Raw genomic sequence first — 545,186 nt, 5'->3', positions numbered from 1 at the left:
ATTACAACTCGGGCAGAAACCCTGTAACTTTTCGATATGACGGCTCGGTCCATCCCAACGTGAGGGCGACTGCCACAGACTTTCTGAACCGGCCTGTCGATGTGTCTAAAAGGGTCGAGCTCCTCGACGCCTTGAGCGCTACCGACGATGAGAGAGAGAGAAAAAGGCTTCTTTTCAACCTTGACCATGCCGAAGGCTCCCGCATCCTCCTCCTGGATGCACATGTTGCCTTCCCTGGTCTGAATCTGACTGGCGCCTCGAGGATCATCTTTTGCGAGCAGTTTTGGACGCCAGGCCTGGAGGAAAAGGTCATCGGATGTATCCAGAGGTTCCCTCAGGAGAAGCCGGTGCACGTCTATCAATTCTTTGATGAGATGTCAGACATCGATCTCCTTGTGAAGGACATGGTTGGGGACAAGCATGAGCCCACCCAAGATGCCACTGCCTTCTTCACGCGACTGGACACGGATGTCGTTCAAGTTCCCGACGTTCCAACTCGCGAGGAACATGCTCTGGCCCTTGAGGAGCTCAGCGAGAATAAGGCGGCGGTTTGAAAGTCGAGCTGTCGATTACCGATGGAGCAGTCGTTGAGAGGAGGTTTTGGCAATGGGAGACAGGCACTGCGCTACAGGGGAAGGGAAATCTACATGGAGGGAAAAGAAGAATTGGTAAAGATGAGAGCTTTCAAGGGTCAACGGCAAGGAGTGAGTATTGAACATTGCCTTCTGTTTTGGGGCGTGATGCCGGTAACGGAAAAGGGGCATGAAAATGGAGACTAAACTCGAGATTTGCTACCAAGAAATCTAATGAGCTGCTTACGAGATTCAAGGCGTCACCATTTATATGCGATATGCTATAAAGAGCAAACTTGGCAATGAAATCCATGAGGCCGTGCCTTTTTTGTGAAGAGGAATATGAATGACGAGAAGAACATTTAGTAGATGAGGCAGAGGGCTCAGTCACTCTATGTCGACCTGCTCAGTGTCATACCCCTATTCACTTTAGCAAGACAATCACGCACCGACACAATGAGCGGAAATTTTATAATTTAGGTATCGCCAATATTGACACAGTTTATTTCTTCGCCAGTCCCATCCCGTCCCGTCCCGCATCATGTGTTGAAATGCCACGTCCAAAGTTTCGCCTTCCAGTCCATAATCCCACGTTGAGTTGAGGGTACAATACCGTTTATTCATGCCAGTGTATAGTAGTCATGTCTTTCTAAAAGAGGCCGTCAATCTCACCAGTCTCGACGTCGACATCGACGTTGAGGTAGCCAGGGGCCGTGGGGAGACCAGGGATGGTCTGGATATCAGCAGCCAGGGCATACCTAGACGCTTGTTAGTGATGACATATTCATTGCTGAGAAAGGGAAACTTACAGATATCCTGCTCCAGCAGCCATCCGGACATCACGGATAGGAACTGTGAAGCCGGTAGGAGCACCCTTCAGGTCAGGGTCGTGAGAAAGAGAGTACTGAGTCTTGGCAACACAGATGGGCAGGTTTCCGTAGCCCTGGCGAGTGTATGTGTCCACCTTCTTCTGGGCGAGCTCGCTGAACTCGACCTTCTCAGCACCGTACATCTTCTGGCCGATGGCGGAGATGCGATCCTGAACAGTGCCCTCCAGGTCGTAGGTGAGCTTAAGCTCCTTGGGCTTCTCGGCAGCGGCAATGACACCGTTGGCCAGGTCGACGGCACCCTTGCCTCCCTCAGCCCAGTGGTTGGACAAGATGGCGTCCTCGGCACCGGCAGCAATGGCCTCCTCCCGGATGACAGCGATCTCGGCATCAGTGTCAGTCGAGAACTTGTTGATGGCAACGACGACAGGGATGCCAAAGGACTTGGCGTTGGCAATGTGCTTCTTCAGGTTCACGCAGCCAGCACGGAGAATGTCAACGTTCTCCTCCTTGTAGACAGAGCTGAGGGCAGCGCCAGGGGCGATAGGAGGACCGCCGCCGTGAACCTTGAGGGCTCGGACAGTGGCCACGACCACGACAACGTCCGGAACCAGGCCAGAAGTTCGGCACTTGATGTTGAAGAATCGCTCACCACCCATGGTGAAGTCGAAGCCGGCCTCGGTAACGACAAAGCCAGCCTTCTCGCTGTAGTCCTCATCAGGCTCAGTACCCGCAAGCTTGAGCGCAAGCTTGTCAGCCAGGATAGAGCTCTGGCCAATGCTGATGTTGGCGAAGGGACCGGCATGGACAAAGACAGGAGTACCCTCTAGGGTCTGCATAAGGTTGGGCTTGATGGCATCCTTCATGAGGGCAGTAAGAGCACCGCCAGCACCGATATCATCACAAGTGACGGGGTCACCACTTCGCGAAGTGGCAACCACCATTCGGCCGAGGCGCTCACGCATCTCGGCCAAGCTGTTGCTGAGAGCAAGGATAGCCATGCACTCACTAGCAACAGTAATGTCAAAGCCAGTCTCTCGAGTCTGTCCCTTCTCAGTCGGGGCAGTTCCGACCGTGACTCCACGAAGGTGACGGTCGTTGACATCGAGGACTCGCCTCCAGGTGATGGTCTCGGGATCAATATCAAGACGAGCGAATCTGTGGATCTCATCCTCAGTCAACTCGTCGGGGTTGGTCTTGTCAATGCCAAGCTTCTTCAACCGACGGAACATGACTGGGGCAAACTTCCTCTGACCGTTCTTGGCCGGTACCAGTCGTCGGTACAGGGGACCGTCCTTCTGGGTGTTCTCGTGGAAGATGCGAGTCTCAATAGCAGCCGCGAGGAGGTTGTTTGCGGCAGTAATGGCGTGAATGTCGCCAGTGAGATGCATGTTGAACTCGTCCATAGGAATGACTTGGCTGTAACCTCCTCCAGCAGCGCCTCCCTTGATACCAAAGGTAGGACCTTGGCTGGGCTGTCGCACGTTGGCAAACGTCAACCGGCCAACATGAGCTCCAAGGGCCTGGGCCAGACCCATGGTTGTGGTAGACTTGCCCTCTCCCAGGGGTGTAGGGGTAATACCGGTGACAACGACATAGCGACCGTTATTTCGGTGCTCAAGTCGCTTGAGCAGGCTGAGGTCAACCTTGGCTTTGTACGCGCCATAGGGCTCAAGCTCGTGGGGAGCAATGCCAACCTCGGCGGCAATGCGAGTAATCTGCTTGGGAGTTTGGGATCGCGAAACGGCGATATCAGAAGGAACAGGGTCCTCGAGCTTCAGGGGCAGGGGAATGGTCTTCCTGAGCTTCTGAGACTCAAAGTACCATGTTGTGGCATCGACAACGTTCTGCATGAGCATGGCAACCGTCATAGGTCCAACACCGCCGGGAACGGGGGTAATGGCCGAAGCAACCTCAGAGGCAGCGGCGTAATCGACGTCACCGACAAGTCGGTATCCGGACTTCTTTGTGGAATCCGGCAGGAAGTTTGTTCCGACATCAATAACAACAGCGCCAGGCTTCAGCCAGCTGCCCTGGACGAACTGAGGCTGGCCAATGGCGGCAACGACGACATCAGCCTCCTTGATGTAGTTCTCAATGTTCTTTGTCTTGGAGTGGCAGACAGTGACAGTAGCGTCGGCGTTTCTCAACAGGTAGCTCACAGGGCTTCCGACGATGTCACTTCGCCCAAGTACAACGGCGTTCTTGCCCTTGAGGTCGACACCGGCCTCCTTGAGCAGGATCATGACACCCTTGGGGGTGCATGGCACAAAGAGAGGCTTGCCGCCACGCTTGGCAAGCTCTCCGATGTTTCTGGTGCCAAAACCGTCGACATCCTTCTCATCTGCCACAAAGGATGTGACAGTGTACTCGGAGATGTGACTGGGAAGAGGTAGCTGAACCAGGATACCATGAACAATGGGGTCATTGTTCAGCTGACGGATGTGGTCCAGCAGTTCAGCCTCTGTGATAGACTCAGGGTAGTGAAGCAACTTGCTATCAATGCCAGCCTATTACCAGTGAGTCAATGATTGAGTTACACAAGTGCCATCAGTCTGACTCACCTCTGCGGCGGCCTTGAGCTTCATGCGAACATAGGTAGCTAGGCGGGGTCAGTGAGAAGATCATCTTGTGATGGCGGGGCAGGGTATCACGAACAAGAGTCAGAGCGATCACCAACTGGACGAATTGAGTCAGTATTGAGCAATTGAAGAGGCTGAGAGTAGCACAAGTGACCATGACACACCTTGGATGATCTTGAGGCAGGGCTGGTATCTGGGGTTGAGCTTTTGCTTAGCCGCGACTTCGGCACACAGCCGCTCACGGATGGACTTTGCGATGGCAGTGCCGTCAATCTTGGTAGCAACCATTGTGGCGGTAGTCGAAGAGAAGTTCCGTCTCTGATCAAACAATGGATGCAAGACTCGGCGAACAGGAGGCGAAGAACCAGCGACAGACACTGAAGCAAAGTTCAATCGTCGGCTGTTGTCCGAGAGGTAGTCGGCGTATATGAAGTGGGCTGCTGGGCGAGGGGGAGGGGCAGTTGGAATAGTGGCGCCCAAGGCCGACACGGGCGACACGGGGGAGACGCCCGAACACGTGTGGAGACGAGTTTGCCTTGACCTTGACGACTTTGTGCGCGAGGGCGTTTGCGCCTGTGGGTGGGTGAAAATGTGACTGTGAGCCTGAGTTTGCGGGTGTGAGTGGTGCGTCCAACGGGGCCCGGCTATTGCAGGTTCGGCTTGGTGTGGCCGACGGCTGCTGTGCCGTAGGTGCTGAAGAGTTAACAATATCGAGAATGAAGGCCATCTCGGGACCCTTCGGCATACATCCGCAGTCGATCCCGACGCGGCGTAACGGAGCTTGACCCCGGCCATGATCAACTGGTGGTATATATCTGATCTCGTAGATGCATACCTATGTGCCGACCTAGTATGAGATGCCGAAAAATCTCCATACGTCCGTCTGCACGATTAAACAGGAATGGCCTATGTCGGGGAGTGTATCCAATGCCGGTTGTGCAACAAAGTTGTTGTTCTAGGAAGGTGAGAGGAGAACGAAAGAGTAGAGGAAAACGCCTGGCTGCCAATGGTCTCAAACGTAAATCTGACAATATCGTACAGGTAGGAATCGCAAGCAAGACAGAGAATTAGGTCTAGCGTTGCAAGGAACAGACGATCAAGTTGAGATCTTCATAGTCCTCCTCCATCTTTGACGGATTCCAACCGTCGACACTGCTGGTCGTGGGATCTCCCCTCCGCAAGATGAGACAGGGCGAGCGAGATGTAAGCGTCAGCGAGTCGACGTGACTCAGTCGTCAAGAGGCAGCAGTTTCCTCCAGGATCAACAATGGATCAAATTGGAGGGTCCAAGGTTCAGTTTCGCCTCACGTTGGAGAGGGCGTCAGTCTGGCCTCTTACACAGAGAGAAAGTGCAAAGTGGTTTCCAAGAAATCGGGCGAGTAAATGGTTGATGCCTCAGGACGGGCCGCCACCAGGCGAGATTCGACGTCAACAAAGTCATGCTATCATTCCACTTTCTGGGATATCTGACAAGAAGGATTCATAATATGACTCTTGAATCCTTGAGATGACTCAATAGTCTATCGATGAATCTATCACGGGCGTCACTATCTCTCGAATAATAGGCAACCAAGGTGTTGAACATGGCAAATCCCAAACTTGACACCATGTGTCAGGCGCAGCCCCGATATCCGCACCAGAACTAGCCCAACAGAGTAAAAGTCCTGTGCCCCCGCGAGAGGAGGGGGGATTTGTGCCCCACCAAAACGCACAACCGCCAAAAATTCCATCGCGAAAGCCCTCGCCATATAACCAGCCTTTCCGAACTTGCCTCCGCCATCAACCCCTCCGAGCCCCTCAGATAACGACATCATGCGGCCCATTCTTCTTGCCGGGCACGAGCGTGCGCTCACCCAGATTCGGTACGTCAAATATCCATTTGTTCATCAGTCTCGAGCGACAAATCTCCAGCAAAGAGGGGAAGAGGGAACGTGGAACATGAAATGTCCTAGTTCCTTAAATAGCTTGGAATACCACTCAGAACCCCCCGGCTAACATCATCGACCACCCCCAGATACAACCTCGATGGCGACCTCATCTTCTCCGTCGCCAAGGACCAGCAGATCTGCGCCTGGTTCTCTCACAACGGCGAGCGTCTCGGAACCTACCACGGCCATGTCGGTGCCATCTGGACCGTCGACGTCGACCCTACCTCGACCATGATCGCCTCGGGCTCCGCCGACAACACCATCCGCCTCTGGGAGGTCAAGACCGGTCGCCTCATCAAGACCTGGGAGTTCCCCACCGCCGTCAAGCGAGTCGAGTTCAACGAGGACGGCACCAAGCTGCTAGGTGTCACCGAGAAGCGTATGGGTTACCTCTCCAACATTGTCGTCGTCGACATCAACCCCGACGTCAACGCCGAGCAGAGTGACGAGAAGGTCCTGACCATCGTCTGCGACGAGAGCAAGGCCACCGTCGCTGGCTGGAGCGCCATGAGCAAGTACATCATTGCTGGCCACGAGGATGGCAGCGTGAGCCGATACGATGCCAAGACCGGTGACCTGCTAGACAACGTCCCCGTCCATGAGCTTAACCAGCCCATCGTCGACCTCCAGTGGTCTCCTGACCGAACCTACTTCATCACCGCCTGCAAGGACAAGACTGCCAAGGTAGGTCGCTTCTGCTTACGGGTTAAACAAATACTGACCTCTCCAAGCTCATCTCTGCCCGCGACCTCGAGGTTCTCAAGACATACGTCGCCGATACTCCCCTAAACAGTGCTACCATCACCCCCAAGAAGGACTTTGTCATCCTCGGTGGTGGTCAGGCCGCCATGGACGTCACCCGAACCTCTGCCCGTCAGGGTAAGTTCGAGGCCCGCTTCTACCACAAGATCTTCGAGGACGAGATCGGCCGTGTGCGAGGCCACTTCGGTCCCCTCAACACCGTCGCCGCCGACCCCACCGGCAAGAGCTACGCAAGCGGCGGAGAGGACGGCTACGTTCGAGTTCACCACTTCGACAAGGGCTACTTCGACTTCAACTACGAGGTCGAGAGGGAGCGGTTGAACCGAATGCAGTAGATGCCTTCTTTTCCTGTGTGCTTGCATAGTACGGCGTTTTGGGGGACAAACAAATCCTTGTTTTTTTGTTCAAGGGGCAAAAAATTAAACGGGAGGGGATTGATGAATGGATGGACGGATGGATGGAAATAGGAGTGTGTAGGGGAGAGAGAGGAAGACAAAGGGGCTTGTAATTGTTACCATCTCTCCAGGAGGCTTAGGGAACAGGTCGAAATTGCACCATTTGATGACGTATCTACGACTTGGGGATTTGGATACGCCCAGATGGCTAGGCAGTCCCTTTTGAAGAATTCATGTACATCGCGACATGGCATCGTCTTTACGCTGGCATGACTTCGTAGTAGACCTCACGGCACGCCGGTTAGACACCAGGCAGTACAGGCATCTAGACATGGTTCTTTTGCTCTCAAACAACTATTTAACACTCAAGCCGCTCGCCGTCCCCGCTCCCTTTGCCCCAGCCTTGAGGCATCATTGTTAATCGAGGTATCTATCATACCTCCTTGAATCCTGGTACAGTCCGTCGTGCCAGACACACCAAATACTGACATGAGCAAAGTAAAGCCCTTAAGTGCAACCAAACGCCAAAAAAAGATCTATCCCCCTTGACCGACCAAGCATACCTACCAATCAACCCAAAGGCCCTAGCCCTGTGCCATTTTGTTTACTTCTTCCTGCCCTTCTTGCCCTTGGTAGAGCCTCCTGCATTAGACGCGGTGGATGCCACGCTGGATGCTCTTGATGGCGTGGCCGAGCTGTTCTTGCTTGACTTGACCGACTTGACGTTGTCGAGAGCCTTGTTCTGCAGATTTTGTTAGCGGCATATCAATGATAAGAAAGCTCCGTTATGCATACCTTGACACCGTTCTTGGCCTTCTTCTTGGCAGGGGCCATTCCAAGAATGCTGTCCTCGTCATTCTCATCGTCGGGCTCTCGCTTGGCCTTTCCGTTCACTCCATTAGAACCACGGGCAGGAACATCTTCGAATTCCTTGACGATAGTCGTAATCAGGGTAGTGCAGCGTCGGGAAAGCTCAATAGGGGTTCGGCTGAGGAAGAACCAGTCGAATTTGAACAAGGGCGACTCGCGAATGTCATCTCGCATCTTCTCGTACAGGCCTTCCGAGTCGATTCCATATCGATCGAGTAGAACCAGGAGGAACCGATCTTCCTCTTCCGTGTAGACCTTTTTGTTGGTTGTGGACACAGAGTAGTTGATCTTGAGCTGCTGTAGGGGGACTCTGTACTGTTGCATCTTCTTCCTCAGGAGCTTCTGGTGGTGTCCGAGACGGCGGGTTCGTTCCTCGCCATCCTCGATAGTCTTCATGTACTTGGGATAGTCTGCAATCTCGGTGTACCGCTGCCAAAAGACCTTGGCATAGGCCTTGATTTCGGCCGCAGACTTGCTGTCAACCTCCTTGGAGATGCCTTCGTAGGCAGTTCTGCCGTACTTGCCAGATCCGTTGACAAACTGTTGAAAGTCGCGTCGGTTCCAATCTCCAAATCCTTGCAACGATAGCTTCTCCTTTTCCTCGCGCTCTTCCTCGGTCAGGGGGGTGGCGTTGTCGATCTCTTGCTGGTCGAGAGCTCTCTCGGCCTCTCGCTCCGACAGGTTGTCATCATCACCATCTGGCAAAGGCACCTTATAGCCAATCTCCTTTCGGTAGTATGCAGTCTCTCTGTCCTGAAGATCCCGCAGACGCGGTGGGTAGAACTGGTAATCGTGTACTGGAACTTGCTTCGGTGCTCGAGGCGCCTTGGGCTTCGCATCCGCCTTCGGGTTAGGGTACATGGTCTGTCGGAAGTACTTGTCCATCGAATACGACTGTTCCTTACGTTCTCGCTTGGCCGGGTTGATCCAGGTCATGTTGATGTTCTTCTTGGTGTTGGCAAAGTTCTCTCCATTCCACTCGTAAGCCGACTCCGAGGTGAACTTTTGTAGATCATCGATGCCGAGCTTCTCATACTTGGCATTCAGCTCCTTGGTTCGGTTTTCACCTCGAGCCAAGATCTCATCGATGTCGGCGTCACCGATTTCGCCCTCCTTGGAAGCCATGTTACCAGTAGGTCCCTTAGATTGGAACACCTTTTCAGCTCCGTGTTGAATCATCGACAGAAGTTCGTCCTTGTTCGCAGCGGCCTTGGCGGCAGTCTGAGCGCGACCTTGCTGAATGACAAGCTGGTCCAGGCGGAGCTTCTGTGCCGCTCTCTCCAAAACCTTCTCCTCGATAGCATTGTCCGTGACGAACCTGTACACAACAACCTGCTTGGTCTGGCCGATTCGGTGCGCTCGGTCCATGGCCTGCAGATCTGCCTGAGGGTTCCAATCACTGTCATAGAGAATGACAATATCGGCGGTTGTCAGGTTGATGCCCAGACCACCAGCTCGGGTTGTGAGGAGGAAGATGAACTTCTCTGAGCCAGGCTTGTTGTACTCGTCGATGGCTGCGATACGATCTTCGTGCGCTGTGCCACCGTCGATACGGCAATACTTATACTCGCGGAAGACACAGTAGTCTTCAAGAATATCAAGCAGTCGGCTCATCTGTGAGAAGATGAGAACTCGGCTACCTTGCTTCTGGAGTCTGTTGAGGAGCTTATCAAGGACGGCCATCTTGCCCGCGTTGTACACAAGATGTTCGTCGGTGGTGTACGGGGGACCAGGCTCGGCTCCCTCAAACAGGTAAGGATGGTTGCAGCACTTTCGAAGCTGCATCACAATGTTGAGCAGTCGGGTCTTGGACTCCCGCTTGCCACCAGCTCCGTTGACCGCGTCGATATCCTTCTCAAGGATCTTCTGATACCACTTGACCTGCATCTCCGACATGCCTAGATAGACGTTGACTTCCTTCTTTGGCAGCAAGCTCTTTTCAACATCGCTCTTCACGCGACGGAGCAAGAAAGGCCGAAGGACCTTGTGGAGTTGTTGAACAACAGTGTCTTGATCCCGGTCCTGGCCTGAGAACCACTGATCGAAGGCCTCAGAGTCGCCAAAAACGTCGGGCAGCAAGAAGTTGAGAAGTGCCCACAGCTCGTGGAGGTTGTTTTGCAGTGGAGTACCTGTGATGAGGAGTCGGTTTCGGGACGAGAAGAGTCGGATCACTTGCGACAGTGAAGATTCCTCGTTCTTGATTCGATGCGCCTAGCCGTTGTTTAGTATAGTTGCATTCACCTTGCAAAGAGTGACAAACCTCATCGATGATGATGTACTCCCAAGCAAACTTCTTCAGGTGCGCCTTCTCTCGGAGCACCATCTCGTAGCTGGTGATGCAAACATCAAACTTCTCATCCACAAGGCGATCGTTGATCAGGTTGTGTCGCTCGTCCTTTGCTCCCTGAAGCACCAGAACATCTACCTCTGGGGTCCATTTGGCAAACTCTCGCTTCCAGTTGTCGAGAGTAGACTTGGGTACGATGACCAAGTGTGGCCCGGTGATATCAACGATGTGTCGCAGGTAGCCGAGGAAAGAAATTGTTTGGAGTGTCTTTCCAAGACCCATTTCGTCGGCAAGGATACCAGAGATACCGTTCTCGTGGAGAGAGATCAACCAATTGAGACCAGCAACCTGGTAGTCGCGCATGGTACCCTGAATGAAGGGGGGCGACTCTCGGAAAACAGTCTCGGCAGAACCACCATGCTTCTCGTCCTTCAAAAGTTCGGCATCTTCTTCGGCTTCCGTACGTCGGCGTCTATCGCTCGTGGCGCCTCCTTGCCTTCCAGCACCCTTCTTTCCTCGAGCAGACTCGGCATTCTGTCGATCAATCTCGGTCATGATATCGCGGATCTTTGGGTCGGGATTCGTCTCGATGAAGTGACGGAATAGATCGGTGAGGCCAAGCAAGTATCGGAATCGGCGAATGGTGTCATCTTCCTGTGGATAAGAAGTCAGCATACTGATGGATAGTCACAGCCTTGTTCCAGAGGGCTTCGAACCTTGGATTCGCCCAGACGATCGTGCTTCCTTCCAAAAATGCTTCGACGTAGTTGGTTAACCTCCGTGCGGCGCTTTCGACCATCTGTAGTGGGCTCCCCGGCGACACTACTAGCAGTGGTGCTGGGGTTCTCGGTGTCTGTGTAGTCGGGAGTCTCATCGACTTCCTGGAGCAGGCCATCAGTAACGAGCTCTCGCGTCGCAAATGGAGAGCAAAATGCAATTCAATAGTTAAACTCACCATTTCCTCCTCCTGGCGGTGCTCCGGCGCGTCTGACATGGACGCGTCGGTATCCACGGCGTTGGCTCGAGAGCGAGGCGCCATTGCGAACCGAGTGTGAGTAGGACCTCTTTACGCGACTGGCGTCGAGGAGACGCGTTTGGAGATGGTGCAGAGAGAAGCGCAGTCCAATGCAAGTGATCCAAATCGCTGCTTGTATCTTTCCAGGGACGTTTTTGACGAGGATTTGAAGTCGGGACGGGGATCACGCCGCTTCGTAACTTGGAGAATGTGTAGATGTTTTTTCGAAGGTGCCGGCGGGTAGAATCTCGACGGGCACCTTGAAGGGGGACGATTTGGGGCTAGTGCCACTGTGCGACCCCTGTCATCGACTGGACCTCATAAAGCGGCCCCACGATCCCTGAAGGAAGAAGGAATAATCCGAGCAGTTTTCAACGACGTCACTGAACAGCTGTTGTTAAATCGTAACGAAAATAAGGAGATTGCTGGAATTATCTCTGAAAAATTCACCCGAAAATCCATTACAAAAATTTGAACCCTTCTCAAGCAGAACATCACAACTCCTCAACTTGTTCAACACCAATTTGAAAAGGACGTCGATCCCTTGGGGCTCACGTGACATACCGGCCCCCCCACTCCACGTGCAAACCCCCCCTCGGTTAGTGCCGTTCAGGCTCTGTGCGGCGTTGAATGGGTGGATGACTGGGCGAACCTTCGTCGTGACCCAACGTTTGGTTCATCCAACGACTCGATATCTTGGGAGGCATAGCTCTTCCTGAGCGACCTGCATACAAATTGTTTGTCTCTTGTGCATGGGGAAGCACTCTTCTCCCCCTCTATTCTGTTTGTTCACGACATCTTGGGCGCCAAAATACCGCTCCCAAGCCTTCCGGCCCCAACCCTAGCGACTACCTACCAGGTGAGGCGATTAACCCTTCAAGCTCTCGAACCTTTCTAACTTTGCCCTTCCAGCTCTCTAGCTCCTGTACCTGCCACATTATCTACCATGGAACACATGCGGGGTGTCACTGCCGGCCCTGGCAAGCAGTCTGCCCAGCAGGAATCCCCTGAGCAACTACTCGACGTCTTCAAGGCAGCGGCGCTATCCGTTACGAAACTGTATAAGACTTCTGCGGCCGCACAATCGAAGGCTCGGGCCGATGGGTATCAGGACTGTCTATACGATATGCTGGCGTTTTTGGACAAGGAGACTACGGGAACAGGCGATGGGGATGGCTTGAAGATCCGGAGATGGATTCGGGAGAGGCTTGATGGCCGGGAGAGCAGCTCGCCAAACACCGAAAGCGAGGACGAAATCGACAAAGCAGAAACATCTTCATCACCCGAACTCACTCGCCCCAATACCGTTGCCCAGCAGATGAGCCAAATGCGAACCGACTCGGCACCTCCAAGCATCCCTCCTACTGCTACTGTTGAAGAACAAACACCACTTGTGGTCCCTTCCCAAGACAATTTCACGTTCCAGTCTGCGCATCCGTATCCCAATATCGCCACTCTCAACCTTTCCGACTCGAGACCTCACGACGGCTCATCCATGACGGCCACAAGGCCGTCCAAAACCCGCTTGAACAACCCAGGTCGAGCATGTCCCAGAGGGCCAGGGCATTTGGCCCAAAGGGCTGGAGCTAAGCGCAAGTTGAACTTTGAGGAGATATTCGATCTTGGCAGCCTGGGTGGAAAGGATCCTTTCGGCAACGGAGGGGGGAAGCGAGGCCGGCATGCTTAGTGCTCGGCTGGTGGACACAGGTACCTTTGGCTTGCGCATAGCATACTTATCACTGGGCGATGGAATTCGATAAACTGGATGGGATGAGGGCATGTTTACAGACGGACGCATGGACTAGCATTAGAGCATGGGCGGCGTTTGGAGGACGTAACGACTGCATTTGGGGGTGTTGAGGCTTTACACACAATGTCTATTGGCGGTTTGCCATGATATCTACAATGAATATGATTACTAAACGATGATTTGGATGCAAATATTACTATCAAGAGGCCTAATGATCTTTCATGCTTACCTCCCTACTTATTGCTGAGAGGTAGGTTGCGAGTCCATCAGCATGGCCGTTTTCTCTTCCACCCCCTGGACGGCAATGCCAGGGCAGCCAGGGCAGCAGCCGGAGAAGCCACTTTCACTATACTAGTAGCCCCTACAAGATGATAGAGATGATGTTCTATTACTCCTTGTGTATCTTATCGAGAGCCGTGTCAAAGCCACCAAGGCTCACCTGAATGATAGCTAAGCACCAGGTGGAATACACGATGTTCTATCTAAAATTGGCACAGAACTATAAATATTGCATTAGAAACAAGGGAGAAAGAATAATCAAGCATGTAAATTCGATTTTGAGTTTCCAGTAACATGGTTCTCAACGTTATTAGAGCCTGTTTTGACTCTCATGCAGGCACTATTGGACGCTGTTATCAAGTCAAACCCGAGGACCAGTAGGTGACAAATCTCATATCAGGAGAGGATAATGATAGAAAAAGATCTGTCATCTGGAATGACATGGGTGATGGGTCTTTTGACCTGTCAACCTGTGAGAACCTCGAACAAGGGTTCACATGGGTGGATGAATATTGTTCCAGTTTTGTGTTGGCCTCAAAGGCTGTTCTCTGCGTTCAAAGCTGTCACTGGATGGATGCACACTCCGCCCTTGCGCTTTGTTGACTATGTAAAGTCAATAAGTTAACTTCAGATGACGACAACTTCAGGCGTAGTACGTATACATGTCCTGTTAACTGCGGTTCGCCAGAGAACAATACCACCCTACTGCGCAGACGCGGGCGGACGATTAACCATCCCTGCTTACTCTATGCGACCTGCTGCTTGTCATCAAGACACGACAGGCGATCTCAACCATTGTAGGTGTGGCGTCAACGCAATCCACGAGACATTGTTGACGTCTCCCTGGGTGGCTCAGCACCCTGCTCGCACGCAAGCAAGCAAGCCACCAGAACTTGGCGATCTGCCTACAGGTACAGTACCTACACAGTCTGACAGGAGCGAGGACGCGTGCGAACGCGGGCTCAGTTTCAGCTTGGCGGAAGGGCGTAAGTAGTGGTTTTCTATTTGACAGGGGCTGCAAGAAAAGATTTGACTTCCGACGGATACTCGTGTGAGAAGCAGGTTTCATCCTCCACCTTGTTCTATGCAGGTCTGGGCTGCAGTTCTGGCCTCTTTTTTTCTGTTAGGTCCTTGCCAGGGAGCAAGCAATAAGGCCACCAGACATTGAGCGAGCACCAACAGCAAGGCATCCATCCATCTTGGCCAGATTGCAAGCGCCCTGGCCAAGCAAGCGCCGGGTGATCCCATCCCTCAGCCTGAACAGGACTGGGCGCCTGGTGAGAAGCTGTGCCGGCGAGCCGTGCTCTGCAACATTGTCCGTACTCCGTGTCTGATGCCCAAGGAGGCAGTTGGGAGTCATACTGTGGCTCGGTGCTTCATGTATTCACCATCGTGCTGGAGCCACGCCCATATAGATGGAATTCATAAGCATTATCTATGAATTCCTCATCAAGGCAAAAGAGTGCCGAGGCTGGTGTGTTTTGTCATCTGAGGCTGGGCCTGAGGCACAGACATAGAAGGTACTGTTTGATTCTGGCACCAGAAAGGTACCTCCAAGACCCATGGCGGATGGCGGGCTGCCTCCCCTCCCCGCCCACTCTCTGGCTCTGGGCGTCCCTCGACCTCTGATTCTCCAGCCATTGGATCAAGTTGGACACTCGCTCAATGAACGCTCAGCGCAGTGGAGGCAACAGGAACCTTTGGTAACCACTAATCTCGGGTTGTCTAGGCACTCTGGTCCACCAAAAGGCCCCCGGCCACCCGGCCTGTCTACCCGCCAGGGCGCATGGCGCATGGGAACAATGGAAGGTCGATTGGATTCCTCCAGGCAGTTTCTGCCCGCTGAGCTGCCTGTAGATTTGCCATCTGCCCCTGCTGTGAGCCCAATGTATCATCCTGGTGGCATCCATGGAGGTACCTTCCCCCCCTCCCACCACCACCTGCACCGCTGAGAACTATCCCCGTCTCGTCCAAGGCCCCATCCTCCGCCGCCCTCACGTCCTCCCATCATCATCAACACCAACCACGACGCAGATACTCTTTCACCAGCCCACTCGCGGCGACGTGGGAACTACCTAGCTATCGGCCGACCTACTTCCGTATCTACTCCTCGCCAAAAACAAAATTTTCTTCTCTCGCTGTCGCGCTATCCTCGTCTCTTTGGCTTCAAAACGCCCTTCTCGCGTGTCTATTCTCTTCCCGTTCCGGCCGCCGCCTCCTCGCTTTGGAAGCGGGGAGTCCGTGTCTGGTCTTTAGGCCCGCCGCCCGTGCACAGCCTCAACCTCCCCCCATTGCCCCAACTCCAGCGTCGTCAACTTTCTCCAGCCGAATCCTCCTAGTCGATCCCGTCCTTCGAACGCCTCTCCCTGATAAGGCTTCGACTGCGCGTCCTGCTCCTGCCATCAGGAAGGATATTCATCAACGTTGTTGTCCTTGCCGTGACCTAGTCCCTCGCTGCGCTGCGCAAGAGGTGACACCATGACCAGTCGCACCGATTCCGGGCTGCCCAAGTAAGTTCATTCCCAGCCGCCCATCCATCGCATCGCGTCCTGCGCCTGCGAAGGGGCATTCTATCCATTCGGCCCCTTCACGATACATGTGCTAACGGTTCTGCAGCAGGGCCAACCTTCGGGTTACGAGTGAGTCGCTCTCGTCCTTATACCCCTCCGCCCGAGTTCCTCTGTTGACATCATCCTAGTTATCGCCGCCGACGGTCTTTATAAGAGGGATGTTTTCCGTACGTCGTTCCAGAGTAAACAAAGACTCGAGCTCCTCGTTAACACGCACCAGGCTTCCCCGACCCCTTCGCCGTCGCAACCATCAACGGAGAGCAGACGAAGACGACGACCGTCAGCAAGAGGACCCTTAACCCGTACTGGAATGAGAGCTTTGACTTGTAACGTGCCCCGCCACCCCAAACCTAGGACTTATCAGACTCACAGCCTGCAGCCGTTCCAACGAAGATAGCATTTTGGCAGTTCAGGTCTTTGACCAAAAAAAGTTTAAGAAGAAGGACCAAGGTTTCCTGGGCGTCATCAATATCCGAGTTGGAGATGTCATGCCCGAACTCAGTGCGGACGCTGACGGTCAGTTGACCTGTGCCACCTCCTCGACACTTGGAACACCCTGCTGACATAGACATGCGCCTTTCAGACCAGATGCTTACACGAGACCTGAAGAAATCAACCGATAACCTTGTTGTTCATGGCAAGCTAATCATTAACCTTTCTTGCAACCTCAGCGCCCCAGCCCGCGGTGGCCAAGCATCGTCGACTCGACCTTCACTCGGTGCCGGCCCTTCGAACCTCTCCTCCCTCTCCGCACCCCCCTCAGAGAACCGCCCAGGATCCTCCATGTCCGGACCAAATGGAGCTGCCAGCTCGCAGGTCAACCTGCCGCACCGCCCCTCTAGCATCAACTCTGTTGGTGGCGCCAGCGCTCCTGGGCCAAATGCCAGTGGGCAGCCTCGCCAGTCAAACCAGCTGAGTCCATTCGAGGATGCGCAGGGGCGTCTGCCTGCTGGTTGGGAACGCCGTGAAGACAACCTGGGACGTACATACTACGTTGATCACAATACTCGAACGACGAGCTGGAACCGTCCAACTTCGAATGGCACCCAGGAACAGCGAAACGACAGAGAGGCGGCCACTCAGGTGGAGCGGCAGAGACACCAGAACCGTACCCTGCCCGAGGACCGAACTGGCTCCAACTCGCCTACTCTTCAAGCACAGCAGCCTCAGCAATCATCCCCGACCGCTAACGCCGGCGCGGTGATGCACACTGGGGCTACGAGCCCAGGCTCAGGCGAGCTACCACCAGGATGGGAACAGAGATGGACCCCCGAGGGTCGACCCTACTTTGTTGATCATAACACCAGAACAACCACTTGGGTTGATCCGCGCCGACAGCAGTATATCCGCATGTACGGTGGCCAGAACAACGCCAACGGACAGATTCAGCAGCAGCCAGTATCACAACTCGGCCCCCTTCCAAGCGGCTGGGAGATGCGCCTGACGAACACAGCTCGTGTCTACTTCGTCGACCACAACACTAAGACCACAACCTGGGACGACCCACGACTTCCGTCATCACTCGACCAGAACGTTCCTCAATACAAGCGAGACTTCCGAAGAAAGCTCATCTACTTCCGTTCCCAGCCGGCGATGCGCATTCTTAGTGGACAGTGCCACATCAAGGTGAGACGGTCTCATATCTTTGAGGATTCGTTTGCGGAAATTACTCGCCAATCGGCTACGGATCTGAAGAAGCGGTTGATGATCAAGTTCGATGGCGAGGACGGTTTGGATTACGGTGGTCTCTCACGAGAGTTCTTCTTCCTCCTTTCACACGAAATGTTCAACCCCTTCTATTGTCTGTTCGAGTACTCGGCCCACGACAACTACACCCTCCAGATCAACCCTCACTCTGGAATCAACCCGGAACATCTGAACTACTTCAAGTTTATTGGCCGTGTCGTTGGTTTGGCTATTTTCCACCGCCGATTCCTGGACGCCTTCTTCATTGGCGCCCTTTACAAGATGATGCTTGGAAAGGCAGTCGCTCTTGCGGACATGGAGGGTGTTGATGCCGACTTCCACCGATCTTTGCAGTGGATGTTGGACAACGACATTTCGGGTGGAATTTTGGAGCAGACGTTTTCGACTGAGGACGAGCGCTTTGGAGTCATGACAACGGAGGACCTCATTCCCAACGGACGAAACATCGACGTCACCAACGAGAACAAGAAAGAGTATGTTGATCTCATGGTCAAGTGGCGAATCGAGAAGCGCATTGCAGAGCAGTTCCAGGCTTTCAAGGAGGGCTTCCAAGAGCTCATCCCTCAAGATCTCATCAACGTCTTTGATGAGCGTGAGCTTGAGCTTCTGATTGGTGGTATTGCTGAGATCGATGTCGATGACTGGAAGAAGCACACCGATTATAGAGGATACACTGAGTCGGATGAGGTTGTTCAGAACTTCTGGGCGACGGTGCGCTCGTGGGATGGAGAGCAGAAGTCTCGACTACTACAGTTCACGACGGGTACTTCTCGAATCCCTGTCAACGGATTCAAGGATCTTCAGGGCAGCGATGGCCCCCGACGATTCACGATTGAAAAAGCAGGAGAGATTACCAACCTACCCAAGGCACATACTTGGTAAGTCCAGTTTGATATTTCTGAGTGAGACAAGACTAACGGCAAATAGTTTCAACCGACTCGACTTGCCTGCTTATAAGAGTCTAGAAATGCTTCAACAGAAGCTCACGATTGCTGTTGAAGAGACAATGGGCTTTGGCCAGGAGTAGACGAGACGACAAAGGCGCCACTGTTTGGTGGAGATATTGAACTTGCAACATTTACACTACCTATAGGCGACTGCTGTGGCGTTGCCCTTCAAGACAGCGACCTCTTCTCTCTGCCCCTTCCTCTCGCTCACACACACACAAACTGTTTTGGGTATTTGCTTTGGTTCAAAGAGTGGACAGACCTGGGTCGTTTGGCGCTGGTGGATTAATTGACGTTCAACATGCGATTGATGCAACCCCTGTTTCCCTCTCTGCGCCAGCTCAGCAGCGTAGCGTATAGACCAGGGACGGCATCCAAGCCTCGTCGCCCGAGCGGACGAGATGGGCATGCCTCGTTGGGTCTGCTCTGTGGTGGGACGCCCTCGTGGGCATTGTGGAATTCTTACTCTACGGCTTGATCGAGGTGGACACCAGAATCGACGGGGGCCCAAGCAAGGATGGATGGTGATCGATGCTGTTTTGACAAGTGGAAAAGAGAGTCTGTACCTCTGTGTATTACGTACGATGTCGGCGGACGAGAGGGATGGAGCCAGCGAATTTAGGCGGAGGGAAAGATAGGGTTCACAGCGCCTCCTTTTTTAACATTCATCATATACTATACAAGAACGTTCACTACGTAGATGCTGTGTCTTTTAAGTGTGTTGGTTGTCGACTGTCCCACCGTTTGAGGTATCAAAGCACCTTGATAGATAGAGTTGTGACTGTTGAGATAGATAAGCATCTCTAACTCGGATGGAGGAGTGTGACATCATCACCAGATGCCTATTGCGTCTTGAGATATCCCGGACCAAGGTGATTGTTGCAAAGAGCTCATGTCAAGTAGGGACGGTATTAGCTGGCTGATTGATTTCAAATATTGTCGTCATCTTCAACATTGGTGAATTGGCAATTCCCAAGTCAGCCGCTCAACTACGAATCACAACCCAGGCATATCGTCTCCGCATACCTGGCCCGGCGTGGTGACAGAGTGGTGTTGTACAAAATTGCATTTCCTTCTACCATTCTACCGGCGGGAACCCCAGTATGTACACCCGGTAACAACAAAAGAAAGACGTCTTTGGTGCCGCCATCCTCTTTACACGGCCTCTTTGATTCCTCTCCTGGACCAATGCACTCCAAAATCATCCAAATCCCGACAGAATGGCCGACACCAGCGTCTCGGTGCGTCTTCTGCCCCAGCCCTGCTGTCCAATCCTTCCTTTTGCCTCGTGGCCTGTCGTCCAAAACCAAGGGGGCAGGCAACTCCTCAACCATGCTCACTCCATCTCTTCATCGTCGGTACCACATGCGGGTGATCTTGGTGTTGCGCATCTTGCGCTGGAGCTGGAAGATGCCGTACATGAGGGCCTCGCTGGTGGGGGGGCATCCGGGGACGTAGACGTCGACGGGGACGATACGGTCGCAGCCGCGGACGACGCTGTAGCTGTAGTGGTAGTAACCTCCACCGTTGGCACAAGAGCCCATGGAGACGACCCAGCGGGGGTCGGGCATCTGATCGTAGACCTGTCGGAGGGCGGGAGCCATCTTGTTGGTGAGGGTGCCGGCAACGATCATGACGTCGGACTGTCGGGGAGAAGCTCGGAAAATGATACCGAGACGATCCTGATCGTATCGTGGGGTGGAAAGGTGCATCATCTCGACGGCGCAGCAGGCAAGACCAAAGGTCATGGGCCAGAGTGAGGACTGACGAGCCCAGTTGGCTATCACATCGAGGGTGGTACTGCGGGGGGTTCAATTAGCTCCAGGTCATGGATGAGGACGACGCAATTGGGTTCGGAGAAGACAAATATCGAGAGGTTCGAGTGTCGTAAAGGGACGGGCCACGTACAGGGCGTATTGGATGACGCTCTTGGTACCCTCCTCACTGGGAAGAGGGACCTCCTTGCGGACCTTGGCAAGACCCGATGAGGCCGAATGGGTCTGCAGGGCACTGGCATCGCGACGAGAATTGGTCGAGAAGGCGGCGGCGGTGGTTCGGAAGGGGGCAATGGCCATCGAGGGCTTGACTGCGAGGCGGTTAACAAATGTCGACATCGCGACGGGTCCCATCTCCGAGCCAGCGTCACAAAAAACCCGCCGGGCCGGGGAGGGATTGTATGTCGCTCTCTGTTGGAAAACACGCACCTCGGAGGGCCATTGCGGCCGCGGATCGCGAGGCGGGAAGCATCTTGCGAGAGTGGACGAGTCGGCGGACGAGGCGGCCTCGATCACTCGGGTTCAAGAGGAGGGGAGATTGGGTGTGAGGATCGAGAGGGCGGCGTTGGCAAAGGGAAGCTTTCGGTGCTCGAGGAGGATGGGATTCGCCTCTCTTTGCTTGCGGACCAGGAATAAGATGGCTCTGATTGGTCCGAGGTGAGCTGGAGAGTCCGGGGATTAGCCGGTTCGGTCTGGTGATGGATAACCTCGGCGGCGATTGGTTGTGGGGTGTTAGTGCAAGTCGTTGACAAGTGGGAATTGGGAGTCGATGACATGGACGATTGACGTCTCTGGAACAATCTTGGAAGTATTTGAGGGAGCAAATATTTTTGCATTCATTCTCACATCTCAGCGTGAGGATAAGCAAACAGGTATGTGGGTAGTTGAAAGGGACCCTGTGTGAGTTTCGACTAAGGATCGCATAGAATTCGAAAGTAGAAGGGACTGTCTTGTCTTGGGTTATTTTCTCTTGCTCGAGGATTGTGATGATATGGCAGATGAAGAGACCTACTGATGTCTCTTAGGACAGCTATCCTCAGTGGCACACGTTCTTCCCTGTTCTATTGCGAAAGTACTGTGCCCAGCATTTCAGGTTCCTTGTACCAAGTACATACCCCATCGTTTACCGCCATGATTATCGACGAAGTTACTACATGTCACTCTATTCATGATCATACCATGGAAGACCACGCCTGTATCTGTGCCAACACTTCCCGTGTATTCGTGCAGTTTTCACAAGTCGAATGCAAGGCTACAATAGTTGGGCGGGACAATGCAATTGTCCAAAAGCTCGATGTTGCACACCCACTGACTAAAACATTCCGGGTGGCTTGCAGCAACATCATAACGGTAACACATCCATCAAGCATTTGGATAAAGTGCAACAGGAGCCCATCAGCAAACACGAACGGTTGAATCTTTTTGCTTGTATGTAACTGAATTTACGGGTTGAGGCGAATAGGAGATGCTTCCACGAGCACATCGACCCATTGCTGAAGGGGGTAGAGCAAATATTTGGAAAGTTAACAACATGGGTCCGAATTACATCTTGTAAATAGTTATAACAAAAGATCCTTTTAAAATAAAATAATCGTTATAACTATTATGATATATAAAATTAAATCCATTACTACCTTGGAAGGTTTTCTATATTATAAAGATATTTTATGACTAAAAGTTAGCCTAGGCTGCCCAGCCAAGCTAAGGCAATCTAAAACCTTGGAGCTCAGCCAGTCCTCGCCCACCACACCCCCAGTCCCAAGTCCCAGTCCCATACCCAGTCAGGCGCCTGTCGGTCCTCGACAACCTGCAACTCCCAACCATCGCGTCGCATCCATCACAGTTGCAAATAAAACAGACCATCTCTGGCCTTGTTTGTGCAAGGCCAACACTCTTAGCCATGTGGTCCTCCTCTGGGAGCAGCAAGAAGCCCGCTCAGTCGGTGAGTTTTGCCCGCCCTCTTTGTCCTGCCCTCGAGCTTGATGATGCTCACGAGACTCGACGTAATCGGTGCCCTCCTTGCTAACAGCCCCACCGCCGCAGGAGATGGTCCAACTCGGTATGTGCTTGCGATTCCCTCTCCCCACGGGGTCGAGGTGTTTTGAGGTAGCAGGTTGCTCGTAACAAGGCCGAATGTGCTGACGATAGATCAATTGCTGCTTGACAGATCGCTCAGAGTATGTCTTGTCCTGTCCTGGCTGTTGTCTGTGCTCGCGCGCTGAAGCATCTCGACCAGGTCCGTATCGCCATTCTGGAGACCGCCTCCAAGAGACAGCCACAGCTCTACCCCTAAGAGGAGTATTACGTCGCCTGGAGGCCATGGCTCCGGCCTCGTGGTCGGCGCCGCTTATTCACACGCCGATATTCTCAAGTTTGACTCTCTGTAAGTCGTCGACCTGGCCGTGAAACATCATGTTCTCTGCCCGCTGATGCCAACCACCAAGAAACCCATCCAGCTCCTCCCGACCAAAGACCCCCCCTTCCTCTTCCTCAACCAAGATTCGAGTCCACGAAGCTTCTCCCCCGCCACGTACAACCCCGAGCAAGGCATCGTCGCCGCCCTACAAGAGCTACATCAACTTCCTCTCCAACACCAACGATGACTGGAAGGCGGACGAAGACGATATGATGGGCTACGAGGACGACGACGGTGATGACTTTGGACTGCCAAGTCTTTCGAGCATGAAGAGGAGGTCGCGGCGCATCGCTACGCAGAACAGGGCCGAGTCAAGTACATTATCGCCGACTACAGAGGAACCTCCCGATGCCCTTCACTCGAGACGGTATTCAAATAGCGCCGATATCGCTGTCGAGCGTCCCGCGCCTACATATCCCATGCCTAAGAAGAGCGAGGGCAAGATCCTTCGACCTCAGTATAAGGAGATCCTCAGAGGTGTGTCATGCAGATGGATCAAGATGAACATTGCTGATCATGAATAGACCCTGCCAACGCCCTGCACCTCATCAACTACCCAACCGTTCCCGCAAACGCTACACCAAAGGAAGCCGATGCCATTAATTCTCGAATCACCCGTATCAACAAGTTTAAGAAGCTCCTCCAAGCCTCTACCATCTCGCTGCCCGACCTGAGGTCGCTAGCCTGGTCTGGCGTGCCCCAGGAGGTTCGCGCCATGACCTGGCAGCTCCTCCTCAGCTACCTACCTGCAAACAGCGAGCGCCGGGTCGCCACATTGGAGAGGAAGCGCAAGGAATATCTCGATGGCGTGCGTCAGGCCTTTGAAAGGGGCGGTGGAAATGCTGCGGCCGGTACGACTAGCACAGCCCCTACAGGCAGGACGCGGGGCTTGGATGAGGCAATCTGGCATCAGATCAGCATCGATATTCCCCGAACAAACCCGCACATCGAGCTCTACAGCTACGAGGCCACTCAGCGGTCGCTGGAGCGCATCCTCTACCTGTGGGCGGTGCGACACCCGGCCAGCGGTTATGTTCAGGGCATCAATGACCTGGTGACGCCATTCTGGCAGGTCTTCCTTGGTATCTACATCGGGGACCCCAATATTGAGTCTGGCATGGACCCAGGACAGCTCCCTAAGTCGGTTCTTGACGCGGTTGAGGCTGACTCCTTCTGGTGCTTGACCAAGCTGCTCGATGGCATCCAGGATCACTACATTGTGGCTCAGCCTGGCATTCAGCGCCAGGTTGCTGCCCTCCGTGATCTCACAGCGCGTATCGACGGCAATTTGTCCAAGCACTTGGAACAAGAGGGTGTAGAGTTTATTCAGTTCAGTTTCCGCTGGATGAACTGTCTCCTGATGAGAGAAATCAGTGTCAAAAACACCATCCGCATGTGGGACACTTATCTGGTTCGTGCTTATCCTATTAACACTTCTTCAAAACTAACCGTCTGTCTAGGCTGAGGAACAGGGCTTCTCCGAGTTTCACCTCTATGTCTGCGCCGCTTTCCTCGTCAAGTGGTCCGACAAGCTCGTCCGCATGGACTTTCAGGAGATCATGATGTTCCTTCAGTGCCTCCCCACAAAGGACTGGACCGAGAAGGATATTGAGCTGCTCCTCAGCGAGGCCTTTATCTGGCAGAGCCTCTTCAAGGGATCGGCCGCTCATCTCAAGGGTCAGCCAGCGCGTGAGCCCGTTACGAACCTGCAACTCTAGGCTCTTGAAAAAGAAAAATCACCGTCGTCTTCCTAGTAATTCTACAGCTGCTATGGCGTTGGTTTCTGATTAGTGATGATGGATTGGATTGGGGATTTTGTCTCGTAGAGAAAGCGAGAGTTTGTGAGGTCAGAAGGCCTGTATATACCGGCACATTAATGAGGATGGCAATGAGGATGAACATGAGCATGACGGTCAAACAACAGCATCATGACCCAGGACAAAGCAAGACCCAAGACGAGTCAAATGCATACGTCGGAGTTGATTCTGCTTTAAAAGAGGTTTTATTTTTCTCCTCTATCGGTGATGGGGATTTTGGTATCATGTTTACTATTTGGGTACAAAGGCTATACCAACTTTTTCTACAGTTAGAGTATTAAGAGCGAGGGACTCCCTTCTCATCCCATCCATCTCTTTCTTTCCTGCTCGCTTGCTTGCTTGCTTGATCCTATTCATCCAACGTCATTTGGTATTGTACAGGCGGTTTGCTTCGGGTACATGAGTATGCCTCCTTCATGTATGTATGTATATGGACGCACCCCGGATGATGATAAACGCCCACCCTCGCCTCGCGTATCGAATGCCATCCACATTATCCTCGAGATATCCCGCCTCTTGTGAGCGCATCATCCAACTCCAAACGCCAGGCCGTGATAATTAGTATATACGTGAGCACCCTGCAGCCAGAATCCTCAACCTGGGACTATCCTGCCCAGGGGAGTGCCGTATAGGTGCCAAAGAATCGATTCCGCTTTCAGCTCATCGATGAGATTCCACCAGGTCCTTGATGAACCCTAATCTTTCGCGATCTTCGTCGCAGACTCGCGCCCACTCGAGTAGTAGACGCCAGGTGTAGAGTGCCATGTCTTCACGCCGCAAAACCTGTCCAGCCCACTCCTTGCCCTTCTCAGCGATGTAACGAGCAGCGGTGTCGCCGCCAGCCGCGTCATCGGTGAAGAACTCGAGAATGGCGTAAAGGTCCTGGAACGTGTTGTCGAATGGCACAAAGTGAACCCATGGGGTCAGACGGTCGTCGTGCCACTCAGCATAGACAGTGGCCTTGAGTGGCATACTCGAGGAGCGCAAGAAACCACGGAATCGAGCGCTGAACGAGTTGCCGTCGGTGTCGGGGAGGAACTTGTATTTATACTGCTCCTTCATGGGCATGTACTTGACTTCATGGAAGTAGGGGGTAAGATGGCCGCAACGATCATCGCAAAGCATGCGAGCGAAGCCGCAGTTGGCAAACTTCTCGAGCCACTTGCCAATCGTTTTAGAAGAGCGATGGGTGCTGTTGTACTGATCGTGTGATGGCAACTGGAAAGTCTTTGGCTTCACACCGCCATTCTCGACGCTGTCGACATATGTGCCGTTGAGCATCTGCATGAGCCGATGGCGGTGGAAGCGATGCCATTTATCGGCCGTGGCTCGACCGCCAGAAGCATCGCCTCGCCAGACAATGCCCGTCTTCTTGGCATGCCATGCAGGTCCCATCTTTTCACCTCCAGAGTAGAACTCATTGTCGGTAAGATACATGGCTCCGGGGATAAGCATCTCGTTGTTCATGGGGAGCTTGGATCCGCCAAACATGGGAACCAGCTCCTTGGAGGTGGACAGACTAAGAGGCTGGACGAAGCTACCATGCATCTGGCGAAGATGCGGTTGCAGGCAAGGGTCCTGAGCGGCAGTCCAGTTCTTGATATAGCCCTTGTAGGCGTAAGGGGCGTTCCAGTCTGTGGGGTAGTCGACGGGACCTTTGAGATCGGAGACTTGCTGAGCATTGCGAGATGGAGTGTTGGGGTCACACGTCACACGAGCAAGCTCCCAGTAGTTGTGTGAGCTATTGTACCACGTTGGGTCGTACGGCTGAGGCTTCTCGGCATCTAGTTTGGCAAGGCTCTTGAACTCGGTCATGACCTCCTTTACCGGAGGCATGCGCCGGTTGCTGCCCTCCTGATCCACAAGCTTGGAGAGCTCTTCAAACGGGACGAGAAGGCGAGGTTCGTCCATGTAATTAATTGGCATGTCAACGTCGGGCAATTCCTTGGCAAAGTCTTTGACAAGGTCGGTCCATAGTTGGAGCCATGGGACGCGGTCTTTGGTATCGCCCACGCCGGTGGCCTCGCCGTTGCGAACCTTGACGACCCAGTGCCAGGCAGATGCGCGTCGAGCGAGGGTTTGAGGGTCGAGCGCCCAGTATGGAGTCAAGTCCTTGTATATGCGATCAAAGTAGTCCTCGACAATGACGGCATCCGAGGCCATGGCGGCCTCGATCCACTTGTCGAAGCCTGGAGGTGGGTGACGGCCGCGACGGATGCGATACCGTTCGGCGGCGTCATGGAGGTTGTAACTGCGCTTTGTAAGAAGGGTCTCATGGCGTGCGCGAGCGTCGGCCATGAGCTTCTTGATCGGGTGCTTGGGGCCTATGGTGACGGGCCCCTTTGGTTCGGTAACGTCCCAGCCCTGGCTGCTGGTCCATAGTAGGTAGTTTGTGATCGCGAAGCATACGATGAATGCCGTGCTGAGGTAACGGAAGACTAGGCGAGAAGGCCAGGCCGATAGCCATTGCTTGAGTCGCGGCCACATGACGAGCATGGGGGAGGAATTAGGAGGCGAGGCGGGGAAGTCGGAGGGTCTATGCGCGCCACGGAGGAGCAAGATATCGAAGCATCGATGGACGGGAGCTCAGCGAGCGCAGCAAGAGGGCATTGTCGGAGGAGTGGGTGGAAGGAAGGATTCGGTTCGCTTAGACTTTTGCGCCGGCCGGAGATGTACGTGTAGTGGAAGTCTCGGGAGTATCGTAGATGGTGCCGGATGCTCTTCGCAGGAGTACAAGAAGCCGAGGAATCGAAGAAAAGGGGAGAAAAACAAGAAAGAAGGAGAAACGATCTGATTGCCTTGGTTGACAGAGCAAGGAAGAGTGAGGTGAGGTGAGTTGAGATTGTGGTGTTGAGTGGTCAGGTGGAACGGGAAGGAGTCCCGGACAAGTCAAGTCAAGCCAAGTCCCTGCCCTGTCGAGTCGAGGTCCTGGTGGAAACTTGGACTGCCCAGGAAATCGCCGCGAGGTTGCAAGTCGAAGCTTAGTGGGTGGGAGGCGCTGGGAGGCTTTGATAGTTGGAAGGATGGTGCGCTAGAGCGTGGAGAAGGTCAGAAGGCCCGCTGCAGTTTTTGCGGAGCCACATGAAGCTTGACAATCAAGAGGAGCAGGGGGAGCATCCATGTTCATGAGGACCTGGAGCAGGGACCGCTGCCCTGCGGGCAGGCTTCCAGGGTTCGTTCATTGCGGTAGAGACCGCTAACTGGCCCAGGTAGCCCGGTACAGTAGGCGCTGCGTGCCCCGGCCATGGGCGGGCATGGATCTAATAAGAGGAACACGCTCTCAGTAGCATCCACCACCAGATGGATCCCAGTCTGGGTGCATGTGCTGATGGGGTGAATCCTCCCAGGCATTCTGCAGTGGCTGAGGGGGGACCCAGGGTGTCGAGAGAGCCGAGGACCTCTTGTTGGTTCTAATTGCGAGCATGCGCCGAACAATTGCCAACCTGGGTAGGTAGATATTTGATTGAACAAAGTAAACGAACGCTGCGCTGTGTGTGTTTCATCAAACCCAACGCCAAAGCTTCCTCTCTCTCTCTGGTCCGCAGTGGCTTGCCGCAAAGTGCAACATGACCAACAAGGCCCCCCCCTTTCGCTGCATACTACTCTGCGCCGTACCCATCACCTGCATAAAGAAATTGAAGCCCTCAGGAGCAAGTCTCCAGCCAGAATAGGGGAACCCCAAGTCTCAGAACGGCAAAAATATGGCGGTGGCCAGAGCCGTGCCCTGAGAAGTGATTGGCTTGGCGGCGTCAGTCTCGGCCAACAGAATGCCATGTGTCTGAGATGGAAGCCTCTTTCTTGTCTCTCGGGATGTCGGGCGTAGTGCTCAAGTGGCCATTGGAGAACAGGGAAACCCCCCACAAATGCCGTCTTCGAATCCGGCTTGGTTGGTGTTGCAGATTGGGTTTGGAGGCTTCGTACCTGCGTATTAAGGTGCCGCGTTTGCCAGCTCTACCATGTAATTAGTGCACAGAGTGGCTGCGCTTGCAAGGCCTCACATGACACTGACGAGGACTGCAAATATGCTTGCTTTATGATTTTAGCCTTATTAACCTAAAATATTATGTTAAAAGGATGATCCGATGGAGGATTTAACAAGAAACAGTTGCAAGCCTATTTCTTACGGATGCTCAGGGACATATATATTCACGAACTACAGTCAAACCTTACTTCCACCTATGTTTACGGCTGGTCATGTCAGTCAAAAGAAATCAAGATTGAAAACTCCTATCCGTCCTCTGGCGTGTTGGCTATTTTATCCCCCTCTCTTCCAATATACTATTATACATCGTTCTGCCTTGGCTAGAAACGCGCGCCCTTCTCCTTATCACAGCCGGGGCCCTGAACATGGAAAGAAAAAAAAAAACAAGACAAAGCAGAGCATCAGTATCAGAACCCGACGTAGCCACGAGAGTTGCCATCGACCCCATGAGTCTCCTCGACCTCAATCTCGAAATGCTTGGGCTGCTCAGATCGCCGAGACGGTCCCATGGTGGATGCACTTCCCTGCTCCTAATAGGGAGCAAAGCCTCGACCACGGCCCCGATAACCACCGCGGTAGCCTCCTCGAGGGAAGCTTCCTCTACCGTGAAATCCTCGACCTCCACGGAAGCCTCCACGACCACGGCCCCGGCTCATACCTGGGATGTTGGTGCGCTTGGGTGTCACCTTGATGTTGCGCCCTTTGAACACGCTCTCGTTAAGGACGAGGGCCTGGGCGACCAGGCTGGGCTCGGTGAACTCGACATAGGCGTACCTAAAACCTCATGTGTCAGCGGTCGATAGACCATCAAAGGGCGACCTGCAAACATACCCCTTCGGTTGTCCAGTAAACTTGTCAAGCAAGATGGTGACTCGGTTGATAGAGCCGCAGCTCTGGAAGTGAGCCTGGATCTCCTCGGGCGAGGCAGAGTAGTCGACGTTGCCCACAAAGATGCTGCGCGCATCGATCGACTCCTTGTCGTCTGCCAGATCGGCCGACTGCTGTTCTAGAGTAGCCTGCATCTCTCGAAGCTTCTTGGCCTCCTCCTCCATTTCCGCTACCCGGCGCTTCATGGCAGTGATCTCTTCCTAGGGCGCCTCGTCAGTTCCTTCTTCAATCCACCTCTTTGCGCGCCTCACGCACCTCCTCGTTCGCATTCATCTCGGTTTCCGGCTCGTGCTCGTGCTCATGCTCATGCTCATGCTCGTGCTCGTGCTCGGCCGTGGGCTTCTCCTCCGGTTTGCCCGAGTCCGACATGTTTGCAGCAACGAGATTCGGTCTAATAATAGGTATCGAGTCGAGAAGGGATTCTGCGTGAGTAGGCGTTAGCGGATGTTGACTGGTCGCAAAGGAGCAAAAGGCGTCCATCGGAGATGCAGACGCGCCCTTGTCGTCATGGACGTCGCAAGCTGCAGAAAGGATCAGAAGACACAAGACCAGAAGAATACGTACCACTCCAAAAAGCACCTTGCGCAACGCTGTAGAATGCAAGGCGACAAACGTCCGAGCAGTAAATCGGATAGAAAGGGCTGGTGTTGAAAGAAAGGATTGAAGATGATCAGGGCAAAGCAAGAACAATGGTGTCCCCTGCAGCCTTTGCTTGTAGGTACTCCGTAGGCAGGTAGGTACCTATGCCTTCACTGTGGCTTGCATTCATCAGGCTGAGGAGCCCCGCCTGTTTTTGACTCGCGCTGCTGTTCCATTGGGCAGCCTGTGGCTTAGTCATCACAACAACTTAGCCTTTGAGCTCCGCATCAGAACGACCACGACAGATCCAACACCTTCTCAACACACTCTTTGTACTCCAATTCTATCCCCTCGACTCTTTCAATCCTGCACCTTGGTCTTCACACACCCTTCCTTGACTCTACGCGTGGGCTTTGAGCCCTCGGCAAAGTTGCGCGTGACTTCTATCCGTTCGGACTCTCTTATCACGACTTGGGCCTTTGCGCCAGACCTCAGCCGTCACCATGACCGAGCCCGAGAACTTCGAGGATGATCTCTTCGCCGACCTGTAAGCCACTATCAACTCGCACATGAGCCGTCGCTTTTGTATCCCAAAGCAACATTCAAGCTGATACTCTCCAAGTTACGACGATAACGACGCTTCCAAGGCGGCGCCTCCCCCCGTAGCCGCAGCTCCGCCAGCCCCGGAGGTCCAACCAACCAACACCAATAACAATGACCAAGACGGGTCGTATCAGCATCAAGACGCGGGAGGTGATGAACACATGATGCAGGATCAGGATGATGATGACGATGACGTCGATTTCAACCTTGGTGGAGGAGGCTCTACAGGAGCTGGTCACACAAGCCAAGTTGCTGCTCATGACGATGTCCCAACACCTCCGCCATACGGAACTGTACACAAAGCAAGTGCCAAGGAAGACGGGTAAGTTTCTTCTGTCCCATTCCCTGTGATTTGTATCCCCCATCTGCCCTAAAGCAAGTATTGCGGTTTGCCTTTGGTCGCGTGCTTGCAGCCTGGATTGTAATGGCAGCTGCCATTTGGCCACGTAGCAGTGGCTGTTCTGTTGGGTGCTACTCAGACATCTCGGAAGTTGGCTTGGCTGGAAAGGTTCGCGGTCAAATGAAGAGAAGAGGCGTGGCATTCAGAGACATCAACCCGGCAAGACTCAAAACGGAGGAACTATCGTCAGCCGAGTCGAGAGGACTTGGGATCAAGACTATGATCAAATGAGACGAGGCATCCAGCAATTCCAAGAGGTCTGATCAGGACCAAGATGCTTGAGACCAAGAGGAGGATTTCAGTGTCAAACTTGGGAACTCGCCCTGTGGATACTCCCGAGAAAGTCAGCCGGCCCTAGTCAAGACGAAAGACCCTGCTTCCGTCTTTCATAGCCATCAGTCGCAGAGATCTTATGAGCCAGTCAGAACGGTCAGACGTTCTCCTTGCTATAGCGAGATTTTGCAGCGAATAGCGCTCGAGGCCAGTACCTAGCAAGACAGAGAGAAGAGTCAAGACGATAGCACAAGACGAACAAATATTCGACCAAGCTGATCTGGCATCTCTCGCTGCGTTGTCTGCGACGTCTTGCAACCACCATGGCGATTCATGAACAACATTCGCCAACCATCAATCAACTGGACCCCTGATCACGGGTCTCGGGAGTTTCACATCGCCAAACTTCAACACAAAACGCCAAGAGCCGAGGGATACTCCATGAGGAACAGACCTTTCCCGGTCCTGAACTGCCTGTCTACGCTATTATTGTCACGCAAGCTCTCATAACCTGCCTTACGGATGTGGAGCCTCGTGGAGGGCAGCAAACTTGACACTATTCATGTTGACCGCCCTGCCAACTCGCGACATAAAGCACCAGTTGTCGCGATATCAGATGCCAAAATCAAGCTGTTCATTCTCAGCCCACATGGAAGGAGAAGGCCCAAAGAAGAACTCTACATCATGACCCTGTCTGATGCAAGCCACCATGCCACAGCCAGGGAACCAACAAGCTTGCAGCCAATACGACCCATGTCTTGCAACTGCCTTTACTCACCATATCACCAAATTCGGGTACAAGAGTTAGTTATTCGCGTACTGACATGTTTAAATAGTAAGATGTTCATTGGCGGTCTTAACTGGGAGACAACGGATCGTAAGTGGCATAGAATCTCTCAGAGTACGGTGTATCCTGACCCTTGATAGAATCCCTGCGAGACTACTTTTCACAGTTTGGTGAGGTTGTTGAGTGCACCGTCATGAGAGATAGCAGCACAGGACGGTCACGAGGTTTTGGTTTCCTCACCTTTAAGGACGCCAAGACGGTCAACATTGTCATGGTCAAGGAGCATTTCCTGGATGGGAAGATTGTCAGTTGTTTCTGCCCCTTGAAGAACTTACAACAGGCTAATACCTCAGCAGATCGACCCCAAGCGTGCTATTCCCCGTGATGAACAGGAAAAGACGAGCAAGATCTTTGTTGGAGGTGTCAGTCAGGAGACAACCGACCAGGAGTTTAAGGAGTACTTTGCCCAATTCGGTCGCGTTGTGGATGCGACCCTCATGATGGACAAGGACACAGGTCGGCCACGAGGATTCGGCTTTGTCACATTTGAGAGTGAAGCCGGTGTCGACGCCTGCATCAATGTGCCCTTGGAGATCCATGGAAAGCCCATCGAGGTCAAGAAGGCCCAGCCCCGAGGCAACCTCCGAGAGGAAGAGGAGGCTTCCCGACGCAACAAGTTCAGAAAGGATGGCGATCAGTCCAACCAGGGATCCATGGGCCAGCAGATGGGCAACAATGGCATGACGCCCCAGGCCATGGCCCAGTACTTCCAGCGCATGCAGCAGTACTTTGCCATGATGCAGTCGCAGATGGCCATGAGCCGAGGAATGCCCATGAACCCAGGCATGTGGCAGAACATGATGCAGATGCAGCAAATGCAGCAGCAGATGATGGGCCGTGGCGGCGGAGCCAATGGGCAGAACATGATGAACAACATGACGCCTCAGATGATGCAGCAGATGCAGCAGATGCAACAGCAGATGATGCAACAACAGGGCCAGCAGGGTGGCCAGGATAACTCGGCTGCCGCAGGAGGCGCCAGCGGAGGAGGTGGTGGTCGAGGATTCGACAACTTTAACCAATACCAGCAACAGCCTCAGGGAGGTCGTCGCGGCGGCCGTGGCGGTGGTTACGGCGGCGGCGGCGGACACGGAGGCTACAACATGGGAGGAGGTGGCGGCGGCGGCGGCGGAGCTCCGACTTCATGGGAGGGCATGTATGACGATGTCCCTCAGCCGAACCCCAACCAAGGCGGCGGTGGCTTCCATCGCAGTGGAAGTGCCGGTGGGAACACTGATCCCCAGCACGCACCCCCAGCCAACGCTCCTACGGGACCCAAGAATGCCGGCAAGCCAGGTGCCAACTACCGCGGAGGCGGACGAGGAGGCAACCGTGGATACCACCCATACTCGCGATAAAGACGGTACATCAGAGTTGGCGTTTGTCACGCAGGAGTCGGTTGGCTACCGGGCCTGCGGAGAAGTCGATCGGGACGGACAGGGCAACAGGTGTACAATACCACGGAACCCTTTGTTGTTTCTTGATGTTTTTTCAGGGACTCTGCATCTTATCTTTTCTTTCCCTTTTGTTTTCTGACTTTCACAATGGGTGGTTTTTCTTTCAGTAAAGCCAGGTTAGGCTAAATCACAGGGGTAACCAGGGAGGTGAATGAATTTGCGCGGAATAGTCTGCAGTAATTTTAACATCAAACTACCAACATATCATCTGACTATGAAGCAAGTGATCAAGTTTCCTGAACGTAGAGGTCCTGAGCGTTGAGGTTATTTACTAGGACTACGAGAGGATGGAGTGAAATTGGCACAAGAGAGTCAAAGCATCAAGGTACATGTGAGAGTCACCGTTGGCAACGCTATTTACGTACTTGGTGCCTCATTGTTCACATAAAGAAGACTCCTTGAAAAGGCCAGCTTGGTAAAGCACTAGTGCTTGTACTTGGGTTACTTATTATTGTTTTACACCGCTCAACGCTTGGATATTATATACACTCGGAATTAAAACGCTCTCAAACCCCATCATCTCACTACTCTCGAGAAGCCATCTAGCAGGTCTCGGAGAAGGAATCGGCCTTGCAGGAGGTGCCGTCAGGGCCGCTGCTGAGCTTGGTGGGCTCAGAGCCGTCAGAGTTACCCTCGAAGAGATCGCAGGTCTTGCCAGAGTCCTGGCAAGAGTTGCTGATGGTGCAGGTGTCGCCGTAGTTGGTGTTGACTTGATACATGTCAGCTGTGAAGCCTTTTCACAAAAAGAAAGGGGTAACTTACTGCCGCAGAGAACACCACCGTCAACAGCAGCAATGTTTTCAATGACAACGTTGCGGGGACCACCGTTGTCCTTGCAGTTACCGCAAGCTCGGACAAGCTTGCCATAGTCCTCGACGTAAAAGTCGGAGATCTCGACGGTGCCGCGGCCGTTAAACTGGACGACCTTGTCGGAGGCGTGGAAAGCACCGCCACCGCGGATGATGGAGGTGCCAGACTTCTGCTTGAGGGTGATGGCGTCCTCGCAGACGTCCTCGAACCAGACGTTCTCGAGGGTGCAGGTGCCCTTGCAGTGGACGCCCTCGGCCTGGCCGGGGCCGATGATGACGTTGCGGAGGGTGGCGCCGTCCTCGAGGATGAACATGGCGTCAGCCTCACCGGTCTCGGTCTGGTCCTTGCAGACAGCGGCTGGAGATGCGTTAGCTATGTATGGATGGTACGTGAGGAGTCTTACGGGATCGGTCGTAGTACATCATGCCACCGTCGAGCTCGCCGGAGACGGGGATGGCAGTAGCGGCGTTGGTAGAGCCGCTGGAGGCGGGAATGGTTCGGGTGATGCCACCAGAGCCGGAGCCGGAGCCAGATCCGCTACCGGATCCAGAGGTGGGAGCAGCAGCAGCGCTGGTAGGCTCGACGACGGGGGTGGACTCCTCGTCGCCCTCCTCAGCGGGCTGAGAGGGAACAGCAGGAGCAGAGGTCTCGACAGGAGCAGACTCCTCGTCATCACCTTCCTCCTCGGCAGGCTGCGAAGGAACAACAGGAGCGGAAGTCTCTACGGGAGCGGTCTCGTCGTCGTTGTTCTCCTCCTCCTCCTCAACAGAGGAAACTTCAGTAGCAGGAGCCTCAGTGGACTCAGGAACCTCGACCTCCTGAGCGGGAGGGTTGGAGCCAGAGTTTCCACCCTGAGCACCAGGGATACACTGGCTGTACCACTCATTCATCTCGACACAGGTAGAGCCATCAGCACAGTCGGTCTCTCCGGTAAAGGCACCTCCACCGCACTGGCCGTAAATCTGAACGGCAGCAAAGGCCGTGCCAAGGTTGGCAACTGCAAGAAGGGTAGCGGTTCGCATCTTGAAATAGGTAGGTAGTGAATGGATAGGTATTATCGGGCGTCTGTAAGGCTGAAACAAGGTTATAGATAAAGTTGTTGTAAAAGAATGTGGTCAGCGGGCCTGCCCGAAGCTACCAAACAAGTAATGAAAGAAAGCTGCAAAGAAAGTCCTGGTTTGTCACTCGGAAAGATCTCCTCTCAACCTGGGACAAAGCGCGCCTTATATATAACAATAACCATCACCACATATACCCCCAGTCCCTGAATGAATTTGAGCATAAACACCAACCGAAGATCCCGAGACGTTAGGCGACGATGCCACCGCTGCGGTGACTGTGATGGCTGGGTGGCCGTGAGCAAAGCCTCCAATGAGACTCTGCAAAGATGTCTCCCTGGCCTTGGCTGTCAGTCGAGGCCAAGCTTAAACAGCCCTTCTCCAGACGTTATTTAAGCTTGGCTTTCAGCTTGTTTGAAGTCGGGTAGTTGGGATTGGCGGACTTTCTAGAAACCGTCATGCTTGTTGTCGAGGGTGGGTAAGGGGCAACTATGCATCCTGGTTAAGCATGAAACCGGTGGAGGCAAAAAGAGCCAACAGTTCGGCTAGCGATGTGATAAGATGTTCGAGTGTTTGCTTTGGTTTCACTTGAAACGAGCTGAAGAAGGCATAAGGTTTATCCTCGAGTTTGGAATATATAAGCATGAAGTTGAAATAACAGAGACTTGGCGGGCAAATGAGAGTTACCAGCGGAGAACAACAACACCAGCAACACACGTCGAGACCCGCTGTTGGTTCCTGTTGTTGGTTCACTCAGTCACAGACACCCTGGGGACAATCAGCCAGGATGTTTCCAGACCCGCCAGTCAGCCCCGTGGCGCCGGTAAGCATCGTTTCCAAGATGGATCCCCTCCCAATCCCCCATGTGGGAATGAGATGGGCAGGGACCGAGACCTGAGACGCAGAGTGTTTGGTGTGCACCTGGAGAGGCAACGGAGATGCAGGCCCAAGACTGCAGGTAGCTCCGAGGCGAGCGCGACGGTCCGGAGAAAGCTATCTCGCCAAGCTGGGCCATAATGCGGAAAAGAATGCTTAGCATCGCTGGGGTGCTTGTTCAGGGGTGAGGTTTGATTAAAGGAGAGGCAGAGTGTTGGAGATTCCACGTGCTTGGTCATGTGATGCTCCAAGGAACAATTCAGTGACTGCCACACACAGAGACCAGGAAGTAATGATAAAGTATCCGTGTTCGTTCCCGCTCGCCCAAACTTGCTCCTCATCAAGTTGTTTCTACCTTGTTTCTGCAACATGTTTGCCAATAAAGGTAGGAAGTGTAGGGAGTGTGACAGGCTTGAGCTGCTTTACGTGCCCCTTGAAACAGCACCATTTGTGATTCAAGGAGAGCAAGGCTGAAAATAGACATTGGCAGTGCACTACCTGCATAGCTCCCGAGGGCATATCATCGCCCTAGAGGTTGAAACAAAAAGTTTATCTGCAGATAGACTGTTGATACGAATTCGAGTGGTGGACTGACAGAACTGCCAAGCAGATCCAAGGTATCCCCAGCTTATTCCCCAAAAGTCAATTGCCTACACGTGAAAGTCACGTGAGCATTTCTCCAACAAAGCTTCGCCCACCCTTTTTACCCCTTTTACAGGATTTGGTTGGGGGAGAGGTTGCAATGGTGACGCCACTGGCCCAGACCGACGGGATACCGATATTGATAAGCTTCACGGTGGGAGAGGATAAATAACGAGCTGTGCTTGGCTTTTGTGTGTGGAATACGGCACGGCCAGAGAATTGAAGCTAGCAGGCCTTGTCACGAGAGCAATTGCCCATCTCATCGATGGATCGATGTTGCAAGCGGTGACCATCACTCACACTACCAGGACTTGGAGATTGCTCCCCTTTCTCACACGAGAAAAGCTGGGCCACTTTTTTAAATTGATCTGTCATTACGACGTAGCCAACGGGCAAAGAGGGCGAGAAATCAAGCTGGGCTGCCTCCTTGCGCCATAGTCGTCCCCTTGAAGCGAACAAACTCGCGATAGATTATCTTCCTTCCTTTCTTCTTCCATCTCTCCAATTCTTGCTCTCGTTATCTCGCCTCCTTATCGTCCATCACGTCAGACTTCCAAGCTTCCTCCTATCCAGGCCAACTTTTGACCCCAGATTTTTTGCAAGGATCCTGGCTCTTCGGCCCCAATCAGGCCAAGCCAAGCCCCCGTCGAGACCCGGTTTTTTTCGCGTCAACGTGGAACTGGACTGCTTCGGGAGCCATAACCGTTCCATCGTCCAGGTGCCGTCGCCGCCTCTACACACGAGAGACGCAGCACACGCAATCCAACGCCGCACGTACAGAGACACGTACGTACGCCTGTTATCGAGACGAGGCCAGCAGCCCAGTCGAAGCCGCGTCATCACTCCCGTGCCCTCATCTATCAGTCCCTCAGCCAGCCATGTCTTCGCCGTCTGGTTCCTCCCAAGGAGGCAAGCGCAAGAGGGTCTCCCTCAGCCGCCCCGACTCGTCTGTCGACCTCCTCGACAACGGCATTCAGACATCTTCTCGTGATGCCTCGGCCGAGGAGGGCGACACCACAGCCGCTGAAGATGGTCGCCCTCACCACCGCGCCGCCGCCGTTAGCGGGCCTATTCCTAAGAGGCAGCGCTCCAACTCGGACCGCATCATCGAAAACACCGATCATGCCCTCGACCCCGGCGAGCCCAGCGACACCACCGAGGCCAGCGTCGACATCGCCGAGCGTGTTGGTCGAAAGGCCCGCAAGCCCTCCCTGAGGGATCTCGATAATGACAATGACGAGGACGAGGACGATATTCAGGCCACAGAGGCCATGCCCCCTCCTCCCATTGGCAAGTTGACCGATCCTGCCGGTGGTTACAAGACCAACCCTCCTCCCGTCGGTCGAGCTGTCCGTGTCTACGCCGATGGAGTCTTTGATCTGTTCCATCTTGGGTGAGCTAGCACATTCCCTTCTCGCCCATGCAATCGCTAACAGCCTGCAGCCACATGCGCCAGCTCGAGCAGGCCAAGAAGGCCTTCCCCAACACCACTCTGGTCGTCGGCGTCACTGGCGACCACGAGACGCACAAGCGCAAGGGTTTGACCGTCATGTCCGCTGCTGAGCGCTCCGAGACCCTCCGCCACTGCAAATGGGTCGACGAGGTCATCGAGGACTGCCCTTGGATCGTCACCCCCGAGTTCCTCGAGGAGCACAAGCTCGACTACGTTGCCCACGACGATCTCCCATACGGCGCCGACGAGGGCGACGACATTTACCAGCCCATCAAGGCTGCTGGCAAGTTCCTCGTCACCCAGCGAACAGAGGGTGTGAGCACCACTGGTCTCATTACAAGGTGAGCACAGCAACCTGTTCCCCGCCATGTTTTACCCCTCTAACCCACGATACAGAATCGTCCGCGATTACGAAAAGTACATTGCCCGACAGTTCAAGCGCGGCACCTCCCGCCAGGAGCTCAACGTGAGCTGGCTCAAGAAGAACGAGATGGACCTCAAGCGCCACGTCCAGGACCTGCGCGAGAACATCACCAACAACTGGACCACCACCGGCCAGGAGCTCGGCCGCGAGCTCAAGCAGTTCTGGCCCACCAGCCGACCTCAGAGCCCTGCCCGGTTTAACAGCGCCGGCAGCGCCGAGCAGCTACGATCGCCTACCACCCCAGGCGGCGGCTCTGGTACTCCCAAGGAGTTCATCACCGGTTACGCCCTGGGTCTTGTCGGTGGTGTGCGATCATGGGTAAGTCACAGTCCGATCTTCTACAGCTAGACTCGACTAACAAACATCTAGATGACCAAGAGCCGAAGAGACGTGGCAGACGGCAGTCGACCCGCCAGCGACGACGAGTCGGAAGAGAGCGATGCCAACGCCAAGACGTCAACAGACCCCGCGATCAACACCCCGACCACCACCTCCAAGCTATAGCTGGAATATGAGATAGCTCAAGAGTGGGAAATGGGGAAGAAGAAGAAAAACGATGCCTAGTAGAGAGCAAAAAAAGGACCGGGGTCGGGGCCGCTACAAAATGGGCAAAGAATTGTTTCGAAACTCGCAATGGGTCTTGGATTACTATTTTAATCAGTCTTTCAGTCGTGCACGTTTAATACAAGGCCGGCATACAAGGCGTTCCGGCTTGTCTATGTATGATTTTTGCTGCATTGTTCAATGGTGGTGGGTTGGTTTGGTGGAGGAGGTCTGGAGAGATGCTCAGCCTGGGCGGCGAGAGTATTCTTTGACCACGTGTGAGGATTACGAATGGGTTCGATGAGTTTTCATGTTTCGTGTTTGAGCAATGTATGAGTTGGCATGTGTTACATTGTTGTGTACTTGAAGTTTTGTCATGCATTTTCGTGTACTCCTACTCCGTCGGTGTTGATAGGAACTTTGGTCAATGATTACTGAGCATGTCCTTCTTTCAGCTGGTCAAGGAGCTGAAAACTTGCACTGCATTCCCCGATCTCGGTCATATTTACAGCGACACCCAAGGCGCGGCTGAAGTGCTTGAAAGATCCTCCCGCGAGGCTGAGTTGTCGGATATCTTCAGTTCCGATCTCTGCGCAGCTCCAGGGTAATCCACCTCTCAAGTGCATGGGGAGGGGATGGCGCAGCAGGTAGCTGGTGCATGGAGAGCCACACTTTGGGGGGCTGGCGCGCCTAGGCGGCTAGGCGGCTAGACAACATCACTGGAATGTCGTGCTACGAGAATGTAATGTTGCATGGAGCTGAAGACAAGTTGCAGAGTCTGAACTTGAAGGTTGTGGTGGTAGATGTCAGTGGTATGTCGATCAGGGAATCATGTAAGCGACCGCAGCAAAGTCGATCGGCATTTTTGATTCTCACAGCCGATACAGATCGTTGGTGGCTATAAAAAGCTTGTTAGGTAAACTCTGATCAAACCAACGCCTTGCGGGAAACCGCTTTGGACCTGCAAGGAGCCGTCTCTGCCGCCGACGCCCCGGCTGGGAAGGACCAGACTGTCGGGGCCATTGGAGCAGGGATACGAGAGGTCGTTGTGGTGGCACAACAGACTACCGAGGCGGGACTCAGTCTCACGCAGACGCCGTGTGAGAGAAAGACGGTGAGTTTCTCTATTCAGAGGAAAGTCCCCGGGCAAGTGTGTGGGGGTTTATCGGTTGACGCTCAGTTGCGAGTGATGGAATCATGCCTCACAACTGCTTGATTGGGTTCCTGCGTGTCCTTGGCGAAGATCTCTGCCTTTCCCATCCACTCACATGAGGTGGTATCAGGCCAGGAGTGCATCAAGACTGAAGTTGGGATGACACATTACCCACGTCTAGCAATGAAATCAATGGCCCGGCAAGCCTGCAGTGAAGGAGTTCACGGGATGTGACTGGGTAGATGAGCGTCAAGGGGTCAGAGCGTGTTAGCGAGAGCTTGGCTAAGAGATAACAGAACCAACAACTGCTTTCCCAAAGATTCATTGGCAAATCAAGACAGAAAAGGACGCATATGGTTGTCGGAAGACAGAATAGGATACCGGCACCAAAAATAGGCCAGCTGTTAAGCGCCGGAGGCTTGCCATGGGTTGCAGTTCCGGACAGGCAGTGGACGTTGACAGTGTGCGCCGCACGACGGGCCGAATGCTACGGAATTTGTGCAGCCTCGCCTTTCTGGTTGTGCATCGCCGTGAGGCCAGCTCAATCAAATAGAAGATGCCTCTTGGCTCTCTCTCTTGTACATCACATCACAGGCCGGTGAACGAGCTGAGAGCTGGGAGGTGAGGTGAGTAGGTGGCATCCAATCTCACAACGGGCGGGTTTCCATTTATGGCCAAGAGGCGGGGACAGGCTCTGCAGAGCGTGGAACATGGAACGGTCCGGAGCGCCCCGCATCCTTCTTGTCGGGACGGGGCCAACAAGAGTTTTTGACGCTGTAGATATCCAAGCTCCGAACTGGCAAGGCATAATCGTGGAGAATTTAAGCTCCTAAATCCGGTGACACGGCGAATGCCTTGTCGTGGATAAGCTTCTCGTCACATTGCAGCACAGGCATGGATCGGGCCCATCCTGATGCTGGGCCGGTCTCCCGTCGACTCGAGTCGCGACACCAAGTTGGCCGGCGCTTGGCCGACAAGCAGGCAAGCGAAGAGCAGTGAGTGAAAGGACCCAACACGCGCAGGGTGTAAAAATAGCACACCAAGAGGTGAGACACAGCCAATGGGCCGGTCAGTGGCTGAGCCCGAATCCTCCACCATCAACTTAGGCCGGGTGCCCGGCCGCCCTAGCGTCTAGCAGGGGGAGGGGACATCCAATGCCACCCTCACAACCTGTACAGGGGGGGCGAGAATTGACGCTGCCGAGCGGCTGTTGCGCGCGCTGAGGGAGGGATACAGGGTTCAGCATCCAACGTCTGGTGATTTGATCATGAGGAGGCGTTTTTTGAGGAGGCTTCTCTTGTTTTGTCATTGTCGGTGAAAGAGGTTGGACTCATTGGGAGATTGATTGACTCGGTTGCATTGTTCAGAGAGCAAGACAGACAGAGAGACACGGACACGGACACGGACCAGGCCTGCAGCACGGTGCAACGGCGCGCTCGCCCTATGAGGCTGCATTTGCGGGGGTTCTTGATATTAACAAACTAAGTCAATCAATCTCAGAATGTAAGTGAAATGAATGAATTTTTGTTGGATGATATCAGCAACGTAGATCCCTTCGGCAGTGTCGGGGTTCCTTCCCAGTTATTCATCAGCAAAGACATTGCTTGTAGAAGGAAGGTGCTGATGACCATCCGTAAGCCAACTAGCCTCCAGTTGCAGTTGCTCGAGGTAAGGCCAGGTGCTTACCAATATCTCCAGCGCTCCGTTTCTTCCATTCATGTCTTCTAATCCTTAACACTGCAAATATGGAACTCACCACAACACCAGAAACCCATGCTCGCACAGCCACTTTGCATATTTCACTCCTTCCACTGTGCCGATCCTGTCAGCCATTCGCCCCATGATGCTCCTTTGTCACGTTGGCGACATCGACCCCAGATCGACTCTAGAGCAGCCACCAACAGACGCCTTGACGCCATACCCGCTGGCGCCCTCCTGCTGCTGGCCCTAGCTCCCAGTTCCTCCGTCCCGTCCTGTCCGCTCTGCTGGAGCTCTCTCACTGGGCTGCCCGGTCTGGACTGCTCCTCTCACAGCGGCCGCCGCCCTGGTTGCTTAGCTTCCCCGCCTGCTGGAGCTCCAACCATCTCCTGCGTCTGTGGCAGCCGAGTTTTTCTGCATCACCAACGGTCCTGCTAATTATGGGTTCGCGTGCTGAGCCGTCGTCGTTCTTTGCCCGCTGGCCTGTCTCCCGCCTCGCCGCATTGGATGATCGACGACGCCATCTAAGCGCGGCTTTCTACTGTATCATCCGCAGGAGTTCGGATCTTTCGGGACAGAGTTGGGACCGTTGTTGCTGGTACAGTAGCCTTCCATGAATCTTGCGTGCGCGCGCAGACGCTAGCCGCTTGATCAGGTACCGTTCTTCCAAGGCTTAGATGGCGCTTGCGGCCCCGTCCCGCCACTCCTCCTGGCTGGCCATGGATGGACGAACAGGGGATAGGCGGAAGCTTGAGCAACCGGCAGGGGGTGATGTGAGAAAAGAGGCACTTTTTCAGCACAATGGGCGTTCTCACCACTAACTGTTGGCATGATGGAGTCGATCACGGAACGGGCAACCAACAGGCGAGTCCAGTGCCTTGCATCAGGTGCCCTCCATCTATCCATCACTGCTACTGTATGTAGTTGGCATCCATGCTGCCATCCATGGTGCTCGGGGGTGCAGCATCCATCCATCTAATCTTGTACCCTCCAACCCTGGCTCAAGGGCCCTGCGCCCCATGCTCAGCTCGCAGGGTTGTCTTCAACCTTGGGTCGACGCCTGTTGCTCACTTCACTCGCACTTTGCTGCCCAGATCCTCTCCGATCCTTTCTTTTGATGACGCTTCCTCCGAGTTCCTGACAGCAATGCCTCTCTCGGTTTGCATCTTTGTAATCTTTGCAAATCAGGTCGATATCGCACTCGGGCAGCTTCTCACACTCACACTCACCCCTACATCCCTGCTCACACTTGCACTTGGGTTGGTCTGAGGCTAGCTTCGCCCACGCTTTGTCCCCCCCAAGTTCCAGCCTTAGCCGTCCGTCTCTGTTTCGTCTCGCACCCATCCCATCATCGACGTCGACGTTAATCTGGGATCTTGATTCTACGCCAACTCCCCCCACTATTCCTCCCGCCTCCTGCTCTATACCCTCCTCCGTTACATGACCCAAAATCGTTTCACCCGCCTGGACTTGATCTTCAGCCTCCTCGGGGGCTGTGTTTTACTAACTTTGTCCGTGGCCTTCTCGAACTCTCCGAACCCACTGCCTCTTTAACCCGTGCCCCGGTTGTCACAACTGGCCATGGCTAGTCTCAAGAATATCATGAACACCGACGACGAACACGTCGATCCGCGATCCGGAAGCCGGCCCATAGATTTGGCTTCAAGGCCGTCCCTGCGCCCCAATCCATCGGCCTCCGGCTCAACCTCATCATCTTCCCATAACAGCAGGCCCGATCCACCTACTTCTTCGACGACATCTTCTGTCGTCGATCACCTGTCATCTTCTAGCACCAACCGCAACATGACCAGCCGCCGTCGTAGCAACACGAGTCTTGACTCTCTCGAACTGTCAAACCAGCCAGGCCCATCGTCAAACGCTCCCATGAGGCCCTTCACAGCGGGAGTGGGCAATGAGCCCCATGTCAAACTGACCCCCATCACTCGAAAGATTAGCAAGGCAAAGAAGGGTGTTCCAGTTCATACCTGTGATCGATGTCCCAAGGTGCGATACCTATGTCCTTATCTTAACTCCGGGCAGTTCTAACTAACCAGCTCAGACCTTCTCTAGAGCCGAGCACTTGAGGTTTGTTCTTCTCTTCATGGCTTGAACCATATCCTAACCATTCTGCTATAGACGGCATCAACTGAGTCACTCACCTCCTGATCTGTGCTGCCAGGTTCCAGGTTGCAACAAGACATTCTACAGAAAAGATCTCCTTGACCGACATATCCAGAGACAGTACGTGGACAAGGCCACGCAGGACTAGGCTATCCAAAGGCTAACCTGTTGTAGCGAGCAAGAGAAAGGTGCCAAGGACCCGAAACCGCCCGCTTCTCGACGCAACTCAAAGACATCTACACAAACATGTCCAAACATGACTCAGGAGACGGGCTTGAAAATGCCTGACAACCTCAATGGCCCCCGGATGGGTGCCATGGCTGGCTCAACCAACAACTCTACAATGGTCTCCGGATCGTGGACATCTATGCCCGCTGCTCCAAGTGTAAGCCAGAGCTACACGACGCCGTCCAACATGACGAATACCACAGACAACTATCCTATGGGAGGAACAGAATATGTTATTGGGCCGACAACTTTGCCAACGACAAACGATACATTTGGTCAATATGATTCAGCGCCCAGAGCTATGCCGGAACTTACAATGTTGGCCATACCTGATAACGGAACATCAGAGGTGCGTTGGCGAGACTCAGGGATGGCTTCTTCAGCTTCGGAGAGCACCTACTCGACCCCCTCGGACAACACACGGCACCCCCAGTTCCCCATCCGCACCTCAAGCGAGGACTGGATCAACTCTGTTCCCTCTTTCCAAACAACCTCAAACGACCTACGAAGCACGAGCATAGAGAATGGTGCATTCTCTGTCCCTTTTACATATACCAGCTCACCCCCGCAAATCTACCAGCCCGTATTTGGTGACATGGGTCTTCCTCTCCCCGGCTACGCCGAAGGGGATACGTTCAGCGGCGCGGACCAGATCCCAACCTCTACAGTTCGTAGCATGTCCCCTTCACTGGCTGTGGCTCAATCTGAGACTTTAGTCGCCATCCCATCGATACCATCAGGTCGGATTTTCGGCCTTTCCGGGTGCGGCTCTCAGCCTCCAGATGGGGGCAGCCTATTAAACACAGAACTGCCAGTGTCGCTGAACGCAGCGGCTAGCGAGGCGGTTCCGGAATATCTCAAGGTCTACTGGGACAAGGTGCACCCCAACTATCCTATAATCCACAAGCATACCTTCGGGAAAGCAACTGTGGCCGCTGCGGAGCATCTCGAGGTGCTCCGGTATGCCATGGCCGCAGTGGCAACACAATATCTTGCTGATAAGGACGACCGCATGAAAGGGGCTCAACTGCATGCCTATGCTTGGCAAAAGTCCAAGCTGGTGAGTGACAAAACGGCCAGCTCACCGCCATGACAGCTAGCTAACTGATGGATGACAGTTCACTCAGGCAGACGAATGGCCGTTGCCCGTCAAGCAAACCGTTCTGCTTTGTGAATATTATGCACGCTTCCGCGGTAGAAAGAGCCAGTCTTACAAACCCTCTCCTCGGTTCACTTCACTCTATCACAGGGTTAGTTCAGCTTGATCTTTTTTCATTTCCATCATCACCTTACTCCCCAACGACAAGATGGTCTTGTCGATATTCTTCTTCTTTAACTTCTTGACATTTTCTATTCATTTCTCTCCTTCGATGGACAACTTAACTTCTCCGGATGCCATGCTCAACTCCACGATAGGTTGTCGGTGGCCAGAATAAATCTGCTCCCTTTTTGTCTACCCGTGATACCCAGCGCACATGGAAGACATGGATCGAAACAGAAGCCCACCGGAGGCTGGTGGCTGCTTGTTTCTTGTTGGATGTGCACAGCTCGCGTTATCACGAAGGTCAACACGTTTCTGCCGCCGGCCTGGATTATTCTTCCCCAAGCACCCTCCCCATACCTCTCACAGGCGACACAACGCAACTTTGGGAGGCAAAGGACGCTCAAAGTTGGGCCAAAACACGAACGAAAAAGAGTCCGAAAACTCTTTGCAACACGAACCTGGGGACACTCGCCGCTTCCAACATTGCCACGGCACCACCGTTTGACGCGTCGATCCTGCTTGCGGCGTATTCGCTATTCCTCTCCCCTCTTCAGTCTCCGACGCAAGCGAGCCCCATGGACAATCTGAAGAGCATCCAAACCGAGACGGCTCCCATCTCAAAGCTCTTTCCCGGCTCTGCCGTTGCCAACACCTACCTGGCCCTACAATACACGCCCCTTTACTGCCTTTTGTCGGTGGCTGGGGAGAGCTGGGTATTTAACAAGAAGGTGCCTGAAGTGAGCGCCTATGCGGAGCATCAGAAGGTGGTTGAACAATGGCGCAGATCCGATATATCGGCCATCGCAGTAGTCTTTGCTGCCCGGGCACTGAAAGCTTTCCTCGGCCTGGGAGCTCAGTCGAACCAGGCAGAGGAAAACAAGGCAGAAGGGACACGCCGAAAGACTGTACCATGGACAGACATCTCGGACTACTGGGGTGTGTACATCTGCGCCCTGATCTGCTGGGCCTTTAGCCGCACGGGTGATAGAGACAGATACAACACATCGGTATCACGAGAGACAGCGACACAGTGGATATTGGCGGCTTCGGATATGGAGCCAGCCGATGTACAAAGCCAGGTCCAACGCTACGAGGCTCGAGGAGCCGTCAAGCTTGCTCGGGAGGCGTTGGCGGCCGACTGTCTCGGAGGAAGGAACATCATGTTTGAAGATGCCGTGGGGGTTTTGAAACAGCTGGAGGGGAAGTTGGCGGGGGCAGTTTAGAGGGCGTCTATGAGAGGAGAGGCCTGGCGTTGTAAAGATGGGATTGCATTTTCTTGTTTCTTTTCCTTTTTCGTTTGGGTTCACATGGTATCATGAGGCTTTCATGAAGACGGCGCACAGAGATTGGCGTTTGGCGGTCAAAAGAGAAGGGACATTGGGTTGCACACATAACGATAGAGAAGGGTGTTTATGGATGGGCTTTGACCCCCAACTTGGGGATTCAGTATACCTCGGCATAGAGCAGGGCAGGGCAGAGCAGAGCAGAGCAGAGTTGCAACAGGCACTCAACTTTATCACTTGGCGAGTTCACATGTCTGGGTGGATGTTTGACTTGGCGGTAAAGTGGTTGAGCCCCTCTTGATTGTCGAGCTGAGACATGATGTAAATGCCATTGGGTGGTAAGGCGTTGGACACTGATACCGCAGGATGCACCACATTTGTTGGTGTTGGAAGTAATCGGAAGCCTCGGAAGGATGCCGAAGGGTGAGATTAAGGTATGTAGCTGATAGAGGGTAATTTCAGACTGGGCTGCGATTAGTGGTTACAAGTAAGAAGAACAACGTCATATCGGTATGAATAAAGAAGTAACGTGGTTGTAGATGGGAAAGGGGATGTGCTGATGGGAGGGGAGCTTTGATGAGGGGCTGGATCTGGTGGCTTGGAGCGCTGTCTCAGCCTCTCGAGGTAGAATGGAAAGGATCTCTCTCTGGTCGGATTCCAGTGACGTCGGCATGACTTGGGCGAGGGTGTCAGCGGCGAAACGTCGAGTGAGATTTGGCTGACGTTTTGGTAGAGTTTTTGTCGTTATCTTGCGAGCTGAAGGGGAAGAGATGGTGGTTGTATGCACATGGCATCGTTTATACGAAACGGGACGGCAACAAGGCACCTTGATGATTTGAGGCTCGGCAGAAAGGACTAATACGACGTGCTCAATCACATGCGAGAAAGCGTAATAAAGAACAGGCTAGAAGAGAAATGAAGTGAAATAACCTAGTCGAAATAAAGAAGCGGTGACGAGAAGAGAAGGGGCCGGAATGTCAGAGCGTCCTGTCCGAGTTGAAATGATGGTGGATGGATTGTAGCGGATGCGAATTCATGGATGATTCCCTTGTAGGACTAGCTTGTCTGCACCCAAGCGGATGGGATTTGTCTTTTTTTTCCCTCTCTGTCTCTGTCTCACTCACTCACCCGCATTTCGAGTCTTGTCTTCGTTGGATGCCTCCCGGGACAATTGCAATATGCACTCAAGTCGGACCATGATGAGGGCCAAGAGCTCTGATCTGGCAGGTCTACCGGAGAATCGGCACCGCAAGGCCAAGAATCTAAAAGGGCCTTTTCCCGAGGGGCCGGGAAGATCAGAGGGGGATGATGGGGGGTAGCACCAGTTGCCTATTCGGGGGAGGGATATGTCGTATGTCAAAAAGATGCAAGCATGGAAAAGGCCCTGACAAAATAATACATCATTTATGGGGTACACAAGGCCAGGGGTGACTAGTTATTTACGGTTGCATAGTCAATGTGTCCCATTCTTTTGGGCACCCACATTAGGCACTTTGGGTCGGAGGGATTATTCTGTGCGGCTGGGCTGAGGGAAGCGACCTACAGAATGGAAGGATCTGGGCCATGCTAAGCAGGCAAGCAGACGACAAAATAGCTAGTGCAGAAGCCCAGGGAATGCAGGCGAGGAAACGCAGCAACCCAACGACTCGCTAGCAAAGGCTACATGTCCACCACTAAGAGGAACAACCTCAGGGGGTTAGGTTCCCTCTCCCGCCGCAACTGTCACTGTTGCAATGCGCCGTAGTCCCCTTTTTTTCTCGCGCATTTTTTCCACGCTACGAGAGAGACGGACAAGTTCATTTTCGTATGTAGTCCAAGTGAAAGTGAGGTGACCGCCTACGTGTCCCCGTCGTCTGGGCTCTCCCCCGGCCAAGTCGGCACGGGAAAAGCGCGCCGCCCCAACAACAACAACGCCCCCGGTGTGTGGGCGGAGGCGGCGTCGTTGGCTCTCCTAAGACATAAAGGCAGGATGAAGGACTGGGGGGACGGACGCGGGACTAAAATTGAACGGTTGGTGCCCTTTTTTTTCTTTCTTATTTCTAGGCTTCGAGTAATAAAAGCCAGGGTTTCCCTTTCTTTTTGCGAGAATTTGGAAAAAAGACGAGATTAAAGACCAGGGGAAATCGCTGTTCGCTGTTACTCGATTTAGATCACGGCACTCCTGAGTCCTTGAGCCCTGTATCCTTAATTCAGCCTCCGCGTACCCGTACCGTAAGTAAACGGAGCTTACATTCTTGCTCTTTTCGATTTGCTTAGCTTCTTGTTCTTCTTCTTCACCTCCATTCCCTCTCTTGTTGTCCTCAAAACCTCCTGTCTGCCCCTCTGTCACTTCTCAAGCTCCCTCTTGAATCACTCTTACCATCCATCCCTACCTTGAATATCAACATCTACAAACGCCCTCGCCTTTTGCTCCACTCAAAAGGCCTGACCGTCGACTGCACCCCGTCCCACCACGGCGCTGACACGGAGGCTTGGCCGTGGCTTGGCCTCTTGTCGCCTTGTTGCGTCACGCAGCTACGAAGCCAAAGTCCAATTGCTGACGAGAGAAGAAAAAAGGGGGGGTTTTGGTTATACGAAAAAGAATACACGACGACGAAACAGTACAAATACCGGGGGTATGTACTGCGAATAAGAGCCAGAGGCTCGGGTGTGTTTGAAAGAGCGAGGAACTGAATTGCAACGAAAATAAAAAAGGGGGGCAACACAAGAAAGAGCTGGAGCTGAAGCTGAAGCTGGGGCTGAAAAAGAAAAGGATTCAGGAGGCGGGTATCAAGTCACAGCTACACGACGAAACATCCATTCACGGCCCAATCCAACTGGGAGCTGGAAAAACTACAGTACGAGACGAGACACGCACGAGACCAGTACTGCACCAAGAGGAAGGAAGAGAAGACGACACGTTGAAGGCGACGACAACGACGACGACGGCAACATCCATTCCTAGGAAGTCGACCACATTTTGAACCTTTTTCTTCTTCTGCTTCTTGGCTGGTTCTGGAGCTTCTTAGTGACATTTTGTTATTGAGGTCTCCAGCTCACACCCACCAGAGCTAAGGAAAAAAAAGGTACCTTTTTTTCTGCCGCTACGTCACCCCATCCCATACGGTGCCGTCTCGCCCGGCCGCTCTTCCCCGCCCTCCCGCGATCCAATCCCAGCGCCGAGATCCTCTCCCGCCCTCCTGGCGCGTCCCCCCCTCTTCCAGCCCCGGACCTGAAGCGCTGGAAAACCTTGGCCCTACAGTGACCTTCCAGGGCTTTGTCGAGGGCGTCATCGCCTGGAGCTGAGGGAGCCCCTCGGTCCACTGGACTGCCACGGGGGCCCGTTGGCATCCGTCACTCAGGCGGTCCCCGCCGTCGATCGATCACTGCCCGTACAGTAGGTAGAGCTTGCCCAGCAGCTTGGCTGGCCCAGTTCGTCGTCATGGTGCGCATCATCCCAACTCGACTCAAGCCTTCGTCTCGATCCTCTTCCTCCTCCTCCACAACCATCTCTGTCAGCAACAACAACAGCAGCAGCAGAGCAAACAGCCCCCCTACGCGATCGAAGATGGACAACACCAGCCCCTCCAGGGATGCAGGAAACGGTCTGGCTCTCAAGGTCTCCATCATCAAGGTAAGCAGTACCCCAAACCCCGACGCACACACTGGCCAGAATTCAACCCAGGGGCCCCCCAGCCCTGACGACGCATCACCGCCTCTTCATCGAGTTGGCTGTATTTCGCCGCTTCTAACGGCGACGCGACTGAATATATTGCCCCCGAGAAAACACTAACAAGAGTGCTAACATAGATTCATTAGGCTAAAGATCTCGCGGCCAAGGATCGCAATGGCACCTCAGATCCCGTGAGCTACCCCTCCCCCTCCATCCCAACATGGGCATTTTCTCGATTCTAACATGAATTTTCCCCTCCTCAGTACATTGTCGTCTCCCTAGGCGAAGCTCGCATCGTAACCCACGACGTGCCCAAGACGCTCAACCCAGAATGGAACGTTACCGAGGAGATTCCCCTCACCTCGAGCCAGAACCTCGTCCTGGACTTTATCTGCTGGGACAAGGACCGCTTCGGCAAGGATTACATGGGCGAGTTTGCCCTCGCCCTCGAAGAGATCTTCAACAATGAAAACGTGGAACCGGAGCCTCGCTGGTACCCTCTCAAGAGCAAACGACCCGGCAAGAAGACGAGTGTCGTCTCTGGCGAGGTTCAGCTGCAGTTTTCCCTCTTCGACGCGACCAATCCCGCCGCGACACCGCAGCAGATTCTCGAAAAGTTCAACGCCCTCGTGGGTGCCGGCTCTCGCAACATCACTCCCACCATGACCCCCAACCTCGCCCCGACGACCATTCCCCGATCTACGCCTGCCGCACAGGACAGCCCCAGCGACGACGATGATGAAGATGAGGACGAAGATGAGGAGGACGAGGATGAGGAGGGCGACGAGCAAGATCCCACCAAGCGCAAGCGGAGACTCCGTATTCGAGGACTCAAGAAGAAGCGGCGCAACAATCCCTACGCGTTCGCCAGCAATGGCTCCGACGTTGTGGGAATCATCTACCTCGAGGTTGTCAAGATCACAGATCTGCCCCCGGAGTCCAACCTGACCCGCACCAGCTTCGACATGGATCCTTTCGTTGTGACGTCCCTGGGAAAGAAGACGTATCGCACTCGACGAGTCCGCCACAACCTCAACCCTGTCTTTAACGAGAAGATGCTCTTCCACATCCAGGGCCACGAGCAGCAGTACTCATTCGCCTTTACCGTCATTGACCATGACAAGTACTCGGGCAACGACTTTATCGCCTCGTGTAATCTGCCCGTCAAGGAGCTGATCGAGAAGGCTCCCAAAGCAAACCCAGAGACCGGCCTCTACGATCTCCGAGTACCCGACCAGGCTGTGCCGCCCGCTTCGCGATCACGCTTCAAGAAGCTTGCCGTGTCGCGCTCGTCGTCATCGCAGAGTCTGAGCAAGATGATCCGACCCCCAATCAGCAAGAACGCATCGAGCACTAGTACTACATCGATTGACCCGGCTTCAACGCCCTCGGCCACCAGCCGCAACTTGCTGGCACCAGGCGATGCCATTGCCAACACGGGGGTTGACAGCGACTCGAGCCAAGAGAACGGTGATCCCGACTTCAACGACTACACCGTGCCCCTCAAGATGAAGAACTTGGACAAGTGGGAGAGCAAGCACAACCCTGTGCTCTATCTCCGCGCCAAGTACATGCCATACGATGCGCTCCGGCAGCAGTTCTGGAGAGCCATGCTCCGGCAATATGACGCAGACGAGAGTGGTCAGATTAGCAGAATCGAACTGACGACAATGCTCGAGTCTCTGGGCTCCACGCTGAGTGAGGCCACCATCGACAGCTTCTACCAGCGCTTCCCTCACAGAGACGCCGACAATGACGAAAACTGGGAACTCACAATGGACGAGGTGGTCATCTGTCTAGAGGATCAACTAGAGCCCAAGAGGAGATCATCGGGCACCGTGGGCGACAAGCTCAAGGGTCTGGTTCCCGAGATGAAGAACCTCCTCCATGTACCAGGCCATGGCAACAGTGGCGGCTCCGAGAGCTCCAGCGTCTTGGAATTGGAGCCGCCCTCGGGCACGCAGACGCCCTCATCGGTCACCAACGTTCCTGCGCTCAGGACCCCTGCGGATGAAGATGGTGATCCTCTGGACAGGTCGGACAGTGATGATCGTAGTGAAGAGCATGTTGTTGAGATTCGAGAATGTCCCATTTGTCACCAGCCGCGACTCAACAAGCGCAAGGATGCCGACATCATCACTCACATTGCGACTTGCGCGAGCCAGGATTGGAGACAGGTCAACAGCGTCTTGGTTGGCGGCTTCGTGACGGCGAGCCAGGCGCAGCGCAAGTGGTACTCCAAGGTCATCACCAAGATCTCGTACGGTGGATACAAGCTGGGCGCCAACTCGGCCAACATTCTGGTGCAGGATCGAATCACGGGTCAGATCAACGAGGAGAAGATGAGCGTCTACGTGAGGCTCGGCATTCGTCTGCTGTACAAGGGTCTCAAGTCTCGGGATATGGAGAACAAGCGAAGTAAGTGCACAGTTTGAGGACTACGAAGAATGTGCTAACATGAGGATAGTCCGGAAACTCCTCAAGAGCCTGAGTATCAAGCAGGGCAAGAAGTTTGACGATCCAGCTTCCAAGGAGGAAATTGAAAAGTTCATCGAGTTCCACGGTCTTGACATGTCTGAGGTTCTTCTACCCCTAAATGAGTTCAAGAACTTCAACGAATTCTTCTACCGTGCGCTCAAGCCCGGAGCTCGCCCATGCTCGGCGCCCGATAACCCGAACATTATTGTGTCGCCCGCAGACTGCCGTAGCGTCGTCTTCAACAGTATCACGCAGGCGACCAAGATCTGGGTCAAGGGCCGCGAGTTTAACCTCAAGAGGCTCTTGGGCGATGCCTATCCCGAGGACGCAGCCCGGTACGAGGGTGGTGCGTTGGGTATTTTCCGACTGGCGCCGCAGGACTACCACCGCTTCCACATTCCTGTGGACGGTGTCATGGGCAAGCCCAAGACGATCGAGGGCGAGTACTACACGGTCAACCCTATGGCTATCCGATCAGCACTCGACGTGTACGGCGAGAACGTGAGAATTCTAGTGCCCATCGACAGCGAGAGGCACGGAAGAGTCATGGTTATCTGTGTCGGTGCCATGATGGTGGGCAGCACCGTCATCACTCGCAATGAGGGCGACCAAGTCCATCGAGCAGAGGAGCTTGGCTACTTCAAGTTTGGTGGCAGCACAGTGCTTCTGCTGTTTGAGCCTGGCCAGATGCTGTTCGATGATGACCTTGCAGACAATTCTAGCGGAGCGCTCGAAACTCTGGTAAGTTGATTTCGGACAAGGGGAAAAAGAACGATAGCTAACGTGGTTAAACAGGTTCGCGTGGGCATGTCGATTGGACACTCGCCAGCAGAGTCACAGTGGACTCCTGACATGCGCAAGGACGAGGAGAACATCACAGAAGCAGAGAAGAGAGATGCCAAGCGACGAATCCAGGGCAACGTGGCGTTGCAGGACTCGCCCGAGGGCAGCGGGGATGATAAGCCGCCTCACCGACCGACGACGGCGCCCACCATCAACACCATGGCCGCGTCGGCGATGTAGAGGCGGCGGCGACAAGGCAGAAGGGAACGATGTAAGCGGAGGAGCCGGCGGTGGAGACGGAGAAGACGAAAGATACATTCAACATTGGCTAGGGCATGTAGAAGGCTATTATGGGCCGTTTGGGGCATCAACAGGACGGCCATTCGGTTGGGCGAGGTTGGGATATATTGATTGTGATGAGAAATGACGAGAACGAGAACGAGTAGCAAAGCAAACAAGCACCAACAGCGGAGCAGAGCTGGAAAGAAAGCGAAAGCGGAAACGAAACGAAACAACAAAAAGAACAAGCAGCAAAGCAGCCATGTCTTTGTAAATACATGTCATTGGGTGAAGCAGGTAGTATCGATATACGTACATGCAAGGTTTGGGTACAGGGGCATGAAGTGGATTGTACTGTAGTATTGATTGTCGATTGTTGGGCCACGCAGAGTTCTGTGAACGTAAGATTCCAGCCCCATCGGTTTCTAGAAGGGCTCGGTTCGGAAAGGGGAGGGAGAGGCTGCGGTGTCAGATCGGGTCGAGTTCCCGAACCGAGCGAAGCAAACATGGTGGATGTCCATGTGAGGTGGGCATGAACGCATTGTTGGTGGACGTGGGGTCTGTGTTGAAAGACATGGGGGGGGAAACTTGTATCTGCCTTGTTTTTTTATTATGGCTAAATGTGTTCGTAATCTAGATTGAGTATGATAGAGATTCCCCCGATGTTGCTCAACTGCCGTCGAGATAAGCCGGACGAGGCTATTCACAAGACCATGAAAATGAGCACGTGATGTGGGGACTGGCCTTCCCAAAGGGGGATAAAGGGAGCACCGACCAGCAGGATCAGGACCAGGGATCGGCGGGCCCCGATCTTCCAGGAATGGGAATGAGCAGATGGTCAGGCCACTGCGGCGGGCAGGAGCGAGGCACCGCTATCCGAGGGTCCATTAGCCTTCGGATGGATGTGAGATGAGATTTGGGAGGGATCTTGACAGATTTTCACAGGTAGGTAGGTAGACAATGTCTTGTTTGAAGTGTTGATATGTATTGGTTTTGGGTATCTATCAGCAGCTAAACTGATGCTTGCTGGTGCTTAAAAGAAAATTGAATAATAAAAATAAAATAAAAAGAGGCCGTTGCAAGTTGTTGTTGTTGTTGATTAGGTAGGTGTTTATTTCCCACTCTGTCCCCCGTCCCTAGCGCCATTCATTGTTGTACCTGTTGATCGGAGGAGAGAAAATGATGCCATCGACGCTTGCGTGTCATGTTAACGCCCTTTTTCTCTCGGCGGGTCTCCACGTCTGGAGTAACAAGTGTCGTTATGTCACTCCGACGCGGGATGCCGTGATGCTCTCTCGGAGCTGGCCTTTTCCCCCACAGGTTTTCTGGGCTGTTCATGGTGGATATTTGTTGTTGGGAGTTGGTCGTGTGCCAGGGGATGCATGTTGGGTCCCCCCAGTATGTAGAGGAGAATGCCGAAAAAAAGGAGATGAAAGCAGTGCGCCAGTTGCTAATCCCAGGAATAAGAGGAAAACTCGTCGAGCGAGTTGAAACAGAGTCAAGAGTCTAGTGACGACTGTTGGGGTTCCATTCTGATTCCGACGCGTTGGAGGGACGTCGCTCGGAGCGGATCTGGGCGGGAGGAGAAGGGGAGCGCGAGAAGGGGCGGATGAAGGACGGCGAGGGCTGAGAGCAGTTGGGCTCTGGCGAGGGCTGTCGGGTCTGACGCCAGGAGGCGTAGATTTGCTTGCAGAGGTGGGCGGTCATTGTGTAGGTCATGATGGTGGTTTGATGTGTTGTTGAACACTTGAGTTGTATGTAGTGTGTGTGTAAGTGAGAAGTAGTAAGTAGTCGAGTGACTAAGCTGGATGAATGAATCAATGTGTGGATGGTAAGAAAACAAGATCAAGAAGGGAAAGCTGGTCCTTATTTATTAGATTCCACGAGGCTCAAAGAGTTCCACTGACTGACACACACACACACACACACACCCGCCGTCAAAAGATGGGGGACGCCAGAACAGACGCGTGGGATCAATCAACCACCCCCTGGTCTGCAGTCTGACTCTAACTGCAGGCAGAGAGAGAGGTTCCACTCCAGGTACCGACGGGGACTGCCACTTAGGCGTTGTAGGTACCCGCTTCAACTCTTGTTCTGGGCTGTCTTTTGGCCCGAGTCGAATGTCACGGCCCATCCGCGAACCGAGTCCCCTTTCAACCTTCCAACGGGGGCAGGAGAACCCGGAGGAGCTCCTCCCAGGGTGTTTTTGACCAATCATGTTGACGACATTGTAATAATCAGCCGTGTGGCGGTGCGAAATCGCATGACCTTTTATCTGTGGCTGTGAGAGGCAACCGTAAAAACTCCCCTGAAAGTCTGGACCTGTAAAGACAGCAGTCAGGAATGTTCCAGCTGGCGTGTGCTTGCAAAGTAAGTGGTCGAGAACTAAGCCCATCATCTGCAGGGAGCACAGACTATGCCAATCTATGTATGCTCAGCTCAGCTCTCCAAAGCTCAAAACTGCAAGCAACGTCTCACCCTCAGATGGAACCACTCCCTCGACCGTTCCCAGCGTGGGGGTTTGAGGCTTCCGATGCACGATTTTCCCTTCAATCGTGAGAGGACCCATCTTTGATTATCTCTCATCGTAGGTTGCATCTGCGGGATCGCCTGCCTTTTCGCTGGGGAATCGACAGTTCAGACACTTTGTGGCTGAGACAGAGACCACACGTGACGACACCTCTGCACACCATCTTCCCAAAATATCCCCCGGCTGGCCCCGCAACTCGATCAGCTCAGCCCTGTCAACTTCTGGGCTGAAGTGGTGCATCGCATCAGGACAACACCATCGTGGTAGTTGACGCCGGCGCTAGCCTGATTCTTCAAGACCCTTCAACATCTAACCACCTTCCAGATTATTCTAGCTACCCTTTGTCAAAGAGACTAGAGTCCATCTCTTCATCAAGGACCCATCGCCGTCCTTGTCAGTCATGACATATACTTACCCTGAACCAGCCACCATCTCCATCTCGGCACTTGAGATTGTACCCCTCAAGGTGTTCACTCCCAAGAACCTGGATGGCGTCAATCCTCCATAACCCGGCTTGAAACATATCTCAAAGGCATCAAGGTCCTCAGCTTCATCTCACGGAACCAATCACGTCGATGACAAAGAAAATCTTTATTCATTATATGCCCAACTGAACTTTTCTACCTCAATAGCCTCTTCTCACCGGGTATATCTAACTAACCACCACATCAAAAAAGAGACATTCAAACTCTTGACCAAAATCCAAGAAACACCATGGTGTCCCGAACCAGTGCACAAATACCAATACCAATACAAGCTCCCATATAATGCATAATGCCAGACATTCACCAAAATCACCACATCACCAGAAACATCCATGGCATGGACCTGCAGTCAACATCGTGTTAATGTACTCCACCTCCACCTCATCTCATGCACCTCCAGCTTAGGCGTACGCTCTCCCCACCATGATATCCCCCACAGGCCGTCCCGAGAATGTCGCGTGCCCGGCATTCATCCCCACGCCTTCTCGCACCACCCCCCATCGCACCTCGAGCGCCTCCACGCCGCTCTCCCGCGGTACTCGGTGGCATCGCGCGCTGAGCACCGCTGAGCAGGTTCCGCCCCGGAGAGTGAGCGGGTTCCCTGCCGGCTGGCCGCCTTCAACGGCACCCCGGGGATCCACTTTTCGGAGCGATAGCCCCGCGACTCCGAGGCCTAGCACCAACATAAGGGCAACAAGCATAAGTAGGGGCAGTGGGCTGAAGCCAATGCCCGATGTAGAACCCTCGCTGTGGTCGAGTGACACGAGGAACACACCTTGGCTCAGGAGAAACGCCATAGCTGTCACCATGAAGAAGAGCAGCCATGACACAGGTCGGGGTAGGGTAAGGTATAGTGAGGTCGTCTGTGCTCCAATAGGCTGACCCGATGACACACGGAAGGGGAGAAGAGGGCCGAGCGAGTACTGAGAGAACTCGTGCGAGAGGAACAGGAGCGTCACCAGCGCGTTGGTCGAGACGTACAGGACACCCAGGAGAAGCTGAGGCAGCGCAGCAATAATTGCCAGGCCAGCTCGTGGTGATCCCTCTGGCAACTTGTACACCACCGTGGCCTTGCCGAATGACGAGAAAGGGTTCTTGGGTCCTGCAAGCGCACCCAACACCAGTGCCGCCACAGCCAGAGCAAAGGGGACGAACCAGGCCGAGGCCCAGACCGCCCATCGCGAGAGCGAGGGCACATGATACCACCGGCTCGACTGCGTGAACCAGTACTTGGCCTCACGCTCACCCCAGATGCCCTTCTTGATCTCAGCCTTGGTGATGAGGCATGAATCCTGCGTGGTGGGATCCGGGTCGGCGAGGAAGGAAGCAAGAGCGTCGCCAAGTGTGACAAGAGGATTGAACGATCGTTGAGTGAGAGCTAGGGCGAGAGAGATAACCAGAGCGAGGACGATGACAAGGTTGACAAGGGTGATGGCTCCGAGGAGGGGTCCGTTGACATTGAGCGAAGCTTCGGACTCTCCCTGGTAAGGTTCAGCGAGGCAGTAATCGATCGAATCCTTGGAGCTGTTGTTTTCGTCGAGCAAGTCCGAGAGTAGGCCTCCCTTAGCGGTGTTGATTTTGGAAGAGCCGGACTTTGTCACGACGAGACCAGAGCGGTAGTCAGTCTGGAACGCGTTGTCGAACACCGAAATGCACTCATCCGTCTCAATTCGGGTGAGAAGCGAAAGAGTCTTGACGTCCTGGTTATCGATATACGATTTCGAAACGAGGCGAAGATCGGTAACGGGCGCCGTATGAGATGTGATGATTAGGCCATTATAGCTGTGAAACTGTCAGCATCTCTGTTGCCGGTAAGCAACACAAAACAAGCCAGTGACCTACATTACTTGAGAGATAACGGCGAGCACGAGAATGACTGCGGAGAGTGTAGCTCGTGTGGGTGAGATCAGAGACAGGTTTCGCACAGATGGGATGCCGATATCGAGCCACTTGCGCTGTTCGTGAGCATTGTCCACCTCGGCGCGAGTTGGGCTGCTGAGAATCTGGAAGACGTAGTTGGCTCCGGCGATGAGGATAATGCCGAAGATGTTCACAACCGCCAGAATCCCTCGACTGATACCCTCCACCTGGTTCGACTTTCCCTCCATTAGAGACGAAACGTTGGTCGAGATATGTCCCTTGGCAGCTGCAAGGGCGAGACAGATAATGGAAGCAACAAGAATGAGAAGGGCCAGAAGAACATTTGCGGCGACACCTCCCCTCCAACCAGCCATCAGTGATCGCGGAGCCTGTGGTCGTTCCTCCTGGAGCATCTTTTCCCGTTCAGCCCTGGGCGTGCCTGGTCTCGAGTTGTTTGGTGAAGTAGAAGTAGAAGCCGAAGCGATAAAGTCACCATCAGTTCGTGAGTCACGAGCGCGAGGGAACTGACCCGGCTCTGGGCTCTCTGGGATGCGGTGCTTCCGGGCAAGAGACTCTGGTGTCTCTCCGCGGATAAAGTGGACGACATAGTCGGGAATGATGTCGCTGCCCAGCACAGTCGATACGGAGCGGCTGATGCTGCCGGCAGCACGGCGAGGAAAAGAGCCCGAGCTATGCGGGATAGATCGTGTGTTGGATTGTCGTCGTCCATAGGTGGGGATGGAAGATCGTGAGTTGGTGAAGCTGTGAAAGGGCCATCGGACAGTTTGCCGGCCTGAAGAAGAGGTGAAGCCTCGAGTCCGGCTCGTTGGGGGACGTGTTGTAGAAGATGATCCAGGTTCCTCCGAGATGCTGTTGCCGTGTAAGTCGACATCCGTTTCTGATGAGTAGCAAATATCATTCTTTACCTCTCAAAGTTCATAACCGAGCCCGGCTTCTCCCAAACCCATGGTCGAAATCCCCGGGCAGAAGGGGGGCCCTCCATTGAAGTGATGGTCTATGAGAAGATGGAGATGTTGGGGAAGAGTATGCAAACAAGTTCAGATCAAGATGAAGGATGTAATGCCAGATTGTGAGCCAGAGAACAAGATCAAATGGTGGTAGCACTGCTTCTCCAAAGGGGACAAAATAGACTCGGTCACTACGAACGAGGCACAAATCAAGAACAGACGATGTGAGAGGGGGGGAGATGAAAGGCTACGATGAGGAGCACGGCTAGCCTCAAAGACAGATACCAAGACGAAAAGAGGACGAGGTAGAAGCGAAAAGAGCGGAAGAGAAGAAAAAATGAGTGTATAGAAAGGAAGGCATCAACAGTCAAGTCAAGCAACAGGACAGGACGTGTTGAAGGAGGAGAAGAGACGGGACGAGACGAGGGAAACCCGGGAACCAAGAGGAGACGCGAGAGGAACACGACTGGAGAGTGCATGCTCGTCATTCAACTCCAAGGCGAGGGATCCCAGCTCTCGCAAGGATGCCCCTCAAGGGGTCCTTGTAAGCATTTGCATGAATTCGAGGGCCCCGCCGGCCAATCAACGCGGCCCGACGCCAACGGATATCCCGCTAGAGGGGCTTGCTCCTGTTTCGGGATCAGCACAAGGCTTTGGGGGCAGAGCCAAGGTCGGAGTAGAGGTGGACAGTTCTTTTTAAATCAGGAGCAAGAATGGATCGAGTCCCAGACCAATTACTCTCTGTGCTTGTGCGAACTTCAGGTCATGGATCCAGCACGGGCCAAACCACAGAGAAAGACGAAGAATAGACGCGAGCTCAACAGACAACGAAGCCATCTCGTTTGACGCCGGTAGTTGGGTACCAAGCAAGCAACCCCATCTTGCATCACAAAGGTCGCGATTCGCTGTCGAAGCTGCATCTCGAGCGGTGAAAAAAGTCGGCTGGCCATCCATCCATCCAGCCTTGCCAGCTCAGCAGCATGCCACATATAACTCCCACGTTAAGACTGCCAGCTCTGCCCTTCTTTTTTCGCCGCCCGACAGCCAGTGACTCAACACGTCGAGGCTGGGCTTAAAACTCGGCCGCCTGGGCGCATCATCGACCCTCTCTCGTCAGATTTTCTGCTGTTCAGAGTAGCATCGACGAAGGAAGGTCTGGGGGCGGTGCAGGGCAGGGGATACACGCGCTAGAAAAAAGAGGGCCGTCCCATAGCGCCCTAGATCCTGGGTTGAAACGCACGAGAAAAGAAATGTCGAAAAAGAAACACACGGACGGAAATAAAGATGGATGAAAGATGAGAGATGAGTCCAACTGATCAAGGCTCTAGACGTTCGAGAAGGCGGGCAGGCACGAGAAGGAAAGAAAGACCCTGTGGCTTCCTTGTCGTCTCACACCCTGGCACAGCCTTAACCCCAACAAGGAATGGCCCGTGTTTCACTTTGCCTAGAACAGAATAGCGCACGTTGCAGGTCGTTCTGGGTCTGGGTCTTCAAGTTTAATTAAGGGACGTGACATCACGGGCCAACAGCATGCCATTGCAAACGTCTAAAGAGACGAACGCTTCATTTTGCCTTGGCCGTGATAAAACCGTCTTACTCTTTCACTCACTCAGCTGTGTAGTGGATCACCATCACCTTGATTATCTCAAATCACCGTGTCTAATTATATCCACTTCTTATGCACACTCTTGTCCTCCCCGTCCAGCCCCCGGCTCTCCCGCTCACACGCATCATGAATATACCAACCCTGGCAAATAGGCACATCATTCTCGATAAGTATGCGCAGTTCATATTACGGACCATCGATATATCAGCCCTGGACGTCATCCCCAGACCAGCCGGGGAAGGAAACCTTCCAGGGTAGCAGCTGAAGCACAAAAATAGCATCACCCTCCTTCACAAACGCCTATCCCTTGTTTCTTCTTCCCAAAACCTAGCTTTCGCAGATTGAAACAACATCTATTCGTGATAACATTGTTCCCTCAAGTTTCCAATAGAGGATAGTCAACGAGCCCCCAGCCCATTCCATCTTACAAAGCCCACTATCCTCTTCAAAGAGCACGCAACAGCAACAGCAACTCCCCGCTTAAAAGCAAAACAGAACCAGAAAATCGTAAACGAGCGCCGTGGCTATGCGAATCTTGATGCACTTTTCAGCACAAAACGTATCCTCCCCCTCAACCGCCCCTCCCGTCCCTTGATTAGACCAACAAGTCCTCGCGTCTACTCATGACGACAACAATGTCGTGATCATTCCTTTACAGTGCTCTTGTTGGGCAAACCCCCTCGAAAACTTCCCCACTCTCTTCTCTTATCCCGAGTCTTCCGGACACTCGGTGCCTATTTCAGTCGGCGACCGCGCTCTCATCGATTGCGCTCTCGTCAGCTTTGTTGAGAGCGTCCGTATTTTTGGGAACGGTGATATTAGCACGAGCCTTGTGCTGTGCCTCGGCAAAGTGCTCCCAGTGCTCCGGGTCACTCTCCTCCATGCTCTTGAGCGCAATATCACGATGTTCTTTGAAGGCCCTCACAGGGCCCTTCTCCTTCACAATTTCAAGAAGCTCTCCGCCAATATCCTCCGCAAGTTCCGAGAGCATGCGTACGTGCTTCGGGTCTGAGCTGATATCGTCGATGGTACTGAATAAGTCCATCTGCTCCTGCTTGAAGAAGCCAACACGGAACCGATGACCGGCCCGGAGGATCCGGCCCTCTTCCTCTGCCAATGTCTTGGCCATCGAGTTCGACCTCGATAGTGCTCCGGCCGCATTGAGCTCGGAATCATCCTCGTTATCCGAAAGAGCCAAAGAGGGATCCTCTGGTGGGAGTACAATTGGAGCCTCCACTGCTCCCTTGGTCTCGGCCCGCGGTCGAGTTGGCTTGGCAGGCTCCTCGCGTGTATCCGGATACTCGTCCTCGAAACGCTTGATGATACCCTGCAATGTATCGTCCAAGAAGGTCAGCCTACGCAGGTTGTCCTGATCACCAGGATTGGCCCTGGCTTTGGTCAGTGCTGGCTGGAGACGGAGTCGGATCTTGCGAGCTCCCATCAACAAATGCTTCGACATATCCTTGGCCTTTCCTCCCGTTGATAATGTTGGCGCGGGCCTCGATTCACCGTTCTCGACCTCACGAATGAACTCGCCCGACTGTCTCCGGGACTCATCGCCCCGGTTCTTCAAGCAACAGGTCAGCGCCTTGACCACGCCGGTGCCTCCAATAACATAGTCCTCGTCGGGCGCCGAACCATCGAGGTCGATATCCTCGTCCTGATCCAGGACGTCGTGTCCGACAAGATGCGCAAGAACATCGGGATAAGTATGGTGCTTGTGATCATGCCCCTCAAGACCATTCTCAGCCAAAGTTGAAGCAAGAGCCGCATTGACATCGGCATCAGGGATTCGTTCCATGTTCCGCAGGCAGTAGGCAACGACCTGCTTGGCCATTGCTTTGACGATTTCTCCAGACCGTTCGCTGGGAACCTCAATGTCCACACAGATGAGGCTCTTGGACACACGAGCCGCTGCGAGTAGGGAGGCATATAGAGCGCAGGCCTCCTCTTGGGCCTCCTCAGTCCTCGCGTCGGCCAGCTTCATTATCTCGGTGTTGTTGGTAATATTAATGTGTGCGAGGGCCTTGACCTCGGGCAAGACTTCGACCAGGGCAATCGCCTGCTCTGGGGTCATCTGAACATCCTCGAGATGAATGCGCTTCAAGGCTTTCATCTTGGGCAGATATCTGGATCAAGTTAGTCAAATGATATATGCATATGGTAAGCAATTATGAAAACTCACCTTCTGAGCAAACCGACGGCGTTGGGGGTTGACTGGAACAACGCCGGATTCTGCGACAGATCGATGAAGCGAAGCTCAGTCAACTTGGCCATGGTGGGAAGAATCTTGCAGAGAGAGGACGGCGACAGGTTGCAGCCAGCCAGACTCATCGCCCATAATGTTGATTGATCGTTGTTGATGGCCGCCGCTAGGGCCTCGGTGTGCTCGCTGAGATCGTTTCCGCCAAGATCCAGACCCTCACAGTTACCGGCAGCAAGGAATTTGATGATATGCCGCACGCCTTCTTCATCGATCTGATTGTGTGAGACACCCAGCCGTCGAACACCACACTTTATTAGCCCGTCAATAATTGTCCCCAGTTGCTCCATGCTCAGGCCAGTCTCGCTCAGGTTGACCAATTCGAGAACTGAGCCGCCAAGACGTTCCCCAAGAGCCTTGGCAAAAATGTCTGATATACCTCGGGGAATTTGAACGCCATTGGGCAATGAACCATTCTGCTGCATCTGAGGTTGGCGAGGGAATTGAATCTGGGAGAGGTCAAGGAATTTGAGGGATCGACAGAGGTAAGTGAAGAGAGACAGATGCTTCCAACCATCAGGACCGATCTTGTTGTTTCTCAATACGAGTCGTTCCACAACACCACCTTGCTCCTCGAGGTCGTGCTTGGGTTTCCCTCGTTTCGGGACAGTGCGCTTTGCTGCAAGGAGACCGGCCAAGATGACCCGTACACCCTCGTCGCTCAGCCCACTGTTCTCCAGCAACACTTCCCGAACAGGTACAACGGCCAGATAATCTCCAAGGGTGATCAGATCTGGTAGTTGGAGCCAGTAGTTGGTTAGATCGAGCTTGTTCACCATGCCAGTCGAGGACGAGTAATTGGACGAGTCGTTGAGCTGCTCAGTGATCTTCTTAAGGATCGGCGTCTCGCGTAGCTGACAGCATCTTCGGTAGATGCGAACAGGGTTAGTAGTTGGGTAAGACGTCGTCTTAGGAGCCTTGACAACCGGAGGCGTCTTGGTGTTGGTGGAAGAGTCGCTACTGTCATAACGAATTTCCATGGGGATTGATCCATTGGCCTCTGCGAGCTTGCGCTTCTTTTCCTTCCTGGCCTTGCGCTCCTCCTCGCTCTTCTTTTTCTTCTCCTTTTTCTTAGTGTTCTCTTCCTTCTTCTCAGATGCCGGGGTCGTGTTGTCGTTGGTGGACTCGTTCTTGGCGGCCGGAGCAGGAGGAGGAGGAGGAGGAGGAGGAGGAGCTTCAGTTCCCTCCTTCTCGGGCTCTTTGGGCAGAGGTTCCCCAGTGCTCTTCACTGCTCCATTGGTCTCCTTCTGTTCCTCTACAGCCTTTGGGTTTTTGAGGGCCTCCCCCTCCCCCTTTTCCGTGACCTTTTTCTTTTGCACCTTGTCGACATTGTTAGGCTGTGCAGTTTCACCCTCGGCGTACCGAGGCATTGGCGCAATTTCGACGTCGACGCAGAAAGCCACCCTTCGCAATTTGGCGCAATGGAGTTCGGATATAGGACATCGCTCCCGGTTCTGGTCCACATTCAAAACCACCCTGTCGACCAAACCGTGTCCTAACTTACCACCAGGCGAGAGTGCACCGCTGGAGGACGAGGATAGACGTCTAAACACACCCAGGAAACCGGCTTGACCACTCTTTGGCGGGGCTGGTATATAAGGACCGTCACCTTCGGGTTTGGAGGCATGTTGCAGGACAGCATTCTTTGTATGCGAGAGCTTGGGAGGAGCGGGATCGGAGGCTGGACTGGGCGTCTCTGGTATTGAAGCCGGTGTGGGCGGGTTGGCGGGCGGCGAGCTGGAGGAGAACTTTGCGGAAATATTGGAGAACCATGAATTGCGACGGTGCGGCGGAGTTCCAACGGGAGTTGGTTTATCTACAGAATTCGAGCGCGAGGGTCTTCTTTGAGTAGCGGAGCCGTTGGAAGGTACGGTCTGGCCATTATTTGTACCGTTGGTATCGGGCGACGGGTTGTCAGTCGGGGCCGAAGCCGGCGATTTTGGTCTCGAAGTTGCGCCAGGAATCTGTCGCGGTAGGGCTGGCGAGGGACTCTTGGAAGGAGGTGAATTCCTTGACGCTTTTTCTACTCTAGAGGTCAGTTCGGAGTCGTCGTCGTGGTTATCGCGGGAGGCGATGCGATAGGACGAGGACGGGTGGCGACTTGGAAACATGCCTTTGGGAGCGCCATGGGTCATCCAGCTCACATCGACGCCGTGGACCTGCTCCATGCTGGGATGGCGGCAGCGACGAGGCTGAGGAATGTGGATAGGAGAGTAATAGATGGGATGCTGTGGATATATTGGGGTGAAGGAATATCTCAGATATCGGATCAAGGGAGGGATTTGTAAAGGAAAGAGGAGAGAAGGTGTGTCGAGGTGGTGGTGGTGGACGGCGGGCGAATGCTGGAGATGGTCGAGGGTGGGCTGGATTTGGTTAAGAATGGTTTGGCTGAGTGGAGGGAAGCTAGATTGGATTGCCCTGCTCAAGGTCCAGTAGTAGCAGGTACCCAGTAACTAGGTTGGAGTACCGGGAACGGTGGTGCGCTTGCGCTTGTGCTCTATCCGTCGAGTACAGGTACATTTACCTTTCTACCGGCATTAGTCGCCTAGCGCGAGTCGGACGCTGGCATGGCTCGCGGTCTCGGCCTGGAGCGGGACTATGATGACGGGGGGAGATAAACAATGAGGCTTCAGTCTCTTCTTGTTGTTCTTATTCATTGCCATCCATGGTAAACTTATGCGCAGACGGGGGCAAATGCGCGGGCGTACAAGTACCGTCGACTTGAGGCGAGGGAAACGAGTGGATTACATCCATGTATCATGGCCATTCATTCATCGCCAGCTCCAGCTCGGGTGCTTGCTTTGCTTGTGCTGACCAAGGCATAAAAGTAAACTAAACTCTGTACTTGTACCCTACTAGCTAGGGCTGGATCATCAAGCATGACGGGGTTTGTGGAGTCCTTGACTGACGGATAAAGATGCATGGTCACTTTTTTGTACGCGGGATGGGAGGGGAGGGATCCGATTGATACCATTGACGAACAAGCTCGCAAAAAGGAGACTGACTGAGCGAGTGTAAGACCATGACAATTTCAAAAAGGCCTTGTCCCAGCTCCAACCAGCACAAACAAATCCCCATGATCAAACGGCAAACGGGTAGAGGAGGCTTCGGGCGGGCAAAGAGTGTCGGTAGGTACCCCGGCTTTATCGGCGTCAGTGCGAGCGCCGCGGCCGATTCTAGCGACCACCACCCATCATGGGTTGGTGAGATCCTGGATCCCGGATATCCAATCCTCGGAGACTGGGCACGGGAGAGAGATTTTGCTTTGTAATTCTATTCCGTCCAGCCAGCCTTGAAAAACCCAATCCAACTTGTCGTGGTTTTCAGCCATCGAGATGTAAACATGGGGGAAAAGGGGTAAACCGCCATTTCGAGCTGGGGAGAATTAAAACAATGTCCCCCCTCGTGGGTTTCCCGTGCAGCAACGTCTGATGATGCATCTCCCCTCAGCCCATGATGGGCGCAGAGCAGAAATCGACAGAGGAGGAAAAAATCGTCACACAATCCATCACTCGTGATACCCGGTAACTGACAGGTTGCAGAACCCTCGAAGCTCACGTGTCTGGAGGGAAATCTTGGCGAAGTGATGGATGTCATCAGGGTTCGCTGCTGTTGTTCCCCGTCACACAACAGTTACGGGATCCATTTCTCTCTCACCTTGAGCCTTCACCTTGTGTCTTGTTCAGGAGGGCAAGTCCGGGGAGCCAATCAGGCTGGTATTGAAGGTAAGGAATATGACATCAAAGGGGTGAGGGAGGCATTAAAAAAAGCAAAAAAGGTGCCCAGAGATGCCGAGCTTCGTCCACTACGTACCGAGACATGGAAGAATCCTTTTACACGCATAGCGTGCATCCGTCAACTTTTTTGACAGCTACTGAACGATTCCTTTTCTATCACGACCAAACTGCCTGACTTTTTCCATCTAGTCTCCGATCCCAACCTCTGGACATGGCTGATGATGGGATGTTTTGGCGTTACTTTCGGCTGCCCCTCCCTTGCACGCGCCACCCCAAACAGAAATCGTCACCAAGCCCGCAGATTGTCTGATGCGATGGGATGGATGGGGATACCCGCGCGGGTGCCCGCCCGCATCACGTCGGGGCCGGAATATGCGCCCGCTCCGAGAGAGAAAGACAGAATCGGGAATCGCCACGACGTTTACCGCTGAAAATAACGAAATAACGCCCGAGCCCCAGCAAACAAGTCTCTAGCTCCCCCTGCCGAGCTTGCTTTTCCCCGGCGGTCGCTTGTCCATCGTCAACAGAGTGCCGACCTCGGCCCGCGATCCCTTCATGTTTTCCTGCTCGAGACGACCTTGATTTCATCATTATTCAAGGGTCCTGCTCCGTCAGTATCCACTCCCGGCGTCAGGTTCCGTTCCGTGGAGAGCGAAGAGCCATTATTTCCCCCCTGGATGGATGGATCCCCCGCCTTCGTCACTCGCTTCTATTCTCCCGTGATGGATACATGTAACCTCCAATACAATTCCGCCGCTCGGGACTGGACTGCAGAAGAGGGATATTTGTCAATCGCTTCCGTCAGCCGCCTCTAAGCAACCTCCGTCACTGTCCGAGTCCGAAATACCCGGAGGGAACCCTAACCCCAGCGACGGTGCCAGATTACTCATGCATCCTCATGCTCATGCTCTATCGGTCTGGTATAACTTTAAGAGAGATTAGCTCCGGGCCGTTTCTTCCAAGTCGCGAATGTCCACGAGATGCAAGACTTGGTGGGAAACTCTCTCAACTGTTGTCTTACCAATGAGCTCACCACTGTTGAGCCTCATGTAAGCAGCAGTTCCGAGACTTGGCGATGGTGTCGTGCCCTAAACTCAATGACTTGAGAAAGTTCAACGTCAGCCCTGCCAGCGCTCGTTTGAGTTGCATGCACCTCTCAGACTAGGCCCACAACGGGTAAGGGCACACGCACGCACATACAGCACACACACTCACACTCACACGACAAGCACAAAACTTGGATCGAGTACAATCAGACACCCGTTCACCACAGCTATGGAATTTGGCGGGAAGGTATCTTTTTGATAATTCATTCATGTGACCCAGTGTACGGACCTTTCCTTTCCTCGAAACTCCAAACCCAATGCCAAGGTTAACAATCGTCAAATGCCCACACGGTTGAAAACTTTTTATTCCTCGTCCAGAAGCTCGGCGATGCGCTCCTGCACCCGCTTCTCCTTCTGCTCCTTGGTCTGCTTGGGGGTTCGGTACTTCTTGGAGATGGCCTTCCACTCCTCCTTGGTCTTCTTCTCACCCTCGCCCTCGGCCTTCTTGAAGGGGTCCTCACGGATGGCGGCGTGGGCCTCAGTGTAAAGGTCCTCAAGACCCTCAGCCTCGACGTCGTCGTCGATGTACTTCTGGAACTGGCTGCGGTAACGCTCCTCATCGTCGTCGGCAAGAGTCTCCATGTACTCAGCGACGTGGCCACCGTAGATATAGTTGCGGAGGACGTCAGCGTCGAGCTCCTTGGTCTCCATGTCGTAACCGGGGAATCGCTTCTCGGAGTGGGGGACGAGGATACCACCGTCAGAGGCACCCTTCATGGCACCAAAGACACGGGCACCGGTGGAGGTGCGCTTCAGGCCAACGTCGAGGAAGACCTTGAAGGGGCGGCGCTCGCCATCGTCGGTCTCGGCGGCCTCGGTGAGGGTGAACTCACCATCGGCCTCCTCGACACCGGTGAAGTCCTCGTCGAGGCCGAGCTTCTTGAGGGCGCGGCGGGCGATGAGGAGACCGGTGGCGTAGGCAGCGGCCCAGTTGGTCAGACCGTGCTCGATACCGTAGGCCTTGAGCTCGTGCGAGTAGGCAGAGACGAAGACCTTGTCGCCAGAGATCTCAGAGGTGACGATCTGGCAGATGATGTCCTTGTTGGTGAAGCGGACGACGAGGCGGTACTTGGGCGCATTGTACTTGTTCTTGGCCTGGGTGATGAGGCGCTTGCGGGCGTAGTAGTCGGTCTTGCCCTGCTGGCGGCGCTTGTACTTGGTTTGGTAGCGGCTGTGATTTGGTCAGCGTGATTTCTTCAAAAGCAGAGCGAAGCAGAATAACTCACCTGTAGTACGCGCTGTTCTTGACCAACTTGTGGAAAACCTATCGCACATCCCCGAGTCAGCAATTTGCGCTTCAGATTTGCTCATCCTCGTTCCGAAGCAACTTGCGGTGACTCTCGTCGAGCAATTGGCATTTCTGCCGAGAATAAAAACATCTAGAGGAGTCCTCTGCTGAGCGACTCCCCCGAGATAGGCCTCAACTTACCATCTTGACGGTATTTGCCAACGACGACGTGTGATGCTGAGGTTGGAAAGTTGATGGAGGGATTCAAAATCGGGCTGGTGGGGGATAATACTTTTCTGTGCCCTAATGAATCGCCAAAATCGCTTAGCTCGTGCCTGTGGACCTGGGTTGGGGACGAGGCACGTGATCCAGGACTTGAGGCAGATAACCGATAAGAAGGCCTTATCTTAACAATTTTCCCCGCGGAATGCTGGGGAACCCATGCCGAGGCTCATGGGTGGGGTTCCTCGGAGTTGAATGTCCCAAGCTCCGGCTTACACTTGGGTGTCATCGTCGAAGAGTAGCACAGATTTGACTGCAAGACTTGACCGCTGATTTTCTGAACTATCATCATCATTTCCAGCACCTAATCTCAGGTTCCGTCCAGCAAAGATGCCAGAAGAAAAGCCCAAAGTCCTCCTCTTTGACATTGGGGGTGTATGTGTAAGTAACCCCGGTGACATCAACACTCTTGACCGTTCCCCCTTTCCGTCTCTTCCGGCTATCCAGAGATGTCTTTTCCCTTACAAAACGTCGGATTCGCAGGGATACTTCTTTCAATGCTAATATTCTCCAGGTCGTGTCGCCGTTCCAAGCTATCCTGGACTATGAGTTGAGCCTCGGCATCCCCCCTGGATGGGTCAACTACTCCATATCCAGCACCGCGCCCAATGGATATTGGCATCGGTTAGAGAGGGGAGAGATACCCATGGACGACTCCTTTTTCGGCGGATTTACCCAGGACCTTCATGATCAAACCAGATGGGAGGCGTTCTACAAGAGAGAACAGGGCAAAAACCCCAAGCTCTTGAAAGAGACACCACCTGTTCCCGATGTCGATGCGAGATGGCTGTTCAACGAAATGATGACCGTCTCGAGCAGTCCCGATCCTTGGATGTACCCAGCGCTGAAGAATCTCAAGGAGAGTGGCCAGTATATCCTGGCTGCCCTGAGCAACACGGTCATTTTCCCTCCAGGTCACAAGCTCCATATCGACAACTTCTTTGACGAACCGGTCCGAGCACTATTCGACGTGTTTGTTTCTTCAGCTCACGTTGGAATCCGCAAGCCGGATCCCAAGATGTATCAATTCGCTCTCACGCAAATTCGCGAGCACGCAGAGGCCTTCAAATGGTTGCCTCGGGGTCAGGGGCTAGGCTGGGATGAGGGCATCGAGGCGGGAGATGTGGTGTTTCTGGACGACATTGGTGAAAATCTAAAGGAGGCGCGCAAGCAAGGATTTCGAACAATCAAGGTGAACCTGGGGAGGGCGTTTGAGGCTGTGGATGAGCTTGAGCGAGTGACTGGCCTGAAGCTCGCTGGCGATCATCCAAAGATACCCGTTGAGCCTAAATACCATCAGGTGAAGGCGAAGATGTAAGGTGATATTATAATGGGTTTGGAATTAGAAATTAGAAACTGGGCGAGATACGCCGTATCTCAAATCTTTCGGGCAACATAGACGTAGAGAATGTCGGACACTTCAATCTTGCCGTCGACTGCAGCATTCTCCCACTCTTGCTTGAACTTGTCTCGGCCACTGGCTCTCAGGGTGTCCGCAATAGTCATGCCAGCAAGAGGGCCGTTCAAGATTTGATCGAACTGCGCATCAGCCTGGTCGAGGTCGAGGTACGTGCTGCCGAGACCCAAAGCCTTTTCCACAAGCTCTACCTTTTCGACCACAAAGCCCTGCCGCTCTAGTATCTCGCTGAATGAGTCTTTGGACTTGATCCAGGTTCGATTCGAAGGGAAAGGGAGATCCAAGCTTCTAGCGACCTTTTCCACCAAGACGCCAGAGGGAAGATTTTGCTCGTGGGTGATGTCGATGACGACCCTGCCGCCCGGCTTGAGATATTCGCGCCAATGGGCAACGACTTGCTCTGGATGTTCAAACAGGACAAATGCGTTTGAGCAGAGAACGAGATCGAAGCTACCCTTTTGCACGTGCGGGCATTCGTTCAAGTTGGTAACATCGTGCTGAACCAACGTAAGGCGACGAGCCAGAGTTGGGTTGTCTTTGAGCTTCTCCCGCGCCTTTTCGAGCATGGCAGCTGTGACATCGACGCCGATGACAGTGCCATGATCGCCAACTCGTTCAGCTGCAATTATGGCGTCCAGACCAGTGCCGCATGCCAGGTCAAGGATGTGATCACCCGGCTTGATAGGCGCTACATCTGTGAAGCGTTGGCTGTATTCTGGGTGCCAGGAATCTTCATAGTCGGTTGCCCGCGGTGTATACATGCGCTGAGCGGAATCGATCTGGCTCTCAAAGGAAGTCATCGTATTATTAGGTGTGTTCCGGAGTGTATGCTCTTGGTTGATCGGATTGAGGGGTTGATGGTCTTGCAGCGACAAACTCTATATTTGTAGCTCGAAGCGTCCTTGAACGCGCCTACAGTAATCAATATTGGGCATGACTGACGGTGACTCGTCCACCCGAGTTCGGCATACTATTGCACGAATTGACGCTGGTTCATGTAGTTGATTGGTTTTTGATTGCGACATTGTGTCTAGTAGTGGTTGAGTCATCTAGACGTCTCTCTGGACTGAGGGAATTCCATTATCATTGGACATGCATATTCTTCACATCCCAGATGCTGCCTTACACAGATCCATCGTTGGATAAGATAACAAGATGAAGTGGAAGAACTCTGGGCTTCTATTCTTGCGCCATCTTCTCCACTTTCCGCCCTTCCCGCAACGGCCCGCTCCCCCGTGCTGACGATGCCTGCGATGCCTTCATAAACGTCATCAGCTACAAGGAGATGGCATCTAGATCCGGGTCGAGTTTCAGCGGATGGGCTAACAATGTCGTAACGCAAGGCGCAGTCAGGGCAGATGTGCAGAAATGTGCCTCGCCTCGATGCGGGTGCAAGGCCTGAGACCGGGGTGCCACTCCGGGGCTGAATCACTAGCCAAGACTCATTTCCAACACACTCACAACTAACACACAAGAATAGATACAGACTGTACTGAATATTCAGAGTATTTTTTCTGACTTCATATCATCTTCAAGAACGAATACGATGTTCATACTCGGGACGAAATGAAGCCTCATCGTCGACAAAAGCTATCCGTCCCCCACGAGAAGCAATGGATGCTTGAGCTACCAACCAACACCTGTTGGCAGCTCCCTCTCTGTTACGAGTCTTCATGCAGCCATCACGAGGGGCTCCACCCAGCTGATCCCACCTCCCCCTTCTGGCCAGCATCATGACCCAAGTCGAGACAGTTAGGAGGCCCTCCAAGCCGGCTCCGCCTCGATGGGCGCTTAACCCCCATCTCGGAGTAGGCAAGGTAGGTGCTATATATCGTCGAGTATCTGCGGGAATGTTGGCATAGAAACCATCACCAACCTCCTCTTATCCAATCCTCTTATCCAATCCTCTTATCCAATCCTCTTATACCGTGCGTGGACTTTCCTTGCACAATGGCCGCTTCTCCTTCTGTTACAACATGGCCTGCCACGGCCTCCGCTCTGCGGGAGCTGCTCGACATGGATGTCTGCCACAGCATGACATGCCATGGCAAAACCCAGAAGAAGGACAATTCGCGGTGCACTGTCAATATCAACAAGAACGACTGTAATAAAGCGGCCAAGCTGCTCGACCAGATTGTCGAGCTTGGCAGTTTCAAGGCTGCTGAATCAATCCTCTCTGAGCTCGCATATCTGATCATGTGCAAGAACAAGAGGGTAGGCCATGGGGACAAGTTTGGTCCCATTCAGATCTCGGAGTGGAGAGTTAAGCTTGAGTCAATTCCGATCCCTTCAGTCGAGGACGAGGAACAAGAGAATACCTCGTCAGAAGATGAAGCTGAGGATTACTCGCCAACACCTCCCTCATCAGCCTGGCATTCAGATGCCGAGACTGACGAGGAGACTTCCACACAAGAGGAGACCCCAGGCTTGGCTACCCAGACACCTTCATCCACACCCGACTCCCCCAAGACCACCGAGGAAACCAAGGTCGTTCACAAGTTTGAACGCTACAGCCTTGTTCGATCAACAACATTCATCAATAAGAAGATCAGAAAGCTCTTGCTCCGCCCACTTCTGAAAACCGAGACTTATGTTGATGGATACATCTACACCTACACCTTCCCCGAAAGCTACCACGACGCGGCGCCCTATCTCAAGATAGGCTTCGCCAAAGACGTACAGGCGCGGATGGCTTGCTGGGAGACCCAGTGCGCGTACCGCCCCAAGGTCCTCGTCCAGCAGAGCGCCGACCACTACGTCAAGATCGAGAGGCTCGTCCATGCCCAGCTGATCAACCAGCGAAAGGTCGAGGCGACGGGCTGCCCGGTGTGCGGCATCCGTCACAACGAGTGGTTCAGCGCCAGCTCGCTTGACGCATCTAGGGCTGTGAGCCTCTGGGCGTCATGGATGAGGCAGATGCCCTATGATGAAGAGGGACAGCTGAAGGGCAAGTGGAAGGCCCGCATTGAGGGTCTTGACATGAGTGATGCTGCTTGTTGGGAAGAGTTGGTGAATGCCATCTACGTTGACGACGAGGATGATCTCTCAGAGGAGGATGAGTTCCAGTGGTCTACCGACGACGAGTCTCACCACTCTGCAGAGGAATACGAGATTTATGACAGTGAGGACGCATATGATGACAAGAGCGGGTCGGATGATGATGAGGAATGATGGTGGATGTGAAACGACGCTTGAGATGAGGATTGTACGATTTACGCACCAATGTCTGGAGTTTTGGTCGGGTTGGCTTTGATTTACTATAGATTTCTTCCGTTATGATACCCATAGAGTTGTTGATTTACATATTCACATATACCGTGAGATCCGATATGTGACACATCAAATCAACTACCATCCAAATGGCCGAAAGTTCCATGCGATATCATTCAAAAGCCCTCCAAGCCGTGTCATACCCTCTTCAGTCTCGCCATCTCTTGCTTCCATCGAGAAGCCATGCATAGAGGGCATCTTGTCAGCATGTTCACCTTCGAGTCTTGTTTCAAACCACTCCTTCAGCAACCGCGTCTTCGTGGCCAGCTCCCCCAACGTGCTATTCTCGGCCTTTTCCTCTTCAGAGAGCGTGTCTCCTGCCACGGCAGCAAATTCTTGCATCGCCTTCATGTGTTGTGCCTCTGCCTTCTCAATGTGCGTCTGTATCTTCCCCAGCACGACGCTTAGGTCGAGTATCTGCCGGGCGGCCGCGGGGTCCCAACCGGGCGCGTCGATGAGCAGAAGCCGTGCCGCCAGAACCATGACAAACGCAGCTTGATCAGTGGTTATAATGGAACGTTTTAGTATATCCTCTGGTGGAGAGGACAGGAGGAGGTCAAAGAAGGACCGTATGGCGTCGAGACAGTTGCGGAGGCAGATCAAGAGATACACAAACGGGGCAACGCCTTCGTCTGGATGATCCGCCACCATAACGGCGGGCTCGTAAAGACGCACTAGGGTGTACTGATGATAAAGCTGGAAAATCTGATGATGATTTGCAGGATCATTCCGAGTAGCTACTTCAGCAAGGCGTTCCAGATCAGCCCGAAAACGACGCCCGTTACCTTCGAGGAGAAAAGCATAGGGTCTAGAGAGGGTGCGCTCATGTGGTTCACCAAAGCCTTTTGACAATCTTTCGCTCAATTCAATAAATCGTACGAGATGTTCCAGGGCGGGGCTAGATGTCGCGCTTTGAGAGGCGGCTATGTTGTTGCAGCAGATATCAATATGTGCTGAGTCAAGGGGGTTGCTTCGAGACTGTTTGGTCGAGATACTTGGATATGTCAGTGTTCTGCTGTAAGATACTCATATTTTACACTTACACTGAAAGAACGCAGTAGAGGCCAAGAAGACAGCACTGCTCATCTAAAGAATGTGCCTTTACTTCTTGTCGCATCTTTTCTGTCAGGCCCGAGGTCCCAGGCTGGTTATTGCTGTTGACCTGCTCGGGCGACGATGAGGGCATTTGAGTAATTCCTAGCTTGTGTGCATATCCAAGACCAAGAAAAGCAAGGTTCGTAACCTGGCCTTCGTCGATGTGGCAAGTGTGCGCCCTGTTTAATCTCATTAGCCATGGGCAACTGGCTGCAAAGCAAATGAACATCTTACCAAGCGGCGACAACTAGCAGACCTTGAAGTAGATCCAGAGTCCTTTCTTCCTCTACCAACATTCTATAGCCCAGATACGCAAGCGTGTTGCGTTTCATCTTGACAACTCTCGATCTAGGCAATGGTGAAGCAACAAGCATGATGGCTCGGAACAAGAAGGGCTTCTCTTTATACAAGTCTTCGGCTGTTGAGTCTTCCTTCATAGTTACAAGGGGAGAGTGTAATGTATGATTCCGGCGGAAAGTAGTCAAAGCATGAGTTGCTTGAGGCCATGAAAGCCCAAACGGGGGTTGAAGAATGTGGGAGTTTAGTGGAGAATCGACCTGCGTGTTATTCTTGACCAGACTTCCACCACCTCTTTCATGATCTCCAATACCTGTGAGCAATCAGTTTAAGCTATTAATTACGGGACCTTGCTTGTTGGGTAGGAAAATGGCCTTACATACCATTGTTCTCATGTCCCCCTGAGACGGTGGTTTGCTCTAGGGTAGCCGAGCTTGAAGCAACATCAGATGCCCATTCTCATAAATCTAATGTAGTTTAATAATACCTGTCACTCATTTTTATCCTCCTAGGCTTTCTCAAGCTTCTCGTAGTCTGGGGCAGGCATTCTATATTCATGCTCTGACACCTTGGCTAGGTTATCCACACGCTCTCGACGAGTACGAAGCATGGCAGGGAGTACTCACCTATCACATAGATGGCGCGCAATATTCTCTTGCTGAAAACGACATTTCGCCTTCACTTTTACACAAGAGACGCATGATCTAAGCCGGCGCGGCGGGCTAGAGGATCTTTCCGCCATGGCCGGCGAGGGTTTTCGAGGATTGTTCCTGGATGATGATGTGGTCAGTCAGCAAGTGGTAGTTAGACAAGCCAACCTAGATTCGGACCAAGCTTAACCCAGGGTGACCTTCAGAGATAAAAAATACTCTGCGTTCCACACTGAGACTGTGACCATTCAGGTATCTTCTATCGCGCACTAACTGCCCAATATCCTGCCACCTCAACACCAATATCAACGTTTTCCAGTCCAGCCGCTTGCATCTCGCCTGTTGTCTCGTTATCGCTTCGTGCTTTTATTCGATTTTCCTAGCCTCAAGTATATACGAGGCTAGAACCTCTATATCTCACTGCCCACATAACTAATGAGCGCGGAACTCTCAACCAAGAGAAAAAGAAACTACAATATCAAACATGTCCTGTGAGCCATGATACATACCGAGGAACAATGCCTCGAGATTGGTCCAGGCCTCGACTCCCTTCCTTTCCCTTCCCTTCCTCCCGCCTTGAAAACGCCAACGCCAACCCTGAATCAAACTGTAGTGGTATCTGTTTGCAAAACACATTCTTCCTGACCTGACACAGATGCCCTATATCTCCAAACGCCGGACCCAGGGCCCAAATCTCCATTGGGCTGCTCTTGCTTCTTCTCCACTCGCACATATCCGCTTTTTGCACCCTGTTAATCGTCGTCTAGGATTTCAATCACAGCCGCTCGTGCCGGCATGGTGGATTCAGACCGCCGAGTATCCCTTTTGGCCACTGTTAGGGGCCTCGGCCCAGGTGACTCGTCATCATCAGAGTCATCTGGCTCCTCGACAGCACACCACGCTCCCGTGGCATCTATCGTGATGGCCTTTGTCCGCGTGTCACCATTGGCCACCAAAGCCTGTCTAACACCGACAAGGTAGTCGTCAACCCAGAGACTGCTGGGGCGGGCATCCTGCCCGCAAATTGGGCATTTCCACACATCCACCAGCGAGGGCTCGTCCCCTACTTGCGACGCTCCCCCCCCTTGTTGTGCCGGTTTCTGGGGCCGCGTCTGGAGCCACGTCTCCAAGTCGAAGCACTCCAGGTGTTGGCAATGAGCCCCTCGAACAGGAATGTTGAACCTAGTTGCACTGAAAGGGTCTGCCAACGAGACCGACAGAGTCTCATCCTCGATGATGACATCGTCAGAGTCCGAGCCGCGTAACCGTCCTTGTATCTTCCGCTTCGTATCCTCCATTGGAATTCTTCGTCCTGTCTCGATCATCTTCATGGCAGAATCGTGGCTAATGGTCTCCACAATCTCAACTGCTAAGAAATACTTGACGCTCAGTCTTTGATTTTGTGGATTTTGAGGAAAACTCAATCTTAAACTGTTCTCGCCCTCAACCAAGAAGTCGGTCAGCTCCATTGGCTGATCCTTATGGAAGTGCTGCTTTCGACGCAACTCCATGCAGGTACGGTTGAGATCGAAAAAGATGTAAGGAGGCCACTGTGCTGCTGCCAGCACCCAATCTGCCTCTTGAACCGCTGTCTCCTTGGCAGACCGCGCGCAGGTACGAAGTCTGTATCGACAAGAGCCTTCAGAGTAATAACAGTATGGGAGACCTTCTCCTTGAGTCTTCCTGGCAAGCCTCCGCATGTGATCTTTGGGCACGTTGAAGCTGAATATTCGTAGACCTGTTTGTGGCGCAATCAACATGGGCTGAAGCGCAAACTGTTTGATGTATTGGTAATAACGAGTATTCGCCGGTTGTGCAGGGACGCGCCGAGGGCTACGCAGGCCAACCTTGTGCAGACCAACCTGGAGCGACACTCGGCCGTACGGACTCATTGGGTACTCTGTCTCAGGGATTGGTGCGAATGCCCGTCTCGGAGGAACTGGTCGGTGGACACCAGGTGGTTGGTATGCTTGATGCTGCGGCATCAATGCTTGTACTAGGTGAGGGTAGTTTGGCGAAGTGGGTGTCAACACGGCGTGCTGCATGTGGGGAAGAGGTTGAACTGCTTGATGGGGATGCATCATCTGGGTGTGAGGATGTGCCATTGGGGCCGGATTCATGACTTGACGAGGCCCAGATTGCGGAGCTTGTTCAATATAGTGAGGCTGGACGGTCGGAGGATGTTGCAGGTAACCCCCCTGGGCATTGGGAACTGACTGCGACGGGTATGCAATAGAGGCTGCTCTCCTTTGCGGATGGACCGGTGGTCCATTTGATAAGAGAACAGGAGCCTGGAGTTGGCCCTGGGAGGGCAAGACAGGGGTTTGCGGTGTACTCTGAGATCCATTCCTTGAATGTGATGGTGAGGGCCCAGCACTGGCCGCCCCGGGTAAGGATGGTGGTTGAATCCGTGGGGAGTAATAGTTGGTAGTAGATGGAGGCTGAGCTATCCGAGGATCGGCTGGCACATAGTTAGGACCAGACCTTAGATGCTCCTGGAGGGCCGGACTGCCCGGTGGGGGATGTTGGTTGGTGATTGCTGGACTTGACACTCTGCGATCGCTAATCGAGGGACGCGGGGCCAATGCGTCGAACTGAGGCACTGAGGGAGATTGTGCCAACGCTGGTGATGATACCGCCGTGTGAGATGGGACTACAGGCGATTGAGGCACTGAGCGTTGTCCACGTCGTTCAGCGATCGGGGCAGCGTGAGCGATTGCAGGAGAGAGCATTGCATCTATGCGTTGGAAGAGAGGTTAGTATCCAACGCAACTGTAAAAGGGGATATAGACAACGTACTAGCTGGGAGTTGTTGCTGCTGTCGTAATTGTTGATGCTGCATTTGAATCTGGTGACGTTGATGTTCTTGCACTACAAGACTTGAGTACTGGGCTATGATCTGAGACCGAGCTTGGTTGATCTTCTCAGGAGTGTCGCCGCGATCGGCCGCAGCAGCTTCATTAGTTCGATCCGTCTCAAAGATGTCGTTTATCGCATTTGCTACAGGGCCGTCTTTAATGCCGAGCCATCTGCGACTCATGGTAAAGAACATGGCCTGCAGCCCCTGAGAAGGGCATCGGAGTAGCTCGATCAGCTCGCAGGCAAGGAGCGGATGCATCCGGCTCCCAACAGATTGAATGAGATTATACCAATTCAATGAGAGCTGGATCAGAAACGTGCCAATGTCCTTGGCCAGGGAGGATGGATGAAATACTCTCAAGACTTCCGCCAGAGGAACAGGAAAGTTGGCAAACCATTCCAGATGAGAAACCGACATGGCTTGGTTATTTCTGAGGACGGTCTGTAATGTTTCAAAGGAACCATCAACTTGGCTAGGGTCGACTAGACCCTGGAACATCTTGTGGACTGGTGCTTTATCCAAGGACCAAGCACAAAGGATTTGATGAAGTGCGATGTAGAAGTGATCGGTATTTGCACATGCTTCAATCAAGATCCTGTAACGAGGTTTCTCGACATTGTCATTCAGAAGTCCCGCGCTATCGCACCCTTTCACGCGGCTAGTAATGGTTTCTTTCCATTGCATAGACAGCGCCTGGTTTCTCAACTCGTTGGGTGTGGCCGGGCCTTGAACACGGGCGCGCTTCGCCCGATGTAGATGTACATCAGAGTTAGGTCCATTGGTCCTTGCCCTGAGTTCTGGAGGTGCAACAACGTCGATCTGCGCGTTTGCTGGGAGGGATGCTGGTAGCACCGCTGCTTGGTTGACCAAGGCAGCTGGAACCTGCGCGCTAACTGGGAAGGGTATCGGCAATGCCCCTGCTTGATTGACTGAGACAGACGGGGTAGAGTCAACGGTCATGTTACGGCTCGGCGGTTCGGTTGGGGGTGGATGAGGAGGCGTAGAATTCGAGGTTTGCTCCTGGAGAGCCGGAGCAATATTTGAAAAGGGTACTGCGCCGTCTCGGTCCACGCCGTTAGGGAGAGGGTGCCTCGATGCTGTGCCCTCGGGGTGGGCGGTTGGCAAAGTGTTGGCGCAGTCGTGCTGGTTTGCAACATTCGGGCTCGGTGCGTCAGTCAGTGCTGGGGAAGGGAGGACAGTTGAAGCTCTAGAGAGTGAGTTAGCAGGAACGACAAGTCTAAGAGCGCTTGTGTCATGTATTGCGAGCTAGACAAGCTAAGGCTGCCAAGCGACACTAGGTTATTTTCCCCAGACCAAGCGTGACACAAGGCCTGGATGAAACTGCGATAGATAGGAGAGAGGACTCTTCCTGTACCTAATTGTTTCAACAGAAGCTGTCGGCTGATTAACAACGTGACCGATGGAAATGTTCCCATGCTGTGGAGCAGTCTCGTTCGGGGTAGGCAGGAGAGCGGTGGTGACGGGTTCGGTAGCGGGCTCTGCTGTTGGGCGTCCTCGCTTTCGAGGTTTGACCTGGGAGGGTCTGGGTTCCTGCCTGGGAGCGAAGTCTGTAGATGAACCGGTGGTCATCCAAGAATGATTGCGACCGCCGAGGAGCAAGTTGAGGGTTTCATTTGACGTCGCGATCTGATGGGATTCGGAGGGAGGGACGGCCCTTGGCTGGATTGACCTGGATGTTTGTGGCATTTCACAGGTTGGTGATATCTGGGGAAGTTCTGGAGAGGCGATCGCGTATTAGCCCGGGAGAAGGTCGTAGTAGAGACGAGATCGTGAATACCATCTGGATGTTATCTGGGGATCATGCTCAACGTCGCCGCTTTCTAAAGTCCAGAGCCGACAGGTTAATCATGATTCGCCGGATGGTTGCGCGGAGGGCGAGGGTGTCAGCGGCGACGTGCTGGCGATCGCGAAGCCGAGGCGAGCAAATCGAGACAAACGTGTCGAGGGTCAAGTCGTCTGCGAGCGAGGATTGGAAGAGGAAGAAAACCAGTGCGGTGCGGTGCGGTGCGTTGCGAAGGAAGGTGGTTGAAGCGGCAAGCGGCAGGCGGCAGGTGGAGAAACCGTGGGAGACGAACGCGGCAAGTCCAGTCAAAGGGGTGCAGTGCAACGCAGTTGCAGCGCAGTGCAGTCGCAGACCCCGGGCAAGGGGAGAGAACTGGAAGGAACCAAACGGACGGGGACGGGGAACCTACAGTGAGGGTGATGGAGCAAACAAAGAAGAAGACGGGCTTGGGCAAACGTGATGTTCTCTTAAGCCATCAGCCAACCCATAAGCCGTCAGCCGGAAGACGGCTTTTGCTCGTTGGGACCCTCTTCGCCTGGTTGGTTTTGGTGCTGCATCGTTGGAGCAGCAGCCCGTTTGTATGCTCGCCGAGGCCGTCCTGCGATTGGGCTGACATGGACACTGTGGGTGGAGATATTTTTTTTTGGGAGGGGGATGTAGCGGGGAGATGGGGTCGGCCAAGATCACCAGTCCCTCACGATATTTACGAGGTGGGTAGGTGCTGCAAGTAAGGCAGACTGATTTCTTTCGTCTCGAAATACTTTCTTGAATGGTGGTGCGCATGGCGCCTCATCTTCCTCCCATCTTTGAAGGTATATATATACAGTGTTGAGCCAGCGGCTTCTTTGTCTTAAAAGCCATCTGTCCCCTGACTGGTCCGGGTCTACCTGGGCAATGTGTACGTATTGAATGTAGGCAAATCCACTTACACACATGATTGTGAATGCATCAAATTTCAAGTTCATCACACACAATTACATAACTAATATGATCCTCGATGACGAGAAGAAAATGTGAAGAACCCCTCTCAAATAGGAGGCTTTCGGATAATTGCGTCGACGCACTCGAACCCACTTGAGCGTGCTTGGCTGCTATGTCTTGCTTGATTCTGGCATGCGTCGAGTTGTCGATGCAGGACTGGTGATGGTATCCACTTGGATCGGGTAGTGTGGACACGGATGTAAAGTCCATGATTCGTCTATTCCCGTGTTTCGATGAAGATCTAGGTTTTCCCAACAACTGCTCCAACTTGTCTTGTGCCTGACGATATCTGGCGTTATCAGGAACGCTGCTGTCAATGGCGTCTGACTCGCCCATCCACTGAAACGCAAAAAGACCTTGCACCTGAAAAGACCGAGCGAAAAGACGCAATTGCCCCTGCTATGATCTGACAGTGTTTGAAGTCGATCAAACAACCCAACTCCAGGCATAATAGAGTTATGCCGGACGCTTCGCTTCCATGACCCCGGCGAAACAAGACCACCTGCGGGTGCCCAGACCTACCTGAAGTTGTGAGCATCAGAGTCAGGTAAGTTGAGTTGAGTTGTTGGGGGCCTCGCTGAGGTTGCAAAGTGCAAATGCACAGCTTATCCCGCGGGCACCTTCTCGTCCGTCAAGCCCCCTTGTGCCTGCCTGTAGGCTGTTCGTTCCGAGTAGGTACTGTACCTAGATGCGGCAGGAACGGGCAAAGTGATAGGCAGGCACCACGATGTTGCAGTCGGTCGCTCGTCCATCCATCCATCCATCCATCCACCCACTACGAAGGTCCGAACACGCCGCGCATGTCCTTCCTTCCATTCAAGATTTGTAGTCCCGTAAAAATTCTTTATTGCAATCCCCACGGTCGATACTAAACCTGAAAATTCTTCACTTTCTCTCTATCTACCTTCTTGCTGCCTACCTCTACCTAGACATCCTCCCCTAGAAGTGCACATTCACAATACGAGCTTTTCAGCTTCAGTCCCGGCCCGTCTTCTGTACAACACTGCGCGGTGGCCTCTGCCATCATCAGCGGCTCGTTGCGTCACCCTCATTCGCTAACTGTACCACGTCTCCTTTCCCAATCTCCCGTTCAACAACCCCTCGTCGCCATTCGCGTCTCTCGTTCTCGAATCAACCTATCTCGTCCTGTGCGCGTCCATCTCAGCTCTGCCAAATCACAGAGAACCACGGCTCGGCTCATCGACAACGCTTTACTCTGTCCTGATTTCACCACAAGCCCACTGTGTTGGCATTACATCCCAAAATAGAATCTGCAAAGGTTGGCCGCATCACCCAATCCCGGATACCCCCTGGAGTGGAGGAGCCCAATGCACCTCTGAAGGAACAAAACCTCTTCCAGAACCTTGCAATTGCCGAGGAATTCTGGCCTTTCAATAATTTCACGCTTCTGACAAGTGTTTTCAGATCCAGACAGGATCCAAACTATCACAGTTGTCTCCTCCCTCGTCTTCACCCTTCACGCCCTTTTCAATATCCCATCTGCTTGCTTGACCACGTCCAGCCCACCTTGGTAAAAAGTCATGAACAACTCGGGTCGCACCAATCGCAGCCCTCCACGCTAGGCCCTCTCTCGCCCTGTCCAGGGACCACGGTCCTCTTCCGCCTCCCCAACCGCCGCTCCACTACCTACAGCAAAGCATACCTTAGCGTACCATTCGAGAGCACCACCACAGCGCACCACCACAGCCACAGCGAAGCTCAGAGCACCTCCAGAACCCGACAGCGCAACTCCATCATCTCCAGCCATCCCGCCGCAGAGCGTCAACCAGGCAGACAACCCGTCCTGGCAATACAGGCTCGACGGATGGCGTCTGTTGAGCGTCTTCACCAGCTTGTTTCTCCCTCCACCCACGGATAGACTCCTTAGGCCTCCCCCTCGGAACCGCGCCACCGTTCGGGCAGAGTTTAAGCCGCCCTTGAACCACCACTCCGTTTCTCGGTCTCTCCGGCCTCGACCAGTTCACCATCAACAATCTTGCCTCAACCATCACCAGCGCATCGCTCCGTCACATCATGGCCTCGAGGGGCCCTAACGAAGGCCCTCTACGGCCTGAGGTTGGCGACACCCTGATCGTGATACGTAAGCTTGCCTCATAGCCCCTCGTTCTTTCTTCGCCAAACTGGTGATGCTGACGAATATCTTCGACATGCAGACGATTTCCAAGCTCGAAGCTCCGATGAATTGAGTCTTGCGAAAGGCGACCGAGTCGAACTCATAGAACGAGATGACGAGTTCGGCGACGGTTGGTTTCTCGGCCGCCACATGGTAAATAACAACAATGGACTTTTCCCCGAAGGTCTGCATCCCGACGCTATCACCACTCCTGCGCGAGAAATAATTGACCATCCATAGTCTACACCAGACCCGCCCCCAGAATCGTTCCTACGAGCGCCTTTAGCGCCGCAAAAGCCCCGACTTCTCACCATGACGCAGCACAAGACTCGAGGGTTATAGGTAGCGCGGATGCCATCTCAAGGGAGGAGCCGATTCCAAACCGGCAATCCGTGACGATCCCCCAACAGCCGGTGACTCTCCCTTTGAACAATATGAAATCCGAACCCGTCCTGGCTTCGAGCGAACCCCCCATTCTGCCGACCTTGAACCATCTCACCTCACCAAGTCAGGATAGCCCTGTTCTGCACGAAACCCTCAACGTTATCAACGAGCATATCACGGATTTACGATCGCCAGCGAGCAACGGTGGACTCCGAGCAACAGCGACCGATTCCGGAAGCGAGTATAGCAGCACACCCCTCGACCACCGAGCGTCTTATATCCATGGCGAGGAGACTGACGAGGAAGAGGAGGACCTTCACTCGCGCGCCGAAGTTGAAGCTTGGTCTCCCGATGATGTGGCTGAATACCTTTTCACTTCAGGTGTTGAGAAGCACCACTGTGAGGTCTTTAGAGACCAGGAGATTTCGGGTGAGGTTCTTCTGGGCATGGACCAAAGCTCGCTATTTATCAAAGCGTTTGATCTTGGCTCCGTTGGCCGGCGGTTGAAAACTTGGCACAAGATCAAGGCGCTGCAAGATGAGGTGAATACTCACGGCCTAGAAACACGGCGGTCGACACAGACCTATGGAAACGACGGCGTCGAGGAAGTGAGACGTACAAGGAGTAGAACAAACACTATCACCAACCGGCCAACATCTATTCAGACGAGACGACTTTCTCTTTCGCAAACCCCCAAGGCCTCGCCGACGCTTGCCACACATCACGCGCAAGACAGCACAAATCGCGCCAGCCACATCAAGAGACCATCCGCGGCATCTGTTAGGGAATTGCATCACTCACGTCGCCATTCTTCATCGACCGACTTCCGCAATGCTGGAACACCTGTCGCCCCCGGACTGTCTCCCACTCCTAAGATTACCAACACTGGCACCTATCCAGGAGTAGATGTCACGCACAAGAAACAGCCATCGTTCGATCGGAACTGGACTTTGGGGAGCGCTTATTCTCAGACCTCGCCACGACCACTATCGTCAACCGGCCTCCAGGATCTTCTGAGTCCCCCTGGACCGGACGCGCACGACACTTCTTCGGTAGAGATGGATCGGGGTTACTTCTCTGGTACAGACGTTGAAGGTAGCAGACGCCGGAACCTACTACGAAAACGCGACAGTGGGGCAGAGTCGAGAAAGTCAAGTTATGCAGAAGAGCAAAGAGTTCGAAGCGCCACGGCCATCTCAAGGCAGTCAAGGTTCGGAAGTGTAGGATCCATGGCAGAGGGCGGCATGTCTTCAGCGGCTCAGAAGTATTACGGTATCCAGTCAGGCCCTCACCGGCGAACTGCGTCAACAACTTCGGACTCGATTAGGAATTTGCCTCCAGCTGGTGAAGCTCCATCGCCTACTGTCACTAAACTGGACACTTCAGTCGGATCAGCTCGTTCAACAGCGTCGCCCAGCACGGCTAAGCATCAAGGATTCAACTCGGATTGGCTCGCTTCGGTGGTCAACAAGCCTATTGCTTTGGCTGGAGGCAAGGGTATGCGCGCGATATCCGACAACCTTGGCCTTGACCGATCCAAGGCTGCAACACCCACAGACTCAATAACTAAGGAAATTATGGTGGAATCACCGTCACGAACCGGGTCGACGACACCCTCGGGCGGAGCCAGCTTTGATCTTGAGTCTCCTGATACCGCAAAGAGCCCCAGCACGACAACAACGCAATCGAACAAGAAGGGCGGAAAGAAGGGCAAAAAGGAAACGAGCGCCTACACGCGCGGCTTGCTCAAGATTTCGCCCAAGGAGGCGATGAAGGATGCCGATTATAGTGGCTGGATGAGGAAGAAGAGCTCAAACCTCATGACAACCTGGAAGCCGCGTTTGTTTGTTCTCAAGGGGCGTCGGCTGGCATACTACTACTCGGAGGATGATGAACAGGAGAAGGGCCTTATCGACATTTCGTTCCATCGAGTTCTCCCTGCCGATAACGAAAAGCTAACAGGCCTCCACGCCACTCTTACAAGCGTTGTCGGAGGTCAGGCAATTCCTGCGGACCCTGCTGACGCGCAACTGGAGAAGGGTGACGATTCCATTTTCATCTTCAAGCTTGTCCCTCCTCGCGCGGGCCTTTCGAGAGCAGTGAACTTCACCAAGCCAACGGTTCACTACTTTGCTCTCCCCAACTTGAAGCAGGGGCGATTGTGGATGGCAGCCCTGATGAAGGCAACGATCGATCGTGATGACACCAAGCCCATCACAACGAGCTATCAACAGAAGACGATTTCCCTTGCCAAGGCCAGGCAGATGCGGCACCGTCCGCCGGCGTTGATGAATCTCGATGAGGGCACTGAGGAGAATGCTGCCGCTGCTGCTGCGGCAGCGGCGGCGGCGGATAAGAAGGATGCCAATGGCCTGGGCATCTCATACGATGAAGCTGACAGTGGCGTTTCTGGCGTGGATAAATTGGCTGGGCAAAAGGCTGAGGATGCCAAGACCAGTGTCGAGGCAGAAGAGAAGGACGCGCCACATGCCTCTTGAGGTCCACGAGATTTCCTCTGTCGTGTAGGGGCAGATACGCATAGGACGATGAATATTTGAGGCGACGTGCCGGGCCACCGGCGCCAACGGAGGGAGTCTTTGCTTTGGAATGGTGTGAGGCGTTTCGGTTCTTTCCTTGAGAATATTCCCCTTTCTTTCACAACTTTTCTCCTCTTCTCATATAGAAGTTTGTCTTTGTTGATACCTTGGGCTCAGTCAGGAGAGGACACCAAAAGTCTATCAAGAATGGGTGAGCCAGAAGCAGATGGAGGGAGGGAGGGAGGAGGAGGAAGCTGTTTACATGTTAATCTACGCACACGCGTGTGCTACGGACGCAGAAACACGAACGAGCAGAATGACACGTAAAAGATGACGATGACGAAGACGGCTTCTTGTCAGTCCTTTCAAAAAAAGATATGGAGCGATGGATGGGATGGATGATTTGCCGGATTTGGGAAGGGGTTCTGTGGATGGGTACATATTAGCGACTTTAACCTCTTTTTCTTCCTCTTTGTTTGTAATCTGAGAAGAACCATTTTCTTGGTGACGAGATGGAGCTTTGCTATTATATGTGCGGGTTTGAGAGATCTCTGTTGACCAGAATCTCAGGGGGGGAGTGGAAGTGTTGCGAAGGCAGACAGACAGATAGTTATCAAGCACAAGTGACATCACACGAGACGAGTTCAAGGCTTGATTCATTTCATATTGCATCTTGATTTAATTTAATAGCACAGTCAGTTAGTCAGTCGCTTGCTCTAGAGGTATATCGGGGGATATCAGCAAATAGGAACCCCCCCATGAAAAACTCCACGTCCTTGTGTCGAGCAAAGCTCCAAGCCTTGTCTTGTTGTCCGTCGGAATGGCAGAGGCCAGCCAACCAACACAACACCTTGCCTGGCCCTCTTGCTCTCGTACGTAACAACGTCGACATAACATATCCAGCACGCCCTTTCTTCGTTCGTATTCGTCATTAGACCGTCCAAAACGCCTCGAATGCACGTGTACCCGATTTCACCCCTTCCTTTCCCTGCCCTCTCTTGCGCCGTCCGCCGTAGTGGTACAACAAGAGAAGAAACACACGTCCAAATTCAGGGCGAGTATTCTAAGGTCATGAACCTTGGACTGTTTGGTTCATACCTTCCAACAACTGTCTGATAGATTTCATTAGATGTTGCTCGACGCCCTCAAAGTTGCCGACTGTTTCACCCTCCCCAGGCGGGGGCACGATGCTGGCGTCTGCGAAACCCAGGACGCGGTCAATGGCTGACAGCGTGACTGCCTCCGCCTTGGCCTCACCCAGCTTCGCCCTCAGCGCCTTGACCGAGACGTCCTTGAAGCCCGTGAGAGATGCAAGCACCCTGGGTTCGAGAACGGGTGGTAGGTCACTGGCAGGCGGAGAAGCGGAAGCTGCTGGCCCAGGGGCAGGGCTATTCTTGGTGAAGCCTTCCATAACCTGACGAATGCCCTTCATACAGATGCTTTCCATCTTGTCATTCTCTGTTGCCTGCTTTTTGAGACCAAGGCATCGATTGAGAGCCGACATTACTATGCCTTCTGATCTGGGGTTACGAGCCCTGTTCAGGTTCAACACCAGGCCGTTCTTGAGGTTGACGACAGCCGCAAGAAGACGGGGATCGATAACTGGGCGGGCTGGGGTAGCAGCTGCTGGTGATGTAGCAGGTGGACGAGTTGTCTGAGCAGCGGCAGTAGCAGCAGCAACAGGTTGGGAAGCTGGCGCAGGTCCAGGGACAGTCTTGGCTGCTGCCAGTGGCGGAGGTGGTTGAGCAGACGCTGCTGCTGTGGGTGCTGCGGGTGCTGCATGCCCATCTTCGCTCTTGACCGGAGGGTTTGCTGGCGGCGGCGGCCTCGGCGCATACGGTGAGCTGTAGGCGCCTGGTTGAGGACCACCGAGCTGGGGCCGAGCTGGAGCTGGCGGGGGTCCATAGCCTGCCGGCAGCTGTGCGGGTGCCGGCGGTTGTGTCGGCGCTGTCTGGGCCGGTTGGCCCGCGGCTGGTTGCCCAGAAGCCGGCTGGCCGGGGGCTGGAGGTGAAGCCGACGCTGCGTAAGGCTGCACCGGTCGCGCTGCTTGACCCTGCTGTGCGTTGTAGGCCGGCATTTGATATGCCGGAGGTGCTTGGCCAGGGGGATATCCAGGAGCCCCGGGTGCCACGTGCTGCGCAGCATTGTATTGATACGAGTACTGCTGGTTGTAGGCTTGACTGGCTGCTAGATTATTGCGGTCGGGAGAGGATGCCTTTCTCTTCTTCCCTGCGTCAAGTTCAACGCCAGGGACACGAGACCAGAGATTGGTAGTCTCATCCTTTCTGAAAGCCTCGTTCCCAATGAGATTATGCCGCACACTGCTCTCCCACCCCTTGGTCTCAGTGCGGAAGAAGAAGTATGGGTATCGTTCGCAGATTCGCTTGTAGATCTGCTTAAGAGTGAGACCATCCGGTCCTGCTGCCGTGAGCGTCTCGTCGATGAGCACGCCATAGTTCTTGTTGGGCTTCTGAAGCTCTTCTTTAGTGTAGTCATTGACATTGAGGTTAAGAGGCGGTGACTTGGGGCGGGCCTTCTTCTCCTTCTTTTCTCGGGCACGTCTCTCAGCGTCGGAACCCTCAGCACCATCTTCCTTGGGTTTGCGAGGCTTGTATTTGCGCTTCTCAGGTCGCTCACTAGCATCATCAGGCAGAGGATGTTTCCTAGGCCTTCCCACCTTGCGTTTGATGGGTGGCTCAACCGGGGGAGCTTGTGGTAAAGTCTTCTTGGCCATCTCTTGCTGCTGCTTCTTTAGCAATCGCTGTTCCCGTTTCGACATAATGCCGTTCTTTGGTGGTCTGCCCGGGCCTCGCTTCTTGGGGATCTGAGGCATCAGAGCGTGCGGTTGTAGTTCAGGCTCGGGTACCGATTCAGGTTTGACAAAGGGCTCCTGTACCGGAGCAGGCCTCTCCGGTTCTGGCTCTTGCTTTGGCTCTGGCTCTGGTTCAGCCTCCACTGTCTCCATCGGTTCAGCTTCTTCAGCTTCTTCAGCTTCTTCAGCTTCAGCTTCAGCCTCATCTTCATCTCCAAAGTCTGACAATTCAGGCGGGCTTGCCACCTCGGAGAGCTCATCGCTCGTGTCCTGGACTTGCCCATTGACGTGTGAGGATTCAAAGTCGAAACTCATCTCCTTGCCGCCATGGGCATGTCGTTTCTGAACCGCAGTTTCCTCTTCCACGTCCTCTTCAGCACCTGTCCGGCCTCGCTCAACTCCGTTGATTAGGAATCGAAAGTCGATGTCCTTGATCTGAAGGCGATCACCACATTTCAGCACCACCTTTTCGCTCTTATAGTGAACATCTTCGCAAAAGAAGCCATTCTTATGAAGCGGGATGGCCTCAAAGACGCCCTCCTTCTCATTATACGCAATCTTGAGATGCTCTCGCGAAATGGCCTTGGTCTTGGACGCGATGTTGGGACCTGGTGAGTGGATACCGATAAAGGGGACGTGCCAGGGTGATGGTCGTAATGATGTCAAGTCTACTGCCGCAGCGCCAGGGGTATGAGAAACATATTGTCGATTAGAGATCATGTTTTCTTGCGCCTGCGCCGCCGCCTCATCGTTGTCGTGCTGCGATGAACCTTGCGTGCTAGTCTTTCGTCGCTTTGCTGGCCGGCCATTCTCTCCGTTGTCCGATTCGGGTCCCAACATTCCTCCCTCCTCGCTCACGTAGGATTTACTAAACTTGCTGCGGTCAGGTCCCCTTGGAGGAGATGGGGGTGGAAGGCCATTCTCTGCATGCTGTTCAACACGGCGACGGTAAGCTTCGTCACGCTTCTCATCGCGACGTGCCTGCTCCAGTGCACGCTGATCTCGTCCAATAATGACGGCGTACGTAGTCATCTGGAAGACACTGTCGGCAAACTCGATGCGAGCAAACGACTCGAGGGTCTTATCAGCGTTCGCCTGACGGATCGAGTTTGCCGGAGCAAGGCTATTAAAAGCTTCGTCCATGGGGTTAGGCAATGTGACCTGTGAGGGGGTGATTGTAGTCGGCGGTGCCGCCATTGAAGCCAGTGCCATCATCATGTACGCATGCTGGTTAAGCGTGGGCAGGGACACCGAGTTATACGGCGCCGAGGGCGTGAATGTCTCATTCATGTTGTTTGCGGGGAGATCCAGCTGCATCGGAGTAGTTTGTTGGAGCTCGACAGCACTGTTTGATGGCGCACTCGCGTCAACGGGGGCAGGGGCATCGGGCATCGGGTGGTCGTTGGAGTTTGCATCGACAGGAGCCGACGCCTGTGCACTAGAAGCCGCCTCTTGTGGTCGTGTTCCGAGCGCGGCGTCGGCGTTGAGAGCAGAGGTTGCGAGAGTGTTTAGAGCGGATCGGGGCGGCGGCGTCGAAGGTGGAGGCTGCGACGCCGGCGCTGTCGCCGAAGCAGAGGTTGCAGTTGCAGTTTCTCGATTCGGAGTCGAGGGTCTCGGTATAGGTGCGGTCGAGGGTGCTGTTGGCGATGTTGTTGACGGGGCTGCTGGAGCTGGAGCTGGCGTGGGTGTGGGTGCCGATGGAGCAGCGGCAGTTGGCGGAGGAGGTGGAGGCGCGGTGGATGTTGCTGATGATGATGATGAGGACTCGGCGACAGGCCCTGCGGCCGTTGAAGAAGGTGCATCTGCCGAAAGTGAAGCAGAAGGAGGCGCCGAAGTGGCCCCCTTGGAGTCGCGACTGTCGGCGTCGCTGGCATGGGCGGTGGCGGCCAGTGTCGCCGTCGCTGTCGATATCGGTGCCGGAGTCGTCGCGACCGCGACCTGGGGTTCCGGGCGGTTCCCCAGGGCGTCGGGCAGGCCATTGCGGCCGGTCATGGACGAAGTCATCGCTGTTCGCAGGAGCAGCTCCTTCGTCGCTTCGCCCTCACGGGGGTTGTGACTGACGACGACGGGACTCGACTTGGGCGCCGGGGCCGTGATTTTGTCGAGAATGACCGTTTTGGGGACAAGGGACGGGGAAAATAAAAGGTTCGAGACAAGGGAACGAGGCTTTCGCCTGGGTCCTTTGAGCCGCGATGTCTGGGAGGGTCAGAGGGGGGAAGGCTGCGCGCTGTGATTGGCCTGAGGGGGGGCTCCTTCCCTCACGGGCTCCGAGTCTCCTCTCACTTGCTAGCCTGACTGGTGATGGCTCCTGCCGCTAGTACCCATAGGGGGACGACCGTGATGATGGGCACTGGACCGTTGAAAGCCTCCTTCCCTATGGATTCGTTGGAATGAGATGTTGGAGTGTAGATGGGAGCCTATTTTACGCTTCAACAAGAGAGAATGTTGGAGAGTTTTGCTGACAAGATGCCAATGATGGGCGACACAATTGTCTCTTGGAGTGCAGGCGGTGATTTGGCTTGCGTCTTGGTTTCACGGCGCGCCATTGGTCGTTCATTCCTTGTTATTCAGGAAAGAAAACAATCCGGGGACCTGAGGAAACGGGTGCTACTTGCCTTCCCTGCCAGTTCCAGCTTCGATGATTCACAATGGCAAGAACTACCCAAACGCGCTCTCATTATTGTATCAGATGATAAAGATCAATGATAATGCAAGCACAGACTCACTTTCATTCAATCTACCCTCATATTTCTGTTCGTTTTGTAAACGCTGTTGAATGTGACGGTTCGTCGCTTCGCTCATGACATCTTCCTGATAGCCAAGGATACCCGTGCGTCAGTAGCCCAGATGAGGCCGTCTCCAGAGACGCCCTCAACCAAACAAATAAACATTCCTCCAGGCGCCCAAACCCTGTATTTCAGTCTGCATCGTGGCTTAATGTGGTGGACTTAGTACATAAACCCCTTTATTCACGATTTGATGGATGACGATGGGATCCTTGCTAGAGCATGTTCAACTTCGATGAAGCCCTAGGCTTGAACATCGACTTGGTACTCCTACCTACCAGCCGCAGAGAAATTTCGTATATCTGAAGGTACTATCTCATGATGTGTTCACGCCTTCTCATGCCCAACAAAATGCAACCTAGAGCCCAACGCCAACGTGGTAAGATAAGCTCCAAGCCTCGTGCTCTTATTCTGAGTCAACGATAATGAGTGTCGCGCAAAGAACCTGTTGACCATAACACGTGTCAATGCCAATGCCAAATGTCTACGAGGGAAAGAAACAACGGAAAAGTCAAACGCCGTAAGAATGCGAACAGTCATCAGCCAATGCCTTGTGCCTTGTACCTTGACAAACAACCCATGTCAAGATCAATGAAGAAGCGGGTCACGCTCAGTTGGAAAGATTCCTCGACGTGAGTGCCACTTTGCCAATCGTTCAGAGAGCCGGTACGCCCCATGACAGAGCATGCCCGCCAGGAACCCGACACCATCGTTCCGGAAGGCCAGGATTCCAGCAGTCGTCATGAGCATGACGGTCCATCTCTCGGTGCGCTCCTCGTCTGAAAGGTCACGGTGTTGGCGAACATCTTGTTGCGCAGCAGTCTGCCACAAATCGGAAGCCCCTTGGTTGAGGCTCTGGCCAACCTTGGCCAGTTCGAGGCCGGCCGCTATAACCATGATGCCGAGGAGGCTCTTGGGATAGTACCGCAAGAGGTCGACCAGAGTTTCACCAAAAACAAGGCCCATGATCAGCTTGAAAAGGCCGAGCATGATGATACTGGCTCCGCTTCGAGCCCCAAATCGGTACTGCGCGGCCAAGCCCCCGGCACCATGACAGACGGGCATGCCTCCGAACCATGTGCTTGTGAGATTCATCAAGGCCACGCTGATTCCGATAGAGCCCACCGAAGGCGTAGGGATATCGGGTAGAAGATCCTGGGATAGTGCGCTGACAGCGATGATAGAGTTGAGCGTCGTCAGGGGTAGCTGACCGATGGCCATCCACAATGCAGGTGAATCATCCCTCCCAGGCATGACAAACTCAGGATGCCACACATGGAACCACGGCAGACTCTGTTGAGACATGAGAACCTGGACAAAGGCCAACAGCAGGGCGACAACGAAGAACAGCAACGCATAGGGGAAGCGAGATAGCTTCTGGGTACCGACGAGAGCAAGAAAAGCAACCAAGGCCCAGATGCGGTTGTCAAGAGCCGGATGAACCCAGTGAAGAGGTTGAAGCAGCGACGAACCAGCACCGAGAATCAACGAGAGACCAGCTCCCAGCTGGATGCCCTTGACCACAGGGATAGGAACAACACGCACGACCCATCGCAAGAGGCCGGTGACGCTCATGATGAAGACGGCTGCGCCAACCCACCGTCCAGCAGCGGTTACTGTACTCATGGCAGAGCCATTCGAGATGGCTGCCGAGGCAATAGCCTAGAAAGGGATCAATATAAGTCAGCCTGCTTAATCTCAAGAGTCCGGGTGATCCGGAGAGATGCTCGTAGGCTATAAATACTACTGACCTTCATCGGCTGAACTGGGAGAGGGATGCCATAAAAGACACCGGTGAGGATGTTAAACAACCCCGTAAACACGAGGGTGGTGCCGAGATGGATGGACCCTTGGGCGGCGAGGGCGATCATGAGCGGCAGCAGAGTGCCCAGATCGCCAAGAGACCCTGAGATCTCGGCCCATGGCGCCGCGCGAACAGTTGCGAGGTTATTGCGGTTCAGGCGGCGCAAGTCACTGAGCCATGAGGGCGCCATGGCTTGGAAGGGGGCAAAGGCTGCGAGCAGCTTGCTAGGATGTGTTGATTATTGAAGACGTCAAGTATGTGAGAGGCCTAGTACGGGAGAAGCCTGGACTCTCACAACTTGTATAACCGCTGCAGCCACCAACGGCGACGTCGCAGCTGTTGACAGCGGCGTCGGTGCTATTCCTGTCGATCCGCCCGGTATTGCGTATGCTGTTGGCGCTCAACTCAGAGACAAGAACAGTATCAGCAAGGGCATCGAGTTCCGGAACCTCGGCAGAAGTGCGCGGTTTTGGACGCAGACAGAAAGGGTAAGGTTGGCGGCCTTGGAGGAGAGAAGAGGCGTTACGTTGGGTGGGAACTCCAACGAGAAGGCCTGTATGACAAATGACGCGACTCAAGCAGGTGCATCCGCTGGGAACGTCGGTGACGATGCCTACAGAAGTAACAAGTTCGCCGCGGCTACTGTATCATGAAGCGGAATTCGAGATGCAAGAAAAAGCCGCAATGCACGGTGCTCTGTGTCCAACCCAACCAAGGCCACGGGATCGTTCCTTGATTCGCTTCATGCCCATGTCTCATCTGTCCTGTGCATTCACGTGTATAAGTCGAGCATATATCCGCCCAGGATTCAAGGTCATCCGCCAGGCTCATCCGGGCTGCTGGCTGACAGGCGAAAATGCCTCTTGGCGCAATGTTGAAAGACGGTGACTGCAGATGCTACTGTCCCAAGCCAAGTACCGCCTAGAAAACCAAGAGTCGCGTTCGCCGATTCAGGCTTGTCGCCAAGGGCCAAGCCGAACCCCAAGAAACAACTGGATCTTTGATCAGCTGCAGCTTGCTGGCAAACAGCATCCAGGCAGCGGAGAAGCCATGCAGGACCTGGAGATCCATGGATACGTGGGGCGCCCGGCTGGAGTGACTTAGGCAGGTTATTGGACTCGTGACATTCATGCTTCCATTCAGAGTTATTGGAACCCGCGTCAATGGGGAAACCGCTCGAGATCCGTCTGGAGGGGAGACGGTAACTATGCTGCGCATGCACACATCCAGCAGCAACGTGGAGGTGTCCTTGGGGCGCTTCTAGGCTTGAGGTCTTAGAGAGACCTTGACCTCATTGGCGACGGCCGATACCACTAACCACGTACCCCATACTTTCGCGGCTTCGTTCCTGTCTTGGCTCTATCCCGGCCTTTGGTGACACTGGCTGGGATCGGCTTTGGAAGCCAATGGCGGCGGGATGGGATCCCTAGGTACAGATTGTAGAGCGGTTGACGCCTAGGATAATCCGAGGTCCTTGTCGAAGCGCGTGTCTTTCCTTGGGTCAGCCACAAAGCAAGCATCCAGCCGCGGCGCCGGCCGCCGGAGAGTGCAGTTTGACGTGTTACGGTGTTTCGACTTGACGTCTGCACCCGTACAGTACAGTTCTTATCGCACACATCATGGGCAAGTGAGGGAAAGAGATGCCAAGGGTCTCTCCCGTGGCAATAGCCGACGCATGTTCCCATCCATGGTCCAAACACAACACCTAACCCAGAATGCCATCTCGTAAAAGATGAGACTCTGTCTGTCTCTCAATCTCCTCGGGGCAAGGCTATGAGGTCATCGGCGGCGGTTGTCGCGGAGGAGGCTGGTAGCCGGGGCCCAGCGCCGGTGGTAGAGAGGCGTGGGCGACGGTAGCGAGGCGGGCGCCTCCCGGGGACAAGTCGGCATCTGGGGTGAGAAAACCCTTACAGGCATCGTCGTTTATCCCTCGTCTCCCGGGACTTCCAGGCGGGATTTGCACGAAGGATAAATGGCCCGGGCAGGGCTCCTAGCTTGTTCCAGCCGCTGGCCCCCGGTCCAGACTTTGGACCGCGATGACACCGGGGGGCGGGCATGGTCTGTAAGTAACAGCCGCCGAACAGCGAGCGAGTCCGTCGGACAAACTCTGAGTGGGTGATCTTATTCGGGGACCTGCACTGATGTCGTCTTGATATTTATGCTGGGCACTGTACTCCGTACACTACTTGATAGTGTTCAAGTGGAGGTGGATGAGCCAATGCAGGTGCTTTCAGAGGTCAGCCACGAATATCGTCCTCTCCACTTGTGAAGCCTTCTGCGCGCATCATGCCCCCAGTTCCAGTCCCAGGGCCAGCAGCGAGATAGTGAGTGACAGACAAGATCCATGTCGTACCATGGGAGCCCCCATGCCATGCACAACGCAAGTGTCAAGATGAGGCCTTTGTCCGGATCATGACGACACAGTCGCTCTCGGCCCTCGCTTGTTTGACTCGCGAAATCGCAAAAGCCTTCCCTCGCCCGGAAGAGCTACTGTATCAAACAGGAGTGAGTCTCTTTTTGCTCGGTTGCCTCGGGCAGGCCGGAGTGGGCAATTGGCCATTGATAGACAGAAATTGGTCCCGCAGCGCAGATGCAACCTCCGGAAACAGAGGATGCGCGCTTCTTCCCGGCACTGGGGCTTGCTTTGGTGCCGGCCTCTGGCGTTGGTGTGTCTGTTGATGCTGGTGTCAGGTCCTTCTAGCCTGCACAGTGTCGTGTGTGACTGTGGAGAAGCCGGTGGGGACGTGGCTTTTAGGATGGGGCTCGCCCGAGGAACTTGGAGAGGCCGTCGCTCTCTGATATAGCTCAGATGGCTTTGATGCGATGCTTTCCAGTGATGAAACAGCTGAAGGAGCAGGGCTTTTTGGGAGTACGAGTCCATTGACAATCCATTGAGCCTGGTAGAGCAGAGCAATGTGCCGAGGGACGGGGTAGGCCGTCAATTGGCTCATCAACAGACAATGCCAGTCGAGGTCCAGTCTCATCTCCCATCACGAATGTAATCAAACAACAAAAACAACAACAATGACAGCAATGGAGCTGGAGCAGAGGACGTGGGATAGGTGAGGCTAGAACCCTCGATCCGGCTCTGGAGAAACGGCACGAGAATGGAGTCGCCTTCATCTTGGACCCCTTTCGCAATCTCTCTGCATCGTTCTAGCGACGGGTTATCATGACCGACAGGACAGGGCAGGACAGGACCGCCCTCTATCGTCGAATGGATGTTGATGACCAGAAATTCGCGCAGCTCATCTTGTCGCAGGGCAGGCAGAGCAGAGGCGCTGGCTGAGATTGCACTGTACCGGCACTGTACTTGATGCAGAGCTTCTGCACGCTGCAATCTGCTGCTGCTTCGCTGCATGGACTGCAATACACGCATGCATTTCATGGCCCTCGTGGGCCGTGGGACCACGAGTGGGATGGAGCTTGAAATCGGCAAGGCTTCCCCACATGGGTCATCTCACCGCACCGCCCTTGACTGCCGTGTTCCGAGTTGCACCAGAGATGGCCCTCTCTGCGTCCTGTCCTGTCTTTTTTTTTTTTTTTTCTCTCACGTCGGATATTGATGGCTGGGTAGGCCGCTCTGCTTGCCTTACTACCCAGGGTCTAGCGCCAGTACGGGACCTGAGCGTATCGAAGCTAGTACCAGGGACTGGGGCTCGCGCTGCTGTACAAGCGGCCCGTTCGTGGAGGGAGCAATTGGCGAAACGCTGGCCTCGTCTGGAGGCTGGAAGCGGTATGGGCCTGCAGAGTCGAGTAGCTGGTGACATGGGAGCTACCTCTTGTCGAGGTATGCGGATGGGATGGGTTTCGCCATCATCAAGAGACGGGAGTCCCTAACGCCGGGGGAGTGAGCGATTATTACAGCGCACTGGCTGATCGGGACTCGACCTCTGTGTTTTCCAGGACCTCCAATTCGTTCGTTGGAGGTAGGCAGGCATAATTCTCGCGAATCTCGGGTGCCTCTCGGCGTCGCCTCATGAATGGATGGATGGATGGATGGTTTGGTTGCTGGGAATTGTCGTCCATCATCCTCGGTCAATCCATTGTTGTTGTTTGGTCTGGCCCGGGCTGAGTGGAATATGCCTCGCCAAATTGCTGATCCTGTTACCTTTTGGCGGAGCTTTCCTCCAGCCTTTTCCTTTTCTCTCGACTCGCCTTGCACTCTCTTCGAGCCCGTCTTAACCGTCCCATTGAGTCTTGCTTAAAAACCTCCCTTGGAGACTCAGGCACGCCAAGCAGATTCCAATTGACCAGACCATCCCAAGTGACAACCAGCGTGTTTTTGTTTTGCAGGTTCGCAGACCCAGCGCCATCTTGTAAGTCCCACCTGCTAGCTTCTACCGTCACTCCCCCCGTCTCATCCGCGCCATATGGAGATCCGCTACGCAGCTGGAACATCATCATCACCCAGAAATCCACTCATCCCAGGGCCCTTTTTCCGCGTCAGGTTCGCCGCACAGTGCGTGTCGTGAAAAGAGCGCACCACAATCCCCAAATGCCTGTTTATCCCGCCACCCTCTGCCTACCACCCTGGCCGCCCACGCCCCTCCCCCCCTACCACTAACACTAACAGCGAGAAGAGAGACGGACGGGACCCTGGCTCTGGCTCTGCTCGGCGTTGCCTTGCAAGCTTTTTGTTCTGCTTGACTTGGCTCGCCCTTGGCCTGTACTGTCCTGTACTTTCTCGTCCAGCCGAATCCACTTTGTCTGGCCCAAGCTTTTTTTCGGGGCGTGACGCTGTCGTCTCCACTTTTTGCGACCTTTGGTGTCTCTTGGTGCCGAGAGCTGATCAACAAAACCACAGCAAAGCCCGCCTTCGCGACCAGAATCACTTGCTGCTTCTTCATCACCCTCCAAGCTTCAAAAGGTATGCCACACATCTTGTCCTTTTGCTGCCGTTGCTGCGCGTTTTCCTGCCCCCGACTCAAGCCCATTGTTCGACCCGATCATCACCAATTCCAAGTCAAGACCAAGTCCATGACCAACCATCATCTGCCCTCCATGTCGCCCGACGCCGCCGCCGCCTCTGTGCTCTCAAGATCCCGGCTCCTCAGCCGGCCTCTGCGCCTGGGATGATGGCTGTCAATGACGCTTGCCAAGCAGATGCGCCGATACGGTTTTGCTCGCCCTCAACTCGCTCGCTCGTGGCTCAATTGATGGACGGCTTGGTCATGATTTTGGAATTGGTGTAGATTGGACGGTCAATGATCTCGGCTCAGGGCATCCGGAAACCTCAGCATCATCATTTTTCAATCCTGTCACTCAGTCTGGATCAAAACATGACAACTAACGTTGAGTAGCAATCTCCACTCTCGACACAATGGCCGCCATCAAGTCTCTCATCACCCGCGACGAGGTCGTCAACCAGCTCGTCAAGCGCGAGAAGAACTGGGCTGCCCGGGAGCCTGGTGTCATGGTCGTCTTCTGCATTGTCGGTGTCGGTAAGTTGCTTCACTTTCTCATTCTAGCAAGAGCGCAAATTCTAACTAGCACAGTCGCCATCGGTCTCATCGGCCTCTTCATCCACAAGAAGCTGGCCGCTCGCAAGGCCAACAAGGCCGTTGTGGTCTAGACGACGTTAAGATGCCAGGGGTCGAGGGGAGAGGAGGGTGGCCCGAGGCGTAGTCATTAGCGTCTTTTGGATTATATGCCTCGGGGGCCCTCAAGTGGTGTTACAACAAGGTGCCTTTCTGCGACACACCGGGTGACCGACTGTGACCCCGTATCCCAGTCAAATATCGGTTACGTCCCCCATCAATTCCTCGCCCGCCGCCCTGGTCGGCCCGGTCGCTATGCTACGCTATCGGCCGACGAGAGCGGTGTGCGACACTCTGTACATACCCTCATACCACCGGATCGAGTGGGACAAATGTGCTGGAGGACGGGTTCTTGTCGAGTGTTCGCGGCAAGGTGGCTGTATTCTATATTCTAATGCTACTGATACCTACCTGTTTGAAGCAATGCAATTGATTGTTTCTCCTTACCGATGATGACCATGTTTAAGCATGGGTGATGATAAATGAGTTGATAGTATCGTGAGTTTTCGGCCCGAGCCAAGTTAATAGCGAATTGATCACGACACAATCGTTTGCACATATGGACATTACTCTAGGCAACGCTTCTTCTCGCCCGCTTGACAGATCAACAAAGGACGCAACCATGATAACAGCCTTGCTGATCTCAGAATTCTACAAAGACGCCCTTCATTCCTTCAACACTCACCAATGCTCTCGCATCAGTCTGCATACTCCCCTTTAAGCTTCATCGCCTCTATGGGGCCTCTACAGACTGCAGACCATTGATCTGGGGTGCATGTTCCGGCTGCGAAAAACGACACCGCGCTGCAAACCCGCCTGTATCTTACAAAAAGTCTATCTAAGTCTAACCACTCATGCATACAAGTACACAGCCCTGCTTTCAATCGCAAAGGTAAGAGAACTCAGTATCCTTCCTTTGCCAACATGTCGGCAATGTCCAGATAAAACGCAATCGCATTAAAGGTTCGTCTTATGCCCATCCACTCGCGCACCGTCCATCCCATCCGGTTCGACCAGTTGATCAGATCCAAGTGGCTCACCCCGAGGAGAGTCCCCTTGTATGTACCCCAGTGGCTACTCTCGACGCTGACGAGCCCGTCGTTGGGTCCCTCGGCCTTGGTCATCACGGCATGTGGGTGCCGGAATGGGCTCAGCAGCGCCGGTCGCTCGACGGCTGCTCCGTATGAGAAGTAGTGCACGTCGGGGCAGTCAGGGGTGCTCGGGTTGAACTCGTCGGCCATGTATCGCCTTGTCAGTTGCGCAAAGGCCGCAGTGCCGAGGCCCGCCCGTTCGAGCATCCAGTATAGCCGGGGGAGGTGTAACGGCGAGACCTGCTCGTCGAGGAGGTAGTCGGCAAAGGCACTCCCACGATGCGGTGTAGCGACGGTTACGAGGGCGGCGACTCGGACTGGAAGGGGCTTGAGGTGGGCGAGCATGTATCGAGCGTCAAGGCCGCCCATGCTGTGTGCGATGATGGTGACGGCCTCGGGGGCAGGCGCATGGGCTTCAAGGGCAGAACGGAGGGCGGCGGCGCGGTCGGCGATGGAGGAGGACGGAGGCACGGTAGGTGTCAGGACTGTCGCTCCTTGTGCGGTGAGGGCATCTCGAATGCCATGCCAGTACTCGACGGCTGGGAGGTAGGATGCGAGGCGAAGCTCAGCGAAGCCGAAGAGGCCGTGGGCAAGGACGATGGGGTATTTTGGAGTCTCTACCAAAATGTTAGAAGAAGTCTTGACGTCTCTACTCACCCTCTTAGCTCTTCCAGGGGAGTATCAACATACTGTACTTTTCTCGGATCGTGGCATAGTCATCCGATATCTCCCTTCCCAAAGCTTTTATCCGAGGGTCTTCAGAACGCCGCAGATACCGGCCGGACGAGAAGCCTCGGCTAACAATTGGAAGCCATTGTATGCTTAGTGATGGCCTTGGCGATGCCAAAATGAGCGCCCTGCGCAAGAGTGCTGATCTGCTCATGGATCTGGAGTCGCATGAGCTTGGGGATATAATCGTCTGCAAAGTGCCTCGGACGGCTCGGCGTTGGGGGCAGGTGGAGGTGACGTCACAGATGGAATTTTTGCGCTGGTGATTTTACTGGTCGAGAAGCTTTGGAGTTGGTCTCAACTCAAGGGACTCAATCATTGGCTTGAAAGTACGAACTACAAACTGTTGTCTCAGTAACACTCGGACCAAAGACCACGAGAATGTATACCTAACTAGTCAAGAAAGGCGAATAACAACTTCCGTCATGATCGGTGGACCTGTGTCCTCACTAAGATATTAGATATTCGACTTGCACTCACTCACCCTACACGGGTAGGAGATTCAGAACCAAACAAGGCACAAGGCATTTGACTGACTTTTAGTTTAAGGAAATGATTTAAATGTATTGGGACAAAAATTTCTCCTTATTGTAATATGCGTCTCACGTCATTCAGAAAGACATGTTACTTGTCGTGTGATTCCATTCTGTTGGCGTGACGCTACGATTTCGACTATTGAAAGTAAACGCTCAGCTCAGCGGATGGCAACTGACCCTAATGGAGAGCCTATCGTGATTAAAGCCCCTGAGACTTACTAGTTCTGAAACAGGCTCAATCATCCCGATCATTGAATTGACACGGAATCGTTTCTTTCAGTGCCAAGGTCTTCAGATGACCTCACGATACTTGATGTTTCTATGATGGGATTTAAGTGTTTTTACTGTTGGAAGACTGACTCGGTCTGAATCCGCAGTAAGACTATAGTGTACGTGTAAGACGCAGGCATCTCTTTCATCGGCACAGCATCTCACATCTCGTTTCGCACCCCTTGAACACCATTAATTTAGGGTAGCACCCCCGTGGTGGAAGTGGGAAGTTGAGCCTCAGATTGTCGATATATGACACACCTAGATAATCCCCTTCTGCGTCCTTTTATATCTCATCTTGGGTATAGGGTGGAATGAGAGGAAGCTCATATGATAGAGGCAACAACCAACTCAGGCAGGTAATGCTTCGGTCTATGTGAGAGCCAGGTGGGCAAACGGTCAAGCTGCATCATGGATGTTCAGATTGGGCAACAAGTCTTGACGCATGAATCCCTCATGCGGGTATATTATTAATCCCTCCCAATAAAGCTCGTCTCCGAAACTCCTGACCGATCATGGGCAAAGCGCATGCTACTGGGTATGATCCAACGGGCATCTAACTGCATTACTCTCCCAACTCCCTAGCCTCCCATCCCATCCCATCCCATCCACAACGCCCGCTGTCGTCATTACAGTTAAGTGCATTAGAATTTAAACATTCAAGCCGCGCTTTGCAACACGTTAGTTCTTTTCAGGGGGCAACTGGCTCGGTGCGTTTTCGTTGGTGACACCGCTGTAAGCCGGTCGTGGTTGCATTCCATCAAAGGGACCTGATAGGTTCTCTGCCATAGCCTCATCGTAGCTAGGCGGCGCATCGTCATATGGCGGTACGTCCTGACCTGGTGCCAGCTGCGGTGGGTATAGCGGATCATGAGCTGGTTGAGGAGGTACTTGATGAGCAGCCTGAGGTGGTCGATGTTGCTGCTGTTGAGGTGGTGCCATCGAGGCACTCGCCGTGTTTGTTCGGGGCGGCAGACGAGGAGGTAGGCCGTTGGCGGGTGCATTCCCAGTAAAGGTCGCTCGTCCCGGCCGGCTGGACCTCGCCGCTTCGACGAGCTCGGGTGGTGGAGTGATACCAGAGAAGACCTCCAACTGAGCAAAGTGCAATGGTAGATGGATGACCTGGGGGTTCTTGGATGGGTCTCTGGATGCAATGCCCTTTTTGGGTTTGCCCCAAGACAACCCAAGCTTGACCTCAAGCTCATACCTTCGGGAGAGGTTGCAGGTGACAAAGGATGGTGCGACGGTGTTGGGAAGAGGCATATTCTTCCACACGTCGTCGGGAATCACTAGCTCCTTTCCAACCTCATCCTCCGGCGAAGAAGTTAAGGGGATGTTGAGGTTGGAGTTGGCGGCTACAACCCATCGGTTGAGTTTCTGGTTGTGAAGCTCTTGAGCCCGAACATCTGTACGGCCAATCAGATCCATCTGAAACGAGACCAGGAAGACCTGATCCGGGTTGTTGTTCAACTTCTTTGCAATAAGCCTTAGCGGAACGGGCTTATTGCAAGTCAGTATACTGGGGTGGGGCAGACGGGCCGAAATCTCGATAGCCGGAGCCGGGGCGGTGTCGGGGGACGGCTCCGGGGTGGAGGCGGACTTGGAGTCTTCACTACCCTTGAAGCTGAAGAGTGTACTGCGCTTCCTGTCCGGCGCCGGGGACCTTGGCCGGAACGTAAACGGCCTACGAGCAAAGGCCTCCTGGGCCGTGTGCTTGGGCCGTGGTGGCTCGATTGGAAGGAACTTGAGACCAATCTGATAGCGCCAGTTCTCTTTGAGCAGCCCTGGACGCTGGATTGTGACCTTGATGTAGTAACGGATCTCGGCCTCCATAGGATATCCAGTCAGTGAGGGTGGCAGTGTGCGGGTGACATGGCGAAGGTAGAGTTGCTTGCTTCCGTCCATGACTCTCACACCTCCAATACCAAAAAGGCCACCACCCCCAAAGCCGCCTACATTTGCCACGCCACCAATCTTTGACATGGCCGCAGGGTCGCTGCAGGCATTGTTGATGGGAAGCTTGAAATTGAATGGGAACTCATGCTCGCCTGCCTGGAGCGGATAAGAGCCATATGGACTCGAAGAGCTGGCGTAGTAGTCATCTGGAAAGACCTGCTGGAGCTTGTAGAGGATCTTGTGGTTCTCAGTTGCAAGACTACCAGGGGGACGTTGGGGAGCTCCTGGTGGCCTAGGAGCGTAATCTGCGTCAAAGGCGTTAGGGGCTTGTAGAGCCGTACCCGACTCGCCTTCAAGCTTGACAACAATACTGCCAATTTGTTCTGGGCGGTTGAGACCCAAGATGATGCGGCCGCGGATGAAGTCAAGATTGGTATAGAACTCAGGCTGCTGGTCCAAAGCTATGCGTATGGACATGATGGGCGAATAGAATCTCCGAGCTGGACACGAAGCAGAGGCTGATGTGCGACGTGAGGTGATGGAGGAATGAGACGATTTGGGCCTAATGGCCCAATGAGGTGCGATAGTAAATGGTGTGAGCGGAGAGTGATGTGCCCTTTGATGACCAAAAAGGGCGGCCGTATGTGTAGTATGCAGCAATTCAGACCTGGATTATCCTTCTGAAAGGCGCCAGGAGTTGGCAAATTCTCATGGATACCGATGTTTGCATGGGAAGCGGTTCATAAAGCGTTGGTCTGGGGAAGCTTCGGATGGAGCTTCGTCACCAATGCTCAGCCTCCCAGCCAAGCCCCATGTGGCGGGCGGTCAGCACCTTAGCAAGGAGTGGCTCAGGCATTATGTCATGTGGCTAAGTTCCTCGTGGCTGGTGCCTTTCATCTGGTTTTCACGGCGGCCGGAGTCACTTGTGACCGACAAGACACTGCCGCGCCAAACTGCCAGGTCCATGGGAGGTCCTTTTAAAAACAACCGCTCCATTCATCCTCCATCTTTCAACATCGCAAAAGTCCCTCCAGGCAGGGATAGTTCTCCTCAGCGGGACTTGTTCCATGACCGGAATTCACGCGACCAACTCTTGATAAAATATCCCCTCCCGACTGTGCCGCGATGACTCCCAACCAAGCCCAAAGTTCCTGTGGAGAAGTCTCTAGGACTCCCCGGAAGAGGTCTCAGACAGGCGGCCTTCATCAGCGGGTCTCGAGGTGCCGCGTGCCGCGTTGTCACCGCGAACGTTGCAGATGCAGACTCGAGATGTTGGTGACAGCCAGTTCGTGATGGGCACCTGCTCGATCCAGCAGTCAAACAGGTCTTCGCCTCCACTTCCCGGCCGATGGGAGATCAACCAACAGCATTGAGTGGAAATGCCATCACATTCCATGGACTGGATGGCTTCATCATGCCGGCAGAGTGGATACAGGCCACAGGCCTGAGCCAACAAACACGACCACACCATATCGGCAGTAAGTGTCTGTCAGGGCACCAGGGCCGAGATCGACAGCTCCCGGGCCCGCCTCCGAGCCGTTTCGTCGCCCACTTTGCACTGCACGTCGAACCAACTGCATATCAAGGGTCCCCAGGACCCCAGGACCAGCCCCCAAATTGTCCACTTTGAGTCGATCGAAATGCTCCGAGGTCGACTAAACTTCCTTTCAAGCAATAGCCCTGTTCCCGAAGCACTCTCATGCATAGTACGAGCCTACTGCGCGCTTCCGCACCAACACGAATCTTAAATCATGCCATGATCCATCTGTCACAGCCGGAACATGCTTGCAAACAAAACTCCCGACGACCAGTCGCAGTCGCCTTCAGCGCCCCCAGCTCGCGGAATGGAACGATGCGGCCCGCTTGCCGCCAAAGATGGATGCCTCCTCTGGCGCTCGTCCACCAACCAGAGTGATATCTCACCGACTTCGTGGCCCTGCATCGCTCTCCGCGCGGTGCAGCCTGCCGCTGTTCCCCGCTTGATCTGGCTGTGATTGGCAGGCTTGGCCCCCAACTCAGCCAACACCTTGACCAGAGATTGTGTCCTGCAGGCAAGAGATTGACCTTCCGCCCTGGTAAATTCGATCCTGGCTTGGCCCGGGATATACTCTCCCACTGCCATGTTTTCAGTCGCAAAAGGTTCTGCAGTTGGCATGGCCATGTCAAGTCGTCACATACATGCTGCCTGCGTAACGCTCTTGTTCTCGCAAACACTCTTCACCCCGGTGGCATACAAGGGTATCGGGTCAAATCGTCAGCTCGTCTTTCGTGGCTCACCTCGAATTCCCGCGCATTGCCTCCTCAGCCGATGACTGGTTGCCATGGCGAGGTACTTGCACTTTGCACGATACGTGCACCCTTGTGCTCTTCCATGTCGATCGTGCCCAAAGCTGGTTGGCTCTCTCCACCCATCGGGCTTTACGTCTCGCAAGTTCCCGCTCTCAGCCCTACACTTCATTGGCCACTGAGAAGGGCATCTCTGGAAGGCGTCCAACTGCCTCCATGGGTCACGGTCCGGATTGTTGCACTGCAGCCATGGCCCCTCCAATTGTGACGATTCTTCCACAGCGCCCCGTAGCTGCAGAGCCTCACATGCATGTCTCTGCTCAGACCGGCAGGTAACTGTGATGGCATGGCCATAGCCATGGCTACCTGGCCTGGCACCCCGTAGGCAGCGTATGTATATGTAGTGGGCCAAGCCTCTTGTGTCTTGCTCTGGGTTTCTTTCTGCCTTTGCCTCGGCTGCCAAGCCTGTCATGATAACTTGCCAGCCATCGCTGGTCGACAATCGACGATGACAGGAGACTGTGGTTCAACCTGTCCAGCCTTTGGTGGCTTCTACGCGTACAATCCAAGCGTAGGCGGCAATGCCGTCCTACTGGTCGCCTTTCTCCTTCTCGCTCTAGCGGTCCCCTATCTCGGCTTTCGATCACGGACATATCTATTCTCTGTGGTGCTCACAACTGGACTCTTTTTCGAAGTGTTGGGATTCATCGGCCGGCTCCTGTTACACTCAAACCGAGACCACCAAGGCCACTTCTTCCTCTTCTTGTTTGGGACAGTTCTCGGCCCGTCATTTCTCAGCCTCGCCATCTTTATCATCCTCCCTCATATCCTAGGCATCTATGGGGAGCCCATCTGCCCGTTCAAGCCACTCCTGGCTGGTTTCGTCTTTTGGGGACTCAGCGCTGGCAGTATGCTATTGCAGCTAATCGGCATAATCTTTACAGCATACGAGTCTAGCGGAGTTACTGTATGTACTCCTGAGCATGGTGGTAACAAGGCTGTGATAAGCTGACATTGGAGTAGCGAAAGCAAGGCGCAATCGTCACAGCCGCAGGCTTGGCCATCCAAGCCGCCGCATTGGTGGCATGCACTGGACTGCATTTCTGGTTCACCCTGGGCCTCAGCACCAAACGAGGAAGTCTTGATGCCAGACACGTCCAGATCTACTCGTCTTCCCATTTCAAGAAGTTCCTCATGGGTAATTGGCCCTGCACTGTAACGATTGTGACCCTCGCTAACTCTAGGGCTTAGCAATGGAAATAGCGTCGACTCTCCTTATCGTCTACTCGATCTATCGCCTCGTCGAGTTTGCGGATGAAGTGTCGGGGAGCCTCTTCCAGAATGAATCTGCTTTTATGGTACTTGGAGGAGTATTGCCATTCTTTGCTGGCGGCCTCCTGACCTCGTTCCATCCCGGAACCGCGTTCCTTGGTGCCTGGGACTCGACATCACCCCGAGGAACTAAGCGCCACAGGCGACCAGATCCGATCCAGTCTCCGACTCCAAGCGGTCATCCCGTTCACCATCTATACGAACCCGATATTCGAAAGCAACTCTCTCCCACTTCTTCGAAACTCGCGAGAGATTCGGTGGGCTCTCCCGAGTTGCCACCAGGCTCCCTCGGCCTCCCTTCGCATCCCAAGGCTACTTTACACCCATCGAGCCCGAAGAATGGTGCGGCATCACGCAAGGGACCGCCTGAACCGTTGAACCTTGCCAACGTTGCTGCTTCACGACAAAGCTTCCGACAAGATTCTGGAGGCCGGGTGGCGAAGGACATGGTGCACAGTGAGGAGCTGTGGTAATGATCCGGGGCGGCAAAGGATCAGATGGACGAGAATACGGCTTGGTAGCATCCGCGATGCTTTGGACGGGCTTGCGAACTGCCGCTGGCTGGCTGGCTCACGTTTCACATACAGTGGAATCACATTGACTGGGATGCTTCACTGTTGGTCGGATGGAGTGCTGTGTACTGGGGCTTGGAGGGTACTGGATACCGTGCAATTTCAAGGCTTGACTGTGGATACCAAGTAGTGTTTGGAGTAGTGTGGTCCTTATAGATAGGATTGAAATGTGTGTTGGAGGCATTGATTTAGCGAGCGATTGATCTTAGGGGTAGATATTTGGCGCATATTTTACCCACAAGATAGCGAGTTTAAAGGGACTTTAGGAACTCTATTTACTTTGAAAGCCTTTCTCCTCTCTACCATTATAATTCTAGTCTTGGAAATATTGATCAGAGTTTTCGAAGAAGCTGAGGGAGGCATTGTCCATGATCACACGCTTGGTGTTGGCGATTGTTGATCAGATAGAAACAAGCGTTCCTTTCCTGAAGATGGTAATGCCCGAGTTTCATATCAAGAAGTCCTAGGACCCAATAAAACCTCGTATGTTTGTGAGGCGCAGCGATACATGATTTGACAAAGGGAGAGGTTACCATCATGGATGTCTCATCCCAACCAAAAAAAGCTGTGATTAATCACTTGCAGCTCTCTCCCCTCTCCCCCAACACAGCTCCACAACAAGAGGTTACATCCGAGATTGCCACATTGTGATCAAGATGAAACAAGGTGCACCAACAACCTCTCAGTCTGGGAGAATGACTGGTTCGTTGGTTGGCACATGAGAAAAAAACCGCTCTCGCCTTGAGTCATCTCCTCGGCTCCGGCGGTGAATTGATTGTCGAAGCACCATGTGATCAACTCGAGGCATTGATCAGACCATAGAGGTAGAGGTTTATCGTGTAATAGCTGTCGGAGTCGAGCGTGCTGGCGGTTAAGTATTTACTTGTGATGGTTCTTGACCCGGCAGAGCAAACAAGACTGGAGGCTAGCCTGTAGTTTAAACAGTAGAAACTCTTGAAGAGTACTCACCGTTGGATGCTCTCTGCTTCTCCTTGCAGCTCCATTGGGCTTGCACCAACAACAGCCTCGGGCATCATCATGGTCGACAAGCTTGTTGGGCCACAGCGATTACTTCTCCATTTAGAGTCTGTCCTGGCTCATCGCGGACACCTGGTGACTATTCCACAAAAGCCGAGTCGAGCATTCCAGTCATGGAAGTAGGGCGGTTACAGACTCTTCTAGACGCTTGGCGATGAGAACCTTCAAGGCAAAAGACACATGGCCTCGCTCCCCAAATCTCAACCATCGTGGGCTCTGCAACAACTCAAAAAATCAACAAGCCAATACGCCAGGAGAGAGACAGGGTCTCGTCCTTTGCGCCCGTCACGCTCGAGCCCTCTCTAGCCAGGAACGGGACTGTAGCCCCGGCGCGCCGATCCGCAGGGCAACCGAATCGGGTGTCCCGCTGCCCGCCGATGAGAGCTATGGGCCTAGCTTGGACGCCAGCGAACGCCATCGTCTTTTGACACCGAGACATTGTCATGGCGGCAAGCTGTGCCCTGGTCAAACCGCCATCTGGGGGAAGTTGAGCTTTCACAGGCTGTATTTTGTTGAAGAGACGAAACAAACTCTGGCTGTGAAACAGAGGGAAAGCCTCCTCGGCCTATTCGTGACTGAGGAAACGGCCCGTTGATGATGTTTCTCAGCACAGACAGAGCCTTGAAATGGGAACTTCTGTGATCTATTCCTGTGATGTGTAGATGTTTGGAGCCCAACTCTCTAGATCAAGCTCCTGTAGCTCGGGCTTGTGCGGCGTAGGGGTCTCTTTGGCGAGACTCTTCGATCATTGCTGTGGGCTTACTTGTGTGTTGCCACAACCTGTAATTATGCCATTAGATTGTATGCCATCTATTTTGTAGGCTGTGAAGTGACATCCTAAGTCAATTATGGCTTCATCCTGGCACTTCTCCTTTCATGAAGCCTTGGGTTTGCCTCAGATATGGCCTCCTCGCCTTCATCAGCTGTCCCCGGCCACAGCCTTTCACCGAAGACGCCCTAGGTTACAAATCACACCTTGCCCAGTCCGGCGATCAAGAGGCTCCTTGAGGCGCGCCCCAGCCCAACATCTCCATCCGTTCGGATCCTCCTCACGCGTCTCTGTTTCTGGGTCTCGGTGGCGCTGCTATCTCACCTTGGCTGAACTATATGCCTACCTGTCCCTGCATCCTCCGCGCGACGCTTGGCCTAGATCGTCTGTGAGCTTGAGCTGTGGCTTGGGATCCTCGTCCAAGTATGGTGTAGTCGGGATATATCCCCCATAATAGGCTTGAGTTCGCCCCCCTTGGGCTCGACTTTTCCAGCAACGAGCAAGCTCGCCCTTGAACTTTGGATTCATTACTCAATGTCTTGCCACTTGTTCTCGCGGTTATCAGACATTCTGTTTCGAAAACTCGGCCGAGACCGACGACTCCTGAGCCCGGCGAGCACCTGGGAGAACCCGCGGGCCATCTCCATCACGACGACAATCACTGTCACCAACGAGAAGAGATGGCGGTCGGACCAAGAGTCGAGCCGCAGGCGGAGGAGTCGCATGGATACATCATGCTGAACCTGAATATTGCCCTCATCGTCATCACGTCGGTAATTATGAGCTTGAGGCTGTATGTGAGGGGTGTCATGATACAAGCTCTTTGGTGGGATGATCTGTTGGCCGTTATCGCCTGGGTGGGTTGGTGTTTAGTTGCTTCTGTTGCTCGAGCTGGCTGCTAATGAAGTGAATATAGGCCCTCGCAGTCACCTACTCTTCTGGAGAAATCGTCGCTGTTGGATATGGAGCTGGATCTCACATAAGTTCGCTCACTCCAGAGCAGTTGAATGCCTTCTTCTCGGTATGTCTGAGCAAGACTGGGCTGAAGGTTCACCATCACTGACACGGATATCTTGATAGTTGCTGCCAATTAATCAACTGATATTCTTCTGGGCAATCGGATTTGTTCGACTATCCATCCTGGCCTTCTTCCCTCGTCTGAATAGAGAGCGTAAGCGGGTCTTGATATTCCTTCTGGGAGTTGATAACTGACTGAATCTCAGCACATTTCATGGTATGCGTCTGGATAATCGCCTTCATAAACATCTCCATTTCTCTGGTCGGCTTCTTCTTCTTCCTTTTCGAGTGTAACCCTATCATGTGAGTATAGTATGTGCCGATTGTAATTTCCCGCTCTAACAGTGAGTGGCAGAGATCTTTTCAACACTGGAAAACCCGATAGGAAATGTGTCAGCAGAGAAAAGGAGGCCCATGTTATGTGGGCACACTCCATCGTCGGCTCATGCCTCGATGTTGTGCTCCTTGCGCTTCCCCTCTGGGTGGTCTTTAGCAACATGATGACTCGTCCCAAAATCATCAAACTGACCCTCATCTTTTCCGTTGGATTCTTCGCCGCCGTCACGGCATTTATTAAGACTGGCATGCTTATCACGACAGACTTTGCCTCGGATCCGTTGGTATACCTTTGGTTTGCTCATAGAGGCCCTGCTAACACTGAACTTGTAGAACCTACAACATGGCCAGGGTGTGCCCATGGACGGCACTGGAGATTCACGTTGGTCTCTGGTGTGGCTGCTTCCCTGCTCTACAGCCTCTTCTTCGCCTCATGTCTACCAAGCTCAAGCTCCGAAGCCGCTTCGAGAGCGGGTTTCTCAAGTTCTCTCGTGGCAGCGGCTCCAGCACTCTTGATGGCGACTGGAATAACGACGCTAGCTTCGGTAATCCTCACTTTGGGAATTACAGCCGAGGAACGAGAGGAGCGGCATCTGATGCTGGCTCGACGACGGGCATGGTGGAGCTTCGAGAGCCTAACAAGGGCATTAGGTTGACGACAGATGTGTTGGTGAAAGTTGAAGATAGGGGTTATCCAAGGGATCGGGTTGAGATGAGAACAAGGGCATGGAATCCGGTTTGAAACAGCATTAGACATTTTTGCTTATGGCGAGCGAGTTTTGGGGGTTTGGGTTATGGCGTTTCTTCTTACTCTCTGTATGCGTCGATGTTGGCGATTCATCTCGATATTCGGCGCCACGATACCCAGGAATGTTACAGTTCCTCACCATGACCATAGATAAAGACCATCTTTCTCAACCTTGTTTAATTCTGAGCTCCGTATTGAGATTTGTGCGTCCAAAAAGCTGTCTTACGGAGCCCCTTTCCAAGATGAGCCATGGCGGTGCCCAGGATAAAGAAAGGCTGAGTCTAGATGAGTTAACTATGGCTAAGTTATCGGCATCACCGAGAGGCTACGCCGTTCATTGGACGGCTGACCAGGCAGTGTGGTCTTGTAGACACCACGTTGGCAACGCCTAACCGACCCATGTCTTTATCTAGCAGAACAAAGAATACAAGTCGTGGCACACTGGATTTGGAAAGCTGGGATTGGGGCCATACAGTAACCTATTGTCAACTCCTTTGATAAGAAGCTAAACGGGGTGTGGCACACAGATCAGTTCTGTTTTTGGGTGTTGTCATTTGGTTGGCCCAGGGAGACATGAACAAAGGACGTGACAGGTCAAGTCCAGTCGTGATCAACTCACAGACCAACACCCTTCAGTTGGAGCAGACCCGAGAAAGGTCACAATCGCAATTGATCTAGAAGGTGGCTCATGTTTCTGCCACGAGTGAAGATATTCCTAGGCATTATGAAGGCATCATGGTAGCTGAAAGTATCCATGAAGTAAACCCCCCAGCATGAGCATCCATTAGTAGTTCTAGCAGCGTCTTCTGTGTGCAACCACAAGAAACGAGGCACGGGTTGTGCCATAAAACGCCTTCGTCTATGAGATCTGAGTGTCATTCAGCCCGATATCTTTGAGAAGCAGTGCTCTTTGTTGTTCATGACCCTTGAGCCTTCTCCAGGTCCCATTCACCCAAACAAATATATAACCTCGAGCTCCCTCATTATTGTTCTCCTTGAACAAATTCAGAACATTACTTTGACAACCCCATTTTCATCTCAAAACACGAAACATTGCGAATTCACAATGAACGGCAACAACTGGCAACAGTCTGACGACGACAATGAAGACTCGTTTCAACAGACCACTGACACTGACGGGGATCAGCTTGATCGGGACATTGCGGAGTACCACGTAAACCAGGAGAATCGCCAGAGGCACAACCCCGACTGGTGGGGGACAAGGCACCCGTACCCAGATATTGGAGATCCCGATCGAGAGTTTATCTATGCACGGAACGTTCCCATCTCTGATGAAGAGGTTGATGATGCCGTTGCAGCATACAACAAAGTCGCTACGAACCAAGGCACAGAGAAATTCAACACCCTTGGCGTCTCCATGAGGCCGACTACCCCTCCCATGGAGCGGGCCAAGAAGCAGGTGGAGGGCCTAGCTGAGCAAGGCTTTGAGGTCACTACGGCACTGAGAGATGAGATTTACGAGAAATACACTCGGGACAGCGGCCTCATTGCTGCTCTACAAGAGTACTGCAGGAACGGGGATGACGTCCCCAACGCCCACGCCAACGAGCTGCTCAAGATGCTGGACCGCCTGAAAGCCCTCTTCGCCGAGGAGATGGACAAATCAAGCAAACAACTCCAGGATCTGCGCGACAACTTTGATGATTACAAAAAGTCCAAAGAGGAGCGGGTGGAGATGCTTGAAGAGAAACTCAGTGAATCAGAGACTAAGCTCGCCGAAGCCAAAGACAAGCTAGAGTCTAAACACAGTGAATTGGACAAGATTCAACAGCAAGGCGGCATGGATTCGACAAAGCAGGCCAATGGACTTTCTCAGTTAGAGGAGAAGGTAGCCCGCCTCCTCAAGGAAAAGGCTGTGCTCCAATCCAAGATTGTCATGTACGAGGCTGGCAAAACCCGTAAGGAGGTGGAGAGCGTTGCTGGAGGTAAGAAGAGCCCGAAACTGTTTGGTTGCTTTGCTGACTTGGGTGATCTTTGCTTTAGATGAATTCAGGGTGTCTGACGAGCACACGGCCGACCTGATTGCGGCCGAAGACCGTGCTAAAACAGCAGACCGGGATCGTCAAGCCGACAACCACTTTCACCAAGAGTTCTACGAGGTCATGAAGGAGAAAGTGAAGTCCTGGGAAGCCAAGGCTACCACCGCCGCCAACGAATCGAATCAATATGGGTATATGTCGAGTGACGCAGTGCAACTTCTTCAAGAGGTGGCCCACGATTTGGATGGGATGGTTCTGGAGTTTCAGAGAGGCTGGCCACCGGCTTACGAGGCATTCAACGATGGTCAGATACAACGAGACAGCGTCACCAAAGATGCTCTGGAAAGATCCAGCAAAGGGCTGAAAGAGAGTAAGTTGACAACCAGAAACGAGACTTTTCCAACGTGCCGCTAATATAGATCTCAGAGTATGAAGAGAACCAACAAGATATTCAAAAACTAGCACGACAGGAAACTGAATTGATGGAGGAGCTCGAGGATGTTAATAAGCTGATAAAGAAAAAGGAGGAGAAAACCAAAGAACTCGACAAGTTGATCAAAAAACTTGAGGAGGCAGAAGAGCAAGTTGAAAGACTCAGGGCCAAGGCAAACGCGGGCAGCCCTGCGCCATCTCCGCCAGAAGATTTGCAGAAACTAAGGGAAGAACTAAACATCCACAAGGACTGGCTGGCGGAGAAAGATGATGATAATATTGACCTCCGGAAAGCAAATGAGACGCTGACGGGTCAGGTGAAGGAGCTTGAGAGGAGAAAGGAGGAACTGGGAAAACAACACAAGGAGAACCAGAACGAGATCAAGAAGCTCCAGACGGAGAGAATGAACCTCATAGAAGAAAATACTGGGTTAAGGAGGGAGCGGGATGACCTCAGAGCCGACATCAAGAAGGTCGGGGGTGAGAAGGAGGAGCTGGAGAAGGAGAAGAAGCAACTCGAGTCGGAACGAGCGACTAACCAAACTGAGCTTAAGAGGCTCCAAAGCGAAAAGGATAAGCTGGAGAAGCTCCGACAAGACGACTCCCAGAGACTCAATGAGTGTATAGAAGCGGAACAGAAGAAGACGGGGAACCTCCAGGTCGACGCCAAGAAGCTTGACGACCTTCGAAAGGAAGTGGCACAGTTGGAATCGCAGCATGCAACCGATCAAGACGATTTGGAGAAGGTCAGAGCCGATAACAGAGGTCTGACCAAGGAGAGGGACGATCTCAAGCAGAGTCTTGAAAAGAAACTCGAGGAGGCAAAGGGTCTTCAGCAGGAGAAGAAGCAGATGCAGGTCGACTGCAAGGAGCAAAAGCGGCAACTCGAGAGGAATATTGACAACCTACAAAAAAGCCATGACGCCAAGGAACAGGAAGTGGAAGAGCTCCGCCAGCAAGGGGACTCCAACTACCTGTCCGCCGACGCGCTCATCAGGGCCGCCGCCAGGGCAGTTAGAACGGCCGGCAGGCCCGACGACGACCAAACCCCTACCCTGGGAGGAGGCGAGATGTCGCTCATGGACCGGATCAATTACCTCAACCTGTCCGTCTTCCTGCGGACACGCAACTACGTCGAGCTCGCCCTCCGCGAAGGGTGCAACAGGCTGGCAAACATGCTCATCCACGACGCCAACAAATGGGCCGAGCAGTGCAGAGAGGATCTCTCCAAGATGAACCCCAGTGTCAACAACCAGGTCCGAGCATCCATGTACGTCCTCAATGGCCTCAAAAGGGTCATGGTCGCCAAGGACATGAACGAGATCAGCAAGGGGGCACGGGAGTTCAAGTACGGGAAGAAGCTACTCACCAGGGAAGACGCTGACCGGGCCACATTTGGCCAGCTCATCGATCTCGCGGGCAGCTTGGTCGAATGGCTGGACAGACTCAACATCTCGCATGATAATCCCGAGATGCGTCGAGGTCTGCAAGCTGACAAGGTGTCTTGGAGGAAGAACATAGAGTTTGTCGTTAGGAGACGGGCCAAGCTTCAGAGTGGATTGAGAAATGATCCAAACATGAAGGCCAATGCTTTGCGTCGTACCGGCCTTCATTCCCCCTTGACCCCAGAGAGGTGGGATGATGATGTTGGTCTCGAGGAAGATCTCGGCGACGATGAAGTCGTGTCCCGAAGACGAGGTTCAGAATACGGTAACTGAGTTCAGGGGCGTTTTCTGTCATTCAATGTTTAACGGGGAGGAACTGGAGACTTTGCAAATTTTGCGTGTATTTCTTTCTTTCTAAATGTCGTACCAAACATGTCTCATAGGATCTCAGTCCTTTCCAATGTCATAACCCATGTCGTCTACGGTATTCTAATAAGCCCAAACACGTGATGCTGCTTTTCCATACCGTTCTAAATCCGCTTGTAATAACGAAGCGTGTCCTTTTAATGTCGTGATTCATAACTCTCTTTAAGGGGCGCTGTAACCGCCGTCGATGACAAAGTTGGCACCGGTGGCGTAGGTGGAAGCGTCAGACGCAAGGTAAAGATACGCGCCCTGAAGCTCATGAGGCTCACCCTCGCGTCTGTTTCTAGTTAGCAACTGAGTATCTCCATGTCATCAAGATAAACTTACCCCTGGGGAATCTTGTCGTGCCACATCTGCTTGGTCTCCTGGGGCACAAAGTTGGAGATCTCGGTCATGATGTAGCCGGGAGAAATGGCGTTGGCGCGAGCATACTGAGCCCACTCAACAGCCAAACTCTTGACAAGGTGAATGACACCAGCCTTGGCAGCGTTATAGGCAGCCTGAAGCTGGGGGATGTTGACGATGCCGCCGCTCATGGAAGCAGTGGCAACGAAGCTGCCCGAGGTGTAGTTGGTCAAGGGCTCGCCAGTAAGGGTGGTACCCTCGTTCTTCTGGCGACGCCAGTGCTTAGCAGCGGCTCTGGCCGAGTAGTAAGTGCCGTCAAGATCAGTCTGGACGACATCACGGTAGTGGTCGACAGGGCCGTCAACCATGGCGCCCTTGGTCCAGGGGATACCGGCGTTGGCGACAAAGATGTCCAGACGGCCATTGAGGTCCTGGACAGACTGGTCGACAGCCTTCTCAACTGCCTCGGCATCCCTAACATCAACCTGGTAGGCCTTGCCTGTCATCGGGTCAGCGGAAGGTCCTAGCTTTTGAGATAACCTCATGGCCGTCAACCAATGTGAACTTACACTGAATGTTGTACTGCTTAGCGAGCTCCTCGGCACGCTCAGGTCCCTTGGTGTTGGTAAAGTACCAGAGAGCAATGTTGGCACCCATCTCGGCGTAGGCCTGAGCAACGGCCCAGCCGATACCGGCGGCAGCACCGGTGATGATGGCAGTCTTTCCCTCGAGGGAGAAGCGCTTCATGATGGAGCCGCCATCGATCCAACGCTTGTCGTTGTGGACAAAGTTGCCTCCGTTGAGTGGGTGAAGATCAGACATGGTGATAGTTGTGTGGAGTTGTCAAGGGTGTTGTGGAGGAAGGATGGATAGAGAGGAGAGAAGGAGGAGGACGCGGAGGTTATGAATAACGGCAGACCGGAGTGCTCCTAGCTCAGATCATGAGCTCCTACACCGAGAAACGGACCCTCATTGATTCAACACTCGCTGGATCGGATCCGCCCCCGTATCTCCTTGCCATTCTCCCGACTTCTCCCCTGTATTGCGGACAATGGCATCGGACTAGTCGTTTACAAATCCTTGAAGCAACGGTCCACACATGGCACTACGATCCAACTATGGGTGATGCGGCGTCCCAGATAGGAAGTCCCGGGAACAGAGCCTGACGCAACGGCCCCAGACATCACCGCATCTTGGCGAGGGGGCGCCCCGCTTCTAGGCTTCCGGAGTACAGCGGTTTGGCTGATACCTGGCGCGAACTGGCATGTGTCGGACGTCGAGTGGTGCGCCAGAAAGCACCGGGGAAACGCGGCGGATGAGCGGTCGACAGAGGTGAACATCTGCTAGAGCATGTACGACGCCGGTCGGCTGGAGACCGACGTTTGGAGCCCTGATCTGAGGGTCGCCGATTGGTCGGCATCCCTGCTTCCGGAACTGCCCCCCTGGACCTTGAGGGCCTCACCTTGGAGGTGTAATGGTGCGTCGAGAGAGGCGTCCCTTGCTTGCTGTGTCGGGTTCATAGGGGACCTGGATCCCTGACCGCCGCTGGCTGTAAGGGCCGCTGCGACGCTCTGCAATGCAATGGCGCCTGGAAACGCCTTCCATTCCCTCAGCTGGGCTTTTGAGCCTTGCCCCGCGCGAGTGAGAAGTGAGGATATCGACAAGGAAGAGGCAAACAATCAGTTCCATCATCTCATGGATCCAAGACCAAAAAGAACCCGACGTCACTGGTGGGGTTACCCCACCATAGCTCGAGGCACCTTGGGAAGTACATGGTACTTGTAGATAGTGGGGGTTCCTCCTTCCTCCTGTCCCCGTCCTCACCTTCTGTAAATGCTAATGCTAGGGTAGGAACCATCGAGGTCCCGGATATTGGACACCGACACTCCTTCCCATTCCCAGACGCAAGGAGCAGACGCGGGACGCAGATATTTTCTTGCCACGGGATCCGGCGGCTAACTCCCCACGTGCAAAGTCTCTTGCATGAATCATGCCATAATTTGTGACGCCGTTGATAGTCTTACGCTCGTCAATCACCGTCTTTAATCACGGTCAAGGTTTCTTACCAGGTTAAGAGACAGACCACGCGAGCAGGGGTCGTCACAGCCGCCCGCGAGAGCAATCCATCACCATCCAACATGTCAGAGGCAAAGACAGAGATTGCGTCCTCTCCAGGGACTGCTCGACCATACGACTCGAAGCTGGGGATCGTGACTGGAGGCTCACGAGGTCTGTCAAGCACCCCATCTTGTCACCGTCTCGTGTCCTTTTTGAGTTGACTCGTCACAAAGGAATTGGTGCTGCTGTTGCTGCCAGATTGGCCGCCAAAGGATGCAATCTACTCCTCGTATACACGTCCGATTCATCGACTGAACCTACCAAGAAGTTCTGCAGTGAACTGTCATCTTCCCACAAGGTTCAATGCTCTGCTGTGCAGGCCGACTTGAGCAGCCCGGCTGAGGCTGCAGCAAAGATTGTTGAGGCAGCACGATCTTTCTTTGGCTCATACAGCCCGAACAGGCCGTTCCAAATTGATATACTCATCAACAATGCCGGCGTTGCTTCGAATCAGCACATGAATGACCCTAAGCAGGGTCCTATTCAAGAAACCGAGTTTCAACGTGTATACTCCGTCAATGTCCTGGCTCCGCTTCTCCTCACACAAGCTGTCGCCCTGCATCTCCCCGCAAACCGAGCTGGTCGCATCGTGAATGTTTCGAGCGTATCGTCATCCATCGGCTATCAGGGACAGTCCGTCTATGCGGGGAGCAAAGCGGCCCTCGAAGCCATGACACGGACCTGGAGCCGTGAGCTGGCCTCTCGTGCCACAGTCAATGCTGTCAACCCTGGGCCTGCATGGGGAGACATGTATGCGGCCGCCGGAAAGACGTTTTGGGACATCAACCAGCCCTATGTCGACGCAGCGCCTCTAGCGCAATATGACGGCGAGGCTGATGTCCTAGCCATGGCAGGACCGGACGCCGAGCGCTTCGACCATATCGTACGCGAGTCGATGGGTGGCCGACGGCCAGGATTCACGAGTGAGATTGCAGGCACCATCGACATGCTGTGCTCAGCGGAGAGTGGGTGGACTACGGGCAGCGTTATCTGTGCCAACGGAGGCATGAAGATGTCTATCGCTTAGCATGTTGCCCACGTTGTTTGGCAAGAGTCTTCCGATCCTGTCGCCGTGCGTAAAGGGACGATATCGACGGGTCGATAGGCCCAAGATTCCCGTTACAATGGTAACATCCGAGACGGCTTCCTGCTTCAACAGGCGGAAAACAAACATTGGAATCTCGTCCACTGCGAAAGATGATTTTGCCCAGTACAAAGGGACTCGAGCTTCTCCCAGTGAAACCCCACGTGAGACCATTTCGACTCGACTTTCGTGCAGGAGGAGTGCTGCCATGGTCGTTGATCGAACAAATCTGTATGTGTGATACGCGAGTGCTCCTTTGCCCGGCGAATTCACTATCCGCACAGGCAACCACACACGAGGAGGTCCACGGAGGAACTGTCCCTCTCGAAACCCAACCCAGCCTGGCCCGTCGGGTAGTTGCTGAAATGGAGGCCCCTCCCGTCATTCTGCCGTGTGCCCAGAGGACGGGGCAGGACCGTTGTGCCTCTCAATGCGGTGTAACAGCCAACGCAAACAGAGCAGAAAGTGGGATGCAATGGGGTTTCAGTTCCCAAGCCCTTCTGTGTGTTCTATTCTCAGATTCATACCTTGGACGGGCTGCGGCATCATTGACACGGTGGCGTTGGCTAAAGGTTCCTTCAGTGGCTGACAATGATATTAAACGGAACATGTATCATGCCGAAGCTCTTGAAACGAAGCATTCTCCGAAAGATGATGAGTGTAGCCATGATTTCAGGGATCTGGACCCTATGTGCGATGCTACGAAACACGGTTAGCAGACTCGACAACTCTGTCAGCTTGACAAAGCAGGCCTGGATTCTCTGTCATCCGTCACATCTGGGGAAGAAACCGAAGATACACAGGATGGTCCTTCAAGATCGAGTCCCAGGCCTTCATGTTGTTCTGATTCGCTGGCAAAGCGACAAGACAATCTGAGATGCAAGAGGTGCCAATATTGGCCCAGGAGTGAGACATTTCGTGGTCTTTTCTCGAACCTGACCGAGATTGTCTGGGGCGAATATTGGATTTGATACGAACTCGGGACTGGAGACTGCGATAACTTGAACCCTTTCCTTCCATGGCAACTCTTCAGACCAGGACACTTGTTGGCCTGGAAGATCAGGTTGAGTGGCTGGTTGGCACACAAAGTTGGTCGCACAGCAGGCACTACATCTGAGTGCCTTGGATTTCTTCTCCAACCAAGCTTGCGCAAACATTTTGCGCTCAAGTCATTGGCTGTGTGGTGAAATGTCACCGCGTGGACACTATGGGGAGGGCGGATGTTTCGCCATCCCTAGTTCCCACAAGACAGGAGGCATATTGTTAAAGAGCAAAAATCGACTGCAAGAGGGCTGGGGATGTGCTTTATGGCTGGTTTGATCTCACCGTACCCATGCTGATAGCTAGGAGAATATCGATCTCCTCGGCTTGGTTAGTTGTCACGATCAAATGCAACCCTCGTCCTCTTGATGGTTCAAACTCTCCTTGACAGGAGCCAGGTACCAGGAACAGAGTTTGAAGGCGACCCACATCCCGAGAGACGGTTGTCTGTCAGTTTCTTCTAGCCTCTTGGCTTAACAGATGTTGCGAGTCGAGATCTTTCCACCGAGGAACCGCCCCGATGATCAACGCCGGCTTAGACACCGGCACATTGGGCTCGCCGACTCTGTAATTTGTTCTGAGCTCGTATGTCTCATCATATATCTTGAGTCGTTTGTCGCGGGAACAATTTTGCAGGTCGAGCCGTTTGGTTGAAGGTGACAGACTGTCTCAACCTTGAGCGCCTTAGGGCAGCACCAAGGTTGAGCAACTGGTCCGATGACAACGAGACACGGGTGCGTGATTTCTTCGGGTACCTGAGACGTTATTTGCCTAGTTTGCCTAGATGGAGACTATCCATCTGGCCATGTGGTTTGTCTAGATCCACAGGTTGTTAACCGACAAGACTGACTCGCCCCTAGCCGCCATGATTCATGCCAGTTGCCGAGCGTTCAAGATAACTGACCACACAGCTGTTAGCTGGCTGTCATCAGTTTGACAGAACTTCTACGTGTCGGCTTCCCGAATCACGGGTAGTGCATCGACCCGGCAGATCCTTCACGGCTTTGTCTGCAGCCATGAGCCCTACGCCCGATATCACCACACTTGACTCTCCGTGGAGACCCTCTTGTTTCAAGTTTTCCCGATGCCTCTCCACACATACTCTCTTGACTGTATAGCACCTGTTCAGTCTGGTTGTTGGCCATGTGGGACACGGCATGACCGACGAGTCAAGAGGTGAGGGATTCAGTAGATAAAGACCAGCAAGCAGCCCTCAGTTTCGAGGTTTTCGGTGCATCACTTACTACTCTCGCTGTCCACCACCGTGCCACCTCGGAGATTGAGTCTCTGATACACTCCTTGATCACTCTCTTCACGTTCGTTGTGTCCTGTCATACTGCACACACAGGTCACAGTCTCACTCGTTAGAAAGCTTGACTGAGACTCCTACCTCTTTGCCTTCTTTTAAACCACACTTTCTCTCCCTGCTGCCTCTGGAAGGCCTTTTTTCTCGCCCTCTCGTTGAAATCCTTTGCTTCCTACATAGCTATCATGGCGGGCGGACACGCTGATCCGGAGTTCATCGCCAAGCTCGCCCGGCGCAAGCAGATGAACTTTGAGTCTATGGCCATCTTTGCAGGGGCCATGGCTGGACTCTTCTGCCTCTTTGCATTCCCTCATCTTCTAAAACGTATCGGAGCTGGGCTCGGTGCTTCACGAAAGCCGAATGTCGTTACTCGGTTCTTTAGGTATGAGACTGTCTTCTCTTGGTGTGAGGCGATGTAGCTAACGATATGATAGAAAGATCAGAGGTGCCTGTCTCCAGGAGTTGCCTTGGGTACCTTCAGGGGCACATCTGATCCTCATCACTGCTTACCTGGCTATCAACGTCATTGTCACTTTCACCAACCTTGACAACCAAAACATGTCGCTCCTCTCTAACATGGCATCTCGAACTGGATGGTGAGTGCCGTGGTCATTTCTCTGCGTTCACTTACTAACAGACGTAGGATGGGTATCGCCAACCTTCTTATTGCCATCTTCCTATCTCTCAAAAACACTCCCTTGGCCATCTTGACGGCCTCATCCTATGAGCGTCTCAACATCCTCCATCGTGTAGCTGGCTACACAACCCTCATCTTTGTTATTGTTCACTCATGCGCCTATGCTGCCATGTTCGGCCAGCAGGGCCTTATCAAGCGCCTCACTGAGCGAGACGAGATCTTTGGAATGGTTGCTACGGGCTCGCTCCTAGTTCTCTCCATCGCCGGCGCAGTTCTTCGCTCTTGGTGGTACGAACTTTTCTACTACATCCATGTGACTTTCTGGATTGTCGCCATCATCACGACTGGTATTCATCAGCCGGAGCCGAGCAAGAAGGTTCTCTACGCTGCGGCCGTCGCTGGTGGGATATGGTTCTTGGAACGTATTGTTCGTTTCATTCGCATCGTTATCAACAGCACCAACAACACCGTCACTCTTATGCCTCTCCCCAATGGCGGCACTCGAGTGACCCTTGCAAAGGCGCCCCTTAGATCTGCCCCGGGCAAGCACGGCTTCCTCTGGATCCCCGCCGTCCGCGCCGCCGAGACTCACCCCTTCACCATCGTGGCCACAAACCCCCTCGAGTTCATCGTCGCCGCGCACGATGGGTTTACCCAGACGCTGCACAAGTACGCTCTCCAGAGCCCGGGGATCAAGCTCAAAGCGTCAGTCGAGGGTCCCTACGGCGCTTTTCCCGACGCGAGCGAGTATGACAAGGTTGTCCTCGTGGCAGGGGGCAGCGGAGCGAGCTTCACTGTCGGCGCGGCGCTCAACATGCTCGAGAAACTTCGCGAGGAAGACGAGAAGGAAGTTGAGTTTATTTGGATGATTAAGAATCAAAGTAAGTCGTACCCCTTAAAGTCTGAAGAATCACCACATCTGACTGAGGGAAATAGCATATCTCACTTGGTTCTCCGACCACCTCGAGACTCTTCGAAGCGACTGCCGGATCTCTGTCAAGGTCTACGTGACACGCGTCTCGGCAACCGAGATTGACACCGAGAAACCGCCCTCGACGGCAAACTCATCGTCGAACTGCACCTTTGTTGGCTCGGACTCGGAGAAGGAGGATCTTCCACGGCTCACGATCCCAAGGCTGTCGGCAGACATTGAGAAGGATGGCTTCTCGTCGCCTACCGAGTCCCCTGCCTCACCTAGTGACGACTCCACCATCGAATTTCCTAGCGAAATTCCTGTCATGTATGGTCGACCTGATGTCGCTTCTCTCATCCATGGCGCGGTTGACGGTGTGTCCCCGGACAAGCGTGTGTTGGTCATGGGCTGTGGGCCTCGGTCACTCATTACTACGGTCCGCAACGTAACGGCCGAGTGCATCACGTCTGATGGACCAGGCGTAGAACTGCATTGTGAACAGTTCGGCTGGTAAAGGCTCCTTGATCAAATCAGAATGTCATTAGTGGTTGATCAAGTAGAGGATGATGATACAAGCTCATGACGGAATGATCTATTGGTGCCTGATAAGGCTTTTCTTATTCGATTACACATGAAGTAAATGAAAAACACGACTGATGATGATTGAACAATGAAACGTGGTTCTCATGATGGCGACCTTTTGCCGCGAATTCTTGAAATATTCTGATTCTGCCACGTAGGGCATCCTGTACCATATAGACCGATTCATATCGTCGTCCATATATATATTCGTGTAAAGCGAGGTATATGTACCGATATCCCTCCAATAAGAGATATCCTGGGTATATAGAAAAAATTCATCCGTCATTGATCCAAACGACGCCCCCTACCCCCCTTTTTTCGCTGTTTATTTATCCAAGAGATAAGAATGAGAAACATGAGGTGTAGAAGAGGAAAAGGGAAAAGGTCATGAACATTAGTTTGGTCGTGATATAACACCATTATTGTCCTCATTATGCTGCACAGAGGGCTGTGATGAGCGACGCCGTGATCCGAGGAACTTGGCGCCGATACCCCTGGTGCCTTTAGACACCATGTCGAGAAAGCCCTGGGACTTCTCCTTCATCGAGGTCTGCCGGCGCATCCGCTCGACAATGATCGTCTCCCAAGGAGACGGTGCTTCTTCGTCTGGTCGGCTGAGGGCATCGCGTACAGCTGGACAAGGGTCGACCAGCTTCTTGGCATCAGGGGCGAACTCGAGAAAGATCGGGTAAGCCATCATGACAGCTTGCAAAGCGATGACGACCGAAAAGGCAATCTTGACGGTGCCGCCATGCTTGATGATGCCGTACATGACAAAGGGGAAGAAGGCAGGGCCAGATCCGCCCATGGTGATGAAGGCAGCAGCGCGCTTTGTGCGTCTACCTTGGCCACGAAGGCCAACGGCAAAGATGAGGGGATAGATGGGGCCCTCGAAGAAGAAGAAGAGGACGATGGGGATGACGAGGAGGTTCGGGTTGGGAGGACGGACAACCACAGGGAGGAGAGCGAAGAGGAAGCACATGGCGATGCACGTGGTGAGGACTGTGCGAGGTTGAGGGAGTCGGGCGTGGAAGACGGAGAGGTAGGTGAAGCCGGCCGCCATGAATCTCGAGACGGCAAAGGCAGTATGAGCAATGAGGAGGTAGTCGGGTATAGAGAGAGCGATGCCGTGAGGCTTATCGGGGTTGGCTGTCTCGCTGGCGCCATTGGTCGCTTCTTCACCCGTGTCGGCGTGGTCGGGGAGGATGGATATCATGAGGCTCTTGAAGTAGATGCTGTTGCACTCCTGAGCGGCGACGTAAGTGTACTGAGCGATGAAGGCCAAAATGACGCTCCAAGTGCGCAGTTGAAAGCCGCACGTCTTCCTCTGAGGGTCCGTGGGGAGGTGCTTGGCCGACTCTTCTAGTTCACGGTCGCTGACTTCTGGAAGAGGCATGTAGTAGAAGAACAGCCCCAGGGCAACGCAGAGCAATGTAATGCCAAGATAAGTCCACTGGACGTTGATGAGAGACATGCTGGTCGTGTTGTCCTGCTCAGCAATTCCCTTGAAAAAGACCTTCTGGGCAAGGAGGCCACTTAGGACGCTGCCAATGCCCTGAATTCCTTGAGCAAGAAGGACACGCGTCTCGCCATATTCAGGGGGACCACACAGTATCAAGAAGGCGTTTGCTCCAACCTCCAAGACGGAAAGCCCAAAGCCAACAACAAAGTTGCTAAGCATGAAGCCTGGGTAAGATTGAGTGACAGCAGAGGGCCAGAAGATGATGGTTCCAATGCCATAGAAGCAGAGGCCAACGATAAATGTCACCTTGAACCCGCCGACGCTGTCATGGCCGTTGCGCTTGTGACGCCTCGATCGGTTATGCTCGTCTCTTCGAAGAATCCATTCACCCACGAGTAGAGGGCCAAAGAAGTAGCCACCTCCAAAGTATACCGAGGTCATACCCAGCGTCTCAGCGGTGGTCATATTGTTGACGGACGCAATGACATTGTTGAGCGTGTTCAAGAGGCCATATGAGATGCCCCAGAGTAAAAATAGGATGGAGACAATGGTGCAGTACTTGAAAGACTCTTTCTTGTTGCACTTGAGCATACTCTTGGGTCTAGCCATGTTGACAAAGCCAAAGTAGACGCCTTCTCCAGTTCCAGTCGAAGAAGTCAAGGTGGTCGAAGTCTGAAAGGTAGTCGTCCCTTGCTGAGGGGAATTGCCTAGTGGAGGAGCAGTCACCGTTGGTTCATCGAATGGCGTCGTCAAGAACTCCATGGCGCTCATGGGGGCGTCTGCCGGTAGAGGGGATTGGACGCCGGGACGCGCCACTGGCGGCGGAGGCTGCACGCTGGCGCGATGGCCCGTTGAAGGCGTGTCCGAATCATTAGGGCCCTTGGATAGACTGCTCCTGCTTCCATTGGGATCGTACAGCATAGAGGGGAGCAGCTTGAGAACAAGGGGCTTCAATGTTGGGACACAGGCGCAAGTCATTCCAACATTGACCTCGACAGCACTCCACATGAGTGATAGTGAAGCATTCCAGGCAAAGTCGGTCTGACCGCCGAATCTCGACTGAGGGTCACCGCTGGCGCCGGTGGGGACCTTGGTGATGGCTTGCTGGAGGTAGTAGATTCGTATCACATCGACAACCGTGACAAAGATACCAACGGTGAAAGTGAGAACGAGAATCGTCTTCTGGCGCGAGGGCAAGCGCATGCCGGTGAGAACAGGTATAGGCAGGGCGAGGATAGCCAGATCGGTTACTATATTAACCGGGGAGGAGCAGATGAATTCGGTGAGCAGCGGTATACACTTGGAGCGGTCGTCATAGGCGGGATCCCAAGCGGCGGCAGTTGGACGGCATTGGAAGACGTTCATCAAGGTGAGGATGATGCCAGCAAGATTAACAATGGCGAGGGTAAGCCAAGATGCAAAGCGTAGGACCCTCTGCGTGTGTTTGGCCAGCCGCAGGTAGAATATCAGGATGGACGTCTTGGTGGCCATCAAGGCGGGATTGTACAGGATGGAAAAGACGTATTCGCAGCGGCGGAGAGCGGGCCTCCGGCTCTCGTCGATGTTGACGTCGTGCCTTCCGAGGCCATTGTGAACTCCAAAGCAGATGGTGAAGGACAGGAAAAAGGCAAAGAGCCATGCGAGCATCATGACGCGGTCATCCCAGGTGATGTTGCGCACGATAAAGGTGCGCGAGACCATGCGGGCAGCGACAAAGACGGTGGCGAGGACGAGGGTCGCGGTGGTGACGGCGAAGACGGCCGGCCCGCGATCGGGGAAGCCTCCATTGTCGGCGGAGGAGGCCGAGTCGGACATGTCGAGGTCGGTTTAGGCGACATGGGACTCATAGAGAGTCGTCGGGATCCGGAGAAGGGTTGAAGGAGGAGGTTAGCTTGAGAAGCTCGAGTCGCAAATAGACGGGCGTGCCATTTCTTCGGGAAGAGTGGGTAGCTCGAGGACAGGGATTTGGGTATATGCGAGGGCTTTGAATCGAAGAACCGGTCAAGAAGGTCGGGTCGATGTTGGAGTATATCAAGTTAATCGGTTGGTGTTGGGTTTAAGCTTGAGTCGCGTGGGCCGGAGAATCGTGGGATGGATATATCGGATGACAGCGGAAGGATGAGCAAAGGAGAAGAAGGAAGTAGCAATTGCTCAAGTTTTGTTAATATGAGCCGAGCAAAAAGCAAGGCCGACCCTCTCCGAGGTTCTGGATCGCGAAGGGGAGCAAAAAAGGTTTGTCAGGTTGGGCAGAGCGAGAAAAAGAATCGAGCGTCTGGGGGGTCGACGTTTGAATGGCGGCGGCAGCAGCAGCAACGTAACAGCGCGGGAGTGTGGATCTTTGGGTGTAAAAAACCGGGGGAGTTCAGCCACCGACAGTGAAGCAATGAGGCTAAAAAGGGCCCAGCTCTCCAGCTAATGGTGGGGGCGATTCAACTTTGAACGGTAAATCAAACGGTGAGAGAATGAAGATCTTGCTTTTCGATTTTGTAATAGAGACGGGGACAGGGACAATCAATCCACATCTCATTTGAATTGACTCGAACGCCCCAGGTACCCGAGTCCTGCCAAGGCCACAATGACAGCCTCTTGGAGAGTCGAGTTGTATGCAGAGAGGTCACTAGAGACATGCTAGTGACAGATGCTAGCCCCCCAAGACGGGACAAGAAACGGATACGAAAATGCGGGTGATGCTGTCGTTACATGCAACCTTGTTTCTACTCTACAGTACATTACTGTACTCTTCCCTTCAACAAGGGCATCGGCCCTCACTTACGTACAATTCTGATGCCATCGTTCGCTTACTGTAAAGAGGGGGAAACGATAAACATCCCATCTCCCAAGGTCCCTAAAAATCCCTCGCACCAAAACAGAACTCTCCCAAAACAAAAAAGAGGGTGCCGGTGACGACGGATGGTGGCTCCGATAGCTTGGGAGTTGGTGGCTCTTGGCTTTTGGCTGATGGTGGCTTTTCGGGGGGGGTAGATCTCGTCCTCGTCGTCTTGTTGGTCGTCATCATCATCACTGCCACCCTCTTTTTTCCGCTGTCTTCGGCCTTTATAGCCGCCGCCCGTCAGCAAACTGGTGATGGTTCGCTTTCGCTTTCGGTCCTTTGTCGCAGCCAACATCTGCCGATCGAGACACACGCTCACACATCATCACACAACCTTTATTTGTCTCCCCAGAGTCTCGGTCCCTACAATTGATCTGCGGCTCCGCGCGGGTTGATTCATGATGGAGGGCTCTAGCTGACAGTGGCTGACTGACATGGCAAGCCACGCGCCTTTCCCATTCATTTCCCGCTACTGCTGCCGTTGCCGCTCACTTGTGTGTCCCCCACCGCCCCCGTCTTCTTCCTCCAGATTGTCTTATCCTTCACTTGCACCTCAGAGAGTTGTATCAACCTACGTCATTTTGTCTTCGGCTATCTCGAGCGGGATGCACCAAGCTTTTGCCAAACCCTGATCATCGCCCTCCATCAGTGAAGGTTCAAACGGCTTGCCAAAACTCAACTCCGCGCACTGCCACGCGAGAGCGGAATTTACTCCTTCAGCTAGCTGAGATATCCGTCCCTCTTTTTCCGCCATTTTTCGCCTCCCCATCTGTTCCGTCTCTCACCGCAACTACAAAAGGAAAACCTACCTAGCAAATAAAACAAACGTCCCCGCCTGCAGCCGCCCAACGCCAGCGGCCGCCGCCCCCCAATCTGCAACTAGGTCACGAGTCTTGAACCCCTCCTCCCCTTCGCTGTCTTTTATCCCGCTGCCTGTTCTGACGGACGGCGAGCAAATCACCTCACACACACTTCATCAAGTCATGTTACGCCTCTCTGTCATCGGGCGTCCCCTCGAGACACCTGTCACGCTAGTTCTGTCTCCGATTGTCCAGATCATCCCCGTAGCCGAGACAAACGCAGTGCCAACCATGCAGGTGTGAAGAGTTGTCTTGGTGGTGATTCTGCAACCACGTATACTTGCATTAAGCTATCCATTGACAACAAAGTAGAAAAAGGCACGAGGTGGCAAAAAAATGAGCCCTGCCCCAACAATGGCCCTTTCCCAACCGATATTTGAATTTGTCGAATTTCAATTGTGATATTCCGTTGTGAATACCGAGGCTCCCCGGCCCCGAACTCCCAACTACGGACGGGGCTGGAAGCGGCTAGTTCCGGAATTTCGGAGCTCCGGCCTCTGGCCTCCGGACTCCGGCTCATGAGCGGGTAATTACCAATCACATTCCAACCCGCTCATGGCGACATCTCCCATGATCATGAGGACCGGCTTCAGTCTGGTCGAATTTTCTCATCTTGACCGCCTATACTCCGGCATGAATTATTAGGTCATCTAAGAGCAGCGGTCAAGGCCGCACTGTTTTGACCCTACCTTAGTCACGTTGCTGGCAACTCCGGTGTCCACGCCTCTTCACTCCCGCATCATGACTTCCGTCCCGCAACCTCCGTCCCCCGGCGCCGCGCCGGGTCCGTCCTCGGCGGCGTACGGCGTTCACGACCTCCGTGATCGTGATGCTGCAGCCTCCGAAGAGACACCTCTCCTCATGAGCTCCGCCTCCAGCATCAGCTCCCGGACATACTCATTGTACTCACCCAAGACTACCACCACAGCCGGTCATGTCGAAGATGCAGACCCGACACAACCCAGACCGCCGATTCGGCCGGCAAGGGCCCTCGCCATCACTTGTAGTCTTGGGCTTCTCATCTTCCTGCAAGGTACGGAAGTCTCACCGCCATGGCGCTAGCTCACCCCCCTTCGAGGTGCCCATGACAGTCTCGCTAACACTCCCCAGCCTCCAACATGTCCGGCATGACCCTCATCCAGGGCGCCGTTGCCGCCGAGCTAGGCGCCTACGAGGCGTCGGCCATGTGGTTCAGCAGCGCCTACATGATCCCCATGTCTTCACTCACCCCCATCGGCGGCCGCCTGGCCACCATCTTCCCCACCAGGACACTCGTCCTGCCCGTGGCGACGCTCATGGCAGCCGGTAGTCTACTATGCGCCTCTGCAAATTCCTTTGCCGAGTTTGTCGCGGGAAGAATAGTGGCGGGCGTGGGCGCCGCTGGGGTCATGACCTTGGCTGTGGTTCTAACGTTGGAGCTGCCGAGCGACAAGACTAGAGGGATAGTCATGGGCTTGATCAATGCTGGCTTCACTCTGGGGGTTTCCTTCGGCGCTGTAGTTTATGGTGGATTAATGCCTCTGGTGGGATGGGTAAGCGAAGATGCGAATCCGAGAGACAAGATACTTGGCCAATTGCTGATACACCACAGCGACCCTTGTTCTGGGCTCAAGTCCCTTTCGCATTTGTTGCAGGCCTAGGAGTCTACAACAGTCTTCCTCGCTATCTAGACTCGAGGGAAACCCCCAAGGGTTCTATTAGAGAAAAGCTTGCGCGAATTGACTACATAGGGGCGATACTATTGGTGAGTTCCTCGTTGAGGCTATTGCAAGTCGCTCTCGGACTAACACATGTCAACTCAAGACCACAACCATTGTCCTCTTCCTCTACGGTCTCGCAGACAAGATTCAAACCCTCCCTCTCATTCTGTCTCTCATCACTCTCATCTTCTTCCTGATAGTGGAGTACTATCTCGCAGCAGACCCAGTGATACCTATCAAGGTGCTCTCCTCCCGGGGCATCCTCCTCTCGTGCCTCGCGCAGACGGGCTTCATGTCGGCCCGCTGGAGCGTGCTCTTCTACGCGCCAATCTTCATGCTCGCCGTCCGCGGCGCCGCTCCCGCAGCTGCAGGGTCGATCCTGATCCCGACCAACATAGGGTTCGGCCTTGGCGGCGTCCTCGTTGGCTGGCTTCACGTACGCCGCAGCGGTGCATTCTGGCTCCCGTCGATGGCGTCCCTGGCCCTGTTCAGCCTCAGCCTGTGTGCCCTCTCGCTTGCGGGCACTGCCGAGCTGCCGCTGGTCGCCTTCATCCTGGTCGTCTTTGTCAACGGCATGGCGACGGGGGGCGTGTTGAACTACACTCTGGCGCATACGTTGCATCTAAGCCACGACGACACTCAGTACATCGCTACGAGCCTCATCGCCACATTTAGAGGGTTCGGGGGTAGCTTTGGCACGGCGATAGGCGGGGGCATCTTCTACCGCCTTCTACGGAGTGACCTAGTCTCCGGGTTCCTGCAGCTCGACGGTGGAGATGAGCTGAGCCATGACCGGCAAAGGCTAGTTTCCAACCTTTTAAGCTCCCCCGGGCTGGTCCATGGAGGTGACCTGAGCATCGCAGAACGAGAAATCGCGATACAAGGCTATGCCAGTGCTTCACGGGGAGTCTGGCAAGCTGCAGCCGTGCTGGGTCTCGTGGTGGTTGCGATTCAAGCGGCCACGGGATGGACATCACCGAGCGAGGAGGGGGAGACGTCAGCAAGGGGCATGGATTCCGAAAACGAGCATGTCGGTGAAGCGTAGGTTTGAATACGAGTGTATCAACTCAACTCTCAAAGCTCGAAACAATCCGTCTGTCGATTTATACTTTTAGATCTGGTCTGGTCTCGAAACCATCCTATATGGCGTGTTGCTTACAATTAACGTGCATGAGGCTGAAGAATTGAGTTGACGACCTAGGAAGGACCTTTTGGCATAGACTTTTCAATAATACAGGCCGATATGACACTGACGAACTGTGTCTGGCTGTCGCCCCGACAAGTCAACCAGGGTATCCCTACCCACCCGCGGGCGTTCCCCTTTCGAATGGAACCCGTGCTGTATGTAGGAACCCCATGCGAGTCAGCAACGGCACTTGCCGTAAAATCCTTTATAGCGGTGCGTGTGGTGTTTTGCATAAAGCGCATAGCGGCCAATCACAGCAACTCTGACGCTGCTCCGTGCTTCGCTCCAACGAAATGCTTGCCCGATTCTCCCAAGCTCAACAGCCCAAAGGACCCCCCTGCCAATCTCGCCAACGGCATTCTCGTTTTGGGAGACGCCCTCGCTTGTGGTTCTGCGGGCCGCAGCTCCGACTATCCTTGGCGCTTTGGCACCCGCCGCATGTCAGAATCCGCACACCCCTTGTCCTGACATGACTTGCCATCAACACCCCTTGTCCCACGTCACTCACGTCGCCGGGGAATACCTCTCAGCCCTGCATCCTGGACGCCGTTAGATCTTTGTCCTTCCTTACGCTAGCAGGGTCCTTGTCGTCGGCCTGGACGCTCGGGGTCTCTGTCCTCTCGGCCGGGGCCTCGCTGCCTGCCGACTGCGCCGTCGTAGTACACCTCCTGCGGAGCTTTGAGTAGGCCCTTCTCCGGACGAGGTTGCACACAAGGCAATTAGCTGGTCGATCATCTCTCGCCTAACAATTGCTTCCTCTCGGTGATCGCCAGCCAAGAAGCGCTCCAATCTTCACCACAAGCCTCCATTTAGAGTTTACAAGCATAGACCTATGCCAGGGTCTTGTGAGAAGATGGACGTCGCACTAAATCGAGCCGACCCTGGGTTGCTGCACCATATCTTCGTATTCCGCATCTTGAATCTACCAAGTTGCTTGCCTATTGTACAGGTGCGCATGCTTGTTCGCCATATTATGTACTTCTCCGCTCCACTCGCCTAAATAGAATTTCGGCCATGCCATTGATCGATCCTTCATTGTTTCTTCGGAGGGTATCCCGCCCTCGTGAATTCCCATGTTGCCCCGTCATGCCTTTTAACTCCTTGTAAATGCTGCAAAGTCCAAATGCGCCCAAAATCATCCAAGCACAGACAATACCTCCCCCATTCCAAGAAAGCCGTGCGTCCCTTGAAACCCCTCTATACAGCAAACACGTCATAAATTTCAAAACTTGTCCTGCCTGATCTTCTTTCGTTCCTGAAGATCCCCTTGTTTCAAAACGGCATGAGCCCAAGTGCCATGAAACAATAGCCATAATCCAACAGATATAGTAGTAGATCGATTCGAAACGCAACCCTCTTCAAGAGCTAGCCACGGGGCCGCCGAGGAAAAAGTCAAGTTCTCCTCCGTGGCCGTTCTGGGATCGGTGCTCATTCTCGGCCAGTTGCTCTAGAAGAGCAAGAAATGGGTCCTTTTCCTCTCCCTGTCCTGTTCCGATGCTGCCGTTGTTGCTTCGGGCTCCGGGACTCGGCGCCGCCGCCGTGGCCTGATGAAGGTTGAGCTTGTTATGGTTATCCTCGCCTTGCCATGCAGCCGGGCTGCCAAACGCGTTCGTGGGGACCGTTCCAAACATGGCGTCGTACCCTCCGTTTGCCTCGTTAATCATTCCAGGTCCGGCATTCGTGACACTCGACCCCGACCCATAGCTGTATGGGGGGCTGAAGGGTGCGCCAGCCATGTGGTGCATCCCATGAGCTGAGACTGGGTGTGTTCCTGGCGAAAGAGTGAATCCCGCTGCAGCTGCAGCTGCGACCGCCGCATTGTTTGCCGATGTTTCGTCCATCTGCTCATGCAGAGCGTACATTTCTTGGCTCTCATGGTGGGGCGGCAGAGAAGTCGGTGTCGTGAGGAGGCTAGGCGATGAATGGGGCATCATGCCTGCCGTGTATGAGAACGACCGACGGGCGCTTCCCGGGGTGGGCAGCCCTGTAGCCGGAGGCTGGAGGCTGGAGATGACCTTCACATCTGGTCGTCGTCGGTTTGTCGGTGCGTTTGGTGCCGTGTTCTTGCGCTTCAGGCTTGGGCGCTGAGGCCCATCGGTGCTTCGAGGAGTTTCCTGGGCCGGGAGGGATCCAGAACCAAAGTCAATAGCAACGTCCGAAAGGCGAAGGTTAGCCGCGTCAAAGCTAAAGGATTGACCCCCTGGTCCTCCAATGTTGGAATAGCGGTCAAAAAAGTCCTCGCTGTGGAAGCCTGGTGTGTACCGCATCGAGTTGCGTGCCAGTGCCTTCACTAGCTCCCCATGAGCATGAATGATGTCTTGCAGCGTTTCCCGTTGATGTTGCACACTTGCCCAAGCATACCGAAGCTCGCCCAAGAACTGCATCTCACGAGAGAGAAAGTCTGAGGATGAACCAAAAACGTTGACCTCGCCCTGGCTGCTTTGCTTGCTGTAGTGGGCTCCGTGGACGTGGACCGTACCCGCAGTGCATATGCAGAATCCCACAAATGCAGGCCAGTCAACGATACCAGCCTGCTTGCCAAGCTGAACCAACTCCATTATGGCATTGGCATGGAGAAAACACATGTTGGTTGCCTCGATCTGCCACGACTGATGCTGCCCTGTCTCTGCAAGTTCCGCTAGATCGATGGGGAGGAATGGGCGATAGATCAAGCAGTGGATGAGATGGTAGATGACCTTGCTGAGCACGAGAACAGTCGAGTCGGCCTGTCCAAATAGGGCGTTGAGGTTGGAGAAGACATCCTCAGTTCCAGAAGACCAGACGTCAAGGTCTTGTCGGATCTTGGACAATGTTGAAAGGGTGTGCCAGGGGAAATGGGAGTCACCCTTGACACCACCTGCAGCCAGATATCGGTTTGTCTTTCCAAGAACTCGAGTAATGTCGATGAGCATGCCCATGCTTCCCTGTGGTTTCTTATCGCTACCTTGGAAATATTGAAGGTTCGACCCTGTTTGGAAGAACTCCCCTTCCACTGGAAGTGAAGAAGAGTTAGGTGACCAAGAAGGAAGGCGTAGGAGAATGGTGCTGTCGCTAATGAGACTCGGCCGCTTCGATCCGGTAGTCTGGAACCGATCCAGCAGGTAGCAAGTCCAGAAGAGTCGTCGTCGCATCTCACGCTCAACTGGAGTCATTCTGGCCTGGGCGTCTGTCTCTCTGTGGATCTCAAGAGCCACAGCCATGCCAGTAGCGCTTGCTGGGTCATGTTAGTCAACAATCATGAGACTCCGGCAAGGGGTAGATCTTACTCATGAGCATGTATGCCCTCTTTCCCTTCCCAGTCGCAGTAAATGCGCTCACCAGTAGCAGTAGTGCCTGGAGAGCATCGATCGATGGTTCATCAGTGTTGATTTCCCGTCTCGCACGAGCCGCAAAATCCTCACTGAGGTTAGCAGCTGCTTGATACCCACTCGGATCCGTTGTGTGTCTACAAGCCGATTAGCCTATCACCAAGATGGCCTTGGGGGCGGGGGGGCATACCGGGCTGCGACTGCTGAAATTGCATACGAGAGGAACTTGGGGAGCTGGTTCAACTGAAGTCGTTGCCGAATGGAGGACTCATCAACGATATAATAAGGCTTGCCGTGGAACCGGGCGAAATAGGTGTCGAGGAGGGCCTCGGCCTGCGCTGGGGGAGGCGACAGATCTCTGTAGAAGTATCAGTTGGCAGCTCTCAGGTGTGAAGCAGACAAATGACGAACCTCGGCAAAGGCGTATGAGGAGAAAGGGATGCTGTGTCACCGGGAGAGGCGCGGGCTTCAATAGCGACGCGCTTGGCTGCCGGCTCGCCTGCTTCAGCGCCCAGTGAGGCGGAACCTGACGCCTCTCCTTTTCCAGCGCCGGGCATATTTGAGCTCGTTGGCGAAGAATCATCTTCTCCCTTTTCCCTCAGCTTGGCCTCAAGTCCATCCACTCTTTTCAAAAGCGCTTCCAGAACGTCTGTCTTTGGGCCACGCTTCTTTGGTACAGCATCTGTTGGTTGGGTTAGCACGAGTCAGCATCACCACTAGATTCACAGCTATCAGAGCGCCCACCAAGCGCACCATGGCTGAGAAACAAGCCGAGACTCACCATAAATACAGGGGCACTGGAAGACCTGGCAAGCTTCGCATGATGGTCGAAGGCGGTTGCACTTGATCTATAGCAGTTCCGATTAGGCTCCGTCCAGATGGCTTACAAGCGCGGGAAAGATACTCACCTTTCTCTTCCGGCACGACTTGCAGTTCATAGACTCTCGAGGCTCATTGCTCATGCGACGGGTGGGAAGGCGTTCAATGCCGACCTGCGGCCGTGGAATAGCCACAGGGTGGACTCCGGGTATATGAGGAACGTTCATTGGATCGTATACGGATGCGGTCATGTCTAGAATCGTGGAAACAATTGAGGGCCGTCGGTATACACGACGGCACGGCTGACTCTCCCTGGAATCAGGTGGAGGTGGTTATCCAAAAGCCGAATCGTTGGTGGACAAGGCGAAGTGGCGACACAAAGGGCTGAGTAGAGATCAAGATGGCGATACTGGATAGTATGCAGCGGTCCTGGCGGTATCAATCCCGAGATCCCTCAGAAGCGCAGTCGATGTAGGATGAATGTTTATAGTATTGGCGTGTTGTCGACGGCGATGGAGACTGGCTGGGCGAGGCCGTCTTTTGGGGGCAGAGACGAGATACTGCCAAAACGCTCGGCGACTCAAGTTGGAATAGGGAACGGAAATGGAGAAGGAGTTGAAGCTCCAAAAGTAGGGTGAGGCTTCGTAAAAGATGGGACGGGATGGCAAAAGAAGGTCGACCGGTCGACTAGCCTCGGAGGCCCAGAATTGTACGACTGACCCGGACCCCAGTCGGCGGTCTCATTTTGGTCGTTGCCAATGTGGAGGTGGCTAGTGACAGGACCGGGGGGCGAGCATGAATGATGATGGTGGTGTCGATGTTGGGATGGATCATGGTGGGGAAACGGAGCTCAAGATGCGAGTCCATCCCTTGATGGTCCGCTCCAACGCTGTCCCTCTAATGCTGGCTCCCATGGCAGGCTGGCTCTTGCGAAGATGCACCAGGGCCACTAGCACAATCTCTTTTGGGCGTGGTGATTGCATCTCGCTGGCGTCTGGACCAGCCATGTCATTGGAGCGCGCAAAGAGGACGAACTATGTGAGGAGGAGGGGATGGTCGCCCCCAAACCGGCGGTACCCCCAACAAGGTGAACATGCCAGGCCCCCAAAGCACCAAACCGGGGAAGTGCAAGGCCTGAAGCCGTCCGTCCTTGTCTTCTATTAAGCGTAGCATTTCCCGACACATCTGTCGATCCTGTCTGCTTTCCTGGTGCACCTCTGCCGATTCGATGTTTGGCATGGACCCTTTGTTCGGTCGAGCATCGAGCGAGCTAGGAGGCACACTCGGACTCGGCCCCAAGCTAACCCTCCCAGCCAGCTCTTGTTTACACTTTCGTGCTCTCCGTAATTCACCCTGAGCAGCCGACTCCCTGTGCCAGATTAGGCCACACATCGCCCCAGGTTGACAAGGAATATACGCAACGCATTGTGCAAGGGACACTGGGCCACCACGCGGGTCCCAAGTTCCAAGACCAGAAAGTCGGGCTCTTAGCGAAAGTGGCAGGGGCAAGGTTGGCAGCATCTAGGTGCTGTAGAGCGACGGGTCTGACGACGGCCATGATGGACGTTGGCTTGTCTAGTACCGTAACCGCCGGAGCGGTAAGGTACCGCTCGAAATGGATGGAAGGATGAGGTTGTCAGTCCTTACCTTACCTTACGTCCGTCCCCGTTGCTAGCTCGTGCCCCGTAGTTCAGCGAACGAGGCAAACGGTAGGGCGGGACAGGGGCATCGAGTCGAGCATGTTCGCTGCTGTTGGCTTGGACGACAAGTTGAGGCCAGACAGGGGCAAGGCCAAGGTCAAGGTCAAGGTCAATGCCGCGCCGGGAGCCACGAGTGCACGAGGCACGAACGAACGGGATAGGATGGGATAGGACAGGACAGGATAGGATGGATGGATGGATGGATGGATAGGTAGCTAGGATGTGGTTCAGAAGAAGGCTTCGGGAGTGTTCCATAGTGAGCTAGGTCTGGAGGTGAGAACCTGGGAAAAGTGGCACCGACGTCAAAGCTCTCCCGTCAGATTCGCACCTTCCCTTCCACTTCCATCCTTCCAGCTTACCTTCCTCGCACCCTAGGCCCTAGGTCCTATGTAGACTCCTAGGAAGGTACCACAGGCAGGTACCCATCAGCCAAAATGTGAGGTGGGGGCCGGAACCTACTGTACCTTAGCGGGCACTTCGCTTAAGCATAGCGGGAACAGCGTTGTTTGGGGCGTGACTAGGGGCCGTCGATGGCTGGGGCATCGTGGGCGAAACGGACGACACGCCGGGCAGTCGCGATAGGGTGGTGGCTGCTTTTTTGGCCAGCCTGAAACTCTAGAGGCAGGATCTAAAGACTGTTGTCACGAAACTCACGATCCATTTCATCACCACTTCATGTCTGAGGAACACTCGTGCATCACACTATTGGAATTCCGCACTCAAGAGCCACGAGGACGAACCACATGTCACCGCAAGCGATTTGCGCTTAATTCTACAACACGATCGATGCCAGACCGAGTTTGGCAACGTCAACCGTGAACTAAGATTAGCACTCGACGCCATTTTTGGTCTGCCAACGGCCCCCGAGATCCTGGCCGGCTTCCATCTGAACTTTTGCAGCCTGACGCTTGGGTCCATCAGTCCCATGGGCCATCCTGGTCTCCCCTACCGATACCACGCGCTCATAAGGTACAGACAGTGCTTTCGCTCCCGTACGGGCTGCTACCTCGACGCTCTGGGCCCTTGCCTAGCCTGCCGCATTCTAGACTCCTTCCACCGGCATACCACTAACGGATCGATTGCGCACACAGGGTTCATGTCAATCTCGTGGTCTTTGGCCCCTCCCAGCTCCCGTCGATGGGGACGAGATCTCCCTGACTCCCTGGTCGTGGGTAATCTATCACCCAAGCCAGGACCCAGACCTGTCACTGAAATGCCTCTTTTCTCCCCCTTGAACTCGACATTGAGCCAACGATTACAAAGCGGTACTCGCCCTCGCGTCGACCAGAGACAGGGGCCCGACATCTCGCAAAGCCAACGTCTGCAGGCGGCTCTGTCGAGATCCTTGCCTCTGCGTAAGAGTCAGTCTATGTGTGGCCAGCAGGGTCATAATCTCAATTGACACAGCTAAGCGCCACTGGCACGTCTTGTCAAAACCATATGGGGCCAAGCGGCTGCAGCCGTCTCATATCAAAGTTGTCACTCCCCTGGCGCCCAGCCGTCATTCACATTACCAAGAGAGAGGCTCCCGGGTGTTGCTGACAGGGGAAATAGATGAGGAATGACGTGACAACTCCGCCAGTGTCCCACCCTGGCCCAGATATCCTCAGGTGAGGTCCAGCCGAGTTCAGAGAGAGGGTCCGTCGACGACGACCCTTCAACAAGACAGCCACTTTTGATAGGAGCGACCCCTTTTCAGAGATATCAGAACGTGGCAGACTCGTCTAATTCCCGGGGTGCTGGAGATGGCGGGCTCCCAATCTTGAGCTCTACCGACCTCGGGAGATATCATCACCGCCTGCCATGCGGTCAGCGCCGTGGTTCGGGGTCCGCGTACTCGCGCAACAGCCATGCCATGGCATGCCATGCTCAAGAGGTGAGACAAACGGACGTTGTACCTGCATATGTGGGGAGGTATCCAGCATCTCTTGCAGTCATAAGGCTTGCATTGGGGCGAACCAGTGGCGAGTCGCCGTACTGGATTTCCTGTTAATCAGCAGCAACCCCTGGAGAAACTCGCATCCTTCTTGACGGCCAGACCAGTTCTCCGCTGTGTTGGCGCTCTCTTGCAGCAGGCGGTCCTTGGATTCTTGATGAGGCTAACAGCATGGCTAGTGTCGCCAGGTGGTGTGTGCTCATCTGCACGCCGTGGACGGCTTGCTCCCCCGATTTGGATCTTGAGTCCGGCCGGACATCCACGCCTTTCCGAATGCCCCCCTGTATGCCATGCCGCCTAGGTCCAAGTTGCTCTGCTACCCACGGCACTAAGACACGCCTCGGCGTCCGATCGAGGTGCCGTATGAGGTAGACTAATCAATCTTATACACGATGGGGATGAGCCAGCGCATCATGTGTGCAGTTCCATCAATGCCGAGGCGAGGCATTTCGCATTGGATTCGGATGGACAAAGGCTGCAGTTTAATGCGTTACAAAATCGACGAGGCCCGCACGAGTTCCCTTGGTCGACCGACCCAACACAAACAGAGACAGACGGCTATCAGCCCAATGAAGCCCTTGCTTGGCGTCATGGTTTCTAGAAGCGGATCAGTTGCTATGTGCGAGCCTTGGAATGCCGGGCACCCTGCCCTTTTCGACTCCCTGTCCGGGTGCCTTCCTCCACTTTACCCCAGGTGCCCAATCCGTACCCGGCTTGGCCGTCGAACCATTCTCACGCTGTGGCCTGGTGAGCCTGAAGCCTCTAGAACCTGTCTTTTTTTTCTCACTGTGAGCGAGCCGATGCTCGCAAGCACCATAACTGGCTCACCTAAAGCTGAAACCAGCCGCGTCGTCGAATACGGCTCAAGATCTGAGATCATTCACACAACGCCCGCCATCACTTGGTTATGACGGGAAGCTTACTCTACGTGGATTTGACCTGTTCACACTAGGTTATGGGTCGTAGTGTTTGAGCAGGCTGAAGTCTCAACTAGGGGAACCAGCTCCGACGGCGGCCGAGATGTCTGCGCCCTCAACTCTGCGCTTTCTTTGGTGTTTTGAAGGACGTGTTGAGAAGCGAGTCCGGACAAGCGCCTAAGTGCCTACCAGAAGCACCCACTTGGTCTCTCGTCTCTCTGTGCAATGCAACTCTCGTCACCACGAAGCGCCAATACGACACGATAGGCGCCGCTGATCGACGACGCCTAAAGCCTTCATCTCGCACTCCGCGGCTCACTCGGCGATCGCCTGGGGCTCATCCTCCGACAAGGTTGCCGGTTCGGACTCGGATACCGTGCTCGGATCCAGGCTTTCTTCAGTTTAGAGTTGAGAACCGGATTCATGGATCACGGGTAGCTTAGGAGGTCTAGTATTTATCACGGCCATGATATTAACAAATATGATCGGTCTTGCCGACATGGGTTCCTACCATGGGTTCCTACCATGGGTCCCAGGCAATGCCTTCTAGGGCTCTATCGACTCCATCGTCAGTATGTCACTTGGCAACTGGCACACCAAGCTTGCCCTAGAGAGTAAACCGACTCCAAAGCTGTCTCGGTTCGTACACAGTGGCCTCATGCTCCACCCCGAGGTGGAGGTTCTCCGAACCTTCCTCAGTTCAAGACCCAGGTGCCGCTGTCAGGATCATGTATCCAAAGCGGCACTTGAGGTAGGATTACTATCTCCGGTATTCCTCTCGCTACAAGTGGATGACTCCTAGGTCGCAAGGTATAGCTTTCCAGCGTTCGAAAGCATAGAAATGAGTCGTGTCAAAATACATTCAAACCCAGTCGATCGGTTTCTTGGTCGGGCCTTTGCCTCTTTTTACTTCTAGCTTCCTCCGGTAGCTACAAGCTCCGACAGAACAAGTAACCGGCGGCTCTTCTCTCCCTCGACCACATGGTTTGTCCCTGCCTGATTCTAGGCCCTCGAGCCGAAGATCCAACTGATCGTCCAGGTACGCTCGCCAACCGCGATCGAAGGGTTTCAGGCCGATCATGGACTTGCATGGCCTGTAGGGCTTAGGCATCCCTGTGCCCTGGCAGCTCAAGCAAGTCCTGAGGTGGTGGCTCCCGTGAGGGCACGGAGCGGTGGGTTCATCCATGGCCCTCGGCCAACTGGCTCAAGTGCAAAGAATGGATGGTCAGCCAGCGGAGAAGCCCCTGGCTTACCCATAACTCAACAGTGGTTCACCACATCGACCTCTCCGAGTCCCTTGCTTACCGCTCCGACTTGATACCCGCTAGCAGATCGATTGCGGTTGCGTGCCTCGGGTTGCCCATTGCTCGGGCGCTTGCGTTGACTCTGTGCCTTCTACTCGGTATGTACGGTCTCCTTGCTATCACATACCCACTCGGCAGCCCCTTGGATCTCCTTCATTTTGCGGTCGGTCCTTGGTGAGGTCGCAAATACTGACTACTCGAAGTTTGCTTGGAAAAACGGGTCTGGATAGCCTCGACCTGATACACCGTGAGTATCAACTCGTCAAACATGATCACCACTGGTCGTTTCTTGTGCAGCTGAACACGCAATCAAGCATCTTATGGGTGTGTTTGTTTCCCCCTAGACGTTTCGCCGAGCCTCCGTGATGGAGATGATGCGTCTCTGCGAGTTTCCCATGTGTGAGCCTGCAGGCCGGCCCTCCCGCAGTGCAGATTAGCACGCTTCTGGCCTCAAGGGGGACTGAGTTGTGGCTAAACAGCAGGGCTACACAGTGGGCAGTGGAGATAACCCATTGCCGCGACCGCCTGCGGCAAACAAACCAGTCCTGCACACGCGGTAGGTGTTACGGCTTGGCTTGGCTGGGCTGGTGCCCCTGTCGAGGCGAGTGCAAAGGTCCTCTCATCATCCCAACTTGCTAACCCTTGGAGAGCATGGTGTTGTCTTGTTCGTCCCGTCTTCTCATCTCCTCTGCATACCGCCACCAGGACTTTACCCGCACCCCCTATTCCCTGCCTCGGGATCGAATCATCGTCGACTTGACCCTCGAGAGGTTGCCACGTCTGGAGGTCAATCCAGACACCTGGAGATCCCCTCCATGGGCGTGTCAATTCCCCCCTCACTTGCTTTCTACCGGGAGCGTGGTGTGCAACCCTTCTCATGCGCCACTTGCGAGTTGTCGGCATTCTCGCGGGCCATGTCTTCTTAGCTCTCGCTTGACGCTCTCAGTTGAGCAATCTCCGCAGCAGCGTCTTGAGCAGGTGTGGCTGCCACGCGGATCCAGTCTTGTGGCCTTGCCTTGGACAAGAAATTTTGCCCAGAGATGCATACTTTGTGCCCCATTCAACATCCTTCATCTATAAACAGCGACACTAGGTGCCTCATGTCTAGACATGTGGCCCCCGTGTTATCATCTCACGATGTCTTGTCTCAAAGTGTGTTATTCTCAATGCTATCTATTCTCTCGGACTCGTCATCAGCCAACATGGAAACCACATGTGTCTCGTGCTCTGGGCAATCTGACCAGAACTACCTACCCAGTATGGATACCTTGCTCGACCGTTATGCATCTCACATCCACATCATTCACCCCACACGATGCCTGTGAGGAGGCGAGTGGTCAAGGAGCCACAGCAAGGGTGAGCAGAGAGGCACACACGCACGCACACGTACACACCCCAACCGCCCTGAACCTCACACAGCCTCTAAACCCTTCTCACGCCGTACCCAGCCAGAGCACAGGAGGCATTGGCTACCTGTCTGCATGGATGAGGCCTTATGGCGTTGTCTACTGACGCTGATATCTTGCTTTTTGGTGAGTAAGTGATGACATGCAAAACACCAAGAGACGGGCACGCATATCTGGCCAAGGCAAAGGCGTCCACCACATCGGCTAGGCGCGACGACATGTGACGAGATTCAAGCGGGCGGTGTGAGGCTCTAGATGTCTTCAAATTCTATCATACGCTGCGTCTGCACGATGCTTGCTAGCAGCAACTGAGTGGCTATAATATTCAACTGACATATATGTCCATTCCCAGCCCACCGGATCTCGTATACACCCATGATCTTCATATCCATCGCCAGCCCTGCAAGGGCCGGCCTTTACATAGGCAGGTACATACGTACACACTCCGGAGCAAGAGCACAGAGCCGTAGATCCCCGTGGGACCGAGTCCTGCATGCTCTTGACCGTAGTGGTACAGGCAGTGCAGTCTGGGTAGCGCTAGGTCATCCCGCGCTGCCCTTGTCTTGTCAGGTTGTAGTAAACCCACTCAAGTGGCCCAGGGCCCATGGGTCTTTTGTCTGCCGGATCTGTCCCCAGCAGGCAAGGCCTCTCTTGTCTTCTTCGCACAAAGTTTGGTTTGCTGGCTTGTTCATTTCGGGGGTTGAGCTGGACCCGCCACAGGCCCAAAATATCCAACAGCTTCGAGTCTTTGTCCAGGGGCAGACTGTGCAAGGAGACGCCGAGCGGCCTCGATTGACGTGGGCGCTTGCTTGGCAAGCGGCACAGTTGGTGCGGTTGTACAGGGCGTGCTGCTTCCCTGTTCTCCCGTCCACCGGCCTGGCCGGTAGTCCTGGCGGATATCTAGGTTTTTCCCCTAAACCCGGCCTTCTTCGGACCTCCAGCCTATTCAGTCGTCGGTCCTTTTCCCCAAGAAAGGACCGACGTCGAATCAGGAAAGTCGTTCTTTCGAGTCGAACTGATATCTGATCTCCTTTCTGGAGTATCATGTGCGATAGCATGTTGTTGCCGTTAGAGTTGACGGTCTATCCGAGTCGACTACTCCAGACTCAGTATCGGTGGCCTCCGCTTGCAAGCCGCACGAAACTGTATGGCACGTTCTGTCCAACTAGTAACCGTAAGCTTTCTACTGTCGTGAAAGCAGCAACGTCATCTGCCCCATAGGCAGCAAATCCATTCTTCTCGGCGATCAGACTTGGATCTGAACTCCGCCGTGCTGCTCCGTCGGCCAAGTCGAGGAAGACCTTCTTTGTATTCGTCGTCCCTCTCGATCCGGCTGCTCCAAACGCTCGTAGCAACATGCCAACCAGATGGCTCTTCTCCCAGCCAAGCGCCGACACAATAACAAAGGGAGCGCTGTCATCACCCACTGACCGGGCACGCTGAAGGCTCTCGAGGCTGATGAACGGTTCGATCGGAGGCGCATTTCGAGCGAGAGAAGTAGGCGTGCGGAAGCCTATCGTATAAATCTTGGAAATCCTGAGGGCCCTCATGGCAAAGAATACCGGGGCAGCGTCATCGGACGACGAGGCCATCACCACAGCTGAGCGCCCAAAGTAGGCAGAGGGAGCCAAGTCGCGTGTAAGTGTACTGAGTATTCCTTTCCATCCCGCGTTGTCAAAGACAAGAGAGGCCGTCGGTGCCAATCCTGACTGGCTGCTGGAGTCGAGTGAGTCGGTCTGCCGTTGACGAGGACTAGAAGGCATTGATCCGGGTGACGACGACCTTGACGATGAGCCAGATTGAACAACGATGGTATCAACCACACCAATGGCGCGAGCGGCCTCGGTCAGGATTGGACCATTACCTCCATTCAGCGCTCCGAAGAAGGGGCCGTTCTTTATCAATGTATGATGTGGTAGCCCAGGGTTGAGGTATGCGCCCCCGAAATGCTTCTGGTTGCACCAGGCTTCCATGCTTCCAGGGTTATTGGGGTGCCTCTCGACAACTGCGAAATGGTGAGGAAGGCCTAGTTCGTTGATACATTTTTCGTAGAATGGTGCCTGGGGGGTGGCGCATCGAGAAGTTGTGCTGTTGATTCCATAGATGTGCTTTCTTGGTAGCTGGCCCAACAGAGACAGGGCAGCGTTGATCTCGGCCGCACTCAACTGACCAGGAGCAGCTATTATGGGGAGAAGCGGGTGTGTGATGGGCGTAAAGACGGGGTTCAATGTTCTCGAGAACTGTCCAGTCTCGCCCATGTTGACCGCAGAAAAGGGAGGAGCGTCGGGGTACTCTGCGCGCATCTTGGAACGGAAATACTCCAACTCGAAGTTCTCGTTATGCTCGTTAATAATGGCAATCATTTTGATAATGTCCGCGTACTGCCTTGACCTCTCAAACACCTCCTGGGCATACTTGGACGGCCATCGAAAGGTCCCGGAAAAGTCATGAAAGGCCGACATGATGCGCGAGTTGCCCCGGCGCTCATACAGCTTCTTTCGAATTTCCTCAGGCAACCACAGCTCTACATCGATGTATTCCACGCCCCATTGGATAGCACGATAGAGGTATTCGTAGTAGATCTCGGGTTTATCCATCGGAAATCTCCCATTCTCCCTTGTGCATCGGGTCGTGAAAATGATAGGGAGCTCTGTCCGCTGGCGAAGAAGCATTACCTGCTCGCCAACATAGCTGAGACTGGGCACTTCCGAGAAACTGCCATCTCCGGTCGGTTCTCTTAGTAGATCAACCCGGATCTCGACGGCATCTGCACCGACAGTCAGGATATCGATGTTTGGCAGAGCGGCGTGAACGTCTGGGAATGTGGTGGAGATGAAGTAAGTCCTCGGTTTCGCCATAAGCGCTTCGTGATGATTGATCTGGCCGAGTGTAAAAGATATGAACCTCGCAAGGTCGCGGCGGAAGAAGGGCGATTCGGTATAGAGGAACTCATAGTCGCAACTGGCAGAAAGATGGAGGTCCGGCGGCATCCCTAGGTTCACACAGTGAGCGTTGATGGCAACGACAAGCTCCTGGTTGCGCGCAGCGACATCTCCTTTCGCCTCGCCAGCCGCAACGCCAACGACAAACCCACGATCCTCTGCTGAAACGCGCCCAAACCCATCTCTTATCCTGCAAGGCGTTCCCAAGACTTCTGCGAAAACCGAGACAATGTGATCCTGTCCGGGCCCAAAGACGATAACGACGATCCTGTTGTCTCCTCTTGCCGACGTACTCCCAAATGTACTCTCGCTGATCATGACTGGGCTTTGACTCGGTCGGTCGAGGTCCATGGTGACGGGTTCTGAACCATTCAATGTGACGGATGGTGTCGGCCCGAGGGGCGGTTCAGGCATTAACGGTTGGACGGCGGCCATTTTTGTCGTTCCTTCCCAGTGCGACAGACTAGTTCCACCTCTTCAGCTGTAAATCGCCGTAGCTTATCCAAATGGGGTCCGAAGGTTCCCAATATCCTTCACCAAACCAAGTCGCATCACCACCGATCGCAAGCGCTTCCAATGCGCAGTAGAAATTCCCGGAAACTCGTCAGGTTAAGTACGGTTCGGTCGTATATGGTGAAATGCAATATCGCTTCTTCGATATCCGGCGCAAAAAGTCGAGTTCGGCTCGAGGCGTGCAGCGGTTTCGGGTCGGCAAAGTACGAGAGGGTTCGAAATACGGAGTCGCAGGAAAAGAGCCGCAAAGGTTTCTGGAGCGCGGGCTAGAGTTAGAATGGCTGTCGAATTAAGGTGACGAGATCTCGTGTAGTGGATGCAGTATGCGTTCGCAGGTTGAAGGCGGACCCAGTGGGGACGATGTCGGAATATGGGGTAAGGTGAGGTTTTAGGGAAGTAGACGAAGGACCAGTTTAAGAGAGAGCGAAGGAGATTGAGTAGTCTCTCAAAAACGGAGGAAAGGGGTTATAGTATGGATAAGAGGGCGCCTGGTTAGGTCGGTACCTTTTGGGCTATGAATTCGCAAGACGGACGGCACAGCAAGTAAAAGAGTCGAGCTGAAGTGGGCGAGTCGTGGGTACTGTACGGGAGAGCAGGCGAGGCAATGCAGAAGACGAGATGTCCTGCGGCGAGACTTGGGTCGCTAAAGTGCCAAGCGAGGAATATTTGACCGATGGGATGTTTGAGCCGGCTCAGATAGGGCACGGCCGGGGCGAAACAAGGGACAGGGTCCCTGACAGAGACTGATGGAGCTGATGGAGCTGACGAGCTGGGACCCGGGGCGACCTCGACAGGATCAACGAGAGTGGTTGCGACCGGGATGTGGGCGAAACTCGAGCCCTGCTGTTGGTGGAAGGGAGACGACCAAGACAGGCGGCGGGGGCGTAGTAATTGTTCCACCACAGGGCGATTTACGCTGAGGCGAACGATGCAGACCCCGACGGCATCAACCACAGACTTGGGACTTGACTTGGACCTTGAGGATATGAGACATATATCACGATCTCCAGAGAGGGATAGAGGCCGAGATGGATACCCGTGCGTGTATGCCGTGGAGAAGGTCGCATGTACTGTATGGAGCGCGTTTAGATGAAGAAAGTCAGAATTGCTTAACCAAACTCAAATGGAGGTTGTCACTGTTGATCTCTGATCTGTGCGTGGAAAAGGTTGGGTCAGTCCCTGTTGCCATCCATTCCTTCCATGAGTGCGTGTGCAAGCATTAATGGACGGCAAGGGCAAGGCAAGTAAGTACCGAAACTGTAGTGATCAACCATCCAATCCGTTCGCTGTTGCGGGAAAGAGTGGCCCGTTGAGCTCCTCCGTACATACGTACGCATCGGGTATGGAAGGAACCACCGAGACTATCTCTGTGGGGGTATTGGTTCTGGTCGGAATTGGGGGTTGCGTAAGGTGATGATCCCTCTCAGTTCATCTATTGCCGATAAGCCATCGGAAAAGCTGGCCGTCCCGTCGTCCTGAGACCCCATCGTGAAGCGTGGAATGCATCCAGAATCTGCCATTTCGCCTCCCCAGCCCAGGTCTTGGAACAACTGCACCGCACCTGCTCCCGCAACGTCGCACCTGTAACCGACCCCAGAGCGGCCGACCCATGACCTAAAAGGCAACACTAACGATTCATCTGCAGTGGACGGACTTTCTTGGGGTCCAAGTCAACGGGCAGCATGAGAAAGGCTCCTTCTGTTCTGGTGATACATACCTACAGTACAGACGATGAACAACCCTCCCCTCGGCCATTTCATTCACTCCACACAGAGTGGAGGGAAAACGCCACGGGATGGCAGGTTTGACGAGGGTGGGGGGGTTGTGAGGGCGATGGAGTTGAGATTCTCCATGGCCCTTGATAGCTGGACTTTGGGGGTTGCCGATTATCCACCAATCACGGCTGACAGTCCCCGCAGATTCTCTCAACGCTTTAAATTCGGTTCGCGGTTGTTTCGAGTACCCCTCGTCCCTTGGACAATTGGGGGACCCTTGTACTTGTTTCAAGGCCATGCGACATCACAGCTACAGGACGACATCGCCATCGTCCAGGAAGAGGAAGGACAGGTTGCATCCATTTCGAGATGCATTTGCTATCTCAGGGGTCAACTCTCAGGCCTTGCTTTTGACGAGATTTGGCCAGGTTTCTATTCAAGGAGCCCGAATTACAAAGCCCACTCGACACAAACTGGCGTGACTATCGATGGACCCATCTCGTACTTCGTTGGACTAACTCGCATCTCGCTCATTGGACTCGAGTTGGGAGCATACTCGGCTTGCCAATGTTTCGGTAGCAGACGGCCGGCAACAGACGGACGGATCAAGATTACAGTGGATTCCGGTGCTACTCTCTGTCATTGTTCATGACTACGGAGGGTCCAGCAGGGCCTTGATGCCTCTAGGGAGCATCGCGGCATCAACCATGGCGAGAGAGACGTTACGTATGTGTGCACGCACGCACGCAATCTCCGCAACCTGTCACGTCCCCAAAGTTTGTTTGATCTCCATGTTACGTGTTGACCACCCACCGACTCTGCCTTGCCATCCGTTGCTACTATCGCGATAACCATGTTTCACTCAACCTGAGGCAAGAACCTGGATTATGGCGATGGACAGGCACATTTGCTGTTCTCGTCCAGTCATGGCGCCCTCTTGTCATATCATACCATGCTATTTCTTTCTCCATCACCCTCAATGGTCATTCTCTTACCGAGATATTGACCCAAGCTCTGACCCCGAAGTGGCTGGTGCATACAATTAATTCCGCGGTGTTTTCATATAAACACATGTCACACTCTATCTCTGAAGCATGCACCCATCGGATTCTCAGTGTTCCGGCCATAAGTTACAGATTTATTACGAGGCACCAACGAATAGAATGCGTTTCATCATTCGGCAAGGTCTCCGACCCCGGACTTCATCCCAGCTGGCACCGGGATTGCGGCGCCGCTCCCTAGCTTCACGGGCCGCGGCTCAGTTATCCCACGAATGAGGTCTCGTCCTGACAACGGCCTTGGCTCTAGAAACGATCCAGTGGATCGAGAACTCAAGGCGCAGGTTTTGCATAAGCTTTCGTTAACGAGTTAGGCTCCGTCGCTTCGTCTTGACCTTCTCACACAATCTCGCCATCAACCCGAAGGGCGCTATTCCATCCAATGGAGAACAACCAAGGCCGCAGTCACAGTCGAGACTGATCCTATTCAGGGCGTTGAGGTACCGACAGGTTGGTCAGCAGCATGGTTTCGCCGAAGTAACAGTTTGGCTCTTCGGGTTTTTCCACCTTTAGGAACTTTCACGCATATCACTTCGTATCATCATCATGAATGTTGATCACGATGGGTGAAGGAGCCGGTTTTACTTCCATATTCAACTCGTGGAAAGGACAGGATGGTATCAGCCAACCAACACGCGGTCCCGCAGCTACTATCCAACTTGGCCAACTCGAGACTTGGCTCATTTCTGAGACCAGATGCCAATCATGTTTTCTTCCGTGTCAATGAGCCGGGCGAAATATCCCATCTCTCCGCCGATGGCCGTCTTGGGACTTAGGGCGTGTCAGTCGGGGTATCTCTCGGGCTTGGACTCCGGCGCCAACAGGACAGGATACTTACAGGGCCGTCTTGCCGCCGGCTGAGGCGACCTTCTTCAGTGTCTCTTCGCAGTCCACAACGCAGAGGGTTGGCATCAGAGGCAACGCGGCCGGGCGTTCAGTGATGTTGTTGACGACATGGTAGGGTTCGTCAAGCTCGAGAAAAGCCCCGTGCAGAGTCTTGCCCTTGTTGAAGAAGTGCATGCTCTTGACGCAGTCACCAACGGCCTTTGCGGGCTCATCCATGACCTCCCAGCCAAAAATTTCGGTGTAGAACTTCTTGGCACGGGCGAAGTCTCGGACAGGTACTTCAAGCCAGCAAATCTGGCCGAGGGCTTCCTAGAGCGGTCTTAGTAGAGACCCTTGAGGGGTAATTTGAAGATACGGCACCTGGACACGGCTCTCATCCATGGTTGATGTTGGTACAATTGTTCAAAGAGATGAGTCCGTTTGTTCTTGATGATTTGACTATGGGGTCTTGAGCGATGGCAACTCTCTCATCTCAAGCAATGACCTACCCCGCCGATTTATAGTCGACAGTTCACGCTATTAACGCCTCCATCCTTTGTTCAAATATTAACTCTGATCACAGCCCGTTGCTCAACGGATTGACATGATCCCGGTTTGAGGCGTTGCTGCCTGGGTATGGCTTGCAATTGAGCCAATGGTGCTGTGTGCGACTGAGCCAGGGGCACATGACTTCGCGTGCCGGTCGCGCACGAAGCCTGAGATGGAACGCGCCACGCCGCGATGATTAGTGAACTACCGACGCCGCTGCGGGGGCTACAGGTCTGGGCTTCAGCGATCGACGCCATGGTGCCGTAAGACGGCTGGATACATTGAAGTGCAAACAAGCCTTTGGGTGAAACAACTTCCAGCCCCTTGTTTTGTTGAGCTGCAACATTCGCATCCTTGTCGTGATCGCTATCACGGCGAGTGGGTATAGAGAGGTGAAGGAGCGTGCGCAGATGCATTCGCCAGCCGGCAATGACCGATATCGAGGGAAAAACAGATTGAAATTCACGGGGAAACTTACACATACTCATTCCTGGTATGGATAAACTCAATTCGGTTTCATATGTTGCCGAAAGAACATGACAACTCAAACTTCAGATGTCGTTGTAACCTGTAGGGTAGGGCTCAATTTCTCCAACGTGAGCCTGGATCTATACAGGACCTTTCAGAAGGACTGAAAACAGTACATGGGAACGTCCTTATTAGTAGATAGGTACTCCCTCTCTGATGGGAGTGATTGTTGACTTTGTCGGCCATTTCTTGTCCTCTCTGTTGTGCTGATATCAATATCATGAACTTGGTCCATTTTTTCTCTGATCAATGGGTTCATAACGCTATGCAAGGCAAGTGCAAGCGAGACAAGGGAGCTCGAACAAAGGAAGAAGCTCTCGCCCCACCAGCGCTGTTCCTGACCAATGGAACGCGCCAAATCTCGTTCCTTCCCCCGGAACCACGCGCGTCATACCACCTGCGTCGCCGTTGCTGGGTCGTCTTTGAGCTTTGTCGCAAACCCTCCACTCGCCGTCGCCATTTTTCGCATCTCTCATCTGCATCAACGACGACGCGCATCAAGCATCTCACGGGTATCGGCTTCATCAGACCCTGCATCTTTATACCTTTCACCAATTGGCCTAGCTACTGCTCCATCTCCTGCAAGTGCGCATTACAATGGCCGACGCTACAGAGCAGACGGCAGCGCCCGTCATCGACGAGACACCCAAGGTCATCGACGAACCCCAGAAGCCGGTCGAGGAGCCTGCTAGCGCCCCAGCTGAGGCTCCTGCCAGCGACTCTGCGAAGCCCGATGATTCTGCAAAGCCTGACGACCAAGCCGAGTCCGCCACCATAACTCCTGCTGTTGGCACCCCCAATGTCGACACACCCAACACCGACTTCCTTATCGCAAACGACCAAGACCCCAACTCCAAGAAGGTCACCCTCGCCGACCTGTGCGCCAAGGGAACCGCCCTGTATGCCCACAGAAACTACGAGGAGGCTGCCGAAGTCTTCTCCAGGGCCAGCATTCTGCAGGCCGAGCTCAATGGCGAGACTGCTCCCGAGAACGCTGAAATCCTCTTCCATTATGGTCGCAGCTTGTTCAAGGTCGGCCAGAGCAAGAGCGACGTTCTTGGAGGGCCCGCCGCGGCCGAAAAGCGAAAGGGGGCCGGAAGCAAGGCAAAGAAGCCCGCACAGACCGAGGCGCAGAAGGTGACGCAAGAAGGCATTGCCATTATCGCGGAGCAGAAGGATGAAGCGAAGAAGGACGAATCCTCCAAGTCCGATGCTGATACGAAGAAGCCTCTGTTCCAGTTTACTGGTGACGAGAATTTTGATGACTCCGATGAAGAAGAGGTACGTAGCCCAGCCTGTAGCTGGAAAAGCGGACTGTAAGCTGACCTCCTTTCTAGGAAGCTGCCGAAGGCGAAGAGGAGGAGGATGAGGACGACCTGGCCACTGCCTTTGAGATTCTTGACCTCGCTCGAGTGTGCTACCTGAAGAGACTGGAAAACCCGGACCCCGAAGAGACGGAGACTGGCAAGGGCAAGGAGGTTGCAGAGGGCGACTCACCTACCGTGCGGCACGTCAAGGAGCGTCTTGCTGACACTCATGATGCCCTCTCCGAGATTTCTCTCGAGAATGGACGGTATGTGTAGGCCCTGAGAATACGTCCGTCCCCGCCCTAACCATTGCGCTTACAGCTACCCGAATGCCATCGAGGACGGCCGAACTTCGCTCAAGTACAAGTTGGAACTCTACCCTGAGGAATCCGAGATCATCGCCGAGGCTCACTTCAAGCTCTCCCTAGCTCTGGAGTTTGCTTCTGTGACCGTCGCTGACGATGACGGCACTGGCGCTAAGCGCGAGGAGATGGACCAAAGCCTGCGTGATGAGGCCGTCAAGGAGATGGAGCTGGCTATCAAGAGCTCTAAGCTCAAGCTCCAGAACAAGGAGGTTGAGCTTGCTACCATGGCCTCTCCCGAGGACAACGAACTGGCGCGGAAATCCATTCAGGAAATGAAGGAAGTGATTGGTGACATGGAGCAGCGAGTAAGTCCTTGCCTCTTAGTTCACCGTGTATCTTGTGTATCCATTGTACTGACACTTTGCAGCTCGTTGACCTCCGAAATGATCCCATTGACGCCGCGGGCTTGCTGGGTGCTGATGCTACTCCCCTTGGCGGCATCCTTGGGGCTGCTCTTGGCGAGTCTGCCGCCGAGACCAAGGCTCGTGTTGAGGAGGCCAAGAAGACTGCCACCGATCTTAGTGGCCTCGTCCGCAAGAAGAACAAGGAGGCTCCCGCCCCGGCTGCTGCTCCAGCTGCTGCCCCAGCGCCCGCTGCTGCGCCTGAAGCTGAGTCTAACGGCAAGCGAAAGGCCGAAGAGCCCGCTGAGGAGTCCGAGGCCAAGAAGGCCAAGGTGGAAGCTTAAAACGGCCAACATCCACTGCTTTTCTTTCGGTAGGGCTCTACGGGGGGTGAAATCACGGCTGGAGTTTGGGGTATCAAGGACGGCAAGATATGTAATGGCATGGGACGGACGGGACGGGACTGCGACGATGCCGTGGTTGATACAGGCGCGCGTGAAGGTGTACAATTACCAACAACCATTTGGTGCCTGACGAGAAAGGATTTGTGTTTATGCCCGGGTATGGATGGATGGGAACGCAAAAAGTTGTACGATAATGCTTGTCCATTTTGGACTTGATGAAGTTTATCTTGATTCAGACGATACAGGTGAAGCATAACATAGCAAGTGACATGATCAAAGCAACCAGTATGTGATGCACATTTCGATATACACCAACCAAACATAAACCGCGTTCTATTATGAATCGCTCGCAAGGCATGCAACCAACCCGAAACTCTTTCTCCCTTTTCTCCTTTTCCTACAAATCCCAATCTAGACATGCATCGCTCTCTACAGCTTAAAGTTGCCGCTCGAGACCACCTTGGGGGCCTTGGCCTTCTTGCCATCCACATCCGTAATCTCTCCCTTGCGGTTGATGACCTTGACACCGCCCTTCCTCAGCTCCGCGATAGTGTCACGCTGCATCTTGGCCCTCTTGCTAACCACCTTCTTGCCGTCGACACCGCCCGCCTTGCGGACGCGCTCCTTCTCGCGACGGCGACGACGGGTCTTGTCCTCGCGTGTCATCTCCTGGCGTGCCACGGGCAGACCGGCCTTGGTGACGACCTCACCCTGGGCGGCTGTCTCGGTGGTGCCGGCCTTGTAGACCTCCTGAGGTGCCATGCGGCTGCTCTCGCCCGCGACGCCCTGGGCTGTTGTGGGTTGAGCATCCTCCATGGCGACCGTAGCCACGTCGGCGACGACGGAGAGGGACGGCGCGGTAGGCTTGGGCTTGTAGTGCCAGGAGCTGAGGGCGTCGAGGCGCGCGCTGACATCCTTCCAGAGGGCCTCGACCTCCTTCTCCTCACGCTGGAGCTTCTCGTCCGACTGGCTGACATAGTTGTCAGGGTCGGTGTTCTTGACGTGCTCCTCCTCGTAGATCTCAGCCAGACCCTTGGTAGCCTTGCTGTCGTCGAGCTCAACGAGGCCACGGCGTGTGCCAGCGGGGAGACCCTCAGTGTCGGGTCGGCGTTTGATGACCTCGTCGAACTCCTGGGCGAGAATACGCCTCTTGATGAGATCCTCAATGCCCTCGGTGACGTCGGGTGTGATGACGGGCACCGGCTTGCCAACATGCTCAAAGTCGAGGTCTTCCTCGAGCAGCGAGTTCATGGGACGATCCACAGCAGCGGCCTCACCAGAGAGGGTCCATTCCCGCTTGGCCACGGAAGCAGCCTCGAGCTTGCGGATCTCCTCTGCGAGCTTGGCTTGTCTTCGCTCGTGAGCTGAGCGTCGCGACTTGGGGTCTCCGGCCGAGACGTCAGATAGAGCATCGTCAGAGTCCTCGTTCTCTGACTCGTCGTCGAACAGATCTCTCCGAACATCGGCCATGGCCCGCTCGACATCGGCGTCGTCTGGCTGCTTGGGCTCAAACTTGACTGTCTTTTTGGGCTTGCCACCCTTGGACTTCTTGGGGGGCGGCGCAAAGAAGTCCTTGTAGTAGACTTCGTTGGCGTTAAAGTCCATTCCCTCATCATCCACATCGGCATCCATGTCCATGGCCTCATCCTCGCTGTCACCCTCGGGCGCATCGAGGGCCATGTCTCCAAACGTGGGGCCATCGTCCTCGTCGTCATCCTCTTCATCTTCTGATTGCGGCTCGGCCGCCTTCTTTGACTTTGAACCCGCTTTGGGAGGTGCCATAGGGTCGACATCCCAGTTGATCTCCTCCTCGTCGCTCACTTGGTCGGTGTAGGGATCTCCCTTTGCGTCTTGCTCCTCAAACCATTGTGTTTGTCGGTTGAAGTCATCGAGAGAGAAGAAGCCATCGTTGAGACCATCAGGATCCTCAACATACTCCTCGGCAGGTCCATCGACTTCATCATCCTCATCCTCGTAGTCGTCTCTTGTTTCGTCGAACTCTGACTCGTCATCATCTTCTTGGTCGTCTTCTTGACCGTCTTCCAATGCTTCCTCGTCCGATATTTGTTCCTGGTCGTCGTCTTCAGACCCATCTTCGCTCTCATCCTCATCAGAGTCCGCCTCAAATCCATCCTCCCCGAACTCAAGTAGCTTGGAGTTATCCGCGCTGGCTCCATTTACTGTGACCTCGTCACGCTCCTGGAGCTCAGCAAGGGCTTCCTCCGAGTACTTCAGAACACCACCAATAATCCTCTTGGCCTGTTGCCACACCTGACCCGTCTCAAACCCATCGATGTAGACCTTGCGCATCTTGAGGACATCATCCTTTCCACCAACCCCCCTCTTGCGCTTCCGGCTCTCCTTGAGCCTCTCCTGCTGTTCATCCCCGACCCGCCCGGCAAAGCTCTCGAGTGTGTGCTTGACGAGGTTTAGAGAGTCGGTCGGGATCGCAGCGGTGGGCTGGAGAAAGGCGTGACGCTTGCCGTCGGCCAGGCTTTCGAGGAGCGCCAGGACATGGCTGTTGGCGAGGGACTCTGGGGCGGCCATGGCGGGAGGCGCGGCCGTCAAGGTGTGCGACGTTGAAGTGAGTGATGGCGACGTCTGGACGGCCATGCTCTGATGTGACTGGCTAGCAGAGCTATCTTGCGCTGCTATCAACTCCTCCAAGCTGTCGTTGTTCTTCCGAATGGCGTTTGTGTATCCAGGATCCAGGTTGTGATGAGCCGCAAAGGCTTGGAGTTGAGAAAAGTCGCGGTTCACACGATCCATACCAGGGAAAAAAATTTGGGACGTTGCGGCCTCGCCCCGCAGTTTTCTGCAGACAGCTGCAACCGCCCGATATGATTGGCCAATCTTCCATCAGTGCATCGTTGATAAGAGATAAGACACTTATCATCCAAAGCCATGCTACAGTATGCGATGCTTGAGAGAAACAAGTTAAAAAAAAAAACCATCATAAAACGGCCCGCTAGGTAGCTTTGCTATGGTTTCTGGTAATATTCGGATGCTGTATATATCTTATTAATCAAGAATGTAGCTGCATATAGACAATGGCGAGTTAGTATCCAATTCAGGTACCGCCCTGCCAACCTCAAGGTGATTGAACAACATGCTTCATCCATCAGATGATGGTTGTACAAATAGCAAGCAAGCCTTGAGCGCAAGTAAGGATTAGCATCTATTCAGGACAACCACTTGAGTGACCGAACGTAATTCCAAATCAATCCCATCCCAGTACCAGCACCAATATCAGTCCCAATTCCAATCCGGGCGAAGCGCAAAGTCCCGTGTCAACTCCGAGGCATCGCCATCTACCAGTCAGTCAAGTAAGTTACTACTCCCTGCTTGCTGTATTGTGTCCCAAGGAACATTTCAATTCCTCTTCCGCAGTCTAGAACCAACAATAGAATAGACCCTCAATTGCCTCTGCGACCACCAGTGCTCATGAGTGTGATTTTCTGTTTCTTCTTCTTCTTTCCACCACCACCGCCGCCGCCGCCGCCACCACCATTATTCGGGCGTGCGTTGCTGTTATCCGTCGCCGACTCGATGGCCTGGATCTGCATCGCGAGATCAGCTGAATCAAACAGGTCCTCGTCTTTGAGCCAGCCGTCGTCAACATTCGAACTCCGAACTGGCGCCATGTCAGGAGATCCATTGATCGCCCGCGTGCCCCAAACTGTTCTCTGAGTCGATGGGCTGGTTGACATTTCCGCCAGCGTCTCGAATCCTGGTCGAGGATCCGGGGGTGTGGCACCAGAATGGCCGCTCAGTGGCTGAAACTCGGACATGTCCATCCGAGGGACATCCTCCTCCTCGAGTGGCTGGGGTAGCCGCTGGTACCCCGTCGACTTGCGTAGGGCAGCTGCTTCGAGTCGCTCTGCTTGGAGACGCTCCCGCTCCTCCTGCGTTTCCTTCTCGCGGTTCCGTTTCCGTCGCCGCTCGATTTCTCCCGAGAAAGACGCCAACGTCTCTGCTGGCACAATGTCTGTCCAGTCACATTCCAGGAAGCTAATGACACACCCGCGAGGAAGATGTCCGAGGTATTTAGCTCTCCTGCGTAGTGCGTCATCGACCACATGGCCGGTTGAGATGTGCTCGACGCGAGGGAGGAGCGTAGAAGGGAATGACGAGAAGGATCCATACTTGGTTTTCAGGATGCGAATGTCCAGTGGTGAAAGGTAGAGGTGAGGTGGTGAACTGTAGAAGTAAAAGTCGGGATCTGCTGATTGTTTCCCGGAACTTGATCCTGGCCCGGCCGTTGGCTCCTCTGCGACTTGAAGATCTGCCAGTTTCTCTTTGGAGGCTGTGACAGCTCGTATGGCTTTCTGAGACCATTCACCATCTTGGCCAAACAGAGTCTCGTCCTCCTTCGCCTGCTTCTCTAGCGAAGCGATTTCCTCGTCGAATTGAGCGGCCATATAATCCGTCGTACCCTTCATCATGCGGGCGTAGTCCAGAACGTTGGCAGCGAAATGCCAGGGAATGTCGTCCCCGAAAGTGCGTGCCTCCGCGGCACCCTCCCGCGGGAGAGCCATCGTTGAGTGTGCGCCTCGTGCCATCAGCCGTAGCACGACGTCGTCACCAACTCTAGGTAGCGGACTTTCCTGACCTGCATAAAACCGGACAGGCCGGACGTCTTGCATGTATATCGAGTCCTCGCAGATGGGGCACTTCTTCCATTTTGGACCACGGTTTGGCTTTCCTTCCTCCTCACTTGAGCTTGAGTTCATAAATCGAATCAGGCAAGGTAAACAAAAGATGTGCCCGCATTTCGCCATGCGAGGAGCCACTGGCTCCGAAAGACAAATTGGGCATGATGAAGTCTGCGACTCGCTCGAAGCAATAATTTGCATCACCAAAGACCAGTCCAGATGCGTGTCGGCATCCGACGCCTGCTTGCTATAGGTTCCTTCTGGAGACAGGACAAAGCGGTAGTTGGCATGGACGTATCTCGCTTTGTCGACTGCGTGGTATCCAGACCCCAGTCCCCATGTTGGATTCCGTCTAGGATGTCTGGCATGCGTATGATGGTCTTGTACCGGTCGTGGCATCGAGTAATTAAGGAGATGGGTGATCGAAGTCTGGCCACGCCGACTGTTCGGGTTTCTGAACGCTCTTAATTCCGCCATCGCATCTTCGTCGTCAGGGCCGGTATTGGACCTATCTCCTAGGCCAGGTCGACGTTGATTTCGGTGCTGTTTTCGAGAGCCTTGGGCCTTTCGAGGCATGGATTGCGCTGACGAGGAGCCGGCCTGCGATGGCCGACGTGATGATTCAAAGCTCGGTGTCGATGGTCCGGCTTGGATGGCTGGGGGGTTCGATGGCGCAGGGGCGGATTTTCCTACACTAGAGGTTGACGAACTCATATTTGGCACGGTCGGTTCGAAGGTGTTTCAACCTTGGATCCGATGAGGCAGGCAGCCGCTTCAATCGATTGGTTTCTTTGGCTGTTTCCCTTGTGGCGGGATGACACCAGCTTGAGCTCTCTTGCCTCTCGCCAGGGGAGAGTCAACGCTCAAGGTCCCAAGGAGAGAGAGACAAGGAGTGGCAGTTCTGACAGGTCTTGGTAAAGTAGATAGGATTGTTGAAACAGTGGTTGGAGGAAAGTAGGTTCACGAAGGGGTCCAGCTGGGACGGACCCCGTGGATGGATGGAGGTGGATCGAGCGAGTCACTCACTGGCGGGGCAAATCGTGACGGAGTTGGCGGGCTCGGCGGCGCAGGGGAATGGCGTTACCTGCCTGCAACTTGGACGTTAGTCATCAACGGATGCCACTTGATGCTATCACATGACCACAGGCGTGATCTCTGAATATGCCTCAGCAACACCAGCACCTGAGGTATTCTCACGTTGGACTGATACAGAAGAAAAACTCATTGTCAAGTTGTATCCAAACTTCAAGCATCACTTCTTTTGGCATGAGGGATACTATCATACATGAATTCCGGTATCAATCAAAAGCATACGCGTAAAAACTGACTATCAACTAGGTATATGACGGAGATCCAGGCCCTCAGTGATCTCAACCACTCTCCTCTTCCTCATGGATCCAGGGGAATCATTGATAAACGAAGACACCAATCCCAAGAAAACGAAAGAAAAAGAAAACCCATAAGACGTTTCTGACACCACAGCATCATAACATTAGCTCATCTCACCCCACCCTCGTCTTGTCTTGTCTACTTGTGGTCGGACAGCTTGTGCTTGATCTTGCTGAAGATCGAGCTCAGTCGGTTGTGCTTCTTCTTTTGGGCGGTGGTCGAAGAGCTACCGTTGGCGGCAGGCTCAGCAGGCTTGGTCTCGGTAGCCTTGCTGCCGTTCTCGGCAGCTGAGGTGCCGTTACCGACAGCGGGAGTTTCCGCCTGGGGCTCAGGCTTAGCCTCAGCCTTGACCTCTTCAGGTTTCGTTACAGGCTCAACGGCGGGCTCGGCGGGCTTAGCCTCCTCAGTCTTGGTCTCTTCCACCTTGGGTGTCTCTGTCTTGGCCTCGGGCTTGGCCTCCTCGGGCTGAACCACGGGAGCAACAGCAGCTGCGGGCTCGGCAGCGGGCTCGGCCTCTTCCACCTTGGCCTCCTTCACGGCAGGGACAGGCTCAGTCTCCTTCAGGAGCTCAGCCTCGACCTCCTTCTTGTTCTCAACAGCCTCGGTGCTAGCGGCAGCCTCAGGGGCCTTGCCGGCCTCAACAATAGACTCCTTAACCTCAGCGGGCACCTCAGGGGCAACAGCCTCAGTCTTGGTCTCCTCAACAGGGGCAACGGGGGCGACCTCCTTCAGGAGCTCGGCCTCGACAAGCTTCTTCTCCTCGACGGCTTCGGTGTTGGCAGCAGCCTCGGGGCTCTTGCCGGCCTCGACGATGGACTCCTTAACCTCAGCAGGAACCTCGGGGGAAACCTGCTTCGTCTCCTCACTGGTAGGCTCCACCACGGCGTCATAAGTACCAGTGACAGGCTTGACCTCCTTGAGAAGCTCAGCCTCAACCTCCTTCTTCTCCTGAACGGCCTCAGTGTTGGCAGCGGCCTCGGGGGACTTGCCAGCCTCAACGAGAGACTCCTTGACCTCAGCAGGGACCTCGGGAGACACCTCCTCTCGGACCTGCTCCTTGTTCTTGGCGTCCAGAGCCTCCTGGGCGGCTACGGGAAGCTTCTCCTTGACAGCATCAGGGAGGTTCTTGTTGGCGGCATCGGTAATAACCTCGGTCGCGTTGTTTACCACAGGAGCGGCCTTCTCCTCGATGGTCTCCTTGGCAGTGAGGCCGGCAGCGATGACGGCACCACCAGCGGTGGCAGCGAGAGCAGCCAGTCCAGCGTCCTGGGCCTTCTCAGACTTCTCGGTACCCTGGCCAGCGGTGCCCTCAGAGGTAGCAGGGGCCTCAGGAACCTTCTCCTTCAACTCCTCCTCAACCTTGGCCTTCTCCTCGACGCCCTCGGCTTCGGCGCTAGCTTCAGGGGCCGCGTTGGCCTTCTCCTGGCTCTCCTTGACAACCTCGGGGACAGCAGGCTTGGGCTCAAGGGGAACCTCGGCGGCGAGGGCCGCGGTGGTGGAAACAGGGGTCACAGTGTTAATGGCGACATCCTGAGCACCGATAATGGGGAGGCTGGACTCGGGGATAGTGTTGGCGGAAACAGGAGGGAGCTCAGTCTCGACACCAGGGATAGCGTCGCTCTTCTCGTACGACTCCTTGTCGAGCTTGACGTATTTGTCGGTGCTCTGAGCGGTGATAGATTCGGGAATCTTCTCGCCGGGAGCCAGGGTAATGGGGTTACCAACGCCCTCAGAAGCGGGGAGGGGGTTGACGCTGATGGGCTTCTCGAGCTCGTTCGCAAGAGGCGCAACAGTCACGGGCTTATCCAGTTCAGTCGCGGGTGTGACGGGGAATCCGCCTGGGATGTCAGAAGGGGTCTCGAGGGGGTGCGCCTTCTCGTTCTCGGTGAGGGTCTCCTCAGAAGTGAGCGCGGCGACAGCCTTGTCCTCGGCCAGCTTCTCGTCAAGCACCTTCTCGTTAAGCGCCTTTTCCTCAACGGGCTTTACCTCGATAGGCTGCTCGGATGCCATCGCAGCGGTGGTAGATGTGGGGGTGACGGTGTTAAGAATGGCGGCGGCGGCGGTATCTTGTGAGATTTGGTCGGGAGTGAGGAAGTTGTTCACGTTGCCCTGAGTGTCAGGTTCGTTGGGTGCTGATTGGTTGATTACCCAGTTACCGTCGACAACGAACTAGATGATGGGTGAGCGACAGCCTCTACAGTGAATGCGCAAAAGGTGAGGGTGAGGAGGAAGAGCAATTGGGTTCAGAGGAGGGGAGGAGGGGGGGTTTCAATCATCTGGTACGATGACGAAAAGGTCAATGGCGGGAGAGCTGAGGAAGGCGGGCAGGCAGGGCAGGTGCGGGTCTGGATGCAGGCACACTAGCGCGCAGCGCAAGCAAGCGCTGACTTGAAAGACGCCTTGGCGGACAGGGCAGCGCGAATCGACTTTGTCCAACGTCGCCGCCTGGCGCCAACATCTAGGCAGACTGGCATGACCTGCAAATGACCTGCAAAAAGGACCTGGGCCATGGGCTGAGGACGAGCAGGTTCTCACCGCTCCCCGCTCACTAACGCATTCCAGAACTGTCTCGAGCGTAGTTGGGTTGCGTCATACCGAACCGCGGGGGGTTGGTTGGGGATGGTGTGGGCGCGGGAATGGGTCGTAGAGAACCCATGACATGACAGGCAGGGAAAAGGTTAGGCCTGGCGCAATCCCAATCCCCGATCCTAGCAGCGACCGCAAAAATTGACGAGCAGGGGTGGTTGGGATTACGGTAGCAGACCAGACCAGACACCGCTCTTGTGCCTAAGAGCCTTTTAGGCTCATCATGACCCTGCAGATTGAGAGATGGCGATGCGCGGAGGGCACGGATTCCATAGCGGCACGGACACACGGTCGCAATCCGCCAGACCCAGACCAGTACCAGTACGAACAGGAGGCGGCGGCGGCGGCGCAACTGCTCGGTGGGGGGTTGGCGCTTCACCATGATCCATCTCTGCAGGGTTTGGTACGATGGTAGGATGGGCACGAGAAGCTTCTCCATGGTGACGAGAAAGGGGGGATGGATAATTGATGGTTCAATCCGGGATCGCGTGTATGGGGAAACACCGAGTAGAGGGAGCTGGTGGTATCGCCGATCGAGGCACCAGTCGCTGACGCACCTTGTAGTAGATCTTGCTCGAGGCATCCTTGAGGTCGACCGTCTTGGAGAAGACATCGTCCGTCTTTTCGAGCTTGACGCTCTTGGTCCAGTCGTCGAAGGTACCGGTCACGTAGACTTCGTCGGCGGGATGCTCCCTACGAGAAAGCTCGGGGTTAGTCCAGATGTCTCAGACATTGTCCTAGTTCCAGAGTGCGACATGGAGCAACAATGGTGACGGGGGTAAAGCTCCAGACAAAGCTCAACGAGAAGTGCTGCGCCGTAGGCACGCGACGTTTGCAGCTCCAAGGGCGAAGCCCAAGGGCGAAGCTTGCTTGAAGCTGTCGTCGCGATCGTCGCCGTCATCAAAAGACAGATTGTTACATACCACTTGAAAGTGAAGCTGCCCATGGCTGCGATTCGTTGATATCAGATGCGGCGTTTGAGTCTGCGCAGGCGGAACGGGGAGCGAAGGAGTGAGGCAGCGAAGCCGGCGGCGTAGGTAGCGTAGATAGGGAGGTAGGTTGGTAGGTAATGACGGATGGATGTTTTGTTGTGGTTGTGGGAAAGAATAGAATAGGATAGAAATGGTTGGGAGGAGAACCGCAGGCGGGAGGCACCAGGACGGGTCTGGTCTGGCGTCGGTCAGGCTGGGGGGACCGAAATTAAAGATTGTCGGCGGTAACGGGGGGAGCTTCAGTAGAAAGAAAAAAAAAAGTACACCACCGCAACCACCACCCGTACCGACGCAGGGATATTATTAAGCGATTCGGAAGAGATGGTTTTGCCGAATCCAGTGGAAATGGCGAAATGGGCGAGGCGATAGGTACGAGAAAAAGGAGAGGGCTTTGTAGGTGCGACGTTGATACGGTGAGGGAGCAAAGTAGGTGAGGATGTAGAGATAAGAGGGCCTGTGGGCGGAAGCAGTGTGCGAAAGCGGAAGTTGATGATGAAAGACACAGCACGTGGGGGCAAGTTTTGGATTTCAGTCAATGATGTTATGCACGAGGGCGGCAAGTATCAGGAATCGATGAAAAATTGGTAGGAGAAGGAAGAAGAGGTCAAAACCTGGAAAGCCTCGAGGCTTCCTCCTTGGAGCTTTGAACAGAGCTTGAATGGAGCTCGGTGAATCACAATAGCAGTGACGACACATCGACGATGATGATGATACCCTGAACCGTCCTGTTGCAGGTTGCGCAACCATCCATCCAAAGATCCATCCATTACTGATGTGCGTCTCCAGCTATGAATGTATGGATGCCAACATACGGGCTTGCTTGGGCACCTTCTTCCTTGCCTGATGTCCTCATTGCAGCCATCATTGTAGCCATGCTGGACCGCCATAGGCAGGTCAACAAGCGCCGGGAGCTGGGAAGATCCATGAACAACACAGCAAGCGCCGCACTCTCTGCAGCAAAAAGCTCTGCAAAAACGCATTCTTGCAGGGTGGGCACGCAGCTGCGGTTCCTCTCGACTGCCCACAAGTGGAGACGCGACACCTTGTCTCTGACGACATGGGCAATTTCATGGCGTCGTTCGGTTGAGTGAGACCTTCTTGTCTGCCCGCCAACCGGATCCGGGCCTTGCAGGCCGCCATCGCATCCTTTCGTGGCATGGATGGTTTTGTGAGAGTGGCTGGTATTGGTAGCAGTTTCGACTCAACTTCGAGGCTGTCGTTTGAATGTAGATATCCAAACCTACCTGGCTAGCTAGTCGGAGTATCATGCTGCTACTAGCTCCATCTTGCCCGAGCTACACCTACCTTTCCTACCTGAGGTAGGAAACAGATGGACGCGATGCTGGGGTAGCTTGGTAGGGTAGCATCGCACGAGTGCCTGGGCTAGACCTCGCCATGGCTGGCTGGTCCTGGGGAAGCCGGAGCTCCATACGGATAACAACCGGACCTTTTTGTCTCTGAGGTGGTCGGTGAAATGGGGTCCGACACGCATCTTAACGGTCTCGCCAAGCTAAATTTGTTTTGTTGTTTCCCGCATCGTCTCGTCTGAATCATATGGATCACCCGCATCCTCGTGATAGCCCAATATTGCATCAAAGTTGCTTTGCTTGTGCATGCCTTTGCTTTTGTCCTGCCCGTCATGGCACCACGCGGCCACGTCCGTGTTAGCCAGTGACCTTTCCTGTCAAAATGTTTTGCATCGTTTCATAGAATTAGGGCTCACTTCTCTGCCGCACATGTTGAAACCAGCCCGTCGATCAAGCAGCCGGCGAGGATCCGGAGCAAGGGTCAGGAACTGAAGTGTCTCTTTGGTGGGGAGGCGGTGTGCGCGTATATGCAGAAATCACCGGAATCATTCGACACTGCAGCTAAAAAAGATTCGAGTTGGAAGTACGTATGAAACAGGCGGTCTCAGGAACGTGTTGAGTCAAGAAATATCGTGCACATGATATGTTTTCCTGAAGGAGCGGTAGAGGGATATACGAATACGCCTTGGAGTTTGAGCGGTCACAGATGTGTGTGTGTGTGTGTGTGTGCGTGTGCGCATGTTGAGCATCTGCCAACGTAGAAATCATGACATTCGTTCATCCAATGTCAGGGCAGACACAGGACTGGCCCTTGCTCCCGCTCTTGCTTTTTTTTGCACACCTTGTAGATGCATGTTAACCAGCCCCAGGGTAGTAACTTGGGACCCTTCGTGCATGGTTCCTGGAAATGGATCCATTCGCGGATGACTGGATGATCCAAAAGAGGGCACTTGTTGATTACATTTGCCGGGGTTCAGATCGATACAGGGAGTTTGAAAATGACAATCGATTTGATGTTACACTTCTACAGTTGGAAGGCCTATGTTATTTGCGACTCTTAAGGCGACACCGCCTGGCCCAATCTCATCACAGCTCCTCCTTTGCCGAGGCCTTGGTGTTGCTGGCCTTGAGTACCTGAGCCTTAATGTCGAACTTCATGCTGTGATCTTCCGGCTGGGAGTGCTCAATCCAAGCGACAACTCCGCCGTCAACGGGTTTTGTGTCGTACTTGGTTAGATCGACTAGTTGGCCTAGATGACTTTGTGTAAGTTACTGCCACAGCAAAACTAGACATTCCTGTCACACTGGAAACTTTGATGACTTACCTTTACACTTGCTTGCTTCAGCTGCCCAGAGAGGGAGGACTCCGTAAAGAGCACCTGGTGCAAAGATGGCAACCTTTTGTTCATCGCCGGAGCGGTCGATCCTGTCGGCAGCTGGGAACTCGACAACATGTTCCAGCTCATCTTCCTCGGTCTTGGGCTTTTCAAGAATAGCAAAGAGTGCCTTTCCTTTGCCGTCGGATCGTTCTTGTTCTTCAATCCACTCACGAACAGTGAGAGGCAGCTTGTCGTAGTCCATCAACAGAAGGCTACGGCCGTGGAGGTGATAATCTAGACCAGACCATCCACCAGGGTATTCCTTTCCATCAAACACTTCCTTCAGGCCCTTTGCCCAAGGCTTGAGTCCATTAGGAGGAGGGTCCATCAACTCGTGAAGGGTGTACTCGAGCGCGCTGAAGCTGGTCTCAACCTCGCAGGCAGGTTGGAATGCAGACATGGCTTCCAGTGCGAAGGGGTTCTTCCAGTCGAAACCTTGAACCAAGTCGACGGGTGGTGGTTGACGCATCTGGAAGGCTTGTGTAGCCCCGGCCAGCAAGGCGGAGGCTAGACATCCGGTGATTCTGGAGCCCTTCATGGTTGTGGTGGTTTAGCGATGTTGCTAGTGAAGCTCTTGGTGACAATTGCCAGGCAATGGATCTCGATAACCAAAGAACACTAATCTCGCTATTTTACTAGAACCATCATGACTTATAAACTTGACGCTCTTATGATGCGAGCTGAATTGCATCGTTGTCCTCTTCGGAGTCTTGGGCCCGAGTTTCCCTTTCAGGGTATTCATATCGGCTCATGTTTCTCAGGCGGGGGCAATTCCGAATATTATCACCTCCGGCTAAAGTGATGAGTGAAGGTATTGGCTACAAAATAGTGATCATGTGAGGGAGAAGTTTTAATTGCATTGATCCCTAGATCGAATCTGGCATATCGACAGATCTCATCCTGGTCGCCATGAGTTGAGGTTTGACCTGTGTTGTCACTTGGCTACTTACACTCAATCTCACAAACGCGTGTCGGGTCTTCAATAGAATTAAAGCCCGCACAATGAATCGGCAAGTGAGTCACCGGCCTTGCTTATGTCTTATAATAATAAGGACGCGTAGTTCAGATGGTCAACTCCACAACAGCTATTGGAGGGTTCGTATCGCAGCACCATGTAACACCACAAAGGGTAACTGCGCTTTATTGCCTTGCGTAACACTAGAGATGAACCATGCAGTACAAGGCTATGCTTTTCGAGATGAAACATGTTTAATGGCAAGAGGTTCGGGGCCAAACAGGCCTCCCAATCTCTAAACTCTGCTGCGCCTGATCGCCTCAGCCATCGTGATGCCGAGTTAACCGGAGGATTCTAATAGTCCGAGCCCCTGAACCAACACACGTTCTGCATTGCACAGCTCCACTACAGAAAGTCTGAAATGGCGACAGGGCTGAGAGATGGCACGCATGCAATTCCTCAAGCACAAAGGTTCGAATATGTTATGTGTGTGTTTATTGTCGTGCCAAGTCTGAGTAGCGGAGATCTCGCATCAGGACCACAATGCCCAGTTGGTCCATCCCGAGCCGCCACACAAGTCTCTAGGTCTCAGTCCAAGCTTTCGTAATACCAGTGTCTGGATGGAACACCCTTGGGATGTCAGCTCGTTCTAGACTTCAACTAGCGTCCATCCCAACGCCAACTTCGCCCAGTAGGGCTACGCGGACTCTCCACATGCTGCGCCCCGTGCCATCCTCCCCCAGCTTCGAAATCGCGTTGCGAGCCGGATCCGGAACTAGGTGAGAGGTTGTGTTTGGTATGTTCGTCGAGTGGCTATTAAACTCCATGGCTCGCCACGGTTGCCGATCACAGCCCGAGCAGCTTGGCGAGCAGATCACTTAGACCGGCACCATGGCGACGAAACCAGCAGATGTCGAAACACCTGAGAAGAAGGGGTTGGCGGCAAAGACTAACACCAAGAAGTCCTGGCCGTTGTGGAAGAAGCTCACCATTATCGGTGCAGCCCTCGTCATTATCACGGCGCTGGCAGTTGGACTCGGTGTTGGCTTAACACGAGGGAAAGGGGGCGACGACAACGACAACGACAACAGCAACTCAGATTCAGACACCAGCGACGACCATGACTCTGCCCTCAAGGTCCGCGGTAAAACATGGCAGCCCAAGGTCGGCTCCCCTTGGCAGATTGTCCTCCTCAAGCCTATCAAGCTCAACGACGACGGCACCGCCGACGACCTGGAGCCCAATGTGGGCATCTACGACCTCGACCTCTACGACAACGACGCAGAGACCTTTGCGGCACTTCGAAAGGCTGGAAAGAAGATCATCTGTTACTTTAGCGCCGGCTCGTGGGAAAACTGGCGCGACGACAAGAACCAGTTTAAGAAGTCGGACCTGGGCAAGACGCTTGACGGATGGCCTGATGAGAAGTGGCTCAACTTGAGGAGTCAGAATGTGCGCAATATCATGAAGAAGCGTATTAAGCTTGCTGCGCAAAAGGGTTGTGATGCTATCGACCCTGATAATGTGGACGGCTATGTAAGTCTCTTACCCTCTCAGCGCGAACCAACTAACACGCCAATAGCAAAACGACAACGGCCTCAAACTCACCGAAGAAGACTCCATATCGTATATCAAGTTCCTCTCTAAGGAAGCAGCCAAATACAACATGTCAACCGGTCTCAAAAACGCTGGAGGCATCATCACATCGGTCCTCCCCTACGTCGCCTTCTCCGTCAACGAGCAGTGCATCCAGTACAGCGAGTGCGAGACCTTTGCCGCCTTCATCAAGGCCAAGAAGCCCGTCTTCAATATCGAGTACCCCAAGGGCGCGCCCAAGGTCAAAGATGCCGATCGTCAGAGGATCTGCTCGCAGTCGGGCAAGGCCAAGGGGTCCAAGGATTTTAGCAAGGTCATCAAGAAGATGAATCTTGATGGTTGGGTCATGTATTGTCCCAACGATACATACACAACTGCGACGGAGGATTGATTGGCGGGGTTGGGCATTTATAGACTTCTATTTCTGGCGTCTTTATAATTGCATAGCGATGGGTATTGCTGGGTACTTGTTAGAATTGAATACAACCTCACGGAACTGCTTTGCTTGTTGCACACCGAGTTCGAAGTAGTCGAGATATCACTACTTCAACATGATTTGCCAGGAGTAAAAGTCCCAATGAATATGTGTGAGCTTTTCGGTCGTTGATTGATTAAGTATATATCTTCCTTGGCGTGCCTGGAGCACGCCCAAGTGTTCATGCATTTTGACCCGTGCCGTTAACCCATATCTCATGACCTTTTGTAACCCCTGAACTCTTTGCCCCAAACACCACCTTGAACCTGCCATCACCGTAAGGTACATCGTCCCCTCTAGCCCTACCATACAAGTGTAAGTTGCGTCAAAGCACAACTGTACCAACCCGCCAGCGCCACAACGCAGACCAATGTGAAAAGATGAGGGTATCCTAACAAGAAGGTTTGTCCAAAACCTCGCCTTACACAACCGACCGACCGACATTAGACGTAAAAGAACAGCAAGAAACATGTTGGCTTTCAGCCATGCTTCATGTTGTCGTCATAAATTTCGACCCCCCTTCCTGCTTAAACAGCCAATCGCTGTTGGCATCGACCATGAAGTTGGTGATATTAAACTCGTTCGAGGCCCCCAGGCCAGGAGGACCATTGTCATTGGATGTATCCATGCTGTTGTCTGCTGGCGCTGGAGTTCCATTCACACCAGCAATATTCTCGCCTCCGAACGGCAGGCGAGGAACGTTGAAAAAGTCAAAGACATCGAGATATTCAAGTTCGTTTGGTGCTGGCGTCCTCGCTGGTGTGACACTGGGCAATCGACTCAGCGCTGATCCACCCTGGTTCGGCTGCCGAGAGATGAGGAAGTCCAGATCGAATGCCGTGCGTCGCATGTCAGACAGTATCTTGACAGAGCTGGGGGTTATGCCATCGCCCTGTCGCTCACTATCGCGGTGCTCGTCCAGGACCCTTTGCAGTAACTGACAGTATCGAGCGGCAACAGGCCAGAACCGACCCATATCGCGGAGGCTGTCGACAAAGAAGGAAATCTGAGGCGACAGTTTGTGCTCAACTGTTGAGCCGTGAACAAGGAGTAGCCGTGCTGACACCCAAAGAGTAAATGCAAATGGTGGACCCAGCTTGGCCAACATCCCATTATTCACTACGAATTCCCCCAGCGCAGCCACATTCTCCACGGCGCTGTGGCACCGTTGAGATGCACTATAAGACGGGGTGAAGATGGGGGACCTTGTCGTAGGATAGGCGGCAGACGAATGAAGGCGGATGACAGCTGTGTGGTACGTGGCGTGAAGCATGACCCAGGCGCAATTGATGTTCTTGCTGCCCGGATGGAAGAGCTTGGCCATGTTGCCAAACTCACCGGGGAGGCCAAACTTCCACGACGTCAGCATGTTGTCCAACTCCTTGTACCGCATCTGCCATTGCTCCACGTCGCTTAAGGCACTGATATCAACTGGCTGCTTCAAGAACTTGTGTATCTTGGAAAGAATGCCAAGAATCTCAATGTAGTACGCAAAGGCGCCAAGATTCTCGGGCTGGTCGATGTCGTGGTCTGGGGAGCCCGAGTGGTTCACATCAGTGCGGAACCACCTGGTGTCCACCTTTTGATTCTTGATCCACAGATCGTCGCGGCAGGGCAACGTCCTGTCTATTTCCCGGTCGTCGAGGGCGAACTCGAAGGCTGTTGCGATCGTTGCGTATCGGTCCAGCAGGTAAATCATCCAGAAGAGTCGCCGTCGCGCCTCTTCTTCAATAAAGTCTTTAGGCTCTGAAAGAGTCATGGCACGCAAGGTATAAATTGAGAGGTAATGGGGGGACACTGTCGACGACGTGATTTCTACAGCCAGGCCAAGTTGTACCACGGAGCGGGTGATGAGCGCCATGATGTTCCATCCCGGAGGCCCATTGCCGCTACCGACGAGATCGAGGGCGAGAATGACGAGAGCTTGCAGGGACTTGACTGATGAGTTTCCCATGCCGTAAAGGAGAACTCGTTCTTTGGAAACCCTGTGGTAGTGCTCCCGTCGTTCGTCGGTCAATCTCGCATCTGTCGAGTAGCGCATTGTCGTTGCCACAATCGCGTGGAGGAGGATTCGATCAGTCTCGTCGAGTGTAGACGGACCGAATAGGGTATCTAGGGTTGTTTTGCGGTGAAGGATTGGGCACCAGGTGTTGATGTGTTTAAAGTAGAGGTCGACAAGGGCGTAGAGAAGGTCGTAGGGTGGCATATCCCGGTCGGGAGTGGTAGTTCCAGGGGCTGCTGACATTGCTGCTGTGGGAGAATGAATATTGGGTTGTACAGAGTTGTAGTAGTCTTGCGCAGCTGCGCTGGGCTGCATGGGCGAGATCTGAGAAGCCGCCGTCATGGGAGGCAGCTGCACATGGTTCCCATTCTGAAAGCCATCGCTCACACCAGGAGTACGGGCGACGCCAAAGTCAACGCTTTGGGTGCTGGGCGCAAAACCAGAGCTGGGAGCTTTCTGCCCAAACAAAGCAGAGTCGGTCTGAGGGGTACGGACGGGCTCGGAGGGTCGAAAGACGTGAGGACCATCTCGTGGTGTTCCTTGATCGCTGGGAAGACTTGGGTTGCTATGTCGGACGCTGGCAGCAAGAGCAGGATTGGTGTTGGCTGCTAGAGTGGCTTGAAGGATCTCGGCATGAGAGCGCAAGATCTCTTCGAGCTTGTCGAGACGCTGTTCGAGTTCGCGACCGTAGCCAGCTCTCAAGCCAGGCTTCTTGCGCTCCTTGTACTCGCAGACGGCGCCATTTCGGCTACACCAACCACAAGAGGGTTGACCACGATCACATTTGACCTGTAAAGGCGAAGCGCATATTAGTACATGTTGTTGATAGTACTGCCAAGGACCAGCGGAGAACTGGGAGGAGAGCAAGTATCAGTAAAGAACATACCTTTCTTTGCTTGCATAGCTCACACCTGGGGATGACGGAGTTAGCTTGAGTATTGGCGGTGTTCGTTATCTCGAAAGGCAAGGAGGGCTGGAAGAAGGTCGCAGTATTGGGGTTGGGGTTGGGGGTGGGCTCGGTGATGGGTGGATCTAATGGCGAGGGTGAAGATTGGGGTGAAGATGCGGCCGTGTACGGTGACATGGTGTTTAGAACAGAAATAGTATAAAAGTGTAGATAAGATCCGACGCAGATCTTAAAACTGGATCCAACAATTCAACGGGTGATAATCTGACCCAAGATGAAGCCCGAGCAAGGTAGGGAATCCACGATCGCGACAATGACTTGAGTGTACAGAATGGACAGACAAACAAAAAAAAAGAGGGGAGCATGACTGGGCATGAGAGCCAGCAGCCAGCGTCGCGACTTACGAGACCGAGATGGGCCGTTTCCTTTTCCCGTTGCGACATAGGGTCTCCTGGTCGCCATGATCATCGTCCTCGCTGAGGAGCTGGTTGGCCTCGTCGCTATCGATCTCGGTCGTGGGCGGGCGATTCTCTACCGAGACATCGCCCGAGTTCTTGCCCACCCCGTTGTGCATGGCCTCGAGGGTGAGAGAAGAATCGGGATGCCCTTGTCAGAGACCTCGCGTGTCGGTGCGATGAAAGTGCGAGCTCAGCAACGGTCGTGTGAGTGAGCGATGCGAGTGGTATGCGACAAAGGGCTGGATACGCGGGAACGGGCAAAAGTGCGGTGCAGGGAGTTTGGAGTCTCTGCAGAGGAAGCTCGCGATCCGGGACAATGGTTCGCGCGAGAAGGAGAAAGATCTCCCGAGGGCCCAAGGGGAGGATGGAGAAGTAAGAGGAGAAGAGGCATGCGGTTACGCTACCATACCCCAGGTCAGGTACCTAACTTTTCCATATGGATACGGAGGCGGCTGCACAACCTGGTAGCCCAGGTAGGTATTTAGGCAATACCGCGGATTGCCGACACGTCTCTTTTGGTAGGATAAAACTTATGAGCTGCCCATTCCCCTTTGTCAAAGTCACCTGTCTCTTGTTTCTCCTTTGTCGCTTTTTGCTGGCTTTGGGCCTCGGACGGACGGGGAGTGAGTGGCGCCTCAGACCGGGCCTGGTCAGAGGTGGGCCGAGGTGGGCTACGGGCTAAGGGCGAGCTGTCAGAGCTCCAGCTCTTCGGTGTACTTCCGTTGACCGGGAGCCGCAAGTAAAATTATGCGACAGGAGAAGAAGAGATTTTCTGTAATCCTTTTTTTGCAATCTTGAAGCTATTGAGATTCAGCCAGCAGAATAGCACGGCTTCAGGGGGGAACAAGGGGTGGAAGGGGGAGGGCCATAGCGCTCTTCCTCGGAGGCTTGTGAAGTGAATTCGATCTCTGGTGATGCGGAGAGGAAAGAACCGAGCACCCTCGTTCGTACCTGCCCAAACCTTCCCTTCACCTCACGCGCGACCAAGCTCTTTCCTTTAGCGGGGAACACTCTGTTGTACAATGATTGGTGGATGGCTCGGCAAGTGGGCCGGCATGGCAAGTCACTTGCCCCGGACCGGCAAGGGGTCATCTCCTCCCATGATGCTCTCGTGCGAAAGGGTTTGTTTACCAAGAAGAAGCGGTCACTCTTTTGTGAGCTGGTGAAGTGTCTGGAACACGTTGTTTATTGAAAGATTTCTGCTGGGATATCATGAAAGGAGACACCGCTAGATTATATGACTTTTTGACCGTCCACTGCCCAGGAACTTTCCCGGATCTTCACCCTCCACTTCCCCCAAAATCTCAGCCCCCGTTCTTCACAACCCCCGTCCACCCCGCAATCTTCCACAAACCCGCCACCAGAAAAAGCCGAGCCGCCAAAAAAACGATCTCGGGTTCAACAGCGTTTTGACAACCTGGGACAGCAGATGCACACCTCACTGGTTTCTTCATCAACTGCCGCAAGCAGAAACCCCCACGAGGCACAAACCTTCGCATGCGCACCGCACACAATCCATCATCCATGGATCCTCTTGCGTACACAGCCGGCGCGCAATAACGTTCTCGACCAGTCGCTACGAAACCAGGAGAAAATTGGGCCCCATCCCATGAGCAAGCATGAGCCGCCGCTAAGCTACCCGAGCAAAAAGTCTCAAAACCCCGACGACCACCGAGAAAAGGTGGAGCTGTCCACACAGTTGGAGATGGATCCATTCGCGACGCCATCGCTCGGTGCATCTCTGCCCGACGATTGCATCGCCATGTCGGGAATCCGGCGGAATTCAAACCCCCACCACTTATCCGGAGGCGACTCTGCCGGCTCCTGCCCGCTTCAGCGGGCATCACAAGACCGGTAATCCATCGTGAGCTGCCTAGAGGCGCACGACTCGGCTACCATTGAATGATACGTGATCGGCTGGAATTATCTTTAACCCACCTGCAGTGCCACCGGCGCTTCCTTTGTAAAGCAGCCAAGCCCCAGCGTGTTACGGTCATCTTCTTCCCAACTCATTCTCACCCTTCTTTCTCTCTTCCTCCTCATCCTCGACTCGTCGCAATCAACTCTTTTCCATCGCCCTTCTCTTGATAGTGACATTGAACGAAAACGACAACAAGATGGCTACTGTTAGAGATTTCCCGACCATCAAGGCCATAAGGTCATTCATCATTGGCGGTGTTGGATCAGGTAAGAACCCCTCTTCCGCGTTGCCCGGCTCTCAATTGAGAAGAGGGGTAACTCCTCAAGCCATCTGGGCGCATCCATGACCGCCTAGATGGTTGAGTATGACAATTGCTAACTCGCGAGCTAGGCGGTGATTATCACAACGTCAAGGGCGGTCACTGGTACGACCCAATTCCTCTCAAACGGTAACTTTGACTGACATCTACCAAACAGGCTCATTGACAGCGACATCTCAACACCTTGCTCGAGATGGGAGCAGTACAAGAAGTCTCGAACCAGCTGGGGCATCAACGTGCTGGGCTCGTTCCTGGTCGAGATTGAGGCTACGGATGGCACTGTTGGCTTTGCAACTGGCTTTGGAGGTGAGTTCAATTCTCGACATCCAGCCTGACTATGGGCTTGAAAACCATCCAATGAAGGCTCCATGAACAACAAGCGACTGACAGTCTATTCTCAGGCCCCCCTGCTTGCTGGCTCGTCCACCAGCACTTCGAGCGTTTCCTCATCGGTGCCGACCCCCGCAACACAAACCTTCTCTTCGAGCAGATGTACCGTGCATCCATGTTCTATGGCCGCAAGGGTCTGCCAATCGCTGTCATTTCCGTCATCGACCTTGCCCTCTGGGATCTTCTGGGCAAGCTGCGCAACGAGCCCGTCTACCGTCTCATTGGTGGAGCTACAAAGGAGCGCCTCGACTTCTACTGCACCGGCCCCGAGCCCACAGCCGCCAAGGCCATGGGATTCTGGGGAGCCAAGGTCCCCCTGCCCTTCTGCCCCGATGATGGTCACGAGGGTCTTCGCAAGAACGTCGAGTTCCTCCGCAAGCACCGTGAGGCCGTCGGTCCCGACTTCCCCATCATGGTCGACTGCTACATGAGTCTCAACGTCTCTTACACAATCGAGATCGTCAAGGCGACTCTGGATCTCAACATCAACTGGTGGGAGGAGTGCCTGTCTCCCGATGACACTGACGGCTTCGCTCTGATCAAGCGAGCTCACCCCCAGGTCAAGTTCACCACTGGTGAGCATGAGTATTCGCGATTTGGTTTCCGCAAGCTCATCGAGGACCGAAACCTCGACATCATCCAGCCCGATGTCATGTGGCTTGGCGGTCTGACTGAACTCCTCAAGGTCGCTGCCCATGCTGCGGCCTATGACATTCCCATCGTCCCTCACGCCAGTGGCCCTTACAGCTACCACTTCCAGATCTCTCAGCCCAACACCCCCTTCCAGGAGTACCTTGCCAACTCGCCCGATGGCAAGAGCGTGCTGCCCGTGTTTGGTGATCTCTTCATCGATGAGCCCATCCCCACCAAGGGCTTCCTGACAACGGCGGACCTGGATAAGCCCGGTTTCGGTCTGACCCTCAACCCGGCTGCCCGATCCAAGTTGATCCCCAGCGACTACCTTCTCAAGATGCCCGCGGTCCCTACCCTGGCGCCCCCCAGCCCTCCCAATGAGAAGGAGGAGGAGGAGAAGCCAGAAACCAAGGAAGAGTCCAAGCCCAACGGTGTTGTTGAGCAGCTTGCGGCCAAGGTCGAGGGCCTCACCACCTCAACGGCCGCTTAGATGGCTGGATCGCTAGAGGATATCATACCTTGGTATGAATCCAGCATACACTTTTAGTACTCACCAGGATTTGTGATCGCAGCCAATGTTTCAATGCGATCGCATGATGAGGGTCCGGTTGGGGAAAGAAAGACTTGGGTATAAACCGTTGCATACACACGTTATAGTGTATTGCCTGACCTGCAAAAGGGTTTCGAATTATCTAGGCATGAGATTTGCATTGCATTTTATAGTTTTGGGATGATTTCAAAGACACGAAGCATTTCCATAGAGTGAATTGAAAAACAAGTTAAAAAGATGTGATTTTGTTCAACTATAGTGAGATGGATTATTGGACGTAAAGTCAAGTTAAGAAACCCGATTTTGTTGATTTGTTGGTGTTGTTGAGCGTCCATCTCACAAGTTGACTTCAATTGTTGATTATCATCACCAAGTCATCAAACGCCACCAAAGACATGTCGTTGAAATATACCCCAGACATCAGGCTGTCAGAAACGCAGAGACCCACGAAACAAGAGAAAAACCCACGATCATGGTTGTGGCCCACCCCTGGATGGCGCTTTGTGCGTGCACACCCCTCACTCAAGAATAGACGCGACGTGAGCATCGTGAGATTTTTTTCTGGGGGTCAGAAACGGTGACCGTCGGAGTGCGCCACTCACAGACGGTGGCCGTTTTGTTACCACTCTCGTGGCCACACTTCACGATGCTTCCAACCCCAGCACGAGCCGTTGGCTCGAGCGGCCGGTAGGCTTGTCGGTTTTTGTGGGAACCGTACGTCTGGGTACACGTGTGTGTGAGCTGCAGCAGGGGGAGTGAAGGATGCGAGATGGCATGTCAAGGGGGTTCACGATCTTGGGTAGGACGAACTCACGATCGCCTCATGTTTGGTGTGCTTTTTCACCTTGATCATATGCTTCTCTTTGAAAGGTTTCCTTTTGCTGCCAAGAAGCCTGGGTCTATTCCGCGTATTCATAGAGTCAAATGACCCTCTTTCTTCGCAATTCGCCCCGCCGGCATCTCGCTATAAAGCATACCGAGCCTAGGAAGGGAGATCCATCATCTCGAAGAATCTGATTTGCCACGTTCGCCCCTCGCTCCTTGGTGCACCGAGGGACACTCGGAAACACGACAACTGACAGCAGTCGACGGGTTGCTGGAGCTGCCCGAGACCAATTTTGGCTAAAGATTGTGCTTTTTTTTGGGGCTGCCGTGTCTTTTGCCTGTCCCACCAAATTTCGCGGGTCACGATGGGATGCTGATGGAGGAGAAGGGTCCGAGGTTGGGTGGTTTCGGTGCTTTTAAGAGCCGTCTCCCGGAAGTGAGGGGAAGAGGAGGGTTGGAAGCGGGAGTCGTCTTGAGTCTCTTTCTTGTCCTGAATCTTTTGTGCAAGCGAAAACATCTTTTACGTTGACATACACATCTTCACCCATACATCACAACCTCTATCACGACAATTGGGCTTATACTCGGCGTATCCTCCACCGATAGCAAAATATCCAACGAGCTGCGGAGCTTCGGTGATCATCGGGCCTCATTAACCATCACGACAACCTACGAAACACCAACACATAATCCATAACCCACATACACAAATCACCATGTTGATGCCAGCGGGTCTCCTCGCCAACAAGAGCGCCATCATCACGGGCGGCACAACAGGCATTGGCCGCGCCATCTGCCTCGAGTTCCTCCGCCAGGGTGCCAATGTGGTCGTCAACCACCTCGGCCTTGAAAAGGACAAGAAGCATCTCGACTCGCTCATTGCCGAGGCCGATGCCATCCGAAAAGCGACCCCCACCGCCGGCCGCCTCGCTCACCAAGAGGGCGACGTCCGCAACCCGGACACGGCCACCAACCTGGTCAAGATGGCGGTTGAGCACTCGGGCCCCAGTAAGCGCCTCGATGTGTGCGTCTCCAACGCTGGTATCTGCACTTTTGCCGACTTTTTGACCCTCGAGTCGGATCTCCTCTACAAGACGGTGCGGACAAATCTTGATGGCGCTTTCTACGTGACTCAGGCTGCAGCACGGCAGATGGCCCTCAACCAGACACCCAAGGGCGGAAGCATCATTGGAGTATCATCCATCTCGGCTCTCGTTGGCGGCGGACAGCAGACGCATTACACTCCCACCAAGGCGGGCGTGCTGAGCCTGATGCAGAGCACAGCATGCGCGCTGGGCGAGCACAACATCCGGTGCAACGCCCTCCTCCCAGGCACGATCCGCACGCAGCTCAACGACGCCGACCTGGCAGACGACAACAAGCGGGCGTACATGGAGGGCCGCATCCCCCTCGGGCGGACAGGCTCCCCGTCCGACATGGCCGGGCCCGCCGTCTTCCTGGCCTGCCCGGAGCTGAGCGGCTACGTGACGGGCGCGCAGCTGCTGGTCGACGGAGGACTGTTTGTCAACCTTCAGTGAAGGAGACAAGATTTAGCTCGTGGGGAGAAGTTTGGGGGAGGATCTGGAGAAGCGGAGAAAGAAAGTGGAGGAAGCGGGTTTTCCACCTTTCGTCTGGAGTTTCCCCAGGCATCATCATCATCATTCAACTGCCGTGGAGAAGATCCTTTTTTCCCCTTAATTTCTTAGCGACGGTTTGACTCGTGGATATGATCAAGGACAAAAAGTACTCCGTACACAGTCCGTGTATGCGGAGGTACGGGGAGCCGGAGAGACGGACGGCGATTGGCAATTCGGGCTTGGCCGACCGCCGTGCGCAACAACGGGGGTTGGGTTTTCGACGGCGCCGGCTGTTTTGCCTCTTGTCTTTCCATGTGAAAAAAAGGACGCAACAAAGGAAAACAAAATCGGGTGCCGATCGCCTTCCCGATGCAGCAACGCCGGGGGGCACGTTGGGTCGGGAAAGAAAGTGACAGGAGGGTTTTCTTTGTGTTTTTCTCGAATTCGCAAAAGATCTGACGCGGGCCAGCACGAGGTATTTCAGGGCAGCGTGTGGCAGATCTTCTGCGCCAGCTCCGTCACCATGCCTCTCCCGTCACACCTTTTCACTCTTACCCTCCATTGCAGGCCAAGGAAAACGTGAGAAATATCCCGTCTGATTCAAGGCAGGGTTATTTTTTCTCTCGAGGATAAGCAGGAGGCATTGATTGATGAGCAGGAGAGGGGTGGCGGGTATCTTGGGACGGGAGTCGACCGAGGCCAAGGCACTTGTACATCTGGCCAAAGCTGCCTCCTCCTGTCCACACTCCATGGGTACTATCGTTGTATGTTGGGTTCTCTCATAATGAAATCCTCCCCCCATTTACTACAAGCTGCACCAATCTAGTGGTCTAGATTCCAGAACTTCGCGGGGAAAATTGTGACATCACGGCCCGCCTTAAGCGCGGTCATGGAGGAGGGCCAAGACGACAACCACCAAAAAAGCACCATCTCATACGCCCGCCCCTCCTCCCCTTCTTCACCGTCTCGGCGCAGCACCGTAATAATCCAGCCTGCATCCGTCGTTACTCGTCTCTCTTCCTCCACCGCAATTCTCTCTCTTCCCCTCGGCGCAGTACTCCATCAGCTACAGGGATGGTACAGGGAACAGCGTCTTTATCAATGCTCCCCGGCCCCGCGCCAGCGCGCGAACGTTGATCGAGAACGACACGCCCCTCATCCATGATCCTAGTTACCGACTCAAACAGTTTGTCAAGAGGCCGCCGAGAGAGACCGGACGGGATCCAATTAGATGTAGAGCCTATCTTGCCGTGAATAAACGAGCAGACAGGCAGTACAGCAACTGCATATCTAGCCTGTCAATAGCTCAGCAAAGATGTGAGGAATGATGAAGATGACATGACGAGAGCTGACTTGAGCTCGGTTCGACTGAATTAGCAGCTTCGCAGATGGCAGTGAAGACCAGGCTGCCTCGATCGACGAACCCTGCCTCGAGGACCCTGCCCTGCTCAAGATCTGCCGCGATAAAGGGCAACGTGAGAATGGCTATCTATTCACCGCGTCTCACTCTCACATGCTTTTCAGGATCAAGATTGACGGCGTCTTACACGTCGTGCAGCCGTTTGCGCGCAATTCTGCTGTACAACGTCAGCCATTCCGATGCCGTGTCTGATTCCGGGCGTTTATCATTCAGGATCATTCAATATGCTGTTTGTTCTCGGCGTGCACTTCTGTAACACCGGTGGCTCTGGACGGCGACGTCTTGCAGTGACATCCAGCATGGATATTGGTCCCCTTTGCTGATGACCCAGCCGAATGTTCCCGGGCTAGGAGCACACAAGGGCCCCCGATGGTGGGGCCGCACGGCGCGGCTGATAGGGCTCGGAGCCCGGTCGGCGGGTCCCTGGGCGGAGCCCGTTTGACGTCACTGTGGGCTCCGGACCGAAGCTGGGCGCGCATGGCGGTGGAAAGGGTACAGAGATTTGCAGGCAGACGGAGAAAGTAACGAACCAATTCAAGATTCCCGTCGGTCGTGTCCAGTTGGTTGGGGGGCCAGCGGCAGCTGCATGCGTGGCTTGGCCGTTTCCACCGTCAATGGAGGGGAGGGCGTCTCGTCTCTGACGGTGACCGTATACTGTATGTAGTCGTCACTGGGTGCTTGACGGTGGATACTGTGCGATAGCAAATCCTTGCTTTCGTCTCCGCGGTTGGCGCACAGAGGGGCATCTGGCCCAGCGCGGAATGTCGTCTTGCAGTCCGTCCCTGTGGTTCGCGCCCAGCAAACCTGAGGTCCCTTGAGAAAGCCACGGCAGCAAGCCTCCTGCAAGCCCCCTTGTGCGAGGTCCCCTAGGTCCCCTGAAGGATTGCCCTGGGCTGTGCGTCCGAGACTGAGAGATGGCTGAAACAGTCGCACTGATTGGAGAGTTCGTCAGCTCGAGAGCCTCAGGGTCCACACCTAGTCTTTGAATATCGTTGCCCTTAGAAGACGGTACAGTACCGTTCCGTATCTCTCGAGATGCGATTCAAGGAACCCGAGAGTCAGCATGGGCGATGATCCCATCGGCAATCCCCTGTCTATGAGTACGTATCATGTCGCAAACTTCTGACCTGTGCCTTGTTGTCCTGCCGTGCGGCCTCAACTCGCTTCTCGCCCAGCTCTGCTCGCATCACAGTCAGGCAGGCTGCGCCATTTACACCCAGTAAGCCGTCGAAAACGGGCGTTTTCCAAACACCTGGGTTCCTGGCCATGACGTCCAGGGGGTACGTTTGTGAGGGTTGCTGATGAGGTTGGCTAGTGCGGCGACGGCGTTTGTGAAAATAATGGGCCGCCCGTGCCGCCGAGAGGGACAGGAGGTTTCGAGACAGCGAAGTAGCTGATACGAGAGTCGTTGGTGATGTAACGTGTGGATGGCGAGTACCCACTACTGGGGTATAACCATGTGGCAGGTACCTTAATCGCCCAGCCCGCAAACGACACCGTCATCACGGCTAGTGGGAGGAAGGAAGGAAGGAGAGGCTTCAACCATGGATTGACGCACGTACATTGGAACCGTCCATCCACTTCATGGAGCACTATCCACAATAACCCATCCCTTACCTCATACCCCGAGAGTTTTACTACAGTACAGTACATTCACAATCTTTTCAGTGGAACCCGAATTGTGGATAAGGGGAGAAAAATATGGCTCGCCACGGTTCCATCAATGACTCGGATTGGAGACGATGCCCAAAACCTTAGCGACCAAGGCATGTACGTATCCGCGGCCCATCACCGAGATGTCAACAGAACCGAGGCCAAGCAGGCAATCAAGATGACATGACGGATTTGCTATCCACATTATCTGTCCCTTCTTGATGTACCCTCAGGAGTCGCATCAGCAACTCTTGTGGTCGAAGCTAAATCTATAAAACCCCAGACTTCTCCCACCGTTCTTGACGGTAGAATCCATCATTCTCCATCTCATCCCCAGATTCCATATCCACCATCAGACACAATAGCTCGACCGACGAGTCATTGCTTGATCTCTCTCTGTTTACACATATAAACCACAATCTCTCTGCGTTCTTCTGAGCGCGTGCCTGAGCAGGACTTACCAACATCACCTTTACACCCAAAATGTCTTCACAACAGACTCAGTTCTTCCAGGAGTCCCTTGCGGCTCAAGAGGTTCTCTCTGCTAAGCAGGAGATCGACTCTCCTCTCGAGTCTCCCGATTCCATCCCCAGCTCTCCCGAGCTTGCCTCCTCCAGCTCTAGCGACAGCATCGCGAGCCTCGGAACTCCCGCCTCTCCCCTTTCCCCTCCTGTCGACAAGCCTGTGGCCGACTCCTTCGTGTTCGCCTTTGACATTGATGGCGTCCTCGTTCGCGGCGGACGGGCTATCCCTGAGGCTATCCAGGCCATGAAGGTCCTGAACGGCGAGAACGAGTACGGTATTCAAGTGTAAGTCGCCATTCCCTGCCCCTGCCGAAGCCACGATCCACCAACCCCGGATTTTTTCTGGGTCGGTGGTCCACATAAACAAGATCGTGACTTTTTTGCTAGGTGTTGAACTAGACACTAATGTACTCTTGACAGACCTCACATCTTCCTCACCAACGGTGGTGGCAAGACTGAAGAGGAGCGATGCGGCGACCTCTCCGGCCAGCTCAAGTGCGATATCAAGCCCGGCCAGTTCATCTGCGGCCACACCCCCATGCGGGAGATGGCTGAGAAGTACGGCACTGTCCTCGTCGTCGGTGGTGAGGGCGAGAAGTGCCGTCACGTTGCCGAGGGCTACGGCTTCAAGGACGTCGTCACCCCTGGCGACATCATCAAGCACAACTCTGCTACCACTCCCTTCCGCAAGCTCACCCCTGAGGAGCATGCCAACTCCCGTGAGCGTGACTTTGACGATGTTGTCATCGACGCCGTCTTTGTCTTTGCCGACTCCCGCGACTGGGCTGGCGATATCCAGATCATGCTTGATCTTGCCATGTCCAAGGGTGGCCGTCTCGGAACCCGCAGCGAGACCTTCGACGAGGGTCCCCCCTTCTACTTCTCCCACAACGACGTTGTCTGGTCCGCCGCCCACGAGCACGTCCGCCTCGGCATGGGCGCTCTCCGCCGCATGTTCGAGGTCACCTTCAAGGACCTCACTGGCGGCAACGGCCTCCTGCACACCCACGCCTTTGGCAAGCCCCAGGTTTCGACCTTTGAGTTTGCTTCCCGCCTGATGGGCCAGTGGCGAAACACCGAGCACGGCCTCGTTGCTCCTCCCGAGACTGTCTACTTTGTCGGTGATACCCCCGAGAGTGACATCCGCGGCACCAACGCTGTCAACGAGAAGGCCGACAACGACTGGTACAGCATCCTCGTCAAGACTGGTGTCTACGAGGAGGGTACCGAGCCTGCTTACAAGCCCCGTGTCACCGTCGACAACGTCCTTGACGCCGTGAACCACGGTATCAAGCGTGAGATGGAGAAGAAGAAGGCTATGGGCGCTTCTATCAAGTCCAACCTCCTGGCTGAGGCCACTGGCGCCACTGAGATCGCCGTGGACATGGACGGCATCACGATCTAAGCCGCTGCTTTTCCAGAGCGTATCTTCTTCAACATCTCTCCACAGTTTGGGACATCTTTACAGTTGCGTTTTTGGGGTTCGGAAATTTTCCTTTGTCACAGCCATGCGAAATGACGCTTTCTTTTTTCCATCTGCATTCACGACATTCTGCAGATGCATCAGCGACGCGCGCAAATTCACTATCAAGTCTTTGCAAGGACTTTTTGAACAGAAGAAGCATAGACACATCGTCCGAGATAGATTGCTATGTTTTTCTCGATTGAGAGGCTTTTCCTTTTGGGCCTTTTTAGCTAGCTTCTCATGATGCACCACCCACCCTCTTATACCCTGATGAGCATCACATCAATCAGATAGAATACAGCAAAAAAGATAGAACAAAAAAGCAGAAGCTTCTTACTTCAACTACCGGTTCATGATTGTGAATGTTTTCAAGTCTTCTTGTCTCATGTAGTTTCCTCTAATGTTGCCCTCAAACACACCCAGTTCCAGAGCAAAGTCAAGAAGTTGAACAGGATCTACTGACGATCAAGTCAGCAGCGTATGAATGCACCCGTACGACCCAATTACCCCTTTCTCATTCTCATTACTTGTCATATTATCTGAAAAGCCCGCACAGCTCATTACACTGTCCCAAAAGTCCCTCACCTGGAAACGCCAATACTTGCCCTGTCAACTCAATCATTTACTCATACTGGCCTCTTGACACTGTCCTCATAATACCGCATTTATCCCTGACCCAATCCATGCAGACCAAAATCCACAATTGTGCTTCAAAAGGTAGTACAAGCTGGCGTCCGGGGATGTGAAGCTGTATGCAAGGCCAAGGATATACCTGCAACTTCGAGAGGTGATGGGTTCTCCCTCCTCATGCTCCCCAGTTGACCACCCCGTCTCCACTACAAGAGTCCTTATCTGTACAGGCTGCCTCGACATTATCCACCTGGTAACTTCGGCGTCTTACCTAGTACAGCATGAACCCCTACGTCAACCCTGGAGGAGGAGCAGGCAGGCTGTGGCAGCTTACTCGTATGTCATTGCACATTGTATAGATTCACTCCCCGTCACCCTCAGCCGTCTCTGCGCCCTGGCTTGCGCTCACATCACCGCCCTCTTCTTTGAATGTGAATCCTCCCCACTGCGAAGTGGCCGCCCAGCCAGCCGCCTCGACGACACCTTGCCTCTGGCCCCTCTGCTCCAGGGCCTCCTCGGCGCTGATGCCAAGTGTAAAGCCGCGGACGTTCTCGCGATCGACCCGTAGCCAGCCCTTCCAGCTCGCAGTGACGTCTCCGGCGCCATGTCCTCCCACGACCACGGTACCCCACCACTCGCGCCCGGCGCTGGCCTGCGCTGTGTCGCCGTATAGCAGGACACCCTCGGCTTCGGCTACTAGAGCTCGCAGTTGTTCCTGGGTGCCTCGAGCCGGCCGTTGTACGTAAACATGTCGTGTGTGAGACGGGGAGCCGGTGAGGCGAGTAGCATCAAAGCGACCCTCAAGATCGATGACAAGGACGGCGTGGAAGTGAGGAGGGCCGATTAGGGTGGATATCAGCTTGTAGAGGAGCGGCAGATGGCGGCCAGAGATACTGATACCGGCAGCTTTTGTGGCTTGAAAGTGTCGGGCGGCGATTTCGTCGAGCGGTTGTATATGTGTGAGTTTTTGGACATGAGATTGAGGTTGAGGCCGAGGCCGAGTGCCTGGTAATGTTGGATTCAAGGCAAGTGCTGAACGCAGGCCGTGGAGTATCTAGCAGGTATTTTAGCATCTTGTATTCATGGTGCGAGAGAAAATGTTGGAAGTAAAAGTATCAGCGCAAATGTATGTCGGCCATCAGTCTTATGTGTACTCGAACTGGATGTGATGAAGCAAGCTCTGGAGACAACTCGTGTACATGCGTGGCTCCAGGATGTTGTCCTGGCTAGTATAGGTTGAATGAGAGAAATGATATATGCATGAAATGAACAAAAGAAATCATGTTTGAGCGTGATGCTGGATGAATGATTGTGAAGCACGTTGATGATATGTTGGGGTTGGACGTGGATATCCAAAAAGGGCAAAGAGCTCAGGCCCGCCAACCTTCAAGTTCTTCAACTCACCTCTTCCAGACTCGCCTCTTCAACCTCACCCAACAGCCGCGCCCCGGTTACTGCCTCCATCTTAAGAGAGGCCAAAGATACCTCGTAAGAGAGGCCGATCGTCTGATTATAAACTGCCGGCTAGAGCTCGTCTCAAGATGGGCTACCCGTGCCAAGTCTTCCACGCCTCTGAGCTTCCCGAGCGTGTCCAGACAGACCTCAAGGGCCGCAAGCGCAAGCTGGAGAGCGGCGTGCGCAACGTCGACCTCACTGGATGCGAGCTCCTCGAGATGCTGCAGTACAAGTGCGAGATCAAGGAGCCCGTCAAGTGGGATAGCCCTGTGCAGTGCTATGCCGTCGATCGACTATTCCGGAAGTGAGTCTTTTGCCCCGCTGCTGCTGACTGGCTTCACGCGCTGTGGTGTCGAGCTTGTGCTTTTGAGTGATACCGGGTTTCTCTAACTTGTTGATTGCGGCAGATGCAAGGATAGAAAGGGCACGTTCATGGTTGAGACGACAGCTTGGGAGGGGAGAGATTATCCAGAGGCCGGCAGCGCCGGCCAGAAAAATGACGACAAGAAGGATGGCAAGGACAAGACGCCTCCGCAACATTACCAATGGTCGTCGAGTTGGCATTCGCCCGACTCAGCTCGGTAGTGAATTTCGTCTACGGGTATTTATTATCATTCAACTCATCAGCCAGTGTTTTCATTGGCGAGTCTGGTGGTATGTCGCGCGAATCGGCAGTCTCATGGGGTCTTTGCAACCTTCAAGACGATACGATACAGCTATAGTTCCCGACACATTTGCAATCGAGCAGAGGGAGAGAAGGGCTTTATCTACGGGTAAGTCTTGGTATTATGCGAGTTTCCACATCAACCGCAAGTATTGAGTCATGGGCAACCCGCTGGATGACGCATTGCCGAAACGACCTGGTCATCCTCCAACATCACCACTCTATGGACGAGCTCCTGGTACATAGGGGAAGCTATGGATTGACCGCCGCTCGGCTAGGCAGGCTTTTGGCTACTCAAAGATTGGATCGCCGGACAGTTTTGGTTGAGCCGAGGATGGAGGGACCTTACATGGCCTGAGGTTCGTCAAGATGCATGAGAGCATGCTCAGTCTACGCAGTGTAACAAATATCTCCCCTCACACGTTAATGGCAGATTAAATAAATCAAAGCACATGTCGACTCGGTTGCCCTTGCCTATAACTACAGATTGTCCGGCGACCGTTTCAGATGAAGCCTTGGTATTCTGCTGCTGCTCTCTACCCAGCTACACGACAAACGAAAAACGTTGACGAGCCTGTTGTTTCCTCCTCGGTCTAAGTGCACACCATACTCGCTGCCCCCTTCAGATGCCCTAGTTCGCTTTTCTCTAGTTGTCCTTCTGAGCGGCCCGCTCCTCCTCGCGCTTGATGTAGAAGTTGTCGCGGGCGTTGGTTCGGGGCACGTGGAAGCCATACCTGCGTCGTCGTGGTCAGTCCCGTCCGTGTCAATCGTCCGTCGTTCGTGGTGTTCTTACCAGAAGAAGTTGGCCATGACGAAGCCAGTGCCTGTGACGATGCTAGTCAGCCCAGTTGCCCCCCACCAACCACATCACGCGAATTGTCAGCGCCCTCCGATTGTTCCTCCTCTTTCCCAAAAACAATTCGCAATTGATCCAATTCGACCGAGGTGCGGGGGTAATTCGACGTACCGAGGGCGATGCTGAGGTCCAGGACGAGGTTTCGTCGGAGCATCTATGACAGAGTCAGTCCACGAAAAGCTCTACCAACCGGGGGGGTCGATTCGGCTCCTCTGGCCCGGGTAGCGCCGCGGCGCGCGATACCCAGCCATTGGGTCGGGGAAAACGTACACCGGTGATGGGTCGGACGGCCATTGTGACTGAGATGGATTTGCGAAGCTGTTCGGGCGGCGGAGGGGAGAGTTTGGGGCGGATTGGCGGGAGTTTCGATGTGGTCGAGAGGTTGCAAGTTGATTCCGAGGATGGGCTGATGTTAATCGCGCTAAGCACCCGAGTCACGTGAACCTACCAAAGCAAGCACCCGGGAATGCCTCTTCGTTTGTCTTCGGCTGAACCCCGGCCAATGGCGTTTGCGGAAAAGAATCTCGCCCATCAAACGCCGCTCGACTCGACAAAACCCGTGAGAGCGACCAAGGGACTTGTTGGTTTGCAGATATCGACAGCTTCTGCGACCATGAGTCTCCGACTAGCCACCCGGCGGCTGGCGGTTTCAGGTACGGATCTTACTGATCTTGCCCTCAATGGGGTGAATTGGCCTTGATAATCCAGCTAACCACAAGCTTCAATCTATATAGCCAGGTCCGCGAACCCTGTATCAAGCACACCTACCCCCCTCTGGTCAGTCGGCGTCGGACCTTTGGTGCAGCGACGACACAAATGGGCCGCCAACATCTTCAAGGGATGGGGTAAGCCCAAGAACAAGGACGCCGCTTCCTCCTCCACCGCGGACCCCGTGACCTCGCAGCTCGACGACCCCAAGAGCCGTGAGCAGTTCCTCGAGAAGAGCATGTACAGCGGTGTCGAGGACAACATCTTCCAAGACGAGATTGAGGCTCCCTCCAAGGGCCGCCCCGAGGCTGCCCCGGGAGGCGCCGAGGTCGAGCAAAAGACGAAGGAGAACATGGCCTTGATCGTGGACCCTGACCCGAGGAGCCGTATCCGCTGGCAGCGCAAGAAGGTGATCAAGATGGTGCAGAACAACGGCCGGTTGTCCAAGGAGGAGCGAATTAGGATGAACGAGCGGGAACTCCTGCACAAGAGCGAGTTCATGGCCACCAGCGTCAAGAAGCTCACCATGCTGGCCCGCCAGATCGCCGGCAAGCCCATCGACGAGGCAATCCTGCAGATGAAGTGGTCCAAGAAGAAGTTTGCGGCCGAGGTCCGGTACTACCTCGAGGAGGCTCGCGACCTGGCCATTGCCCAGCGCGGCATGGGACTCGGCAAGGTCAACGGCGAGACCCTTGCCAAGCCGTGCAAGATTCAGACGCAGAAGGGCAAGTGGCTCGAGGTTGAGGACCCCACGAGCATCTACATTGCTCAGTCGTGGGTTGGCCGGGGTCCGTGGCGAGGAAAGCGAATTGACTACAAGGGTCGAGGACGAATGGGAATTATCAGACACCCGAGCACAAGTACGTTTCCCAATTCCGAAAATACCATCTCAAATTTATGCTGACTGACTCTCTAGGCTTCACGGTTTTGCTCAAGGAGGAGAAGACGAGGATACGACAACATGAGGAGCGCACTGCCAAGGAGCAGCGCAAGGGGCCCTGGGTACATCTGCCATCACGACCAGTATACGGACAAAGGCCATACTATGCTTGGTAGACAGACTACGCTCAGTAGCTGGATGCTGAAGAGATCCATGGAAAACCAAGGTCTCGGCTGCCGAGCCCTTCATGCGATCTCTCATAAAAACGTGTAAGATACGATAGATATGTACAATGAATGGGATGTACACTTGTTGATATCAAACTGCATCCGAGCGGGTTCAAGTGGCTCAAAGTTTAAACATTTGGATAGCATTTTTCTTCAATTCCCGCTCCCAAAGATAAAGTGATGGTATCCGATCCTTGAACAACCCGGTTCAACGCCATTTAATTTGAAGAAGATAGTCAGGAGGCAAGTATCCCCTGAGAAAACTTGCCAAACAAGAATTTTATACGGTTGCGCTGATCAGACTAAGGTTGTAGTCTCACGATCAGGACTCGTTGGTTCCCGTATCATGACCAGCTCCTTGCTGGGTATCAAAAACAACGCATCAAAGTGTCATGAGTGCTAAGTGGTTTCCGTGATTCCAGTCCAAATTGCTGAACCTCCTATTCTCACACCATGGTTCGCGGCTTTTGTCGAGGAAGCATGTCCTCGTAGCGGTGGGACATCATCTCAAGGTCATAGCCATTCTTCTCAACGATGGATCCTTGATCGGCCGAGTTGTAGTTGGCACCGCCGGCAGGCATTGGGTGGGAGATTGCCGTGTTTCCACGTGGCAGGTTGTTTCGCTGGTTTCGTCGTCGCCAGAGGAAGCACAACGCGATACCGAGGAGTACAAGGACGCCAGCAGTAACTCCAACCCCAATACCAATTTGCGCCGACTTGGACAATCCACCAGATCCAGACGACTCTTCATCCTTGTCGTCTTCATCGGAAGAATCAGAAGTAGCACCAGCACCGGCAGCTCCCTCGGTTGTCGAGGCCTTGTCGGTAGCTGAGGCGGAGGCGGAAGTGGAAGCGGAAGCGGAAGCAGAGTCTGTGGCAGAAGCAGCCTCAGTAGTCTATCAACCATATTAGTTTGATCCTGTTGTCATAGCAAACTCGGCTCCTTACGGTAGACTCGGCTTCAGCGGAAGTCGAAGCAGGGGCAGACTCAGCGGCAGAAGAGGTCGTCTCTTCAGGTACGGCTGATGAGGTTGGCGCGGCCGAGGATGAAGCAGTCTCAGTAGTGGTAGCAGCTGCTTCACTAGTCGAAGCAGCAGCCTCAGATGTTGTCGCTGGAGCGGAAGAGGCTTCACTGCTAGCACCGGTAGCCGCAGGGAGGTTGACTAGCGGTAGGCCTTGGACATGTCAGTTGTTGCTAGGCAATAGCTGATAATACATGAGCTTACCCGCACAGAATCCACTGGCCAAGTTGCCAGTAATGTCGGTGTCTTGGACACCACATGGTCTGGCGCACTCAGCCATGCCTTTGGCAAATTCAGTGGATGCGCAAATGCATGTCGCCGTGTTATCTGGGCAGTTATAAGCAGCATTTGGTTCTTGCAGAGTGTTAACACAATTCGTCTGCGCCAAAGGATTAGTATGCGTGATTTGGTCGGGTCAAGAGGCTGGTCGTGTATAACCAGTAGCGCTTTGAGAACTCACAATACAGGCTGTAGAATCCTGAGCGTTAACGCCGAGTGTCTGAAGGGCGCCCAGCGCCACTAGGGTTGAAAGAGAAAAGCGCATCTCGACGATATGTAATGAGGGCTATATCTCATTACTTGGGAATGTCGCGAGCGAACAATGTCGGAAGGACCGCAACCAAAGCCGGACACTGAAGCGGTGGATAGGTCCGGGTCGAGATGTCGTTAACGAAGGTGGTGATGGGTACTACAACCACGATGAAGCGGTAATGTCGACTCCAAGTAGAAGAGGAAAGTGGCGGTAGAGGTCGCAGCCAGATCCCAGTAGGTTCGCGGAGGTGCGTCGGAAGCAAGGTCCTTGAAGTAGAAGGGGATAACGAGAGCTCGACAGTGTAACAAGGGGACGTGGTCCAACGTGGCACCCGATGCAGCAATGGAGGATCAGATGCAGGATGCCGAGGTTGAATACGAAGCTGAGGTTGCAGCTGGTGTGAAGGAATACGGCTGCAGTGGTGTAATCGGCCAAGCACACGAGAAAGTCAAAAAAGAAGTCGAAGGAAGCGAAGGAAAGACGAGGAAAGCTGCGAAAGAATAGGTCGGTAAAGAGTCGAATGGAATGAATGACTGGAAGGTGAGAAAAGGCGAAGTGATGTGGGACACTTGAAGGAGTGAAAGAGCCCCGAATGAAGACGCGATCGTGAAAAGAGTAGACGAAGGCGGAAGCAGAAGAAGACCGTTCGATTGTTGTAGAACGGAAGAAGAGAAGGTGGGCTCCAACGGGAACTTGTCTTGGGAGTGACGACAACGGGCAAGGGAGGGGGGGAAGAAAGAGAGATGAGATGAAGTGCCCGAGGAATGGAATGGGGAAAAAACGAGCTAGAGTCCCGGAAAGCAAAGAACGGGGGGTCAGGCGGGTGTAGCAGGTAAATTACACTGAGGGAAACAAGAATGCAAGCGTCGTCGTCGTGGGGTGGGAGCTAGAGGGTTGAAGAATGAACGAAGGAAGGGCCAGGACCTCGTCGTCCAGACAAGGGCGACCCAGCTGAATGGATGTGGATGTGGATGATGGGCGATGCATCGATGGATGGATGGATGCCCAGCTTGTTCAAGTCCCGCTCCAGGGGAGAGAAACATCCATTTGCATTGCACATTTGATCGCTCAAGCGCCTGCACACGAGGCCCAGCCCATCCCCGTCCATGAAAGGTGTTTTGTGAATGCGCCTTGTGGCTCCCCTCCCTCCCCTGGCCTACATCCATGGACAACGGCTGGCCTGCTGCAACCGTCAGAGAACAGACCCCGACGTCACGAAAGCAGCCGGCGCCGTTGACATCCATCGACACGAGGAAAAGGGGGCCAACCAGCGCCCACCATCACGACAGAAAACTTCCATTCAGAGCTGCACGACGCTGCTAGCGGCGGGGTTCAATGGGACAGTTCCCCTGGCGGCGGCCGCTAAGCCAGGCACAGGGACAATAGCGAAAAAGGTCGGGTTTACCGTCCAACGCCATCTCCCGGAGCAGGTGGTCTCATTTGTTTCATCTGACTCCCGATGGATGGGAGCGGATGTTTCTCAGATCTTTCTTTTGTGCTTCGCCGCATGCAACGACAATGCCTCCTAGGAGACGGCGATAAGTTTTAGTCTTGTACAATTAACTCGAACAGCGCACTATGAACCCACTCATGGTCTCTCTTGCATTGGCTATGATGCTTGCTCCTCTAGCGGCGCGTGTGAGACGAACGGATCGGATCCAGGGCAATGCCCTCTCTGACAGCAGCAGCAGCAAGCAGAGAGCGCCGTGCTGCACAGGCGAAACGCTCCAGCAAGACGCCATTTATGCAATCCATGCAGGCCCAGTCTGACTGGTATTATTACGATGGGCATGCCACTCCCTGGCTAGCCCCAGAGTGGTAATATCAACCCCAGCGTAGCCGCCCAGGATCTATCGCCTTGGCTTGGAGCCAGTGGTCCTCTGCACTGCCGCGCTCATCAAACGCTCGTCTGGAGAAGCACTGTGAGGAGACCTGGAATATGGCGCATACTGACAGTGTGCAGCAGCCTGTCCAGACCCGGCAGAGCTGGGGGTGTCGTGTCGTGTCGGGCAGAGAGGCAGCCCTTGGCAACAGCCGCACTCCTTTGTCGCCGCGCGGTGGAGCGTCAAATCTCAATGCAGCTCCCACCCACTCTCCTTCATTCAGCTCTCTGACGGACGTCGTCTGACGGATCGCATACAGCCGCAGAAGCTCACAGGGGAGACCAGACAAAGGACGGCCATGGCGACGCAGGCGGTCAGGCCAAATCACGTCTCAGAGAGACAAGACGCCGCGCTGCGTGTGTCATGTCTGCAGCGGCCAGGGGTCAGATGTTCTAATTTTTCTTTGTGCCTTCTCTCCTTGCGCCGTCCAAACCACCACTGCGCCATGTGAATGGTCCTGTCGACTGTGGGACAATGGCTTGCATGTGGAGGGATCCGGATCGGCATCAGGGATCCATCACCCGTTGTCGCCCGGACTCGCCACGGCTATTGTTGAAGCTCGTTACGAGTCTTTGGCGATGTGACCATGCCAAACCTAGGCCGAGACTTGGGTGAGACGAGGAGCGTTGTTGAAGCTATAGAGAATAGCTGTGCGAACTGCTGGGCTGAGCAAAGACGATTCCCTTCTGCATTTTCGTTTCATCTTTGCAGAACTCACGCCCAAGCCAGCCGCTGAACTGTCCTGCCTTAGCGTGAAACAATAGCATGATAGTGGAGGGATAGGATGCAGTTCCCGGCGCCTGTTGGCCTCCCCCCTGGCCTTCGCGCTCAGCCTGGCCGTTGAGCGGCTTCAAGCTTTGCGGCTTGATCGATAATAAGAGGCCTCGTGAGGCCGCGGCTAGACGAACCTTTTGGCCTGGTGGGCCTCAACCTGGTGATGTTTGTTTCCACGATGCAGTAATTCGTGGTCGTGGAAAATGGCCAACTCAAAGTCGTCTGCTGCTGGGAGATCTGCTCTCTTGGCGGCTGCTTCCGGCTTGAAACGACGTGGAGCCTTGGCACCGTCGGTCAGGGTCAGCATCAGCATCAGCAGTTGTCAGCCCGCACCGCTCCATAATCCTTTCGTTTTTTTAATAGAAGTGCGTGACGAATATCCGTATATCGCATCTAGAAGCGGTCAGCGAACGGGAGATGACGATCCAAACCTTTTACAGGGCTACCTCGTGCCGTTCATCGATCGTGAATACGGCCGTCCGTGCTCCCAATGGCATTCTGAGGGGAACATCGGGCGACGCCATACAACCCATCACCGGATGCTAAAGCATACGACACAGATGCTTTGTTAGAACAAAGAACCTCCAGGTCGAATAGTGTAGCCGAGACTGTAGAGATACGAAGCTGCCAAGCTTTCGTCATTCTCTTTTCACTCATAGGCGCCTTTTACGGAAGGCTGGGTTACAGCAAGGGAATGTCGAACACGAGGTGCCAACCCGAGGTCCCCATCACGATGCGATGATGCACATGGAAGTCTGCTTTGTCCTTCACGGGTTATCGGGAAGAGGTAGGATTGATCTGTTATCAATCGTGGTCAGCTATTGCGAATAAGATGTGGAAAGCCTAGGTACCTAGTTGTTGATAAATCTAGGCTACGGGTCTCGGCGTGCCTGCCCAGCCGAAGCTTGTGAGTTGCAAAGAGCGAGCTATGCAGAGCTATTGTCATTTCTTGAGCTAGTAGATCTATCTGTTCAGATAAACCGGCCAAGAACATGTCTAATAGATCGTCCAGGTCAAGAGCCAAATTATTCTAAGAAAACTTCCATATGTCGTTGCTTTGAGTTGCACAGCTACGGTAGCCACCAATCGGGCCTTCGGGATTTGAGTGACCCGAGTTAAGTAGTGACCTCCAGTTATCACCAGCGGTCGTACCATCAAAGGTAGAGTTGACAGCCCATCCAGTCGGACCTCGTTCTGCTCGTATACAACGTCGTCAGTATGGCAGGCTGCGACACATTTCTGAGCGGGAGAGGGAGAGAATCTAGAATTTCCATGGACCCTGAGTAGCCGTTTGCTATTCGACACCTTGACGACGAAATGACCTCATTGTAGTCGCGCCTCTTCCGATAACGCTTCTCACTGGACGCCTCACAGACGCCCACCTGCAGTCCAAGACGATGCGACGCCGTGAGAGTGGCTGTCGACAACCCTAGCTTGCGTCCCCAGATCTCTCCAGCCTCCCGCCCGTATCTGCGGGGGTTGGTGACTGAGGCCCGATCTTCAAGCTGAGACGGCTGATCACCTCGGCAAGATCAGTGAAGGAGCCATCCATGTGTTATTGCTTTTATCTGGCTTGTGTGTCCAGCGCCTACACTTGCCAGACAGTTGGCTGCCCCTCATGAGCTGATACGCGGATGGGCGGGATCAACCACCCAGGCATCTTGGCATTGGTGATGTACGGTCTGGATGCTGAGCAATGCGGGATCCAATCGGGTGGACTTCCCCCATGCCCCAAGGCTGCTTCTTCAGAGCCAGCAGTCCTTGATAGCAGAGCCAGAAACAAGGTCGTCAGATGTTTTGTTGCGTGCTCCTCCTGGCGCTCGACGGAGATTCTCATGGCCGGGACCCCGAGTCGCCCGTGCACTGGGAATAACGGCGCGGAATTAACGGCGGGCAGGGTTGCCGGAGGAAGCAGTCAATCAGAGCGAGCCTGAAAGGAGTCCAGGACGCTCGACGGGGCGAGTCTGAGTCGAATCGGGGTCTAGACCCTTGGGCGACCCGCGTCTTCTGGGATAAGATCGGCTTCCAGCCAACGGGCCCTCGTGCAAATGTACCGGTACTACAACGTCACAGACCGGGGAGCCGGAGCTGTTAAGAGATGAGCAGAGACATTGTAGTTTTCGGGCCAGACAAGAGTAAGACCTAAGGCTCTAGGTATTTTATCAAGACCTATCAGATGGGGGCGGTGTCATGGACGCAGAAATGGCCAAGTTGTCACAAAAAATGCCATTAACCTGAGATTACAGCAATCCTCTGTAACCACCTCCAAACCAGCCAATATTGATGCAAAAGTACCACAACATTGGGCTTTTGAAGTGGTCGCTCGGCATTACATCATATGACCCTCGCTTCCCGTCTTTCTGGGAAGGAGCATCCCTGTCCTTGTCCCCAGTGGAAAGTGCTGAATTACTGGGAGTGACTTTTTTTTCCACCTCCACGCGCGCACGCACACACTGGCTCTCAGGTTCACGCAGTTGCCTGCTGATCAATCTTGGTGCATGTCCTCTTTCCCAACCTCAAACCTTCCATTCCCATCGAGTCAAGGGAGTAGGTAGGCCACCGCCAGAGAAGGAGCCCCCAAGCCTTTCATTTCAGCCTCTCATTCTATACCCCACCTTTTTTTTTACACCTTCGACTTCCTTCAGACCCTGAGATCGGAGTCGCTTTTCTTTCCGCGATAACCTCGACACGTCACGTTTCTCGACCGCATTATCTGCCAGCTCTACCTAGGTCTCGCGACTCGCGCCCGCAAACCAACTCCATCTTTTCTGCGCGCCTATTCCCTAGCTGACATTCCATGTGTTGCTATTGAGGCACCGTCGATACGCAATCAGAGGCCTTGAGCATCGTGTGATGCGCTCTGCCCCCCCAGCCTTGCGCTCGCGACAAACATGGCCAACCCGATAGGCGAAGATAACTGGCTCGCCTACCTCGAAGAAATCGTTCGCAACGCCTCAGACCTCGAGCAGCGAGTCAATGTCGTCGAACTGTACAAGCGCGCCGTCGGCGCTGAGCCAGGCAGCCTGCGCATCTGGCTAGCCTACTGCAACTATTTCTGGTCGCTGTGGGAGGAGGCGCAGGCCCCTTCAGGAGCCGGCTGGTCCGACGAGGAGCGCCTTCTCGGTCGCGAGCTTTTCTCCTTCGGAGCTGCTCTTGATCTGTGGCAGCAAGGATATGAGGCCATCCGATACCGGCTCGGTGACAGCCACCTACTCTGGGACCGCTGGATATCACTCGAGATGGAGCTTCTTGCTAAGACGAGAACCCCCGAGGGCATCAAGCGCATCACCCATCTGTATCGCGACCGTCTGCTCACCCCGCACCTCACATGGGACGAGACCTCCCAGAATTTCTCGACCTTTTTGTCCGAGTACAACCGTTCCGCTTGGGAGGATTCCATGAAGGACATTACGACCAATGCCCAGGAGACGAAGCGCTTGATCTCTGCACGCGATCCTTTCGAGAGCAAGCTGAAGCGCGCGGTGGATGCTGGCGATGTAGATGCTCAGAAGGAGGCGTTGACGACTTATCTTGACTGGGAAATGATCCAAAGCAAGCGCAGCAACGACAACCCCGAGATTGGCATTGACCTCTGCCGTGGACTCTACGCCCGTGCGTTGACCAGTGTTCTCGCCACAGACCAGAGTACCTGGCACGAGTACATCGTGTTCCTTTCGTCTTCAAACTCTGATCTTCAATCCCCTGGAAACCTCCTCGATGTCCTCCGCAGGGCTGTTCAGCATTGCCCCTGGTCGGGTCCTCTTTGGAACCGCTACATTCTATGCGCTGAGGAAGCAAGATTGCCGTTTGGTGAGGTTGAGTCCATCAAACATGCCGCTACGAGCGAGGATCAGCTACTCAAGGATGGCATGGAGGGCATGATTGAAATGTATGTGGCCTGGTGCGGCTTTCTGAAGCGGACTGCGATGGATGCTACCGCTACGGACGAGTCCGTTGACGTTGCCGATGTCGGTCTCGGCGCTGCTCTCGAGGATGTTTCGGTTGTTGGCCAGCGACTCTACGGCAAGGACTTTCAAGGCGATCCCAAATTTCGACTCGAACGCATCTATATCCAGTATCTTACAGAGAAGAAGGGTGCCGTGGACGAGGCCAGAGCACAGTGGAACAAACTTGCAGCCTTGCAGATTCATGCCGATAATCACGACTTTTGGTTCAGGTATTATATGTGGGAGATGCTGATCTTCTCTTCCTCTGGTGCTCAGGACAATCGGAGTCCCACCCCCTCCTCCGCCGGTGCCAGCTTCCGGATACCCACTTTAGCAACCGCAGTTCTGGCTCGGGCTGTCGCTCGACGAACGATTGACTGGCCTGAAAAGGTCTTGGAGGTTTACATGCAACATTGCAACGACTACGAACAACCTCTTTCCTTGCGGAAAGCGGCCGATCGGGTGCACAAGACTGGAAAGGAGGTGAAGAGGCGGCGCGAACGCGAAGAGCAGGAGAAGACAGCTGCCTACGCTGCATACTACAACGCCCCGGCAGCAGAAGAGGAGACTCAGGAGGCTAAATCGCCAGGCGGTTCTAAGCGAAAGCGGGAGGCCGATGCGGATGCCGCAGAGGAGCCTGAGAGTGCCAACAAAAGACAAAAGAGTGATGCCGACAGAACCCAGCCTGAACCGGATGCGACTACACAGCAATTACAGGTGCCCAAGAGAGACAGGGAGAATTCGACCATTATTGTAACCAACCTCCCTGGCGACGTCACTCAAACCAAGGTCCGACAGTACTTCAAGGAATATGGACACATCAACAATATCACCGCTCTCGTGCGTGAGGAGAAGGCCAACTCCTCCACAGCCCTCATCGAGTTCAGCTCGCCCGAAGAGGCACAATCTGCATTGCTTCGAGATGGAAAATACTTTGGCCAGTCACAACTCACGGTTAGGTCTGGACACGATCTGACTGTTTACGTTGCCAACTTTCCTCCTGTTGCCGATGAGGCGTACATCCGCAACCTGTTCAAGGATTGTGGAGAAATACTGAGCATTCGATGGCCAAGCCTCAAGGTCAACTCCCATCGTCGGTTCTGCTACATCTCGTTCCGGGATCAAGAGGCATCTGCAAACGCCGTCCAAAAGGAGGGCAAGGTGCTCGAGGGGCGTTACAAGCTCCTTGCCAAGTATTCCGACCCCAATCACAAGAAGGCTCGCGAAGGCGCCCTCTCAGAAGGCCGAGAAGTCCACATTAGCAATCTGGACAGAACCGCGAGCGAAGCAGACCTCAAGGGGGTCTTTTCCAAGTACGGCAAAGTTATGAGAGTCAAGGTTCCGCAGACCCTATTAGGTAAAAACAAGGGGTTCGCCTTTATCGACTTTGAGACAAAAGACGAGGCAGAGAAGGCCGTGGCCGAGATGAACAATACCAAGTTCCGAAGCCAGATTCTTGAGGTTTCACTTTCCAAGGAGTCAAAGGTGAAGCCAGCAGCCAAGACCATCGTCGCTGAAAACGCCAGAAGCTCGCCAGCACCTTCATCTCGCGATGCAGAGGGAGACGATGCCATGGAAGACGCAGGAAGCGATGCTCAAGTTAAGCCAACTGCTGCTGACATCTCGGCCCGGACGGTTGCTCTGATGGGTCTTCCTGATACCGTCAACGATGCGAGGATCCGGGCTCTTGTCGAACCCTTAGGGGCCATCGTCAAGCTGATCGTCCTGCCCGCCAACGGAGGTGCCAAGATCGAGTTTGTCGATGTTGCCACCGCTGGCAAGGCAAGCCTCCAACTCAATAGCATGGTGTTTGAGGGTCGTCCACTTCGAACTGGCACCGTGGAGGAGCTCCGTCAAGCCAAGGCAGAGCGCGTTCAAGACCGCATCGTGTATGGAAGTGGTAACAAGGATCAAAAGCCCAAGACCACAACGTCTACAGGTTTCATGCCACCGCCAGCTACCTTGCGGCGACCTGTGCTAGGCAAGCCTGGCCCACGCCGTGGCCTTGGCTTCAAGCCCTCAGCCCCCAAGGCGGCCCAGAACGGGGCGGGGACCAACGGGGAATCTGTGGCGGGTGCCAAGAAGAGCAATGCGGATTTCAAGGCCATGTTCCTAGCAAGCGGCAAGGAAGAAAAGGAGACAGAGAAGAAGGAAACCGAGAACAAGTCCTGAGCAGTATGGTGGAAACTGCTTTCGACACCACATCATGTAGCATATTGTATTGTACTACGATGAGATGAGATATCCAGGAGATTCGGGGAAGACAAAGGAATGGGGGAGGACTGTACACTGTACAGCTGTTGAATGCAAGTACTGGCGCTCAACCTAGCTCTAGGGCCAAGAGAAGGCCTTCTAATCACATCGTTGCGTTATTGCTTCGTCGCCATCCATTTGCGAGCCTAGACATGAAGCCCATTTGAGGCTACACCAGGTAGATTGGTTGATATGCGCACCGCTTTTATCTAGTATTATACTTTCAAAAACGTCTAATGCATTGTATCTATTTTAGCAAGCCTTTCCTTTCCTTTCCCTTGAAAACCTGTGATATCCTCTATGTCTGACCCCGTGCATGCAACAAACAAGTGGTCAAATCCATCAAAATGCCTACCTAGCCACTCAAACTCACGCCTTGACTGCCAACCCAGTTGCAGCCGATCTATCCTGCCCGAAATCCTGCGTGAAGATTCTCTGCCAAACATCGAGCCACTTCTCCTGCTGGGCAGTGGGCAGCTTGCCCGGCTGCTTGAAAGACCGAGTCAGAACCTCGCGCAGGCGAGTTCGGAGAACTTTGATAACGAGCATCGTCTTCCAGTCTGGGACGACAAAGCGACCTCGGTTTCCGTCCAAGACAATTACTCCAGAATACATCTAGTAGAGGCATTAGTACTAGATCAAGGGCATCAACTGAAAGAGGGGGTCTTTACATCGCATCGTACATCGCCGCACAAGAGGGCGATTGCGAAGGGTTCCACGGCAGTGGCCTCGTGGGCGTGATACACCCTGTGATTCGATGTCAGTTCATCACTCAAGGAGATGCATAGTTGAAGGCTTACGTCTTGGACTGCATAATGTGATAGTAGGACAACCATCTAAGATCAAGGCGGCCTCGGTTGACAGACGACGGGTGGAGGCTAATGGATTGGTTCGTACCAATGTTCCTCAACCCCTTAGACCCCGGTGCTTCTCTCACGAGAATCTTAGGGTAGAAGCTCCATGCAATAACAGAGGCCGAGACCACGTCATTGTCGCTGTTGAGGTTGACTCTGCGTGGGATCTCGAAAAAGTGCTGATGTCGCCGTCCACGGCCACCAGAGAATCTAGCCCGTGAAAGCGTTCGCCTCTCTTCCTCCGTGAGAGAGAGGAACCCAGAGTCTGCAAGAGATGTGAGAAGCTGTCCTTTGAGATCTTCTATATTGGCCAGAGTCTGCTGGCTCAAAAAGTTCTTTCGACAGAATTGAAACTCCTTTCCACCGCCACCGGCAGACTGACACACTCGCTTCCACGCTAGATATGCGTTGTAAATGGTGAGAAGATCCGAGTCTCCTCTTCTGAAAGCCATGCGTGCGTTGTCTGCCTGTGTTCTCTGGCCAAACGGTGCAGAGAAGGGTGACTTGGAGGAGAGTATAGCAGCAACGGTGATGGCCATATCCAGACACTTGAAGATGACTCCGAGTAGAATAAGTTTTCCCAAGAAAACATCCAAAGGTAGCCTGGCTAGTTGATGTCCAAGCGGTGTCAGTTCTTCGGCTTGCGTCAAAGCACGAACGTCCACGAGAGCGTCAATGGCGCGGCGTATGTTTTTGGCAGATGGAGGATCCAAGGCATCACCTAGGGTCTCCTCAATTCCTCCTATCTTGCAGATCTTGACTCGAATCGCCAAGTCTTGCAAGGAGAGGCGAAGCATTTCAGGGGTTTGCTGATCGCTCATCAAGTTGTCATGGCGATACTTGGTAAACATGTGGAAGCAAAGTCCCTCTTGCACTCGGCCGGCTCGTCCACGTCTTTGCTTGGCATTGGCCCGCGAGATGAATGTATCGATAAGGCGAGACAGTTGCCGTCTCTCATCGAATCGCATCTCACGATGTTTGCCAGTGTCTATCACGCAGGTGACATCGGGAATGGTGATACCCGTCTCGGCAATGTTGGTGGCAAGAACAATCTTGCGTATGCCGGGAGGTGGGATCAAGAATGCCGATTCTTGATCCTCTGTAGCAATGCTGGAGTGGAGAGGATAGACGAGCCAGTCTTTGGCGAACCGTGGATCTCCAAGAAGCATATCATTGAGCGTACGGATCTCTGCAATACCTGGCAAGAATACCAAGATAGCCTTGCTATAGTTTTGGAGATCATCGTCGACTGCAATGTGGGCTATCAACTGAACGATCAAGTCAAACTCGATGCGATACTCGTCGAGTTGGGCCAGGCTCGATCGTGTCCTCGACGAATATCCTGTCAAGCTCTTCGAGACATCACTCTTTGGGTTTTCCCCTTCGCTCTCAACCAGATCGTCGTCGATATCGACCATCTTATCCGGTTGAGAGTCTGCTGGCGTATATCCAGTAAGTTCGACAGCATCCTCGAGATAGCGGACCTGGACTGGAAACGTTCGTCCAGGAACGTTAAGAACAGGCGCTCCGTCTAGGTACGCCGAGAAACGCTCAGCATCGACCGTGGCTGACATCAGGACAACCTTCAAGTCCTTCCGGCGCTTGAGAAGCTTTTTCAAAACAATCAGGAGGAAGTCACTGTCGATAGATCGCTCGTGAACTTCATCAAGCACCAGGTGCGTTACCTCTTGGAGGTCATTTGAGCCTTCGAGCATTCGCATCACAATACCAGTGGTCGCATACACCAGTCTCGTTTCTTTCGAGGCTTTGGCCTCCAGTCGAATCGAGTAGCCAACCAGTGACCGGTTAGTGCCAAGGTCATTTCTGTTTTCACCAAGCTCTTCGCTCACTCGGCGAGCAAGGGAGATTGCAGAAATACGTCGAGGCTCTGTGCAGTACACCTTACAGGGCTTTCCCTGCGACAGCTGATGCTCCAACAAGAAAGATGGGACCTGAGTACTCTTTCCGCTACATGATGGTTAGTCCATGCCAGTTAAGAGCCATGAGGGAAGGGTATCATACCATCCAGTCTCGCCGCAAACAATCACGACCTGGTTTCCATCGACAGCATCCAGCACTTGCTGTCTGAAGTGCCACATGGGAAGCTGCATTCGGGATTGCTATTCGCCCGTCAGTTTCTGCTAGAATTAGAAGCTCGCCACCTTACTCACCAGCATCATTTGGAATTTGCGGGTACTGGACTTGTCAGCCCAGATTCTTTGGTAGTACTCTCCGTTAGTAGCGTTCTGTCTTGAACGATCTTGTCCAGCATCATCACCAGAGTCGTTGAAGGTTTTGCTACCCCTGCCCCTGAATGCTCCTTGGATTATAACGCCGTCTTCAAGCTCTTGATCGTGTCGTTGGCGAACCAATGCTCTCAAGTCTTTTACCACGACTCTGTCTTGCTCATCGATTTGAGCTTTCCTGGCTTCAGCAAGCTCAGTCCAGAAATCTTTCCACACATGTGGGAGCCTAAGGCCGACTTTCTCTTCTTTGGGGTTCCCACTGAAAGTATAGAACAGGGCTGCCGTGGAGATGTAAGCCTCAGACTGTTTCGAGTCCGGTGTAGCAATGCCGGTCATGGTGAAGGTGAAGTGAAAGGGATCAGCAATGATCTCAACGTCGGACGAGGTAGCCGGGAACGGCAATTCTTGTGCTTTCGTCCAGAAAATATCCAACGAGTGACGGTTCGCAAAAGACGCATCCGATACAATTGTGTACGAGACTTTCGCCGCCGCATCTCTGTGTTTCCCAGTTAGCAAAGTATTCGCCTTCAAATTAAAAATCTTGCGAGGTTTTACCTTGAGCGACAGGTCTCCTCCAAAGTCCTCCTGGGACTGACTCCTGTCCACTTTCCAAAGTCACGGATCACGATCTTGGATCCGTCGGCTGAATTTACAACCGTGCGGCTCTCTCCAGTGCTGGCGTCGACTTCGTTCTGGGGTAAGGAGGCAAATAATCCTCCTATGTCGTCGTCGTCATCTTCGTTCGCCTCAGCCAGGATCTCAGCAGCAATCCGGTTCGCCTCGTCGTTGATTTCGTCCTCATCCGTCTTTTCTGGTGCTGGTTCTTCCGGTGTTGAAGCATCTTCAGTCTGTGTTTCAGCCTGTGCCTCGGCCTCCTTCTTTGCGGCTGCCAGCTGTTTCTCCAAGTTGATTTTCTGAACTTTCCACAATTGCTCAGCTTCGTACTTGTCAAACAGCACATCAGACTCAATCTTTCTGATTTTTGCTTCAAGCTTTGCGACAGCAAGCTCTTCGTCAACGTCGGCAGCTTGCGATTTGTCCAACCGATGGTAGCCACGCTCGAACTCCAGAAGCTTGGCTTTAGTCTCCAGATACTTCGGAACAAGCTCGTCAGGTTCGATATCACTATCGCAAGTAACAACCATTTTCCTGGCCGCTGAGGAGGCCTTAGCCGGTCGACCTTTACCGGCAGTTTTACCCTTGCGGCCGTTCTTTGACTCAAAATGGCGAGGAGTGCTTGATCGAGTAGGAACTGGGCTTTCCTGAGGAGTATCTATGCCAGATTCAGTCAGAATATGGCAGGTGGTTCAGGGGCCGAGAAACAAACCAGTAGTACTTCTAGGGATGGGCTTCGACTTGGGCTCGTACGAGGGCAACTCGTCAAGGGGGCATTCCCGAGCCAGCCAATCCAGAGCTTCCTCAAGGCCCCAGATCGAGTCTCTGTTTGTGGGTGATACATTTGGCGAGATGTCCAGTATGTAACGTATCACGGCCGCAACACGCTCAGTGGGAAATTCGGCGGCGGAGAGCGTTTGCTGCAACGTCCACAGTCGAGTGATCATGTCTTCCTCAGGAGGCATCTTTCCAGCGCCGCCATTCTCGGACGAGGTTAGGCTCGAGGATGAAAAGCGACTTTCAGCCTGAATCAAGTCGAGTATGTGATCCATTAGCTCCTGGGGCAGCCACTTGAAGCTATTCACCGAGTCCGCTTGGCCACGGAGGAGGCGACGGTCCGTATCCAGTCGAGATCTCTGGCGCTGAGCATCCCTCTTTGTTTTGCTAGCATGTTTTTCAACAAGAAGCTGGAGCTCGGATTCCTCCAATTGCCTCTCAAACTCTTCAGGGCTCAGCGGCTTTTCCTGAGTAGCAGCGCTGGCAGTCGCGTCACCAGGAGTCGCAGTCGACGATGGTGGGGCATCTTTCTGCGTCGATGGAGGGGCACCTGGGCCCTTGGCAGCAGCGCTCGCGGGCTTCGAATCAGGCTCGGAGAGTTCAGGCCTGGGCTTGGAAGCGATAGAGGTGGTCGCGAAGCCACGGGCAGGGTTAGCGGCGGGCTTCTTCTTCTTCTTTGCGCCAGCCATGATGGGTGGTGCCCAAGGAGAAGAGGAAGAGTGGCGAGCGGGAGGTCCCAGTCAAGGGAAAATTAGGACGGATGCTCTAGTGCGAATATCTTATGACAGGTTGCAGGGGAAATGTAGGGACGATCAGTGTCGAAGGGGTCTTTTGCCTTGCGGCGTGCAGGATCAAAGATCTGGGGTTTCAAGTTTAGATCAGGCTGAAGAAAGGGTGCGAGAGTAAGGTCGGTTGGTGGAGAGGATGTGACGCAAGGGCTTTTGATCGGTGGACCTTGAGGTGCTGCTCAGGTGCTGCTCAAGCGCTCAAAACAAGGTGTAGGAGGAAAAGATATTAGAACAACAGTGTGAGCTTAAAGTTTGGCAAACGGTTCTCATCGGTTTGATCTCCAGAGTCCAATGCACAGCTGCAGCAAGACCGTTTCTTGTGCCAGTGTGTGAGTAAACTGCTCGGGTTGGAGACGGGAGCTGAGTGGGTTCAAGTCTACGATAGCCCGGCCCAAAGCATAGACTCTGCTGCCACACGGTTCGAGGAATAAATCAGACGCCAAAGGGGAAAACAAAACAGACAACCCTCTAATACTGCTGTTTTAATATAGGTAGTGATTTGTATATAAAGCCACAGTGATCATATTTATCAACAAGATACATCTACAGAGCTCTTTTATTTCCTACATTATCATCATTGTTCTTCCATCCTTAAAGCTACCCTTGAGCGAGGATGAGTTCACCCCTGTGCCCTCTCTGATGTATCGAATGGCGGGGAGCTGACAGCGACTGGCCCGGGCCTGCCTCGTCAGACGCGGGCACCCTCAGGGCTCCGAACCCCACTACAACCAAGCAACCCTCGAGCTCTATCCTCCCGGCGAGCCCTGTTAGGTAAGGTACGGGTGTGAGTGAGCTGCGCTGCTGGACACTCTGGTCAACGTGGGGTCAGTCCATCTCGATATTTCTATCTTCACTCCGACCAATTTGGTGCCCGAAAATTCCAAAACCATCACCAATAATACCATCGCCGAATTTCCACAACACCTCCCTTCCTCCTCCCTCGATCGAGGACCTACGCCTCAAGTCCGGCGTTTGCGAGCTCTGGTAGCCCCAGATGAGTTCATCACTGCAGACGCCCACTTCCGTCTCCGATCTCCAGCATGTCTAAAGTTGACTCCTCCGACTCTGGCGCCTCGTCCGACCTGGACATTGCCGCCGCCAAGAAGGCGCTGGCTTCGTCCTCGACCGCGATCCGAATAGCTCAACTGCGCACAATCGAAGAGAAGCTTACCCAGAAATGTGCGCAAGCCCGGTCCTGTCGTGTGACGAGCTCCGATCAGCCAACTAACCCTTCTTCTGTAGCCCTCGACCCCTCCTCGATTCCCCGTCTTCTCCAGCTATTTTTTGGAACATACGCCTTCTATGCCGATAGAGAGTCTCGTCTTTCTGTTCAAAGATGCCTTGTTGCCCTGGTTTCGGCCGGTGTTGACCCCAAGACAATCTCCCCACTCATCGCCGCCATCCGCAAGGAAAGCCAGAAGCATGGCATTGCTCCTACAAGCGCGTTCGTCTTGGTAGAATGGTGCAGTCTGTTCATGCAGCATCTCGATGCCTCACTGTGGGACCAATTCGCCACAGATATCCTCCTGACCGACGCCGATGCCTTGGACAGGTGTCACCAGCTAGTTTCCAGGAAATCCGTTGTTCACTCTGCGGTCATTGTCACAAGAAGAGGCTTGAGGAAGCTTTTGTCTAACCCTGATTCCAGTGAGAAACGGCTATCTGATGCTGTCAACGTTCTTGCTACGAAGGGAGCTCAGTCTACCCCAAGGAATGCCATCTTGCTGGGTATTATTGCTGGGGTCTCTGCTCGGAAGGAGCACCTTCGCCCTGTTCTCGATTCTCTCAAGCCAAAGTATTATGAGTTCTTCTCCAGAGAGCTCATTGGCTCTCGGACTGCCGTCTCGGAGCACTTGATTCTAGGGTTTGCCGACTTCTTCACTTCTTTTGCAACACTCGACGAGGTTTCAAAAGAACTTATCCCGGCCCTCGAAAAAGGCCTTCTGCGAGCTCCCGAAGTTATCCTTGGCGGGGTTCTTACACCGCTCGTTCGCAGTCTCCCCGAGAGCTTTGACCTCTCCAAGGTGCTTGAGCAAAAACTGCTGAAGCCCATCTTATCGAACGTCAAGTCAACCAATGCAGCGATTCGCGCTGGTGCTTTGGATGCTTTCCGGGCCCTCGTGAATAGGTGCAATGATGACGCATCCTTAGAGAAGATCACCAACGAGATTGCGACCCCCCTGAAGTCGGGGAAGCTCGCATCCCCAGATCAACGCATACTGCATGCGCAAATGCTTGAGTTTGTCCCGCTCTCAAAGTCAAGCGCTGATAAAATTGTCAATGCTGTGTCCGTTGTTGCTGGCAAAGAAGGAAATGAGGGTGCATTGGCGGCAGAGACCTTGGCTCTGGCAAGGGCCGTGGCTTTTATTCTCGATAACGAGGGCGAGATACCCAAGGCTGTTCTGGACCCCATTGCCAAAGGCCTGGCGGATAAGAAGGCTCCTTCTCGAAAGTGCTGGCTTCTCCGTGTGGGTTATATCCTGCAGACCCTTGCCGAGGCTCAATCCGCATCTCCTGGAATGTCCGCCTTCGTTGAGGCTGTGATACCAAAGATAATCACAACCTTCAACGAGGTCACTGCAAATGCAGCTACTGCTGCGCAGAATGGCCTCATTGTCGGTGCTTACATTCTAACAGCCGTAACTCCTCATGTCCGGCGCTTGTTCCCCGATTCGCCTGCCGACTCGGCTTTGGTTAAAGCTTCCGTGGTTAAGCATTCTCTCTCCCTGGACCCGAAGCCTTCATTCTTGCTCAATCACCGAATCTACTCTAAAGTCACGGCCGAAGAGGACCTTAGATGGCTTGCGCGTGCTTTGACCTCGGCCTTTGAGAGCCTCGAACAGGATGCAGACAACCAAGTCGCACTTGCATGGTCCGAGGCCATCATTCATCAAATCGCCGCCCACAATGTTCCTCCATCGATCCAACAAGAGACCTCCAAGGCCCTTTCCGGCCTCTACATTCGAAACCCGAAGCGGGTCTCGACACTTATCATCAATGGACTTTGGGATCATCTGGAGCATTCTGGGTCTCGTGACAGGGATCATTCGATCGATCCTCACAACTTGGTCCATGTTGTGAAGGCCATCTGCTTGACCCCGAAGGACTTGGAAAAGTCTGGTCAAAGCATTGCCAAAGAAGACCTTGAGTCTCAGGCAAACAGTCTTCTGGTGCTAGCACGCTCAGAGTTGATTCCAAGAGCGAACTGGATTGACCTGTGTCTCCGCATGGAACTGGACCCTGGAGAACTTGTTCAGAAGTACCAGAGTGAGCTCTTGGAGGAGATTGACAACAAGACCTCTTTTGACCAAAAGGTTTGATTGTGCCATCCCTAACTTGCTGTTGAAAGTCTAACCAAAACTTATAGTCGGACGTTGTCAAGAAAGCTGCATACAACGCGGCAGCCGACCTGGCCTTCGTTGCACCTGACACAATCATTCCACGTCTGTTGGAGGTCATTAGTCGAGATCTTGCTGTCGAACAGCTCCATGATGTCGGCCCTGTCGAAGCGGCTATCTTCAGAACACCCGAGGGCACCTGCTTTGTCGACGTGCTTGCCAAGAAGGCCCAGCAAGTTGTGAACAAGAACAACAAAGACTACGATATCCTCAAATGGGAAGAAGAACTCCGAAGCCAACTTGAGAAGAAGAAGGGTCAGCAGAAGAAGCTCACTGCTGATGAAACTGCCAAGGTCAATGCACAGCTCAAGAAGGAGAGCCAAATCCGACAATCGCTCCGCGAAGTTGAGGCACGGCTTTTGCGTGGTATCGGCATCATCAAGAGCCTGGCAACCGGCCCTCCGACGGATGCGACCCAATGGCTCGGTACTGCGGTTTCACTGCTCATTGGTGTCATGGATGCAGGTGCCAACATGATCACTGGTGATGTAGCCCCCCTGGCATACATCACTTGCTCCGAGAAGGTCTCCGAGCGACTTGGCTCAATGAGACCCTTTATCGGAGTGGCAGCCTTGAGACTTCGAGATGTGTCACTGGAAGAAAACTACCAGGAAGAACCTCTCGAGGACTTGATTACAAGAGTGCTGTATCGTTTGCGATTTGCCGGTGAGCAACGACCATTCGACTCCGTGTCACTCATCTATGCCTTGCCGCTGGTCTTGGATGTCCTTCGCAAAGGAGGAGTTGGCAGCACAGCCGATGATGCAGATGCCCAGCTTGTTTTGGCTATTGAATTCCTGTCATTCCACACAGACATTTGTGTCGATGAAGCCGTCCCCCGAGCTGAGGTCCTGTCAGTCCTCATCAGCTCCATGCAGGCATACACGCAACATTACAAGCTCATCAAGGACTGCTTTGCTGACATGTGTCGATGCATCGCACCGAACATGAACCGCGAGGAGATGATCGTCTTAGCTAAGGGCGCATTGGTGCCCGAAACTCGTGTCCGATCGACCGTCTTACAATCCATCAGTGCCGAAGTTGATATGAGCGAGCTTGGGTACTCTGACGAGATTTGGCTTGCCTGCCACGACGATGAGGACGAAAACCAAGATTTGGGCCGTGAGATCTGGGAAGAGAGTGGTTTCGAGGTCACAGCTGAGGTCCCACTAAAGATGTTGCCCTTCGTTGAAAGCAAGGATGCTCAGCTACGTCGTGCCGCTGCCCGAGCCACGTCTGAAGCCGCGGGCCTGCACAACGAGTCCCTGGAGGCTGTGATCTCACAATTGGAATCCACCTACAAGGAACTTGCAAAGCCTCGAGTTCAACAACTCGACGAGTTCGGAATGCCCAAAAAGATGGACTTGTCTGACCCTTGGGAGGGCAGACATGGTATCGCGACTGCATTCAAGGAGCTTGCTCCAGTCATCAAGACTGATCAGTTGGATGCCTTCTTTGATTTCCTGATTGACAATGGCCCCCTGGGAGACAAGCACAGCTCAGTTCGAAGTGAGATGCTGGATGCCTCGATCCGTGCCATCGAAATCCACGGCAAAGGAATTCTCGATCATCTCATGGCCAAGTTTGAGCAAACCCTAGAGCAGCCAGACAAGAACAGCGAGGCCGCCGATCGCGTCAACGAGGCCGTCATCATCATGTACGGTGCGTTGGCTCGCCACCTGACTCCTGGCGACCCCAAGATCCCAACTGTCATTGACCGGCTCGTGGCAACTTTGAGTACGCCCTCCGAGACCGTGCAATATGCTATCGCCGAATGTCTACCTCCTCTCATCCGGGCCTGCCCCGACCAGTCATCGAAGTACTTTGGGCAAATCATGGAGCAACTACTCAGCTCCAAGAAGTACGCCGTTCAGCGTGGTTCTGCGTATGGTTTGGCTGGCCTTGTCATGGGCAGAGGAATCTCATCCCTCCGTGAATATCGCATTCTTTCGACCCTCACTGATGCGATGGAGAACAAGAAGGAGGCAAACCAGCGCGAAGCTGCACTGCTGGCATATGAGCTTCTATCAACACTACTTGGGCGTCTATTTGAGCCATACGTCATCCAGATTGTGCCCCAGCTGCTGACAGGCTTTGGTGACAGCAATGCCAATGTCAGAGATGCTTGTTTGGCAGCAGCAAAGGCATGCTTCGGAAAGTTGAGTTCTTACGGTGTCAAGCAGATCATGCCGACTCTCTTGGAAGGACTTGAGGAACAGCAGTGGAGGAGTAAGAAGGGCGCCTGTGATCTACTTGGTGCCATGGCGTACCTTGATCCTCAGCAGCTCGCCAACAGTCTGCCCGATATTATCCCTCCTCTTACTGGTGTACTGAACGACAGTCACAAGGAGGTCAGGGCCGCAGCAAACCGAAGCTTGAAGAGATTTGGTGAAGTCATCAACAACCCTGAAATCAAGAGCTTGGTCGACATCATCCTCAAGGCCCTCAGCGACCCTACCAAGTACACTGACGAGGCTCTCGATTCCCTCATCAAGGTCCAGTTCGTCCACTACCTTGATGCACCATCTCTTGCACTGGTCACTCGTATCCTGCAGCGTGGTCTGGGCGACCGTTCCAACACCAAGCGCAAGGCAGCTCAGGTTATTGGCAGTCTGGCTCATTTGACCGAGAAGAAGGACGTCGTTATGCACCTACCTGTGCTGGTGGCTGGCCTCAAGGTTGCTGTTGTCGACCCGGTTCCCACCACCCGAGCTACAGCGTCCAGAGCACTCGGTTCGTTGGTTGAGAAGCTTGGCGAGGATACCCTACCCGATCTTATCCCCGGCCTGATGCAAACTCTCAAGTCCGACACTGGCGCCGGCGACCGACTGGGATCTGCCCAAGCTCTCAGCGAGGTCCTCGCTGGATTGGGAACATCAAGGTTGGAGGAGACTCTACCAACTATCCTTCAAAATGTCGAGTCCTCGAAGCCCGCCGTTCGCGAAGGTTTCATGTCACTCTTCATCTTCCTTCCCGTCTGCTTTGGCAACAGTTTCTCGTCCTACCTCGGCCGTATTGTCCCGCCTATTCTCGCGGGTCTTGCTGACGACGTTGAGTCCATCCGCGAGACTGCTCTCCGCGCTGGTCGCCTGCTGGTGAAGAACTTTGCGGTGCGTGCCGTCGATCTCCTGCTCCCAGAGCTCGAGCGAGGTCTTGCAGATGACAGCTACAGAATCCGACTGAGCTCGGTTGAGCTTGTGGGTGATCTTCTGTTCAACCTCACAGGCATCAAGGCTGGCACAGAGGCTGATGATGAAATTGACGAGAACGCCAAGGAAGCGGGTGCTTCTCTCAAGGAGTCCCTTGGAGAAGAGAAGCGTAACAAGATTCTCTCTGCCCTGTATGTCTGCCGATGCGACACTGCTGGAGCTGTCCGGTCAGCCGCCATTTCGGTCTGGAAGGTCCTTGTGCACAGCCCGAGAACTCTCAAGGAGCTTGTGCCTACTCTCACACAACTTCTCATCAGGCGCCTGGGAAGCTCCAACATGGAGCACAAGGTCATTGCCAGCAACGCCCTTGGAGAGCTTATCCGCAAAGCAGGAGATGGTGTTCTGGCAAGTCTCCTTCCCACTTTGGAGGAAGGTCTTCAGACATCGACCGACGTCGATGCTAAGCAAGGTATCTGCCTTGCTCTGAGAGAATTGATCTCATCTGCTTCCCCTGAAGCGCTCGAAGATCATGAGAAGACACTCATCTCCGTCGTTCGCACAGCACTTACGGACTCTGATGAGGACGTCCGAGAGGCTGCTGCCGAAGCATTCGACTCTCTCCAGCAGATCTTTGGCAAGCGAGCTGTCGACCAAGTGCTTCCCTTCTTGCTTAACCTCCTTCGGTCGGAAGACGAGGCAGACAACGCTCTGTCGGCTCTCCTCACGCTGCTCACCGAGACAACACGATCAAACATCATCTTGCCCAACCTTATCCCCACGCTCACAACACCTCCCATCTCAGCATTCGATGCCAAGGCCCTGGCCTCTCTATCCAAGGTTGCTGGTCCTGCGATGAACAGGCGCCTGCCTAACATCATCAATTCGCTTATGGACAATGAGATCAACTGCAAGGAGGAGGATCTCCGTGAAGAGCTGGCGACTTCCTTCGACACGGTTATCCAGTCCATTGATGAGTACGATGGCCTTAACACGGTCATGAACGTCCTTCTACAACTCCTCAAGCACGAGGATCACCGTCGGAGAGCAGCTACAGCCCGCCATCTGGGCAACTTCTTCTCCGCCGCCAGCGTGGATTACTCCCGGTACAACCAGGACATTATTCGATCACTACTCAACTCTTTCGATGATGCAGACCAGGATGTCGTCAAGTCCTCTTGGGCAGCACTCAGCGGATTTACCAAGAAGCTGCGCAAGGAGGAGATGGAGTCGCTTGTCATCTCCACTCGCCAAACCCTCCAGCGTGTTGGTGTCGCGGGGGCGAACCTGCGTGGTTTCGAGCTGCCCAAGGGCATCAACGCTGTTCTTCCCATCTTCTTGCAGGGCTTGATGAACGGTACTGCAGAACAACGAGTCCAGGCTGCTCTGGGTATCGCCGATATTGTCGACAGAACCAGCGAGGCCTCGCTAAAGCCGTTCGTGACCCAGATTACTGGTCCTCTCATCCGAGTGGTTTCAGAACGCGCCACCGAAGTCAAGTCGGCCATTCTTCTCACTCTCAACAATCTCCTCGAGAAGATGCCAATGGCACTCAAGCCTTTCTTGCCCCAACTTCAGCGTACATTTGCCAAGTCTCTCGCTGATACGTCGAGCGAGACACTGAGGACAAGGGCTGCCAAGGCATTGGGTACCCTGATCAAGTACACTCCCCGTATCGATCCTCTGATTGCCGAACTTGTCACTGGATCGAAGACTGCCGATCCTGGTGTCAAGACTGCAATGCTCAAGGCCTTGTACGAGGTCATCAGCAAGGCCGGTGCCAACATGGGAGAAGCGTCCCGAGCGGCTGTGTTGTCCCTGATCGACATGGACACAGACGAGAGAGACGATACCATGACTATCACCAACGCCAAGCTGTTGGGTGCCCTCATCAAGAACGTTCCTGAAGAAGCCGCCTCGGGTCTGCTCAAGAACCGTGTGGTTACCTCACACTTCAGCCCCTCGTCTGTGCTTGCTCTGAATGCCGTCCTTGTTGAATCCCCAGAAGCTCTGCTCCAAAACTCGTTGATCGACGAACTGCCCGAACTCCTGTGCCAGGGCATCGCAAACAAGAACGTAAGTGAAGACGAACGAGTTCGAAGTAGACTGTTAGCTGACATTCATGAATAGGTTTTTGTGGCAGACAACTGCATCCTAGCTACAGGCAAGTATCTACTCTCAGATGCGCCCAAGACCTATGAGACTACCAAGGGAATCTTTGAGGCCCTTGCGTCCATCATCCAGCCAGGCAATGCGACCGACTCTCGTCGACTTGCGCTGGTGGTTGTTCGCACGGTGAGCCGCAACGATATGGAAATGGTCCGACCCCACGTGGCCCTCCTGGCACAGCCCATCTTTGCAAGTGTTAGAGACCCTGTTATCCCCGTCAAGTTGGCGGCGGAGGCGGCATTTGTGGAGCTGTTCAGCGTGGCAGACGAGGAGAGCCGCATCTTTGACAAGTTCATGGCTGGGTCCGGAGCGGAGCTGCCTGCCAACACCAAGAGGAGCATGGGAGACTATTTCAAGCGTGTTGCCATGAGACTAGGCTCACAAGCTCGCGAGAGACGTGAGGCGGAAGGTGGACAGGGAGGACTTGGTCTATCAAACGACGAGGCAGAGGACGAAAAGGAGATTTGGAGTGTTGGAAAGGTCGATGTGGGAAGCGAGACGTTCTCGTGAACATCTCCGGGAGCAAGTGTGCCATGAACAAATGTTCTGGCATCTTACCTATGTTATACCATGATGAAAAGCTATGAATCAATGCAGCACTGTCACATCCAGGTATTTGGATTTGGCTTCATGTAAGCTGTTATCGAGCATCTGTTGCTTTACCTTGAGGAATAGTGCTGGGAATAATGCTAATCCATGCACGAACACAAGCCCCATGTGGGTATTGCCGTTGTTCATGATCCTCATAATCGCCCAGTTATGTCCTTCGAACGTGCCCCACTGCCATCTCCTCGAATTTCACCACGCTGAATTTCGAGCTCTTGTCGTCCACGTCAAGGCCATGCTGCACTCATATGCTTGTTGTAACACACACATAGATACATGGATTGGCAGAAATATAGAGAAAAATACAGTGGTTCGCACTTCGTGATAGCTCCATGGACCAATTCAATGGCCTGGGAAATAGCACAACAATGTCTACCTTCGGATACAATACTCCGAGCTCAAGCTCGCCTCATGACAATGAAGTCAATTTGAGCTCATGAATAATTCTGATTGGGGCAGGGGGATATCGCATTTCCCACCCCACCTTCCCAGAGTGCCCTGTGGCAGTAAAAAGGTCACGTGAATCGCTCGGCGGTGACTCATGACCCAGAACAGCCCTCGCTTAGTGAAACTGAAAGGGTCTAGCGCAAGTGAACCCACAAACCCAAGGAGAAATTCTGGCCTCGCAAACCCCTCTCAGTCTTCATCCAACATCCATCGAGGACCGGCCACCACTAACGACAATCAAGATGTAAGTTGTCCGAATCGATCAGCACAACGAGGATGCGATATTGGGGGAGCTTGAAGCAGGACTGCGCTGGGAGCGGATGCTTCTGATGCCGTCGCCGCGATCTCGAAGCCAAAAATTCATCATCGATATCAGAGGGAGTTGGTGGCTAACTCGTGTTTCTTCCTCCACTGCAGGGTCAATCTGCGAACTCAGAAGCGCCTGGCCTCGTCGGTCATCGGCTGCGGTCAGCGCAAGATCTGGCTCGACCCCAACGAGCAGAGCGAGATTTCCAACGCCAACTCTCGCCAGACCATCCGAAAGCTCATCGCCGATGGCCTCATCATCCGAAAGCCCGTCACCCAGCACTCGCGATCGCGCGCCCGCGAGCTGAACCTCGCCCGACGAGAGGGCCGACACCGTGGCTACGGTAAGCGCAAGGGTACTGCCGATGCCCGTATGCCCAGCCAGGTCCTCTGGATGCGCCGCCTCCGAGTCCTCCGCCGTCTTCTGGTCAAGTACCGTGCCAGCGGCAAGATCGACAAGCACCTCTACCACGAGCTGTACCACAGCAGCAAGGGTAACACCTTCAAGCACAAGCGTGCCCTGGTTGAGCACGTACGTGTTACCTATGATACCCGGCCATGGTGGCCACGACGAGGGATGATTGCTGACATGGAGATAATAGATCCACCGTGCCAAGGCCGAGAAGCAGCGTGAGAAGGCTCTCCAGGAGGAGATGGATGCCAAGCGTGCGAAGAACAAGGCTGCCCGCGAGCGCAAGCAGGAGCGTGCGGCGGCCAAGCGAAATGCTCTCCTTGCCGAGGAGTAAACCGTGTGGACAACGACAACATTTCGGTCTTGAGAGGAGGCTGCATTCGGAGTCTACGGGTTGGGTCTCTTTTTACGCCCTTCTGGTTTCTACAGTCGTACCGGCGGGGGTTCTGGCATGTAGCATTGAAAAATGGAATCGATGATGCTCGGATGCTTGGATGTTTTTCCACAATGCCCATCTTCTCGTGAGCACGGCTGTTGCTCAATATGTCCTCGGTACCACAGGTGTTCAAAATAATGTTGTGCGGGTTGGCTTCATTTTCACACGCGGGCTGTGCCTTTCTCACTCCACAAATGTGCCGCTGCTCATGCATGTCGCTGTCTTGCCCTGGATTTCTGCTCATGCTTGATTGATGGCAGAATAGCATCAAGTTGGCCGCGGCTTACATCAACACGAGGGCACTGGTTTCAAAACCTAGGCCGCACAGCCTGGATAACTGAGAACGTGGTCAGACAAAATGGACAGCAACGCCAAGCATTTACAACCCACCTAGGCAAGAACAATATGACACCTTCGCAACAACGAGCTAACTTTCTACTAACTACGTAAACGCATTGAACTAGAATGAAGCTATCGTGAAAAGAGTATGCGAGAAGATCAACCAAGGCTTGGATCAGTTCATTCAAATTGCCCTCTCAAGAGTGGTGAGTTTGTGCCAGGGCATTTCAGCATGCTCCCGCACGAAGCGGAGGAACCAATATGCTATCTTGGCGGTCACATCACGCCCAAGTTTAGTTGATAAGGAAAAAAGAAGAAAAAGAAGAAACCCCATAGCCCACCGGAGCCGAGAATTTTATACGTAATGGCGTCTTGGCTCACCGCCACAGGGATGGAGCACTGTGGCACAGGCGAGTGTGAGCTGCTAAAAGAGTACCTTTCCCTTGGGTATTTGCAACGTTTCAAGGCTGGCTCTTTCGCTGGAGCAGCTGTGTCCCAGGCGACCTCTCAGCCCATAAAGCACAAGACATGGTCTTGCAGAGGCTGTGACAGGGGCTCAAGTTAGGCAAATACGCTAGGTACTTGTCTTGCATGTAGCTGCCGTTGGCTGGACTCGAGCCATTCTGGCAGCCTCCTTCCAAAGCGGCCCTCACCAGTGGGTGGTGTCGGCTCCTCCTCCACCTCCCACCTCCGCCTCCGCCTTCGTCCTTCTAGGTCCCGTCCTGACATCCATCGTCACAGTCAATGACGTCCTGAGCGAGCGCGCCGCTAGACAATCACCGTCTTGTCGCCTCGCAAAGCGGCTCTCCTCTTGTGCGAAAAGATACCCCCATTTTGTCTCTCAATTGCGCTCCATTCCCTCTTGCTCTCTCACCCTCTCTCCCGTCATCCGCCGATCGCAACCACGCCATGTCTCTTGCTGGCGTGAGAGGTACCTCGCGTGTCCTGCGCGGCATCGCGAGGCCTGTTGCAGTTACCACAACGTGCACGCGAGCGTCGTCCTCCTTGAGTCTCGAGAGTCAGCAACAGGTTTGTTCATATCCAATTGATTAAAAGCCATTGTATTACCGTGACTTGGAGGTCTGACGCTCTTGTGCCCTTACACAGCTACTCTCAGCCCACCTGGGCAAGGCTGACCCCACCGTCTTCGACATCATCGAAAAGGTTCACCATGATGCCGCCTCGAGCTCTCTGCCCTCACTCTTTTTACTAATCCCTGGAGTAGGAGAAGAAACGCCAGAAGCACTTCATCAACCTTATCCCCTCTGAGAACTTCACGTCCCAAGCTGTTCTCGATGCTCTTGGCAGTGTAATGCAAAGTACGGCTCTCGACCAGTATCGGTCTTCACATTGCAGAGTCTAACTTATATCCTCGGCAGACAAATATTCGGAAGGCTATCCAGGTGCTCGATACTATGGCGGCAACGAGTTCATTGACCAATCCGAACGTCTATGTCAACAGCGCGCTCTCGAAACATTCGGCCTTGATCCCAAATCATGGGGTGTGAATGTCCAAGGTTCGCAACCTCTCCCCTTCGTCCATGACTGGTGTCTCGTACATGTCAGTCTTTGTTTTGAGTAGTTCTTGCTAACTCTAGTCCTCAAGCTCTCTCCGGTGCTCCCGCAAACCTCTACGTCTACTCCGCCTTGTTGAACACCCACGATCGATTGATGGGCCTTGACCTACCTCATGGTGGCCATCTATCCCATGGCTATCAGACACCAACCAAGAAGATTTCTGCTGTTTCAAAATACTTCGAGACGGTGCCCTATCGGTTGGACGAGTCGACTGGATACATCGACTACAACAAGCTTGAAGAACTAGCAACCATCTACCGACCCAAGATTATCGTGGCTGGCGCAAGTGCCTATAGCCGATTGATCGATTATCAGCGCATGCGAGAAATCTGCGATAAAGTCAACGCCTACCTACTCGCCGATGTCGCCCATATCTCCGGCCTAATAGCAGCCAAGGCTGTCCCAGGCCCTTTCTCTTACGCAGATATTGTCACAACCACCAGCCACAAGAGCTTACGAGGTCCCCGAGGAGCCCTGATCTTCTACCGGAAAGGAGTCCGGAAACAAAACCCCAAGACCAAGGAAGACATCCTTTACGACCTCGAGGGCCCCATCAACAACTCCGTATTCCCCGGTCACCAAGGTGGCCCTCACAACCACACTATCACAGCCCTCGCCGTGGCTTTGAAGCAGGCGCAAACCCCCGAATTCCAGGTGTACCAGACCCAGGTACTAAAGAACGCAAAGGCCTTTGCCCGGCGATTGAGCGAGCCCAAGGGCAATGGTGGTCTAGGCTACACGCTTGTCAGTGGAGGCACTGATAACCACTTGGTCTTGGCCGACCTTAAGCCCCAGGGCATTGATGGCAGTCGAGTTGAGCGTGTGCTAGAGTTGGTCGGTGTTGCTGCCAACAAGAACACTGTCCCAGGAGATCGGTCAGCGTTGGTCCCTGGTGGCCTCCGCATGGGCACGCCAGCTATGACCACTCGCGGCTTCAACGAGGATGACTTTGTCCGTGTTGCGGATGTCGTGGATCGTGCCGTCGCCATCACCTCTCGGATTGATAAGGCGGCCCGAAAGGCGGCAGAGGAGAAGGGTGAGAAGAACCCAGGCAAGCTAAAGAACTTCATGGAGTATCTCGGCAACGGCGAGACGCAGTCCGAGATTGTGCAGCTACGGAGCGAGGTTGCAGACTGGGTCGGCACATACCCCCTGCCTTGGGATTCATCTTGATGATGGTCCACGGCAAGCATCAATATGGATGAAAACGACGGGCCCGCAAGCCGGATCATTAGTCCCGTTGAAACTAATTTGGCTATGACCACATAGAAGTGTACCGCTGGACCCTTGCTTCGTCCGAGCCTCTGCTGGGACTTGAATTGAACATAGGTATGTGAGATGAGACGAGACCACTGCTCCACGGATGTAGTTTATGGCTTCACCTCACTCAACCGTTACACCCCTCTCACAGAAATTCGCAAAACCCAGTGCAATGTGACTTGAGTCAACTCTCAATTCGAGCAAAAATGTAGGATATCAAACATGAAGTAGCTAGGTGATCTCAACAACTATGTCCAATGGCCCAAAGTCCTCCAAATAAAGACAAAACACGGCTAGAGTGATAAGATCGTGACATGACTAAGTGCTGGTAGATGGCTCTCCAGCCTGAGGAGGAGGAGGAGGAGGAGGAGTTGACTCCTTACCCAGAACCTTCTTCGCGCTAGATCTCGCTGCCACTCTCTCGTAGTAATCCTTCAGTTTATCCAATCCTTCTAGAGCTTCCAGCCCTGACTCCTCCACGATAGAATGCAGGACAGGCCAAAGGGCGAAGTCAGGCAGAGACAGCTCCGAGCCGGCAAGGAAAGCTCCCTCGGCCTCGGCGACGAAACCATCCCAGACTTCGAGCTCGTGCTTCAGGGACTTGAGGTCACGCTTCCCGCTGGTGGTGTCCTTGGGCAGGCTGCGCCAGGCATCCACGACTGACATTGCACGTTGGAAGCGGGTGAACTGGGTAGCCAGCTCCTTCGGGCTTCGGGCGGTGCTTCCAGGCTTGCCGAGGCCATAGCGTGCATCGAGATACAGCATGATAGCCAAGTCACCTTGAACAGCAGACTTGTCCTTGTCTGTGAACTTGATGGCGCCGCTCTCAGTATTGGATGGGCCAGAGTCGGGGCCTGCCGTGATGCTTCCCTTTGCGTAGTTCACCCCGTATTCTGTCAGCATGAGGGCGGCACGCATGTTGGCCACTGAATCTCCACAGGCAAAGAGTCGCGGTGCGTTGCTCATATGCAGCACGTCGAACCCCTTTCCATAGTGGGCATCCCAATCGAACTCGGTAGCGTGGTTCTCCGTTCCAAAGGCCTTGAGCATCTCAATGGCCTCGTCGGTCTGACCATTGATGACAGCATGAGCCTCCTCTCGCGTCTTGGCCTTGGCGCCCTGACCCCAGATGAGAGTCTCTTCACGGTTCAGGAACGTTCCGATCTGGCGGAATGTCAGAGAGATTCGGCCGCCGTCGTAGGCCAGCTCGGCTGGAGTCTTTTGGCTCTTTGGTCGCTTATCCTGGCGGATGGCGTGCAGCCACTTCATGTTGCTCTTCAGGCCCAATCGGCACAAAGAGTTGTGTGGAAGTCTGGCGCGCTGGATCTTCCTCTTCAGATCGGCTGGCGAGGCTTCGTCTCGAGATGGGTCCTTATCCCGTCTCTTCGTTCTGAAGACCATGGTTCGCTCAGCACCCAGGCTGACATTTGCGATATAAGAGCCCTGGACAATATCCAAGGTCTTGTCGCTATGCTCAGAGATGTAATCGGTTCCGTCACGGTAGTACTGGATCAGGACGTGGTTCAGGGGGTGACCGAGATGCTTCTCCGTCTCGGCCTTGATGGCTAGAACGGTTGGAGAGAATGGCAGCAGTGGGGGAGACTCGTCGGATGGATGACGGTACACTGGGATGGTTCCATCTTCACCAACCTCGCCTTGGACGGCCACCAGTCGTGGGACCTCTCCGCCTTGGTGCGACATGCGCTGCCACTGGACCTCGTCGCGTAGCTTCTCAAAGATGCCATCGACAAGAGTGTCTGGAAGGACGTTTTCGATGATGTCGGTGTCTCCCTCGCAGAGACCCTTCTGCAGGAGATGACCTTCTTCGTTTTCCATCAGAGTCTTGGTCTGGGCCATGTCTGGATCTACTTGGGGTGGTGTTGTTGATTTTTTGGGTTGTTGTTCGTCTTTATTGGTGTTCTTAGATGGTGTCTCTTCGTCTTTAGTCGTCTTCTGGGTTGGTGTCTCTTCCTTCTTGGCCACATCCACGTTCCCAGTATCTCCTTTAATAGCAGCCGCCTCACCAACATCCTGTATCTGTTTTGTGTCCTTGGTCTCTGATGTTTTGGTCTGAGAAACGCCATTTGATTCCTCAGTCTTCGAAGGTGGTTTGACCTCTGAGTCATGGCGTTCAGCTGCGCTTGTAGTCGACGCCTTTTTCTGAGGCTGAGTCCCAGCCGCTGCGGGGCTTGGCGAATCTGAAGCTAATCGCAGGCCTGTCATGTTCTTGACGATTGATGGTGAGAGACTCTTGTCGCGCACGTCCTTGTCTACGCCGGACTTGACACTTCGTGATGGTTCCATGCGCTTCGATTGTTGTGAGGATGCCTTGCTGCGCGACGCCTTTGGAGTCTTTGGTTTAGGCTGCAGGCTCTCCAGGACCTCCTCGTACGAGGCAACCTCACAGCCAGTGAGTTCGATCAAGGATGCAATTGCCGATGCCTTTCTAGCCTCTGTTCGATAGCCACAGCAATCATCGACAATCGTAATGGCCATGCCGTGACCCGCAGCATCGAGTGCCGTTGCATGGACGCCAATATTGGTCAAGGAACCACAGATGAAAAGCTCCATAACCATCTTGGCGCGCAATATACGCAACAATTGCGTCGTCTGGAACGCCGAATAGTGCGACTTTGTTAACTTGATGTCCGTCTTCTGCGATGCCTCTTCAATGGCCGCAGCTATGCGGCAGCCCGGTGTGTCGGCCTTGACACACACAGGTTCTTCGTGGCTGAGGAAAGCCTCTGCGTCCGGCGGTCCAGCCACGTCGAGGTCCTCGACTGGGAGCAGCTTCGCTCGACCCCTCGAAGAGGGACGCAATAGGGGCTTATTGTCTGTGACGATAATTTGGTCCTCGAAAACAGGACGAGTCTCCTCAAACTGCGATTGGATCCAAACGACATCTCCTACATCCCGAAACGCCTTGGCGAGCTTGACAGTTCTATCCACAAGGCCCTCTGGCTCCGGGACTGGCAGCGCGCCATCCTGGGCTATGAAATCGTGTTGAAAATCAACACCGATAAGGGCCTTGCGGGTTGTGAGCTGCGGAAGAGCGGAGTGGTCAAAAGGAAACATGGCGTAGGGGGGGCGAGGTTGGGACAATAATAAAAAATGTATATCTGATGGGTATCTGAAAGACAGGAAGAAGAGAAAAGCCAAGAACAAAATATGTTGGACTTTGTCAGAGGGACATGCCCGCAATCTACCGAGTGGAAGTTGCGGCCGCGATGTTGAGGGCTTTAGGGCAGGGGATACAGAGTCGTGTTGGAGCAAAAATGCTTCGTGATGCAAACCCAAAAAGTGTCTCTGGGAGTGCAGGGTAGGCGGGTTGCAGCAGAGTTTCAGGTTATCGCGTTGGGGCTGTTGAGGAACGCAACCGTCGGTGTTGGCTGGTTGGTGCAACAATGCCTCCGGCTCATATATCTGGTGTGGGAGCTGTTTCAATGTTCGGTGGTGATGTGCGGTTCGGAACGTGATCAACCACACACACTTATATCCTGGATGGGGAGAATTGGATGGAATTTGCCTGCTCTGGAATCAAGAACCAGAGGGGCCAGTCCGATTGCGGGGACCTAAAGACAAAGCCAAAAGCCAAGAAGAGGGTGTAGACGCGGGGGTTTCTCAGAACGTCACACACGCAGGCGGTTAAACAGAGTCAATGAGCGATTCTTAAGTCTCAAGGTGATTGATGCTTCGACTCGCTTGTCACATCATAGGACATGCAGCCTGTCATGCTAGTTCAGCCAACGTCCAATGTCAAGCCCAAGATGCAGGGTTCAGTCCATCCACTGGTGGTTGTCTCAAGTGTCGGTCAAAGCAACCGAACGGAAAACACCGCTCTCGCACAGCAATATCATATTGAGATGATCACAATCCCGGCGACCTGCAGGAGGGCGGTAATCAGACACCGCGGGTTGGGTCGCATTCTGAATTTCGGATCCTCTTCGCGGGACATCTCCGGCGTCGATCACTCGGTCTAGACTCGTTTGCTCAGGTGTCAAAGTGTTGGCGAGCCCTTGCAAGGCACGCCTTGGCGGTTTACCCTGGAGTAATTAATTTTTTTCTGGAAGTTATATGGCCCTCCCTGCATGTCTCTACCAGGCGATCATGATGAATGATCGCGCCAGGGTCACTCTGTTCGGACTACACGTAGCGACGATGACGTATTTTGCTCTCGCCCGTGATTTCGCATTCATGTCTGATATTGACACCAGCATCCTATCTCAGTTGGGGGGATGATTGCACAGACATTGTGACGGGCGTTACGAGCCACACCACAAGTTAGTCGAGATTGAATTCCATGTTCAAATGACTACTCAGAAACCAAAACCAGTGATAAGGTTTACGCCCAAATTCATCCACAGGTCGCAATATTCATTCTTGAATCACATTGGAACCTCAAAGAGGAATAATTGTGGTGAATCAAACGAGAACCAGAGGTGATACAAAGTCCTGGCCTCGGACTTGACATGTGGGGCCGTCGACCAATGAGCCGAAGTTTCCCCAGCTTGAATCCTTGGTGGAGGAGCTGCAGCTCCAACCTTCCTCCCGGCATCGCCAAAACATATTCCATCGTCAACAACTTTGCGCCTATCACTCGCTGCCTGGAATACTCGTCAGGGCTGGGCCAAAGTCAAATGAGATGCTCTCGCCGCACATAAAATAACCACATAAACGCCCTCCATAGTGCGTCGTCGAAATCGTCACGTCCCAAGATCTTCGCGATGACGCCAAAGCGAAGCCTCTCTCCAGCCGACGAGGAGCAACCCGATCCAAAACGGCCCCGGGTTCACGATGAACATCACGAAGACACAAACACCGATGAGACGGGGCCACGAGCAATCGGATCCGTGATACCGAACCCGCACTACCAGGCCCGAGCTGGGCTCCAACGCTCGATCGCCATGGTTCTCAAGCATGACGGCTTTGACTCAGCAAGCCCTGAGGCGCTGGAGAGCTTCACCGCAATGGTGGAGACATGTTAGTATATGTGAATAGCTAACATTTGACTCGTCGCTGACGCGCCTTTTCCAGATCTCGAGGGCATGATCGATGCTGCCAAAAGTCTCGCCCTGGCTGCACGTCGCGAACACCCCATCGCAACCGACTTCGAACACGCGCTACGACGGCACAATATCAGTATTTCATCATTAAAGCCTCACCTGAGGCCGCCGATCCCCAAAAAGCAAATCGTTCCCAGCTTTGCCGATGTGCTCCCTGAAGACCAAGACGCCTATGCCACACTACCGCTCCTAGGCGAAGAATTGAGCGGACAGCCGGACAAAGACGAGAAAGATTACGTTCCATCCTCGTTCCCAGATTTCCCCAGCAAACACACATACAAGTTTACGCCACAGGAAGATTCCAACATTCGCGACCCTAAGAGAATCCGGGAAGACGCCGCAAGGACAGCTCAGCAGGGTGAAGATGCACTCCGCCGCCTGGTACGAGCATCCAAAATGCGAAAACAAAAAGAAGTCAAGCTGCTGGTTGAGCGCGATGTTCATGGGAAGGAGCGGTTCCGTCTATGGGAATCAACAATGAAACGGTTCATGGCCGCGGAAGGTCAGGGGGAGCATACTGATCAGATGGAGATTGCGGACCACAGCATGATTGTCAACGGCGAGGCCCTTTTCTCTCGCAAAGAAGTTCCCAGAGCAGGGAAACGGTCGACTGCCTTGGCAAGCAAGAAGGCGTTGTAAGATGTTGATCAAGCATCCATTGGAAACGATGGCTCACATGATACCCCATGAATACGTGGTTTGGGATGGATGGCGTTTGGCGTTCATGGCCTTGCGATTTGAGCTCGAGCGAGGGATAGACCTAATATGAAAGTAGATGCCATGTGGCAACGAGTGAGCCTCTCACAATCACAGCAACCTGAACATAGGTCCCGGCATCTCTGGATGATGGATGAACTGTGATCGTGTGTGGAGGTTAAATGGAGTTCACAGTACGCGCTTCCCTCCCCATCTTGAAGACCGAAAGGCTAACGAAAGTAATAGCAAAACTCTCATTGAGGATGAACTGCACGAGAACCGTCAACTGGGCTGATGTAACGAGAACCTCTGAGCTTCTGCTGCTTCTTTGGCGTTGCGGCTCCAGTGAGGCTGGAGCCTGTGGCTTTCGCTTGAGATGTGGCTCAGTTTTTGAGCCCCGCACACACAGTGGTACGTACCTGCTGTTTGCACACCGGGCACGCTTCAATCAAAGCGGAGCCCGAACGTGCGGCCCTAATTTTTAACCCACACAAAAAATCCCAATTTCTGCCGGCGAAGCCTTCCAAGATCCGACCAGGCCTAGGATTTGCAGAGCAGCCCTTGACTTCTCTCTTTCTTCTCCCTCACGCACCCTGATCCTCTGCATCGCCTCGTCACCGCAACAATGGCCGAACAATTGATCCTCAAGGGCACTCTCGAGGGCCACGTACGTCGAACCTCTTCAACTCCCTCCTGCCGCTGCCGACTGCTGCATCGCGACTGTGGTTGGCCACGATGCTCCCCGTCAACATGCTTCTGGTCGGCCTCGCGGAAGGCGATGAGTTTTTGGGATCAAGAAGAGGAAGCTAACTTTTACAGAATGGCTGGGTCACCAGCTTGGCTACCTCCATGGAGAAGTACGTTGGATATAGAGCTCTACTCGTCTTGACCCATTTCGAGGCCATCAACTGACTGATCGCGCTCCAGCCCCAACATGCTCCTGTCTGGCTCCCGAGACAAGACTCTGATCATCTGGAACCTCACCCGCGATGAGACCCAATACGGTTACCCCAAGCGATCTCTTCACGGCCACTCTCATATCGTCTCCGACTGTGTACGTTCACCTTGTGCCCCACCACGCCCATCCGCACCTTGGCGAGGAGGACGAAACGAGAACTTGGGCTGATATTTGTGGGATCTAGGTCATCTCTTCCGATGGCGCCTACGCTCTGTCTGCCTCTTGGGACAAGACTCTGCGTCTGTGGGAGCTCGCCACCGGCACCACCACCCGACGATTCGTTGGCCACACCAACGACGTCCTCTCCGTCAGCTTCTCTGCCGACAACCGCCAGATCGTCTCCGGCTCCCGCGACCGAACCATCAAGCTCTGGAACACCCTCGGTGACTGCAAGTACACCATCTCCGAGAAGGGCCACACCGAGTGGGTTTCTTGCGTCCGCTTCAGCCCCAACCCCCAGAACCCCGTCATTGTCTCCAGCGGCTGGGACAAGCTCGTCAAGGTCAGTAACAGCTCTGCATGTGCTGCTAAAGCACTCTATACACTCCCAATCGACATGATGTTTGCAACCCAAGTATTTGCTACTTCAGAGCCTGCTTCCACAGGCCATGAGACAACTATTTCACCATTGCCCTGATCCAGTTTATCCACAACCCTGTTTTCACCACCTGATGCATCCCGTATCATTTCATGATTCTAACAGGCCTTATAGGTTTGGGAGCTCTCCACCTGCAAGCTCCAGACCGACCACATCGGCCACACTGGCTACATCAACACCGTCACCATCTCTCCCGACGGTTCCCTCTGCGCCTCCGGTGGCAAGGACGGCACCACCATGCTCTGGGACCTTAACGAGTCCAAGCACCTCTACTCCCTCAACGCCAACGACGAGATCCACGCTCTCGTCTTCTCCCCCAACCGATACTGGCTCTGCGCTGCCACTGCCAGCAGCATCATCATCTTCGATCTTGAGAAGAAGAGCAAGGTTGATGAGCTCAAGCCCGAGTTCCCCGACACTGGCAAGAAGAGCCGGGAGCCCGAGTGTGTCAGCTTGGCCTGGTCTGCTGATGGCCAGACTCTGTTCGCTGGTTACACTGACAACATCATCCGTGCCTGGGGTGTCATGTCGAGGGCATAAATTTGCTCTACCCTAAAAAAGGAGCGTGGTGACGAGGCCGGAGGCGAGCGGAAGAAGGTAGATCATTGGTGGGGCGTCAAATGGTTGGCTTCCTCGTTTGGTCTTTATTGATGCAAAGGAAGGGGGGGCGACTCAAATCTGACGAGGGCATCACGCATTTGCTGGTTATAAGCAGCCCCTGAAAGTACCGGGATTCATCCTTTTGTTCTCCAATAAAGAACTCGAGTTTAAAACATGACATGGTGCACAAGTGATTCTCATCAATATGTGTGTGGTGAAGCTTGCCAGCAAGGTGTGAAGTTGTATGCATCCTCCGCACTGTCTCTTGCGATGCCAGCTCGTCCCCCTCCCATGCCAATGCCTGCTCTGACAGGGTCACCAGATAGCCCCAGGGCTTATGACAAACGTTGATCAAGATACCAAAAAAAACATCCTTATTGTCATGCTACATTTGAACCGTCTAAGGGAAACGCCTAACTGGCAATATTGTACACCATGCATGTTTTGATTTACTCATCCCCTTCTTACCACTGCATGGGGGATCGAGCAGAGCCAGCACTTTTTGATCAAGTGTCGACCTCGCTCCTTACACGTCACCCATATCAACACCCCGACCTGATCCGAGTGACTAGTAGATAGGCTCTGGTCTATCTCTCTCTAATCACCCTTTTACATGAAAGGCGGCAGAGAAAAGGGGTAACCTCCATTCTTGACGCGGAACACGCTGAGAAGGAAGCTGTAGACGAGGAACAGGACACCACCCCAAGCGATGACAGCGACCTGTTGAGTCTTGGCATCAGCGATGCGGGGCACCTTGATCGCCAGGGAAATAGCGCAGAACGACAAGACACCGTCTGGACGAACGAGTTAGCACCTGATACCATCATGAGTTCGAAGCATGGACTTACACAACGCGGCCACAATCTGGGTCTCCAGGCCAAACTGCTGCTGGAAACCGGGCGCAACGTAACTAATTCCACCTCGTCCGTCGCCAGCGACGTAAGGAACCTTGCGGATGTGGTTGAACATGTGTCCGCTGGTGAAGAGCAGGATCGAGATGAGGCTGATGGAAGCCCAGAGATTTCGGCTCTGGAGAATGGGCAGCACGTAAGGGTAGGCGACGTAGAGTGCAGTTGAACCTCCGAGAACAATGGTGATGCCAGAAATCCATCGCATCCAGTTAATGGGTCGCTTCACGGGAGGATGAGGTCGGCCTGGGAGATGACGGGCGAGCCAAATCTGGACTTGCTCGGCAGTCGCGGGTCTGATGATTCTAGGTTAATGCATGCCCATAGAAAGCGAAAGGCCAATGTTTCTCACCCGTTGGTGAAGTCATATCGCAAAGGGTCCTGCTTTGCAACGGCATGAGGGCCCTGGGTAGGCTGGAAGAGCAAGAGGACAGGGGCGGTTTGGAGGCCAAGCTACTCAAAGTCAGATCAAACCCCTAATGACCGTTGAAAGCAATATAGCTTCTTCCTGGTATACCAACCTGCATGAAGACATCTCTGCCATCAGTGAAATCCAGCGTGCCGAAAACCAGGCGTGACTCTCCGGCCTTGTCGCCCTTGGCCCAGCTCCTGCCAACTAGATCCCATTCGGGTTGAAACTCGCGGCAGAGTTGGCAAGCAAATCGTGCATCGGCAGCCGTCAGGAGAACAGCAACACTGTAGTCACGAGGTGTAGCAGTCAGGGACTTGTATGAAGAATCTCTGAGCTTGATCGGGTTCGAGGTCTGCTTGGCGTGGAACTCGTTGAATCGCTCGGTGGTCGACTTCTTAGCTGCGACAGCACCCGTCGCGAGGAGGGCGAGCGAAAGGAGTGACGAAAGGAAACGCATGGCGACGGCAGGTTGAATAGATCCGGCGGCGGTTGAAAGAAATAGAAGAAAAAGGGCCAATTGGCCTCGAGATAGGTTATGTCAAAGTCGTAGACTCTACAAGCTACCACCTTGACGCTAGGATAGGTCGCGGAGCTATGAGGTGAAGCTGAGGTGGCCTCTCATTCTGGAAATGGCCGAGCACCTTACCTAAGCTGTCTCCAACGCGCGCCATGAATAGGCGGGGTGATGTCGATTGGATGAGACAGCTTCACGTGACTAAAGTTAAGCGCCTGTAGGCTAGCCCGATTTAGCACCATGTTTACTTGGGCCAAAACACGACCGGAACTGTCGTTGCATCCATCCCACCTTAACTTCTGCCAACGTCCCGTCCATGACGCTCGCCTCGAGATATCTTTCACATATTTTGAGGCCTCAACATTCGCTATCGTCGAGAATCTTTGCTATTCATCATAGGCACCGTCAGAGGCTGCTTAACCCAAGCCAAACATCAACAAGATGAAGGCCAGGTCCAGCGAGGTATGGCAGTCTCACAAGCTATCACGCAGTCAACCCAGACCCAGTGCTGACGGCGACATGGTAGCGCATTGCTCGGATCAACGAGCTTGAACTAAAGCATCAGGGCAAGAGTCACCAGATGGACTTGACCAACCGCGACGAGCAGGCTCGCCTTCTGAAGCTTCGCCTGTTGACCTTGCGTGACGAGAATGCATTGCTCAAGGATCGACTGGTTCAGCGAGATGCTATGGTCAAGCAGCTCAGCAAGCAAAAGGAAGACTCACATGCCGAGCGATGTGAGAACAAGAAGAAGATCGAGGACCGGGATGTACGACTGATGAAGCAGGATAAGGAGCTGGCAGCTCTCCAGGTAAGACGCGCGGGTATGGAATACCCGGACTTTACTAATAGCGACATAGATGGAGATCGCTTCGCTTAACGACTTCAGGCAAGAATCAAACAAGATTTTGCAAGAGAAATTCGCCCTCAGCCACAAGTTGGATCAACTTCAACCCGAACTCAACCACCTCAAGCAACAGCTCGAAACCCATCGCGCCGTTATCGCCCAGAAGCAGGACCTTGAGCGCCAGGTTAGCTCGCTGGAGGTCGAACTGGAAAACGAGAAGCGATCGAAGAACCGCCTGCAGTCGAAGAGCCGCGATGATGATCAATGGAAGGACCAATTGGAAGAAGCCAAGAGAGAGCTGGAGAAGACCAAGAAGGAACACAGCCGGGAATTGAGGGAGGTCCGAGGTGAAGTTGAAAGACTCGAGGGCCTCCTTGAGGAGACACGAAGCAAGCGAAAGCATGCTCAAACAGACCTCAAGAATACACGAGCCGAACTCGAGGTCTGTCGCGCTGAGCTGGAGGCTGCTCGCAAGGCTGCGCAGAGCAACAAGCCAGCCAAGAAGACGGTTACCATGAAGGAACCAGGCCGTAAGCGACGTGCCCAAGATATGAGTCTCGAGGATATCAGCATCGGAACGCCTGGTCCGGACGAAGCAACGCTCAAGCGACCGTTTAACAAGCGCGGAGCTGAGCACGCCCTGGTTGGAGAAAAGTCGACATTCTCTATCACACCATTTTTGAACCGTACCAAGAACTTTTCAGATGAGCTCAGCGAGATCCAATCACCCACGGGCAATGCTCCTCTGGCTTCCGAGCCCATCGTTGACCCTGAGGAGGATGTCGACGAGGCTGTTGAGCCTGCTCAGGTAGAGCCTGCCGAAGATGTGATGGACCTGGGAGGCCATGCTGGTGTTGCTAGTGATGCGGAGGACGCCTCGGCCGCCAAGGGACGAAAGCCCAGGGGCAGGCCAAGGAAGGCTCTGGACGACGCACCCACGACCAAGAAGAACATGCCGGTCACAGCAAGAAAGAACAAGGCAGCGAAGCCTGCCAGCAAGCTAGAGATGGTAATGGAGGAGGCGGAGGCTGGAGAACAGGAGAACAAGATTGTACAGGTGCCGAAGAAGGTGCCGGAGCTGAAGTCGAAGGTGGCTGAGAGCCTCTTCAAGCCAAGTAACGCGGCTGGCCTTGATGCCGATGGGCGGAAGAAGAAGCGCAAGATCCTTGGTGGCTCCAACAAGACGCTCTTTGATGAGGAGGATGGGGAGACGACGGTGCCACGACCTGCAAAGATTCAGCTGGCACCTGGCCGTAGACTCAAGGCGCCGTTGGGGGGTGCGTCAAGCGCATTTGGTGGTGCGACATTCTCGCCGTTGAAGCGGGATAGGCGTGGAGTGGGTGCGAGCTTCTTGCAGTAGTGATTGATGGGAACGGACGACATGACATTGTCCTGTGGATAAGCATTGCATGACTGGCGTTGGAAGGTCTTTGGCTAGGTATTGGGGATAGGGTTTGGTTTCACGGAAAGGCGTCTGGTAGCTGATTTAACTGGAGCTCACTGAGCATGTTTTCCTTCGCTTCGTCCCTTATTTATGATTATATGCAGTGAAAGCTCTGTATACGTCCCTTGTATGTGATCAGCTATCTAGGTATGTACAGTTCGTCGTGGATACATCTAGGTTGTGTCAACTTCGTGATCGATTGATTGGTCTAGGTTAGTCAGACTTTGACGTTGAAAAACTTCTGTTGTTTACTTGCTTCCCACCACCGTCATACATCAATAACACTGGATCGGTACTCGAAAAGACTCTCTAGTCTTTCCTTTCATTTTCTTGTATAGAGATTTTCCAAGGCCATCTTTCTTCTAGTGGCCTGTTCTGTCTCTTTTACCGACCTTGAAACCAATCACTCTCCTCATCAACCAGATTCATATGCAATGAACTGTCGGCTCAAGCCTTGCTTCTTGGGTGTTGGAAGCCTGACCAACCTCCAATTCTCATTTGCGCAAGCAAATAGATGCCCCGTTCGTTGGTCCTCGTCGGGTTCCCGCTGGAAGCAACGTCAAGGCCGCGATGCGTACGCCAGGAATGCCAAAGTCCAAGGTCTCAAGAGTCGAGCAGCATTCAAACTTTTAGAGGTGTGTACCCTGTCGTTGGCCATAGCCTCGGGACATGGCTCTGATTGGGAAAATAGATGGATGCCAAGTACAGGTTGTTCAAGAGCAATGGGCAGACAGTTGTTGACCTGGTGAGTTTGTTGATTGTAACAGTATGTCGTTTTAGGGCGAACTCGAGCTCATGCCACGGTAGGGATATGCCCCCGGAAGTTGGTCACAGGTTAGTTTTTCTTTTGCAGGTGTTTGTGGGACTTTAGACTTACTGGATTCCCCTAGGTCGCTGTGGATCGGACAAGACCTCATGGTCGAGTCATTGGCATCGATCTTATCCCAGCCCAGCCGCCGCAAGGTGTTGCCACCTTCCAAGGCGACTTCCTCTCTCCAAATGTCCAAGAAATGGTCAAGAACTTCATCCTCGACACTCATAAACGCCCCCCGCCACTGCAGCACGAGGCTGAGCCGAGTGCCTCTGACGAGGTTGAGGCGTCGGAAATTGACCGTCCCAGCTACATCGACATGGAACGGCACGCAAGCTCTGAATCTGGATCATCAGAAGCCTCAGGGTCAGGCACATCGAGTCAACGTCTTGTAGATGTTTGTTGGCACCTCCCTTGCCGTTATCTTGGCCTCTGTACAATCCTTACTAACCGCCTATACAGGTTGTTCTAAGTGACATGTCAGCACCCTGGGACCAAACTTCCGGCTTCTACGTGAACAGCTTGAGTAATCCCTATCATAGGTTGATGAACACGAGCGGCAACGCCTTTCGAGATCACGCCGGCAGCATGGTGAGAAACATTCAAGCTTCCCAACAACAACCATAAAGGATACATCGTTGACCCTCGGCCTCTAGGATCTGTGTGCTGCCGCTTTACAATTTGCCAGCGATACCCTCAAGTCTGGCGGGCACTTTGTCTGCAAGTTCTACCAGGGACCTGAAGATAAGGAATTCGAGAAGAAACTGAAGACTCTGTTTGCTAAGGTCTTTCGAGAGAAGCCAGAGTCTTCGAGAAAGGTATGTGCAATTCATAAGTGTTACAACAGCCGCGAACCATGTTGACAATCACAATAGGAGAGTCGGGAATCATACTTTGTTGGACTACGGAGGAAACCAGGTGTTGTGATAGAGCCGCCCTCCCACATGGACGAGTAGGATATTTATGACCCTTGTAAGATATATGTATCGCTGTAAGATAATGGCATACGGTTGTTAGACTTCATTCACTGGGACAATGGTACGATCAAGGCGGCAGCAATCCGCGAGAATTTCATTGATGAATTTTGTGATACCTAGGCACGCCAATTCCATGTAAGACCCAGTTGCAAGCCGAAAGACGACATCAATTGCCTCATAAGCTGGCCCAAACTCCACCCAAGGCCAATGATTTTCTCCTACTTCACGCTTAGACCTTGAAACCGCGCGAACGTCTTCGGCCACGAGCACGCTCGAACTTGCGGCCCTTGGACTCGATCTTGGGCTTCTGTAATGGTTGTTAGAGACTGTCACCCATGTATAACCACCGTAAGCTCGTACCTTGTGCTTGTGGGGGCCAAAGCCGAAGTGCTTGACGGCCTCACGGGCGTTCTTGGGGCCACGGAGGATCAGGGTGTTGCCACCGGTGGGGGCACGGAGAGCAAGCTGATCCAGGGTGATGGCCTCACCACCGGCAGCAATAATGCGGGCGCGGGCGGTGGAGGTGAATCGCAGGGCAGCGACGGACACCTTGGGGAACTCGAGGAGTCTGTTGTCATCGGTGACGGTGCCGACGATGACGACGGTTCGCTTCTCACCCTCCTTGTTGATGTTGGCGACAATTCGGGACAGGGAAACGGGAGGGCGGTTGATCTTGGACGTAAAGAGACGTCGGAGAACAACCTTGTTGAAGGAGGCGTCAGTTCGGCCTGGTGATTTTTATTCTGTGGTTAGCTCGCGTGCTCTTCGGTTGTGTGGGATGGTGCGGGAAGGGCGGACGTACGAGCCAGGAAGCGGTAGAGCTTCACCAAGAGCTTGAGGTAGACGTTGTCGCTCTTGGGGGCACTGCGGTGAGTGCCCTTCACGTGGTGGCTGTTCAGATCGATACCTGTGAGGTGAAGCCATCGTCAGCCAATTGGTTCAAGCATGCTCAAAAACGGGCAACGCTGTCTTGCGCTTTCGCAAACAAGATGGTGCCTTGGTCGCAGGGAGAGTGCACGAATGCACTCTCTCTACTCGCATACAGAGGCTGATGTTGAAAAGCTTCACGTACCCATGGCGGCGGTTGTCGCTGCGAAATTTGGCGATGTTGGGCGTGGAGTTGGATGCGACAGACAACCCTTCCTTCACCTTTCGAAAAATTCAATGGCTTTGGGTTGGTGGGGCCTAGCCCACAGCAAGAGCGAGCAATTTTGGGGCGGTCAGGTGTGGCAGTTAGGGCACTATTGCGTGTCTCGTGACTCGTGCAGCGCTCTGAGCATTCACCCTATCAAGGTTAGCGTGTCCAAGGGCGGGAGCTAGCTCCATCCCTTCACCTTCCCCTGGGTTTCACACCGAGCTCACCGACCCTCGCCCCATCCTATTAGGGAGACCATGCATGATGCAAACTCATTGACAAGCAGCACATGTGAAGATACCAAGATTGATAGCGAAATCCTTCATTTTATCTCCGCGACCGATTGAATGTTCAAAATAATTGGTGGCGGTTCTCATCTATTGTCAAATGCCTTGGTATCCATCCTCATGCGGCAATCAACCTCCGTAACGTCTAGTAACACAGCACCCACTATATAAATCGGGCTGCCGTCATCCCAAATGCTGTCCCATGACTGTACACGTCTACCTCGCGTCTCCCGTGGTCGCGCCATTCCTGATTCCTTTTTGTTCATCCCCCGTACCGGCCGTCAAACCCAAGCAAATTTGGAAAAACTCCCTGTCTTACAGACTATGCTCACACACTTATACACACAAATCACAGGGAGTGTGGTTCAGCATCGGGGCCGAGGTTGACCAGGAAGTCGCGTGTCATCTCGAAACTCAGCCAACTCGACGCCATACTGGGGGCCACCTTGAGAAGGTTGGGGGCAATTCCTTTATAAAGACCTTTCGGTCCTTCTTGCATCACGATGACTCGGATAGCATCTGTGATACCTTTGTATTGGTAACCCATGCCTGACATGGTGTTGATCTGGAACCGACGGCGCAGGACATCACTGCATGCGGAGTCAATAATAGTTCATATCGCTTCTTTGCCGAAACTTACAAGGGATAGGTGCAGGTTTGTGCTACGGCTCCAGATATAGCACCGGCCAGCAACTTCCGGGTCGCATTCGGATGCTGCTCTCCTTCCGGCGTCAAGTATTTTCGAGCTGATTCATACACCATAAAGTTGAGACCGACCTGAAGCAATTAGCGTTGGCTTGGGAGATCGAATGGCTGAAACATAGGACTCACATATGGTGCGACACCAGCAACAGTGGGAATAATACCCCGATACAAGGCCGACATTCCTCCCTCGGTCTTGTACATGGAAACCAAGGTCGTCCACATGCCAGGCAATTTATCCGGTCTCTCTCCTAGCTCGGCAAAACTTGCAGACTGGATCGATAATCGAGTTCGTACAATATCGAGGGGATATGTGAAGACGACCGAGGTGATGCCGGCCACACCACCACAGATGAGGCGCGAAAGTGGTGACAGGTCAGCGCCTGGATAGTGCTCAAAGATGTTCTGGGCTGTTGTCAGTAGCTGACCACGACTCCTCCTTGGACCTTGTCATTATACGTACTCGCTTGTAAAAGTTGTAGCTGCTGAATTGGACAGCCGAGTATGGCACAATTCGAATGCAGTTCGTGCCATTGCCGCGCATAAAACCTCTCCAACCCTCTTCCCTCCACATCTTGGCCAGCGCCTTTCCCACTGAAAGCTTATACGCATCTCGACCGACGCTCTGGACTTGCATGAGGATCTTGAGTCGTTCTAGGGGGGAGACGACGGTTCGGGAAACGGCACCGGCGACACCGCCTGCGCAGAACGCGGCAACGACTGGTCGTGAGAGAGTATCTCGGACCTGTAGGAGACGGCCAGAGGCCACAGGCTCCGAATTGGCCACTTCTGACCCTGGCTGAGAGTTCCAAAGTTAGTATGGCTTCGCTGAAGCAAAAAGTTACCCCTGGCAAGCAGGAGGACAGAGCTCTGGTCGACTGGTAGGCATTGACATACGGCAGACATGGCGGCGATTGGCCCTAAGGCGTCGTATACTAGGGCTCGGTTGCAATTGAGTCGAGACGAGGCTCCCGTCTTGGTTGGATGAATATGGGGTTCGCAGTTGCTGGTAGGCTTCCAATGTCGAGCAAGATTGGGCGAGCCTCAAGGCTCGGGTGAGGGCCACGAGTGTCGACGGTTTGCTCCTCAGCAAGATCCAATCGAGCGATGATATCCCCAGGTGTTACTGTGGTTCGAAGGACGACGATTGCATGCTGGGAAGGAGAGGTAAGAGCCTGTCGGCAACCATCGGTGGAGGACCGGGATACGTCTGCGCCGGGACCGACACGCGACGGGGCGTGCGGGCGGGTGATGGGCGGGCCGAATCGCAGATTGCACGGCAGCTGTCGCCTTTTAATGGACTCGCTGGAGGGTACGGGAGGGGATATAGTCGGACGGAGAGGGTGTTCGGTGCCGTCAGTGAGGAGGCGGATGGGGCGCGTGAACCGGCGATGCGGATGACTTCGGGGCGCGCGCGTGGTCCCCCCGGTTTCCGCTCGGGGGAAGCAAGAAAGGACCTGGAACGCTTAATAGTGGGGGGAGGGGAAAACCTCGCAGCCAGATCAGGCACTTTGGCTCGTGTAGGGTAGCCAATCCTGTACTGTATACATCCTGGGGCTGGCTGAAGGAGGCTGATCGGGCTGGGGTGAGACCCGAGGTTGACAGCAGATGAGGTTGAATGACTGCAACTTGACACGCGCACAACGCAGGCGATCTAGAGCCATGCAGCGGCCTGCATCAGCATGCCACCAAGCTGAAAACACAATGGAATTCTGGCGACAGCGTATTACTCCCGTGGACGGACAGCCCGAGGCGATCTTGGTACTGTGTACCTGTCCGCCGACTCCATCGACTCGGAGAGGCGTCAACCTGATGCCGGATGTCGCCAAGCCCACAGCCATCAACCACACTGTTTTTGGCTAGACACAGGGACAAGGGGAACATGACAGGCCTACAATGTGACTGGACAGAGAGCAAGGCGCGACAATGGAACCAGTCATATTCTGAGGTCGCATCCAACGTCATCACGGCGATTTGTCTTCAAGAAAGCTGAGTCGATCGAGGAGTTGAGTAATACAGATTCGTGACCCGTTGCGCTGAAACATGTTACAGTATAAACAGTCTAAACTACCTACGAATGAGTACTACTTCCAAATGAAACGCGCCGTGGCGAAAACCACCAGTCTTGGAAAACAAGGTTACCCTACCCGACCTTGTGGCTGACGTCGCTGCTTGTACGCTACCATGCACCCGGTCGGGGTATTCAATCAATATTAAAACATCTTGAACCTGTCAAGTGAGGGAAGTAGCCGAGGCCCAGTCAGAAAGCAGAAACTTTTGCGTGAAGAGCCCAGCCAATACCCGGCGGGCCTTCCCAATGTTGCAAGCGACAAGATTACTCGGCGACATCGAGGTCGTCATGGGCAGGAGGGGGGCTGTCCAGGGCTATGTCTGGGGTCAGCATGGTATTTACTTGATGTAACAGATACGTACGCTTTCGCTCGTCGCCGTTAACACCGTTCTCCCTTCGGTCACGGTCATCGCGCTCATCCTTGGAATCACGCTCACGGTCCCTAGAACTTGTGTTAGTAAGTCTCCAACATAAATGGATGCAGTAGCCAAGTGTAGGCTTACCGGTGGTCGGGGCTGCGAGAGCGGTCCCGATCGCGGCGGCTGTCTCGGTCGTAGTCGCGGTCTCGGTCACGTCGCTCGTCTTTGCGAGGCGAGTATTCGCGGGTGCTGCGACGAGGGGAGGGCGAACGTCCCCGTCGGGGAGAGCGGCCACCACCACGACGGTCCCGGTCGCGACCGGACTCGAAACGCCAGGATGCGGAAGGAGGAGTGCGGGCCCACTATGTAGATGTCAGCCAAGTTGTCCAGGAGCGGGAAGGCTGCAAAGTGTTCCGAGAAAACACACCTCGATCTTCAGGATGTCGTCACGGCCAATGCGCTTGTTGTGCATCTCGTGGTAAGCATCATCAGCATCGCGACGATCCTCATACTCGACAAATGCGAAGCTAATAGCAGATACAGTTAGTGGTGCAGAGAGCAAAGGGAGCGAGAACACCCACAGACGGCTAGACGTCGACCTAGGAGCTGGAATGTCGCAACGCACAAGGCGACCATAGCTGCAAATAAGTATGTCAGTATATGCCAGAAGCACAACGTAATCCAACATAACGCCTTGGGGCCCCCTTTTGAACATGGAATGCCATGTGTATTCTCGCGCCGATGTTTGAAAGACTCGGCGTCGACTCGAACGAAAAGCGACTGCGCAGTGGACGAGCGGACGCATCGACGGAACGTGACAAGATGGGGGAGGATGCAAGGCTGGGGACGTGGGCGCGTGCGGAAACGAGAGGGCGAGGGCGGGCGCGAGGACGACGATGGACGGCGAGGCATCATTTCCTAGGCAGAGATAGCTTTACAAGCTCTCTAGCCTAGGACGTGGATGCGGACGTGGGTTCGCGCGAAAACGAGAGGACGTGGGCGTGGACGAGGGCGTGAGCGTGGGCGTGGACGAGGTTGACATACCGTTCGAACTCGTAGGCGAGGTCGCGAGCGCGGGTGCCGTGGCTAAAGCCGGTCACGTAGAGAGTGGTGCCACCGCGAGACATGATGAAGGTGTTAAGATGACGCTACTGAGCGACTGGGGAAAGGGAACCGATGAAGCAGTTCCGAAAAGCCTTGGGGAGGAGATGATTGATGGAGAGTGTGTTTGTTGGTGATGTTGTATCAAAGTTGAACGTGTGGTCACGAGGTGTTGGTAAGGCAGGGAAAGTTTTGATCCGCAAGCCGGATGCTGACGTAATACGTTTTTGCCTTGACCAACACTCGGACAGTCCGTGAGGCTGGAAGGGAAGCCACTCTGTAAAAAAAGGTTAAACGCGACAACTACCTACTTACAAAGAGAAAGGAGAGAATCTGGACACGGGAAAGAATGATGGCAAAGCCTTATTGCCAGACTCTCGTTGACTTCCCGATATAGCTATGAGCGGGCGCAGAGGTGGTTAGGTGCTTCTTAGCTCCTGTGGCTCACTGCCCTGGTCAGGACAACCGACCGTCCGTGCTACGGTACTCTTCAGCCTTGTGCAGCCTCCAACTCCTTGAGCGAAAACGGCGAAAATGGGAGACAAGGGATATATCGAGCTGATGACATTGTGAGGTGCCTGACACATATGGAGGCCAGTGGCACATAAACCCAATGCCTATCTATCTCGGAGGTCGCCCCGATCTTAAACGCCGGAATGCGGAGTTGATGTCGCCGGGCGACCGCGGACCCGATATGAAGTCCGGACTCCGACGGCTATCTAGATGCTAATGGAATGGAATCTGATAGAGATTTGACGGGACACGCTGTATCTTGGTATGAGGTCATAGGTTCCTCAATACACGGCGAATCGGGAATCTGAACAGGGTCCTTCCTTCGTCATGTCGCGTCACCTTACACCAAGGGTTGGTCAGCAGGTGAATTGATGAGGTGCAGTGAATTCAGTGCAATTGCATGTGAGGTGAAGCAGCCTCGCCTTTGGAATCTCTACAAAGAAGACCGAGGCAGTGGCTATTATCGCTCGGCGCCCGCGCGCTTCGTACCGCCGGGATCCATCACTCGCCCTCCGAGCGTCCCGGCCATCTGCAAGCCTGATCCAGGCAAGGTGAGGATCCAATACTTCAAGCAAAATGACGTGGTGTCGAGGTTAGTCACATAACATTGGGTGATATGCCTGAAAGAGGTAGAAAGTAAGCATATCAATGCTATTCTCATACGGCATCCTCGGATTGGAAATGCACGAGACCAGGGTTCTCAACCAGGTTACCGGTGCCCGCGTCAAAGCCTAAGACCGACCACATGCTTGATCGCCAGCCGTTGCATCCGGAGAGATTCAGAAGCCGGCCATCTTCGGTAGTTATTTCAGGAGCCTCATTGCCCCTCGCATCACTTCCATTTCTCCTTGCTGGGATTTATATCATCATAACATCCGATTCTCACTCTGACAATATACCTCGCCTCCGTTGCTTCATCATAGAAGAACTTCTTTCGAGTCACATTGTCTTTATTTTTGCCTCTTGTTCTACTTATCACAAGGATTACAATTTCCCCTACGGCACGTTTCTATCCAAGAGACATGGCCTCCCCTCTCACTCCCGGGGATGCCCCGCTCTCCGGCCGGGGAGCCGGAGCTGCCGGCAAAAGCCCCAGAACACCGTCGCCGACCATTCAACGACCACCGCCGAGGTCGCTTGGGGATGCGCTGCGGGCTGCTGGAATGACCATTGATGGGCCCAGTACAGGGCCTGGTTCAGAAACCCCAAGTGAAGAAGATTACGAGGAGAATATTCGACCAACCCTGGCAGAGCCTCACGTTGTCCGACAACGTTACACCCGTCGCGGTCGGCAACGAGCAGAAACACCAAGTTTCTCAGCCGTTGAGTTCAAAGACATCAATAAAGATGCGAGTTTGCGATTCTCTCGCCGTGATTCTGGCATTCATATCGTCCCGGATGACGATAAGAGCCTGCAGCAGTTGTTGAAGGCGAGTTCTCAATGGACCCAAGATGCCAGTCCAAAGCGTCGCCCGCGCAAGTTTGCCGATCTCGTCTTTACTCGCCAGTTTTCGGCGTTTGACCGTCAAAATCCATCCTCAGTCAACAGCCCATTCCATGGCTTTTACACGCTTTTCTGGCTTGCTGTCACACTCTACGTCTTGAAGATCTCGGTAGAAAACTGGCAGGTCTATGGAAACATTTTGGGAACCAGTGACATCGTGGAGACCATGTTCCACCGAGATGGTCAGAAACCACTGCTTTTTTATACACCTTTGCTAACTTTCATATCAGTGATCCTGCTTCTCATTTCTGATGGCATCATGTGTGCACTCACAGCAGTGACTTGGCTCATTCAACGATGCGTGTTTGCCAACTACTTGAACTGGGACGGAGCTGGATGGGTCATTCAACACGTAAGTGCTGGCATATAAGATACCAAAGCATCGTTACTGAGTCTCTCAGATATGGCAAACTCTCTTCATCGCAGGTGTGGTTGGGTTGACACTGTGGCGTGATTGGCCATGGACTCATACCGTCTTCTTCGTCCTGCACGGCATTGTCATGTTGATGAAGCAGCACTCCTACGCTTTCTATAACGGCCATCTATCTACAGTTTACAAGAGTCGTATGGCCCTTTCGAAGAAGCTTAAGCAGCTCGACCTTGTACACCCAGCGACAACTCCTTCCCAGACTGAGCCCCCTGCATCCGCCATTTCAACACAACATCTCAATGCTCCTCCATCTGCCGAACAACGCCGAAAGTCCATCTCGGGACACCAAAACACAGAGGAAAGTGACATTGACAAGATATCACGGGCTATCGCATCAGGCGAGCCCCTGGATGATGAACAAATTGTCCTGTTTGAGCGCATCATGAAATGGGAGATTGATGCCCTGTCCGACGAGCTCAAGGGCACCGCCAGCACCGCCGATAAAGCATACCCACACAACCTCTCCTTTATCGATCATTACAAATGGATCCCGCTTCCGACATTAGTGTACGAGCTCGAGTATCCGCGGTCAGACTCCATTAGCTGGACCTATGTGTTTGAGAAGTTTGCAGCGATGATTGGCGTTCTCTTTGTCATGATCCAGGTCTCTCAGCATTCCATGTGTAAGTCTTGTTTGCTAGTGGCTTGATATAATATGTACTGATAAAAATACAGACCCTGTCGTGATGAAGACAGTAGAGATGAAGGAGAACGGCGTGCCCCTCTGGGAAAGGTTTCAGCAGTTTCCCTGGCTCCTCAGCGAGCTGGTATTCCCATTTATGATGGAGTATCTGGTTAGTTGCAAATGTATATCAGATGAAGGCAAGAGACTAACTGTAATAGCTTGCTTGGTACCTCATTTGGGAGACTATCCTGAATATCCTGGCTGAGTTGACCTACTTTGCCGACCGAAGCTTCTACGATGCCTGGTGGAATAGCGGTAGGCCACCTAGAGTCCATGTTGATGAAGAGCACAAGTTCTAACCTGAAATAGTATCATGGGACCAGTTCGCCCGTGACTGGAATCGACCAGTCCACATCTTCCTTCTCAGACACGTCTATCACAGTTCCATATCTTCTTTGAAGGTCAACAAGCACACTGCCACTCTGATGACATTCTTTTTGTCAGCTTGTGTTCATGAGCTGGTCATGTGGTGCTTGTTCAAGAAGTTGAGAGGTTACCTCTTGTTCCTCCAGATGTGTCAACTGCCCGTGAGTCTGTCCTTTTCCAAGCATGTTAACTAGTACACTTGCTGACCCCTTATCTCATAGTTGGTGAGACTGAGCCGCACTAAGTGGCTACGAGGACGAAAGACATTGGGAAATCTCATATTTTGGTTGGGTATCTTTACGGGGCCAAGCTGTCTATGCAGCCTGTACCTGATCTTGTGATTGAGGGCTGCACATAGTTTGAATGACAGTAGCAACCCTTTCAGCATGGCGTTGGAAAGACAATAGAGTGATTACGGCAATTTGAGTTTATAGAGAGCAACGATACCTAAAAAAAAGTACTTGGAATGATGGATAATGGCCGGGATACCACTGGTTCTCCACGGGATACCGCTGCATCAGCGGATAGCACTCATATGCTCACCACTTTTGTCTGCTCGTTGGCAGCACTCAGAATATCACTATCCGGGACCCTTACTGCAGCTGAGGCTTATCACATGTCACTCTGCACACGCACTGGTTTGAAACAACAAGATGTCCTTGAAGGGACGATAGTTTTGGGAAAGGATTCGATATTTTTGGCCCCTGAATGACAACCCCTCCAGACCACGCCGTCGCCGAATTCCAAACTAAATTTACATCTTCTCGTGAGTCGCCATGAGAGAACCTGGTCAAGATGATTAGAACAATGTGATTTAGTCAAGACTCTGCGAGGGGACTCACCAATAAATGTAGTAACAAGACGGCTGCGGACTTGGCAGATATCCTCTGGAACCAGCCAAATGGTGGCACCAAGCTTGCGGGCAATGCTGATGCTCAGCTTGGCGTTCATGTAGGCATCCTCATCCGTCTGTCCGGGCGTCACGAGATCGTAGTCGACATAGCTGCTCTTCATTCCGTTTAGGACATCCAGAAGGAAGATACCAGAACCGATGGCAGGATCCTTGAAAGAGCGAATGGCCGAGTTTCTGCCACCCTTGCGGGACATGTCATTGGCCCATCGCACCATCTCAGAGTCTGTAATCTCCCTCTTGCCAAGCTTCTGAGCCAGGGATGAAAGAGTGACAGTGATATCCTTGCGCATAAGCTGCCACACGAGGCCAAGAGTCAAAGTTCGCTGTCCGTCGGTGATGTCGGCACCCTGAATGCCCACCAGCGAAAAGCGGTTTTGCTTGCCCAGCTCGATCGCATAGTTGGTGTTCTCCACAGCCTTGAACCTCGACATCTCTCCACCATGGGCTGGTCGTTTGTTGACGTGGCGGGGGTTGACGGAACCGGGGATCACCTTGTCGTAGGCTTGGAGGAGAATGCTGCCGTCTCGAAGATCATCGAAGAAGGATACGACAGCTGGTTGCACATCCAGACTGTTGAGCCAAAGAGTAAAAACTCTTGCCTCACGCTCGCCCTCCGCATCGAAGTCCTCGACCTCAAGCTTCTCCTCCTCGGTGATAGGATCAAGAGCGGGGTGATTGTTGAACAGGTTGGCAACAAATGCTAGGTTCAGCTTCGGGTTTCCGGCGACAAGAGACTTTGGTGTCAAGAACTTGCGGCAACCAAGCTTGTCGGCCTCCTGAAGAACCGCCTCGGCTCGATCGTGAAGATCCTGCTTCTGCAATGGTGCACGTGTGACTCCATATTCGGGGCCAATCTGTGCAAGCAAAACGGCGTAGTTCTCGCCGTCCTTGACATCGGAGGAGAAGTTGTTAACCCTGTTGCAAAATGTTAGTAAATGCTGACCTTGTGCGGTTCGAATCGACGTACTTGCGGCCCCAGTTGGCAGCCTTGAGATGATAGTTGAACCACCGGAGCAAGATTTGCTCGGGGGGTAGTCTGAGGAACTGCTCGAGAGTCTCGTCCTCCTCAAGCAATCGGTAAAGTTCGGGGTGCAGTTTGATATCAATCTTGCCCAACAGTCCACGGCGAATAATCTGCCAGATCAGACCCAGGATCAGATGCTCCCTAACCTCGATGATGTCGCCGGCACCAATGTTCACAACAGAGCAGCCGATACCCTTGGCGGACTCGATAACAATGTTGTTGTTCTCACTCATCTGGAAGGCATTGAGATTTTTCGTCTTCCTGCCGGGAATGTTGAGGACACGCTCATCGATGGTGTCAGGTACACTGTCGTTGATGAGCTTGGCGAGAACCAGACCATCCTTGCACTCGTCGAACATCTCAAAAGTGTCGGTAGGGAATGGTAGACGGCTGTCGATGTCGGGATCGCCAGCGAGCACGGCATTGATGTGGCGGGTGAACTCGGTTCGCTCATCCTCGTTGATGGTGTGGGTGATGTTGGCATTGGAACCCTGGACATGAATCTTGCCGCTCACGCTGCTCTTGGAAGCATGCCCTCCAGTGCGCTGCGCGACAATGCCGGGCGCGGAAGAGGCGGATGGGCCCGTGGACATGCGCTTCTGAGCAGGGGAGGATTCGCGGAGTTTGGAGATGAGCTTGTGGCAGAGAGGTTAGTGACAGTCGTGGAAACTTGAGCCGGGAGACATACGCTAACATAGTCCTCAAGTTCAACGCGCCGTGACGAGTCAAGCTCGACTTCCTTCAGCGCTTGGCGCACAACATCATAAGGTTGGTTTTCGCTCTGTTGCGTGGCCTTGATAGCAGTGGCTTCATCCAGGTATCCCTTGTCGTCGACATCGAGTCGCTGGAAGGCATCGGACAAGGAGAAGATCTCGTTCTGCTGGAACTGAGGAAACTTCCTATTGGGACGCTGTCAGTATTACGAGGCAGCCCGCAAGATCCGGCGCAACCGACCTCTGAAGCTTCAAAACGTTCATGGTGGGGGAGGGGGTCGCGCAGAGGGGGCGCGAGGAGAGATGGAGAGGGGCCGAGTTGTTAAGGAGAGGCCAGCACTCGAAGGGAGGCCGGCAATATTTGTGCGATACTTGCTGGCAGGGGAATGTTGAGAAGTTGAGGTCTTGATTCCAGTGACGGAGTTGAAGCTGGAAAGGATGATGCGAGAATTGGGCACCTGAAAGGGAGAGGGACCGTCTTTAGGTGGCATAGCATGGGTGGGGAGGTGTCCAAGCAGAGACGGGAGTCCGGCGCTGGTACTTTCTCAAGGAAGCTGACAAGGTACCCCTCCTTTTACGCTGGGTATTGAATGGCGGTAAACTCATAGCCGCTATACCTGATTGGCTGATTAGAGGTACTTAATTGTCTGGTCACTGCGGGGAGCTGTCCCTGGTGGAAGGACCTTTGGGGCTTGAGAGCGGTGATGTAATGGCCACCATTGGGATGGCAGTGCAGCGGATACGCGTTTACCAGGCGGCCATGAACAAGGTACGGATGCTTACGACGGAGATCTAGGCACCCTATTTCGTTCCAATTCTTCCTTCATCTGCCTCCCCAGGCAGGGTATTAGAGTGTAAGCTAAACCTATCAAAATGTTGCCGCCTGGAAGTGATTCGTAAACCAACTCGCTTTCGCAAATCATGAACCAAGCCCCACTCGGTTGCGTAAGGTCTACTCACCCACTTGGGTTTTCGTTTCCTTCGCATTGCAGGAGAAGAAAAAAAAAAGTTGGGTCTGAACCAGCAGGAAAAAACGCGATAGGACGGAAGGGAAGAGACCCAAAACGCGCCTCCAAGCCTTTCACAATTTGTTTGTGACGGACAGCTAGCAAGACTTTTACAGCACCCTGTCTAATCCTTGGTGAGCCGAAACATCCTGAACAGCCATTCACTACGCCGTACTAGGATGTCCCTTTGCAAGGTCTGTGAGGAGTCGTTGGTGTTGCGTTTGGATCCGGACGAGGATGTGGATGATGAGGCTGGGGCGTCCAGCGCTGGCCCTAGCACAGTCTCGCAATCAGTCCCCGATGACCTCGAATTGCCCTGTGGATGTCACTTTCATTGGTATGTTGGATGCTTTTGAGACGATCGCCTGTGGTGCTACAATCTCGGCTAAAACGTCAATAGGCAATGCTTGTTGGACCAGTCCTCCGATGTAGCGGTCTCTCTCAAATGCCCGAGTTGCAGTACCTATTTGCCAGCAAACGACGCAGGGCCCTCGGCCACCAACCAGTTCCTCTCTGCGCCCCCGGGCGCTGCAATTCTCACGAGATATGTCAACGAGGGTGGCGTTCAGGAAAACCTAGACATCCTACCATCGATTACTGAGGAGGCATACCTCGAGAGCCACCCTGAGGCCCGTCCGGCTCGTGCGCTGCATGTCATGTCCGCCGAGGGCGACGTTGGCGGAATTGTTGAGTTGCTCCGGGATGCGAGTGACGAGATTGAAGATCTGGCGTCCTTCGTCAGGTACCAAGATCCCCTCGCCGACATGAAGAGCGGGTTGCATCTTGCCATTGAACACAACCAGGAAGAGACACTTTGGCTTCTTCTCTGGCTGTGCTCTACCATCCCGGATGCGGCTTTCCCCGAAACTGCTCGCTCGGTGGCTCAAGTTCTGGGCGTCGGACGCCTCTCCGTCCCGGCAGAGGGAGATATTCGTGGCCTGCGAGACAGCCATGGCCAAACGGCCGCGGATCTCGCTCAACAGAAGCAAGCTCAATGGGCTTCCATCCTTCAAGCGGGACTACTGTCTCTGTAACAAACCGGAGCTATAAAAGTATTGAGCCATGAACATACTCAGGGCTGGGTATATGAGACATCAGTATTACTGGTTGAACGCCGAAAGCGACGCCGTCATGCTCCGCCTAACTCTTGCTCTCATCTCATTCGGGAGAGATAAGCAACTTGTGCCAGGTGGATGGGTTGGAATGCGAGGAAAGCATGCCTGCCTGCCTGCCTGCCTTGCGTGCCTGGGGAAAGAGGTGGCCAAGAATGAGGTGCATCGATTTAACAAAGTCTATCTGACAGGGACACGTTGTTCATCGCTGGCAGGGAAATCCACAGACATCTTTGGACGGAGTACTTACGGAGGAGTATTGAACTGTCTAATACACGTGGTGGCTTGGAACGGTGGCAGGGTCCGCAGGCATTTTGGATGTATTTAGGCATCCAGTTAAAAGCCGTGGTTAAACCTTCACAATGGGAATGGGCTAATCTACTCTCTAAGAAAAAAAAAGAAAAAACTCTTGTATCCGAAAAATTGAAGCTTCCTCATCAACTGTGATATAGTGCCCGTCAGTTGAGCATCCCTGGGTGAAGCTGTTCAAGCCCCCCACTAATGTTACCAGGCTGCCTTAGTTCAGGCACACGTTTGCGATTCGTGTCGTCACCTCCACTCTCAGCAAGGGACGTCATCTTCACATGAATCCTCCGCCTTATCGCAATTCATCAGAACACATTTGGCCTATCTTCTGTCAACGCCTTGGCCTTTGCCTTCTTTGACTTGATTTGTGCGTTGCCATATTTCTGATGGAAATGTGTTCAATTTGAGCAAAACTCATATAACCATCACCATCACTGCTGCGACTGCAATCGTCACTGCTTAACAGCTCAGACTGACCGATACCAAGGCTAGCTGGGCTTCATCGTTCAATCTATCACGCCGGAAATCCGACTTTACTACGGGATCCTTTAGGAGGAAAATCCGCGTTGGCTATCTCGTGTTTCCGAGGACGCTCACTCACCCTGACTTCGGCCTCGCAACGGTCTGTTGTCCTGCTCACCAACAGGTTTTCGCGCTGTATATGGTCACGATCATATCGCGCCACCATGGCCTCAGGGGCAGCCGAAAAGAAGACTGAAAAGTCTTACTTGAGTTCTGCCGTCGACTCCATTAATCCATGGGCCAGTAGCCGCAGTACAACTCCTACTCAGAAGGCCAAGCCGGAGGAAGCTCGACCAGCTCCTGTTCCCGCAAATCCTGACGATCACAGCACGACGCATCTCTACGGCCAAAGCTTCAAATCATACCCTGCAGGATGTCCGCCTTTAAGAGTCCAGTGGTTTCACGCCGTCGACGTAAGGACTCCTCCTACATTGCTGGTTCCTAGCTGACCACGTGGGTAGGTTCCTAAGCGGAAGCCTCAGTTGACCTCCCCTAGCCGTTCAGCGCAACCTGAAAAGCCTGCAACGCCGCCAAAGAAGTATTCCGCCTTTTCTACCTCCGATTCCAAGGCCTTGGAGGGAGAGTATCAGAAGCTGTTGGAAGCGATGGAGGACGCTCGGAGTCAGGCTCCTGGTGCCCGTCTACTCTCAAGAAAGAGAAAAGCAGATGCGGCTGGCGAGAAGTCGGAGAAGGCCCTTGATCACGAGGATTCTAATTCCAGTGCCGTTCGTGTTCCCGTGAATGAAGACTTTCTCTTTGATGTCGACATCGAAGCTCGAGAGCTGGCTCCTGTTTACTGGCTGGGTCCAGTCTATGAAGGTTCGCTGCGACATGACATACCATTACCGTCGACTAACTGGTGTTAGTACGGCGAGGAACTTGGTTCTATCAAGATAGCTCGACATTACGTCCTTGCGAGGAGAATCTTGCTGCACAACTTGAAGAGGTGCGCATAATCATGCCTTATGCTAAAGAACGGTCTAACATATTCCCAGGGTTACCTCAAGACGAAGCCATGGCAATATGCTGGTATATCAAGCCGTTGTCCTTGCATTTACAATCGTATTGACACTGACGACTAACTAGGCAGAGATCGTAGCCCATCGGGTGCGAGGAAAAACATTACGCCAAAAGCGTCGCGGGAAAATCTTAAGTCAACAAGCTCATCCCGGTCAGCGAGTGCGACTCGCTTGAAGGAGCATAATACCCCTGCTGCCAACGCTGACTCCCAAGGCCAATCGCAACCCCAAAGCTACCGGCTCTTCGGGACCTACATGAATAGCATGGCCACTTACCAGGACGCCAATACGGCTTGGTTAACCTCAGACGGCATGCTTTCATGGGTCACTTCATCTGTCTATCAGAGATTCGGTGGTGGGAGCTACATGAGCGGGGTGAAGCTCGTCCGTGGGTATTCTGAGCCCAGTAAAACCAGGGACAAGGACAAGGATAAAGACAAGGGCGATGAAAGCCGATCAGCCACTGCCGATGAAGCCCTCTCGCTGGATCAGAAGCAGCAGAAGATGTTGAAGCGAAGATCGGCACCTCCGTCGACCCGTGCTTCCCATGACGAACCCGCCCACGATGACCAGCAGATCAAGACGGAGAGGGACCCTCGAGAAATCAGGCTGCAGCGTCAGCTATCGTCGCTCATTGAGAGTGAGGGGAGAACCAAGGCTGAAACGGAAGAAGAGATCCGCCGGCGCGAAGAACAGGAGATACAAGACGACTACACTGGGCAGGCCGGCGAGACTCAAGGACGTGAGATAGAACACCTGGTGCTGGTGACCCATGGAATCGGCCAACTCCTCAGTCTTCGGTATGTCATTAACCGAATGATGTTGTGTTGCTTGCTCATCGCTAACCCTCCCTAGCATGGAAAGTGTCAACTTTGTCCACGATGTTAATATCCTCCGCAAAACCATCAAATCCGTATATGCCAACTCAGCAGACCTGAAAGCCTTGAACTCGGAGCTTGGACCCGGACCAGGAAACAGTCGCGTGCAGGTGCTCCCGGTATGCTGGAGGCATCTTCTGGATTTCCCAAGAAAGCGCCAGAAGAAGGGTGAGCGCGACCTAGGGGACATCGATGGCGACGAGGATGAATGTGGGTCGTCTTAAAACTCGGCACTTTGAAGATAGACTACTGACTCTTATGACTACAGATCCATCTCTGGACGACATCACTATTGAAGGGGTGGCCTTTGCCCGTTCCCTCATATCTGACCTTGCTTTGGATGTGTTGCTCTATCAGAGCTCTTATCGTGACCAAATTACGAGGATTGTCCTCAATGAGTGTAACCGCATATTCCAGCTATTCAAGGAACGGAATCCAGACTTTAAGGGAAAAGTGCATCTAATGGGCCATTCCTTGGGTTCTGCGATCCTTTTCGATGTTCTTTGCCAACAGAAGCAAGATCGTCCTACCGAGCACAAGTCTTTGTTGCGTCTGTGGCCGATGCAGGATCGAACAGAATCGCCAAGCAAGAATACAGAGCTGGAGCTCGACTTCAATGTTGAGGACCTATTCTGCCTGGGCTCGCCGGTTGGTCTTTTCCAGATGCTTAAGGGACGGTACGATTAGAAACACCCCTGACCTGGCAGATGCCCTTGTTTGTACTGACAGCCTTGATTAGAACCATAGCCGCGAGACCGCGCCCCCAATCCGCGAAAGCCAAGGACCCCCAGAGCATGGATTGTGATGAAAATGTGCTCCGCACAACCCCCCTTGCGTCGGGGACAGAGCAAATATCCCCAGTGACCGGTCTGCCCGGAACCGTCGCGTCGCCCAAGGTTCAACAGCTATTTAACATATTCCACCCATCAGATCCCATTAGCTATCGCCTTGAGCCTCTGATATCACCGTCGATGTCAACATTGAAGCCTCAATTGTTACCCTACACGAAGAGGGGAATATTTAGCAATGTTACACCACAAGGGCTGACCGGGATCGGAACTATGGTTGGACAGAGCGTCAGCGGATTGTGGTCGAGTCTGAGTGCCGGCATTGCTAGTAACCTGCTCAACCGAAGTCTCGGTATCAATAGCGAAGAGGTGGCGAGGATAACAGCCAGCGCGTCGCGCGGAGAATCACAGACCCTTGAAGGCGCGCGATCGAAGACTCTGGCGAGTGGTGATACTCCCGACGCTGAGAAGCGAGTGGCTACGGATGCGCGCATGAAGAAGCTTGCCGACTCCACGACCAATGCTTCGGACTTTGGGTCTGGCCTGAGCGACCACAGCCCGACGTTGATCGATGACGAGCTGGAGACCCTGTATTCCAAATTCCAGCAAAGCCGCACTCAAATATCCAAAGAAGGGGAGACGACTTCTACGTCGGACGAAGATAAGAAGGCGCGCAAGCTACGCAAGGAAGAAGGGAGAGTTCGAGCACTTAATCGCAATGGCCGAGTCGACTACAGCATCCAAGAGTGAGTGTCTATGCCGGGGAGAACCCTTAGTTGCAACGAATGGATCAATACTAATCATGGCTCAAGGAGCGTCCTGGACTTCAACCCAATCAATACAATCGCCTCACACATGGGCTATTGGGCTGACGAGGATGTGAATCATTTCGTCCTCTCCCAGATGCTGTCGAATCGATCGAGGCGGAAATCTGAATCCTAAGACGACATTCTGGTAGCTGTATGTGAGCCCTGCCACTTGGTAGGGGGCACTTTGACATCACGATAGATGGTTAGGGAGCCAAGCTGGCTGGGGGCATATTGAGAGATGTTTGGAATCAGATTACCGGCTTTAAGATGCATGTTGTGGAAGGCTAACAATCGCCTCGTCCGCTGGCATTTGGCCCAGTGACATCCATGCTTGGAATTGTGATATCTGCTCGTAAACGACTACTTGTGTAAGAGCCTTGTGTTGAATGCGCAGTCAGGCAACCAATGAAAAGTGTCTGTACCATCAAGCACGCAGGAAGTTGTCGCAAAGTTACCTTTCATTTGTGCGCCTTCGGCGATGATTCATCCCTTGGGGGCGGCTGGTTCCCCCGCAGGCTGGTAGGATGGTGGGGCACGACTGATGCTAAAGAGTTTGGGTCCCTCTTTACCTGGCGACGGAAATTTTGCGACTCAACTCCCACGCCGTCCCTCTCACCCAACCTTCGACTTGTCGCCTCTCGCAGCGTCGCGACTCCTCGCCTCTGGTCATGTACATCGCATGCGAATCCCCAGCACTTCAAGCAGCTTCCGATTCGAGCTTGTTGTGATCACAACCCCAATCCGCACTTGCCGGATCCCCGCATACCTGCGATCGACCTCTCGATCATACCAACACCAACACTTTTAGCTGCCTCGAAACAGTACAATTTCGCCCGCCCGATTTCTGCCTCCAAGTTTACAATCGCGCCCAGCATGGCTACCGACGCGTCCACAAAGCGTGCCGTAAAGGAGCAGCTTGTGGATAAGCTGCCTAAGCGATTCAAGGGCATCAAATTTGGTATTCAGTGAGTTTGCTTTGCCGCCATGATCTCCGTTTGCCGCACAGCGCTGACTTGTCTTTTCTCGTTACTAGATCCAACCAAGACATTGCCAATCAAGCTGTCCTCGAGGTCTCTGACCGCTTGCTTTACGATATCGAGAATAATCGCGCCCCATATCGCCATGGTCCTCTCGACTCCCGACTGGTGAGCTCCCGACCTCCGCCCACGTCGAACTCATCTAATGCAAATATCTTGGTCTAGGGAACTTCGAGTAAGGCAGGAAAATGCGCTACCTGCGAGCTATCGCTGTCGGAGTGTAATGGACACTTTGGTCATGTCCGCCTTCCGTTGCCGGCCTTCCACGTCGGCTACCTGCGCTTCATCATGTCTATCCTGCAAGAAATTTGCAAGGTAAAGTTGACCGCTACACAGGGAGGCAGGGGCCTGCTAATATTGTACTAGGATTGTGGCCGAGTGTTACTGGAAGAACCTGAACGACGGCAGTTTCTGAAGGAGTTGCGGCGACCGTTCCTCGATAACCTACGCCGAACTCAAATATGCAAAAAGATCAATGCAGAATGCCGAAAGATCAAGACCTGCCCATACTGTGGCTCCATCAATGGCCAGATTCGAAAGATTGGTGTCCTCAAACTTGCCCACGACAAGTTCTCCTTTTACAACAAGTCCACCTCGGTGAAGAAGGTCCCTCCCGAGAGCAAGATCAAGTTCGACAACTCCTTCACCGAGGCGAAGCGCGAGAACCCTGAGCTCGATAAGCATCTTCGCAAGGCCATGGAGGATCTGAATCCGCTGAGGGTTCTCAACCTCTTCAAGATGATAAGCCCTACTGACTGCGAGCTCCTTGGCCTCGACCCTGCCGAGGGTCGCCCGGAAATGTTTATCTGGCAATTCCTGCCTGCCCCTCCAGTTTGCATCAGACCCTCTGTTGCCCAAGACAATGCCAGCAATGAAGACGACATCACCACCAAGCTCGCCGATATCGTCTGGGTTAGCGGCATGATCCGATCTGCCCTGCAAAAAGGCTCTCCGGTTCAGACGATCATGGAACAGTGGGAGTACTTGCAGACCCAGATCGCCATGTACGTCAATAGTGATGTTCCCGGCCTCCAGCAGCCTGGATTCGGTAAAGCCACGAGGGGCTTCTGCCAACGCCTGAAGGGCAAGCAAGGCCGCTTCCGAGGAAACCTCTCTGGAAAGCGTGTCGACTTCTCTGGAAGAACCGTCATCTCCCCTGACCCTAACCTCGGTATCGATCAAGTGGCTGTCCCTCAACTTGTCGCCAAGAACCTTACCTACCCCGAAAGGGTACAGCGACACAATATCGAGAAGCTCCGCCAGTGTATCAAGAATGGAGTCGATGTCTGGCCAGGAGCGCAGCGAGTCGTCAAGCAGGATGACGGTGGCTACTCGATCAACTTGAAATTCGCCAACAGGGATAATACCGCCCGAGATCTCAAATATGGAGATGTCGTTGAGCGCCATCTTGAGGACAACGACATTGTGCTCTTCAACCGTCAGCCGTCTCTGCATAAACTGAGTATCATGAGCCATCTTGCAAAAGTTCGTCCTTGGAGGACATTCAGGCTCAACGAGTGTGTTTGTGGGCCGTACAACGCCGATTTTGACGGTGATGAGATGAACCTCCATGTTCCGCAGACAGAGGAAGCTCGTGCTGAAGCCATCAATCTGATGGGAATCAAGCACAACTTGGCGACACCCAAGAACGGCGAACCTGTCATTGCTGCGACCCAGGATTTCATCACGGCGGCTTTCTTGCTCAGCAGCAAGGATCGATTCTTTGACCGCAAGACCTTCACCTATCTATGCATGCATATGATGGATGGTAAAACCCACCTTGACATGCCTCCGCCAGCCATTATTGCGCCACAGGCTCTTTGGACCGGAAAGCAGCTCTTCAGTATGCTCATGCGACCCAACAAGGATTCGCGGGTCAAGGTCAACCTTGATGCCAAATGCCGAGCGTACAAGGCCCGACCCGGCCAATGCCCCGATATGGACCCCAACGACGGCTGGCTTGTTGTACGCAACTCCGAGGTCATGTGTGGTCGCATGGACAAGTCTACAGTCGGATCAGGCAAGAAGGATTCAATTTTCTATGTCATTCTTCGTGATTTTGGCCCAGACGAAGCTGTCATCGCCATGAACAGACTTGCCAAGCTGTGTGCGCGTCAATTGACAAACCGAGGCTTCTCCATTGGCGTGGGAGATGTCTTCCCAACCCAGTCGCTCAACGAAGAGAAAGAAAAGCTGGTAGCCGTCGCCTACAAACAGTGCGATGACCTCATCGAGACCTTCAAAGCCGGCAAACTTGAGAAGGCGGCTGGCTGCAACCAGGAGCAAACCCTGGAAAACTCCATGTCTGGTATTCTGAGCAAAGTCCGACAGCAGGCAGGTTCATACTGTGTTGATACCCTGAGCCGCAACAACGCCCCTCTTATTATGGCCAAGTCTGGCTCCAAGGGCTCAGACATCAACGTCGCGCAGATGGTTGCACTCGTCGGACAGCAGATTATCGGCGGTTCACGTGTGGCGGATGGGTTCCAGGACCGAACTCTTCCACACTTTCACAAAAACGCTCGGCAGCCTCCATCAAAGGGTTTCGTCAAGAACAGCTTTTACACCGGCCTTTTCCCCACCGAGTTCATCTTTCACGCCATGTCGGGCCGTGAAGGTCTGGTCGATACAGCTGTCAAGACTGCTGAAACTGGCTACATGTCTCGACGACTCATGAAGTCACTTGAAGATTTGTCCACGCAGTACGATGATACAGTGCGAACCTCGGGTGGTGGCATTGTGCAGTTCCAGTTTGGCGCGGACAAACTCGACCCCGTCGATATGGAAGGTTCTGCAGAGCCGGTGCATTTCCTGCGAACTTGGACTCACGCAGAGAGCTTGACCAGGGACAATAGCGAGGCATCCATGACCCCAGAAGAGATCAGGTCCTTCTGCGACTCCGTATTGGAGACCGAACGAAGACGTTATGTCCGACGTGGTCTCCTGCATAATGAAGTCTTGGATTATGGGGACACGAGCGACTATGGTATCGACGAACACGAAGGTGCCAGAGGATTTCTCAAAGCGATTGAGACCCACGTCGAAGGTCTGGCATCGAAGCTGGAGCGGGTCAGGAAGCTTGCTGGATTTGAGGGCGATGTGATGGTGAGGGCAACAGCTCAGGACCACGCCGACCGGACGGCCAAGGTTACCTTGTCCACACTCCGCCTTTTCATCAAGATGTGTCTTGACAAGTACAAGAAGGCGCACGTCGAACCCGGACATGCTGTCGGTGCTGTCGGCGCTCATTCTATTGGTGAGCCTGGTACTCAGATGACACTGAAGACCTTCCATTTCGCCGGTGTTGCTGGTATGAGTATCACTCAGGGTGTTCCTCGAATCAAGGAAATCATCAATGCTTCGAAGACCATCAGTACTCCAGTTATCACTTGCCCGCTGGAAAATAACGAACAGATCGAGGCGGCGCGAGTGGTCAAGGGACGCATCGAAAAGACGTACATTTCTGATGTCTTGCGCTTCGTCGAGGATGAGTGGCGTACCAACGAGGGCAATGTCGTTCTCCAAATCGATTCAACCGCTCTCTCAGATATGCATCTGGGTATTGGGCCTTACGACATCGCTGAGGCCATCTGCAAGCAGCGCAAGTTGAAGGTGCAACGCGATGATCTGTCAATTGACGGTGAGAGAATTATTGTTCGTGTGCGCGATGTCAGCGACTCTACAAAGAGGACGACTGCCCGAAGCAAAGCCGCTGCCGATGACACCGGGGATATGCTGCTACGAGCCAATTTCCTGCGTCGTGTGCTTCCCACAGTGCCGATTTCCGGTTATTCCGAAGCAACTCGTGCCATCATCCAGACCTCGGAACAAAACACTCACACCGTCTTGGTTGAGGGTTATGGACTTCGAGAATGTATGACGACGGAAGGTGTCATCGGTATCAAGGCCCGCTCAAACAATGTAATGGAATGCCGAGATGTTTTGGGTATTGAGGCTGCAAGAACCACCATCGCAGACGAAATCGGCGAGGTCATGGGCGACATGGGTATTGATCCGCGACACATGCAGCTCCTGGCTGATGTGATGACCTACAAGGGAGAGGTACTGGGTATTACGCGTTTTGGTTTGTCCAAGATGAGAGACAGCGTGCTGCAACTGGCCTCGTTCGAGAAAACCCCGGATCATCTCTTCGAGGCTGCGGCCGGCATGAAGACGGACCAGATCGAGGGTGTCAGTGAATGCATCATCATGGGTCAAACAATGAGAGTCGGAACTGGTGCCTTCCAGGTGGTTCGGCGTCTGGGTATTCAGGGAGGAGATCTCAAACAGAAGCCAACAACGTTTGAAGATGCTTGGGCTGCCGAGACGGCGCTGAAGCGAAAGGCACGCCGCAAGGTTTAGTCGATTGGAGGAGGCCTGCTTGTTCTGGAGTATAAAAGTAGGATGGATTGATGTATTCATGCCAAAATAGCGATACCATAGGGGAATTGTAAGGTTCTTTTCTTTGATTCGACTTGCTTTTTTTGCATGGCGAGCTCCGGCTCGGTCATGCCTGGGTTTTCGTTTGCGACGGCGACTGTGCACCACCGTCATAGGCCTCACGTGATACCGTCTGACGAGTTCATCGTGAACGCCACCACCAGTATTTACCTTGAATTTGCACGCTGAACACAAATCGGCTCACTCAATAGTCAGATATCGCGAAAATGTGCGGTCGTTATGTTTTGGCTCTGGTGAGTGCCAACATTTGGCTAGGTAGTGACTCTAACGATAAGCCATAGCGCCCGTCGCAAATCCGTCAGATGCTCGAGGAGGATGGCCTAGACGTTGATGACGCACCAGAAGATGAAGGAGATGGCACCCCCCGCAACACTTACAACTTTGCGCCTGGCAATCACGGTATTGTTTATCGCGCGAATACGCCCGACGGAGGTGCCGGCCACCAGGGAACGGACAATGAGAAACAACAGCACGCTGGGATCAACGATGCGACCGACCATGCGGCAAGCTCTGAACAAGTCAAGTACAAGCTACAGTCCATGAAATGGGGCTTGATTCCGTCGTGGACGAAGCGAAACCCAGACTACGGGTCGATGCTGAAAACCATTAATTGTCGAGATGATTCACTGAGCTCACCGGGAGGCATGTGGGCTAGTATGAAGGCTCGCAAGCGGTGCATTGTCGTTGCCCAAGGATTTTACGAGTGGCTCAAGACCGGCAAAGACAAACAGCCCCATTACGTGAAGCGAAAGGATGGCCATCTCATGTGCTTCGCAGGGCTTTGGGACTGCGTGCAGTACGAAGGTAACAGAGACCACTGAGATGAAACGAAGTGATTCAGGCTGACGTGCCACAGGATCCGCAGACAAGACCTACACCTACACTGTCATCACCACAGACTCAAACAAGCAGTTGAAATTCCTCCACAATCGAATGCCGGTCATCTTCAACCCCGACTCATCAGCCATCAAGACTTGGCTGGATCCTTCTCGGAATCAATGGTCTCGCGAGCTACAATCTTTGCTCAAGCCCTTTGAAGGAGAGTTGGAGGTCTACCCGGTCACCAAAGAGGTTGGTAAGGTCGGGAACAACTCACCTTCTTTCGTTATACCCCTGGATAGCAAGGAAAACAAGTCGAATATCGCCAACTTCTTCGCCAACGCCAAGCAGAAGAAGGGATCAGGACTCCAGAACCCAGATCAACATTCAGAGGTCAAGGTTAAAGAGGAAAAAGACCAGTCGCGTGACGACAGTAAAACGACCACTAGTTTGTTTGATTCTGAGAAGTCATCTCATGGTAAGCGGAAGGCATCGGGAGTTAAGAATGATGACGAGGGGACTGCGAAACGTCGAGAGGTGGGCAAGATAAGCGCAACTCAGAATAAGGGTCGAGAAATAAGGAAGGGAAAGGAACGAGATAGCTATAAGATCACAAGGTTTTTCAACTAAAACATTTGAGCTATTTCATAAACTAGTATCATTTCATTGTTTTAGCCAGCCAAGAACCAGAGTTAATTATAATTGATCACAATATGTACATATAGAATATATATGTCTATCTAGCCCCCTTCTCACCAGTATAGGATATAACCCAGCCTCAGGCCCCTTAGCCCACACTGGCTCAGCTTTTACTCAGAAGCAGCTCAGGATCTGTATCCGGGTTCGATGTCCGCGACTCCCCAGTCTTTGGCAACAAAGTGTAAAAAGTTGACGTAGACATCTACGGAGGCCTCCCATATCTTCCTCATTGCCCAGAGAGCTCTCAAGCAAACCTGCCAGTTCCCCCTAGCTCTGCTTTCTAGCTCAACATCAGACGATGTCATGTTGAGACAATGCACGAGAGCGGCGCGGAAAATGTGATAAATGGCGAGTGGAGGCAACGTCCCAGTGGCATTGTTTGCCTCTAGGCGATTCAGCAACTTCGATATTGCCTCAGCTGCGGTGGTCACCACATTAATAGAAGTATTTGGATCGCTGGCTTTATACTCGCTGGAGACGTGGAGGAACGGCCTATGCAGGTTGAGAACGGCGGCGTGGTAAGAAATCCACACTACGACTCTGTCGGTCGGCAGTGTGCTGCCTGTTCCGATGACAACGCAGGCGCTGAGACGTTGTCGGAAGACTGCGAGAGCATCTGTGGCCTTCTGTAAATGGGCCTCCTGACCAACCGATGAGAGCAACTTGAAAGCAGGCGTATAGCTATGGACATTCTGGTGTTAGACAGCCGAAGTTGTTGTGATACCCGGTGATGGAATGATCAACCTACACTGTCTCCACGTAGAGGTGATTCAATTGTAATAAAGAACAGTGGTGCTCAAACGAGACGATAGAATCGTCAGAACCTGGCAAGACACCTACAGTGACTGGTGGCTGAATGATATCCCAAGGAATAGCAAGAGGAACCCCAAGACTGGGGGTTGATGTTCTAGGGGTGATCAACAGAATGAATGTCAGCCAACGGAGGACAAAGCAAGGGCACTACGGTAAGTTCCAGTTTGTTGTTACCTTTCTACCAGGAACAGTGACCAGAACGTCCTGACGCTGTCGATGTAATCCAGGCTTGGTTCGTTCGCTGCCGAGGAAAATGGGCTCGACACTTCGTCTAACTTGAGTCGCATGGAGAGACCAGATGCCAGGTCTTGAATAGTACATGTCAGCAATGATTTAACAAGACAGCGTTTAAACCCACATTGATAGGCAAAGCCGTCTGAACGCTGGAACAAAGTATGCTTTAACCAGGCGAGAATCGATATAGCCTTTATAACGGGCAAGCATGTGTCTGATCTAGAGCAAGATAGGACCAGATTCTCGGCGTAAGCCAACAGCGCGCTCTCTAAATCCTCCGCAACGTGTAGACAATGGGCTGATACGGCAAAGATGGCGCTATAGAGAAGCTGTAGTGGCTCTCCGTTTTGAGGGAAAGTGTCCGAAAACGCCAGCCAAGCTGGCTCGACGAATTGATAATACCTGTTGATGGTTTCTAAGAAGAACTCCTTCAGATGGGTTTTTAGGTCCTCCTGGCGACTGAATTCCTCGATGAGGCTGTTGACTTTGGAGGCAGACAGTTCCTTTGAGCTCGACGGGCTTTTGAACCTTCCTAGAGCTGGCCCGGGGATGGAAAAGTTTCCAGGTCCGGAAAACAGAATCTTTCGGTCTCCTGAACCACCGAGATTATTCCAATCCAGAGACGCGAACTCTTGTACTGCACTTGGAGATCTCGTGAGACTAGGACAGCAAGGTTTCGTGCCTTGGCATGTCTTGGCCATGTCATCATCCACAAGCTCTGGATTGCTCTCAGTCAATCGCCCGGGGGTTCTCAAAGTCGAGCTGCCGTGCGATTCTGCCAGTAAGGCTGACAGCTGAGAGACCTGGTCCTCGAGATGTTTGATGTATGATTTCTCACGGTTCCTGTTGCTGTGAGACGGAGGAAATATGAGCCCAAGAACGAAACATTAAACAAACAATTGCACAACAGCAACCTACCTAAAGGGCTTGCGACGAGACTCCCAGTGGCATGAGATATCGCGTAGTTCACATGGTGAGCAACGAGGCTTTGTACCATCACACTAGAAGCCCAGCCACGACCAACCGTCAGTTATCCGAGAAAGTCAGGGGTGGATGGAAGCTAACCTTGCGCTTTCTCTTCCGACAAGACTCACACGCAGTGTAAACGCGAGCGGCTAGCCAGTCCGGGTCGCTCTCGTGATGGCGGGAGGATCTCAAAGCGAGGTGGGGCGCTCTCAGCATCTCACGATGTTGCAATCAGAAGCTCTCGGCCCTTTCCTGATATAATTGTCGTAATCGGGGGTCAAGAAAAGTTGATTCCTTGGCGCTCAAGTATATCGTTTTGATGCTAGCCTTTCAAGGCGGTGTCAAGCTTCGGAGAAATCATCTGCACGCTATTATGAGCTATTTGTGAGTGGCTAGCGGCGGATGACTCTCATCCGCGGCTTGACCGGCACCGACGAAATGGATGATCCATGCTCTTTGTGGATGGAGGCGAAATTGAGATATATCCACTTCCGGATTCGCATCTGGAGCATCATGTTGGTAATCTGTTTTCCTCCATGGAAAACGCGGTTGCCAGTCAAGTTTGCTGCTGATATGCTGTTCCACGATGGATGAGGAGTTCCACCCAAGGGGACTTTCAGGAGAAATCACGGATGCAATCTTCGGAGCTTCGGATAGCAAGATTAATCCCGGTCCCGAGAGTCCACGCCATCGTAGCAAGTTTCATGAATACACTTGTGTATAAAAGGCCATGAAAGGCTCATCTTGAAGCCCTTGATTCCTTTTCTCTTCAGTGAATTCCATCGCTAAAGTCTCGCCACTGCCCACAACATCCCAAAGCTTCGCCGACTGTTATTCTTTTGCTCTCATTTTCTGCATCACTTGAGGATCATTCGACATCATCCACATGTCTCTTCCACCCGCTACCGACGTACTCATTGTTGGCGCTGGCCCGGTTGGCCTCCTTACCGGGATTGGCCTTACGCAACAAGGCGTTGACTGTGTTCTTGTCGGTATGTGAACCATGAGAGAGCTTGACACATTCTGCCCTCAAGAATCGCGGAACCTCAAATTCTCCAAACTGCTAGGGAATTGGATGGGGCTGACGATATAGAAAAACGAGAGCGCGATGTCCAGGCCACCTTTGGCCGTGCGACAACGCTTTACCCAAGGTCCTTGGAGCTTCTCGAGCAGCTGGATGTGGCTGATGACTTGATTCAAGAAGGCTTCGTATCCCGAAGCAGTATCAACTTCAAGGATGGGAAAAGGGTGAATGAAAGAGGGTGGAACCTCATGTTCGATCACTTCAAGCCGAGCTACCATGACTATGCTCTGAACATCCGTCAGCGGTATTCGGAGGACGTCTTTCGAAAACACTTCGAAAGCTACGGCAAGTCAGTTTGGTTTTCCTGGAAGCTCACAACTTATGCTATCAACACTTCGCTCGGTGACGGGTATAATGTTACGGCTACTCTTGAACACAAGACGATGGGGAAAGCGCATGTCCGCTGGTATGGCCCTCGTCCCTCTGAACTCGAACTCGATGATACTAATTGCTCGTTGAAACAGCAAATATCTTGTTGGATCTGATGGTGGCTCCTCGTCGGTTCGGCAGTTGGCTGGCATCGATCTTGACCTGGATCCAACCACCCACGAATGGATTCGAATTGACGGCAAAATGACAACTGATATGCCTGATGCAAACATCGGGTTTGCTTCGATCGAGACAGAGCATCACGGAAATATCCTGTGGGTGAAGCTCGACCGGGATACCCACCGTGTTGGGTTTGCTCTTACGCCTGCTCTCCTCGCAAAATACCCAAACGGCATCACCCAAGAGGAGGCTTTGAAGGAAGCTGCCGAGGGAATGAAGCCGTTCAAGTTGGAAGTCGACAGACTAGACTGGTGGACTCACTACAAGTATGGAGAGGAATCGCAATCACTAAGAATTTCAGAGTCGGACATATCACTAACTTGGATGTTACCAGGATCAAGCAGAGCGTCGCACAGGTTTTGCAAAAGGACCAATTTGTTCTCCTCGGAGGTGATGCCGCCCATACTCATTCCTCTGGTTTTGCTCAGGGTATGAACACGGGCATCCACGACGCTACAAATCTCGTCTGGAAGCTTGCGGGAACCATCAAGGGCTGGTATAAGCCTTCGGTTCTCGAGACATATGCCTCGGAACGGCACGCGGCAGCAAAGAAACTGATTGGAATTGACAAGGACGCCGCGGCTGTCATATCTGGAGAAATTCCTGCGCAATACCAGGGACTCAGAAGAACTGCAGATGAGATTTTGTGGAAGATCTTTGGCGAGAACATTGGCTTTAACGTCGGACTGGGAGTCACATACGCCAAAAATGTCATTAACCAAAGCCCTCTCATGACCACTCTCCCATGCGGCATCCGCAGCCCTGACGCACTTGTATGTGCACCTGGAAGCAAAGTTCCGTTGCGTCTTTATGACGCCCTTTTGCGAGACGGGCGTAGAGGCTGTTGGAGCATTGTTGTATTCGCGGGGAACCCAGCCTTCACATCGGCTGATTTCCCAGCCCTCAGAGAGACCCTGCCCACGTTTGCTGGTCGTCACGACGGGATGATTCGACTTGTTACACTGATGATTGGAATCGCTGGCAGTGGGTGGGAGACATTGGGTGGGCCTCCCCTGGGAAGATTCTTCTTTGACCGTGATGGCACTTGCCACTCTGAGTATGGAGTGGATAGCAAGTCAGGTGCTATCATTGTGATCCGCCCTGATGGTATAATTAGCTTTGCAGCGGGTTTAAATAAGACTAATAAAATTAAGGAGTACTTTACTAGGTATATATATTAATATTATATATTAAGATTTTTTTTTAAAACTTTATATTTTTTTATTTTAAAATTATAAAAAATTAAATAAAAAAGTTATTTTATTAAATATTATTTTATTATTATAATTATTATTAAAAGTATTATTATTTATATATTTATATAAGATAAAATATATATATTATATATTTATATAAAATAAAATATAATATATATAATAAGTAAGTTAGCTATATAAGTAAGTTAGCTAAAAATCCCTTACTTAATATCTTTTTAATTTAATTAATAAATTTTTAATTACTTAATATATTATTTATTAATTATAAGGCTAGAATACTTCTTACCCTTTAGGCTTATTAAAATTAAGTAAAACTTAGCTTTTAATAAGCTATAATAATTTATAAGGTTAATTATAATACTTTTATTAATTATTATAAAGAGATCTAATCTTAATATAATATTACTTAGAAATTATATTAGCTATTTAATCTAGAGGAATAAATCTTTATTTATTTTATTCTTAACTTAAATTTATAAGGATTTCCCTCTTAATTTTATAATATTAAAAAAATAGCTAATTAATTACTTATTAATTATAATAAACGTACATGTATAGCGAGCCGGACAGCAAGCGAACCGGACACTTTTTTTTAACCTTTAAGATAGAAATCACTATAAAAACACAACAAACCATTTAATCAATTGAAATTACTCGCTATACTCTTCCCCAGATGTCTCAATCACTACCTGACATGTTCTTGCATTATGACCGGGCTTGCCGCAGACACCACAATGCCGAACCCCCGGTCGCGCTGACCTCCCTTGATTACCACTTCTCGACGATTCTGCCACTACCTGCGCATCTATATCCATCTGATCAATTGCTTGCCTTCCTTCCTCTACTGTCATTACCCCTCTTTTCTGTAGTCGGGTCCTTTTTTGCCCTCCGGCGCCGGCTTAGTATCTCATTTGCCTGTTCAAGTTCTTTAACCCTAGCCTCAAGTAAGGCAACCTTATGCATAACTATCTTTGTTCCCTTAGAAGAAGACCGTATAGCTTCTAGAATTGACTCTGGGGAGCTACTTTTGTGCCTTATAACTCGTCTCTCGAGGTAATCTGACTGAGATTGAGCCTCAAGCACGGTCTTTGGGGTCTTTGAAACCCAAGGGGTCGACGGTTTAGCCACCTCCTCAGCCGGTGTTGGAGTCCGTAGCTGCACATCAAGTTTCGAGACCACACTTTCCGGGTCAAGAGGAACAAGCCCGGCCCCTCTGAAGGCTGACTTAATATTCTTTTCCGTCATGGTGGCCTGAAATGCGGCGTAGAAGGCCGGAAAGAACTCAGTCTTTGAAACGTGAGTTATAGAGCATCTGATCAGATGCTCTATTTCTTGGCCGTAAGCGTTCTTAAGCACGCTAAAGCACCCGACGTCAAGGGGCTGCAGTATATGAGATGAATGAGGTGGCATACAAAGCCTGATGATCTTCTTCTCCTCACAATATCTCTCGAATTCGATTGAGTGGTGACTTTCGTGGCCATCAAGGATTAGAAGACGATAGCGACTATTTGATCGCTTGGCTGTGCACCGGTCAAAGTGCTTGAGCCACTCGAGACCGGTCTCGTTATCGGTCCAGCCATTTTGGGTCGTTGCAATAGCCCAATCGCCCGGGAGGTTACTATCCCGGTACCAGTTGGCGAGGTGATATTGGCCCGCACCGATGATGAACGGCGAGATCGCTTGGCCATCCGCATTGATCGCCTGAATGACCGTAATCCATTCCCGGTTTCCGGGCTGCACTGATTTTGGCTTTCCACGCCTATCTGTGCCTGTGACGACCATTCCGCTCTGAATTATGCCCATCATAAAGCCAGTCTCATCAACGTTGTAGAAATCATCTGATCGGATGCCGTACTTCGCGATTGTATTCGCCACAAGCGTAAACCAATTACGGATAATAGCTGGATCTTCGCACTTGGCTCTCTGGTAGTCGTACTTCCGAAAAAAACGCGTCTTGAGGTCTGGGTGTCGCCTGACGAAGTTTGAAGCCCAGCGCGCGCCAACTGGTGGCGCGTCGCGGTCGGCAAGTAATTGATCAGCCATTTCCTTCACACCACGAAGCCGGGGGGAAATCCTCGCGAATCTAGGTCGAGAATAAAGTGAATAAGGATCTGTTCCTCTAGATCAGATAGTCGGCGTGAATTAGGAATAGTATTGACTCGGGCTTGGATGCCATTATATCGGTCAAATAGTGTTGAATGCTTGACTTGGTAGAGCTTTGCGGCACCTCTAAGACTTAGTTTTGGTGTATTTTGATGGGCTTGAAGTGCAAGAAGGATTCTAGCCTCTTTATTAGACTGTGACATGCTGGGTGGTTAAGAATCAATTGATCAAATAGAGATAATGTAGGTTGAGGGATTTTTTGTCCGGTTCGCTTGCTGTCCGGCTCGCTATACATGTACGTAAGCTATTAATTAATATATATTAGGCTTATAACTTTATTAAATAATACTTAGAGCTTAAGATATATTTTTTTTTAAAAATATAATTATTAAAGAGCTAAATATAAAGATTTAATTATTATTTATAATTAATTTATATTTATAATAAATATAATTATAAAATATAATATTTAATTAAATATTATTTATAATTTTAATAAGATTAATTTTTTTATAAATATAATTATAAATAAAATAATTATTATAAGCTTAAAAAGGTATTTAAAGCTAAAATTAATTTAATTTAAAAATTAAAAATAAATTATAATTATTTAAATAATTAATATAAAAAACTAAATAATTTAATTATTTATTATTAATATAGGTTAATATTATTTTATTAATTAATATTAAAATAATAATCTCTTAAGTAATTAAATAATTATAATAACTTAAAATAATTAAATTAATAATAAAATTAATTTTAAATAACTTAAATATTTTAATTAATATATAATTAATTAATTAATTAATTAATTAATTTTTATTATTTTTTAATTTTTAATAATTATAAAAATTATTATTTTATTAAATTTAAGAAATATTATAAAAAAAAATTATTTAGCTTTATATATTATTTAATTTATTTTAGCCTCTTAATATTAAGTATTTTAATATATTAAAATAAGCTTATAATTAAAAAATAAAATATCTAATTAAAAAATAAAATATTTAATTAAATACTTTATAAATTATATTTTAAAAACTAAGTTTTTTTTAGCTTTTTATATTATATATAAGGCTATTATAATAAAGAGAAATATTAAAAAAGCTTTTAAAAAAGCTAATTTTATTTCCCTTAACTTAGAAATTATAATCTTAAAGCTTAATATATAATTATAGACTTTAATACCTACTAAGAAGAGATCTAAGCCCTTAATCTCTTAGGTCTTAAGGACCCTAAGGATTATACTTAAGGCTAGATCTTAATCTAAATACCTTAAAAGATAAATTAGAAGGTATTAAAATAGCTCCCTAGAATTAATCTTTAAAGCCCTAAGGTCTCTTAAGAAAGAGATAAAAATAATTATATAATAAGTTACCTTATTAATTATTAAGAATAAAGACCTTTAGGAGGTAAATATAATATTTAATTAATATTAAAAAATAAAAGAAACTTAGCTATAAAAAAGAGAGGTTATAATAATAAAAAAAAGAAAATAAATAATTAATTAAAGAGATATTAATATATAAGTAATAACTAAATTATTAAGATATAGAGGTTAAGAAAGGTTAATATAACTAGGGGTTTAATATTATAATATCTATAATTAGCTTAGTTATAATATAAAAACTTATTAAGTAATAATTAAGATATTTAAAGAAAAATATAATAAGTAATTTTAATTAATTAAATAATTTATAATATTATTATTATAATTTTAATTTTATAAGGTAAGAAAAATAGCTAATTTATTTATATAGCTAACTTATTTATTATATATATTATATATTATATATTTAATTAAAAATATTTAATTAATTAAATTTATAGATTTTTATTTATTTCTAAGTTTAATATTAAGCCTTAATATTAATTTTTTTTAAATTTAATAATTATTATATAATTTTATATTATTTAAAATAAGAATTAAAATATTATAATTAATATCTTATAAAATAATAAGCCTTAATAATTAAATTAAAATAAAATTATAAATTAAAAATAAATCTCTAATATATATAAGACTTTAATTTATTAAGCCTTTTATAATAGCTTAGCTATAAAGCTTTTAAGAGGTCTTTATATATATAATAATTAGCTAAGGTTATCTTAATTAATTAATAAATTTAATAATTACTTTATCTTTATAATTATTTTTTCTTTAAAAATCTTAGTCCCTAAGATCTTTAAGTAAATAAAAAAGCTTTAAATAATTCCTTTAAGTTTCTTAATTTATAAATAAAGCCTTAATAAAAGCTTTTTATTATATTAGCTTAAATATTTAAGATTAATTTTTATTCCCCTTTTATTATAATACAAATAATTAAAATATTTTATTAATTTTTTAATATTATTAATTTTAATAAAATTTTATTTTTATTTTAATTTATTAATATTTATTAAGTAAAAAATATTTATTACTTAATATATTTATTTTATTTTAATTTATTAATATTTATTAAATATATAATATTTATTACTTAATATATTTATTTTATTTTAATTTCTTTTACTATATTAATATTTTTTTTTTATTAAGTTTTTTTATATATTTTAGTTTTTTTAAATAATATATTAATTTTTTTTATAATATTTATTTTTAATATTATTAGTTATATCCTTAGGCCTTATTATATTATTAATATTAATATTAATTTTATTAATTAATAAATTAATAATTATTTATATTTTAATTATTTTAGTTATATTAATAATATTATTTATATTTATTATAATTATTATATTTAAAGATATAATATTATAAATTCTCTATATTAATTTCTTAGCTGTATATTATTAATTTTTTTAGCTTAGATTCTTAATAAGCTTCTTAATATTTTTTAGTAATATTAAAATTTTTATATTATCTTCTAAGAATATTACCTAAATAATATTAATTCTTTAATAAATATTAATTAAATAATTTCTTATATTATTATTTAATATTATATTATTATTTTTAATAATTATAATATTATTTAAAATAATATTAAAGATTAATATATTAACTTAGCTAAGAATATTAATACTTAAATAATAATTAATAATTAATTTATAAAGCTTATTTTTATTTATAAGCTTTAATTTATTTATATTTTTATAAATATAAATTTTTATTTTATTTTATATTTCTTATTAACTTAATATATAAGCCTAAGTTTATATTAATAAAACTAAGATTTATAGTCTTAATAGTATTACTTAGCTTATTTATACCTATAATAATATTAAGCTATATTTTTTTTATTATATATTAATTTATTTTTAATTTATTAAGATTATAGCTATTTTTAATAAGAGAAAAACTTATTTTTTTATTTTAATTTATTTTAATTATTTATTAAATATACCTTTAATATTTTAAAATATAATAATAATAATTCCTTATTAGCTTATATATTTAGCTAAATATCTCTAAATATTTAATAATATCTTAAATATTTATTTTTACCTCTAAGTAAATATATTTTATATATCTTAGGTAATACTTATATAATATCTTATTAAAAGAGACCTTAATTATTAAATATTATTAAATATTATATATTTTATTATATAATATATAATAATTAATATAATTATAACTTAACTTTTTATTACTTAAAATAATAATTAAAATATTTTAATTTATATTTTAATAATTTTAATAATAAAAGCTCTATACTTAAAGCTAAAAGTATTAATAAGCTTAAATTAATAAAGTTTATTTATATAATTATTAATAGATTTAATAATAAATTAGAGCTAGCTTTATTTATAATCAATAGCTTATGTTTTAGCTAATTAAAAAGATTAAAATCTAATCCTATTATATAATAGCTCGCCTCTCTAATATTAACCTTTTAATTATAATTATAAATTACTTAAAGAATCTAAAATTATTTCTATTATCCTTATAAAAAGAGATTTAATTATAATTAATAATAACTATAATTAATTAATAAACTAATTAATAATTAATTAAATAATAAATAATATATTAAGGAGATTATAATAGCTTATTATTAAGACTAGTAATTAAATAATTAAGATAATATAATTAATATTTAATAATATATTTTTAATATAATTAAGATAATCTTAATATAGAGATTTATAAGTTTTATAAAGATATAAAAACACCTATAATAAGCTATAAGTAATAATATTAGATAAAGGCCTTAAGAGTATTAATATAAATATAATTATATTAGGAAATAAAGGTTATTAATATTATAGGTTTTAGAGGGATTAATTCTTAGTATTAATATTGAAGTTTTAGAAATCTAAAAAGAATTAATATTAAGGCTTAGTATTAAACTTAGAGGTATATAAAGGTCTATAAGTTTAATTAATTAAATTTATTTAGATAAATTTACAATATATATATCTTAGCTTATATAAATATATAGATGATAATTATTTAATAATAATTTTAAAAATAAAATAATCAATATAATATTATAGCTTTTATTATTATTTTATATATTTTTTAATAAATTAATTATAAAATTAAAATTAATTTTTTAAAATAAATATAATAAAAATAATAATAATTAAAATTTATTATATAACTTAGATCTTAATATATAAATACCTTAATATATTAAATAACTTTTATATATTTATAAATATTATTTATTATACTTAGCTAATAGAATTTCTTTTTTATTAAGTCTAAGGTCTTTTAGGTACTTATATATTTTACTCTTAGATTATTATACTATTAATAAAATATTTTTAACCTTAAGGCTTTTTACTTTAAAATAAATAATTAATCTTTATAGTATACTAATTTAAGTATATTAATAATATAGCTCTTATATTTATTAATTATTTTATATATCTTATTTTATAATTTTTTATATTATAAATCTTAGTTTTATAATTACTTAATTATTATTTTAAACTTCTTAAAAAATAATAAAAGAAATATTATTTCTTAGTTTTTTTAATAATATAGTTATACTATTTATAAAAGCTTAATTATTAATAAAAATTAAGAATTTCTCTAAGAAGCCTTATAAATAATATCTCTAATATATAAGAATATTAATTAAAATTAATAATTCTTATTATTTTATAGCTTAATATTATTTTATATCTTAAAAAAGTAAAAATATCTCATATTATTTTTATAAATTAATTAAAGTCTTTTATTTTTTTTATTTTTATTATTTTTTAGCTATTTTATTAAAGGGCTTAATATTATTAAGTATTATATAATAAACTTTTAATAAAAATTATAAAACCTTAAGAAGACTTATATATTTTTAAAAGAGATTAATATTACATATTTCTTAATTAAATTAATATATAATAGCTTTTTTAAATATTTTTTTACATAATATTATACCTAAAGAATTTAATATTTTATTAATAAAAATTAATATTTAAATAATTTTTTATAAAATTATATATATTTCTTTTTAATTTAAAAACATATAAAGATATTATTAATATATAATATATATTATATATTAAGTTAATTAATAAATAATTAATAAATATATATTTAATAAATAATTATTATATTTATTAATTTAGATAATATAATAATATACTTAAAATAATTATATTTAATATAAAAAATATTTTTTTAATATTCTTTTATAATAATCTTAATCTTATAATAAATATAATAAATATTTATCTTAGAGATATATTTAGTTTTATAAAGCTTATTTAAGAAAGTATTAATAAATAAAAAAAACATAATAATCCTTAAATATTACTTTATTTAACCTTTTATAATTTATATAAAATCTTAGCTTTTTATATTTCTTAATAATAAAAGATATTAAGGCTTTAGCTTTATTTATAAAATATTATATTTATTATTAAAACTATTATTAAAATTATTATTATTAATATATTTATATAAATTAAAATATATATATTATATATTTAATTAAATAAATTTAATTAAATAAACCTATAGACCTCTATTTACCTCTAAGTCTAATATTAAGCCTTAATATTAATTTTTTTTAAATTTCTAAAACTCTAATATTAACTCTAAGCATAAATCTATTTAAAACCTATAATATTAATAACTCTTATTTTTTAATATAATTATACTTATATCTATATAGCGAGATTTTAGTTAATTATAAGACTTTTTTACTCTTTATATTTAATAATATAAATAATCTTTATAATTATTATAAATATTATAACTTATATTTTATATTAAATATTATTTTTTAAGTCTTTAAGGAATTTAATAAGTTTTTATTAAAAGCTTTTAAGAAAAAAAGTTTTTTATTTTAAAAAAATTAAACCTTTTATTAGTATTATAATTAAATAAAAAAAATTATATAATTAAAGATAATAAATTTAATTAATAATCAATTATTATATTATATATTTATTTTAATATTCTTAAGATTTTTATTTAATATTATTATTTATAGCTTATTATAAGTATTTTTTATATCTTTATAAGACTTATAGATTTCCTTATTATAGTTATCTTAGTTATATTAAAAGGTATATTAATAAATATTAATTATAGTATTTTAATTATTATTTAAAGGTTTTTATAAAAAGAAATTATAATTATTAATATATTATTAAGTAATTAATTAATTATAATTATTATTAATTCTAATTAAATTTCTTTTTATAAAAATAATAAAAATAATTTTAACTTCTTTAAGTAATTAAGAATTATATAAGTAATTAAAATATTAATATTAAAGAGAAGAGCTATTATATAAAGGATTAGAATTTAATCTTCTTAATTAATTAAAATATAATATATTTATTATAAATAGTATACTTAATAAGCGAGTATTTTAGATAAGTAAGTATCTTAAAAATCCCTTAACCTATATTATTCCTACTTAATTAATTAATTTATAACCACCTAGTATATCATAGACGAATTATAAGGCTAGAATGCTTCTTGCCCTTTAGGCCCTTTAGAATAACCTAAGGTTAAGTCTCTGACGCGCCGCATCGATATATATAGTCTCTTAGAAGACCCTAGGTCGCTGATAGAAGGGTATTCTTTCTATATAAGAAACTACTATGAAATTATATAAATTATTAGATCTAGAGGAATAGATCTTTATTTATTTTATTCTTAACCTAGATTTATAAGGATTTCCCCCTTAGCTTTATAATATAAAAGAAATAGCTAATTAATTACTTATTAACCGTGATATATTACTTATTAATATATATTAGGCTTGTAACTTTATTAAGTAATACCTAGAGCTTAAGATATATTTTTTTTTAAAAATATAATTACTAGAGAGCTAAATATAAAAACTTAATAATTATTTATAATTAATTTTAGCTTATAAAAAGTATAATTATAAAATATAATATCTAATTAAATAATTTATATAATTTTAATAAGATTAGTTTTTTTATAGGTATAATTATAAATAAAATAGTTATTATAAGTTTAAAAAGGTATTTAAAGTTAAAATTAATATAGCTTAAAAACTAAAAATAAATTATAATTATTTAAGTAATTAATATAAAAAGCTAAGTAATTTAGTTATTTATTATTAATATAGGCTAATATTACCTTATTAATTAATATTAAAATAATAACCTCTTAGGTAATTAAGTTATTATAATAACTTAAAATAATTAAATAAATAATAAGATTAATCTAAAATAATTAAAATATTTTAATTAATATATAGCTAAGTAATTAAATAATTATTATTATTTTTTAATTTTTAATAATTATAAAAATTATTATTTTATTAAATTTAAGAGATATTATAAAAAAAAAAAAATTATTTAGCTTTATATATTACCTTATTTATTTTATTTATTTTAGCCCCTTAATATTAAATATTTTAAATTATTAAAAAAAGCCTATAATTAAAAAATAAGATATTTAATTAAATATTTTATTACCTATATTTTAAAAATTAAATTCTTTTTAGCTTTTTATATAATATATAAGGCTATTATAATAAAAAGAAATATTAAGGGGGCTTTTAAAAAAGCTAACTTTATTTCTCTTAACCTAAAAAATATAATCTTAAAGCTTAATATATAGCTATAGACTTTAATATTTGCCGAGGAGGAGGCTAAACCCTTTACCCCTTAGGTCTTAAGGACCCTAAAGATTATACTTAAGGCTAGATCTTAGTCTAAATACCTCGAAAAATAAATTAGAAAGCATAAAAATAACTCCCTAGAGTTAACTATAGAGGCTATAAAGTCTCTTATAAAGGTAATAAAAGGAAATATATATAAGATTATATTATTAAGGGCTAAGGCTAAAGACTTTTGAGAAGTAAATAAGATATTAAGCTAGTATTAAAGGGTAAAAAGGACTAAATTATAGAAAAGAGGAGTAATAATAATAGAAGAAGGAAGGTAAGTAATTAATTAAATAAATATTAATATATAGGTAATAGCTAAATTATCGCGATATAATAATTAAAGAAGGTTAGCGTAACCGGGGGTTTAGTATTATAGTATTTATAGTTAGCCTAGCTATAATATAAGGACTTATTAAGTAATAATTAAGATATCTAGGGAAAAATATAATAAGTAGTTTTAATTAATTAAATAATTAATAGTAGTTTTTTAATAATTTTTATTATAAGGGTTAAGATTTCTTAAAATACTTATTTATCTAAGATACTTAATTATTAAGTATATTAAAGCTAGTTTTAATATATTATTAAAGCTATTAGTAATTATATAATTAAGCCTTATTAATTTAAGCTTATTAAGACCTCTAGCTTTAGATATAAAGCTTTTATTATTAAAATTACTAAGATATTAATTATAATATTTTAATTCTAATTTTAGGTAATATAAGGTTAACGTACATGATAAGCATGCGACGCATCCAAGTATGCGACGCACTTTTCCCTCCTACACCTAACTTTTCAATTAATCAATTGATTTTTCCACCACTAAATATGTCAGACCTAAATACTGAGGCTAAAACCCTTCTTGCCCTTCAAGCCCTTCAAAATGACCCAAAACTAAGCGTCCGACGCGCTGCAAAGATCTATAAGGTCTCCGAGCCAAGGCTACGTCGTCGCAGACAGGGAATCCAATCGCGATGCGATTGGATTCCAAAATCACGCCGACTATCTGATCTAGAGGAACAGATCATAATTCAGTTCATTCTCGACCTAGATTCGCGAGGATTCCCCCCCCGACTGCGTGCTGTTGAAGAAATGGCCAACCGACTGCTCGCCAACCGCGACGCGTCACCCGTCGGCAAGCGCTGGGCTCATAACTTCGTCAGGCGACACGAAGAGGTTAAGACGCGTTTTTTTCGTAAATACGACTACCAGAGAGCCAAATGCGAAGATCCAACCATTATTCGCGATTGGTTTAGGCTCGTGGAGAGCATAATCGCGAAATATGGTATCGACCTCGCTGATATCTACAACTTTGATGAGACTGGCTTTATGATGGGTCTAATTATAAGCGGAATGGTCGTCACAGGCACAGATAGGCGTGGAAAGCCAAAATCAGTGCAGCCTGGAAACCGGGAATGGATTACAGTGATCCAAGCGATTAATGCGGAAGGCTGGGCGATCCCGCCGTTCATCATCGGTGCGGGCCAATATCACCTCGCCAACTGGTACCGAGAAAGTAACCTCCCGGGCGATTGGGCTATTGCGACGACCCAAAATGGCTGGACTAATAATGAGATCGGTCTCGAGTGGCTAAAACACTTTGACCGGTGTACAAGCAATCGATCAATTGGTTCCTATCGTCTTCTGATCCTAGATGGCCACGAAAGTCACCACTCCGTCGACTTTGAGAGATATTGCGAGGAAAATAAGATCATCACGCTTTGTATGCCACCTCATTCGTCTCATCTACTTCAGCCTCTTGATATCGGGTACTTTAACCTGCTCAAGCAGGCTTACGGTCGAGAAATAGAGCATCTGATCAGATGCTCTATAACCCACGTTTCAAAGACTGAGTTCTTTCCGGCCTTCTACGCCGCATATCAGGCCACTATGACGGAAAGAAATATCAAGGCGGCTTTTAGAGGAGCCGGGCTTGTTCCTCTTGACCCGGAAAGTGTGGTCTCGAAGCTTGATGTGCAGCTACGGACTCCAACGCCTGCCGAGGAGGTAGCTAGCCCTTCGACCCCTTGGGCGTCAAAGACTCCAAAGACCGTCCTTGAGGCCCAATCTCAGTCTGAATACCTCGATAGACGAATCAGAAGGCATCAAAGTAGCTCCCCAGAGTCAATTTTAGGAGCTCTTAAGTCGCTTGCTAAGGGGACTAAGGCAATGATGCATGAGAATGCCTTATTGAGGTCTGAGAATAAAGACCTTCGAGAGGCAAATGAGATACTAAGCCGGCGCCAGAGGGCAAAAAGGACTAGACTACAGAAAAGAGGGGTAATGACAGTAGAGGAGGGAAGGCAAGCAATTGATCAGATGGATGTTAATGCGCAGGTAGTGGCGGAATCATCGAGAAGTGGTGGTCAAGGAAGGTCGGCGCGACCGGGGGTTCGGCATTGTGGTGTCTGCGGCAAGCCCGGTCATAATGCAAGGACCTGTCAGGTAGTGATTGAGACGTCTGGGGAAGAGTATAGCGAGTAGTTTTAATTGATCAATTGATTTGTTGTGTTTTTATCTTAGTTTATAGTAGTAAGGTTTAAGAAAAGTGCGTCGCATACTTAGATACGTCGCATGCTTATCATGTACGTTATATAATAATAATAATTATTTATTTATTAAAAAATCTTTTTAATTTCTTAAGTTTTAAAAGAAATACTTTAAGTATTTTTTTAAAAAGATTTTTTTATTTTATAATATTTATTAAATAATATCCTTTAATATAAGAAATATTATATTATATAATAAATAAGCTTTTATTTATATTTTTAAGAATTACTTAAGTAAAAAATATTAAGTTAATAATAATAATTATAATATAATATTATTTATTATTATTATAATTTATTATTATATTTCTTTATTTTATTTATAATTATAATAAAATAATAATATATATATTATTTTTAAATTTTAATTTACTTAATATTTTTTATGTTTTTTATAATTTATTATATAAATTAATAAAAAAAATTAATTAATAAGTATTTCTTAAGTATAATTTTTTTTAAAAGACTTAAGCCTAGGGGCTATATAATCTCTTATTAATTTAAGGCTAAACTTTTATATAAGCTTTATATTAATAATATTACTCTTTATATTAATATCTATATATAAGGATATAAGCTAGCTATTAAATCTGCTAATTAATTAAGATAACCCCGGCTAGTTATTATATATATAGAGACCTCCTAAAAGCTTTATAATTAAGCTATTATAAAAAGCTTAATAAATTAAAGTCTTATAAATAAGAAACCTATTTTTAATCTATGATTTTACTATAATCTAGCTAGTAAGGCCTATTATCTTATAATTCTTTAATTCCTTCTTAATAAATAATTAGCGCGAAATTAAGATAAAAGAGTTAAAAAAATTCTATTACTCTCTAAAATAGCTATCTATTCCGCGGGTTATTATAAAGAGTAACCTAAGAAATATCTTATTAAATCTTCTTAATTTAAAAAACCTTAAAGAGCTAATCTAAGAAATTAAAGTATATTATAATTTATTACTATATATATACTAACCCTATAGCGGCTTATCCCTAATAAATAAAGTAAACATTATAAACCTTCTTAATATAAAATAGCTATAGATATTAAAATTATTATAATTAATAAGGTTTTATATTAATAGAAATACCTCGCTAATAAGGAGATAAAAATTAACTTGAATTATCTTATTCTTTTTTCATTTTTAACCTTAACCTTATTAAATTTCTTAAGAAAGAGCTATAAATATAAGAAATAAAAAAGGAAAAAAAAAATAAAAAAGAAAAAATATAAGAATTTTTTATTAAAAATCCTAAAGCGCCTTATAAATTAATTAGCTAATAATTATCTAAGAAACTATAAAAAGCTACTTAGATATAATTATAAGCTATTAATTAGAGAGATTAGTATTAGAAATATTAATAATTAGCTTAAGGTAATTAATATAAATAATTAGGTATATATAAATATAATACTAAAATAATAAATTAAATAAGTAATAGATAAGTATATTTATTTATTATAAATTAATTAGTTAATTATATTATTAACTTAATAAAAAAACTTATATAAAAAGAGTTTAATATATTTATATAAAAATAATATATTAACCTAGAGCTCTAAGAGAAATAAATAAAAGATTAATTTATCCCTATAAGCTTAAAGCTTAATAAGATATTAATATAATATTTTACTTAATACTATATATTCCGCGAGAACTTATTAAAAAAATAAAATAATAATAAAGCTATAGCCTATTATTTCTTTAATAACTTATATAATAAAATAAAAAAAAGCTTAAGAGGTAAAAATACCTCTTATAAAAGGCTTATTATATTATATAAAAAGCTAAATACCTCTAGATTTAGATTATTAATTAAAATAATTATCTTAAGAAGAAATAACTCTAAGATACTATTAAATAGCTATATTTAAGGTATTATTTTCTTAATAGCTTAAGTTATAAAAGAAATTTTAAAAGAAATTCTTTTAATAAATATCTTTTATATCTTATATTAAAATAAAGCTTATATAATATAAATAATTTAAATATACCTATATTAATATTATATTAAGGAAGAAGAAATACTAAACTATTGCTAAAATATATTAAGTATAGATATATAAGTTATAAAACTTAAGTATATTATATTAAGATATACATAAATAGCTATAACCTCCTCGTAAATTAAGCCCCCCTTAGAAATAAAAATAAGGTATTAATAAAGATTAATAAAATTAAAGCCTAAGAGCTTAATTTATAAAAAACTAAAAAAAAAAAAATAGAGATTAAACTTAAACTTTTATCCCTACTTATATAAAAATAAATATTAATTAAAAAGATAATTATAGCCTTTATATTAATTCTCTAAGCCATAGCTAAAGAAGAGATTAAAGTCCTTATAAATAGTAATATAAAGATTAATATTATTAATATAAAGCTTATATAAATGCTTAGCCTTAAGCTAATAAGAGATTATATAGCGCTTAGGCTTAAGTCCTTTAGAAAAGAAAAAATATAACTAAGAAATACTTATTAATTAATTTTTTTTCTTATTAATATATATAATAAATTATAAAAAATATAATAAGTACTAGCTAAGTTAAAGTTTGAAAATAATTTATATAGTATTATTTTATTATAATTATTAATAAAATAAAAAAATATAATAATTAATTATATTATTAATAAATAATATTATATTATTAATAAATAATATTATATTATTAATAAATAATATTATATTATTAATAAATAATATTATATTATAATAATTATTATTAATTTAATAATTCTTACTTAAGAAATTATTAAAAATAAGAAAAAAGTATATATATTATATATTATAATATTCCTTATATTTAAAGAAGTTACTTAATAAGTACTTAAGAATAAAATAAGTATATTTATAGAAATACTTAAAAAGCTCTTTTTAGAACTTAAAGAATTAAAAGCATGTTTTAATAAATAAATAATAAAAAATATATTAATACTTATAGAGGCTATATATAAAATTAACTTAATTAAAAATAAGAAACCCTTATATAGTTTATTATACCTTAAAAATAAACTATAATATTAGGCTCTTTAGAAATATATTATAGAAAACCTAGAGAATAAGTATATATAATATTCTATAAGTAAGGCTAATATATTAATATTCTTATCCCTAAGAAAAATAAAGGGGTAAGGCTTTATATAAATTATAGAGGGTTAAATAAGGTAATAATTAAAAATTATTATATTCTCTTATTTATTAATAATTTATTGAATAAGCTTTATAGAGCCAAATATATATCTAAGATTAATATCTATAATACTTAGTATAAGATTAAGGTTAACAAAAAGAATTATTAAAAAATTACCGTTTAAGTACTATATAGCTACTTTAAGTATATTATTATATTATATAAATTAATAAATATATTAGCTATATTTTAAATATATATTTATTAATTATTTATTAATTTATTAAATATATATTATATCTTATATATAAATAATATTCTTAAATATTCTTAGACTTAAGAGGAATATACTTATTATTTATAAAAGGTTTTATAATAGCTTATTAAAATATAACTTTATAAAAAGCTATCTAAATATAATTTTATTAATAAAATATTAAGTTCCTTAGATATATTATTATATAAAAGGATATTTAATAAAATATATAATATTTATTTTAATTATAAGAAAGCTTAAGGCTATAAGCCTAGTAGTATTATTATATAAATATATAAAAAGCTATTTTAATATACCTAGAGGTATTATAAATAATAAAAATAAGCTTATTATTAATAAATTCTAAGTAAACTTAATTAAAAAAAGATAATATTCTATTAATTATTAATTAGTTATTATTTATAAATAAATAAGTAAATAAAAAAAATATATTAGACCCTAAAGAAATACCTTAAGGTATATATAAAAAATAAGCCTACTTATTAAGTAATATAACTCCTAGAAGCCGCCTTTATATATAATAATAGCTAATATTTAATAAATAAGGTCTCCCTTAATAAAGTATTATATAGATATTACCTAAGGTATATCAAGTATATTCCTTTAGAGGTAAAAATAAACATCTAGGGTATTATTAAGTACTTAGAGATACTTAGCTAAGTATATAAGCTAATAAGGGATTATTAATAGTATATTTTAAAATCTTAATCTAAATATTATAATATTAAGTATAAGCTATAAGTATATTATTAAGGATAATATATTAAAATATCTATAAAGAACTAGAAGTTTAAATATCTTAAATTAGCCCTAAAATTTATTAAGGTTAAAATCTTTATAAGATATATTAAATAAGCTTATATAATAGATTGATTAAAAACTTATTAATATATAGATAATATATTTTATATATTATTTCTTAAATTATAAAATAATTAGCTAAATAATATTATAATATTTAGAGCCTTATTAAAGCTTAAGGCTAAGCTTAATAAATAAAAAATAAAAACAATAATAAATTATAAATTTATTAATAAAATAGTATTTTAGTTTATTAAATAAAAAGGCTAATTAATAAAATATAATATATAAGAGATTAATTATTATTTAAAAAATATAAAAATAATAATTAAGAAATATTATATAATTATAAAAAAGAATTATAAGAAATAAGATAGTATATAATTAATATCTTAATAAGATATTTATAAAAAATAAGAATATTAATTATAAAAAAGACTTAAATAAAAAAAATAAATAATAAAAATTCTAATTTAATAAAATTATAAAAAGATAATTATTATTAATTTATTATTAAATATAAGCTAAAAATTATAAAGAATAAATTATAATTCAGAATAATTATTTAAGGGTTAAAAAAATTAATATTAAAATTATTAATATTAAAAGGCTAAGGGTGTATTAGCCTCTTATTCTTAGCCTTAGCTTTACCTTAAGTAATAGCCTAAGTAATATAAGTTCCCTTATGAATAAAAGAAATAAGTAATAAATTATTATTATTATTCTTATTATTATTATTATTAATAAGGCATTTTATATTATAAAAAATATAAAAAAATATTAAGTAAATTATTAATAAAAGTATATTTAATAAATACTTAAAATAAATTATAATAAAAAAATAAGTCTTTCTCTTATTAAAAATAGCTATAATCTTTATAAAATAAAAATACATTAATATATAATAAAAGAAATATAGCTTAATATTATTATAGGTATAAGTAGGCTAGGTAATATTAATAAAACTATAAATCTTAGTTTTATTAATATAAACTTAGGCTTATATATTAAGTTAATAAGAAATATAAAATAAAAAAAAAAGACTTATATTTATAAAGATATAAATAGATTAAAGCTTATAAATAAAAATAAGCTTAATAAGCTAATAATTAGCTAGTATTTAAGTATTAATGCTCTTAGTTAAGTTAATATATTAATCCTTAATATTATTCTAAGTAATATTATAATTATTAAAAGTAATAATATATATAATCTTAAATAATAATATAAAAAATTATTAAGCTAATATTTATTAAAATATTAATATTATTTAGGTACTATTCTTAGAGGGTAATATAAAAATTTTAATATTACTAAGTAATATTAAAAAGCTTATTAAAAATCTAAGCTAGAGGTTAATAATATAAAGTTTATAAATTAATTATAAGAATTTATAATATTATATCTCTAAGTATAATAATTATAATAAATATATATAATATTATTAATATTTATAAAATATATTAAATAAATATTTTTATAAATATAAATAAGATAATTAAAATATAAATAATTATTAATTTATTAATTAATAAAATTAATATTAATATTAAAAATGTAATAAGGCCTAAAGATATAAGTAATTATATTAAAAATAAATATTATAAAAAAAATTAATATATTATTAGAAAGAAATAAAATATATAAAGAAATTTTAATAAAATAATAAAATAATATTATAATAAAAGAAATTAAAATAAAATAAATATATTAAGTAATAAATATTATTTATTTAATAAATATTAATACGTTAAAATAAAAATAAGGGTTTAATAAAGTTAATAATATTAAAAATTTAATAAAATATTTTAATTATTTATATTATAATAAAGGGGAATTAAAGATTAATCTTAAATATTTAAGCTAATATAATAAAGAGCTTTTATTAAGGCTTTATTTATAAACTAAGGTGCTTAAAGGAATTATTTAAAGCTTTTTTATTTACTTAAAGATCTTAGGGACTAAGATCTCTAGAGGGGAGGTAATTATAAAGATATAAAGTAGCTATTAAATCTATTATTTAATTAAGGTAACCCTGGCTAATTATTATATATAGAGACCTCTTAAAAGCTCTATAATTAAGCTATTATAAAAGGCTTAATAAATTAAAGTCTTATATATATAAGAGATCTATCTTTAATTTATAATTTTAATTTAATTTAGCTATTAAGGCCTATTATCTTATATTATAAAGATTTTAATATTTTTTTACTTATATATTAAGGAATTAATATAAAAGATATAATTACTTTTTTAATTAATATTTATTTTTATATAAATAAAAATAAAGATTTAAATTTAAATTTTATTTTAGTTTTTTAATAAATTATATTTTAAGGCTTTAATTTTAATAACTTTTATTAATAGCTTATTTATATTTCTAAGAGGGATTTAATTTATAAAAAGGCTATTATTATTAATATATATTAATATAATATACTTAAGTCTTATATCCTTAATATTTATATTTAATATATTTTACTAATAACTTATTTTTACTTTATTCTTAATATAATATTCATATATATATACTTAAATTATTTATATTATAATAGCTTTATTTTAATATAAAATATATAAGGTATTTATTAAAAGAAAGCCTTTTAAAGCTTTTTTTATAATTTAAGCTATAAAGAAAATAATATTTATTACTTAATTATTTAATATTATCTTAAAGTATTTCTTTTTAAATAATTATTTTAATTAATAATTAAATCTAGAGGTATTTAGCTTTTTATATAATATAATAAGTTTTATATAAAAGATATTTTTATTTTTTAAGTTTTTTTTTTTATTTTATTATATACATTTTAAGAGAAATAATAAGTTATAATTTTTTTTTAATGAGTTCTTATAAAATATATATTATTAAATAAAGTTTATATTTATATCTTATTAAGCTTTCAGCTTATAATTATAAATTAGTCTCTTATTTATTTCTCTTAGAGGTCTAAGTTAATATATTATTTCTATATAAATATCTTAAATTCTTTTTATATAAGTTCTTTCGCTATCTTAATAATATAATTATATTAATTAATTTATTATAAGAAAATAAACCTATTTATTATCTATATAGTTTATTATTTTTATAATATTTTTATATAAACTTAATTATTTATATTAATTACCTTAAGATATTTATTAATATTAGTAATAATAGCGTTTCTAATTAATAGCTTATAATTATATCTAGGTAACTTTTTATAATCTATTAGTTAATTATTAATTAGCTATTTAATAAGATATTTTTAGATTTTTAATAAGAGATTTTATTTAATATTTATTTAGTTTTTTTTTAATTCTTATATTTATAGCTCTTTCTTAATATATTTAATAAAATTAATATTAATATTTAAAAAAATATTATTAAGCTTAGTTTTTTTCTTTTTATTAGTAAGTTATTTCTCTTTATATAAGACCTTATTAATTATAATACTTTTAATATTTAGAGCTATTTTATATTAAGGGGATTTATAATATTACTTTTATTTATTAAAGATAAGCTATTATAAGGTTAGCTTATATATAATAATAAATTATAATATTTTTTAATTTTTTAGATTAGTTTTTCTAGGTTTTTTAAATTAAAAAGATTTAATAATATATTTCTTAAGTTACCTTTTATAATAACCTATAAAATAAATAATAATCCTAGAGAGTAATATAATTTTTTTAACCCTTTTATCTTAACTTTATATTAAATATTTATTAAGAAAAAGTTAAAGAATTATAAGATAATAGGCCTTAATAATTAAATTAAAATAAAGTTATAAATTTAAAATAAGTCTTTAATATATTCAAGGCTTGAATTTATTAACCGTTATATAATAGCTTAGCTATCGAGGTTTTTAGGAGGTCTTTATATATATAATAATTACCTAGGGTTATCCTAATTAATTAGTAGATTTAATAGCTGCGTTATATCCTTATATATCTTAGTAATTTTAATATTAAAAGCTTTATACTTAAAGCTAGAGGTCTTAATATATGTAAATTAATAAAATAAATCTATATAAGCATTAATAGCTTTAATATTATATAATAGCGAGCTTTATTTATAATAAATATTTTATATCTTAGTAAATTTAAGGAATTAAAATTATATTTATTAGTATTATATAAATAGATTTTAATATAATTAATAATAATTATTATAATTAATTATTAATATATTAAGGAAATTCTAATAAGTACTTATAAAAACCTTAATTGAACTATTTTAAATAGTATTATAACTTAACTTTACATTATTTAAAAGAAGAATTGAAATATTATAAGTTATATCTTATTAAATTTAATATTAAAAGCTTTATACCTAAAGCTAGAAGGTTTAATAAGCTTAAATTTATCAGATTTATCTATATAATTATTAATAGCTTTAATAATATATAAAAGCTAGCTTTATTTATAATAAATAACTTATATCTTAATTAACTAAAGTAATTAAAATCCCTTTTATATAATAATTCTCTCCTTTAATATTAATAATTAATTATAATTTTTACTTATTTAAAGAGTTTAAAATTACTTCTATTATTTTTATAAAAAGATATTTAAATATTATTAATACTAACTATAATTAATTAATTAAGTAATATTAATTATTTAATTAATAAATAATATATTAAAGAGTTATAATATCTTTTTATAAAGGCTATTAATTAGATAATTAGAGTAATTTAGCTAATACTTATTAATATATTTTTAAATATAATTAAGATAACCTTAGCGAGAAGATTTATAAGCTTTTTAAAAATATAAAAAATATTTATAATAAGCTATAAAAAATAATATTAGATAAAGGCTTTAAGGATATTAATATAAATATATAATATAATAATTTATTATTAATAAAACTTATTATTTTCAATTATATTATATATATATATATATTTTTTAGTATTCTTATTATTTAATTATAATATTTATAAAAGATTTAATTTATTTATAAAAAAGCTTATTTTATTAAATAATTTTAAAAGAAATTATAAAAAAAGAAATATCTTATTAATAAAAATACTAAATTTCTTAAAGACTTTAAAAATAATACCTAATATAAAATATAAATTATCATATTTATAATAATTATAAAGGTTTTTTATATTACTAAATATAATAATTAAAAAAGTCTTATTATAGTTAGCTAAGATCTAATTATATAGCTATAAGTATAATTATCTTAGGAAATAAGTATTATTAATATTATAAGTTTTAAAGGGACTAATTCTTGGAATTAATATTAGAGTTTAAACCTAAAAAGAATTAATATTAGGGCTTAGTATTAGATTAAAACATAAAGCTAAACATAGAGGCATAGGTTTAATTAATTAAATTTATCTAGTTTAATATATAATATATATATCTTAGTTTATATAAGTATATAAATAATAATAATTAAGTTTAATAATTAAGTTTAATAATAAAACTTTAATATTAACTCTAAGAATTAATTTCTTTAAAACTTAATATATTAATAATTTTTATTTCTTATTATATGTATATTTATAATAATATCGGTAATATAAAGATATAAGATATCTATTAAACTTAGTATTTAATTCGGGTAACCTTAGCTAGCTATTATATATATAAGGACTTCTTAAAAGCTTTATACCTAAGTTATTATAAAAAGCTTAATAAATTAAAGTCCTATATATATTAAAGACTTAATTATAATTTATAATTTTATTTTAATTTAATTATTAAGCCTTATTATATTATATTTATTTAATATTTGTATTATAAATACTTAATATAAAACTAAAATATAAATCTTTTTAATTTTTATTATTTTTTAAGATACTTATTTATTTTATAAGTTATCACAAAAAAAACCTATAAAATATTTTATTAAATTTCCTTAATTTAATAAGCCTTAAATATTAAAAGCTATTAATTTTTATTATTATTTATATACTAATCTAATAGTAGTATATTTTTAATAAATACGGTAACTATTATAAATATCCTTAATACAAAGTAATTTTAAATATTAAAATTAATATAATTAATAAGGTTTTATTTTAAGAGAGATATTTTATTAATATATTATTAGCTTAATAAAAGGATTCATATAAAAGGAATTTAAGGTATATATATTATATTAAAGAAATCAAATATATTATTTATATAGCTAAAACTTTTAATATATTTTTTTAATACTCTTTTAAAAAAAGGATTTTATATACTTTCTTATAATCTAAATAATATAAAAAATAATAAGGGTAATAAATTAATTAATAATAATAATAACTATACTAAGGAAAAAAGCCTAAAGCTCCCCTTTCTTATTATAATTAATAAAGATAATAATAATAGTTAAAGGCTGTTATTACCTTTAACCAGGGTTGTGATTTAGTCACTTTAGTCTCAGTCAATGGCTGACTTTAGTCAGGCTATTTTAGTCTGACTAACACTAAGACTAAGACTAATTATCATTAGTCAGACTAAGACTAAGACTAAGGATTTTTTAGTCAGACTAAGGAGTCAAATCTTTAGTAACTATATAAATTAAAAAAATAACTTATATTAATTATAATTACTTAAATAAGCTTATTAACCTTATATTAATAATTTTCTTATAAAGAGTATATATATCTTTTTTTTTATTATTATAGCTAGTCTTTTTAGCTAATTATAGCTTTCTTTATCTAAGTGCTCTTCTAAGAGTCGAATTAGAGCTTTTTAGAGATATAAGTTTTAAATAAAATATATAATACTTACTAAGTATAATAACCCTAGCGTTAGAATTTCTATATATACTAAAAATCTAGGATTATTCTATAAATATATTTACTTTTACTTACTAAGCTGCTAAAAATTATTAATATTCAAAAGAGTATTAAGTACTCTTATAAGAGCTAAATTAGAGCTTTTAAGAGATATAAGTTTTAAATAAATTATATAGCGCTTATTAAATATAATAACCCTAGGATTATAATTTTCATATATACTAAAAGAGTAGTATTATTTTTATAGCTATATTTATTTTTGCTTACTAAGTTTATAAATATTATTTAAATTTAAAAGAGTATTAAGCGCTCTTATAAGAGCTAAATTAGAGCTTTTAAGATATATAATTCTTGTTTAAGCTATATAGTCTTTATTAAGCTATATAAAATTAGGATAAACTATTTAAGATAATAAATCATATATATACCTTATAATAAAGTTATATATATAAGCTTAATAGGTTTATTTAAGTAATTATAACTAATGTAAGTTATTTTTTTAATTTATATAGTGACTAAAGATATGACTTTTAGTCTAACTAAAAAATCATTAGTCTTAGTCTTAGTCACTATTTAATCTAGCTAAAAATTATTAGTTATAAATAGCTCTTAACTTTAGTCTAACTAAAATCCTTAGTTAAAAAAATAAGGTAACTTTAGTTAGACTAAGACTAAAAAATCACTAACTTTTTAGTTATAACTAATCTTAGTTATTTAGTTAGTGAATTAATTACTAACTAAATCACAACCCTGCCTTTAACCCTTTTCTATATAAAAGAAATTACTTATTAGCCTAAAACAGCTTATTACTTATTTTCCTTAATATACAGCTCCCTATGAGGCTTTAATACCTATTTTTATAATTCTTAAAAGCCTTATTAACCTTCTCTTAGTATTTTATATATTATTCTTATTATACCTTATCTAATATTATATTAGCTATATAATTATTATAGATTAATTAATTAAATAGTTTTATTTTTTTATTATTTTTATATTTTCTTATCTTAGCTTTTTTTTTTAAAATAAGCTAATTAATATCTAAGACTAAGTAATAATAGCTATAATCTTATTTTATTATAAGAGTTTTATTATATAAATAAAGAAGGAAATAATATAATTATTAACTTATAATTATAGTAAAAGCTAGTTATATTATATTAAGTTAATTTCTTTCCCTTAGGTTAATTAATTTAATCTTTATCTATATTTTAAATACTTTTCATCTTAATATAAGTTCTATATTAATCTTATAATTATAATATATAAAATATTTAAAATCTTTAATATTATAAATATAAGGCTTTTTTTAATAATAAAAAAATACTTTTTTTTAATTTAATCTTATATATATTTAATTATTATTTAATTAAATAAAACTAATAATTTTTAGTTTATAATTATTTTTTATATATTTTTAAATATAAAAAACCTCTTAATTTATTAATATTTAAAGCTATTATTTAATAAAGGTTATAATTACTTTAAGGTCTCTAGGGATAAATTCCTAAAGGGCTTACTTAGGGTCTAATACTTAGTATTTCAATAATAGAATATAAAAATTAAAGATTTATTAACTTCTATTTAAACCTTTAGTCTTAGGCTAATTACCTTTTTTATTAGTTATTTTATCTTTAGGTTAGGGTTATTATTATTAATTAAGATAATTATTATATTGTAATAAATAAGAAAATTATTTAGATTTTCTATACCTTAGTTAATATATTATTTAACTAATTGTATAATGGGATTAAAAAAATAACGCTAGAGCTAAGAATTATAAATAGCCTTAGCCCTTAGGGAATTTTTAATATATTATTTTAATTAGCCTGAGTAATTAAACTTAATTAATAATATTGTTAATTATTAATATAATTAATATGTCTTATATAGATTAATATTTATCCTCCTTATTTAATATAAAGCTAATCTAAAGATATTATTTAATTAACTATAACTAAATTATAATTAATTATATTTCTATAAAGGGATTTTTACTTTATAATAACCTTATTATAAATATTCTTATATTGAAAATAATTATTCTTAATTTATTAAAAATTATAATTTAATAAATATCTTAAATTATATCTGAGTATTATTATATATAATATCTCCAGGCTTTTTTCCACTTAGTTTATAAGTTAAATAATTAATTTTAAATTAATAAATTATATATTTATAATAGTATTTTTTTATTAATATTTAAAGCTATAATAAAAGAAATTATAATTAATTTATTTAATACTAGTTTTATAAGTCCTTTAAGAATTAAAAAAAAATATATATATTAAAGAATTATATATATTTCTTTTTATAAAATTAAAAATATAAAATACAAAATTTAGTATTAAAATTATTATTAAACTTATTATTATTTATATATTTATATAAGCTAAGATAGATTTATTATATATTTTACTAAATAAATTTAGTTAATTAAACCTTTAGACCTTTATTTACCTCTAAGTCTAACGCTAAGCCTTAATATTAACTTTTTATAAATCTATAAAACTTTAATATTAACGCTAAGAATTAATCCCTTCTAAACTTATAATATTAAAAACCTTAATTTCCTAATATAATTATACTTATAATTATATAGCTAGATCTTAGCTAGCTATAATAAGACTTCTTTAATTTTTATATTTAGTAAGATAAAGGCTCTTTATAATTATTATAAGTATTATAGCTTATACCTTATATTAAGTATTATTTTTTAAGTCCTTAAGGAATTTAATATCTTTATTAATAAGATATTTCCTTTTTTTATAGCTTTTTTTTAAGAGCTTTTAATAAAAAAAGCTCTTATCTAAAGAAGCTAAATATTTTATTAAAACTATAATTAAGTAAAAAAAAAGTTAAATAAAAAAAAATTAATATAATTAAAAATAAAAAATTTAATTAATTATAGATTATTATATTATATATTTATATTAATATTCTTAAAGCCTTTATTTAATATTATTACTTATAGCTTATTTTAAATATTTTTTATATCTTTATAAAGCTTATAGATTTCCTTATTAAGGTTATATTAGTTATATTAAAAGATATATTAATAAATATTAATTATATTATTTTAATTATTTAATTAAAAGTCTTTATAGAAAGTTATTATAATTTCTTTAATATATTATTTAGTAATTAATTAATTATTAATTAGTTTATTAATTAATTATAGTTATTATTAATTGTAATTAAATCTCTATTTATAATAATAATAAAAATAATTTTAAACTCTTTAAGTAATTAAGAAATATAATTAAAAGGTTAATATGAGAAGGGAGTATTATATTATATAAAAAGGTTAGATTTTAACCTCAGGAATTAATAAAGATATAAGTTATTTAATATAAATAAAGCTAGCTTTAATATATTATTAAAGCTATTAATACTTATATAAATAAACCTTATTAATTTAAGCTTATTAAGATTCTTACCTTTAACTATAAAGCTTTTATTATTTAAATTATTTAAATATAAATTAAATTATTTTTATTTTTATTTTAAATAATATAATTTTATGTTATAATATTATTTAATTATATAATTTAAAGAATATTTTCTAAATACATCTTTTAGAATATTTTATACATAATTAGCTTAAAGCTAGAAAAGTAATAAAGTTAAAATATAAAATAAAAAGAAATAAACTTAATATTATAAAATTTTTTTTCTAATATATAATTTTAAAAATTTAATTAAGGTTTAGATTATTATATAATATATATTTTTTAGATTTATACTTATATTATAATTTATTTCATTAATAAAAAAATTAGCCTTTTAGCTTACTTATAATATTTTTTATCTTAAGGCTTTTTCAATAATTATATTAAAGCCTTTAAGAGATATAATTTTTAATTGAATTATATAGTATTAATTAAATTATATAAAATTAGGAAAAGATCTTTATTATAATATAAAATATATATATCTTATAAAAATACTACTAATATAAGCTTTATAAGCTTATTTACTTAATTATATATTATATAAGTAATTTCTCTTCTTAATTAAAAATATTAACTTTTTAATATACTTATACAATCCTTTGTCTTAGTATTAGTATAAATAATTATTATTAGTCTTAGTCTTAGTCTCAATTAGATTAGAATAGCCTAACCAAAGTTAGCTTACTTAAAAGATTTTTAAATTTATCTTAATTATATAAATTATTTTTTTATATTTTATATTTTTTATATTTAATTTTTAATTTAATAACTGATATACTTAAAGGCTATATAATATCATTTAATTATTTTTATTATTATGATATTAATTATTTTCTGTCTTACTTCTTAACTTAATTATTATAATAATGTTATATTATTATTTAACTTTAAATTACTTTTTTAATTAACCTTAGGTTTAAAAAGAAAATAAATATTTAGTTTAATATTATATTATTATTTATATTATCTATTAAATTAAGACTTCTTATTTCATAAACCTTGTAATAATTATAAGTATACATATATTACTTAAGTTATATTAAAGCAATATAAAATTATCTCTAATTAAATTATTAACTAATATCCATATTAAGCAAATAAATAATATATTAAAAATAAAAGAAACTAAAATTCCTTTTAAGGGCACTATATATATCCTTTATTAGATTTATACAGGGTTGAGATTTAGTTGCTCTAGTCTTAGTCAAGGCCTAACCTTAGTTATTTAGCCTTAGTTAGCTATATACTTTAGTTAGGCTATTTTAATCTTAGCTCTACTAAGACTAAGATAAAGACTCTTTAGTTAGATTAAAAAGTTAAGCTTTTAGTTACTTATATACTAAGGAAAATTACTAGAAATAACTATAGAAAGTTATTAAGAGAATATTATATAATATAAAGATAATTATAAATATATCTAAGGCAACCTTTAGCTATTATATATTTAATCTTATTTTTAACTAAAATATGTAGCCTAGAATTAATTAAATTACTTGTTTATTATAAAAGAGCTCTAAATAAGCTCCTTAAAAATATATATATTTAAAATTATTATAATTACCTTAATAAATGGGGTAAGAATATAAGGTAAACTTTATTATAATATAGACAAAATATAGATATTATATCGCCTAGCTATATAATTAAAAATTAAGGTTATGTATTTAGTATATAATAAAGTAACTAAAACTATAACTATATTGTTACTTTTAGTTAAATATAAAGTCTTTATTAAAAAGGCACTTTAAATTAATTAGACTAATTTTCTATAGTTAAAATTTTAAAGTAAATTAATTAGACTAAGACTAAAAAGTTAGTTACTTTTTAGTTATAACTAAGCTTAGTTATTTAGTTAGTAAATTAATTACTAACGAAGCCATAACCCTAGATTTATATATTAATAAAGTATAATTAAATAATAATTTAACTTATATAATAATTTAATCCTAAGAAAATGGAATTACCTTATATTCTTATATAACTTAATAACCTAGAATATAAAATTATTAAAATTATAATAAGTATAGACTCTAATAGGAATACTATTTTATAAGAGCTTATAAAAACCTATAGCTAGGGTTATGATTTACTTAGTAATTAATTTACTAACTAAATAACTAATAGTAGTTATAACTAAAAAGTTAATAATCTTTTAGTCTTAATCTAACTAAAATTAGCTTATTTTTTTAACCAAGGATTTTAATTAGACTAAAGTCAAGGGCTATTTATAACTAAGAATTTTTAGTTAGACTAAATAGTAACTAAGACTAAGATTAATAATTTTTTTAGTTAGACTAAAAGTTATATTTTTAGTTACTAGATGAATAACTTATTTATTTAATTACTTAAATAAGCTTATTAAGCTTATTATAATAATTATATTATTAAGAGTATTTATATATATATATATATATTATTATTATTATAGCAATTTTTTTAAGGTAATTATAGCTTTTTTTATTTTAATATACTTCTAAGAGTTAAATTAGAGCCTTTAAGAGATATTAGTTTTAAACAAATTATATAGCTTTAATAAAGTCTTATAACCCTAGTGTTATAATTTATATATATATTACAAAAGTAAGATAATCTTATAGCCATAATCACTTTTACTTAATAAGCTATTAAAATTATTAAAATCCAAAAGAATAATTTTCCCTAGTATTATTACTTTAATAATATTTATTTTAATAAAAAAAATCTTTTTTTTATTATATAAATTTAAAAAGCATATTAGGGTTAGGGTTAATATATAATATAAATTCTTTATATTTTAATTTATATTATAAATTTCTTTATTTATAAAAAAGGTTCTCTTTAGCTTAATTATAGTATTTTCTATCTTAAGGCTCTTCTAAGAGGCAAATTAGAACTCTTAAGAGATATTAATATAAAATAAATTATATAGCCCTAATTAAGCCTTATAACCCTCGGGGTATACTTTTGATATATATTCAGGGTGGTGATTTAGTCAATGATTAATTCACTGACTAATTGACTAAGATTAGTCATAACTAAAAAGTCAGTGATTTTTTAGTCTTAGTCTGACTAAAATTAGCCTTTTTTTTTGACTAAAGAAATTAGTTAGACTAAAGTCAAGGGCTGATTTTGACTAAGACTTTTTAGTTAGACTAAAAGTGACTAAAAAGTCAGAATTTTAATCACTTATTAATATAATAAATAAATAACCTTAATTATTAGTAATATAAATAGCTTATATAACATCTCTATTTTATCTATACTATAATAAATTAAACCTTATATTTTTATCTAATTTATTGCGATTATTATAATACTTTTAAAATTAGGTATTTTTAAGAAGCTTATTTAGAGCTCTTTAAGAATAATAAGCTAATTTAATTAATTATAGCTTAAATAAATTAATTAAAATTAAGATAAAATATATTATAACTAAAGGATTATATAATACTACTTATAATAATTTTTATATTATATAATATTTTCTTAATAGCCTTTTATAGCTATTTTTAGGACTTTTTCTTATTATATAAGTGACTAAAAGCTTGACTTTTTAGTCTGACTAAAAAGTCTTAGTCTTAGTCTTAGTCTGACTAAGACTAGAATAGGCTGACTAAAGTCAGCCCTTGACTAAGACTAAAGTGACTAAATCACAACCCTGTATATATTATAAAAGTAAGACTATTTCATAGCTATATATATTTTTACTTAGTAAGCTTCTAAAAGTTATTAAAATTAAAAAAAATATATAATACTCTTCTAAGTGTTAAATTAGAGCTTTTAAGCGATATTAGTATTAAATGAATTAGATAGCCTTAATAAAGCCTTATAACCCTAGGGTTGTAATTTTTATATATACGAAAAAGTAATATTATTTTATGCTTGTAACTATTTTTATTTATTAAGCCTTAAAAAATTAGTAAAATTTAAAAGAATATAAAATACTGTTATAAGTGCTAAATTAGAGCTTTTAAGTTATATAAGGTTTAAATAAATCTTATAGCACTAATTAAGTATTATAGCCTTAGGGTTATAATTTTTATATATATATAAAAAGTACGGCTATTTTATTATTAAATTTATTCTACCTTATTAAGCTTATTTAATTAGTTATATTTAAAATAAGTAACTTTTCCCCTTAACTAAAGAAATGACTTTTTAGTCTAACTAAAATATCTTAGTCTTAGTCTTAGTCTAACTAATTATAATTAGGCTTAGTCTTAGTCTTAGTTAGACTAAAATAGCCTGACTAAAGTCAGCCCTTGACTAAGACTAAAGTGACTAAATCACAACGCTGCCTATAGCCTTAAAGTTATTTTAGCTAATACCTTAATTATGTCTAAGATTAAATAATTTTCTTATCTCAGCCTTTAATTATTAATTTAATATTATTAATTATCTAATTAATTAATTCTTTATTCTTAGCTATAAGTATAATATTCGCTCAAGTCTCTATCCTATCTTAATAAACGTTTATTATTTATATCTTTTTATTTATTATATCTATATTAATTATAATAGTATAATCCCTAAGTTAAAGGTCTTTATATTATTATTAGTTTAATTAATTTAGCTTATTTTCTTAATAAGAATTATATTTATATTAACTTTCTATTAAATATTACCTAATAGGCCTCTCTTTAGTTGTATTTATTAACTTAAAGTATATTAATATTATAGGCCTTTTAATTAAATAATCCTCGCCCTTTCTTAGTAATATATAATAATATAGGTTTAATATAAGTATTTTATTTTATATTATTAATTATATCTTAATATACTTTTTATATTTTTTTACTTAATTAAAGTAATAATACAAATAATATATTAAGTAAAATTAATATATTCTTTATTTATTAATTATCTCTTAGCTCTTATATAACTAAAGCTTATTTCTTTAAATATTTAAAACCTTTAGCTTTTCTATTTAGTTATAATAATTAAGTTTTTTATTAAAAATAATTTCTTAATTAATAAAAGTTTCTTATCCTTTAATAATAATTTTGATATAAACTCTTTTTTTTTATTAAAATAAATAATTATAATTATAATTATAAATATCTAAGGTGCCTTTAATTACTTAAATAATATAAGGTCTACATTAATTAAGACAATATTACTATAAGTTCTAAGTAATAGGTTTTAATTATCTAAGATATCTTAATTCTTATATATAATTTCCTTAGGTAAGTAATTAAATCTTTCTAAGGACTTATATTTTATATAATAGAGATCTAAGGTCTTAAAGTTCTTTTAAATAAAATTTTTAATAAGATTATTTTTAAGCTAAATTTATATCAACCTAAGCCTAACTTTATTATATTATTTAAGATACCTTATTAATAAATCTAAATCTAAATCTAAGAAATATATTAATTAATTATAACTAAGCTTATAGACTTTAAAATTTTTAAATTAATATATAAGATTCAGTAGTAATATTATAATATTTATTTTAAAAAAGGCTAGTTTACCTTAAGGAATATAACTTATAATATTAGTTTTTTTATTATAAGCTAAATTAATATAAATATTAAAAAAATATTATTTATATAATATAAATATAATATATTATTTCAATAATTACTTGACTTGTATTTATGAGTTATATAAATATAGAATTTCTTATAATAATAAATATAAATTAAAATTATATATTTAGTGTGTTTTATTATTTTATATATAGCCTTAATAACTTAACTATAATATATTATTATTAATATAAAATATAATAATAATCTAAAAAGGTTATTCCTAAAAGAAATATATATATATATATAGGTTTCTCTTATAATTCTATAATTTAATTTATTCCTTTAGGTATTTTTATATTTTTTCCTATTTTATATTAATTATTATAAATTAAATATTAATTAATTATATAAATAATATAACTTATTAGAATTTTACTTCTAATATAATATATTTATTATTAAAATTTTTATTATTTATATATTTATATAAATAAAAATATACATATTATATCTTTAATTAAATAAGTTTAATTACATAAACCTATAGACTTTTATTTACCTTTAAGTCTAGCGCTAGGCCTTAATACTAATTCTTTTTAAGTTTAAACTCTAATACTAACTATAAGGATTAATCCTTCTAAAATATATAATATTAATAACCGCTATTTCCTAATATTATACTAATAGCTATATAGCTGGATCTTAGCTAAGTATAATAAGAGTTTTTTAATTTTATTATTTAATAATATAAAAGGTTTTTATAATTATTATTATAATTTATACCTTTTATTAAGTATTATTTTTTAAGTCTAAGAAATGTAATACTTTTATTAATAAAATATTCTCTTTTTTATAGTTTTTCTTAAGAGCTTTTAAGAAAAAAAGCTATTCTTTATAAAAATTAAACCTTTTATTAATAATATAATTTAATAAAAAGAAATTAAATAAGAAAAAATAATATAATTAAAGATAATAAGTTTTATTAATAATAAATTATTTTAATATATATTTATATTAATATTTTTAAGGCCTTTATTCAATATTATTATTTATACCTTGTTATAAGTACTTTTTATATTTTTATAAAGCATATAAATTTATTTATTAAAATTATTTTAATTATATTATAAAGTATATTAATGAGTATTAATTATATAATTTTTATTATTTAATTAAAGATTTTTATAAAAAGTTATTATAATTATTATAAATTATAATTAAATCTCTTTTTATAAAAATAATAAAAATAATTTTAAATTCTTAAAATAATTAAAAATTATAATTATATAGTTAATATTAGAGTGAAGAATTATTATATAAAAGGGTTAAATTTTAATCTCTTTAATTAGTTAAAATATAAGTTATTTATTATAAATTAAGCTAGCTTTAATATATTATTAAAGCTATTAATAATTACATAAATAAACCATATTAATTTAAGCTTATTAAGACTTTTAACTTTAATATAAAGCTTTTATTATTAAAATTACTAAGATATAAATTAAAATACTTTTATCTATATTTTAAGTAATATAAACTTATATTATAATACTATCATTTCTATAGCTTTTATTTTAAAAAAGTATATTAATTATATTATAATAGGAAATTTTAATAAGGAATTAAAAGTTATTATTTTTATCAACTTAGATTAAGCTATTTTATAAAACTTAAAATCTATTTTTTAAGTCTTTTTACAAGCTTTAATTAAGCTATAAGGCTAATTATATTTAATTATACCTATATGCTTATTATATATTTATATATGATATAATATCCTTAAAAGATTTTAAAAAAACTTTATATATATATTAAAATTACCTAGGAAGGTAAGTATTTTATTATATATATAGTATATATTTATTATATATTTATTATATATATATTTATTACTAATTTACTTATAGTATTATTATACTAGTTATTTAAATATTATTTTAAAAGGTATTAAAAGCCTAGAAAAATATTACCTTAAAGAGATTATTTTTTTTATTTATTTATAAATTAATTATACATTATATATATTAATTTTAATTAAATAAGGCGTTTATCTTTCTAACCTAATTAAACTCTAAGGTTAAATTAATATATTTTAATATAAATAATAATATAATTATTATTTTTAAATAAAAATATAAAAAATAAATAAAATTTATATTTAAAATGCCTTTAAAAATATTTATTTTATTTATTTATTATATATATATATTAATTAAAATATACATAATATAGTTAAGGCTATAAGAAGCTGTTTAGAGCCTAGTTAGTTTATTAACAATTTAAATACTAATTGTATTTATAAAAGTCTTTTTTTTAAAAATTATATAAAAATAAATTTTAATAAAAAGCTAATATATATATAATAAGTATCTTAATTAAGTAACTGTCTTAAATATTTTAACCTTTTTTATAAAAATTATAATATAAATATAATAAATTATTTAATTAAAATTACTTAATATATTTTTCCCTAGATATCTTAATTATTACTTAATAAGTCCTTATATTATAATTTGGCTTATTATAAATATTATAATATTATCTTTTAAATCCTTAAGGAATATATGATTTTTATTAATAAAATATCCTTTATAGCTTTTTTTAAAAACTTTTAGTAAAAAATACTGTTTTTTAAAAAAAAATTAAATCTTTTATTAATATTATAATTAAATAAAAGAAACTAAGTAAAAAAATAATAATATAATTAATCATAATAAGTTTAATTAATAATAAATTATTATATTATATATTTATATTAATATTCTTAAGGCTTTTATTTAATATTCTTATTTCTAGTTTCTTATAAGTATTTTTTATATTTTTATAAAGCTTATAGATTTATGTACTAAGGTTATTTTAATTATATTAAAAAGTATATTAATAAGTATTAATTATATTACTCTAATTATTTACTTAAAGGTCTTAATAGAGAATTATTATAATTTCCTTAATATATTATATATTAATTAATTAATTATAGTTATTATTAATTATAATTAACTTATTTCTTATAAGAATAATAAAAATATAAATTTTTAAGATTTTAAACTCTTTAGGTAATTAAGAATTATAATTAAAAAGTAAATATTAGAGAGGAGAGTTATTATATAAAGAGATTAGATTTAAATATCTTTAATTAATTAAAATATAAGCTATTTAGTATAAATAGAGCTAGCTTTAATATATTATTATAGCTATTAACAATTATATAAATATACCTTATTAATTTAAGTATATTAAGATTTTTAGCTTTAAGTATAAAGCTTTTAGTATTAAAATTACTAAGATATAAATTAAAATACTTTAATCCTTAATTTAAGGAATATATAATTAAATTATAATAATATTTATTACTTAATATATTTTCTTTTAATTTCTTTTATTATAATAAATTTTTCTTATAAAAACTTTTTTATTTTTAATACTTTATTATTTTTCTTTATATAATACTTATTTTTAATATTATTATTTATTTATATTATTAAATCTTATTATATTTTTATAGATATATAAAATAACTATTTAATTTATTAATTAATTAAGGTAACCCAAGCTAGTTAGTATATATATAAAGACTTCCTAAAAGCTTTATAGCTAAGCTATTATAAAAAGCTTATTAAATTAAAGTCTTATATATATTAAGGATATATTATTAATTTATATTTTTATTTTAATTTAATTATTAAGGCCTATTATCTTAAATTTTTTTAATTTCTTTTTCATAAATACTTAATATATAATTAAGATAAAAGGATTAAGAAAACTATATAACTCTTTAAGATAGTTATTTATATTATAAATTATTATAAAAAGTAATTTAAGAAATACCTTATTAAATCTTCTTAACTTAGAAGACCTAGAAAAACTAATTTAATAAATTAAAAGATATTATGATTTATTATTAATAATAGGCTAACCTTATACTAGCTTATTTTTAATAAATAAAATAAATATTATAACCCTCTTTAATATAAAATAGCTATAAATATTAAAATTTTTATACTTAATAAGGTCTTATATTAAGAGAAAGATATTATTAATAAAGAAATAAAAATTAATCTTAATAATCTTATTTTTAGTTTACTTCTAACCTCAATCTAATTAAATAAGTTAAGAAAACGCTATAAATATAAGAAATAAAATATAAAAAACGAAAATAAAAAACCCTTTATTAATAATCTTAGAATATTATATTATGACTTGACTTTGTACTACCTAAAATGGGGATTAAAGAATTTCAATCTATATCTTAGTAATTTCAATAGTAAAGGCTCTACTATCATTCACCGGGGTTAGCCTACCGGCGCATTGTTTTAGCGCCGGAGAGATTTGAATATTTTATAAATTAATTAATTAATAATTAAGTAAGGGATTATAAAAAGCTATTTATATATAATTATATATTATTAATTAAAAAAGCTATTATTATTAATATTAATAATTAGCTTAAGGTAATTAATATAAATAATTAACTTTATATAAAAATAATATTAAAATAATAAATTAAATAAATAATAAATAAGCTTATTTATTTATTATAAATTAATTAATATAATTATATTATTAATTTATGTAAAAAAAAATATATATTAAAGAAATAGAAGGCATTTATAGAAAAATAATATATTAACTTAGAGGTATAAAAAATAAATAAGAAATTAATTTATAATTATAGGCTCAAAGCCTAATAAAATATTAATATAATATTTTACTTAATAATTTATATTTTATAAAAGCTTATTAAAAAAAAATAATAAAATTATAACTTATTATTTCTTTTATATTTTATATACTAAAATAAAATAAAAGCTTAAGAAATAAAAATAATTTTTATAAAGAACTTATTATATTATATAAAAACCTAAATACCTTTATATTTAGATTATTAATTAAACTAATTATTTTAAAAAAATTAACTCTAAAATAATATTAAATTAGTAGGTAAGAGATATTATTTTCTTAATAACCTAAGTTATAAAAAAACCTTTAAACGAAAATTTCTTAATAATAATTTTTTAAATATTATATTAAAATAAAGCTATTATAATAAAAATAATTTAAATATATTTCTATTAATATTATATTGAAAATATAAAAGAAATAAGTTATTATTAAAATATATTATATATAGGTATTAAGGCTATAAGACTTAAGTATATTAAACTAAGATATATATAAATAGTAATAGCCTCTTTATAAATTAAACCCCTCTTAGAAATAAAAATACATTATTAATCAAAATTAATAAAATTAAAGCCTAAGAGCTTAACTTATTAAAACTCTAAAAAAATAGAAATTAAACATAAGTTTTTATCTTTATTTATATAAAAATAAATATTAATTAAGAGAATAAGTATAGCCTCTATATTAATTCTTTAAGATATAATTAAAAAAAAGATTAAGGTCTTTATAGATATTAATATGAAGATTAATATTATTAATATAAAGCTTATATAAAAGCTTAGCCTTAAGCTAATAAGAGATTATATAGCCCTTAGGCTTAAGTCTTTTAAAGGAGAAAAAATATACCTAAGAAATACCTATAAATTAATTTTCTTTTTTATTAATTTATATAATAAATTATGAAAAATATATTAAATATTAATTAAATAAAAATTTAAAAATAATATATATAATACTATTATATTATAATTATTAATAAAGTAAAAAGATATAATAATTAAATATATTATTAATAAATAATGTTATACTATAGTTATTATTATTAATTTAATTAAGATATAATACTAGGGCTTATAAGACTATATTATAAAACACCTAGAAAATAAATATATATAATACTTTATAAATAAAGTTAAAGTCTTAATATTTTTTATCGCTAAGAAAAATAACAAGCTAGGACTTAATATAAATAATAAAGAATTATATAATATAATAATTAAGAATTATTATATCTTTTTATTTATTAATAACTTATTAAGTAAGCTTTATAAATTTCAATATATCTCTAAGATTAATATTTATAATATATTTTAAATTATTATAATTATTATTAAAATTACTATTATTTATATATTTATATAAGCTAAGATATAAATATTATATATTTCATTAGATAAATTTAATTAATTAAACCTATAGATTTTTATTTACCTCTAAGTTTTAATCTAATATTAAGCCCTAATACTAATTCTTTTTAGGTTTATAAAACTCTAATACTAACTCTAAGAACTAATCCCTCTAAAACCTATAATATTAATCACCTTTATTTCCTAATATAATTATACCTATAGCTATATAGTTAGATCTTAGTGAGCTATAATAAGGCTTTTTTAATTCTCTTACTTAGTAATATAAAAGGTCTTTATAATTATTATAAGTATTATAACTTATATTTTATGCTAGGTATTATTTTTTAAGTCCTTAAGGAATTTAATATCTTTATTAATAAGATATTTTTTTCTTATAGCTTTTTATTAAGAGCCTTTAATAAAAAAACCTCTTATCTAAGAAAATTAAACTTTTTATTAAAATTATAATTAAATAAATAAAAACTAAATAAAAAAAAGATAATATAATTAAAAATAATAAGTTTAATTAATAATAGATTATTATATTATATATTTATATTAATACTATTAAGGCCTTTATTTAATATTATTATTTTTAGCTTATTATAAGTATTTTTTATATCTTTATAAAACTTATAAACCTCTTTATTAAGGTTATCTTAATTATATTAAAAAGTATATTAATAAATATTAGTTATATTATTTTAAATATTTAATTAAAAGTCTATATAAAAAATAATTATTATAATTTCTTTAATATATTATTTATTAATTAATTATAGTTATTATTAATTATAATTAAATCTCTTTTTATAAAAATAATAAAAATATAATTTTTTAAGATTTTAAACTCTTTAAGTAATTGAAGATTATAATTAAAAAGTTAATATTAAAAGGCAGAGTTATTATATAAAGAGATTAGATTTTAACCTCTTTAGTTAATTTAGATATAAACTATTTATTATAAATAGAGCTAGCTTTAATATATTATTAAAGCTATTAATAATTATATTAATAAATTATATTAATTTAAGCCTATTAAGACCTTTGGCTTTAAGTATATAGACTTTATTATTAAAATTACTAAGATATAAATTAAAATATTTTAATCTTTATTTTAAGTATTATAAGGTTAAGTTATAATAATATATTTTATAAAATTAAGATTAATAAAAATTTTTTTAAAAAGATTATTTTTTAAATAAAATAGATTATTATATTATAAACTTTTTAGGTATATATTTATTATTTATTAAAGGTTTTATAATAACTTATTAAAATATTATAACTTAATTATATAATACTTAAAATAAAGATTAAAGTATTATAATTTATATCTTAGTAATTTTAATAATAAAGGCTCTATACCTTAAAGCCAAAGGTCTTAATAGGGTTAAATTAATAAGGTTTATTTATATAAGTATTAATAGATTTAAGAATATATTAAAGCTAGCTCTATTTATAATAAATAGCTTATATCTAAATTAATTAAAGAGATTAAAATCCCTTTTTAATAATAGCTTTCTCTTTTAATATTAACTATTTAATTATACTTTTTAATTACTTAAAAAATTAAAAATTAATTTTATTATTTTTTAAAAAAAATTTAATTATAATTAATAAATTATATATTAAAGAAATTATAATACCTTTTAATAAGAATTTAAAGTTAAATAGTTAAAGTAATATAATTAATACTTACTAATATATTTTTTAATATAATTAAAATAATCTTAATAAAAAGGTTTATAAGTTATATAAATATATAAAAATACTTATAATAAGCTATAAGTAATAATATTAAATAAAAGTCTTAAAAGTATTAATAAATAATAGAATAACTTATTATTAATTAAATATATTATTTCTTTTTTAAAAAGCTCTTAAAAAAAGCTATAAAAATTAAATATCTTATTAATATAGATATTAAATTCCTTAAGGTCTTAAAAGGTAATACTTAATATAAGATATAAATTATAATACTTATAATAATTATAAAAACCTTTTATATTATTAAATAAGAAAATTAAGAAAGTTTTATTATAATTACCTATAATTTAATTATATAGTAGTAAATATAATATTAAGAAATAAAAGTTATTAATATTATAGGTTTTAGAGGGATTAATTCTTAGAATTAATATTAAAGTTTTATAAACTTAAAAAGAATTAGTCTTAAGGCTTAGTGCTAGACTTAGCGATAAATAAAGGTTCATAGGTTTTATTAATTAAACCTATTTAATTAAATATATAATATATTTATCTTAGCTTATATAAATATATATATAATAATAATTTTAATAATAACTTTAATATTAAATAATAAATATATTAATTAAACTAAACTTAAGTATTTTTATTTAAGTATTAAATTCTTAATAATAATTTATTATTTATTATTTTAATGTTTAAATTAAGATTTTAAAGTATAAAATTAATACTCTCTTATTAGCTTGTATATCTAGCTAAATATTTCTAAGTATTTAATAATATCTTAGATATTTATTTTTATCTCTAAGTAAATATATTTTATATACTTGAAGTTTTACCTATATAATATCTCATTAAAAAAACCTTAATTATTAAGTATTATCTATTATTATATAAAGATAGCCTCTAAGAGTTATATTAATAAATAAATAAGGGTATTTCTTATATATACCCTTAGATATTTCTCTCGGGTTTAATATATTTATTTTATTTATTTATATATTTATAAGTAATAAATAATTAATAATTTAAAACATATTATTTTTTTAATTAAATTTACTTAGAATTTATTAAAAACAAGCTTATGTTTATTACTTATAATTAGGGTTATAATTTAGTTAGTAATTAATTTATTAATAAATTAACTAAGATTAGTTATAATTTAAAAGTTAATAATTTTTTAGTCTTAGTCTAACTAGAGTTATCTTAAATTTATAATTAAAGATTTTAGTTAGACTAAAATTAATAGCTATTTATAACTAAGAAATTTTACTTAGACTAAATAGTAATTAAGACTAAGACTAAGGATTTTTTAATTAGACTAAAAGTTATATCTTTAATTAAGAGAAAAGAAATACTTATAGTATATATAATTAATTAAATAAGCTTATTAAGCTTATATTAGTAATATTCCTATATATTTTATATTTTACTATGGGTGTTTTCTTAATTTTATATAACTTAATAAGTGCTATGTAATTTAATTAAAGATTATATATCTTATAAGCTCTAATTTAGCTCTTAGAAAAATATCAAGATATAAAACATTATAATTAAGCTAAAAAAAAACCCTTTTGTATAAATATAAAAATTTATGATATAATTAAATTTATAATATAATTAAATTTATAATATAATTAAATTTATAATATAATTAAATTTATAATATAATTAAATTTATAAATAATATATATTATATAATAACTCTAATACTAGTCAGCTTTTTAAATTTATATTATAAGAATAAGATTCTTTTATTATATTAAGATTTCTAATAATAATACTACTATAAAAATATATTCTTTTAAATTTTAATACTTTTTGAGAGCTTAATATATAAAAGTAATTATACTTATAAGATAATTTTATTTTCTTAATATGTATTAAAATTATAAGACTAAGGTTATTATACCTAGTTAATGTTATATAATTTATTTAAAACTTATATCTCTTAAGAGCTCTAATTTTACTCCTAGGAGAATACTTAGATATAAAATATTATAATTGAGCTAAAAAGACCCCTTTTTTATTAATAAAAATCCTATTATATAATTAAAATTATAAAGAATTTATATTACATAATGAGCCTAGCCCTAATTAACATTTTAATTCTATATAATAAAAAAACATTTTTTTTATTAAAATATATATTATTATAATACTAATATTAAGGAAAACTAATTTTTTAAATTTTAATAAGTTATGAAAGCTTAATAAATAAAAATAAAAATAAATATAAATAATTTTACTTTTTCTTATTACCTAAAAATTATAACCCTAGGGTTAGTATATTTAATTAATACTATATAACTTATTTAAAACTTATATCTCTTAAAGGCCCTAATTTAATTCTTAGAACAATACTTAGATAAGAAAAACAATAATTAACCTAAAATAATAATTATAATAATAAAAAATATATATATATATATTCTTAATATAAATAGATATATATTATATACAGATTATAAAGTAGTATTTTTTTTCTTAGTTAATCTAAAAATTTATTATTACTAATATAATCTTTTATCTTAATAGGCTGCTCTTAGGTAATATTAATTCTTTTCTTCCCTTCTAGCTCTTTCTAACCCTCCATATTATTAATATCTTTATTATCTTATTTATAGTTAATATATATAAAATATATTATAAGGATTTAAGTTAAGGATAGGGCTATAAGTATCTTATTTTTTATCTTATTTTTAATTAAATATATATTATATTCCTTAGTCTTACCTAAATTATTATTATATAATATAAATATATAATAAGTATCTTAGTTATATAAAAATCTTAAAAATCCTTAATTCTTATTAGTATAATTTAATTAATTAATTCTTAACTAACTAATATATCATAGTCTAATTATAAGGCTAGAAAGCTTCTTACTCTTTAGGCCCTTTAAAATAACCTAAGGTTAAGTCTTTAATGCGCTATAAGTATATATAGTCTCTTAGAAGACCCTTAGCTATTAGCAAAAAGGTATTAAATCTTAATATAATATTATTTAGAAATTATATTAGTTATTAAATCTAGAGAAATAAATCCTTAAGTATTTTATTTATAAGCTAGATTTATAAGGATTTTCCCCTTAGCTTTATAATATTAAAGAAATAACTAATTAATTACTTATTAATTATAATATATTACTTATTAATATATATTAAGCTTTAAATTTTATTAAATAATATTAAGAGCTTAAGATAAAATTTTTTTAAAAATATAATTATTAAAGAGCTAAATATAAAGATTTAATTATTATTTATAATTAATTTTAGCTTATAATAAATCTAATTATAAAATATAATATCTAATTAAATAATATTTAGAAATTTAATAAGAGTAATTTCCTTATAGATATAATTATAAGTAAAATAATTATTATAAGCTTAGAAAGGTATTTAAAACTAAAATTAATATAATTTAGAAATTAATAAAAAATTATAATTATTTAAGGAATTAATATAAAAAACTAAGTAATTTAATTATTTATTAATAATATAAGCTAATATTATTTTATTCATTAATATTAAGAAAATAACCTCTTAAGTAATTAAATACTTATAATAAATTAAAATAATTAAATTAATAATAAAATTAATTTTAATTAACTTAAATATTTTAATAAATATATAATTACTTAATTAATTAATTTTTTAAATATTTTATAATTTATATTTTAAAAATTAAGTTTTTTTTTTTATTTTTTTATATTATATATAAGGTTAATATAATAAAGAGAAATATTAAAAAGGTTTTTAAAAAAATTAATTTTATTTCTTTTAATTTAAAAATTATAATTTTAAAGCTTAATATATAGCTATAGATTTTAATACTTATTAAAGAGGGAGCTAAGCCCTTAACCTCTTAGGTCTTAAAGACCTTAAGGATTATACTTAAGGCTAAATCTTAATCTAAGTATCTTAGAAAATAAATTAAAAGGTATTAAAATAGCTCCTTAGAGTTAATCCTTAAAGCCCTAAGGTCTCTTAAGAAGAAAATAAAGGTAATTATATATTAAATTATTTTATTAATTATTAAGAATAATAACTTTTAAGAAATAAATAAGATATTTAAGTAATACTAAAAGGTAAAAAGTACTTAATAATAAAAAAAAGGAATTATAATAATAAAAAAAGAAAAATAAGTAATTAATTAAATAAATATTAATATATAAATAATTATTAAATTATTATAAAGTAATAATTAAAAGAGGTTAATATAATTAGGTATATAATATTTAATATAAAGTATAAGTTATAATACTTATAATAATTATAAAGACTTATTATATTATTTAATAAAAAGATTAAAGAAGTCTTAGTATTATTAATTATAATTTAGTTATATAGCTATAGGTATAATATTAGGAAATAAGAGTTATTAATATTATTAGTTTTAAAGGGATTAATTCTTAGAGTTAATATTAAAATATAAACTTAAAAAAAGTTAATATTAGGGCTTAGTATTAGACTTAGAGGTAAATAAAAGTCTATAGGTTTAATTAATTAAATCTATTTATTTAAATAGATAATATATATATCTTAGCTTATATAAATATATAAATAATAATAATTTTAATATTAATTTTAATAACAAGTAATTAATATTATTAAGCTTTTAATATTAGCTTAAATATAAAGGTTTTAAAGGGTTTTTATATATATAATATCTAGCTAAGGCTTAGTTAATTAATTAATAATTTAATAGCTATTTTATATTTTTATATTAAATATTTTTAATAAAGTTTTTTTAATTAAATTAAAAAATATATTAATATATATTAATTATATTATTTTAATTATTTAATTAAAAATCTTTATAAATAATAATTATTATAAGTTATTTAATTTATTATTAATAAATTAATTAATTATAATAAATATTATTAATTATAATTAAAAGGTTAATATTAAAAAAAAGCTATTATATATAAAATCTTTTTTTTTAATCTCTTTAATTAATATAGATATAGGCTTTTTATTATAAATAAAGCTAGCTTTAATATATTATTAAAGCTATTAATAATTATATAAATAAACCTTCTTAATTTAAGCTTATTAAGACCTTTAGCTTTAAGTATAGAGCTTTTATTATTAAAATTACTAAAATATTAATTATAATACTTTACTTTCTATTTTAAGTAATATAAAGTTATATAATAATATTTAATTTATTTTTTAAAAATTATATTAAAAAGTATTTTAATTTTATAATATACTTAAAGATAAATTAAGGTAACCTAGTTAAAGAAATATAATTCTATATATAATTAAGCTATTATACTTATACTTTTTAATATAAGAATTAATATTAAATATATTTTATAAATATTTTTATATTTAATATTTTATTTTAATAAATCTTATATTATTAAATATATAATACTAAATAATAATAATATAAATAACTTAATTTTTATTTTAATTATAAGTAATTAGTATTATTAATAATAATATAATATAAAATAATAACTTAATATATTAAATATATTTTCTTATTAAATACCTTAAGCCTAGAAATAAATTAATATAAGATTATATTAGCTTAATATATATATATAATAAGTATCTTAGTTATATAAATATCTTAAAAATCCCTTAACTCTTATTATTATAATTTAATTAATTAATTCTTAATCGCCTAGTATATTATAGTCTAATTATAAGGCTAGGATACTTCTTACTCTTTAGGCCCTTTAAAATACCCCGAGGTTAAGTCTTCGCCGCGCCATAAGCATATATATAGTCTCTTAGAAGACCCTTAGCCGCTAGTAAAAGGGTATTTAATCTCGACGCGATATTATCTAGAAATTATATTAGCTATTTAATCTAGAGGAATAGATTCTTATTTATTATATTTTTAACTTAGATTTATAAGGATTTCCCTCTTAGCTTTATAATATAAAAGAAATAGCTAATTAATTACTTATTAATTATAATGCGCTACTTATTAATATATATTAGGCTTATAATTTTATTAGGTAATATTAAGAGCTTAAGATATATTTTTTTTAGAAATATAATTACTAAAGAGCTAAATATAAAGATTTAATTATTATTTATAATTAATTTTAGCTTATAATAAATATAATCGCGAAATATAATATTTAATTAAATAATATCTATAATTTTAATAAGATTAACTTCTTTATAAATATAATTATAAATAAAATAATTATTATAAGCTTAAAAAGATATTTAAAGCTAAAATTAATATAACTTAATAATTATAAATAAATTATAATTATTTAAGTAATTAATATAAAAAGCTAAATAATCTAATTATTTATTATTAATATAAATTAATATTACCTTATTAATTAATATTAAAAAAATAACCTCTTAGGTAATTAAATAATTATAATAACTTAAAATAATTAAATTAATAATAAAATTAATTTTAAATAGCTTAAATATTTTAATTAATATATAATTAATTAATTAATTAATTCTTATTATTTCTTAATCCTTAATAACTATAAAAATTAATAATTTATTAAATTTAAGAAATATTATAAAAAAAAAAAATTATTTAGCTTTATATATTATCTTATTCCTCTTATTTATTTTAATCTTTTAATATTAAGTATTTTAAGCTATTAAAAAAGGCCTATAATTAAAAAATAAAATATCTAATTAAATACTTTATTACTTATATTTTAAAGACTAAATTCTTTTTAGCCTTTTATATAATATATAAGGCTATTATAATAAAAAGAAATATTAAAAAGGCTTTTAAAAAAGCTAATCTTATTTCTTTTAACTTAAAAAATATAATTTTAAAGCTTAATATATAGCTATAGATATTAATACTAGTTAAGGAGGTATCTAATTAATTAACCTCTTAGGTATTAAAAACCCTAAAGATTATACTTAAGGCCTAATCTTAGTCTAAATATCTTAAAAGATAAATTAAAAGGTATTAAAATAGCTCCTTAGAATTAATCCTTAAAGCCCTAAGGTCTCTTAAGAAAGGGATAAAGATAATTATATATTAAGTTATCTTATTAACTACTAAGAATAAAAACTTTTAAGAAGTAAATAAGATACTTAGTTAATACTAGAGGGTAAAAAAGATATAATTATAAAAAAAAGGGGTTATAATAATAAAAGAAGAAAAGTAAATAATTAATTAAATAAATATTAATATATAAATAATAGCTAAATTATTATAAAGTAGTAATTAAGAGAGGTTAATATAATTAGGTATTTAGTATTATAATATTTATAATAAGCCTAGCTATAATATAAGGACCTATTAGGTAATAATTAAGATATTTAGGGAAAAATATAATAAGTAGTTTTAATTAATTAAATAATTTATTATATCTTTATTATAATTTTTATAAAGAAGGTTAAGATTTATAAGATATTTACTTAACTAAGATACTTATTATATATATATATTACCTTTTTAATATATTAATCTTACTAAGGTTAAAACTTAAAATTATCTTAGATTACTTAAATTAAATAAGTCTTATAAAACTACTAGAGCTAAAAAAGCTCCTTATAGCCTTATAGCTATTATTAAATCTTTAAAGAATTAATTTAATTTTTTTTAATTATTATTTACTTTAGCTTTAAGCTATTTCTATATCTAATAAATAAGACTTTATTAATTATTAAAAATAACTTTTAAATACTCTTACTAGGTATATTAAGAATAATTACTTTTTATATAATAAAAAAACTTAATATTTCTTATTATTTTATAATAATAAGATATATAATTATAAAAGGTTTTATATTTTATAAAATAGGTTTAGATAAAAAGTTAATAAGTAAGAAGCTTAACTAATAAGTTTATTAATAAATAAAATAAGCTTTTAAATAAAAGTTTAATAAAAAATATATTAATCTAATTTTAAATAATACTTTATAAAGAATTATATAATTATTATTAAATTAATAATTATATTTTTTTATATAAACTTTTTTAATTTTTTTTATATATATAAGTATTTTTTTTAATATATAATAACTTATATATATAAAAACTATTATATATATTTTTTAAAAATATTTTAAAATTTATAAAAAAAATTTAATTAAAAATAATTATTATTAATTATTAATTCCTTAAATATATACCTTAAGTATTAAATTAACTTTATTAATCTTTAATAATAAGCTACTATTAATAGCTTCCTTTATAAATTATACTTATAGCAAACTAATACCTACCTATAATTGCCCCGCACTCTTATCTCTCTCTTATCTCTCGTCTTATCTCACTCTCTTCGCTCCCTTATTCTTCTCTTCTTCCTTCCTCTTATATATTATACCTGCCTTTGCCTTATTACCCCGTAGCTTATGACAAACCATCGGTCACGACGGGGCTGTGAGGAGTGTCGCAGAAGACGGCGGAAGTGTGATGAACTAAAGCCCACATGTGGGCATTGCAATGCCGCAAATCGAAGTTGCAGGTATGAATTGAGGCTGGTTTGGAGCGACCGAAAGGTCCAACACCGCGGGCTTCGTACGTATTGATCTCCACTAGGCCGTGATAATATTCGATTCGGTCTTGAATTTGTAGATTACCATCGCTGACTTCCCATATCAGGCACGACTCACCGCAGACTGGTTCAACCGCCACCTCTCGACTCGGTTGGACAATCTCCAGCCCCGATACCTGACAGTCTTCCAAATGGGGTGGTCCTTCCACGGAGATACAAGAAGCTCCTGGAGTACTTTTCTGGGGGCGTCTTAGCATCTTTGTCGAGCCATCCGTCCATCCATCAAGATCTTTGCCAGGGTCTCATCCCGAAGATGCTATACTCGCCCCATCTTCTTTCTGCAAGCCTTGCCCTCTCTGCTGCCGGCCTTTTATCCAGGGGTTTATCAGAGGTTGAAGGCACCAGTATTTCCTACGTATTAGAGCACTTGCAATCGTCCGGTTTGTCGCTATTGCGGAAAGCTCTGACAGAGCAGCGAAAGGACGAGGTCATAGTAGCAACTTGTCTGATCTGGTGTCTGGCAGACGTCTTTGCTGGGATACAAGGAGTGCCGTCGTGGCGCATTCACCTTCAAGGCATCAAAGCCTTGCTCGATGGTCACCAACCAGATGACCAGCTTGGTACCGGTGATACCGCCATGGAGTCAGCCATGAGGCATCTCTTTCTTCTATATCGCTCTCTTCAAACACTGCCTTACTTACAGACTATTGAGCCTTCCGGTCCTTCCGTGGACTTGGGCCAGACCCTCTTCTTCGACTCCAGCTCAGCCCTAACAAGAAGCCCGAAGATAGATGGATTCTTGGGCTATAGCGAAGAACTTCTCGACCTTTTACAGCATATCAACTCCGCGACTAAAAATAATTCCGGCCATCAATTTAGTCTGAATGCGGAAGCCGATATCCTCCTGGGAAAAATCAACGGTATGATCAATCGAGACGCCAAAGCCCCGCCCGAGGTCTTAATATCATCAACACTTTCGCCTCAATATAGCCGTGACTTTTTGCTCTGTCACCAGATTTTTCAACAAGCCACGCTGATTCAACTATATCGACAACTCTACACGATGCCTTCGGCTTCACAGCCCATACAGTCTGCTGTTCGGGCCATTAATGGAATGATACAAAACATGACACAGGGCCAGCCTTGCAACACTTGGGTCGCAATGGCAATGCCCCTGTTTACCGTTGGCTGCGAGGCCTTCGATGACGACCAGAAGGACTTCATCCTAGATAAGGTTCAGAAGCTAGAGGTTTGCATTGGTTCACTTCACGTCCACACGATCAAACGCGCACTCAAAGACGTTTGGAAAATCAGGACGGATCATCAAGACTTTGAGGGAAATATATGTTCAAGTCAGCTTCTTGGTAAGTGTATTAGTTGAGCACATGCTCTGTCCAAGTTTCGATGCTAATATACATGAATGGCAGAAAAGTTACAGTATAACATAATCTTATTCTAGAGTCTTTTAAGTGTTTATACCTAGGCTCCTCCAGAAGTATCCGAGCCATTCGTTTATGAAGCTGAGACCTGGAATGGTTGGCACCGCATGTAGATTAACTTCACAAGTAAATGGCTTTATTGATAAGTTGAATCCTCCTCTCCTGACCCTAGGTACTCAAGCAAGCACTCTATCTAAGGTGTCCGGGTCGATAAAACCATACTATCCCAATGACTTTTGTGTATCAAAAAACTACTGATCAAATTCAGGAGCCAGGTGTTACTTGCATACCACTCAAGGCAAGGCTCATGAAGTCAATATGGTGATGGTGAAGCATGGGTAAGACGAGACATAATTCAACACAGTCTATACGATAGCTAGGTTATGGACATTCGAGATCTAGGTAGCCCTTTCTCACTCCCATCAATTTCACAGGTCACTCTGCTCCTTCCCCTGGATCATTCTGCTCAGAGGTCCCTTCTTGACCATGATGCTCATAACCTCGTAGAGCACGTCCGCTGCTGCCATGGTAGTGTGCTCTGCGTTTGTGTCGTATGCAGGCTTTTTAATGTCAAGTTAGTCCGACTGACACTGACACGGATGGAAATAATACTCACAGCAACTTCAACGATATCTGCTGCAATGAGATTAAGGCTCTCCAGTCCCCGGAGGATCGTCCTCAGCTCCCTAGTTGACCATCCACCAGTCTCAGGCGTTCCAGTTGCAGGCGCAAAGGCGGGATCCAGCGTGTCGATGTCGATAGAGAGATAGACCGGTCGTTCCGTGCCCACACGCTTGAGAATACGCTCAATGATTCCATCAGTGCCGATGGTGTCGATTTCCCGTGCCTCCACAATCTCAAAGCCGCAGTAGCCGTCGTTGTCATAGTCACTGGGCCCACTAAGGGTGGTCCGGATACCGGCATGGATGTTAGTGTCGTTGGCGAGCAAGCCTTCCATCGCCGCGTGGTAGAAGTAGGTTCCGTGGTTAATGCTGGCGACATCGGATGGAGAACCACCAAACACCTTCGGCTTCCCTGTTGTTTGATGTCAGTGCTGCTCGTGCAATCCAGATGGCGGTGATCTTACAAGTGTCCAGGTGGCTGTCGAAATGGATCACGGAAACGGGGCCATAAGCACGGTTGATAGATCGAAGCAGGGGAAGAGTAATGGTATGGTCTCCTCCAAGGGTGATGACCCGGGGCAAGGTCCTTCCTTTCTTTGCCGGCCCAGACTTGTCTGCATCAGTCACTGGGGGGCGAGAGAGGATGCTATAATGTCCCTCTTCAATTTGCTGAAGAGCAAACGTGTTGTCATACCTATGTGTCTGTTAATACCCCTGCCTGTTGGTAGCTGCAGAAGTCTTACGAAGTAACGGGGATATCGCCACAATCAAGGACTGTTGCCCAGCTGTTGAAAGGATTGGTGGCTAGTGGGACGTTGTAGCCGCCACTAAACCTGAGTTAGGGAGAGTTGTGCATATTGGGAAAGGAATCATACTAGAGGTTCAGGCGTCGAGATCCCTGTCGAATGCCCGAAGGTCCGAATCGGGCGCCAGGGCGGTAAGATGTTCCGGTGTCAAAGGGGGCACCTGCAAGATAATGAGATTTTGTACTCTGTGGCATCCGCTACCGTCACTCACCAATGAATGCAATGTCATATTTGATACTGCTGTGGCTCAAGCATGGCTGATACGGCAAGCGTCCAAAAGTTGTGATACCAGAAAATACAGAATCCGCCTGGACCTAGTTAGCAACTTTCCCGTTGACTCTCTGGTCGTCTGGATACCAACCTGGGTGCCGCCATCTCCAGGCAAAGTACTGTACCACAGAGACTGATGAGGCCCAGAGATGGGCTCCTGTTCATGCCCTGCGTGGGCCATGACCACGGAGGCGTAGCCCAGGGAGAGCAGAGCGTTGATAAACATATTTTGAGGAGGTAAGTTAATGTTTAATAGACTTAATGGCTGAGGATGTTCTGTCCATGAATGGTGAGGCCCCTGACGCAAGTATTTATGTTCTTCATCCACATGGCAAGACCATCTCCGACTGCTCACAGAGCTCGTACGTAACCCAAACCAGCCATGAGCCGTTTCCCACTTCCCCTCATTATCATCGTAGCATCTCCCACAATACTGTTCACGAATCTGTCACTCGATGCCTCCCCAGATGTGGAGGCGCGTAAGTTGCCAGAATGGGTTAGCGCGGGCAATTGATGCAAAACGGTTAGAAGCGAGCGGGGCTTGCAGGTGGATCTTCAAGCGATATCAGTCTCGTTATCTTATCGTGGCTAAGTTGCCCAAATAGGCAATGTAGGAGCACTGAGACTTGAGTTGACCGATAAGACGTTGGCAAAGGGCGCAACTTTCCTTCTATACCTTTCGTTTCGATAAGCGAATCAACGACTTCCGGTTCTGTAGTTGCATGAGCCACCGTTGATCGAAGTATTGCCTCCAAGTTGGTTGGTATCTGGGGAAGGTGTCACAGACTCGGAACAGCCCGCAGCAAGTCGGCTGCACCCTTCGTCCGATCACGATATCGGCACTTCGGCCGTTGACGAAAACTCTTCTGATAAAGATCAAATTTAGATATCGCATTAGTCACAGAGGAAATTTTGAAGAATCAGCCATTGAATGTGCATCTTGATTTGATTGTCTCACCAAGCTCGCTAGTAGTTCAAACTACGTGCATTTCTCTTCATCAGCCCTTCCCAGCTCGAAACACGTTGTACACACAATCAAACATCTTTGAGCATTACGAACCAATTCAACTCTTTTCTCAGATATACCGTTTCACAATGGAGTCGTTTCCAGATGAGACGACTTTCCTAATTCCTCGTCCTACAAGTCCTCCACGAAAACCTCCTACCCTACATGACGATCGATCCAAATGGCTCGCAGAGACCTTGTTCCTCGTCAAAGCCTCTATTCCAATTATCCTTGCCTATATGCTTCAAAACAGTCTACAAACCGTCTCGATCCTCGTCGTCGGTCGCCTTTCACCTGAAGCGTTGGCCACTGCTGCCTTCTCTTACATGTTTGCGATGGCAACGGCCTGGCTCATCGCCCTCGGCGGAACCACCGCTCTCGATACGCTCGCTTCGAGTAGTTATACAAGATCAAAGGACAAGGGAAGCCTAGGCATCCTGCTCCAGAGGGGACTCTTTGTCTTGACAGCCTTCTACGCAGTAGTTGCTGTCATTTGGTGCTTCTCTGGAAGCCTGTTCCGCGCACTCGGCCAAAAAGAGTTCATCTGTGTCCAAAGCCCCAAGTTTCTTCAACTCTTGATCCCTGGAGGGCTTGGGTATGTCTGGTTCGAGGCGATGAAAAAGTTCTTGCAGGCGCAAGGGATATATCGCCCAGGCACCTATGCTCTCCTCGTCACTTCTCCCCTCAATGCACTGCTCAACTATCTCTTCATCTACCCTCTTGGCTTTGGCCTATATGGTGCACCTCTGGCAACAGGCATATCCTACTGGCTCTCCTTCTTTATTTTGGTTGCTTACACAGCTTTTGTTAAAGGAAGCGAGTGCTGGAGTGGGTTTGACCCTGGCCGAGCACTCACAAACCTCAGACCCTTTGCCAAACTTGCCTTCCTAGGTGTTATCCATGTTGGCACAGAGTGGTGGGCTTTTGAGATTGTGGCTCTGGCTGCAGGCCGCCTTGGCACCATTCCTCTCGCTGCGCAGTCGGTTGTCATGACCGCAGACCAGATCATCAACACCATTCCATTTGGACTGGGAGTAGCAGAGTCAACTCGTCTCGGCAACTTGCTGGGGCTTGGAGATGCTGTGCACGCCCGACGCTCAGCACACGCTGCAGCTATACTGTCCATGATCTTTGGTGCCTTGGTTCTCACTGCTCTCATGGCATGCAGAAATAGCATTGGCCGCCTATTCAATGACAACGAGCGCGTCATTGACCTCGTCGCTCATATCATGCCCTACGTAGCATTATTTCAGATCGCGGACGGCTTGAACGGAAGTTGTGGCGGAGCTCTCAGAGGCATGGGGCGACAATGGGTTGGGGCCCTCGTCAACTGCATCAGCTACTACGGCGGTGCGTTGCCAGCAGGAATCTATCTTGCTTTCCATGGATGGGGACTCTCTGGTTTGTGGATTGGGCAATGCGTAGCACTATTTCTCGTCGGTATTCTAGAGTGGATGATCATTGGTGTAAGCAACTGGGATGCCGAGGTTCAGAAGGCATCAGATAGGTTAGAAGGTGATGATATGGCGGACGATTCTACTGATGAAGGCGTGTAAGTCACAGCGTAGAATACCAACTAAACTTTACGTTGAATTCTACACAGTTTTTTTTTTTTTTTCCTGGCATCTCGCCTCCCAGTTGTTATCTAAGTGATGGAAGGAGATGCCTCCTTTCGCATCTTGAATTTGCGCTATTTTCCTAAAGGTTGCCTCTAAAACTGGGTTTTCTCCTTTCTTCGCAAGAACAAGTTATGGATGGCTGGTTGTGGCCAGACATCATCGTCAATGCAACCATTCCCACGTTGAGATAAGCTGGGGGCGCAAAGTAGTTTGTGATAGATAATGCGGACAGGGGCCATCGCTGAGCCCTCGTGGGATGAACTACCCGGCCAATCCGGTGGTAGAGATAAGAACAGTGGCAAGGACAGTATTGGCTACCCCCAGACCATGGCTCTAGCCGCAATCGGTCAGGGCACCCTTCGGCTGATGAGAGGCCATGTAGACTCCCTGAACAAGCGTTATCTTTCAGCCTTCTTAAACATGGAACAATACCATTCCCTTACTCTGAAATATGTATATATAACCTTACCTCTAATCGTGCTATGATGGCTGGAACTGGTCAAGCAGTTCTCAGTCTCAGATTTGAAGCAATTCCTCTTGTATGATTAGCCTTCGTGGCGCTTGCTTTTCTCAGCCAGTCTCCTATACTGGAATAGCACCAATTCATTCCATCTCTTACAAGCCAACGGCATCATGGGGTTTGATGTTGGAAACGAAAAGGTTGGAGATGGTGTGCTTGAGAAAGGAGTGATCAAAGACGACGATGCCGCCACCATTGCTGAGCACCGTATTACCGTCAATGCGTCGGGTCACACTGATCAGCTCACTCGTCAATATGGGCTTGTTGGCCTCACAGGCATTGCTGTTACGGTCAACAATGCATGGGTGGTTCTTGGGTCATCGATCTCTGTGTCACTACGTATGTTTTCTTCCCTTGGATTTCAAAACGTCATTAAGCAAACACAACTAACAAATCTGGGCGCACTAGTAAACGGTGGGCCTTCGGGTGTACTCTATGGTCTTATAGTAGCGGTGTTTTACTACACATTCATCGGTCTAAGTCTGGCAGAGGTACGTTTAACCTGGGGGTTGCGGGAACATGCTAACGTTGACGGTTTGGTAGCTCGCATCTTCCTTTCCAACCTCAGCTGGTGTGTATCATTGGGCGACACTCGCAGCCGGACCGAAATGGGGACGAATTACTGGCTTTTTCGCTGGATGGATCAACTTCTACGGCTGGATGTTTGGCCTGGCATCACTCGTCCAGGTTGCAGCCAACGCCGGCGTGGCACTTTATGCTACACTTGCATCCAACTATACCTCTGCTGCATGGCACGTGTATGTTGCTTACATGCTTGTGCTATGGGTCAGTACCTTGACCGTCATCTTCGCAAACCGTCTGGTTCCCTATACCCAAAAGATCGGTCTCTTCTTGGTCATTGTCGGCGGCCTGGTTACCATCATTGTTGTTGCAGCGATGCCAGCCCGACACGCTTCAAATCGCTTTGTTTGGAACTCTTTTCACCAGAACAACCTGACAGGTTGGGATGATGGCATCGCTTTCATGATTGGCGTCCTCAACGGGGCCTTCACCATTGGTACACCAGATGCCATCACACACATGGCCGAGGAAGTCACCAATCCAAAGAGGGATCTTCCCAGAGCAATCTTTCTCCAGATTGCCATTGGTGGGCTGTATGCCTTTGCCTTTGCGATCGTACTCGGTTACGCAATCTCCGACCTTTCCGTCTTGCAGAGCGGGTTCAACACATTCCCCCTAGCCGGGATCTACCATCAGGCCACTGGAAGTCCCGCTGCCACGTTTGCCCTCTTGTTCATCATCCTCATGTCGTCTCTATGCTGTGTAATTGGGACTGTCTTGACCAATTCTCGGACCTATTGGGCCTTGGCTCGAGACAACGCCGTACCATTCTCAAAGTACTTTGGCAGAGTCAATGAGAGCTTAAGCGCTCCGGTCCAGGCAACTCTGTTTGTCGCCGTGATTGCTTCTGGAATCGGCGCCATTCCACTGGGTAGTCCAGTAGGCTTCAACAACCTCACAGGATCCTTCATCATCATCAGCACTGTTTCTTATGCCATCCCCATTGCTTCAAATCTGTTCAGCCGCCGTAAGCGATTTAATCCAGGACCATTCCATCTCAAAGGACTGGGCTATGTGGTTAATGGGCTTGCTGTCCTCTTTATCACACTGTTCGATGTGTTCTTTTGCTTCCGTCAGTATCCCTTTCCTTGAGACATGTCAGTTGCTAACAATTTCATAGCTGCTGCTCTGCCATTTGATGCTACAACGATGAACTACAATTCTGTGATCCTTTGCGGTGTAATGTTTATCACATCGCTTTGGTGGTTTACTTATGCTACCACGCATTACGAGGGCCCCTCGTTTCATCATGCGGCTGGTTTTGACGAAGAGAAGGACTCAAGTTTGTGAATAGTTTGTAAAAGTATAACAACAACTAATACTTATCTTGTTGATATCCCAGTCCTTTTGCCCAAGGAGGCAGCACACGAAACCGTGAATGTCCTTTGATGTGTTGCCCTTGTCAGAGCCCCTCACCCCGAGCTCAGACTCTAGTCTAGCAACATTTACATTCGCTAGCTACTCTTAGAATTCATCCTGAACTCATACCTGACTTAGACTCGGTTCCCTTTCAGCACTTTGTTGCTTCCAAGACGAGTTATTCCACCCCTTAGGCGGGGCTTGACTCAATTGCTACCTTTTCCGAAGCTGACTTGCGCTGAGACACGGCATATCGCTTCAAATGCCACGAGTTTCTTGGCATGTAACTTGGGCATGGCTTTTAATGGGGATGTGTGAGTCACATGTCTAACATGACCATGTCTGAGCTCTTCCTTGCAATGATGCTTCCACCCTAGAGTAGCCAGCATGGTCAAGTCGGATTGATCCCACCGCCCACCAGACTTGTACACGGCAAATTACCATCAACAGACTTTCCTTCTTGTATGAGTACACGAGATCAAGTTCTAACGAGTAAAGTGAGTCAGGCCCAAACTACAACGTCGCTGGTAGGGTCAGTGCACGTGGAAATGGTACGAGAGCTTGAGCCAACTCAACATGTGAAAAAGAGTGCATATGAAATACCAGTCGAGATTCTATGGTCATCTATGACTATGAAAACAAGATCGAAACGCTTGAGGTAATGATTGTAACCCTGTCCCAAACCCAGACCCAAACCCAACCCAAAGGCGAGGGGCCAACCCCCAGCGTGAATGCTAACTCCTTGAATGAACTCCCCTATTCCATGCTAACGTTGCTCCTATACCATGTAACGAATAGTTCGTCGATGAGGCTTCTTCTTCTTTTCCTTCTCCAATTCATCGTCAGAACAGTCGGGATATTCGCCTCCCGCATTGACGTTTGCCGGCTGCGTGTCCTGGATCCCAGGCAGGACAGGAAGGTCAAACACCGGTCGGCTGAAGCGGTTGTAGGCAATGAAGGTGTCCGAATCGCCGGCGATAGCGTTGGCAGGCGTAGCCACCAACAGCGACTTACGTCGGATCTCGACAGCATCTTCCTGGATCGGCTTGACACCGAGACGTTTGTAGATGAGATTGAGTGCAGGAATAGACAGGCCGTGGACAACGATTGAAAAGAACACCAGCCAGTAAATGACGGGTCCCAGGGCGTTGATAAGGTTCGTCTCTTCCTCGTCGCCTTCTCCCGCATGTGGGAACAGGTGACGGACGTGCTCCAGGTAGAAGACCGCGCCGACTCCAATGGGGCCAAAGTAGCCCATGAATAGAGCGTCTTTGTAGTTTTTGACGACCGCGGGCATAAGCTTATACAGCGCAAGGATTGCCGGAATGCGTCGGAAGAGGAGGACCATGACACCGAGCGCAATCAGTCGTGGGTAGGTCACGCCGGTACCGTCGGGGTCGTTAAAGTCCGCCCAAGGAATGACGATGCCGATGTACATAAACCCGCCAAAGTTGAGAAGCACATCCACACACGAGTTGACTTCGTCGTGTCGGCGGTTGGTTTCCTCGAGGAAGTCTCCGTCCCAGTTCAGGGTGTTTCCAGCAACGGTGCAAGCGATAAGATCGTTGGTTCCAATGGCACCACAGGTGCCAATGAGGAAGAGGCCAAGGGCAGTCGGGAAGAGCAAGTAAGACTCTTCATCAATCCATCCCCTATAGGCGTTTAGTTAGCTTCGGCCTTTTCCAGGGTGTCAGGGTTTCGGTATATCCTTACCTCCTGAGGGCAAACTTGACCGCTCGGCAAGACGAGTATCCCACCACAGCGCCATAGGCAATGCCCATGATGACGTAGTAAAGCCAAGTCTCCAAGAACCAGTTCTTGAAAGCTTCACCCACACCGCCACCCAGACGACCGACATCGCCAGCTCGAGCGAAAAGCATGTGCGTAACATCGGCAGTGCTCTCGCCGTGGTCAGCCTTACCGAATGCGTGGCGCATAAGGTAGGTAGCCAGCATGAGGAAGGGAAACCCAAAACCATCATTTGCTCCAGCCTCAGAAGAAATTATTTCTCGAAGGTATCGGGGGACAAATTTGTCTGCAAAGGGTCCCTTGGCAACAGCCTGCGAGAGGACTGGGTCGGTGCAGGTCACGCATGAAGCGAGCACCATCGCGGCGAGCAGGCTGACCTTGGGAACAGTGGCCAGAATGCAGCCGGTAGTGCAGAGCCACATAAGGGTCATGACAGGGATCAGACACATAGTCAACTCCTTCCAGCGGATCACGTTGTACTTTGCTGGGAGCTGATAGCCAGCAATTACAAGCTGAATTCCGATCACGACACGCATGAGACCCTGTAATATGACTTAGTTAGTCACACAGTCCGAACAGCCTGACAAAAGAAGCCTACCAGAGCGATGGCCTCCGACTGTCCCTCCTGCGCCGTGCCCCATCTTTCACTGTCCAGGAATTTTGCTGATATTGGTCCCAGTATAATGCCAATGACCATGGCGGGCACTGGTAGCGAACAAGGTTAGCCACAGTCATCCAGTAGGAGGACAAGACCAGATGTGTTGCAACTTACATGCTTCACCTAGGTACCATGCTTGCTTGATCTTTACAGATATCACACCATAAAGGACCATGAAAGCACCTGTGTCGTGTCAGCATGCCAAGGTTACACGCCAAGACTGGGCAAGACTGGGCACGAAGCTTCCAAGAAATGCACAGAGGGATCATGGCGAACCTAGAACTCCCAGCACAATGTTCAATTCGCTCAGGTTGAGGGTCGGCATTGTGGCTATCCTTGAAAAATATCGGCCAAGGAGAAGGAATAGCGAGTCACTTGAGGGTGGCTAAGGGTATGGAGATGGTGTGCTCTTAAATCTGTGCGACTTGACAGAGCAAAGAAGCAGGCGCGGTAGGGCAAGAGCAAGAAGGTCTTGAGACGTAGTGTCGACGCAAGGATCTTCTCACAAGCAGGCCTTCCCTTCTCACGCCTGGGACATGAGTGGAGTCAATGGCAATAGTCTTGGGGCTCAACGACGATACTATGATAATAGGAGAGGGGGAGAAGAAAGCAGAGAAGCAGAGGACGGTGAGTGTGGAATGAAGGCTCAAAGAGGCGTCGTGAGTCAGGGCTACTAAATATCTCTTTTTCCAAAGCCCATAAATGGCTTGGGCGCTTGGGGGTTTTTGTACAGCGTGAGGGGTAAAAAGAGGATGCCGAAGTGATAGGCGGGTGAAAGGGAGAGGAGAAGAATGAAATGCTAAGTCTCAATAGGCCGTGGGATGCGGCAGAAAGGGTCTCAAAGGCGGTGGTTCAAGGATGGAGCCTTTGGCTGCCTTGAATGGTGAGCCAAGCCCAGGTAGCGTGTTCACAACGAGCGACCAGGGCAGGGGAGATGACGAGAGACACTCCCAAGACAGAAGATCTACATGGATGATTCAAGCAGTTGCGCAAGCCGTGGCTTTGGCGGAAACAGGAATAGCAGCAGGTGGTGAGCCGAGCCCGCCCGCGCATGCATGTCGGCCAAGACAACAAACATATGTCCATGTGGAGAGACTGCACATCTGTAAGCCCCGTAGAGGAATATTCACACCACGCTGGCATCAAACTGGAGGTCCTCGGCAACAAAGACAGCCCAAGGAGGAAGCTGCGGTGTTTCTCGACACCTCGTAGAAGGTACTGGCAATTCGGACACTTGCTCCCGGCTCCTACTCACCCGAATCCTTTCTCCATTCACGCGAGACTCTTCCCGGTTTCAAAGAAGGCTTTGTTACCTCCAACGGGATGAAGAAGCCCGAGTCTTTTCATAGCCCCTTGCAGTAGCACCGCGGTTCGCGAAGCTCACAACGTAGGAGATTGAAGAGAAACCAGCCAAGTAAGTGACACAGAGTGATCGGCAGGAGACAGAATGAAGCGTACAGACGACGGGTTACCCGGGAAAAAAGACCACAGCCGCCAGCCTTTCGCAATCTCTGCCCGCCCGTATAGCCCACTGATTTTCCAACACCCAAGAGAAGCCAAGTGACCAAGACTTGGCCTGTTACAGCAACTCTGGGCCATGGAACCGCCATATCCAATAACCACAGTGGCATGACGGCCAAGTCGCCGCCAGGAAATGGCATTAGGGGCGGAATTTCTTGGCTGGAGGTTGAGGAAGCGTAGTGCTTGGCGCTTGGCGCTTGGCGCTACTTGGCGTCTACGCGGTTGTCTTATTATGCTTAAATTTACAGGTACTTCAGGCATGGGGTGGCGCTATTCGTCAGCCAGCCAAGATGCTCGGCCTCTGGGCATGTGGATCCGTCGTGCGGCCAAGAGGTCCTCCCAAGAAGCCCAAGACTCGTCGAGTGACCTGTTGTAGCACCGTATCCCGCCAGCTTACGGGCTTTCAGGGCGTACCGGACTTGGCGCCAGGAAAGACCGAGAAATGCCCAGACACAAGAATGTACGTACTCGATGCCAGCCCCGTCTTTGCCCTCTCAGCCAAGGTTGAAAGAGTGTCAAGTTCCCGCCACCACTTGTCGCATACTTGAGGCTGTTGCGGCAGCGTGTCGTCGGATATGATATCGCCGGCAAGCGCTGAGGATCTGTTGTGGCTCAGGGCCAACACGGCACGCGCAAGTGCTTCATTCCCCAGGATAGACCCCGTTCATGTCATTTGCCGCCGCCCCGGACTTCGGTAGGTCTCGACAGCGACGTCACAGCTCGCAGGTCAAAGCCAGTCGGGTGATGCGTTATTTTCCACCTTGTCAACAGAGCTTATCAGAAGACTCGGTCAGAAAAGCCTCACACAAGACCCAATATTGAGCCCACGCACCGTTTTGACCCTGCCTTACCGACAGAAGAACTGTGCGCTGTAGCCGCGGATTCCCCGGACGGTGCCCCGGCCTTGTATCACCGAGTCCATCAAGTACCGATTCCTCTTTCGGTCAGCAGAAGCCAGGCACGGACGGCTTCGCCGTGGGTTTCTTTGCCACAAAATCGTGTGACCGATGCTCGTTTCAAAACAGGTGGTTACCCATGTCATAGTCACACCACGGGTTTTATCCAACGTCGTTAGGCTATTCAGGCTTATTACGGGGAGTGCATCCGTGTTGTAGAAGCCTCCGCTTTTGGATCTTGTCTTGAAAATACTCTAGGAAAGCAACATGTCTAGTCAGCGAATGTTTTGTATTGAACACCAGAGCCTCCTTTCTCTCCCTCCCCCTCCATCTAAACGCCAGGTATGAGAACTGCCCTTCCCGATATAGGATATGGAGAAATGTAAAACGCAGAAAAAGTCATATACTCGGCATGCCAAGTGCTCTAGATAATGATCAACTGCGGCATTGGTTAGCAGAGATGCCTAGGTCATCAATCAGACTCGCATACCTCTATAAGCTTTTCGGTTAAGTCAAGATAATCACGATTGATCTCTTCCATTGACCCAAGCGAACAAGATCGCCACAAGCCGCCAAAGCCCATTTTGTCCAATGTCTCGGTCAGAACTGACATTGTGCGAGAGGCCCGTGAGAACTTTGGGTTGGACGAGAGGGTTCGTAGCAAAGTGTGCGCATTTCCAAGGGTTGTTGAGTTCTGGCTATGCAGCAAAGTGTCGTCTAGCAAGGACCTTATAGCTCCGCACCTATTCGTTGCTTTAGCACCATGTTTCAGGAAATATGCATCTGGGAGTAACTTACAGGTTCACAATCACACCAGGCCGGGCAGTGGCCAGCTCATTGAGCCAGCTGAGACTTCTTGACTGAACAGTGTCTTCTAGGTACTGAAAGTCGACAAGCTCGATGGCTGTGATGAGTAACAGCTTGTCATCAGGCATGGTGCCAATGTCATGCAGGCCGCGCGAGCCCACTGTTCGACCAATCTCATCAGCGTTGATACCGGCAGCCCACATGCTATCCTTCAGTTCCTCGTGTCCCACGGCACGCGCCAACAAGAGGTTGAGGTATGGAGATTCCTGCGCAAGTTCTGCAGTATCTTCCTCGTCATCATCACCTGCGGATGTCATCTCCAAGAAGGATGAAAGAACGCGCATCGTTGTTTGACGCGTCATCGTATCAGTGAGGCCCCTCGCCAGGCAAGCACAAACAGCAAAGTGGAAGTTCTCCAGGTCGAAGTGAATGCCATACACCTCTTCAAGTGGCAAGGCCGCCTCATCAAGCGGATTTCGTCCTTGCAGTAGGAGGGGTGCCATGTTGCTGCCACGAAAATCTTCTCCAGTGCTAATGTTCGCGAGGACCGCCTCAAGGAACTGGGCAGTACAGTTGAACAGGGTTGCAGGCACAAGCCGCACGAGCGACATGGCCAACCAAAAGAGTTGCAGGCCGTAGCGTGAAGCAGATGGAAGCTTCGCCATCATTTTCGACAAGGAGGTCACAATGGAGACCAGCATTTCGCTGTTGTGGTCCTCGCCAAACCGGCTGATGCTGTTGCGTAGAGCCACAAGAACTTGGTAAAGTAGATCATCGTCCACCTCTTCTCGAGCCAAGCAACCCATCACAGCAAAGGCCCGAGGCTGGATGGCAGGATTGTTCTGGAATGCCGTACTTGCCACAAGACTCATCCACCTTGACCGCCAAGTATTTGCCAAGTCCACAGTGGGTGCAGCGACAGAGCAGATTTCAAACAGGGCTGACGCAAGGTTCTCGGTTGCTGAAAGTGCCGGGCCGGCTTCCTGGGATGTGGAAACCGACGCACCATCGCGGGGCCAAGCCGGAGGGGCTGTGAAGATGTCACTGCGAGGGTCGCAGAGGAAATCCAGGCATGCCCGAAGCTTGCTGGCCTTGGGGTCTTCCAAGTTGAACGATGTGCACACCGCATGAACCGAGTTCACCAACAATCGATAAACAAGGAGTCGAATGTCTTGGGTACCAGTGTTGGCGAGCATCGTCACAATGTGGAAAATTTCTGGCAGGAAGAGCTGGGACTGCACACCATTGTCGAATGACAGGGCCAAGCAAAACCGCAGCAGGATGCAGATCTCGGCCCAGACTGCGTTGTCCGGGAGATACTTCGTCGGTCGCAGCGATGATCGATTCAGCGCTTTGCGAAGCCTTGAAAGGATCTTGCCACGCAATGTGACCGTGCCGATACCAACCACAATAGAAGAGATAACTTCCAAGGGGTCGTCATGCGAGCCATAGCTCATAGCGGTCTTCAAGAGTTCATCGAGGAATATCTCGAGTAAGATCTCATCTTGAGTAATCCTTGGCCACACAGACTGCTCGAGCGCGTAGATGAGAGCATGATCTTGGACAGTGACGTCGATCAGTTTGCGGAACAGAATGGCGACCTTTTCCCTTCCCTTATCCCCATCTAACTCGTTGGCCAGTATGTTTGTCCGTAGGCCGGGCAGCCAAGGGGCCATGTAGGCAAGGCTCAAGGGTTTTTGCTCATCAGGGAAACTCTCCCAGCCCACGAAAAATTCAGTCAAGAAATCCGACGTCAGTTGGGGTTCAGTTAGTGCTAATTCCTTGCTGATATCTACAACAAAGCGAGTCGGGTCAAGGGGAACAGAGACATCTAAACAGTCATGGTGAGAATCCGTAACCAAAAAGATCGATGAGGGCAGGGGCTAACCTTTGGTGCAAACTATCCTGGAAGAAGAGCTGAACTTGAAGGCCCTGCAGAGCGCACCAAGCAAGTTGTATGATGACAACCTCAAGATGTGATCGTGGCTTGACAAATTGGCAAGCGAGAGATTCAGGAGTGTTCCTGGTACATCCTGTGGTCGGATGAGGCGTTCAACCGACTTGTGTGTCCTGTTGTCTTTTCCATACTTTGCCTTGGCGCCCCGGATAGTCTGCAGAACATCTGCCTTTTTAGGGCTCGTGAAGTACATCACGATCTTTCCGTTGTCTGCTCGCAGTCCGAACGCAGAATCGTCTTCAGTCTGGATTGATGTCGGGGCCTCGTCAACCTCGCCAAGGCGGAAAATATCATTGACAGTGGTGCCTAAGCGGAACCCAGCAAAGATCTCTTGCTTCTTGGTCGTTGTGACTTGCACAAATTGACTTCCGACTTTGATGATAACTTCGATCTTGCCCTTTGACTTGGACAGGCGAGTGATGGGTTGGAACACGTAGCGCGTATCCGTAACAACGCTGATCGTCTCTTTCGGTAGGTGGAGCTGGCTGAGATGGAAGTGTGCTTGCAGGTCTTGAAGACTGCCAATCAAGTGATATTCGACGTTCTTCGGATTGAAAACACCATTCTCGTTTTTGGTGCACACTCTCAGCAGCCGCCGGAAGCACCGTTTGAATGCACTATTCATGTTGTAGACGTAAATTCGGGTCAAGTTCTGCGAAAGCTCTGTAGGCGTGAGAAGCTCCAGTTTCTTGAACAAGTCATCTTGGGGTTCGTTTCGGCCATTGTAGCACGTTGCGTCAATGAGAAGGCCGAACGGGCGATGCCATAACCTACTGGCGATCTTGAGGTAACAGTAAAGCAGGGTGTCATAGTCGATACTCTCGGTTTCGATGTGACGAAGGATGATGCAGATAATGGACAAACCGTCTTTGCTCTCGCCTCCGTCATACACAGCCCTGGCCGTGAGGAAGGACTCAGTACTTCGAAAGGCGTTTCGAAGCATGAAGTTCTGAAACCGTGAGTACAGCGGCGGGCTGTTCGAGGAAACTTGGGGTCTGTTCCACGAAACAGCCAGAGGCGGTGGCCCAAGATTTGCAATGAGATTTCTCAGCGGCTCCAAGACTGGGGAGCGGCCCCGAGCAACGTCTCCTGATGCCCTCACGAACTCCTTCCGTTCCCGCGCAAGAAGTGTCTGCCGAACATGATCCCAGTGGTCGTAGAGAAACCGATGAAGTGCCACACAGGATCCGAAATCAAAGGACTCTGTGCTGCCTTGGACCTCCAATTGGTGAGGAGGCACCGAGATTTCCCGGAGAAAGGTCGTGACGTGGTAGATGTTTTGAGTCAAGAAGTCGTTAAGGGGAAACATATATGGCTCTTTGGCTCCAAAGAGAACATTGTTGGCGAGGTTTTGAATAACCTTGGCAATAAGGAGCAGTCCACGTCGCATCTCCTTTGAAGGTGCAGTGGATACAAGGCCCTCGGCCTCCGGGGCAACGATGGCAGGGCAAAAGAAACGGAGGAAGATGAAAGCACCAACGGCGGTATACTTGGCGTCGGGGAACCTCGGAACAACAGCGTTGGATATCTAAAATGGTCAGGAATGACTTTTCAGGGGGCTTAGGTAGAACCTACAATATGGCAAATCTTTCGGAATGCTGGTGGGATGTTTGACGATGAAGCACAGATGTCATCGATGAAGACTTTGGCTACAATTCGCAGCTGCAAGGCGTTCTTCTGCAGTTCGTCTGTCGTGCTCACTCTTGCCGGGTCTAGTTCTAGATCAAGGTCCTTTGAGGTGAGCATGAGACGCTCCAAAACCTTTTGGAGGGTGGCTCGAATGTAGGAAGCTCCCTTCCATTTGGCGTAGACAGAAAGCATTTTAGTTGCTACGCAACCTCGTCGCAGGATTTCGGCCTCATTTTCTAGAATAGTTGTTAGTCTCCCGAAGTGAAGATTTTATTCGGGAATTGGTAAGTATCTCATACCAGTGTCCTCGATTTCTTGCTTGATGAGGGCCTCAAGCAACTCAAAGATAAGCCCCCGTTGCTCGAACACGGTCAGCAGGCAGATTGAGAGCTCGTCAACATCAGTGCTCGGACAAGCGACGGCCATAGAGATAGCAAGTGACATGTCACTTGTCAACAACTGATTTAATTAGCAACAGAGTGAAGGATCGGAATAGTAAAGGTCGCCTTACCTCGAGAAGCTCTTCATACTTTTCGCTCACTGCAGAGTCCGTCAGGTTGCTAAATTCAGTGCCCTGGATGAGAATGTTGTAGAGAACTTTCACGAATGCTGTGCGGATCTCAACATTGTCGTGATAGCCAATGTTCAGGGAATGCTTCAATCCGACATCGATGTTGGCACTAAGCAGATTCGAGAGAATTGTGATAGCCAACTCGGAGTTGGATGCGGCCTCTTCGCGAACCGCGACGCTCATGCCAGTGTCAGATCTGGTGAGTTCGGATGGCTCGTGATTCAACAAGGAAAGGAAGCGATTGAAATATGTGTGGAACATCTGGGACTTCATCTCACTCATCCCGGCATCAGTATGGCTGTCAGATGGCTGCAATGGCAGTCGGAACGTCAAGTCGGCCAGCGACTTGAGGCATGCCTTGTCTAGGTCCTTTTGAACCCGGGCCATGTCATCTTGTCTAGAGCCAGGCCCATGCTGTGGTGAGCGAGGGCGCGCTATCCAACCAAAGATGTATTCGAGTAGCTGGTTTCGTATCCGAACGTCATCTCGCAGATTCAGGTGTTCCTTTCGCTTTGTGACGACCTCGCACAAGTGACAGACACGGATCTTGACCCTCAGGGTGTTTGGCGTATCAGAAACGCCATCCAGGAACTTTGCAAAGTTCAGCGTGAGGGCGCCCAGGTGAACTGAGGAAGCGGCTCCCAAGTCCGAGGGACTCTCAAGTCGCTCCACCAAAGCCCGCAACAGAGATGCAGCTTGCTCAGCAAACACTACCTCACTGTCTTGAGCTTTGTCAACAGGAGCGAGGGCGCCAGTGAATAGGACCTCCAGCTCGGACTCCAAGGCTCTGAACAGGGGATGGTAGAGGGCGGGAGATACCTCGCTTGCGAGCACGTCACGCATTGCCTCGCGCACTCTCACATTGGCACAAGCCAGGAGTTGGATACTCAACCTCAGATATCGTGTGAGAAGAGGCTCTTCGTAGTGCTCCGAGGACACACGATCAATCCACCTTAGACCGCCAAGAGCAGGTTCTTCCAGGATGATGGCTTGGTCGGCTGTGCAGATACCACCGAGAGATGCCAGGAAACCTGAGTAGTTGCGCCATTCGGCCAAAGCCTTTTCGTCCACGGCCTCAATAGCTGACGTCGATACATCCTTCGCGAGGTGAATCCAACGGTCAAAGGCGGTCTCCCAGGCATTCAGAATTCCAGTTGTCGGAAACACCATGCGACGTAACAAGCCCCGAACTCTCTTTTGAAACGCAACAAGTCCAGTGAACCGGAATGCGCGTGACGAGATCTCGCTAAAGACCTCGCCATTTCGGAGGACGGAGGCAGACGATTTGGCCGATGCTGCATGCTTATCGACGATTGTGCACTCTTGAAGGAACAACCCAATGCAGGAGGTGACGAGCTGGCAAGTCGTAATACTGGCAGAGCAGAGGGAAATGAGGAGGGTGGTCTCGAGCTTTGACGAGGCGCTGACAACATCCGACGCGTCTGCGGGAACCTCAGCCAATTCCTACTTCATGTCAGCGCTGATTTGTGACGGCAAAGCAGTCGATAGCATTGCGGTGCGACGTACCGGAACGTGCTTGAGCAGGAGAAGGCGTGCTTCCAGATATTCTTGAAGCTCGAGCAGGCCCTGCTCATCCTTCTGGAATGTGATTGACTCGCACAAATTGAGCAAAACCTTGGAGCTGCATGTCTTGTCAATGATGCGGTAGAGAAAACGAATCGCGCAACTAACCTCCGACTCCAAAGTTCGCCTCGGAGCTCTTTTGTTCCAAAGTGGCGACCGGTGTCGAACTTGCGATACGCCTCGAGGTGGCCCTTGAAGAGTCGATCTGCGACACCGGTCGCAAGCCTCCGTACAGATGGCTCCTCGGACAGGACACAAAGTAGGAATGATTTGAAGAAGCCGCTGTCGGATCCGTCTGCGGACAGGTCATCCAGTAGGCGAGCGGGAGACGCATCCAGGAACTGGAGGATGCTGCACACCATCTCAATCCCTTCGCCGCTCCTCTGGCTCGATATGCCGGTCGCCTTGGCGTTTTCAGCCTATTCCATCAGCTCCAATCCCCACCACACGGGTCGACTGCATCTCACCTCAAGCTGTGTTCTCATAAAGGGAACTGCCGTGTCAAATAACTCGTGGTACCTCAGAGCGTACGGTTGTTGCGCAAAATACGAGCAGCCTTGGACCGCTGCCAGCTTGAAGCTGTTGGGCGCATTGGGTGCGATACAGGATTCGACAAAACCACTAACACTAGTATCAAGATTAAGGTGAGTCAGGCTCACAAAGGCCGCAGTCATCATGTCTTGTTCAAAGAGCGCAGAGTCAACAGGCGACGTGAGGCGGCGAAATACAGCGTCTCGAACTTCATCCTGAACATCCAGAGCATAGCTCACGAGGGCCGAGTCGGTCTCAACGTCAAAGTGCCGAGCAGCGCGGAGCAAGGACACGAGACAGTAACCCGCCTGCTCATTGCGATTTCTCAAAGCTTTCCGTAGTCCGTCGAGGAATGACACCTTCTTCACCATGCTGCTGCTCTTTGCTTCCCGCAGATTGCTCGCAACTTCAAAGACGTCCGGCAAGAGGAACAGCAGCGATGTCTGCAACGGGTAAAAGAAGCCTTTGCGTCTACCATTCTCAGTCGCGGCTTGCGCCATGTCGAAAAGAGTGTCGGCGCCGCCATCGAGACGCTTATGAAGCTGGTGCAGCTGAACGAACTCGCGCGGGAATCGGTCCAGCCATCTCATAACCAGGAGAGGAGTGACTACTGCGATGGTATTTTGGTACGGCTTTCGGAAATGGAGGAAACTAGAACAGAGTTCCTGTATGATTAGACCAAGCTTACTGCCATCAACCCAGAAGAAAGAGAGCAGTCGCAGAACTACAAGAGCTGCCCTCTCGGCATCCTGGAAGGATCCTGCGGTAGTGGTGCCCGGCTGAGAAACGGCAGTAGTTCGAATGGTGTAAATAACACTTCTGAAGTATTCAAAGGCAGCAGTCCAGCTGGAGGCCGTGACGTATTCGGTTACTGTCTTGACGTGGGTATCCATCTCGGCCAGATGGGCCCCGAACTTCTCGTCACTTGGGGGAGCAATACTTTCGACATCTGACAGGATAGAAGAGCTTTCGGGCCGAGGAATCGCGACATTTTGTATCGAAACTCGGTCCAAAAGGGTCTGGGCGGGGAGGACATAGTTCTCGGGGATGGGTTCGAGTAGATGCTTGAACGCGTCCAGCAGGCGGCTCACGATGACCTTGTCCAGAGGGGGCGGAGTCGGGCTCGCGTTGGAATCGGTATCTTGGACCAGTGAGGCCCAATGCGCGGAGCAGCAATCCGCGATCACGGCGACAATGTAGAGCTCGGAGGCCAGGACATGGCTAGGGTGCTCAGCGACACCACTGTATGGGCGCGCAAGGTCTTCGAGGAGGGCTAGGAGAGCTTCGATGACGATGGATATGGATGTGTTTCCGAGCTCGACCAAGGTGGCTCTCGTAACGTGAACGATGTCGTCTTGTTGCAGGCTCTGGCCGCTGGTGCCAGCTCGATGGGGGAGCTGTTGGGTGCCCAATGTCAGTCTACCTATGCTCAAGGGATCCAGTACAGCTAGCCAGTGGATGGCAGCGCTCAGCTTACTCTAGTAGCGAGCCTGTCGACCAGACAGCCGACCAGGCTTGCGTCGCCGTTCATGGTCGCAACAGCATGGAGCGCACGTTGAAGGAGGGATCAAGTCGGGAGTGGGAGTCGGACGTCCATTCATTGTGAGCCAGCCAGGGTCGCTGGTGTTGTCCCAAACCCCGCGAACGGTCCCCACAGGGTCGCACGCGTGGGGAAGCTCACCTCCTTGATAATTGCCCAGAGGCCAATGCCAGAATTGGAGAAACGGGAGTAAATCTTCATTTGTTGCCTCTTCGCAGCTTAACTAGTATACCTCATCATTGACTAAGGGGGTAGCCTACACGAGCAAAAGAAGCAGGAGACATCTCGCAGAAACACACAGACATTTGTATACATTCCAGACACCACGCCACTTTTCCCGGCTTGACAAAGGCTTGCAAAAAGGCTTGCAAAACCCATCCATTACGTAGTAGGCAGCTGTCGCTTCGGCGGTCCTTACAAGGAGCCGACATGTGAATCAGCGAGCTCCTCAGCTCAACGAAGGAGCGTTACCATCGCAACTATTGCTTAGAGATACGAACTTGATCAAGATACCCGGTGATTCCCATTTTGCTTGTTTCCGCCTCTGCTTTTAGATTCCCCAACTACCTATAAGACCGTCCATCTCTATACCCTCCGGAGCCCCTACCTCTGCCATAAGACTGGCCACCATGTCCACCATGTCCACCATGTCCACCTTGTCCACCATACCCTTGATACCCGGGAGGTGTTTGGATGGGTGGAGGACCTCTAGGCTGATTGTAGCCTGAATAGCCACCACCACGGTAGTTGTCGTGGGGCCGGTTGTTGTAGTAATTCGGCGGAGGAGGTGGCGGCGGGACTCCAATGCCGAATCCGGGCGCGCCCGGTGGTGGAGGCATCGGTGGAGGCCCGCGTGATTGATAGTGCCCATCCGATCTGCCATATCCGTTTTGTGGTCGTCCATACTGGTTTCCTCGCGACATTCCAGGCCCATTGTAACCACCCCGATCATAGCCTCCTCGCCCATAGCCGCCCCTGCCCCCCCTGTTGGCCTTGCTTCGAATGATCTCAACGTCGCTGGGTGTAAGTGCAGGCTTAGGCATCTTGACCCCACGCAAAAGCATCGACTTGTGGGTGTGGGATGTCTGTGGGAAGTCGTAGTAGACCCTGGATTATTATTAGCAAAATAAATTTAACAGGACCTAGGGAGGAGGGGGGAACTCACGTCACGGAACGGTCGTAGTCAAGGTCCGGCATGGCTTTCCGCTCGAGGGGATACTTCAGCTCGCCGTGAGGAACATAGCCATCTTTCTTCTCGACCTTGCCAGATAGCCCGTCACTCTTTTTAGGGTCCAGCTTGAACTTGGAGTCTCCCTGGCGTTTCGAGTAGAACTTGGTCAACACCTCATCATACAGGCTCTCATGGCCTTCGGAGAAAATGAGCACATCTCGGCCCATTTCGTTCCTGGCCGAATCCTCAGGGCTCAGCTCCGGATATTTGCCCTGCACTGCTGCCAGAAGTCGGGGCATCTCAATGAAAGGAAGCAGGGCAATTCCTTGCCAAGCCATCTTCTTTCCGTTGAGATCAACTTTGAAATCTTCAGGGTAAAAGTCAATGATGGGGCTCTCTGGGTTGAGCATGAGATCGTGGAACACCTCAGGCAATGCATGACGAGACGCGGCAGGCAAGACGCTCATCAACTGTTCGAAGGGCCTCGATGTCCTGCCCTTTTCGAAGGTGATGTTCATCTTGGCTAAGTCCTTGAAGTCGGCTGCGAACGGGGCATAGTGATAGGGGTAGTACCATTCCCAGGAAGGACATCCCTGGAAATAGTACAGCAAAACCCAAGCGAGTCCCTCCACATACGCCCGCGCGACCGAATGACGGAACTCAATGTCTTTCGGGTCCTTGTGGAACTTCTTCTCGTAGTAGCGGTCGGCATAGCCATCTTCCCAAAGACGAACTTCATCAACTGGGCCTTCTTCGGTAGCTGGTGCTGGCGTCGTGGTCCCCGGGGTTCCGGTAGTCGAGCTGCCATCCTCTTCAATTTCAGAAGCTTTCCGCTTTCCAAGCGCCGACGGGGACTCCTGAGTAGCGTCCTCCGGCTTTGCGGTAGACAGCGACTTCTGCGACTGCAGCTGGGCTTTGAGAACACTGGCAGCGCTCTTGTTCGCCACATTCGCGTCCGGGGCGGTGCTTCGGTTGACAATCATGTCATGGGTCAATGGCTTCTCGGGTTTCGGGTAGGACGCGATGGGGTGCAGCGCCATACCCTGAGATGGGTTCATGTGACCGTTGATTCGAGGAGTCGACTGTCCACTCTGACGCCCACCTCGACCATTGTTCTCGTTCTGGAGTCTCCGTCTTTTGTTGTTGGCTTCTCGACGGTCCTCCTGCTCCTTTCTTCGCTTAAAGATGCCATCTTCTAGCTTCGCAAGGCCGTCCAAAATAACCTGTGCTCTTTCCAAGTCGATATGTCCATCCTTCGTGACATAGCCACCCATAACGGGCAAGTTATCCTTCCAGAGCTTTGTCAGCGTGTCGATGCCATGCTCTCGGATCTCCAAGGCCGGAAGATGAGGCAAAAAGTCGTTACCGACGAAACAACACATGAAGATCCAGTCATCAATGGCACGCTCCAAGTCAAACCGGAAGGGCAAATTCGATACACTCAGCTCGACCTCCAAATACTCCCGCAGCACGGAAACATGAAGCCAGATGAAAGGTTTCAGGGTGACACCCTTGTCCTTCTCGTCGTGTTCACCGTCCTTTTTCTTCTCCTCGCCGCGACAGTTTTGAGCATCATGTCCCTTTTGTCCACACAACTTGCAGAGGCGGGCCTTCTGCTCCTGAAAGAAAACATCTTCCCGTAGAACTCGGAAATGGGGTTCATGAGTGGCGAGGCCCAGCATAATAAGATCTGCGTCAAGGCCGTAGATGACATGGCGAGTGTTTGGGTCGTGGTCAGGAGAGGCGCGTTGAGATCGGACGAAGGACATAATCTTGTGCTCTCCTTCTCCAGGAACAGTGGCATCAGAAATGATGACTTTAAGCTTAGCCCAACCAGGATCCGTATTAAGCTTGTATTGGCACCAGTATCTCAAGCTGAGTGCAAGGATGTCCATGAACGGAGTTCCAGGCGTGATGGAGTTCGAGTCGAATGCTTTCTTGGTCACACTCTCCAAGCTCTCGGCTGATAGGCTACCCCCATTCTGCTGCTTCAAGAGCTTAATGAGCTCTTGTTTGTCCTCTTCCTTTTCCTTGGCGTCCTGGGCGGAGCGGAAACGTCTGGATCGCTGTTGGTTCATCTTGGCTCGGGGCGCAACACCATCTGCAGAAGACTACAAGTTAGTATTCGAACCTGAAATGTCACGTAGCACACTCAAAAGTTAATGGGAAAAAGAACGTACCAACTGCAATCATCAGGATCTTTCGCGGTCGCACCATGTTGACAACGCGATCGGTATACCGGAATACCTCGAGCATCATCTCCTCCTCATCCTTAGGGGCGGGCCTGTCCTCGGGATGAGAGCAAGGATGAACGATACCATTCATGTCGAGGTAAAGGTTATCAAGCTCTTCGCCATTTGGGTTTGGCCGAGTTGTATCGACGGGAATCGTAGATCCATCTTCGAGCGTGATGGGCTGATCCTCAATGACTGGCGAGATGATCTTGGGGTACTTGTTGGAAAGCCATCGGAAAGCCGCCGGAATACCCATCTTGCCGGTTGCGCGTTTGCTGTCTGGCCGAAAGCCAGTCGCAGGCTACTCGCGCGAATCGAGGGACGGACAAGAAGGCAGGCGCAAAAGCCTGCAGGTAAACGAAGTGATTCCGTTTATCGGATCGGTCGCATGGGCGTTCTCGGAACGAAGGCGGCGCGATCAAGAGGGATGAAAGCGATTGCAGTGAATCGCGTTTCTAGCGACAAAGGTTATGCAGGAGAGAGAATGTGATGCTGCCTGTCGCGAAGATCCTTTGACAATCAGCCCCTGCCCAAGCTTATCGCAGGGCTTATCGCCTTGGTGTGGCGCAGGGGTGGGTCTTGCGGCTCCAGCCGTTATGCAGCTATCGGGTCGCCATGTCCTGACAAGCTGTCCAGAATGACATGAGAGCAGCTGGTTATGAATTAACGAGGACAGCATCCCCTGCCTGTGGTCTTCACCGACGAGGCGAATAGTCTATAAGATCGCCGGCAACGGCTCCATGAGAATCTTCGAACCTTCCCGAGTCCAATGGCATTGAGGCGCCGCGACCATGTTTTCCCTTTCCAGTGCGCCCGCGAAACAATCAGTTAGCGAGACCATCACCGTGCTCAGCGGCCGCCTCAGTTCGGCAACTCTCCTCGAGGATCGACGAGCTGCCATCCTAGGCCTTCGAAGCTTTTCAAAAGATTACCCGGCCTCTGTAGCCTCTGGAGCACTTCGAAGTCTAATAGGCAGCCTCAGCAAAGATGGCGAAGATGTGGACACAGTTAAGGTGGTTCTCGAAACCTTGTTGATGCTCTTCAGTCCAAATGAAGATAGTCCCGAAGCTTCAGAAGAGATTGCGCTATGGCTGGCCGACGAGTTCACGCAACGTCAGGAAAATATCACCTTGCTTCTCGACTTCCTCGATACGAACGACTTTTACTCCCGTCTCTACTCTCTTCAGCTGCTCGCTGCCATCTTGTCTGCACGCACCGAAAGGACTGAGGAATGTATTTTTACCGCTCCCCTAGGCATCTCTCGTCTTGTTTCTGTCCTCGACGACCAGCGGGATGCTATACGAAACGAAGGCATTATCCTCCTGACCTACCTTACTCCAACCTCGATCGAGATACAAAAATTGGTGGCTTTCGAGAACGCTTTCGAGAGGTTGTTCAACATCATCGAAGCAGATGGTGCCTTGTCTGAGGGCGGAAGGACTGTTGAGGATTGTTTAATTCTTCTTGCCAATTTGCTTCGGTCGAACACATCAAATCAGTCCCTCTTCCGCGAGTCGGGCTGTATCAATCGCCTTGCAGATTTGCTCGGTCGAGTCTTGAAGCCCCAGAGCGAGGGTCCCGAAATCGCGACATGGGCACAAGCGCAGAAGAACCGGAATATCTACGCCTTCTTGGCTGTGATCCGGCTGTTTATTGTTAGAGGGTCAGCAGGGACATCATTGAATCAGACAGCGATCTGGAGGCATGGCCTTGCATATCATGTTCTTCAGCTCGCCTTCAGCCACGAGGCGCAGACTCAAATCAAGGCCGAGGTGCGACCAAGTAATCGTAATTGTGCAAGTTCGTCGTTGACAGGTTGTCTAGGCTTTGACCACATGCGGCGATGTGATACGGCAGAACGCCCCTCTGCAGGAGAGTTTTGCTCAACTAATGGTCCCATCACCCTTGGCCGGAGCCGATCCGACTGCAGAACAAGCCAATGGGCGTGTCAAGGTCTATGTTATCGACGGGCTGTTAGACCTGACGTTATGTCTACAAGATCCGCAAGAATTCGATCTTCGGTTTGCGGCGTGCGAATGTTTGCAGGCTTACTTTGCGAACCATGCTGAAGTTAGGCTTCACTTCTTGGGGCGAGCTATCGAGGGACACCAGGCCGGTGTCGACGAGTCTTCCAATGTCCTGACCGTTTTGCTTCAACCCCCAACCGACGTATCCGATCCATACCGTCAGTGGTTCGCTGCCGTCATTACGTTCCATCTGTTGTTTGAGAGCCCTGCGGCTAAGGCAAAGGCCATGAGCCTCACAGAAGGCGATTCCTCCGACGGTGAAGAGGTTGTCACGGGTATCCAAACTATCACAGCCCATGTCACGTCGGGCCTGCGACGTGGGGATGATGGGCGCGTCCTGGTTGGGTACCTCATGCTACTTCTTGGCTGGCTTTTTGAGGATCTTGATGCGGTCAACGACTTCCTCGCCGAAGGAAGCAACGTACAGAGCTTGATTCAGGCTGTATCACAACCACCCACCGTGAGCGGCGGTGAACTTGTTCAGGGTTTGTGCGCCATGCTGCTAGGCGTCGCTTACGAGTTCTCAACGAAGGATTCGCCGGTTCCGCGCGCAACATTACACTCTATCTTGACGTCGCGAATCGACCGTGATCAGTATCTAGATCGGTTAGTGAAGCTTCGCAGTCACCCATTTGTACGCGATTTCGAGGTCACTCCCCAAAAGCTCGATGCGTCGTCCCTCGGCCGCCTCCCTGACGTCTTCTTTGACCGCACCTTCATCGAGTTCTTCAAGGATAACTACAGTCGCATAGCACGCGCTATCGACAGGGAACCTGGAATGGAAATATCTGTGGTCAGCAATGGCGTTCAAAAGGGCATCTCCAGGGAGCTGGTGGATTCGCTCAGGGGCCAGGTCGAGGAGAAGGAGCGTGCGCTGAAAGAAGCTCAGGCAGCATTGACAACTCTAGAGGGACAACTTGGCCAAGAACAAGCGGACCATCGACGCACTAAGGAAACGGCTGCTCTCGAGATGTCGCGGATGAAAACAGTCAATGAGGGTCTACAAAAGCATCATGGGGAAGAACTTCGCAAACTTCAAGGTCAGATGGCGGCTAAGGAGAACGATCACCGCAAGCAACTTGCCCAAGTGCAAACTCAACAAGCAGCTCGAGATGGTGATCACCAGAAACAACTCTCTCAACTGAAGGCACAGCAAACAGCCCTGGAGAACGAGCACCAGAAGCAGCTCGCGCAAGCTCGCAAGGCAGCTGAGGCAGATGCGGAAAGGATCCAGCGTCGCACGGATGCTGAGATCGCAGACCTAAAAGCAACCATCAGCCGTCTCGAAGTTGACATCATGAAGGTATTGACTCTTGGTTTCCTGGCTGCATCATCTACAGGGCGGGAATGGCTAATTTTGCAACCAATGCAGGCACAAAAGGCAAAAACACAGGAGTTCAAGGAACTCCAAGCACGAAATGCGGACAGTCTGACAGAGCAGAAGGACAAATACGAAAGCGAATTGCGATCTCAGCGCGAAAGCAACGAGGCGGCATTGAAGAAGCTTGGGGAGGAGCGCGATGCTGCTCTGAAGGAGGCTCGTGACGCAACGGCTAAATACCAGACCTTGGAGAAGCAGCTCAGCGAGGGTGGCAGCAAAGCCAAGGACTTGCAAGCCAAGATCAAAAAGGTGAACCCCTGTCCCCTTATTAGTCGACACATTCATGTTGCTAATCCGCCTAACAGGCTGAGTCGGAATTATCGGAGTCGAAGAAGGCCAGAGAAACAACTCAGTCGGAACTTGATGATCTTCTTATGGTCTTTGGCGATCTGGAGGAGAAGGTCGCTAAATACAAGGTGCGTAGAGCCCAAGGTTCCCTCCAGGGATACTCTCCATGTCAACTACTAACTAAACCTCCAGGCGCGTCTTGTTGAACTCAATGAACCCGTCTCAGAGGGTGAGGATGATGACGACGACGATGATGATGATGAAGACGATGAAGACGACGACGATGACGACGATGAAGATGAGGAGGACGACGAAGAGGATGAAAAAGACGTTAAAAAGGCCAAGTGACGCAGTCTCAATCACGACGATGTGCGATATATACCCCTTACAAAAATATTATAGCAGGTGCCTCGCCAGATTGCATTTGGCTGAAAAGCTTGACCCAGAAAAAAAAGCCCAAGAGGGCATAGCCTCCTCCAGATACTGTGATCCCACAAAACGCATTCAACAACCTTTCTTTGGCAAGTCGGGTTCGTTCTATTTGTTCTCTGGGTATTATTTTTTTATTTTTCCCTTCCCATACTTGATTTACTTTTCGCTCTGTCGGCTGCGCCCCGTATTTTTCGACTTTGGTGAAAATGTCCATCAACGACTCCGCTTCTGATGAGGGCGAGTGGCTCGACCTCGAGTCCGACGAAGAGGCCATCTCTATCACATCTTTCTTTGGCCCCAAGACTTTCCCCAATGTCGCCGCCATGCTCGAGGATAGCAAGCAGAACCACGCATTCGACTTTGTCGCTCATGTGCAGAAGCTGAAGCTCGACTTCCACGGCGCCGTGAAGCTCGTCAACTTTGTCCGTGACCATGTCAAGAATGGATCGCCAGTCCCCAAGGAGATTTCTGAAAAGGACCTCGAGGATGAGAAGTACCTCCGGCCAGTGCTGGAGAACGACGCTCTCATCTTCTCGCTCGACGAGGTGCTGGAGAACATCACCAGTGAGGGTTCAGAGGGAGCCAAGGACAGTGACCTGGTGGTCCGCAACAAGGAACTTGAGGAGGAGCTTGAGAGAGTCAAGAGCCAGTTTGCCAGTTATCGTCTGACTGTTGAGGAGACGCTGGACCGTCGATGGGGTGACGACACTGAGCCAGCCAAGACTGAGGGGAAGAAAGACGATTCTGCCTACTACTTTGAGTCATATGCCGCCCATGGTGTGTTTCCCCCATCTGCGGGTATTCGATACCTACTGACAATGGATCAGAAATTCACGAGACGATGCTCAAGGATGCTGTGCGGACTGACGCCTACCGTGACTTCATCTACGGAAACAAGCACATCTTCAAGGACAAGGTCGTTCTGGACATTGGATGTGGCACTGGTAAGCAACAGATTGGTCCCAACGATTCAAGAGCTTGGTACTAATCACACTCAACCAGGTATTCTCAGCATGTTCTGTGCAAAGGCTGGTGCCAAGCAAGTCATCGCCGTTGACAAGTCAGACATCATCGTCAAGGCTAGGGAAAACATCTTCCACAACGGCTTGGCCAACGTTATTACATGCCTGAAGGGCGCTATCGAGGATGTCAAGCTGCCCGTGGACCAGGTCGACATCATTGTCAGCGAGTGGATGGGCTACTTCCTTCTCTACGAGGCAATGCTCCCCAGTGTCCTGTACGCCCGAGACAAGTACCTCAAGCCGGATGGTATCCTTGCCCCCAGCTCAGCGACTATCTGGGTTGCTCCTATCGCCGACCCAGAGTATATCTCTGACAACATTTCCTTCTGGAGAGACGTCTATGGATTCGATATGAAGACAATGCAAGAGGGTATCTATGAAGAGGCTAGGGTTGAGGCCATGCCGCAGAGCGCTGTCTGCGGCGAGCCCTACCCATTCAAGGTGCTCGATCTCCACACCGTCAAGGCGGAGGATCTCCAATTCACGGCCAAATGGTCGTCGAAGCTCACGCGCGAGGTTGAGCGTGTGGATGGCTTCCTGATCTGGTTCGACAACTTCTTCACCACTGCGCGAAACGACCCAGTCCCTCCACCAGAGACTACACCCGAGACTTGGGACAAGACGAAGCAGGGTGGTGTCGCTTTCACAACTGGCCCCTCCGGCACCGTCACCCACTGGAAGCAAGGACTTCTGCTCGCTCCCCCAGAGGAGAAGCCCTCTGCAAAGTCCCCCACCAGTCTGTCTGGTGAAATCACCTTCCTGGCGGCCGAAGACAATGCCAGAGCGTTGACCTTGAAGACCTCATGGACGGATGCTGAAGGCGAATCAAGGCAGCATTCGTGGCAGCTGAAGTAGGCATATTCTAGTCAGCTTGTGAACGTCCATCGCATGGTTATCCAAGAGGGGAGCTTACAGCGAGCTATGATTGACAGCGGAATCAGAGATGGGGTACTCCGAGACCCTGCAGGAAGAGATTCACGATGCTCAGGAAGCCCTCGCCGAGAATGAAGCCCTGGGTCAAGGTTAGAATAGCCTTGTAGGGGGTACTGGGACGGATACATACAGATGCGAGGATGATGAGGGGTGTCTGCGCTCGTTGAGCGAGATGGACCCAATACCATGCGAACAAGCCTCCCACGGCTCGGGCGAGGGTGAACGATGGGACATTATACATGCCTTGTTTTCTGTCAGCTACACTTCTCTTTGTCCTTCGTCGCGCACTGTTGACTCACCGACGGCAACAGCGATGCCGCCTGGGATGAGAGGCCGCCATCTCTTCCCGACAGCCAGAGTTCTGGTGATGGTTGTGCCCACGAATAGAACGGCAGCTCCGATGGCCCATTCTTTTGCCCTGTAGGGCAACCCAGAGCCTGTGACCAATCTCGCTGTGAAGATCCAAACATAGGCAGTGGGCACCTGAAAGAGATCACCAGGGATTTCGTAGACCCTACACGTCAAGCCATATTAACAAACCCGCTCACAACTCATGATCAATATCAAAAGCACGTACGTAGTATAGATGCGATAGATAAAGGCGCTGAGAATAGCGCCGGCAGTAGCTCCAATGACCTGGCCCCAAAACTGAGCCTTGGGAGCAGCTCCCAGTAGGTGGCCAGTTTTGAGGTCCTGCATGAGATCGCCGGCTTGCAGAGCACCCTGGTTGTAACTGTCAGCATCGGTTGGGCATTAGATCCGAGAATACGATCTGGGACTTACAGCTTCTGACTACAGTAAAAATCTCGTTAGCGATTGTCGTAAACAGGGGGGCTGGGAACACATACAACAGCACCTGCAATCAGGTTGATAAGAACACTAGACTTGTGAGACTGAGGAATTATCAGGGCAAAGAACAGCTGAGCAAGCTTGCTAATGCCAGACACAGGGTTCAAGTCAGTCTCGCCCAGCGCCCTCACACCCATGATACTAAGAACCAAAGCCATCAGGACCGCGATGATGGTAGCATAGAGTGGTACGAGGTCACCAAAGACCAGGTGAATCGTCAAAACGCAGAGCGCAATCGAGGCGAGAAGTCCAACCGAGACAAGGCGGCCACCGATTCGCTGGTGTGGAGGGGCGTCCTCTTCCTCTTCGTCAACTTCAGCCTCATCTCCGGCAGTTTCGTCGTGATGGGAGTGAGGCTCAGTATCCTCATTGTTGAGCAACGAGTAGTCATGGGACTGTGGCTTCCACAAGCCAGAAACACCATGCTCCTGAACTCGATGTCGCAGGGATGTTATGATACTCGCGGTTTGATCATTTGTCCAGACGGCACGAAGGGTAACGTATGCGAGACTGACAATGGCATCCACCAGCATGATGGCGAGGGAGATCCAGATGATCCAGCCCTTGCTACCATGCTCCCAGTCGTCAACATCGCCAGGAGCCCATCCTCGCGACTTGGCAATGGGACTGAGGATTCCCCAGCCCACCACAGCGCCGAGTAGCATGTGTAGAGTGGTCTCTGTACCCATGATGATACCCTGGCCAACGTACGCAAGACTCGGGTTGAACGTCCAGAGCCAAGTGTTAGCCGCGACAGACCCAAATATGGGCAGGTTCCGTAGGACGGGGAAGAAGTAGGTGGCCAGTGTAAACAGGCCAGAGGCGCCAAAGCACAAAAGCAGCAGTCGGATGTTTGCCGCCCAGTCCCCTTTGTCATCCTCGTCCTCAATCTCATGCTGATGCTCCTGGTCTGTCGCGGCCGGACCAATTTCAGCCCGCTGGAGCGGTTCGTCGCGAGGTACGAGACTCGCAAAGTTTCCCTTGGCAGCAGCCTCGAGCTCGTCCTTGCTAGATTGGCGGCCCTGGCCGTGAAGAACTGAGATCAACACGGCGGTACTAAATCCGCTAGGGAACTTGAGTTTTTCTCTGATGATGACCTGGACGCGTCTGACATTTGATCAGCAATCCGGCAGCATAGTGGTAATGTGAATGACTTACAGAGGAACAGCGAAGACCACACCAAAGTAACAAAGCCCCAGGGACCAAATGATAAGTTGCCAAGTGCTCAAATTAATGGGACCCTGCTCATCCTTTTCCAAAAGATAGTTGAACGCCGGAACCTGTCATCAACATTAGAAACGCGCTCTTGTGACAAGTTCAACTGCGTGACGTACAACTCCAACAAGACCACATCCAAGAGGCATAATAGCCATACCGCACGCGACACTCTGCAGCAAGACATTCTCAACCGGAGAAAAGGGAAACCGCAAGTGCGGAGCGAGCAGCTTAAAGATGCCGAACCCCATGAGACTCGCGGGCATGGACATGATGGACACCCATCCCGTCTGTAGGCCGAAATACATGTTGGAGAAGCAGATGACAGTGCCGACGAGGAGCCCGACGACGACGCCTCGCACCGTGAAGCTGCGCCCTGGAACCGTCCGCGTCGTCATGATTACGGTAGCTCTAGGCGAATGTAGGAGGCAGATGCCGATGTCGTCGGTGACGCTTAGGAGATAAGTTCGCGATTATAAGACATGGGGAGTTGATTACGAAGCAAATTGTCCAACCGGCTTGTATTCCGAACTAGGCAACACCCCACATTCCGTCATTTCTGGGGGAGATCGGCCTCCACCTCCGGCCCGAAAGTTCAGAGCTGCCGGGTAATCAGAGTCATCAAGAGCGGGATAAACACAAATTATCAGGTAAAACAACCAAGTTGAGTCTTAAGAGCAATGTGTGGTCCCATAAGTCCATAAAGGAACAGCCTTTGGGAGCAATCCTACAGCGATATCCTTGATATTACAGCTTAGCTGGTGCACAACACTGAAGAAATATGCAGACTACGAATACACTACGAGAATGCGCGAAGCAATGGTCTCACCATCCCAAACTCCATTCAACCAAGCCCTCCCATCCACATGTAAAGCTAGTAATATCCTCTCCTCACTGAACAAAGTCGTGCGACCAACCCACCATTACCTCTCATTACACAACCCTTCAGCCCCGGGCATCAGAACCCAAAACTATCCAACAGAGAGTTTACATCCGGCTCCTCGAACGTTGTCGGTGGCGGCTTGACGGCCTTCTTTCCCTCAAAGTGAAGAGTAGGCGATGGCAGGTCGGCGACAACAAGCGAACTCCTCCGGCGCAGCAACTTGAGCGGGTTGACCTCTCCGCCGAGGCCAGCAGCAGGAGGCGATTGTTGGAACTCCCAGTTTCGTACTATATCACCGTCAGCATTCTTGATTCAAGTAATCTTCCAGTGCTAAACCTACCTAGATCCAATCCAAGGAGATCACATCCCATTCGATCATACAGCTTGGCGCTATGCAACACAAACTCCCACTCGACTTTGGGGGTGACCTTGGAGGCTCCCCTCAATGTCTGCAACGTCTGGTGTCGCAAGTGCGAGTAGAGCACCACTAGCGCAGGGTCGTCGGTAAGGAATAACCTCGATTTGATATCGGGCGAACAAGGTGTTTCCAGAAGGGTGTAGACAGGTGTCTATCAGCAATGTCAGTTTTCGGAACTTCTGCCATGTGAGTATTCAGAGAAAACGTACGATGAGCGCTCGCACGGCCATGTCCTTGCGGCCAAGCATCCAGAATGCCCAAGATGCAAGCCAGCGATTGCCCTCCTGAGCTGCCAAGGGAAGCACAACATCTTGAAGCAGACGCCGCAAGACTGGGCCGTCATCGCCCTCATACACACGCGCTATCGCAATAGCCAGTTGCATATCTTTGAGCTGATTCAAGCACACTTCCACAGCATCATGAAGGTGGTCAGCCAGCAGGAAGAATGCCGCAGCATATTCTGCTAATAGTTAGCATATGTATCAGTAAACATCTTTCCAACTTACCGAAGCGCCGTCTACTGAGCAACGCATACGCGTTCTTCAGAGCTGTCGTCCTCCACTTGGGGTCTTCAAAGTTGTTAGACAACAATTTCTGAGTCGCCGCCTGTTCCTTGTTCCAGCTTGCCATTCGCCACAGACCCTGAAGCACCGTCTTCTTGCGAAGGGCAAGGTAGTACAGACTGCAGTCGATCGGGTTCTTCACTTCGTTCTTCGTGTATTCATTTCGAGCAATCAACTCGAACTGAGCTTTCTAGTATGAGTTAGCAATCAATGATGATTCAAAATCGGGGCGAAATCAAGTACCAAGGCGATAGGATCACACAGCCACATGAAGAGACCGCTCTCACGAGCATGCTCCCAAAGCATGCTGCCATGGCTCTGTCTCGAAACAAAGTCGGCCAGAATATCCTGACTGTTTGAATGGAAAGCCCAGTTGATCTCTCGCCAGGAGAGGTGCATCTCGTTGGTCCGTCCTTTTCGCAGTGCATGCTGACGGAAGAAGAGCATGAAACGGGCGCCATTCTCGTCCATCGAGCGACGATGCCTCTCGACAAGAGCCACACACTCAATAATATCGGCAAGCTGGATTTGTTCGTGGCCAGAGAGTTGTGGAACACCAATCTTAACCAGCTTCTCGTTGATTGCCACTGCCGTCTGCTCAGTGAAGATATCACCGTCGTCGTCTTCGTCACCGTTATCTCCATTCAGATACGCGCCTGCAGACTTATCGACAGCCTGGGTATGAGTTTGCTAAGTACCAACGTCAGTGTCCTTCAGATCATCACTTTTCATGACCATATTACGAACCTCGGGTGTGTAGAACTCGCTCAAATCCATGCCCAAGTAGTCATCCAGTGTCTCTCCGTCAAGGTAATACTTCAGAATCTTGTACATGGCCACCAAGATGCGCCGCACAAGTGTGGTCTTGCCAGACAGGATGCATTGACTGAGGAACTGGGGGTGGAATACTGGCAGTGGACCATTGAATCGTTGAACCACTTGGAACAGATCCAATGTGCCATCCTTGCGTGGTGGCAAACGAAGGTCAGATCTGAGAGACTCAGAGACACCAACACGCCTATCCTGTACAAACATCTGGTTTCCAGCACCAATGACCAAGAAGCCGTCGCCCAGCCAAGTTGAGTCGCCAATCGGGTGTGGAGTGAGTTCGCGGATGCTAATCTCCCGGATCTGCGCCCAAGCTGGACCTTTGTTAAGGTAGTCGAATCGCATCTGGGACATGAGAATGACTCGATAGGGGAACCCAACGGCCAAGATGGACTGGGCGTCGGGTGTTGATGTCCAGTCCAGATCTTGAATGACCTGATGCTCTTCGAAATTGTTCTCATATTCCAGGCGAGAACTACCGATATCCCAAATTGTAAGTTGAGACCTCGCCTTGTTCACAAGAGATGCCTTCTTCAAGGTACTTCCACTGACTAGGGCAGGTTCAGACACACCAGTCTCGGTGGTGCAGGTGGACAGCCATCCGACACTGCGCTTTTCAGGGTCGACCCGTGCTGTCCAGAAGTCAACCCGGCCGGTGCGAGTATATGAGATAGCGACATCCCGAGCGAAGATATCGAGAAAGCCCGAGACAACGGGCGACGAGCCTGCGGGATCTACTGGGAGGACGTATGACAAATCTTCCACATCTCCCAGCTCGAAACGGCAGAACTCTTCGATACTGGCGCCAGCCTTGGTTTTTGGGTCTTCAAAATATGGCGGGAGATGGACTTCCCACACAATACCCTGACCTTCAGACGTCACTGTCGCAATGTGCGCAACAGTGTACTGCTTCACATCTGACCGAGGGAGTATAATGAGGCAGAGCGGTTTTCCGGATACCTCATAAGGACATTGCGCAAGTGAAATGGCTCGGCTAGCCCTGCAATCCCAGAGTGCAACCGTTTGATGGCCGAGGAATACGACAAAGCGCCCCTTTCTCAGAACACATATCCGGTGAATGTGCCCCTTTTCTGGGATAACGCTCCCTCGGGTCAAGCTCAGGCCTGGGTTTTCGTCTCGGTTGAGAAGATGCTTCCACACTATGCTTTCACTCTCTCGTGTCCGTGAGACGACAGCCCTTCCGCTGAAGTTTCGGACAATCTTGGTGATAGAGGTTGAGTGACCGGCCCAGATCGAGTGCAGCGAGAGGCGCCGGTCATTGGTAGTTGGATCCAACAGGTCTGCAACATTTCCAGTAAAGACACCGATCCTCCCATCAAATGCATGTAACAGGAAGTGAACCTTGCCGGTCTTCTTGTCGCAGTATGTCTGGATCTCGGTATGGGGTGCGTCGTGAGACGGCAGAAACTTGCCAAAGAGCTCAAAATCTGAGTCCTTGACCTGAGCAACCTTGAATAGAGTCGGGGCGTTTGCAGTGTTACTGCCAACATTTTCAAGCGCCCATGCTGACATGGTCCCTCTTCCATCAAGAGCTATACAAATCTCGGGGTTCTTGTTAGCGATCGCGACCAAGTGATCGAGAGCGACAGGGTCATCGGTGGTCGAGTCGTCGGACATGCGGGCCTGCACAGCTTGCTCAACCGACGCTGTGAAGTCCCGCCCATCAAGAATCATGGCAAAGCGCATATCCAGGGGGTACGGGTCCTCTCGCGATGGCGCACAAACGTCAACCTGACCCCAAAGCTGCCAATGTTTTCCATCCGGTGTCTCGGTCGGCGTCCATATCCGAATGCATTTGTCGAGGCAGATAGTATAGAGGACATTGTCGACAGCCTGCTCCAGGTGGAACGGCTTGCGCCACCTCACAGAGGTTACAATGTTTGGGTGTCGCAGGTACGTAAGGTCGAAGCGTACTTCGTCGGCGCCGAAGTTCAGTCTGCGGCAGATCTTGACCAAGTGATCGTGGTAGCCGGTCGAGGCAATGTATGCAGAGTCGTATGACAGCAACGCGTACTTGACGGGGCTCGGTAGCTTCTTCTGCCATAGACATTTCGGCTCGCTTTTCGTAGCGTATAGGGAGAGGGAGCTCGTGGCCACCAGGAGCTCCTCAGAGCTGCCCCAGGACAAAGTGCATGAGGCGTCATCGGCGTTCGGATTCGGAATGTCAAAGGTCGACTCCAGGGCCCACTACCAAGCTGTGAGCTCATCCATCCATGCGATCCATCTAGCTGTCGGGGATTGGAACCTTCAGGGCATCCTCGCGCGACCCAAATGGCTTGTAGACTCGGACTTCGGTCGATGTGCATGTAGCGATCTTGCCTATGGCTTCGTCAAAGGCGATGGCCTCGAGAGGCTGTTCGCCATCATCGTAAACTGTCTGTAGAATCCCTCTGGATCCCTCGAGGATAGTAAAAGCGCCGCCGGTGATGTATACCTACAGTTAATACCTCTCGTTAGCAGACACCCGAGCTTAGGAGCATCGGCACTCACGTTGATGTGTCGGGAATCCCAATATCCCGAGGCCAACCCTTGGAGCCTCGAGCGCGGGTTACCCGGCAGGACGGCCTTCATGCTATTAAAAAGCACGAGGCGCGCGCATCTCCAGGAGAAGAAGGGAGCGCTCTGGCTGTGCGGACTTGGGCGCGAAGGAGAGTTGTTAATGCCTAGGTAGCTTTGGCGCAGCTTGAGATCATCAGAGTCAATGCAATAAACGGAATACGGACGGGGACCTACCCCGGGCAGCTGATGGAGGTGACGTGACCCCCAGCTCTTCAGCCCCCACCACAAGCTCCATCCGAGAGGTCATGACAGATTCGGGACAAGATTCTTAAACCCCTAATGCGTGGATTTAATAATATCATTTAAACGCGTGAGAAAGCGTAGAAGAATACCGCTGGTATATCTATATGATGTGGTAAGAGCCGAAACAATCCAGCTACATTCTGACGTAAAAAGGTACAGGTGCCCACCTAGACTCCTCTTGATGTAGTGAACACTGAGGTCCATTTCTCAACCCAGGAGCAGATACACATGAATTCTTTCACCAGATTCTTCATATTGACACAGGCTCGCAATAGAACATCTCGTCATTTACGAAAGGGTTTCGCTTTTCATGAAGCAACTCGTTCATTGACTTTCAGCCGCCGCAACGCCACCGGCTTCTCGCCGTCATGCATCCACATCCAATATAATACTAACGTTAAACAAAAAGGGGTATCCTTTAATGAACTGAGCCATCCAACATCCATGAAGCACATACAAGCCAACCGTCCATTTCCTACTCTTCCGATGCATTGACATCCTCCACACATTTCTGTCTCCATATTCAGGAGAGCCGGCCCACATTGATAAAAGTTATTGGTTCATAGCGGTGCCGCTTCGCAGCCTGACTCTCCTTGACGCTCCTCCAGGTCGAGGTGTTGTGACCGAGAATGTTCTCGGTGACTGGATACGAACAGATCTTGCAGATGGTGTAATCCCCGCATTCTGTGTCGCGCCAATTCGTAATCCAGTAGGCCTTGCACCGACAGATTTGCTTGCAATTGCCTGCATGGTGGCCTCTGGTGAGGCAGGCCGAGGCCCGACGGTTCGTCTGTTCGGCTGCCTGAACCCGAATGACCTCGTTGCAGCCAGCGATCGTTGTGGAGGTCCGACTCGACCAGTGTTTGTAGATTCGGACATGCCAGCTGGTTGTGAGTCCTCCGGCCTAGGCCGAGGAGATTCGAACTTGGGTATTCGAGAACTAACCTTTGTACTTCTGTTAATACCGTTTCGTTCCGGCTCTTCGAATTCATCCTGAAGCCCACGTTCCACCAGATGTGATGGCACTGGTGCCATCGGGGTTGTTGATGGCATAGTTGAGAATTGCCCTCGCGAGGCCGGCCGCAAAGAAGGTGACGCGGGATCGAGGTCGTCATCGTCGCCAGCAAATGAGGATACAGCATCATTCTCGTCCGCTTCCCTAAGTGGCGCCATTGACCCTGGGGGCAAAATAGTCGACATGGAAAGGGGATGCCCCGTCCACCGTGTTGGTGTCTCGAGCGGCGTATTGGAATAATCGTATACTCGATCATTCCGGTTAAGTGTTGACCTCCTTCCCGAGAAGCCCCTCCAGCTTCCACGCGACCAGTTCAATGAGCGAACGACCGAGTTAGGCTGCGAGTTGAATCCTGGCGGTATATTCTCCAACCTGTCGTCACGTTGCCTCCAGTGTTGTAGGATGCGATTGCGTCTCTCCCGTTCATGCTTCTTACGGACTTCAAGTGCCGTATGAGCCTGTCCGCTCTGTTGTAGTGACGCAATTGACCACGCCTTCAGAGATTGCCTTTGCTTGTCTGCCGCCCAAAGCTGCCAGGCTTCCACGTCTCGTTGCTCGAGATCCTCAGCATGTTCCTTCCAAGCGTCCAGCCATCCCTGGGCATGCTCCAGTCGGGCGTCTTGCAAACGCTTTTGATCGATAGCCGCTTGTTTCGCCCATTCTTCAGCGACCAGCATTCGCCGGTGATGCTGTTTTCGGTTGTGAAGCTCCAGAGCATTTTCGTTTTGCTCTCGATCCTCGGCAGCCAGTGCTCTCCATCGGTCAAGAGCAGCAAAGAAGTTGCGCTTCTTCTTCGCTGATGACACCTGGGTATATCTTGCCATCAGGTACCGTTTCACATATTGCTTGTCCCGATCCTGACGGCGCTTCACCGTCCTGTCGAACACTCTCAACAAAGAGGTTGCTCGAAGGTAAAGGCGTGCGCGGTCCTCCAAGCGCGTCATATGTGATGATTCCTGGTCGAAGCGGAGGAAACATCCAAGAACTCTTGATTTAGCCTGGGTTTCATAGTAGCTCTCCGCTCTCCGTGACATGTCCCCATCCTGCTCAGCTCTTTGACACCATCGGTCAAATACTCGAGTAACTTGGAGATATTCGCGCCTCCAGATGAAGGCCTGAGCCCTTGCCTGTAGGTTCCACTGATCAAAAGCAAAATCCACTCTCTTCATCAACAGATGTTGACGATATGTGGTCGCTCGTCGACCAATCTCGGCTTGATCCCACCACTCCTTCAGATGCGTAAAGGATTGGTGGACATTGCCCATGCGCCTGGCGCTGTCGGCAAGTATGGTTTCTCTTTCAGCATAACCTTGCCACTTGTGGATGGCGTTCAGTTGCTGTTGCAGTCCTACTTGGGACTTGATGGCTTCGTCCAGGGCCACACCATTAGAAGCCTGCAACATCCACCTTGAGAGGGCTTTTGTTCTGCTGTGCGAGGCCGTGATTTGACGGCCAAGGTGCTCCAAGCGAAGACAAGACCAACGATCCAGGACTTGGTGAATCTTCTTCAATTGATAGGCCCAGGCCGCTGCCTTCGCCATAGCCTCAAGAGTTTTCTCTTGTGCCACAATCCGCTGCCACTTCCTCACCACAACAGCTGCCCTCATGTAATCAACTGTGGGCTCCCGGACGACAGGAGCCTGGCACCAAGATCGGAAGTAACGAAATCTGATCATATGCCGTCTAGCAACAGCATCTCGTTCGAGCCGACGGGCAGTGCGATCAGCCCAATGGTTGAAGACCTTGCTCGCAAGGTATATCTCACGAGCCCGACCGGCACGTCTTAGAAGTCGTTGATACTCCTTTTCTGGATCGGGTTGCTGAACAGGTGGTGTCGAAGGCCCTCTTTCAGATTCCTGCACGGAGTGCTGCTTTAATGTCGTATTGTCTGTGGGCTCCGGGGGTGTTGAAGGCCGGCTCCTCGTCTTCTCATCGCGCTGCGTGACATCCAGCTGGGTCACTGTTGGCGCAATGCGTACTTCGGGTACTGGTGGAACGTGAACTTCTGGTACAGAGGGAGTGATAGAATGCTTGGAAGGCTCTTCATCAACTTCCTGTGGGTGCGTAGTGGGTTGTTCTTTGGGTGAAGAGGGGGCGTCGTCCTCATGATGCGCAACAACCGCATCATTCTGACTCTGTTGTGTAGAAGCTGTCGATGGCCGGATGGCATTGATAATAGCAGGACGGGGTTTGACTGGGGACAGTGGTGAAATCGGGTGCACATTCACATCCATTGTTCCCTTGTCCGATGCCTGGCCGTCCGATTTAACACCATTGATATGTGGAATGGTCGAGGCTTCCGAAACCGTGATGGCTGGTCGATCTTGAAAGGGGCGGTCCTCAAAGTTCCTCACATCGGCAGAAGCTTCCTCGGGAATGCTCGGGAAAGAGGGGATTCGTTGCGCCTGTTGTGTTCGACGGTTCGCGACCAGAGAACGCCAGCGATTCATAGCTGAAGAGAGAACAGCCCTCCGCATCTCCTCGTATTCACCATCCTCCTCGTCTGTGTCGGAAAAGTCCACATGATTTTGCTGTGGAGGTTGTGATTCTGGCGAAGCGGATGATTGTACCAAGGGCACGACGGATGGCCGAGACACAGCCACTCCTTCAGATGTAAGGTTGCCATTCTTCTCCCGCACAAGACCGTGGCTTTGGCGACTCGTCGATGAATATGCGGGAGACGCAGATGGTGATGTTCGAGATGACGCGGTGGTGTTGTCGCCAAACTCAAGAACAATTCCCATGCGGCCCAGAATAGACTGAAACTTGTCGAGCAAAGTGCCACCGCCTCTCTCGCCGCCTACTCGGAACACGAAGGTCGATAGGTGATGATCTGTATCGGGGTCAATGCCATAGGTAGGGAGAACTTGGTCGTAGGCCTTGAAGAGCGCAGCAGCGGGGAGTGGTTTCGGTTCGGGGGCCGTGTCGAGCAACTCCTGTGCCGCAACGACAACAGAGTGCAGTGCAGCAATGTCTGAATTGGTCAATACAAGATCAAGGCCTCGCTTCCAAAAGGATACAGACCTTCGTTGGAGTAGTAGGGATCCTGGCTCGACGGCGCCCGACTGGCATTACTTGAGCGACCATCGTCGGATGGCGATGCCGCTCGTTGCGCGGACGGCGACATAGGTGCCACTGATGAAGTCGCATTTGGGGCTTGGGGTGAGCGGTCGATAGACATGGACAGTGAATTGTCGGCGAGCTGCCCCCCTCCGTCATTGGTCCATAGTCAAGAAGTCGGTGTACAGTCTAGTGTGGGTATGTTTATCCAACCCGATCGCGACAATGGAAGTCGAGGGAGCTTGACAAAGAGTTGGCGAAAGTCGGCGTACAATGTCGTCGGGCGCAGTGCGCGGTGAATGGAAGTTGCGAAAAGAGGATATACAGAGAATCGGAGGAGCGGCTTGATGATGGCGCCGTCAAAGGTATCGTACAGTCGTATCCAAAGGGGGGCTCGAAGCAAAACAAAGCGCAATGTGAGATTCTAGAAAACGCGAGCTTGCGCGGTCGCGATGGTTGTCAGAGAGCTTGGGCGCGTTAAGTGGGTGGCTGGTGCTCAATGCAAGCCTCAATCGTGGTGGAGATCCAAGATCGATCTCTGAACAGTGTTATTTTGTCCCGTTCGACACTGTATGAGCATCACTTTTGACAAAAGTCTTGAACGGGTCCCCTCGAAGTTCATCTCTCACGCGCTACGTCAAGCCCTCAGCCTCGCCGATATGAACCAAAAAACCACTCGCCCTATTCAGAAGCTTGCCAAGGCAGTTTCTCAATGCTCGGTTGAGGTGCGCAATCGTGTGGCCTGCCAAATACGTCTACCACCAACTGACTCTTGGTTGTCATAGGCCGCGGCTTACGGCAAGTGTATCGTTGCCGACTACAACTCTGTGCACAAAGACAAGTGTGCTAAGGAATTCATGAGGCTCAAGGATTGCTATCTGGTTTGTTCCCATCCTCGCAAAATCGCTCTTTTATGCCACATGCAAGTCCTAACACCCTTTATCCAGGCGGCATCAAAAAAGTAATTAGAGGAAATATAAAGAAAGTTCAACATTGTCATCATCTGTCATTTTAATCTTCTCTACATGGTCTAAAACTAGACAGTCTACAATTTAAGTAGTCGAAGCAGGAATGTTGCCTGTTGTACTTCTTGTTCCTCCTCTGCAATGAGACCTTCAGCCCCCGCCTCGGCTGCCACCTCGTCAAGAGGCCGACGCAATGCCCTCTCAAAAGCAGCTGTCTGCGACTGGAAAGCATCTGAAAGACCCACAGCTTCGGGGTCGGAAAGCACTCGGTACTCCATTCTAATGTCGTCGGTCGGGACGAGACCGGCCTTCTTTCGGAGCCGTTGCACACGGTTGATGATTTCACGGCCAAGACCCTCCTGGGCCAACTCGGGGTGAATCTCCGTATCCAGGATAGTGAGCACCTCGCTGTCGGTATTGGTCTCGAAGTTCTTAGAGGCCTCATCCTCCTTGACACCTCTGCGCACAACCAGGTCACCCGCCTCTAGGCGAATACCCTCGACAAAGACGTGTCCATCTCGCACATAGCCTTGCACTTGCTCGCTGGTGAGGGAGGGGAGACCCTTCTTGACACGAGCCATGTCCTTCTTGAGCTTCTTTCCGAGGACAGGCCAGTCGGCAGTGACGCTGTACTGGACGTTGTACTTGGCCTCGTCGTTGGAGAGAACCAGGTCGCGGACGTTCAGCTCCTCAGTGATGTATCCCTCCAGGGACTTGACATCCTCAAGGTACTGGGGGTCAGGGTGGATCACCACCAAGGTCTTGAGAGGCTGCTTGAGTCCGATGGTGCGGCGCTCACGAGACACACGAGCAAGTTCAATGACACGCTGCATGCGTCCAACCCGTCGCTCAACCTCCTCGTCAAACAGCTCTTGTCGAACATCAGGGAATGGCAGGAAGTGCACACTTCGAGAGTCCTCGCCACGGAGGTTCTCGGGGATGTGAGGGAGGAGCTTGAGATAAATGGTTTCGGTAAGGAAGGGTGTGAAGGGTGCCAGTCCACGGCACAGGGTGAACAACACCTCGAAGAGGGAGTTCAGGGCATGCAGAGTGTCGTTCAAGCCGTTCTCGCCCTTGAGTCGCTTTCGGTTGAATCGAATGTACCAGTTTGTAGTGTTGTCGATGAGACCCAGGAGTCGCGGGACGACAGTGTAGAGTCGGTAGCCTATGGCGAGTTTGTTAGCACGTCCTGTCAAATGGTTATAGGAGGTCCTTACCCTTCATCTCCTGGTTAACAAACTGCAGCAGGCTCTGGCAACTGGCCAAGATCCATCGATCCATGACATTGGTGTTGCTCGACTCCATGCTGGGATCCCAAGCGTAATCGACATTCTCCACCTTCTTCAGGAGAGCCACCTGACCCTCGAAGAACTTGTAACTGTTCCACAGCGGCAGGAGAACCTTTTGGACGACCTCCTTGACACCGGACTCCTTGAATCTAAGGGGCTCGGCTCGGACGACGGGAGAGTTGATGAGGTAAAGACGGAGGGCGTCTGAGCCGTACTTGGACATGACGATAGAAGGATCGGGGTAGTTCTTGAGTCGCTTCGACATCTTCTTGCCGTCCTCAGCAAGCACAATACCGTTGACGACACAGTTCTGGAAGGGCGAGCAACCAAACAAGTGGGTTCCGAGAACGAGGAGAGTATAGAACCATCCACGGGTTTGGTCGAGACCTTCGGCAATGAAGTCTCCAGGGAAGGACTCCTTAAACTTGTCAACATTCTCGAAGGGGTAGTGCTGGCTGGCATAAGGCATGCTTCCAGATTCGAACCAGCAGTCGAAAACCTCCTCAACACGCTTCAGCTGGCCCTTGCCCATCTTGCTGGGAATAGTGATATGGTCGACCTTGTCACGGTGCAGATCGGTAAGGTCGCCCTCATATCCACTCAGCTCACGCAGCTCCTCGACACTGCCAATGCACACTCTCTCCTCCAGATCGTCACTGACCCAGAGAGGGATAGGGGTACCCCAGTAGCGGTTTCTGCTGACGTTCCAGTCGCGAGCATTGGCGATCCAGCTAGCAAAACGCTTCTCCTTGACGAATGAGGGAGTCCAGTGGGAGCCTTCGATGTTCTTGAGCATGTCGGGGATGATGCTGGGGATACGGATGAACCACGAGGGAACAGCCTTGTAGATCAGAGGCGTATCGGAACGAGGGCACATAGGGTACGAGTGCCTAATCTGGGACTCGTTGGCAATGCGGCCAGCGTTCTTCAGGTGCTTGATGATGTGCTTGTCGGCTTCCTTGACATGCATGCCCTTGAAGTGGGTGATGCGGTCGGTGAAGTGACCAGTGTCGTTGACGGGGTCGGGGGGTGGGCGCTTCTCAGTAATGATACCTGCAGCCAGGGCAACGTTGTAATCGTCCTCACCAAAGGCGGGAGCCTGGTGGACAATACCCACACCGCTGTCGTCAGTGACATAGGCAGCGTTCAGGACCTTGAAGGCAATGTCCTTGAAGTCCTCGTAGTAGTAGTCGAAGGGAGGAAGGTACTTCCAGCCCTCCATTTCCTTTCCGCGAATTCTTTCGAGGATCTTGAACTTGGCCTTCTTGGGATCCTTATAGAGGGTTCCAAGGAGCTTCTCAAGCAGAATGTAGGTCTTGCCGCTCTTCTCGTCGAGGATCTTGATGTACTCGAAATCGGGGTTGGCTGCCAGACCCAGATGCGAGGGAAGGGTCCAAGGGGTGGTTGTCCATGCGAGCAGGCTGACCTCGGGGTTGTCAACGAGGGGGAATGAGACAACAACGGCAGGATCGGTAACATCTTGATAGTTCTGGTTGGCTTCGAAGTTGCTCAGAGCGGTGGTGAGAACCGTAGAGTAGGGCATGACTCGGTAGCCCTGGTAGACCTGGCCCTTGTCGAACAGCTGCTTGAACACCCACCACTCGGATTCCATGAAGCGAGGGTCCATGGTCTTTTAAATTTACAGTCAGCACAGTAGTAATAGTTTCGAGCCGATCGTATTTACCTTGTAGTCATTGTCGAAGTCGATCCATCGGCCCAGGCGCTCAATGGTGTGTCGCCATTCGGTAGCATATCGCATGACGATGGAGCGGCACTCCTCGTTGTACTTGGCAATACCGAGCTCCATGACGGCAGCCTTACCAGAGATTCCCAGCTTCTTGTCAATCTCGTGCTCAATTGGGAGACCGTGGGTATCCCAGCCGAAACGGCGCTCAACGTGGAAACCCTTCATGGACCAGTAACGGGGGATGACATCCTTGATGGTAGAGGCGAGAAGATGGCCGTAATGAGGAAGACCGGTAGCGAAAGGAGGACCATCGTAGAAAGTATAGCGCGGGCGACCTTCGGACAGTTCAACCTGGAGAAAGAGAGAGATGTTAGAAATGCCGATCGAGAGGAAACGCCCTCGCGCAATGGTGGGGTGAGGGCAGCGGGCGAGAGGACACAAAAGGCGAACAAACCTGTCGAAGGAACGCGTTGATATCGCGCCATCTTTGGATGATAGCCTCTTCTTCCTTAGGGAAGTCGATAGACATGATGACTGACGGTTTGGCTGCTGAAGCAACGAGGGAGGGGTCAGTCAAGACTCTTTACGAAGTTATAGAAGAAGGAGGATGAGGAGATAAGTCCAAGAAGGCAGATTATTATAATATTCGTTCTTGTAGAGTGACTCACCGTAAAGTACGTCTCGCCTGACAGTCGGGTCAGCACAAAGATGACCTCAAAAACAGATTCGCCAGCGACAAGTCGTTGGATGGAGGGGCAGATTTCAGAAAAAGGCACCTCGCGATGGTGGGTGACTCAAGCCAGACGACCGGAGGTGGGGGAAAATGTGTGCCCCGCGCTGCCAGGGACTGGCAGGTAGGTTCCGGTAGCGAAGACCACTGGGGCGATTGGTTTTTGATGTGTTTTGCACTGATCTGCTATTTTCTAGAAGTATTTGGTACATGCTGCCCTCATCAGCCTCCATTGTACGCCCCTCCATGGCTCCGATCCTCAGCCCGATAACACGCCTTGCAATTCTACCTAAGTTCAACACCTCGAATGATTTACAATAGAGACAATGCCGATGGCGCAAGATTGTTGAATCATATGTCTTTAGAGTTGACAGAAGATTCGCCATGCTTCGTACAAATTACAAATCATTAGTCCTACGTTATCAAGAACAACACACCCGAATTCCGCAATCATCGAGTACAACGTCCTTGTCCTCGAGACCGTACCACTCCATCTTCCCCTGAAACATCCCAACTCACCGCCCAAGCACGATTCAGCTGAACCATCTGCTGGACTCGATACACTTGTCTTGGCAGGTTTATATCCCATCTACAATGCCATCTCAGCGTCCAATGCGAGTAATGGTGCCAGATCTTACTGCATTGGGCATGGTGGCGGTGTTTTTCCAAGGGGAAATGGCTTCCTCGTCTCGTTGCAACGAATGAATCCCCGTTCGTCAGGCTCCAAATGGCACCTGCTGAAGCTCCAGATACTCTTGCGCTAAATCAACCGGGGCAGGCTAACGTTAGGTCGCTCTCCTGTGCTGTGGCGCGTGCGCGTGGTTGCTGCCCGCCGTAACCGTAGCCGTACCTTGCCAAACAACAAAGCAAAGCGGGCTCCAATGCTGGCTTGCTCGACGGATGCTTGTTATTTACTTGCTTGCTGTCAACCCACTCATGACCTGACCTGGCCTGGCCTTTTCGTTCTCTGATTCCGTCTTCTTCGTCTAGACTTTTTCCGCCTCTAAGCTCCTACCTCCAGAGTTTCAGGAGCAGCCCCCGTAAACCCAGAAGCCCGCCGCCAAACGCTATCGATAACAAGCCTAGCTTCCATCACAAGCTCCTGCTCCTCGTCAGATACACCATCCAGCGACTTTATTCAAGTCTCGTTCAGGCTGTCACCAGTCTACCGTCTTGTCAGAAGAGCCTAGCCGCTTACCAGTAGCTATCCGGAGCTGCTGCACAACCTTCAGCCATGTCGTTCCTCTTTGGAAGAGCCCGGACACGGACTGTCGCCGACCTCCCAAAGCAAGCCCGCGAACACATCTCAAAGCTCGAGGGGCCCAATGGAGCCTCCAAGGTGGTAGCCCTTTGATTTCGAACTCCAGAAGGGTCACTGACCTTTCCAGGCCGAAGAACTTGCTCGTGTTTTGAGCCAGATGAAGGTGATCCTCCAGGGCACCCATGGTATGTCCATACCTCTCGAGCGGCCCCTTTGATATGATCGAGTGTCTAACATGACATCTAGAAGCCGACAGTTCTCCGGAGCAAATCTACCAACTCGTTACCGGCCTTATCGATGAAGACCTCCTCCACCTGCTCGCCGTCAACCTGTTCCGCCTACCGTTCGAGTCCCGCAAAGACACCCAAGTCATCTTCTCCTACGTATTCCGCTTCCGCCCCGCGACCGCCGCCCCCAAGAGCGACCCCATCGCATTATCTTACGTCGTCTGCAACCGCCCTCAAGTCTTGGTCGAGCTATGCCGCGGATATGATCACAAGGAGAGCGCTACTCCTGCGGGCTCCGTCCTCCGGGAGCTCCTCAAGAACGAGGCCGCCGCGGCCATCATCCTATACGACGACGGAGACGAGCCAGGTTCTAGTTCCAAGGGCCTCAACGCCATCGACCGTGAGCGACCCCAAAGCGGCAGAGGCGTATTTTGGCGATTCTTCGATTGGGTCGACAAGAGCTCCTTTGAGGTGGCGGCTGATGCCTTCACCACTTTCCGGGTAAGACATGATCCTCCCTACCTTGACCAGCCAACCCCTGGAGCTTGACGCTAACAAGGGGTTTCCAGGAACTCTTAACACGGCATAAGGACCTTGTGCCAAGATATCTGTCGGCAAACTTCGACCTCTTCTTTGACAAGTACAACAACATCCTTGTACAGTCCAACAGCTATGTGACCAAGCGCCAGTCCATCAAGCTGCTCGGTGAGATTCTGCTGGATCGCTCCAACTACAGTGTCATGACAGCCTATGTCGATCGCGGCGAGCACCTCAAGATCTGCATGAATTTGCTCCGAGATGATAGGAAAATGGTTCAGTACGAGGGCTTCCACGTCTTCAAGGTGTTCGTCGCCAACCCACACAAGTCAATTGCCGTTCAGAAGATTCTCCTAATGAACCGCGAGAAGCTGCTGACTTTCCTATCGCACTTCCTCGAGGACCGAACCGATGACGAGCAGTTCATTGACGAGAGGGAGTTCCTAATCAAGCAGATCCGCAACATGCCACCCATGCCCGTGGCTCCTCAGCGGTAATGGTCGATCGAGTCACCCCTGTCCAGTCTCGATTGCCTGTTTGCGTTTTCTCTTCATCTCTGTACAATCCCACACTCACAAGGCGTTCTCATCTTTATTCTTTCAGAAGCGTCAATGCTGGCCAGAAAGCGCGACCCTGGTCTGGTCATGGATGGCATTGCGGCCTGTTTTTTAAAAGACCGTACAATAACGCAAACGCCCATGGCAGAAGCCTCGTTTGCATCGGGGACAATGCCTCATATCCCACCAATCTTGGTTCATGATATTATTATACAAAATGACGCTCCCAACGCCGATTGAGCCTGCGCGAGGTTAAAATTGATACAACTCCAAGTCCCAGATGTCCTGCCCTGTACCCCTCTCTAAACCGGTCGGCTTTTCGCTCAGCGCTGCTTGGAGAGCAGGACGTTGACACTTTCTCGGGCGTTCTGGGTAGCCCAGACACTGTCCTTGCCACCCTTTCGCCACTCATCGCCCGAGGCATGTTCGCCGCCACCTCTTGGTGCCTCTCCCATGATGACCTCGAGGTCTCTCTTCTGTGAGCTGAGCCAGTTCTTGACGAAGTTGGCGGGGTCTTCGCTGAGGGACTTGAAGAAGGTGTGCTTGGCCTTGGAAACGGCGACGGCCTGGACTACCCGAGCAAGCTGGTCGTCGAGTCCGGTCACCTCCTTCAGCATTGTCACATACTGAGGGTTGTTGAGCAGGGGCAGCAGCGAATCTCGTAGAGGATCTTCTACGGGAACCTGAATATCATAGATGGTGGGCTGGGGATCTTTGTGGAAATCTTGGTCGACCCGGATGGTGTAGGGGAGCCGGATAGGTTCGAGAGGACGAAGATGCTGTGTAACATAGTCATTAAGCATCGGAATATGTCCGATATCGCCTTGTCTCACAATCTAGATACAAGTGTTAGTGATTGTAATATTTCAGTTTCAATGTTAATAGAGCAACTAACCTTCTTCAGAGGTTCGTCACACCGGAAGTTCCTCTTCTCCTCGTCCTCCTGCAGCCCAAGAAGCTTGATGTACTCCCACAGGCCCATCACAGCTTCTTGCTGGGTAGCCTCCTTCATGTCGACAACTTCCGCAAGCTCGGGGCTAAGCTGGTATCTCTCGGGTGTCTCCTGGCGGAACAGGTTGATGGTAATGTTCATGTTCTCGTCCCCGTTCCTCTTGAAAGTGAGCTCGTCAAAGTCGGCAGCTGCAGGAAGGCTGGCAGCAGGCTGGTTCCGAGGTGGAGCATCGGGCTTCTTCCACTCGACTGTTTGCTCGGCGCCGTTTCGGAACTGGGAACGGTCGAAATCGACAGTCAGGGACTTGAAGAAGTGCGAGAATCGAGGCTTCTGCTGAGCCTTGGCCTTCTGAGCCGCAGAATCGGCACCCTCCTTTTCCGTCTTGTCCTCTGTAGATGTTTCGCCCTCGGCCTCAGCCTGTCCGTCCTCAGTGGTTTCGTCGTCGAGAAGGCGGCCTTCGATCTTGACCCGGTAAGACGCCTCCATGTTGGGAGTAAAGTCGAAAGAGTCAACATTTAGACCGTTGCTCTGCCAAATTTGATCCTCGACCGTGTTGCTGATCCAAACTCGAAGGGTCTTGCATCGCTAAATGCCGGTTCAGCTTGGAGTTCCTAACATAATTACAGGATAAACCAACCTTGGAGCCGCGGCTAGTGTAGTCAACAATATCCAGGCGCTTGCGCGTAATCGTAGCATCGAGTCGGCGCTCAACATCTCTCAGTTCCTTGTACCGCTGGACTCCGGTCGGGTCGATAATGCTGTCTTCCACACCCTCGGGCATGTTTTTGTCGGTGGGCTTGCGGCTCCGTCGCTTGGCGAGTTCGCTGGCGTGCGCCTGGGCCTGTTGCTGCTGGGCGATCTGAGCCTGAGTCAGGGGAACCGAAGGGTGAGGTCCTGACGACATCATGGGGCCTAGGCGAAGAGAGATGGATGTTAGTAGGCAAAAGCGCAAGTCGCTTGTCACAACGCACCAATTCCACCTCGCCGCTGGTTCGTCGCATGAGGCGATCTCTGCGGAACCTGCTGCGCATAAGCGCGATATTGAGGCTGCATGTTGTCGGAGTTGCCTGGTTTTGGGTTCGGAATTGGTTGTCGTCGGCACGTGGAGTTGAGGTTGCTTGGGAACGATCGTGTCGCGTCGCATCGCATTGCGTCGCGAGAAAACGCAGGCTAGAAATCCGAGCGGTCACATGACCTGGCCTTAAATGATTCAGGCAACACAATCAACCAAGCCAACCAAATGGAAAAATCCTGTGAGTATGTGCAAATGGGTGTGTTATTATAGTTCTGGAATATTTACATCAGCTTAGTTTCCTTTACACTCTTCGTGCCAATGTCGTCTGGTTCAATGTTAGTCACTTCATCCCCAGCAAGTCCAACAGTGGAACCTAGTTGGGGTCTCGAATTCCATCAGATTGAGTGCATGACCGACTTCAATCGAATCTTTTCAACTATAGCTGCATATCTATAGCTATTACGTTGGTTATTATCCCTCCTTAGCTCAAATACCCAGGCATCAAGAGCGGTGGCAGTTGTCGGGGGTAGACGCCTTGTTTCCCCAGCTCTCCCGCTTTGCCCAGGTTCAAAAACCAGCCTGCTACTATCCTCTATCAATCGGTTCCAAGAATGCTAAACCACCTTCTTGCCATGTACAACCTGTATGTAAGCTTGTAGAAGCCGTTCCTGTCCCTAAATGCTCCACGCCTTTGTGCTAGGACAGACACAAGGTCAATTTTGTCGTTGCTTCCGCCCCATCGTGTCTCCCTTGGTGGTGGAACAGAGTCGAGCCCCCCCAGAGATCCAGAAGCTTGAGCTTTTGCGATTCATTGAACGGTGACCATCTCGTAGTTGTGCCTATACCGTCCATCCCTCAACGCTAGAAAACAAACATGCACCGAAAATGCATCCGCCAGCCCCCTAGAAGAAGAAAACTCCGCAGTAAAGCGCCTCGCTGCCAATGCCATGAACTGTACTGAATGTGATAGGTGGTGGCAGAATGTCCAGCGAGATTGATGACAAAAGTCAGTCAGTCAGAAGCCTACCAAGTCTGTCCGTACTCTATCGTTGCTCGAGTGCCTCGTCAGAATGCAGGGCCCAGTCCATTTCTTGATTGCCTCTTGCTGAACCGGTTACGTTTCGGCGCTGGATCTTCGCCGCTCGCCTGGTTTTTGCTCAAATGATTGCGTCCTTGACCACCCATGCCAAAGCCCTCGGAGTAGTTCCCTCGGCCTCCAAGTGTGCTCGAGGGGCTCGATACCTGTGACGACATGTCGGCAAATCCGTTGTCGCCTCCATAATTCGTTGCCATGCTCTGAGACAGGGCCATGTCCCTGGCTCGCTCAAGACACTCGACCCAGTCGGCAGCGGCAGATCCACCTTCGGGGGGAGGTGAGGAGGATTTGGCCTCTTCAAATGTATAGTGGTGACCACCCTATGGATCGATATTAGACCGGGGGATAAAATAAGGGAAATGGAGGTACATACCGTATCAACACACCAGACAGTCTGGCCCTTGGCATCAATCTGGGTTCTCCATGTGCAATCCGAACTGAGTAGAGACAGCTCCTGCTTCGCTCGCTTCTCCTCACCTCCAGCTGGTGCAAGCACAATTCGACCACTCGATGTGATCATGACCAAACGTTGACGCTTCTTTGTCGTGGTTCCGATGAAAAATCGTGACAACTTCTTGTGTCCCTCCCCAGATTCTTTTCCATGGGGGCTTGAGGACAGGGGTGTAGAAATGACCATGAGATCCCCCAATTTGAGAATCCGCTCGTTGTTCTTGGTGAGGACTGGAGACCATTCGATATCGAGCTGTGTGGGGGGTGGTAGCTCAGTGATTATCCGTGACGGCCGACTACTCCCGTTCGAGGGGGTGGTCTGAGGTGGAGGAGGTGCCCTCGCGTTGGCGATGGGTTTGGGTGTCGTAGAAAAGCCATTGAGCTGGATTACGGTGGGTTCTTGCGCAGGTGGTATATACGGACGCAGCCGTGGAGCCTTGGACCTCCACAGTCCCTTTCCAAACGGCTGTCCGTCAAAGAATTCGTGGTTCTTGATGTGTTCTATAGTCAGTCTTCGAGCCGGGTCGAGCACCAGACAGCGCTCGACGAGGTCTCGTGCGGCCGAGGGAAAGCCGGCAGGGAATTCGTATTCCAGGTTGACAATCTTTTGGAAGGTGAGGTATTCACTACCTCCTTTGAATGGCGGCCTACCAGCCAGCAGCTGGTAGATGATGCAGCCAAAAGCCCACAAATCACTAGCCTTGCAGGCGTTCTTGTGTGTGAGGAGCTCCGGGCTCACGTACTCAGCCGTCCCGACGAAGGATGCTGCACGGTCGTCTTCGTCTCCTTTTCCTCGACCTGGGTCAGGTGCGCCACTGGCAGTCGCAGCCGACGCATCCTCGCGCGGGTCTTTGAGCAGCTTGGCCGTACCAAAGTCTGTGATCTTGACGTGCATCTGGTCGTCGAGGAGGACATTTTCGGGCTTCAGATCTCGATGGATGACGCCTCGAGAGTGCATGTAGTCGATAGCGTCGAGAATCTGGGCACCATAGAATCTGGTACATTCGACATCGAACGTGCCAGACTTTTTCAGCACACCTAGTAGCTCTCCCCCATTGCAGAGGTCGAGAACGTAGTAGAGCGAAGTTTCATCCTGGAAGGTGTAGTATAGCCGCACAATTCCGGGATGCTCAGTAAGCCGATTGAGGGTGTTTTTCTCAATGTTGACATACTTGATCTTCTTCTCCTTGATGATGTGTCTTTTTTCGAGGACCTTGACGGCGTACTCTTTGAGTGTTTGGCGGTCGGTGGCCATGTAAACCGTGCTGTATGAGCCTTCACCGAGAATTCGACCAAATTGGAAGTCCCTAACGCCCTTCTTAACTTGGCGAACAATGGTACGGCCATTAGCATCAACCTCCCTGCGAACTCCCACAGCAGCGCCGCGTTCTTGCCAGTCCTCTCTGCTAGTGGGGACCGGTGCGTCCCCAGCGTAGCCCTGGTTTGGTTGAGACCCTCCGGGAGCAGATGCATATCCTACTCCCATTCCCCTCGAGCTCCTACGCGGTGGGAGTGGACTGCCACCGGGAGGCAGAGATGACGGCTGTCGATTCGAGTAGGAACGTTGGGGGTCTCGCTGGCTGGACTCCCGAACGGGGTAGGAAGGACCAGGCCTTGAATCGGGTATGATGGGCATGCCGTAGATGGATGACCTCGATATCTCGGGTCGAGAAGAAGGCTGCGAAGGGCCAGCGGCAGGACTGGGTTCTGGGGTGAGGTCGGATGATTGAGCAGATGGGGCGAATCGAGGATCGGTGAGTAGAGATTCGACGCCAGGATCTATAGGATCGAGATGGATGGCATCGTAGGACGAGGGTGTTGTGGATGTATCAGTCGGTTGAGGTGTAGAGGCGAGGGCGGACGTCGATGTCGAAGCGGAGACGGAGGTGATGGGAGCAGTAGATGTAGGCTCGGGAGCAGACGCGGATGCAGAGGCAGAAGCAGAGGCAAGCTCAGCGGCATCGTCGGGGTTGGCGATACGCAGTCCGCCCAGGGCCTGAGAGAGGCTCAGGTCCCCGTTCATGGTGGCGATCGAGGAGCCCGGGGGGAGATGCTCAGGGGAAGTGGACAAGCTCAGACTCGACTCGCTCAGGGAGGAGAGACGCGAGTCGTGGACGAGGGACGATCGGCCACTGGCGGCGGCGTGGACCGTGGAGCATCACCGGTGGTGCTTGGTCTGGCTGAGAGCGGGATGGCTGGTTAGCGATAGAAACCATAAACGAAACTTCAAAAGAGTGACAGTACTTGCTCAGGTACGAGGTCCAGCCCAGATTACGAGAATGCAGAGGGAGGAGGACGCCTTAGGCCGCTGCCAACCTGGACCTGAACCTGGGGCCTGGGATGATGCAAAGGAGAGCCCCCCCAGGCTGGGCAAGGTACCTGATATTTGGCGTGCAAAGTACCCGACGAGGCACTGCCCAGCAGCTGGAGCGCCCAGCAGCAGTAAACCGTGGCCGCAGCAGCAGCCCACGCAGCGCAGGGTACCTTCCTTACTGCACCTTTCTTACCTGGTGCAGAGGCACGGCCAATCCAATGGATCCATGGATATCTGTCCTGATCCTGATGAAGCTCGGCTTCCTACCTACGTGCAGCATCGACAGCTCATCCAGATAGGTAGGTTCACGGCCCAAATTTGCCCTCTTGCCAGGACCAGGGACAGATCCGTAACGGCAACCGCAATCACCGTTGAGGTTAATGAGGTGGTGCCCGTGAGTGACAACAGCGTGTGGAGGCAGAACATGTCCCTAATAATTGATCCATCCATCGCTCAGGTACCCGACCCGACCAGCAGACCCAGGGACAAGGCCTGGCACCAGCCCCATGCCGCCATAATCCATAATCACCCACTGAGGCTTCCATTCCCGTCTCACCCGGTCTCATCAGGGGCATCGCTGGACAAACTCAACACGGGCATGCATCCATGGGCGGCCGAAAATAGATGGATGACAACACAATTGAGCGCCAGTTTGGTTTCACCAGAGAAGATCTGGACTACGGGAATTCCTACGCAAGGCTAATCGATTCATGTCCCAGAAACCTTGTCCTGTGTCCATGCATCGTTGGGAGTTAAAAGCGCCATCTGGTTGACCGTTCAATAGTCACCTCGGCCTCCCTCTTTGGGAACCGGTTTCAGTCATCATCAGAGAGGAAGGTGTCATACGACGACGTCAACAGAACGACGAGCAATTCTTATTTTGGCCTTCGAGTTCGCATTCAGCCTTCCGCCTGCGTTCTCTCCAGTCTGACTACCAATGCAAACACCCAGGTTCGCATTCGTGGCCAGGCTATGCCATCGCGGCGCAGCCTCTCGTGTCGGCCCCGGCAGGCGTCATCCACCTATAAATGGGTGTATTTTGAGGCACTCGTGACTGCAGGCCACGCAATGGAGTCGGATGAAGTCATACGCGGTGCATATGCCCGCAGAACCCGAGCTTCGGTGGATAAGGCTTCTATCTGAGGATCTAACTTAGGCGATGGTACTTCTTGCCTACCTGTGCGATTCTTGCTGGGCCCATCTTGAGCCTTCGTGACTACCCTACAGCCTCGGCGAGGCTCAACACGAGCAGGTCATACTGGGTTGTTTGCGTGCCAATCGACCTTCCGAGGACACTTGAAACCCAGACGCATGGCCTAGGAACTCGCGAATGTGGCCATGATAGTCATGGACTTTGGCACAGGGCACAATTGATCCACCATGTTGACGCCCATGACTGTCGTGTCGTTCGGTTCACGATGCTAAGACTTCACCCCACAACAATCACAATCACCACCCGTGAGCTAAGTGACAGCGAGCGCCGTAGTCGATACAGGAAACACCTCAGGCATTCCTGTCGGGTTGGGAAGAGGTTGGACGGGGCCAGTTCGCCCATACAAGATGCTGTCCCAAGTGGCGAGCCTCACACGCGTCAAGCAAACCCGGCTCGAAAGGCGAACCAACCGACAACTTTGATTACGCGCGACATCACCCGTAACGACGACGAGCCAAGGTCACCAGCGCCATCCCTCGACGAAGAGAGTGAATTGGAAATCACATACACTACACCCGAGGAGCATATGACAGTATTTGACTCTGATACGATTGCACTGTTACACGCAGAGCTGCGCGCGTTGACACTTCGCACAAGGTCCACCATCGGTAAGCTGAGCAGGCGGCAACACTCAAGGCATAAGGATACAAGACTAACAGTTAGCAGGAACTGAAAGCACGCTGGAAGTAGAACATATATCCTCGCACAGGCGTCTCCACGACACGGAAGACAGCAGGGCTGAGCAGGACACTGGCAGCCAGGACAATGTGCAACTGCATCTAAGACCTCCAACGGCCCATGTGAGTGATATCCCAGCGATATTACTCTATGGGGATGAGCGTCTTGTGAGCCAACGCCTGCAGCCGCAATGCGTGGGATAGGCACACTGCTAGGTAGGGAGAGAAGGCATAATGAACTCACTGACATCAAAATCTAGCCCAGCCCCGGTCGATACAGCGCAGACGAGGAACGGAACAGCGAGCAGGATCAAGGCCCAATGAGGCCCGTGGTCGCGGCGAGAGACCCCGTAGCAACGACGTCACTTGTCGCAGGGGAGGAGTTGGACGCAACGGCTCCCAGGAGACAACTCCCAGTGTACAACGACCGTTTGCCCACTCGAGAGCAGCCACAAACGCCGAGAGAGTTACCAGAAGCCCGCCATCAGAGTCGGTTTGACGGCGTTTACACGGCGCCAGCTGGAGGGCGACGTCAAAGAGTTGAGGCACAGCAAACTCCATCTGCAGCTGGCAGAAGGGCGCGGGCCAGGCGCAATCGCAGCCCAACAGGACTGGACATCCCTGGGTTCCAAGGGCTCTACGGAGGAAACGAGAATGCCGACGATGACTGACTTGGTTAGGTCGAGAAGCAGCTTAGAAGAAGGATCGTGATCGTGATCTGTGATGAGGGCGTGAGAGGTTTGGAATTCAGATTAAACAGCGACATGGATGTAAATCATGTTAGGCGGGGAGAGAGCGGGACGAGACCGGGAAGATAGAATTTCTCATCTGCGGCCAGACCTGTTCCTGTACCATCAGTCGCATCACTACCAAAAACGTGCCGTTCAATTGCCGGTTTCCCAGGGATCCTTATGCGTGTTAGTCATGTGGTGAGTACATTGCTCGCTCTGGCAATCTGGGCTGGCGAACGGAGAGCGCCATTCCCCATCTCGGATAATCTGCTGTTGGCGCTCCGGAGAAGAAGCGGGAACCTGCGTCCCGCGGCAAGAAAAATTCCAGTCCAAGGGAGCCAAGTTGGAGGGTTGGCTGGCTGACTGATCCGATGAGGTGATGCGACTGAGGGTGAGGGGGGACAAGACGGGATGTGCTTGGCAACGTAGCAGAGCAGTACGTACCCGTCTGAGTCGGCTGCGGAAATACAAACTTCCAATGAGGTTCGGCAAGAGAAGCAATCAGAGTAAACTGACTCGGACTGGGCGGATTCGTGTGGATCTGGATGGGACGCTTCCTGGATTGGTGGATGGCCGACGGCGGACCTGACCTCCCCCCTCCTCTCACTCCAACTGGGCTCTCGGCTCGGTTTGGCGGGCGTGGGCTGGGCGTGGTGGGCTAGGCGTGATGGGTGTGGCACGGGGCAACTCAAAAAGCCAAGCCCAGCGTGCCCAGGGCGTTGACTATCCAACCAGACGGGTGTTCGGAGCATCCACGAGCCTCCTCACGCCTTGCTTCTGGCGCTATGCCCCTTACAGACATGGTAGGTCTGAGACCCTTAACAATTACGCAACCCGTAAGGGGACAAGCGCGGATTGGAGCTTTCCATTGAGAGATACGTACCTCGCGCTGCAAACTGCCTTAGCTCCGTGCTAGACCTCTTTTAGGGCCGGCAGGTTTGGAACCAGCGCGCCGATAAGCTGATGGCGTGCATACTGTGCGCTGACGGCCCGCACGGAGTCAGCTGCGGCGACCCGAGCCTTCCCCTTTTTCCTGTTAATGAGGTGCCTGAGAAAATGCGGCGCGGATATCTGCCGAAGGTACCACTACGCGGACTTCGCCGTTCGCGAAACCGCTCTACAGTGTCAACTCTTTTTTACCCCAGGTTGCTCTTTAACACCCATGCAGCCTCACTCCGATCTCCTGCAGCTGGAACCCAAGAGCCACTCACGCCCCTTCCTCTTGCTCTCACTCTCAGAGGTTCTTTTACCGTCCTCCCCTCGCATCCTTCTCGCACTTCTTATTCCTCCCTCTCCCATCCAACTTTTCTTCCTCCTCCATCTTCATCCAGTCTGACCTCCACCCACCTCAGGTCATCCTCCAAGTTCTCTTCGTCCTTGCCTCTTGGTCAAACCTCCATCACGACCCTTCGCTACCATCCTTGTCGCCTCACTCGTCGCGTACTCTCCCTCTTGTGCCTCTTGCTGGCCAACCCTTCCACATCTTCACTCCCTTCATCCCGTTACGTCTCCTATCGGGTTCTCCATCCCAAACGACCTTCTCAAACTCAATTGCAACCCTCGTCCTAGAGCTCCAGCTCCAGCAACGCGGGAGTCCATCACCAACAGCGTGTCTTGAATACGCAATAGATGGTTTGTGACAGCAGTGACTACTAACCTTTCAACCTCTCTCAGTTCCCCTACTACCAGAACGCTTTCAAAAATGGCGTACTTCAGTCCCCAATTCTCTTCCTCTCCCGTCCTTACCATGTCTCCTCAACCTGCCCACCAGTCTCTGGGCATGGCAAGCTTCGGACACCATCACCACACTCCACCTCGATTTGCCCCAATTCCCAGCCAATTTGCGGCATATCAGCCAGTCCGATCTGCTGGATCCGGCAAAAAGCGTTCCCGGGAAGAGGCTTCCGACAACCTCGAGCCTGATGTCAAGTCCCTGCCAGTCGAAGAGCCTGAAGAGGAATGGGTCTACGGCCCCGGCATGACCCTCATCAAGCCTAGCTCCCGCTACGTCACAGACGCGGGCACTCAGTCTGGCACCTGGGTTGAGGAGAAGAAGGCTGCCGAAGATGCTGCCATCAAGGAGGCTCGTTCTCTGATCAGAAACCCCAAGTTGCAGCGCGTCTCCCGTGCCCAGCTAGCCGGTCCTACAGCCAGCGCCAAGTCCCCCAGCAAGATCGACCTGAAGACTCCTTCCAATGAGGGACCTACCATCGACAACTTCACACTACACCTTGGCATCGGCTGGCGCAGGATCAGCGACGACGAGCACATCCAAGCAGCTGCTCGTGGCTGGGCGCGTTTCATCGAGAACCACTTCCCCGTCTCCAACGCCCGCATTCTCCTTGAGAGCAACGGCCTCCAGTCCTACCTCGTGGAGGCCAATGAAGGCTTCTTCCTCTTTGCCGAAAACCTCCGCCAGGGCCAACTCGTCAGCCAAACTGCTGAGGGCGCACTCCAAAATCTTCAGTGCTCGCCACCCCGATTCGACGGGATGGAGACTCTTTCAGCAGCTGAATCTCCTCGACCAGTCAGCGCCAGCCCTGAGCCTGACATGGACATGAAAATGGACTAGGGCAACCTCGCCCGGGAACCTTTCGATTTTTGCGATAATTTTTGTTTCTTTTTCTCTCTGCAATCTACTCGGAGTTACGTGGGTTTGCCATGCTTGGGACTGGGTTAGGAATGGGAAAGGTGCCTTGGTATCGACAGGGTCGAAAAGGCTACCGGGAGCGACAGCCATAGACAAGGATCGTCATGGCTCTGTATCATTGAATGCGACTTACATCATTACAATTTGAAACAATGAATTATTCCGAAAATGTCTGCAACGCTGTCTACCTAGGTGATTGATAATATTGGCGAAAAGCCCGTCTCTCGTATTCATTGAGCCGCGCTGAGTAACCCCCACTCGACGCGTTGATGATTGGCGTGGGATTCGCGGCCTCAACGCGACACTGTCAGCCATTTAGCAGCGTCATCGGAAGCAACATGGCCCGATAATGGAAGGTGATGAGCCAGGCACAGGAAGATGGCCGAGACGAGTCTGGACTGGAGCCAATTTGACTGATGGGACCAGAGCAAGTGGCAGGATTTCTGAGAGAATATTCTGTGACGGATAATTGGTTGGGCCTCATGGCGTGGGTCGGACTGTTGCCAGGGCGGGCATGCGTCGGAAGGAAATTCAGCAAGCCCGGTTCGGACTCGGAGGACTGATCTGTCACCCGTATCTCTTTGATTGCCTCTTTCTCTTATTATCCGGGGCCGGGTTGATGTTCCTGGTAACAAATAGTTGGCTCTTGTATGAATGCAAGGGACCTTGGCTGGCCGCTAGCTTGTGTGGAGATGGATGCTACGGTCCTGGTCTGCTGTTAGCACAATGGCACTATGAGTTGTGAGTGACAAGAAGTTCAAGATGAAATGTTGTATATGCAATTGAGCATAGACTTTGAATAAATTTATACATACAAATTATGTAACGCTCCTTTAAACTGCTGCCTCTTGTCGATTGGAAGCCTATCCGGAAAAGGTTCAGGGGAAAAAGCATGCCCCCCAACCTCCTCACGGCCAATGTCCCTCCCCAGAGTAGCAGATAGGTGGCGACGCTCAAGGTACTTCGCTTAGCCCCCTTTCCAGGCCTGCGTTTCCCTTCTGGCAAGGTACCTTGGCTGAGAAGGCCTATTGTCTAGGTAGCAGGAATACCTAGCCCGATATCTACACCGACGACGAACGAACCTTTGGCCGGCGTCATTCAGTTACGTATCGACGGCTTGGTTACAGAGTCTACTTTACTCTACCGGAGCACTCCTCGCAACATCCCATCAAGATTTCAATACATTCCATTGCCAAACACACACAAGTCCACTCGCTTTCCTCATCCATCAAACAGAACAAACCGCATCTTGCCGGCTGCAGTAGAAGGGGGACCCATCCCAATCCAATCCATCTTCTCTCTCCAACCATGTCGAGCGCAAATCAGCTCTTTCTCCTCTCGGACCACGTCAAGCTCTCGCTGCTCGAGAGGCAGCGCGCAAAGAGTCTCAACATCGAAGGCGACTCGCAGGATGGACATATTTCTCGCTCTCTTGATCAGTTCCGCGACGGCCTGGCCGCTCTCCGCGAGGAGGAGCAGCGGCTGAGCGAAGCCGGCGATGCGACGTACGTTTCTCAAGCCTCTTGCGTGTATGGTTTCAAAGGCCAACTGACACTTTATATAGCGGCGCCTCAGACCTCTCCGAGTCCATCTCAACACTCCAGAAGCAGTTCGACGACCTCACGACCCAGTTCCAAGGCCAACCTTCGTCCTCGGCCGCCGCGACCGTCTCGCACCCCAACTCGGAGGAGCTCGCCGACGACTTTGCCCACGCGGCCTCGACGTCGCCCAACTCGCGCAAGTCCAAGACGGTCCGCTTCACCGACACACCCTCCTCCCCCTCCGCCGAGCTCTTTGGCCCTTACCGCGATGACCCCTCCGACTCGGCCGGATACCAGGACCAGGCGGCGGAGATGAGCAATCAGCAGATCCACGAGTATCACAACCAGATTCTCGAGCAGCAGGATGAGCAGCTCGATCGCCTTGGCGAGTCTATCGGCCGCCAGCGGGAGCTCAGCATGCAGATTGGAGATGAGCTTGACAGTCACGTTGCCATGCTCGATGAGGTTGAAGGCGTTACGGACCGACACCAGAGCCGTCTGGATCGCGCGAGCCGGACCCTCGGCAAGGTGGCTCGTGGGGCGAGCGAGAACAAGCAGATGACGACCATTGTGGTTCTCATCATCATCCTCGTGCTCCTCATTGCCATCTTGAAATAGTTTCTTTTCTTCACTTCTCTAAAGAGACAGCGGGCGTCGCGCATTGGTTGGCGTTTTTGGGAGTTATTCAGGCTTGGGGCGTCGTTCAAGGTATATGATATCGTCGTTTTTGTTTATCAAGAATTCGGCAGGGCAACGAGTAGACAGACAAAGGCTCCGTTAAGATCATTTGTATATATGTCCGCGGAACCTATTCTCGCTACAATTTAGTGGAATTCTGTATCAGGCTGGGATTGTCATCATGGTGTGGTATCATTCTCTCAATTTCAAAGCTGTTTCATCCTCGATATAGCTAGCAGTCTGGACGGTTCCTCCTTCAAGGCCCAGAAACAGACAGCAACGGTTCATCGAATCACGTCCCCTTCCTTGTCGATCCCTTCCAGCCCCTCGAGTATGTCACTTCCTCCAAGCATGCCACTGCCACCCACTGTTGCCCCTTTTTCGCTCGACCACACTTCGTGAAACTTGATGCTCTTGTCGCTTGATGCAACGATAATGCTTCCCTCTTGAAATCCTCCATCTCGTTGTACGTCACTGTCAGATGCAGGCCCCCGAGGATATGGAACGGCGTAGAGAGCTCTCAACTCGCCCTCCCAAGGTATCGCTGCCACCTGCTTACACTCTGGCCAGCTGAAGACGCTGATCCGGTAAGGATGATCCGGCTGGGCATAGCCAAACGTGGCTACAATCTCTCGTCGAGTTGTACTCCAGATGAGCGAGGTCACTTGAGCTGACACGGCAATGGTTGCCAGAGCCGCCCCTGATGTCGTATGGTAGAAGTGGATGCATTTGTTATTGGAGCCACCACTTGTGGCGACCAAACCGCGTCTCCAGGGGCAGAAAGCAATGGCTTTGACGGCAGCATCGTGATCCCAGTGGTGTCTCTCGGCCCCAGGCCCAAGATATCGGACTGCGTCGCTCGAGTTTGGAAGCGGTCGCATCTCAGCCGCAATTGGTGATTCAGACGCATCTTCCGTCCCTGAAACGTCTTGTGGAGAATAAAATGGCCGTGTAACTCTTGTCTCAATACCGCCGTAGGGGCTGAGGGCCTCAAATCTCCCTTGATATCCATTTTCTGACCGAGCAGATTCCGTTCGACGCTGCCCAAGAACATGGTCCACCTCAAAAAGGCAGCAGAGGTTGTCATTCCCTCCGGTGGCAAAGAGTCTCCCGTCGGACGACCAGGCGAGGCCACATATCTGCTGGCAATGGATGTTGCTAATCTTGGCCATGAGAGTGACTGCTCCTGGCCAAGTATCTCTGGAAACTTCCCAGTTCATTGGCCATTCCACTATGTAATAGTAGACGTTGCCTACCTCATCACCGACCACCAGATCCTCAGTTTGAACGGGGACTCCTGGATTAAGAGGATTCTTTGATGGTCGCAGTGTGCAAACCGGACGCCAGCTCACACAGGAAATGGGAAATGGCTGCCGGACCTCGAAACGGGGTAATCCGTCAAATAGGGACTTCAGAACCACAGAGCCATCTGAGTGGCCGATTCCAAGAACGGCCCTGGTTCCTTGGGCAGACGAGAATGACACTGAGCTTAGCCAAGTGCCAGCTTGAGCCCCATGAATCATGTGTACACCTCCGGCCTCGGACCATGCGTAAAGCAAGTTGCTCAGGCAGACCACAAGAGTGTGTGATGTAGGTGAATATGCCAACGGAGAGCAGTAGAAGTCATCTTTGAGGTTTGGCGCATCGAGGACCCTGTGGCTCTGTCAGATCGTTATTGGGTTAGACGATATGATGATTCACTGACCTGAATGGAGCAGCAGGGAGAAGACGTTTCTTTGCTTGTCTCGGAGGAACTGCTCTGGTCAGTTACGTCCGGTCAGAAGGGCCAGACACACGACATACTATTGAATTGCTCCTTATTTGACCATTTGCACCCATCCCAAATAGTTCGGCCTTCTTCTAGATCCAATACTCGACCCACGATTGGACTTCGTGGTATTGGCCGGCTCTGGCAGAAGTCGAGCACTTTGCGAATACGGTCAAGGTCCAAGGCAGAAGCGACACGGCCCTCATGCTTCTCTTTTTCGACCGATGTGTTTACCAAGCTTTCTTGGAAAGGGGTCGGAAATATGCGAGCGTTTGTTCCACGTTGAAGGAGGTGTCCTTGCCCGTCGTCAACGGCGATTGCGCTGGGTACGAGGCCACCAACTGACTAGATGGCGCCCACGCTGACTTGTCTTTCTCCTCCCCGGTTTTGTGGGAGTTGACTAAGAGCTGTACCTGGACATCAAGGATCAGCTTGGGGCGCTCTATCAATTTTGTGCCTGACAAACCTCGATTGACAACACTCTCGTCAACTCGAAAAGGAAACCGTTGGTCAGGAGTCAAGGCTCTACGACGAAGAGCAAAGGGATCTGCGGATGCTTGCTTGCTTCTTGTCAACCTCTCTTCGGTTGAGAGATCTTGGCTTTCCTTCTTGGTTCGATATCTTTCGGCGACAGGGGACGCATGATCGCGCTTCGGGACGTATCTGTCTAGTTTCCGTCGATTCGGATCGAATCGTTTGTCTTGAAGGGGCAGGGAGTTGGCGTCTTTCGCGTAGATGAAAGGGGAAATACCGTCGAGATTTTCGCCTGGACGGGCTCGCTGAGGTGTCTTTGGGGTGGGAAAGTAACTCTGCCGGTGCTTCGATACTGGTGTTCTGGGCTCCCCGTCTTCGAGTCCCGAGTCTGCTGCAGCTTCCCAGGAGCCCGACCCATCGAAGTTCAGGAGGCACGTCGACTTGCGTGGCCTCGAAGTCTCAGGGGAGTTCTCTCTCGAGGCGTAGCCCGAATCTGCAGGGCTGTGTGGCTTGGGTGGTGAGTCGTAACTTTGTCCATATACCCTTGAACGGCGAGGTAGCCGTAGCATCATGCTATTGGAAATCATGTGTCAGAAGCTGCCGATGGTCGAAGCCCCGTGGGGATGTGCTCCTCCCAAGGCGTCACAGAGCTTGCAGTCGGAGGATTAACGTCTTTGTTGTCAAGAAAATAAAAGAACGAATGTACTGATATGCAATTACCTTGGCGAATGATGATACAACAGCGAGCACCTTTGCAGGCAGCGAGCTTCCTACCTTGGTCTATGATGGGGGTATGGATGCTTGTCGGCGAGTCTTGTAGGGAGAATGTGTTATAGGAGGACGGCGATGTTGTAAGGGGAAGGAGTCACACTGAGAAATTTGGGTGACACGTGAATCCATGCATCGCAACTTATTAATAGCTTTAAAGCGAGATGAAAGGTGCGATGCTGTTTCCTGCGCCTGCCTCCGTTGATCTCTATGTATCTGCAAATGCACTCTCTTCATAGCCAGGAATAGGAAATATTCCATATAGCTACAACAAATCACAGGTAATTAAAATACGAAAACCGGAGGTATGAACATCTATAAATGTGGATGATATATGTACATGAGCCATAACTCGTTGAACATCACCATGAGCTCACACTCTGAGTTTTCCTGAAACCCGACTCGAAAGTCCATAAATCTCATCAACAGATGGCCCAGAGCACGCATGCAAAAAGAAGAAGAACTATGTACATTTGAAGAAAGCTTGAAGCAGGTTTTTCTAGCTCTGACATCCAGAGGCAATGTTGGCGTACTGGGAGTCTGGGTACTGGAGCCAGTTCTCCGTCTTGTCCAGAGATCCCAGAGACTTGAAGCTGGTGCCGATGAGCGAGTCGTCGCCCGTCTTGTCGCCGGAAGCCTCCCAGAACATGCTGCCACCGAGGCCGAGCTTCTGCAGGTAAGACACCTTGTTCTGGACAACCTGGGGCGTGTCAAAGGTGATGAGCTCCTGTGTGTTGGCGTCGTAGCTGTAGGCAGCCTGAGCAGTCTCGTCATACTTGAGCTCGGCTCCGGACTTAGGGAGCACCTTGTAGTCCCAGACACCCTGCTCCCAGCTTCCCTGGCCGATTCCGGTGTAGGACTCGCCGATGCCAGTGGTGCTCTCGAACGAGCGGCCGTAGATGGGCATGCCGAGGACGAGCTTCTCTGCGGGGACACCGCCATTGATGTAAGCCTTGACAGCATCATCGGTGTTAAAGGGAGTGGCCTTGGCGATTGCAGAGTTGGCGTACAGGTTGGCGCTGTGACCGCTGGTGGTATCCCAAGAGCCAGCGTAGTCATAGGCCATTAGGTTAACGTGGTCGACGACTTGGCCAATCTTGTCAAGGTGAAGCTTTTCATAGTTGGTAGCGCCAGCAGGGGCAGCGATGGACAACTGGAAGTGATGGCCAGGAGCATGCTGCTGAGCATAAGAGTCGAGTTCGTCCCGAACAGCCTGGAGAAGCAGGTCAAAGTTGGCAGATTCCGTCTCGTCCTTGGGGTACTCCCAGTCGACATCGATACCGTCAAAGCCCCAGTCCTTCATCAAAGTTACGGCAGACTTGGCGAATGTAGCACGGGTCTCGGGGGCGCTGGCAGCAGCAGGGAAGTTGGTAGACCAGGACCACCCACCAATAGAGAGCATAACCTTGAGTTGGCGGTTGGCCTTCTTCAGGAGGTAGAGTTGCTTGATACATCCATAGGCATTGGTACCCTGTTCGTCCCAGGCTACGTCCAAACGTCAGTTGCGGGAACACAAATAGGTTAGGAAGAACTCACAGTCGCCCTCATAGTGCTTCTCGAGGTCGGCGTAGCTGTCTCCAGTGTAACTGAGGGTCGAATTAGTACTGCAGCTTGCAGTATGAACTCATTGTGACTTACACAGTTCCGTCGGCCTTGACATTCATAAAGGAGTAGAGCACATGGGAGATCTGGGAAGCCTGGAGGTCCTTGGGCTGAAAGTTTCGCTGGTAGATGCCCCTGAAAAGAGTTAGAGAGAAGTGACGCTTGTTTCTAAAAAGTTCTACGAACCAGTTCACAAAGTAGACGGAGTTAGCATAGCCATTGGAGACAGCAGTGGCACGGGATGAAGTGGCGATGGGTCTCGCAAAACCCAGAGTGGCTTGAAGCACAGCAATGATCGCTAGCGATCTGAACAAAAGAGTGAACATGGTCGACATGGTTCAAAGAAGGAAGGTATAGAAAAGAACGAAAAAAAAACAATGAATGAAGGGGTGAAGGAATGTGATGTGCAAGCGCCAGGCCGCAACAGAAAAGAATGGCTAGAGAAGGAAGTGAGTGTGCTTGGTGGGCATCTTCATCGAGGAGAGGACATGAGCATGATTTATATAATCTAGAGAGTTATAGGAGGCATGAATAGACATCTTCATGTTAGATCAGCTTACGTGTGGCGCGTAGAGCTATACAGGATTCAACCTTGTCGTGCCACCTCCGAACAGTGAGTGTATCATGTTGGCCCCATGCTTGAGCCCCATCATGAGCGTCCTTGGGATCAACCCGCAAGGCAAGGCTAGAGCCAGCTGATGCCAGTGCTTTGAGCAAGGCTTAGCTCGGCTTTGGGACGATCAGGGTCTGCAACGTTGCGCGCGGTTCTCCCTATCCTGGCCCATCTCGTCGACGGCGAGCCTATGGAAACAACCCGAATTCCCTTTTGGGGAGGTCGATTCTTCCTCAATGCTTTCTGTTTCATGGCCTCGTGGACTGACAAGGCAGTAGCCACGATCAGGATACCCAGATTACGCCTCCCATTCGCCTGGCTCTCCGAGCCAAGTCTAATTGAAACACAGATGGGGAGACAAAATGGACCAGGCTGAGGCTGAGGCTGTTTGTCGACCTTCCCTCCCGGTTATTTGGGAGGCATGAAGGACCAACAGGCGAAGCCGCCGGGCTTGGAGAGGTCGAGAGGCGTGATAGTGGCACGAGGTTCTTGGCCCGGGCGTTACTATCCCGGACCTGGTCTGTTCGTTGCGAGCAAGTAAGCGTCGAGGATCATCACAGATCCTTCGGAACCTCCATAAAGTGGTTCTATCCCCTGTTCATCTGAACTTTATAGGCATAGTTTGGGGGGGTATAGGAGGCATCCCACCGTCTGGTAGGATCGCAAAGGCTTTGTAAGTCGACCAACCACAGGCAAGGACGCCGATAGAAACGCGAAGGCATGATGTCGCAACATGGCTTCTCCATGATCGAGGAGGGCCATCAGAAGAATCGAACATCATGTAGGTCGATTTCTCAGGGGTTTGATGATGCCGGGAGGGACACTATGCCCTGCACATGCTACATCGAGGTAAGAAAAGAGCCGATGTCCAACCACTTGGCGAACAAAACTCCGGAATATGATATGCTTGTATGTTTGATCTTCAGGCTTGCCGTGGTTCATAGGGCTGCCGAAATGGCGGTCTCTATGTCAAAGTCTGACCTTGAGAGTCGATGATCTGGCTGACATGGACTCTACATGCGCTAACAGCATGTTCGCTTGAAACATGACTGTGCTGTACCTGCATGTTTCCGAGCCTTGAGGGTCAAAAGCTTCGCGGATTTACACAGGGATAACCTCCGCTGTCAAGCCGTCGCAACATGGCGAAAGGGGGTTCGCCACTCAGGTACGAGTTTCGCGCGAAGGAGCCATGTCATGACATGTGAGTCCGAGCTTGCGGATGTGCCTGATCCATCCCACGGGCCGAAGAGGGGAGGGGCAGTTTTGAAACAAAGGAGTATAATCGGGAGTGAGCCGATATCGATTATCCCCATGGTGTCGTGTGCCGCGGCGTGGAAACGTGGTACGGGCTTCGAGCGCCGTGGGGAGGATGAGATTGTCGTCAATCTCGCAGATCATGCGCCGCATGCCGGAGCGGGTGCTCAAGGTGAATGTCCCGGGGGCCTCCGGACCTCGCAATTTCGAAGCTATCTACGGGTGTGCACTGATCCATCATCGCTGTCTGACTGTGTTGGGTAAATTCATGTTTGGAGCCACAGCGGGGACTGTGTAAGTCGTTGTCGACTTGGCCACCGCACTGGAATATGTCAGGCCAACAAGAAGGCAGTGTTGGCATTGCTGTTGGTTTAAAAAAAGAAAAAAACCATTGAGCAAATGTAGGAATCGAGGTGGAGTTCGGTAGGTTGTCGGGATGAGAGGATATATTGTGAGGGATGGAGGTGCCGCCTCCCACATATTACCTAGGAGCCGTTTAGAGCCTTAGGAAAAGAACCCATCCATACTAAGGGAAATCACAAAAAATGTCATATAAATGGCGGATGACAAAGATTCTACATAACTACTCATACTTATCATCGCCAATAATGACTATGAAATAAAAACTTTCCGAGTTGAGATGGTACAAGTATCATGAGCGAGAGTCGTGGTGTTTGCTCCATTAAAAAGACATCACGCTACCCTACACAACCACGAGGAGTCGACTTTGGTTACGTCAACGTCTCACAGCTCCAACAGCAACAGCATTTCCAAGCACAAGCCTCGAACTGTCACAACACACACATCGCTGCGAAAACCAGATATTTCTGGCGCCTCGCAGAATGTCCAGCGTTAGTCACATGCCTCTCGACTAAAAGAGTCCTTGACTGATGCTGATACCAAAGGCTTCCAGCACGGCGTAGCCCGCACCGCGCGGACCCGAACTGAAGAGCAGCGCCAGCAGGATCAAGAAAAGATCCAAAAGTACCGGGCTCTCGAGGACCAGATCCGCCAGCAGGTCAGCTACGCTCGCGCATCATCTCCAACCAATTCTCACACTCGAAGCAGATCACCGACGGCAACTACGGCCCCGAGACGTTCCAGCTCACCTCGAAGCTCCTCCGCCTCAACCCGGAGTACTACACGATATGGAACGCCCGCAGGCGCTGCCTAATCTCTGGCTTATTGTCCAGACCCTCGGCTGGATCGTCGCCCTCGAGGGCGTCGCAGAGTTCTTTAGCGACCGGCACTCGTTCAGCCTCTTCCGCCGATTCGTCGCCCTCGTCCTCGACAGAGACCCCGCAACCCCCCAGCCCCCGGACAGCTGGGAGGAGTGGTACAACACCTGACGACGCCGCTGCTGGCAAGGATGCCGAGACTGTGCGCGCCGAGCTGGGCTTCACCGTGCCCCTGCTCATGGAGTTTCCAAAGTGCTACTGGATATGGAACTACAGGCTGTGGATTCTGGACCAGGCAACAGAGAGGTTCGACAAGCCTGTGGCTCGGCGCATCTGGGAGGAGGAGCTCGGCCTCGTCAGTAAGATGCTGACCAAGGATCGACGCAACTTTCACGCCTGGGGCTATCGTCGCCATGTTGTTGCGCAACTCGAGAGCTCCGTCTTGAGCGGAAAGAGTCTGGCCGAGCCCGAGTTCGAGTACACGACCAAAAAGATACACGAGGATCTCTCCAACTTTTCGGCGTGGCATAACCGCAGCCAGATCATCGCGAGACTCCTCGATGAGCGCAAAGCAGACGACAAAACTCGCAAAGAGTTCCTAGACAAAGGTATGTTGCCCTGAACCCTCTTCTCCTTCGTATGCTCATGTAACTCCAGAACTCGACCTTGTTCGCGATGCGCTCAATGTAGGACCCGAAGACCAATCTCTCTGGTACTACCACCAATTCCTAGTATTGAACCTGGCCGACCCCGCCGGAAGCCGTCAGATAGCCCCAAGCCTGACGGTAGACCAGCGCAAATCGTACATCGACCGTGAAGTGACCGACATCAAGGATCTACTAGAGGACTACGACGACATCAAGTGGATCTATGAGGCACTAATTGAATACGCAGTCGCCCTGAATCAACTAACTGGCCAGTCGCCGGAATCAGAATATAAAAACGACGTAGCGTCTTGGTTAGCAAAGCTCAGAGAACTAGACCCTATGCGAAACGGAAGATGGGCGGATCTGGCGAAGCAGCTTGGTCTCTCGTAGGGCAACATCTGGAATCTCAAATAGCCTAATAACACCGTGAAACATAGAAACATTACGCCGGGCAGAAGCCGGCGAGAGAATTGAGTTGTATGACACTCACCTGCGAAAAGCCTAGAATCACAGGGTATAATCTACAGTGTCCGAAGCAAGATATAGTCCCTGGGGTATCAATGTCGCTCGTCAAGCCAAAAAGCAACCAACATGGCAATGCATCGTCCTAGCACAGCAAACAGGGCTCACATGGGCCGTCTAAAACCTTCGCCCCCTGCCTCGTCCTCTTCCTCTACCGCGACCACGACCACGACCACGACCACGACCTCCACGACCAGAACCCCGGCCTCTAGCTGGGATATCACCATCGCTCTCTGAACCGAAGCCCGAGCTGCTCATCAGACTCTGCTCTTCCTCTGAGTCCGATTCACCAATTCTGACAACGGTGGGTTGGCTAGGTGGCTTTAGCGAGAGCGGCGGCGAGGGACTGCGTGGACTGTCATGGGCTGAAGATGCCATAGAATGTGACCCTCCTCCCCTGTACTCATCCTCAGAGCCGGTATCGATGTGGGCAGATTCCGCTGTCGACTGCTGTGCCTGCTCCGGCTCGTCCACCACCTCTTCCATTACCTCATCCACAACGTCCGGTGTGGCCTTAGAGCGTGTACCAGGGGTTACGGAAACAGACGGGGAGGCAGTTGTGCCACCAGAGCTTGGGCGAGCCTTGCGCTTCCCAATCCTGAACTTCTTCCCCTTGAGCGCCATGCGCTCGGCCATGGACAAGAATTGCGTACCACTCGAACTAGGAACCGTGGGTGTCGACTCCGGCTCCGGCTCAGCAACCTCGGGACGTCGTGTTCGGCGGGCACTTCTCGAGGCACGATCTTCACCCTTGCTTGGTGTATGCTCGCCATGGCCATCGTCAGATAGCTCAACAGCCACTGATGCAGCAGCAATGGTTGTCACACCCGACTTCCTAGGTCTTCCTCGTCGTCGCGGCTGGGGAGGTTCTGCCACGACCTCAGGAGTGTCGGTAGCGAGCTGAGCTTCAAGCTCGCCAACCATCCTCTCATGCTCCTCATCGCTGTTGGCTTCGACGTCGACAGTTCCCTGAACGGTTTCCTGGGCAGCGTCTTCAGCGATCTCGCTCGGTTCGTCCGCAACAGTGACCTGAGATAGATGCGACTTCCTAGGCCGACCTTTAGGCCAACCCCTTGGTCTACCCCTTGGTCTACCTCTTGGCTTCTTCGCTGATGAAGTTGGCGTCGCTTGTGGTGGCGAGTCCTGGTGAGGAGACGTATTCTTCGGAGGACGACCACGCCTCTTGGGGACCTTGACCTCAGATGGAGACATGGTGGAAGTCTCCGTTTCGTCCATTTCGATCGAAGGAGCAGGCTTGTCATTATTAGTGGAGGGCGTCCCGAACAGAGCACGCACTGCATCGGCAGCTAGGTCCACGGCAGTCTTTCCATTCGTCGATGCTCCCTTAGGTGATCGAGCCTTGGGTTGGTGGCTGTGGTCTTCTTCGAACTCGTCAGAATCAACCTCCTCCTCCACGTAGGACGCTATGGGCTTGGCGTGTCGGAGTAAAGGCTCGTTGGCGTCGAACCGAGGCATCGTCATCTTCCTAGGTGGTGGCTCGGACTGATCTTCTTGGCCTGGTTCTGCCGTTCCTTCACTCTGTGGCTCGGTTTGGCTCTGGTCAGTTTGACCTGGCTCATGCATGGCCGCCTCAGGGGCAGTTGGTCCACCGAACAATGCAGGATCCATGTTGTCTAGAGGATCTGCCTCAGCCGTAGGTCGAGGCTTCTTGTGGTGACTTTTGCCAACCACAAAATCTGGATCCTCATTCTCTCGTTTGGCCTTCCTCTTGGCGGCGCGAATGGACTTCTTGACAAATTCGGGGATATCCGGCTCAGAAGGTCGCATGGCCTCTTCGGAAGGCGCCTGAAAAGGGTCAAAGAGAATCTTGTCTGGCGTATCATCCTGTTCGTAGTATCCCATGCCGATGCGTTGTCGAGCCACCACAGAAGGATCGGGATAAAGCGATTCATCGGGATCTTCTGCCTGTGGCAAATCCATCGCGGGCATGGGTTCGTTAACTGGACCAGCAGCTCCGTCAGGGAAAGGAGGAAATTGCTCCTCGCCGGGTGCATCAACCATGACATGGTCACCCTGACCCAGAACGTGGCTTTGATCCCCGTATCCGTTCATGCCAGATGTATCAAGGCCTGCAGTATCATCCTGCATGGCCTGGTCGGTGATGTCTTGTGCCTTGGCATTATCTGCCTGCTCTCTCAACTTCTTCATCCGATTGCTGTCCTTGCTGCGACTCTCCTCTCCCGCGGCCTTGAGCCATGATAGGTTGTGTACTCGGAAGTCCACAAGCGCCTCCACACTCCGGTCATCAGCGATGGGGCGAGTGTCATGTCCCAGCAGGGTGTTCTTCGGCGTGTAAGGATCTGTGTTTCCTCCTCGTCGACAAGCGCCGCAGTTGCAGATACCTAGGCACTTGGGACATTGCCATTGTTCATCTTCGAGCACTTTCTGAGGCATCATATCGAAAGCTCGATAGAGTACGCCGTAGCAATATGCTTCAGTGCACCCTGGGTTCGTACACTGATGCACTCGGTAGGCGTAATCCTTGTGACAGCATACATGGCACCTGCGAAGCTCACCCTTCTTCTTCTTTCGCTTGTACTTCTTCTTAGGTTTGTCTTCGCTCTCTGGCTCTGACTCGCTCGGAGTGTTTTCGCGTTCTGGCTTAGTGATATCCTTCCAGGGCCGTCGTCGAAGAGCCTCCTGGCATATTTGTGCTACGGCCTTCCTGCCAGCTCGTTGCCGTGCGATCTCGAGGGGCTGTGGGGAAAACTCAAAGTCAACATAGCCATCATTCTTGATGACCATGGATCGCCAGGTTTCGTAGTTGTCGACAAGTTCGGACCAGGACCATTGCTCGCACCATTGCAGGCCAGAGAGGCATGCACATGATCGTCCCATAGCGTAGCATTCCATGCAGACATCATACGCATCTTCATCGCCATTGATCAGCATGCGAGTACAATGCTTGCATGTCAAGAATCGGTTGAAGATGTTGGATCGGCAATAAGAGCAGGTGATGCAGGAGTCGAACTCAATAAGCTCTACTTCCTTTTCCTTGAATGCAAACATTTCGTCTAGAAGAATTTCGGTAAAGAGACCAAAGAGTTTCTTGAAGTCGCCGGCGAGCTGCTTTGCTCGAGGCGAGCTTCGGACAATATCCTGGCCAAGCCCCATAAAGCTCATCTGGGTCATCTCTGCGTTCTCGTCCAGATGTTGAAGTTGGCGATAGTATTTTTCTAGAGTAAAGTAGATTATGGCTTTGTTCTTGTACTGCTCGTCGCGACAGACCAGTCGTGCTTTGGGCAGTGCTTCGTGAAGCGCAAGCTCCAGTGTTTCGGCTGTTGTTCGATTCCAGGCGACTTTCATTGTTCTTGTGCCTCGATTCCAAACTTGATGTGCCGCTAGGGGTGGGATGAGGATGAAGTCGCCAACTCTCTGCTCGACAACGTAGACATCAAAGGGGGCCTTCTTCCACGCATTTATCTGAGCAAAGTGTTTCTCGATCTCGATGTCATGCCCCAGCATCGAGAGAAAGTATTCGCGGACAACCTCGCGATCCTTGCTTTCGGTCATGAACCAAATCGAGCTGCCGGGTTTCTCGCCCCCCTCATCGCCTGACGCTTCCACCATGATATTTTGGCCCAGGGAGGCACACATTTCACGATGCGCCGGGGTGTAGGTACCTTCATGACCGACATAGCACATCAGGTTCTGGGCGCGCATCTCCTCGGGCAGACTGGACATCAGGTCGCCAGCAGAAGCTGCAGCTGCGTCATCGCGAAGGATGTCGTCTGTTTGCTGTCGCACTCCTCCAGCTTCGCTTGAATTCTCGTTCAGGTAGAAAAGATTCGGGTGGATGACTTTCTGCAGCGCATCGTGCCATTCAACAGGGCAGTCTATATCTTTGAGGTAGAGGCGTTGGCGTCGATCGTCGCGGAAGTTGCTCGGTGTCCATTGGTTTGTGAGTTGTCTCATTGACCGTAGATAATGTCCAGTTGTCATAGGAATGTCGCTACCAGCCGTGATATCTCGAACATTTTCCTCTGAGGAAACGGAGTGTCAGCGCAAGAGTGGTTAGGAGCCAAAGCAGGAGCACCTACGCTTCTTGTCATACGTCTTCTCGAACCACCCAGCATCAAAAAGCCACTTTGGGAGAACCTGGTCCCATCCATCAATGACCAAAGGCTTTCCACCAACGATGATGTGGATCAGAACGAGCTTCTCAAACTCTTGTTGCCCAAGGTTGCGAATCTGTGACCTCGAGACACGCTGAACCCACTTGAAGTTGGGGGTCCTGTCGACCAAGCCGTACAGATCCAGATCCGGTGGAATAGGATCGAACTTGGCTTGTGGATGAAGAGAGGTCGGCATCTTGTCGGATTTCTCGTTTGCGCTTCATGTGTATGACTATCGGCGTAGTGGGGCTCAGTTGACCAAGTCAACAGCTTCGTCAATCGGTTCGCGATTCCCGGCTGTCGTCAAGATTGAAGCAACTGTTGCACAGCCGCCCAACTCAGGCCACGCAGCCGTGTTTCCGGTAAGGTGAGCCCATTCGACGTGGCGAAGGTGATTGTTGTGACGGGTTGAATTGTTAGAGAAGGGGGCGAGGTTACAAATCTTATCGAGGTCGGGATGCGGAACGCGCTGAGCAGTCGCGCCGAAGCTCACCTGGAGAGTTCCAGGCTGTATTGAATGCGCAGCCAATCAAGAGTGATCGTGGATAGCAACGGCCAATGTCCTTACACGTGACGTACTATTTTTCGCGCCTCAGGTGGCTCATGCGCTTGCTCGGTTCGCTACGATGCTTGGCGCCATGATCCTGGTGCTTAAGTTTTGGATTTTTGGATCTTTGACTCTTGGATCTTGAGCTTCCATTTGGTTGGGATTGAGGCCCTTGCGCTGTCACAATTGGTTCTGGATTAAGTTTGGTGGTGAGTGCATGTAACTGCACATCAATTGCTACTCATGAGTTCTCACTATCCCTCTAGGTCTCGGTGAACCATGAGATTGAGTACATTGCCCCGGGCTTCCGCCTGGGCTCAATGCCAGGGCATTTCAAGGCGGACTACCAGGATTCCGAGGCAATTAAGTTCTCGGCCATCTTTAGTCCAAGTATCCGAGGTTTTGAGTCAACCATGGCACAACAACCAGCGAGCTGTTGGGTTCCACGAAGCGAAGCAGAGATCCTTACCTTTGGTAGCGGATGGTGCGGCATCACCACCTCCAACACCAGCCCCATACAGGCCACCTGAGAATGGAATTCTTGCCAAACTTCCAGCCTCATGGGTTCCTTATGCTGAACTCATTCGCCTTGACAAGCCTGCCGGAACCTACTATCTCTTCTTCCCATGCCTATTCTCTACACTCATGGCCGCTCCAATGGTGGCACCGATGGCAACACCAGGATCCGTCATCGGCACCTCACTCCTTTTCTTCTCAGGAGCTCTCATCATGCGAGGAGCAGGATGTACCATCAATGATCTCTGGGACCGAAACCTCGATCCTCATGTTGCACGGACTCGACTTCGACCAATTGCCCGCGGTGCGATCACTCCGTTCAAAGGGCTTGTCTATACCGGAGTCCAGCTTCTTGCAGGTCTAGGGATTTTGCTTCAATTCCCTCTCCCCTGTCTATTCTACGGCGTCCCCAGCTTGCTCTTGGTTGCGAGTTACCCCTTGGCCAAGAGAGTGACATACTACCCCCAGGCTGTTCTCGGACTGACCTTCTCATGGGGCGCCATCATGGGTTTCCCAGCCCTTGGAATCGATCTGTTGTCAAACACCCCCGCATTGACCGCCGCCGCCTGCCTCTACGCCTCAAACATTGCATGGACGGTGCTGTACGACATGATTTATGCTCACATGGACATCAAGGATGATGTCAAGGCAGGAATCAAGAGCATTGCCTTGAAGCACGACGCTGAGACCAAGCAAGTGTTGACGGGCTTGGCGGCTACACAGATTTCTCTGCTCGCCGCGGCTGGTTTTGCGGCTGGTGCTGGGCCAGCTTTCTTCATTGGAAGCTGTGGAGGAGCAATGGTCACACTTGGCGTCATGATCAAGCGAGTCAACCTCAAGAGTGTCAAGGATTGCTGGTGGTGGTTCATCAATGGCTGCTGGATCACAGGAGGAGTGATAAGTCTTGGCTTGGCTGCAGACTACGCAGTCAGGTACGTCCAAGAGCCTGAAGACGATACCAGGACGGAGCAGTGAGGCCATGTATAATATCCAATTGTACCATAATGTCATCATACATGAATCGGTGGGAATGCATCCCGGGTTCTCCCTCACGCGACGTGCACACGTAGTTTCGTTCGTCGAAGACTTTTTGATCTATTTTCCTTTTCAGACCTCGTCTCCCAGGACCAGAACCCTAACCAGTAATGCCGATGCAAGCAAGCCGAATAGACTCCTCTGCCGAAATGTGACTTTGTTTCCTTCCCCGGGCATCGCGCTTAAGAACGGGGCTTCTCCTTCTTCTCCTTCCACAGAGCGAGCAGACCAACACCAGAGACCTTGACGACCTTGAATCGCACACCGGGAATATCACCCTTGGCCTTGCCCTTGCGACCGAAACCGGCCAGGAGGACCTCGTCGTTCTCGTCCACGAAGTTCAAGCAACCGTCGTTGGGGACTGGAGTATTGTTAGTTTAACCATTGTTCATCTCTCGTGTTGTCTGGGGGTCGTCGTACCGAAGGCGGTGACCTTCTTTCCGTTCTTGATGAGCTGGACACGGACACACTTTCGGATGGCCGAGTTGGGCTGCTTGGCCTCGACACCGACCTTCTCGAGGACGATGCCCTTGGCGTGGGAAGAGCCACCGAAGGGCGAGGACTTAAAGGCAGTGCCGAGAGCACGCTTCTTGTAGGCGAGATCGGCCCATTTCTGGTCCTTTCGGTTCGTTCGCAGCTTGCGCGCAGCGTTAAGACCACGGGGTTTGCCTCCAGCCATTTTTGCTTCACGTCGTTAGTCGATGTCGATGCGAGGACTCGGATGCGATGAGGGCAGCTGATGGAATGAGAAGGGTTTCGCTGGGGCACCTACCGAACTTGTCTGTGTATCGCGACGACGGTTGGTGATGGGAATTAGCGGAGGCGACGAAAAGTTGGAGGAGCCAGCCAACAAATTCCGAGTAGGGTTTGAAGACCCTAGAGAATTAAGGCCCATGCACTTTGTGGAGGGAAGCACCTGATGCGTCACGTGATACTACTCAACTCGAACCACCCCACTTACCTGCAGCCGAGTGGACTGATTCAAGCTACCGGAGGCGTACCGTGTCGGTGTGGCACCCCGCTCAGTTTGCACTGTATCAACTCAGCATCTCTCATCTCGACTAACAAGGGTCTAGACTCTCGGTGTAGTATCCGCCTCTTAGCGACAACGCGAAGTGCACCACTCCCTCATTGCCTACACAACTTGAAGCTTTAAGGAGCTCTCTATATCATCATGTCTCACACGCCGAGACCTCAGAGCAGACAACGGGATCCACCTCCCGCTCTTTTCCTTCATCCTTCTCCTTCAGCCTCCAATGCCTCTCTACCACCAAATGGTCCACCGCCTAGTGTTCCCTTTCTGGGCCAGCCCAACCTGACGCCTGGCTACCGCTCAAATGCTGAGCGTGCACCTTCTGTCCGTTCCGGCACCGTTCTCACTCCGAGCCCCCAGCGGCCTGGCCTCTTTCCCGCGGAAAGCACTCGAGCAACTGGTGACCGGACGGACCTCTTGTGGTCTGAGATGCAAGCAACTCTCGAAGACGTTGAACTTTCAGCGTCTGGAGGAACTCACGTGTTTGGGCCTGATCATGACCGCAAGCTGGCCGATCTAAGAGCTGCCCAGATTGCACTCGCTCAAGCCTGGGCCAGGAGTGAAGCAGACGATGTGATAGAGACGGCGCAGCACGACCATGCCTCCATGGCCAGTGAAGAGGTTCGAAACTTGAAGGCAACGCTGGGCGACAACTCAAAGTCAGGCATCGATGGGACAGATGGAGGGAAAAGCACAGTTGGAAGCAGCAGCATCCCACGTCCTAATAGTAGCGGGGCAGGAGTTGAGGGACTTGGTGACAAGCTGGAAGAAGAGACAGAGGTGGATATTCTCCTTGCACGAAAGAGGAGAGAAGCCAACGATCGGTATTTCCAGCGAGTCAACCAAGGAGTTATTGACGTTGTCACCCGATTGGAGGATGTTGCTCTTGCCATGAGGGCTGTTGAGCAAGAAAGCAAGGAGGTGTGGAATGAAACTGAAGGTGTTCCCGGAGTCATGGGAACATAAGCATCGCCAGATTGACAAATACTTCTGGATTTTCAGCTCGGCGTTTGGGGGATTTATCTGCATGCATAGGCAAGTAGCATTGGATGAGTATCTTGGCATGGATCGAGGTAGAACTCAGACAATGCATAATACAAGACTGTGATTGATTGGGGCACATTCTTTCAACTTGGAAATAGCGGCAACCCCCTTTGATACTTTGACTATGCCAGGAGGCATGGATCTACTCCGCTAACTGTCTGGAGGCCGCTCGGAGAATTTGACTTACACGACCTAGCGATGGATGGTATCATTGGCATGTGGGTACACTGAAGGCGAGGTGTAACCAATATCATTGTGCAGACTCAAGAATAGAGCCATTAATATGCTGGAAACTTTGACGCAAGTCTGGAACGGATGTTTTGAGTGCATCCTGCGAGATCAACTGCCGTGTCTTGTTGATGTTGCTTGTCGGTTGTATTTAAGGTGAGCCGGGCCGATGCCCCACAGCGGCTCGTTGCCGGTGTGAAGTAATTAAGACGAAGCCATACGGATAGGTATATGTGATGAGAAATTAAACAATCAACCGAAATTCTAGGGGTCCTTGTGTTGCCGCAGACCTTGTTTGTTGGAAGCACAATGATATTGTATCTCGGCTAAGGTTGCGAGAGTTTGCTTGGTGCCTAGGCCAGCAAGCGATTGGCAGGCCACCTGCCTCATCCGGCCACGCCTTGGCGACGGGCTCGTGCGTCTGGTCGGACTCGGTGGAGTGACTCTGTGACTGGTATGCAGCCCGTCGGTCCCGCCGTCTGCCAGGCACCTCACTTTCGCCTTCACATCCATAAAGCCTCCAACCATCGCACTCGGCAACGACCCTCAACCTCACAGATATTCTACATCGCCAGAACACCCGCAAATTTGTCGCAACGATATTCGCTTGCATCAACAACATTCACATTCCGATACCGATCCCAACGACCCCTTAACCACCATGAGATTCCTCCCCTTCATCGCCGCTGCCCTCGCAGTGGTTCCCGGCGCGCTCGCCGTCGACCAGAAGAAGTCGGCCATCGTCTGGTTCAACGACGAGTCCACTCCCGATTCCGTCGTCAACGAGGTTAAGGACTCTCTCATCAAGGCTGGCGGCAAGATCACCCACATCTACACCATCATCAAGTACGCCCCCCCCGCAGCGACTCGGCCAAATGGCGCAGTAATGCTAACAGCGTTCTAGGGGATTTTCCGTCATCGCGCCCGAGAAGGCCCTCGAACTTGTCCGAACGTCACACGCCGATCACCAGATCCAGGTCGAGGAGGACGAGGTTGTCTCTGTATCCTAGAGTAGGGGATGCGCTACTGGTTGATGCGCCGAGTTGATGAGTACTTGGAGACACGATGATAGCAAGCCTTTGATTTCGCGTCTGCCGACTTGGCAGCAGTCAGGATTATTGATATCCTTGTTTTGGCGTTACAGGATGGGATGCGTTGGCATGGGACTTGGGGAAACATTCGCTTTCAGATCCAACATGAGCCGGTCGTTGTAATGCCCTCACGGGCAAATCAGGCCTTGGTCTATGTATGCAAGGTACACCATGCTCTATAGAACAGGAAGTACAGAATACACAGGCGTACAGCAAGCCTACACCTTGTTGGGCATTGCACCTCTGGGCACTCTTCCGGGGCCGTCCTGGAGCCAGCCAGCCCCCAGCCAGCCAGGTCAAACGTGATGACAGCGCCACGCGCCTCAAGGAGCGAAGCGGTTGGTACCTATTCAACTGGAATGCCGAGAGTCTAGTTCTCTATTCAAATCTCGATTAGGAGAATAGAGCTCGGACTTGAGCTTGTAGACCGCCATCTGTTCAGGGTCCAGGTTGAAGAATGACGTTTGCGATGGGGGTGAACACGATGGGACCTTTGTGGCACAATACTAACAAAGGCATATGCCAGTCCTCGCCCTTCCCGTACAGCCAAATGCTACCTATTATCTCTGCAAGTTGAAACCAGAGTGTCTTCTCGAACTAGATCGCATTTCCGTAACATTGAATGCCTCAAATGACGCTGCTGATCCGTGGTCATTTCATGCACGCCACAGCGCCACAAATGACAGGCTTCCAGGGGCACCCGATTCAGGGCCCCTGCCACTGTAGCAAATCGATAAGCCGACCTAAGCTCCCCCATGCCATGTGGAGGGCTTTAGGTACATAGAGTCGCAGAACATTGAAGGAACAGATTAACTCGGACCTTGTCCCTACAGTGAACACACCTCGAGCAATCGCTTCTTGACAATGGAACCTCGCTTTCGCACAACCTTATAACGATCCCTTATATACCTCTTGCCGCTATGCCGTCGAGGGCCTCTGCTGTCATCCCTGCATTTAGACACGCGACGCGACTCCCTATAATTGCGCCTTCACTATCGCTCCAATCTACCGACAGACTGATCCACGACTTCAAGTAACTCGCACATGGCTCCGGCCGCATCATCCCGCACGATGCCCGCCTACAGTCCCAAGGCGCAGGCGGCGCTCCTCAAAGCCGTAAGTATCATCTTTAACCCCTTCTCTTTCCTCCCCTCCCCCCTTGTCCGAAGTCCCCGCTGACCGCGCATTCCCCCAGGTCAACCGAGTATTCGAGCCGAAGCGGTCCGCCGACTCTCTCGATGAACTCAACGATGGTGTTGTTCTCGGTTATATCCTGCATGAGCTTGACCCAGACTTTGACCCCTCTGACCTCGAGGCGAATACCGGCACATCACGATACCTAACCAACAAGCGGAATATCCAGAATGTCTACAAGGGTCTCTTCCGCTTCATTCGTCGTCAAGCACCTGAACTTGGATGCCAGGCAAAGAAGTTTGACTACCATGCCATCGCTGAGAACCCCGAGCCCCAGGGCATCTGTCAGCTTCTAGTTGTCATGCTCTCGGCGGCCGCCATGGGCCCCGACAACCAAAAGTTCGTTCCCAGGCTTCAATCCGGCCTTGATACGCAGACACAGGCAGAGATTATGCAGATCATCCGAACGGTACAGCAAGATATCCAAAACTCGAGGGGCGATGATGATCTGGACGAGGCTATTGACGCCGTCATGGAAGCTCGAGACATCGATCTGCTTGTCGAGGAGCAGAATGCGGACCTACGACAAGAACTCGACATTTGCAAAAAGACCCTATCAGATTATATCACCCGCCTCGACCATCTTCAGCAAAGCCACGAGGAGCTCAAGTATGAGAAGGAAAAGAACGACCGCGAACTCGAGGTGCTGCGAAAAGCAACTCAGGATGGCGCTAACAGCGCCGAGGCGATCAAGTCACTCGAGGCCCAAATTCACGATCAGATGGAAATCATCGCCAGGCACGAAGAGGCGATACGGAGAGACTCGCGCATCAAGGCGCAGCTTGAGAGCGAGGTCCAAAAACTGACCGAGAGATGCAGAGAAGCCGACGAGCTTCGTGACAGTGCAGCGGAGTGGAGGCACAAGGCTGAGGAACTTGAGAAGAAAGCCAATACCGCAGAGCGGTATAAGCAGAAGATCGAGTCCCTACAGCACGTTGTCAAGGAGGTCCAGAACCTGCGGTTCGAGAAGGGGGAGTTGCAGGACCAGGTCCGGTTACTCTTGGACCAGCAGGATAAGAGTTCTCGCGCCAGGACAGCAGAGGATGAGCTGACCAAGATGATCACTCAGTCCGAGCAGCATCTCTGGGATGAGCGAAATCAAAAGACCCAGCTGATGAGGGACTATGCTGCTCTCGAAGACGAAGTGATTCGCCTACGGGCTCGACAGAGCCACGACGAGAACTTTATCAGGGATCTCCAGGATCAGATTCAGAGCGGTGCCTCTGTTGAGAGCCCACCACTTGGCATGAGCATGACCGGGGGAGCTCCTACCAGTCTTGAGGATGAACTGAACGATGCAGCTACCGAGGACGGTGCCCAGATTAACATACCTCTAGAATTGTCCCGTCTCAAGGCTGAGAACGATCTATTGCGCAGCACCGTGGGATCCGAAAACACAGCACCCCTTCGGCGGGAGCTGGACGAGGAGAAAAAGCAGAGAGCTCACTTGCAGAAATCCTACAACGATATCTTCGAGAAGCATGCTGTCTCGCAGGACCATATTGAAGCTCTGATCAACAACATGACCGACGAAGGGTTAGTCAACGCGATTAATGAGGCAAACATTCCTTACGGGATACACGTGCTTACTGGTGACTTTTACAGAACCAAGGCGTTTATCAATCTCCGTCAGGATCTCATGCAGACCCAATTCGAGCTTGAGCAGGCGAAGAAACGGGAGAAGGACCTGACTGCCCAGGTGGCTGATCAAGGCCGTGATCTCCTCGCCGCTCGAGCAGAGCTCTCAGCTCTTGGCCACGAGGGTGCTGACGCTCTCAAGGAGCTCAAGACCGCTGATGTTGTCATCATCTCATCGCTCAAGTCGGAACTCGACCATGCGCGGGAGGAGCTCAGCTACTGCGTTGCAGAGCGAGATGCACAACAGACGCAACTCGTCCAGGCTCTCCTTGATAAGGACAAGCTTCGGAAGGCCGTCGAAGAGGGTGGACTCCTGCAAGATTCCAACTCAGGAGAGGGTGACGTACCTGACGGTGACAAGAAGAGCGAGCTGATCGCGAAATTGCGCACTCGACTCCTTGAAAAACGCGGGGTGAGTGGTGGTCTCTATTATGTACTTGCTCATGGCGACCCCGAGGACCCAGTGGTCTCAGAGGCGAGTTCGCCTGGCACGACGGCATTTTCTCTATCGAAGCGTTGTCTCTCATGGCCTCTCCGGTCAGGGGCCCCCAAGGTCGAAGTCGACTTGCCGGAGACGCCCCGTACTCAAAGGGGACGTCCTCAAAAGGGATGTCCTCGAAGGGAACGTTCTCCCTCCTGGCCCAAGCCGATAGTCCCTCGTGAAACAGTTTGCGATTCAGAAGAACATCCATAGCGGGATCGTTTTGAGCCAGTTCAAGCCATCCCTCCCCCTCTCAAGCGAGAGGATACTCTGTTTTACCACTAGCTTTTGTTGGAGTGCCGTTGGCTGACCAAGTTTTCGCAGCAACTCGAGCGCTCAGAGACGGACAAGATTGAGCTCCAACGCAAACTTAAGGCTGCTCACGACGGAGAAGCAGTGGCAGCACAAAAGGTACGTATTGCTTGCCTTTACATAGATACTAAACATGGCTGGTTCCATAAACTTGCAACCGGGTGCATAGTTGTTACTACTTGCACACCCTCAATACATTCTCGAACTGTGACTGACAAACCGTGACAAGGCGGCGAGCGACCAAATCATCCGGAACCTCGAGAGGGAGAACGCCCTCATCGCGACAGCATGGTATGATATCACGAGCCGGCTCCAGAGCAACCACGTCGTTCTACAACGGCGGAACGACGCCCCCAGGAGCTGGCTTAACAAGCAGAGGCAGATGGTCAATGGTCAGTTGCGCTTCCGCGACTCGCTCTACCTCTACTGACCCTCACGTCAGCGACCCCGCGGCGATAGGAATTCGCGGGGTGAGAAGAACCCCTGCTGGACCATGAGGCCGCTCGAGGGGCGCCTCATTGTTCGGCTGCACAGTTTAGCACTTAGTCTAGGTCAAGGCCAGGCTTGCTTTACTTTCTCGCCATTCGTTTCGGTAGCTCATTTTGATATGCCGACGTGGAACATCCGAGACCGTTCTTTTTTTTTCTGGTCCATTACCCCCTTTATAATCGTAACCTCAATATGGAGAACAGGGGCACTCACTAGTGTCGCCGTGTTCCTTTTCTTTTTTCAAATTGTGTGTCCTTGAAAGCATTGCGAGGGAGCTGGGGGAGTTTCTTTGACAGGGTCATTGCATAGTAGACTGACGGTTAAGAGGGAGAGGATGGATAGCTGCACTAAGGAGGGAGATGCGTTGTCGATTAGCGTTGGCATAGATATGAGGCGTCTAAGTGCCCACCTCAAAGTCATCTCGTGACAACCAAGTACAGAGGCGTGCATTGTGGCTACTAGGACGTGTCATGTTGGTGGTGATGGTGAAGAGTAGAAGACGAGACGGTGAAGTATATCAAAAAGCTTGGAGCTTCAAAATGCCCAACCTTTTTGTTTGTTTGAAACTAGCAGTAAAAAAGACAAGTGTGATACATGGCAAAGCGTCGTCTCGGTAGCTTTTAATCTACACAGGAACCCCAAGGCCACCGGGCAAAACCCTCTACCGTTAACGCCTCTTTGGCCTGGAGGACTGGACTCCCCTTCTCCCTTTTCGCGCCCTTCCCTCGTTTCGTGCCAGTTTGCATTTCATCCATACCGTTCATATATCCAAGACGCACCCCGCCTACTCTTTTTTAAATAACTTCGGCGGGGGCGTCTCGCCAGCGACGTGAAGCCAACCGGGCTACACCACTCCCTCATGACACACAGACACACACTCTCCGCTCTAGGCCCTCTTCTCGTTGAGGATGTTGAGCATGGACTTCCACACCTGGCCAGGCTCTTGGCTGGCATCGACACCGTGCCAGATGCCGGTCTTCTTGTAGTAACCCACAACGGGCTCAGTCTGCTTGTGGTAGGTGACGAGACGCTTCTTGAGGGCTTCAGCGTTGTCGTCGCTTCGCTGGATCAGAGGCTCGCCGGTGATGTCATCCTTCATGTACTGCTTGGGGGGGTTGAAGGTGGTGTGGTATGAGCGGCCGGAGGCGGGGTGGACTAGACGGCCAGTGATGCGGGCGACGAGGAGAGAGTCGTCAATCTTGAGCTCGACGGCGTGCTGGAGCTTCTGGTTGCGCTCCTGAAGCATAGCATCGAGACCCTCGGCCTGGGGAACTGTTCGGGGGAAACCGTCGAGGATGAAGCTGTCGTGGAGCGTATTGTCAGCAGCTAAACAGAGAAACCGAGGTATACCAGGGTCCCGAGCACGGAACCCGAAGAAATTTTGACTTACCCGCCCTGGCACTCCTGGTTGTGGTTGAGCTCCTCCCGGATCATGCCAATCATGATCTCGTCGCTGACCAGACCGCCCTGGTCCATAATCTTCTTTGCCTCGACACCGAGGGGAGTCTTCTTGGCGACCTGCGATCGCAGCATGTCACCGGTGGCCTGCGCATCGAAGAGGGGCATGTTAGAACAGCGAATTCTTGCTTGAGGATGTGTCGCGACGGGAATTGACATACCAGATGGCAGCAGGAGAACTTCTCCTTGATCTTGGGGGCCTGGGTTCCCTTTCCTGTGAGAAGTTGGTCAGCACGGCACTGGAGGGGATATCGCAACAGCAAGAGAAAAAATCACTTACCAGCACCGGGAGGACCGATGAGAATCATTCGAATTTCCTCGGTAGAGACGGGAGAGCCAGTAGCTCGCGCCTCGAGGGTCTTGATGCGCGTGTCAAGAGAGCTGATGACGCTCTTGAGCTGCTTCAACTCATCTTCGACGAAACCCATTGTTGCGACTGCGGGAGGATGAGGGGGACTCTGGGAGGTGTTCTGGCGGCAATTGAGGGAGCAGCTTCAGAGAAGACGGCGGATTAAAGACGGCGGCGGCGAGGGATGTTTTGGAGACGAGAGGGCGGGAGGTTGAGGCGAGGGGAGACGAGGAGAGGGAAAAAAGCGAGGTTAAAGTCAACGACGGGCGAGACAAGGGAAATCTTGGTGCGTAGCCGGAGGATGGGAGGTTTTTGGGGGGGAGCTTGGGTCGGCGTTGATTGGCCCGATGCACGCGGTTTCTGCTGGAAGGCGATGGATGGGGGTACACCCCTGTTCCCGGCATGGATATGCTGGGGAGACGCCTCTCGCGGGCCTGAGCGTGAGTGAGAGCGGCTTTTTATCCGTAGGTAGTGGACGGGAAATGTCTGTGCTTGATTGTTGTAGACGAGATATTTGCTGTTCTAAGAGATTTTGAATTGTGCTGTCAATGTCACGATATTGTAGCGTGACGGATATCGAGGTCCATGTCGGTGTCGACGACAACATAAACATCAAAAATCCCCGTCTTCAAGCCGACAACTCAAGGCAACACATGTCCATATAATATTCGGCACCGTCGACAGGTACCGCCCCAGCTACGTACTTGCCCCCCATCCATCGCTGCCGCCGGTACTCGGTACGGCTCCGGCGCAATAGACACCACCACCTGTTCGTGACCTGACCAAGCTCCAACTATCACACTCTTGGCTTCTACAATTGCCCATTCTGGACTATGCGACACATACGACATACGGTGAACTAGGTTTCACGCGATACAAGCAATCATATATGGGGGCAAGCGTTTTTTGATCTGCGAAATAAATCCGCGTCACTCTCGCCATTCGGAATTGCTTCACTACACAAAGCTGTGATACCTAGGGTAGGCTGAAAGGAAGCTCCTCGTCCCGGAACATGTCCGTCGTCGAGATAGGCTCCATCAGCTCCCCAGGTGCGAAGCCATGGATCACATTGAAATCGTGGCCAATCGAACTTCGCCGAGGCGGCATCAATCGCGAATCTCGCTCGAATCGCTCGAGGCTGGGCTACCTACAGTACGTAGTGACGACCGGAGTTTGCTCGGTCATCAGGGCCGAGGCTCAAAGGGCTGGGATGCCACGGTCCCTTGATCCGAGCAAAGCACCGCCGTCCCGTCTACAATGTCGCACTCGCCGCTCATCGGTCAAACACCTCTGGCACGGCCACACTCCGACCGGCATGTAATACAGAATTGCTTGCTCACCACGGGCTGGAGCGCAAGGACCACTGACCCGGTAGTCGACATATGCCGGCCTTCGCCCTGCTTCTGTTGCCGCCGCCGCGTCCCGTGTGTAGTGTAAATAACTACCTATTCCAGTAGTTACTGCTACCGCCCTCTCGTTGGCCGTTGCCTCCATTGCTTTGCGTACACGCGTAGGCGTGGCCATAGCCGGCTTCAACAAGACCCCAATTCGTTCCCCTTGGACGTTAGCCTCCATCTTTCCGCTGCCCCAAGGAAATAACCCGAACCAAGGCTACCAAGACTGTGAATTGCCTGCGAGTTGCCGCACCTACATCTTGATAGCGTATTACGTAGAGTTCAATGCTGGACCCTGCTTGAGGCTTGCCGCCTGGGCTCCTACTCTTGCTTGTTGACAATTGCCTTCATAGACAAAAGCGGCACTCTCCGGTTGGCGCCGAGGTCAAGGTGAGCGTCCCGGCTGGTGGATACACCTCTCTCAACATTCGCCCGCTTACCCAAAGTAGAATATCCGGGATGAGCGAAGTCGGTTCAAGAAAGGAAATTCCCCCAACCAGTTGCTTGCCATGGTAGCATGGCCATGCTTGGATATCCGATGACCTGGGTGGTGTCTGTAGCAGTGTGAAGCACTCAAATGCAAATGCATATCTTATACAAGACACGGCAATGGCGAGTCTTCGGCCGAACACCACTCACCGAGGCAATGATGTCAGACCAATGCAGGGTCAACAGAAGAAGCCACGCCGCGTTCCCAGCCATCGCCGCTCCAACAAGACCAGCTCTTGTGGCAGCTCCGTGCCCCAGTTCTTCATGTCGCTGCTCTGTGGCTGCTCTGTGGCTCGAAAATTGAACCGCACGTGATGTGGCGTCGCGAGGCTCGAGCTTTGATCCATCAATCAGCCTGGCCCAATCGGGAGCTAAGCTACCCTCTCCAGGAAGGCAGCCTCAAGACTACGTACGTGCGACCACAATAATCACTGCATCAACATCTCGACTCTGCCTTCAAACTCGCCGCGCCGCACGACAGAGATCGCGCACCGAATCCTATTCCTCCCCCAGACACGCATCCGTTGTAATACCTCCCCGACGACATAGCAACGATGCCTGCCACAACAGCAGAAACACTCTCCCTCGTCACTCGAAACGTCACCGTTGCGCCCCTCGTTCTCCTCTCTGCGGTCGACCACTACAACCGAACCACTTCTACCAAGACAAAGCGACGTGTCGTGGGTGTCCTGCTGGGCCAGAACGATGGCAAGGACGTGAGAGTATCCAACAGCTTTGCTGGTACGTTGCCCTGGTGTCATGGAATGGCAGGTGATGGGCGCTTACAATGAGACTGCAGTTCCCTTTGAGGAAGACGACAAGGACCCCTCAGTGTGGTTCCTTGACCACAACTATGTCGAGTCGATGAACGACATGTTCAAGAAGGTCAACGCCCGAGAGAAGCTGATAGGCTGGTACCACACCGGCCCCAAGCTGCGCGCATCCGACTTGGAGATCAACGAGCTCTTCAAGCGCTACACACCCAACCCCCTCCTCGTCATCATCGACGTGCAGCCCAAGGAGTCGGGCGTTCCCACAGATGCTTATTTTGCCGTTGAGGAGATCAAGGATGTGCGTCATGAACCATGCCTAGCGACCAACTTGCCCAGACTGACATGAATTAGGATGGCACAACCACCTCGCGAACGTTTGTTCACACCCCTTCGATCATCGAGGCCGAGGAGGCAGAAGAGATTGGCGTCGAGCATCTGCTAAGAGACATCCGCGACGTTGCTGCGGGAACCCTATCCACACGAATCACCAACCAGCTGCAATCGCTCCAGGGTCTACACCTCCGCCTGCGAGACATTGGAGCCTATCTCCAGAAGGTCCTCGACAAGCAATTGCCAGTCAACCACGCCATTCTAGGCAACCTGCAGGACGTCTTCAACCTGCTTCCCAACCTCACCTCGGCCGAGGGAGACAGCAAGTCGGGCGCTGGCGAGCTTTCATATGCGATGAGCATCAAGACCAACGACCAGCTCATGGCTATTTACCTGAGCAGTTTGATACGCGCGATTACGGCATTCCACGACCTGATCGAGAACAAGATCCAGAACCGGCAACAGCAGGAGGACAAGGAGGCAAAGAAGGAGGAGGTCAACGGCAAGGACGAGAAGAAGGAGGGCACTAATGGCGCGAGCGGCGAGTCCAAGGAGGGCGCCGACAAGGACAAGGAGACCAAGGAGAAGGAGGCGAAGAAATAAAGAAGGAAGCTAAGTGACTGTAGAAGGGCATAGATTTGGGTGCAGAAGCTCTTTGGCGTCTGGAGGAGGGAACCACGGCGGTATCGGCCAAGGGTTAAGGCAAAGCGCCTTTTGTACATTGATCACATCAAACCGGGGTTTAGAGGACGGAACAAGGATAATCTGCCGGACATCGCCCTGGTATTAACAAATTCCTGGCATCCATTGCTAGAATTGCCCGTATCATAGGTCTGCAACTATGCCTGCCATCTCTTCCCTCAAGATCTCTCGGTCCTCGACATATTGACCCAGTATTGCCGGCCACTTGTCTACAAGTAAGCAAGCGAGTAGATGCTTGCAGCAAGGTGGTACGTCGCCGGATGGGTTTAGACCTAGTCCACCAAACGACCACTCATCTTGCGAGGGACACTCCATCTGTTCTGTTGCTGGTACTGGATGACTCGGGAAAGCATCAAAGGTGAAGCTTGCGCAGGAGCAGTTCCACGCATTGAGATGGACAACGTATCGTTTTGAAGAGAGGGTGAAGTCGCGAGTGCGACGGGACAGCGTTGAAGCGAGCGAGCGCACGATAAAGATGTCGTCCTTTGGTTTACTTGGAGCGTTCAAGCCTTCAGACACTGGTTGTTCATCCCCGCCTGGTTGTTCATCTTGTGCGGCAGAGTACTTCCGTACTAGCCGAGTGACAAGCCCCCGATCAAGTAAATCTAGAGCCGGGAGGAGGAGATTTGGGAAGAGAACATGTAGCGTGAGCAGGAGAGGGCGTTGCGAGGGTGGGATGGCCTGGAGGGGTGATGTGGATGGAGGTTGAGCAGGCGGAGGCGGCTGTGATGATGTCGTTTCGCCGGCGCTTGTTGACGGTGCGATGTCGGAGATGGAGGTTATGAGAGTTGTTACGAGTTGGCGATGAGAAGGGAGAGGCTCCATTGCCTTGATGCTTGTCACATGGTGAAGTGAGGGTGAAGAGCAAGACTTTGACTCCACAGAGAGAAGGTGTGATGACTGAGTTGATGATCACCAATCGTGAGCCTGGTGACTTGGACAACCACCCGCACTGACAGATCGAATAGAGCAGTGTTGACAATATTTATTTAATGATTATTTTGATTCTGTTCTTGCCTTTTTGGATCATCCATCCATATTTTTGTTTATACAGCCCTGGGCTCTTCCATCTATGATCCTCACAGCCCAAGGTATGATACACTAAGCCAATCGCTCCGCCTTTCACATACGTACTCGTTACCATTTCCTTTCCATATCTCATTCAATAAATCCAACACTGGCTTAAACCCACTCCTTGGGATCCCGGAGAACCTCCACTAGGCGCTGCTCCCTGCTCTTGGGCTCAGGCTCATGCATGTACTTCCAGCTCGCCGTCAACGGCAGGCTCATGAGAATGCTCTCGACACGGGAGCCAGGGGTGTTGAGGCCAAACGCCGTCCCGCGGTCGTGCACCAGGTTGAACTCGACGTACTTGCCCCGGCGCAGCTGCTGCCACTCCTTCTCCTTCTCGTTGAAGGGCATGTCCTTGCGCTTCTCGATGATGGGCACGTACGAGGGGAGGAAGGACTTGAGGCAGTCCTGGATAAAGGCGAACGTGTTCTCCTGGTCCCGCTCGCTCTCGTCGAGGTCGTCGAAGAAGATGCCGCCGATGCCGCGGCCCTCACCTCGGTGCTTGTTGAAGAAGTACTCGTCGCACCACTTCTTGAAGCGTGGGTAGTAGTCCTTGTCGTGGGCGTCGCAGGCCGTCTTGAGCGTCTTGTGGAAGTGGATGGCGTCTTCGTCAAAGAGGTACGAGGGGGTCAGATCGCTGCCGCCGCCGAACCACCAAGCCTGTGATGTGCCGTCGGGGTTGGCCGTCTCAAAGTATCGGTAGTTGAGGTGAACGGTAGGGGCCATGGGGTTGTAAGGGTGAAGGACCATGCTCAGGCCAGCAGCGAAGAAGTCGAGGGACTCGACATTGGGGTCGAGAGTCTTGTGGTTGGCGCGCATCTTCTCAATGGCGGGCTTGGGCAGGGAGCCGTAGACGACGCTGACACCGAGGCCGGCCTTTTCGAAGACGTTGCCCTCCTGGAGGACACATGTAGTACCACCTCCACCGTTGGGGCGTTCCCACTCATCCTTGCGGAACTTCTTACCGTCGACTCTCTCGAGCTCGGCGACAATCTGGGCCTGCTGTTCCCTGATGAACTTTTCCATACGGAGGCGCATGGGCGAGTCCTCGGAGACGCCCGACTCGCGCTTCTTCTGAGCATCGCGGTCGGCGAGGGTGGATGGATCGAGGCGGAGGGATTCAGTTTCAGCCTGGGCGAGGCTCTACGTTAGCAATTGACCCTCCTGGGAGCTCCTCGTGAGGACATACCATCTTGTAGGCGAGGGGGGCGATGGCACCAAGGGCGACAGCGGCCAGCCACAACGAGGAGTAATTGGAGGACGAAGCGGTTCGGGAAGCTCGAGAACCGGCAGAGCTAGACAGCCAGCGTCTCGTAGAAGCGAATTGACTCTGGGAGAAGCGTGTAGAGGGAGATGCAAGATGCGCAGCAAGGCGCTGAACCGGCCGCCTGGAAGCCATGACCTATATATTTCGAGCGGCAGAGCAAGGCCGAGAATGAAAGAAAAATGTGCCGAAAATCAGGTGGTTTCTTTGCCTGAATGTGAGGCCACCTTGCCGCCAGAAGCCGGGGTGTTGTAGAGAGAGCGGCAGAGTTTGGTAGGATTCAATTCGCGGTTTGGGCCGATTGGGACTCGGGTGATGGTCAGAATCGAATGTTTGGCAATTGGCTTCTCTCGACGTAGTTCTCGACCCCAGGGAGCGACGCTGGGGCCGGCCGGCGGAATCGGCTGACGGGCTGCCGAGAGCGGTAAAGCCAACGCACCACTCGGAGGTACTTGACCTTTGTACCTCCGGAATCCTTTGATGCTGTCAAATGCTTCTCCGGACTCCCGGTCTTTTGAGATATCTCGTCTTTCTGATATTGAAGCTTCGTCCCGAGGCATGTGATCTATCCCGTGACCTTACTGCAGCTTGCGCCTGGGCTTCATGTAAGCTGTTCAACCCCCTGGTACGTTTTGTTCCCTCTGGAGGCACCGAGGTGGCGGGGACAGTGCGCCATGCTTGTTTGCCTTTTACTTTTTCCCCACCGTGATGGCCAACCTTTTCTCGGTGACTGGGTTTGGGCACAGCTGGTTCAGCACATCCAATGCAAGGAGGGAATGCAGTGCATGGGCAGGGGAGCCGCCAAGTGTGAGTGAGCAAGGGGGCGAACAGGCAAACCAAACCACGAAGGAAAAAAAGGACAAGAATCACAAGTATCTACAAACATTTACAAGGGAGGGGCTTTCAGGGATTGGGACCGAGTGACCTGCAGAAAACAAACCTTTTGTTATTGCAGATACTTTTTTCGTTGTTGCGAGCATTACATACGTAGATGTTTAAGCATCAACACAGTCGCTGACGAATGGGTGGAATCTTCTTTTTTTGTGTTTGAGAGCCGCAAGCTCTCCCGATCTGTCCTTTCCTTGATAGGCAATGAAGATAATCAGGTCTGCCCCTTGGCGTCAAGCTTGTGATGGACTTGAAAATGAGGACCTGAGTGAAAAAAAGGCCTCCTCCATGATTGACTCCCCTGTCAGCAGTCGTGATTTGTTCAGCATCGATTCACGTCACGTCACGACCCTGTGACGAGACAGTGCGACGCCTGACTTGCTGCTCCCCCGCCATCATTGCCTCGCGGGGCCTCTTGTGATTCACCGACCTTGATGGCGCTAAACTAATTTAGGGCTAGACCAGCGGCCCCGCGCGCCTGCCCTCTCCCTGTCACTGCCCGCCTGCCCTCTTGCGCAGTGCCAGTGAGTGAGCCTGCCTGTCCGCCTACCGCTACCGCTGCCTCCGCCTCCTGCCTGTTGCTGCCTTCTTTCTAGTCTGGCCGACCGCTTATCTGTGCCGTGCCACCTTTAAGGCTCAGTGACCTCTCTTTCTCATTCTTCTTCTACCTGACGCAAGCCGATCGTAACCTAAGCTCTTTCCTCTCCATCCCATCTCCATCTCGACCTCTTCCCCATTTCTGCAACCTTTTGCGTTTTCCCGCAAAGCCAAGCTCGACTCTCAGCAACAACAACACACTTACCGCCTTCGATCTTATCAATCATCCACCATGCGCAGCAAGTTCAAGGACGAGCACCCTTTCGAGAAGCGCAAGGCCGAGGCCGAGCGCATCCGACAGAAGTATGCCGACCGCATTCCGGTATGTCATCTTTCGTTGTGTTTATTTGTTCGGCGTCGGCTGCGACTCGACGAGAGACTGTCGAGGGCATGCGCGGGGTCACCGCCCTGCGTCGTCCCGTCAGCTACATCGCTGTCGCTGCCGACGACGCCTTCGAGGGATCAAGTGCTGACAAACGCGCTGAATAGGTCATTTGCGAAAAGGTCGAGAAGAGCGACATCGCGACCATCGACAAGAAGAAGTACCTGGTCCCCGCCGATTTGACTGTTGGCCAGTTCGTCTACGTCATCCGCAAGCGAATCAAGCTGTCGCCCGAGAAGGCCATCTTCATCTTCGTCGACGAGGTCCTTCCCCCTACGGCCGCTCTTATGAGCAGCATCTACGAGGAGCACAAGGACGAGGACGGGTATGTCTCCCGCTACCCTGCTTGGAAATGAACCTGTTGCTGACATGTCTGCGTCTAGTTTCCTCTACATCACTTACTCTGGCGAGAACACCTTTGGTGACGCGTAAGAGCAAGTCGTATTGGATCGGTACTCAATTCTACGTCGAGAATGATGAAGGCGTTTCGGTTGTATTGGGTGATTCTATTTTGTTGAACGGTACTGGTTATTGTACTCTGATTTCGAGCCGGGATATCGGGATGTAGTAGAGGCCGAACTGCTCTGCATCTCGTCGCAAATCGTCCAGCTTTGTTGGTATTATTCTGACAGCGCGAGTGGAACGAGGACTGCAAGTTGGTAGACAATATCAAGCCTGCTGCCCGAAGATCTGATTTCCGTCATTGTGTTGACCCGTATTCCACTTGTCACCAGGACAACGTCATTTCCCTTGATGAGTCTGTCCGGATTCAGTCACGCTGAGCTGAGCTTGATGGGAACGATGACTACTTCCAGGCAGCTGTGCTCATCACCTGATGACCTTAGCTTCTGGAACTGACGCTAGCACGCCATGTGCCTGGACGGCTATTCTAGATTAGCGCCTTGGTCTGCGTGGTAACAAACGAAGGTTTCGAGCCGTAGTAAAGATGTATCTCTCTTGGGCAACCAAGGACTGCTGAATACGCTCTTTGCACCCATGCCTCAAGAGTTAGGAATCACTGGCCGTGAAAGCTTTTTCCTCCTTCCTTCATGATCCGTCCATCTGAATGTGTGCATAGGTTCGAAAACTCTCTCCATACTTTTTGAGGCGCGGATATTTGGTACACCACCTTCGGTAGGGTTAACTCTCCTCAACAAACCCTCATGAATGTTTCTTGACAACTTTGTTCAATGGTCATTTCCGAACATGAGATGATAGATATGATGACGAAAAAAGGCAGGTCTTATGTGAGGCTGTCTCTTCTAATTCTTGATGTTATCCTTATGGTATGATATTAGCTAGACATGTATCTGTTGTCCAATATGGGCTCCTCTCAACATCTTGGAAGTAAACGAAGATTTGATCGTGATGCTTTCTGTGTGTATTTGAACCTTAATTCCTCTCTCCTCTTTAATCTTGATTGTTGCCACGTCTTCCTCTTTCCTCACTCAACTTCTCTTCTTCCCACCTTCATTCCAAACTCTGAACCAAGCTTGTTCATGACTTCATCAATTTCTTAAGCATCTGAAGCATCTTTTAATAACTTGACAGTCTTGCCGCTTAGAAGACGTCTAGAAGACACCCGAGCCAGGTCTCGCTATCACTGTTTCGGATTCATTGTCGCTTCACCATAGAGGAAGATTGGAGCAGAACCGACATTCCAAGAGCCTGACACTCTCCTGCCTGTCCATGAGGCTGAGATACGACGGGAATTTGCCATCAAGATCGAGTCAGAAATCCGCGCCAACCCGAGGACCGCAAACTTCAAACTCAATGCCGCGCAAGTCGCCACTATCTTGTCCGTTCTCTTGTCCGCCCTTCGACCTGGCGGCTATCTATCGACTGGAGACTTGTCAGGAGAGCTGTACCAACGTCTGACGGGTCTGCCAGCTCTTGTTAAGCATTGTGAGTATCGATGGTTCATCCTTGGCTTGGCATGTAAGCTTGTGAGCTAATGATTCCTTCTCCCCCCACAGTCTCGCAGCAGCCGCTACCCTGGAAAAGACCAGAACATCCTGAGGAGCGCAAGTGCTCCGAGCGAGACGGGCATGTCTGCGTTCTCATTGGCAAATCCAAGCCTTAGGCCGGCCATATAGTCCCTTACGCATGGAACGACACCCAGGCCAACATCCAGAAGACAGAGAAAGTCTTCCAGCATATCCAAGCCTTCTTCGGTAAAGACTGGCTCCTCTGATATCGGCCATATCTTCTCAACCCACAGCAACCAGGCAGCTCCGACAAGGTGTGGAATATGCTTTGCCTCAACATCACGGGTTACTGCTGGTGGAGGTGCGCCAAGTTTGGGTTCAAGTGTTTGGGCATCAGGCCGACTACGCAAGGCGAGTCTGTTGTCATTCTACAACTCCACTGAATGCCACAACAAGAGATGGATCCGAAGAAAGTGACGTCGCTACAAGGACAAGACAACGACTTTGACAAGATGGTTGAGTGTGCCAAGTCATTTCATAGTGACGGAAGCCCTGACTCCGTTCATGAACTGCCCGAGTTCTCGATCCTATCTAGACACTCGATCCTATCTGGACACTTGATCCACGTCCCGATGCCCAACCCCGAAGCTGTCTATTTCAAGGCCATGATCGTTGTGGCTGCCTTTTGCGGTGGTGCTGTTGCGCCTCGCCTTCTACCTGACCATGAAGAGTTCCATGTTGGTCACGAAAATGTCGATGGCAAAGAGTTGAGAACCAGGGAATAGGTCAAGGCACACGCTGCTACCATAGCTGAAGTAGTAGGGTAGCAGATATTTAGCATCCATGTCAGCCTGGCCATGGCACATCTTTGTTCAAGAATTAGCACGGGTTCCATCTTGCCTTGGATTATCCCATCTCATTTCAGGATTGCGATTAGACTAAAAATAAAGAGAGAATTATGAGGGTTTACCTAGGATGAGCACCTAGCTACCCCAAGTAATATGTCAAATGGGCCAAGTTGGTGTACTAAATATCTGCCCCTTTGACAAATGCCATGACAGCGTACCGAAAAGTCCCATTCGCATATCCACGTCTCATGGCGCGAAATGACTGCAAGAAAGCGATGCCATCACGGCCCTGTGTGAAGGCGAATGCCCAAAGCGATGGATTTTGGACAAGTGACCAGGTAATGTCCCTGTCGAGGAGAGTCAGCTTAATAATATGGCCAGCTGGATGAAGTACATACCATGTCTTTCGGACCTCTTGGCTGATATCGTTTGGACCAGAGAAGATGTCGAGCCCTGCCTGGTTCGCAAAATCGATATAGCCTTGCTGGGTACAGAGTGGGGGAAGAAGCATGCCATCTGCTCTCACGTTAGTATTCGAGCAGGGTTTTGGTGTTTCGTCACTTGTTACCTTCAATGGGCTTGATGTCGTTGACAAAGGCCGCCTCGTCTAGGTCCTCGGCTTTGAACCAGTCCGCCAACACCAGCTTACCTCCCGGTTTGAGGACCTTTTTCGCATTCTCAAAGAACAAGGCTTTGTTTGGGAAATGACTTAGCGCTTCACTTATCCACACAGCGTCAAAGGATCCTTGCTGGTCGTCAAAGAAGTCGCCCATCTTTTCGGCATCCAGCTCGAGAAACCGGACCTTTCCGGTACCCAGTTGGGTGAAGCCACCGTCATCTGGGCTCTTACTCAAGCCTGCCTGTGAATGTTCTTCATTTGTGGCTTTGGTGAGCCGGTTTGCGATCTCGACTTGCTTGGGCGAGATGGTGATGCCGGTGACAGAGCAGCCATGCTCAGAGGCTAGATAGCGAGACGTCCCGCCGATGCCACATCCTACGTCGAGAACGGTCGTGTTGGACGGAAGCTCTGAGGTTTCGAGTAGTAATCGAATGAGATTTATCTGCGCCTGTTCTTTCGTCTGCGTTTCCTGGGATTCTGGAGTTGGCCAGTACCCGTGGTGGATGTGCTCGCCCCTGGTGGCATAGGGGGTTAGTATGTTTTGGGAGCAAGGCACATGGGGTCAACGTGAAGAGACTAATGATGTATTTGATTGCGGTCAAAGAAAAAGCTTGAGAACGAACCACAAACTCAGGTAGTAGTCACTGGCCAAGTCATAGTGGAGCTTGATCCTGTCCTTGAGAGCTTGCATGGTGGAGTGGGCGAGACCGAGAGGAGTGTCATATTGCTTGCTCAGGTCGGTGGCCTGGTCGTTAGGAACTGCGGTGGTCATAGTTGGTGAGTAGCTGTCGACCTTGTATAGAATTCAGGATGCGCAATCCGGCGAGTCTGATTTACTGGCGATAATATGATGGTGATGGTGATGGTGATGGTGCTGAGGGCATTCAGGTTGGGGATCTTGATGTACCCCGCTATCCAGGGCAGTGTAACAGTGACTGCTGAGTGGGTGAAACCACCGACGCATCCGAGACACATAAAATTCCTCGAGCGAGAGAAGCCATGGCCTCAACACTCGTACTTCAGCCGCGTGCATCGGCCTGGGATGTGAGAGGGAACGTAGCTCGGTTCGCGATTATGGAGGCGCTGGAACCTTTCACCGTTGTGGAGTCGTTAAGTCACCACAGACTCCTTGGCACACACATCCAGACTGGCGAAAGCAGTGCACGGTGCTCAAAGAAATAAAGGTCTGCTCAGCTTTCAAATATCACAGTTCTAGGCCGTCTGGCTATTTTAAGCTTGTGCCGTGATGGTTGGGCTGCATCTTCTCGAATGTCAGGTTCTCGTTTCACTACGCGCCAGCTGAACCATGAGCCGCTGTCATTACAGCCAATCATTTCACACGAAGAGGCCCAAACGGCGACCTCTTTCGATACACAAGGCGCTTCGTAAAATTACAAACCGAAAACACTTTCGAGAGCCGCTGAAAGACTGATTCTATTGTCGTCACCTATTCTTGCCATCAATAGCTCGGTGCGTCTTGAGGTGAGATGGTGTTCCCTATCCCAGTTCCCCTCCAAATGACGTCACTGCTCCCAAGACCAGAATTTAAGCTTGATTCACAATCGGCTAAAGAACGACTCTTCCTCACCGCAGACTCTCTCGTTTCAGAATCTGCACGGCGATGATCAGAAACACGAGCTACCTCGTTCCAGAAAATCCGGTTTCGACATCGTTCGGGCCCGTATCCAGACTTGCCAAGTGGCAGGCCTTTGGACGAGATCGGCGGTTGTCGGCCACGTGAACCCTTGTCGCCAAAGGGACCCTGGCAGTGGAGGAGGGGGACCCTTTGACCCTTTTTAGCAGCCCTTCCGGGGTGGCAGGGACCAGGGACCAGGGACAAATGGGCTGAACAAAGGCTTGATTGGATGTGAGGCGCTGTCTTCTCCCACACTGTTCAAGACGACATCCCGGCCCGCCACCGTGAAAACGTTCACCACCACAGGTTGCGTTGGAGATGATCCTATCCGTTTGGAATATGGCGCCCTTCTGTTTCTTGCGAGACCCTGCTATCGCCAGTCAGTCCGTGATGGGGTCTCGGTGCTATTCGCCCATCTCGCATGCCGTAGTCGGTCACGGCCTCGGGCACGGCGATGGGGACCTGCTCGCAATGGCGTCACCCTCTGCCCGAAATCAAGATGCGTCGTCTCCCTATCAGTTAAAATGACCTGCTCTCCGCTGCCGTGCCTGATGGTGAGACTTTTTCCTGGTGGGCACCATTCACGACGTCGTTCCGTGGTGTTTTTACCCCCTTGCCCATCTGCGTGAGTCACTTGTTATATATCTACGCTTCGGTTCGCACCCCATTCACTTGGAGGCTGCCTATTGATGCCCGTGATATTGTGACTTTTTCTCATTTGTGCAAGTTTGTCAATTTTTCTTTTTTGGAGCGACCTATTAAACAATCCGTGCTTGAGGCGGCTGGGCCACTTCAAGCGACAAGTCAAACAACGATAGCCCAGCCAAGAAAAGACTCATCAGCCTCCAGCCTCCCCATTCTATTAGAAACGTCAGCCTGGGAGACGTCAGCTTCGGACCTGTTTGAGCGGCCCGTATTCTTTGTGCTCTCGGCTCAGTTTGAAGCCTCTTCTACTCAGGCCTCTGACTGCGTCGTGAGTGGCCACCGGTGTTGGGCGGGCGCTTAGCTCGACCTCACTTTGCAAGGTCTAAGCGCCAGCCGCTCAAAGGCGAGAAAGGAAATCTGAGGGCGGTTCTGAGTCCGGTTCCTATTTGGGGAATTCTCATTCATTCGAGGTTCCAATAGTGGAGTTTTTAGCCCGGGGTAAGTTGCAGCGCCTTGCAGCCAAAACTTCCCTTATTGTCTTTGCTCCCCTTCCTATTGTCCTATTATTCTGCACTTTGCTTCCTCTTTCACACACAATCTCTCCCCTCATTCACAACAATAAACAAGGTTATCATGGAATCATAGAGGCTAGATCGGGAAATCTTTTGCTCACGGCCGTTAATTTTCCTTTGTCCCATTTCTTTCATCTCTCTCTTTGTCTAGTTAATCGTCACACTTCCTCCGTCTTAATCCAGGGATCACTCGAATATTGGCATCATCCTCTGCCTTTCCCTTCAACTTCTATTCTCTCTTCTCTATTTTCATATTTGATCCTTCAGAGATACCAACCCGCATAGATTCAACATGTTCCCCTCACGGAAACAGCCCGACGACCCGCCGGTCTACCCGGCCGTCCCTGACTCCCTCCGGACAGAGTCGATCGAAATGTCCGAGATGCGAAAGGTTCAGGAAGCCCGCGCCGACACTGCTCCTACCGTTACTCCGTACCTCAGTCTCCGTTCAAGGCTCTCTCAGATTTGGATGAATCGCTGGACGATCCTCCTGCTTCTGGTCCTGATTCGAGTCATCATCCTCATCGCCGACCTCAACGACAATGTCGGGGATGCTAAAACCAAGGCCCTCTCGGCCTGCACCAAAGTCGAAGATGTTGGAAGCGCCATGGCCTCGATGCCTCATTACCTGTCACGAGGTGTCAACGAGCTTGCCGCTTCTGGAATCGAAAAGTCCGTCGAGGCTATGGTGTACATGCTCGACCTCATCATCGTCGGCGTCCAGAACCTCATCATCTTCTATATCAACTTCCTCACTGCCACTTACGTCTGTCTCATCACAGCCATGGTCCACGGTAGTCTTGACGTCGTTGCTAATGTCACCGAGGATGCCACCAAGGCTTTCAACAAGATTATCGACAAGGTTGCCAAGGAGATTGAAGACATTGCCGGAAACCTCGAGGATGGCATTAACAAGGTTACTGAGGGCATCGAGGACTCCGTCTTTGGTGATTTGATCCCCGACATCCCCAAGGTCAACTTCACGGAACCCATTCAAGACCTCAAGAACTTTGACCTCAACTCCACAACGTTTGTCTCGGATGTTCGCCAGCTCGAAGAGGATCTTCCCGACTTCCGAGAGGTCCAGAACATGACTGAGGAGGCCATCTCCAAGCCTTTCAACTTTGTTCGCCAAGCTCTCAACGAAACCTACAGCAACTACAAGTTCGATCGGGATGCATTCCCTCTGGCCCAGAAGAAGCAGCTGACCTTTTGCTCCGAGAATGACGCTCTCAACGAATTCTTCACCAACCTGTTTGAGCTCATCGCCAAGGCCAAGACCATCTTCATCGTCGTTCTTGTCCTCCTGGCCGTGGCCGCCATCGTACCCATGGCCTGGCTCGAGATCAAGCGCTGGCGACGACAGCAGCAGCATGCGCGTCTCATTGCTAAGGGCCAATTTGACTCCATGGATGTTGTATACATCGCCTCTCGCCCCATGACCGCGACCTGGGGAATAAAGGTCGCCTCTCGCTTCAAGGGCAAGAAGCAGATCCTGGTGCGTTGGTGCATCGCCTACGCCACTTCTGTGCCGGCCCTGTTCGTCCTGTCTCTCGCGATTGCCGGTTTCTTCTCTTGCTTCTGCCAGTTCCTCCTCCTCAGGGCCGTTAGAGACGAAGTCCCTGCTCTGGCTGACCAGGTTGGGGCCTTTGCCGACGACGTGGTGCAGAGCCTGGAGAGCGTTTCTGACGAATGGGCCAATGGTGCCAACGGTGTCATCAAAGGCCTCAACGACGACATCAACAATGACGTTCTCGGCTATGTTACTAATGCTACGGACGCCGTCAACGACACCCTCAACACCTTCCTCGAGACTATGGATGATGGCCTCAACACTGCGTTCAAGGGTACCATCCTCCTTGACCCCATCAAGACTGTCCTGCACTGCGTCATCGGCATCAAGATCGAGAGTGTGCAAAAGGGTCTCACATGGGTGCACGACCACTCCCAAGTCAACTTCCCCCTCTTTGAGAACAACACATTCAGCATGGGCGCCAAGGACTCGATTGATGGTGACTCGGACCTTAACACGTTCCTTGCATCCCCGTCGAGCGTCACTACTGATGAGGTCACGGGGGCTGTCCAGGCTGTCACCGACTGGCTCCACAACAACTTGATCCAGGATGCCCTCATCTCCACAGGCCTGCTGCTACTCTACTGCCTTGTGGTACTCATCGGAGTTGTATGGACACTGGCTGGCATGGCCTCACCCGACAAAGGTCGTGCCGAAGGTGGCATGCGTTACACCGGAGACGACCGACCCAACGCCAGTCCCCATATCGGACACCGCGACGAGACCAACCCCGGCGGCGTGATGCACTTCCCTCGATTTGGATCCTCCTCAGGCGAGGAAGACAGCTACAGACAAGCACCGAGCGGAGGTGACGAAAAGCTCATGTCCGGTGCAACAGGGGGTCGTCCCATGCAAGTCGAGGGCAACCAAAGAAGCAGCTCCTACGGCTACCTCGACTCGACAAGCGGCAAGTACTAGGAAGTCTGGAGCCCATTGACCGGTTGAAAGGGAATTCGGGGGAGGAGGCGTCAAGATTCTCTCCATTTTTTCTTTGTTGCAGTTTTTCTCGCTACTCCCGGTCTGGGCTGGACCTTGTGCCGGAAGATACTCTCCCTACCGTATGACTGCATGAAAGCGATGGGGGATCATGATGACATTGCATGGGCGGCGTTGATAATACTTTGGAACTGGAGGCAACTCGAAATCTTTTCTTGTCATTTCATTTGTTTTTTGTACTGTTTCGAAGGGAGAACATCGAATAGTTGACTTCCGTATTACAAGGGGCGACCCCGAGTCTGGGTTCGCGCGGGTCTGCACGTCACATACTGTAGTCACGATGGCAAACCAGATTGTTCCTAGCCCTAGATTGAGACAAGAATAGCAACTGATGGCTACACATATGCAGTCTGTATGTCGTGGTGATGTCGCGTGTAAGTGACGTTGGCCTCAGCGGCCATGCTCGGAGTTGCTTGGCGCATGCATAATCCTCCGGGGTGCATGATTCAAGGGTATGGCGTCCATCTGCCAACAATGAATCATACGGACCGTAAGTTAGATCCGCTAATCCATGCCATTCAAACGGCCATGTAACGTGTTTTGGTGAATACCATGTCCTCCAAACTGCCCGGAGTTGTCATCATGACTGCCGTTTTAGGCAAGTCCGGGGCCGGAGTGGGGTACATGGATGCCCGCTGCAGGGCGGAGTGTGGACGGAACATGCAGGTGCAGGCGACGTGCAGGAAGGAGCAGCGGCGGCAGGAGCTAATCGAGCCAGAGGTGTGGCGGAGAGCATTCTTCCGGAATCGGGTGGCGTAAACTTCCAGTCACAAAGGAAACTCCAGCTCGTTGATTCGCTTTCCCCGACTTTTTTCTTTTCTCTTTAAAAGAGTCCCAAGGCCATCACCTTTTTTCGAGTTTACAAGTCAAGAAAGAAACTTCTCCGACGAACAAGACACTCGATCAGAATCATGGAGGCCATCAGACAAACTTTCCAGCGCTGCAAGTCGCAGAACAGGGTCAGTTCACACTCCAGTTGCCCCTCCGCGGGGTAAAGAGACAAGAGTCACAACTTTTTTACCGGGAGCCGTAATGGACTGACAATGGGGTTTTCTGTGTTGAATGTAGTCTGCGCTGGTATCATATGTCACTGCTGGTTATCCCAAGCCTGAGGATACTCCCGATATCCTCCTGGCTTTGGAAAAGGGTGGTGCCGGTGAGTGCCTCTGGTCCGAATGACGTTGCGATTTTGGCGCTGATCACAAAAAAGATGTTCTCGAGCTCGGTGCACCCTTTACCGACCCAATTGCCGACGGCCCGACCATTCAGACTGCCAACACGGTTCGTACGAGACTTGGAAACATCAATGGGCGGGAATTGACTTGGTGTAGATTGCTCTTGACAATGGCGTCACGATCGAGTCCACCCTCGGCATGGTCAAGGCGGCCCGAGACCGCGGCCTGAAGGCTCCTGTCCTGCTCATGGGTTACTACAACCCCCTTCTCAGCTACGGTGAGGAGCGACTCCTCGAGGATTGCAAGACTTCTGGTGTCAATGGCTTCATCGTCGTCGATTTGCCTCCCGAGGAGGCCATCTCCTTCCGAAAGCTCTGCAACAAGGGCCAGTGAGTTGAACCACACAGCGAAACCCAGACTTTGATACTGACTCAAATACCCAAGCCTTTCTTACGTCCCCCTCATCGCTCCCGCTACTTCTGATACCCGAATGAAGATTCTCTGCCAACTGGCCGACTCCTTCATCTATGTCGTCTCAAGAATGGGTGTTACTGGCGCCACCGGAACTCTCAACGCAAACCTCCCCGCTCTTCTGGAGCGAGTTAAGAAGTACAGCGGCAACAAGCCCGCCGCTGTTGGATTCGGTGTCAGCACCCGTGAACACTTCCTGAGCGTCGCTACCCTTGCCGATGGTGTCGTCGTTGGCAGTCAGATTATCACAACTATCAAGAACGCCGAGCCTGGTCAGGCTCTTGCCGACATTGAGAAGTACTGCGCCTACCTGTCAGGTCGTGACTCGGAGGAGAACACCCGGGAGGTTGGCCTCGTTGAGGCTGTCGCCGGAGCCAAGGAGCCTAGCGGAGACAATGTCACTGTCGAGGCAACTGTGACGGATAACGATATCAGTGCTGAGGAGGATAGCGCCCTGGTTGCTCAGCTCGCCGCTCTGCACGGCAAGATTCCTGAGCGATTCGGCGAGTTCGGTGGTCAGTACGTTCCCGAGAGCTTGATGGACTGCCTGTCACAACTGGAGGACGGATTCAACGCCATCAAGGACGACCCTGCTTTCTGGGAGGAGTACCGATCTTACTACGAGTACATGGGACGACCCGGCCATCTGCATCTGGCTGATCGTCTGACTGAGCATGCTGGCGGCGCCAACATCTGGCTCAAGCGTGAGGATCTGAACCACACTGGTAGCCACAAGATCAACAACGCCCTGGGACAGCTCCTCCTGGCTCGAAGACTCGGAAAGACTCGCATTATCGCCGAGACTGGTGCTGGTCAGCACGGTGTTGCTACCGCCACAGTCTGTGCCAAGTTTGGCATGGAGTGCACAGTTTATATGGGCGCTGTAGGTCTACCCGCTTTCACGACTCTGTGATACAGTGACTAACAATGTTACAGGAGGATGTCCGACGACAGGCTCTCAACGTTTTCCGTATGCGACTGCTCGGCGCCAAGGTCGTCGCTGTTGAGGCTGGAAGCAAGACCCTTCGAGACGCCGTCAACGAGGCCCTCCGCGCCTGGGTCGTTGACCTTGAAACCACCCACTACATCATCGGCTCCGCCATCGGTCCTCACCCCTTCCCCACCATCGTGCGAACGTTCCAGTCTATCATCGGCCGTGAGACCAAGCAACAGATGCTCGAGAAGCGAGGCAAGCTTCCCGACGCCGTCGTGGCCTGTGTCGGTGGAGGCAGCAACGCTGTCGGCATGTTCTACCCCTTCGAGGACGAGCCCAGTGTTAAGCTCTTGGGTGTTGAGGCTGGCGGTGACGGTGTTGAGACAACAAGACACAGTGCTACCCTCACCGGTGGTTCAAAGGGTGTCCTGCACGGCGTGAGGACGTACGTCCTCCAGGACAAGCACGGCCAGATCGCCGAGACACACTCTGTGTCTGCTGGTCTTGACTACCCCGGTGTCGGTCCTGAGCTGAGCTCCTGGAAGGACAATGAGCGAGCCAAGTTCATTGCCGCCACTGACGCCCAGGCTTTCCTCGGTTTCAGGCTCATGAGCCAGCTTGAGGGCATCATCCCCGCTCTCGAGTCGGCACACGGCATCTACGGTGCTATCGAGCTGGCCAAGACGATGAAGAAGGGCGAGGATCTGGTCATCTGCCTGAGTGGCCGTGGTGACAAGGATGTGCAGAGCGTGGCGGATGAGCTTCCCAAGCTGGGACCCAAGATTGGATGGGATCTCCGTTTCTAAAAAAAAAATGATACCATGTTGAATAAGAGGTTGTATGTATGTTGTGTAGTTAGCTCCTGAAATGAGAACATGACCAAAACATGAAAAAAGATATCTTTTTCTATCTCGGGCTTCTGGGCGGTTGGTGATACAAGGGTTGTTTTGGCGTTTGATATGAGAAACAAGGGGCTTTTGGTACATATAATACATGAAACATTTATACCGTAACGTTGTCCTTTGTCGTCGTCGTCTTGAGATCGGCCTCTGCCTTGTCAAGCTCCTTGAGCAGCAGCGCCTCCTCCTCGTCCGTCAGCTCCTCAACACCCTCGAGATCCGCCAGATCCTCGTCTCCCAGCACAAACTCATAGGCCGAGGCGGCCTTGAGCTCGGACAGCGTAGAGCGGCTGCGCAGGCTCAGAGGACCAGGGGTAGCAAAGTCCAGGGCGTACTGGATGATGTCGTCCCTGTTCTCAATCTCCTTGGGCTGCATGCCCAGTGCCACCCGCTCCTCATTGAACCTCTTTTGAATATCCCTCGACTGCATCAGCAGCCAACGCAGGTTCCATCCTCCGGGTCCCAGCTCCTTTATCCTAGCGGGCTTGCTCTTGAGGAGGTACTCCTGCAGGCCACCCTCTCGGCGGATGGTCTTGAGGACACGGAGGGTTAGGCGGGTCTTGACATTTGCGTCGACGGCGGGGAGGTGGAAGCTCTTGACGTGGACGTTGGGCCTCCAGAAGCGGCGGGCCTTGTTGTTGTACTTTTCCGCGACCGTGTTGCCGAAGCGGATGCGGGCGCTGCCGTACAGGCCCCGGTTCGACTGCTTGTAGACCCGGCGCTCGCCGTAGGGGTAGGGGGGGATCAGCCGCGAGGGGAGGAGGTGAGGCTTGATGGTCTTTGTCTGCTGGGGGAGGGTCGTGCTGAATTGGCGGGTGAGGATGCAGGTCGTCGATGGTTGGAGGGCTGCCCTGAGGGCCGGCCGCACGGGGGCAAAGGATGCCATGGTTCGGGGGGCCTTGATCGTGATTATTCGTTCAAGGACGAGGCATTGGCCTCAATTGGCGTCTGGGCGGGCGGGTATCCGAATCGCACGCCGTCAGAGATCGTTCCGTCCGTATCTCTATCGTGCTCGACTTTCTTGGTGTTGAGATTTTTGGGTCCCCGCGGGCTCGGAAGTGCTTGATGTTCCGGCCCCGGAGACATGGGGGAGTAATCCAATCAGGCGACCCCACTTCGAGTTTGGAGCTTGGTTGGTGAGAGCTTCACTAACACTCCTAAATTCAATGCAAGCCTGGCTGTTTATGCTGGTGATGATTTCGCAATGACGGCTTTTCCGCCCGTGGATGATGCAGTTTTGCAAAACAATCCGGATTTTTCAAATCTCTACAACAAACTCACAAATGTCATTCTAAATCCTGATGGCTCTACAAAGGAGGACCCCGCGGCCAAGGAGCGGGCGGTTGTTCGAGAGGTAAGAATATGCACATCCTACAATGTATCGGCGATTCTGACTTGGGTTTTAGGAACTAGATCGTCGACGTCTGATCTCTGCCAAACATCACATCCTCACACGCGCTGTAGCAACAGCAACACCAAGTACACCGCCCGCGACGAGAGCTTCCTCTCGTCTTCGAGCACCACAGAACCAACAACAGCCAGACACGAGGTCTCAGCAGGCACCTACTCTTCCCGAACCGCTCCTGGACCTCCTTCTCGTCCTACCTCCCCTACTAGATGCGAGCATCCCGCCTCTCCCGCAAGATACCCTCGAGCTTCTCTTCGCCCATCCTCCGCTCTCTGACCTCGAGACACTCCTCCCAAGTCTCGCGCCTCTCATCGCATCAAACCTACGCTCTTCAGCCCTAGGTCTTGCGCGAATCGCCCACCCGACCACGAATCCATCTTACCTCCACCGCCATATCGCCTCCCTACCCAGCACCCTCTCCAGCCTCCGCTCAGACCTGACCGCCGCCGAAGCCGACCTCTCGACCCACCGCCTTCGCTCCCTCGCTACCCTAACCTCCCTCCTCCAAGCCGCCAGCCAAGCTCTCAGCATTCTCATCCGTGCCCTCGAAGCCAAGCACGGCGTTGTCGCGCGCAGTCTCGAGATTCGCGCCGCAGAGGTCTCGCTACATGCCCGCCGTTACGACGCCGAGGCCGCCATTGCTGCATCCTCGGTCCGCCGCGCCGTATACTCGCCCGAGGCGATCGCCGCACTTAAGAACTACGGCGCTCATCTGCGCGATGCCAAGAACCGCGGCGAGGAGCGTGTCCGTGGGTTGACGGCTGAGCTAGGCGAGTATGGCGTCGGGGTTGAGGGCGGTGAGGGAAAGGAGAGGATGATGCGAGAGATGTCGCGGGTATATAGGGAGATGGGACGACAGATGGAAGATATTAGAGGGGATCTTGATCGACTGAATGTATGAGAGCAATCCCTGTCATGTCTTACATCATGCCTCGGCATCAAGATGATAGACAGAGTCTCATCTCATGTATGGAAGCGTCGCCCGTTTTGTTTACAACTTTTCACTTTTCACAGCGTATACCCCTTAGAATAGCAGGTAAATAGGCACGAGGCCCGTGTCTTTTATTCAGGTTACTCGTACACATATTTTCAGTTTTCGTCTCGTCGTTATCCATCAGACCAGACAGCCCGACCTAAACCCAAGACTAGGGGGTATTTTTCAGTCCATCCAATCCCTACAGCTTTCATGACCGTAGCTGTTTTTACCCAAGGGAAGAGTCTATCAGTAGCCCTGCCAATGTCCCGTTGGATTATCCTCCACTTCCCTCCTCATTACTGTCAGTACAATATTTAACCCTTGACCTTGTAGATGGCCTCGGCGAGACGGCCGACGTTCTCAGAGGTGATACCGGCAACGGAGATACGGCCGTCCTTGGTGGCGTAGACGGAGAACTCCTCAGCGAGGCGGGTCATCTCCTTGTCGGTCAGACCAGTGTAGGCGAACATGCCGATCTGGTTGGTGATGTGGGACCAGTCGTGCTTGGAGCCGAGCTTCTCGAGGTTGTCCTTGAGGAGAGCACGCATGGTGATGATGCGGTCAGCCATCTCCTTGACCTCACCGAGCCACTGCTTGTAGAGAGTGGGGCTGTTGAGGATCTCGGAGGCGATACGAGCACCGTGGATGGGGGGGTTGGAGTACAGAGGTCGGATGAGGATCTTGAGCTGAGAGTCGACACGCTTCTTCTCGTCGGCATCGGCGCAGACGATGGAGAAGGCACCAATACGCTCACCGTAGAGACCCTATCGATTTGTTAGCACTCTGTACGATACCGAACAAAATCCGAGCATGTCCGAGACTCACCATGTTCTTGGCGAAAGACTGGCAGAGGGCAATGTTGTGGCCCTGCTCAACGAAGTAACGGACAGCGAAGGCATCCTTGTCAGTGTCACCGCTGGCAAAGCCCTGGTAGGCCATGTCGAAGAAGGCGAAGTGGCCCTTCTCCTTGACGACATCAGAGATCTGCTTCCACTGCTCCTGGCTGGGGTCAACACCAGTGGGGTTGTGGGCGCAAGCGTGGAAGAGGAAGACGCTGCCGTTGGGGGCAGCCTTGACATCAGCAATCAGACCCTCAAAGTCGAGGCCGATGGTGCTCTTGTCGTAGTAGCGGTACTGCTCAACCTCGAGACCGGCGTGGTTGAAGACAGCCTTGTGGTTAGCCCACGAGGGGGTGGGGATGTAGATCTTCTTCTCGCCGGGGAAGAACTTGGCGAGGAAAGCAGCACCAACTCGGAGGGCACCAGTACCGGAGATGGTCTGGGTGATGGTGATGCGCTCAAGGGCGGGGTTGTTGGCGCCGTAAGCCAGCTTGGCGGCGGCGGGAGCGAACTCGGGGACACCAGTGATGCCGGCGTACTCCTTGTTCAGCTTGGCCTCAACCACCTTCTTCTCAGCCTCGCGGACGGAGGGCAGGACGTAGGGCTTGCCAGCATCGTCACGGTAGGCACCGACACCTATAAACGGATCGAGTCAGATTAAGCTCGGACACAACGGGGAGCCTCCGCGGTCGGTGCGAGGGTAATGGCGTGGGGGTGACGTCGGACGTACCCAGGTTGATCTTCTTGTCGAACTTGTCGGCCTTGAAGGCTTCGGTGATACCTGGAGATAGGGTTAGCACCAATGCGCTTGGTGATGAGGTGTTTTTTCCAGCACCATTCCCCCTCTGTTCGGGGGAACGGAGTATGGAGTATGAATCATACGTACCCAGAATGGCCTGTTTTTGCGCGAAAGAAGCGATTGATTAACAACGGAGCTTGCAAAAAGCTCAAGAGCGCAGAAAGCAACTTACATCCTGTGACAAGTTAGCATGAGAAGAAACGGAAGATGCGCATTGGCAGTGTGGGAGCTTCATACGGGAGGACCCTGAGGGACGTTAGCCCAGTTAGAGGCGGCACGGATGGCAGCGAGGTTGAACTGGGCGGGACGGGCAGCCTTGCGGCTGGCAACTCGGAGAGTGGACAGCATTGTGAAGGTGGTGATGGGAGGAGGAATTGATGAAGGAGGGGAGATTGACAGAGAAGAGGGAGAAGTAGGAAAGAAAAAGGACAGGAGGAGTCAGGCGGATTAAGGTGAGCGGAGTGAGGCGATGTGATGGTGGAGGTGGGCAAAAGCGTGGTGTCTAGTCGATCGGAGCTGCACGGAGGAAGGGTAGGAAGCTCTCGGCCAATCAGGACGGGGCATATGGTTCGAGGCCCCTGCAACTGATGGGGTCTTGCTTCGGTGCATGTGCCATTCTGCAGTCCGTTCCTGCCCAGCTCGAGCTCACCTCACGGAGTCACGGCCAGTGGGCGGGCCATGCCCTGCCGTGCCCTGGAGACGGAGAAAATACAGTGGGGCTACCCCGGACATCGGCGTGTTAAGAATGGCAGTCTCAGGCGCTGCTCGCTCCCTGCCGGGCGGGCGTTTTGTCAGTCATGCCCTGTGGGCAGTTCCTTCCATCTGTGTCTCAAGTACCCAGGCGCGTCAAGCTGAGTGGTGCGCCTGAGGCGGGATGGATGTTCCTTCCCTTGTCGGCCATTGTTCCTTTTGTCCACTGTAGTTTCATTTCCATTCACCCATTCTCACGACCAATTTTAGTCATTTCCTCGTCTCATCGCCATGCGCATTGCTGAAACGAAAGCAACCGTGAATGATGGATCAACGGAACGGACAACGGAGCTCAGAACCCCCGTCGTAAATCGCCCACCTTGATCGGGGCATCAGGATCCGAGCTTCTAAAAGCCGGACCCAAAACAACAAGGGGATTTAAGATCCGGGAATCTGGAGATCTATGGAGGGTTTGCTCAACTCCCGGTCCATCCACACAGAATTCTTGGGACTCCGGCTTTTTTCTGCTTGTCCGTCTCTATTCACGCACACCATTTAACACAGCCGCCATCACCAAAACACATATTCCCGCCGGATGAGATCCGCTCTGTACCACCTGCAGACTTTCACCAGAAAAGAAACGAAGGTCTCATCAACCGTCGGGAACCGCATCCGACCCTCTCTTCTCTCTCTTCAAGCGCTTCAATACTCCGACCGCTCCGGTCTGCTCCGGCCTGTTCACCGCGCGTCCCCTTCTGGGTCTTCCGCTGGGCCTCTCGTAGCGGGTCCGCTCTCAGGATCCGCTTCCAACACCGGCCATCTCCAGACTTCTGCTCCGTTTCTCCAGCAAGTCACCTCGTACTCCGGTCCATGCTAACGCTCCCGCTACCGCCACGAAGCGCTCGCTAGCTCGCTCCTGTTGCATCACCGAACCCTTGTCGCAGCCTCTGTCTTTCTTGCCCACCTCTGCCACACACAGACCACAGACCGCCCTGTCCCTGACTGCCGGTCCCGTCCTCGTGACCGGCCCGGTTCCGTGTTGCCTTCGCAGCGTGGGATATTCATCTGACAGCAAGCCTTAACGCAAGCCTCAAGCAGGTGTCTGCGGCTGTCATCAAGGGATACGGCACAAGACGAAGCAATTTGCTCAAGAAGATATCTGATCGAATTGGTCCTTCGACACCAAGCCAGCCTGCATCGCCAAGAACGTGGGGGCACGGAAATTCCTTGGCATCGAGCGTGAGCTCCAAATAGACGCCAACCTGACTGCGCATCATTACAATTATTCATGACGGTTTCAACTAGAAATGCATTGCGACCTTTTGTCGTTTCCCCAGCCTCAATATCCAAGGTCCATGCATCAGACTCTCCATCAGACGCCAAAGCCGATGCCAAAGGCAACACCAACGCCAATCGCCGACCAAGATCCGAGATATCGCCTTGATGAGATCTTTTAACCATGCATGGCATGGTGTAACCCGCAGGTGGCACAGCGCAGGGGCTTGTCATCTGGGGTAGCTTCGCACAGAGCCATGCATGGTCGACACCACCATCTCTCATGCGCCCTCGCAACCATGGACGCATGACCATCGTTTTGTTCATCTGGTCCGAATTAGGCCTTCTCATCAGCCCTGTCCGATGGTGAATCGGCGAGCTCTTCGTAGCGGTTCATGACATTTTCTTCTACCGTCTCATGGAACACGTCTACTTCGGTCGTGGCAAACTTCCTGGCACTGATGCCTCGCTCAAAAAGCACATCGAGTTCCGCAAAGGTTCGGCCGTTCGGCTCTGGCAGGCGGAAGTAGGTGTAGATGATGCACAAGAAGCAGATACCACCCTGTTACCCTGGTCAGCAAATCGTTGCTTGTCAGAGCAGCTTGAACGGATATTTAGACTCACCCAGAAGAATCCGGCATAGTTGCCCCAGTCCCAAGCGGTAGGGTTCAGCATATACGGCGTCAAGACGCTGTTGATGATGCCAATGATATTACTATTTCCATCGGGTTAGCGAACCGAACTAACAACACGTTCATGGTTGCAACATCACTCGGGATGCTATTCCGACGACCGTTGTGGGGTTAATGTTGAGAGACTCACTAAGCGTTACGGCCCAACACGACAGTCTTGATCTGGAGACGTCGGGACGATAGCTCTCCAACGAGGGAGTAGCACACGGTGCCCACACTGAGCTGGTAAAAGAGTGCCCACACGATCATCATGCTGCCAGTGGCCAAAGATGCCTGGTCTCGATGGGCATCAGGTACTAGGCCGAGAAATCCCATGACGAAAAGCATGGTGCAGAGACCACAGAGCCCGTAAAGATATAGGGTTCGTCGGCCAACACCGAGCGTCATCAAAGACCAAGCGCCCAGCACGCCAACCATGTTGATGGCGTACTGGCCGAGGGCAAACGAATACGCCTTGTCAGCTGAGAGACCGGCCTGCTCGAGGAAGTAAGTGGAATAGTTGGAGAAAGAGTTGCCGCTCAAGTTCTGTATCGCCCAGATCATGCAAACGATCTCGGTTCGACGAAGATCGACCCCTCTGAAACAATCCCAGTATGAGGCACCGGCAGTCATCTTCTCCTCGAGGGCAGTGGTGTGCACCATCATGGCAATGGTCTCGTCGGCGTCAAAGTCGGTTTCGCGGTCGAGGCTGGTTAGACGCAGCAAGGCCTGCTTGGCCTCCTGGTTACGACCCTTTCGGACGAGCCACCAGGGCGATTCAGGAGCAAAGAAGATACCCGCGCAGAGGGGCAACGGCCACATCCACTGCAGGGCATAGGGGATACGATAAGCCCACTCATCGTTACGGTTGAGCATAGAGCGAATAACGCCAATACCAATCTCCTGGCCAAGACCCCAGCAGAAGTTGACATAGGTGGTCAAGTAGCCACGGAGAGCCACAGGGCAGACCTCGGATGCATAGGTGATGGTGAGAGTCTGAAAGATACCCCACGGGATACCGCACAGAATCTCAGCAACGAGCAGGGTCTGGACGTTCTGGGCGGTAAAGAAGATAGCCGTGAAGCCGGCGACACAGATGAGGCAGGCGCATACGGTGTATCTGTACCCAAGGCGCTCTGAAACCCAGCCGTTGATGAATAGGCCGATGATTTCACCGCAATTGGCTCCCTAGTTAGCAGACTGTCAGCAACTACTCTTCTCTCCGAGAGCGAGGACACGAGGATATAGGACGAGTGTCCAACTTACATTGCTCAGACCGGCTTGCCAAGCGGCGGGAACCTGGTAGGTGCCGTCGTCGCCAAGAACACCATACTTTTTGTTGAACTGGGGGAAAGCGTCTAATGGCAAGTGTCAGAAGATGGCTCAACTACATGGTGGAGTACTGATGGTAGTGATTGTGGGTGGGTATCCCAGATTGTGTTCGGGAACGAATAGATCGTGGACAAGGGGAGTGGGAGGCATACAAAAATTGTTGACGAGACTAATGTCATAACCCTCCATTGCGATACAGGTGGAGATAAGGATACTCCAGAAGATGGCCTTGGGGTAGAGCTTGATGCCCTGACGAAGGGTCATCTTGCGCTCCTTGTGAGCGGCGGCACGAGCATGCTCGATGATGTTATGGTGTGTCTTGCTGGGATCGGAGCTGTCAAGCGCGGCCGACTCGTCAACGGCCGAGTCAATAGCGGCCGAAGTATCGGCAGGCGTCTTTGACGGCGGGGCGTCGGCCGGGGCTGGCGACACCTTGTCTTGGTTGTCGGCCATGGCTTTGCCTGGTCAAGCCTGCAATGGGTAGGAGGACTTGACAAGACAAGCTCTGCCAAGATGGTGCTGTGGCTCAACTGACGGGAACTAAGAGAATACCAGTCTTGGATGGCTCAGAAACGCCGATGAGATCGAGTGTCAGTCAGGCCTGAGGCAGACTGTCTGAAGAGCTTCAGACAAGTGAGAGAATGCAAGACCAAGGATGGGACTGCACTCGGACTGATAAGGTCTGGAGAGACCAACCAGGATGAAGCAACGATAACCAATGCGACTGCACAAGGACGGTAGCAGCACTCACCATTGACAGCGGCAACGAACAAGCAAAGCAAGAAGAAGGACACAAGGAGGTGAGGAAAGTCTGGGCCAAAGTCTGATGGGGTCGGGAGGAGCCTTTCTCTGGGAAATTATGGGGCCCCGAGGCCGACGAGTTTTGCTCTAGGGGCGGATTGTCGGCCCCAAGCGGGACGAACCATGGCCGGCCGAGTCGGGACAGAGACGTTTGCTCATTTCGGACGGCCCAGTATGTGACTTGTCTCTTACTAAGAGACCGGGACTCATGAGGCCATGAACCGTGGGCAGAGGAGAGGTTGGGTTCAAGGTGCCATGCATGTGCAGTCCATGTCCAAGTGGGCCGTTCCCATCTTCACTCGCAGATGGCCGGGGTCTCGGTGTTTAACGGCTGAAGTTTATGGGCGATTAAAAGGTGAGCAAATTAGAGCTTTTTGGACGCCTTCTTTGTCGTCTGGGTGTCCCAAGCACTCTTGAGCATGGTCCACCCAAGGTTAAACCTTTTACAACATGCTTATTGGCAACCTTCTTCAACATGTATCACGCGAGAAACACACCGTCAATTGAAGATATGCGGCTCCGCTTCCCTGGTTGCATGGCGGTCTCGGCGTTGACGCCCAGAAACTAAGAAAGATCAGCAGCCACTCAGCGTTGTCGAACCTGAAGTCATTGAACAGTTGGAGAGATTCCCATGGCCGTGGTAAGGCCGGGCGAACTTCACACCAAACGCGATTTTTTACGCCCTGTGGCAAAACACGCATTGAAGGACAGGATTTGCACTCCGAGGTCGCGAAGCCTCGCTTTACAAACATGCAAGGGCTGTTCCATCAATAGACCACATAGGGGCCGGTCTAGACTTTGCTATGACCAACACAGATGGAATCGCGTGGTGTTGGCGAGAGTTGGGGTATTGGGGTATCCCTGCTCACGGGCATTACTCCAACGCTCGGAGATCAGTCGAATTGGAGCAGACAGACTCTATCGTCCATCCTGTGTCTATGTGAATGGTGTTCCTCAACCACCAACAAGACCTAAATTGGCTAGCTAGCTTGATCGATACCGGACGGGGCATCTGGGCCTTGCTCACGACGGCGTCATGTGGGGGTTCATGGCCGTATGGGGAAGTGGTGGAGAGACTGCGTTGGTTATCAACTTGTCAGGTCTCGATCTGCCCCTTGATCGTATTGTATCCTGATCATGCTGATACCGAGGGTTGATATAAAAGGTGGACGTGATTGCTGAAAGTGCTCTCTCTTCCGACTCAAGCAGAGATATCTTTTAGCCCCGATGAACACTATTTGTTGGACATCTTCGTAACTCCCTGTTACACATGTCATTCTCGTCATACTGTCGTGTAATGTACATTCTTACATCCATCGTGAAATAATATCTATTGTCCAACCCCTTCAGTCCTTCTTCCACACATCCCTCCACCACTGCTTCAGCCCATACGCCTTTTCCTCCGCCTCGACGTGAACCCTGACATTGTCCCCCCTCCCGGCCAGCGATTCAAGTAGCCCTGTCTGCTTGGCCCTCTGACCAGTACCCCCAAGTGATCTTGCTGTTCCACCCGCCGCGCGGTCTCGAATCTCGCGTGCAACCGTAGGCGCCACATCAGCAAAGCAAGAGTTGAGCTCCCGCTCGAGAGCATAATAAGGCTTCTTTGCCAAGTCCGGCGCCATGAGGTTGTAGCTCCGCGCCAAAGTGTTGAGATGCTCAATCGTGAGCTTGTGATATGCGTGCTCGGCCTGTTCCCATGCTGCATCACGGAACGGTCTTCCTACAACTGGTGGAGCTTCTTTGATCCCCTCTTCTTCAACCCTCTTCCGCGCAACCGGGTTGTGAACTTCTTCGGCGGCGGCATACTCCTCCGCCCTCCGCATCTGCTCCTGCAACGTACCGCCCCTCGAAGAAATCATCCTCGCCGCATATCTCCGCCAATCATTCCTTAACCTTGCCCGAAACGCAGTCGCTGCCTTGACGAGCTCCTGTTGCTTCTCGATCCACGGGGGCACCATGTCCTGTCGCTGAATCATCTTGTTCATGATGTACTCTGTCGTGTCAATGAAGGGGTTGTCGGCCCTCGCGTCTCTTTCAATACCTTTGCCACGGGGAATGTTTTTGAATTGACCCCGAGCGATGGCGTTCTCGATACGCTCGTTGGCAAGCGCCGCTAGCCCGCTGATGGTGTTTGGCAGTGCCCTCGCCCCTGGTTCGAACCTCTCCCGTAGCTCTTTTCGCCAAGCTTCCTTCTCTTCCTCGCTCAGCCCGTTTTTGGCCTTATCCTTCGCTCCCATGCCGACATATGTAGACACCCTATCCCTTGCCGTGGCAACCTTTTGCCCCGGTGACCGAGTAGGCTCCCTTTGAAGCCGCATATCCACCGGCGGCGGCTGATACTTGCCCCTAAGACCAGGAGCAAGCGGCTTTTTTGCGTCATCCAGCATCCTGAGCACCGTGTCTGCCGTGTTCTCCTCCCCCGTCCAAGCCTGCGCCGAAGCAATGTGTCTCGTGCCCTCGCCCGCTGATGACGATAGACCAGCCTCCGTAAAGGCGCCCGCATGCTCCGACTTGAACTTGGCATCGGCAATCTTGCTCAAGAGTCTCTCCTTCAACTCCTCAGAGAAGCCCGCATCCTCAACTGCTCGGCGTCCCGCTCTTCCGCCGGTGAAAAGGGCTTCCTCGGTGGCTTCCTCTAATCGTCGAGCCATTGGGCCCAGCTCCTTCTCGGACTTGGGCTCTTCTTTCTTGACTTCTTCATTTTTAGTTGATTCCTCTTGTTTCTGACTCTCATCTTGAGGTTTGCCGGCTTGGGATAAGAACCGGGCGAGTGGCAATGGTCCTGGTTGGCGAGAAAGCTGAAGACATCGCCGGCAAACAAAAGGCGTCCGACGGAGAGATAGAGCTGCATTCATGGTCTCGTGTAACAAATGAACAAATAGTTGAGAAATGAAGAGAAATCAGATTAAAGTGAAGCCGGCAATGCTGAGTTCCAGTCTGCATCAAGGTCGCGATCATGACAAGAAGTTGATGTCGGCAATTTGGCTTAGTCAGCCCTCATCTACCCTGAAAACGCCTCACGCCCACAGTTGCCATGGATCTTCTTGGCATGATTAACATCGCCTTGATGAATTATCTGTTGAAAAAGTCGGCCTAGTTATAAGACGATAACTCCATCTGCCTACACGATTGAATCAGTTCCCTTTTTTGTCCTCCCCATGCCACACACAACTCAGCTTTGTTAAATATTTGCACCAAAAATGGATCCCTTCTTCACCGTGACACCTCCAGCAAAACGCGCCTCAAAGGAAGTGATAACATGCGACAATCACCGCCATGGCAAACACCAAGCCCATCGAGGGACTCGCGTGGAATGATGCATCCTCCTCCTCCTCCTCTTTGCCTTCTTCCTTTTCTTCTGGGTTGTTGATAATGTCTTCCTCTGAAGGGTCAGGCCTGATCTTCTAGATACTGCTGCTGTTCCCATGGATCTCGCCACTCGCAATGTCGACTGTAGCTGTAAGACCCAGTACCTCGCCATCTTTGTCCAGGGCAGCGGCTCTTGCAAACTTGGGGTGAGAAAACCCTTCGAGCAGGATCTCCGTTTCAAAACCTGTGCGAGTCGAGTTGCCGATGACCTTGCGAGAAGCTGTCACGTTCTTCTCGTCCTCGCCAGCGTACTGTCATTGTCAATACCGAATCAGCCAACTGAGATTGTGAAATGACTTACCACCTCCCATCTGGCCACCTTGGTATCGCCATTCCACGAAAGATAGATGGTAGCATCCGTTGTCACATTTCCTGGGGATACGGATGCAATTGACGGGCCCCATGGTGGTCGGCCATCCCAATCCATCTTCCACGCGCGGTAAACCGACATATCCATGTCCACCTGATCTTCATGATCATGAGGCATCACCCCTCGTTGGATGTCCATGGCCATTGTTCCGTTGGGAAGATGCTCCGTGATGCCAGGGTTTGCGCCCCAACCAACCAGGAAATTGCCATTGTCCAGGCCTTGAACGCTTCCCCCAGAGCCAGACGAGATGCCTTGAGGATGGTAAAATTCGTGTAGGAGCTTTACTGTCATCTCTTCGTAGTCGAGTTCCACAACAACCCCACGAGAGCAGTTACCTTGACTGCAAGTGCCCGTCTCCCGAACCTGGTTGTCGAAGAAGCTGAGCCGACTCTCGTTTCCCTGGACAAACCTCGCATTGTACTGGTGGGCAAAGTTTGTTGCGTTTCCGTCGCTGAGGTCTTTGAATTGATTTCGTTTGCCCCCAAGAATCCACCGCGGGTTGAGATCCTCTGCTCGAAGGAGGGCGATCGCTGATAGTGCCCTTGATGACACCAGATAGTGGCTGTCTTTAGTCTGTTTGAATAGTGAGAATGCTTTAATCAATCTGAGAAACAAACTCATACCTTGAACACGCTGTCCAAATGGAACCAGTCAAAGCCTTCGCCTCCCCTGAAAGTCGTCTCGGGGTTGTATTCGAGCAAGGTGTCGTTCAGGTTAAAGTGATTCGACGCTCTCCACACATTGGTGACGCGGTTTGTTTCAAGTTCAACCTCCTGAAAGACGGAATCGCTGAGCCACCCATCCATCGCTCCCCCAAGAGCCGTCAGATTGAATCTGACGTCTTGGTACACCGACATGATGGCAGTTCCCGTGGTGGTGAATTGAAACTCGTGGATGTCAGCTTCAGTTCCACCCAGACCGTCCACTGTGACTGTCCATTTCTTCTGGTACGTATTGTCAAAGATGTGGCAGAACCCCCCCTCGATGAAGGTGAGGTACTGGAAACCCTGTCTCTCCTGCGCGCGGGCATCGAAAGCTCGCTGGTACTTGAGATCGGCATACACCAGGCTGAGATCCTTGCTCGAGAAGATGGCGGGCCCTCCTTTGCCTCTATACTCCAGGGTCAAGAAGATATATCCTGAGTTGTCGATGAGATTCGGGTCAAACGTGTTGACCTGGAACAACGGGGCAACGATATCCGAGGACTGGAAGGTCTGAGAGGGGAATTCGCCAAGATAGCCGCGATTGTAGGCTTCGAGATCGCCAATGAGAGGCTTGTCGGCAGACACAAAGGCGGAAAGAAGAGCAAGGGTGGTGGCCGAGGGAAGTGAGGAGCGCATCTTGAGAGATAAGTCAGAGTGACTCGACGTGAATGGAAGGTCCAAGTGGTGCAGCCAGCGAAACAAAGGGTAGAGGTCCAAGAAGACTCCAAAACGACACCAACTTCAATGTAAAGACAGGTCCAAGACTCAAGTCGTCAATTTCGGTGATGTAAGAGGGGAGTTGGGGTGGCCCGCAGAGAAGGTGAGGTCACTTCTTGACGTTGAGGTTGCCATAGAAGGCAGTCATGCTTTCTCAAACAGGCCCAAGATTCTCTCTCCAATGCCCCATGTACCTGCCGGCAGGATGCGAGGATGCAGAAACAGCAAGAACGCTCTACTGACCATACCCACTCGGAGGCAGAATCTCTTGGTTAGAAGGGACCTTGATGAGTCTTGGTGTAAAGATAGTTGAAAACAGTTAGAATGTGTCCTAATTCGGGATGACTACTCCCTGATATTTGAAGAGACACCCAAGCGTTTGGCATCAGCGTAGCATGAGGAACAGGCAATGGTTCACCATCCGATATCCCATAGTCATCATCGACGAACAATATCTTGCGCTCTTAATCAGGCCGTAATCAGAACCAATCCGACCAATATTCTCTTCAGGCGTCATCATATCCATAATGCTGCTCTATGCAGCCCGTGGGACTGAACACTATATAGCGAGCTCCAGCTCCAGGCCGACAAATTCCAAACCCGCTCTCCAAACACCATCAATCACTTTTCTTTTGTGAGCCAACTCTTTCAGGAGTCGAGCCATCCGAGAAAGAGGCCCCATGCTCAGGCTCGGTGTCGCGGCTCGCACCGGTATCTGCTGTATATATATACCCAATCCATATCCATAACTCCCCATCCCATAGTGTATTAACATATATGTGTTTATGTCGTCATTTTCAACCATGAACATTTTCGCAGAGTCGGCGGTCTTCCTATATCCGCCCCCCTTCGACAACTTCTCGCTCGAGAACTTCGACCTGCCCAAATTCACCTGTGCGCCGTCGCTCCATGACCCAGCGAGTTGCGCCGCTGTCTTGCTCTTTGGTATATGATATACTGTCGGCTGAGCCCTTGTGCCGATGACCCATGCTGGGTCGTTGAGGGGTGTCGCCAGGTTCGGGGATACTGACATTATTAGAGGGCTCCAGGGGGCTCACCATGGCGGATGGTGGCATGCTCTCTTCGGGATCCGATATTGGCGACAGTGAAATGCCGCTCTCATAGACCTTTGATGTAGGCCGGCTGACGTTCAAAGGGGCAACCTTAGCATCCTCCCGCATGTCGGACTCGAGCGGTGACAACGGCGGGACAGGAGGCGGAGGAGAGCCCAAGCCCGGAATGCCACCCGTCAATGTTGGGCTTCCGGAAATACTGATGCTGTCTGAATCGTGGCTAATGGTGGATAGCACTGAGTTCTTTCGAGCGTGGAAAGCAGGCGGGCTCGAAAAGTTGGGACCCCAAGGTGAACTGGATAGGTCGCCTCTCTCTGACCGAGGAGAACCATTTTGGCTGGAGACGAGACTGGCCTGGGATCCTCCCCAGGCTCTGGACCGAAGCCGAAGTAGGGCAGAGAGGCTCATTTCATCACCACGGTCCCCTAGCAGAGCAAGCTGAGCGAGGCCGGGACTCTGCAAAGGTGTTCCCCCGCCGAACCCAGGCATACTGAGGCTCATGATCGAGTTTCTGTTAGAATACTCGGAGCGCTCCGTAATAGGCGTGAGGTTGGGCTCTCTTGACACCATGCGACCACTGGTGCTGCGATCCAGACCTCCCTTAGGACCAAAGAAACCGCCGTTGGCGTATTCGTAGTCAACTGTTTCAGACCCATGATGCGAGTTGGCAGGTGCCGAATAGAAGCCAAACTCCTGCCCATACCACCCATCGCAATCGTTGGCCAGGGCACTAGCATTTGCCTCAGCGATGATGGCATCGTCGTCCAGTTCAAAGTCGGCCAAGTCTTCGTATGACTGGCCATAATCATCGTAGTCATCGATGCCATCAAGGTCCTCCTTGAACGACTCTACGCGATCTGGGGTATCCGGAGAATGGCTTGGCTCGGATAGTGGCGTGTCCTGTAGTGGTGGTGATGAGCTACGTTGAAATTTACCCGACGCCGCCGCCTTATGAGCAGCTGCGGCGAGCGCGGCCTGGTAGGCGGCCATGGTGCCATCCGAAGGAGCCCCTTGATCCGCAGCAGAAGGCTCAGCTGGCGAGTTAGACTCAGAGCTGTCCTTTGGAGCCTCCGTCTCGGTACTATTCTTGGCTTCAACGCTCAACGAGGTATGTGCTGTTGATTGTGAGGCCGCCGATTGTGCCGAGAATCGGGTCGTCATGTCCGACTCCCGCTTTGTGTCATCATCTTTTGCTGCCCGTCTTTCAGATTGAGCTTGCGCGAAAGCGCCGGCTATCGGCCGCCCAAACTGATCGGTATCATTGTTGTCGAATATCGACTCGTCAAAGGGGGTGTCGTCCCATTCTGGAGGGGCAGCAAGGTCCTCGGCGAACTCGTTCTCGAATCCTAGCATTCCATCATCGAAGTACAGGTCATCGTCGTTAAGCGAGCGTCCCATGTTCATGGGGGGCAGGTCTTGGTTCTTCTGGAATGCAGCCTCATTCTCCAAGCTGGGCACACGCGGCACATCTAGACCCTGGATTCCCAGCCCACCGGGTTGCATTTGTTGCATCGCCTGGGGATTGATGGGGAGGTTGGGAGACAATGCTCCAGGCATGTTGGGAGTATATTGACTCGTCGCGAAGCCGATGCGGTTGCCATCTGTGTCTCTTGGGGTGGGTACGAAGCCTGCACTGAGTGGGCTTGTCAGCGACGACGTTGGATTGGATCGTTGGAAAACGAAGCCAGAAAAGTTTTCTTGATCGTTGTCAGGGTCGTCGAGGTTATCGTCCAAGTCCTCGCCCACCATAGGGATTTCTTCCTCGTAGATGTCGTCTTCATAATCCGCGTTGACGCCAGGGATCTTTTCTTCCAGGCCATCGTCATCCATCATGGCGTCGTAATCGAATGCGTCATCGTCAAAGTCGTCAAACCGAGAGTCCCGTGGACCAGAAGGCTCGCTTGTCTTCCTCTCTAGCTCTCGTTGTCTGTGTCTGTCCTCCAAGAGCTTTTCCTGCTTGGCGGCTCCAATCATGTCGAAACTGAATCTTGAGGATGTGCTCTTCATGTGTCGGGGCACTGCTGATGGGATGTCCTTGCCTGATAAGCCAGAAAGCGAAGGCCCCCTGGAACGGGCAACTCGGACCGAGGCAGTCGACCTTGCATAGATGGAAGCATTGCTTTCGATTAATCGGGATGCTTGTGGTGACCTTGGTTGGACTGAAATTGGGCCCTCGTCTTTTGGGGGAACTGGGGGTGCATCTGGTCCAGGGGATGCGCTCGTTTCTGGTATAGGATCATGTGTCCCTCTCGATATTGTGCTTGGCGTATTATTGACCAGTTTTGAATCTTGCGAGTAAACGGACTCGGAGGCGTTGCTGGGAATGCGCTGGGTTGAGGTCGACACGGGAGCCTGCTCGGGCTGCACGGCCGGTGAGTTTGGAAACCTTTCTTGCTCAGGAGGCACAGCAGAACCAGGGACTGGTGAGGTAAAAGATGCCTGCGAGGGATCCTTGGTAGGCGCGTTCTTCTTTGGTCGTGGTGCACTGAAATCGTGAACTCGAGTACCCTTGATGCGTGGATCATACATGGGCTCTTCCTTCTGTTTCGCCATGGGCAGTGGAAGCAGGTCTGGCGCATGTTGACTGTTTTTCCGCCTCATCAACAGAGTAGACATGGGGTTCTTGAGGAACGGAAGACCTTTCCTCGGCTTCGGGTTCTCGGTGTTGCTGGTAGAGTGAACAAGCGAGGGAAGGTCTGTGACAAGCCGGGTGCCTGCAGGACGCCGTCCTGTAGGCGCAGGTGCAGAGTTCTGGAACTCCGTAGGCGTGCTAAAGGAAGATGCTGCTTTCGTGTTCTTCAAAACTTGGGGAGGTGGCCTGGTAGATGGGGGAACATTCGCAGCTAGAGTTGGCTGTGAAGCTGAATACTGGCCCACCAGACCAAGACCTCTTCCACCGTCCATAGCTTCGGCAGCTTGGGCCTCCATATCGCGCTGATAGTTTCTGAGGGCGACGCCACCGATGAACCCGGTTCCACCGTTGAAGGGCGACTTTGGTGTCTGGTGAGGACGAGGTTCTACCTGACTTGCCATGCTAGCATGTTGTTGATGGTGCCGCGACTGATCGAGCTCGTCTGACGTAACGCGGGCTATAGGAGGGAGAGTAGGAGGAAGGCCGGAAGGACTCGACAAGGTTGGGCGTAGGTCTGGTGAGAGCACATCGGAAGGGAACGGCGCAGAGTGGCCGGCCGGGGGTGAAGTAGTATGTTGATCGGGAGATGGAGAAGCAGGATTCGATGGCCCTCGCCGGTGGAACCTCAGATGGGACAGCATACCGGCGGCCAGGCTTAGATCAGGCCTGATGAATCAAAATATCGGCGGCGGCTGGGGTGGGGGGAGGGCGGGAGGACTCGAGCTCAGGTAGCGGGATAGCGCAAATGCGCAGCGTGCCGTGGGGCGGCAGCTGATGGTGTAGGGCGAGGCAGCGGACAAAGTGGCCTCGATGCGATCATGACTCGAAGGGTCGTAGCCGCGGGAGACTCGCGCACATGGTGTTCAGCGGGCAGGCTGCTGCGGAGGAGGGTGCTATTCGGGCGCGGAGCGGCGTATCGATAGTGGAGAGGTTCGCAGCGTAAGCCAGACGCTGGATTGGCGATACGAGGGTCGGTTCGCGTAGTGTGAGGCTATGGATGAGGGATCCAGCCATGTACGCAGTAGTGAGATGTTTTGTCGACAAGAGTTAGATGGGATGTTGTCGGGAAGAGGCTGAGGCAGTCCCGAGTGGCATCCGTGGTTGGTGACGGGTTTACGGTTTCAAGGCGTCCAAAGCCTGACAGGGGTGAGTTGCACGTGCAGGAGCCACTCGGATGCGACTCTGACGTGTTACCGAGATATGTGAGAGTTGACAAGAGGGATTAAGGTGATTTCTGTTTCGAATAGAGTATTGGCTAATAGGTACGGTTTAATTGTTATTGGACCAATATGAAGGGACGATTCGAATCACGGTGAGGGTAAAGTTGTTTAGGACTTTGGTTGACCGCGTTGGATGTAGCCCCGGTTGGTGATGCATGTGTGGGGCTGTTTTTGGTGGTTGCTGCAAGGTGTGAATGCGCCTCCTCTATAAAAAGAACAAGAATCCCTTGAAAGAGGTCATTCACCTCCATTTGGGCCTCGAGCAACCGTCCTTCTCCCTCGTGACGGCTATTTACCGCCCTTGAGAGAGAAGCTCATCTTGTCCGCCCTTGACAAGGGCTCTTTTTTAAATTGGTCTTCATCTCCCTCTTGTTACTCAGCTCCCGTCGTGTCCAAGTGGACTCGTGATAGCCTCAGCTATTTGACCCGACAAGCCAATAGCTGACCACTTGTCCTTAAAGTCTGAGACAAGGCATTTCCAGGATGATTCTTTTTTCCAAGACCCCGTTATGAGGGAACGTTTGTCTTGGTCAAGTTTCCCCGATTGGACCTGTACCTTTCTACTCATCTCGCATTCCTGAGACTTGACTCGATGGTTTCCTTCATCAAGGACAAGAGTCCAGTTTTCTGGAAGTGTTGACCGAGCGACATCAACATCAGGACAAACCTTTTTCACGCTTCCGTCGTGCTGATACGAAAATGTACTCAAACCTTGTGTTATCGAGTAACCAAAGGCCGGAAAAGGATTCTCCACTCATGCAGGGATGGCAGTTCCGTGATGGAAGACGCGGAGCCGGGCGAAGACAAGAAGACACTGCTGAGATTCAATGAGCACATTGTCCCCTAAGGGTACTAAGATATACAGGTGTTTTCAAAATGATATTATAATAGGTAAGCAACGAGAGATGTAGAGTATTGCTTCTTTTTAAAATGATTTTTTTATTCTTTTAGGGCATTCTATAAAGTACTGTCATTGTCATTGTAGAGAGAGGTCTTTGAAAGCAGAACTAAACGGTGCGCCTTTGGTGTCTTGTTTATTTCTTGACCCGCGTGACGCGGTCTGAAGGGAGGATGTTTACAAGAACCAGGACTCCGCAGTTAATGAATCCTTTGCAGAGCATCCCCTCAACTCAACTCGTCAATTTCTCCTTTGGTGATCGCGCTGCGATCTGCCTTGCTTACACCCTCTACCAAGGCCTTGGCTTTGCACAGCCCGGCGCGGCAGCCCAGGTTATTTAGCGCTCACCCGCCACAGAGATTCGAGTGCCAATGGCGCCAAAAGCTGACATGGATGAATCAGCATCGTCAGGCTGGCGGCCCTGCCTCGCTTATGGCGACTGTTGTCACAAATGGCTGCAAGTTTGCGTTGTATGGCGTCTGGAGTTGCCTCAAGTCCGGGGCCGGCTTGGCCAAAAGAAATGGGGAGACACGGGGAAATGCCAGCGCATGAGCGACAGCGGCATTGACAGCACCCCATCCTACACAGTCCAAGATTGGATAGTTCTTGGCAGCAGCCCACCGTGATGATGGCATCGTGGCACAGAGGACCCGTCAACTGTTTTAAGCCACAGGTTGTTGAGCGTTGAGGTGAGGCACAGACTCATATCTCCGCAATCTCCTTCCACAGGTCGATGGCTACACAAGACGAGATGCCGACTTTGTCCTTGGGAGGACAACAGACATCTCGGCAGACCTCATCATCGGCCCATTTTATGTGCCTACAGTCTCGGCGCTGCGAGGTGTTATTACCGATCTCACTGATGACGCACGATACATGTTACCCTCGAACAGATGCATGTGTAACGTCAGGGCAGATAGTGGACGGAGAAGATAACCGCTTTGAGGGAAGAATCAGGACAAAATGAAACAGAGCCGTAGAGGCGAGTTTACATACCTATTGATGATGGCAGGATAGGGTGTTATGCATCGACGTTTGGGGCTTGCTGCAACACATTGGATGATTGATTTGTTGAAACGGGAGGGAGCCGCTATGATGCATGTCTGGTACCTGAGTCTTGGGGTTTGCCTCGTGCCTGGTTGCCTCTTCCGGCCTCACAAAACACCAAGACGTACTTCATCTACAGTTATTCGTCACCCCACACAATCTCCCAGAAGGGTGCAACACCGCTCTCGACAATCGCAAACTCGCCAATGTAACGGCAGCATGTCTTGGACAATGTCACTTTGGAAGGGACCCTTGTCTGTGCCGCAGTGCCGGTGGCTTGACAGGAGGCGCCGCCAACCGCGAACGCTCCACTGCTGACGACGACTTCTTGGGGTTCAATTTACGGATATCGGCTTCTGGACGCGACAGCTGGTTCGCGGCAAGCCATTCAGATGACGAGGACAAGGCCGGATCGGGGTTCACATGGCGGGAGACGGCACCGCGACGCAACGCAACACTCACGGGATGTGGGCACAAACTCGACGGACTGCTACTGCACCTCGCAAGACGACACCCAACGACTGGCTGAAACAGGCGAAATTCAGGAGATTCGACCTCTGGGCGAGGAGCTGTCTTGGACTCTTGGCCACATAAATCCCACAAATGCGCAGGGATCCATCGAGTTTTTTGGAGTCTTGTATCCATGCGCTGCATCCCTGATGTTGCCTCTTCCTCCCACAATCCCGCTCCCACAAGGCTGGCAGGTCGAGCTTGGCCGCGCAAATCGAAGCTCTTGGACGGCAACGATAACTCTTGGCTCAGCACGCCGGTGACCTGGGGGAGGGCATTCTAGTGCCTAATAAGTCGGTGGCCCTCCGCTGAGGCCGTTGCACTGCTCTCCACCCCTTGTTTGTCCCCCGCCAACTCCCTCCCGTATTCTCCTGACTTGTGTTGTTGCTTTGTTTGACGAGTTTCCCAACTGCGCTGCACTGCACACATCAAGTCTTTCGTTTCAACCACTTTCTCACGAATTCTTTTCCCTCTGGTTCCGCGTAAACATTCTAGACCGTATCTCGGCATCTCACCTTTTTCTTGATGAGCAGTTGACGCAGATTCGTCCTCGCTCTCTCGCTTCATCCACATCTATACGCCTCGCCCGAACCTAGCGAGCGTCTCCCACTGCCAGCATTCCACACGACGTCAGCGCTTCAGAATTTGGGCGAGAATCAATTGTACGCCTCTTGTTCTCGACTGGATAAATCGGCAGTGATTATTTTTCGCATTTCCGTTATCCGCTTATCATCACCGGCCTCGGCTGGAACGGCATCTCTATAAACACCCTTTCAAGTCCACTTCTCCCCGACCCTAGACTTGGAACGTAGTTTACAACTTCGTCACTATATGCAGCTTCGTCGCATCATGCTCAACCCAGTATGGAAATCACCCTCCGAGCTCGACCATCAACTCCCAAGCCATCATGACAGCGACAACTCTTTGATGAGCCAGCTCGGCCTAAGAAACGTCGTCATTTTCTGCTCCACCCGTGTTTGGCGTGGAGGGTTCAGGCTCCTCCTCCAAGCCTCGGCCTTGTTTTTTGCTGTGTTTGTGCTTTTTGGCCTGTTGCCTGCACGCATATCGGGTGGCTCCTTTCACAATGGTTTCCTATCGTGGGGCTCTGAGCCGCTACCAGAAGCGAACCTGAGGATCGTGGTATTCGGTTCCCCCGATATCATGGGCAGCGCCACCGACGCCTCGCGAAGCCGCCGAACGTGGACTGAGGAGCTATGCGAAGAGGTAAGCTAAATCAACAACGGGGTTTAACTATGCAACTAACATCCATCCTAGCTCAACTGTACATCACACATCTCCCTCGTGCCGTCTGGTGGTCCCAGCAAAGGTCTCGTCAACAGCACTCTCTACGAAGTGGCGATACAGAAGCTGCTCGACGTAACCCGACACACCGACGTCAATGAAAAGCCTGCTCTGGATTACGACTACCTTTCTCAGCAGTATCCGGCCCCTTTCCAAGTCCCCAGTCTGGCAGATCAGGTACAAGAGTTCCTTGCCATGCCGTCGCCTGAAGCTACCCCTCGCGAGACATTGTGGATTTTTACCTTTGGCGCATGGGAAATCTGGAACATGGCGGCCATGCCACGAGAACACTCGGAGGAGATAATCGAGATAATGACAGACGAGATCATCGACCAAGCCGAGGTTCTGTACCGGGCATCACTGGACCCAAAATCCGTTGCCTACTCGGATTTTTGGACCAATGCCACTGAGTCCCAGGTCAAGGAGCTAACCGCCCCTGGCGCCATTGACAAGGTCGACGAGCGCAGATTTGAGAGCTTCCGCATCATAATCCCAACGCTTTTTGACATTTCGATGACTCCCGGCTGGAGTGGTCGACCGAAGCCGCCGTCCCCCAACAGCCTTGCCGAGCAGACGCGAAATGCTGCCGAGCTCACCAGGCACTGGAACAGAATGGTTTCGTTTGCAATCTCGCAGTGGAGGGAAAAGGGTACGAAAAAGCCCGAAGGATTGGTGGAAGAGGGAGCCGAAAAGTCGAGCGAAGCCAAAAGGGACGATACTACCAGCAATGCTGAGCACACCAACGAAACCGAGAAAGCCGGCGATCGGGTCATCCTTGCTCCATATCCTCTGCGAACTGGATTCAAACTCAACCCCGTCAGGCCAATCCTCGATGCCATGACAGAGGAGGAGATGCAGCGCCTAAAGGTGGCAGACTCGCTAGGGCGTGGAACTCTATCAAGCAACGACTCGATGCGATTCGCCGATGTCTGGACACCATGCGTCAAGGGCAAGACGGACGATCTGGTTATCGAGACGAAGCAGTTGACGGCTGAATGTCAAGCCCCCGATGACCACCTATTCTACGACTCGTTCACCATAAGTGAGAGGGCCATGAAGGGTGCGGTCAAGGTCATGGCCGAGGATGTCCACAATAACATGTTTGATCGAAACATCAAGAAGGGCTGGTGGGGTAGAAGAACATAACCGGGCAAAGGGTTGGTTCAGCATTGTTTCGACGTTGTGATAGTAGCGTTGGTTGATACCCGAGCATCATACGAGAGAAGGGGGGAAATCATGCATGATTCACGACAGGGTCAGGATCAAGAGCGGTGAATGGCGTTTTAGGGGGTGTTTTGGTTCCCGAGTCGCTAGACTTGAGGCGGTTCATTCTGTACTTATATATATATACAATAGGGATCCGGGAGCATTAGCATAGCCAACATCTTATTTTTTATGTCATGTTTGACCATGGCTCTGGCAAATTATGTGGTGTCAAATTCTATCTAATGCCGTCGATTCCCACTTTAAGTTGACATTCCGGGTCGACCCTTGACGGAGCACCAAGGGATTATTGGATTTGTTGATTCAGCGCCTCTCCCGAGGTCTAGGCGGTTGGCGCCATCTTGATGGATCTTGGGGGGTAGGGTTAATAGCGTTAACCCATTTTCGTATTCGACTGCCGAAGGTATTGTAACGCGGCATGGCATTTGCGAGTTGTCGTATCCATCTCACAGTGGAGACAATGGCCCTTGTACTTCTCCTGGGGCCTTATGCATAGGCCATGGGTTTATGAAGATGCCTTTTCCCAGGCACGGAATGTAGTCAGCGGCGATAGTGTGTGAGTTCTGTGGTAAAAAAAAAAAAAACAATCATCTCAGCCAAGGCATCAGCATTGGTCCAATTATTACTACCTCCCGAGTGACCGTCATTGAAGTGAGCAGCATCGATCTATACGATGCCAGAACTCAACCTAGCGTAGCCAGGTTGACATCCCCCTCGACCTATCTCTCCCCTTGTCATTCTCCTAATCTAGTCCTCAGAGCATCTCGCATCGATCATAGCGGCACAGTCAAGCACACCCAGGGCCAGGGGCCATTAATCGATTCCAGCCCGTAATACTCGCACACAGGATGCATCACAGCCCACGGCACATGCACGGAAGGAGGCAGGTATCCCAAGTGGCTATCAGTTTTGGTCTAAGATATGGCCTACCTGTGAGAAATCCAAATCTATTCTCCAAATGCGCACACTCTTCTTCGGGTCACCGAATGGCTTCGGCGGCCACCACTCGTTGCGCACGACCCAAGTCAAGCCTCGGGTGCATCCTCTGTCTCGCGCAATCAGGCGCGCTGGATCATGGCGTCACGGTCAGGACCAGTGCCGATGTACTTGATCTGCTCAACTTTAGCAATTGCGGTTCAGGTCAGTATGCTACCACTCCTACCTTGACTCCGACAAACTTCTCGATGTACTACTGGTGGTCAGCGCTACTATTCGTTCTGCTGACGCATGCGAATATGCTCACCTCGACGTAATCGCGGGCCGCCTTGGGGAGATCGTAGTAGGTCTTCGCGTTGGTGGTCGGCTTTTGCCAGCCTGGCATCTCGTGGTAGACCACCTCGGCTCGTTCCAGGATGTCAAGATCCGCAGGGTAAGAGTCCAGTTCCTGTCCAAACGGTGAGCGTCTCCACAATCCATCATGATCTCGTTGGCATTACTGACCTCACCGTCGATCTTGTAAGCGATGGCGATCTTGATCGTTTCGAAAGTATCCAAGATATCGAGCTGCAGAGTGTTAGAGCGTTTTGAAGTGTGCCACAAGCATGCCATGGGCACTGCCTACCTTTGTGAGATTCAGGCTGTCGTAATAGTTGATCGAGTTACTGTACTTGACAACAACGAGGTCTGTGTATGCTTGTCAGTTGTGTTCCCTACTACCCGGGGGTTTGAGGGTGTGCCTACCGAGCCTGAGAACGGTTAGTACGCCTGTCAGTAGCAAAGAGCCATGATGAAAACTCACCATCCACATCGGCGTCTGCGGCCAGTCGACGTTCCCTAAGTCTTGTCAGCGGTAGAGGCTCGAAACCCCAGGGCGCTTGTGGTCTCACCCATTCGCGTCCAATCTCCTGGAGCTTGGTGCCAATCCTGATGTTGTCATTCAGCTTAGAGTGGCTTCAGCGTGGTAATTAAGACGTACTCTTCGGTATCTTCGGTCTTGAAGGCTCCCGACCCGACACGAGTGGTATCTGTTACTAGTCAGCAGTGAAGTACGGCCTTAGAGCAATCGACATACAAGCCTTGACCACTCCAACCACCTCCGTGATGTTCTTTGGGTTCAGTGTGAGTCCACCGATAATACCAGCAAGCGTAGTACTTGACGAAGTGACGAACTGTGGTGAATCATAAGTACCAGTGCAACCTGAAAGGCCAAGTTGACAGAAACTTACTGGGTAGGAGCCATAATCAACATCGAGCATCAGTGCCTGTCCGATTCAGTGCTATCCGTTTAGTCGTAGGATTGGAGCCTTACGTTTGCGCCTTCGATCACAATCTTGGTGTTGCTCTGCTGTGCGGATCTCATGAAGGACACGCCGTCCACGACGTACTTCTTCAGCGTCTCCCTGTACTCATCGAAACGAGCAAGCTCGGCCTTGATGTCGTATTCGAACAGTTCTCCGAAGCGCTTTTGATAGCCATCGGCTAAGCGCCTCACCTTCTGCTCGAAAAGCTCAGGGTGGAAGACGTCGGTCAATTTGATGCCAGTTCGCTGGGAAAGTTAGCGCACGATTCACTCCTTTGACTTGACCATCTCTTACCGCTCTGCTTGTCTGATAGCAGGGGCCAATGCCTATGGCGGACGTTAGACATCGTTGCTTAAATAGCGTCGCTAACACAACGATGACCAAGGTTCTCCCCGTTATTGAGATTTGGGAATGTTTGCAATGAGGGGACAGAAGCACAAAAGGACAATCCAGCATGCAATCCTGGGAGTAGCGTACCGCGTTTTGTTGTTCCGATAGCCAAGTCTGGGGTAGACGTTAGCTGCTGTTTCTCAATGACAATCTCGGAAACTATGGGACGAACCTCCAAGTTCCCTCTCCTCGAGACCATCCACTGCAATGTGCATGTCCAAGAGGACATTGACCCTATCAGAAACAAGAATCCGATCATGTACGGCAACCAGGCCCTTGTCCTGGAGCTCCTGGAGCTCGCTGAAGAAACTTGGGCTAGAGGACAAAGTCAGTCTTCTTGGCATGTTCGGTTGAGGGTGTGAGCCAGGCGAGGCATCACCAAGGTGAAGACATGGTAGTCGAGGTAAGGGTGGAGGGCCATATGAAGACTAACACGTGGAAGACTACACCCGAACCGATGAAGTTCATGCTATGATACTTGTCAGCCTCGCTGCTGCCAGCTTGAACAATCACTATCTTTGACAAACCATTTTGGGTTGATAAGCCCAGAGGGCAAGAGGTGGAAACTGCCTTTATGTTAGCAACCACCCAGTCCTTCCACGTGTGCTGGTTCTCACCTATACGAAACTCCGTTTATACTTCGCACCGATTAGCAACACAATAGGTATATATGGAAAGGATTCGACCAACCGCACTTCGTGTCCGGCATTCGAACCACCCTTGAGATTAATTAGCAGGTATTCTAGCGCAATTTTGTCGTCTGGGGATGTTTTGGGGATCGGTGCGAGCCGTTGGTGGACCGGATTCTGCCTGCGTTGTGCTTACCGCGGCTCGGGCACAAAGTTGCGCATCTTGGCACTGTCCATCAACCAGTTTGCCTTTCTGAGTACACAGTATCGTTAGTGCTTGGGTGTCATCGGCTGTGTTGGGTCCTCCTCGAGTACTCACGCCTTCGTCGCCTGCGGAAGTCCTGGTCAGTATAATGAGATGGGACCGATATCGGCTGGGTGCGGGGAAGGGGTATATTTCAGGTAAGGGAGAAAAACATACCCCATTGGGCCCCAAGAACGACAGTGATAGTCATGTTGCTCAGGATCAAGTTTGGCTGTCGTGGGTGCCGTCGTTGTGATTGCAGAGAAGAAAAAAAAGGCAAAGTCACGAAGTTTTAGACTGCTTCCCAAAGGTGCGTCAAAGACTCAGAGCCGCCGCGTGATTTAGCGGGGTACTTGCACGTGGAGGGGCATTTCTTCGATTGCTCGACGGCTTGTGGGGCGAGTCGACCCATGCAAATCACAGCTTAGACAGTTCTGATAAGAGATACCTCTCGAGACGAGATAGAAATGCCCTGGTAAAAGTACTTCTTAACGACAACGGCAGTGATGTAGTGCCAAGAGATGCCCCTCCATCCCACCATCAAGTGCTCCTCCGAGTACAATCAGAACTCAGGTACTGGATGAAATGGTTTGAGGCATTTTTGAATCTGCAAGGTACCAACTATACTGTGCCTCTGAGTTCGTAAGCAACCAAGGATGTCGACCTGTATACTTTATATACATATTTCGAAGCGCCCAACCTGACCAGACTAACACCCCTGACAGTTTATCCAAGATTACTGATATTCCTGCTATAAGTAGGAGTACGGCACGATCTAAGGAAGCCCCGTTCTATGGGTAGTAGAGACTGCTTTGAAGGCTGGTTTCTACACTAAGAGTCAATAGTTATATTGAATTGATATCTTATAATGACGGATCATCGGAGAATGCAAGCCTGGGTGAAGATTTAGAGTCATGCAAGCCGCTTCTAGTTATAGCTTAGTGCTTTAAGCTGACTGTGTCCGAGATCGCTCCCAACAAGCCTGCGCAGCCATGATGAGCGAGCACAATTCAAAGCGTCAAACGATCAACAATTACAGTACGGTGCATACCTATCCCATGAGTGCCCAAGGACCTCCAAGCAGGTCACGATGGGGGGTTATAGCCAATTAAAATGCGCCAAATGAGAGGTACAAGATTTCTCACCTAAATTATATGGTGATAGAAGTCCCAGCAATTTTGGCTATTACAAATAGCGACATTGCACAACCGGCAGCCAAACCAGGTCTGCTTGCGAGGCCTCCTTTGATTGCCGTTGAGCTCCTTAAAAGGGCTTCTTTTCTGGCCCTTTGACCGCACCTGACCTTGCCGAAAGCCCTGACAAGCAATGCAATCTGATTTTACCTTCCGGTTGACATGATTGACCTGCCGATTGGCGTGTTGACGCTGTAAATCGGGGTCTTGGAGGTCATGCTCGTCTCCTGACCGGTAGAGCTTCCTTGCCTGACTTTTCTGGCCGTAGGCGTTGAATAACTCGTTATAAATGCACTCTCGCCACTCTCTCTGAGTCGTGAATCGCTTCCACTGTGGCTCGGGGCCTCGTAGCTGGATAATATAGCTATTTACGAGTGCAACGTCAAGAAGAAAAGTCCAGCAAAGAGCCTGCCACGGACCCCGGCGCAAGGGATGATCATACGCACAATATGACCTTAACTGATCGCCCCGATCAACGTGGTTCATTTCATCATTATAGTCAGCGGCGACTGTGGGAATGAGGATATCCTTGACGGCTTCATCACCGAAGAAGCGGCGGATCTGCCGTGCCTCGGGCTTCTTGGAGGTGGGTTTCTTTCTGCGGCGTTCAACGCGTTCCTCGCCGGAAAAAACAGTCGTGAAGAAGAGGACGAGGTGGTTATCCTTCCAAGCGATTTGGTTAACCTTATGATATAAAGGAAAGATAGATTAGTAAGGGATTTACATAGAAAAGCGTCCTGGCATGATACCTTGTTGTCAGGCGTGGGGATCATCTTGATCTGGTTGAAGTCGTAGCTAGTGTTGAGTCTTTTATCGCCCCGGAGATCGTGAACAAGCTCCTCGTGGATGCCGCTGTTAGGTCGAGCCGTGCCTGTGGCTCCGTGGCCATGCATGCGGAGGCTGCGGAAGAGATCTGACGACGAGAAGAGGTTATCGACGAAGACGTGATATGTCGCTTTTGGCAGTGTATTTGCTAGGGCCACGACGACGCTTTGGGTCGAGTTCAAGGCGATAGGCTCGTCTGAGGAGCCTCCCTGTGTCTCCTGCGATCCTTGCGTGCGGCGGGTGCAGCGGCGCTTTACGGGAGGAAGCTCAACACCAACGGCGCCGTATTGTGCGCCCGTGATATGCCAGAACCAGCGGAAAAAGAAGCCGTGCTGTGCGATAACCCAGATCTTGAAGCCTCGAGGAATAGGCTTGCCTTTGACGACTGTTGTCTCATTAGACCTGCCCGTGAAGCGGATCATACACTCATCTACAGCGAGATGAGAGCCCGGGATGAAGATCTCCGCTGACACAGCTTGTATATGATCAGACCACTCATCACAGGCTTGGAATACCTTCGGGAGAGGCCCGGTCTCATCGATCTTGGCGTAGTCAAAAGGGCGAAGGTGGCGGTGAAGGATCTGAAACTTCCAATAGGGCATGAACTTGATGATGGAGTGTAAAGGGCGCTGTTCCCCTGGCTTTGGAGTACTCCAATGGCTCTTAATGGTCCTTTCCTTATGTATACCCATATAAATTAGTACTCCAAGCCATACATATACTTCTGCAACAGAGGTCCCTTGCCAAGCTCGCAGCCTTGCATTCTTCGTCATCGGGTGACTCCAGCTATCGACAACGTTATTTTCCTTGAGCCACGAGAGCCAGCTTTGAGTGTATTGGACCCATCTCTCAACAAGGGAAATAGGAAGGAAAAGCTGGAATAGCTGCAGCGGCGATGGCGGCGGTGTGTTGATGTGGAAGTTGCGTGTCTCTACGTGGAAGGGTTCAAAGTTGGTGCCGCGGGCCTTTTCGGCCGGAAAAATAGCCACCCGGGTCGGGTCATTAGGGTGCATTTGATGGCTATGATCTTCCTTGATAAAGCTCTTGTCATCATAGGCATTGAGGGCTTGTGCCTCTTGTGGAATTAAGAGAGTGGCCATTGTTCAGTTCAAAATAATTTGTATGTGATTTTGGCTGTGATAGCTTCATTGAACTAACTTTTCGTACCCCGCTTGTACTGAGGCTATCACGTGGTCAGAGTGGGGCAAGGTACGGCTTGGAGGTCCTTGGGCACTCATGGGATAGGTGCTTTGACACCTTAGCTCTCTTTCCCAGCCAGCAACATGGCCATCCCGTTACTAGTCTACTGTACGTGTAATAGCGTAGCGTAGCATTGCCGTTTTAAGGTGTCGGAAAGGGCATCGTCATCATGCAGCGACGTCACCTGGACTCGGCCACCCACAGCCTTTCTGCAAACACACCAAAAGGACCTCACACTCCCCGGGCGATCTTTGACGATCTTGAGGCCAGCCATCCTATTGAACAAGCAATAATTAAGCATCGCCATGTCTTGGCCCCCCCGCACAGCATTGCTGATGCCCATGAGGTCACAGGGCAGAGCCAAGCCTTGGGCGTGCTCAGCAGCCATGGATGTCGGGCGCCTGCTCTTATTGTCGCCTCGCCCTGGTGACTGAGACCTTCCTGTCTTGCGACTTTAGTAAACATTGTCTTGGCCCTCGCTGCCTGCTCCGCCTTGACGTCCTACTCCGAAACCTGACCTCAAACATTCACGCGACCTCACGACTCCTGATACAGTTCCTCCGTTCTCAAGACTCATTCTTTGCACGCGACCTCCTCGTTCTTTGCCTCCCCGCAGTCTCGGGCATCACTCACAGCAGAAACCTACATCCCATATACCTGTCGCGGCCACCCGGGCCGCTTCTCCCTCTTTCACAATGCCAGAAACAGAATTCAGCCCGTCCTCGTTTGCAGGCGACATGCAGCTACGAACAAGAAAGGCGCGCAACTTTGACAAGGTCGAGCACGACCTGCCCGACCCTAGAAACCCAGCTTTACAGCGAGTTCAGACCGCGGCGCTCGCTGCTCCCATTAATATCTCGGCATGGCTCTCCCGTCTCGCGAACCTGAACCCTTTTGGCAAGGCTGTCGATAGCGGCGATATTGTCTGGCTCTTTGATAACACGGCGTACCGGAATCCAGACACGAACGAGTGGGAGGCCGAGTTTGTTGCTGCAGTATTCGAGAACGAGCCCAAGTGTCGTGTCGCAGACATTGTATCGAGCATCGCCAAGACGTTGGGTATTGCAGAAGATGCAGCGGAGCGTGATGTCATCGAGGAGAGGATAATTCCGTTCCTATGGGACATTCAAGCCGCGAGAGTATTTTGGCTTGAGCACCGTAAGAAGGAGTTGAGGTTGGGGCCGACGAGCGTCAACGGCATCACGACGAGTGTCATGCCCCTCGAGCGCTATCATAAGGGATCTGTGGTCGATGCGACGGCTCTGGTTCCTAGGGAGGTCAGGGGCATACTTGATATGCAGACTTATTATGCTGGGCCTGAAGGATGGGGCGTCATTTCAGGTTTGTCTTTAGCCCATGTGTCAGTATGAGTGGCCACTAACATTCTGTACCTAGATATTGACGATACCATCAAAGTCACCATGACAAGCGATCCTCTGGGAATTCTCAAGTCCACCTTTGTCGACGAGCCCACCCCAGTTCCCGGAATGCCTGAGCTCTACTCGGATCTTCAGTCCCTTCTACCCCGCGACACTCCTTGGTTTTATCTTTCCGCTTCGCCCTACAACTTGTATCCATTGTTGCGCGACTTCCGTGATCGTTACTTCCCACAAGGCACACTCGTGCTGAGGGACTCGAGTTGGCGGACTGTCGCGGGATTGTTGTCGGCGTTGACGATGGGGACGGAGGAGTACAAGGCCGATCGCATGAAGAAGGTTCACTCGTGGCTACCGAAGAAGAAGATGATTGTGATTGGAGACTCTACGCAATCTGATCCCGAGGCGTACGGCGAGGTGTAAGTGCCCTAGTTGTGAGCTTATATCTCTTACTGATGAGATGCTGTAGATACCGAGCCTTCCCCCACTGGATCAAGATGATCCTCATCCGCAAGGCCACTGATGTAGCCTCGTTTGGCATCGAAGAGAAGAATCAACCTGAGCGTTTCGAGAAGGCGTTTAAGGGTGTGCCGCGCGAGGCTTGGCATGTCTTTGAGGACCCCAGCGAGTGCCGGCGGATTGTGCGCGATGTCGTTCGCAAGAGGTCGTGGTAGGCTTTGTATAGTACCGTTTACTTTGATTCAGTAGTTCTATCCTTAGTTCCGGCTTAAAGCTGGGTTGTACAAGTATTGGGTTTGTGAGGGCAAGTTTGGGTACGGGTTTCGCTGTGGCCGGCCTGTTTTGGTTTGAATGGTGCTTGTTTCTGGCAGTTCTCCGATTCCGCCTTGATACTCTGGTTGGATAGTGTCTTGGCCTTTGAGTAGTTATTCCTGGGTAACAATAAATAACAGGTGTAAGTTGTGTCAAGTACAAGTATTCGTGTACTCTCTTGTTCTTCAATCCCTTTGCCCACGAATGCATCATTTCTGTCATCACATCTGTGTCATTCTGTCTCGACCTCGTCCCTCAATGTCTCCGTCTCCTTGTGTGCCATTTAGTCAGTTGTGATCTGATAAATCACTCTAATTTTCCCAGGTCGTGCTCACCCTCCCTTCTTTTTCTAAAGTACACAATCAGCAGGTATTATCCTGGGCTGATATAGTCCTCATCCCACATCTCCCTCGTATCCTGAATCCTGGCCAATTGTGTGGGTGAATAAGACTCGTCGCTTCGCCAATGAATCTCGACTTTATTGTTGTCTACGCCGCCGCGCAGCTCAGGCTCAACCGACGTCCTTGCAAGGTTTGGCAGGAAAAAGTGGAATTGAGGGCTATCCGCGAGCACCTTCTCTTGGGCGAACTTGATTAATAAAGCATCTACTGGGTCCATATCGATTTGACAATCAAGGCTGCTCGCTTTGAGGTTCACAAGCCAGTATAATAGCAACATGGGGCTAGTGTAGTCTCTATAAGAGGCAAGTGAATGGCAATCAAGCTCGAAAGCGAGACTGAAGTTTAAGTTGGTGATGATATCGATGTAGTGTCCGGCGACGTCGACAAAAGCCCAGTAGGTAGCGGTATGGCTGTAGGAAAGAGAATTGGAACCGTAGAGAATAGGAATGCCTTCTTCGAAGCTGAAGTCAAGTCGGGGCCCTGGCTACAATCCGTCAAAGTCAGGAGTACTCACGCATACTTGCAGGTAAATATGATGCTAGCGGACAAATAGTACCACTCGTGATGCACCTCGCTGTGCTTATGAGGCGGAGCCTTGATGCCCTGTTGGCAGATCCAATGTGCCCAGCCAGGTATCTTTCTCCGAGGGGGTGCTCCTTCTGCGGTGTAAGAGAACTCGGGCTTCAGATGCCCGGACGAATGAAAGAGGACATGGACGTGGCGATATCCGAAGAGTTCCGTGTATATCATCTTTCGGATTTCTGGGGGAAGCTTCTTGAAGAAGGGGGAGTTGGGTTGGTCGCCGAGCTTGGGGAAAACTACCGACGGCATTGTGGATAGGTCGGAAAGATAATGATTCAGGACGCTCAAATGTAGATAGGTAGACAAGGATTTACGGAGAAAATGGTGGGAGAACTTGGGGTTAATATAGAAGTCAGCAGTGGCAGGATTAAACTGTCCATGTCCAGTCTGAGCAAACATGGCTCAGTATTGCGACGGCAAGACGTGGAAACCTGCAGGAGAATCTCCAGAAATAGCGGATACTCACTATCGCGGCAGTCTTGAAATGCCCTGCGCATGGCGTCCTGGGTCTCGCTATTGGTGATGCAGTCCTGAATAGCCCGTTTGCAGGCGAGATGCAGTCTCGAGTGGTCACATCGGCGAGTACCCGAGCCATCATGGAGCGTAGAGTTGGAAGTAAGCAAGATGTCCTCGGGCCCCTGCATTAAGTTTGACTCCCCTTGTTTGGACCCTGCCCGGCTCTAATGGTTGTGCGCGGAACAGAGCATCCATATGCAGCCAAACGGTAGATCAAACACGGCTTCCCATTTGATGAGCGAGACTGAGGTCACCTGGTTCTCCATGAATATCACGACTATTATGAGAATAGAATAAATCCAGAATATAACCATAATTAGATAAAAGTTGATATTAATTTATAAATTTATCATCTTCTGGGTATTGGAGGACGACAAGTTTATACCTTGGCACTGGCGTCTCACTTTTTACTTGAACCCGGTGACAAGGCCAATGTGCAGATTTATAGTAACTATCCTCGCAAAGTTCTTTTCACTCCTGGTTCCATGTCTATGTCTCATGTCCTCCCAGTTTGCTTGTTCTGAAGCTCCTCTCAATCCTCTGTTTCTTCGTCCGACTCCTCATCCTCTTCATCAGCATAATGAAAGAACGTGATATTGACAGGTGGGGTTCCCAAGCCGACAGGAGCCACCCTCTCCAGCGAGTATTCAAACCCGTCTTTCAGCTTGTAGTGCAGGTCAATGTCCAGGCGACAACGGTCCACACCGAAGAATACGTCAAGGAACTCTCCTGCAAAGCACGCCACCAGACTACCCATAGCCCGCTCGTGGGTTATTTCCTCGGCTTTCCGGGGGTCATAATTCGGCGAGCTTTTGACTGAAAAGTTGATTCGCAGCTCGACGGGTGTCTGCCGCTTCTCCAGGGCCTGGGTGATGGTGTCGAGTTCCCCTGCCATCGGCCTCACATCGTCACCCCCGAAAACCATGGTGTTAGAGTACACCTCGATATATCTGATGAGGCTAGCGGTGCGGAAGGTGTCTTGGAAGTGGCTCATGTTGTGGCCCCCATCAAAGGCAAAGACGTTGGACGTGTACAACAGATTAAACCCTTCTTCAAACCTGCGTTGAAGTTGGTCGAATGAATAATCAGTCACATGAGTAAAAACCTACGCCTGCTTGCAGGTGCGAAAAATCTGGGTAGCCAGACGACACGACTTGTCCTTGTCCTCGTGGTGAGGATGGATGGCATCATCATTGTCGAGGATCTCCCGAATGCAGACATGGTGAGTCCATCGGCGTGAAACAATAGTCGACATATTCTTCTGAGGATTGATGTAGTGTGTCTCTTTGGAAACAATGTGAACTCGGCGATCCCCAAAGGTCTCGCGGTAGATGCAGCGGCGGATCTCGGGAGGGAACTTGGTAAAGAAGGGCGATCCATCCTGGACGCGGCACTCGCTGAATCTGGAAACGTCAGACATTTTGGGTATGAAGAGACAGATTTGGAATGTCTGATGTTGAAATTCGCTGTGAAGAAGAATGTCGAGTTGAAGGTGTGGAAAGGGGGAAAGGAGCAAGAGAAAGGACAATGAGATGTCTCTTTTAAGAAGATTCAAAATATCCCTTTTAGGAAAACTGACCTCAGTCCTTGGGAGGACGAAAATGGAAGTTTATTCGTTTGGAGTGGCAGGCAGCTGGCCACCAGTTCTAGGCCTCAGATGCTTGCATGAGGCTATTATCAATCTACCTCCGCCTGACTAGCAAGTGCCTGCCAATATCTAAGCATTTCCGCCTCATCATGATCCATATCAGTCATGTAACTATCACTGTCATCCTCATAGTAGTCTTCACTGTCATCGTCCCAGTCGTACTCGTCCTCATCCTCATCTTCATCTTCCTCCCCATCGTCATCCCCCTCTCCGTCGTTCGGGTCAGGCTCGCTCTCATCCTTAACAAACTCCAGCCTGGGACGATCATCCTTTTCCAAGACCAACCACATCCCGTCCTCTAGCATCTTGGGTGCCCAGAACTTGGGCCGGACTCTTGGGTTCTTCATCAGCTGCTGAATGGCAGCCAGCGCCGTGTTGAAGTTGTCATATCTCTTCTTTCTGCGCACGTGATCTATGTCCCATCTCATGCGTAGCTTAAAGTCTCCCGTCCAGTTGGAAAGCATCTCACACATTGGCTGGATGAGGTGAGTGTCGTAGTAGTGGAACTGGACGCAGACATCGAGACTCCGGACAGAGTTTTGGAAGCTGTCGGGGACCAGGTGGAAAAAGAAAGAGCAGTCGGTCTGGTCGGAGAACAGCAACTTGTTGGATTTGAACAGCAGTGTAGCCCCCTCGTTATATCTGAAGCAGCACGGTTCGTCAGCATCCTCTTCGACTTTTGTTTGCTACGAGACTCACGCCATCTGGCAAGTATAGAGAAGGTTAGTGGACAGTCTACACTTCTCTTCACCCACGTCTGGGCATTCGGAATGAGGCGGCGCATCGTCTGGCTGTCGGCAAGTGTACAAGAAGTACTCCGGAGCGTTTATTCGCCGTCCAGGAACAACATGGACTGAGCGAGACCCAAAGGCCTCCAAGTAGATCAGACGCCGGACATCGGGGATGATCTTTTGGAAGAACGGGGACTGCTCTTGCGCGTTGACAGGGCCGGGCTTATCGATCTGATCCCGAGTTTCAAAGTTCATAAGCATGATGCTAAAAGGGAGCGCTCGATGATGGCTGCATATGCATCAAGGGTAGGGATGTGGCGGAAGGGGGAGATGGTGAGAATGAAGAAGTGAAGAGAAGAGAGATGGATTTGGTGCATAAAATATTGGTAGAAATTAGGCAGCCAGTCGAGCACAACGATTCACTGTCAAGAAAACAAGCAAACACAAAGGACATATCAACCGTGCCTGGTGCCCATCTACAAACAAAGCATTCTTCCCATTATGCAGCAAGCGCGCTCTCTCTCTCTCTCCTCTATATCTCAAAGTAATCTGCAAAGTCAAATTCCACTCTTCCTTCAACCCAAAGCCCAGCTCTGGACGCTTTCTTGCAGCTGAGTATCCCCCGTCCTCCCGTCTCCTCCCCGACGGACACCCGTACCGTGCGGAATCTGTTTGCTTCTGGAAGTATAGGCAAGCTGCCATATCTCTCTGCATCAGTAGGAGCCAGTGAATCCTCTTCAAACTGGACACCTGCATAGAAGCCGTTTTCTTCCATGTCGACCACCACACGCGCAATCTTGGCGACCACAACACTACTCCAGATGCCTTCTCTGTATGGAGCCACTGTGAGCAAACCAATAGCTTGTCGTCTGAGTCTCGGGTTGCGGCACTTTACAGCCGTGTAATACAAGGGAGATATGATGCCGAGGTCAAAAGTCACTCTAGGCCCGGTGACGCTACGGTGACCCTCGAAGGGGCCACCCACAGCGAATCCGTTCATGTTCCACATTTTCAACGTTTGGTCGATGATGGATGCAAATTGTTCAATGTGTTTGTCAAAGACACATTCGTGAGGGGCCTGGGTTGTAGAGATCATGATGGATGCCATGGTGTGGAACATACGAAGCAGAAAGACGCCGTAGATTGTGCGATGGTTCGACTGGGACAGTAGGTCCTGGAGACTTGCTTCGTATGCACGTATCCAAGCCGATGAAGCTCGCTCTAGAGTGGCAAGCTGATGGATATCGCCTGGACATCTGTAATTGTCCGATTCAAAGTCCTCCGAGAGTTGTACAGCGCCAATGAGTAACATGTCGAGGTGATGCCTGGCTTCGCGAAAGGACCCAAAGGTCTTTGGCATCTCAGTCGATATCCAGGCCTCCTTTGTCAGGTCCGACAAACTGCTTGATCCCTCTAAGAGAATCGACTGCATGTAAGCTCGAGTAAACGGCTCAGCCAAATCAGGCCCAACTTCATACCCGCAGTTCTGCGCCCGACGGACAAGAATAAACCCATTCCTGAGGTGAGTCGCCGCCGCTTTGTGATTCCCCTGAACAAGCTCAAACGCCGTCGCAAGGACACAAACAATGAGCCCGTTCCGAAGCAGCCGCTTTTCGGTCCTGGGCAGCTGCATTTGCAGCATATCCAGCACTTTGGCATACTGCTTGACAGCAAAGCCTTGGTCTTGTCTGTTTGCCACATCGGCACTGACGTGGTTCTGCAGCATCCCGTCGCAGATAGTCTAAGCCCTGCTCTTGTATGCAGCGCCCAAAGCGGATGCTCCGTGAAGAACAACAAGTTCTGAAGAGCTTGCCTGAAAGACCAAGGATTCCCAAAAGGAAGAGGGAAAGGCACCTGCCAGCTTGGAGGCTGCGATGACACGAAAGAAGTCAAAGTGCCCCTTTTCCTCTTGAGATGCCATCGGCGGGATAGGGGTGTTTAGCTTTGATAGTGAGGTGCATTGGATGGGAGATGCCCGTCCTTCATCCCATATCCCGTAGCCAGCGCAGAGACGACCAGATGATAGACACTTGTTACATGATGGCTTCCCTCCATCGCACTTGATACGGCGAAGTCTAAGATGATTAGCATGTGCAGGTGTATTTCCTCGGCACCACTTACTTGCATGTTTTGCAGCCAGTCTTGACCTTTTGCCGCCTTCTCGGGCTTAGTACGTCAACATCCATCTCTAACGGGGACTTGCTTCTAAGGCCGGTGACTTTGCTAGCTCGTGGCAAACCAACGCATTTAAGCTTATACTCCCACGGCAATAGCCTATCTCCGGAGAATGGCCTCGCATTTTCTTGAAGCTTACTGGTCCACGAGGTTGTATCAGTATTTCACCGCAGTCTCTCTTACACGGGATATCTAAGCTCGGGAATGTCATCCAATCGGTTTACATCTTTTCTTTAATGTTTCATCGGCTTACATGTAAGCCGAAACATGGCAAAGCTTAAACCGACGGCCTCTTACATCCCCGTCTACTTGCTTGCTTCCTGTTTCTGCTAATAATTTCATCAAGGCTCAAAGTCTCCCAATTCGATGCCTGAAGAAAGCCAACTGACACCGTGTTCCATCACGGGCGGATGTCTTTGTGGTGCCATCAGATACACCGTCAATTTCACGCCAGAATTCCCATGGCCACCAGTAGTCAGTCTCCCCTGAAGTTGATTGAATCACCCGCTAACTAATCAGTCCTCATCATGCCAGTGTCCGTAAATCGATATGTGAATACCAGATAATTGCTGACATCCCAAGGCACCATGTGCCGTAAGTGGACATCGTCCCTCGTCGCACAATTCCTCGTTCTCTCCCCTGAGCAGCTTACACCAGCTCTTGACACATTCCCTTCTTTCAAAGAATACACATCCTCGCCTGGTCGGTTCCGCGGCTTCTGTAGCGAGTGTGGTACATCTGTAACCTGGCGCTCTGCAGACTATACCCCCATCTTTGATCTCTACTTGGGCACATTAGATGAAGAATGGCTGGTTGACCGGGAGACGGGAAAGACGCTGGCAATTCCCAATGGAACTCAGTACTGGCTCCAGAATGCTATCGATGGTGTCACTGACAAACTCAAGGGTGGTAGGGAGTATCTCACAGAAGGGCCAGATGGGCTACGAGACCTCGATCCTGTATCCAAGACAAGCGATGGACTCATTTAGCGATAACTCTTCTCAAGGCATTTGCGTTAGGTGTGGGATAGTCAATTTGAAAGATAGTCTGAGCGAATTTCATATTTAAATCTCTTTTATTGGTTATTTTATTACTATTACTATGTTTTATTATCACTCCCCTTCCCCTTAAAGGGGGAGTACCTTATTGGGTATTGCTTTCATCCTGATCCAATCTAATCCCCTAGGTCCCTGGTTGATACCTATGAACACCCTCCTCTACATTGCATCCATGGAAACATCCATCAAGTTATATACCGGCCCTATAGACGCGACCAATGACGCGGTGAAAAGCGTCATCATCATCCGAGTCAATCCCTTGGTCCTCGTCTCCCTGCCGATCCGGAAAATGCTCGCTCGCATTGACAAATGAGAGCCCGGGTTGGTCCAGAGGCGAACGCGGCTGGATAATCTCCTTGTCACCCTTGTCACCCAAGATTACCTCAACGCGAACCCTCTCCGCAAGCGCCCTTACAGCACGGCCAAACTCCCTCTGGGTTTCCCTTCGCACCTTTTGCTTCTGCCTCTTGGGAATAGGATCTTCCAGCTCATCGACCACGCGGATCTTTACCAGCCTGAGGGCGCCCCAGTTTTCCCTGTCAAGGAGCGTCGAGACAACGAGCCTGAAGGCATCAGTCTCCTTTCGCCATGTCTCTGGTTCGTAGAGGGACATGTGTAGTTCCAGGAAGCGGATAAAGCGCACATGATCGATAGCAATGCTGTTGAAGTTGATTAGGTCGATCGGATTCTGGCAGAGAAAGGTGTTTGTGCTGTAGAGAAGGGCGATGCCCTCTTCGTAGCTACAGCTAGGTCAGTCCCCCTCCTCATGACAACACCTTGAATACTCACGCCCTCTTACAGGTCCACAGGATCTTGGTCGACAAATATCTCCATTTGTGAGTGTACTCATCATGCCCATGAGGAAGAAGTTTCGCCCCAGGCCTGCACACGCAGTGCAGCCAGCCCACATGCGTGAGAGGTGGATGGCCATGCCTCCAAAACTTCCGGGCGTTCATTTCACAGCTGCTGAACATGACGTGCACGTGGCGGGAGCCGAAGAGATGGAGGAAGATCTCGCGCCGGACGTCGGGGTGAAGCTTGGTGAAGAACCTTGAGTGGCTCTGCTCATCGCCTGTCTCGAACCGGACCATCGTGGTTGTGATGGATGATGTCCCGGCTTTCTTGTTGGTTGAGGGAATGTTCTCAGCTGCAGGGTTGCCGCATTTAATAGTCTCCTGGGAGGTCCAGTTGTGAAGTGAAAAACTGCACAAAGCAGTAGGAGGTGAAAAGAAGAAAGATGCGACGATGAGTGAAACAACGACAGAATTAACAATCTCTAGCCATCACTCACTCTTCAAGAGTTTTACAAGCGGCCTTTATTCACCAAATGCCCTTTCGTCTCCTTTCCACACAAAGAGACATCATTCCCTGTGCATGCATGAGATCTAGTACAAACCACCAAGCCTCTTCAACCCGACACCTCCCAAGTAGGTTCTATACCACCTCCCACTCTATAATCGGCTCTGCTGCTACTACTTCTGCTTTTAACAAGTCAAGCCGTTTGAGTTCTTCTGGTCCAGCCAAGTCAAGTGGTCTGGCAGCCTCGACAATCCGGCTGATTTCCTCAAATTCAGCCCAGGTGACCCATCCGATCTTTATCCCCCGCATCTCCCGAGCCCTCAGCTCCTTGAGTAGAATCCCCAAAGTCTTCCTCTTCTCGACGTTGAAAAGGATCTCAAAGGTGATCTCGTCGCTCATTCTCGGCCACAGCATCGGATTGAGAGCCCAGGGAAGGAAGAACCTCCCTCCCTTAAAGGGGTCCTTTATCTCGCAAGTGAGGCGCCCCGACAGTTGATAAACAAGCTTGATTTTGCTCTCGCAGCGCAGCTTCGCGGATCTCAGATATGGCATGGCGCGAAGTTTCTCCCATGTTTGTTCCCACTGCCACAGGTCCACTGCGAGGGGAATGCGCAGGTCGACCTTGCGGATAAGATCCCACCGCAACACCTTGATGCTATCCATCCATCTGTCCAGGCCGGCGTCTTGGCTAAACTTGAAGACGTTGGTTGAGTAGAGCACGTGGATGCCCTCCTTGTATGCCCTCTGACACGTGCCTAGTAATGATGTGTGGGAGTGGTGCCTTTGGCACCCATAATCAATATTAACAATTGCACAACCAAATAGATACTGGCAGATCAGGTTGCGGATGTCCTCATTGAGAATGGTAAAGAATCCCGACTGGATTTGGAGGTTTATCTGAGGTCGCCTTGATTGTCTGATTGTCAATGTCTGAGCTGTAGCCATCTTGGCGACAAAGTGTTGATGTCGAGTGTTGGTGAAGCGGGTTGAGTTGCTTCGCTTGCGAATCAATGATGAACAACAGGTAAACAATGACGAAGTAGAGTTTCTGGCGGACAAAATATCATGTTCGACTCCATATGGTTCCGGGCGCTCGCGCCTTTCTATACTTCTAGACAACCTTCAATCTTCACAGTAGACTTTTTTCATCCTTTAGACTTCCTCCCGTGCAGAGAGACCAGATCCAACAAAACCCTATAACGCCCGAATCCACCAAACTCGCTCACGCTCACAAATTTCAGGCAAGCATCTTCCTGAGAACCTCAATCTGCTCCAGAACCGTGGCCTTGCTGGTGCCACCCTTGGCCGATCGGCTCTCGACGCTCGTCTCGTAGTTGAAGACATCGGCAATGTCCTCCTCGAATCGCTCATCGATGGCCTTGATCTGCTCGTACGAGAACTCGTTCATGGGGATGCCCGTCTCCTCCGACTTGGCCACGCATCGGCCCGAGATATGGTGGGTCTCACGGAACGGCACGCCCTTGCGGACAAGGTAGTCAGCCACATCAGTGGCCAGCATGAAGGGGTCGAGGGCCGCCTTCATCTTCTCAGGGTTGACGGTCAGGGTGGCGAGGACACCGTTGGCGATCTGAATGCTGTCTGAAACGGTCTTGACGTGGTCCATCATGGGCTCCAGACTCTCCTGGAGATCCTTGTTGTAGGTGCTAGGGAGACCTTTCTGGGTCATCATGAAGCCGGCCATGTGGCCAAAGGCACGGCCAGCCTTTCCTCGGAGGAGCTCCAGGCTGTCGGCATTCTTCTTCTGGGGCATAAGAGAGCTGCCAGTAGAGTAGGCATCCGAGAGACGGACAAAGCCAAACTCGGCAGTGTTGTAGATGATAAGATCCTCGGCCCATCGAGAAATGTGTTGCATGAACATGCTTCCCCACTGGAGGAACTCGGAGACAAAGTCTCGGTCGGCAACGCCACCCATCGAGTTCCAGAGGAGGCCCTCAAAGCCCAGCTCCTCAGCCATCATATCACGATCAATGTTGAAGGGGTTGCCAGCAAGAGCGCCACAGCCCAGAGGGCTTCGGTTGACGCGCTTGATGGTCTCGCGGAGTCGGTCCAGGTCGGCGGCAAAGGCCAGGCCGTAGGACAGCATCCAGTGACTCCAGCGGACGGGCTGGGCTCGCTGGAGGTGGGTGTAGCCGGGCATGATGTACTCGATCTCGGACTCGGCGCGGGCGGCGATCACCTTGAGGAAGTTGACGAGGTGCTCATCGATCTTTCGGAGCTCGTCTCGGAGCCACATTCGCATGTCGCAGACAACCTGCTCATTGCGGCTGCGGCCGGTGTGAAGCTTGCCAGCAATGTTCTTGCCAATGATCTCACCCAGTCGGCGCTCGTTGGCAGTGTGGATGTCCTCCTGTAGAGGTGGTCAGAGATGGCGCCAGTGATAACAAGGGTGTGTCACTGACATCGACACCAGAGATAATGGTAAAGGAGTCAGTCTCCCACTCCTTCTGGACCTCGAGGAGACCCTCCCTAATCTTCTCAAACTCTTCCTGGGTGATGATGCCAGACTTTGCGTTGGCGCGGGCAAAGGCAATGCTGCCGAGAATGTCCTGCTTGTAGAGGACACGGTCAAAGAAGATACTCTCGTTGTACTTGACCATCAGGGGGTCGAGGCCGCCTAAGCTCGAGGTCAGCTCAATCCCATCGTTTTGCGATCATGACCACGGAGGGAGTCATACCAGTGAATCGGCCACCCCAGAGCATGCTGCCCTCAGGCTTGGAGTCGGACGCCATGCTGTAGATTGTGAAGGTGAATACGGGTGCGACTAGGAGTCAATTGACGATCAAGTGTCACGGAGAGATCAAAGTGTCGAGGAATGCGTTGGTTGTAAGTATTTGGAAAGGTTGAGCAAAAGTTTTGAGCCCAGGGTTGGATTGATCCTATCACATTGCAGCGCCCGCACGCACGAGATGCGTCACAGTTTCCCAACTGTTTTCTTTTCCGAGTTACGGAGCACTTCAAGCTGGGAATTCAGCCGCACGGGCCAGATTTTGAATGGGCAGTGGAATTTTTGTGGGCGGGCGACAGTCATTTTCAGCGAATTCGCTTGACCAAAAACTACAGAGGGCTCAGGGGATTGGCCGATGCTGGCCGGCTTCCCCAGACAAGAGCTTGAGGTGAAGTTGTCTGTCTTGATTGGAGGATGATGATTGGTTGATTGCTTCAACTCTTTTATCTTATCGGAGGTTGGGGGAGGGGGAGGGGAGGCGAAACGCACAGAGCAATTCTGCGAATATTGCCCTAGAGTGGGAGGTGACACAGGTAGAGGCGACACAGGTAGGAAGAGAAACAGTGGCTGAACAGAGTGTAACTGACGTTATAAATAATATTTGAAATTAAGGGCATCAGTGTGTACTCTTGAAGGAGAAGATAAACAAGTTCCTTTCATACCTCAAAAGCATGTGCAGGTACAGATCTGCACCCATGAGGGAAGGGGATGAAAGAGAGAGAATCAACCCCATCTCAAACAAAACCACGGAGGAGCTCCTCTTGCTCCTTTCACGTGCAACAGATCTTACCGTCGCCTAAACAAGAAGGCCGGCGGGATCTGATGTCGAGGCAAGGAAAAATAAGCTAAAAACCCACGAGCCAATTCCGTTGGAGTGACACGGCATCCATCCATCGCATCGCGCACAGACACAGGGCCAACCTCCCCCCAGGTCCAGGATGCCGGTCCCGGTGCCAGCCTTTTCGTGAACAGCATGGGGGAGAGAGACAGATGGATGATGACTCGGTCATTTTAGAAAGAATACGCGAGGGGCTGTTGGTTTGGGGGATGTGCAGAGGGACTCTAACCAGGTGACCTGTTTTACCCCAGATTTAGACAGGACGGGGGAAGACGCGGCGTGCATCGGGATTGTCAGTCCGATGTTATTGACACCTTTTGCAAGTTCACGGAAATTCGGGAGACTCGCTCTGTTTCCCCTAGGAGATGCCTCGGGTTCTCTTTCCAATGTCCTGCAGGAGCAGCTGAAATGTGAGTGTGTGTGTCTGCCTGCAGGCTGGAGATGGGAGGGGAGAGGTACGTACCCCCCATCTCTTATCCAGATGTAATCTCCATCTGTCATAACCAAGACGAGACCTGGGATTGGTCGAAACGCCATCTTTGATTCAGAGATATCAACTTTTTTTTTCTCTTGCTTCAAACCACATGTCAATGATTTGTTTTGATGGGATGTTACTTTTCCTGCCGTGCCACGTCTTTCATTTCCTGTTACTCAATCGCTCAGGTCCTGCTTGGTGACACGACAAACTGTCGACATGTGGTGCTTCTTCGGGCGGGCCTGGCCGATCATGACTCTACCCCGTAAAGTCAACGCTGACATGTAGGCATCACCAACTGGAATTCCACGTCTCAAACAGAATTATTATCAATCAGCCAAGATTCTGCTGCTGCCAGTTCCAAATCCTCATTTCCCCCGTCCCCCCGTATTACTGTGCATACATACACGCGCCTGTTGGTGCGTGTCTCTCGTCTGCACCTGTGTCATACTACCCCAAGTCTGGCCTCGCTTGGATGTTCGGCGCCTTTGAACCAACATTAGCCTGTCTCGAACCATGTGCTTTGGCTGGGGCCGTTTCCGCGTAGGGCGGCTGCTAGTCCAACTCGCAAAACTAAACACACCTCCAATTACGTAGGTAGGGTCCAGCTGGGGAACCTTTTTGATCAACACTCACTATTACACGTATTTTTCTCGGATGGCACGGACAGAGGAAAAGTCGTCAAACATGGACATCTCCAGCTTCACGGTTCCAGCAACATGGTAGATCCCTCATTGGGCTTCCATCACCCACCCGTCCTCCCCTCATCCATCCCACGCACGAGGCGAGAGAGAAAAAGGTGTGGACGATCACTTTCTTTGGCGTCAGACACACAGACGCCCATCTGTCCGCCTCCATCCCACCCGGCCGCCCGCCAACCAAAAACCCCATGTTTCTGCCTGTCTCCCCCGGACTGCCGAAAGGGGCAATGTCCTCCCCCTCCCCGCGAACGAGAGGGAGGAGTGCGCTTTCACGTCCCGCAGGAACGGCGAGGACGGAGCTGCTGCTGCAGATTGGGTGTGGGTGAAGCTTCTCCAACCAAGTGCCGTCAACTCCGACCCGGTTGGCAGTGAAGGATGCATCGGATGCAGGTTGCTATTGTAAGAGACCGGGGGAGGGGGGACACCTGGAGTTGGGGTTGTGATGAGGGGAGGAATAGCATCATTGCCTGGTGGGATTTTGGTCCGATGTTCGGTTCGGGTGAGGAAGCCGACCTGAACCGATGAAACGGGGTCGGTTCTGTGAATGATGGCATTGTCTTGGTCAACGGTTTCTGTGTGATGAATCAATGTCTGTACGAGTTATCCATGGTTGACACATGTCGATGAAGACATAATTCTAGTCAAAGCGAAACTTGTCTCGAGCCTACAGTAGCTGCCTAGTAAACAGAGATGGATGCAAAAAATAATGTAGCGTCCACTCGCTAACGCCGTGAACTAGACGACACCACGCCATCCCGCCCGTCTCCGGCTGCAACCTAAGTGCGAGACGGCTCGATGCACCGACTCGTGCAACAGAGTTTCTCGACGACCCCGGAGCGTGAAGGCCGACAACATGTCGTCAAAAGAGGAGTGTGCAAAAGCAACGGCGACAACGAGGACCCCCATGTCCTTGACCTTGTCCCTTGTGAAATCTGGAAGGCAAATGCGAGGGAGCGGAGTCTTGAGTTTTGGGTGTCGTTGACCCATGCATGTCCCGGGCAGTTCGACGACGCCCAGATCCAGCCCAAGCCCAAGCCATCCATTGAAGGCGTGTGGGTAACGTGGTGGTCGGGCTACGGGTGTGCCAACTGTGGCCTGTTTTGGAAAAGGTTGTTCGAGAGGGCTTTTTTTTTTTTTTTTTTCTCAGTCTGCTCCATTGGAGGGATGGGATGGATCCTTGGTGTGGAAATCTGGTGAGGCAGCGCTAGGCGGTTCTCCACGCCGATGGATGGAGCGAGGAGCGCTTCGGCGCGGTACAACTTGAACCATGGAGCTTGCTAAGTTACCTTGGGCCAGAAAATTCCTCAGATCCAATACAAATAAATCTCTCCCTCTCCCTCAGACTTTGTTCACAACTCTTCTTCCCCTTCTTCTCTTACACTCTCAACAATCATCGACTCTTGATCACGCAATCCTGTGGTCCACAGCCTAGGTCTATTCTAATTCACGCCGATTGAAGCTTCCCATCCTCTCGACAACATCTCCCGAACCACCCGGCTTCTTCCAACCACCCACCACCACCACATAACCATCACCATGTTCTCCGCTACCCGAGCTCTTCGACAGGCTGCTGTCCACGCCGAGCGCACTCCCCTCATCAAGTTCCTTGGTCCCCGAACCATTCCTGGTGAGTTTTTACTCTGAGCGTCTAGCTTTCCCAGCGCTCTCATTTCCCCTCCGAGCTTCACCCTCGGCTAACATCTTACAGCCAACATCGACCACTCTCCCAAGCCTCACCCTGCTTCTCCCGCTGGCAAGCTCCCCGAGTCCTGGTCCGGCTACGGCAACGGCAACGCCGCCTCCCGCCACACCAGCTTCAGCTCCTACCGCGACGCCGCCCAGCAGCACGGTCCCCTCCAGAACTCCATCCACGCCAACTCTGGTGTTGGTGGCCGCGCCGGCTCTGCCCTCGGCAGCGTCAACGCCCCCGACGGCGTCTACTTTGACGTCTCTGAGCTCCCCGCCCGCTTCCACCGAAAGACCCTGAACGCTGCCGAGATCGAGGCCATCGAGTCTGGCGGCGCCGCCCTCTTCTCCTAAGCTCGCCTTCCCCGCGCTGAGGAGCGAGGAATTACGGGTGGAAGGTGGAAACAGGACGGACCGGACGAACGAATTATCTACGATGACACAGAGAATATGACGATAGCCAGGGGAGCCAACCTGCCTGGAGCACATCTCCCGCACCACAGATATATGGTGTACGAGTAAGGCTGAGTGACCAGGCGCACCACGGCATACCTTGACGGTGCATTGATCGGGATGAGTACGAAAGACCATTCCCATTGAGGGGCACTGCCGACTTGGGACATAGCTCCCAGTCACAGCTGGATCCCCCCTTTCGCTTCGAGAAACCGCTGAGGGCACCACGGCATCACCGCCGCCAGAGGTCGTTAATATTGAGGGCTATGAATAGGCACCGCCAGGAGGAGGAGGAAAAAGAGGAGAACAAGACAAAGTCGGGACTTGCAATTTTTGCCCGGCTCACGGAGAACGTTAGGGCCTCCGTATCTTGTTGGCTGGCATCAACGCCATTTCTTTCTATTCTGTATAGCTGGATACACAACCTTCAGAGCTCTTAACAGCGAGCAAGGAACAGCAAGGCGTTGGAAACCAAGCAAAGTCATTTTTTGGTAGAAACATAATCAATACCACAAAAAAAAGTGTATACACCCAATACTGCTTCCCCATGTCTACCGTGTTTACTGTGTTGGCCAATGAATTGACCCTTGATGCTTGATTTACGCGCGCCCTTTTTCGCGCTCAATATTCCCGCGATGGCCTCACATTGGGAGCAATATCATGACAAACCGCCGACTACGCAGCCGACAACGGATGTTGCAGGTACAGGCACAGGCCCTCCCTTGCACACACGCACGCACACGCTCGGCCGGGTTTCCAAGATGCCAGGGGCTTTTGCACATTGTGTCATATTGCCAGTCGGCTTCTTGCCGGCCCCGGCTACATCAACTTTGCCACACCCATTCCGCTTCACGCCCCCCGAACACGGCGCCGGCGGGCGGTCGTTGGTGTTCGTGGGGCCGCGTCCACTTGAGGCTCTTTGCGCCTCATTCTGGGGAAGTTCAAGCCCAGTCTTCAAAGATGATGTTCTAAGTAGGTTGTCCATCCCGGTGCCGGTCCCGGTTCCGGCAAGATGGACTTGGAGGGACGGGACAGGAACAGTAGGTAGTCATAGATCCACTTGCGTTCGAGAAGCCGCGATACCCCAAAAAGATCGGGATTGCGTCTTTGACTCCTCAAGAGATGCAATTGAATGACACAGAAAACGAGCTCCATACTCAAAGGTCCAAGCACCGATATTACCCGACGTCGAAATGGTGCCAGAATCGACAACCCCGGGAAAACCCGGGGTGCGCAATGACTCCCCTAAAACGACGAGATTTTTCTTTGACGTTGATCAACCTCGTCTGCAGGGGAGTCCATGGTTCGACGAAGCGGAAACTCCCGCCTTGCCTTGCCTCACCTTGACCGACTGTTACGCGCCAAGGTGAAGGAGAATGCTTCTCGAACAACAAGCAGGAAGGGTTTCACTGCCTATGCTTTTCTCGTATGATGGGATGGATGGATGTTTCGGAGCTTGGCCGCCGTGGCTTGTGCAAGTGCCGACGTTCATGTGAAATGCGCTGCAACACAAAGTGGTGGTGGTGGTGGTCTGGGCTGTCGGAGTAATGGAAAGGGTTGTTACACAGACAGTTTCGTTTCGTGGTTGTGCCATCATGGTACAATATCCGGACAGAAGGGAGCATGAGGCTGAAAAGTATGACGTCCCTGGCTTACACGTGGGATGATGCTTTAAAGAGCCATCACCACACCGAGGCTTGTCCTTGTCTTTGCCATCTGCAACTTGTCGGCTCCCGTCCCCCGAGCCGCAATTGTCTTTTCTTATTAAAGGGTTCAAACATGCCATCTTGAGGGCATTCAAGGATGCGCGTGGACGTGCCGATTGTTCGGAACTTCACCGACACACCTGGTTTTCGGCGTCAGCAAGGTAAAGAGGGCTGCATCTCGGTCAAGAGGAGAACCAACGCGACACTGTTTGTGTCTCGGATGGTCTGCCTGACATTGCACATGCATTTACATGGAGCGTGATGAGGGTTGGGTACGATGCTGGGCCGCGGCTGGCATAGACTCTGGTGCCTAAGCATCCGAGTATTGTACTCTGAGGTACTACGTTGAGTGGGCCAAGGAAACGGTAAATTGCTTCAGTCGTCTGATACATCTACAACTTAATTTCATGTCTTCCAGCTCGTGCCACCGTTGCGATGGTGGCAGCTTCAGGGTAGACCAGATCTTGAACGTGGCATCAAAGTGCAATCATGGGGACGTGAAATCCGAATGCGGGAAAGTTAGGGACCGTTGTCCATTGATGAATGCCCATAGACTCAGCAATTTATTTGTGAATGTACCATGGATGGTAACAAGAAGACTTTCAGGAGGCTAAAGCTGAGTCGGAGGGCTACGTTGAAGGTGATAGGTAATCCTCTTGCTAAAAGCCCGAGTATGAGAAACATGAGGGTAATGGCTTTGACTCCCAGAACACCTGCAACCATTCTAATCGCTGTAAAATCAAACAGACCGCAGCGTGTATCGGGAGCTCCAAGTTTGGGGGGTATAACCTCAATCAACCCATGGGTACCCGTGGGCATTCATCTACCCAGGATAACCCATATTATCACGAAGACTAACACGGGTACCCGTGGGTATATATCGTCTTATGGGTACCCACGGGTAGTTGTCTACCCAGGTCATACTCATGGGTATCTGCCAACCCACGAAATACCCATGGGCAGTGGTCTACCCAAAATGCACCCATGGGTAATTGAGTGCCTAAGACATACACGTGGGTAGTTGCCGCCCATGATATGCCCTTGGGTAATATCTACCCACGAAATACCCACGGGTAGTGGCGTACCTAATCTACCAAAGACAATCTCTGAAATGGCCAAACTCACCACGGGCAGCAGTAGCCAAACAACCTCCAATAGCCCGCGGGTGCCCGTGGGTAGTTCTCTAATTAGACATGACTAGGTATTTACCTGCCCAAATCAATGCCTAGTCTGGACAGTTGTGGGTGCCCATGGGCAGTTATCTACCCAGATATACCCGTGGGGTATTTCTGCCCAAGAATCACCCATGGAAACATCTGCCCAGGACAACTCATAACTGCCACGAATTTTAGTGTGGGTAGTTATGGGTACCCAGCGATACACATATTACCCATGGGAACCCGAGGGGTATTTCGCATTGCCCACTTGAACTATGGGTACCCATGGGTCGCCTAGGTAGAGAGATGGCCAATAATGGGTTGACATCAAGACTTAAATTGTATACATGTTGAACAGAGTAGAAACTTGAAGACAGGAACGGATGTAGTTGAGGCCACTGAAGAAGCCCAAGACAGCGTTGACGAGATAGATTAGAGAAGACGACAAGCTGAAAGAGGAGACGAACAAGAAAACAAGAGGATCCCAGATGACGAAGGTGAACGTAACCATGGTTTCTGTAGCTGCGCCCTGGCGGCTGTACGCTTCCATGCCGTCTTAATAGACGATTTTCATCTCTCAACTTGGGTATTTAACGCCCGACATTGGGCTATTCTTAACAAATCTTGATGAGTAGATCTTCATTTAACTCTACAATATTAATCATAAGGCCAGAGCAAGTTAGAACAAAGCCATGCCTAAGCATGGTTGGCAACTCTGGTTGGCTGTTTCGCACGAAACGCAACAGGTTGGCGACCCGTTCTGATCTTCTTCGAGACTTGCTTCACTTTCGCAACTTATTTACAGTCTTGGAAACTTTAGTATGAGGTTCTTGACCCTATCTGATCCTTGTCAGGGAGCCCTGTTGGATCATGCCGCCAATTGTAGCGTCCCCTGCTTGCTGCATTGAAACCTTGGCCTCCACGGTGGCTATGCTACAGAAACACCTTGTGCAGGCAGCGCTTAATGAGACAACACTTCTTCTATCGACCCAGTTTCATCTACCAGTTAACATATCTTCTCTTTCATTATTTGATTTTAGTAACGACACTATTCGTTAATGTCGCCGTCATGTTTCTGCCAAGATTGCGCGTCCTCGGACGAGTCGCACACCAAGCCCATCGTACCATACGACAATGCGGTTCAACAGTCGCTTTGTGCCATGTGTCATCGATAAGCAACTCAGCCCCATCGAATGACTCGAAGCGCTCTGTTTTTCAATATAAGCCACTCACTCACCCACGTCAAATCCGACTACTCTATCGTACCTCAGAAGACAGCTCAGGTGCAGCGGTTGAAGAGCCGGCCTACACCCTGGAGCACGTCAACCTGGACGACGACCCTCCATTCATAGCTATATCATACGTATGGGGTAGCGATGAACTCACCGACAAGATCACCGTCAACGGCTCAGAGGCCCGCGTCACAAACTCGCTATACCATGCCGTCAAGGGAGTGTTTTCTCACTCGCGAGATGTCTGCCCATACTTCCCTGGCAAGAGGATGGCACTATGGGTAGATGGACTTTGCATCAACCAAAGGCATGACGAGGAGAAGAATGCACAGGTGTCTCTCATGAGCGAGATTTACCGCAAGGCCAGCATGGTCACGCTGTACGCGGCAAAGGAGGGCGTCGTGCCTGATGGCGCTCTTGAGCTGGCGCGGAAGTGCTGTGAGTGGTTGGACTCTCACCTCGACGACGATCCTGCAGAGTGGACGCCGAAATTGGCGGACCCCAAGTCTTTGGTAGAACTGGGCTTTCCACCAGAGGGTCACGAATCATATGCTGCTCTCAGACACATGTTCAGTCTACCATGGTCCAGGAGAGCTTGGATCGTCCAGGAAGTCTCCATGGCCAGCGAGGTGGTGGTAATCATTGGCAAATCCACCTTTCGCTGGGAACCTCTCGAACAACTCGTCGCCAGTGCTTCAGGGGGGATGCTGCCGGCCGCTTGCTTCTACCCCCCTGAAGATGGCGAAGACGAACTTATCGGAGGCCGGCCAGGTGTAGGATACGTGCTGAACCAGGCCCTAGTGAGATACTTTTCGCATACTGACGAGGGAGAACCCGCCATGGAGCTGTACGAGCTGCTTGGGGGATGCCACTCTCTTGCCAGCAGCAACCCAAAGGATAAGGTCTATGCTTTCCTGGGCATGGCCAAAGACCGACAACAGCTTGGCATCACGCCTCAGTATTCCTTCCCAGACCGCCAAGTCTACATCGACACAGCCGCTCGCATTCTAAAGAATGCGAAGAGCCTCCATCTGCTGTCCGACGTTCTCCCCGGAAAGGCTCTCGATCTGCCAAGTTGGGTTCCTGACTGGTCATCTCATAACTTTGACGATGGTAGCACCGTCGATACTTCGACTACCCGCGATGAAGGACAATACCAAGCAGACGGACACCAATCCGCTCATGTCAGGTTCAACGACGATGACACTGAGTTTACTACCCAAGGGATCATATTCGACCAATTATGTCTGATCCTTCCCGCCGACAATTACGGACAGCACAATCCAACTTATCCCGGGGTGGCAGAGTCTTCTTCGGCCGCCGAGGAGACTTTCTACACCTTGATTGGTAATGTCCAAACCGCTCTCGAGAGTGAGTGCGAGAGAATGGGTGTGAGTGCCTACCCAGGAAAAGGCGGCATGAAGGAGGCCTTTTGGAGGACACTGGTTCTAAACAAGGGTGACGTGGGGAGCAAGGAAGCAGGGCCCGAATATGAGAGCTACTACGACGCTCAGGTCAAGTTTCAAGGGGTAAGATTCATGGAAGAATGCGGTCATAAAGTGCCTGGCGTGGATGAGGAGGTGATTGTCAGGGCTATTCGTTTCGCCAACACCATGAGGCGCACATCACGTCTGCGTCCGGTCGGACTGACTCGGAAAGGATACATCGGCTCAGTACCAAAGAACTCTCGGGTGAACGATGAGGTTGGCATCTTACGCGGCGGACGAGTTCCTTTCATCCTTCGGCGACTAGACCAAGGCTCGAGATTCTCGTTCGTAGGGGATGCTTATGTCCATGGCATCATGAGGGGAGAAGCATGGGAAAAGGCACGGGACGAAGACAAGATCGACATAACGCTCGTATAGCAAGGCTATGCTTATCAGGCAAATTCAAGACCGAACTGACTGTCCTGTTGATTCTCTTTAACCTCTGAAATCAAAACTTTTCTTCTCGTTGCATCGTATATCCATATAAAAGCCATCATACCATCCAATGACATCTACATGAGGCATGCTACCTTGCGGCTGCTGCAAAGGTCGGACGAGGCCACCTTGATGCGCGTCGAAGGACCAACCCAGGTGAAGGCCTCGACGAGCCACTCGTACCACACCCTTGTATCGTCAGTCTGTCGCCACATGCTGACCTCAAGCTCGGTATCAGCGGGGAAGTAAAGGGGGTTCTGCTACATGTCAGCATCACAAATCTATGTTTGCAAGGGGCTAGCATACCTTGAGCGGGAAAAAGATGGGGAACCATGAGATCATGTCCTTGCTCTTGCGGTCGATACGCTCAGGGTGCGTGCTAATCTCAATCTTTTCGCCCTTGTTCTCAGGGATCTGCGACTCATATAGAGTAGACTCAAAGTAGCCGGCGAGACCATGAGTGACACCTCGTGTACGGCACACAAACGTGAGGTGGCAGTATCGTGAGTTGTGATCGTTGGCTCCAGCAGCACCAGCCATGCTACCGCCACCACCACCAACAACACCGCCGGATCGCTTCGCCTCAAGAGCAGCGAGGGTAGACTCTGGAATGGGGTGCGCGAACTCCCATGCCTCCTGGAACCGAGGCTTGTTGGGTACCTTCTCAGCCACAAAGTCAAGAGCGAAGAGCCGGACAACCCAGGGGGTCTCGAAGGCGTTGGGGTCTCCAGGCGACCGCGAGAGAATGTCGGCGTGGATCTTTGGGGTTGAGATGGGGCTCAGGTGTGCAGTATAAGAGCTGGGGATGGAGATGCCATGAGGCGTAGAGATGACATGCTGAATCCCATCCAGACACTCAGGTGACAGCTCATTGTCGCCAAAGGACCCAAGAAGCTCCGAGATGAGGATATCAACCTTGCCATAGACAGGACCATCTTCAGTCTCAGACACGATAGGACCCTTCCAGGCTCGCATGTCCGTCTTGACAACCTTGACCTCACCGTTCCAAACCAGTTCGTTCTGACGGAGCAGATAGACATATGCGTTGGGGTTCTTCTCAACAGCCCACATGTCGATGGGAACACCAGCATCCTTGGAGGCCTTGAGGGCGCGAGTGACGAGGGGACCGCGTCCAGAGCCGGCGACCGCAACAACAACCTTGCCCTCCTTAGAAGTAGGCTTGTTGAGCTCCTTCCATTCCGTCAGGGCCTCGTACACGGCAACCTCATACTGGCTATACTTGACGGGATCTCCCTCGAAGACTTCGTATGTAGCCGATTCGAGGTTGTCCGACAGAGGCTGAAGAGGAGACTGGAGCCAGTCCTGGAAGCTGGTCAATGTGGCACCCTCAAGGTAGGTGAACTCGGGCTGCTGAGACTCGAGCCACCTCAGATAGGAGATGTAGTCGTTAGTCTTTACTTGGAAATTTGCGGTCTTGGCAGTCTGGTTCTGTGACTCTGCCTCAGCAAGGGTTGGGAAGTCATCGTGAGAGGCCAACAGAGAGTGAGGTTCGCCCTTAATGTGAGAGACGTCAGGGCCAGCATCGCACAGGAGAATCCAGGGCGCATTCTTGAGTCGCATATACGAGAAGAACAGGTTCTGGTGGTGCTTGGAAAGCGAGGGGTAGCCGGCCTTGTTGGCCTGGAAAACTCCTGGGTTGATGGTCAAGTAGTGAAGAGGCTCAGCGAACCAGCGGTCCTGGAGGTCCTTCTCAGGCATGACACGAGGTATTTGCAGAGCTGCGAAAGGCGTTAACTGATAGCTTAACACTGGCCATGACTTGACTTACCAACAAAGAGTCGCGTGTTGTAGTTGCAGACACTGCGAACATGATGCCACGAATCCCACGCTGCAAGGAGGTCGATCTCCTTTTCCTCGGTCTTGGTAGGGGTCTTGACCTCAAGAGAAGAGATGCTGACTCCCTGAGACTCTACCTCGGGCTCCCGGTACATTGGCATGTGGATCAAAAAGGTCAATCGGTTGCCAATGGTGAGAGCCTCTTCAACAGCACGCGAATACTGCGCAAGACTCTGGTTTCCACCATCAATGGAAGCGTCCTGTCGAGGTCCAGGGATGATGATGCTGCGAACACCACAGAAGTTGGCGTAGTTAACTTCAACATTCAGAACCTGGCGGGAGATGTTCGAGATGATGGGGTTGGCCGAGCCAAGGTCGATCCAAGGGCTGATGACTGCCGTGTAAGTGTTGACAGCAGCGCAAGGAAACATGCTGGTATCCTTGGGCGTCAGAGGCGGCAGGATAGGCTCAGCCCGTGAGCCCGTCGCCGTAGTGGTGGCATTCTCGCCATTGTCAGAGAGGGCGGCGAGATGCTCACTCACGAGGGCAAAGACTCGCTCGCGGAAGTGAGTGTTGGTGATGGGAGTCGTGGCAAAGGCCAGCTGTTCACAGAGTCAACCGGAGTGCCCCGACACAACGCGCACGAGGCATCATAGCCCTTCCACCGGCGACTGAGGCGTTCGTTTGACGCAGGCGACTTGCGACTTACACCATGGTTGAGCAGATGGCCGTACTGTAAGTCGGTGAGGGGCTCATCGCGGTTCGAGTCGTGATATCCGATGTTGAAGCTGGGGCGCTGAGGGCCGAAGCTGTCGGACATGTCGAAGCCAGAGGCGTCCGAGGCCATGATTGCAGACGTGAGCTTTTGCGTCTTTTGGTGGTTTGTGGTTGAAAAGAAAGATTGAAGCTGAGATTTCCAATGGTGGAGTAAATCACCCCGCCAAATCAATTAATCGTTGGTTGTGGGAAGTGGGATGCGCCTCGTTTTCGCGCTGATGTTAAGAGAAGGACTGGATCTTGAAAAATGGAGATAAATAGAGATTTTGCCAGGTGTATCTCTCTTGAAAGATGATATCTTCTTATCCAAGCGAAGCCCTCCACGCTGACATTCGGAGTAGCTCACAGAAGAGTTTCTTTTCGCGGTGAGAGATGGAACAAGAGAAGGACCCTGAAAGTGGGCACAGTGTGCGCCAGGACTGTAGCAAGCTTGGCTCAATACCAGAAACATAGAAAGTAAAGTAATTGAAGAATTCAAATGGTTTTGAGTATCAAAGTACTACAAGGTAATTTCAAGCTTGTTCAAATCAGACCCAGTCCATCTATCGCTAGCAATACGCACACAACCTGTTCAACGTTACTCTAAGAGCACACCTGGGTTAGTGACTCACACTGTGCTGCAGGTATCCTTATCGATAAGGCAACCGCCTCCAAGTCCCGCCAAAATTTTCTGGCAGCTGGAGATCAACCTCCCAAACATCACCGGCCTCTCCTTCAGCCTCGCCATCTCTTTTTCTCTCTCCGTCACCACAAAGACAACAATGTCCGACGCCAAGGGAGGAAAGCGTCTCAGTGCCGACGCAGACGAGTCTACTAGGAAAAAGGCAAAGAAGGACGCCGCCGATCTCGACCGCAACAACCCCTACCTTGCGCACATGTACGAGAACGGCGCGAGCAACGGCCACGGCGAGGAGCCTTCGCCAGACTCCCCTCTCGCCGGCATGAAGAGGCAACAGACAACGGCAAAGCAGGCTTCAAAGGCTGAGGACTCGGAGTCAAACCCTTTCACTGGCCGACCTCACTCGCAAAAGTACTTCCAGATCCTCCAGGGCCGTCGCGATCTCCCTGTGCACAAGCAGCGACAGGAGTTCCTGGACAAGTACCATTCCACACAGATCCTCGTCTTTGTCGGTGAGACGGGTTCCGGAAAGACTACTCAGATCCCGCAGTATGTCGTCTATGATGAGCTCCCTCACCTCACTGGCAAGCTCATTGCCTGTACCCAGCCGCGTCGAGTCGCTGCCATGTCGGTCGCGCAGCGTGTTGCCGATGAGATGGACGTCACCCTGGGAGAGGAGGTCGGTTACAGCATTCGTTTCGAGGACATGACGGGCCCCAAGACCATGCTCAAGTACATGACCGACGGTATGCTTCTGCGCGAGGCCATGCACGACCACGAGATGTCCCGCTACAGCTGCATCATCCTCGACGAGGCCCACGAGCGTACCCTGGCCACCGATATCCTCATGGCTCTGCTCAAGCAGATTTCCATGCGCCGCCCCGATCTCAAGATCATCATCATGTCTGCTACTCTCGATGCGCAAAAGTTCCAGAAGTACTTCAACGACGCGCCCCTGCTCGCCGTCCCCGGTCGAACCCACCCCGTCGAAATCTTCTATACGCCCGAGCCCGAGCGCGACTACGTCGAGGCCGCCATCCGCACCGTCCTTCAGATTCATGCTTCCGAACCTGAGGGTGACGTCCTGCTGTTCTTGACTGGTGAAGATGAAATTGAGGACGCCTGTCGCAAGATTAGTCTCGAGGCGGACGAGCTGATGCGCGAAGTCGACGCCGGCCCGCTCGCTGTGTATCCCCTCTACGGTACGCTGCCCCCTCACCAGCAGCAGCGCATCTTCGACAAGGCGCCCGCGCCCCTGCGTAAGGGCGGCCGCCCTGGTCGCAAGGTGATTGTTTCCACCAACATTGCCGAAACCAGTTTGACCATTGATGGTATCGTGTATGTCGTGGACCCTGGCTTCAGCAAGCAAAAGATCTACAACCCGCGTATCCGTGTCGAGTCCCTCCTCGTCTCGCCCATCTCCAAGGCTTCCGCCCAGCAGCGAGCCGGTCGTGCTGGTCGTACCAAGCCCGGAAAGTGTTTCCGCCTGTACACGGAAAAGGCCTTCAAGAAGGAGCTCATTGAGCAGACGTACCCCGAGATTCTGCGTTCCAACCTCGCCAACACCGTCTTGGAACTCAAGAAGCTTGGCGTCGAGGATCTCGTCCACTTCGATCTCATGGACCCCCCTGCTCCCGAGACCATGATGCGTGCGCTGGAGGAGCTCAACTACCTCGCCTGTCTCGACGACGACGGTGAGCTCACAACCCTCGGTGGTCTGGCTTCCGAGTTCCCTCTAGATCCCGCTCTGGCTGTCATGCTCATCTCATCGCCCGAATTCTACTGCTCCAATGAGATCCTTTCCATCACCTCCCTTCTCTCAGTCCCCCAGATCTTCATGCGACCCGCCAACAACCGAAAGCGCGCCGATGAGATGAAGGCGCACTTTGCGCACCCCGACGGTGACCACCTCACCCTCCTCAACGCCTACCACGCTTTCAAGGGCCAGGCGACATCGGACCCCAACAGCGTCAAGGCCTGGTGCCACGAGCACTTCCTCTCGTTCCGTCACCTCTCGAGCGCCGACAACGTCCGGACGCAGCTCAAGCGCATCATGGAGAAAAACGAGCTGGAGCTCGTGTCAACGCCATTCGAGGATAAGAACTACTATACCAACATCCGACGGGCGTTGCTGGCCGGTTTCTTCATGCAGGTGGCTATGAAGGAGAGCTCGGGCAAGCTGTACCGCACCGTCAAGGACGACCAGGCCGTCCTGATTCATCCATCCACAGTCCTCCGCACCGAGTTTGACTGGGTCCTGTACAACGAATTCGTGCTCACGTCGAAGCAATACATCCGAACATGCGTGGGGATCCGACCCGAGTGGCTATTGGTAAGTCGTCTTCTCATTGCTCGTCTTCAATTGGGAGGGAGCGTCTCTTGAATGCCGTAGCACAGCTTTGCTAACATTATCCATAGGAAATCGCCCCCACTTACTACGACCTGGACTCTTTTGAGCAGGGCGACGTCAAACGGTCTCTGGCTCGTGCCGCGGAGAAGAAGCGGCGCAAGGAGGCCATGAAGGCTGGCAGATGAGGCCCTCCAGCTCATATGCCACCCTGCGAAAGGGGGAAGGGGAGGAGGGCAAGCAGCAATCGAACGGGGCTGAAAAGAAAGGGCAAACAAGGATCAAGGAAGCGCGATCGATCGTGCGCGCACTCTGTGTCGGGTGTCCCGTTGCTGCAAGACCACACACACACTGCACCTCACTGCAACTGCACCTCAACTGCACTCCAACCCTGCCTGCGGCCCTCTCCCATGGATCACAACGGCCGCCGTCTAGTCTATGCCCAGCGCATGGACCAACCGGGGGAGGGAAGGGATCTCTCTTGGAAAATGCGGAGGGGGGAAGAGAGGGCTGGGCTGGACTGGACTGGGTTGTATGCGGGTGGGAATGTCATGTCCCATCTCAAACAAGCAAAACCCATTCATTCCCCTTGCCCACCCTCCTTCAGACCCCGACCGTTGGTGGAAATTCCTTGTTGGTGACTGATTGAGCTACGGCGTTTTATGTGCAGCAGCCACTTGTTCTGGTTGGTTTTTTTTTGTTTGTGTTTTGAATCTTTCACTCTCTCTCTCTCTCTTTCCCCTCCTCATTTACACCCCCTCTCTCTTGAGAAGAATCGGTTTCGTTTATCTGGTCATCTATTTGTGGATGCCAAGAGAGGGGGGGTTGAATAGGGTGTGATGGGAAGTGGGCGTTTATTTGGCTGTTTTTCACTCGCGCGCATGTTTGCAAGAGGCAAAGGAGAGAAGAGAGAAGACAAGAGAGCGTTGAGGAATATGCGCGTCTGTGTATGGATGGATGGAGGGACGGACGAAAAAAAGAGGTGGCGGATAGAAAGGCTCATATCATATCTGGACTGGACGAGTAAAGCTGTTAGAAGAAACCTTGACTACAGATTCCAAAACGTGCAATCTCATTGATTGCTGCACGACGCCTGTTTCGGATCTTGATGCTTTTGTGTCTCCGCAGTAGATACCTACCGTATCTGGCTGTGCAATCTTTCTTGTGTGTCTCTCTTTTTCTCTGTTTCCTCTCATCTCATCGCTGAGATGCGATAAGTCGTTTCTTGACTTCCCCAACGGCTACACGTCAAGATGAAGTCGATGATGCAAATACGGACAAGGTTATCCTTGTCATGGGCGGCTGCAAGTCAGGGGGGGTGGTGGCAATCACACCCGCTCGCCGCGGAACAAACGATGGATGCAACTTTACCTTTTAGTCTCAACGGCTTTTAGACTCCTCAAGAGTGTGTGTGTGTGTGTGTCTCTTTGTCTGGTGGCGATGCTTATCCCACGGAGGGGTTGAATGGATGGCTCATCGTCCGGGGTTCCGTTTGAGCAAGGGTGTTGTTTTTGACAAGGGTGGGTTGCCCCCCCCCCTCCCCGTCACATCGCATCGTGATGCTGTGGAGGCGGGAGATCGAAGCGAAAAGCAAAAGAGGAAGGAAAAAGCAAGTATTGCTGCGTGGGATAAAAAGATGTTAACCCGACTCCCGGGCACCTGGGAACAGGTGCTGGAACAAAAGCAACAATAATGAAAGGATTCAGGGCAAGGGGGGTGAGTTCCGTGTGGGGGGGGGATGACAACTGACAGACACGACGATCGGGTTGAATGAATTTGGTCTGATATGATATCTGGAGGGAGGTAAACAGAAGCGAAGGGACATGATGGCGCGTTTCGATCCTCGAGCAAGCAAACCAGCGCTGGGACAGGCACCGGCCATGCGGATCCCTTCCCAACGAGGACATGGCATGTGCAGCCACCATGGCAGGGTACTGGGCGAGAACCATGGGGTAACTTAGTTGCTGTATGTACCAGGGGGACAAGAGCAAAGTGAGCACTTGGGCGAGGCGAGGTGAGGCGAGGCCAGCTAGTTTACTTGCAGTCGATAGCTTGTGTTTGTCGTCTTGTTCAGAGGTCCAGCTCAGCTCAGCTTATTGACGGCGGCGTGTGGCTTGGTCAAGCCTCTTCTCATCATCATGAACATGAATGAGACCCCACGCGACATGGTACGCAAGTAGTATCTGAGCCCGGCCGGGACAAACGGGGACAGAGAGCCGTAGAGGGAGTATCGTGATCCGATCCCTCACCGTACAGACGAGTTAGCAACAAGTCAAGTCCACCGACACCCCCGTCCAGGCTCACCGGCGGAAGGGTCAACCGGAGATATCATGATTGGTCGGGGGGAGAATTCGATAGGCTTGGGGTCTACAACTGCAGACCCAGAGCCAGGTTTGTTCCCGGGGGATGCTGCAGCCTTGTCTGTTGTCGGATCAGGAGAAACCTTCATATCCAAGGCACATGGCCTTTAGAAGCAACAACATCCAAGTAAGAGCGTCATCAGGGTTGCTGCTCTACCGCATTTCTTGCAAGGTGTACCCGAGCGAGCGAATTGCGCACCTCGGAAACCCGGATCAAGGTCGACGAAAACACGAGATGTCCGATGAACCCGTTCCATTCCCTTGATGAGCCAGCCAGTGCTTCCACATTCGATTGCCAGAGAGGCTCGAGCTTTTGGGCAGATGACATTCCCTGCCCTGCCCTGGGGAATATTGTCCGGCTGCTGCAGGGCCCTTCCCGGAAACCGCTGAGCCATCATGCATTGGATCCCATCTGGGCGGGCCATAGCTCCTTGCCGTTTCCCCCTTGCCCCGGAATCTATTTGGGGGAACCAAGGTGAATCAACTTGGACGAGTGCTACCGTATGCAATGCGCTTGACCGAGGGGTAGCGTAGCGTAGCAGTGTAGCCGATACGTCAAACGTTGCGTGTCGTTTGAGCTCGGCAGAATCAATGCAATCTCGCGTCAGCTCTTGTAGAGTCTCGCCTTGCGGCCTCAAACCGCAGTTTAGTTACGCAAAACTGTACGCCAACTTCTGCTCAGCCTCTGCGTGGTTTTTTTGTGGTAAACTTTGGACCCGTCGTCTCAGCGCCGTGCGCAGCAGTAGTTAGTGCTTCCGATGACGCCGAGGTCCAGGTTCCCCTCAAACAAACGAAAGAAGCCGCGCCAAGGTGAGACACCCAAGTTTGCGAATGGAGGCGTACCGGAGGTCTCGGTGAAGCGGCTAGAATGAAACAGACCATGTGAGACGGAGGGGACCCTGAGAGAATGGCTCTCACTGCCACATGTCATATGTCTCATGACACTGACTGAACAATTGACCAACCATGATGAAGTCCTTGTTGATGATGGTGATCAGTCGTCAAGAATCCAAATCTCGCTCACAAAAGCACGCATCCCCAGATGATCTTCATCATGCCAGGCCAGGCAAAAGCAAGTGCCATCGCATCGCATCGTCAAGACATGATTGAGCCATATCCGGCAATTACACGTCGGGATATACTTTTCGTATACCCACACCAAGAGAAAAAAGTGCGGCGCCACGCGCTTGTGGATCCCGCATCTCCCGTCCCTTCAACTCTGGCGAGGTCCGTTTCTGTCCTTTTTTTTTTGCTTTTTCCCTCGCTTTCTAGATGCATTGGCATCCAACATGTCAAACAGAGACAACCTTTTTTCAGCCTCAAAAAAACGAGACAGGTCCCCTTCTCCACATCAAAAGGGACAGACGGGAAATCCCAAGGACCAAGAACCCAGAGATGAGGTCCCGAGGTTGCCTTTGCCCATGCTCGCCATGCCATGCCAATGCCAATGCCATGCCATACATCCATGATGGATACCTGTGCGTCCGTTGTGCGCTCGGGTCGTGCCCGTGCTTGTCGCTCGTGGCACGACACATGGTGACATGGGACGACCACAACATGCCGACCGTTGACCATGGGCCTCGCAGATAAGTGGCTTCAGGCCCTGACGCCGACTGGCCCGAGAACACCACAGATATGCAGACAGCTCAACCGGCTCTCGCCAACGCCTACCCCCCTCCCCTTTCCTCTTCCCCTTCCCCTTGACTTTGCCCTGACGATGTCATGTTTGTGATTGCCGGTGAGCGCCCTCAGCAGAGCGGCCCGTGGTGGTCCTTGAACGTGGTCCGCATTAGCAAGGGAATCATGGCGACGGCGCTTCGTCTCAGGCACGTCCGAGAGGGTTGGACGAATGGCCTGTCTGCATCCATCATTGGATGTCGTGTCGTGTCTGTCGTAGGTAGGCATCGCGTCCCTTCCCCAGAGACACACAAGCGACACGCCCTCCACTGTCATCCATGATCCATTCCACTCCATTCATCGAGGTGCCCCCCCTGGGCCGACCCCTCTACCTCACGCCATTTCCGCCGGCCGCTACGCCCGTTGGAGCTCTCGTCCCATGGCCCCACGTCTCGACGAACCACACGCCGTCCAGGCTGTCGACTTGGCTTTTGCGGCAGCCCATCCGATCGCCTCAAAGGCCGAGCCCAGCAAGCCCAGCAGCAGATTGAGGCGGGAACCGCAGCGTCTGGATGCCACTAATGCTGAATAACATTTCTCTAGCGAGCCTCTGGAAGCGCTTGGCCGTCCTCCCCGGCCCTGTCGGCACCACCGTTTCCTGTGCCCACATCGTCAGTAGTCTGTCAATACAGTACTAGTCAACAGAGGGTCCAACCGCAAGAACCTCGTCAACAGAAGATGCATGTCTTGTCTGCCCGTGTCCGTTCTCTGCAACTCGCTCTCCTGCTGCTGTGGATAGAGAGAAAAGCCCACCGGCCCTCTTCCGGAAGTCTCGCAGGGGCTCCCTGTCTGTCATCACTGGGTGTGGTCCCCCCACTGCATCGTTATGCCCAGCGGGGGCCCCTTCGACCAAGGGGGGCATCAGTCAATCCCATGAAAAATGGCATTGCGACGCCAACGGCCATTCGCCATCGAGTTTAGCTGTCCCCAAGACGTCAGCAGTGCTGTGCTCCCAGTCCAGTCCAGTCCAGTCCACGATGTAGGTAGTATGTAGCAGGTACTGAGTATACGACGGCACGCACCTTTCACATCATGCCAGCCCGTTCCCGCTTGGAGCCCTTGAGCTCCGCCCAGCCCTGGGGATCCTTGACATGTTGGCCATCGCTCTTCTCATCAGCGGTAGTACAAGAACATCGTTCGACCCTTTCCCCCAGCCTAGCCCGCTCTCCGTGCTAGCTTCGCATTCACGTCACTTCCTCCCATCATCGCCTGGCCTGGTAACTTACCTCATATAAGACCTGGTGTCTCGCATCTCCGTTCCTCTCGGCCCATTGACTCTCACCAACCATACCTCAATCTTGCCCAATTCCTCTCCTCCCACGCCGTATAATCCTCCTCCATATCCATACATCAACAACACACAATGAGCAGCGCTGGTGGTTTTTATAAGTACCGATGCAAGTACTTTTACACACACAACTGCCCCAACTGGGTTTGGGTGAACAATGCGCCTTGCGCATCATGTCTTGTAAGCATAGCTTCCCTCTCATGCCATGCTTCCTTTTTTTCGCATCGCAATGCGGATCCGCTTGCTGACCAGTGGTTGACAAAATAATCAGGCCGATGGTCGCGATAACGAAGAACCCCATCTCCCATCATGGGGACTTCCCCGGGACATCGTCGTGCCCCAAGTCCTCGACGGCATCCTTCAGTACACCCTCATGGAGCTTGTAGCTCCCTCAGAACCTGGCGACGACTGGACGCTCAGGGACAAGGCCAACCGACCACCGCCATCGATCCCCGTGACCAGCGCTATGCCAGGCATACCGGGAATCATGTCACATCATCATCGCTTCTGAGAGGGGCAGGGGGGGGCCTTGAGGGACACCCTCCAAGGGCTCCCCCAAACCAAATTTGACGACAACTGAACTGAGCTTGGGAAATAATTATCGACGACAAGGGATTATCGAATCAACGACGGAAACGCACGAGGACAGGATCTAATCGCATCTCATCTGGGATAAACACCAGCAAGATTGCAAGCCTCTCTCTCGACCGCTGACCGGATTGTAACGCGCCATCGGGCGTAGTGCAGTGTACGACTTCTGAAAGATCTGACGGGATTCATTCGCAGGCAGACATTGCGACTGCGACGCTGAATATTGGATGCAACGGGAGATTGGTGGCTGGAGAAAGATCGCAAGCAAACAAAACCCCCCGGAGATACCCATGCGCTGTGTTGGACGTTTCTGGAGACGGGGGACTCCATTCTGGAATTGTTCTTTTTTTGTTTTTACTGGGCATCTTTTTTTGGGGAATCATCTAACGGGCGCGTATGTGTGTTTCACTGGGCATGGGAACATCTATTGTCTTTTTTTGGCGGTTCTGGAGCCGGGAAATTGATTTCTTGACCCTCCTCCCCATTGGGGATTGACGAGGCAGCATCTCATTTCATTTCGTGTTGATCACCCGCTCGAAAAACGTCCGCGCGCCGCGCGCGACATGTGATGTGAGGCTCGGGGAGCGGAGGTTGTGGTTGTGGCGGACTGGGCGAGTCAGTGATGGGATCCAGGCGCACGAGATCATGTCGAGGGCATCAGATCAAGGCGCGAAGGCCAGGGCTGGGTCGCGAGATGTGGCGTGCCACAGAATGAGAGCTCGCCTGATGATCCTTGTTGGTCTACCTATCAGTCAGTCGTCGTGTGTCTCGGTACCTGGGCCCTGGACCCACCGAGATGGGTTTCCCAAAGAGCGCGATTCTGAGTCTGAGCTGGAACAGGACAGGAAACTTGGCTGATGAATTGGATGGAGCAGGTTTACGCACGGGAGCCGAACGCAGGCGCGGACCAAGAGGGTCTCTTGATGCAGGGCGACGACAGAAGGACCCCGAGAGCCGAAGCCGGACGAGCCGTTTCCCTCAACCCAACTAGCTCGGCGATACTGTCTTGTCAGTCATGGTGTTTGTCGTTGGAGATTGGCTCGTACCTGTCGCAGCGGGCTCGCTCGTCAAACGGCCGGCTTTCCTCAATGCGGATCAAGCGCAACGGTTTCCATCCAGCTCCACGTGTCTGAGTCCTTAGAGGGTGGTGCCAATGATACGCTGGACCCCGTCAAGGCTGAGCTAGGTGCCGAGCAGAGCATGAGGATTGGACGGCTTGTTGGTGATGAATTGCCGCCCGCCCAGTCACGGACTGGCTCTGGAACCTCTTCTTTTTCTTTGTGTCTCTCGCTTACTCCCGCGGGCTGAGCGGACCGTTAGCCAGGTCAAGGTGACGGCCGAAAGAGGGCAAGACGCGCGGTCGCAGAGACGCGGCCAGGGCTGAATCAATTGCTCAAGACGCTGTGCTACCACACGGCTTGTTTCGAATTGGCCAAGGGTGTATCTGTACGTAACCGCAGAGCTGCTGTAGGTATGAGGTCAAAAAAGTGTGGAGCGAGCCCGCGTGAGGTGAGATGGACGAGATTGAGATAGAGATTGAGGATGGGCATATCCGTAGTTCGATGGAGATTCAGATGATTCCACTTCTTGACCCAAGATGCGCACAATGGCAGGTGAGCAGTCACCCGGCGCCTTCCTCTTTGCATCTTAACTTGTCATCGGTCATTGTGACGTCTGTCCGTCCGTCGCTGCCGAGAGGAATTTGGTCCAGGAACAACAGCAGGAACAATGGCAGGCAGGTCAACGCTAGCAAGGCTTCAATGGCTTCACAGCGTTAGCACCATCGTCAAAAATGGGGAACGGGAGGATTGAATGAGCGCATGCCAGTACGTGTAAGCACACTCTGCCGCCGTCAACTGGCTGAGAGGGCTAGTAGGGGAACCACCGGAGGCCGATAGTCCCCACTAGCGCCCGCTCCGTCGCACCTTACCTTACATCTTGCCATCCATTGCCAGTTTTACCCAGGGGATCGCGCAGTGGCAGGACCATCCTGCATCGGCCTCCGCCGGCTGTAGGTAGAGCACACCTCACTGAAACCTCACACACCTCACACCTCGCTAAGAAGCCACAGCTAGCTAAGCAGCCTCATTGTCTCGCCCAGCTGAGGTGAACCCCAATCCCAATCCCTATCCCAATTGGGGCTGACCTCAGCTCCAGCTGGAACCACCTCGACTGAAAAATCATCCAATGGCTCATCTACTCTACGGAGCCGTCAAGGATTACCCAATTGGGCACATCTCGGGATGCAAGACGAAAAAGAAGCTATGCCATCATGATGCTTGAATAAATCCCGAGCATACAAAAAAAGCAAAGCACGACACGTACCGTACACGCACCCTTGACAGCGCAAAGACCATGCCGTCCTCCTCCTACAATGCTACGGTATGTTAGTTAATTCCCCATGATCTCATGTATGTATCGCCTGTACCCCAATCCCCTCCCCAAGGATCCCAGTCGGCCAGCTCCCTGCATCAGCCCATTCCCCATGGCTTGGCCCGAGTGCTAAAAAAGCGCCATGGCACGGTTGATGGATCCCCCCCCTCCCCTTGCTCCCGTTCGACAATTTTCCAGAAGCGGTATGGAACGATTTGAGAGAATAAAAAAAAAAAGCGAGCGAGCGACGACGCGACGCGGCGGGCCAACCCAGCCACTTGCTTGGTCTGTTTAATTGGAGATTCTAGTGGCTGATGATGGGATTGATCAATCAGTTTTCGGTGCCGACGGTCTCAGAGGAATTGTGCCATGCATCTGACCATGTCGGCTTTTCAAGGACGGGAGTCGCCGTATATTGGAACCAAGTCCCATCTTGACAAACCGCAAATTCCGCTTCCGTGAAACGAGCCTGCCGCTGCCGGTGAGCGGGCGGTGAGAACGGACGGACTGGACAGCCGGTCAGGTTGTCTGTTGATCACGTAGTCCTCCTCTATCTCTGCAACCCCGGTGGTTTTATATATCCCGGACAGAAGCAGTGGAGTAGGGTTGGTTGCGATAGGATAGGATAACTGAGAGCACGGAGCATCACGCTACATACCCTAGACAAGGAGCGACAACGTCCATGGGATCATCATGCTATAATCTAGGTGTGCAGTTGCTCATACGAGACTTCATATTAAGACCCTGACTTGGCGAATATCTTGTTTTCGGCTCTGAATCCTTCAACGAGTGCCTGTACCGAGCGAAATTCGGTGAGCGGGATTGAAGCCGGTTCATGGGTAAAAAAGCCTGTCACATTTATCGTGTACTTAATAGTGGAACAATTCAACGTAATCATTGTCGTCATAATTATGCTCATTCCCAAGGCCGTGATTTCCTCTACCGGGATACACCTCCGTTCAACTCCCCAACTACACCATCACCGCCAGAACAGCAGCAGCCAATCCCGCGAGAACCATGCCGATCCTCGGACTAGCACCCATCGCAGCTGCGTTGTCGTCGTCGCTCAGTCCAAACGGTAGGCCCTGGTAGCTAAACGTCACGTTCTGCTTTATGGAGCTGTTGTAGCATTGTCCATTGGCAATGTCCAGATGCGAAAGGTCATCCGGTACGCGGAAGAACATGTAGCGCTCCTGAGGAATACCCTTGAAGCCCTCCGTGTTATACGGAAACTTGTTCCCGTCGTCGGTCGCGCTGGTGTTGCGCAGAAAGATGCACTGCACCTGTCCCGGGTAGTCCTTGTACAACGCAGGATACGCCTTCATGACATCCGAATTTGTCGTGTCGGCGACGAGAATGAACTTGCGGTCGGGGAACGTCTGGAAGACCTTGTCGAGGAGGAACCGGCGGATCGAGAGCGTTGCCGACAGGTCGGAAAAGTTGAGCGGGCGAGTATCGAACGAACCGAGCGGGTACGTATTGTAGATGAAGCTCATGTAGTTGCGCGTCGCCTGCTCGGGAGTCGTCGTGAGGTAGTGAAAGTGAAGGTCGTTGATGGACGAGGACCAGTTGGCATAGATATCTGGCATGTTCATCCACGAGACGAATGGTCGAGCAAAGGTGTTGAGGAGACCCTCCTTGGGTTCGTAGATCTTGGTCACACGAAGGATATCGTCGATATCTGACACGATGGTCATGCCCTTGGGCGGAACCAGATATGCTGTGGCATTGCCACTGTTGTTCTTGCCCTCCGCGTACAGATTCAAGGTCTGGATTCGCGATGTCTCGTTGCCTGGGATCAAGTACCCGTCGTTTGGCCCCGTGGTGTTTCGTAGCTTGACAAAGACATCAAAGTCGCCTTCACGCGTGGTGTTGTATGGCAACTTGATCTTTTGAGCACCGCCTTTCTAGAACTTCATCAGCGACCGCAAGTACCACATCTCTCATCTCGCCCTTACCGCGTTGATGGCACCACCGCTCTCATCCGGATCAACACCAACGTTGTTCACAAAGTTCATCGTGACGCTCACATCGCCCTGCTGCACCACAAAGATGGACTTGGTCACATTTCGAGCCTGCGCTTGCTGCGACGGTGAGAGCTCATCGACATCCGTGTCAATGAGAAAGACATTGGCGAGATCGTCAATCTTGTCCTGATCGATGTCCGGGATCTTGTAGACGTTGCCGTGAACTCGCACATTCCACCCATCGTTCGTCCAATTGGCATAGGGGCTATCTCATGGTCAATTTGTGCGCCCGAAGCCCAAATTGAGGCCAACTTACGGGAGGTTTAGGACCTGAGTTGGCTGCGCGGCCAGTTCATCGTCATCGTCCGAGATACCCAGCGACTCCTTCACCGCATCACCAGTAGGGAAGCCATTCGGATAGTCAAGGATTCCAGAGTTGACCCATTTTGAGACCTTACTCTCAACACGGGTCACAAGGCCGTCGACGTAGCTCTCGACAGAGTCGATGATGTCGCGTTGTTCAAGAACCACCACCTCGGTAGGTTCGGGCGCCTTGACGGCTACAGCTCGGTAGACGGTGGGTTCTGCGACGGGCGCGGCGGCCGGAAGGGCAAGGACGACGGGCACGAGGCCCAGGAATGCTGCTTTGAGCATATTGATGGATCAGGGCACTTCTTTCACATCCCACGATGGCTGGTAGCAAGGGAGACGCGAATGTCCAAGCTAGAAGCACGAGATACGAAAAGATCTAAAGGGAGAACCGCTTGTTTATGACTAAAGCCGGCTGACCGGCTCCTGTGCCAACAAGTTCCTGCATTGGGTGACATCACTGTCATTTGGTCTCAAGTCATTGGCCTCATCCTATTGGTCCATCTCTTACAGCCGGGATGGAATCAAGCTTTGGCGGACACCACCCAGGCACATGCTAAGACGTGAAACAGCTCCCAGACTATCAATTTCCTGCATCAGCTCGATCTTAGCCCCTAATTAGCCTGGAAGTTCCGTCGCACAGCCTTACCAACAGCAATGGCAGAAATGCTTGTGGGAGGCCTGTGTTGAAGGGTCGCGCAATGACATCATCATATATATCCTCCGTGCCGTCGGCTCCGAGAAATGGACTGGAATATCGCGCAAGCCGGCTCCACTGTCGACTGATTAGCTGTCTCCCACGTGTAGGCACGCTGTTCGTGCTCAGGTTGTAACGAGCGCTGAAGCTCTCATATCGACCTGCTTCAGTGTTAGCACCTATGTCAACAGCGGAGGAAGCGGGTAGACTTATCCCCTCTGCGGGGGGTTGCCCTCCGCACCATTTCTGGTGAGAGGACAACCAGGACTACCTATCCAACCAGGCATGTCCAAGATCCAACGGTACAACTCAGTCCAGCTGCGCGACCCAGCAACCTCGGACTCAACCCACAGCCAGGCCCGCCACAACACCAGACAAGTACGAAACTTTGACTCCAACTCGAGATGGGTCCCGATGCTGCTTTGAACCTTGGCTGTAGATCTTGTCGTTGGGAACAAGGCGAATGCAAAGCTGAACTGTCCCGGGTAGCTGCAAATCCCAGTATAGTTAGATGCCTTCGCCAACAGGATACCACCGAAAGCCGTCATGACAGAACGCAGTCTGAAAAACACTCGACACGAACAAGATGACCCCTTCTGTTTGATTCGCACTGCCAACAAGGACCAGTTTTTGTAATCTCTCCATCTTGTAGCAAGAATTGCGGAGGACGTGAACGGGTGGACAAAAGACATCCATAAAAACCACCCTGTCATCTCAGGCTCGCCTTTTCAGGTTAGAGTCGAGGAATCCTTTAGGGCCATCTGGACCCTGTCCAGTATATAGGCACCTTCAGGTGGGCTGGCGCCCATCATGACCAAGGGATTGGGGACCCATGGCTAGAGGTTAATGCGCTTGGTCAGACCAGACGCAGAGCGTCACACACCACGACGAATTGCCATGGTATGGTCCTGGGAGCGAATCGAGCCGAGGGAGTGGATTGATATGAACCAGTGCAGCAATCTGCCAAGCCATCGATCTGCAGCTTCGAAGGGCCGGGAGCCGTTTGGCTGGCAAGAATGGTCAGTTGTCGTTCGAATTTCTGTGTGTTTCCGCAAGTGGCCCATTGCACCAGGTGGAGTTAACCAGATGGCGGTTCCGACAGGCAACAACTTGGGCAAGTTGATGAAATACGGAGACTGACTGTATGAAGCCATACCAACACCCCACTTCTTGGCTGCTTGGGCACAGAGGGCGCGAGGGCCAAGCCGGTTCCATCTCCATGATCCCGTGGCTGATTGCATCTCCAGGACGGTCTACTCTTGACCGATGTGCTGGTTCCAGTGGAAAGGGCTGACGAGCGTCCTCAGACCAGAGGCTCTTACCGTCACGGCTCATGGCACCGATCCTCTCGCGCACACAGAGGTGACTGGACTGTCCTCCTCGCCTGTCCGTCCGCCTGGCACCACAAGCCGATCGTCCAACTTTTCAGCGGGCACGTCACAGCCATAGGTGCCTAGCCGGCTTAGAAGACGACTTGGACGACAAGAGCGCAAAGCTTAAACCAGATATCTTCTTAGGGTTAAGTTCCGAAACGCGTTACCCTTCTGCCCTGGTACGACCTGTACAGATCGCGGTGCATCCACAATAATCCAGCTGCGGCATAACGAGATCCTGATACAGGTTCGAGAGCGGCATATTGCGGTTAACCAGATGGGAAGGGGGCCTGCGATAGACATTCCTTGCGGAAAACGTGAGTCGGAGAACTGTGGGGGAGGCGTCGCGCGTGTTGAGTAAGAGTGAAGGAGTTCATCTTGAAGCGTCGAGAGATTCCAGAAAGCTGATCTGTATGAATCGTTAGGCATTCCGGTGATAATCGTGTCTCCAGCAAAAAACCGAGGAACTGAACAGAAACGCGGAGTGGTTGTTGACTGTGAAAGTGCAGTGAGGAAGGGAAGAAGACGCGAAGAGAGGCAGCGTCCCCACATTTGAATGCCAGGGCGACGCGCTCGCACGTGACCGTGATACCAACCTCCCCACAGTGCTAATAGTGTGATGGGTGCACATGAAGGTCAGGCTGAATGGATCATGATGACAAAACACTTTTCCATACTTCCATTATTTCCACCTTGAGCCGTAACCATAATGGCGAGCTCATCCTCTTCGGCAAGCGGGCAGCCTAAAATTATTGAAGTGATAGTTGAAGCTGGGAAAAAGGCTTTTGATCCTAATATTGATGCCGCCACTCGAGCTTCAGGTGTTGAGGAGTACAACAAGCTTATTGAGAGGTCAGTAGTGCATGACTGCAGCTTAGCCTTTAAGACGGGATACTGACTTTAGAAGCACCGAAACATGGACTCTTCTACCAGCTCTGAATGCCCTCATTAAACCCTCTATTCTTCCACCATGGCTGCGGAATCCGATACTCCAAACCCTGACTCTCATCCCGCTTCGTCCGGATGGCGTCCGCGGAACCATGGAGTTTGTCTTTTCGGTGCACCCTAGCAATGTTGGAAAGACACCAGAAGCCGATGCAGCACCGCAGAAGCAAGGTGCCAGCATCACCCATGAGGCTGTCGCTGTTGCTACCCGGCTGTTGTCGTCGGTGCCTGCGAGCATGACCGCAGATGCATGGTTCTTGGGTATTTCTGGGCAGCTCTTCGGTCTTATAGATGGACAAGCTGGTCCAGATATGGCGAGGACTGCCGCCCAAATTGTTGGATACGGGATCCTCGGGAAGAAGCAATATGGAGCGCCTGGTGAGTAAAATGGATCGATATATTTGTGCCAGCGTTAATAATCTTAACTTAGGATCTCCTGGATGGAACGCATTCGTTCAACCGCTCGTGCAAGACTTGAATCCGTCACTGAGAACGGAGTCAGGTTTTGATTCAACCGTCATCAAACAGGAGGAAGACATCGTTGACCTCAGCCAGGATCGTGTTCTTGTTGCCTCCCAGCCACTCAAGACATCCCTGCAGCGACTTAACACTCTTGTGTTATCCAACCCATCTCCTGGCCTATGTAGGCGTCTCCTTAGACCAGTACTGGTCCAAATCTGGGTACTTGGGTCATGGACCAACCCTTTACCCGTCACCGAGAACGATTTTGTCAAGCCTGCTAGGACATTGCTGCAGGCTTACTTGAGGCTCTTTGGTACCGCCGACAGTGTCAAGCCCTTCCTCAAGAATCTCCTCTGCAAGGGCTCTACGGGTGACACGGAAAAGCCTTGGGAGTATCGTCTGAAAGGGAAAGGAGATGTCGAGGCAGTGGAACCGCGTGGCTTCGACTTCAAATCGGGTATTGAGCTAAACTGGACCGAGCTCGAAGACAAATCAGTTACCTTGGTTGATTCCATCGTAACTTCTTGCTCCGCAGCAGAAGTCTCATCCATCTTTCTCAGCCTGTTGCGACGATGGATCGAGACGGCAGGGAAGCAAAACGACGAGATTAAAATCGACATCCACCCTGAAGGTGAGGCGCCGGGGTCTCCTGTTCAGGACCTTGTTGAAGTCACTGTACTCCAAAAACTCATGGACAAAGCGCCTGAGAAGCTCGTCAGCCATTTCGACCAGCTGCTAGAGCTTATCTGTCAGGTTCTCACCGCAGATGGCCAATCACGACTAGCAGATGATCTCTTAGCGGTGGTACTCAGTCTCCTGAATCTGGTTATCACGGCACCAACGTTCCAGAAATCTCATATCAAACCGGAGGAGCTCAAGATTGTCGAAACTACCCTGGACAGGTTGTCTCAAGAAGACAGGGCACAAGTGTCACCCACTGCAAGAAACTTGGCGTTGCTACTCAAGTATCGAGACGATGTGGAAGAATTGGACGAGCCTACCTCAGCACCGAGCGCCCGCCAAATCGAGGACCGCAGGACTTATAGCCTGGCGATGAATTACATCACAGGAGGTAGCGATAACCCGCCGCCGGTTGTGTCAGAGGGTCTCAATCTACTCTCTGGTCTGATACTGGCAGATAGTCCCATTCTGGACATTCCCGCGGTCTCCGTGCTACTGTCCAATCTCCTTGAGAACAACGAAGACTATATCAACTTGCGGGTCATCAAAGTATACACTCAGCTTGCAAACAAGCACCCAAAGTCGGCGGTCCAGGAGCTTCTGGATCACTACCTGGATGCTCAGGAAAAGACATCGACGGATGTTCGACTACGGTTTGGCGAGGCACTACTTCAAGTGATCCAGCGACTTGGTGAGACTTTTGCAGGAGATGTGGCCCAGCAAGTTTGCGAAACACTACTCTCCATTGCTGGGCGTCGTGGATACCGGCCAAAGACAATGGCTAAGCAGACTCGCGATGAGAAGAAGAAAATGATGAAAAAGAGGAAGGATGAGGATGACGACGACGACATGGATGTGGACGAAGATCTAACCGAAGAAGAAAGGGCCAATAATGACATCTTGGCGCAAATCCTTCAAGGGTGGGAAAGCAAGAGGGGTAGCGAAGATGTTCGAGTGCGAACTTCAGCGCTGTCCATCTTTGGTGCCGCTCTCGAGACAAATATCGGTGGCATAGGACCGACCTTGGTTTCTGCAAGTGTTGACCTATGTGTCAACATTCTCGCCATGGAGCGTGAGCTGGAGACGGCTATCCTCCGAAGAGCTGCCATCTTGAATGTGCTGAGCTTTGTGAGAGCTCTGGACGCTGCCAAGGAGTCTGGGCGGAAACTTGGGTTCGGTCTCACCAACGAGAGTCGAGAGGATATCCTGAGGACTCTGCAATATGTGGCGGCCACAGACGGGGACGGGCTGGTGAAGCAACATGCCAACGACGTGATCGAGAGCTTGGAAAACTGGCAGATGGCAAGCATGCTGCCAACGCAAAGTCAGCCAAGCGGCCCGGCGCTTACAAACTTGGCGGGCCTCCACGTCAACCCAAGCGGGACGCTGGTAGACGCATCTGGGCGGCCTCGGCCTAGGATCGAGGAGGTCGAATGAGAGATGGGATGAGATCTGGGAACATCCACGCCACTAATATGCGGCAAATGATTGGCAATCTCGGCCTATACTTGATCGGATATCACAACCCAGGGACGAGCCCCTTGTCCACGCAGTTGAGTGTGGGTTGTGATACCATGCTCTCGGAGGCTTTTGATAGGAGAAGGCCGCAGCAAACAGAGACCCGAAGGAGGAGAAGGATGATGCCCAAAACGTGGCTTATGTTGGCTAAGCATAGACTGAATTGGACATGGTTAATGAGGCTCGCTGCATATGCCTGTGTTGGTCTTGGCGAGAAGCCCAAGAGATCCTATAAGGCTGTACTCATACTACGTTGTGAGAGCGTATGGAGACATCAGATGAGGATAGCATCAGCATCCATCAGCATCAACACCGCTAGTTCGTATTTGGAGCCATTAATAGCGCAGTCGGATCAACGGTATCTTCCTTGCAAAGCCAAGAACGAATCTCCCCGCGGGCGGAGAGGTTGGGTGATTGGCGAGATGATGAGCGAGGAATCCATGACGCGGCACAGCCTTGATGGGGAACGGTGAACCGGACGAAAAGAGTCTCGCCAAAAACGGTGGACGACAAAGAAGACTTCCATGGAAGAGCGAGATTGATCCTTGCGGAAGATGGGCCACAGGTTCGGAATAGATGAAGAGGTCAGCACCAAGGCCCAGGACCTTGGTAATTCAGGCCTCAAGGATTGAGACGATACGACGGCGAGATGCCAGCATCCATGTGAATGAATTAATTATCGCTCGCTCAATTACTCAGGAAAGGGACCCTGCTGTGTCGCGCCATGGTTATGGCCGCCCGAGCCGGCGAGCAAGTTCTACGTGGTTGGGAAAACAAAGGGAGAGGATAATTTAAGGGTGGGGAACAGAGTCGTTATTCTGCGACAAGCAGTGACAGGGACCCAGGCGACGCTGAAACGACAAGGGTGAGGGTATCTCCCATGGCTCGTGCGGACGGAGAGTTAGCGGATATGGGGCGGGCTTGCCGGTGGCCGATAGATGAAGGCGGCGGTGGCTTCTGGTAGATGAGTTGTGATGGTTCGTGTATCTTTCTTTCTTTCTGTATGTACGCGGGATTCTCGTATTGTTGTCGTGTTCTCCTGGTAAGGATCTTTTTGTAGTCAAGTTGTACGATGGCTGAGCGAGATGAGATAGTGGACCTACAGTAGCCGCCATTACGACCTCTTTTTTGCTTCCAGGGATTAGAATGGCTTGGATTGGATCTCTTCTGTCAGACAGAATTCCATCTACTTGCCGAAAGGGGCAACCAGCAGAGCTCGGTCATGAACCTGGCTGGTCGATTTGACTGCGGTGACCAGGATCCCCGCTTACACCAAAAGAGTAACGATGATCGAGAAAGCTCTCTCTGCGTCTTTAACCATTAGCATAAGCATCGTAATCAAGCACAGAGCACAGCGTAGCATCGGCTAATATTACTGCCGGCGCTCTGCGTCTGCCGGACGAGGCTGAGCAGGCAAGCAAGAGAGTCATGACAGTGCAGTGTCAGCCATGTACGGAGTGACCACTAGGAATGTGAGCCACGGGCAAGACCCAGGAGTGGGCTTGTAAAAGAAAGGATCTTTCGCATTTTGGCGCAACTTTGGGCGCTGATGGCGATCAAGTCACATCAGCAAATATGCAGACGGGACAGAGAACGGACATGCTGGTGTTGCATACGGAGTTGCTTCTTGCAGCGGTTAGTGAAACAAATGTCAAGCTCCCGACGCAGCGGCTCTGCAACGAGGCTCTCGGCATGGAAAACGTGCTGATCACTGAGCTGGCTGGTAGTTCTAGACTCCAGCCAACAGTGTACAATGTGCTGTCGGATGCCGGCCGCCTTGGCCGCCTCCCGGAGTGATGTGCCCCCCGTAGTCGCGCATCAGCCGAGATGACATGGCGGTCGCAGCTGTAGCTGACGGGGATGCTTCAGAAGGGACCCTGTGCAACGTCAAAAAGACACAGACGAGGCTCTCAGCGTGTAGCATGGAACCCAGATATCCGGGAAGCTCAGCTCGTGTCGTCCTTCCCTGCAGCCAGCGTCGCACCAGGGGATACAAGAAAAGACGGGATCAAGGCAGCGATCCGTCGGGCATTTCCAGCATGTTGCTCTAATCTTGTAAAGGGTAGCACAAGCTTGATGAATGGTGCTGCTCAAGGGGCATCGCATCGGTGTGTATGCACTGCATGTCCAAGACTAGACCGCTTAAAAGTGCAGCCTCACCGCATAATGCACAAACACGCTGAACTTTGCAAATGGCTCACAACCATGAATCACAGGATCTGGGCATGCTTTTTATTGCAAGACAAGCAGATTCTCTCTTGTTCAAGTGGCGGCCGCCACAGACAATCAGAGTCTCGGGAGGCGTTGTGGGTTTGATCGATTGGCCCGCGTGGCGTCTCAGGTTCTGCGCCGTACCTGCATAAAAAGTGACGTGGTGGCGCGAGAGGCAAGGATAGAGGAAGGAACAAAGGAAGGAGTGGAGGAAGCAGCAGGAACAGTTCTTTCCTTGCTGCAGGCACAGGCACGGGCACGGGCAGAGAAAAGTCAGATCTCTCTTTCCCTTGCACGAGATGAAATGGGTTCACAACTCTCTTTCGTGTGTTCATAATTATTCCTCCAGAATCATCCAGAATAACCGCCCTGTTCCCCTCAACTGCGCCTTGGCTGACAGGGTCCTTTACGCAATTACCAAAGGACCTGCCTGTTCGCCATGGTCCAAATTGCAGGGTGCAACGATGGATGGCTGGCCTCGCCGCTCCTCCCAGTGCCTGGCACCTTCTCCCCAAGCCCCCGGTCTCACACCCCAGCTGGAACCCTCAGGACCCTTGCGTTTAGGCCCCTGAGCCAAACCCTTTTGGGCAAGTGCCAGGCGCCCCACCAACATCTGAACCTCCGCCCTCTCCAACCGTTGGTGACTCTGTAGCTCTGACATCCACCAGCTTGGACATCCACAGCTAGACAGCCGCCAGTCACCGACGCCGCAGCAACCAGCAACAAGCAGCATGGTCTCACCTACAAGCCACCCTTGCTTCAGTGCAGGGTCCTCGTCCTGGCACTCGCCCGTCGCCTCCGTGCAAACGCCCACGCTACCACCAGGGTTGTCCACTCCTAGGTCGCCGTCCGTGATATCTCTCAGCACCCTTGGGTCAGTCACCACCGTCCCCGAGGCTGACTGGGCTCTCCCCGGTGGGGATTGACAACTTCCACCCTGATTAAGGGACATCGAGATGCCGGGCCCTGCCTCCCAAGAAATCCAAGGGGCCTCCCGGTGGACCACCGCAACCCCCCATGCGCGAGTCTTCTTGGCAGTCCGGTGTTTGTAGTTTGACTCCTGATCCTTGGAAGAAGCAAAGAGCTAAAAAGAGGCGTTCAGCCCGGTTGTGCCACCCCGACTCCGTTTTCTGTTAATATCTAACGCTTCCTGCCTCATCTGTGGTCTTATTTCTGCTTTCTCCCAGTCTCGTCTATCTCACTCAACCACACTCCTTCAGTCTTTTGTGACTTTCATTCCATTCTTTTCCGGCCTTTTTGCCATTACAGTCCTTGCACATACCAGCTTTCACCATTCCAACTTTATACCTTCTTTCGTGAAGCAAAACTGTGTCTTGCTCGCCACTCACAACTAAGGAATTGACTTCTGCAGTTGTTTTGAAGACATCCAATCGTTGACATAGACGAAACTGAAGACGCCGCAAAATCCCAGCAAATCCAAAACAACATCCAAGATGAAGTCTGTCATCGCTAACATCGGCATGTTCGCCGCCGTGGCCAACGCCTACTCCTACCCCCGCCACATGCACTTCCGCCGAGACAACGGCACCGATGATGCCCTCACCACCCTGACTGTCCTGACCACCGAGGTCCAGACCATCACCTCTTGCGCTCCCACCGTCACCAACTGCCCCGCCCGGGACCAGACCGCCCTGGATGAGCTCCCCGAGACCGACAAGACCACCTACGTTGTCACCAACACCATCCTTCTCACCACCACTGTCTGCCCCGTCACCGAGGCTGGCTCCATCTCTTCCTCGGTCATCAGCGAGGCTCAGACTGGCGGCATCACCGGCAAGACCATCACTGCCCCCCTGACTGCCGATGTTCCCCTGAGCACCGGTGCCTACCCTCCCGCCACTGCTGGCGACGAGTCCCCTGAGGCTCCTGAGCCCACCAGCCTGACCACCATCACCTCCGATGTTGTCACTGACAAGACTGTCACCCTCACCCTCGGCACTGGTACCGATGCCAGCGTCGTCACCACCACCGTTCAGTCCACCATCAAGACTACCATCACTGTTCCCTGCTCCGAGGCTGGCCCTGAGGTGACCGACGATGGTAGCAAGGGCAACGGCACTCCCGATGAGCCCACCACCACTACTACCAAGACCAGCACCGGCACCGTGACCAAGACTGTCGAGCGCGCTGGTTCCACTGAGACCAAGACCCCCGGCTCCGGCTACGGTACCGGAAACGGTGATGACGGCAAGTCCACTGGCAACAACACCCCCGACAACGGTTCTTCCACTGGCAACAGCTCCGAGGACTCTGTCTGCGAGGACAAGACCGTCACTGTCACCGTCTCTGCTCCTGCCTCCACTGTCTACGTCACTGTCGGCGGTGAGGGCAGCAAGACCCAGGGCTCCCACGATGCTTCCGTTACTGAGGGCCCCAAGGGCGGCAACAGCGGCTCTGGCTCCGGCAACGGTTCCGGCTCCGGCTCTGACGATGATGATGAGGAGGACTACGATGACGACGAGGATGAGGAGTGCGACACCACCACCACCCTTGAGGCTACCGTCACTGTTGTCCCCTACCCCGTCAACGGCACCACCCCCACCGGCGGCTACGCTGCTCCCACCGGCTTTGCCCGCCGTCTCCGATAAGCGTCTCGCTGACGACCATGTATATGCCGTCCAATCCTGTACATGACCCCGTATTTTGGTCACTTTCTTGGTTAGCATCTAGTGGAGGGAGGATTCCTCAGGCGGGTTGACACTTTCCTGGATGTATGACAATTTTACACAATTTTTTTTGCTGCTTCTTCTTCCAAAACCAATTCAATGAATATCATGATCTCTCTATCTTGCCCACCAACAAACACTCGAATACCTCTTTTGCACAAATGGGGCCCTACGATGGGTGCGGGAAGCGCCTCTTCTTTTTTCTCTAGATGGATAGATACAGGATTATGATTGCGTGGAGTGTTTGGTTCCGTCGACTAGGCTCCGCGTCTTTGGGTTGTTTATTTGTCATATACATCTTTTAGCCTTCGTTGTACATATCTGTGAATGGGGATGTCTGGTTTGGAGTAACTTGCAAGTAAACAGCCGTGATGTGTGAAGTGTGATTGATCCAGTTAGGCACTGCATTCATTGACATGCAAATCTGTCGTGTTGATAAACCACCTATGCTGTAGTATTGTCCGTTTAGGCGTAACATAGTCTAAATAATAGTCCCTCATACTAACGTACTCTATACGTGCGTTGTCTTGTCATCTCATCTCATCCTTGAGAGAGTCCATCCAAGTCATAACCCCAAACGCCACATCACTCCTCGCCACATACCGAGGACAGTCCAGTTCATCATTACATACATAATTCACACAAAGCCTATCCCAAAAGGACCTGCTCGTAAGCTCCACTGTCCAGGTACCGATGCAACACGTCCTGCAGAGCCGCCTTTGTGCGTGCGAGCTGAGGTGCAACTCCATCAGCCTGCTGGAGGTTACCGCGGATGCTCTCAACGTGACCGGCAAGTTGTAGGGCCAGCGGTTCAAGAGGTGTATCGACGAGATACTGCATTGTATTAGACTCTGATTTCAATGATCGAAGAAAAGGAATGAACTTACCTTGAGACTGCTTGAAGAGTCACCGTCATCGGTTGTGATAGTGTTGTCTGGGTCTTTCGGTAGAGGTTGCGATGTAGGCGCCAACACGTGCGCTTTGCGATACAAATCCTTTCGTTCTCTTGTCTGCGCCCTCGCGTCGGCCTCTAGCTTGCGCAGCTTTTCATAGTCATCCTCCAACTCTTGCTCCATCCTCGCCTTCTCTGCCCGGAGCAGCTCAACCGCATGCTTCGCCGGAACGAGCTGTCTCTCTAATGCCGTCTTCCCGTCCAGTACGGCTTCAAAGTCGAGCTCGAGGGCACGTCCGCCGTCAGCGTCTGCACCTCTTCGTCTCCCCGTGCGCGCACCGCCGGATGAAGAGGCGGGTGGGAAGGGTAGACCACGGGCGAGCTTGCGCTCTATGCGGCGTGAGACGAGATGAAGTGCTGCTGAGGCATGGGTGCGACGGTTGCGGGTTGATGATGTGCGTTGGAGGATAGGTTGGTGGGCGAGGGTGAGGATCGATGAGGCGGCGGGGAGGGATGCACCTGTGAGGGGCGACCATTTTGCGGCGATGGTTGAGGATTTGATGGTGCGGGTATAAGGGGCGATGTGAGGATATGGCTTTGGCGGTGATGGGAGTTCTTCGTCTGAAGAGGAGGCGGCTTCTTTGCTAGTACGACGACGACGTTTGTTGGTGTTGTCTTGTTGTTCCTGTTCCTGTTCTTTGGCTGCTTCTGCGTTCTCGGTTGATGGCCTCGATCCCTTCCGTCGGCCACGTTTCTTTGGCTGTGTTTCATCTTGCTGATTCTCGGCTTCCTCTTCTCGTGTATTTGATGCTCGACCCTTCTTCTTCGACTTGGCTCCCTCGGCGCCCTTGTTATGGACACTCTCAGGACCAAGGTCGCGCAAAGAGTTTCGCGGGCTTCGTCGAACAGTCTGTTCTTCCTCGGGCTCCTCTTCGGCAGGCGCTTCGCGTCGACGCCTCTTCTTGGGCGCGGGCCCTGCTGCTTCGGGTTCTGGTTCTTGTTGCTGGGTTGCCTTGCGGCCTCGCTTGCGTGGTTGTTGCTCCTCCTCCTCCTCCTCGGGCTGTTCGTCCTCTGTCGCCTTTGAACGCGCTTTTCGCTTCTGCTTTCTTGTGTCCTCCGTAACCTCGTCCTCGTCCTGTTGCTGTTCTTCCTCGGTAGGTTTCGTGCGCTTGCCTCGCTTCTTCTTCCCAGCGTTCTCTACCACTTCTTCCTCATTCTGTTGTTCCTCATTATGTTCTTCCTCGGTGAATTTTGCGCGCCCGCGGCGCTTTGGCTTCTCTGCGTTCTCAACAACCTCGTCCTCATCTGGCTCCTCCTCCTGCTGTTCCTCGGTGGGCTTCGGACGCCTCCCTCGTTTCGGCTTCGGCGCGTCCTCTATAACCTCCTCTTCATTCTGCTGCTTCTCAAGCGAAGGCCGACCGCGTTTCCGCTTGGGCTGCGCTTCTGATGTCGCGTCACCATCTTTTGAGTCTAGAGACGGCCGACCGCGCTTCCTTTTAGGAGCCTCCTCCTGTGGCGGGGACTGTTCGACGGCATCGGCGCTCTTCTTGGGTCGTCCTCGCTGCTTCGGACGCGCAGCTTCCTCAACGTCGGCTTCGTACTCGTCAGGGCGATCCTGCGACGCGCTGGTGGTCGGCTTTGACGCGTTTGGAGGGCGGCCGCGTTTGCGACCTGGAGGTTTTGGATCTGGAGCCTGAAAAAGTGACAAGCGTTAAATAATTGCGCAATAATTTTTGTATATGTCTTTGAGTGTTCAACTTACCATTGTGAAATTGGTGGCGCGTGGGGTGGGAGATGCAATTGTTTGTAATGATTGAAATGCATGCTGTTTCAGCGGCTAGAGTTTCATCGGCGCCGGTGCTTATCGGGGAAGCGGGGCAGGCCGGGCTTGTTTGGCTCCGCTCGCCGGGCTCGGCCACGGGAGACGGCGATCTTGGTCATTTTTTGAGATACGCAGGCGATACGACATATCTCATATTTATTACAGTAGAGGAGTTTTATTAAAGCAATCTTTTTTCAGAATCGGGCATGCCGATGCGATTCGCCATTATTTCGAGCACTTCAAGTATTCGGTACGTAGATCAAACCTTGAGTGAATTCGGCAACCCGTCAAGAAGCATCTGTGCCGAGGCCATCTGTCACAGCATAGCATCTAGTACAACCTCATCAGTCTCTCGTCAGTCTGCATCCCCAAGCTGAAACGATAACCGAGAGTTTTTAGCTCTCCTCGCACCGCACCACCAACATCAAAAACCCTAGGGCTGGCCTCACGCACAACAGTTGAAGTGGCTGCTACACAATGATGGCATCAGACGTGTGTCCTCGCGATAGGCAGCGCGCGTTCGCATCTGCGAGATAACCATGCCATTCCGTCAGCTCTGCTGGGATCCAGACGCAGCTGCTGCGTGATGACGATTGACGGGGGGGGGGGGGGCGCCGTTGGGGGGGAACAACGCCTCGGTACCGCAGAATGGGTATCGGTACCGTAGCGATCCGCGGACGGTACATTTTTCTTTTTGCTTTAATTAGCTCTTTGGGTAAGGTGTTTTTAAAGAAGTACATTCGTGGACCCTTCCGTCTACTTGCATGCTTGCTTGGTGTTGAGATGGAAGCATCACAAGAAGTAGGGATGGCATATGTAGCAGCCTCTTATTCGTGTTTTTTGAGTGTGCCCTGCCAGCTCAGACAAACCTTTCAACGCAGACATCCCATTCTTGCTTTGCGAGAAACGGCTCCGCGTTCTAATTACCTACTTTGCTTGTTGGGCTCTTTTTGACATTCACGGCGCCTAATGTACTCCATCTGCGGATAAGAAAAGAGTCATACAAAACAACGTGTCAAGAGGCTAAATCCAACCATGTCACCCTCGAATTCGGTTGTTTTAGTTGTTAGTCGACATTTCATGTGTGGGGAGTGTAAAAAAAAACCCAGGAAGCCCTCAGCATTGCTGCCCAAGCGCTGAAGACGGTGATGCCCCTCCTCTCCATCCCCCGGCGGCGCCAACGGGTTGGTCCACGAGGGCGCTTAGAGAGTTGTTTTTTCTGCTGCTCGTTTATCCTGTTGAATAATTGAGAAAAAAAAAATCCTGCAAGTTTTTTACAAGATGTCTCTTGTGGGATCCTTTCTGCAAGGGCTTGAATCTCGTGTCCCACTCGCTTCCGCATCTCCAGGAATCCTTGGCTGAGCCGCGTCTGCGCTGGCATGTCCATCCCATCACACAAGGCTCGACCACTGATATCCACGAGAGTGAGACTTGTTGGACGTGGGCAAGGGGATTTACAGCGGGCCGGCCCATAATGTCTATGATTTTTTCCTGCATTCCAGACGAAAGAGAAAAGAAAGCTAGCTGGCCTCGTTTTTTTTGTGATTCAATATTGGTCGAACTACCGAAGTTTTCCTGGTGTGGTAGATGTAGGTGGTGGGATGGATATAAAAGCGAGGGCGCCTTGTTTGTGCGTGAGAAGTCGAGAACCTCCATCTCTCATCTTTCGAGATACCATCAATCAATCGAGTCTGGTCGACTCGATTTTCACATTGATCCATCCATCCATATCTATCCACCTTACGGATACTGTACCTCAGTTGGCTGTCACAAGCCCCTCCCCCATCAACAGCTGTAATATCCATCGTACGCATAAATCCTGCCCGAGTGATACCAGAGACATTCGTTTTGCCTCCGTCTCCTCAAAATCCCGAGCACCTTCCTCCGATCCATACAAAAGCACGTGAGATTTCATCGCAGGCCTGTCAAATACTGACAGACGCAACCTTGAATCTCTCGTCCCAAGACATTCGATCTGAATCATCCATCCATCCCCCCCAATCGTTCTTTGACTCTAAAAAAGTCCCTCCCCCCCTCACGTCAGTGAGACATCCCGCCGAAGCTATCCCCATCTTCTCTCCACCGGACGAGACAGAAGAATCCACTTGGAGGCGGCGCCCAACCTCCTCTTTTTCACATTGCAGACCCGAACCCGGCCCCGGTCACGGCGCTACGTTTCCTCCACTTGCTCCCGTCCCGCAATCGCAAGACAGACAGAGCGAGAAGGTGCAAGAAGAGAAAAGGCCGCTTTCTCACGTCTTGTCAATCATCACATCAGTCGGCGTCGCCAGGCCCGCCCAAACCCGAATCAGAAAAGGGCTGAGCCTCAGAGACAGGGCCTTCCTTGCAGTTGGAGCTCCCTCGTGCCAGTTTCTCTTTTTTGACCTCAAGGAACAGGCCAGCAGGAGATACCATCCCATACCGTCCCATACCCCTCGACGGTCTTAGTTCTTGTTGTTGTTCCTCTCTCGGTTGAGGCATTACTGTTAGTCTGCTTCGCCTTGCCCGCCCGCTCGCCTCATCCCCGACCCGACGACGCAAGTGATTGTGTGGTGGTTGCTCTGCCAAATAGATTGCCCAGGCAGGTCATCCGGTGGTCGCATCATCGCCATCACCAGTCCTTTTTTAAGCAAGAATCGCCCGCCGTCGTCCGCCCCGGGCCAAGATCTGGACCGTCAAGTACCATCGCAGTACCATTGCGGTACTGTACTTCTTCTGCTACTGCTCTTGTTCAAGTTTCTTGGACGCTGCGGGGCCTATCAAGCCGCTTCCCCTCCATCCCCCTCCGTCCGTTGCTCGCTCGCCATCCATCTTACTTGCATTTCTTTTTTTCTTCTTCCCCTCATCTTTTTTTCTCTTGTCGTTTCTTCTCTTTCCTTTTCCCTCTTTTTTTGTCATCTTCGCTTGATCCCCTCCAAGTGAACGACAAAAAAAGATACAAGGAATCAGCAACCTCTTTATTCTTTCCTGTCGTCGACCGTTTCATCTTGTCGACGAACAAGACAAGACAAGACCCTGCCAAGTACAAGGGCGCCCACATCGTTTTTGGGGTCCATCCCATCGCAGTAGGCAAAGAAACGTTTCAATCGACGATAAGCGGAACCGACAAGATCTCTCCGAGAGACGAGACTCTTGTCACCCACCCCGCCAAGCGAAGAGTGCTCGATCCAGCAATCGGCACCCTCTCTCAGTTTTCGAGACATTATCATGACCCCAAACACAAGCCGAATATCATCCTCTCCGTGTTGGAGATTTCTCCTCTGGGTCTTGACTCCCTGACTACTGCTGTTATCGCTACTACTACTGATACCACCACCTGGTGTTGTCTCGCAACGAGCATCCCATCGTCATCGCCACTGTCACTGCCACTCGTATCATTATTCCCGTCGCCATTGGTGCTGTCCTGTCACTGACTGACTGACTGCCACTGATTTTTTTTGTCCCTTTGTCTCTTCAGCCCAGGCTCATCAACAAGACGGGACCAGACAAGGCCCAACCTTCGAACAAGGGCCTTTTCTTCTACTCCTTCGATATCTCTTCTACCCCCCCTCGCTGCTCTCCACTGCTGCCAGTCCAGTGCCAGCCCAGCGCAAGAGGGCCCAAAAACGCCCCCCAAAAAAGCCCGCTCAGCCCTGGCCCAATCGAACCCAATCGACCACCCCCTCCCCCTCCCCCTCGCTCGCTCCCAATCAATCCCACTCACTCCCACTTGGGACTTGGCCACTTGGGTGCATTGCATCCTGCGATGCTCTGTTGGCAGCCCCGCGTAGTATCCTAGCAGAGCCAGCAGTAGCCAGCCAGCCAGACTGCAGAGCAGGCCAGCCCAGCCAGCCCAGCCAGCCCAAGTCCAGCAGAGCACAGCAAAACGGCTGCAGGTTTTTTTCTGCCGTTTTTTTGTCTCCTTCTTATCCTCTTCCCTCTCTCCCTCTCATCCAATACTCGAAACCGGTACCTCATCCTCCTACCGGCCCTTATTAAATCACTATTTATTTACTTCCGGATCGGTTTGGGCTCACTTTACCCCACATCCACGCCAACCAAAGGGACTCGATTGATAAGATCCCGCCGACGGTCTGGTCTCGGACTCGGTCTTGTCCTTTTCTCTACCGTACACACCTAACGGCCGTCGGTTGTCAGGTGGTGGACGCCGCCACTTGCACCAATACTTTACTTTCAACTCGGCCTACCAAAATTATATACGTTTTTTTGTCTTTGGATCTTTCAGTCAACCAGCATGCCGAGAAAAAACGTCCGGCGGCGGCCCGCTACGCCAAACCTCAAGGTCGCTCAGGTTCAAACTCAGGTTGAGGACCAACAACAACTCACCGCCGCCGACCCGAACTCGCCACCAGAGACCCCCACCACATCGCCGCCCTTTTCCCGCAAGATCAGTCTAAAACCTCGGCGCCAGCCTGACTTTCATGATTATTTTGAGCCTCTTGACACGGATCCCAACATCAAGCCTGTTGGAAATGGTCACCAGTTTAGCTACCAGCCCAACCTGGGCCCTGAGCAGTTGAGTCCTCGCTCATCTTCCTCGTCCGACATGCTCGACGATACCAGCGAAGACGACTCAGACGACGACGATGATGATGACGATGACTCGGGGAGCCCAAGCATCCGCAGCTTAACAAACAGTCCTGCGCCAGCTGCTGCTTCTGAGGCGGATGAGTCTGACATGGATCTTTCTGATGATGCCGAAAGCTCTAGCGACTCAGACGACTCTGAATCCGACTCTGGTTCTGACTCTGACAGGTCCGGTGCTACAGACGAGGCCGAGACTTCACATATCACTGCCACCACCGCGGCCACAGCCACCTGCAACTTTGTTCTTGAGGATGTTGATCCGATGGACCCTGAGTGTGAGGGACTCGATGTTCTGCAACCCACCGAGATTGAGTCGAACCGCAGTCGCTCAAGATCGCGGCACAGAAAGGCTCACAAAACCATGGTCAAGGACTTCAAGAACCTCAACTGCAGCAACGAGACGTCAGACAATGAACAGGCTGCGGATGGCGACTACGAATTTGACGAGGAGTCGGCATTCCTGAGGCGGCGGGAGCAGCTCAGAAAGTTCCGCCGCATGAGCATGGGTAGTAGCTTTGGAAAGCGCACGCATAGCGAACTCAGCGACTCGGACGACGACGGTGAGGCATTAGACGTCAACGACGTCGGCTCGAGCGCACGTCGCATGCGGAGAAAGCTGCAGCGAACCAGCTTACTATTCCACGACCCGCCCCCCGCGCGCATTGATGAGCTCGAGGAACCTGACTCGAGCGAGGAGGACTACATCCCCGGCCAGGACCTCGCACGAGAGCTACCTTATTGGGCCATGGAGATTATGGAGATGGACTCGAACTCGAGCTCGAGCTAGAAACCCGGAAAAGTCTCGCGAGTACCATGTCAGCTGCACTGCAGAGCAGAGGCGGTCATGCGCTACCCCGGCCACACCGCAGACATGGCGATTAACGATGTTACGAGGACAAGACGAGAGGCGACCAGGGGTACCTCTGACGACGATAACGATTCACCACAACCAAACCAACCCACGAGCACGACACCGCCTGAATCGGACTACTACTCTACCAAGACAGCCGCTCATCCCCGGACGCTCCGGGGGGTTGAGCAACGGCCACCAATCACCTCGGACCCCAGCTTGAATGGTCCGTTCACACAAAATCAGGTCGTGGCTGACGACGGATCAAGGAGGAGGAGACATACGAGAATGATGTTGGACATTTTGCATAGAAAGGAAAGGCTCAAGTTAGCATCAGGGACACAGGCCACACACAGTACCTAAGGATCAAAGGCCCTGCATTTTCGTTGGATACCTATTAGACCGTTTCTTTTTTACATCCACTGTCATCAGATTAACTTAGTTTGCTTGCTTGTCGGGTCGGAATGAACCACAAGATCGACGGGATCAGCAAGGCACAGGAAAGATGCATGCATGCGGAAGAACCTACATGGGGAGGGGTACAAGATTGGCGGACAGTTTGAAGACAAGACGCCGCTTTGACATTTTGTTATATCAAAGCAACTCTAGACTCGGATAGACTTGGGAGCTTTTTTTTCGGTTCTTCTTTTTCTACTATCACCATCATCTCTGGGCATTCTGTCACAGAAAGAAAACATCAATAGCATTCTCTGCACACACACTCCATCGGACGGTGTGTTTAAAAACGCTCACTAGTCCAGCCACCCCCGGGAGCTCTTAGCTTAGTGACGCCCGGTGGCGTGTGCCAATTTGATTCGGCCGAGAGGGCCCTGAGGAACTATCGATTTCGTTTGCGAGGCTCTGTTGGTTCTAAGCAGCTGCAGTGATCGATAGCGCAGGAGACGAGATGTCTTGGCTGGAAGATCAACAGGGGTAATGTGGGAAAGCGAGAGGTCATATAATGGGAGGAAGAGACGGAATGAGAGCGGCTGACAACCCTCATCTCTTCCTACTCTTTGTCTCTCGTTTACTGGACAAGATGGCTGTATTCAAGTCTCTAGTCGTTACATTCGTTGCTTTGACCGCCATTGGCGCCAATGCTGGTCCTTGTATACCCAAGGCCTCTCTGACTTCGAGTTCAACCTTGACGGCTACTTCATCTGAGTCGTCTTTCAGCTCTTCGGAGACGTTGGTCGCATCATCTACTGAGACTTTTGCTGGGACTACAACGTCTTTGACAGACACATCAAGCTTGACTCTTGATGCTTCCTCTTCCGAGACTTCTTTGGCTTCGTCAGAGAGTTTGGTCTCATCGTCTACGGAGACCTTTACCGAGACTTCTACTGGCATTACAACGGCTTCAACGGATGTGTCAAGCTCGACATTTGTGACTTTGACCAGCACGGGAACCACAGATTCGTTGACAAGTGCCACCTCTACAGCCGAGTCTTCAACTGTTGAGTCTTCAAGCACAGAAATTTCAACCACAACCACCTCGAGAGAACCCATCCGCACTGAAGAGTGCGCAGTCCTCGGCGGTGCCGGCCACGATCTTTCCCCAGACAAGCTTGCGGAAGTCAAGATCCAGGCGTACGACGACAAGACGCTCGACGAGTGTCTCGCCATCTGCGAGTCCCAGAGCGACTGCGCGACCCTTGCGTATAACCCGACACGCAACAAGTGCGAGACGTGGAAGGGCACGCTGGAGCAGATTGGCGTCGATAATACCCCCGGGGCTGAGTGGTACTACTATTCGACGTCATGCCTTGCCAACGATAGAAAGGATACTTGCGCAAGGCCAGGCTGGGGTCTTGACGGCGACGCAAACACTTCAGGAACAAAGATTGGCAAATTTTCCGGTTTCGACAACTATGCGGGCTGCTACGCGTTCTGCAAGGAGACCGAGGGGTGCGCCATGTTTGCGTTCAACCCCGTCGAGCAGCTGTGCGAGCTATGGTCCGGCTCCTTTGAGCAGGCCAAGTTCAGACCCGTGTTTAGAGCTTCGTGGACGTTTTATAGACTGGATTGTCTTGAGCCTCAGGGTGGTGAGGGCGGTGCGAACTGAGGGTAGTTGTGTGTTGTTGAGGACGGTGGATACGCGGAATGTAGGATATGATATACGATCAACTATACCTTTCGAATGAATATGTAATAATTAACATGGAACAAGACTTTGTATCAATTATATTAGAAAACGGTTTGATCATCAATTGAGGTGGTCTTGACAAAGACTTACAAGCACAGTTCTGATGGAGGCAACATGACAACTGACAGTTTCATAGCTAGAACTCGTCATAGACAACTATAATGTAATTCAAATGATTAGAGCATCGCACCAATACAACTTAGTCTTCAAGTATTTAATTGTTTATCAATAAGCCAAGCCTAAGCTCCAGTACTAGGTATAAGTGGGCATTGTGTCGGTACCTAGTGACGACGCTGGTGAAGGAGGGGTGCTTATCGATAAGCAAGCTGCCCGCCTTCATTGTTTTGAAACTCCACCATAGATCAACACGACCATCTCCAACCATCACAACTTCTCTCAAGGATCCATTCCACCACTTAAACGCACTCTGTCCTCTCGAGTCTCGACTTCAAAGCCAAGTTTCATAGAGCTACACCCGAGAAACCGAACGGCCTGTCACCGAATCCGACAACCAGCCACCATGTCCCTCATTTCTGCCCATCTGGAGCAGATTGGCTACTCGTGCCAGGGCATCGACTCCCTCCCGTAAGTCCTCGATACTCTCAGTGCGAACCATTGCTAATCATGTACAGCTTCCCTCGACCCAAAATCTTCACCAACGCCCTTCTCTCCAACCACGACATCACCTCCCTCATCCGCGACACCGAAGCCCACGAGCGCGCCCTCTTCTCCGTGCCCCCGCCTCCCCCGCCCTCGACAGCCCTCAAGCCCACAGAGCCTGAAAAGACAAAGTCGACAGGGAGGCGACAGACCGTTTTCAACGTGGCCTCGGGAGAAGTGACTACGGGTCCTCCTCAGCGAGCCGGCGCAGGTCATCCTCGACGTCAGACAGCTGTGGCGGCCGTGCTGGGTGGGCAGATGCATGAGGAGTTGCGTCGCGGGGAGATGGATCGCAAGGGAGATGTAGATGTCAATGTTCTTCTTCGAGGTGCAGAGAAGCTCTGCGGCGTGTACGAGCTACCAGGCGCAAGGGAACGCATCGCCGCGTTGAGGAGCAAACACGCCCACGGCAAGAACACGATGGCGTACTACGAGGCGCGAGTAGCCGAACAAGCCGAGAAACTGGCGACGCTGGATCACAGGGACTGGCTCGGCGATGTGGATGAGGAAGAGGAGGAGGAGGAGGGTGAGGTGTGGACGGAGGAGGATCTGAGGAGGGAGGAGGAGGAGGCGAGGCAGATGGAAGTTAAGAAGAGGGAGCTGCAGGTGAGGTTGAGACAGATGGAGAAGGATCTGGGTGGGTTGATGAGGATGTGAGATGTGAGCGATGAGATGAGATGAGATGATACCCTTATGAGATATGAAGTTGCTGATACAGACGCCGCCTATTCCCCGTCTAACAGATACATATACATGATGCAGAGTCTACTGACTCTCCTTGAGAGCCTCTTCCCTCGCCAAAACCATCTGCTCCAAAAACACTCCCACATCCTCAGCTCCATCAACCGTAAACTTGTCATTGATGATGTAGCGTGGCACGCCCTTGACACCCAGCTTCTGCATCTCAAGCACTTCGGCATCAACCTCTTCCCCTCCATTGTCACTCTCCAACCACGCCCTCGCTTCACTCTCATCAATGCCAACTCTCCCAGCAGCCTTCACTAGATCGTCTATGCTAGTAATATTGCCTCCCTCTTCAAAATACATCTTCATCACCTCCAAAGCAACCCTAGTCTCCAAATCCTCCTCATCCTTGATCTTTGCCAACTTCTCCAACCGATGCGCATCCCTAGTATTCCCAATCGTACCCCCAAAGTCAAAGCTTAACCCCTCGCGCTTTGCAATGTCTCCCAGCCGTGCCTTGAACTCGGGCACCTTTTCCTCGCCGACTTTAGCCGCCATCTTTTCGAGCATCGGCTGCGCCTTGGTGTGAGGGTCGAGCTGGTACGCGTGCCAGGACGTGGTGACAACGTCGCTGGAGGAGACGGTCTTGCGGTAGAGGGATATAGCGCGGGAGAGACGGAGAGCGCCAATGTAGCACCAGGGGCAGACGGGGTCTGAGATGGCGGTTATGGAGATGGTGGGCATTGTGAATGTTTGATGTTGGTGTGTGAGTTGTGGTGTAAGTGGAAGCGTGACGTGACGTCGCTGTGGCTAAGGGTATAATTGAGAGTAGAGATGATTGAAATGATTAGTGATGAAATGACCAGAGATGAAAACATGACCTATTTAAATATACTGCTGTCGCAGCCTGTCTCCGGCAAGTCCGTCGCGGAATGTGTATAGCCTCACTAAATGGGCGGAGTTCCGCCCATTGAGGAATACGCGTCTGAGGCGAAAAGGGGCGGCAACGAGTTCAGCAACTAGGCTGCCATTTAACTAGAATATATAGTGAGATTCGTGTTGTTACTCATGCAAGTGGGGATTGCTCCCTGGGTATCATATCTATCTTTCATCCAAACTCCAGTCATGCCCTCCGCTCAACTCCGCTCCTTCGTCTATCATAAGGTTCATGTCTATATGAAGATGATCTTTGTGAACGTCCTCCACGAGGTCTATAAAAATCGCCATGTCGTCTAGTAGCACCCGAATTCTTATCGTGTTCAGCATTGGCCTGACGATGCCTTTGCCTAACTGCTTCTCCATCCGGCTCTGGTCTACTTCCACGGCTACTCATCGCGGAAACCTCGTCGTACTGAACAGCTCGATCCCAATCTGCAAGTTTTGTAAAGGGACTCCGTAACCAAGCTCTCAACTCATGCAAAAATAACCGTGTGCTGTCTCGCCCCAGGAACTCCGAAATCATGTTCTCGGCTTGACCAGCACTTCCCATAATGTCGACTGACTTCAAGACGGCAATGATGTACTCGAGGAGAAACTCGGCATTGTTCGCCCTCCGTCTATCCACAGCAGTTCTAGCATTGCCATCTCCAGGCTGAGGCTCTTCGTTATCAGGGGCAAGAAACGAAAAGACCTGTAGCTCTCTTCGAATCCACATTCGTGCGCGCGACACCAGCTCGGCATCTGCACAGAACACCGCCGGTGTCAACTCTCTGTAGCGAGAAAGGCGGTTCGAGCCAACATGCTTTGAGTAGCGATTGTAGCGGTAAACGTCCCGGCGCCTTGCAATTTCGTCCGAGGGGTTTGGGGGTGTCTCGTAGCGGCTTCGTGAGTAACGACGTCGCCGTGGCAAATTCCTGCGGACAGAGTATAACGAATATGGCCTCGCATCGGATCGCTGATTCTGCGGCTTCGGAGAAGATTTTGGGACGACATAGGTTTTAGGCACGGGCTCATCGAGGGCGTGGCGAACTTGCGAGATGGTTGCCTTGCAGAGAGGGCATTTCGGCGTCTGCTCGAGCCAGCTGAGGAGGCACAGGTAGTCAAAGTTTCGGTGCTGGCAAGGGACTACCTCGCAGGCCTCGGTGATGCCCTCGAGGCAGATGACGCAGCATTCGACGGCATCTTCTTGAGTGGTCGCTATCTCTGCGAGCGTGCTCTGGAGGACTTGGCGTTCGAGGTCGTCGCTTGACTGGTCTGCCTCCATGACGAGGGCAGAGAGATGTGGAAGAGTTGCGATAACTCGTGCGATGCGCTGAAACGACCCAAAGACTCTGGGGTTAAAGGCAAGAGGTTGAAGTTGTGAAGATCCATGTCGTGGATGGGTGAATTAGAAATACGTACCCGGACGTGGGGAAAGAAACGTCCGAGAGTGCAGTACGTACCCACTGGGCTGGCGCGCGGTTATAGAAAAGCATGGGAGTCGCCTTCCCTAAAGAGCATAGAAAAAGCAGTCAAAAACTACTCAAAGTATATTTAAATATATTGTGATTTTTTTCTAAAATTTATACAATTTTTTTAAGAGTTCCTATGTATACTTCCCTAATATCTTCATGAGTTGAAGACAACCCTTGTCAGAACTTCTCGGGTGGGCCCGAGGGTCCCGCGTCTTCCCTGCACCTGCCATGACGTTAAACCCGCCCACCCCTGTCAGTTTCGCGTTGAGTGGTTCGCGTCACACGCGTTTACGCCAAACCGCGACAATCCACCATAACTACCCACATACCTCTCCCCTCTCCCTCTTCACACTTCCACCTTTTCTTCCACACATGCACACACCACAATCGAATCGCGATGGATGAACAAACAAAAACCGAATACGAAGCCCAATCGCAGCAGCTACGCGTCGACCTCAAGACATGGGAGACTAGCTGGGCAAAAGCGCACAAGGGCAAGAAGCCAGGAAGGGGCGACATCAAAGCGAACCAGGAAATCGGTACGAAGCATGAACGGGAAGTCAGAGCATTGCACTGATGATTCAACAGCCTTGAAATACAAGCAATACAACAAGCTCCGCGACATCCTCTCAGGCAAGCTGCCGCCATCCGCCAAGGACGCTTCGCAGCCCAGGAAGCGCAAGCCCGATACACTTCCTGCAGAGACACCGACCAAGCGCACCAAGCACATCGAGACTCCGGCGAAGAACAGGATCCAGGACCACGATGAAGAGCTCATGAACACACCTGCCATTTCACGGAAACTGTTCAGTCCAGCGTCGGTTACCTCGGTTGGCCCAACACCTCAGCGAGATGGGCGTGTTCTCGGACTATTTGATCTGCTGGTGGAGAAAGAGCTAGGAACACCAACAAAATCAGGTTCCGCAACCAAGACAGGAACCGGAAACAGGGTCGATGCGACCCCGACTAAGCGATCCACCCCAATGGACGAAGAGGCCAGTGACAAGCTTGGTCGGACACCTATGTCGTCTAGCAAGCGGCAAAGGTTGAACCACTTCATGACGCCGCTGAAGAACCGTGATGGAAACGTGGACGCTGTCACACCCTCATCAGTCTCGAAGCTTCAGTTCGATACACCGGCTTTCCTGAAGCGCAATTCGCTTCCAGTCCTCGACGAGAATGGCGACTTTGATGCTCCGGCTCCTCTGCGGTTACCACGCAAGCCTTTCACAAGGGGGCTAAGCGAGATTGTTGCCAGCCTTCGAAAGGTGGAGGAGGAGAACTTGGATGACGATTTGGACGCATTGAGAGAGATGGAAAATGAAGAGATGGGCGAACCGAAACCGAAAACTCTGTTCCCGCCCAAGCCGAAGGATGATGTGCTGGTTGCAGACACCCAAACACGCCAACTGCCTCTTGGCGGATTTGATGATGAGGGCATGTACGACAGCCCAGTGGAGGACCAAGTTGATCGTGATGGCAATCCCATGCGAACATACAAGAAGAAGGGCCAGAAGCGGACGACTAGACTGGTCAAGATGCGCCCGACTCGAACCAAGAGACCAGCCAACCTGGGCGAGGGTCCTGGAAGTGACGTGGAGAACGATGATTTCGTTCCTGAGACGCAGGCCCCCGACGACGACGACGAATTTGATTTGGAGAAGCCCCAGAAGAAGCCTGCAGCTAAGAAGGAGGGCACGGTGAAGAAGGCTGCTCGAAAGGTCAATGAGCTGGCTCATGCAAACTTCCAGCGCCTGAAGCTACGGAATCACGGTGCCAAGGGCGGACCAGGATACAACAGCAGGTTCCGACGGCGTCGTTAGGGGGTGTAAGTCGGTGGCTTATCATGATTTGCATTGTAAGGAGTTCTGGGACATGGAAGATACCACTAGAGATAACGGTCGGTGCATGTGTTTTAATTGCATCATGAAAAGCTGTAATAGAATGGCTTTACCCTTTACAATTGGTACAACCCTGAGAAGATGTGATGCTATGTGAAATCAGGACTTCTCTCATCAAGAGGCGAGAGATGCGATGGTGGTTGTTTGCTGCCTTGAACCATGGTTGAAAACATCTAGAGGTGAATTCAGGAATGGGCTGCGCTAAACCTCTTTAGGGCCTCTACAGAACTCAATGGGCTTAGGATCCAATGTTTTTCTAGGCACGTCCCCCTGCAACCAAAATCCGCACGCCTTTTACATCTTCAGCTCGCCTCGTCTCAAAGAAACGCGACTCAAATTACGACCTCAAATTCATTTCCTTCATTCTTCAGAATCGCGGGGCATTTCATTCTTCTCAATATAGACCCTGGTTTTTTTAGTCATTGCAAGGAGAAGAGGTGTTGTTGTGGCTACTACCACGATCCATGCGCCGCCAGTGCTGAGTGCGTGTCGAGGACAAATCTTGTCGAAAACTGCTTGCTCTTGTGTGCCAATCTCGAGAGAATTGACATCTTTGTCTAGGCATCACAACTCATTTTACTGGCGTTATTGAGATCAGAGAAACTTCTGGCTGAGAGAGGACGAGCAACTGCCTCCCTCTCCTTATCGGAGCGCGTGTCGAGTTTTATATACAAGCCACTTTCAAGTTGAGCTAGATTTCCTCGTCGCTTGCAAACACCTTACTCCTACACTCATTTCATTTCAGCATCCACAGACAGCCATGTATATGCGATAGCATGAGCTTCACACTTCAATATGCCGGTGAGACCCTTTCCCCTTTACAAGACGACATGGCTCTGACGTTACATCAGCCGTTAGACCTGGGAGATGACGGGTTAGACATTCATCCAGAGGCGTTGGATAGTCACGACATTGACTGGCACTCACCTCTAGGACAAAGACACTCATTCGATCATGTCTTTGGAAACACATTTGTCCGTCAAGAGCCGTCGACTGCTCTCCCTGAAGACGCGCCTGCGGTATGGACCAAGTTTGGCGAGCTGGAACAAGAGGAGCGCATGACCCCGCTGGAGGATATCGATCTCTTGCCAGGTCCTTTACCGGAAAGTCCGCCAAACTATTGTCCAAGCCCTGAGGGTGGTCTCTTTGATGGTATCGATGATGAGCTGCTTCAGGCCGTTGAGCCAGATGTCGAGGATGAAGCCGTTGCTCCAGACGTTGATGAAAAGGAAACTCCAATCGAGGAGCTCATAGAGGTCAAGGCAGAAGACTCGGAAACGCCAGATATACAGCCGCTCAGCAAGCCGCAGCCGCTTAGCAAGACAGTGAGAGTCGAGCTTCCAGAGAGTCTGCTCCTCATACCACGGTCATGCTACGAACCATTCGAGCCTGATGTGCCGATTGTCAGAGAGCGCATAGCTTTCGGTACTCTCTTTGAGGCTGCAAAACAGGCCGGCCAGGATATCGATGACTTTGTCGAGTTTCAGCTTGACGACTTTGCCATCTACTGCGATCGTCCCAAATATCCGGAAGAGATGTGCTCTTTGCACAATCTCGACACCAAGAATGGCTTTGGCAGCTTCTTTTTTGATGGAAGACTCAGCGTTGGTGATACAGCCTTCTTCGTGCGTCGAGTACGCATTGCTGCGCTCCCGATTGACAACTACGGTACTCTGTCCAAGCACACAGTCCGCGACAAGATCTGGCTTCAGTCAACCTTCAACTCGGCACGCGAGGTCTACTACCGTTTGAACCGTCCAGCCAAGGAGTACAGGCGCTTCTTTAACCCTTTCCTGTGGGTGGCTGACCTGGCGAAGCATTTCGTCGACTATCTTAAGGTGATGGGCGAGAGTCGTCTCGACGTGACAATCTTTCACTTCCGTGCGACCTTTAGCAGTTGGCTGGCCAAGACGCACGGCAAGGCGCCCGTTTTTGTCGCGTGGAGGAAGCGGTTCCCAAGCGACGACTTTCGAACAGCTGTCGTGGCTAACTTGGGATTCCTTCATAAAGAAGCCATCGGTGTGCTGGGAGCCGGTAAGACGTACAAGCACAGTCTGTGGGCTGAGATCTGGGAGTTCAGACGGTATCAGAAGTTTCCGCCAGAGAAGAAGGATGGTCGCCGGAGGAGGAAGAGAAAGTCTCAGATTCAAGACGAGTCGCCAACTGAGAGCAGTCTTGACGGGACAGTTGAGGACCAAACGCCTGCAGACACAAAGAACAACAGTCAGAACAAAGACAGTCCGCCCACGATTGTCACGCAGTACATGTACGACTGCTTCTCTCATCTCCCCTTTGGCGACCGCCTCGAGGCCATGCCCTTGAGCGACAAGACGAAAACCATGCGCAATCAACTGATTCGGAAGCGCCATCTTGAACTCCCCGCACCTCTTCACACTACCGCCAAAGATATATCGACGGCTGAGACACAGCAGATTCGTGACATCCAGCCGGGAGACACCATTTCGACCCAGCGAGATGATGAAGAGTCGGGCACCATGTGGCGACGTGACATCTCACATGGGTTTCACGACGTTGATCGCTGGCTAGCGCTGGTTCAGCGAGTACACACAGATAAGCGTGGCCGTCGATCCTTTGATGTCATCTGGTACTACAGGCCTGTCGACACACTGTGTGGCCTAATGAAGTATCCGTGGAACAATGAGCTGTTCCTCTCAGACCACTGCTCCTGTGGCGAGACAACGAAAATCCACGAGAGCGAGGTCTTGGGTGTGCACAACGTCGAGTTCGGAGGAACATCGGCCACGACGGCCGAGTTCTTTTGTCGACAAACATATATATGCGCTGAGCGCAAGTGGATTACTCTGGAGAATGACCACCTTCATTGTTCTCACACAACAAAGGCTCCCAAGGCTCCAGAGTTTGCGCCTGGAGAGACACGGCTTGTCATCCTAGACAAGCACAGCGGTCGTTCTGAGCCATGCGAGTTTGTGACCTCTTATGAGGAGGATTACAGTGACATCTACAGGTTCCGGCGGTTGCTAAGGAGGGGGCAAGTTGATCCCAAAGCACCAAATGCTCGACCGAACGAGTTGGTGTATAGCGAGAACCTGGTCGAGGTGAAGAGGCGACGCATTCTGGAACCATGTTTCGTGCGCTTCTTCAAGGCTGGGCAAGAGATTGCTGCACCCTACGGCCGAAACGGAGTAGGAGGCTTCTTTTATATCACACACCAGGAGGTCTTCGACGAAGGCACCGGAACTCGATCATATGTTCCTCTCGAAGCGTTTCCTACTACGCTCAAACAAGGATTCGACCCATCTGAACCCATTCAACGGCTCCGGGGTCTGGATCTCTTCTGCGGCGGTGGAAACTTTGGACGCGGACTTGAAGACGGAGGTGGCATTGAGATGCGCTGGGCCAATGACTTCAATGAAAAGGCCATGCACACGTACATGGCCAATACGGCAGGTCCCGGAGCTGTTGCCCCCTTTCTCGGCTCCATCGATGACCTCCAGCGGTTAGCTATTCAAGGAGAGTTCGCCGACAATGTCCCTCTAGTCGGCGATGTCGACTTCATCTCTGGCGGCAGCCCCTGTCCCGGCTTCTCGCTCCTCACAAACGACAAGACCACGATAACCCAGCGCAAGAACCAGTCCCTCGTCGCCGCCTTTGGCTCCTTCATCGACTTGTACCGTCCGAGGTACGGTCTTCTCGAGAACGTCCCTGGCATTGTGCAACGCAAGTCGAACCGTGACCAGGACGTCTTTAGCCAGCTGATCTGCGCCATAGTAGGTCTCGGATATCAGACTCACTTCTTCTTTCTTGACGCCTCGGCTTGCGGTTCTCCTCAGCGGCGTGCCAGAGTCTTTCTCGCCTTTGCTGCCCCGGGTCATCGTCTCCCTCGTCGACCTAACCCGACGCATGCCCATCCTCCTCACACCAACTCCTTTAGCCTGGGTAACCTCCCCACTGGTGAACCCATGGCTGAACGTATAATACCCTCAGCCACGCCTTTTGACTTTGTCTCTGCCCAGGCAGCAACCGCCGACCTTCCCCCCGTTTACGACTCCAAACCCGACATATGCATCCCCTTCCCAGATCACCGCATCTCCCTCGGTGCAACACGACAGCTGCGCAACAAGATTAACCTAATCCCCACGCGCCCCTATGGCATGAACTTTGCCCAGGCCTGGTACGGCCCGGACCGCAAGAAGGCCGGCACTGGCGTCCTCACCCCGGCCGAGCGCCTCGTCTTCCCTGCCGACTCGGCCAGCTCTCTGAGTCGCTCCAACCCCTGGTCCAACGCCTACGGCCGCCAGCGTCCCGACCGCCTCATCGAGACCGTTGTGACCGGCCAGAGTCCTAGCGATGCCAAGAACGGCCGTACATTGCACTGGCAAGAGGACCGTGTGCTCACCATCATGGAGGCCCGGCGCGCTCAGGGCTTCCGCGATCACGAGGTCATACTCGGCTCTCCGCCTGATCAGTATCGTGTCGTGGGCAACAGCGTTGCTCGGGAAGTTGCCGTCAGTCTAGGCGCCGTCTTCCGCGAGGCATGGGCGCAGAGTCTTGTGGATGAGGGCCGTGGCACCGCTGCTCCTACTCGGCCAGGCGTAGACGTATCTCCAGCTGTCAAAATCGAAGAGATTGCCCCTGGCCCAGTAGCTTCAATCAACGTCGAGGAACCTCCTCGCTCACGAGCTTCTCGGAGTCAAAGCAGGTCGAGCCAGACTATATCTACACCCACCACGACCCCTCCTCCTCCAAGCAGTGGCTCAAAACGGCAGAGGAGGACATCTATCGCTATTGAGATCAGAGCATCCAAGACGTCCAAAACGGCCAAGGACGATAGCCCTGGAAGGGGCACACCCAGTAGTACTCAGGGTCACCGGCCGAGTCGCTTGAGAGAGAGCATTATGCTTGACCATGAATAAGTCATCAGCATCACTTTGGTCGGAGCCAAACATGTCTATCCCTCCAACTATACATTCCCCAACATGTTATTACTATACCCCAGCCAGGCTCTATGATAGATATGAGCTTCGTCAACTCAAGACTGTACTGTAGAGATGAGACAGTCACACATCACAAACCACATTCATCAATCCAAATATAAAAAGTCATTGATATCATAAAAGTCTCGCTACCGCTGAAATTATTCAAATTATCGAGAGGAGTGCGGACGAAACTCCAAAACTCCGCCCAACTCATGCTCATCCATCCATCCATCATAACTCTCAGCTCTTGATGCATGCTCCTAGATCGTAATAAACCGTCGTATGCGTATCTCTTGCGAAAAAAAGAAACCCAATCTCGCTCCCTAAATCGCTCTTTTCATAAAACGCCCTTAATCAGATTTCTCTAGGTCTTTCAGCGTCATCACCTTGGCTCCCATCGGGATCTGCCCGCCTCTCATCTTGACGCCCGCGTACGGTACGCCTGATGTCTGTCCCAGGATTGTCACCAGCTCCCGTCCAGAGACGCTCAGGTCCTTGCCAGTGTAACCCTTGATTGCGCATTCCTTGAAGATGTGCCCAATCAACCGCTCTCCCAGAGTCTCGACGCTGCGGCCGCTAGCCCAGCCCTTGTCGTTGCTGAGACGCTGCAGGAGAGAGAACAGAGATGTCCGTGTGATGGTGTCCATCTCTGGTGTCTGCTGGATCGTGATGCCAACCTTTCCAACAACCTGGCGGAGCTGCTCAATGCACTGCTCAGCTCGGAGAGGTCGGAAGGTGAGCTCAGTCGCGAATCGACTCTTGATGCCCTGGTTGCTGCGCAAGAGGCGATCCATGTCCTCCTCGTATCCGGCCAGGACGATGATCAGCTTGCGGGCAAACTGCGGCTTCGTCACAGCGTCCACCAGCTCGCTCACGGCCTCCTCGGCGAAGGATCCACGGCTACCTGCCAGTCGGTACGCCTCGTCAATGAAGAGCACCTTGCCCAGAGCCGACTCGAGCAAACGGCGGGTCTTGGGGCCTGTCTGTCCGCAGTACTCGCCGATGAGTTGTGAAGCCGAGACATCCACGACGTCGGGGGCTGAAAGTAGGCCCATATCATAGAAGATTTGACCCAGCTTTCGTGCCGTCGTTGTCTTACCAGTACCTGGTGGTCCCTTGAAGACGTACGTAAAGGGTACGTAGGGTCGTGGGTCGACTTTGCGCAGTCGCATGCCCTGAACCATGTACTGGTATGACTCAAACTTGGAGATGATCTCCTCGAAACCGACAAAGCCGTCAAAGAGAGCCCTGGTATTAGACACTGCTTGTGACAGACGGTCATAGTCGGCATCGAAATCCTGAGGCTCGAGGGGGAGGGCGTCCAGGTCGTCATCTTCCGGCTTCTCCTTGGCTACGCGGCGTAGACGAGCCAAGATGGCCTTGGAGAGGAGGTTATCCACCTCACCTCCGTTACCAAAGTTGGGTCGCACAGAGGCCCGTTTCAGAACCTCCATAGCAACCTCGCGAGCCTTGTCTGTGGCCACAAGCTTTTCCTTGGTCATCTTCAGATCCAAGATCTTGCCAAGGGTCTCCTCGCTAAAGTTCTCAAACTCAAATGCTGTGTCCAGAGGGAATCTTCGTGCCAGGCCGGGGTTCGCGTTGGCGTACATCTCCTTCATCTGCTCCGGATATCCACAGAGAATAACGCATCGATCCTCTCCAGGAGCTCCCGTCACCTCGGCGACGATGGTGTCGATGATGGCACCCCGGAAGTCGCCGTTCTTGGTTGTGCCGCTACTGCTCGTACCGGGGTCGAGCATATGGGCATCATCAATGATCAAAACATTGCCCTTGGCCTCGCGCAATGCCTCTTTGGTGTTGTTTTCGGATCCTCCGATATAGCGATCCAGAAGGTCAGTTGGACTCTTGACAATGACATCTCCCTTCGAGAGGAGACCGAAATCTGCCAAGAGCCTACCATAGAGCTTTGCGACTGTTGTCTTTCCGGTACCAGGAGCACCCAGGAACACTCGATTCGGTGAGACAAACAAGGGATCATCACCTCGCATCTCCCGAATGTAGTTCTGGTTGACCTGGCTCACCACCGAAAGGATGGCTTCCTTGACGGTATCCAGTCCCACAAGCGCCTGCAGCTCCTTCCAGGCAGGACTCTTGTCAGGGCCAAGTGAAGGCTTGTTACCGAGAAGGTCTTCTTTGGTCATCTTGAAGTCTTCCAGGTAGTTTCCGTCCCTCCTAGCTTGGCGGAAGCGTTCAACCTGCCGTCTGCAAGCTTCGAGGAATGCCTTCCTGACAGGCCAAATGTTGCCAAACGTCTTCTCATTCATGCCTTGGGTGATTCTGCGGATCAGAATCTTGACAAAGAGGCCGTCGTACCCTCCTTCGACTTCCATCTTGTTCTTGAACCACTTGCGCATCATTCCGTGGAAGACCACCTGGAGCTCTTCCTGGGTGTAGTTTGGCAGCTTCAGCACAGGGAAGTGATTTGAGACCTCGGCACTGTAGCCCAGCTGATCCGACAGTCCCCATTGTCCGTTGCCAGCAAGGATAATGACCACCTTTCCAGGGAGATCTTGTGACCTAACGTAGAAGTTCCACAGGTTGCAATCATCATTATCCATGAGATGAGCGTGGTCAATGATGGCAATCTAACTGAGTCAGCATTTCATAGCTTAGGTAGGGAGGGCAATTGGCTTACACAGCCGCCGCACGCATTGCATGTGCTGTGAATGGTGCTGAGAGTTGACGTCTTGGACATGCTGTAGGCTGAGAATCTGTTGATGCCAGTGATTGATCCTGCCTTCTTGACAACACCAAGAGAAGCAAGGAACTTGGCATAGAGGCGGGCGAGCATCGTTTTGCCGGTTCCCTCGTTGCCCATGAAGACTGCATCAAAGTTCTCCTTCTTGAAGTCGGTTTCGCGCCTCTGCGAGGCCTGGACTTTGGCCTTTGCGTGCAGGAAGAAGGCCTTGGTCTCTTCGAGGCCGGGCAGGGACATGAGCCGGTCGAGATACTTATTTTCGGCCTTTTCCACCTCCTTCTGCCGCAACCATTCAAGTCGTGAAGGCGACTCATCTTCGCACTGCTCGGGGTCGAGGCCGTCTATGGATTCGTTGTCGGCGTCGTCTAGGTCTTGTTGCTGTGATTTCCTTGGTAACAGTCAGTTACAGATTCTCGAAGCAATTGCTGTTTCGCCGTCGGCTTACTCGATCTCTTCGAGGAGCTCCTCCATCTGTCTGCAGAGGTCCAGGAAACCTGGTTCTGCCAAGATAGGAGGTTCTGTCTCTTCCTCTGCGGGCTTGTCCTCCGATTCGGACTCGCTTTCATCGGCAGTATCGTATGGGACATCGCCAAACAATTTTCCAATGCCAAAGGCGTCCACATCTTCATCCTCACTGTCCTCACTTTCCTCTGGAGTGGGCTCCGCGGATTGATTTACAGTCTTGGCGCGATTGCGCCGCTTCCTGGATCGGCAGGGTTTGCGACTGGGGATGAGGCCAAGAAGACGGCTCACGAGAAAATGGGGGTCATCTGTTTGGTACTGCTTCGCCCAGGACGGGCTTGTGGATTTATGCTGATAAGGCTGTAGGCCGAGCAGCCAACTGACGGAGAAGCTTGGGTCTGCAGATTCAAACTCCATCATTGCATTGGGGTTGGCTTGCTCTGACATAAAGCTACAATGTGCAAGTTTCGAGCTCGAAAGAGCTGGCTAACTAGCAGAACGAAGCACGCAAGCAGCAGAAGCCGGGAAATCAAGGGAGCACGAAAGATTGTTGAGGCGACGATACGGGGCGGTTGCGGCGGGTGCGGAAGCCGGAGCGGGGGTGGGGAGAAGGCAGAGGTGGAGGTTGGAGGATGGAATGGCGGATAAGACAGACAACGGAACGTAAATGGTAGCGAGGAGAGCCGAGATCGCGTGCGACAAGGACGAGGGTGAGGCGACGGAGGTACAAGAGACACCGAGAGAGCCGGATTGGGACAAGAACGGCGGGAGAGGGCTTGTTGGGGCGACGATAGGCAGGCAATCGATACAACGGCCGGAGTCGCAAAGGTGAAGCTTGCTGGATGGAAGTGCAAGGTAAGTAAGAAGAGGGAAAGGAGAGAAGAAGTGCGGGACGCCCTGAGGCAACAGGGAGACGGTCTTTTTGAAGGGACCTCCAAGGTTGTTTGAAGTTCACTTTCCAGGCAGCCAATGGCTCCGTGTGCTCTCCGACGCCGCATGCACCTGCCTGCCTGCCTTACCTGCGACCTGCGACCTGCTACTTCTCCATGGCGCACACAGGTGGATGTACAGGAAGGTAAGACGGGGTCTGACGGCTTCACAAGGGTAGGTACTTGGAGCTTGGTTCGAGATACCTGAAACGCCCTGCTAAGAGATAGCCTCAATGTGGTACACCTGCAGCCGCATTTGTACCTCGACCCTGGATCGGCCTTCAACCTAGCAAGTGCTAATAAAGCTGGGAGTCATTCGGACAGCCTGGTTGTTCAACAACAGCAACAAAGTGACTGCCAGCCTCTCCACATCCACATCGTGCCTGTTGGTACTGTACATATCCCCTTGTCCTCTTCCTTGTCTCCCGTCAGTTTCCCCTCCAAGGGCGGTTGCCTCATGCACTGCCACGGGACAATGGCGCATTGGGTGAGTTGGGGCGCCTCTGAGGTGAATCGGAGACTTCTATTGGCTGCTGCCTGGCTGGCCGCGTGAGATTCAAAGAGACGGGCTCACCATTCATGCGCAACGCTCCGCTGGGACGGTTTCGACCTTTAACGACGAGACGTTGCGTGGCTACTTGCTTTTCGCTCTACTTATTTGTTGATACCTCTCGCGTTTCTTGTCGACTTGGAATTTTTGTCTCGGGCAGACCATCAAACAGCCCAGCCTTCTCAATCACCTCCAACACTGACATGTCGTCTAGACTCCAGCCATCCCCCAAGGCTCCCTTCTCGTATCGACTATCGTCTTGTCTATCTGACAAGGCTGAACCGGTACCATGACTCCGCCTCCAATCGATTCGGTGAGCACAGGCCAGTCGCCGCCGAGCTGCATCCCGCGGGGCTGCCTGGGGTGATAGAGTCCGCTGGGGGCCAGAAACCAGCCACTGAGAGCAGCCGTGAGCCGCTAAGAAGCCCACTGAGTCCGCCATCTGGGGCTGGGAATCAGCGATGTGGTGGAGAGTTGGTTCGCCCTGCGATTCCCACGGTGGGGCCTCAAACGGATGAGCACACATGTCCGTGACGACACCTGTTGTGTAGGGCATAGATGATCTCGGAGAGGACAAAGATGGTGAGGTGCTACAGGACGGAAACTTGAGCCTTTCTTGACAAACACATCGCCTTTCGGGAGTGGTTCGAGGCCGGATATCTCAGGCCTCAAGGGGGTCCAAGTCCGGACTCGACCTCTCTGTTGAGGAGCCTGGCCAAAGGCATGAACCAGGGTCCCCAGGCCCACAGAGGCCTCAGCTTGAAGTTGACCTGTAAGAAACAGCCTGACGAGAGTGAGGCGGCGGCTTGCGACATGAGCCTGGCTGGATGGTGCTTTGCCACGGACAAGCCTGCAACTTGAGCGTGTCAACAACTGAGTCGGCGGTTCGCACATTGCTCATCATTTTTCCAGATTTTTGTGTCCACATTCAACTACGAAGTAGTTACAGGTGCAGTATCAACAAACATCAGGTTCTTCCTTGGGAGACTCTTCTCTAGCGGGCGGCCTCAAGGTCAAATCGTACGGTGTTGCACTCTACCCGGGCGAGCCAGCCCACCCACACATCGGCGACCGGCATTAATGGAAACCATCCAACTGCCGGGACCCGACACACGGATCAACAAGACTTTCCGGGGAGGTGGCCAATCTGAGGCTCGGCGTGTTATCGGGACACGGACAGGTGCTTTCGTTTGCACCTTTGTTATCTTTACACGGACATTTCCAGATTCGATCCAGAGACACTTTGCAACATTCGACCATACTGTATTGACCTACAGTATCCGTCATGTTTGCAATCACCACCCACTCTTTGACAGTCAGAGCTGACCATGTGGATGGATCCCTCTGGAATGGCTCGAGTCAAAGGCAGCAGTCTGACTGGCAGCAGGAACGGGCATAGACCAAACGACGGGTAAATGCCAAACACCTCAAATCAAGGCCATCAGCAGTTTGAACAAGAATTCGAGCTAACATTGCCATAGTTTAGGCAGTTTGGCGCCGTCTTTACCTTAATCGACAACCAACGTTACATCCGACAAATGCCGCTGGCGACGGTGCCTGGTAGGGCTGATGATGATGACCTCCGAGTTGCATGTTCTGCCTGCCACGATATATGGATCTTTGCAGGCACCAAGCTGTGCAGGCAGAAGTTGTGTCCACAATGGAGTTCTCTTGATTGCGCAATCTCACAAAGTTGTCGAGACTGGATTATTGTCGCCTCCACCAAACCGTCAATGGGCTTTTCTCCCTACTTTATGGCACCACAGTGCGGCCTGGGTCAAGTTTACCCTGTCGGTTCCGCTGGGTTCGGGATCTGAGACCATGTCCAGATCAATGGTGAACCATCGGTCTACCCTCGGCTTGTTGTTTGAGGCCCGCCGTTGCTCCTTGAGAGTTCAAGGTCTAGTGACTCTGTGTAACCGGTCGGGTTGCAATTTTCGCAACAGCAATTATTGCCCTGCGCACAATATCCAGGCAGCCCAGAGGAACCATTTTACCCGAGAGCAGACTTCAGCTGCCCCCTGCAGCATGAAGTATGGAGAGGGATAGAAGGAATGGGAGATGGCGGAGAACGTCCCACATGGACAAGTCCACCACAAAGTCCAGCCGGCACAAGGAAACGGTCAGAAGGTATCCAAGTTAACAAGTCACACGACGAGCTCAGCTACGATGTCAAGGAAGCGAGCAGTTGACAAAGCGCACGGATGCTTTCCCAAGACATTACCCGCATCACTGTGCCAACATGTAAGACCTGTTCGCTCTGGAATCGCGCCCATCGACCCCTTGATGTGATGTATAGCAAAGTGAGGAACTGCCCAGCCTCGTATACGAGAGCTTTCGATTGTTTTCTTTTGCGGATTCCCTTGTGAGGCCAAGGCAGAACCTCGAAGGGGAAGCTGATATGGGCCTGTAGTGGGATGAGGCTTGAGAGAACAAAGCCATGACATTGCGATATTCGGCACCTGCATCACACTTTACGTAGTTTGATGAGACGCATGTCACTGGCGTCCTCAGCTTGCAGCTGCATCGTCGATGATCTGGAACTATCCGGCTCTTCAAGACTGCTGAACGACATGTCATAAGTTGTCGACAAGGGTGGCATACCAAGTTCCTCTCCGCTGGAACCGCGATAGCCAGCTTCAGCTGGGGGTCCAAGAGATCGCCGTGGAGAGAAGAGACGACAACGCGAACAAGCAATGCGCGACACCGAGCGAGACCACCCAAGGCTTTTAAAAACAAGGTTGATTCCTGCAAAGACGATCCACCGTGCAGATAAGGAAAGCGACTTGTCATGTTTGTTTGCCATGTTCCACTTGGAGGATCAATATCACCGACTAGTTCATGAGCTGTACCGATCGTTACCCAGGGATGGGAACGCCATTGGCGTGTTCAGCCGGGATAGCGCGCGATTCCATGCCTCGGGACCGACAGAGTGACTCTTGGGAAACCTATCCTTGCGTGAAGTGCGGGCACGCGGCCGCGGTGGGGGCGTGAAGACGACAAAACCGCGTCTTTGCTTTTTCTCCCATCTCCCTCGTGAGCATTTCAGGACACCAATTACACCCCCGGACTCCCGGAGAAGCGGAAGGGATGGCTGTTGTGGCTTGTGAGCGAGAGACAGGAAAAAGAAACAACGAGGAAACGTGGGGAGCACGATCAAGGACGTGGAGAGGGCGGTGAGCAAGAGGGAGAGCGATCGCCGGGGCGACTAGCCGATGGGAATGAATGAACGGCGGGAGTCGAGATGATGGATGATGCACCCCTCGGCGTTGCCATGGCTCAAAGGACGGCGTCAGGGGGCGCGTGTTTAGATGACAGTCAGATGAGCGAGTGAGTGAGTGGTCTCAGAAGAGTGCAGAAAGGGGGGACGAGCCGAACCGAGCCGACGTCAAGTGTCTCGTCGAGCATGAAGTTTGAGATGCAAAGAGGCAAAGCGTTTCGTGTCGAAGGAGCTGGAGTTGTGTGAGAGGGCAGTTGCGGATAGATTGGAGACGTTCTCGATTCGCTCGACGCGCGATTGGTCTATCAAACCTGGGAAGTTTGGAGAGGTTGACAGGGGGGTTGCGGGACCGCGGAACCCGCACCCTCGGTTGGTCGGGCCTACATGACAGTCCATTTGACAAGAACAAAAGCTCGGCGACTTTGATGAAGATGCGGGTGATGCCAACTTGCAGGACCTGGGCTGGACTGGGCTGGACATGAAGAGTGGTGATCTGCGTTGGCTACTGATGCTCTGCCTCATCGCCAAGACAGGACGCACCCGTCGGGACCAGTCTTCCGTGACCTGCTTCCGTAACCTGCCTACCTAGGTAGGCAGAGCATCAACGTTGACGGGGAAGAGAGCGGAATACCGCTCCGTCTTCTCAACAGCAAGTACGGAAACATCCGGTCGGTTGTCACAAGTTCTCCGGGGCCCCAGTCGAACGAAACATTGACATTTTCCTTATCCCGCCACGAGGCCGAGTTCCATAGACATACGACGAGGTCGATGCGTGCGCGCGCGCGCAGGAGAAATACCCCTGGCATGAAACGCAACGCCCAACATCCATCCCTCCGTCCAACCATCAAGAAGCTGCCACTGGATGGCTGCTGCTGGCTGCTGCTGGCTGCTGCGCCTTTTGCTTCGACACCTCGCGTGGGCTGCAAGGATGCGATCGTGGGACCCGGGAGATGCAAACGCCTTGACCTCGTCTTTGCAGCCCTGACTGAAGCTGTCCCTCCAGGGGTTGACCGTGTCGTGGGCTCATCTTGACGTCCGCAATGTCCGTCGCTTAATCAAATGACCCCGAGGATACCTGCCTTATCCGCGCTTCTCCCCCGTGAATGTCTACAACCTGCACTCTTTGGGCCTCACCGTCGCAGGGCCCTGTCTGTAATGATCCACGGCATTTGGAGCTATTTACCCAGAAAAGAAATGCCGTAAGTTACCTGTCAATTCTTGACTCAGTTGGAGAGCCCGGCAATGTGACATTGAGGTCGAAAAAGGAATGCCATCATGCTGAAGAGACCGAAAAAAGAAACATGACACAGCAAGATCAATCAATCAATAATCAATCGCTGATTCCCCCCTTGCAACATGCAACATACGCCCTGGTTAAGGTGGAGTTGGGATGAAACCCATCCAGCCAGCCAAGGGCCAAAAAAGTCTCTCCCTACAGACTCGACTCTCCATGGATCTCTCTCGCCTGACCCACTCGTCTCCAGTAGGCACTTGTTCGCCGAAGTCTTCTGGAAGACTGTCACAAGCTCGCAAGCTCGACCCCAATCCCCTGCCCTGCCTTGCTCCTCGCGGGTTTGGGGTCCTTTTGTGGTCGATCCGACGATTTCTTGCGCCTACCCACCCCAGGATAGACTATCCATTCCCGCCCAATCCCAGCATCGCCGCTCCGTATCGTATCCGCGTCGGCGGACCAAGTGCCCACTGGTTCGGAACCGAAAGAGAGAAAGACGAAGAGACCAGCTTGCGATCTTTTTGCTTCTTTTTTGAAGTCTGCCTATGCAGGGACTTGTGGCTAGTACTGTATGCGCCCCGAGCGGTCGTTCACTCAGCCCATTCTTTGCTTGTCGCAGTTACAGGTCAAACAGGCCCTTTTTTTTTCTCTCTCTCTCTTTGTGAGTGGTGGAGTCAGAAAGGCCTGGTTCAGAGACCATCGTGAAGGAAAAGTGTTTAACCTGTGGGTGGCACAGACGAGGGCATCGTCAATGCGACGAGAGGGGTGCCTTGATGCAGATGTTGTTGTCATAATGACAATCGTAAACTACTCATTTGGACTAGAGGCCGTTAGTGATAGGTGGGTTTCGGTTCTTGACCACATCGTGAAAAAGAGAGAGGGGTGACAAAAGAATATTGCGAGGTTACGGTACCCGTTGGAGAGTTCCTGGCTTTCTTTCTCTCTCCTTCTCCTTTCCCTCTGTTCCCCGTCGTCCGTCGGCTCTCATCCGACGATCCGTACTCTTTCAACAAGGCTCGTCCGGTACGGATCAGGCACGATACAGCGTGCTAAGGTACGGAGTAAGCACTGGACGTTGACGATTGGGGATCCATCCAACTACCGCTGCTCCGTGAATGGATGGATCCAATGCCCACCACCTCCGCCCATCACCAACATCAATCACCCGCTCAGGACGCACGCAGGGCCCCTGGCATCGTCTCTTCAACCGGCGCACGCGACGAGTGGATCCCACTATCCACGAGTCCCGACCTCCATCCGTCTCCATAGTGCCTCAGCATCGGGACTCCCCCCCTCACGGCTAGCTAGCTGCCCGCTGGATGGAGCTCCTCCTCTCCTTCGCCTGTTGCGCTCCAGACTCTCTCACCTTGCCTTGCCTTGCCCCAACCCACCTCGTTTCGTTCATGCCGCCGATTTCTGTTACTCTATATTTGCCCCCGTCGATGCATCCCGCTTACCTAACTCGATCCTCCCTTGCTCACACGTTCCCAGAGCTTCTAGCCCTTCCGCTAGCCCACAGTAGGAACTTGGTCGACACTCGGTGTCAACCAAGAGCATGGCACACGGTCTTGGCGGAGCTAGCGACTCGACACTAGAAAAACCCGCCCGCGACTCTACGCCCTCCAGTCCCGTCTCGCCCTCTGACTGGCTCTCTGGCTGGCTGGGCTAGCGACAAGACAGGTCCCACTCTGATCCTCCCCCCTGGTGGCTTTTGTGGCCGACCCTCGGAGAGTGAGGGAGCATGGATATTTTGATGGGAAGCTGGCAAACTGTTGGAAGAGCCGGATACTGGAGCAAGAGGACGGAGAGCCCACTGCGCCGGGGGTCGGGATCCAACCGGAGGACCCCTATTACGACGGATTTGGGCTCTGTCTGTTTTGCAACTCTTCTCCTTGGTTTCACGCTGTGGAGCGAGCGTTTACAAACCTAGTCTTTTTCCATTCATGTGAAAGTCGATGGCTTACAGGCCTTTCCGCCGGTTACCGGACTGTTCCGTTCCCTTCTATGAGGCATATTGTTGGCCATGAAACGTTTCTTGCGGTGAAGTTATTGGATTTCCCGTCTAGGGTGCAGTCTATTCGTCATTGAAGGAGAAGCCGACATGTGCTAGTGGGACCGTGGAGGGAAGACCAGCTTGAGCCTCCTCTCACAATGACGGGATGTAAGCAATTTAGCTGCTGATGCTATCGAGAGGTCCATGCATGCAGCACACACAGCCCTTCTATAGTAGCTCGCCCTTGTCGATATAGGCCGCTGCACACCTTCATTTCCAGAAACATCGACCCTTGATTATCAATGATGCCCAACTCGATTAATATCATACACGGGCATACACAGGGGGCAGTTTAATTGTTTTGGCTTGGACTTTGGCCGTTGCTGGCGTCTTGTTCTCGACGGTGCCGGGTACCGCACTGAACTACCCTGGACCAGAAGCTAAGAATCCAGCCCAAGCCCGATTCGCATCGGCCCAAAAGACGGCGGGACTCCACTTCCACTGGGCGCCGCCGCAGTCCCCTCACTAAAAGGAAGCGCGGGCCACCCACTTTTTTATTTTTTCTTTCTCTGCTTGGTTCTGGCTCTTTGGGCCCATTCGACGGCGGGCGAGCATGGATGATGGAACTCGCTGGGACCTCCCGGTACTGCAGCAGCATCCTATCCCATCCCATCCCATCCCATGCCCGCCATCCCACACCCAACGCCAACGCCCACCACCTCGTGGAAGCATGTTCCCCCATGTCCACATCCCCATTCCATGTCCGGGATCAAATGTCCCTTGCCCAAACGGTTTCGCAGGCAGGACAGGTTCACGAGCCAGCAGAAGCGGCGGCGGCCCTTCCATTTCCATATTAAAAAACGCCCACCCCCCGCAGCGCAGCCGCGCGAGTTTGACCCGAGACGAGAGAAGAAAACTAAGAAAACTCCTTGCTCGAGAGCAAACACTCCTCCCAAAAAAAACAAAAAGGAAAAAAAAGGAACCGCCGACGGGATGGACTGACGAAAGGAGAGATCAATTCCAACGTTACTTTGACTCCCCTTTCTCCTCATCATCTTCCATCTCATCTTCCCTCATCATCATCCCATCCCTTTTTCGTCTGCATCTCGAAAGGCTTGGACCCAAACCTTGACCCGTCCGTCGTTTCCGTCGAATCGTCCGTCAGCTTCTCTTGGTCCCAACATCCAAAAAAGTCTCATTCACGGTCTCTTAATTCTCCGAAGCTTCTCTTTTATCCTCTCGCGCCTCCAAACTCTCGCCCCGTAACCCGCGACTTTCCGCCGCCGACGACTTCCTCTCCGCTGGAACGAATCCTCTTCCACCATCCATCCTCCTCCCCCTCTTGGGTTTCCCCTCTCTCACTCATTTCTTAATTGCCCCTCTCTTGCGCCTGCTTGCTTGTGGATTCTTTCTTCTCCGGATCCCCCGCGCTCATTCGGTTTCTGTTGATAACATTCCCTCACGTTAACCCTCCCGGTCCCGTCAAGACTTGCCTGGAGCAATCGCACGCTGCTGTGTCTTTGGCGCACGTGCTGTGTGCCACCTATAACGGTCGAGCTTCCCCGGACTGGCCAGACCCGGGGCGAGCAGGTCAGGTCAAGCAAACAGCAACCGGACAAATAAGCAGCCCCCGCGCTCGCGCCAGCAAGCAAGCAAGCAATCAATCGAAGCACCGGGAATCTTCAGCAAGCAGCTACCCCTACAGCTACAGTACCTACAGCTACTAGTAACTGCTGCGCCCTCCCTCAACCTTCGGCCCCCCTGCTCGTGCTCTCTTCTCCCCCGACAATACATACCTACGGTACAGTACTTCAGCTGCCCGTCGTCGTGTCGCCCGAGCCCGTCTTCGCAGCTCCAGCTTACAGCTCGGCGTGCTGTGCTGTGTCTCGCTGTGCGATAAGACATACCCCTCCATATCTCGCATCCTCGTCCAATCGATAATCCCAAGCGTTCGTTCCGGTGCTGCGATTCGATCACCAAGGCGATACGTCATGACATACATTGTAAGTGTACAACACAAACCTTCCATCATGACCGTCCTATTGTTGCCCACATGCCAATTCCTGCCACGTCCGACGTTGCACCCTCCACGCTCCTCGCTCCGCACTCTTTTCACTCCACGTTCCCTAGTTTGGGCTTGTTTGACCGACGCCCTGGTTCGGTGAGGACATCACACGCCATGCCATGCCATGCCCTGAACATGGATGAATGTATGGCTGGATGTCCGAAGCCTTGTTCGACTGGCTCCCAGGAAACATCCCTGCCAAGCATATCGCGACGCAGCCTTTGTTTCTCTGCACCTGCTCAAACATGACCGTCCTGTTGGGTCCAGACCAGACACTCCGAGATCTTGATGCTCCCAGCATACCATACCCACATGTATCATATATCATGCCTCACCCCTACACTGGGCAACCATGTCTTGTCTCTCATCGACGTTGCTTCTTGACATCGGCCTTTTTTCACTCGGCTTCCCTTGCTTCTGTCCCCCTTACCCTCCCTTCCTTGCCACACCCTCAAGCACCCCCGGCTGCCTGCCCGTCGACGGCCCGTCTGCCGTGCCTCCTAATGGCCCCCGAGCCGCCGCCCGCTGTCTGACACGCACACACACCCTCTATTCCATCCCACGCGCAAACTTGTGCCCACACCCTTGCCCAGACACGAACAATACACAGGCGCACGCAGACATGCACATACGTCCACACCGCCTCGCCGCGCGACTCTGAGTCTCTGACTGCCCTGCCCTTGAACCGGCTCCGTCGATGCCTCGAGCAATCAAGTTCCTCCCCCTCGGAATCCCAACTCACCGAGTGCCACCTCACTTCCCTACTTCCAGCCCCATGACCTCGAGAGCGGCCCGTTGCCGAGATGAGGACGAGAGAGGGCAACCAAGACAAGACAAAGCAAAAGGACAAACAAGAGATATCTCTGCCTCTGCTCTGCCCAGCTATAATACCATACCATGCCTCCCACCGCAACCCCTTTGCAACCCTTCCCGTCTACTATATCCTTACACGGCTATCCCCGCAACACCTACAGCACCATAACGTCATGCTCTCTGATCTGAAATCACACCCCAAAACCATCCCTTTGTTGCTGTGATCACTCCCCCTTTAGCCATCTGCGCACTCTTTTTCTTTGACACCTGCTCTGCACTGGCGCCGACTCGCCTCGGTTACACATGCGCAAGACACAACAGCTAATGTCATCTTTCCAGCTATGTCTTGCTCACTACTGCGACCTCCATGGCCCGACCCCTCTGATGGTCACTGAGGGCCTACCGGCGCCATGTACCATCTGCTGCGAGGATGGCATAGACCCTGCCGATGCCCGACCTCGATCCAGCGCGCATGCGACTGGACCCACGTCCCATTCCTCGGCCGCCCTCAACGACGCCTTGAGGAACCTCAACCTCTCCCGGAGCGCATCGGCGCCGGCCTCTGAACATGATGCCCAGGCGCAGAGAGCCGCGCTGCTGCGAACCTCTAGCTCGGGCGCTGCCGCAACTCCGTCCGCCATCGATACTCCTCCCGATAGCCCGCGGCCGGTTCCGCCCCAACACCCCCGACGCGATTCGAGTTTCCGAAGAACCTATGACGAGACGGTTACGAAGAAGCAAGGTCCTTGCGAAAACTGCGCCATGACCCTGCCCAAGCAACAGGGAGGATCAAACAACATACATTTCGCCAACAACGCTCGCGGACCGACCCTGCGCACACGCGCTCCGGCGGAACGGGTTTTTGGTGCTAGCGGCCAGGCGTCGCCTCCCAACTCCCAGCCGTCTAGTGATACCGATGGCGAGCGGGATGAGGGTCCCCGGGCGCGGACGAGGACGACTCCCTCTGTCAGTTCGCGGAACACCTCTCGCTCCAGCGGTAGCGCCGGTACGGGCAATTCGTCGGCAGCGGACCGAACTCCTTTCCACGTCCACTATGTCGACTATACCTCGACGCACGATCCGGTCCTACCCGACTCCTTCTCCCTCATCCGCGCTTCATGTCTGCGTACTCTGTCGTTTGAAACGTTACCCCGGGCTCCTGCTACGGCCACACCCGTGTCACCCCTATCGGCGACTTCTCCGGCGTTTGTCACGACGCAGAGCGCCGGCTCGGCTGTCACGGGCGGCCCCATCTTTTTCGGTGATGCCCTGGCCGGGTACACGACGGCTTATATCTTCCGGATTCCCGATGTCCACGCGCGCGGCCACAAGCGCGTCTACGCCTTTCTGGCCCTGAGCACTCATAGGGAAAGACTTGCCATGAAGACATTTGCTGTGGTTTCGACGGCGTTCCGCGATCTGGCTACATGGATCCAGCAGCTCGCTGAAGCTGAGGCCGAACGGGCGGCCGAATCCTCGCCAATCGGCAGCAACATGTACGGGGGTGGCTATGCACCTCAGCAATCGGCTGTCGAGTCGGCTGGTGGTCCTGATCGCGGCGGAAGCAGCTTTCTGACAGGCGGCAGCGGGTTCACCCGAAGGATGGGAGGTGGCCCTGGTGCCTCGGCCCCCAAAGCCCGTGGCCTGGCGGAGATTGTCGGACGCCCCGACATCTTCTTTGACTTGCACAGCCGCTTTGTTCACCTCCTATTTGAAGTTGGTGTTACTCTGAGCTCGTAATGAGCAGCTCATGCCCACGGGCATGCTCTATACGTTTTTGTCCTTGGCTTGACCGACCAACCCCTTGACCTGGGCGATCCCTGGCATGTCACAATATCACATCGCTTATTGAGGGCCTCGGTTTGCTATAGGTTTCCCACAGCCTCACCATTATTTACTCTCACCTCCTTGACCAATCATTCTGGGCCGGGTGCACATCCGGTTCACATTTTTTTGAACCTGGCGTCTCCTGTCAGCTTTGGGCCAAGATAACGAGGAGGACGCATGAGTAATGGTAATGGTAATGGCTAATGGGTAATGATGATGATGAGCAGCGACTGGCGAATAGCTGAAGTCACCACAAGGCCTGTGGGCTTATCTTTGTTCTGTGCGTTGCAAATATCCGACGAGGTTTCTCTGGTTGCGCTGCGTCCACCTTTCCGCGAGACAGGGAAGAAAGATATACCCCAGCGGCCGACCCAGGCAAGAGCCTCGTGCGACTGTACTTTTACTTCTGAAAGGGTTACGCGGCGTTTCTCTCCCGGCTTTTCGTCTTCTTGGCCGGGACTTATTCCCCAGTTTCAGCGTTGTTAGTTGCTTTGTTGCTCGTCCTTTTCTTTTCTTTTCACGGTTCAGACTCGCCACAGGGAGCGAATCAAAATAGACAGGCAGTTTAAAGGGAAAAACAAAACCAAGCGAAAGTTTGTGAGAAAAGCGGGAGTTTGGGACAAGTGTATTATGAAAGCGAAACCTGTTTTCTAGCCTTGATTCTCTCGCAGGGAATTTGCAGGAACAGGATGGGAAGGGATGATGGATGGGTTGTGTATGTGAAGGGTTTCTTTTTGGTTGGGGTTGATGAAGGGAAACGGTTCATAGATACCTTACAGCAAATATAGACAGGGTGTAACGGAATGGGAAAGCGAATGTATTTTTTTTTTTTTTAGTTCTAGATACCCGTTTTGTTGGGAGTTGATGTTCCTTTTGGGAAATTCAAGTGTTTCATTGTGTCCATGTTGAGGTTGTATATCTATCGTTGCTTTTGTTGATCTGTGAATGACACTCAAAACTCTTGCTTCCCCTGATCCCGATACAGTTCAACTTGTTCTTAGTTCAACATGCCATTGACGGTTTCCCTGTGTCCTAGTTTCCTGGTTTTCTAAGTAGTAATTACTAGGTGGATCTCCAACTCATGATCACCGAGCAGTGACATGGGAAGCAATAGATATCACATCACACATTGAGTCAGCACAAACAGTTCTATGCCAAAACGACGAGATTCAGCGGCATTCCGCCTCGCTGGAAGTTGATTAAACCTATTCTATCCTCCAAGCATACTCCTCGAAATCCTATGCCCGCCCCGTCCTCTGGCTTTTCCCTCGGTAGTTTCCCAGCACCGGTCCGGAAGATGAGACGCATGTTGTACAGTTGAGGAGACATACACGTGCGCGAAAACCATGTGACTTGTTTACTTGTAAAAGTCAAACTTGTTCTCGTCGCTGGTGCCCTTGACCTGGCTCGAGTAGGCGTCCTCGAGATCGCTCTGGATGATGTTGTAGCGGTTCTTGCGGACGGCGCGCAGACCAGCCTCCTGCATGATGGCGGCGATGACGGCACCCGAGAGGGGATCGTTGCGGACGATGAGGGAGTCGAGGTCGACCTCGGGGGCGAGGCTCATCTTGCCGGCGATGGTGCTGAAGATGAGACGGCGCTCACGTCGGTCGCGCAGGGAGGGGAATTCGATCTTTCGGTCGAGACGGCCGGGACGGAGGAGAGCGGGATCGAGGGTGTCGGCTCGGTTGGTGGCCATGATGACCTTGACGTTGGAGGTCTGGTCGAAACCGTCCATCTGGTTGAGGAGTTCGAGCAGAATACGCTGCACCTCTCGGTCGGCACCGGTCTGGGCGTCGAAACGCTTGGTAGCAATGGCATCGATCTCATCAATGAAGATGATGGCAGGAGAGTTCTCGCGGGCCATGCGGAAGACATCACGGACCATTCGTGGACCTTCACCGAGGTACTTCTGGACAAACTCGGAGCCCACGACGCGGATGAAGTTGGCAGTAGTGGAGTTGGCAACAGCCTTTACCAGCATGGTCTTGCCGGTACCGGGAGGACCGTACAGCAGCACACCTCGGGGAGGGTCGATACCGATCTGCTTGTAGAGGTCGAAGTGTGTCAAGGGCAGCTCCACGGCCTCACGGATCTCCTGCTTCTGCATGTCCAGACCACCGACATCGGCGTATGTCACGTCGGGCTTCTCGTCGGCGCCCAGCATGGCAATGGAGGAATCGGCCTCGGGAGGGAGAATGTCGACGAGGGCATTGGAGTGTCGGTGGAGGGCGACCGAGGAGGAAGCCTTGAGCTTTTCGCGGTCGAGGGTAGAGAGGATTCTGACGACATAGTTGGAGCCGGTGCTCGATTGGACGATGCCAGTACTTGAGAAGGCACATGGTTAGCTTGTGGATGCTATATAACTGGTAATAGACATACTTTTGGTCGATAGCCTCCATAAACTGGCCGATGACGAGGGGCACACTCTGAATTCGCTTGATCTCTTCTTGAGCTCGCACCAGCTCGCGCTTCAAACTCCTGCGAAGCGTTAGAACGTCTTGAGCAAGATGTCATGAGATTTCCGAGTCTGCGTACCTTTGCTCATCCTTGATGTACTCTTCTTGCAACTGGATATATCTGAACGAAAGCAATCAGCCCCCGCCACTCCATGATCTATACTGCCGGGTTCCATACTCTAGTTGCCTCTGGAGCTTCTTGAGATTCGCATAATCGTCTCCGCCGTCGGTTGATACGCCCTCAAAGTTGTCAATGGTAGGGATGGTCGAGTGCGCGGTCCTCTTGTGAGGCGGGACCTGGTTCGCCGGGTTTTCGACAGCGGCGTCACCCATGTTTGCGCTTTGGCTGTGTCGAGAGGTTGTGCGAGGGTAAATGCGGATAGACCAGATATAGGGATGCGCGCAGATGCTGGTATGCGATCGTCGTCGGGGGAGATGGAGTGTGGTCGTCGTTGAGAGATGGAGCTGCTTCGAGATGATGCCAGGCGCCAGCAACGACGACGACGACAATGGAAGCTAAGGTCACCTAGCGCGTGGAGGGGCTTAGTCATCGACCATTGAGCTTGGAGCTCTGCGCTTAGCACGTGACCTAACGACGTCAAACAACCCGTCCATCAAGGCCCATCCCTGGCAACGTTGATTGGTCCACGAGCCCCAACTCACGCAGGGCGAGGTGGATCGCAGTGCTGCAAGGCTCCAGGCTCCAACACCCCAAATGCGTGATTTGGGAAACGTGATTGGCCGATTATCGGAGTTTGGCTGGCCTCCACGATGCGTGGGGACCCTGGAGGACGCTGGGTACAAAGGAGCTACAGTGGGAACCCGGCCGCTGTACTTTGACGCTTGACCTTCTGAGGCTCTGGCTCAGCGGACGGAGCCCCGGGGAGTGCCTTGGCGGCTTGCTCGACAGCGGCGGTTGCGGTGAGGTCTCAGTCCATGTGACGGACGATAGGCTGATACCTGCTACGATAAAGCCCCGCGATGCTCGGTGAGGGAGGATTGATTGATTCACATGGAGCTTTGTTGGGGAGATGAGGTGTTTGACACGGGGGACAAGGGAGATGAAGATCAAGGCCATGAATGAATGATTCAAGGTACCGCCATGCGGCGTCTTAGGTAAAGCGAGGTACCTCTCGTCCAAGACAGCCTAGACAAGACCCCGACAATGGCCTTCCCTTTCCCCTCTTGCGGCGCTGTGAGTGTGGCTTATCGGTGTCGGGTCACTCGCCTGTCACGGGATGATGCGGCAGTGATTCACTGGTCGTTGGCCGACAAGTCACCCGTCACTTGCATTTCGAAACCACCTTCTACCGTTGCTTGTAAACCTAACCTCGCCATCTTCCGACCTCCATCTTCACTTTGTCCTCCCTTTTCATTTCCTTCCCTCTCCTCTCCCAAAGTCTCTTGGGTCTCGTCGTCCATTCCGCCTTTATACATACGGCGTCCTTCTTGCGTCATCCCACTCACCAGAGAGCCAGCTCACTCCTCATTGTCCGCCAGCCTACTCGGCCGACCTTCGTCACACACAGTGCCCCTCGTTTCGTCTCGGCCTGTTCAGCTGCCCTCACGACCTCGCACCATGTCTTCCTCCATCGCCATTCCCGCGGGCCCTTCGGCCACGCCCTCATATCACAAGGGCACCGCTTCCTCTTCCAACAGCCCATACTCGAGCTCGCCCTCGTCATCCCCGCCTTCGGCCGGCAAGCACAAGGCCCTGCACAACCGCCGCCCGAGCCTCCTGAGTACGTTGAATGCACCCTCCCCACCTGACGTGACTGTAGCGGCGATGATACGATTGCCTTACGAGACACCCACAAGATTGTCTGCCTTGACATTGCTGACATGATTTAGGCTCTTCTCTCTCCAAGCAAGAATGCACCGTCATTAACATCGGCGAGCCGGACGGCCCTCCTCGGCTGGTAAGTGACTCGACTCCGTCGCTCTCCGGTCTTCGGGGCATCTGATTTCGGCAACTTTCTGACACTGCTTGCTATAGATCTCCTACCTCTCCTCCAGCCAAGGCTTCGCCTGGAATCCTGGTATGCTTCGCTGACGTCGTGAATGTGGCCCACCCAGGCATGAGCTAACGACTCCACAGAGATCTTCCTCCCTTCGTACATCGACTGCGACTACGTTCCCCTCGAGAACCGCCGAGACCCCGTTCACGAGATCTTCCTCACCGACGAGGAGTCCAAGAACATGCTGCCGCATTAAACAGCATATCCATATTCACTCACGCTTACCCGGACCGACCGCACGACGATTTAGACATTTCCTTCTCACGAGATTCCCGGTTTTACGCTAGCTCTTTATTCTTCGACTACACACATTCTTACGGCGTCTCTGGTTCCGCGGTTTTCTTACCTCCTCGTTAGGAAAGGGCTTTGTTCCCCAGCTTACCGACAAACATGGATTGTCGGCACTGTTTGACGGAGTATTCGGGATATGGAATCCCTGGTCAATTGACTTGACAGCCTCCCTTTCGGGGATTGGCTTTGGCGGAGTATCACAGACATGGCGGAGCATTCATGACTCTTGGGCAGTCAGTATATCTTATCTATCTGGTGGACTGGGCCGGACCGGACCGGGCTTGGGAATCGGAGGGTAGATGCCTGGTTTCGCAGGTTTTCAGGAGGGTGTTCTTTTCTCATACGGGCCTTGACTTCAGACTGCTTGCCTCTTTTCTTTCATGGGTTTTCTGTTATTGTGGCTGGACTTTCTTTGGGACGGTGGCGTTGTGGTTCGACGGTGTTTGTTAACTCTCCTCAATTTACCCTGGTTCTACGCGAAATCGGACCCTCAAGCATACCGAGCATACCTGGCGGTGGGTGGATTGGGACTGGGGACTAATTACCGACGGCCGACGGCCGAGATGAGCCGGCCCGCCTCCGACAGCCCCTCCGGCCGGAACCGAGTTGGTACTGTATGGGGCCGGGCGTGCTGACGTCAATTGTTGACGAGCAATCTTGCCATTGACGTGCTATGGCGATATCTCGTTCCGCCTTGGCTCGCTCAAGTGGCACGTTTACGTAGTGGCCATACCTGCTGTATAAAAATCTCGATTTTCCATTTTCTTGGGATTTTGGTGGTCTCATCGAGAATGGAGACGCGAGTGTGTGATTCACATTTGAAGACTGTTGAGCAAGGGGGCCATCCAATCAGAAGTCGAGCATCCTATCACCATTTGATTGCGATGTTGATCTCATAGAACGACCAACCGCCTCACTCTCGGATAGGTAAATTGAAAATAATCCCGACGTTCTAGATCGGACTTGTCTTTGTTCAAACAAACTCCGCCCGTCTCATTTATCCCATGTTAAACAAACACCTCATGGCTTCTCTATCCCAGCTGCTTGTGAACCAAGTTGGCCCTGACAAAACTCGCTCTGCTAAAATTTCCAGAATTAATAGATGAGGACTTGGGCGAAATTTATAGGATAATCACGTTATGGATTCTGTTGGCCGAGGTCGCAAGGAGCGAGGGGGTTGCCTCCAGTAAAAAAAAAAAAAAAAAAAAGCTTGAGGTGAACGGCCACCAAGCATTTTGATGAATATGTTGGGTAGTGAGGGTCTGTAAGGGGGATCAAAAGGCGGTATTTCAACAGCCAGTGACTAGGAATTGAACTCCCTTCACGAAAAGGATCGAACCATGATGTGATCGGGGGTGAAGTTTGTGTGCTGAGGCTCTTGTTGTCGACGAGGGTGCAGCCTGAGCGAAGGTCCTAGTTGATGAACATGGTTAGACCGTAATTCCTGGGCGAAAATTCTCAGGGCTGTGTTTAAAGGACCAGACTGATCTGACGGATCATGAT

At 50.3% G+C, this 545,186-nt stretch overlaps 140 protein-coding genes and 8 pseudogenes across 148 annotated transcripts in view, besides 8 other annotated features; 76 read left to right on the top strand and 72 right to left on the bottom strand.

Annotated features, from left to right (window-relative positions):
- NCS57_00720700 (uncharacterized protein) overlaps positions 1-554 on the top strand; it is a gene marked incomplete at both ends in the record, with an annotated part of 1,373 nt that extends 819 nt beyond the window's left edge. The window contains one exon of the mRNA XM_053057063.1: positions 1-554. This exon is cut by the window's left edge and continues 75 nt beyond it. Coding sequence (XP_052913258.1) covers positions 1-554 — 554 coding nt within the window.
- Positions 555-1,221: 667 nt separating this feature from the next.
- NCS57_00720600 (uncharacterized protein) lies at positions 1,222-4,827 on the bottom strand (the record flags this gene model as incomplete). Its single annotated transcript, XM_053057062.1, has 5 exons — positions 4,146-4,827; positions 4,058-4,078; positions 3,964-4,001; positions 1,382-3,909; positions 1,222-1,330 (listed from the first exon to the last, which is right to left on the bottom strand). Exons 1-5 carry the CDS (start codon positions 4,774-4,776, stop codon positions 1,222-1,224), a joined length of 3,327 nt encoding a protein of 1,108 aa, XP_052913257.1. The 5' UTR covers positions 4,777-4,827.
- Positions 4,828-5,793: 966 nt separating this feature from the next.
- NCS57_00720500 (Eukaryotic translation initiation factor 3 subunit I) lies at positions 5,794-7,006 on the top strand (the record flags this gene model as incomplete). The annotated part of the gene is made up of 3 exons (XM_053057061.1): positions 5,794-5,843; positions 5,996-6,593; positions 6,641-7,006. The coding sequence occupies 3 exons, from the start codon at positions 5,794-5,796 to the stop codon at positions 7,004-7,006; spliced, it is 1,014 nt and encodes a 337-aa protein (XP_052913256.1).
- A 664-nt stretch (positions 7,007-7,670) lies between these two features.
- Positions 7,671-11,262, bottom strand: NCS57_00720400 (uncharacterized protein; the record flags this gene model as incomplete). The annotated part of the gene is made up of 5 exons (XM_053057060.1): positions 7,671-7,808; positions 7,862-10,147; positions 10,197-10,877; positions 10,940-11,104; positions 11,179-11,262. The coding sequence occupies 5 exons, from the start codon at positions 11,260-11,262 to the stop codon at positions 7,671-7,673; spliced, it is 3,354 nt and encodes a 1,117-aa protein (XP_052913255.1).
- Positions 11,263-12,184: 922 nt separating this feature from the next.
- NCS57_00720300 (uncharacterized protein) lies at positions 12,185-12,925 on the top strand (the record flags this gene model as incomplete). Its single annotated transcript, XM_053057059.1, has 1 exon — positions 12,185-12,925. One exon carries the CDS (start codon positions 12,185-12,187, stop codon positions 12,923-12,925), a length of 741 nt encoding a protein of 246 aa, XP_052913254.1.
- Positions 12,926-15,745: 2,820 nt separating this feature from the next.
- Positions 15,746-18,571, top strand: NCS57_00720200 (E3 ubiquitin-protein ligase; the record flags this gene model as incomplete). Its single annotated transcript, XM_053057058.1, has 7 exons — positions 15,746-15,777; positions 15,887-15,906; positions 15,966-16,004; positions 16,058-16,163; positions 16,217-16,353; positions 16,406-18,422; positions 18,472-18,571. 7 exons carry the CDS (start codon positions 15,746-15,748, stop codon positions 18,569-18,571), a joined length of 2,451 nt encoding a protein of 816 aa, XP_052913253.1.
- Positions 18,572-19,840: 1,269 nt separating this feature from the next.
- On the bottom strand, positions 19,841-21,173 carry NCS57_00720100 (NADH-ubiquinone oxidoreductase 19.3 kDa subunit, mitochondrial; the record flags this gene model as incomplete). The annotated part of the gene is made up of 3 exons (XM_053057057.1): positions 20,696-21,173; positions 20,400-20,577; positions 19,841-20,291 (listed from the first exon to the last, which is right to left on the bottom strand). The coding sequence occupies exons 1-3, from the start codon at positions 20,736-20,738 to the stop codon at positions 19,841-19,843; spliced, it is 672 nt and encodes a 223-aa protein (XP_052913252.1). The 5' UTR covers positions 20,739-21,173.
- Positions 21,174-22,166: 993 nt separating this feature from the next.
- On the top strand, positions 22,167-24,400 carry NCS57_00720000 (Rab-GAP TBC domain-containing protein; the record flags this gene model as incomplete). The annotated part of the gene is made up of 7 exons (XM_053057056.1): positions 22,167-22,208; positions 22,296-22,325; positions 22,415-22,443; positions 22,503-22,649; positions 22,711-23,159; positions 23,207-24,093; positions 24,143-24,400. The coding sequence occupies 7 exons, from the start codon at positions 22,167-22,169 to the stop codon at positions 24,398-24,400; spliced, it is 1,842 nt and encodes a 613-aa protein (XP_052913251.1).
- A 759-nt stretch (positions 24,401-25,159) lies between these two features.
- Positions 25,160-26,995, bottom strand: NCS57_00719900 (uncharacterized protein; the record flags this gene model as incomplete). The annotated part of the gene is made up of 1 exon (XM_053057055.1): positions 25,160-26,995. The coding sequence occupies one exon, from the start codon at positions 26,993-26,995 to the stop codon at positions 25,160-25,162; it is 1,836 nt and encodes a 611-aa protein (XP_052913250.1).
- Positions 26,996-29,011: 2,016 nt separating this feature from the next.
- NCS57_00719800 (Polyadenylate-binding protein 2) lies at positions 29,012-29,738 on the bottom strand (the record flags this gene model as incomplete). Its single annotated transcript, XM_053057054.1, has 3 exons — positions 29,012-29,255; positions 29,313-29,569; positions 29,625-29,738. 3 exons carry the CDS (start codon positions 29,736-29,738, stop codon positions 29,012-29,014), a joined length of 615 nt encoding a protein of 204 aa, XP_052913249.1.
- A 713-nt stretch (positions 29,739-30,451) lies between these two features.
- On the top strand, positions 30,452-33,429 carry NCS57_00719700 (uncharacterized protein; the record flags this gene model as incomplete). The annotated part of the gene is made up of 5 exons (XM_053057053.1): positions 30,452-30,495; positions 30,571-30,873; positions 32,061-32,101; positions 32,152-32,315; positions 32,368-33,429. The coding sequence occupies 5 exons, from the start codon at positions 30,452-30,454 to the stop codon at positions 33,427-33,429; spliced, it is 1,614 nt and encodes a 537-aa protein (XP_052913248.1).
- Positions 33,430-34,070: 641 nt separating this feature from the next.
- NCS57_00719600 (Pectate lyase) lies at positions 34,071-35,360 on the bottom strand (the record flags this gene model as incomplete). Its single annotated transcript, XM_053057052.1, has 3 exons — positions 34,071-34,237; positions 34,291-34,695; positions 34,742-35,360. The coding sequence occupies 3 exons, from the start codon at positions 35,358-35,360 to the stop codon at positions 34,071-34,073; spliced, it is 1,191 nt and encodes a 396-aa protein (XP_052913247.1).
- A 2,054-nt stretch (positions 35,361-37,414) lies between these two features.
- NCS57_00719500 (Choline-phosphate cytidylyltransferase) lies at positions 37,415-39,295 on the top strand (the record flags this gene model as incomplete). Its single annotated transcript, XM_053057051.1, has 4 exons — positions 37,415-38,307; positions 38,358-38,708; positions 38,764-39,109; positions 39,161-39,295. Exons 1-4 carry the CDS (start codon positions 37,793-37,795, stop codon positions 39,293-39,295), a joined length of 1,347 nt encoding a protein of 448 aa, XP_052913246.1. The 5' UTR covers positions 37,415-37,792.
- Positions 39,296-43,766: 4,471 nt separating this feature from the next.
- NCS57_00719400 (uncharacterized protein) lies at positions 43,767-47,021 on the top strand (the record flags this gene model as incomplete). The annotated part of the gene is made up of 6 exons (XM_053057050.1): positions 43,767-44,189; positions 44,245-44,270; positions 44,322-44,426; positions 44,481-45,594; positions 45,653-45,784; positions 45,951-47,021. The coding sequence occupies 6 exons, from the start codon at positions 43,767-43,769 to the stop codon at positions 47,019-47,021; spliced, it is 2,871 nt and encodes a 956-aa protein (XP_052913245.1).
- Positions 47,022-50,502: 3,481 nt separating this feature from the next.
- NCS57_00719300 (Phosphatidylserine decarboxylase proenzyme 2) lies at positions 50,503-54,234 on the top strand (the record flags this gene model as incomplete). Its single annotated transcript, XM_053057049.1, has 5 exons — positions 50,503-50,694; positions 50,880-50,924; positions 50,997-53,151; positions 53,201-53,952; positions 54,007-54,234. 5 exons carry the CDS (start codon positions 50,503-50,505, stop codon positions 54,232-54,234), a joined length of 3,372 nt encoding a protein of 1,123 aa, XP_052913244.1.
- A 1,545-nt stretch (positions 54,235-55,779) lies between these two features.
- Positions 55,780-55,992, bottom strand: NCS57_00719200 (uncharacterized protein; the record flags this gene model as incomplete). Its single annotated transcript, XM_053057048.1, has 1 exon — positions 55,780-55,992. One exon carries the CDS (start codon positions 55,990-55,992, stop codon positions 55,780-55,782), a length of 213 nt encoding a protein of 70 aa, XP_052913243.1.
- A 1,697-nt stretch (positions 55,993-57,689) lies between these two features.
- On the bottom strand, positions 57,690-60,163 carry NCS57_00719100 (annotated as a pseudogene). The gene is made up of 3 exons: positions 60,075-60,163; positions 59,131-60,018; positions 57,690-59,070 (listed from the first exon to the last, which is right to left on the bottom strand).
- Positions 57,690-60,163: a sequence feature.
- A 2,298-nt stretch (positions 60,164-62,461) lies between these two features.
- Positions 62,462-66,153, bottom strand: NCS57_00719000 (uncharacterized protein; the record flags this gene model as incomplete). Its single annotated transcript, XM_053057047.1, has 2 exons — positions 62,462-63,851; positions 63,908-66,153. The coding sequence occupies 2 exons, from the start codon at positions 66,151-66,153 to the stop codon at positions 62,462-62,464; spliced, it is 3,636 nt and encodes a 1,211-aa protein (XP_052913242.1).
- A 2,978-nt stretch (positions 66,154-69,131) lies between these two features.
- On the bottom strand, positions 69,132-70,260 carry NCS57_00718900 (60S ribosomal protein L5; the record flags this gene model as incomplete). Its single annotated transcript, XM_053057046.1, has 3 exons — positions 69,132-69,999; positions 70,055-70,092; positions 70,258-70,260. 3 exons carry the CDS (start codon positions 70,258-70,260, stop codon positions 69,132-69,134), a joined length of 909 nt encoding a protein of 302 aa, XP_052913241.1.
- A 408-nt stretch (positions 70,261-70,668) lies between these two features.
- NCS57_00718800 (uncharacterized protein) lies at positions 70,669-71,656 on the top strand (the record flags this gene model as incomplete). The annotated part of the gene is made up of 2 exons (XM_053057045.1): positions 70,669-70,719; positions 70,853-71,656. 2 exons carry the CDS (start codon positions 70,669-70,671, stop codon positions 71,654-71,656), a joined length of 855 nt encoding a protein of 284 aa, XP_052913240.1.
- A 59-nt stretch (positions 71,657-71,715) lies between these two features.
- NCS57_00718700 (Methyltranfer-dom domain-containing protein) lies at positions 71,716-72,588 on the bottom strand (the record flags this gene model as incomplete). Its single annotated transcript, XM_053057044.1, has 1 exon — positions 71,716-72,588. The coding sequence occupies exon 1, from the start codon at positions 72,553-72,555 to the stop codon at positions 71,716-71,718; it is 840 nt and encodes a 279-aa protein (XP_052913239.1). The 5' UTR covers positions 72,556-72,588.
- A 1,036-nt stretch (positions 72,589-73,624) lies between these two features.
- NCS57_00718600 (uncharacterized protein) lies at positions 73,625-74,926 on the top strand (the record flags this gene model as incomplete). Its single annotated transcript, XM_053057043.1, has 1 exon — positions 73,625-74,926. Exon 1 carries the CDS (start codon positions 73,706-73,708, stop codon positions 74,924-74,926), a length of 1,221 nt encoding a protein of 406 aa, XP_052913238.1. The 5' UTR covers positions 73,625-73,705.
- Positions 74,927-75,103: 177 nt separating this feature from the next.
- On the bottom strand, positions 75,104-76,849 carry NCS57_00718500 (annotated as a pseudogene). The gene is made up of 4 exons: positions 76,801-76,849; positions 76,355-76,730; positions 76,069-76,299; positions 75,104-76,019 (listed from the first exon to the last, which is right to left on the bottom strand).
- Positions 75,104-76,849: a sequence feature.
- Positions 76,850-77,819: 970 nt separating this feature from the next.
- On the bottom strand, positions 77,820-81,634 carry NCS57_00718400 (SP-RING-type domain-containing protein; the record flags this gene model as incomplete). The annotated part of the gene is made up of 3 exons (XM_053057042.1): positions 77,820-79,804; positions 79,867-81,134; positions 81,303-81,634. 3 exons carry the CDS (start codon positions 81,632-81,634, stop codon positions 77,820-77,822), a joined length of 3,585 nt encoding a protein of 1,194 aa, XP_052913237.1.
- A 3,112-nt stretch (positions 81,635-84,746) lies between these two features.
- Positions 84,747-87,728, top strand: NCS57_00718300 (uncharacterized protein; the record flags this gene model as incomplete). The annotated part of the gene is made up of 3 exons (XM_053057041.1): positions 84,747-84,813; positions 84,887-85,030; positions 85,087-87,728. 3 exons carry the CDS (start codon positions 84,747-84,749, stop codon positions 87,726-87,728), a joined length of 2,853 nt encoding a protein of 950 aa, XP_052913236.1.
- A 1,108-nt stretch (positions 87,729-88,836) lies between these two features.
- On the bottom strand, positions 88,837-92,583 carry NCS57_00718200 (uncharacterized protein; the record flags this gene model as incomplete). Its single annotated transcript, XM_053057040.1, has 1 exon — positions 88,837-92,583. One exon carries the CDS (start codon positions 92,581-92,583, stop codon positions 88,837-88,839), a length of 3,747 nt encoding a protein of 1,248 aa, XP_052913235.1.
- Positions 92,584-93,953: 1,370 nt separating this feature from the next.
- NCS57_00718100 (uncharacterized protein) lies at positions 93,954-95,359 on the bottom strand (the record flags this gene model as incomplete). Its single annotated transcript, XM_053057039.1, has 2 exons — positions 93,954-95,027; positions 95,117-95,359. 2 exons carry the CDS (start codon positions 95,357-95,359, stop codon positions 93,954-93,956), a joined length of 1,317 nt encoding a protein of 438 aa, XP_052913234.1.
- A 4,035-nt stretch (positions 95,360-99,394) lies between these two features.
- On the top strand, positions 99,395-100,744 carry NCS57_00718000 (annotated as a pseudogene). Its single transcript has 4 exons — positions 99,395-99,488; positions 99,977-100,039; positions 100,473-100,613; positions 100,668-100,744.
- Positions 99,395-100,744: a sequence feature.
- Positions 100,745-101,611: 867 nt separating this feature from the next.
- On the bottom strand, positions 101,612-102,687 carry NCS57_00717900 (annotated as a pseudogene). The gene is made up of 3 exons: positions 102,603-102,687; positions 102,491-102,541; positions 101,612-102,417 (listed from the first exon to the last, which is right to left on the bottom strand).
- Positions 101,612-102,687: a sequence feature.
- Positions 102,688-104,016: 1,329 nt separating this feature from the next.
- On the bottom strand, positions 104,017-105,708 carry NCS57_00717800 (uncharacterized protein; the record flags this gene model as incomplete). The annotated part of the gene is made up of 1 exon (XM_053057038.1): positions 104,017-105,708. One exon carries the CDS (start codon positions 105,706-105,708, stop codon positions 104,017-104,019), a length of 1,692 nt encoding a protein of 563 aa, XP_052913233.1.
- Positions 105,709-107,929: 2,221 nt separating this feature from the next.
- Positions 107,930-109,322, top strand: NCS57_00717700 (uncharacterized protein; the record flags this gene model as incomplete). The annotated part of the gene is made up of 3 exons (XM_053057037.1): positions 107,930-108,484; positions 108,541-108,715; positions 108,769-109,322. Exons 1-3 carry the CDS (start codon positions 108,026-108,028, stop codon positions 109,320-109,322), a joined length of 1,188 nt encoding a protein of 395 aa, XP_052913232.1. The 5' UTR covers positions 107,930-108,025.
- Positions 109,323-111,773: 2,451 nt separating this feature from the next.
- On the top strand, positions 111,774-113,323 carry NCS57_00717600 (annotated as a pseudogene). Its single transcript has 6 exons — positions 111,774-112,085; positions 112,145-112,249; positions 112,309-112,399; positions 112,452-112,548; positions 112,601-112,861; positions 112,915-113,323.
- Positions 111,774-113,323: a sequence feature.
- A 1,072-nt stretch (positions 113,324-114,395) lies between these two features.
- On the top strand, positions 114,396-117,479 carry NCS57_00717500 (uncharacterized protein; the record flags this gene model as incomplete). The annotated part of the gene is made up of 3 exons (XM_053057036.1): positions 114,396-115,275; positions 115,334-115,699; positions 115,756-117,479. The coding sequence occupies 3 exons, from the start codon at positions 114,396-114,398 to the stop codon at positions 117,477-117,479; spliced, it is 2,970 nt and encodes a 989-aa protein (XP_052913231.1).
- Positions 117,480-117,734: 255 nt separating this feature from the next.
- Positions 117,735-118,739, bottom strand: NCS57_00717400 (uncharacterized protein; the record flags this gene model as incomplete). Its single annotated transcript, XM_053057035.1, has 3 exons — positions 117,735-117,849; positions 117,900-118,416; positions 118,487-118,739. 3 exons carry the CDS (start codon positions 118,737-118,739, stop codon positions 117,735-117,737), a joined length of 885 nt encoding a protein of 294 aa, XP_052913230.1.
- A 1,316-nt stretch (positions 118,740-120,055) lies between these two features.
- Positions 120,056-121,062, top strand: NCS57_00717300 (uncharacterized protein; the record flags this gene model as incomplete). Its single annotated transcript, XM_053057034.1, has 2 exons — positions 120,056-120,146; positions 120,209-121,062. The coding sequence occupies 2 exons, from the start codon at positions 120,056-120,058 to the stop codon at positions 121,060-121,062; spliced, it is 945 nt and encodes a 314-aa protein (XP_052913229.1).
- Positions 121,063-123,648: 2,586 nt separating this feature from the next.
- Positions 123,649-125,530, top strand: NCS57_00717200 (annotated as a pseudogene). Its single transcript has 4 exons — positions 123,649-123,848; positions 123,901-124,062; positions 124,110-124,984; positions 125,040-125,530.
- Positions 123,649-125,530: a sequence feature.
- A 462-nt stretch (positions 125,531-125,992) lies between these two features.
- Positions 125,993-128,875, bottom strand: NCS57_00717100 (uncharacterized protein; the record flags this gene model as incomplete). The annotated part of the gene is made up of 1 exon (XM_053057033.1): positions 125,993-128,875. One exon carries the CDS (start codon positions 128,873-128,875, stop codon positions 125,993-125,995), a length of 2,883 nt encoding a protein of 960 aa, XP_052913228.1.
- Positions 128,876-131,491: 2,616 nt separating this feature from the next.
- Positions 131,492-133,495, top strand: NCS57_00717000 (MFS domain-containing protein; the record flags this gene model as incomplete). Its single annotated transcript, XM_053057032.1, has 4 exons — positions 131,492-131,783; positions 131,861-132,282; positions 132,342-132,494; positions 132,554-133,495. 4 exons carry the CDS (start codon positions 131,492-131,494, stop codon positions 133,493-133,495), a joined length of 1,809 nt encoding a protein of 602 aa, XP_052913227.1.
- Positions 133,496-134,994: 1,499 nt separating this feature from the next.
- NCS57_00716900 (uncharacterized protein) lies at positions 134,995-137,990 on the bottom strand (the record flags this gene model as incomplete). The annotated part of the gene is made up of 6 exons (XM_053057031.1): positions 134,995-136,850; positions 136,903-137,081; positions 137,135-137,302; positions 137,356-137,626; positions 137,726-137,792; positions 137,853-137,990. The coding sequence occupies 6 exons, from the start codon at positions 137,988-137,990 to the stop codon at positions 134,995-134,997; spliced, it is 2,679 nt and encodes an 892-aa protein (XP_052913226.1).
- Positions 137,991-146,132: 8,142 nt separating this feature from the next.
- NCS57_00716800 (uncharacterized protein) lies at positions 146,133-148,403 on the bottom strand (the record flags this gene model as incomplete). Its single annotated transcript, XM_053057030.1, has 1 exon — positions 146,133-148,403. The coding sequence occupies one exon, from the start codon at positions 148,401-148,403 to the stop codon at positions 146,133-146,135; it is 2,271 nt and encodes a 756-aa protein (XP_052913225.1).
- A 3,531-nt stretch (positions 148,404-151,934) lies between these two features.
- On the bottom strand, positions 151,935-152,481 carry NCS57_00716700 (VOC domain-containing protein; the record flags this gene model as incomplete). The annotated part of the gene is made up of 3 exons (XM_053057029.1): positions 151,935-152,025; positions 152,093-152,409; positions 152,461-152,481. The coding sequence occupies 3 exons, from the start codon at positions 152,479-152,481 to the stop codon at positions 151,935-151,937; spliced, it is 429 nt and encodes a 142-aa protein (XP_052913224.1).
- A 1,272-nt stretch (positions 152,482-153,753) lies between these two features.
- Positions 153,754-155,513, top strand: NCS57_00716600 (SHNi-TPR domain-containing protein; the record flags this gene model as incomplete). The annotated part of the gene is made up of 4 exons (XM_053057028.1): positions 153,754-154,437; positions 154,494-154,729; positions 154,785-155,133; positions 155,196-155,513. 4 exons carry the CDS (start codon positions 153,754-153,756, stop codon positions 155,511-155,513), a joined length of 1,587 nt encoding a protein of 528 aa, XP_052913223.1.
- Positions 155,514-156,002: 489 nt separating this feature from the next.
- On the bottom strand, positions 156,003-158,342 carry NCS57_00716500 (U3 small nucleolar ribonucleoprotein MPP10; the record flags this gene model as incomplete). Its single annotated transcript, XM_053057027.1, has 1 exon — positions 156,003-158,342. The coding sequence occupies one exon, from the start codon at positions 158,340-158,342 to the stop codon at positions 156,003-156,005; it is 2,340 nt and encodes a 779-aa protein (XP_052913222.1).
- A 647-nt stretch (positions 158,343-158,989) lies between these two features.
- On the bottom strand, positions 158,990-160,942 carry NCS57_00716400 (uncharacterized protein; the record flags this gene model as incomplete). The annotated part of the gene is made up of 1 exon (XM_053057026.1): positions 158,990-160,942. One exon carries the CDS (start codon positions 160,940-160,942, stop codon positions 158,990-158,992), a length of 1,953 nt encoding a protein of 650 aa, XP_052913221.1.
- An 813-nt stretch (positions 160,943-161,755) lies between these two features.
- Positions 161,756-165,149, bottom strand: NCS57_00716300 (AMPK1-CBM domain-containing protein; the record flags this gene model as incomplete). The annotated part of the gene is made up of 3 exons (XM_053057025.1): positions 161,756-163,786; positions 164,761-164,896; positions 165,127-165,149. The coding sequence occupies 3 exons, from the start codon at positions 165,147-165,149 to the stop codon at positions 161,756-161,758; spliced, it is 2,190 nt and encodes a 729-aa protein (XP_052913220.1).
- A 2,439-nt stretch (positions 165,150-167,588) lies between these two features.
- NCS57_00716200 (uncharacterized protein) lies at positions 167,589-168,419 on the bottom strand (the record flags this gene model as incomplete). The annotated part of the gene is made up of 2 exons (XM_053057024.1): positions 167,589-167,752; positions 167,828-168,419. 2 exons carry the CDS (start codon positions 168,417-168,419, stop codon positions 167,589-167,591), a joined length of 756 nt encoding a protein of 251 aa, XP_052913219.1.
- A 1,308-nt stretch (positions 168,420-169,727) lies between these two features.
- NCS57_00716100 (Alpha-galactosidase) lies at positions 169,728-170,823 on the top strand (the record flags this gene model as incomplete). The annotated part of the gene is made up of 2 exons (XM_053057023.1): positions 169,728-170,372; positions 170,419-170,823. The coding sequence occupies 2 exons, from the start codon at positions 169,728-169,730 to the stop codon at positions 170,821-170,823; spliced, it is 1,050 nt and encodes a 349-aa protein (XP_052913218.1).
- Positions 170,824-171,397: 574 nt separating this feature from the next.
- NCS57_00716000 (Zn(2)-C6 fungal-type domain-containing protein) lies at positions 171,398-174,390 on the bottom strand (the record flags this gene model as incomplete). The annotated part of the gene is made up of 3 exons (XM_053057022.1): positions 171,398-173,698; positions 173,796-173,820; positions 174,221-174,390. 3 exons carry the CDS (start codon positions 174,388-174,390, stop codon positions 171,398-171,400), a joined length of 2,496 nt encoding a protein of 831 aa, XP_052913217.1.
- Positions 174,391-176,253: 1,863 nt separating this feature from the next.
- On the top strand, positions 176,254-178,027 carry NCS57_00715900 (MR-MLE domain-containing protein; the record flags this gene model as incomplete). Its single annotated transcript, XM_053057021.1, has 4 exons — positions 176,254-176,461; positions 176,586-176,619; positions 176,672-176,820; positions 176,916-178,027. Exons 1-4 carry the CDS (start codon positions 176,392-176,394, stop codon positions 178,025-178,027), a joined length of 1,365 nt encoding a protein of 454 aa, XP_052913216.1. The 5' UTR covers positions 176,254-176,391.
- A 1,601-nt stretch (positions 178,028-179,628) lies between these two features.
- NCS57_00715800 (uncharacterized protein) lies at positions 179,629-180,450 on the top strand (the record flags this gene model as incomplete). Its single annotated transcript, XM_053057020.1, has 1 exon — positions 179,629-180,450. The coding sequence occupies one exon, from the start codon at positions 179,629-179,631 to the stop codon at positions 180,448-180,450; it is 822 nt and encodes a 273-aa protein (XP_052913215.1).
- Positions 180,451-184,045: 3,595 nt separating this feature from the next.
- On the top strand, positions 184,046-185,491 carry NCS57_00715700 (uncharacterized protein; the record flags this gene model as incomplete). The annotated part of the gene is made up of 2 exons (XM_053057019.1): positions 184,046-184,371; positions 184,507-185,491. The coding sequence occupies 2 exons, from the start codon at positions 184,046-184,048 to the stop codon at positions 185,489-185,491; spliced, it is 1,311 nt and encodes a 436-aa protein (XP_052913214.1).
- A 1,051-nt stretch (positions 185,492-186,542) lies between these two features.
- Positions 186,543-187,645, bottom strand: NCS57_00715600 (uncharacterized protein; the record flags this gene model as incomplete). Its single annotated transcript, XM_053057018.1, has 2 exons — positions 186,543-187,235; positions 187,586-187,645. The coding sequence occupies 2 exons, from the start codon at positions 187,643-187,645 to the stop codon at positions 186,543-186,545; spliced, it is 753 nt and encodes a 250-aa protein (XP_052913213.1).
- Positions 187,646-187,722: 77 nt separating this feature from the next.
- On the top strand, positions 187,723-188,221 carry NCS57_00715500 (uncharacterized protein; the record flags this gene model as incomplete). The annotated part of the gene is made up of 2 exons (XM_053057017.1): positions 187,723-187,940; positions 188,044-188,221. The coding sequence occupies 2 exons, from the start codon at positions 187,723-187,725 to the stop codon at positions 188,219-188,221; spliced, it is 396 nt and encodes a 131-aa protein (XP_052913212.1).
- A 725-nt stretch (positions 188,222-188,946) lies between these two features.
- On the bottom strand, positions 188,947-189,450 carry NCS57_00715400 (Cytochrome c oxidase subunit 9, mitochondrial; the record flags this gene model as incomplete). Its single annotated transcript, XM_053057016.1, has 4 exons — positions 188,947-189,034; positions 189,094-189,124; positions 189,268-189,310; positions 189,427-189,450. The coding sequence occupies 4 exons, from the start codon at positions 189,448-189,450 to the stop codon at positions 188,947-188,949; spliced, it is 186 nt and encodes a 61-aa protein (XP_052913211.1).
- Positions 189,451-189,691: 241 nt separating this feature from the next.
- NCS57_00715300 (uncharacterized protein) lies at positions 189,692-190,920 on the top strand (the record flags this gene model as incomplete). Its single annotated transcript, XM_053057015.1, has 3 exons — positions 189,692-189,809; positions 189,891-190,724; positions 190,781-190,920. Exons 1-3 carry the CDS (start codon positions 189,770-189,772, stop codon positions 190,918-190,920), a joined length of 1,014 nt encoding a protein of 337 aa, XP_052913210.1. The 5' UTR covers positions 189,692-189,769.
- Positions 190,921-191,417: 497 nt separating this feature from the next.
- On the bottom strand, positions 191,418-192,537 carry NCS57_00715200 (uncharacterized protein; the record flags this gene model as incomplete). Its single annotated transcript, XM_053057014.1, has 4 exons — positions 191,418-191,867; positions 191,920-192,146; positions 192,198-192,372; positions 192,454-192,537. The coding sequence occupies 4 exons, from the start codon at positions 192,535-192,537 to the stop codon at positions 191,418-191,420; spliced, it is 936 nt and encodes a 311-aa protein (XP_052913209.1).
- A 5,536-nt stretch (positions 192,538-198,073) lies between these two features.
- NCS57_00715100 (uncharacterized protein) lies at positions 198,074-201,301 on the top strand (the record flags this gene model as incomplete). The annotated part of the gene is made up of 1 exon (XM_053057013.1): positions 198,074-201,301. One exon carries the CDS (start codon positions 198,074-198,076, stop codon positions 201,299-201,301), a length of 3,228 nt encoding a protein of 1,075 aa, XP_052913208.1.
- A 450-nt stretch (positions 201,302-201,751) lies between these two features.
- Positions 201,752-206,563, bottom strand: NCS57_00715000 (uncharacterized protein; the record flags this gene model as incomplete). The annotated part of the gene is made up of 7 exons (XM_053057012.1): positions 201,752-201,997; positions 202,054-202,129; positions 202,183-204,204; positions 204,259-204,356; positions 204,408-204,978; positions 205,038-205,755; positions 205,810-206,563. The coding sequence occupies 7 exons, from the start codon at positions 206,561-206,563 to the stop codon at positions 201,752-201,754; spliced, it is 4,485 nt and encodes a 1,494-aa protein (XP_052913207.1).
- Positions 206,564-207,702: 1,139 nt separating this feature from the next.
- NCS57_00714900 (Ribosomal protein L19) lies at positions 207,703-217,480 on the top strand (the record flags this gene model as incomplete). Its single annotated transcript, XM_053057011.1, has 6 exons — positions 207,703-209,976; positions 210,030-215,282; positions 215,337-215,881; positions 216,622-216,672; positions 216,846-217,266; positions 217,337-217,480. The coding sequence occupies 6 exons, from the start codon at positions 207,703-207,705 to the stop codon at positions 217,478-217,480; spliced, it is 8,688 nt and encodes a 2,895-aa protein (XP_052913206.1).
- A 1,350-nt stretch (positions 217,481-218,830) lies between these two features.
- NCS57_00714800 (Serine hydroxymethyltransferase) lies at positions 218,831-220,672 on the top strand (the record flags this gene model as incomplete). Its single annotated transcript, XM_053057010.1, has 5 exons — positions 218,831-218,950; positions 219,029-219,085; positions 219,147-219,240; positions 219,301-219,438; positions 219,528-220,672. The coding sequence occupies 5 exons, from the start codon at positions 218,831-218,833 to the stop codon at positions 220,670-220,672; spliced, it is 1,554 nt and encodes a 517-aa protein (XP_052913205.1).
- Positions 220,673-221,077: 405 nt separating this feature from the next.
- NCS57_00714700 (uncharacterized protein) lies at positions 221,078-223,846 on the bottom strand (the record flags this gene model as incomplete). Its single annotated transcript, XM_053057009.1, has 1 exon — positions 221,078-223,846. Exon 1 carries the CDS (start codon positions 223,832-223,834, stop codon positions 221,078-221,080), a length of 2,757 nt encoding a protein of 918 aa, XP_052913204.1. The 5' UTR covers positions 223,835-223,846.
- A 1,637-nt stretch (positions 223,847-225,483) lies between these two features.
- Positions 225,484-226,461, top strand: NCS57_00714600 (Transcription initiation factor TFIID subunit 8; the record flags this gene model as incomplete). Its single annotated transcript, XM_053057008.1, has 2 exons — positions 225,484-225,739; positions 225,794-226,461. The coding sequence occupies 2 exons, from the start codon at positions 225,484-225,486 to the stop codon at positions 226,459-226,461; spliced, it is 924 nt and encodes a 307-aa protein (XP_052913203.1).
- A 682-nt stretch (positions 226,462-227,143) lies between these two features.
- On the top strand, positions 227,144-228,614 carry NCS57_00714500 (uncharacterized protein; the record flags this gene model as incomplete). The annotated part of the gene is made up of 5 exons (XM_053057007.1): positions 227,144-227,185; positions 227,338-227,375; positions 227,446-227,572; positions 227,661-227,978; positions 228,189-228,614. The coding sequence occupies 5 exons, from the start codon at positions 227,144-227,146 to the stop codon at positions 228,612-228,614; spliced, it is 951 nt and encodes a 316-aa protein (XP_052913202.1).
- Positions 228,615-229,283: 669 nt separating this feature from the next.
- NCS57_00714400 (uncharacterized protein) lies at positions 229,284-230,451 on the bottom strand (the record flags this gene model as incomplete). Its single annotated transcript, XM_053057006.1, has 4 exons — positions 229,284-229,468; positions 229,523-229,878; positions 229,935-230,035; positions 230,104-230,451. 4 exons carry the CDS (start codon positions 230,449-230,451, stop codon positions 229,284-229,286), a joined length of 990 nt encoding a protein of 329 aa, XP_052913201.1.
- A 498-nt stretch (positions 230,452-230,949) lies between these two features.
- On the top strand, positions 230,950-232,715 carry NCS57_00714300 (uncharacterized protein; the record flags this gene model as incomplete). The annotated part of the gene is made up of 3 exons (XM_053057005.1): positions 230,950-230,970; positions 231,035-231,319; positions 231,369-232,715. The coding sequence occupies 3 exons, from the start codon at positions 230,950-230,952 to the stop codon at positions 232,713-232,715; spliced, it is 1,653 nt and encodes a 550-aa protein (XP_052913200.1).
- Positions 232,716-233,233: 518 nt separating this feature from the next.
- On the top strand, positions 233,234-234,566 carry NCS57_00714200 (FtsJ domain-containing protein; the record flags this gene model as incomplete). The annotated part of the gene is made up of 7 exons (XM_053057004.1): positions 233,234-233,434; positions 233,491-233,544; positions 233,607-233,633; positions 233,690-234,007; positions 234,073-234,201; positions 234,267-234,428; positions 234,486-234,566. 7 exons carry the CDS (start codon positions 233,234-233,236, stop codon positions 234,564-234,566), a joined length of 972 nt encoding a protein of 323 aa, XP_052913199.1.
- A 250-nt stretch (positions 234,567-234,816) lies between these two features.
- Positions 234,817-235,663, bottom strand: NCS57_00714100 (60S ribosomal protein L18-B; the record flags this gene model as incomplete). Its single annotated transcript, XM_053057003.1, has 4 exons — positions 234,817-234,894; positions 234,948-235,315; positions 235,390-235,494; positions 235,660-235,663. 4 exons carry the CDS (start codon positions 235,661-235,663, stop codon positions 234,817-234,819), a joined length of 555 nt encoding a protein of 184 aa, XP_052913198.1.
- Positions 235,664-236,358: 695 nt separating this feature from the next.
- NCS57_00714000 (uncharacterized protein) lies at positions 236,359-237,617 on the bottom strand (the record flags this gene model as incomplete). Its single annotated transcript, XM_053057002.1, has 5 exons — positions 236,359-236,599; positions 236,650-236,786; positions 236,841-237,116; positions 237,175-237,510; positions 237,609-237,617. 5 exons carry the CDS (start codon positions 237,615-237,617, stop codon positions 236,359-236,361), a joined length of 999 nt encoding a protein of 332 aa, XP_052913197.1.
- Positions 237,618-239,046: 1,429 nt separating this feature from the next.
- NCS57_00713900 (RRM domain-containing protein) lies at positions 239,047-240,268 on the bottom strand (the record flags this gene model as incomplete). The annotated part of the gene is made up of 6 exons (XM_053057001.1): positions 239,047-239,096; positions 239,145-239,224; positions 239,286-239,503; positions 239,569-239,668; positions 239,723-239,779; positions 240,186-240,268. 6 exons carry the CDS (start codon positions 240,266-240,268, stop codon positions 239,047-239,049), a joined length of 588 nt encoding a protein of 195 aa, XP_052913196.1.
- A 1,509-nt stretch (positions 240,269-241,777) lies between these two features.
- NCS57_00713800 (O-acyltransferase) lies at positions 241,778-244,081 on the top strand (the record flags this gene model as incomplete). The annotated part of the gene is made up of 7 exons (XM_053057000.1): positions 241,778-242,441; positions 242,490-242,611; positions 242,661-243,312; positions 243,365-243,483; positions 243,533-243,629; positions 243,684-243,905; positions 243,962-244,081. The coding sequence occupies 7 exons, from the start codon at positions 241,778-241,780 to the stop codon at positions 243,982-243,984; spliced, it is 1,899 nt and encodes a 632-aa protein (XP_052913195.1). The 3' UTR covers positions 243,985-244,081.
- A 413-nt stretch (positions 244,082-244,494) lies between these two features.
- On the bottom strand, positions 244,495-246,654 carry NCS57_00713700 (uncharacterized protein; the record flags this gene model as incomplete). The annotated part of the gene is made up of 5 exons (XM_053056999.1): positions 244,495-244,526; positions 244,583-245,568; positions 245,621-246,312; positions 246,366-246,576; positions 246,632-246,654. 5 exons carry the CDS (start codon positions 246,652-246,654, stop codon positions 244,495-244,497), a joined length of 1,944 nt encoding a protein of 647 aa, XP_052913194.1.
- A 922-nt stretch (positions 246,655-247,576) lies between these two features.
- Positions 247,577-248,431, top strand: NCS57_00713600 (RING-type domain-containing protein; the record flags this gene model as incomplete). The annotated part of the gene is made up of 2 exons (XM_053056998.1): positions 247,577-247,734; positions 247,798-248,431. 2 exons carry the CDS (start codon positions 247,577-247,579, stop codon positions 248,429-248,431), a joined length of 792 nt encoding a protein of 263 aa, XP_052913193.1.
- A 1,070-nt stretch (positions 248,432-249,501) lies between these two features.
- NCS57_00713500 (DDHD domain-containing protein) lies at positions 249,502-252,964 on the top strand (the record flags this gene model as incomplete). The annotated part of the gene is made up of 9 exons (XM_053056997.1): positions 249,502-249,750; positions 249,799-250,156; positions 250,204-250,283; positions 250,333-250,366; positions 250,424-251,156; positions 251,212-251,444; positions 251,503-251,911; positions 251,974-252,768; positions 252,835-252,964. 9 exons carry the CDS (start codon positions 249,502-249,504, stop codon positions 252,962-252,964), a joined length of 3,021 nt encoding a protein of 1,006 aa, XP_052913192.1.
- A 740-nt stretch (positions 252,965-253,704) lies between these two features.
- NCS57_00713400 (DNA-directed RNA polymerase subunit) lies at positions 253,705-258,230 on the top strand (the record flags this gene model as incomplete). Its single annotated transcript, XM_053056996.1, has 4 exons — positions 253,705-253,796; positions 253,865-253,976; positions 254,034-254,183; positions 254,235-258,230. The coding sequence occupies 4 exons, from the start codon at positions 253,705-253,707 to the stop codon at positions 258,228-258,230; spliced, it is 4,350 nt and encodes a 1,449-aa protein (XP_052913191.1).
- A 305-nt stretch (positions 258,231-258,535) lies between these two features.
- NCS57_00713300 (uncharacterized protein) lies at positions 258,536-259,778 on the top strand (the record flags this gene model as incomplete). The annotated part of the gene is made up of 3 exons (XM_053056995.1): positions 258,536-258,562; positions 258,611-259,133; positions 259,186-259,778. 3 exons carry the CDS (start codon positions 258,536-258,538, stop codon positions 259,776-259,778), a joined length of 1,143 nt encoding a protein of 380 aa, XP_052913190.1.
- Positions 259,779-262,746: 2,968 nt separating this feature from the next.
- Positions 262,747-264,674, top strand: NCS57_00713200 (FAD-binding-3 domain-containing protein; the record flags this gene model as incomplete). Its single annotated transcript, XM_053056994.1, has 4 exons — positions 262,747-262,852; positions 262,954-263,350; positions 263,409-263,759; positions 263,828-264,674. 4 exons carry the CDS (start codon positions 262,747-262,749, stop codon positions 264,672-264,674), a joined length of 1,701 nt encoding a protein of 566 aa, XP_052913189.1.
- A 48,663-nt stretch (positions 264,675-313,337) lies between these two features.
- Positions 313,338-314,939, top strand: NCS57_00713100 (Zn(2)-C6 fungal-type domain-containing protein; the record flags this gene model as incomplete). The annotated part of the gene is made up of 3 exons (XM_053056993.1): positions 313,338-313,503; positions 313,588-314,844; positions 314,908-314,939. The coding sequence occupies 3 exons, from the start codon at positions 313,338-313,340 to the stop codon at positions 314,937-314,939; spliced, it is 1,455 nt and encodes a 484-aa protein (XP_052913188.1).
- Positions 314,940-315,347: 408 nt separating this feature from the next.
- Positions 315,348-316,844, bottom strand: NCS57_00713000 (putative agmatinase 1; the record flags this gene model as incomplete). Its single annotated transcript, XM_053056992.1, has 7 exons — positions 315,348-315,479; positions 315,536-315,954; positions 316,007-316,236; positions 316,286-316,369; positions 316,418-316,508; positions 316,560-316,656; positions 316,710-316,844. The coding sequence occupies 7 exons, from the start codon at positions 316,842-316,844 to the stop codon at positions 315,348-315,350; spliced, it is 1,188 nt and encodes a 395-aa protein (XP_052913187.1).
- An 869-nt stretch (positions 316,845-317,713) lies between these two features.
- Positions 317,714-319,180, top strand: NCS57_00712900 (uncharacterized protein; the record flags this gene model as incomplete). The annotated part of the gene is made up of 1 exon (XM_053056991.1): positions 317,714-319,180. The coding sequence occupies one exon, from the start codon at positions 317,714-317,716 to the stop codon at positions 319,178-319,180; it is 1,467 nt and encodes a 488-aa protein (XP_052913186.1).
- Positions 319,181-319,876: 696 nt separating this feature from the next.
- Positions 319,877-321,635, top strand: NCS57_00712800 (uncharacterized protein; the record flags this gene model as incomplete). The annotated part of the gene is made up of 4 exons (XM_053056990.1): positions 319,877-320,102; positions 320,172-320,254; positions 320,307-321,417; positions 321,466-321,635. 4 exons carry the CDS (start codon positions 319,877-319,879, stop codon positions 321,633-321,635), a joined length of 1,590 nt encoding a protein of 529 aa, XP_052913185.1.
- Positions 321,636-322,482: 847 nt separating this feature from the next.
- Positions 322,483-324,436, bottom strand: NCS57_00712700 (Na-H-Exchanger domain-containing protein; the record flags this gene model as incomplete). Its single annotated transcript, XM_053056989.1, has 5 exons — positions 322,483-323,356; positions 323,418-323,995; positions 324,052-324,158; positions 324,226-324,294; positions 324,388-324,436. 5 exons carry the CDS (start codon positions 324,434-324,436, stop codon positions 322,483-322,485), a joined length of 1,677 nt encoding a protein of 558 aa, XP_052913184.1.
- A 2,516-nt stretch (positions 324,437-326,952) lies between these two features.
- NCS57_00712600 (Ras-GAP domain-containing protein) lies at positions 326,953-335,138 on the bottom strand (the record flags this gene model as incomplete). Its single annotated transcript, XM_053056988.1, has 11 exons — positions 326,953-326,967; positions 327,019-327,271; positions 327,327-329,166; positions 329,224-330,820; positions 330,868-331,157; positions 331,221-331,380; positions 331,433-332,956; positions 333,020-333,134; positions 333,185-333,495; positions 333,544-335,004; positions 335,085-335,138. 11 exons carry the CDS (start codon positions 335,136-335,138, stop codon positions 326,953-326,955), a joined length of 7,620 nt encoding a protein of 2,539 aa, XP_052913183.1.
- A 572-nt stretch (positions 335,139-335,710) lies between these two features.
- Positions 335,711-338,808, bottom strand: NCS57_00712500 (5'-3' exoribonuclease; the record flags this gene model as incomplete). Its single annotated transcript, XM_053056987.1, has 3 exons — positions 335,711-336,254; positions 336,313-338,419; positions 338,499-338,808. The coding sequence occupies 3 exons, from the start codon at positions 338,806-338,808 to the stop codon at positions 335,711-335,713; spliced, it is 2,961 nt and encodes a 986-aa protein (XP_052913182.1).
- Positions 338,809-339,343: 535 nt separating this feature from the next.
- NCS57_00712400 (uncharacterized protein) lies at positions 339,344-342,596 on the top strand (the record flags this gene model as incomplete). Its single annotated transcript, XM_053056986.1, has 5 exons — positions 339,344-340,324; positions 340,377-341,882; positions 341,952-342,209; positions 342,266-342,376; positions 342,441-342,596. The coding sequence occupies 5 exons, from the start codon at positions 339,344-339,346 to the stop codon at positions 342,594-342,596; spliced, it is 3,012 nt and encodes a 1,003-aa protein (XP_052913181.1).
- A 290-nt stretch (positions 342,597-342,886) lies between these two features.
- NCS57_00712300 (Protein arginine N-methyltransferase) lies at positions 342,887-344,557 on the top strand (the record flags this gene model as incomplete). The annotated part of the gene is made up of 3 exons (XM_053056985.1): positions 342,887-343,457; positions 343,508-343,624; positions 343,683-344,557. 3 exons carry the CDS (start codon positions 342,887-342,889, stop codon positions 344,555-344,557), a joined length of 1,563 nt encoding a protein of 520 aa, XP_052913180.1.
- An 82-nt stretch (positions 344,558-344,639) lies between these two features.
- On the bottom strand, positions 344,640-347,097 carry NCS57_00712200 (uncharacterized protein; the record flags this gene model as incomplete). The annotated part of the gene is made up of 8 exons (XM_053056984.1): positions 344,640-344,714; positions 344,766-344,878; positions 344,935-345,149; positions 345,213-345,358; positions 345,419-345,427; positions 345,484-346,591; positions 346,643-346,764; positions 346,819-347,097. 8 exons carry the CDS (start codon positions 347,095-347,097, stop codon positions 344,640-344,642), a joined length of 2,067 nt encoding a protein of 688 aa, XP_052913179.1.
- A 560-nt stretch (positions 347,098-347,657) lies between these two features.
- NCS57_00712100 (uncharacterized protein) lies at positions 347,658-356,410 on the bottom strand (the record flags this gene model as incomplete). The annotated part of the gene is made up of 10 exons (XM_053056983.1): positions 347,658-347,869; positions 347,923-348,151; positions 348,210-348,460; positions 348,507-348,753; positions 348,807-349,253; positions 349,311-351,599; positions 351,658-351,846; positions 351,903-351,977; positions 353,160-356,203; positions 356,254-356,410. The coding sequence occupies 10 exons, from the start codon at positions 356,408-356,410 to the stop codon at positions 347,658-347,660; spliced, it is 7,140 nt and encodes a 2,379-aa protein (XP_052913178.1).
- A 924-nt stretch (positions 356,411-357,334) lies between these two features.
- On the bottom strand, positions 357,335-360,759 carry NCS57_00712000 (Isoleucine--tRNA ligase; the record flags this gene model as incomplete). Its single annotated transcript, XM_053056982.1, has 4 exons — positions 357,335-358,419; positions 358,472-360,173; positions 360,228-360,581; positions 360,685-360,759. 4 exons carry the CDS (start codon positions 360,757-360,759, stop codon positions 357,335-357,337), a joined length of 3,216 nt encoding a protein of 1,071 aa, XP_052913177.1.
- A 1,435-nt stretch (positions 360,760-362,194) lies between these two features.
- On the top strand, positions 362,195-363,482 carry NCS57_00711900 (uncharacterized protein; the record flags this gene model as incomplete). Its single annotated transcript, XM_053056981.1, has 4 exons — positions 362,195-362,302; positions 362,349-362,406; positions 362,468-362,949; positions 363,018-363,482. The coding sequence occupies 4 exons, from the start codon at positions 362,195-362,197 to the stop codon at positions 363,480-363,482; spliced, it is 1,113 nt and encodes a 370-aa protein (XP_052913176.1).
- A 383-nt stretch (positions 363,483-363,865) lies between these two features.
- Positions 363,866-365,623, bottom strand: NCS57_00711800 (SWI/SNF complex protein; the record flags this gene model as incomplete). The annotated part of the gene is made up of 4 exons (XM_053056980.1): positions 365,466-365,623; positions 365,132-365,406; positions 364,438-365,079; positions 363,866-364,378 (listed from the first exon to the last, which is right to left on the bottom strand). The coding sequence occupies exons 1-4, from the start codon at positions 365,545-365,547 to the stop codon at positions 363,866-363,868; spliced, it is 1,512 nt and encodes a 503-aa protein (XP_052913175.1). The 5' UTR covers positions 365,548-365,623.
- A 951-nt stretch (positions 365,624-366,574) lies between these two features.
- Positions 366,575-369,186, bottom strand: NCS57_00711700 (annotated as a pseudogene). Its single transcript has 2 exons — positions 366,979-369,186; positions 366,575-366,925 (listed from the first exon to the last, which is right to left on the bottom strand).
- Positions 366,575-369,186: a sequence feature.
- A 1,601-nt stretch (positions 369,187-370,787) lies between these two features.
- On the top strand, positions 370,788-371,930 carry NCS57_00711600 (uncharacterized protein; the record flags this gene model as incomplete). The annotated part of the gene is made up of 3 exons (XM_053056979.1): positions 370,788-371,190; positions 371,249-371,382; positions 371,520-371,930. 3 exons carry the CDS (start codon positions 370,788-370,790, stop codon positions 371,928-371,930), a joined length of 948 nt encoding a protein of 315 aa, XP_052913174.1.
- A 1,762-nt stretch (positions 371,931-373,692) lies between these two features.
- Positions 373,693-374,562, top strand: NCS57_00711500 (uncharacterized protein; the record flags this gene model as incomplete). The annotated part of the gene is made up of 1 exon (XM_053056978.1): positions 373,693-374,562. One exon carries the CDS (start codon positions 373,693-373,695, stop codon positions 374,560-374,562), a length of 870 nt encoding a protein of 289 aa, XP_052913173.1.
- Positions 374,563-375,948: 1,386 nt separating this feature from the next.
- Positions 375,949-376,799, top strand: NCS57_00711400 (uncharacterized protein; the record flags this gene model as incomplete). The annotated part of the gene is made up of 2 exons (XM_053056977.1): positions 375,949-376,145; positions 376,205-376,799. 2 exons carry the CDS (start codon positions 375,949-375,951, stop codon positions 376,797-376,799), a joined length of 792 nt encoding a protein of 263 aa, XP_052913172.1.
- A 344-nt stretch (positions 376,800-377,143) lies between these two features.
- Positions 377,144-379,688, bottom strand: NCS57_00711300 (uncharacterized protein; the record flags this gene model as incomplete). Its single annotated transcript, XM_053056976.1, has 4 exons — positions 377,144-378,512; positions 378,565-378,613; positions 378,742-378,785; positions 378,862-379,688. The coding sequence occupies 4 exons, from the start codon at positions 379,686-379,688 to the stop codon at positions 377,144-377,146; spliced, it is 2,289 nt and encodes a 762-aa protein (XP_052913171.1).
- A 680-nt stretch (positions 379,689-380,368) lies between these two features.
- Positions 380,369-381,797, bottom strand: NCS57_00711200 (Chitinase; the record flags this gene model as incomplete). The annotated part of the gene is made up of 4 exons (XM_053056975.1): positions 380,369-381,354; positions 381,406-381,455; positions 381,508-381,606; positions 381,658-381,797. The coding sequence occupies 4 exons, from the start codon at positions 381,795-381,797 to the stop codon at positions 380,369-380,371; spliced, it is 1,275 nt and encodes a 424-aa protein (XP_052913170.1).
- Positions 381,798-383,606: 1,809 nt separating this feature from the next.
- On the top strand, positions 383,607-385,553 carry NCS57_00711100 (Geranylgeranyl transferase type-2 subunit alpha; the record flags this gene model as incomplete). The annotated part of the gene is made up of 4 exons (XM_053056974.1): positions 384,097-384,189; positions 384,252-384,356; positions 384,407-385,124; positions 385,174-385,553. The coding sequence occupies exons 1-4, from the start codon at positions 384,181-384,183 to the stop codon at positions 385,551-385,553; spliced, it is 1,212 nt and encodes a 403-aa protein (XP_052913169.1). The 5' UTR covers positions 384,097-384,180.
- A 249-nt stretch (positions 385,554-385,802) lies between these two features.
- NCS57_00711000 (JmjC domain-containing protein) lies at positions 385,803-390,017 on the bottom strand (the record flags this gene model as incomplete). The annotated part of the gene is made up of 2 exons (XM_053056973.1): positions 385,803-389,689; positions 389,747-390,017. 2 exons carry the CDS (start codon positions 390,015-390,017, stop codon positions 385,803-385,805), a joined length of 4,158 nt encoding a protein of 1,385 aa, XP_052913168.1.
- Positions 390,018-391,013: 996 nt separating this feature from the next.
- Positions 391,014-391,859, top strand: NCS57_00710900 (uncharacterized protein; the record flags this gene model as incomplete). Its single annotated transcript, XM_053056972.1, has 1 exon — positions 391,014-391,859. The coding sequence occupies one exon, from the start codon at positions 391,014-391,016 to the stop codon at positions 391,857-391,859; it is 846 nt and encodes a 281-aa protein (XP_052913167.1).
- A 242-nt stretch (positions 391,860-392,101) lies between these two features.
- On the bottom strand, positions 392,102-392,773 carry NCS57_00710800 (uncharacterized protein; the record flags this gene model as incomplete). Its single annotated transcript, XM_053056971.1, has 2 exons — positions 392,340-392,773; positions 392,102-392,280 (listed from the first exon to the last, which is right to left on the bottom strand). The coding sequence occupies exons 1-2, from the start codon at positions 392,596-392,598 to the stop codon at positions 392,102-392,104; spliced, it is 438 nt and encodes a 145-aa protein (XP_052913166.1). The 5' UTR covers positions 392,599-392,773.
- A 320-nt stretch (positions 392,774-393,093) lies between these two features.
- NCS57_00710700 (uncharacterized protein) lies at positions 393,094-393,918 on the top strand (the record flags this gene model as incomplete). The annotated part of the gene is made up of 1 exon (XM_053056970.1): positions 393,094-393,918. One exon carries the CDS (start codon positions 393,094-393,096, stop codon positions 393,916-393,918), a length of 825 nt encoding a protein of 274 aa, XP_052913165.1.
- An 832-nt stretch (positions 393,919-394,750) lies between these two features.
- Positions 394,751-395,234, top strand: NCS57_00710600 (uncharacterized protein; the record flags this gene model as incomplete). Its single annotated transcript, XM_053056969.1, has 2 exons — positions 394,751-395,070; positions 395,129-395,234. The coding sequence occupies exons 1-2, from the start codon at positions 394,886-394,888 to the stop codon at positions 395,232-395,234; spliced, it is 291 nt and encodes a 96-aa protein (XP_052913164.1). The 5' UTR covers positions 394,751-394,885.
- Positions 395,235-396,359: 1,125 nt separating this feature from the next.
- NCS57_00710500 (uncharacterized protein) lies at positions 396,360-399,370 on the top strand (the record flags this gene model as incomplete). Its single annotated transcript, XM_053056968.1, has 4 exons — positions 396,360-396,431; positions 396,511-398,559; positions 398,953-399,039; positions 399,170-399,370. 4 exons carry the CDS (start codon positions 396,360-396,362, stop codon positions 399,368-399,370), a joined length of 2,409 nt encoding a protein of 802 aa, XP_052913163.1.
- A 945-nt stretch (positions 399,371-400,315) lies between these two features.
- Positions 400,316-401,315, bottom strand: NCS57_00710400 (adenylate kinase; the record flags this gene model as incomplete). Its single annotated transcript, XM_053056967.1, has 4 exons — positions 400,316-400,730; positions 400,820-400,974; positions 401,049-401,101; positions 401,168-401,315. The coding sequence occupies 4 exons, from the start codon at positions 401,313-401,315 to the stop codon at positions 400,316-400,318; spliced, it is 771 nt and encodes a 256-aa protein (XP_052913162.1).
- Positions 401,316-403,673: 2,358 nt separating this feature from the next.
- On the top strand, positions 403,674-404,825 carry NCS57_00710300 (uncharacterized protein; the record flags this gene model as incomplete). The annotated part of the gene is made up of 3 exons (XM_053056966.1): positions 403,674-403,860; positions 403,919-404,190; positions 404,244-404,825. 3 exons carry the CDS (start codon positions 403,674-403,676, stop codon positions 404,823-404,825), a joined length of 1,041 nt encoding a protein of 346 aa, XP_052913161.1.
- Positions 404,826-406,106: 1,281 nt separating this feature from the next.
- On the bottom strand, positions 406,107-407,394 carry NCS57_00710200 (Coproporphyrinogen oxidase; the record flags this gene model as incomplete). The annotated part of the gene is made up of 2 exons (XM_053056965.1): positions 406,107-407,138; positions 407,185-407,394. The coding sequence occupies 2 exons, from the start codon at positions 407,392-407,394 to the stop codon at positions 406,107-406,109; spliced, it is 1,242 nt and encodes a 413-aa protein (XP_052913160.1).
- Positions 407,395-408,976: 1,582 nt separating this feature from the next.
- NCS57_00710100 (Autophagy-related protein) lies at positions 408,977-409,558 on the top strand (the record flags this gene model as incomplete). Its single annotated transcript, XM_053056964.1, has 3 exons — positions 408,977-409,066; positions 409,234-409,451; positions 409,510-409,558. The coding sequence occupies 3 exons, from the start codon at positions 408,977-408,979 to the stop codon at positions 409,556-409,558; spliced, it is 357 nt and encodes a 118-aa protein (XP_052913159.1).
- A 1,202-nt stretch (positions 409,559-410,760) lies between these two features.
- NCS57_00710000 lies at positions 410,761-411,497 on the top strand (annotated as a pseudogene). The gene is made up of 3 exons: positions 410,761-411,064; positions 411,223-411,300; positions 411,355-411,497.
- Positions 410,761-411,497: a sequence feature.
- A 15-nt stretch (positions 411,498-411,512) lies between these two features.
- NCS57_00709900 (uncharacterized protein) lies at positions 411,513-411,839 on the top strand (the record flags this gene model as incomplete). Its single annotated transcript, XM_053056963.1, has 1 exon — positions 411,513-411,839. The coding sequence occupies one exon, from the start codon at positions 411,513-411,515 to the stop codon at positions 411,837-411,839; it is 327 nt and encodes a 108-aa protein (XP_052913158.1).
- Positions 411,840-412,080: 241 nt separating this feature from the next.
- Positions 412,081-413,293, bottom strand: NCS57_00709800 (Methyltransf-11 domain-containing protein; the record flags this gene model as incomplete). The annotated part of the gene is made up of 4 exons (XM_053056962.1): positions 412,081-412,249; positions 412,301-412,418; positions 412,471-413,036; positions 413,145-413,293. The coding sequence occupies 4 exons, from the start codon at positions 413,291-413,293 to the stop codon at positions 412,081-412,083; spliced, it is 1,002 nt and encodes a 333-aa protein (XP_052913157.1).
- A 2,373-nt stretch (positions 413,294-415,666) lies between these two features.
- Positions 415,667-417,865, top strand: NCS57_00709700 (Plasma membrane fusion protein PRM1; the record flags this gene model as incomplete). The annotated part of the gene is made up of 1 exon (XM_053056961.1): positions 415,667-417,865. The coding sequence occupies one exon, from the start codon at positions 415,667-415,669 to the stop codon at positions 417,863-417,865; it is 2,199 nt and encodes a 732-aa protein (XP_052913156.1).
- Positions 417,866-418,782: 917 nt separating this feature from the next.
- NCS57_00709600 (Tryptophan synthase) lies at positions 418,783-421,329 on the top strand (the record flags this gene model as incomplete). Its single annotated transcript, XM_053056960.1, has 6 exons — positions 418,783-418,902; positions 419,012-419,099; positions 419,154-419,224; positions 419,275-419,507; positions 419,563-420,472; positions 420,526-421,329. Exons 1-6 carry the CDS (start codon positions 418,855-418,857, stop codon positions 421,327-421,329), a joined length of 2,154 nt encoding a protein of 717 aa, XP_052913155.1. The 5' UTR covers positions 418,783-418,854.
- Positions 421,330-421,525: 196 nt separating this feature from the next.
- Positions 421,526-422,308, bottom strand: NCS57_00709500 (uncharacterized protein; the record flags this gene model as incomplete). Its single annotated transcript, XM_053056959.1, has 1 exon — positions 421,526-422,308. The coding sequence occupies one exon, from the start codon at positions 422,306-422,308 to the stop codon at positions 421,526-421,528; it is 783 nt and encodes a 260-aa protein (XP_052913154.1).
- Positions 422,309-422,626: 318 nt separating this feature from the next.
- On the top strand, positions 422,627-423,731 carry NCS57_00709400 (uncharacterized protein; the record flags this gene model as incomplete). The annotated part of the gene is made up of 2 exons (XM_053056958.1): positions 422,627-422,776; positions 422,829-423,731. The coding sequence occupies 2 exons, from the start codon at positions 422,627-422,629 to the stop codon at positions 423,729-423,731; spliced, it is 1,053 nt and encodes a 350-aa protein (XP_052913153.1).
- Positions 423,732-424,120: 389 nt separating this feature from the next.
- Positions 424,121-425,792, bottom strand: NCS57_00709300 (Aspartate aminotransferase; the record flags this gene model as incomplete). Its single annotated transcript, XM_053056957.1, has 5 exons — positions 424,121-424,570; positions 424,632-425,281; positions 425,376-425,426; positions 425,613-425,619; positions 425,682-425,792. The coding sequence occupies 5 exons, from the start codon at positions 425,790-425,792 to the stop codon at positions 424,121-424,123; spliced, it is 1,269 nt and encodes a 422-aa protein (XP_052913152.1).
- A 1,954-nt stretch (positions 425,793-427,746) lies between these two features.
- On the bottom strand, positions 427,747-429,865 carry NCS57_00709200 (MFS domain-containing protein; the record flags this gene model as incomplete). Its single annotated transcript, XM_053056956.1, has 5 exons — positions 427,747-427,971; positions 428,034-428,124; positions 428,232-429,268; positions 429,347-429,438; positions 429,565-429,865. The coding sequence occupies 5 exons, from the start codon at positions 429,863-429,865 to the stop codon at positions 427,747-427,749; spliced, it is 1,746 nt and encodes a 581-aa protein (XP_052913151.1).
- A 1,694-nt stretch (positions 429,866-431,559) lies between these two features.
- NCS57_00709100 (DUF1992 domain-containing protein) lies at positions 431,560-433,068 on the bottom strand (the record flags this gene model as incomplete). The annotated part of the gene is made up of 1 exon (XM_053056955.1): positions 431,560-433,068. The coding sequence occupies one exon, from the start codon at positions 433,066-433,068 to the stop codon at positions 431,560-431,562; it is 1,509 nt and encodes a 502-aa protein (XP_052913150.1).
- Positions 433,069-433,617: 549 nt separating this feature from the next.
- Positions 433,618-435,292, bottom strand: NCS57_00709000 (DUF1992 domain-containing protein; the record flags this gene model as incomplete). Its single annotated transcript, XM_053056954.1, has 3 exons — positions 433,618-433,833; positions 433,884-434,525; positions 434,576-435,292. 3 exons carry the CDS (start codon positions 435,290-435,292, stop codon positions 433,618-433,620), a joined length of 1,575 nt encoding a protein of 524 aa, XP_052913149.1.
- Positions 435,293-436,206: 914 nt separating this feature from the next.
- NCS57_00708900 (uncharacterized protein) lies at positions 436,207-439,719 on the bottom strand (the record flags this gene model as incomplete). The annotated part of the gene is made up of 1 exon (XM_053056953.1): positions 436,207-439,719. One exon carries the CDS (start codon positions 439,717-439,719, stop codon positions 436,207-436,209), a length of 3,513 nt encoding a protein of 1,170 aa, XP_052913148.1.
- A 3,865-nt stretch (positions 439,720-443,584) lies between these two features.
- Positions 443,585-445,201, top strand: NCS57_00708800 (uncharacterized protein; the record flags this gene model as incomplete). The annotated part of the gene is made up of 2 exons (XM_053056952.1): positions 443,585-443,977; positions 444,029-445,201. The coding sequence occupies 2 exons, from the start codon at positions 443,585-443,587 to the stop codon at positions 445,199-445,201; spliced, it is 1,566 nt and encodes a 521-aa protein (XP_052913147.1).
- A 1,136-nt stretch (positions 445,202-446,337) lies between these two features.
- On the bottom strand, positions 446,338-449,044 carry NCS57_00708700 (Adenylosuccinate synthetase; the record flags this gene model as incomplete). The annotated part of the gene is made up of 22 exons (XM_053056951.1): positions 448,960-449,044; positions 448,858-448,868; positions 448,735-448,791; positions 448,600-448,628; positions 448,527-448,547; positions 448,437-448,475; positions 448,343-448,378; positions 448,082-448,224; positions 447,997-448,023; positions 447,814-447,845; positions 447,528-447,764; positions 447,445-447,480; positions 447,291-447,387; positions 447,195-447,243; positions 447,106-447,142; positions 447,018-447,052; positions 446,960-446,964; positions 446,841-446,902; positions 446,720-446,782; positions 446,523-446,663; positions 446,442-446,468; positions 446,338-446,391 (listed from the first exon to the last, which is right to left on the bottom strand). The coding sequence occupies exons 1-22, from the start codon at positions 448,991-448,993 to the stop codon at positions 446,338-446,340; spliced, it is 1,272 nt and encodes a 423-aa protein (XP_052913146.1). The 5' UTR covers positions 448,994-449,044.
- Positions 449,045-452,695: 3,651 nt separating this feature from the next.
- NCS57_00708600 (DUF2183 domain-containing protein) lies at positions 452,696-454,050 on the top strand (the record flags this gene model as incomplete). The annotated part of the gene is made up of 3 exons (XM_053056950.1): positions 452,696-453,341; positions 453,396-453,795; positions 453,846-454,050. 3 exons carry the CDS (start codon positions 452,696-452,698, stop codon positions 454,048-454,050), a joined length of 1,251 nt encoding a protein of 416 aa, XP_052913145.1.
- A 469-nt stretch (positions 454,051-454,519) lies between these two features.
- On the bottom strand, positions 454,520-455,379 carry NCS57_00708500 (uncharacterized protein; the record flags this gene model as incomplete). Its single annotated transcript, XM_053056949.1, has 2 exons — positions 454,520-455,009; positions 455,063-455,379. 2 exons carry the CDS (start codon positions 455,377-455,379, stop codon positions 454,520-454,522), a joined length of 807 nt encoding a protein of 268 aa, XP_052913144.1.
- A 799-nt stretch (positions 455,380-456,178) lies between these two features.
- On the bottom strand, positions 456,179-458,286 carry NCS57_00708400 (uncharacterized protein; the record flags this gene model as incomplete). Its single annotated transcript, XM_053056948.1, has 4 exons — positions 456,179-456,704; positions 456,756-457,049; positions 457,457-457,936; positions 457,994-458,286. The coding sequence occupies 4 exons, from the start codon at positions 458,284-458,286 to the stop codon at positions 456,179-456,181; spliced, it is 1,593 nt and encodes a 530-aa protein (XP_052913143.1).
- Positions 458,287-458,557: 271 nt separating this feature from the next.
- Positions 458,558-459,751, bottom strand: NCS57_00708300 (Zn(2)-C6 fungal-type domain-containing protein; the record flags this gene model as incomplete). Its single annotated transcript, XM_053056947.1, has 1 exon — positions 458,558-459,751. One exon carries the CDS (start codon positions 459,749-459,751, stop codon positions 458,558-458,560), a length of 1,194 nt encoding a protein of 397 aa, XP_052913142.1.
- Positions 459,752-460,787: 1,036 nt separating this feature from the next.
- On the top strand, positions 460,788-461,189 carry NCS57_00708200 (CENP-V/GFA domain-containing protein; the record flags this gene model as incomplete). The annotated part of the gene is made up of 1 exon (XM_053056946.1): positions 460,788-461,189. One exon carries the CDS (start codon positions 460,788-460,790, stop codon positions 461,187-461,189), a length of 402 nt encoding a protein of 133 aa, XP_052913141.1.
- Positions 461,190-461,448: 259 nt separating this feature from the next.
- On the bottom strand, positions 461,449-463,502 carry NCS57_00708100 (uncharacterized protein; the record flags this gene model as incomplete). The annotated part of the gene is made up of 4 exons (XM_053056945.1): positions 461,449-461,998; positions 462,048-462,461; positions 462,748-463,312; positions 463,373-463,502. 4 exons carry the CDS (start codon positions 463,500-463,502, stop codon positions 461,449-461,451), a joined length of 1,659 nt encoding a protein of 552 aa, XP_052913140.1.
- A 292-nt stretch (positions 463,503-463,794) lies between these two features.
- Positions 463,795-465,308, bottom strand: NCS57_00708000 (Arginosuccinase; the record flags this gene model as incomplete). The annotated part of the gene is made up of 3 exons (XM_053056944.1): positions 463,795-464,925; positions 464,978-465,192; positions 465,254-465,308. 3 exons carry the CDS (start codon positions 465,306-465,308, stop codon positions 463,795-463,797), a joined length of 1,401 nt encoding a protein of 466 aa, XP_052913139.1.
- Positions 465,309-468,854: 3,546 nt separating this feature from the next.
- Positions 468,855-469,358, top strand: NCS57_00707900 (uncharacterized protein; the record flags this gene model as incomplete). The annotated part of the gene is made up of 2 exons (XM_053056943.1): positions 468,855-468,945; positions 469,027-469,358. 2 exons carry the CDS (start codon positions 468,855-468,857, stop codon positions 469,356-469,358), a joined length of 423 nt encoding a protein of 140 aa, XP_052913138.1.
- Positions 469,359-473,389: 4,031 nt separating this feature from the next.
- NCS57_00707800 (HET domain-containing protein) lies at positions 473,390-475,417 on the top strand (the record flags this gene model as incomplete). Its single annotated transcript, XM_053056942.1, has 1 exon — positions 473,390-475,417. The coding sequence occupies one exon, from the start codon at positions 473,390-473,392 to the stop codon at positions 475,415-475,417; it is 2,028 nt and encodes a 675-aa protein (XP_052913137.1).
- A 134-nt stretch (positions 475,418-475,551) lies between these two features.
- NCS57_00707700 (Protein arginine N-methyltransferase) lies at positions 475,552-478,118 on the bottom strand (the record flags this gene model as incomplete). The annotated part of the gene is made up of 4 exons (XM_053056941.1): positions 475,552-475,731; positions 475,781-477,213; positions 477,264-477,873; positions 477,981-478,118. 4 exons carry the CDS (start codon positions 478,116-478,118, stop codon positions 475,552-475,554), a joined length of 2,361 nt encoding a protein of 786 aa, XP_052913136.1.
- Positions 478,119-478,809: 691 nt separating this feature from the next.
- On the top strand, positions 478,810-481,202 carry NCS57_00707600 (RNA helicase; the record flags this gene model as incomplete). The annotated part of the gene is made up of 2 exons (XM_053056940.1): positions 478,810-480,999; positions 481,086-481,202. 2 exons carry the CDS (start codon positions 478,810-478,812, stop codon positions 481,200-481,202), a joined length of 2,307 nt encoding a protein of 768 aa, XP_052913135.1.
- Positions 481,203-486,414: 5,212 nt separating this feature from the next.
- Positions 486,415-486,850, top strand: NCS57_00707500 (uncharacterized protein; the record flags this gene model as incomplete). The annotated part of the gene is made up of 2 exons (XM_053056939.1): positions 486,415-486,519; positions 486,611-486,850. The coding sequence occupies 2 exons, from the start codon at positions 486,415-486,417 to the stop codon at positions 486,848-486,850; spliced, it is 345 nt and encodes a 114-aa protein (XP_052913134.1).
- Positions 486,851-490,274: 3,424 nt separating this feature from the next.
- On the bottom strand, positions 490,275-491,924 carry NCS57_00707400 (DUF2183 domain-containing protein; the record flags this gene model as incomplete). Its single annotated transcript, XM_053056938.1, has 3 exons — positions 490,275-491,210; positions 491,262-491,535; positions 491,587-491,924. 3 exons carry the CDS (start codon positions 491,922-491,924, stop codon positions 490,275-490,277), a joined length of 1,548 nt encoding a protein of 515 aa, XP_052913133.1.
- A 2,494-nt stretch (positions 491,925-494,418) lies between these two features.
- Positions 494,419-497,234, top strand: NCS57_00707300 (uncharacterized protein; the record flags this gene model as incomplete). Its single annotated transcript, XM_053056937.1, has 3 exons — positions 494,419-494,561; positions 494,614-495,032; positions 495,085-497,234. The coding sequence occupies 3 exons, from the start codon at positions 494,419-494,421 to the stop codon at positions 497,232-497,234; spliced, it is 2,712 nt and encodes a 903-aa protein (XP_052913132.1).
- A 3,746-nt stretch (positions 497,235-500,980) lies between these two features.
- NCS57_00707200 (uncharacterized protein) lies at positions 500,981-502,135 on the top strand (the record flags this gene model as incomplete). Its single annotated transcript, XM_053056936.1, has 1 exon — positions 500,981-502,135. The coding sequence occupies one exon, from the start codon at positions 500,981-500,983 to the stop codon at positions 502,133-502,135; it is 1,155 nt and encodes a 384-aa protein (XP_052913131.1).
- A 726-nt stretch (positions 502,136-502,861) lies between these two features.
- Positions 502,862-504,870, bottom strand: NCS57_00707100 (uncharacterized protein; the record flags this gene model as incomplete). The annotated part of the gene is made up of 3 exons (XM_053056935.1): positions 502,862-503,047; positions 503,101-504,798; positions 504,868-504,870. 3 exons carry the CDS (start codon positions 504,868-504,870, stop codon positions 502,862-502,864), a joined length of 1,887 nt encoding a protein of 628 aa, XP_052913130.1.
- A 4,291-nt stretch (positions 504,871-509,161) lies between these two features.
- Positions 509,162-510,301, top strand: NCS57_00707000 (uncharacterized protein; the record flags this gene model as incomplete). Its single annotated transcript, XM_053056934.1, has 1 exon — positions 509,162-510,301. One exon carries the CDS (start codon positions 509,162-509,164, stop codon positions 510,299-510,301), a length of 1,140 nt encoding a protein of 379 aa, XP_052913129.1.
- Positions 510,302-511,325: 1,024 nt separating this feature from the next.
- Positions 511,326-512,429, top strand: NCS57_00706900 (uncharacterized protein; the record flags this gene model as incomplete). The annotated part of the gene is made up of 1 exon (XM_053056933.1): positions 511,326-512,429. The coding sequence occupies one exon, from the start codon at positions 511,326-511,328 to the stop codon at positions 512,427-512,429; it is 1,104 nt and encodes a 367-aa protein (XP_052913128.1).
- A 466-nt stretch (positions 512,430-512,895) lies between these two features.
- NCS57_00706800 (uncharacterized protein) lies at positions 512,896-513,827 on the top strand (the record flags this gene model as incomplete). Its single annotated transcript, XM_053056932.1, has 2 exons — positions 512,896-513,095; positions 513,143-513,827. Exons 1-2 carry the CDS (start codon positions 513,031-513,033, stop codon positions 513,825-513,827), a joined length of 750 nt encoding a protein of 249 aa, XP_052913127.1. The 5' UTR covers positions 512,896-513,030.
- Positions 513,828-513,935: 108 nt separating this feature from the next.
- Positions 513,936-514,598, bottom strand: NCS57_00706700 (DSBA domain-containing protein; the record flags this gene model as incomplete). The annotated part of the gene is made up of 1 exon (XM_053056931.1): positions 513,936-514,598. The coding sequence occupies one exon, from the start codon at positions 514,596-514,598 to the stop codon at positions 513,936-513,938; it is 663 nt and encodes a 220-aa protein (XP_052913126.1).
- Positions 514,599-514,977: 379 nt separating this feature from the next.
- On the bottom strand, positions 514,978-516,057 carry NCS57_00706600 (RING-type domain-containing protein; the record flags this gene model as incomplete). The annotated part of the gene is made up of 1 exon (XM_053056930.1): positions 514,978-516,057. One exon carries the CDS (start codon positions 516,055-516,057, stop codon positions 514,978-514,980), a length of 1,080 nt encoding a protein of 359 aa, XP_052913125.1.
- Positions 516,058-516,626: 569 nt separating this feature from the next.
- On the top strand, positions 516,627-518,070 carry NCS57_00706500 (DNA replication regulator SLD2; the record flags this gene model as incomplete). Its single annotated transcript, XM_053056929.1, has 2 exons — positions 516,627-516,786; positions 516,836-518,070. The coding sequence occupies exons 1-2, from the start codon at positions 516,645-516,647 to the stop codon at positions 518,068-518,070; spliced, it is 1,377 nt and encodes a 458-aa protein (XP_052913124.1). The 5' UTR covers positions 516,627-516,644.
- An 873-nt stretch (positions 518,071-518,943) lies between these two features.
- On the top strand, positions 518,944-523,043 carry NCS57_00706400 (BAH domain-containing protein; the record flags this gene model as incomplete). The annotated part of the gene is made up of 2 exons (XM_053056928.1): positions 518,944-518,949; positions 519,000-523,043. The coding sequence occupies 2 exons, from the start codon at positions 518,944-518,946 to the stop codon at positions 523,041-523,043; spliced, it is 4,050 nt and encodes a 1,349-aa protein (XP_052913123.1).
- A 413-nt stretch (positions 523,044-523,456) lies between these two features.
- Positions 523,457-526,734, bottom strand: NCS57_00706300 (uncharacterized protein; the record flags this gene model as incomplete). The annotated part of the gene is made up of 3 exons (XM_053056927.1): positions 523,457-525,712; positions 525,763-526,213; positions 526,271-526,734. 3 exons carry the CDS (start codon positions 526,732-526,734, stop codon positions 523,457-523,459), a joined length of 3,171 nt encoding a protein of 1,056 aa, XP_052913122.1.
- Positions 526,735-537,391: 10,657 nt separating this feature from the next.
- Positions 537,392-538,828, top strand: NCS57_00706200 (UDENN FLCN/SMCR8-type domain-containing protein; the record flags this gene model as incomplete). Its single annotated transcript, XM_053056926.1, has 1 exon — positions 537,392-538,828. One exon carries the CDS (start codon positions 537,392-537,394, stop codon positions 538,826-538,828), a length of 1,437 nt encoding a protein of 478 aa, XP_052913121.1.
- A 1,444-nt stretch (positions 538,829-540,272) lies between these two features.
- Positions 540,273-541,707, bottom strand: NCS57_00706100 (26S protease regulatory subunit 6B; the record flags this gene model as incomplete). Its single annotated transcript, XM_053056925.1, has 4 exons — positions 540,273-541,242; positions 541,298-541,396; positions 541,454-541,495; positions 541,553-541,707. 4 exons carry the CDS (start codon positions 541,705-541,707, stop codon positions 540,273-540,275), a joined length of 1,266 nt encoding a protein of 421 aa, XP_052913120.1.
- A 973-nt stretch (positions 541,708-542,680) lies between these two features.
- Positions 542,681-543,588, top strand: NCS57_00706000 (uncharacterized protein; the record flags this gene model as incomplete). The annotated part of the gene is made up of 4 exons (XM_053056924.1): positions 542,681-543,116; positions 543,226-543,293; positions 543,371-543,413; positions 543,473-543,588. The coding sequence occupies exons 1-4, from the start codon at positions 542,954-542,956 to the stop codon at positions 543,586-543,588; spliced, it is 390 nt and encodes a 129-aa protein (XP_052913119.1). The 5' UTR covers positions 542,681-542,953.
- Between the last annotated feature and the right edge of the window lie 1,598 nt (positions 543,589-545,186).

Source organism: Fusarium keratoplasticum, chromosome 5 (genome assembly GCF_025433545.1).
Source record: "Fusarium keratoplasticum isolate Fu6.1 chromosome 5, whole genome shotgun sequence".
Taxonomy (NCBI): Eukaryota; Fungi; Ascomycota; class Sordariomycetes; order Hypocreales; family Nectriaceae; genus Fusarium; species Fusarium keratoplasticum.
Note: the sequence above shows the minus strand (reverse complement) of the source record. Positions and strands in the feature narration are given on the sequence as shown.